Raw genomic sequence first — 529,996 nt, forward strand, 5'->3', positions numbered from 1 at the left:
GAAAAATGGAGAAATAGGGTCTATGTCCTTTTGGCCTGAATTCCTTTCCTTCTCCCTCTTCTTCTCTCTCTCCCGCTCCTCTCCTCTCCCAAAAGTAACCTTAAGAAAATTTATTAGGATTAATGAGTTCATGTGTACTAAAAATTTGAGATCCACAAACCAAAGCAAAACCACCCAATTTAAACGGGTGCATGTTCCTTTATTGTATAGGCTATGTGATAGGTATGGTACACAGAATGTAATATCTACACTATGAAGGATCTTAGACATGTAAAATAAAGAGAAATTCATACATGACAATCAGCTGTACTTCTCCCTTTGTTGATTTTTGTCTTGGTCCTTTTAAAGATTACATATATGTGTCAGCGAGTCCCACTGAAATTTTCACATGTTGGGCATCAGATCACTTATGTAGAGTTCTGAAATACTGTTTGTCCTACAGTCAGAGCTTACAAAGATACAGCCTAAGGGATCTCAAGTAAATATTGATGAATAGTGAAAGCTTCTATTATCTTACCTTTTGCCCACAAGAATGCAATAAGCATAAATTTAGAAGAGTGATCTAAAAGTTCTATCTGGCACATTCTTAAATCATTAGTGAACACACTTAAAATACTGCTAAAGTTTTCCCCTTTTAATAAAGTAAAAATTAATTTATTTGGTTCTCTACAGCAATTACTTTTTGTGGGAAACTGATGAAGATGGTTTATCTCTGTATCTCTACAGGTTGTGAAGGAAGCAATTTTGCTCTTTCTCTTTCTTTGCTGCTGCTGTTTTAAGTATTCTTCCAGGAAAGGCCCAACAGAGAAGGTACGTTCTCAAGGCTGGCAGGCCTTGGCTGATGTGCCTCCCCTAATTCAAATTTGAATGACAATATCTTTAGTTTTTGCATGTCCGGTGGGTGGTGTGGCTGAGAGAGGGACAGCTTTCTGAGTTAGAAGAGGCCAGGGATGAGGTCAGTACCACAGGCATACCCCGATGCTGACGGTGAGGGCGATGGCTGCAGCAGATGTTGGCTGGACAGCAACCAGGAAAGGCGGTGAACAGAGGTGGTTCTGCAAACTCTTGTTTTGAGGGAAGAAACGAAGCAGTTGCAGCCTCCGTGAGACACTTGTCATATTCGGAATAAGATTCAGTAAATTATATTCAATCGTTCTGGAAAAACCAAGAGCAAAATTATGGTTAAAATAGAGTGTGCAGAAGCCAATTTCTTTAAGAGCAATTACGTAGCCTAATGATGTATTCAGCCAGGAGATTTAAGACTGCAACCTGTCCTAGAGTAGTTAAGCTGAATCCAAGGCAAGTGTCCCAGCCAGCCTTCTTCACAGCATTTCTTTCTGCATTTTTGCTTGTATTATTTTAATCTTGGCATGACAGAGTTTTAGGGTGTTTGTCCAGGAGCTGAGACAGACAATGGGTTATTATCTGCCATCGGAGGGGAAACAAAATACACGTCAGTGCTGAATTGGGCTTAATGATCCTCGTGGGTCCCTTCCAACTCAGGATATTCTGGTATCAGGATATGCCACGAGTGCTGAAACGCTGGTGGCGAAGGACAGCCGACACCTGCCTGAGGTACTCCCAGCGTTCACCTGTGAGCCGCTGTGCTCTCATTCAGCACGCATAGCGCGTCTCCGAAGAGCAGAGCGAGAGTACTGTTATCTTAACACGGCTGCCAGTGATAAAAACTCCGCAGTCGGACAGACTCCCGCTTGTCCCGCGCTGGGTATTTATCACGACCCCCGTGTCTGCGGGGGCCCGGGCCGGGCGGGGCCGCGGCCTGCGGGCGCAGCGCTCGGTACGGCCGCATTGTCTCCGGGCGGGGCGGGGCGAGCGGCCGCGGCGGCTCCGCGCGGGGCGGGCGGGCGGTACCGCGGCTCCGCGGGCGGGGGCGGAGCTGAGCGAGGGCAGCGGAGCCGGGGCGGGCCCGCCAGCGCCCGGCGCTCGCCGTCTCCTTGCCGACGGAGGAGGGGTCGGAGCCGCCCCCGTCCCCAGGGGCTGCCGCCGGGCGAGCGAGGCGGTGCGAGGCGGCCGAGGTTAGCCACCGCAGCCCGGCCGGAGCGGGCAGGTCCAGGCTCCGCCCCGCGTCCTCCCAGCCCGGGCACCCGCAGCGCCGCATCGGGTGAGTACCCGCGCTCCGGAGCGGCTCTGCCCTGGCCCCAGCCCCGCGGAGGGCGGCGCAGGCCCTGCGGCCTGGCCGCGCTTTGTTCCCGGGCGGCGGCGGCGTTGGCTCCGCGGGGCGCCCCGCTGTGCCGGGGGCGGCGGTGGCGGGGCCGTGCGGCAGAGCAGCCCCGGCTGCGAGCTCGCCCCTCGCCCCGCTCGCTGCCCCGCTGTGGGTGCCACTGGCCACTCGTGTGCCGGGGGCACGGCGGGTCGGCGCGGCCCGGGGGAACCCGCGCAACAGGTTTGGGCATTGTTCGTGCCGCCGCTACATACGTGGCCGCGGCGGCGGCGGGGGGGTTTCCCAGGGGGGCTCCCGAGTGGCCGCCGCCGGTGGAGCTTTTGCCTTTGTGCGGGCGCGGGAGGGCGGCGGCCCCTCCCGGCGGGCCCCGCCGCGGGTGTCACGGCAGGCTCGGGAAGGAAGGAGAGGCGTTCGGGCAAGGGGAGCGAGCCAGAGGGAGCCGGGGCGGGAGTCGGCTCCCTGGATCGCGGAGCCGCTCGGCTCCTGGTGGGGATTTTCGCGGTACGTGGCCGCCGGTCAGGCCGGCGGCGGGCTGGGGACGAGTCACGGCCGTGTCACTGCCGCGGCGTCGGGCGCTCCTGGGTTTCTGGAAGCGCTGCCTGGCCGGGAAGCTGATTCACTGCTGAAGACGTGGTTGCTCGTAGCTGTGGTTACCCTTTCTTTGATTTTTGACAGGTCTATTGTCCAGCAGTTTTGCCTTCTCCCCCATAATTGTAGTGTCCCTTGCTACCCCGTAGCAGAGCTTTTTAGCCAGGAAATTGTACGACGGTGATGCTCTAAAGCACTGTTTTTGTTAAAGAACTTAAACGAGTGTATGGAAGCAAGATTAGAGACAGGGGAGAGTGGTTCTTTATTTTTTTGACTTTTAAAAAGTTTTTTAGTGAGCAAAATTGGTGAGGCTTATGTCGATATGCATTAATAGCTGCTTTTGTCTGTTTCTCGCTCATCTTTCTGCATCCCAAAGGAAATATTGGTCCTCTCCATTTTTAGTATTGCCGTGTCTGCGGTGTCCTAACAATTGGATCTTGACTTTGTTCATGCAGTAAAATTCACTGTGATGGGAAAGTACTGGTTTTTTTCCCCCTTTTGTGACATTGCCTGCTAAGATTCAGTGTATAGTAAATAATAAATAGTGTTTTTACATTGTGAGATTACTGATGCTTATTAATTACTGTGCTAATAAGGGTTCTCCTTTATCTGAATGAGAGCATTTATAGTCCTAATGCCATTGTCTGTACCAAGCAGAAACTTAAGAGAGAAAAGGGGGAAGGTGAACTACAGAATAGAACTGAAGCTTGCTCAGTGAGGCCTGCTGCTTGGTGAGGTGCTGATCATGCTTTGCTCTGTCAGGAGAAAAGCAACGAGGCAGAGCACTGAAACAGGTTATCCAGGGAGATTGTGGAGTCTCCCTCTCTGGAGGCATCCAAACCCCCTGCCGAGGCTGGGTCTCCACCAGCAGGTTACACAGGAATGTGTCGAAATGGGGTTCCATTAGAGCCATCCAAATAGATGCTCTCCAGAGGTCCCTTCCAATCTTAATAACCCTGTGATTCTGTGAAAATTTCCCACCAAAACTAGGAGCAATTACAATGTGGTTTTTAGGGGTGGATTTTAGGATTTTGCACAATTCTTTACGTCATAGATTGCTGCTTGAAGAATCCTGTAAAATCATCTCGGCTGACTTTTTCCAGGGGTGGTATGCTAATAGATGATATTTTGTTTGAAGTTTAATTGATCAGTAACGTTAGTTTTCCTAGAAATACAATTTTAAGAGAAGGAAATAGATGTATTTTTAAATTTCTTTTAAGAATATGTAGCGTAAGGAAAACTGGATGTCTTGTTAAATTGTAGGCTATAATTCTAAATTGGCCGTGGATTCGAGTTTCTCAGTGAAGCTTATGTAAACAGGGGAAATTGACATAGTTTTGTTGTTTTCTGTCAACAGAATAAAGGAGTCAGGTGAAGTTCAGCTCAGTTTCAGTTGGCTGTTGCTTGGGAGTGGTAGTAGGAAGGGAAACGGGAGGAATTTCTGTAGGAACTTTAATGCAGTGCTACCTGTCAAGAATCTTTAGGAATAGATTATAAAGAGGAGTACCTTTATTCCCCAGTGACTACGATTGGGTGGGGAAGTACAAAACACCTTCAATATGCAGCTTCTGATAAAGTAGGCTTGGAAATGATGTTGCAGGATTTCCAGTGTGTCTCTACTTAAGCTCTCTCAAGGACTTGCTATTTGTATTTTTGTTCCTGATCTATAGGTACATCCTCTTGCCTTCTCTCCCATCTTTTCGAGGCTGACTAGAAAACTTCCGTTAATAGAAGGGTGTTTTTAATGTAAAACTGTGAGTTAGACTACTGTAATGACTGATCTGTCAGAATTACTGTAAAACCAGTGAAGTGTGTTTGTCATCTTGACTTTGCCTTTTACACAGTATATTCTAATTTGAACTTTTTGGGTTTTGTTGTTGGGTTTCGTTTCAGGGGTAGAATTTGATCAAGTTACAAGATTTCATGCAAGTCTTAAAACATTTGCTGGGATTTAATGTTTGGTGCTTGTATGTTAATTCCGTATCTTCTAACACAAAGAGGGAGTACTTCTATTTTCTTATCCAAGTTATTCTTTGCCTTTTTAAATTTTACAACAGCGAGTAATTTTGTAGGAATACCTTCTTCCTCTTCGCAAAAAAACTACTAACACTGTTGTATTTTCAGTTTAGCCTAAAACTCTGTGTAGGTTACCTCTGACTGAGAGCATACTACAGGGATTCTGGTTCTTGTTACTTTCCCGCTGCTTCCGGTGCTGCCTCAGGAGCATTGCCTGCTAACTCTAAACAATGTTGATGTCTACCATATGTTTTGGTAGAAAAGTGCAGGATTCCTGCTGTCCCACTAAACTCAAATGCCTAGCTTACTAGTACTTGTGAATATACAATGGAAATGTTGACTCCCCTGTCATGTAGCTCTGTAAGAAACCCTTGTTTTCAACCTCCAAGGAAATAGATTTTTAGATTGAGTAGCAAAATCAAAAAATATGGTCAAATCCTTTTTATTTAAATTTACAGAACCCGGAATCTGGAGCTCAAACTTGTAACCTTAGCAGACAGTTTTGCATTCCAGTACCAATGGTAAGTAAGATAGGTCTCTTCCAAAAATAAATCTTTTTTAATTTTCATGCATTATATTTGGTTCTTGTGAAGCTTTGATACTGGTGAATATACTGCCTAGAGCAACATCTTTGCAGTTGGTTTTGTAAAAACTTACTTAGGCTTTAACTCATGCCTTCTTTAACTTACCTGCTTTACTTTGTTTTCCTTTTGGGACTTTAAAAAAAAAAATCTTTAAAAGGCTCTATAACATAAAGAAAGCTGGTATTAAAGTTAAATTACATTGTTTGGCCATGCAGCTCACAGTGCAGCTTGCATTACTGTGTCTCATGTAGTGGTAGTGTCTCACAAGGAAAGGAGTGTCTGCAGATGTATTAAAGGATGTTTAAGCATAAGACCGGAGATGAGTGAATTCTACTTTTAAGAGGGTTCTGTGGTAGTGGGTGAGAGTAAGGAAGGAAGTTGTAATAGCATCAAGGTAATTGTTGCTGCTCTGATGGTGTTGATAAGCTTGCGCTGGAAGATAAATGAGAGACTTGAGAACCTTGATTGAGCAAGCAGAAAAATGTATTGGCAAAGCTTTTTGCTCTTCAGACTAAGTAAGAGTGAGAGATTTTTGAAGTGAGGATAACCTTACAGCAGATGCTAAATTCAACAAGGAAGCAAATGAAAATCAATCTGGAGTGTTGTTTTCCTGTTTCTAGGTGAGAAGATGAACTGCTGCATTTTGGACAAGCTGAAGTTTGGAATGCTGGGACATAAAGAACCCATTAAGAAGGAAATTACAATAGTTAAGAGGCGATGAAGGTATGACTTAGGGCTTTGCAGAAACAATAATTAAAGCAAGATAGATGCAGTAGGTACTTGAGAATTCAGAGCCAAGATAAATTCCTATGGTGTTGGCATAGTTGTATTTGAGAGGTGTTCTTAGTGAGGTGTCATGAAGGCTGTGTTGACCAGACCAAGTAAAGCCAAAAAAAAAAGTGTTCTAAGAGTAAGTAAATGGATTTGATGTTAGCTTGATGTTTGGGTCACTAAATGATACCTGTGGCTGAACTTGAGAAAATAAATGCCCATTCTTGAGGGTAAGGATCAGGATGGACACATAATACATAGATCAAAGTTGCTGAGGATTATCTATGTTTTGGTATTAGCAAAAGTCATGTTTTCTCTCTAGTAAGTATACCCTCAATGCAGGTTGTCTGTTTTCTCTCTGCTGGTGTTCTGTTTGCTAATTCTTTCATTCTGCAGTCTCACTTGACCCTAAAAAATAGTATAATTGCTAAATGTATGAGTGTTGCATCTATGCAGGATGCTCCAGGGAGTGGCTTAGAGAACTTGATTTTATGTTCTCTGAAGCATGTGACCATTTATTATTGATTTATTTATTGGTAGTGGAAGGCTACATGTTTTATTTTGAGGAGTAGGAGAGAGGGAGAGGTGCTGTTGATTACTGCAGGTGGTTGCTGTGGCCAATAGAATTTGTGATTTGCAGTTGAAATGTTCAGAATTTTTAATCTGAGTAGAAAAACTGAAGACATCTGGGAAAGTTAAGATCTATTTCTCCTGCACCCACTAATTTAAGGACATCTTAGATAATTATTTTTACTGTGTAGAGCAGTGAATTAATGGATTTCTGAAATATTTGAACAAGATATGTGAACAGATCTGTTATATCTCAACCTCTTGTTCTTTCATGTTTGGTTAACATTAACAAAATTTTCAAGTTACATATTTCTTATTGAAGGGATTTTTATTATTACCCTCATCATGGATACTTTGTGTATTGTGCAGTGAGGACAGGGGAACACACAACTTTAATTTAAATTTTTTTTTTCCTTTTAGGCAGAGGAAATTGTTCAGTGTTTCAAGGTCCACACAAAATCTTACTATTGGGCTGGTAACTGTTTGGTCAGGTATCAAACCCAGAGTTTTAGGGATTTGTAAATAGTCTTTTTATTCGCCCTTTCTTCACTGTCATCTTGTTTTGATCAGTTTTCTCCACTCCAAAAGGATGACTGCTTTTGTGTCTGCTGCAGTTTTGTCTGCACACCCTACCTGACTTACCCTTTCAAACAGTACCTTTCCCTTTCATACCCATTCTCGAGATGGCTTTCAGTGTCATGGAGCATTTCTTTTTGCTTCCACTCAGTCGAGTGTCACTATACTGAGCTGGGAAATGAATCCTGAGGCCCTGAGCCACATGCACTTGTAACCAGTGCCAAATATGTGTATTGTTATGAAGTGTAGATTGTTTTCTTATATAAGAATATTGCAGAAAGAACAAGAAGTTCTAGTCTTGCACCCCAGAGGAAAGTGTTTTTCATTTGTTCTGGACTGCCAACAGTTGCACTCATCAGTACAGCTGTTTGTCTTTTGACTTGGCTGCCCATGGCCTGGATTGTCCAATTTCATTCCACCCACTGTCCTAGTTCATTTAATGAAGTACTGAAGGCATAGGAGCTTTCTGATCTTTCATCACAAACTGGTTTTAGACAGTTCCTTAAAGACCTGGTGATAAGGTATTCATTTTTCCAAACACTTGTGACTTTTATGTTGGTTTTGTTTTGTTTGTTGGGTTGTTTTGGTTTTTTTTTTAAGAAGAGGGAGCTAGGAGAGGAGTTTGTAATTTTATTTTACTATTCGTAGGTTTTTTTCTTCCCCCTAACCTCACAAAGTGCTTTTGTGGTAGAATTTGCAATCTGTATGATTCTGTATTATTTCCATGTGACTTCTGACTAAGGAAAATTTTAACACCTAAAAAGGAGAATTTTCTTTTAATGAATTTTAGCAAAGTGGGATGAGGAAGAGAAAATGTCTCAGCTGTGCTTTGAACATAGCATTTCAATTGACCTATTGCTATGTAGAAAGTGGTGGAAGAAGCAGCCTCTCAACTTGCATCATTTTATGTATTCTGTGGTATTCAATTCTAACACTTCAGAGTGTTAAGTGAGATGGGACTATACCAGATGACTGCAACTTCTGCTGGTTTGGCTGTCTGTTGTAAAGGAAGGAGGGTATGAGCTAGATTGGTCTTCTGTTGCTGGTGGGCAAGCTGTGGTGTGTGCAGGAAGGTAAATGGTGTCTCTCACTGTAAAAATGTGGCAGAAAAGGGAATGTGAAGATGCATCCAAAACCTGTGGCTTATTTTCTCTACTATTCTAGATTAAAGAGGCTTGAAAACTGCTACAACTTAACATAGACCGTGTGTTTGGCTTGGACTGAAGCTGGAAAGGGTAGAAAACTCTAGCAAGCTGTCATCTTTGATGTCGCATGTTGTAGCATTGTTATGAAGGTCTGCATGTGTCCTGGGCAAGTTTGCTCTCTGAACATGGCCAGTGAGCCCAAGGAGTGCTGTTCTTTGTGAGTGCGCTCATTGCCGCACAGTATCCTGTGGCTGACCTTGTTGTATGGGAAGACTGAGGTGTTGGTATTGTGTTTCACAGCTGTACATGCAGGTGTTACTGTGCATCCCTAGTTACATTGTTTCTGTGCTTCGTACTCTTCCTTTTTTCCCCCTCTGTCACTTGCTTGAAGTCGGAGGAAAAGCTCTGCCCTTGTGTGAAATGAATAGTTGACTGTGATCAAAGTTAGAACTCAGACACACAATGTCTTTTTCTTCTCAGATGGCATAACATCTTACTCACTTGTTTTCCATTTGCTGGTTTGCTATTCATTGTATTGCTCATCACTTCCTTTCGTTGCTCATCTTTTTATTTCACTTTTCACAGAATTGTTGATGGGTTGAAAAAGGGTGGGAAATGAATATGGAAGATGGGTTAAATAAAGGAAGTAGTTAACAGACAGTTCTTCCGAAGTCTGTTATTAGCTTTAGTTAGAAAATAAGATTTGAACCTTCAGGTGAAAATGGAATAGAATTGTAATTTTTCCAAGCTTAAATCTGTTGTGGCTGTGACAATGTGCTTTTGGATCATGGCCTAGCACACTGTTAACCTCAGCTTTAACCCAAGTCAGAGCACATTTTCAGTCTGTGCATTGAACTGCCATGGCAAGTTGCTGAGTTAGAGTACTCACAGTGCATGTGTAATGGAAATGGCATTGTATGGTTGCGTCTTGCTTTAAAATTAAAGAAGCTTACATGCTCATGAAATTACTCAGTCTGTGTTTTTCATTTTCTGACTTCTTTAGTGTGAATTAGCAGGTTACAGAAGATCAGGAATATTTTTGTTGTTTACAACTTCAGACACAGTATGAAACTTTTGTGGTTTTTTTCTGGACAGTTTTTACAGATAGTAAAAAAATTAAAAATACTAAAGTGGTTGAAAAAGCAAAAAACTTGATCTTCTTTAAATATCTGGAGTTACTTTTTCTCCTGAGGGCTCTAATGTTAAATATTTATTAGTGCTGCTCACAATACCTTAAAGAGTAAAAACCGAATACTGCATTTGCATACGTAAGCTGATGTTCATCTGTCAGGTTTTATTGTTATTTTGAAACTGTCCAGCTGAGTAGCTGAGTTCCAGGTGCTTTTTAATTGAAGACAGCATTAACTAATAAATATTTACAGCCTTTTTCTAATTTTGGGGCAAGTTTGTGCTTCAGAAATTACCCTGGGGCATCAGCCCTGGAGACGCCTTCGTTTGTGTTCTCTCTTTGTACAACTTTGCTGTGGGAGAGATGACAACCTTTAATGTAACTTTAAAGGAAGGTGAAATAATAATCTACATAGATAATGGTGATACTTGGCTTTCTCTCTGTCTTTTATACGTGGATTTTATTTCTGTGTGGAACAGGTGAACTTGTTCTAAGCTGATTCAGGGAAAAAGAGGGTAATGCTTTGTGGGTTGAAGTTAGCATCTGAAAAAGCCTGCATGCTGGCTTCAGAGAATGAAGATGATAGTTTTGAAGGTCTGCAATTAAAAAGTTGACCTAAAAGAAAAAGTGTTTCCATTCTGTATGATCTGAGGCTTTTTTCCTTTGGTAGTTCAGAATGTCTGTTGTCATTTGTGCTATTGTTTCTGCCTGGACTTGCAAGCTGCTACAGTTTTGAATATAACTGCCCATCTGCTCCTGGGTTATTTATAGGCAGATTTGTGGAGCTCCTTCTAATCTCTGAAGTCTTCAAAAACATTAATGAATTAAACATCACAATACTCTTGTAAAAAGAGAATAAGACAGAGGAACTGAATGGAGACTAAAAAGGATAAATGACTTGCTGAGAGCCATATGTATATTTCATAGCAGAACAGGGAATAGAAACCAGATTTTTTTTTTCTTACTTGTAGTCCTGTGCTTAACAGACCAGCTACATGCTCCTGTGAGATACATGCTAAAGGAATGAAGAAAGTACTCCTTCTTTGAAACTTGCAACAGATGCTCATATGCAGACTAACCCATTTCAAGACTGTGCACCATGTAGTGAGAGTATTAAAGGTTTCAGGTCTAAGAAACATGAATAAACATGTTAATATTAATTCTCATTAAACCTGAATTTGTTTTGATTGTTAATGTGTTTGACCAGTGGTTTCCACTGTGTTGCTTAGAAAGAAAACACCTGTTACTTGCAGGACAGCTTCTCTCTGACATCTTACTTCCAGTTGTCTAGTCAACTTGTCCCTCTTCCCCCATCTTTAATAGACTTTTACAATGGTTTTAAACAGTGTCTGGACATGGGTTCTTATTAATTTTTTTTATTTGAAGACAATGAAGATGGGTAGCACAAAATGCAGGTGATACTTTCCATTCATCAGAAATTTTGCACTTTGATGAATTACACATAGTACTTATTGTGTGCGAGGTTTTTTTTATTTTTGGTGGGGTTTTTTTTTTGGTTGGGATTTTTTTTGGTGTTTGTTTGGAGGGGGTTGTTTGTTTTTGTTTGGTTTTTTGTTTTCGGAAGAACTTCTGAAATGTTAGGCCTGTGGAGTAAAACAATGTAATTTACAGTAGTTGCAGAGTCTAGAAATGATAGACTATGCATCCTACCAAGTTGTGATTTGATTTCACGTTGGAGTGCAGCCTGAAGTATTGTTTGCGTTTTTACCTGTTCTGTAACTTTTTTTGAACTATTTGTTTACTATTTCCCCAACTTCCCATCCTCTCCATATGTATTTCATCCAAGTTTGTATGTAAGAGAATTTTCTCCACAAATAGTATTAGTTTCTGCTTGTCAAGGGGATTGAAAGAGTTTTCTATATCATTGGAATGCCTTTCAAATATTTAGATTTTAAATACAAGTATTATGTGAATTTAGTGTTGCCACCTTCCTGTGGAAATCTTCAAAAGAATGAACACATTGTTTCAGGCTGACATTGCTATATGGATTTAATAACCTGAAAGCCTGTGTCATTCTAAACAGGTTCAGTGAGGTTTTTCAGTGTGCATTGAATGTGTCCTGGAAGCATGTTAAATAAAAGAACTACAAGTTTTACAGTTTGGTGTATGGCATTTTATGGTATTATGGCAAAGTAGATTGCAGGTGGGCATACAGCACTCAAATACTTTCTGAAATTCGACAAACACATTTAACCTCTTTAATTTGTTTCATATCTGTAACATTTTAGTGTATAAAAGTTGTGTCTTTTGATTTGGAAGTGATAAAATGCAGCTTCCTGAAGTATATCACTTTCCTCATGTGAAATCTGTTCTCTTCAGTGCTCTCATTTTTCTTCTGTAGCTTTTTTGTGTTTAATGAAACCAAATGGGATTTTTATTGATGCATAGACACTGAATCTGTTTCTTTCAGCTAAGGAGTGGTACAGTATTGAGCAACAAATCATTCTTTCCTCCTGCTAAATTGAAAGCTTGATGAACAATTTTAAGAACCTGTCACTTTGTCTTCCTCCAACGAATTGAACACTTTACATATATTTTGTGGGTCTAAATACATTTATATCTGCTTTTAAGCAGTGTACCTTTTCAAAACACCTTTAGTAGCTCCCATTGGAAAGTAGATGCCAGCTGTCTTGGAATTGTTTCACTTTCCAATATTAAAAAAAGACATTTAGTTTAATTCTAAACTAAGACTGTTTAATTCTAACACTAAGACTGTTTTTTAAACGTGAAGAATTCTTTTTTTTCTGACATGTTCTGATAACCTGCTCTGGTGAGAGTTTTCTTCTAGCTCTCACAGAATTGAGGTAAGTGTAAACTTCAGGAGTTTCTGGAACAAGGACTAGGTGTTTGGAATTATCAGCAGTTGTTCTCATTGGTCTGACTCACCTCCCTCCACTCTGAACAGAATGCTTCTTTTGGTTCCAGGAAATACTGAATAAAAGAACTATTTTGATCCATGGACAGTGCCACTACTGTGGCAGAAAGCCAGGCGATGCTTTCATATTAAATAAATAGGTCTTTTCAGAACAGCAGAGAAACATGTTCCCTAGAGTCAGTAAGCTGATGCAGACTTTTGTTCCTATGTGAAAGTACAGAGATAATGAAGTTGTATGTAGGTTTGAACTTCATTCATTGATTATAATAAAGAGGCATTTGTAATAATTTGGAAATATAACCTGGGGAGGAGGGAGAAAAATCATTCAGGTATGTGTTCCACATCTTGGAAAAAAGAATATAAAGGGAACTGCCAAAGTTTAAAAGTGTACACAGAGTGGCTTCAGGGAAAAAAATGACTGCCTGAGTAATTCTTAAATTTTGTGTTTTATGCAACAAATAACTACAAGTTTTTGTCTAAAGCATACAGGAAGCTTTAATAGAATGCTTTTTTGAGTAATTGTTCAAAGTACAGGCTGTCATGGGACTCAGTTTCCTGAGAGAACAGAAAGTTGTTTGTTTCCTTCTGTAATACATGAAGTGTGAATTTTATATAATTGGCAAAATTACATTTCAATATGGAGATTTTGGGATAAGAGATGGGAATGAACATTGTGACACATTACACACTGGAACAGGAAGAGACAGTAAAAAGCTGTTGAAATATTTTTTTCTGTTTTACAATAATATGATAATTCCTTATTTGTTTGTTATGAAGCTTATTCTTTTAACATGAAAAGGAGTAACTATTTTACCTCAGGCTATTTGGATTTCTCTGGATTTGTTGAGTTTTTTGGGGTTTTTTTCCAATATCATTTGTAGTTTTTATTCAGTTAACTTCCCCCATGCCAGGAAAAAATACTCTGTGTACATCCTGAAGTATCCAGAGGGAGAATTCCAGGTTGCAGTCTGAAGCCCTGGTCCTGGAATGGAAAAAAAAAATTTTTGGATCTGTTTTTATTTTGACAGGATACTGGCGCATACCTTGAATTGCGTATTTCTGTGCAGAATTAGGTTTTTTAATTATTTGGATTGATTTGTGGAAGTATGACCTCAGAAAGTTACAAGCAGATGCCAGTTGCTACTTCATGTAGGCTGGAAGAGGAGGTTGCAGTTCAGGCATCCCGCGGATTTGTCAATGAAGCAAAAAAGCTTCATCACGATGAATTGCAGTTCACAATGCAATAAAAATTGCATGAGGGTAAGGAGGAGGCAAAAGAAGCAGAAGCATTTCCAGGTATAGGTTATAGTTAGGACATAGTTATTCAGGCTGTTGGATGTTTTTCTTCAATTGAAGCCCTGCTAATAACAGGGTAATGGCAGTGTCCTGACATAAATGTAGCATAACATATTTAGCTCATTATTATATTCTTGGTAATATGAGATAAACTGTGCAAAAGTGCAATCTTATTTGCATTTATTTTACATCTGAATGAGCAAACAGATGACGTACCTGTAAATCAATTGTAGTTTAATAGGGTTGGGAAATGGGATTTTATATAAATTATCTTGATGTCTTTGGTTGAGATTCTGCTTTGGTTTTTGTGGTTGGGCTGTTTCTTAGCCCCCAGTGAGGAGAAAGGAATCTTTAATTAAATGTTTGTATGGATAAAAGCCTACAAAGATGTTTATCTTAAGTTTTTACAGTATCTTGGATTTTGTTTAGAGTGTTCCATGCTTCCTTCAGAAAAATTCAGAAGTGTAACACTGGAAACACTGCAATTGATTTCCCATGCTTGACAACTTCAACTTCTTGTGTTTCAGAGCTGCAAAAATTATCTGAAGTAGAATGGAAGCGTCAGTAATATTACCCATTCTGAAGAAAAAATTGGCTTTTCTTTCAGGTACGCTTTTGGTTTTACTCAGCTGGTTCCTCCCTGCATAATTTGGATGGGATATTTAAGTTGCTTATTTGTGTTTGCTGGATGTTTAACAGAAATACATTGTTGATTAGTGCTTTGTCATATTCCAAAAGAATCTCTTGAACTTTTTATCTAGTAGCCAAGCTGTTGGTGTTTAGGATTTGGTTTTGCTGTAGCCTGTAGCTCAACCCACAGTTGTTAGGAAGTTTCAGTCTTTATGTAAGAGAATGATGATTTAGTAGCTATCCAAAAATAATCCTTACTAGTTGGGGGTTTTTTTTGTGGTTTTAGAAATACAGAGTGAATGTTTTCAGGATTTTCCATTGAAAAATTTTCCTTCCTTTTCACCTGTTTTTTCTCCAGCATAAAAACATGTGGAAGCAGAATTAGCCATGCATTGCAATGGTTTGTTTATTGCCAGGTAGTTATTTCGGGGAAGGCTGTAATTATTATTGTATTTATTAAAACTTCTTGAATCTTATGTTGGAGGTAACTTTTTCTCTTCCCTATCCCAGAAAAAAAAAAAAAAGAGGAGAGGGAATACTTCAAATGGTGAATGACATTCTCCTGCTGGTTTCACTGCTGTCATAGATAGCTGTGTTAGTTCTTGGTGTTCGATTGTCTGATCTAGTGTAGGTAGGTAACTTATAGAACACTTGCCAACTTCAAAAACTGACAAGTGTTGCCATAAATATTCTTCTCATTTAGTTTATTTTAGTTTATTTTTTTAGCTAGTCTAGTTTAGCCTGCTCCAGTCACCTGAGAAGGGAAACCTGTTTTTTTGTTAATAGCTTTTATTTTGCTTTGAATTTGCCCACTGTCTCCAGCAATTGCAAATCTAACAATTCCTGTTTAAAAACAATCAATTCCCTAAGATTCAACTCACATTAAAGCCTGGGACAGTTCCTTCATAGTAACAGCAGATCTGTAGTAAGTTGTTGTTCAGCATTATATTGTAAGGGGATATTCTCATTAACTAGAGTGCATTTTCAAATTGCTATTAAAGCTGCCTGATCCATTTTGAAATACAGACGTTCTTAGTGGAAAATAATTTACTGAATGGCATTTTCAATGCTAGGAACCCTTTTGGACCTATGTAGTTCTAAGTAGGTTTGATCTTTTTGGAATTGTTTAGTATTAATGGGTGCTTTAATTTAATGAATGACGAAGCTTGATGCAACAGGGTTTTTTAGTGTTCTTCAGTGTGAGTAAAGGAACTTGACAGACACAAAATGGTTCATCATGTATCTTTAAATCAATTTTACTCCATATGATTTCACAAATTAAAATACATTACTGATTAAAAACATATACTTGGAAAAATAATATTTTAGGAAAGTGTTCTGCAGTGTTTAAGTGCTGAAGTCTCTCGTCATTTTTGAGTTAAATTGGTAGAAATACTGTTGATCCTGCCTTTTTCTGGAAGCCAAACAGTGGTTTCTAATTGAAATCCATGGCTGTGTGGCTTTCATGTTAATAGGTCATTACACATAGCACAAAAGAAAAAGCAAGCTCCTAAGTCAACCAAAAGCCTTGAACAGCCACTTTGGTGCAAAATGAACTAAAAACTTCCTTTTTTTTTTTTTTTTTTTCTTTTGTGATGCTCTCAGTTGCTTTCCTAAGCAGTGTTTACAAGCTGGGGGAAAAACCTGTTAGTTGTTACACAAGATGACTTGTCGTGAAATAATAATTTAGGTAATTATTGTAGTCTTTTTGTGAAATGTCAGGAGATTATATTTCTGGGATTTGGGTTGTGTTTTGTTTAGTCAGTTCAGCAAATGCTGTTTAAATCCAAGTATTTTTCTTTTTTCTCTGCTTCCTCACTCCAGTTTTCAGGCTTTCTGCCATTCAGAAACAGAAGGGTGGACAGTCTGTAAATAACTGTTGCTTTAGATTGTTTCTGCAAGAAGCATCTGTGCATTTGTCCTTTCTCACACAACACCACTCTTCAATTCTTCTGCTTAGAATTACAGTTACTAGAAAGTGTGTTGCTGTTTTCCAGCAGCAATTCTCTCCCAGAAAGGAGGAAGGGAGGGAACACAACTACTGCAGTGGACCACTGAAAGCAGTAGGTCCTTTATGAAAATGTGGAAAATACCTGTGTCAGGGGATCTTTAAAACTCCAAATTTGGAGAGTTTGCACAGCTTTGGAAACAAGGATAAAAAGCCTGTTGCAATTAAGATTCCAACATATATTGTGTAAACAGTGTTTGTCATTATCTTGCCTGCACCTCATGGATGGGGAGAATTCTTATCAAATTATGTCAACATGTGTGTATGAGTCTGCAAGCATGACTGTGCTTGTGCACTTATTTCTGCACGGCTGTTACTATTCTGTAAAAAGTTGTTCTTACTGATTAGATAGAACTTCAGTTCTGTTGAAGAACTTTGTGAACCAAAAGCATAATTAAATTGCTTTAACCATGTGAATAACACAGTTTGAGAACAAAGATGTTCTTTCTCAGGTTACGGAAATTTACTTTGCTTCATTTTCACCCAAATAAACCTGTGATTATAGCTCTCTTTGTATAGTTTTTTCTAAAATATGGAGAAGATTGTTTAGTAATTGACTCTTACATGTGCTTAAGTGTGTTGTGGTTGTGTTTTTTCCCTTAATAAAATAGATAATATATTAAAATTTACTGTTTCTATTATTGTTCGTATAACTTTTACCAGAAAGGATTGAAAATACATATGAAGATTAAGGCAAGTGGTCGGAAGTATTTGTCTTAATAATGAGGTGACTGTTAGCTGTTTGTAAGTAGGTCTAGAAGTTGTTCTGTGTTTGAATGAACTGCCAGTTTAGAGTATGTGCCATGGGCAGTCTGTGTGGTACAAGATCCCCCTTTAGTAGTCAGTTGGACTAGAAAAGTCCTCCTTTTCTAGGAGCTCCAGTTGGTACATGCTCATCTTAGGAGCTGACTAGGTTTCTGATAGGCTGGTAGTGTAGAAGGTCTAGGAGATGCTTTTTAATAATGTAATCTAGAAATGCAAAAATGATGCTTCTGGAACACTTGTATTGTTTGTCTTGAAAGTATTATATGAAAAATTGTGACAGCTGTGGATGTGGGCTATGCTCTGATGATGTTTTAAATATCCACGTGGTGCATGAGTCTTCACAGCTGAGAGGTGAAATGTCAGCTGAGGTTTCCACAGCAATTTCAAGATTGCTTTTATCATGAGGTTTGAGACCACTTAACTGCAGAGTATTTCTTCTGCTTAAACGTCATCACATTAACTTTGTAATTACTTTTTCTTTCTGAAACAGGAGGGAAGGACAGGAGAAGTGGCCTCATTCTGACAATTCCATTATGCCTTGAACAGACGAGTATGGATGAGCTGAGTGTCACACTAGACTACCTTCTAAGTATACCAAGGTGATTTGGAAGGCATTCTGTTCAGAGCTGGGTTGGTTTCTTTTGCAGTTGTAGAAGGGATCTTTCTATTGTTTTTAATTTTATTTGCTCTTCTATACCAAATTAATTTTACATAAATGTTTGTTTAGAATTTGATACTGTCTGACTGAGTTAGGAACACACATCCCAATAAGCTAAGGGATATGTACTAAGGCTTGTCTATGTCCTTTTATGTCCTTATGTTCTCCTTTCTTGGGATAGCTTTTTTCATAATTTCTTTTTAATGACCATGCACTTAAATTGCTAAGTAAATTAATGAGCCATTCCAATCAAACTCCTAAGCTTGCAAAGGCAGCATTGCTTATTGCCCTTTCTGTACTTTGTGCCTAAGCTTTGTAGCTTGTACAGCTTCAGTGTGCACTGAGTGTAAAAATACACAGTCTTACTGAAGTTAGCAAGCAACTCATGTTTAAAGTTAAGGTACTGTTTAAATGTGCTGAATGACAGCTTGAGTATCCTGTCATCCATAGCTTGCTGTAAAATCATTGTTGTTGAAGTTCAGTGCATTTGCTACTGCAAGCTTACAGTGACAGTTTTTGGTCCTGGCGTAGATACCTGCATTTCTATCTTCTTAAGATCCAGGGATTGTTCTTTTTCATAATTTTTTTTTTTTCCTCTTGTGCCTCTGCTTTATAAAGAAATGAAGCCTCTCAGATAAATGCTTGCTTTTGTATCTTTTCAAATTTCTCTTCTGGAAACTGGACAACAATGGCATAACTAAAGACATCCAGTGTACTTTGCATGTTGTGATCTATAAATGTTTATAAAATACAGTTAAAGGATCCAGTGTTGGGGTTGTTTTTGTAGATAAGACTTTAAAAAATTCTGATTGGTGAGAGAGCAGTAAAGAATAATTTCAAATTAATTAAAAGTACAACATCAGTAGGTATATGAGTATACTGCACAACGTTTTAGTTGTGTAAGTTTCAGGGTTTTTCAAACAGCTTGTTGTCTTTTGTAAAGTGATGAAATACCAAATGGTCATCCACACAAGTCCTATCATTGACTTAAGGATTTGGCCATATTTACGGAACAGATGCAGGCATTCTTGTTCTAGTAAGCATTAATTATTCCACAGTCTCATCCTGATGTATGTCTTTACATATATCAGTGTAACAATAACTGTCTAAATGCTGAACCAAAGCGCTCTTTGTACTCAGTAGAAACTGGGAAATCTGTTTGAAAGTGAAGTCAGTGTTCCCACATTTAATGTTCTGTTTGTCAGTTGTGGAAAAAATGACCTCTCTTCTCTGGTGGCAGTATGGAAAAATCATTGTCATTTTGGTTTGTGTGTTGTTTTTCAGTGGGAAATACAAACTTTTTGGCCTAAGCGCTTCTCATTTTTGTTCTGGAAAACCTGCTGAACAATGTTTGGGAAAAAGAGGGCTGAGGGGAGGGATATTGTCCCAAACCCAGATAGCTGTCCAAGCAACATTAATACTACTTTTTTCCCCAGTTCTTTGTGTAAGGTAACCTAATATGTTTAACTTTTAATTCAGTTGTGCATGATATAAGACATAACTACAACTGGTTTGGGACCGTCAGTCTAGTGTGGATGGCTGGCTGTGTCCACTATTTGAGGGGCGTAGCTGCTTGAAGTGTCTTGGGTAGAATTTCTTTGGAGTATATGTGTGAAGCCATCCTAAAACTTCAGACAACTTATTCCTAGTGTTTAAGTCTACTGTTACGCCCTTCTTTGATGGAATTTAAAATTCTCAGATTCTGGAGAGGTCTGTCCAGAACTGAAGAAGAATAATAGTGGCAATGTTATGCCGTTGTCTGTTCATACTGAAGTTTGCTTCCTTTGTTATATTCTCTCTATTGTGGCTCAAATCACCAAGCTTTTTATTTTTTATTTTAACTTGCATACAAACATTTGCATTGGCTGAACTTTCTAGAAGTGGTAGGTCACTTCTGAATTTGATTGGTTGTGTGTTTTGTTGGGTTTCAGGGTTTTTAATAGGTTTAATAGTAGAGGAGCAGATGCTGATACTGCTAGATTCCAGTAAGCCTAAGGAAGTAATGTCTCAAGATGCTGTAGTAACACTCTTCACCTTATTCTTAAAAGCAGTAGTAGTGTGCCTTTTGAGTTGATTTTGATTAAACATTGCACTCATGAAGCCTAAATGTTTGGACTGCTTCCAGAAAAATCATGTGTGTAATCTTAGAGGTTTCTTAAAACCAAAAGCATTCATGGACTGGCGGCCAACTTTGTAATTATTTTTTCCTTAACAGAATAGTAAAGTGCCTTCCTCCCCCCATCCCCCCCCCTTTTTTTTTTAAACTCTGAGATGAATTTGTCTTCCACCCATACCTGATGAAGCTCAGCTTAAACATGAAATAAATAACAGTTAATTTCTTCTTGTGAAACATAATGCTTACTGTTACATGCTTTGTTTTTTTGTAAGCTAAGGAGATTACAGAAGTAGCTTTGTTTTGTAATTGCAGATTTGGGAAAGATTACGTAATACTTTCCTACCTAATGTAAATGTCATGGATTTTATTTACTTATAACTTTGCCAACACAAGAATTTCAACCTGGGACATGATATCTAGTGTGCTAACTAATGTTGAAACATGGGCTCACTTTAAAGTCCTCTTCTGGATGGTCCTGTGCTGGTCGTGGGAAGGTAATACTTCCCAGCTGTTGGTGATATCCAGAGGTTGCTGCCACCACTGAACGTTATCCAGCCATTGTTGTGAGCACCTTGATGCCAGCTTCAGTTTGAAATGAGCTGGAGAGGTCTGTGGAAATGCACAGAGAATGAGGAAAGTTTTCGCTATTTTCTACCATTTTTTATTTGAGCAGCACCACCTTTGAACTTTTGGCTTTGCAGCTGTTTTCTGCAGGTTTTGGGGGGGGGTGTTGGGTGATTTTTTTGGGGGGTGTGTTTGGTTTAGTGCTTTTTTTGGGGGGGGGTTGGTTATTTTTTTCTGTAGTATACACAGACTCAAACCTTCTTAGAACAAAAAGAGGTGATAGCAGTCTAAAATAGTCTGTCTTGTAGATCTGTAGACAAAGCTTGTGTCCTGTAGAGGCTTTTTTTCACTGCAGTTCCTAGCTTACTTGTTAAGGATAGAATTTAAGCATGCTTAGATGGTTTCCTATTAGGACATGCACAAAGTGATATGTATCCTCAAATCTTTGCCAATTCAGAAGTAACCTTGTGAAAACTGACATCCCTTTGTCTTCCTTATGACACTGTAAATTGATCTCTTTTCTGAGAATTTTGTGAGCTTAACAGTTATGAGACCTTTTCAGGGTTGCTACAGTTTAAATAAATACTTGTACTATGAGATATACTTCAGTGCTACTTAAAAATTTTAATTTGGAATATCTAATAATATGCTGGAGCATTAAAATTGGAAGTTATTTATAAGTAAGTAAACTTAAGGTTTGTAAGACAGTGTTTCTATAAGGAAAAAAGCTATGTAGTTGCATTTTACAGGAGGTTTGAAATCCAAAGTCGTGGTATGACACTTGTTAGAGTGAATTTTATGGTTTTTAAGTGTTTTTCTTCTTCTAGTGAGAAGTGTAAAGCCCGAGGATTCACTGTGATAGTGGATGGCAGAAAATCTCAGTGGAACGTGGTAAAGACGGTTGTATTAATGCTGCAGGTAAATAAATATTCATACAATCATAGTTGACTGATCAGTTTTATGGATGTGAACCAAATGGCTGTGTTACTGTAGTGGCAGTAATTTCCTTAAAATATGGTTCTGTGATGAGTTCTGTGCAGGAAGAAATTCTGAAAAGCAGATGTTATAGCTCACTCAAGTGAGAGACAAATTCTTAATATGATGAGAACACACAGTTGTAGACCTTTTTCTAAAACAGTTTTAGTTAAAAAAATACAGAAATATACTCCTGGCATTAACCAACTATGAGCAGTAGGAATGTGTGCAGGGCTGCAGGTGACACAGACACTGCAGCTGAACAGGTTTTGATGCAATATATGCTGTACTACAAGGTTTCCTTTGCAGTAGGATATAGTTGACTTTGTTGTGGATCATAATTCCAATCACTAATTATGTTCTGAATACTATAAAAAGTAGGAGAAGAAGAAAAGTGACAATTTCCAATAAAAAATAATTCTAAAAAAATATTTTAACTCTTCAGAACTGTGTGCTTACAATAGAGTCCTATTTCTGCTGTATGGATTATTTTCTGGTCTCAGTGGTCAAAGGAAATGTGAGATACGGCATTTCTAACACATTAGAACACTTGGACTACTGCCTTTCTTACTGCACAGATGATTTCTCTTTATCAGAGCAGTTTTCCTCTCAGACTTAAGTGAAGCATCAGAAAGTATGTCAAATACCAGTTGTTTTTTTTTTAATCCTGCTGGGTCATTGTTGTTTCTGGATTTTGAAGTCTGTGTCAAGGTGTCTTTCACCTATTCTTGACTAGGACGGTTTTCCTATTAATAGAGTTACAGTATTTGAATCCTTTGTGTTCATATTATGATCTTGACTGGGTTTTGCTTCAGCCATGGTGTGATTGTGAGGTTCAGTGGGAGCTGCAGCTAGTGGGGAAGGTCAGCTCTTTGCCCAGGCTCTTATTTGCCTGACTTCCTGGCAGCACTTGTCCTGCCTGTGCAAAGCTTGCAGAAACATGACTTGCACATTTGTATCTTGAGTTTGAGAAGGAAGCAATAAAGATTTTCTTGTGTGAATTGATCACTTGTGCAGATCACATGAGATTTGTCTGCTTCATTGTACGTAGTACTCAAAAACATTTCTGTGTTCAAAATATTGTCTACTTCGAAATCGTTTTTGCATATTCATTAAAATGGTGCAAGAATGAATTGGAGTTTTTTGTTGCTGATTTCTTTAACTTCTTTTGAATTAAGTTTTTATAAATAAAATTAGGTATTTAAAGAGAAATCCCATGGATTGTGCCACCTTTATATCACTACTCTGATTATTTAATTTTTACTTACTGCTATAGCTGTTAAGTTTAGAGTAATCAGGAGTCTTTGTTCCTTGATCTATAGTCAGTGTGACAACATAAAATCAACTTGGTAGATTTAGGTTGAGAAATGTTTTTCTGGTAGTATTTTAATGAGTTAATATGTTGAAATGTCAATATTCAGCCTTTTCATTCTAGCCTAAGCAGTATGTACTAATGAAGTAATAGGATATAATCTTGGCATGTGATCTGATAACACATGTACAGCTTTTTCCTAACTTTATGATTACGATTGCCTTCTGCGTAGAAGCTAATATTGGTGGAAGGCTTTGTTTTTAAAATCTCTTTTTCTTTTTAATGAAATACCATAAATTAAATTAAATCTAGCCAATAATTCATTTTTCTGTATTAACACAGCATAGACTAATGGTTTGTCCTTAGGACTGGGAGCAAAGAGGTTATATTTTCTTTTCAGTTGTGACCTAGCTTTGCTATGAGTCTAGCACAATCTGTTACAATGCAGGATGGTGCAAGTATGTGATGTAGATGAAGTATACTTCAATTTCTGTCTGCAATTTTTAAGTTCTTGTAGAGATGATGAAATCTAAGTGGAATTCACTTCTGTGGTAAATGAAGGTTTAATCTTGAATGTTTTACTTATTTTTTCATTTGTTTTACAGAATGTTGTTCCAGCTGAGGTGTCACTTGTTTGTGTAGTAAAGCCAGATGAGTTCTGGGATAAGAAGGTTACACATTTCTGCTTTTGGAAAGAGAAAGATAGACTTGGCTTTGAGGTATGTTGAGCTTTTGTCTACTTCAGTCAAAAACACTGTTTCTGAAATTCTGGTACAATTGGATGGCAACTAAAGTGTCTTTAAAATAGTTATGTTCCAGATGCTTTGGGGATAACCTTAACAAACCACTGTGGCTTTTTAACTTTTTCCATTTTTAATGAGACTTTCTTCATTTAATATTCTTAACTTCGAAATGTATGGCATTTAGTTCTTTGCTTAGCAAGAAAAGAAAGCTATTTGATACATATTGTGGGTGTTTTGAGTAAGAAACTGTTGTGCAGGGTTTAGTGTGAAATTTTTCATGACTTCTCTAATAGACTGTAGAGATGTATGGTGTCACTATCAGCTGTAGCCATTCTGAAAAACATCTTGTTGCTGTTGCATGCATCTTCTCTGATTTTGTGAGTTCTTTGACATCAGTTACAGATTACAGATCCTTTGCCAAATACAAGCTGACACTGTTCTGAGTTGTGAGGCAGAGTGTATGTAAGAGACTACACGTTAATGTTAGCAGTTCCGTTGTTCTATCTGTCTGGGAGGTTAATGGAAACCTCAGTTTTCCCTGTTTTTTTAGAAAATATCTGTTTCATCAAACTTTCCACTCATTTTTTAAGCTAATCTTGTTTGAACTACAACAGGCATGTAGCATGCAGCCCACGGTGTCTTTAATCAAAAACATGAGTGTGGTGGTGCCCACTTGTATAAACTAGCCTATTGTTTGGAGCCACATCCAAGAGAATTTGAAAAGCCTCTGAACTAACCATCTGTACTCAAAAATATGATTTAAGAGCTGCTGGTTAGAAAGTGGCTTAAGTTTGCAATGTTCAGTTTCACACGGATCTTTCACAACGGAAGGTAAATGTCAAGAGTCCAGAGAGCAGCAGTAATAAAGGTAAAGCCCCTCTTTAGAAGTCCTACTGTGTGATTTAGGCTCTCTCTTCCCATCTACACATCTGTAAATAAAGTGCTTGGGTAAGTTCAGGAAGTCTTTCCAGTTGCAGTATAAAAGTATGTTATATAGAAGTTGTTAGTGTATATATGATGGTACTGCTAGTTTGGAAGTTAGTCCTCTAGAAGATTTTTCTTGTGTTTTTCTTTAACATGACTCAGAATGTATTGTTAGACAAATAAGCAGAAAACCTACAGAAAATATGTCAACAATGCAGGGATAATTTTACATGACTGTGATAATAAAAGGATTATTTATTTCACTTTAAGGTTTGGCTGTCATTAAATGATAATCCTTTAATTTAGTAATTTTATGAAGTATGTTCTGTGCCAGTAATCATGTTGGCATTTTTGGCATAGACCACGGGAATTATGTAACTAAACCTTTTGGTTTCTGTTACTTGGTTGCAGTCAGGAAAACTGTTTCAGTAAAAATGACCCACCTTCTCTGCCCTGCAAATATTTGTGTCAGAGACAGTAGTGTGTCTTTCCTCTATTCCAAATACGAGTGCAGACCACTGATAAGGCTATGGAAGGCTCCAACTCATGCACAAATCTACAGCTGCATAGTTTTGCATTACTGGCACTAAAAACAAGCTACACCCAAATAATGTTTTGGATCACAGGTTAGATTTCTGTAACTATTAGCAAAATTCAGGATTGGTTTTGCACCAGTGAAATGATTATGAACTAAGAACTTTAATGAAAATATGAAATCTTTTTAATCACTTGGGTGTAATCTCATTTTATTTGAAGTAAATGCTGTGTAACTGTGATTTCTAATGGGGCATTGAATCTACCTCCTATTTCCTGCTACCTGATCTGTTCTTAATACCTTGCTTAATATTACCATATGAAGCCATTAATCACAGTGTCTTCCTTTCTGTTCAAAGGCAGAGATCCTCTGCTTCAGAGTGTGATGTGGTGATGATGAGTTGCAAAGCATTGAAAGTAAATGTGGGCACTGAGATCAAACAGTACTGGGTGGATAAGTACAAAGAGGTGGGCTGATTCAGCTGAGTAAAAGTTCGTGTGTTTATTTCTGGTTAGTGTTGGTTTTGGACCTGCCTCAGGACAACTCCCATTTGTCCTCCAGCAGAACTTTCTTCTGTAACTTTATTCCTCCCTTATTAGCAACCAGTTCATGTGTTAATTGAAGCAGTTTTATCTGGTCCTGTGCAATGCTTCATAAGAGGAGAGTTGTCTTAATTGTTACAAAGCTGTCTTTCAGCTGAAATGTTGCGTATATGACACCATAATACTTAATAATGTTAATGTTTTAAAAGATTGAAGGGCAGGATTTGAGTATAAAAAGTTCTGTGTTTTAGAGAGGTGAGAGGTGTTGCTTTTTGCTTTTTATTAATATACTCTACATAGTGTTGTGAAACTGATCACTCTTTTAGTAGATATGTGTTGTATTTGAGCATGAGCTTTTCATATGAGGACAATGAGCATAACTGGAAGAAAAAAATACCATAAAAATAGAAGAAATGTACAAATTTGTACACAATGCAAAATTGCCTATAGGTTAGTGGGGTTATTTCATACATGCCATTCATTTAAGGAGCTTAGAGGAAAAATAATCTCTGAGCCTGATTTAGGTATTAGATTACTACTTTGAAAATCAGTTTGTCAGGAGCAGGAAAGAAGAGGATGTGCTTGCTGTTCTTATCCTTGCAGAAATCAGGGAGCAAAATTTTAGAAAGTTCACTTATGATTTGGCGATAAGAAATCAAGTGCATTTATAAAATAAAAATAAGGCAAAAGAGAAAGGAAAAACCAGGCTTTAAACTACTAGGAATTAGTTGAAAAAATTGGAGTGTATAGCAGAAGGATCTTTGTAATCCTGAAGTCCAAAGTCTGAGTAGTTCTAAATGCTTCACACTTTTACTGTAGCAGCTGACAGCTCTAACTCTAGTAACAGTGTCAGAAATTTCTTATGATCATTCATCTGCAGCATCTGCTCTGGAAAATTTCAAGTCTCTAATTTACCTTTTAAGAATGATGCTAATAAGCAGAGTATTGCTCCAGAGAATAAAGAATGACTAACACTTTGTAGGAAGCACCTAATTTTTGTCCATTTTCAGTTCAGTGTTTTAAGACTGAGGCACCAGAATTTGCAGCTTTCATGGACTTTCCTAAAAAGGCATATAGGAGTTCCAGTTTAAATTGTTTATTTAACTGTTTTGGGGTTTGATGCTGGCTAATGGCCAGGCACCCATGAAAAACTATTTACTCATTTTCCTGTGCTATAGCTAAGCAGAGGAGGGGAAATTGATACTTCATTTTCATGAGTTGAGATAAGGATTATTGAAAAAAAAAAAAAAACACTTGAAGGAAAAACAGGTTCAAAACTTCGACAGTATAAAGAAGATTTATTATTAAAAGTAAAAAGGGTAATGAGAACCAAAGTGAACTTTCTGAACACCTTTCTTTCCCAGTCCCTCCCTCTTTCCAATGACCGTGCAAGGAAAGAAAACATGGGGTTTTGGTCAGTATTTCACTTCTTAAAAATCTTTCTTCAGTATGCTTAAGGAAAAGAGTTTCTTATGCTGTGCCATGGGATCCTTCCCACGGAAGGTAGTTCTCTGTGAACATTTCTAGTGTGGTTTTAACCTCCACAAGCAGCAGTCCCGCCCGAACTTGCTATAGCGTGAGTCCCTCCCACGGGTCAAGCAGTTTTCCCACAACTGCCCAGCGTGGGTCATTTTACTTCATGGGGTTTAGTCTTTTAAGGATGAGCTGTTCTAGTTTGGAAGTGAAGGCTCTCTTCCTCTATCTCTAAAGGCAAGGGTCATCTCTCTCTGACAGACATAGAAGTTTTGAGCAGTTTATCTCCTGCCCCCACTAAAAACCAGGCTGTGTTAAACCAACACAAACTGCATCTCTCTTTTCATCTGCGTGCATCTCTTGCTATTTTACCATGGAAGGCAATGGGTTCTTGGACAAATCAGGGAACCATCTTTGTGGAGCTGGAGCATGTAAGCTTGCGTTTATGTCGCATCCTGAATTCTGTCCAAAAAGAGAGTGTGTTGAAAAATACCAGAATCTTTGCCTATTTTCTTTTCTCTGGGATGTAAAAATGAGAGTGTGCTAATTACTGTGTGCCCTGGAGGGTGAGGGTAAAGTGAGCTAGTGGGTAAAACCACAAGTGAAGGAGGCCGTTCCTGGCAGTGGAGCCGACAGTTCATTTTGTGTTTATCTGGGTTCTGCCAGCTGCTCTTGGGTTTCTAGTATGACAGATTTCTATGGCACTGGCCAGATAAATATTTAACTTGTGTTTCTTGGTGTAATGTTAAAGAAAAGGATTTTTGTTTAGATTAGTGTTCCGTATTAAACGAATAACATCCTATGCTACTCAGTGTTTAATCAAATAGTGTTTCAAAAAAGGGATTGAAATAGTATTTAGCATCAAAAAGTAGGATTACTCTCCTCAGGAAGAGGTAGCCTTTGCTTTACAGTTCTGTGGCAATGAAGATCATATTTAGATTACACTTGTTTAAATTATATATTCTCAAGAGACAAGTAGATTGTTCTCTTTTGGAAAGTAGCTACTCCTTCTCAGATTTAGTAGTGTGGCTGCTCTGATATTACACACTTCAGAAAAAACCTCTTTGTTACTGAAATTTTACACCATCCGATTTTCAAGTAGCTCCTGGGTTTGACTCTGTGACATTTGTATTAAAGAACTTTTTCATTTCTTCCCTCAAGAAAGAAGAAAAGTTCAGATGGATATATTTAGCATTTTGGGGGCACTTTTACATGTCCCGTTGAATATCTAGAATTCCTCTCTCATCTTGACATCTGCCTTTATCTCCTCATAGATGATCAATGAAAATTGCAGAAAACAGCAAATGACATAGAGAGGTCAGCTTACTGCAAACAGTATTTAAAGCTTTTTTATTACAAGAGATACATGTTGCATGGGTCAAAATCATGTATTTTTGCTCCTGAGAAACAGAATGTTGCACTTAAGGCACAAGACTTTGCAGTCCATGTTTTTAGCTTTGTCTTTCTACTTTTGCTCGACAGTTCTTACAAAGGTTGTTTTGAATTTAGTATAAAATACAGCACTTCTGCCTTTCCCAAAGCACTGTTCTGAGTTATTTCTTTAAAGGCTTCCACAATGTTTTAGCAGACCAGTATTGTACAGAGCAAGTTTACTGACTAGAGTAGAGCAAGGATGAGAGCTGCTACCACTTTTCCAGGTTTTAAAAAGAACTGAGTTCAGATGATAAGTCCATGACTCTGGTCAGTAGCAAATAGGACATGTTTGAAACCTACTACCACTGTCAGCTTATTAGCTGTCCCTCTTGTCAGGAGTGGGTGGATCAAGTAAGAAGGGAAGCAAAGATTAAAGGATTCAATAATTTATGCTTTTGTTTGTTTGTTTGTTTTACCATCTGTTCAGATCTATTTGTTTCTCCCTTGGGAAATTTAAGCTGTTCATTTTAACATCCAGCTATAATCTGCTGTTTTACTTTGGATTAAGAAATCTGGGTTTTTTTTCCCTTTTTCTGGAATCAACATAGTTCGACTTGGAAAAAAAAGAAAAGCAAAAAATCATTTCAGTTACAAGCAAATGGGGTTCTTTCTATATTTACAGCTGTAAATTATCTTTGCCTGTGGTAATACGTTGAAGGATGAAATTCAAAGGCAAAGGTGAAACGCTAATTCATAAGGGACACCTTTTTTTAGGATCTGGTAGTTTGACATTTATTTTTACAGGAGGTCAAAGACAATTACTGTGATTGGATTTTGAAACATTTTGGGAATCTTGACAGCAGAAGTTTGCTGAGCTTGAAGTAGAATTAATATCTTTAAAAGAGAAGTGTCTTTTCGCTGTGCACATTGCATTTTGCAACATTTTTTTCTTCTTTGGCTCTTGGTCTGTGTACTTATGGACTATCAATCTGTAGTAGCTGATTAAAACATTATTTCTGAAGCTTCAGAGAGGCAAACTGAGCTTTTGACACCTAGAAAATATCAAAGCTAATTTACTAATTTAAAGCATACAGAGGATGTATGCCACTAGTTCAGGTTTAGAGCAGGTGATAAATTCTGTTCCTGTTCAGGAACCTTCATTTCTGTCACAACCTAGTCAAAATTTCAAATTTATGTTTATGTTTTGAAAAGTTCAGAGAGGATTTTAGCAGCTAGCCATGTGAACAGTCAATAAACAGTTCAAGAAAGAAGTGTTTTTTCAATCAGAAACCTAGAGAATGGATAGGTTTGGGAGTAATGCCTTAAGTTCCAGCAAGGCTCATTAATGAGGTGGAAGGTTTTGTTTTTCAAAATTTTTCTAATAAGATGTAAAAAATTTTGGTTTTGACCAAATCTCTTTTTTTAGGTGTTTCTTTTTTGTCAGAGGATTATTTTCTCATATGGCTAAAATATTTTTTTGTGCAGGTTTTGCTTTTTCAGGAGATTTTTTTTTTTTCTAAAAACATCTCTCTAGTGCAAGTTTACAAGGGCTATTCCATGCTCACTCTCTTTCCTGAAGGATCTCAGTTAAACACAAATCTGAAATAAGTGGTCTCAATACAGTCTGTCTATTTTGTCAGGCTATTTGGGTCTTTTTAGAACTTGTATTTCAGTAATGAGAACCAGCTGCCCTGTTTCCTTTAGTTCCCATACCAAAATGTCCATACCAAAATTAATTTTCTCCTTTTTTTATGAACTCATAGAGATGAATGTTAAAAATTACCCATAAAGTGTGCCAAAAGAAGGAAGAACAAAGGGGTTTTTTTTTCTTTTTTCTTGGACCTAGAATCATCTAGGGTTTGGGCTGATTACTGGCATTACTTAAAGAAGCTACTAGCCAATTCCATTTACAGCAGCTATGTACCATTAAGAGTACAGGACAACAGTGTATATTTGGATGTTGCTGAAAGGTTTTCCTCTGCAATAATAGACTGTTTGTTTGGAGCTGCTCTGAATTCTTTGGTTTCAGTATCTGTGTGAAAATGGAGCTGGAATAGAAGGCTCTTTCCAGTTAGCTCTTTCCACATACTCTTGTGCCTTGCAAGAGTATGTGAATGATTTCATGGGCCATGGAAATTGTCTTTCCTTTTTTTTTTTTTTCTTTTTTATTTCTGGCTATATATTGCCAATATGTATGCTTCCATAGAGAGGTTGGTTTTGGGTTTTTTTTCCACAGGGGTTATTCCAGGCTTAGCATATCAGGCATTGAAGCAAGCTGGGCTGCCAGCTTTTGGTTTAGGCTTATATGAATAAGGGTCATTCAGGAGCCTCTAGAATGCAGAATTTAGTTTTCCACCTAGCAGTGAACATGTGTTTTCCTGTATTCCCTGATGTAGCTGATGAGCTAGATTTGTCTCCTGGGTGAATGACTCAGGCTTTTAAGCATACTAAGATTTGACTTTTTGACTACTTATGGAAAGAGTATGGTTGATCCAACTTTTGCTGAGCATATTTGCACAGTAAATGCAGGCACTTTAATTTTATGGCATAAAATCACCTCTGGGACTGAAAGTATTGCCAGAAAGTGGTAAAAGTACTGTGTGCGTTGCAGTATGATAGCCTTCTACCATATTCACTAGAAATAGATCATGTGGTATATGACTTAGTCACAAAGCATCAGTTCCCAGCAGGAAAACAGATATCCAGGAAACACATTTCTTTTTCCCATTGTAAATACACAAGGTGGTAGAGATGATGCTCTTACAGGACTTTGCATGAGATACACACTGCGTCTCAGAGCTACCTGTCTCGTTTAGGCTCACATTAATCGCCAGCAGCCATATTTCACTTAAACATTTAGCAGAAAAATCTGAATCACAGAAAGATCTGCTCAGTATCCTTAGACACGTTTCTCAGATACTTAAGGAAAATAGAAGCATTATCTACAAGTTATCTATTTTATTGTTGCAGGTTATTTTAGTATCTGCTAACAAGCTGACGCGATATATAGAGCCATGCCAACTAACAGAAGATTTTGGAGGAACTCTCACCTATGATCACATGGATTGGTTGAATAAGAGGCTGGTTAGTTATCTGTATTTTGGGGTTTGGGGGTTTTTTAATGTCTCCTTCTTGAGCCCTGAAATTTTTATTTGTGTAGGAACTACAAAGCATATAGGAAATGGTCACATGTGTAGTAGTGCAGTTTGTTTACATGAATAGTCTTGTGATAAGTAATACTGCATTTACTCAAGGCATGATAAAGCTCATTTAATCAGTTTGTTGAACAAACCAGTTCCTAAATGAAGCTCTTCTAGTAACACTAACTCTAGAAGAGCCTGAGTGTATTACCATACATAGTCTCTATAAAGGGAAATTGGCTGCTGTAGGAGAAGACCAAAACAAAGAAAAAATACTTGGACTCTACAGATCCTCCTGGGTTATTTCTTAGGTCTTGGTTCCTGTGGACTAAGAGTTAGGCTTTAAGCTGTCCTACACCAAAACTTCTGTCAGTGCAGTTTCCCCAGTAGACTGTGAAACAGTAAATGTCTGGGAGCAACTACACCAATTAGTTATTAATCAGCACAAATTGTTTAACAACTGTTTGTGTGCATAGCTCTCCAGAATGTTCTTAATCTTTTTTTCACTGATACTTGCTTTTCAGTTATTTGAATAGAATTTTCAAAACAATATTTAATCTTCATTGACACAGCGTGTTCCCTTCCTGTGTAATCTGTTCTTAACATGTGTGTCTCCATCTAGGATCTTCAGGTGGGATCTCCAGGTGTATTGCAACTGCACCTGCCTTCCCCTGAAATTTTACATAGTCCTAGATAAGTTAAGGAAAGTTCATTGGCAGGCTACTGATTAATAATTTAATAACAGCAAAAAGGCCTGAAAGTTACTGTGCATGTCACATAAGGCACCCAGTTGTTCTCACTTCTGTTAAAAAGCAAAACCAACCCTCAGAAGTCAGATACAGAGGAACTGTCTGAACAGTGCTCGTTGTCTTGACTGTACAGGCATTGTTGTCTGAGATCGGAAGCCCCTGAGTTCAAAGAAACTGATGAGGATATTTCTTTTTATATAATCTTTCTGTATAATATAATACATTTTTATTTTAGTTTAGTTATTCATTACAATATAGTCCATTTTAATAGTGATTAGAAGCTGGAATCTTCACAAAATTGATTATTTTAATCATTTCAAGTAAGCTGTCTGGTAGTTGTGCAGCATGCCTTGATTCTCTAGCATTATTAAAGGCTTAAATGAAGATGTAGAAGAAATATGTCCATAAGAACTTAAAGGTTTTGCAGAAATCTCGATTTTTTTTTTTTTCAGTATTCATTTTATTCAGTGTAATACTTACTATCTGCCTAAGGAATCTTAGTGCTCTTAAGTGTTCCCTAACAAAATTTTGTATTTTCTGTTGTTTCCTCCCTACCATCTGAACGTTGGGTAATAATTACACTGTGTAGAGACTGAAGTATACTAATGGAACTACTGGATGAATTTGCACTGATGCCTTCAAATACAGATACCTAAAATTTTCGTTTTTTAAATTAAAACCTTCTTCTTATTTAGGTATTTGAAAAGTTCACGAAAGAATCAACATCTTTACTGGATGAGCTTGCCCTAATTAACAATGGAAGTGATAAAGGAACTCAACAAGAGCGAGAGAGGTGTGTGATTCACTTTTTGAAATCAATGCTTTTGGATGATAGAATTTCATTTGAATTCCAAAAAAATACTGAAAAATGATACACCTTAAATACTTTGAAATGTGTAAAGAAATTCTAAACATTTATAGTGTAGACTACAAAATACATGAGCATGTATGTAGATGGATGCTCATTTAAGTGATTACATGCACCTTCACTTGTGTTTTGATTCAATGAGTTGAAAAAGTAAGGACTTCACTAAGTGAAAAAAAAACTTTAGTCTTTTAACACCGTTAGGTAGTTCTAGGCTTAGCTGAAGTTTTTAGTGCTACTGTAATACAAATTTTAATAATGTGTTTGTTATTTTTTTCAAGATCAATAGATTTGAACTTCCTTCCATCAGTTGATCCTGAGACGGTATTGCAGACAGGTATAGTAAGTCAAAAAATTAGAATGTTGGTTAGTAAAGTGACATCATTCATTTTAGGCCCCAGGTAAAAGCACAGAGGGCACAGTTGTTATCTTACCTGTCTTCACAATGTAACAAGCTTATCAAATACTGTAATCTTTGGGTTAAAAGAAGTGAAGCTAAGAAATTGAAGAACTCCAAACATGTCTTTTTAAATATGTATTTTCATAATCCTACTAACATCTTTACAATATTACCGTAACTATTATGTTTAATTTTGGGAATGCTTTATTTCTGGCTGATGTCAATATATTTGCCTTATAGAATGGATTTATCTCAGTAGCCACCAAATGGTTACAATACAGAAGGCATTTTCCTGCACAATTCTGACAATTTGCATTAGTCTGGTTCTGAGCTGGTCATTTGTCAGAAAAGTGAAGCATACTTCTCTTCTTGGACTCTTCATTCAGCATTAAATGATTTGGGATTGTTCAAAATGTTGGGTTTAAGGTGAATTTCCCATTGACAATAAATTATAATAGTGCATTGATTTGGACTGGAATTTTTTTTTTAAGTTAGTGCCTTTGTGGAATAAGAAGTAATGCATAGTGTTAGGTGGTGATCAGAGTCCGAGTGCTTAGAATTTTTACCTTGTAGCCTCTCATAAACTAATCTGTGGATCACATATAATACTTGTCACAGAGAGCAACTGGCTTTACGTGCCCTCTATGTGAAATTTTAGCTTATCTAGATGTGGCATAATACTGGTTTGAGCTAAAATGTGAAGCGATAGTTTCATACTCTGGTCTTTTGAAGTTTTTAAAATCTGAAGTGTCTGTAGACAACATCACTAAATTTTAGCCTAATTGTGTGTCCTTGTCTAATAATATGATTTTTGGACAAAACAACACTTCCGTTTTGTGTAAACAGATGGCTCCTTAGCCCATTAGTTTATATGCATTCTCTGTTTTCTTATTTATGGTGTAATGAATTTTTTTTGGTGTTATATAGTTTCCTAACTTCCATGGGACTGGATGATCATTGTGGCTCCTTTCCAACTCAGCATATTCTGTGATTAAATCATGGGACTTTTAAGAGGCAACCTTTCTCTGTTGGAGTCACTGTATTGAAAGGCTGAGAAAAAGAAAAATTAAACTCTCCCCAATTAAATTTTCATCTCCTAAGGATAGATATGAACAAACTGAGGGTTTAGATAAAAGGCTTCTGTCTTCCATAACTACAAGTACTGTTCTTTTCGCAAGCTTCAAATCCATATATATAGTTCTTAGAATTTGATAAGAACTTAGTTCAAAAAAATGCTTGTACATGGAAAAATGGTAATCCTTTGCTGCTGAAACAGTACAGTAAAATTTCAAAATTACCCCAGTAGAACAAGCTTGTAAAAGTCTTTAAGCCTGTTTGCTCTGCAGCTATCTGTGCATATCTGTTTCGGGTTACAAAAGATGAAATCCAAGATGTTTGTTCTATAGTATGGCAAATGTGTTTGAATTCTTAAGACATTTTCATTTCACAGTAATATATGCTGAGTAATTTAAACTTGTTTGCTGCAATCTCCAAAGCCCTTGACATTTTGAATGTCTCAGTAATACCAGTTGAACTTAGTCTTCTTCTGTTTCTGCATTTTTCTTGAGGTATTACCATTACTTAAGTAGTAGTTTTCTTTATTCTTTCAGTGAACTGCCATGTTACTGTTTTAAGACCTGCAGAACTGATGATCTCCAGCTGGCACATTTTCACTTTCATGCCCACATCTCTTTAATGACCCAACACTGTTTTAACTTTTTCAATGAGCTTTTGAGGAACAAGTTGATGATCTGGGTTTACTTGTAGTATGGTGTTTACATCCCGAGAACTTTAACAAAACAATAACATTTTTCAAACAGTTTAAGCAGAAGCTTAAATAGTCAAAACATACTATTTTTGTGAATATGAAAGTCACTGCACTCTAGAGAGTCTGTACCCTGATATGATGCGTAAGAGCACGAAAAAAAGGCAAGACAAGTGAGAACAAAATACTGAAAAAAATAGTATTCAGCTTCACACTCCCTATGAAAGTGTTGTACTTGCTATAAAAATCCTGAAAGACAACTGAGGAATTATATAGTCAGGTTTTTAGTGCCTCCAGAGCATCCATTCAATATAAGAACATGAATTGCTTGAGAGAAATACTTAGGATGCTACTTACCATTTTGAACTAAATCAGAATATTTCAGAGTTTTTTAAGACTCAGGATTGTGCTTTTCCATTTTCTTTACATTAATCAATGCTATTGTCAATTTGAATGTTAGTCACAGTATCTCTTCTATATATCTGAAATATACCACGTTTCTTTTCTTCTCTTTTATGACTGATCCAGCCCCACAAACTGTGACCAGAGCTCTGCATGAAATTGTATCATTAAATGTGTGCGATGCATGAAAGATCACTAGCTGCAAAAATGCACCATTGATGGTTTAAAAGCAGACAATCTTACTACTAATTCTTGTGGTTTTAGTCTTTGAATCTAGATTAACCGCATCATTATATGTATTCTTAAAGGTCATGAGTTACTCTCGGAGTTACAACAGCGTCGATTCAATGGATCCGATGGAGGGGTCTCCTGGTCTCCCATGGATGATGAGCTGCTGGCTCAGCCACAGGTCATGAAGCTGTTGGACTCCCTCAGAGAGCAGTACACCCGCTACCAGGAAGTTTGCAGGCAGCGAAGCAAACGCACGCAGCTAGAGGAGATTCAGCAGAAGGTAATGCAGGTAAGCTCGGAGTTGTTCTTGAATGCTCCGAGGCAGAGCTTTGAGCTCCGGCCCCAGCCTGTGCTTTCTGCAAACTAAAACTCGGAGGGGAGACCGTCACGCCTCCCATCAGTCCACAAATGTCAGCATGCTAGTTTTACTCAGTGCTTCACATTGTGGCTGCCACAGTGACTTTCCAAAGGCTGTTCTGATGTGTGGAGGTTGTTCTAAATGTGCTCTCTTGCCCTGGGGCTGTCCCTTTGCTGCGCACTGCCGCAGTGCATGGCTGCGTTGTTGGAGGCGCAAATGCCTGCCCTGCTGGCAGAGAGAGGAACATTCACAAGTGAGATACCTTTGTCTGAGAGTCAGCTTTGCTTGAGAGTGGAAAACCTTCCCCTGCCCATGTCATTTAAAGTTCTTATTACTGAAGATAAGCCATTATTTATTCCTATGTTTGTGTGATGCTTGAGGGCTTAACCTGAGCTAAAGTGCTTCAACTCTGTATTTCAAGGATACCCTGACAAGAATGAGTATAAACTTCCTAATCAATTGCATGTTAAAGGTCATGATGAATTGGTTTGGTCCTTTGGAAGCAGGCATGTAGTTAGTACTTTCAACATTTTCTCAGCAGAGTCTCAGTAGAGAAAATCAAGGAAATGGAATTAATTTATTCTTCTTGTGTTTATCACTTGAAATGAGATTTGTATAGTTTTAAGATTCTGTATAGTTTGAATATGCAGAAAATGGAATAGATAATTACTTTTAACCTTGCAACATTGGCATTTCTAGTGCATGCGGAGCGCAAGTCAAGTACTTGCACTTTGCAGCGTTGTAGATGTGGGTAAAAATAAAAACTAATCAATTTTGTGATGTCTAGCAGTGAAAATAGAAATCTACTGAGGAGATAATATTAATTTCTATAATAATTCAATTACTGCAAAAAATCTAAAAAGCAGATGTGATCTATTGGTATATTGAGCTGGGAATGTTAAACATACATGAGAGATTAATATAATCCTGTTCAGAACATATCAGCACAGCTGTGGGTATAATCGGGTGAGATTCTTTTTCCCATGTTTAAGTTTTAGTGGTTGAACAAGATGTGATTTATATTTCACTTTGGCAGACTGACATTGTTAATGCATTTCAATAGAATTGTTTACCATTACTCAGCCTCATTTTGCAATATTTGTAGTAGAAATAGTTACTTGTTTGCTCTGTGTACACTACAGATGTTACCTGGCAAGTGAACTGAGTTTCAGTACACAGGAAAAATGTGTTTTGCTTTTTTACCAAACTAATCAGTTTTATGAAGTTGCCCCAGAGGGGGCAACTGCTAAGCAGTAGCCTTGTACTCTGTTTCAGACTTGCATGAGAACTGTCATTTCCATGTGTAAGTTTTCCAGGCCACTCTGACCTTAGAGGGGGACATCCGGGTCCCTTCACTTCTAGGTCAATTCCATATTTAACCTGTAACAGCTGTGCAGAGGTGCTGAGCACAACAGGAAGTTTCTCTTTAAACAAAAAGGACCTGCAACTGTAGGGTCTTAATTTGTCCTAGAAATTATAAAAGCAAGGAAGACTCAGGATGCTTTTGGAGCAGCAAATACATGCTTTGAAACAATGCTTCCCATGGGGCAAAAAAGGGCAGTGGGAAGGCAGACACATAATGACTCAAAGATGGAGTGAATTGAATAGCCTTCTGTAGCAATAATTATTCTTGATTACTGTTGCAGTGCAGTCTAGCAGCACTAGGAAAATGGTCCAATTAGTCCCTGTTTCATTTGTCTTCATGGTTATGGGGTTACATTGTGTATTGCATTATGTTTTCTGAAAATCTGTGTGAAGCTGTTTTGTGATCAGTGTTTAAACAAAAGTCACATGAAAGAGAGGAAGCTGGCTTCCTATGCTTTTTTATTAAGTTCAGAATCTGGAGGTATTCCTGCATTTCCTTACTTCAGGACTCCAGCAGTAAGTGACTTTTGCACTTGGTTTCATCGCAGCTATCTCTGTCTTCCAGATATTTAAAAATTTGTCAGGAAATTTTTCCATAGATACCATCTTATAATTCAAATTTGTGTAAGGAAACCAAAATTTGAGATATTCTGCTTTGCTTTACATTTAAAAAAATAGTTTCAAAATAATAATAATAGAAGAAATAAAATACTATAGTCCAAAGTTGTATTGCTGTGACCCTGCAAAGACAAATTCCATGAGATGTGGCCACAAAAACTCTGTAACAGGTTTGTTATTTGAATAGACCAAGTTGGTGTGTAGTACGTGAGTGTTAGTATATTCAGCAAAAAAAGGAGAAAGCTCTCAGGTGTGAGGTTGAATACAGCTGTGCATCATAATCACTTGGGCAAAAAAAATTCTGGTTTGAACACAAGAGGTCCATTATCATTGTGTTTTGAGCTCTTTTATTGACAAGGGATATGAAATGACAAGTGTCTATATGAAAAATCTTGTTGTAGCTGAGACCTGTTTTCATGGAGCTGACAGGCTAAGGTTAATGAAAAGTATTTTCTACTTAAAACTTTGAAGAGTTGAATGGATTCAACAAGAAGACTTCTACAGAGCTGAAAAAGATCTGTTTTTTTAAAAAACATATGCTTATTTTTATTTCTGCTTGTTTACAAAATTCTGTCTATACTAGTTTTTATATAATTGATTTGCTACTTTTTTAAAATCATCTTTATCTTACTGACAGGTAGTCAACTGGCTTGAAGGTCCTGGATCAGAACAGCTAAGAACCCAGTGGGGAATAGGAGATTCCATTAGAGCTTCGCAAGCTTTGCAACAGAAACATGAAGAGATTGAGAGTCAGCACAGTGTGAGATTTCCCTTACTCTTTTCAAGTATCAAAAGAATTCTAAATATATGCAGTTATGAGCAATGTATTTTGGTTATGAGTATCTAGGAATTTTGCATACTGAATGATGTTATGGGTTACAGAGGAAATTGCCCAAGCAGTTATAGGACTAATATAGTCATTGTATTTGCATGTTATTAATTTTTTTTTCCATTGTAGAAAAATACTGATTTCTATTTGTGATATTTCTTGGGTTTAGTATGTTACAGCAGCTCTTAAATTTTCTTGTTGAGTAGAAGGAATAAATTTACTTTTTCTTCCCTGCCAAAATGTCTGAGAAGTCCTGCACTTCTCAGGTGACTAATTTAATATTTTTCTTTATTAGACTACACTTAGCAGTAGCTGAAACTGGCTTAAGACTTTCATTGATCAAGAGTTTAGATATACTTTATGTTCATAATGAAATCATGAGGATGCTGTTTTGTAACTACACTAACTTGATGCCTTTGCTTCTAATTTTGAATACTTCCTAAGCTTCAGTAGAATTTTGTCTTTCCATCAGATGATTAACTATAATTAGGTTATGAATATTTAGTGCTCCCAAAGGGAGTTTTGCTCACAGTGCTGTTCACCTTTTCTGACTTTCCTTGATGTAGACACTGGCAATTCTGTCCACTTTTCCTAAGTTCCCTTTACAGTCATGGCAACACAAGTAGTCACTGGGTTATAGTTTTTCAGATGCAATTTAGGGGGGAAAAAAAACCCAAACCTTTAGTCTGAGAAACACAGCACCCTAGACAACAGTGGTTTCCTTGCTAGATGCAGCAGTGTAGATGTCTGTGTTTGGTTAAGTAAATCCCATCTCCTCTCTTGTTGTTGCTTTGAGCTCTTCACGCAGTGTGGAAGCCAATACCTTCTGAAGTGTAAAACATCTTGCAGTTGAAGTCCTAATTGGAAGGAAAAAAAAGAAACCCACAAACACCCTAGACTACCTACTTCACTGACAAAAATAAATTTGAGTGTCTTTTAGTTATATCGGTATTTCAAACTGAAAAGAGAAAACAAGACTGAACATACTTTGTTTTCACTTGGATATCTATAACAGAGAACTGTGATTTAGCTGGGACTAAATGCAGTCATTGAATTCCCACTGAAGTTTTCAGGCTGCCTTACAGTGTGCTAAAGCACTGGCAGCATGGAACACAGCTTGGTTCTCAGGTGCTGGCAGGAGTCTACAGAAATAAAATACATTTTTTCTGACTATTTTGTACCAAAAGGAAGTAATTGGAAGACCGCTGCCCTACCTTAGATGCCTGATTAGAGATTAAAACCATTTTATGGCAACAGCACTAGAAAAATGTGCTTTACGTTTTTCTTTGATTTTTAGTGTATGGCTCCTCTTTCATTGTTTTCCTCTTTTTTCTCTCCTAATAATTGAATTGACAGTTCATATGCTTGCTCTCTTTCATCACCTTCTGTTTATGTTGATTATAGTATTTTGAAGAGACTTGCAAAAATGTTTAATTTGTTTTGAAGATACTTTTTTTGCTTCAATTTGCTCTGAAGTGAAAAACTAATTTCCATAGGATACGTTTTTGTTTGGGTTTTTGTGGGGAGAGGGTGGTTGGGTTTTTTGGAGGGGTTTCATTTGCTGATAGTTTCATTCACAAGCAATACACTAGAACTATTGTTTTTGAGCAGGGCTTTTCTCCATGGGTTTGAGCTGTTACATACAGCTGTCCCTAAGTTCTCCCATGGAAAAGGTCAGAAACACACTTTTTATACCTGGTTTGCTGGTGTCTTAATTTTACTGATAGCGTGATCAAAATAAATTACTACAACTCTTACTTACTCTAATGCTAAAAATAAAAACACCAACCAAACCCCTAAACATTATTAATCTAAAGTTTTTTTGACTTCTCATATTATAGTTGATTTGTCACACTCAGCTTGATTTGTATGTTCAGTGTCAAAGAGTTATTTCTGTGAACTGATTGTGCTGAATCTCTGTATCTTTAGTACATGTGTCACAGTGGAAGATGTTTTCACATTATGTCATCATAGTTACCCCTTTTGGGACAGATGAGAGGTTTATTCTGCTCTTAAATGTTTGACTGATTGCTAATTTAACTTTTTCATTACTTTCTCTTTTTTCCCCTCCTTGCTCTTTTCATACTCTCTTTTTTTTCTGTGAGCAGATGGTAGAGGCAGCTTTGGGTAAAAAGAAAAAAAAATCAGAATATGGATATTTATACTCCGGTTTGCATGATTTGTAAATAAATGATGCAAAAGCCAAAGACATAATTTACAAAATTCTAAACATCCCAATCGGAGCGAGATAAGAATACAAATTAAATCAAATATTGTAGGCCAATAGATGGTGCTAGTCCATAGAAATGCAGAGGACACTTCAAGGTCAAAATTAGAGCTGTTGAGCAAACACATTTTGCTTTACAGGCATCTCAGACATGCAGGATGTGAATGTGATCTGGATGTATCAAGCTGTTTTTAAAGCTCCCCAAATTGTTAAATATTTGAACTATTTTCCTCTGCAAATACACCACCAGGACAAGACAACTAACTCTTACATATGTGTTCAGTAATTAAGCCATCTGAAAACCAAATCTACACATTTTGACTTGAATAGTATAAAGCTTTCCTTAAATAAGAAACAAGGATAATTTTGAAGTTTCTGAGCATGGACACTCTTTTATTCAGAAGATAGAGATTAATTCCACTTTGTCAACAGCAGTATTTTTTCTAAATATTTTAAGGAAATTATTGCTAGTTTCAATCATGTCACTGAAAGTAACACCTGGATAGTCCTGTGAACAGCTTTTTATAATAGCTGATCACTTGGCAAAAGGTCTTTTATTTCAGTAGACCACTACAGCCATTTAAACACTAGAATTTTGTTTAAAAATGGTGGAATTCCTCTTTTGGTGGAAGTTTGTGCTGGGACTAGGAGCCATGCCTTGTACTTTTCTCATCTTTCTACAGTAATTTTTTTGTACTACAACACATACATTAACATGTACTAAGCACTTTATTGAGAGTTGATTTGAAATCAGGAATATTTTTTCTTTCTCTGTGACATGTCATAGTGCAATCTGTAATAACCTCCTTTTTCAGTCTGATTATTTATTAGCCTGCAGTTGCATGTATGACATTTAAGAGAAATAAAATTATATTTGGCATTTTTAATTCTTCATCTTCTTGTGTTTCTAGGAGTGGTTTGCTGTTTATGTTGAGCTTAATCAGCAGATAGCAGCTCTTCTAAATGCAGGGGATGAGGAAGACCTTGTGGAATTGAAAGCATTGCAGCAACAGCTGAGTGATGTGTGTTACAGGCAGGCCAGTCAGCTGGAATTCAGGCAGAACCTGTTACAAGCAGCACTTGAATTCCACAGTGTTGCCCAGGATGTAAGTGTTTCTTTTTAATTTTTCACAGGCTTGTCTGTCAATAAATTAGTGTCTTAGTATTGTAAATGTTGAATAAATTGGAAAAGTGTCCAAGGAGGTAAAGGGAAATATAATGTCACTTGGAAAATGCTGTAAGTCATAATTTACTGTAATTGGAGCACTGAGAAAATTGGTTCCCCCTTTTTTAGGAGGGAAATACTGTGTGATATGTCTTACATTTCAGTAGTGTTTGAAATAAAAAGGTTACTAGTTGAATAGTTAATTTTTCGCCCCTCTTTTTTCTTTTTATTTAGAGGCATATGCATTAATTGAACTGGAATTTGCTGTACTTTTCATAGTTTCTTTTTTTGAATTGGCATATTCCTTTCCTATACTCTCCTTAAAAAAACAAGTAGAATCTTGGCTTCCTACTCTCCCACCATCTAGGGATGTATGCTCTTGGAATTCTACAAGGCAGATGGGTCGTTTATCTTTCATCTTGACTTTCATTTCCTATAGCTGCAAGAAAAAATTTGAAAATGACGAATTTCCAAACATTTAGAATATTGTAGACCCAACCATCTGAAGCTCAAACTTCTTTTTAAATATCAGCATTTGTATTGTTCTTACATTTTAGTTGTCTCAGCAATTGGATGGTTTACTAGGAATGTTGTGTGTGGATGTAGCACCAGCAGATGGAGCATCAATTCAACAAACATTAAAACTACTGGAAGAGAAATTGAAAAGTGTTGGTAAGCAAGATATTTCTGCATTTGAGACACACACGTTCTAATGAATGCGTTACAGGGGGAACAAACAGTAATCCCTTTTAAAAAATCACCAAAAAAGCAGGGGAAAAAATACTGTCACTTCTGATTCCTCACTATGTAATGCTCCACTGAGCTACTTTGGACTGGCTTGTGCCATCTACTGTGTAGTAATTTTGTTTGGGGAAATGATCTGGAACTGTTTTCTTTTAATTTTTTTGCATCTAATATGTATATTTGTTATATGACATTATCATGCATTTCATTTGTAAACAAACTTCTTTCCCCTATTAATTTTCTTTAGTGTCTTGGGATAATAGTGTTTAGATGATCTTTTTGTCTCTAGAACTGACCCCTTGATGATTAAGTTTTTATCCACTCAGTTTTAGAATGCTTGTACTGAGTGTTTTGCAGTAGCTTTGAATGCATGTGTTAATAAATGGCACGTTGAAGGTTGTTACACTGTCAAGCATAAGGAATTAATTATTTCATTTGGAAGTGATCTACAGTGATCAGCTTGTTCATTAAGTTGTGGAAGAGAGAGCTGCAAAGAAAAATAATTTGTGGTAGAAGTAGTTTTGATTGGAATATAACAGTTTGATGCATAAATGAGATACTCCTTCAGGAAAACAGAGAGTAGAGCTGCCAAATAAAAGATGTAAGAGCAGATCCCAAGGGTTGGCAAATTTCAGTGTAGAAAATTGTATCAGCCATATCAGGTGTATTATAAAGCAGTAACTTCTGGCAGCAATGGAAGAACAATTAGGCTACAACTGCTTAGCAGTGCTACGCATTTTAGGAATGGTGTAACTATGTGGATGAAAGACATTAATTAGCTATGTATATACTGAAAAACTGACTTACTGTCAACTTTGATTACCTTTCTTGTTATCTGCTAGGTCATAAAATATCAAAGCCTTAGTTCTTTGTTAATATAGACAAATGCTCACTCAAACTTGAGTTGGAAAGGGCAGTGAAAGACATAGCAATGTCCTTTTCATTTTGCACCTTCCAGTCTTCATCCATGTATGATTCTGTTGCATTTTATCTCTCTCCATGGAGGAAAACCACCAAATTTATGAGTAACCATTGACCTTTTTTTTTTCCTTTCTCTTATTAGACTTAGGCTTGCAAGGCTTGCGTGAGAAAGGTCAAAGTCTTCTTGATCAGATATCTAACCAGGCATCATGGGCCTATGGGAAAGATGTGACCATTGAAAATAAAGAAAATGTGGACCATATCCAAGGAGTAATGGAAGATATGCAGCTTAGAAAACAAAGGTAAGAACAACAATTCTAGTCATTAAGATTTTTGTGTGTTAACAAGTCACTTTATATACAATTTAATTTGTTTTAAAGAGCCCATTTTGTTTTATGTTCAGTTAAGGGATGTAATCAAACTCTAATTTATATTCGTAGTATATTTGAATGGGACAGAAGCTTCCCTGACTAATCTGTTGTAGCATGTTCCTAAAAACAGGCACCTTTTATATTTTGGTACTGGATGGAGTGTTTGAATGCTTTCCTGTGCTTGTTAATGCTCAAAAATTATACATTTCTTTTATATGGAGTTACGAAAATATGCAAGAGGCGTCTTTTATATTAGCAGTTTCAGATGGAAGTATAATATGACTACAGTAGTGGTGACGGGTGCAAAATCACCTATTAACACTTATTTATCCTCTTTATCACAAGCTCTAGCCTTTGAGTATGGTATTTTCATTCCTGAAGATAGGAAGACTAATGAGATGGTGTTGGAGGGTTCAGGTTACAAAATGGAGGCACGGATTCCAGTTTTCAAAGTGTGGGGGTTTGTGAGTTCTGGAAAATTAGGGAGTGTAGAGGATGAAGTTGCAGTTGAGAAAAATGTTGGAGAGAGTTGAATTTATAAGAAGGATGGATTTTGCCATCATCATCTTCCTCCAAAATTTGGTTATATTTAATTAAAGATGTAGTAGTACTGGATATTCTGTGGTACTCCTTTTTTTTTCTACTCATCAGTGTGAAAGAATTAGATGCTGTTGCCAGTATTACTGCTGGAAACCCTGAGACAATGTAATACTGTCTGTAGACAGGACCTGAAGTTCAAGGGCATTGGCTGAGCAAAAGAGTGCCTGTAGGCAACAGCAAGGTCTAGTGAGCATCAAATTGCCCATTTTACAAATTAATTCTACTATTCATAAATTGTTTTCTTAGGGAGCTTAATGCAAGAAACCATGTGTTTTGGTAGTGCTTAGAGAAAATACTGTTTTACGTATGCCCTCTGAATCCTATTAATTTAAGCAATACTTGTGTTTAGGGAGCCAGCTGCAAAAAGCTACAGAGGACGTGTCACTGTGCAATAAAATGGCAGCTGGAATTCTGTCTGAGAAAAGAGGTGTATATGGGAGAAGGAAGCACTTTATATACACAGTAATGGACTCTGAATCAGCTGTGAACTCAAAAATAAACATTGCAAAATTTACAGAAATTGCTTCAGTGTTCAGTCATACAGGGAAAAGCAAGTAGAATGCTAAGAATTGTTAGGAAAGGGATAAAAAACTGAAAGAAGAATGTCATTGTGTCACTGTATAGATTGGTAGTCCATTTTTGTTTTGTGTTGCACGATTCTGGTCCCTATTCTCAGATGGGTTATAGAATTGTGGGAAGTAAATTAGAGGACTAAAACATCAATAAAATTTCCAGACAAAGGTATGAAGCAGCTTTCAGATGGTGAATGATTGAACAAAGTTCTTTAGCCTGGATGAAAGACAAAAAAGTAAAAGGACTAAGTATCTCTCAGTAGCATGTAGTAGTATTTTTTGCAAGGCCTAATTATATTTTTTTTCTAAGTTCTGTTGAATGTTTCTTGTTATTTACATACACATGTATTTTAATGGGTTTTTTTAGGGGCATTTTGCTGCTTTATTTATGCTTTTGAACCCATAAGCAATTTTCCTGCATTATTAGAGCAGCCAGTTTCCTTTCTGTAAGCATTGCAGGACATGTAACAAAATGCAGCATGCTAACAAACTGTTCTTTGGAAGTGCTTATGTTTGTAACCAGTTTGGAAAAAATCATGCACACAGTCTTTTGCATTTGCTTATAAGGCTGACTGCTGTTGACATTAGTAATTCCATTTGCACTGAACAGGAGCACGAGTCTTGCTGTCTACTTAGGAGGCTCTGAAACTGAAGTGGAAAGCAGTCTGCTAAATGTATTACTGTAGCTCTTTCTGTGGAAAGAGAAGAACTTTCAATGCTTATTTTGGAATTCTGGAGAAAGAACTGCAAACTATGTTCAATTGAGAACAAGATAATCAGGGTTAGTTTTTATATCAATTCGATTTTGAAATGCTTCCTGACAAGTACAGTGAAGCACATCATCATATGAGGGTTCAGGTATTACCACCTTTAGTAAGCTAAAAAGAAAAATGGAAAAATGTCCATTTACAGTCCTCATTGTATTCATCAAGAAAACATTGCCCCCAGCAAACAATACAATTCAGAATTATGCCAAGTTGAAGCCAACTTTCATCTGAATTTTAGTAGGATAAAGTCTGTCCTAGCCACATAAGCCTCTGTGTGGCAGAGCTTACCAGTGCAGCAAGGTAAGGAACCTGCGATGCTGCTGCAAGACCTTGTAGATAGATATCTCTGGTGTTACTGCCTCCAGCTTAGCCATATCAGGAATCTTGAGGATCTTGATTTTGGTGACTTGGAGTGCTCAGTTCTATTTATTGCAAATTCCTTATTGCTCTCTGAGGCATGAGGGATTTTGGCCAAGCTCAGCAGCTTTGATCACCTTTTCATGAGCACTTGTGTCTTAAATGTTTCTCACTTGAAAACGTTGTCAAATTCAGATTGTTTTGTGTCTGCTGTACATGGGTTGATGAGTCTTGCTGTGCTGCTGTTTAAGGTGTGAGGATATGGTGGATGTGCGGCGACTGAAGATGCTTCAGATGGTGCAGTTATTTAAATGTGAAGAGGATGCTGCTCAGGTATGGAAATACCTCTAGAATTTCATCATTCTGGTCTTTATATGTAATTTATGGGGGCTGGTAGTTTTACAGTATTTTTTTTGTAACGTTCAAATGTAGTTTTATTTAGGGAATATGTACAGTGAAAATAAAAGATATAGCAATGTCTGAGAATAGTATATTTGGTGATTGCATGCATGATCTACCAGCTTGTGACAGCTCATTTAACTTTTTTTCTGTATCAAAAGTATATGCTAGTACTGAAGTAACGTCACCCTCCTGGATTAATTTATTTTTAATATATTAGTTTTTATTCTTTTGGCTTGTTTTTAAGGCGGTAGAATGGTTAAGTGAACTGTTGGATGCTCTGCTGAAGACACACATCCGACTGGGAGATGATGCTCAAGAAACAAAAGTTCTGCTGGAGAAACATCGAAAATTTGTTGATGTTGCACAGGTGAAATGTGGTTTTTTGGGGTTTTTTTGCAGTATGGTGTTTGTGCAGTTTCACATCCTCTCCTAAACAGAGTTTCTAGTTGAACAGCTGTCACTGGTCTTCCTGGTTTGCCTCAATGCTTGAATGAAGAAACTTACTGCTGAAGTTGGCAATGGGCCTAATGAGATGTTGCAGTTCCATCAAGAGCAGCAGTGCTGCAGTTTACTACCTTAGTTAACCTTCATACAGGCAGTGCAAACAACCAAAGTTTGTTGGCTTTTGTGAAAGATATATTTCAAACAGTCTTTAAAATGACTTTTGACGAAGGTGCTTTGTCAGTCGTTTACTGCTTTTAGGAGTGTCTCATTTGGACTTGTTAATTAATAAATGGGATATTTTCTAATTCCACCTGTTAACACTGGAACTGATTTTCTCTTTTGATGAATAAGAGTTGAGGATGACAGGAGGCTCATTTGCTGTTCAGTGATGGGCCTCAGTGCACCTGGATGCTGGGTGACAGTGAAGTCAGTGAGACAGTTGTCTCAGCAGTGGATACCAGGTATCCCTTGTAAGATCCAAACAGCTATTCAGAATTTTTGGGAAGCACTCCTCTTTTGCCAGTGTGAACACTAGACAGCAGGGGATATTGGATTTTTTTTAAGAGTGAAAGCCCTGTTCGGTCATTAAAATTTTATTCCTACTTCATCAGCATTTTGTAGTAGACCAGATTAGTTCAGTGTACTTTGTGACCTTAAACTGTAGAGCTTCCATAAACTTGCCTGCTGTAGCTTTGAGATGCTATTTCGCCCGCAGGTTAAGTACAGAGTTTTTACGTGCACTTACTCTCCCATCCCCTCCAATTTTTAGAGTACTTACGATTATGGGAGACAGTTACTGCAGGCAACCGTGGTCCTATGCCAGTCCTTGAGATGCACTTCAAGGTCCTCAGGGGACACACTTCCCAGACTGAACAGAGTGTGGAAACAGTTTACAGTGACTTCTGAAGAAAGAGTACACCGGCTGGAAACAGCTGTTGCATTTCATTCAACCGCTGAAAAGGTGAGTGTTGTGTTTTTTAAGAAGAAAAATTTCTAACCTGAGTTTAAGCAAACAAAATGTAAGAAATAGTTGCCAGTGTGTATATTTACCGTTTCTAAATATTAAAAAAAAAAAAAAAGACAGAAGAATTGAAGTATATTTTTCTGTTAACTTCAGTAGTTAATGTACTAATTGTTCATATACCTATGTTGGTATAGGGCTTGCTTAACACAAAGGAGAACAGCCCTCTTCAAATGGGTACTCTGATATTGATGATAAAGCATTTCTTTGTGTCTTTTAGACTAATTCTTAAAAGTCAGGAACACTTCTTCGTGCAAGGTCTGCTACAGAGCTGCCAGGTCATTTACGTTCTTGGGAGAGTTAAAGGTGTATTGCCCTTTAAGCTGTATGGATTTTGGTTTTTTACTTCTCACAAACTGTAAATGAGGGCAGCTCTCACCACTTTAGCTTCCATGCATGCTGTCTTGTTCCATCTTGTAGTTTGCACCTGGGGGGAGTTGAACTTCTTGAACACACCTCTACCTTGGTATGGTTTTCAAACTCCTATAACTAAATGTCTTACTGCTGCACCCAGTCAGGTAATGTGAGAAGCTGCAGAGGAGGATGAGCAGTCAACAACAATGTGATGAGGAATAGTTGCTATTCAGTAACAGCTTGCTGAAGGGGGAAAATGTTGAGAGTTTTCAAATGCTTGAATTTGAGACAATGTCTTTTAATGTAGACCATGAGGGGTAAGGCTTTTTTGTCCACAGCTGGTTTTTTGTGAAGCGATATGTTTTTAAAAAGCAGTTTAGGGTATGTGTCTCAAATATTGGCAATAAAATTGTGTGTAAGTACAAAAAATCCAAGTCTTGCACATGGTAAAATAGATTCATTCTGTCATTGAAGGAAAGCAGGGATTCAGAGTTGATTCATATGCTCCTTGGTTTTATTAATTTCTTATTTGTAGTAGTGGAAGATACTTTGAATTTGCAGGCAGTGGGAGTTGATGGAAGTTGACAAAAGCAGAAACATATCATATATGCTTCCAGAGATTTACCTGATACCAAATTAAATGTTAGTGGTTTATAAACTCTAAAAGAGTAGAATCTCTTAATCCATATTATGAGCTTTCTTTCTTTATTGCAGTAGTTAATTGCTGGGTTTAGGCAGTCTTAAGTTTAAAGAAAAGTAAATTAAAGGCTGACAAAACAATGCTCTTGTTCAAAAACCATAATTCTCCTTTCACTATCAGACATATATTAATGAGTCTGTGTGGAAAATTGACTGTTAATATCTGCGCTGCATTGGAAAAAAGTGAGAAGTGGAAGAAAATACATTACTGAGTACTAGCATTGGGTCACAATCCCATCTGGTAACCCTTGTGCTCAGACTTTTGTAGTCCTACCTGTTCTGTGCCGGATGTGGATTTTAGTTTTGAAAAATCTTGTAAGGGGCTCTTCAATAACCATGGTTTTTTACACTTTATGTGATTGTCTTTTATGTTTAATGATGTAGGTTACTATTCTTATATTTGTTGCAAGAATATTGTCTAGGAAGACTATGATGGTAGCCCTGGACTATCTTCTTAATGGACCTTAATTGATATTTTCTTCTCGAGTTACATGAATATGTCAGTTGATCTAATGCAAATGTGGCAGTGAAAATGCCAAAAGAACATTCACTCTGCCAGTTAATGGCACTTAAAAAACTACATACTGTCCCTTGTGTACTTTATTCTGTATTTTCTTACTTCTTTTTAAACAGATTTTGCAGGAATGTCCAGAGCAGCCTGAAGCTTTTAATGAAATGGATCAATTTGATGAAATTGAAGCAGTTGGGAAATCACTGTTGGACAGACTAACAGTGCCTGTAGTTTATCCTGATGGGTATGTAGAACATTTTTTCTAATGCCTTTGCAATAATGCTTTTGGTAAAGTTTTATAATAGTCTCATATACAGAAGAATCCTGAAGGCATATTGCTGAAATAGGTAAGTGAGCATGTTGTTTTTATAAAGTTTGAAATTGGACCTGCCGGCTTTCTGTGAAAAGATGGGAAAGAATTTTTAATGAGTATTAGTGCACTGCTTTTTTAAAGTAGTGACTTTTTCACACTGAATAATTATTAGTTTCATGCATGCACAGTATGCAGAAGTAACAGAAGAATGACCGCTCCCAATCTCTTCTCCCTGAAAAAAAGATGCCAGATGATAATCATGGGATTTTGATTTATTTATTTGCAGTTCTGACTATCTTGAAGTCTTAAGCCAGTATACTGAAGATAAATTTACATTTGATTTATTCAGTAAACAAAACAGTACTTCCCTCGAGAAGCGTTCATGCTAATTTTAAATTGGTAGTTCTCTTGAGCTATAAAAGCAAATTGAATTTGGAATTTCAGCCATAATAAAACTCAGTTCTCTGTGTTTAATAACATCTATTGTTATGCTGAGCTTGTAGTTAACTTCTACATGCGTTACAGCCAAGCTATGGAACAAGTCTCTGGTGGGTAGGATGCCACAGCATAATGAAAAAGGTCTGAAATCAGTATTTTGAATTAGAGGCTGAAACCTTATGAGATAGCATCAGGCAACTGCATTAAGGTTACCTAAGTCTCTCTGTAAAATACAGTTGCAGGAAGCTGGTTATGAAAATTTGTTGTCATCTTATTTCCAAAATACCATATTCCTTCTGCAGTGTAGATCCTTCAGTAAGGAGTGCTAATCATGAAGGTGGACCCAGGCCTGAATTAGTAGTGCTTTTTACTGTTATCTCAAAAGTGTGTTTGAAAATAGTGGAGGATTTTATAGCTGTGGGGAAAAAAACCCAAAACAAACAAAAAAAGACCCAAACCCAGATCAAGAAGTGTTTGTTGAAGTATTTTTGTATAATTCTGTATAGCAGATTTTAGTGACCTGGCAAAAGTAGCAACTGTTCAATCCTGAACATTTTTTCTGATCCCTCTGGCATTTCAGTAGTTTTGCATATCCCCCTTCATAAAAATGATATTGTTGCTGTGCTATGTCTCAGGACCCCCCTGCTCATCATCCTAGGCATTCTGGTTTTGAAGTGTTGACCAAACAATTTGCAAAGGTTTGCTCATTATTAGAAATTTAAGAACGTGCAAAATGTTAAAAATGCTTGGGGGCATTTTCATTAGCCTGTTCACCTCTTCAGACTTTTTCCAGTGTCTTTTTGGAAGTTCATGTCACTGTTCCCTGTCCTCCTCATGGCTTCTGCTCTGTATCAGGAAATGCTGCAATCCAAGTGCAGTTATGCAGTCTGACCAGTTAACTTCTCAAATGTGTCTATTCCTGTGTCTGTCCACTTTTGCCTGTCTGAAAGTCCGTTGTTCTACTGCCATTTCCAAAGTGTACAGCTTCTCTGCTTTGCAGCTAGATTTAATACCTGTTCTTCCGAAACACGTATTCTGTTCAAACCCTCCCTTTGCTGAGAACTTGGTGACTGGTTTCCCTAACATTTCAGCTGTTCTTTGTTGTATTTGAATTACACAGCCAGGTGTTCTTTTCAGTTTGAGAGGTAGATGGCATAATTTGTCAGCATGTGGTTGACTTAACATGTGAAGAGTCCTTTAATGTGGCAATTTTATAAACTCAGAATTCATGTATAGACAGGTATCATAGATTGTCACAGTATGCAAAATTGTCAGACTGACTTGGGGGAGAGCCAGAGAAAGGAGGTAAGAAACAGTGTTGGGAAGTATCCAGTTGCACTTTTAGAATAGTGCCCTGCTGTTCAAATCACAGAATGTTTTGGGCTGGAAGGGACATTAAAGATCATCCCGTTCCAATCCCCCTGCTATGGGGAGGGGCACCTTCCACTAGACCAGATTGCTCAAAGCCCCATCCAGCCTGGCATTGTACACTTCCACAGATGGGGCAGCCACAGCTTCTCTGGGCAGCCTGTGCCAGTGTCTCACCACCCTCAAACTTCTGTTGAGAGTGTCTTTTGGCTATGAAAGGCTCACTGAGTATTGGTAAGAATTTCATCAAAATTTGCTGTTGAGTCTCATCACTTAAGCCTCCAAAGCCTTTTAAAGGTGGCTTTTAAATAACAAGAGGAAAAAGTGGCTATTTTTCTTACCTGCTTTGTGTTTTCTACTGCAATTAACAGGTATATTCATGTACTGACTTACTTTTTTACTGATAATTTCTTGTGGTTTGGGTTTTTTCTAGGTCTGAGCAGTACTTTGGGAGCCCAAGTGATATGGCTTCTGCAGCAGAACACATTAGAGAGAAGATGAAGTTAGTTAGCCTGAAAAAGCAGCAGCTGAGACAACCAGAAGCCACAACCCCAGAGAGCTAATACTGACCTATGAATTCATAACAGGACTTCAGTTTATAATCCAGCATGTTGTTTGCATATTACAGAATTTGGTATAATATATTAAAATGCATTTCACAGCCGTTACGAGTCTCATCTTTTTTTCAACGTAAATGTTCTCAGCATCTTAATACTGCACATCTATCAAGCCATAATTATTTAACATGCTATGAAACCATAGACTCCAAGTATCTTATGAAAAGGAACTGTAAACTTTGCACTGAAATTTGCTGTACAGCTTTACCTGACCTGTCAGCTGCTTCTTAGTTAGACAGCTGATGCAAGCTTTGAGTGGTGCTAATTAAAGTGTTAGAAGTTCCATATTATGAAACTCTAGTTCTTTGCTTCCCCCATGCCCAGGTGATGTAGTAATTTTAGACTGTAGGGAAAGTTCCTGCAGTGTAGACTGTGGTAACCCTGTAATTTTAATTTGAAATACTTAAAAAAAAAAAAATCATTTTTATTGTGCCAGTATGCAACCTGCCCATCAGATCTTTGATATATCAAATTCATTAAACAGATGTTTTCCTATTTGTATTGATAATGTATTAAAAGCTGTTTGTGCTTAATAAAAATCATCTTTTTAAAATCTAAGAGAAATTCGTTCTGGTCTGTATTTCCAAATATGGTTTATGTTACATTTTTATGATAAATGGTAGTAAAAATAATTACTCCCCCAATATATTTAGAAAGTCCGTATAATTTTTCTTATGAAATACATTGTGGCTATAAGGGAACTGCTCTTGAACTATTACTGATAGGTGCAAAAGCCCATGCTATTCTTTTCTTTCTTTCTGATAGCAGTACTTGCACAAAAGTAAGGTGGTATTTGCATAAGTTGGTGTTACATTAATCATAGTTTTGTTCCCTTGTAAGACTGGCACGTGTCTCCTGTTTATTTCTAAGTCCTTTGTTTCCCTTTGAATGGAATATCCTGAATAATGTGAATATCCCTGTTGGTACCTTTGTGGTTAAAGGTTTTCATGTAATGAAAGAGAAATTAACATGAGGTTCATAAACAACTTCAAATCATGGGATTAGTAATAAAAGGACATTTATTCAGAGAAGGGCGTTGGATTGAAACCAAATCAGCTGTGTGCATGGCTGGGTTAACTTCTTAATCTTCAGGATGCAATCTGAATAAATTAATTATTATATTTTTGGCAGATGGTGTGGAATCTGACCATTTTAGGATACTGTGTGTGTAGCAAACAACTGTAGGTCTAAGAACTTTGTTATCTCACTGTACTTTGCTCACAGTAAAGGTAATGCTCTCTTCCTACAGGCATTGTTATTACTCTGCAGATTTTCTGATGAATCTGTCATTCAAATATTATATTTATTTATTTGTCTTTGTTTTCCACATTTTCTCCAGAGGAAAGTGATGTTTGAAGTAAAGCCATTTCTCTATTAAAAATTTCCAAATTAATGACTTACCTGTAAATTCAGTGATAAAGGTATTTTTCCTCTTGAGGTATTTTGGCAGAGGAAATACAATTTTTTTTAATGCACTTAATGCAATGGTACAATATTACGTTAATATTAGTTTAAAACTAACTGAAGTTTTACAGACCTTATTTATAAAGAGACGTTTTTGATACAATCTTTTCAAATTTAATTTAGTTGCTCAGTTGCATTTGAGAAAGCTGATGTTACTATGACTAATATTTGGAGGATATAAATTAATTTAGAAAGAACCCAAACATGAAAAGTATGCATATATTAAATCTAAAGTGCCAACACAAAAGTAAATTAATATAGTCATTAATAAGCATCGTGTCTCCAGTTCTGCAGCATTTGTAAATAGAATCGACTTACAGTAAATAATGATCTGCAGTATAAAATCTCATTAAAATATTAGAGTAAGCAAGTATTACAAACACTTTAAATTATTTCCGGGTTTTTATTTTATTTTTGGGTTTTTAAAATTTAATTTTATTTTGGTTTTTTAATTTAATTTATTTACTTTGTTTAAGGTCTCAATACTGTAGGCAAACTCAGGGCAGTATCAGAAGCTCTTCACTCATTCTTGTGACAGCTGCATGCACAACTTGGAACTGATGACTGCTCACCCTAGTAACCCTGATGTTAATTTTGTCTCGGTGTGTGTAGTCCAATCTTGACGCTGCTCTTATCTGTCCTTTGACATTCCTAGGGGCCAGGGGATCCTGACTTCCACCTATTGACTCTAATTGAGCCTCTAATACAGCATCATGGGCTGTGCCAGCTTTTGCTCTCTCTGCTCTCTTCCTCTGGAATTCCTTGCTTTTAGGGAAATCAGGTGTTCGGGAGGTGCTGTTTACCATCACTTTGCCATTTGCCCATGTGTATCAGGAAAGACGGCAAGTGGTTTTCTAAGTCGTGTTGCATGATAGTCTGCCAGATATTTCAAATCCTATGAACTCTGAGACTTCCTATCTTACTGAAACAATGGAGTAAACATCATCTGTTAATACAGCTATTGAATGTAACTGCTTGAGAGGGATTTTTATGCTGGTCTTTACTCTTACTCTCTCCTCTGTGACTGTACTTGCTACTGAACCTTTAGAAATAAACGACCTTTACTAGCACACAAAATCTATGAGATTCAGAGACATGCTAAAAAGCAAAAAGCCCTGCTCTCAAGTAATCCATTGTTATTTGTTTGTGCATTTACTACTGCAAACAGTAGTGGTGGCTCTACTTGTGGCTCTTGCTCCGCATTTTTTGGTTGCAAAAACAATTCAAACAGTGGAGCTCCAAAAGATGCAAATAGTTTGAGTTTATTTAAAGTGAAATCACTTGCAGTGGAGGATACAGTGCTGCTAGGTGTGAGATGGGGAGATACCCACCAAAAGGGAAGGATTGGTTGTCAGGATTGTAATTGTTACACCCCTTGGTACCATTACAACTAATGACTTGGAGGTGATGAATTCAACCCTGTTCATGGTAATGAAATGAATACCAAGATTTTCTGTGTTGCTGTTAGCCAAGTTTGGATGTATTTGAAGTGTTTCAAAATATGGTAAGTATTTTGTTAGCCTTCTGTTAATCCTGAGTGTGCTTTTTGTGACAGTGAATGGAAAGGTGATCGAGCCATCCCTTTTTCCTGGGGCATCAGTTGTGCAGACCGACAGCCATAGAAATGCTTATACTTACCAGCTGTCATATTGCAAAAGGTGTGCGGACTGTTGTATTACTTTCCATAAAAACATTTGGTGCTGTTCATTGCTTAACTTTATATTGTGTTTAGTAGGATTTATGGGGGTTACATTTTTCTTGGAAAAAAACCGATTTGAACCATAGAGGCTTCTGTAGCTTTGTGAGAGTGACTGACTTAGTGTTCAAATAAAGCTACTCTAGAGGTGCAGCAGTGGGTGGAGGAGGGCCGTGTGCAGAGCAGGATCATATAGCACTTCTAATTCTGTCGTGCTAGCCAAGGGTATCAGTGCCAGCTGACAGAAAGGTGAGGGAAAGATTTTTTTTCCATCAGAGTAAAAAAGTAAAAGTGTCAGTAGGTCACGATCACAAGGTGACGTTGTCATGAGCTTTCCACAACAGTAATAACATGTAATGGTGTTATAATCAACTCTAGTTTCCTGAATTCTTTCTACAGGATAATTTTAATCTGTTTAAGGAGATTACTATGAATGAGGAAGAAGAAAAGCTTTTGGAGCTACAGATGAAATTCTCTAATAGCACATTATGTGAGCTCTCAAGCTAAAGTGCTGAGAAATGGATGAAAGCAAAGATTTGGTGATTCCTAATTTCTGAAGGATTGACTTCATATCTCTACAGATTCTTGTGTTGGTAAAAAGGGAGTTAGGATTGTAAAAATGCTAGGTTGTTAGATTTCTGTTCTAGTTTAAAAAAATAATCAGAATACTGGTCTAAACATACAGAATAACAATCCATACATATGTAACAAAGTACCTGAATGTGAACTGCAGAGCCAAAAACTGTTTATCTGGAATTTGCACACCATTGTTCCAAGCAATTAATTAATTCATTATCTCTTTGGAGAGTTATCATCTTTTCCAGGTTTATGGAGAAGTGATACACTCTGAAATAAGATAAAAAGGCAAGTAGTCAAGCAGTTACACTACTTGTGGTTCCAGCTTGAACAGTCGTTTTGAGTCTTGGTGAATTGAGTCTTCTGTAGTGTGCTGTTTCCACAATTTCCTGATGTGCAACAGTGCAGGCAATTGCAGAGTTCCTTCTGTGGAATCAAAATCAGATGTTAGGAAAATATTATGGGATATCATTTTAAAATTACTGATTTTCGCAGTCATCCCACTTTTGTTTTCTCCAGTTAAATAGTGGACAGAATCAATATAGTACTGTTGCCTGTCAAGACTGCATCTTAATTGAAAATTCTGTTAAAAATATAATTGCATGCCTTCTGCAAGGATACAGAGTCAAGGAATACTTAAAGATATTTTTCGTCTGATGCTCAGTGGAGAGAGTTTTGTTGTGAAGGTTTACCATGTGAAAATACAGGTAAGACTAAATAACCACAGAAAAAGATTGATTTCCCACATCTAATAGCTCCCTTTATACAGATCTCTCAAAGACATGGTATTTTAGTACCATTTTTCTGTGATTCCAAGATTAATTTGGAACATGAAAGTGAATCACTGAGGAGACTTGTGAGAATACATCTGATTCTGTGAAATTAGAAGACAACATATCAAAGATATTCATGAAAACAGATGCTTGTGTGATTGTAAAATATTAGTTATGTTGATACAAGAATTAATAGAAACAGGATATAATAAGAAGCTTTTAGTATATGTAAACCACTAATGAAACACTTAAGCTCAAAATAGCAGTGAAAATTAATGTAACAGCTTTCTCTTTTCCTGTCAGTTGACTTTAGTTTACATAGGTCTCTATTACAGCAAAAATTATGGGAATATGACACAGAGATGAGGAAGGCTGATTCAGGAGTTAAATGCCTCTTGAAAAAATGCTTTATTAAAATTTCATATGTGCTGAGGAAATATATTGGAAAACATTAAAAAGAAAAGTGAAAATCCCCATTTTTAGTTTAAGTTCAGTGGGAGAAGTTCAGTTAATTTTCCAGATACTAGTGATATTTACAGTTTATAGGCCAAAGAGCAGGACATTTCCAACTTTTGAAGCATGAAGAAAAGGAAACTTTATTTGGTATCATTTCGGAATACATTGAGAGAAGGCTGTTAAGTGGAAACAATTGGTTGTGTTAGCAAGAGTTGTGCAGATAATTTACATTCCTTTTATTGCAGATAAACCACAGGTTTTTAAATAATAATTCAGTTCAATTGGCAGTTTAATGACAGCATTGAAACATCAAATGTGTTGTGACTTCTGAATGCCAAGGAGAAACTACCTTTTTGTGCACAGGTAACTAACAGACAAAGTGTGCTTCAAAGTAAGTGTTCTTAAAAGCTTAATATAAAATTGTGCAATTTTAAAAATAATTCTACAATGTTAAATAGGTATTTTTTACATATTAGGAAGCCTTTTAGCTTTTCCACCAACAGCTAGCTGATAATTGCTATCAGACACCACTGATGAACGCTCCTGTTGGGAAACCTCTTAATGCACATTGGATTTGTATGTAAAGAGGGGGAATACTACGAGCTACATAAAATATCCTATGGATTTACTAAGCTCATGCATCTGTGCTTAAAATGTTTAAGTGGACTTAATGTAACCACCCCTACTTTCTTTGAGAAAATTTAGCCACAGATTATGTGTCAAACTTCTGTAGCAAACCATGCCACTGACTGTTTGTGGCCCAGATGACTCTGACTGCTTTGCTCATCCTGCTAAAACGTGGTGTCCACTTCTGACATATAAATACACTTGGCTCTTCTGAGGATCCCGATGTCACAAATCCCAGTCTTGTTCTGTCTGCTCTGCTACAATACTGTCACCGTCTAAAGGCAACATACATTAGGTGGATTAGAAAATAGTGAAAATTAGGTTTCATGGTAGCTGTAGGTGCTAGAACACGTACAGCAAGATGCTTGGGCAGTTCTGTGTAGGTGTGTATTGTGCTTGGAATAAGGCTGTAACAGCTCATGGTAGAACAGCCCTGAGACTTCGGTGAAGTCCTGAGAATCACTGGTGCCATTTGAATGGATATAAATGTTTATAGATTGGGCCTTAAAAACTTTTGAGCCTTTTCCTAGACCTTACACCAAATGTTAATTCTAATCATCTATGAATTATGAAAATAAAGTGGGGAGGAAAGCTTACCTTAGCTGGAAGAACAGACTCTTGGAGGGGCTGATAGGAGCCCTGTAACTTGAGACGTTCTATATCAGAATGAAGCATGAACAAATACATATCAAACCCCTGATTTTAATCTGTTCATGTTCTCTATTTTGGCAGGAGCAGTCAATGTGTTAACTTCAGAGGTGTAATTTTCAGACATGGTTCACTGTGTTATGCTTGGTTTGCAGGGAGCGAGTTGCCATCTCGATTTTGGGTTTTCTGCCTCCCACGTTCATTTTCCCAGCATGAGTTGCAGATGCTGGGTGACAACACATTCCCACCGTCATTGCTGAATTTCCAGGCATGCTGGGATTGCTCATTCCTGTGCCTCACAGGATGAGAGGCTGCAGAGTTCCAGTGTGCTGTTGAGCTCCAGTAGGACGTTTATCTCTAATACTGTGCAGGATTTATGTGTGATAAGTGTCTTTTAACATTCCATTCTGCCCTTAAGGTTTTTAGACTACTAGGAAAGAGAGTAGCTTTCATGGTGTCTCAGCCATTTTCACAGGCAAGCCTTACAGCATGGTTACTTGACATTTAATATGATTGTGTGATATGAGTCTGACTCTTAGGGATTTGGGAAGAAGCCATAGTCTAAACTGGTACTAAGAGCAGCCTGTTCTTTTTCTCAGCCCTTGTATACAGCTCTCTGTGCCTCTCTTGGATGGTAGATAACTGCAAGCTGGGCTTAGCAGGATGAAGATTGTGCAATGCATTCAACACATTTGAGTGCTACTCCACATATCTGTGGTGATGATGTGAACATGATGCCCACTCTCTGCTTTGTATCACTAGGTGCCTCTCAGAGCACGGCCTTCCTCCTCTCCTCTCCTCTCCTCTCCTCTCCTCTCCTCTCCTCTCCTCTCCTCTCCTCTCCTCTCCTCTCCTCTCCTCTCCTCTCCTCTCCTCTCCTCTCCTCTCCTCTCCTCTCCTCTCCTCTCCTCTCCTCTCCTCTCCTCTCCTCTCCTCTCCTCTCCTCTCCTCTCCTCTCCTCTCCTCTCCTCTCCTCTCCTCTCCTCTCCTCTCCTCTCCTCTCCTCTCCTCTCCTCTCCTCTCCTCTCCTCTCCTCTCCTCTCCTCTCCTCTCCTCTCCTCTCCTCTCCTCTCCTCTCCTCTCCTCTCCTCTCCTCTCCTCTCCTCTCCTCTCCTCTCCTCTCCTCTCCTCTCCTCTCCTCTCCTCTCCTCTCCTCTCCTCTCCTCTCCTCTCCTCTCCTCTCCTCTCCTCTCCTCTCCTCTCCTCTCCTCTCCTCTCCTCTCCTCTCCTCTCCTCTCCTCTCCTCTCCTCTCCTCTCCTCTCCTCTCCTCTCCTCTCCTCTCCTCTCCTCTCCTCTCCTCTCCTCTCCTCTCCTCTCCTCTCCTCTCCTCTCCTCTCCTCTCCTCTCCTCTCCTCTCCTCTCCTCTCCTCTCCTCTCCTCTCCTCTCCTCTCCTCTCCTCTCCTCTCCTCTCCTCTCCTCTCCTCTCCTCTCCTCTCCTCTCCTCTTGTATCCAAAGGAGCATAGTAATATGGTTAGATGTAAGCCAGGGTTAATATTAGTGCTCTGCTTGAAACGGCATCAAAAGGCTGCAGTGAGCCACATGCTCAATGAGCCTTGTTGGCTTTTTATTTCCACTCATCGCATGTGGCCAATTTGTTAGGTAGCTGCTGTTTGCAGGCATCGTTTCATGGTGCATTGCCTCTGCAGAACCAACCATACATGAAAAGCCAGGGCATTTGTTCCTGCAGGTGGCAGAAATGTGAACTATTTGAGTGCTTTTTGCTATTCGCTGTTAGCTGTTACCTCTTCTCTAGGTATTGCTTTGTCTTCTGGATTTTATCAGAGGTACGTCCACATGTCTGTACCACTAAGCTCTCTTCTTCAGCACCAATTTCATCAAAGACTTTGCAAGTGATCCAACAGGTGTTTAAAGAGTTTCTTCATTGTTTCCAAAGAAGAATTTACTTCTGGGATGAAATAGTTGGTAATGCCAGTGTGTGTTGGGAGGGGGTGACAGCTACATTCTCTGCTTCACAGGGCTGCTAGAAAGGAAACCTCATCAGTATTCAGGAGTGGCAAGACGTCATGAAAATCATGCATGCACACAGAGAATATAAAAAGCACAGCTGAAATAATTTTCATCTTAGAACACCAAGATGATGGGGATTTTCTCTATATATAGTAGTGAGACCTGAAGAGCAGCAGCAAGCAAAAAAGAAAGGTGGGAAAACCATTTGGTGAATGGTATAAGTGTTTCACATACACCATTCAATGACAATATTTATAAAAATCTTTTATAAAGTGACAATATTTATAAAAATCTTCTGGTTGCAATAGGTTTTGGAAGATCAAGCTTGTTCTTTGAAGTCAGTTAATCGAACACCCTGCAAAAAGATGGAATATTCACACAGTGAGAAAGACTAACGTAGAGAAAGGAGTTTAATTACAGGGTACTTATCAAATAGCAGATCAAGTGGACAAAAAGAGATATGCGGCCCATGAAGTACTCTTGCATGGTATTTTTACCTTGCAAACACTGAAAGCAAGGTTCTGAAATGGTTATTGCAGACCCTGCTGCATTGACAAGGGATGACTTAAGGTACACCATCTGTCTCTGCTTATGAAAAGACTTACGTGTAATGAAAGGAAGACAGATGACTCCTCAAAAGTTTCTGTTAATTTAGGCCAAATTCTGGGACTCCTGATTAAAATGTGGATTTCAGTCTTTCAGCTCTCTCCTAGAATTCCTTATGTTGGATTCAAGCTCTGAGTTAAAAAAGGAGGCAGTGAAATAGTTAAAAAATAAATCTTCTCTTGATTTGACTAGAGAAATATCCCACAGTTATCGTATAACTGTAAAAAAATCTCAATCAAATATTCTATATTCTATCTTGCAACTTGAGACAATTTTTTTTTTTTTAGGTCTGAAGAGTACTTTAAAGCATATTGCATAATTTTAAGCAACAAGTGCAAAAATAAACAAATATGAAACAGTAAAGATTTGCAATTATATTAGCAAATTAGTTTACAGTTGTACTTGATTTGGTATTTCCTCTCCTCTCTTCCCGATCCCATTATAAATGAGGGCCCCAAGTGCAGTTTTGTTTCTGACTGTAAATTTTGGCTATAATGCTTGTCTGCCCTTTGTCTCCACAATGTGAAATCATCACACCTTATATCCGCCTTATCAGTAAACCTCAATTTTGTCCTTTTCTCAAACAAAAATGGTGATTATTGTCCCTGGCAAGTCTATTTTCAAGTGTGAAATTTAGGATAATTAAGCAATGGGGATCCTTAATCAAGGAGCTGACTGCAGAATTCACTAGAGGACTGATACTTCAGAAGCAGCTACTTTGAGAAATCAGAAAAAGTGAAAAAGTGGTCAAAAGTAAATTATTCTGTGGTTTACAGGAAAATACTTTTGTCCTGAAGGAAGCATTCTGGACATGTGGCGAAGCAAGGGAATGCAGCATTGCAGCCACACAACCTGTGTAGGGAGCCTGAACAGACTGTCAGATGGGAATGCACTGCCAAGGTGGGCTTTCAGATCCTGGGATCACAGCAGGGGAGTTTCCAAAGGAATGTGCACCTCCAGAGCTGATCCAGGGTCCTTGTCCCTGGAATCTGCAGACAAATCCAACAAGGACATGCTGTCAGATCATTACTACAGCCAAGTAAAGGTAGTGATATTCTATGCATGTCTCTGGGGAAGAGAGGCTCCTGGTGATGTTATAGCACTGGGTGCAGTGGTGTGGAAGAGTAACACCTATCTCTGGCTTGACAGCATGGGCTGCTATGCTTTTGAAATCAATCCCCTCAGGGCCTTGAGGTGTGACAGAAATCTTCCTGAAGCAGCTTCCTCTTCAAATGCACTTGCCCAGGTCCTACTCTGTGTAGGACCAAGTCCTGGTGCCCAAGTGAGCCAGATGTGCAGAACACCAAGTTAACACAGCTCTCTATTACTTATGGTCCTTGTTCATAGGCTACTGGGTCCTCTCATAGGAAAAGACATAAGAACACCTTGGATTCTTGTATATTTGTGTGTGGGGAAGGAATAATTTCTGGAACTGTAGAGGTCCAGCTGTGAGGACACTCTGGAGTAGCAAGCATGGGCAAAGATGACTGATGGCCCATTATGAGGTTGAAGGACATTGCCACTCCCTGGGCAGTGCTTCAAGCAAAAGCTGAAGCTTGCATTATAAAAATGAGAGCTTTTCATCTCTCCTTTTTGCTGTCACTTCTTCCCCAAGAAAACAGCTGAAGGCTCTCATCCCTGCCCCATCCACCCAAGCAGGCACAGAGCAGTCAGGGATGATAACTTATCAGTAACCAAGACATCTGGAGCAGGTTCAAATCCTCAGAAAAAGGGAGGAAAACACCTCACCCTTCAGGTTCTGGAAGAAGAAATCAAAAGCAACAGCTATAACACAGGAAAGGTGATGCTGTCCTAATGACATGACAAGACATCAGCCTGTGTTCAATTTCCCACACCCAGAGCTTTTTTGCATAGTTAGACCACAAGAAAAGCCACTCCAGGAGTATTAAAAAAACAAAACCATTTTGGGGCTTTATTTTCTTAAAAGTTTTCCACTAGGATAAACATACATTCATTCCAGATGATCTCCCCACAGGATTACACCATGGTGTCTTGTAGTACACGTTGCCATGCAGGCAGCCTGCTCATCATGGTGTCACTTGGCAAGCAGCACGAATATTGATCTGTATAAAGTCTTGGTACTGAGTTTCTGCCCTGTGAACCTCTCCTATTGCAGGTACCCACCCGCTACTGCAGACAGCAGCACTCAGATCCAAAGCAGTTAGAGCACCCAGAACAAGGAACAAATCACCTACTCTTGGTGACTGTTTTTTGCTATGGATGGCAAACAATGGCTCTGAAACATCCAAATCCATCTTCACTGCTCTTCAGTGTTTAAATAGTATTGCAAGGGGCGGGGGGGGGAGGGGGGGAGGAGTTTTGTTTTGTTTTTTTTTTTAATTGTAGGCAATGCTTCCTAGATTTATGTGGGACTAGAATTCTGAAGTACACTGAAGGGCCACTGAAACTCAGAGCGCAGAGCGAGTATCCTCATACCCTGTAGTGACACTCCTGATACTTTGGGTAAGCACCCATTTGTTTAACACAGCTCCAGGCAAATAAACTGGGGTGGGTGGGGCTGGAATTCCAAGATTTCATCTCCTAAGTATGTGACACAGTTCAGTACTTACCTGAAAGGAACAGGCAGAACGTGGTATGTGCTCCGTGTTTGAGGTATCAAGGTCTGGAAGAGGGAAATGTGTGACCAGAATGCACAGAGGAATCCTCAAGTGTCAACCTTCAAGTAGCAGTTATACGGGATGGACTTATCTTTTTAAAACAAAACAAAGCATGCTATTTATAACCCCACTGATAAATGACTTTTAAAAAGGATTCTGAAGCCTCGTGGTTCTTTATCGCCTAAAATTCAACTGCCCTGCTGAATATTTCTTTCCTGGATAACTATCAGAGGTGTAAAGTAATGTTCTATTAGAAGTGTGGCTGTGAAACGCATTTGTGTACTTGTTCTAAGTTTAGTCTTCTGAAAGTTGTGTTCATGTAACTCAACTTTTCCAAAAAATAGCAACAATATGGCTTTTGCATTTTGGTGTGGTTTGCATGATTGTATCTATTTAATTAGTCTTCTGTTAACTAAATGGCTCATACTGATCTTTTTGCATCACTGCTGGCTAATTGCATTTCATAGGTCTGAACAGAGACTTTTCTCTCTTACAAGATAGTCCTAAGAACCCAGTTACACTGCATGAACCCTCTGAACAGTCTGTGTGATTTTTAACTGATGTTTTTATTTCACAAGTTTAATACATAGGTCTGTATTTATGTGTAAACATTGAAAAAAATGAAACTCAAAGTCTTTTAATACAGCTGAATTGTAAATGTAAGTTAAACACAGAAATTAGAGACATGGGGCCAAAGTGCCACTGTAATAAATTACCTAGCTAGTGGTAGTTTGTAGCTGCCCTGAGAGTTAGATGTAGATTACAATCTGCATCTTAATCTTCCTTCTTTACAGAGAGAAAGAGTAGCCTGTCTCACGTCTATATTTGGTGCAGAGTGCATACTCCACTGTGCTAACACACCACATCAGGAAGGAATTTCAAATGCTCCCAAGGAATTTAGTAACAAAAGTCCTGTTGGCTTTCCTTACATGCATGGGCAAGGGAACATAGTAATCCTGTGTAATAAACTGTTCTCTTTCTGCTGCCGCTGCTGGAGCCTGAACCACGGACTAATGAACCCTCTAATGTCTCTTCACCCTCCTGATAGAGTTGAATACCCTGGGCCACCGTCTTTGTTGACAACCTTTCAACTGGGCTGACCTGTGCATTTGCCACCTGTGAGCTGCTGAAACGGCTTCACTTTTGCATTTACCAGAGTAGAGGTCCACAGGCTGTGCAGCATTTGTTTTGGACAACACCCAGTGAGACAGAAATGTTGAGCTTCACCAGGGGTGCTGATGGGGTAAGTTTGTTCTCCAGCTGATTCTGTGGAAAATGGGGAGCCTCCCTGCCATTTCTGCAGTAAACTTAGGAGGACGTGCTGATGTCTTCACCTGGAACATGAGAGAAGACGACATGATCCCTTTGCAATTCACACTTGTGAATTGTTTTCTGTTTTGTTTCAGTTTTTTTACCCCTTTCAAAAGTTAAAATTTTCACTGTTTATATTTTGCCATTATATTTACACTCAAATAGTCATCAAGGCACTTCTTTCTTATGTCTTTTCTCTAGCTGTCACTTTAAGGAAAGGTGTAAGTCCAACTTGTATTTTTTATTGTCTGTGACAACAAAATCAAATTAAACTTGCTAAAAAACATGATAGTGTAACTAATGTGTTTCAGTTTGGAGAAATCTGTTCGGGTAGCTTGACTTTGAGGTACAGCTGTTAATCACTTGGAGCTGTCAATGGCTTCAGAATTATTACAGGGGCTCATGCTCCCTTCTCTTCCTTTCCTCAAAGTGCTTTTTATCCTCTTCCTCCAGTTTACTGTTGTATGAAACCACCTCACGGGTATCTGCAGGTAAAGAATCTAAAGAATTTTTTTTTTTTTTTTTTTTTTTTTTTTTTTTTTGCATGGGGTTATATTTAACAAGGAAAGGAACTTCTTTCTGAAAGCACTAATGTGTTAATCCATTCTCAGAACAAGAAATTTGTTCTGCTGTAGGGTTTCTTAAGCGGAGAATCCAACACCTCAGTTTTTTATGCTGCCCGTCTTGAATCATGTGCTAAGATAACAAGACATAAAGAAAGCAGATTAAATGAGCACATTACTGCCAAGTTTAGTTTATTAATTCTGTATTTCTGAAAATAGGGTGATTGTACACTCTTCTAAAATATAAAAATGTAAGCAGTCCCTAAGTGCTGCATACCTCTTTATCTTGTATATAAGGCTAGAAAAGCACAGGAAGATAATTTTTAAAATAACAGATGCTAGAAAGAATGGTGTTTGTTTATATAACACTTAGAATCTGGAGTTCTAAATTTAAAGGTTATATGAGCATTCTTAAAATTAATGTGGAGGCTGAAATGACATTTGGTTGGTAACCCTAGTTAAATTTGCTGGATCCTTTCTATCATTTAATAAATAGTAGAGATTTAGGTGCTATTTTTACAGGTTCTAGGTACAAATAGCATGTATACTTTGTGGGAATCCTCTAAAATCCATAAAGAGGGATACAGGGAAGAGAAAGCTTCAGGGTGAAAGAGTGGGACATGATAAATCGATGACCAGTGGACTGAAATGTTTCAGCTGTCATTGCTCCCCATGTCTGTTTACTGTATGGGTTTTTTAAAATGTTGTTGTCCTTGGAAGCAAACAAACAGTGATTTTTGCTCTTACAGTTGGACTAAATTAGCAGTGTTAAGGTGTTTGCTGATTTCTTGATCTCTGTACACTGCTGCTTTTACAGTTAGCAGTGTTGCTTCATTTTCTTTCAGAGACATGTTCAGTGTGACAGGGATAACTTTCCTTTTGGTATTTTCTCTGCTTTGTGTGATAATATTTTTTGGGTAGCTTTTTCTTTTCATGCTGATTTCCTAGTGTGGTATGAAGTGTCTTCAGGACAGGCGATGAAGGAGAAAGTGTAGAAAGGTTTTTGTTAGGGTGATGCACAGGAAGAGTGGGAATATACAAGCTGTAATTCTTCACTATGATGTTTTAAAATTAATCTGTAACTATTGTTTCTGGAACTGAAACAATACTCCAGGCAACATGGACTATAGTTTGTTCTTGAAACTTTTTGCTGGAGGGAAGCAGGTTGTCTTTTACCCCTTGGGCAGTTTTCCACAGCTGTTTCCTAGCCCTTTACTGGCACTTTTATACTTTCTCTTTCCATGGTGGCAAGGACAGGACAATCTCCTTTTCGGGCCAGCAGGGTCCTGGGCTACTTTAGAGCCCCCTTTTCCTAAGTTCCCGGGCTCTCAACTGGCAAGGATATACCTTCTGCCTGTGCTGCAGCTCTTACCTACCTGAAGTTAATGTCATTTACCCTGGCTGACCCTTTCCCTCTCTCTAGCCCTGCTTGCAGCACCTGTCCTGCCTCCAGAACTTGGCAGCAGTGACCCATCACTGCCATGGGGGAGCCAGGTCCATGAGGGTGCCTGTTGCTCCTGGGTATCCGGGTTTGTCGGAGGACAGACTTCCCTTGGTTTGGTCTGCAACCCAGTCCCAGGGCCCTGCTGGGCCTGTGGAGCAACTTGTGCTGGTCCTCGCCCTGCCTCTGGATGCAGGAAGTTGGTTTGTGCACAGCCTCTGCTTGTCCTGTCACTCTGGCCCTCAGTAGAAAAGGAATGTCTGCAAGGCCCACAGTTCCCTTCTGTTTTCTGTCAGCGTTCTCTCCAGGGCAGCTCTCTGCAAGAAAACTTCTTTCCATCTCAGTGTTAAGAAAGAGATGATGTTCCAAGTTCCTGTTCCCCACAGGCCGTCCATGTACTGTCTGGTCTCTGGGATGAGGTGCCTCTGTCTCCTGCCTTTCTCCCCTGACTGCTGCCAGGATGGTTTTTATCATTCTTGCTTTGGGGTTTTAGGAATACTTGGTTAGAATCTCAGTTTGTCACCCTGGAAACTTATTCAACCAGTGTAGGGTAAAGAGGAGCCTCTTCCAGGAGAAATACCTGCCTCCTGCTCAGCCTTCACCCTTGATGTGACCTCCATGGCTGTTTTATGAGCTGTTTTGTTTTATGCTTGCTTTCATGCCGTCATTCCTGATGATACCTGGAAATGGTTCCTACTCAAAAGGTAAGACCATGGGAACCAGTAAAAAGCAACAAGCACAGACTTGGAGAAGACTGATGTCTTTGTCCCTCTTTCAGGTGGGGCTGTGGAAGCAGTGTTTATACACCTTTTTGCAAGCCCCATGAAGCCCATCAGTTTGAGGGATCCTTCTTTGCTGTGTATGCCTGTTCTCCCAGGTGTGAGACAAGAGGAGACCCACTACATTTACAAACTGGTCAAAGTGAAGGACCTTGCATCTTTGGGGCTGCAGGGAGTGAGCTTTGTCTCTCCCAGAGGCATTTTCATAGTGCACCAGTAGTTCCAACGCTCTCAACAGAAATAAACTTATCTCCAAAAAAACCACATCCTTTTTCTATGCATCACTGTCAAAACTGGGATTAGCACACTTTGCTTGCTACACATGAGAAAAACCTGTGGACAGGACACCCTATGTGCTGAAAATGAAGTGAATTTTTTCACATTTACCTCTCAAATCCTTTTTATGTACAGTTGTTTCAGATAATACATGACATTATTTACACTAGAGAGACTTGGATCTTTTTTTTTGCTTTCCTGAGATTGGTTCCTTTGTTCCTTTGTTCAGTTTTGTTGTTTCCTGTGGACAGTTGGTGAATATTCCTTTCTTCTTGTCATTCTTACCCTCTTCTTTCACACAGCAGTAGCAAAGGGAAAATATTTCTTTCTCCTGACACAAATAGCCTGCCTTTTTCTGGCTGCTACCAGGATTTTTGTTTGTTTCAGACAGAGGAACAGACAGGTAAGTAAACAAGACAGAGAAAGGCATGCTTGTTAAATTTTGTTTCCTTGGACACAGCTGAAATGGGCCATCATGCAGTTCCAAGATCCTCATTTTTTTCTCCCAGGGTTGTGTTCTAAGACACATTTTGATTCCTTGATACCTTTTCTCTGCCTGCTACTCTGATGTTTCCCTGTCTCTATCTTGTATGCTTAGCACAAGATGAATAAATATGATATCCATTCATTTGTTATCAGACATTCTGAATCACTTGTCTCAGTTGTTGCCAAATTTGCTTATAGTCAACTTTTTGAGTGTGGCATTTTTCCCTTATTTCCAGCTGTCAGCACTGTGAAAAATGATACCTCATTTAACTTGAATGAAAAACAGCTCTTATGTCTGGCTACCCCAGGGAGATGATGGATTGGCCCAACTTGTGCTGTGAAAAAATACACTTAGAATGTTCTTCTGAGAGAACAAAAACTCAAGGACATAATACCAGAATTGGTTTGTAACTCCTTTTGTAAGAGTAAAAAGAAGTCTGGCTGGTTTTTCCTAATTAGTTTTTCCACCAACCAAGTGCTGTTTGTCCTCCAAGTGCTGTCCTGCCTGCAGGGTGAAAAATCCAAAATTGCTTGTCTTCTGGAATGTGTTTTTGAAAGCTGGAGTATTTAGCAGGTTTTGTAGAATGGATCTATCTTCCATTCAAACCAAAATAGGGCTCTCTTATGTTTAAATTCGGAAGTTTTCTTTAGGACTTCTGTCTCCCAGGTTTTGTGTTGGGATTAAATACCAAATTTTTGTTCTGCCATACCTATCACAGGAGTACATATTAGTCCCAAGGTGATCCGTCTAATATTTCAGTGGCAGGGTCCCTGGGCCTCTTACAGGTGTTACAAAGAGTTTCAGAAAACTATGTGATATTTGTTCCTTGGTTGGCAGCTTGAGGGTTCATGGTTGTGATTCGGCACAAGGGATGGATTTTCTCTGCCAAGCCCATTTTGTTCAGCACAAACAACACAAAGGGCTTCTTCATACCCTGTTTGAAACTCATGGTTTGAAGGTGGTGCTCAGATTAAGATTATAATCTGCCAACAATTGGAGGGGGGAGAAATGAACGAGCAAAAAGAAAAATGCCACCTTGACACATCAATTGAAATTCCTTGTAACTACCTTAAGTTTCTCCTAGTCCAAACTATTTTAGAATTTTCTTCCAGATCTTGGTTCCACTGCAGGTGTGCATGTTCTTGTTTGTAATTAGCAAATCTAGTTTATATAAAAATGTATTTAAATGTTAAATATTTTTAAACAAACCAAACAAACAGATGCTTAGGGGAGACTTATGCAAGTAGTTTCTTGGGTGGAATTGTTTTTCCAGAGTGGCTTGCAAGCTGAAACAGCAGTGTCACTTTCTCAGCTGTTCTGTGGAAGGAAACCCAGCAGCTGTTGTCCCAGTGTGGGCTACTTGTGGCATGCTCTGGACTAGTGGCAATAAAATTAATATGCCAAACCAATACTGTAATCTAAATGTGTCTAATAATTCCCCGCACTGAATAAAAAACTTCAGGGGAGTTTAAGCAACTATTAAAGAGGTCTTCCTTATACTCATTTAGATCAAAATGAAGACTATAGAAACAATTTAAGATTAAATTGAAAAGCAGGAAAATTATCTTGATCTTAGACAGGAATAAAATATTCCTTAAGAATTCAAGGTACTTGGTTTCCTTCTCTGTTTGTTATGGCCACTATACCTTTAAGTAATTTTGGATTAAAAATCCCCTGTTTTGATTTAGCATTTGATTTATATACACACCCCCATCCTGTTTAAAGACTTTGATTCAGCAGAGGAATCACGTTGAACATATATATTCAGTAACTAGTAAGCGAGAAAGTATTTTACTTGTATAATGTGAAAATGTAGATTCGATGGTTGCATGTTTGAAACCTCATAACACTGAGTTTGTCTGTATAGAATCAATGGTAATTTTTTTTCTAGCTGTTTTAATTTGAGAACCTTTTTTCATTTGGTTAGCTGGTGTCAGGTGATGTCCATGGAAGAAGCCCTTCACACTTTAGATGGTGACAGAAAAGAACAGGCAGCTTAATGCTACCCAGCTAGGGGTGTGTCAAATCTCTCTCAAGAATGATAAACTCAATGGAGTTGTCTATTTTTAACCTCCTGTTCTTTCCTTTGGGCAGACTAATCAGTGTTAGCTGAGCCACTTCACTGAATGAATCCAAGCGACTGGTGCTTTCTGAAATGAGCAGTGGACCCTGAAAGAGCGTTTCAAGTCTGCTTTGATGTATGAAGTCCCATTGTGAAACACGATGTCAGATGAAGCCAGTTCGGAGCAGAAGCCTTCTACAACAACAGTCAGTTCAGTGGCTGTGCAGGCCGGGGATGCCAGTATTGTTATAGCTGTGCTTAAGGTGAGGCAGCGACTGCTGGCACGTCTGTTCTTGTCTCTCTGTTACTCCCTGATTAACACTTCTTTTAAGTATTCTGGGCAAATGAGCAGTTAGCATAAAATGATACAGCAAGGTCATTTGATTAGTCAATAGCTAATAGAGTTTTCTTGGAAGTTAACACCTGTTTCTGTTCATGATTACTGTTTGTGGCTTTTGGGTCATTGGGTTATTTTTTTCAAATAGGATTAATAATTTGGTCAAAATATGTAGGCTCTTAGAGGGAAATAGTTCCTCTTACTCTGTCTAAAAAGAGATCAATGAAGAGTGGCATAAAAATGTGTTTAAAAGCACGATGATTGTAGTTAAGACTCCCTGAATAATTTTAACCTGTACTCAGCAATAACTTTACACAATAAGTGGTTCTACAAACTCCACAGATGAGGTATTTTCTAGGGAAAACAAAAAGGTCTAAACCTGATAATGAGTAGTTGTTTTCGAAAGCTGTGAATTCACAGTCCCACGTGTTTCAGTAAAGCCCTTGTGTGCATACAGTTGTGCTTATAAGCACCTAAAGCCCTGTCTTGTGACCTAGAATCTACACCTACACTTTGCATAAAATTTGGCATTGGGAGCTGGATGCTAGTAATGAATCCCAGCTGGAATTTATTGGCAACTTGATTTTTCATTCTCCAGGCAGCTTGGAAAACATGCTAACCTCAGCCACTAGAGTTTGTTTGTAATGCAGAATAAGGTGATAATGAGTTGAGTTGTCACCTAATTCAGGTAATTATTCAGGATGGCTTACATCAGTTGTGGGATATTGTAGTACCTTCTGGATAACTCCAGTCTGGGATTTTGTCACCTGTGAAGTAACTGAATGAAGTTTATACTGTATTCTCAGTGTCTTCATTGCATGTATGGTCCCTGTGCTCCTATGCCTATGGAAAGTACATGTGAGCTGAGAGTGTGAGTAAATAAATGAAGGAAACCTTGTGTTTTCTGAAGTCTGTAACTGTTTACTTATTACAGTGTGGAAAATGGGTGAAGCTTCAACTGGCTGAATCAACACCAAATATATTGGAAATTGGCAGCAATCAAGATGAGACTAAAAAACTACTTCAAGATCATGAATTCCTCCTATCTAAGCTGAAGGTAAGATGTGATAAAAAAAATTCCTCGAGTCATTATAGTTCAGGTACAACAGCTGATGTAGCTGCCTGTGCCTCCTATTGCAGTGTGGTAGTTAGGTTAAACTCCACATAGGAAAAAAACCTATGTTCAGCCTTTGTCAGTGTAGCAGATCTTCAGTGGCCTTTGTGGGTTCTTTCCAATTCAGGATATTCTATAATTTTCTGGAAATTAGGCTTCTTCACTGGAGAAATATGCTTCTGACAGCATCAGTAAAGACAGTTTTTTCCACTTTATACATCAGTGCCAAGTCAGGTGAAAAAATCCTATAGCCCTCCTGTAGCCCTCAGTAACTGCTAAATATAAGGGAATGTCAAGTCATTTTTTTAATTCTCCAAAGTTGTGAAAAGTTTGATTATTTTATAACAGCTCTGAACACAAGCAAGCTCCTTGTGTGTCTGAAGTATATATTCCACAAACATTTTCACTGAATGTTAATTGATATAAGTTGCATTAGGAATGATACTGTTCGATTAAAACAGCTTGTCTTGATCTATGAAGATTTTAGCTAAGTAACAGTCCTAAAATAAGATTTTGGCATTCTTGAGAGCAGATTATAAGAACGGTGGCATTTGGACACTGAGTGACAGGCTTACATGAACGAACTGAATTATGTTATATGGGGGTGTTTGACACTGAGAGAAGTCTGAAGGCACCTAAAAAGAAATTTTGTTTTAATGTTTCGATAGGGCAGGTTGACTTTATATATGTAGACACATAAATTCCTCTAACATCTTTGAAGCTATGAACAGTAACTTATTTATTTAATTTTGGGGGGATTACATAAACTTTAGATCTGAAAGAGCCAACGTGATTTGGATAGGATCAAGTATTTGATTTGATACCAATGACTATGTGCTTCCCCAATCATTAAAAATCTCCAATGTGTCTGAGGTAATTCAATACAGTACATAGAGAATGCTGCTAATTCAGTGCATTGCATGGACTTTGAAGAGTATGGAAGAGTATGATGACCAAATGCACAAAACCAACCAAAATACCCAAATCCTAGAGAGAGGTGGTTTTGCTTTCTTTTTTTATGCAAGTGCCACATCTTTGTTGTCACTAGTGCAACATTTGGGTATTCTTGGTATAAGCTACTGTGTCCTGTTTGAGCAATTCAGAATTAGCTGAGTTTGCACACTGATGACAGGAAGAAGCTGATTATTCTTCTAATTTTCAAAAATAAATATTAAAGAGTGGAAAAAGAAGTAATTCCCATCGTTGTATGAAAAATGAAGTTTCAAATAACATTTTACTATGGAGTCAAATCAGATCAGAAAATTTATTATGCATAAACTGTTAATGAATGCTTGTCATCCAAATACATTGGGAACAAATACTCATTATTTCATGTTTTATACCTGTAGTCCTTGCAAAATTTGGCATTGGTTAATGAATGTTCTATAAAAGAATTAAGTTCAAAATGACTGCTTTTTCCTCAGTAATATAAGCTGTGATAATACGAGACTGCAATGTTGTTACAATTCTTCCTGGCTGTACATTTTACAGCCATGACCATTTGTGACTTATAGTAAGCTGTTAGCACGTCAGTAATTACTTAGTCTTAAGTCACTAAATCCACTCATGAAAAGTTTTTCCAAGATTGATTATTAGTTTTTAAAATATTGCTTATAGTTATTTTTTCCCCTTAGCATTTGATAATTATGCATTAACTGTATGAAGATGGGTAAGAGGCAGTTTGGATTGTTTTCCCATTTCTTTTTTATTGTTGTAAAAAATAAAAGGAAAATAAATCCTGACAGATACGCATACTTGATATGCATGTGCTTAACTTCGCTGATTATTCTAACCCAATTCAAAATTAAACTTTTGTGCAGGTCAGGCAAAAATTCTTGAATGAATAATGATTCAATCATGAAACCAGTCCTGCTTAAGGGAAGAGTTAGATGATTAATACTAAATACATCTTTGGAATCAGTGGAGATGTACCTACTGACTTTTAGAAGATAATTGATGGAATAGTTGTCCATTCTGGCATTATCGCATGTTCTTCTGTAAACTTGTTCTAGTTTTGATCATCCCTTTGCTTTTTAGCTTCACTATTCTCATCCCGGTATATTTATTGCAAATTATAATCAAAATATTCAGGCCAAATTCTTTTGTCAGCTTAATATGTTGAAGATTCACAGGTGCAAATAAGGACAAAATCTGGCATAGTGACCGGTGGTCAGTTTACAGTACTTCTGATGCTAGAGGAAAAGGAATGTAATCCAGCTCAGTGTTTCAGGGAATTGGTTTTGATTTAGCAGTATTAACAGGGTTAAAAAAGCCCAAACAACCGGTTTGGCACTCAGTAGGGCAGATGGTACTTTAAAGAGTAATTGGAATAGACTTGTTGAAAGAGAAAACAGTAACTTCTACAACATTTTGAAAGTTCTTTTAATGTTCGGAATTATTGTGATAAAAATTGATGTGTGTTCTTCAGGGCCTTAGGGAAAAACATATCAAAAATACTTTGCTTTGATAGAGTATACTCTATCATAGTCATTACTGATTTACATTTGTTCCATTAAATTTAGGAATTAGGAACATCCTACTACTTAAATAAAAAGCAGAATACAACTTTTGAAAAGGGCCCTACTTCAAATGTTTATGTATTAGGAAACAGATGTGTCATTATTAATAGAGTTAAAAGAATAAATGTTGAACAGGAAAGATTAAAACTGAAACTAAACAGAGAACATGTATGGCATGTTTACATCCAGTTAAAATTCCCCTCAGTAGTCTCATCTAATATGTTCTGATTCTAAGCTAACATATTCTGTTGCTGTTTTGCTCAATCAGACCATATCAGCAATACCAGTTTTGTTGAAACCATTAACTTCTGTGATTTCATATAAGTCTCTTTCCCAATATCTGCCTCATCCCTCTTTCGGTGACTTTCAGCAGGTTTATATGTTCTGAAAATATAAATATATGTATAATGCATTTTGATGTCTCATTCTTCACTATTAAAAAAGAAAAAGAGAAGAATCAAACCTGTAGAACCTGAGACAAATCTTCCAGGAGATAAAATGATATAGATTGCACTTTCCATAGATTTCTCTGCCTTTCTTCTGTTTCCAACAGAAGTGCTACCTGGGGATAACATGATTACTTAGTGTTTGAGTCTCTCAATAGTAAAGCTCACTGGATCATCTGGAGGGAAAAAGAGAAAAAGAAAAAAGTGTTGCGTGTGTGTGTCCGTAACAATGTTAAAATTCCCAATAAGGCATTCTTGGTTTGCTTCCAAAGTTCTGGTTTTTATCATGACAGAGTCTGTGGCAGAACAGCCACAAAACTGAAGTGAATCTAGCCCATAAACTTAAGTTTAAAACCATCATTGTTATTAATTTGGCTCATGAATCTGAGGATTGCTCCTAATTATTTTATTTACTTTAATTCACACAGCATAAATTGCAAAATAGTCATTTATACACTAATAGCCAAGAAAAACAAATTAGAAAATTACATTCTTCAAAAAGCACTAATATAATACACTAATTTTTGTATTTGGTATCTTTTAAATATGCCTTTCTGTTATTTCAGGTAAAAATATTTTCAAAATGCTTATTTTTCAGTAATTTTGCCATGGAAGGAATTATTTGTTAATATTTTCTCAATTATTGGCAATTAATTTTTGAGGTCCCCAACAGTACAATTAGCAATAAAGTTCAGCTGCGTTTTTATCAAACCAGAGCTGATTTTTGCAAGTGATTTGAACAAAAAAAAAAAAAGAAAAGGAAAAGGTAAAATGTAACAAATATCTTTTTTCAGTGTTAGTTCAGCTCACTTATCAATTTCAATATTTGTATGAACAAAATTCCAACCAAAATAGCATTTGTCTCGAAGTAGCTTTATGACTGTTTTCTGGGCTTCAAGTTAACAACAGTGTTGTATAATTTCAGCACTGCCTTTTAGCACTAACTAAAGGCTAATTTTAGCAGCACCTCAGTGCTAAGAGAATGGGAGGGTAGTTTACACCTCTGAAAATTCCAAGTGATGGAGTCAGTGTGCAACACTCAGGAAAGGCAAAAGATAATTTCCTCCTCTCATCCCTTGCTCTTTTAACAGAAGGAAAAGTACCCAAATTATGGACTATGAACAAATTAATACAGTAGCTGTATTATTCAACACGGCTTGCATATTACTATTCCAGACCTTCAGTTGTTCTCATTCTGTCTTTGCTACAAGAGCAGAGGCAAATGTGCCCTGGGAAGGAGTGGGGAAGGGGCGCGGCTGCACGGCAGCTGCCTTGCCAGGCAGGGAACATTCCTGCTGCAGGCCTGCGATTGCAGCCCCTGAGTATCCCTTCAGCCCAGCTGAACCAGAGCATTGCTCCCTTTGAGCTGCCAGTGCTCTTCTTTTGGGATGGTGGAGTTAGACGTATTATATATATTTAATAGAAATTGAATTTGGTCTGTTCTTTTTAAAGCAATGCTTTTTTGACATGGTTTTACTGACAGCAACAGAATTTGCATGTTCATACAAGCTCCTTTTTGACTGCATGCTAGGCATTCCTTGTGTTGTCAAGCTTCATTCCAACTTCTCAGAGTCCAAAGAGAGCCATACTCTTGTGTGTGTTCACAGGGAATGAAAGTTCATAGGAAGAAACAAACAGCATGTGAAGTGAAACATATTCATATCACATAATTATTAATTTGAGAAATAACAGCATCATGTACTCAGAACTAGATGAGCTAGATACATTTCTTTTCTTTTGCCCATTCAGACTGAAAAAATAAACACAAACCCAGACATTTTCAGGAAACAATATCCTTCCGATTCTTTTTCCGCTCTGTTGAAAAAATAAATATATTTTAAAATGTATTATTTGAGAAGTCAATAGAAAACTGAAACATGAGATTTCAAAAATGTTTGAAATAATTTTAATTCTTTACTGGAAAGCTATATTAAGTTAAGTCAATTAATAAAAGCCTTATTAAAAATCCGGTCTCTGTGAAATATTTTGTTTTCCATAAGTCATCATTTTTTGATGGAAATACACATTTTTCTTCTTACTAAGTTTTCTTCTAGATCAAGAGACACAAGTTGGAAAAAAGAAAATACCAATTGGATATTAGGAAAAAAAATATTTGACCATGAAAATGATTACATTCTGGAACAGGTTGTGCAGAAAAGTTCTGGAATTTCCATTGTTAGGGATATTTAAGACTTCATGGGCTAAGTCTTTGAGTAACTAGAGCAACGGGTTAGACAGATGACCTGAAGAGTCCCGTTCAAATTATTCCTTGACTCTGTGTTGATAAGACATTTATATTTCAAAGATAAAAAGAAGAAAACCAGTAATATCAGTCTACTTCATTTAAGGATGAACTTTTGCCATATGTAGTATATAGAAACTAGCATAGTTGAGGATAATTATTTGAAAAGTTCACAGTAACTAGTAGCTTTACAGTTGTGGGAAGCATAATTTTAAACTCATGGCAATAAAACCTTAATAGCACTCTGACCATCTTAGGTATTTGAATTGTTTCTCAAAAAAAGAGTAGTTTCCTCTAAAATATTTCTCTCTCATTTTTTTTTATTAGTCTGTCTTTTCAAAATGCAACTTTTTCTGTTGCTGAGGAAACAGACAACATGACAAGTCTTGTGACATTGGTTTTTTTTGTAGCGTTACAGGGGCTATTGTTTGAAGGCAATAAAATACACACCTGTTTTAAATGAGTGAACCATACTCAATTCATGCTAAAGAAAAAATTAAGTCTGTATTTCAAAATTTCCATTAATCAGTTCTAAACCCTAAAAGGCTATTACACATAGCAGTTTCATAATTCTCTTTCTTTTATAACTTTATACACACTAGTTTTGCATTTCATTAAATGCAGCAGTTTAGTTTGCTTTAACTTTCTAATTTTCTGTGGTTGGATTTGAATTCATCTCGTAGTAACTGAATTTTTAAAAATTCATGAAGCATGACTGATAGCTTTTGAAAACTATTCCAGTTTTCTCTGTGTCTTAGGGATTATGTGCCTCACAGCTAATCAATTACTAGAAAACATAGCCTACTTGTCAGGGACAAATGTTAATTAACAACCTGTTCAGAAAAAAGACTTCTCAAAGAAGAAAATCTACTTCTCAGTCCTATACCATTTGTGTAGCATTCATCTTGCATAGTTAGGAAACATTTAGCATTTGAAATGTCTTTTAAATATGTTGAAGCTGATGTAATATTAGGATAAAAGCATACCTAGTTTTATTTCAAAATATGAAATAGTCAGCTCTTTAAAAAGCTAGTCTTTGCCAAGAAATTCCAAGTGGAACTACCTCAGATGTCGCTTGGTTTTCTACAGTGTATTCAGAACAGCTGTGAAAGTGGTCTGATCATTTTGGTAAAATTAACCTTCTAGTGACGAGCAGTTTGTGTGTAAAGTTCTGAAAATATTTTACCCCGGTTTTTTTATGTTGGCATTGTCATGACTATAATGCTTCTCATTAATTGATATTAAGATTTGAGTTAGTAAGGAGACTATCAATATCTCATATATTAATTTCATTCCTGGTATATTAGTTACAGAGCTGGTCTAGAATGTTAATAAAATCTCATGTTGGATAATTAATGAATGCCACTACTTTTACAGAGTTGTTGTGCATGTAACAATTTTATGCCTCATCAAGAAAGAAACATCATAAAGGCTTCTTTAAGTGCTCTACTTCATCAACTTTTTATCTGGTAGTATAAAAATGGCTGTTAAATTTGCTTAATAAAAATTTCTTTTCACATTACATATTCATGTGGTAGCAGCTCTAATAACAAAAAAGAAAGTGACACTATGAATTCCTGCTGATGATTAAACCCAAGATGGGGGTTGGGAAGAATACAGAAGAAATGCTAATCGATTTTTCTGACACACTAAAGGTTTGTAACATAAGATGGAAATAGGCCAGCAGTTATCTTTCTTGTGGTGAGATTAATAAAGGGAATGAAACACAGAAGAATTATTTTGACAATTGAGCATTATTATTTGGTGGCCAGCTTGAGCAATGCAGCAAGCTGAACTTGAAACACTTAGATGGGGTTTCTTGGAGAATACATGCTTATATTCAAGCCACTCTTGTCTGGATTGCATTGTAGTTATCAGAAACTTATGAGTAAATTACCTTACAAACTTCTAGAACTTCTAACGTTCAGTAATGTAATATGATGACATATGAAAGAGGATTCAAAATATCTGCACTGCTACCACTTTCAGGAAGACAGGAAGATCTGTGTTTATGGAGATGTAAAAATGTTGGAGTCTAAATATTAGACCTAAAATGATAAATTCTCTTACCTCTTGTTTATACGTGAATTTTATAAAAATATTGCCCCTTAAGTGCAGATGAAATTCAGAAACTTGCTATAAAACATGCAGAAATAGCTACACTCCTATCACTAGGAACTGGAAATAAAGCAGGAGTAGGAGGCTTGTGGCTAGTTTGTTAGACCCACTATAAAAGTATCCTGACACCAGTATCAGCACACTGTTTTGGATTTTGTTTACAGATTTCTTACATTTGTTTTGGTATTTTTCCTTCCCAGGCTTTGGAAGACAAGGTATGGGACCTGCTGCAGGAAGCAGACAAGGTTGCAGAGGAGAACAAAGAAAAGAGTCAGGTTTATGATGCCATGGCAGAGACCCTTGGAGATGCATGGGATGCCCTCATCATTATGTTAGAGAAGCGACAGGCACTGCTGGAACTTACTTCAGTGTTCTTTGAAAACGCTCTGGAGGTTTGTATTTAAATCAAATAACTATTAATTTGGAGCTGCCCTCATTTGATGGGTACTCTGACCACTCTAATTTTAATGTGTTATATATTGTTCATTGTATTCCTTAAGGCTGAGGCAAACAAGAAAATTAAAATCTTTGGATGCATCCTTCCTTTTATACCTTTCGGATAGCACAGGATGAAGCTGAACCAAAACCATGTCTACTTTAAGAAATATTTTAGTCACAAAGTCTCCAAAACTCGTACTTGACAGAAAATGCCAGTGAAAAGTGGTACTGGACCAAAACCTAAAATATGTATTTCAGTGGCTATGGACATTCTGCAGAATATCTTTCATTCCTTATGATTAAAATTATTTGGCATTGAAAGAACTTATTCTCAGGTGCCTTCACTAATGCACACTGGTGATTGGCCGCTGAAGGTTTTACACTAAAATATCCATAAACTTATGGTATTAAATACAGCAATCATTAGTTTAACTTGACAGTCATTTACCTGAGACTTTGATGTACAGATGGACACAAAAGAACAACTGTGTGGTCCCTGTTTATCTATCTCTTAACCTAATTCACTGATACACACAGGGAGCTAAGAAAGAGAGGGATTCCATACCCTGCAGGTATGTGTGCCCATCAGTGTAGCCTCATGATCAACCATCCCCACATCCTGGAACTTGAAAAGCTTAGTAATTCTCCCTGATAATTTTGTTTCTATAGTATGCCAGTGCAACCTATAAGTTGCAGAAGAAACCATGAGACTACTAACTGCCCTAAGAAGTCAAAGATCATCAATCTACTAATTACTGTGTCCTTATAATGTGTATTATGCGAAGAAATTAGATTTGGCATAAGGCTTTGTAGGAGAGATGATTCACAAAGTGGCAAACTGTAATTACAGATTATGTCAACAAAAGTCCTTCAATCAATCAGTGCCTCAAAGAAAAAAGCAACTGGGAAGGTGCATGGAGGCCACAAAGCATCTGTATTTGGCAGTCACTAAAAATGCCTTTCTCCAAGAATTTACAAATTTTCATGAACTTTCCCAATAACACAGAGATTATGATGTAGCTATGAAGAACAAAATTATACTGTGCTTCTCCTTATCCTTTGTTTTCTTATGCAGTTTGCTGTTAAAATTGACCAAGTTGAAGATTTCCTGAAAAATGCTCAAGAGTTTGACAATATTGACTCTTTGAGAGAACTTCTTCTGCAACAAGAGCATCATACAAAAGGTACAAACTGTATTCCACTCCTGATAGCATGTGATTGTGTACTGACTTCTTGAAGGAATAATTTTATTCTTCCTGTGCATAGTAAAAGAAAATCTTTTAACAAATATGCAAATACTCTTTTTGGAAAAATATAATGGTGACATAGCTTTTTAGCAGATTTGCTGAAAGATATGAAACTCCTGGTTTCAAGCTAGCCCTTCCATCTTTGTTGCTGCAGAGCGGGCAGTGGCAAGCTTGTACTCTGATTTCAGGGCAGTTCAGGTCCAGTGAGCTGCCAAGAAACCAAACTGACTTTTAGTGCTGATTTGCAAGCAAGTTCTAAAACTGTTTTTCTTTTTCCTGGGGCAGTTCATTCAAGTCATCAGAGCTACCAATGAATTAGCATTTTTCTATGGAAAACTTTCCATCAGAAAAATTTGCATCAGATGATTTCCAATCAGCTTTAGTAACAAGCCCCGGCAAAGCCCTGCAGTCTCTCGGGAGTGACCAAGGGAGGAGTTTGCCCCGGATTTTCTTTGCCCAGGGTTGGGGTTTGAAGCAGAAGGGGTTAAGTGAGGGTGGGAACTACAAGATAGAGGTGGCGGCGCACCAGCTTCAGAATCTTTTTGCCTACAATGGTTCCTGGAATTTTGCTTCTGCCTTTGAGGAATGCAGCTGTGTTTCACCCCCCAGTCGAATTGTCTGATCTGTTTGAAGAAGCTCTGTGGCTGGGACTGTAACACTCTTGGAAAAAAGCTGCTCTCTCCCCTTCAACAACTTTCCTGTGCACACCTTTGCCCATAAAGTTTTCTTCCGTATGAATTCTTATTCTTTATTCAAGCTTCTATGTGAAGCACCTTCTACCATATTGTGGCACATTCCAATCAAAAAGAGAAAATAATTTTTGGAACTAATCTCATTCTGTGGCTACTCCAGACACCTTTGCAATTCCATATGGTTCTGCATTTTTATAAGGCTTAAGACTACATCTTTGTAATTTTAATCAAATATTGCTATATGATTACTAACACTTGGCAGAATATCAATTATATTTTATTATTCACTAGTGGAGCACTAGCTGAAATATTTTTAGCTACCTTGAGCACCAGGTATTCTTCCTAGGAGGCTGAACAGAGGATCGAATTCAGATAACTCTAATATGGGTTTTGGGCCTTCCAAATTGGTCTTCATGGGAGAAAACTGCTCAGTGCATACCAATTTAAACTTGTAGTATCTGGCAGCAATTTACTGCTGAAAGAGGGCCCATAACTGTAAGGATCAGGTGAAATGGCTTGCCAGAGAAAGACTGCTTTGATGGCAATAAGCCTTTCCTCAGATAGAGGAAAGTGGCTGCAATTTATTGACTTCTTATTCTACCTTAACTACATAAAATTTTGAAAGCTGATATTGAACGATTTGATAAAAAGCAGTGCTTTCTGCAAGAAGGATACTATCTACCTGCTCCAAAGGAAGGTGGCTGGAAATACAACCCTGACCAAGTATTGACTCTACCAGTATGTGATAAGTAGTTTATCACAAATGCCTATCACTCTGGAATAATAAAAAAAAAAAGTTTGACACAAACACATTTTAAAATGGAATAAAAAAGGTGAAAACATATAAAATATCCTTGTTTACCCATTTCTACATGTATTCAATTTTGGATGGACTGAAATGAAACATTTCTGATTAATACCACTTTTCTGGAAGGCAAGAAGTAAAATGGACAGGCTTGTTGCTGACTTGTTGCAGTGGGCTCACGGAAACTAATCTTTCTTGTTAGCCCTTGGTGGCTGAAGAACTAGAGGCCTCCCACTCTGCTTCTTCCCTAGGTGTTCTACATGGAAGGTGGGGATTTAGAGTGCTTTGCCTTGAATTACCAGTACATGTACTCAGCTGGGAAGATAGAAGTTTCAGGGGGGCTGCTTCTTGTTGTTTTACTGGAAGCATCTGGAAAATATTCCTTTCTTTATACTTTTCTTCATGTCTACCTTGCCACTTATATTGGTTTGTCCCCCCTTCTTCCTCATTCTGCTCCTAAAAAACTTCCCTTTTTTTAGAAAGATTTAGAAATAATGATCATTGTCCATTCAATAGATTTTGAACTATGTGACTTTAAGGAGCTGGAACAAAAACAGACAAGTGACTAATAGGTCATTAAAGTGGACTAGTTCACTGAATTTTAATCCTGAATGTGTCCAGGTAAAGACTTAAGGAAGAACGTAAGAGTTCCTGATACTTCTGACTTATTTATAACAGCCCCCAGGCACCAGAACACTATTTTTCCCAATGTCTGTGAGGGGTGTAAAGACCTAAACTTAGCTTGCATCACTAGTGAAAAACTACAGAGATTGCTGACCCACGCAGGAAGTAAGGTAGAAAATTCCACTTCAGCTTACCCAAGGATTGGGAACCTTCACAAAGAACTCAGTTCTGAGAAAACAATAATACTTCTGGGTTTTGTCTTGATGTCTCTCATCTCTCACCTTTATATGTGTGTGTTTATATATATGTTTGTGTATACACCACTGTACCTTTGTAGGTTTACATAAGAGCTGTCCAACTTGAAATGTCTTCGTATATTAGTATACACCATCTAAAGTAACCATTTATGTCCATGCAATACGTGAAAATATGTTGTGCTCGTGTATGCAAATAGATAGTTTGAAAAATACTTGGGTAATATTTGAAATATGCTATTAGAATCACAGAGCACTCTGGGTTTTTTTCCTGATGAAATTCTGTTCTTACAGAACTTTTGGAGAAGTCACTTGCCCTTTTAAACAAAAGCCAAGACCTAACTCAATTCATAGAAGAATTCAAATGTGAGGGGCCAAATGCAAATCCAGAGCTGATTCAAGGAGCCCACAGCAGCTGCTTGAAGATTGACAATCTCCTTGAAATGCTACAGGACAGGCGACGGCAACTGGACAAATTCCTTAGACATCAGCGCCAAGGACTGGAGCAGGTTCTGCAAATTTCTTTGTGGCACCAACAAGAGAACCAGGTAAGAGATATAATATCAAGGGAACTCACAGCAAAAACCTAGCAACTGTTTTATGGTACAAACAGAAAAGGAGCTTAAATATATTTATTAGGCCAATATTTCTGGGGCGGTTCTGTTTGAGGGAATCCTAACTTTTGAATGTTTGATGTTAACGGGAATTCAGGGGATACAGAGAAAACAGAGTACTGGAGACAAGCTCTGCTGTATAAAATCTAAGAGTAGGTTTATGCTCTTTGTGTTGCTTCTGTTTTGCTAGGCACAGCTGTGTAGTCTAGAAGGATGCACAATCTGTGGGTTGCTTATCCGTTACTACCAGGTTATGAAACACAAAAAATGCAGTATCTCCCTTTGGTCTCTAGCTGGCATGTGATGATCTGATAGTCATGATTGTAGCATGCTTTATTTTCAGAATTTTCAATGTTTGAAAGCATATGTATTTTACATAACTTCCTTTATGGAACTGTCAGCATCGTATTTTCTGTTATCTCTTTCATTAATGATAATCAAAGACAGATTGGCCTATTTTATGCATAATTAGTTATCTTTGGAAGAAGAAAGTAATTAATCCAGTCACTGATTATTGTAAATGAAAGATTAAATCTGATTCTTGAAAAACAGGAGTGCTTTTGGATTTCAACCAATCTAAAAGAAAAACCACTGTGTTTTTCAAACAGCTGTATTTACCTTGTCTCCTTTCCCATCTCTTCAACAAAATCACTGAAAGTGAAATTCTGGGGGTTTCTTGCTTATAAAGCAGCTAAGTATTCTTAGCCATTCCTTCAGAGCTCAGGTAGCACAGTGAAATCACTCAGAGGTATTAGCTGTAGTGGAAGCCAACTGATTAAACTCACTGTAATGGCAAGGAATATTACAAAGTGGTAAAGGGGTGAACACTTTGCTATAACAGGGTTAAAGAATGACTTTTTCCTCTGCCTAATATTACAGAAATACTGGTTTGTTTTGCCAAACAGATACATGATAAAAAACCCCCAGCCGTAATTTACAAAGAATTTTTATTTCCCTTTTAGCACAGTTTTTATTGCCTACTCCACTTATTTGTATTTTGATGAAATCACAGTAAATGTTCTGTGAAAATGTGCTTCCAGGAAAAATGTTTCAGTCAGTAAGTACACATCTGGAGGATATGCTCAAGAAATGAAGGCTCAGTATTAAAATAATTTCCTTACTTCCCTAGCTCTGTTGGACTCATGAGATCATGGGAACATTTTATTTTTTGTAACTGAAAATATTTCCACACATTTTAAAGGTTCTTTCATTTTTTAGAATTGTTTAAATTTATTTAAAATAGCACGAATTCTACATGAGCAGGTAAAAACAAATCTCTAGTGGGCTATTAAAATCTGTAGTACCTAGAGTACAGAAATTCTTAGCATGATGCATATGATCCAAGTATAGGGGTGATTTTCCAGACTGGGAAGATTGGAAGAAATCCTCTTGATACCAGTAACTAATTCTGGATACTACTTTAAAGTGCAAAGCTTCACTCAGGAATTCTTGCCACGTGTTGTTTACAAAGAAAGTGAGAGGTACCTACTGTGAATCAAGCAGATATAAATGCAAGTAATTCTGTGGAATTTAGGAGATATATTTGTGTACTGCATATGTTTGCTGCATATACTTGCTGAAGAAGTTTGTAAGTTGTAAAAAATTTGTAAATCTGCATAAAATTATTCCACACAATAGTATCCCATTAGCTTAACTGGGTTTTTCAAGCCAGGGATGGAGAGATTCTATTAGGTCAGAAGTTCTCAGATTTGTAGTCTTTTACTGGATGCAAAGGGATATTTTTAAGTTACTGTATTTCAAGAGAGAATGTACAATATCTTGACTGTGTCAAAAAAGCATGTGTTTATTCTACACATGGCTATAACTTGATTCTTCTTCTACTGTGTTCATTTACAATCTGGTCATGCTTGATGGATACATTTTTGTCTGTTTTGTCATATATATTCCATTATGTGTTTATTTTGGCATTAGTCCTTTCCTTCTGCATTTGTTATAACACAAATGCAAGCATTTAAATAAAAGCATGAACATTAGGAATGAAAAATGAAAGGAATGAAAATGAGAGGGTTTTTTTTTTTTATGAAACTGCCTTGTACATATTTCAAAGAATGGACAATAATTTCTCGAATTTTTCACCTAGTTCTTTTTATTGTTTAATTAGGTAACATCTTGGTATAAGAAAAACATCAGAGATTACTTTCAGAAGCAAAATTTAGGCTCATCACTATTGGAAAATGAAGAGTTACTTCAGGAGCTTGAAGAAATGGAAGTCAAAGTGAAAGTAAGAAATGCCATAATTGGTTGGTGAAGCAACTTTAAAAACGAGTAGCAAAATATGAACTTGGGCATTGAACAAGCACATATAGGAATAGACATTTTCTGTATGTACATGAGATATAGATCTCTACATGTCTGAATTATTTTAGTAATCTTACTCCTTTTAATGCAAGACCTCCATGTTTCTCAGATTTTTTTTCATTTAAAATTTTAAAAGCTACTGATAAGTTAAAAGAAGAATAACCCTTGATGTTGTTTATTTAGTTTTTCAATGTAGTGATCAAGTTCCACGCTGGTAATTTACGTGTTAAACCCTGTGGCAAATAATAAAGAAAATTAATTTTATAGAATATTGCCAAATTTTAGTGTTTATGAAGGACGAAACCGCAGCCATTTCTACCATAATTAATTGTCAGTGAACTGAATATGTGATTGGAAAAGGTATTTGCCCGTTTATCTCTTGTGACTAAAAGTAATTGAAAATGCTATTCTCATGGTTAATATCAGTTTTCCAGAGAATAAATCTGTTACCACTGCTCATAAATGCAAGATGAGATTAAAGAAAATGTTGGTATGAGAAGAAAGGATCTTTGTATGAAATAAATTGCCTATATTTAGAACCTTTTTTAGGTAACTCAGTTGTGCTGTCCTCAGGTAAGTGCTGTTGCTGGGTCAGGATCATTCTCCATGATACCATTTTCATGCAATTGAATTTGGATAACCCGGATGACCAGGGAGACCTTTTTCATCCAAAACTGCTTCCAATAGAAGTAAATGCCTTTTAAAAGGTTATTGTGTTGGTCTTAACAGGCTTCTGATTGTTCACAGATCTGTTTCCTTGTAAGCTTTGTAGTTAAATGTCACATGCTTGCATGTTTGCATAATTAACAGTTAACTGCTTCAAGGCTGTCATGTAAACACAATACAATAATATTGCTAATGCTTCTCCCAGCAGCATGTCAGAAAACACTTATTTTTGTAAAAGGAAAATGGGAGTGTGAAGATAAATTCTTCTGAACTGACCTTCGGCACAAGAAAAGCAGATAAACCAGTAAATGAGTAAGCTGTGGGGTGCTTTCAGAGAGAGACACCCACAAAAATGGGTGTCCTAAAGCACTGCTGAATTTTTAGCCAAATAATCATTAACCTTCCCTGCATTTCATTTTCACAGGCTATTTTTGTAATTTGCTGTCTGAATTAGAAATTAGAGTGTAAGTGCAGAAAGGAGAACTATATGCATTTTCATTTTTTATAATAATCCTTTTCATGGTTGAGTATCTTGAAACTAACTTATAATAATAACACATTATTATAATTTCACCTAACAATTCTTCTCCCATGCATTATATAATAATGTATAGATCATTCATAACATTTTACTTAATTGACTTTTTTTAAATTAGGTCATTTAAAAGTGTTTAGCATTAAACATTTTTGTCACAAATCCATGTGAGTTATGATTTAGAATATGTTATCTCTAGCCTTCTGCTTTTCTTACTAGCAGCATGTTCTAGCAGAGGGAAATTAAATTCTTGAAGGGGATGTTACTGAGCATGTGGATTTTGCTTATGATGTGCAGAAGAGTGGTCAGGTTGCATGCTGCAAATGTAATTGAGAAATCTGTGAATTATGCGGCTTTGAGAAAGCTGTGAATTATGGGGCTTTGTGCATTAGTTTTTGCAACACTAAACTGCAGATGTTACAAACAGAATAAAGGAAAAACCTGTTCTAAAGTAGCGTAAATAAATCTTTTCAAGTAACTTTTCTTATATGTACTGTAGCTCAGAGCAAAATGTTTTTGTGTAGTAGCCATGCAGAGCAAATTTTAGTGTTCTCACAGAGAGTAAGAAAGTGGAAAGTTCCAATGTCTGAACTATTTCACACAACATGTTTATTTACCTATATTATTGCATTAGGTTGAACAGGAGAAAGAGTTTCTTAACTTGTTCAGAGGCCAGCCTAAGAAGGATTTACAGACTTAGTATCTAATTTATGGGACTGGGCTGGGAGGAGTAAGGAGAGAGATTCATTATTATTATTATGTTCTCAAGCTGGTGTCTTATGTTGAACTTCACCTTGCTAAGAGGTAAAACCCCTGAAAACATTATCACTTTGTAAAATTATTAAGACCAAAAATAAACCCAAGAAATTGTAATTGGGGGAAAAGGCCCTCAACCCTCACAAACTTTAAAAGGACCCTCCTGCCTCCACTCCTGCAAGGACTTTCCCAGTTCCCCCCACCCAGTGCCACCAAGATTTGAGAGAAGAGACATATTTAGGAACTCATGTTTCAATAAAGACATCTGCTGGCACTGCTGCACTGATTACCTGCTTGCCGTTACATTTCTATGTGCATTGGAGGTGCTTGACATGGTAAAGAAGAACTGCTAGCACCACTTTGTGGCCAAATAATTTTTAACATATCTCAGCAATTTTCTGGGGGGTGACAGACTTTGAATTACTTTTTCCTTTTTGTGCATGTTGTTTTTATCAGCTCACTGTTAAATACACTTCTACAGCCATTCACTGAACTTTTCAAAAGACACATCATATGGTAATTGTCATAGCAGCTCGCACTCAGTTGTGTAAGTGCCCCCTATTTCATTTGTAATTTGAGGGAATAATATGATTGTTTTTAATTATACTGCAACATAGTTTCTGAAAGCATTTCAAGTATTCACAAGGACTAAATTACCAATGTACTGATGTATGCACCAAATCAATGGCAGGAAGATTTGGGGCTCAGAAAAAGTTCAGTTGTGAACATTTTTGCTTATGGGATAATAAGGTAATTTATCACACATTCTGAAAAATACAGACTTTAATTGACTTATAGTTTAAATGCTGCTTTATCTAATACATGCATCATGATCTGAAGTCAAAGCTTTCTAAGTTTGACCCTAGAACATTCCAGTGAAAATCTTTTACACTATTTCTCAGGTTTTAATTCAAAGTCCTAAAGGTTTACTGTATAGACAGAAATGTCCGTTTATCCCACAATAATTGTTTAATAAAAATATAAATTTGTAGGTATTTCTGCGTTTCTCCCCCACCCCAGACTTGTGCTGGATACTTTAGAAGGCAGAAAATTTTCAGGACTTTTACTTAAAGCTACAATATTTTTAATTCGCCAGTTTTAGCACTCTTGAAAAATACCTGTTTAATCAAGGAACCTAGAAAGAACTCATTTTCCTTGCCAAATGGAATAGTGAAAGCAGGTTTTTAAAAGACTTTCTAGAGTGAAGAAAAGAATAGTGACAAGAGCTACGGAGACACATTCAATGTGTCTTTAATATGTCAGAGGAATTCACGAGCATCTCCTGATAAATTGAAAAGTCAATGTAATAGTAGACTGTGTGTTCCTTTCAAGGAAAATGAGTAAGAAATATGTTAATGCTGACTGGCAGAGTGTTATGAATTTAGTATGTTGAGGTCTGATGAACAGAAGAAACTAAGATTTTTCCACTGAGTTTTTATGTCCTGTTGATGGAAAGCCTACGCTTTTTATGTGTAGAAACATTTCCTTATAAATAGAAAGCTGAAAATGAATTTGTCACTAGCTATTTTATAGAAAATTTAACCAAGTTTGAGGAATGTTTAAACAGGATAGCAAATGAGTCTAACCAAATTTAATACCCTCAGAGAATGTGTAAAGTTGTAATGTTTGTGGAATGTCTTAAAATATAAATTACTATAATAAATGGGGGTTTTGAGCTCGTGCGAAAATTCAGAGAAGAGCCTTGACTCAATATAAACTAGGCAGAGTTTAATATCTGCTTTAAGATCACGTAAAAGCTGCTGTTGGCATCTTGTACCAAACAAATTTATGAATTTTGTTACAATGATACACTCTTACAGGGAATAATTTCACTGTAAGTTGAGTTATTTTCCTCTAATTAGTCTTGCCTGCTGTAATTGTGATTTAAACATTGTAATACACTGGAACAATTCAGAACTTTTGTTTTTCTGTATTTGCTTCTAAGCTAATTATGGACAGTTTTAAAATTATGGACTTGCATTAACGTGCATTTTTCATTCTTGCATGAAATATTATTTTTTAATTATTATACAGATAGAACATAATAGCAAAATGAGGATTCACATATTCAACTGCACTTTCTTTGCCTTTTTTGTGGTGAATAATTATTAGTCACAGTTAAAAGCTCCCAGCTTCAGGGTTGTTTTCTAATTATCATTAATATCTGTGTGTTTAAATGTAAGTAAAATTTCTATTAAAATCTGACCATGCAATTCATACCAGTCACTCAAGCTGCAAGTATTGGAAGATTACAATATTATGATGCTGATATAATAATAATATAATCAAGTCAGTTAAGCTGTGTGTATGGGGACACCTCCTTACTATTTTTTTCTCCCCAAGATAAATTCTTCAGGTAAAAAGGAACAAATACAACACAGTAGACTCTTATTATCCCTAAAATCCTCACTCTTGCTTAATATTGCTTACGATAGAATGACAAACACAGGGTTTTATGAAAGGGGAATTGTGCATTAAATAATACAGTGCAGGGTTTCACTTAATTAAAAGTACAGGCTGAAGACTATTGCATCCAGAGGCTGGTAATGGTTATTATTTTAATTTGAAAAAGAAACTTTAAAAATTAGAAAGATTTTGCTATAGCTGCTTATCAGTAATAGACAAAATTTAAAAAAAAATTGTTTTTACTGTGCCCAGGATAAATCTCTTTTTAGTAGAAAGCTGAGAGTACCCAATTCAAGTCTTCAAGATATATGGGGGGTATTTTTGGAGGGTTTTCTTGAGAAAGTGGAGCAACTTCATTGCAGGATATTCTAAACCAGCAGTATTTTAACAAGCATAGAAGGAAATTCAGTGGGCAGTATTTGGCCTTCAGGTGCTTGTTTGGGGAACACATGAACTTGAAAAATCTCTGAGAAGGTTTTTCCTCCAGGTTCCCTTATGGAAGGAAAGAAGAGTTAGAATGAGTGAGAGAAGTTTGCATCTCTGTAGGCATACAGTGCAGATATACTGAAGCACAACCAGAACACATCTTTCTTTTTTAAAATGAAGCAAAGCTAGGTTTCTTGAAATATGTGGAATTAGTTTCCTTACTACAGCCCTTAAATTCTGATTGAAACATTTTAAGGCTATTGAGTTCTTTTTATGCTGACTTTTTTTTTTTTAAATTGGTAATACTATAACAAAAGTTAAAAACAAAAGTAGATATAATATGAGAAAAACTAAATAAAACATTAATGTAGATCTATAGATTTTTACAGTTGCTTAGGCTTTCCATGGCAGAAGGGTAAGAGTGTTCGCCACAGTGGAGAAATGACTTACAAATCTAGCAGGATTGTCATAATTTTCCTGTTCCTATTCATCATGTTTTCATGATAAAGGGATATGCAGCACTGCACAAAAAAAAAAAAAACAAAAAAACCTGTTGAAATAAAGCTGTAATCTGAGACATTTCTGCTAGTTCAGTAAAGGTATTATCAGTCCTTTTATGTTTGATGCAATGAAGGCTTTTTAAAATTTTTCCTTCACAAAAAGCTTACTTAATACCTAAATAATCTCTAGTATCCTTTAAAATTGGTTTTAATTTAATGCAAATTTGCTTGTTAAAATCTTGGTTAGCATGTCTTTTATAATTTTAATTGTGCATAATTTTTTTGATTGACTTTGCTGAATTTTTTGTCTCTTGTTATATCTTGCAACAGTTAATACCATAGATTAATTCACACTGAAAGGTTCATCACTTAGTATACCTTGGCAGTTGTGCTTCTGAGTGAGATGAAAGGTATTTTTATATAATCATGGTTTTGAGACTACCCATGTTCAAGTCAAGACCATGCAGCCATGGTCTGAATGCATGTGCTTTCTATGTTTGGACGTGGTTTTCATTGACCTGTGAGTAGTGCTAGACCTTTTTCCTGACTTGTTCTGGTTAATCTAGAATACAGGAAGGAAAGCAGTCCTTTCCACTGGAATTGCCATGCATGATTTAAACTTGCTGGGAAATGGATACGTTGGAAATTCTAGGATACCTCTCAAATGTTAGTTTTTGAACCAGGTCCAATAGGGATCTGGGAGAGATCCCTAGGATCTCTAGGGAGAGAACAGCATCTCTTGAAGAGGAGTACGTAAAATAAGTTTCTGATCTTTTTGAACCAGTGTTTTTTACCATACCAGTTCGTATCAAAACAATGAACAATGTCAGATAAAGAATGCACTGAACTACAGAGACCAAAATAGGTCTAGTACTGCTTACTGTACTTCAGAGAAGGATAAAGCAGTAAGGGATTTAGAATTGCGGCTGTTTGGGAAAGATCTATGAAAAAACCAGATTGCTTCTTTCTGGAGAACTTCCAAAACCTGCAACTTTCACTAGAAATATTTTCACTAAAAGGAAATGACAAATGTGAAGTCCATGTTTTAAGCATGCTGAAAATAGTGAGCTTACCCTGTATCCTTGTTGTGCCATGTGTAGACTTAAGAGTGTTTTAATGAAAAAATTCTAATTTAAAAATACTTTTCTGTTTGCTTTACTAGACATTTGATACAAATCCATGGAAAAAAGTGCTAAATTAATGCCAAAAAGTTTCCTCTATTATTTAATCAATTACCAGAAAAAGGGGAGGGAATGTATTACCTAAGGCATAGGAAAGTGCAGTGTAGTATCAGACTCTCCTTTTGCTTTGAACAGTATAATGAGTCACAGATTTTAAGTGTTGACAAGTACAGCAGTAATAAAGTACAATGTAACAGTTTTACTATTTTATAGTTTCCTTTATAGAAACACGGGGTGGGGGGGGGGGTGGGGGGAAGCAGCAACCAAGGCAGTAGTTGCAGGTGAAATTGTATTTTTCTCTTGACTCTTTCCAAGTAAATATCATTTCCTCTTGGGCTGTTTAGTCTGATACATCTTCAATACTTCTTTATAACCTAAAGATGATAGGGGTGAATATTGTAACAGCAATCGTCAGAGGGGGTGAAAGTTTTCTAGATGAAATTTTGATCCCTAAATTTGATATATATTTGGGTCACTACAGTAGAAGCACAAGTCAGTTCCATGTGAATAGCTGAATAAAGAAAAAGGAATGAAACAGGTAGTCAGTTCTAATTAACTAAATGTGCTTCCATGTGGTGCAATGTCGACCAAATATTTGTATGCAAACTTGTACTGATTCAACAGAATCCATTTTAAAACACCTTAGTTTTAATGTACCTGGCTCAATTGTCAGAAATGTTTCTGACTCTACAGTTTGAAATTATGAAGTGTGATCTCCCTTTTTTTCCTTCTGTCACTGCCTCTAGAAAGGTTCATGATCAGATAAGGCCAGAAGCATTCTTTGAGTGGATTTAGGATCTTGTGTAGGAAATCAGGGTAACTGTACAATGGAGGATGTCGAGGATGATGGAACACCCTGCTGTAAGGGAGGGTCATTTGATTGAAGTGATTGCCAGACAGCTCTTAGCAGAAATTGTCTCACTGCAAGCTGCTGTTACCTAGGCAGTATTTTAATTTGTTCTTGATTAAATAGGTGGGCTTAAGGGCTGTTTGCCACGAGAGTGTGGCCATGCCGGGAGGTTTCTGGTCTTTGTTATCCAGACCATTTTTCCCAGCAGACACCTTAGTAACTGCTGCTTTTGCCTGTGAAACTGTGTCAAAGAGTGTAGAATGCCACTGCTGAAAGCTGTTATCACTAAACCCATGATTTTCTGGGAAACGTCTCAGAGTAGAAATATTGTTTTAAATCATGATAGCTTTCGTGCCTACAACAATATGCATTTTGCAATGCATATATTATTATCATGCAGTATATTACTTTTCTATGTGTAATTGATTAAAGTGAATTTTTTCCCATTAGGAATGGAATTACACTGTGGAACAATTGGAAGGTGAAGCATTTAGGATCTTGCTTTCAGAGGACTATACAGAAAAAGAACATCTAAAGCTTTCAAATCAGAAAATCTGTCTGTTGCAAGAAGAAGTGTCCTTCCATATGGAAGAAAGGAAAGCCCTGCTGCAAGAGGCCAATGACTTTTTTCATGCTGCTGGCAAGGTTGGTAAGAAGCCAAGTCTGCAATAATAACCTGATAATAAAAATATTAGTGTGCTCTTGAAGGCTGGTGTATGTGGGATTATGCAAACAGTTGGCTAAACAATTTGGAAAGTTACAAATTCAATTACTCTTTTTATATTACTTTTTGCCTCAAACTTCTATCCAAAATGGCAAATCCATTAAAATTTTTTTTCCCTTTTTTTTGCCCCTTTAAGTATCTTGAGAAGAGTGCTTGCTTTCCAAAATTAAGTATTTGGGAAACATTTATTTGCCAAAAATTGGGCTTTAAGATCCTGGAGCTTTGCCATGATGGCTTAAAGCTGTATGAAGACACAGGAACTGCTCTGAAATACCCAAACTGTTACAAGCTAGTGTGGACACCAGAAACAATGTCTATACTTACAGTGGTCTCCACAGGGGCTAATTATCATCAGTATTATTAGTAATGCAACCTTATTTTCAAAATCTTTCTGTTAGAAGACTATTCAGAAAAGTTTATATTATAAGGTGTCCAAAGAACAAATGGTATTTTTGTATTTTTTTCCAGGTATATTTTTTTCAGATTGTTTATAGAAATTTTAAAACGAGATAGTTTCCAAGGAGAGTTCCAACAAAGAACTATTGATAACATATGCTTTTCTTTTTTCTTCAGGTACTTGATGGTCTTGAAAGTATTGAGAATTACCTTAAAATCTCTATTTCAGAAGGCTTACATTTACCTATATTGACTCTGAAGTACAAGGAATTGCAGGAAGCAATTAAAGGTTGCACAGCAACTACCATGCAAAAGGGACGAACTTTAGTTAATAAAGCAGATTCTCGCAGGTATTCCCTCCATTTTTGTGTATCTGCTGCGGTTCTCCATATCTCTATGTCACTTTATAACTCAGCTAGTTAGAATCAAATTGCATTTAGAGCCAGAGTAGTTTACTAAGTAGGTAGGCATTTAAAGACCCAGTGCTTCTGCCATATTTCTCTGGTGGTATTTGTATGAAATGATCTCTTACAGAAAAATTTTTGGGAATGATACTTGTCAGAGTGGTGTCAAACAATGATATTGGTATAATTGGGTCATTGGATAATTGGTATGGTAGGGCAGAACTCAGAATCAATGGTTTAGTTAACGTTTAGGAAAAGTAAATGTATGGAAGTGACAATTAAAATATAGATAGTTATGAGCATTCTCTGCTGCCCACTGTACCCCTTTTAGACCTTTTTGAAAGCCAGAATTACAGTTATTAATGTGAATTGATGAAGATAAAAATGGAGATAAAACCCTGTGCAGAAAATGTGGAAATTTCTCTGCATTTTAGTAGTTTTAGTTAATAAATAAATACCTCTTATTCTTCCAAAGTTTTTGTTAATTACAGTGATCATGCACTTCATGTGTGTGATTTTTACAGTGTTGGAAAAGGTTAAAATCAGTCCCAGTGGCTTAATATCTCCTACTTTTCAGGAAGTCTTAGTAGGAGGTTGTACTAGTTTGAAAACAAACCAGTGGGAGGCACCAAGTCAGAATAACAATTTAATGGGGAAGTTTAAAGAAAAGGAAAGAAAAAACAACTAAAAGAAAACACTGGTTCAAACTGACAGAGTCAAGATACAACCTGAGTCCCTGTTAGGCAGGGTGGTGGTAGCAGTCTGCTAGAATTATGGCTGCAGTCCTCTGAAGCGGTGATCCTGTAGAAAAGGGTCTGCTCTTCCTCAGAAGGTCCGGTGGCTGTGTAGCTCCTGTCCTCTGGAAATCCAGTGGAAAGGTCTCCTCTCTGGTTTTCAACCTCAGCTTATATCCACGCTGGGATGCTTGGTTCCTCCCTCTGGGTGGAGCATCTCACAATGGGGTATTGAGTCATAAGGCCAGGTGTTGATTGGGCTCATTAACAGATGATAGTCCAGAGGGAGTTATCTATGAGTCATGCGGCAGGACAATGATGGGCCATTAACAGCAAGATAGTCTGGGGGGAGGAGGCAAGGAAACACTGCCCCACCTGATTTCAACGGCTGATGGGGATGGTAATAGAATACACTGCAACCCAGGACATTATCCACCCCTTATTCTATTACCATCTACATCATCCCAAATCAATACCTTCTTTAAACTCTACACATACATATGTATATATATATATATATATATATATACACACACAATGAAACCCTACGCACCGTTCTCACCTAAGATTAGGTCTCCTTGCGGTACACAATGGGTTTCCCCATCTTTTTGCATTACCCACCAAGTGCAACCAGGTCCTTGAGCAAAGACAATCCCACGGATGGGTTTGCCTTTGCCTGAGGTGGGATTGATCCAAACAGTCTTTCCTAAAATACCCCTCAGGTGTACCGCAGGGACTCTATCTCCATCCACTGTGTGCAAGGGTTCAGACTCGGCGGGACCAGCTCGATTGATGGACCCTCGGGTATTGACCATCCAGGTGGCCTTTGCTAAGTTCACTTCCCAATTTTTGAAGGTCCCCCCACCAAGTGCCTTCAGGGTGGTTTTAAGTAGTCCATTGCAGCGTTCAACTTTTCCGGCAGCTGGTGCATGATAAGGAATATGATATATCCATTCAATACCGTGTTCTCTGGCCCAGGTGTTGATGAGGCTGTTCTTAAAATGAGTCCCGTTGTCCGACTCGATCCTGTCAGGGGTGCCATGTCTCCACAGGACTTGCTTTTCCAGGCCCAGGATGGTGTTCCGGGCTGTAGCATGAGGCACAGGGTAGGTCTCCAGCCATCCAGTTGTCGCTTCAACCATGGTCAACACGTAGCGCTTGCCTTGGCGGGTTTGGGGAAGGGTGATGTAATCAACCTGCCAGGCTTCCCCATACCTGTACTTTGACCATCGTCCACCGTACCACAGAGGCTTCACCCGCTTGGCCTGTTTGATTGCAGCACAGGTCTCACAACTGTGGATGACCTGTGAGATGCTGTCCATGGAAAGGTCCACCCCTCGGTCACGGGCCCATCGGTATGTTGCATCTCTCCCCTGATGACCAGAGGCATCATGGGCCCAACGAGCTAGGAATAATTCTCCCTTGTGCTGCCAGTCCAGATCCACCTGAGATACTTTCACCTTAGCAGCTCGGTCCACCTGCTCGTTGTTGCGATGCTCTTCATTAGCCCGACTCTTGGGTACGTGCGCATCCACGTGTCGAACCTTCACGGTCAGCTTCTCTACTCGGGTGGCGATGTCCTGCCAAATCTCAGCGGCCCAGATGGGTTTCCCTCTGCGCTGCCAGTTGGCCTTTCTCCAGCGATCCAGCCATCCCCACAGAGCATTAGCTACCATCCACGAGTCGGTGTAGAGATAGAGCCTCGGCCACTTCTCTCGTTCAGCAATATCCAAAGCCAGCTGGACGGCTTTAAGCTCTGCAACCTGACTCGATCCACCTTGTCCCTCGGTAGCTTGTGCAACTCGTCGTGTGGGGCTCCATACTGCAGCTTTCCACTTTCGGTTAGCGCCTACAATTCGGCAGGAACCATCAGTGAAGAGGGCATAACGTCTTTCAGTCTCCGGTAGCTCATTATATGGTGGGGCTTCCTCAGCACGAGTCACTTGCTCTTCCTCTTCTTCAGAAGATAATCCAAAAGTCTCACCTTCAGGCCAGTTTGTTATAATTTCTAGAATCCCAGGGCGATTCGGGTTTCCAATACGGGCACGCTGTGTGATGAGGGCGATCCATTTGCTCCATGTGGTGTCGGTGGCGTGATGCGTGGAAGGAACCTTTCCCTTGAACATCCAACCCAGCACCGGTAGTCGGGGTGCCAGAAGCAACTGTGCTTCAGTGCCAATTACCTCAGAGGCAGCTTGGACTCCTTCATAGGCTGCCAAGATTTCCTTCTCTGTGGGAGTGTAGTTGGCTTCAGACCCTCTGTAGCTTCGGCTCCAGAATCCCAGTGGTCGGCCACGAGTCTCACCAGGCACCTTCTGCCAGAGGCTCCAGGACAGACCATTGTTCCCGGCTGCAGAGTAGAGCACGTTCTTCACCTCTGGTCCTGTCCTGACTGGGCCAAGGGCTACCGCATGAGCGATTTCCTGCTTGATCTGGGCGAAGGCTTGCTGCTGTTCAGGGCCCCAGTGGAAATCGTTCTTCTTGCGGGTAACCAGGTAGAGAGGACTCACGATCTGGCTGTACTCGGGAATGTGCATCCTCCAGAAACCTATGGCGCCTAGGAAAGCTTGTGTTTCCTTCTTGTTGGTCGGTGGAGACATCGCAGTGATCTTATTGATGACCTCAGTGGGAATCTGACGCCGTCCATCTTGCCACTTTACTCCCAGGAACTGGATCTCTTGAGCAGGTCCCTTGACTTTGCTCCTTTTGATGGCAAAGCCAGCTTCCAGGAGAATCTGGATGATTTTCTCTCCTTTCTCAAACACTTCCTTTGCTGTGTTTCCCCACACAATGATGTCATCGATGTATTGCAGATGTTCTGGAGCCTCACCCTTTTCCAATGCAGTCTGGATCAGTCCGTGGCAAATGGTGGGACTGTGCTTCCACCCCTGGGGCAGTCGATTCCAGGTGTATTGCACACCCTTCCAGGTAAAAGCAAACTGGGGCCTGCATTCTGCTGCCAAAGGAATGGAGAAGAAGGCATTGGCAATGTCAATAGTAGAGTACCACTTCGCTGCTTTGGACTCCAGCTCGTACTGAAGTTCCAACATGTCCGGCACAGCGGCGCTCAATGGTGGCGTGACCTCATTCAGGCCACGGTAGTCCACCGTCAGCCTCCATTCTCCACTGGACTTACGCACTGGCCATATAGGGCTGTTGAAAGGTGAATGGGCCTTGCTGACCACCCCTTGGCTCTCCAGTTTGCGAATCATCTCATGGATGGGAACCACAGAGTCTCTGTCGGTGCGGTATTGCCGACGGTGCACTGTTGCTGTGGCGATTGGCACCTGTTGTTCTTCAACTCTCAGCAGTCCCACAGCAGAGGGGTCATCTGAGAGGCCAGGCAGTGTACTCAGTTGTCTGATATCTTCTGTCTCCACAGCAGCTATCCCAAAAGCCCAACGATGTCCTTTTGGGTCCTTGAAATACCCATTTCTGAGATAGTCTATGCCGAGAATGCACGGGGCCTCCGGGCCAGTCACGATGGGGTGTTTCTGCCACTCATTCCCAGTTAAACTCACTTCAGCTTCCAGTACAGTCAGCTGCTGGGATCCTCCTGTCACTCCGGAAATAGAAATGGGTTCTGCTCCCACATACCTTGATGGCATCAGAGTACATTGAGCACCGGTGTCAACCAAAGCCGTGTATTTTTGTGGGTCAGATGTGCCAGGCCATCGGACCCACACAGTCCAAAAGACCCGATTCTCCCTTTCCTCTACCTGGCTAGAGGCAGGGCCCCTCTATTCCTGGTCATGTTGCATGTTGCTCCCTTCCGGTGAATACGTTCCTGAGGTCCCTTCAAGAGGATCGGTCATATTATCATTCCGGTACCGTCTGGAGTTCTGTGTGCGAGAGACCGGAGCAATATTGACTCTAGATGCGCTTCTTGTGGTAGTTGTCCCTCTTTTTAGTTCACGTACCCGAGCTGCTAAGGAGGAGGTGGGTTTTCCATCCCACTTACTCATGTCTTCTCCATGTTCCTGAAGGAAAAACCAGAGGTTACCTCGTGGGGTGTATCCTCTCTCCCTGGTTGGGGGACGCCGGCTCCTAATGGCAGAGACTCTTGTTGGTTCTGGCGAGATCGGGTAAATCTCTTCCTTAAGTTCCTTTTTCAGTTTCTGATGGCCTTCTTCAATCAAGCTCCGGACTTGCTCAGCCAAAAGACTTGTTTCCACGGATGAGACATGGGTGCGAAACGGGGCTGTGACGGTGTCCTCGTAAATCCTCAGCTTGTTCACCAAGACGCCCACCCTGTCCTCGCCTTCCCTCCATTGCAGCGTTGCCAGGTAACGGGAGTATATCTCTGGTCCAAGGCGTGCGAACCTCAACCACATCTGTGACGTGCACTGGACACCATCTGGGCTCTTAGGAAATCTCTCGTCTTCTGAGAAAATGATCTCCAGCACAGCCAATTCCCTCAGGCACCGGATACCTTGTTCCATTGTGCTCCATTTCCCTTGGTGCACCTGGAGGTCTTCTTTACAAAGGTACCTGTCCCTTACACTTGTAAGCAGTCGCCGCCAGAGGCTGAGAGCTTCTTGGGTTCTCCCGATCCCCTGGTCAATGACCACATCCCGGGACAGAGATCCCAGCTGCCTGGCCTCACTTCCGTCCAGAATGGTGTCATTGGCTGCAGCGTCCCAGATGCGGAGCAGCCAGGTCAGGATAGACTCGTTTGTCTGGCGGGTGAATTCCCTCCGCAGGTCACGCAGCTCACCCAGGGATAGCGACCGAGTGATGATCTCTGGCTCTGCCTCTTCTGCTGGGTGCGAAGGTCCTGCTGCATCCTCGTCAGTCACAATGCGGGCTGATTTGCTTTTTGATTTCTTCTTCTGAACGGGGGCAACTGCAATTGGTTTAGGCTGTTCTGGTTCGGTGACGGTTTGCATGGGGACACTGAGAGTGCTTTTGGTTCCCTTCTCCTCGGTGTCAGTCTGCGTGGACATGGACGCTGTTGTCTTGCATCTGGGTCCTTTCTCCTCGGTGTCAGTCTGCGTAGACATGGACGCTGTTGCTTTGCATTTGGTTTCTTTCTCCTCTGTGTCAGTCTGCGTAGACATGGACGCTGTTGCTTTGCATTTGGTTCCCTTCTCCTCGGTGTCAGTCTGCGTAGACATGGACGCCGTTGTCTTGCATCTGAGTTCTTTCTCCTCGGTGACAGTCTGAGTAGACATGGACGCTGTTGCTTTGCATTTGGTTCCTTTCTCCTCTGTGTCAGTCTGCGTAGGCATGATGTTTGTTGCTCTGCTCTTTTTCCCTCCCTCATCCTGAGGATGCTGTGCCATGGCTCTGATCCTAAGCATGGTGTACATGGTGCAGGCTGTACAGAGAAGACAAAGCAGAACTGACAGCAAGTTTATGCCGTCTTTGACATCCAGAGGGAATTCAATATTTTCAAAAACTGCTGTGCCTGGCCTGAAAGGCTGGAAGAAACCACTCTCTACTCCTCCCACCAGGGGCTGGGTGCGATTGTTGAGGAGATCCCAGACATAGGAGCCCAGACTAGGACAGCCAAACAAAACTGAGTATATACTCCGAATGGTATTCATCGCCTCGCAGGTTATCATGCTGTAGACATAATAAACCATTAAAGCAATTCTCATACCATTCCCTGGTTTTAACAGGAGTAATACTACAGGCAGGTAGTTCCCCATGTGAGGAAAAATATAGAGAGCAAGATACAGTACCCACGTAGACAAGCTGAGCACCATGGTGAATAGGTTTCTGTTAACACAAAATTGTAATTCTGACTTTCTCTCAGAGCTGCCCCACATTGGGCGCCAAATTATGTACTAGTTTGAAAACAAACCAGTGGGAGGCACCAAGTCAGAATAACAATTTAATGGGGAAGTTTAAAGAAAAGGAAAGAAAAAACAACTAAAAGAAAACACTGGTTCAAACTGACAGAGTCAAGATACAACCTGAGTCCCTGTTAGGCAGGGTGGTGGTAGCAGTCTGCTAGAATTATGGCTGCAGTCCTCTGAAGCGGTGATCCTGTAGAAAAGGGTCTGCTCTTCCTCAGAAGGTCCGGTGGCTGTGTAGCTCCTGTCCTCTGGAAATCCAGTGGAAAGGTCTCCTCTCTGGTTTTCAACCTCAGCTTATATCCACGCTGGGATGCTTGGTTCCTCCCTCTGGGTGGAGCATCTCACAATGGGGTATTGAGTCATAAGGCCAGGTGTTGATTGGGCTCATTAACAGATGATAGTCCAGAGGGAGTTATCTATGAGTCATGCGGCAGGACAATGATGGGCCATTAACAGCAAGATAGTCTGGGGGGAGGAGGCAAGGAAACACTGCCCCACCTGATTTCAACGGCTGATGGGGATGGTAATAGAATACACTGCAACCCAGGACAGAGGTTGGTGCTATAAGAGTGAAGACTGTTTGTGCTAATGAGTTCTACTTCAAAGACAGAGCAGATGACTATGACTGATGGTTTTCTACTGGTCAGCTCAGCTCTAACTTTCCATTATACGCTTATGTCCTTAGTTATTAATTGCATTTCAACACAACAACTGAAAGCATGTAAGATTTATGATTTATGATTTTAGATTAATCTCATGATCCTGCAAAAAATTTCATCTAAAGGTCCTTCACCCATTAACTCCAGATGTAATTGTCTTGAACCTAGCAATGGGATGAAATCGAAAATTCCAGTAGAAAGTTGTTTTGGAAACACAATGTTTTTACAGCTGTTGTTACTGCTTCCTAACATTTTAATGAAATATAATAGAAAGGGATTTTCCTCAGTGAAACTTTGTTTTATAAACCAGCCATAATTTCAGAATGCATGCTGCTGTTCTCCAGGGCTTTATTTTCTGCACACATTGCCTCTACAGAAGCAGCTGTTGGGTTTCAAAATGTCTGCACAGCATTAATTAATGTTAGGAATGCTAAAGACCTTAGTAGAGAATGAATCTCTAAAATGGCAAGTCATTAATTTTCTTTCTTCCTTGCTAAGAGTTTTTAAAAAAACATTTAAACAGTCCAAGACATCAGTGGTATATTAAGATATCTACAGTTGAAATTAAAAAGAATGGGATGAATTTTTCAAAACAACCCTATTAGTAATTTCTTATAAAAGTTCAATAAAACCAAGTAATGCTACAGGTGTATCTCCTGTATGCCAAAGTGTTGGTCAGGATTTTCTATAAATAAATAGAAGTTAGATTTCTGCTTAGAAGACATTATAATCTTAAGAAAAGTAAAGCTTTACATCTGAAGCAGCAGTGATTTAGAGAGGGAAGGTAAATCTTCATAGGCAATCTAACTAGAAATGTGTTTTGCTGCTTCTAAAGAACAGTGAAAAAAATCCAGGCTTTAAAATGTCTACTTGCATTATAAAAAGAAATAAGTCCCTTTATAAGAAAGCAAACACAAAATATAATGGCTTTTCAGTTTTTTCGTTGCCTTCAGGCCTCATTGCCTGAATGTAATGAATTTGCAATACACCTCAACATGTAGTGCTCGTACCTCTGTGCAAGTGAAACACTTCACATTCCTAGGCATGGGCTTGAGGATTACAATCATGGAATAATTTAAGCTGGCAGGTAACTCTGGAGGTCATTTGGTGCAATCCCTTGCTCAAAACCTGTCTGGTTACGTTGCTCAGGACCAAGTTTTGACTATCTCCAAGGATGGAAATTCCACAATCTCTCTGGGCAATCTGTGCTGTTGTTTAAGCACTCTTTTTGGGAAACATGTTTTTCTTACTCCTATCCAGAGCTTCTGTTGCTGCAACTTGTGAGCATTTTGTCTTGTCCTATTGCTGTACACCTCTGAAGAGACTCTGATCCTCTCTTTATATATATAATGTCCTACTTTCAAATCTTCTTGAGGCATGTTGCAAACTTATACTAAAAGACAGTTTCTTTGAAATAATTTGAAATATGAAAATAATGAAATTCATTATTTGAAATAATGAATAAATGAAAATGCTGAAAATATTCATATTGAAAGATGAATAGATGGTAGAAAAGTGACAGAGGAAAGTTCTTGTAAACCCAGAGTGCTTCACAATTAAAATATTGGTAAGGCTGATTTTTAAGCTCTCATATTTTTAAATTAAAACCAGCTAGAAAAACAGGAGCAAAAATTTCTATGTATTAATTATAAAAAAATACAAGCAATAAGTTTTGCCTACTAAGAAAATCCTTGTTACTTTGCCAGCCAATTGGCTTGCCTATGAGTATAAGAACTGTCTTTATTTTACTGCTGGTTTAAATATACTGTATTAAATCATAACAAACCAATGATACTTTCAAAGGCTTTATCGAGATGTGTATTATCCTTTTCAAAACCCGTAAATCTTGTTCTCTTACTGCTTTTTTAAAATGAGTGGTGCTAGTAGCTGTTTTTAAACATACCTCTTTTTAAGGAGAACTGAAATAGAGGAATGACATTTTTAGAATTTAGATTAAAGCAGAAACTAAGAGGTTTCTAGTTTTTGAAAGAGTAACTTAAAAAGTTTGAAATCACCTACTTCCTGAGAAGAACTTAAAATTTGGGTTCTCTTTGTGTCAAACTCTTGGATAAAATTCAAATTATGTACTAACACCATGCTTTATATTAGTAATGTAGACTAATATTTTTCTTTGAGGTTACAGAATTTAACTCTGAGCCTTATCTGAAGAAAATTTCCCTCAATACTAGAGGACAAAGTAAGAAACCTAGAATAAGCATCTATATTAACAAAAGTTTCTGAAGAAACTAAAGTAATGAAAAACTTATTTTAAACATGTCTGTTTAAAAAAATTCTTACGATGAATAAATCTAAGTAGTAAATAAGTTGATATGAATGTGTGCGTGGGGGGAAGTTATATCAAAACTTCAACTCTTAATTGTATGAGGTAACTTCTTTACAGTCTAAAGTGGACTGCCTCAAATATTCCAATTCTGAATTGCTTCCCTAATATATCTTTTAACTTCAAAGGCAAGCCGTTGTTTTGTAAATTGGTGTGATTTTTTCTTCAGTTGAAACAGCACCTTTAAGGAAAGGTTGACTTAGAATGTATATAACATTCTTTTTTCAACTACTGTAAAAACACTGAAATATTTGAGAATCCAAAGAAAACATTCTTTTAAAAGTACAACTGGTATGCCATATATTTTCTCTTTTAAGCTCTTCCATTTGTCATTTTAGTTTTTAAATAGTATAGCTAGAGTGAGAAGTGAAATGAGCTATTTCTCAGTGAATCAGGTTATGTGTCTTGTGAGAATTAATGTAACTGTCTTGTAAATCTACCTTAGGCACTGGTGACAAATGATTTGTTTGGAAACATCATTCCTGTGTTTTACTAATTATCAATTTTATTTGGATTAATTTTCATATTTCTCTTGGTTGTTTTTCCTCTAAGGGTAACAGTTTAAAATTTGTAAGTTACTCATTGTACAAATCAAAAGAAAGAAAGTGTTGGATTTGTTTAAAATCATAGTCATCCTCTATGTTGAGCAAAAAAAAAGAGGAAATAAATGACAGTTCTACTTCTCCATTTTAGCTCTTGGGTGGCAGGAATTCAGAAAATGATGGAATATGTTCAAAAAAAAGTAGATCAGTTAAACAGCCAGTGTCCAGATTATGAAGAACTTGCTTTGAAGAAACAACAATGGACTGCCTCACTTGAAGGTCATCTGAATAAGGTACATCATAGAATCACAGAATGGTTTGGGTTAAAAGGGACCTTAAAGAACATCCAGTTCCAACCCCTCCACCATGGGCAGGGACAACTTCCACTGGCCCAGGTTGCTCAAAGACCCATCCAGCCTGGCCTTGAATGCTTCTAGGGACAGGGTAGCCACAGCTCCTCTGGGCAACCTGTGCCAGTGTCTTACCAACCTCATAGTGAAGAATTTCTTCCTGTTATCTAATCTAGACCTACCTTGTTTCAGTTCGGAGCCATTAACCCTTGTTTGGTCACTCCAGGTCACTCTGGAGCTTTCTTATAGGCTCCTTTAAGTACTGGAAGGGTCTCCTATAAAGTCTTCCCAAAGTTGTCTGCTCTCCAGGCTGAAAAACCCCAGCTGTCTCAGCCTATCACCATAGGAGAGGTATCCAGCATTCTGATGATCTTTGTGATGATTATTATAATCATCACAGCACATCTTCTTGAAGCATTCAATAACATTCTTAATGCATTCATGAACAGTGCATTGTATTTCCATAATTTAACTATAGTGACTATTAAAGTTGAACCAAATAATAACAAGTTTGTTAGAGAGAGCACAGTTGTAGTTAGATTGCTGAATACTCTTATCAACACAAAGGAACCTAAAGCTGTTCTGAAAAATTCAGCTGTTTCCACGAGAACATTTTATCAGTGATGTTCAATTAAGCATGGATTTGCTTGGATAATGAACTATTATAACTTGTTCTTTTGGAAAAGAAGTGAGCAATCAGTCCTGTGACCTGCAAGAAGGTTTCCTATACGGCTTCTGTCCTCTGTTCTATGTGGCTGAAAATATAAATAAAAGTGTGGCAAAATTGAGGGTTAATAAGCATGGTGACCGAACCACAGCAAATTTTCAGTAAATCTGAAGGAGACTGGATTCTGTTCACTATAAAAATTCTTTTTGTTAATTAGGGTATTGATGCATCGAGGACATCACAGCCTTGTTTAAACTGTTCAATGTCATATAGTTTTACAGACCTGTTAAATGACTTGTCAGAGATGGAATAGACAAATAGCTCCTAAATAAGTTTCCATGTGTAAATTCAAATTGAAAAAATAGTCTTTTAGCAAGGTTCATGTGAAGGAACCAAGAGTGTAGACCAGAAAATTAAATTTAATGACTGAATAATTAAGTCTGCAATCTGATATTTTATATTTGCATGATGTTTATAATGAACTATTCTCAATCAAATGTGAATTCAATTTAATACAAATTGGTCCTTTTCTATAAATTTATTTGTATAGAAATGATGTCACTATCATGCTGTGAATCTTAGGGTAAAAGTTAAACTATGAAGGTAATTTTTACTTAAAATGGAGACCTCACCTTCAACATAAGGTTTCAGTCTGCAGTTTGTTCTAATCACTTTGTTCCCAGCCTTGCATGAGAGGACATCTTGGAGATTTGTGTCATAACACGATTATTTATTGCAGTGAGGAGTGCTTGTTGTTATATTCCTACCAAACAATACGCTTTTCATCCCAACCCTCATATGTAAAGTATCCCAAAGAATCTGGTGCCAAATTCAATTGTCCCTCAGCCTCATATAACAGAGTTTGAACCTCAATTAGGAGCCAGTTCTGAAGAAAAATGTTACATGTGAATTCACATGTCTAATAATAACTATGTGTGTTATGTCTGGCATCATCTGCCTGTGCTCCTCATAATCTGTTTTATAATCATAGTGCATACATAATATCTTAGTGACAGTGGAAGGAAATTCTGTACATGTATCTGCACAAAAATAGGTCTCTTGCCTTGTTAGAGAAGCTTTAAATGTACTTCCTGAAAAAACAAAAAACACGGAGCAGAATCAAAATATTTCTTCCAGGGCTATAATAGCTAGATTATAATGCAGTTGTGCCGTATTGAAATCACAGGCCATGGATATTTAGGGTAAAGGAAAGCACTGTCAATAAAATGAGACCGAACAGGAAGGGGTTTTGATCACACCTGTTGGAGAAATAGTAGAGTTTTCTTCTTTTATATTTTAATTCCTGACTTTCTCCGACTAGATATGATATTAAAGCACAAATTTTACTTTTTCTTCATTTCTTATCTCCATCCCACCATTTGGGGTTGAGGGGTGTGTGTGGGGGGGGGGTCTGTGTGAGGGAGCAGCTGTGTGGTATTAGTTGCCAGTTGGGTGTAAACCATGCCCAGAAACATAATCTATGCACCGACAGACAAGTGTTAACTCATTTTTTTCTATAAAAAGTGATATTTTGTACTGGTGTTATAATGTCTACTTATATAAATTAACCATGTGAATAATACTTTCAAATGAAGGTGTCACAATCAATTAAAAAACTTGCCCCGATGCTTGCCGTTGGCATGGAGATTGGCTCGTACTTGTGTGAGACAGAAAGAGTTTTGAACAAACATCTTGAACTGGCTAAACAAACAAAGGTAAAAAAACCTTTCAATAATGTTAAGCACTTTTAGAAACAGATGCTTCCTGTATGTAATTCTAAATATGGTAAGAGGCTGACAGTTTCTTGTAAAGAAAACAGGTGTATGGTGTGTTTTAAAATTGTAGTTAATGAGCAAAACCACAGATAACATTACAAGTCAGTCCTTAAATCATTGTTTTTCCCCACTGTCTCTATCTCACTGTGTTATTTGTTAGTGCCTCTGGATCCTAGTACCAGCTCTTGATCGGAAGATTCTTCAAATGTGGATTGCTACTCCTATGTGAAGCACCAGGTTTAATAATTCTCTAGACAGCCAGAGTCAGAGAAAAACCTTCCTGTAGTTTATTATGCCAAATAAAAGAGATGAGCTGGCAAAAAAGAAAAAAGTGGTTCCCACTTAGAGAAACTGTGAAGGGGGTTGTAAAGATATCCACTGGTCATGTTGGGAGTGCAGCCATCCGACGAGAGCCCTGCAGCACCCAGCTCTGTAACACATGTGAGGCTATTTTTAAGTCACATCCAGGATCTTTCCAACTCCCACAGCAGCACTGCAGTATCTGAAAGTGGGTTAAAATCACTTGAATTCCTTCCATAGCCTTGATATAGGTGCATGTTTCAGCCTAAGCTGAACAACATGGCAGTGTGTATTTTAGGAGTATCCTATGTATTTTCAGTACTTAAAACTCTGTTACTCCTGCAGAGTTCTTTCTTGTTTCAGGAAAGATCTTATAGAGCCCAAGGGATGGATCTGTACAGTGCCTGTGGAAATAAAATTCACTTTAAAACAATTCTGCAGAGCACATACTAACAATATAAAAAGCTCAGCAGATAAGCAAGAAAAACCTTTTGTTCTGTCAAGACTTTAAAATAGTTTTAAGTGTCTTTTCTGCCAAATTTTTGCATGCCAGGGTCTTGCTTTTATTTGCTGCAGTGTCTACTTTGCCCTGACAGATATATACACCTCTTATAACTATACACCTCTTATAACTATTCTTTCTGGGTATTGTGATAGGCTAGCTTTCAAAATAGCTATTTTAATAACTACGCCTATCATTTTTAGGAAAGAAATGGGTATTTCTGTGATTTAATCTCCATGATGAGCTCTTCTTCAAACAAGCAATTGAATTATACATAAGAGAGCAATCCTAACGAAAATTAACAATGTGATATCAATATTCACAAGTCCTTTCCAGTTATTATACATTTTTTTTCCTATGCTTCTGCCTTCAAAGGAAACTTCATGTGAACTGAGAGCAGCTGAGGGAATCATCAAAAATATGGAAGAGTTGGAACCTGAGCAGGTGGCGGCTTTTTCTAGCAGAGCTGACTTTCTGAATAAAGAATTGAAAAAAATAGAAAAAAATATTAATTCAAAGCTAGAAATTCTAGAAACTTATGTGGCCTTTTTACAGTCAGCTGTAGAGGTATGGATTACTTATTTATTCTCTGACTAGACTGTAAAAGTCTTACAATTGAAAAACATGCTTCCACTGTAGGAAGAATTGTAATTGATTTTAATTTTTTCCTCTGCACATGTGCACTCTCATTATATACATGATAAAAATGCTTCCATATATGTACTCTGAATATTAAATTTACTGATTTGCTTCATATAACTTTTAAAAATATCACATGATATATTCATAGAGATCTTTATTGCTGCCTTTCACTACTTCCACTGACGTGCTAATTAATACAATTGAATTTAAAAATTAAATAAAAAACAGCTCTAGCTCAAATCATAATCAAGTCAATGCCAACATAATTTTGGTAGCTGTGCTAATGGTGACTGGGAGAGTTAATTTTCATTTTGATTTGGATTCCATTTTAAGTTTCTGTAATATGGGAGCTTTTCTTTAATATTTAGAATGAAATCGAGGATGGAATGGAACCTGTGAGATAAAATTAGCCATAGGATTTATTTATTGCATGATAAACTACAAAAACCTGTATTATATCTGCTTCTGATTACTGCTAACTTCAGTTACTTCATATTAAGCAAGTCAGTGACAATCAGTGCATTGATATACTGGTACATAAAATCCATGTAATGATATGTGACAGAAATTGAGCTAATTGCTGCCATCCATCTGCTTGCCATCCACTGGTTCACAAGTTATTTAAAACTATTTTATTATTTGGTGTTTGTAAATATTTTAGAGACTCGTAGATCTTAAAATTAGGGGAAGATTCAGAGGGTGCTATTCAAATTTATCATATCTGTATAACTTCTGATTATAGCACTTTAAGTTTTGATTTGTTTTTTGATATTCATTTAATGTCTTTCTAAAGGTGAATGATGATATTAAAAATCTGAAGGAATTCTATAATTCAGAACCACAACCGACAAACAGGGAGGCTGAAAATAAAATTGCAATGGAGTCAGCTAATACTCAGTGGCAAAAGACTATAAAGAAAACTTTTTCCACCCAAAATATGGGTTGCTATTTTCTTAATTTAGTAAATGTGGTGAGTATAATCTGATAAACTATATTGAATTTTTTATATTTGCCTGTGATGAGATCCAGTCCTAATTCTATGCCTAGATTGTGATTTCTCCAGTACCTAGTTTTAAAGGGGCTAATGCTGTGATATACTTTAAGAATATGAAAGTATTATTTGAGTGCTTATGGCATTACAAGTAATATAAAAAGTTTTGTGGTTAGCAATGACAGAACCCTTAATGACCCAGTCTGTGCATACAAATGTAATATGTGCTCATATCTGTTTTGTTCATGTTGGAAAGCAGCATACATGAAAGTACAATATTTTTATTTTACTTCCACTAAGAGGCAGGCAGTCTTTGTTGACTGGGTCTATGAGTTCTTCTAAAGAAATGGTTGTTAGAGCTACTTCCTTGCAGATAATCTTTCCCAGTGTCTTTACATTTTGCCCAACAGCTACACTGCCTAGGCATCCCTGTCTAATTTTCCAACAACACTTCATGAGACAATCTTTTGAGATGTGCAATCATTCCCTAAGCTACGCCTCCTAAAGTAATCCCAATTAATGTAGACAGCCTGGATACCCAGCTGTTTTTTCTGCTTTTATAGGACAAACTAGGGAGCAATTAAATTACACACTGAGCTGAGAAGGGGGAGGTGGTGTTGGTAACCCACAGCAGCATGTAAGGTGAGCTGGAAAAACCAACTGAGGGAGGGAAAGTGCTCAGGCTGTGGCTGAAGGTTTGTGTCCCTGCTGGATGCAGCCAAGCACAGCTAAGACAGTCAGAGTAATGGCAAAGTCACTTGAAGTCTTGACACATCTTCAGGCATTTTCTCCTAAAGACCTGAAAATATATCACCATATTTTCTGCTACCCTGTTCCCATGATATTCCCAGGTTTTGTCTTTTAAGTATCCAGAAGATATGGATCATACTAGTAATTTACAAAAACAACTTCTCTTATGAAAAAAAATTAAATGAGAAAAACAGAAATGGCATTACCCAGTTTTCTGGTATTTCTCATAGAAGATCTATAGGAAAGAGGAAAATACACCAAATATTCAAATACTTTAGCCCTCCTGTGCTTTGGTGCTGTTTTGTTTATCGACACAAAGGGGTGGTCTTTTCTTTACCTGCTTTGTTTTCCAGTTGCTATTTATTCTCCAAAAGGCCATTTTGGGTAGTTCTGTTTATTCAGAAATTATTTTATTTTGTCTGAGTGTGAAACAGCCATCAGACAGCAATAATTCAGTCATTACTGACCTGCTCTTTGTTTTAAACTTCAGCTGTGGCTGTGTCCTCAGTTTACCAATTCTGTCAATCTGTGCCTATTTCTAGAAAATATTAAGAGAAAAGTATATGTAAAAGTATCAGAATTTTTTTTTTGAAAGTTACACTGGAATAGTTGAGTTTTTATTAAGCTTTGTTTAAAACTATGAGCTTTTAATTGTATTTTATAAAAATGTGTGAAAAAAATTTGTCTGTTTATTTGCCAGGTAAATGAGAGTTTAATATTAGAAGCAGAAAAATCTATAAAAGTAACAGAGGATATAATTATTAATCTGAATAAAGAAAGGAAAGAGCTGACTGATCTTTGGGCAATCTGGAATTTTAAAATTACTCAAGTGAAACCCATCAAGCAACAGTGCCAGATATTTAAAGAACAACTAGAAATTGTAAGTAAAATAGCTAGGAAGAAAGCAACTGTGGCAAATATTTCTAGATCGTTATTAATTTGTCTGTGACTCTCTCATCAATCTCTCATCATTATAGGTATTATTTAAGAAACAGTGATGATCAGCAAGATACAATTCTTGTCCAAAGTCTGTTCTCTGTTCTGCCAGTCAGTCATCAAGAAACATGAAATGTTTTTAATCTTTTTCCCTTGCTCAAATGCATACAAGTCCAAGTCTCCTCTTCAAATTCTAAGTTTTAATGTTTAATCGATGCTTTACCAGCAGTGATTTTTTTTTTTTTTTAAAGCACCATTTTTTGAGACTGAACAGCTGCTAAACTAAACTGTGCCCTAATAGTTACTAAACTCAAGTCCAACCAGGTTCCTACAGAAAGAGGATTGAAACCTTCTTGGCACAGGGAGAATGTGCAGTGCTCCTTAAAAGAAACACTAGCTGGGCTACTAGCAGAACCAGAAACACCAGCTAGACTTGTAGCTGCTGTTTCTCTAGTGCAACTCATCAGTACACCAGCACATCTGTTATCACAGAAATAGTGTGTCTGTGGGTCCTGCAGTCTTGGTGTCTGAGTTGTTTTTTCATGCTGTCTTAAAGATATCTTATCACCCTTAACACTCAGAAGGTTTGTGACAGAGGGGTTTTACTGACAGCATTTAGGTGCCTGGTTTGAGGAAGGTTTTTGTTACAAATTTAGATTTTACTTTAAATTCAGGTTGGTTTTTTTTTAGTTTATTTCAGCTAGAAATGCTGCACTTTTTGATTATCTTTTAGACTACCCATGGATTAGAGATTCTTCAAGAGGCTCTCCAGCTTGCAGCACCAGTTGACCTTGGAAGTGACCTTTTAATTGTTTTGGAACTACAGAAAAAGCTTAACCAAATGAAACCACACTATGAGGTGAGGAGCCGAGCTAGTGGAGTGAAGGGCGCATCAAAAGCTGGTTTTGGTCCCGTAAAGATTCATATCCACATTGACACCAGACACTGTCTGGATTCGAAGTGTTTTGTTTTTTACATCAGTTTTCCAGGAGGAAGTGTTTGTGTGTGTTTATAAGGTAGCAGAGAAGACATTTTGCCTTCAGGGTCCAGAGAATGTCCCGTGTGGTGTTAGCTGTGTATTAATGCGACACACAAGCATTGGGGGGGTGGAAGTGCAAGGAGAGCATCAGCTCCATGCTTTTGAGTTCAGAGCTGGTCAGAGGCTGAGGTACATCATAGTGAACTTTCTACCTCCTGTGAATACTGTCTCTAAGTTTTAGCAATTTACTCTGCTGTTGCCCTGTAATTATGTTTGACTTGTTTTCATGCAAGGCTGGGCGTTAGCTGAGTTTTGTGCCTAGCAAAAAGTACAGAATGTAGGGCTTGAAAGTGTGTGTCATCGACTTCTCCCCAAGGCAATTTACCACTGTTAGGTGGTTATTTCATCAAATGTAACGGAAACATTGCAATTATATTTGTGCAAATTGAGTAACTTCTCTGATTTTTGTTAGCAACTGAATGCTGAGCTTGAGTACCTGGTAAAATTATTGGAATTGCCAAGCCAGAAAGAATTTCCTGTGAAAGAGAATTCTGAGAGAATAAGTGAGCTTATTCATTTCCATCAAACAGTAAAGGATGCAATGATAGAGTATGATGAGATTTTCGGCAAGACAGTTAAATTCCATCACATTAAAAAAGAAGTGAGTATAATATTTTAAAATATACATTCTTCCCACTGTAGTTAAACTCTATTTGGTTTCAGTTCCTGTTGCTTTTCTTTCCTTTTGCCCAAGAAATAACATTAATCAGCCTGGTGATCAGTATTAAAATCTTGGATCTAAAACTGCATGAATCATTAAAATTTAAAACTCAGATCTGAACCCAATTTTAATTACTTAAACCCACCTCAAAAAAGTTTAGGTAGGTCAGGAAGAAATGTTAAGTTTTATTTTAAACCCACACTGATTTTTGTTTTTGTATATTTCAGCTGGAATGTCTATCAATATCAGGAGAACTGGATATTCCTGAAATATGTTGGAACCCTGAAAATGTGCACCAGGCTAAAGCCTACCTTGTGAATTCTCAGGAGAAACATGCACATATTAGACAGCTATATCATCTACTTATTACCCAGGGAGTGGATATCTTGTCTGCAGTACAGCAACCTGTGAGTATAAGTAAAATAATTTTTGAAATCAAGGATAAATATGAAAGATTAGTGGACTTATCTGACTGAATTTTAGATGTGCAAAAATGTATTACTACTCTGAGAGAAATACGGAGGGAACTTTAAGGAAATTAATCTTAAAATATCAGTGCTTGGAAAAAAGAAAAAAAAATAGCTTTCTTTAGTATTTTTTGTGAAGTTCAAGGCCTTAATGGCAATTTCTTGAATCTCTACAATCCTGCTACTTTGTAAAGGTTGCTTTGCAGATTTATTCTTCTATAAAGAAAGGAAACAGAAGAACAAAAAAAGTAAATATAATCACAGTTTTGTGATTATACTTACAGATTCAAGACTGATTTGCGTGACAAGATGGATATCATTTTAGAAAGGAATTACTTACTCAGGGAAGAATTTTCATCACCCTATATTCATTGACTTACTAAGAAAGCAATACTTTCCTTGTGACCTGGCTAGATTATTCATACTGGCAGTCTGCTCTTCAGACACCCTAAATTGATTGATGGCAGAGAGGAGCTATTCTTCAGGTGGTGAAGGCCTAGAGTAGGTCACTTCCTCTTTGCTCAGAGAAGACAACATGTTTAAGTTGTGACTGAGACCCAAAACTAGTCCCCAGATTACCAGTGACTGAAACTGCTATGTCCTTGCTGTCCTTCCTGTGAAGATTTAATAGTTTACTCTAGCCCATTGTGGCTGACGGTGCATGTTCTGCCTCAATGATTTTCATTCTGGATTGGTTAAATCAATACATTTCCCAAGTGATAAATTTCTTTGTCTCTTTCCTCATTAGAATTGCTTGAATGTTTCTGTAAAGAATCTGAAGCAAGAACTTGCTAGATTTGAGTGTGATAGCATAAACTGGAGCTCCAGAGCTGATAAGTATGAGGAAGAACTGTCACAGTATTTCCAACACTGCACCACTCAAGAGGATATAAATGAGGTAAATGGGATAAATCCCAACACACTGAATGGCTGTTAAAAGAGCTGTTGTGTTCTATAATATACATTACTGTTTACCATGTCTCTAAATGCTTCATATGTATACAGAAAAACAGACTTTCATTTTAGCAGCAACCTTGGATCTATGCAGCAGCAACCTTGGATCTATGCAGCAGCAACAGTAATCTGTGGTTCACGGCTCTGCTGTTCAGGATTCTATCAAGCAGTTGGACTGGCAATAAAATGCTTGCACGGTACCAAGAGGACTGGAAGTAGAGCAGCTGTATTTTCTTTGGCCTTCAGCTCAGTCAGCTTCATCTGAAACACGAATTGTCACGCCTTTTTCTTATGAAGCTAAAGTTTCAAACAGAAGTAGAATTTATATATATTGCCATTGTAAGGCTGTTGGAAAGAACTTTCAATATTTTAATGAAAAGTCCAGAATAAGCTAGTACTAACAGTTTTTCAGAAACACAAGATATGATGCTTAAAAAACTGCTAGGAGGAAAGGAAATGTTCATTGGCACAAGAGACTAGAATTTAGCATTATGGAACTTGGGTTAGGAATAATTCCTCAGTTAATATGATTATCAACTTAACATCTTGGTAGGCCAAATACAAATGCATCCACAAATTAGCATGTTGCATTCCTTAGATGTCTTCACAAAAATGGGTTTAGGAAAAATCTCTCAAAGAATTAACTTTCCCAGAGTGATCCATTAAAATAAGAGGCTGATGGGGTCTGTACTTGATGTTCTGTAGATTGTATTCCTCTACATCTGTGAAGTACAGAATCTGGATTCTGAGCTGGAAGATTTCACATTAATGTTCCCTGTAGCATGAAGCAGAGGTGGTAAAAATACAGGACACTGAAAGTTATATATTCTTATTTTTATCTTTTGCTAGGTAAATCTACACCTGAGTAAAGACAGACTATATTTTGTGAAAATCACCAAAGAAGAGGTGACTGAGATTTTTGTCCCAACTATTTTTAATGAGAAAATTGTTGTTTGGGTTTTCTTTTAAAAATTATTTTGTGTGTTTGTGAAAAGTATCCATTTTCACAAAAAGATAATTTGAAATTGAAAAAATATTTTCATAAAAAGGTTTCTTTGAATATCAGTTACACTTCTAGTTACAAGCTGAGTGTTTCATGTTGGTCTTCTGTAACTCTTTGTCTTATGGTAAGAGGTAGCAGGAAGAGCACGAGGTTAGGAGAAGCACTCTGGCAGAGGGAACCATGCTGTAGAAGAGAGTGAAGCATGAAGTATCTAAACAAGAAGTCCCATTGTACTTCACAGTGTCATGGCAGAATCAGACTATCTGAGGTTTGAAATAAAATGTTCTAGGTTTTTATTGAAAACCCCTCAAATTTGCTGAAGAAAAGGAAGTCTGTATAAGGCTGGCCATATTCAGACACACTGTTAAATAGAAGAATCTTTGTTTCTGTCCTTTGGTTCTGGGATTACATAATGAGGGCAAGAGAATGTGGCTCCCTTCTAAGAAGAATTATTTTTCTATTTTTGTTGCTGTTAGACTACAAGGGAAAGCAGAAAGTAGAGGGAAAAGCCAATCTTCTGTCTCTCAAATGTAAATAAAAGGTCACATCAGTGGTGGGTTACTCATACAGCAAAATGTATCTTTTGTCTTCTGGTAGTTATTGGATACTCTCTGTAAAATAACTGCATAGCAATTACAGTATCCACTATTGGTTGTTTTGTTTTTTTTTTTTTTTTTTTCTGTTTCAGTTGGGAAAGTAATGTTGATAAGTTAAAACCTGTAATTCTCAAACCTATTTAAATCTTGAACATAAACTAACAGAAATATACTAATTTGGCATGTGGATACCTTTTTCTTTAAGTTCCTTTTCTATTGTAGAATAGCATAGAAGATGAAGGTATTTCCTAAACAAATATTTGGCTAATGTACCTGTATATGCATTAATATACTGCCATTTTCTTACTTCTTTTTTTTTTCATTAAGTATTTATAACTAATTTTGTTCAGTGATCAAGAAACCAGACACCAGAATACCTCAAGAATACTATCTATGAGTATTACCTTCAGTATCTTAAATTCTGTCAATTTTATCATCAGGAATTGAATATTGCTAGTATGTAGCAGATCTGTCTGAACTTAACAATTTATTTACTCTCTACTGTGCCTAAGCAAATAAGTATTTCATATACCAGCAGCAAGCAGCAGCTGTTCATGGCTGTCATATAGTAAACAGCCAACCAGATAATTTAGTAGTGATTTGCCAGTTTACAGAGCAAACTTTAAAGCTGACTGAAAATATTTGTGATTCTGCTGTAAATACTTACATTATTTATGTTTGATGTGATTAATTTAAGTGTGTAAATACAGCATGTGAATTAGGGATTTGGTGTTTAGGACTCAGTGTTTGAAGAGATCCTTAGAGGACTTAGCAAGTTCCCTTTGTTTGTAACGTATTGGTGCTTCTATAAGAAACAAGGAAACAAATACTGAAATTTATAGCCAAGAATCTGTAGCATGAATTTTGAGACAGCCTCGGAGGAGAGAAGAGTAAAATGCCTGCCTTTTCTGTGCCCTCTCTAATTTAGAGAGAATTTGAAAAGGCAAAAATAAGTATTTATGTCCTCTACATCTTGGAGAAGTATAAGGGAAGCTCATCTTTGGGATCTGAATTTGCCAGTTTGGGCTTCTTGCTTCACTAGCTGGTTTGGGTAGCAGCCTCTGAAGAGCCGCACCTCCACTGTGTTACACTGCAGTTGTTTGTGAGCTCAGCCTCGGGTACACTGATATGCTGGACATAGTAATGCTATAATGGATCTTTTCAGGCGATTAGAAGTGACACAATTAATTACACATGATAGCTTTTGCGATGAAAAAGCCTTTTCTTTAGGTGATCACTTTAAAAATAACATTATGCATGTCTGCATAAAACTTGCAACAGATCCTGAAGTAGGTTCACAGCTCTTCCCAGCCATCTCATTTCTTCTTCACCATGTCATTACTTATAGATTTATGGAAAGGTATGACTGGAAATATGGATTTTAACCATAAATGGTAATGAGCTATCTTTATTGACAAGTCAGTAGGAACCGATATGTGGCCATATTTCTCACCTTGTAATTTCTTTTGATTGTTGCCCCAGGAGTAAAGTAGTCATTAATGACTTGACCAGCACCTTTTCTTTCCACTTTTTGTTTGACTGTTTCTTAATCTTTGTCACTTTGAAAATTTATTTTCAGCAACCTGCTTTTATGGGGTGTTTTGATTATTGCTGCTACTAGAAGTTTTGTATATGAATAGAAAGGGAAAGGTAAGGGATTAACAACATTGAAGTTCCTTCTAGAGTGGCTCCCGCAGGAATCAAACATTTACTGGAATGCTACTGCTAACAAAAACATGTTTAAAGAATCTTTTAAACTTGATTTTTCCATTTATTTTATGGTCCTACGATGAACTGAAGCAATCGGTACTTAAACCCATCTCCTCCACTATCATTCTCCACCCATGACAGGGCAACTATAGTTAGGAACAGCTGCCTGATTAAAGACTATGACACAATAGGCAATGTACAGAGTTCCAGTAAAGCAGTGGGCTGAAGTCACTGAAGCATATTTGGATACATAATCCCTTTATTATTCCTCCTTTCATCTTGCAAAACTGAGATATGTTTAGATTCCTGAAAATTGGAGGCCATACATTGTGCTTGGTGCAATTGCTGATGATAACAGGAGTTGTGCACATGCAGTCTGATGTACAAGTCAGAGCTGGATCTGGTTTTTCCACTGAGGCTAAAAGAGAAGAGTGACAGCAGCTGCAGACCTTTGACACATGAGCCATCATATCTGAAACAAGGAGATCTAATTTCACATACTGCTATGGGGAGAGCCTCTGGCCTTATAAATTATCGCTATTAGACTACATGAGCACAAACTAGTGAAATAAACTAAAACTCTTGTTCATCTTTTCTTCCCTACGAAATTGAAGCAGCAAATAAGACTCTTGTATTCTGAATAAAATTGTTCTGCAGAAGTGTTTACATTAACAGAGGGCTTTTAGATAGACTTTATTATTCTGCGTACTTAGGTGGGATAAAGAGCTTAAATTAATTGGAGATCACAGGGCCAGTGATAGAATTCCCTTCCTTTCCATTACACTGAGTGAGCACCATCTGTTTATTCACTGCTGAAATAATGCAGCAACATCCCACTACATGAAATGAAAATGAAAAATATATCCCTTGATGGATTAACTTTAGTATATAATAATAATAATAATGATTGATTGTTAGCAGTTCCAATAACAGTAGCTGCAAAATAAGCCTTCATTACTCCCCAGATTCTTTGGCAGGAAGGAGGAGGGGGGCAGGGCTAAGTCTGTAGGACTTTTTAATATTAAAAAATCCTCATATACACATTTAAATATCAAAATGTGGATGTGACATGAACTTGTTAACAATAATTAAGTAAGTTCTTTTCATCTGTGTGTCTGGAGTAACATATCCTAAAGCATTAGAACTTCTGCATTCCTTTACATCAGTGTCTTTAAATAAATATAAGTTTACATAATTTATTATTATTATTATTACTATTATTATATTATCCTAAAAGCAAAATATTGTTGATGTAAAGGTTTTAAAATTCTTAAAATCAATATTTTGGTCAGTTTTATAGTCTTCCATTTCAAATGTTACGAATTAATTACAAATAACTTGAAAATGTGATCATGGAATTGCAAGGTAATTAAAATAGTACCGATTTTAAGTAGGTTCTTTACTTGTCTGATTCTTGTATCTCTTGCTTAAAGAAATTAAAAAGTAACAGTAATATCTGAAAGGACTTTTAAAAGTTGTAAATAAAATTGGTTGCATAGCTTTCAGAGAAAAAATATAAAGAAAACTATGCTTAAAAATTTCATAGCCCTTTAACAATAATTTATCTAACTGGTTTTGATATGCTTATTTATATAACATTGATAATGAAAAAAAATGACATCTCGTTTATTAAAGGCCCACATGTAAGACAATATTAAAGTAAACATAACTGTCACTTGAAAACAAAAATTAAAGAATATAACAACCCTATATTATGACTAGTTCTCATGGTAAATAAACACTGGGTTTAAATTTATGTTCATCATATATGACTCTTCTTTTTGATATGTATTAAACTCTTTCTGGTAAATTGGAATGCATCTGATCCATATGTATGTAAATGAAATTGCAGATTTCTAGAGTTTCATCAGTGTCATTCCTATCCTTCTGACTCTTTATAATATTTTCTGTAGATTAAAGAAAATATAGTAAAATATTGTGTAGCTATATTCCATCTAATTAAAAAAAGAATTTTAGAACAAATTTAATGTAACTAGATTTAATAGTAGCTAGTTGATATGAGTTCATCTGAAAAGTCTTCAAAGTCATGGACACTTCATAATTGGACCTACTTAGTTGAGTTTAATTTATATTATCATAATTTTCCCTAATGTTGGGCTTGCTGCACCACATCAGTGCTGACTGGCAAAAGTATTCTCACACAGTTCCGAGTCTACTAGCAGTAGTTAGGTGAGGCTTTCTGTGTCTGTTAGGCACAATCTCTCTGCTGCCATATTCAGAGCATAGTTATTTGCAAGTCAGGTGGTCATACAGTCTACATCTTGATCCTGCAAAGAGCTGTATTCCTCTTTGTATGCTGTGAGTGATTGTACTAAGATGCTTGGACTAGCAGAGTGTATAAAATTAAGCCCATACGTAACTTCTTTTAGGAAGCAGGACTTTTGAAAAAGGGGTAGGGAATGGGACGATACACCAACCAAAAAACAACCCGACATAAAGTAAATGTTTTATTGTAGGACAAGAGTGATATGAATAAAACCAAATCTACTTGCCCAGGCCCAGTAAAACTGGTTTTTTGGAAACTAAGTGTGGGTATACATTTACATGACTACCATTTCTACTAAATGGACTGAAGGATGTGAAGGGCATCTACCTCCAGTTAAAACCAGTGGAAGATCCTGGACAATATTTTTTTCATAGGTTGTCTGAGCAATGATCTCATTCCTTGTCCAAACCCTTTTTTTGCCCCAGTCATTCTGGAAACAGGATTCTGCATCCAGAAAGCAAAAATACTGATTTAGCAGGATTAAGAGTTTCCATTACTGTAAAGAAATTCTGAGGAACAAAGGATGCTTTATGAGATGGCCTAGTATTACTAATTTCTGTATTAAATTTTAAGTGTTCAAATTGTTCATTTAACAGCTCTTGAAAAAACCTAAATTGATGTGTGATGTGTCATTTTTTACTAACAAAGTGCTTACTCTGTTACAGCTCAGAGAATCATTTAAGGATCTCAAAAAGAAATTCAACAATTTGAAGTTTAACTATATGAAGAAAACTGAAAAAGCTCGAAATATGAAAGTGCTTAGAATACAGATTCAGCAAGTTGATACATATGCAGAGAAAATACAGGTAATAGAAATTCTAGGCTTAGTAAAAGCTTCACCTGTTGAATTACGCGGCCTATGCCAAACCCATCGCAGGAGATTGGCACATCACAAAATTTATTGTGCACTTCTCTTACTCATCATTATATCCTTCCTGTCTGTCATTGCCTGAGACATTTTTCACTGTCCTATTCCTGTTACTTTTCCACTTACTTCAGTGAAATTATGTTGACTCAATTCCTGACTTCACTCCTTTTATCCACCATTATTTTTCTGTTTAGTCTTTTATTCTTCTTGCCTCTATTACTTCACAATACGTGTGACCTAGTCTTTCTTCTCCTTAAAAAACCCCAAAATAATCATCTCTGGCATGAAGCTACTTTCTTGTCTTTTTCATTTCTTCACGTAAAATGAACCTTTTCGTTACAACCTTTGGCTGTATTCACTGCCTGGAGTTGACCATGCTCATTTACACCTTAGAACCCTGCTAGCTTCACCCATTTTTCACATTTGCCAGAAAATATTCCTTCAGTGGTCTTTTTAATTGCAAGTCACACATGACCATGTTTTATTACTGCAGATATTTGTTTATTTTTAAGCTGAAAAAATAGGCTCAATTATACATTTAATAAATTTAATTTATATCGATTTTAGTCAGCATTGCAGAGGTCCTCCAGTTTCCTTTGATTTTTGAAAGAGCAGCTTGTAATTTTTAAAACAAAGGACAATAATATGTTTGTATGGTTTTCCCCTGCTTTTTATATTAAACTTCTAAAAATAGAAACATTTTGTTGTGGTATTTAATACTGCAGTGTCTTTTAAACAGATTCTTAAAAAGAAGATGGATAATTTAGAGAAGAAAGTCATTGACCCTTTTGCAAATGAACCTAGTGCTAAAGTTAGAGTTCTCTTGGGCTCAATCAGTGACTTACGAAAACAGCTGAATGATTTTAACATGGTTGTGGAAGATTACAAGCAAAATCTGGATCTCATGGAGCATCTGCAACAGATGATGAAAGAGGTACTAGTAAACCTGAGACCCCCCCGGTGGCTGTAATAATGAGCCAGGACAGGGATAGACAAAAGTGATTTAACTGCCTCAAGGTTAATCTGTAGCTTCCAAAAATAATAAGTTGGTAAAAAAAATTCTTTTTTTATTATTTCTTCCTAAATTTGCGGTGACAGGGGGAAATAAATGTGCAATGTCACCATATTCATGCAACTGGTGTCTCCACCTCCACATGACTTTCATAGTCATTCAGCATGTGTGTGATCATACCCATGAGCTCATTTTCTCTAAGTAAGCTCTGAGACAATACAGAAAGTGCCACGAAGTCCTCTTTGATAGCTGACAAACTCTGAGTTACCACTGTGGTTTATGTAATGATGAACTGAAATGTAAAATACTCAGTTCCTTATCAGAAGAATATTTTTTTAACAGACTAAGTTGTTAAATATATCTATAATTTTTTTTCTGAACTGCAGTCTGTCTTATTGGACACTTTCATAACTTTATTTTAATGTATCTGAGGACTGTCTCATGCATTGTCTTTTTTAAAAGAAAAAAGGTTTGTAACAGTATTGTAACAGTATTTTCCTTCTTGCCGTATTTTGTTGGTGCTCTTGCCGTGGGGCAAGCTCATTCTGGTCATCACTGTTTATATTTAGAAATAACATTGCTCTTATCTCCAAAGAGATCTAAGTGTGTGACAAATTCCCTTAATGATGAATCACAATACTAAAGTTTTGCTAAAGAGATGTTTTCAGTGCCCAGTGACCGATCAATATGTTCTTGCATATACCATTAGCAAAACAATTTGTTAGTATTTGTTGAAGATTTATATTTTCAAACTCCCCACTTATTTAACAGAAATAGATTATTTCCTAGAGGTAAAATTTAAGACTGTTTGGAGTATTCTTAACCAAAGGTGTTTATTACGGGTATGTTCTAAAGCCCATTATTGTCAGTAGAAATATTCCTGCTGACTTTAGTGGTTGCTGACACCTCTCTGCTAAAATGTAAAATTTAAAGAACCCTTCTGCCCTTACACAGCTATAATTGAGGCCATAATATGAAGTTTTTGAAATTAGTCAATTGATTTACATGGTGGAAAGAACTCAGAAATAAAACATGTTTTTGCAGAACCGTTAAATAATAACCTCACCATGCTTGTAAGACGAGCATGGGACTAGTGTTTAATGAAAATTTAACAGCTATTAATACTTGAAGCACCATTAGTAATTAACAAGTGTTTTTCAGGTTAAATTTAAGTCAGAATACTTAAGACATACTGTATGCCACTGATTATGGAAAGTCTAAGAATAATCCAGTCTATTCTACAACATCTTGAACTGCAGACAGTGATTCATTACAATGCAGGTTTTTTATCCCTCAGTGTCAATTTTGGTTTGAAGATGTGAGCGCAACAGTGATTAGAGTTGGCAACTACTCTGCAGAATGCAAAACAAGAGAAGCAATAGAGACTCTCTATAAGCAATTCAATAAATTTATTGAACCTACAGTGCCTCAACAGGAAGAAAAAATTCAGCAGATTATGGATCTTGCTAGACAGTTATATGGTGAGGAGATATCTGGTAATGTACTGTGGGGACAAAATGCAGTAACTTGGGACAGAAGTAAGCAGATTCCTTGGTTTGTTCATTGAAGAAAAAAATCAGATGAATTTTAAAAAATTAATGTTTTAAAGTATTGTTTCGAAGAGGTGAAGGATTTCAGAACAAATATTTACAAAAAACAAGAATATGAAAGTACTCAGCAGTCTGGCATTTACATAGTTTTCTGTATACAGCCTGAGTTCACCTTGAAATAAAAATGTCCTTGTAATATTCATGAGCTTGGAGTTAAGACTTCATGGCTTAAGCTCCCTCATAACAGGTAAGCTCTCTCATAACAGGCCACACAGAGGATATTATAATGCTGAATTTATTTTTCACCTTCATACTGTGAATAACTGGTAGGATTTGTTTGCCAAATTTTTATTAGCAAATAATGTAGACTGCTATTTAGATACTGTGTTTGCAATTGTAGTGATTTGGAACATTGCTGACCAAAAAACCACAAAGTCAAAAAACTTCATATTTTCCTTTTTTCTTTTCCCCACTTTTAGTTTTTTATGTACATTTTGAAGTTATTTTGTCCAAATGTGTGGGGATTTAGTGTAGCCTATCAATTCAAGTAGCAAAGCTGAAAAAATTTCAAGATTCAAACTGGGCTTTTAAATTCTTCTTAATTTAGTGCTGGAAAGACTATTTAGAGAGCACAGATCACTTCTTTTTTCTTCTCTCTCTTTTTTTATTTTTTTAAGACTTCTCAATATTTTAAGCATTCCTATCTGCAGGCAAGGAGAGGACAGAATGGATTTTTGAAAACAGCTGATTAGGAACACCATGAGAAAGTTGCGTGGTGTTAAGTCATTACATGAGAAAAAGCTTCTGCATCCTGCCTTTGTTTTGTGTTTCTTATAACAGGGATCTAAGTGCCTCCTAGTTGCATAATGTGGCAACTAGTTTAGGGGACACTTGACGAGGTCAGCTTTTTTTAAAGTAGTACTACTAACCAGAGAGAAGACCTGCAGAAACTATGAGGACTCATCTCAAGTAAGCTACTAAGATGTGAGAAAGCATATTACTCTGAATCAGAGAATTCCTCCAGCAAAACAAAACACAGAAAAATATGATTATTGTAGTACCTTGGGGTTACAAATTACACTGATTGTTGCATGTATATTTGAGGCATTTTGTTCTACATTCATGCTGTTTTGTCTTTGTAGGTATCGAAGAAGGAAAGAAGTATGTTGAAAAAACTCTATTAAAGTACAAAGAAATCATGAATTCTGTTGATGGCTTGTGTAGTTCTCTGAGAGAACTTAAGGAGATAAAGGTATTTTTTTTTAAACTGGAGAATGTATTGCATCTACATCGATTTATCATGCTTAGTGACTGAATCAGTGCTTTTAACTGAGGATCATCTATGGTAGTGTGAAATACTTCTTAATTGTTCACTTTTCTGTTACCTTAGGTAATGATTGTAATGAATCAATGAAGACATACTTGTTTTGGGTACTAAATATTTCTTCTAAGTTTCTTTTTCTTTGCTTTTTTTGGAACTGTTACTCCTTTCAAGCAATGTTTAGGAGAAATTGTCAAATTTTCTTTGAGTATCTAGACAATTTTTTTTTTCATAATTCTTCTTCCTTTGATATTGTAATAGGCAACTGCTAGATCTACAAAATGCCAAACAACCTCACTTGGCTCCTCTTGGAAAAGACATCCTGAAAACCAAGTTGTGTTAAAGCTAAAGTAATTTGAGGTAGAAAAGCCTTGCTTTTACATAAATATTAAAGACAACAGCATTTTTAGTTTCATGTTCTGATAAACTGCTGTAGGTGTAATTCAATATAACATATTAACTGAGGAGGAATTATGGAAGACAGGTGATAGGGGTAGATAATGAAGACTGTCTACTGACCCCTCTCCATTCTCTTAAGTAATATATGAAAAATCTCCTGCATGCAGCAGCAGCTGATGAGTTAATTCTTCTGAGAAGGTGGTAAAATTAAGATGCTTAAATATCCTACTTTTGTTGATACTGAATGCTGTTTCACTTTTCTTTGATGGAATTATACTATAAAGTTGACAAACACTCAAATTATGCATTAATACACTTAAAAAGCTGTAAGAGATGCCAAAAATATAAATGAATTTCAAAGGTCATTATGTGAATGGAAAGAAGGCTTTGTCTCGCACTGTGACCATATAGAAACCTCAACATAAATGCCTTTGGTTTTTCTATGTTCTCCTCCCTGTCCATGTATCACATAAACACTATTGTGTGCAGGACAGTACTCCCAGGTTCTGTCAGAACAGGGCTTGAACCTTTCATCTTTTCTGCTAGCTCAACATTGTATGATCTTTTCAATACAAATGGAATTTCAAACTATTTTTACTACCTTATTTTGACTAATTTCCATAAAATCATTGAATTTCTTGCACAACAATTCTGCAACTTTATTAAAAGGAAAGTTGTTTTGGGTTGTTTTTTTTTACAATATGCACTATTCTGAGATTTAAAAACTAATATTCTTATTGAACATTTCCAGACTATATTCAATCTTATGAAGAATAAATAATTCAGCAAACTATCTAAACAGACATGTGCCATCTGTATGGAATGCCATGACTATAAATTGAGTTTCATTTCATGTCATTTTTAAGGCATGACAAATTAAGTGGAAATGTATTGCATAACCTTTCCTAATTTTACATTGCTGCTGAATGCCAGAAAAAACTTTGATTCTTTCAAGTGCAAAATTAAAGACTATTTTTCCTCCCTAGGTAAAAAAACTGATTGAAAAAATTACACGGAATTTTTCACTTGTTTAATGCTAGAATGGAAGATTAATAATGCAACTCTTTCTTATGAGAAACTTGTTTAAGGCTGTAACTTTTGGCTGGGCAGCTAAAGATGTGAAAGACACAAAACTGTAACTATAAAGCTTTTGGCTTTCTTTATCTCATGCCACTGTTATGTTCTTTGAAATCTGTGGGATTCTTCCACGACTGTTTTGAAGGATTTATCAAGTCTTCATAAAATACATTATGGTTGTCCAGGTTTCTGTTATGCTATGTTTTATGCTTAGATCACATTCTTCCCTTTCCACCTTTTAGAAAAATTTGATTATAGAGACTCACAGATGTTTCTTTCCTCTCTAGAACTGTTTTCCTGAAATCCTGATATTTTTCTGAATTTGTGGTTTATTCTATTTTTTTCTCATAACCATGTTACTTTCTTAATCCTTTATTCCTCCTTGCTGAGCCTGTGTACAAATTGGTTAATATTCCTCAGATTCTTGACTAGCCACCGGAATTCTTCAGTCTTATATACTGAAGAATTGTAGTCTTCTATAGTTTCTCTGCCTCAGAAAAGATCCCATCAGCTTTGGAAAATGTTGTCATTGCTTGTCCGAGAATGAATTAATTGGGTTTTGCTGCATTTTTTTTGCCATAAGCAATTAACACCTGTGCTGATGACAGATTTTAGATAAGATTTCGGTTTGGTTTTTACTCCGTTGTACAGAGCATAAGTCAGTGTGTAGCTAACAATTGCTACCTTCTATTATTTATAAACTTAATTAATTTTCTCTTCACATGGCAGAAAGTTGGATTTTCTGAAGAGTTGATTACTGTTGAAAAAGAGGAAAGAAAAGGTCAAGAGGCATGTGAGACTGCTAAAGACAAAGAAGTGGAGCAAAAGCAGCAGGTTAGTTCAGTTATTTGCATTTTTTAATAACTAGAACTCTGTTTCTAAAAAGGCTTTGTGTATTGCTAGAAAGTTCTTTGCTTTTCAGTCTTAGAGCCTCCATTGGGATGGGTGTTATCAGTGTAATCTTGGTTGATTGTTTTTCAGTTATTTTCAGTTAGCCCTTTTCCTTCTATCCAATCCACATACTCTTCCTCATGAATTTTTATTTTTTAGCATTTTTTACATGCCTGTATATCTCCTTTTCTTTTCTGAAATAGTATTCCTTTCTTAACCTTTTACCGATTTTCCTTTGGTCCTATTAATGTAGAGGTCCTCTTTGTGACCATTCCCCCTTCCTGAAAAAAGAGTACATTCTGCTCTCTCCTTTAAAAATAAAACTTAAGGGAATATAGGAAGTAATAGTGGAGACTGTTGTTACTATTCCCAAAGCCCTAGAGTTCCTCTGATGCCTAGATACAAGTTATGAAAGTATTTGATTTATAAGTAATATTCTATGAGAGAAACCTCATAGCTCAGAATTTGCACTAAATAAGGGTGAAAATCATGATTATTTGTTGAATCATTAAAGTCTTAATGACGAAAAAAGTGGAATTTTAAAACATTTTTCTTTCAGATGGCATCAGGTGAATTGCTTGCAAATTCAGAAAGCATTGCTGAGAAAAGAAGCAATACTCTGTCTCCTACAGGCACTAAACAAGTATGTGTTGTTCATATTAATTTACATTTAATCAGATTGATGGGCATCATTGTGTACTCTCAAGGGAATTCTACTCCTTAATTTGCTGTGTCTTAAAAGTGAGGACTGTTATACTGATATGCTTTGCTTATATTCTCATTTACAGTATTACCAAAAACCTGACAAAACAAGCACATTGATTCAGTTTAACAACAGTGTGAATAACAGGAAACAGAGCAACAATGATGAACACAGCTACATCTGTCAGCAGTTCACTAAGACATCATGTCAAAGATAATTAGCTGTAACATTGTTATGACACTATAGAAGAAATAACAGAACTCACCATCAAATAATCGTCTTTATCCTCATCTCAAAACACTTAAGTTCCATTTCAGTTGCCAAAATTCTCTGCATCAGAGATCATAAATAATCCAAATTAGTGATTGCATGCATGTTGAGAACAATGCACAAAAGGAGATTAGATATGGGAAGACTGAGTATGCATTTAGAATGATAAAAATCCAAACAGACAAATATGTTTCATTCATGGATATACAATAAAGGAATATGAAAGTTTCCAAATCATCAATGAACAAATGAAGTCTTAGAAATACAGGCAAAGCAAAGCCAGAGCTATATTTCATGGGATAAATTACTTTACATTAAAGAATATTTTGAAGTCTTTGGATCCTGGATGTAAATGTAAATCATTTGCTATGTAAAAAAGTGATAAATTGGAGTGGGTGGTAATATGTTTAAGTGCTTAGGAAGGTGGAATCCATTGGTAATAGATTTAGAGACCTAAAAATTCCATTTTGCAAGCTGCTAACATAGAAAAATACTACAAGATATTAAACAGTGATGTTTTCTAGAAAATCAGCTAATAATACCATTCCCTTCAGTTCAATACAAAATGTCCTGTAATCTGATGAGCCAAAATTAAACCTAATTAATTTTCTTACCTCCATTCCAAGTCAGTGGGAGTTTCAGTATTGACTTGCAGCCCAGATTTCACTCAAAATTTTGTGACTGTTCCAAAGAGTGTCCCTCAGGAGAATCACCTCAGCAGATGTCCGTAGCTCTATTTTGCTAAGCCACAGCTTTGTCAGACCTCATCAGACTGAGTCTCAGCTGCCAAGGAGAGAAGTCAAGGGTATGCGAAACCACAAATATCATATGAGAATTGTGGCAACTACGATGCCTCTACCCTTTTCATCACTCCATACTTCACTTAAAGAGGTGGCAAGTTCTTCCCACTAGAACCTTGTATAGTGGGCCAAAATCTCTGAGTTTGTCTGTACTTCTGCAAGCTGCTTTTGCAATATTAATTTGCTTCAAATATAACCTTCTTAAAAGTGTGCTAGACCTTCTTATGGTACATTGATCCTCCTGCTTTTTTGGTCCCATGCTGCCAAAGCCTATCTGGCAGCTTGCTCACTCACAGCTCACCTGCCATTCTTTTCCACAGCATTTTCCCCAGGGTCTTTTCCCATCTCTTCAAGGGTCAGAGTTCATCAGGGGATGCTTGTGGGAAGCTTGAACCTCATCTTACAACTAAATTGAATTGTTTAGTAAAATAGACACTGTAAAGCCCCAACCTCCTTCCAGTCATTATTTCATAGGTCTGGCATGAATCACATTGCTTTGAAATAATAAATGCAATAACTTGGAAAAGCATCTATATTAAAACTATTACATATATTAACATGTCTAGAGGACCAGGGCACATATGAGGTTCTATTTCTTATAATTTAAAAAAAAAATTTTTGTACTAATTATTAGATCATATTTAGAGCAGTAAAGCAAAAAGAAAACCAAAATAAACATACCACCACACTCTTGTACTGGATACTGCCAAAGAGACCTGTTTTGGAAAGCAATGACATTCAGTGTATCACCCAATTTATGTGAGTGGGCAGTTCATAGGTGATAGAAACATTGCTTAGTAGATTACATATTTGTGTACAGAACTCAGCAATGAGAGGGTAGCTTAAGAAAGCATTATGCACACCTTTGCTGAGAGCCTTTGAACAGCTGACATCAATCTGAATATGTGATTACATTCATATAAAAATCAAGAGGCAGAGAAGTAATTAACAAAGCACATAACGTCTTTGAAGCTTTGTGATTAAAACTAATGCATTTATGCCTCACCCAATTCTCTTTGAAACTTGATGAGAGGGATTTTTTTTTACTGGATCCAAGTTAACATAAAAATATTTTTTACATTTCTTTTCTTTTAATATTTGGCAGGATCTTGGAATAGCTGGCAAAATAAAAAAAAAAAAAAAAAAAAAAGAAAGAAATATAAAATGCTTGGAAAATGTTATAGAGGTGTTGGTTTAATTATTTAACTCTTGAGCATGACTGACAACTCTTTTTTCTCAAAGAAACAAGTCCAACAACTTGGATGTTAATATATTTTTGTCGCTATGTAACTGTGTTTCATTAAAATGTAATTAGGCCACCTACTCCTCCTCCTCCTCCACCTTCCTCTTGCAAATGCTCACATAAACAGAACCTACAGGAAATCCACAGGTTGCCCTTTGTTTGTAGAAAGGTACTTTTTGTTTCATTGTTACTGTTATAATAAATGCTTATACATAGTTTTAATAATATCTTCTAAAATCTGTTCGAACAGTTTGAAATTCCAGCAAGCTGCTGCAACATTTTCTGAAAAATTATCCTTTCTTCCATTTCTTTCTGCTTCTCAGAATACATCAAGATTAATTAGAAGAAATACTGTTGCTACATTCTGCATGACAAGGGATGTATTGAATGATAACTCTTTGTCTTTTTTTTTCCTTCTTTCTTCTCTCTTCTTTCTCCTCCTGATTGGAGGAGAGGAATATATTGGCTGATATTTCAGCCGTTCCAGCTGGTGAGGATCTTGTTTCACAGGATACAGAGCTGTCATCTTCAGCCAAAGAGGATAGTTTACAGACTGAATTCCTGGCACAAGACACACCCTCCGGAGATGAATATGAGTGTATATCACCTGATGATATCTCTTTGCCACCGCTTTCTGAGACACCAGAATCCAACCTCTTACATTCTGAAACAGAGCTAGAAGAGCAGTGCTGTTGTAGTTCTCATAGTCTGCATGTCAGTTCCTATAGCTTGCAAATGCAGAAAACCACTAGTATGATAAAACTGATGGAAGCATCTGACCTCTTAACAAATTCTGCTTTTGCTGATGCTACAAATAATAGCATGGAAAGCCCATCAGATCACTTCGAAAATTTTTGTCTCTCTTTAACTGATTCTGGTCCAAAAGTCAGAGCAGTATCTCCTTTGACTTGCAGCTCACAAGGAATATCTGAAACTAGCACTGCTTCCTGCCCTATAAAAGCCAAACCAGTGCAAAGCATGATGAGTGAAGTGTGCAAAACACATTTACAACACCTTGAACTTCATAAAAGCATGTCAGAAACACAAGAACAATTGCATGCCTTAAGTAACTGTACTAAACCCCAGGACAGGCTACATGCTTTGCCTGATCCATTCTCAGGTTTCGTGTTTCAATCAGACGCCACCAGAAGCTGTCAGAGGCAGATGGTTACCCGAGAAGAGATTAAAAGTTCTTCAGAAAAGAACAGCATGGCCAGCCTAACTGGACAGGCGCCTAACTTCTCCCAGCTTCTGTCTAACAAAACCGTCATGGAAGGCTCTCCGGTAACTTTGGAAGTAGAAGTAACGGGATTCCCAGAGCCTACACTGACATGGTGGGTAGCTTACAATGAGAAGTAGTAAATGTACCTATAAGTGAGCCACCATGAACCTCTTACAACCAAATCAATTAATCTGTAGGCTAGAATAAATGGCTTGTATCCTTTCTACTCCACACTTCTGCCTGATTTCCACCTTCAGAATTGTTTTCGACAATTAACCAACTTGAAATAATCCCTCTGTACCAAATTTTATGAATGGTAGTATCAAACTACTGCAAACATACCCCAAGGTTTTTTAAGGAAAAGCATCATATAGTTTTCATATTCTGGAATATGGCATTCTACTTGTTCAATGCCTTCTTAAAATAATTGCATGCTTCAGATTTACCATAAATAAATTCACCTGCATTTTCCCAGGCTCTGGGCACTATGTATGGACAGACACATAGATATGCATGTACACTGAAATATTTATACAGTCACTACATATAGATGAGGACACAGTTACACATATGTGAAAGTCAGTTATGAAAACCAAGGCAGGTTACAGGTTAAAAAAACCCACCTAAATATCTACACTAACAGAATCAGTTTTATATCATATATTGGTGTGCATGGTCTATCTCTTTCTTAATTGCTATGTGTCAATTTAGATTACTTTATACTGGATTTAGATTACTTTTATACTGGATTTAGATTACTTTTATACTGGATTTGTGAGAAATACAGATGATGTAATATGAACATTTAAAGTCTAAAAATACCCTGCCAAAAGGAATAGGGACTTAAAGAGGCGCAGGATTTCAAGATTTTTGTCCTAGTTCTATATGTTGTTGCATGCATTCCTCTGATTTTACCTCATTTCTCTTTTCTCCACTTATTCCATTAGTCTTTCACAATGGAGGCCTTTCTTTTAATGTATTAAAACCAAATATGCCTCTTACTGGAAAAAAAATGATGTTAATATTATTATTACACTTTTAAAGAATTAAACTGTAAGTTTTTGTTAAACTGAAATTTTTTCAGTGGCACTGAGAAAACTACTGGACACTGCAACCTTGGTGCTATACTCTGTTGGTATCAATAAAGTTACCTTGTTTTAAATACCAGTATTGTACAGATTGAGGAGTATTATTGGTGAAACAAGATGTTCATTTTATTGTAAGAGAGCATTAATTTAACTCGAAAATATATATACTGTTGATAGATTGTCTTTCAAAAAGATAGCATTCAACTGGAATAATTTTGCAAATTAGAAATTCATGAGAACAGAAAAAAAATGTCGGTGTTTTAAATTAAAAATTCACCAATAATGTGTATTTTGTACTGGTGTAGAAATATTTTTGGTTATACATGTGGAAAAATATTTTCATGTTTGTGTTAGGTTAAATGTAGCCTGTGCTGAAACATCATGAGGCAAGGAGAGACAGAATTTTCTCTAATTTCCATTTTTAAATCAGGAGTCAAAACCAATACATGGTGAAAGATCCTCAAGTGTTAGAATATGACAGCAGTTCCCTGGAGTAACTCCTGATGCATTGTTCTATCCTGTTTGATGATGTGAACTAAGTAAATGTTAAGTGGCCTGGGATGGAAGAAGGTTCTTGACTGTCTTTTATATTGAGGATACAAGTTTAGAACGTTTTTTTGTTGATCTTTCAGAACCTTTTCATGAGTTGGATTGACTAATGACCTTATTAGCAAAAATGTTTCAGCACAAAACCGAGGGCCCAGGCCCTCAGGTAACCTCTTTAATACTGCAGTGAGAGAGGTGTGACTTGTGTGTTGAACACCATTTTCAGAACCACATTTTCTACTGTTAAGAATGTATTATCCAGTAATTTGCATAGTTTAGCTGTTCATACATATTTACAGATTAACTTCAAAATTGAGAAAGGAGAGCACAGTAGTGTTCTCTATCCTCTGCTGTTAATGTAGTGTGTTACAGAGATTGCCTGAATTTGCAAGGTTCTGTGCAGCATGAAGAGATAAAACTCTGACTTGAAAACTGACTCTCTGCTTCAGGTACAAGAAGGGCCAGAAACTGACTGCAGATGAGCACTTAAAGCTTTTACAAAAGGAGACAAAGCATACTTTGTTCATTCAGAAGGTGTGTGATAAAGATGCTGGCCTCTATGTTGTTCGGGCTAAAAATTTGAACGGCACTATCTCATCAAGTGCCATTCTTCACGTGAAAGGTAACAGGCCACCTATTGCAAGAATAGACTGGATAATGCTGTGTGTCATCTATATTGGTGTATCACTAATGTACTGGCTATTCACAAAATAAGTACAATATTGACTGCACTGAACTTAATCATCACATGTTAAATTTATTTTCTTACACTGCATTTTCACAATATGTACCAAGCCACTTTTATGGCAAAATGGATATATTTCTTGTTTCTTTACTGGCAGTTTTAAGTGCTTATTTTACTTTCTCATAGTGATGTTGAGATAAAAACTTCGAAAGATATTTCTAGAATCTGAGGCTGAGTTTTGCTTTTGAAAAATGTAGGCATTGCAGATCACTGGAAACAGTTTTAATGGCTGTAGGTTTTAAATGTCAATATAGAGCCAGGCAGAGTGCTCAGATCACTGTATATTTTAGGATATGTCTTCTCTTGGGATGGGGTATGGAGGGTGTTGGAGATTTTTTTAAACATAGAATGTATTTTTTCCAGCCACGTTTTCTCGTATGCTTACAAAAAAATTATTTTTAGGATAAAGCTTCTTAGTAAAGGCATTATACCATTCCTTATTGAACTAACATAGACCAGATTTAAATCTGTCTCAGCCCAGCATATAGGATCCATAAATGAAAGCTGCAGTAGTTCCAATAGAGTTGTGATTGGGCTACAGAATTGACTCAGAACCATCAGGATTTGTGTCAGCGGCATCTAACATACGATAGAGTAAATGTTTACAAAATGAAACATTCCAGCATTCCACTCTGCTTAAGTAGATGCCCATCATACTTTCTCTGTCTTCTTACAAAGATACAAATATTTCTAATAATCCTCTAAGTTGTTAGTATAAGACAAGAAAGTTAATAATTTGACATGAGCTTTTGCGCACGTTTAAAATTTTTAACACATTGATTTCAAGGAGAAGCAACCAAATTGCAGAAATATTCAAAGGTGTATTCAAATTTATAAAAAAAGAAAAATAAGTGAAACAGAATTATCCTTTAACTTCAAAGTAGTAAATCCAAACCAGTAGTTTGTTCACCTACAGTTTGCATTTCCTTCTTGCCAAGGACAACCGCAAATATTTTTTTTAAATAAAGTTCTAATTTGTTTAAATATTTCATAACAATGATGTAACTGTGCCAATGGAAGACTCAATTTATAAATCCTCAAATATAACTTCATTATTTAGCCTCAGTATTTTTTGTATTTATACAGTAAAAAAGTTGACAAAGAGCTACATGATTTTTCCTGCATCTTTTGGTTATCAGCTTTCGTGTTACAACTGCATTGCTGTAGAAAATTTTTAGAGAGGGAATATTTACCTTCTCTTGCATAATTTGCTGGAATGAAGTAAACTTTTTACTGTGTAGCATGCTATGAAAAGAATATATACTGTAATTGCTGAGGGTCAGATATTTTGGCCCAGTGACGGCGGCTTTTGCAAAATTCCTGTAACTTTGAAAATGGAAAAGTTCTCAGCATGATACAACCTTACAGCAATATGAGAGGGAGCAGGAGGAGGAAGTGGTGAACAGATGGGGAAACAAAGTAAGTCCTAACTAACTGGGTATTACCCTTAATGAACCACTTTCTAAGTTCAGTCATCTCCCAAAAATGTAGATTCATAGGAATTTTCTCAGGTATCAATTTCACCTGTTTTCCTACAGTGTATTTTCCATTTCATGATAAAGGTAATTTAGATCTTAATAAATCATTGTAGAAATATATAATACCATTGTCTGTTTGTTTGTTAAAACTTTCCTCTGAGAATTTGGACATTTCTGTGAACTTCAGGTAAACACAAGTTGATTTTGTGAGTGTGGTATTGCATCTACTTTCAATCAGGAATAGTTTTAAATGGAGTTTTTAATGGGTGTGTGGATATCAGCCACAATTTTAATTGCTGCAAGAAACAAGATTTCAAAAAGAGTGATTAGAGATACTGGATGCACAGCAGGACGCTGAAAGTCTCCTGATTTTAATGTTTTGCTTTGTAAACAAAGACATAATCAACACTGGTTACTGCTGTGCTGGCAATCTGGGTTTAAATACCCTTTATTTAAGGACTCAAATGAGTCCTTAAAAAAAAATCGCTGGAAAATTCCTGCTATGCTCTGTTTAGATAATCTAAAAAAACCGAGAAAATAAGGGAGTGACAGTGATATAGTCTCATGATGCATTAATATTTCTTTGAAGGAAAAAACCACTCATTCTTTTGCAGCAATAATTTTAACATAGTGTTTCCCACTCTCATGGAGTTTTTAATAGTTTATACTATGCATGCTTTACTTCCTCCTTCTTTAAGCCATACTGTAGAGCAGGGAATACATATAGGTGTTTTGTATTGTTCTGGTTTTCTCTTGGTTTACAATGTTAGTTTCCCCTCATCACAGTCACGGTTTTGGGCCTATAGTTACTTCAAGATCCCAAAGTGTTTTCATCTTCCCTATGGCTCCCGTATAGAGAAGATGTAAGCCTCAGTCCCACCATCCTTACAAGAAAGAGATCGGGCATATAACTAACCTACACTCCCTTTCTCCTTCCCCGTATGCAGACACCGATTAGGAAAATGGTGAAAGATATTGCCTGTCTACAAAGGGGTGTTTACACAAAGTACCTAAATTTGGAGGGGGAAAGGGATCAATTATTCTCATTTTTCAAGAGAAGCAGCTTGAGGTGACATGTTTGAGTCAGTAGGCAAAGAGAGGATGAGTCATTACGCAGATCGGATCAGATGTGGCTGGAGCGGCAATGGAGAAGGTGACTTCCTCCCAAATGACTGGTAAGGTATGCTTACTTCTGCACCTTTCTCTGGAGACTTTTCTAGGGTAAAGGTGTAATTTTGGTGTGTGGTCCAGAGGAACTGTGTCTTGAAAAACTACTGCCAAGACTTTAAAGAGGTTATGAATGGTATTCAAGGAGACTGGAGCTCTGGATTATGGATATTTCTGATCAATTGAGTCAAGAGATCCGCTTAATATTCCCAATAGAGGAATCTTTCTGTTTGTGTTAGGAGCTTGACTGAGACAAAATCTCTAAACAATAAAGTGTAGTGTTAATTTAGAGTAATGCTGAGCAAATACAAAGTCTCTAAGCAGCATGGTGGGAATCTGCCTAGCCTAATTTGTGGAGAAGACAGGGGAAGTTCATAAAATTGCTAATATCACATTTCAAGACACCAGAGATTGGAAATTACATGCCTAGAGTAAATAGATTAAGAATAACTGTGAAGCAATTTGATTTTACAAATGGCTCTTAAAACCAATTTGGCTTGACCTATACTACATGTGTGTGAGAGAGACCTGAGGCAGGGGTGAAAGCTGTGTGATAGACGGATATGAAGGTGATCTTTCCTCCTGTAGTTTTTGCATTGCAGCAGATTGATGATTTTTCCGTGCTTATTTGCCAGTTTGCAGCATAACTCTACTGGTTCCTACCAGTATACTCGTGGAATATTTAATATTTGACAAAACTACTGTCTGAAGCTGTAAGAGTGGTATTTCAGTACCACCGACTAGCTGATTATCTTTTCCCACAATGGGGGAATGGATCTGTTCTTTCCAACCTTTATGGTTCATGGGATGTCCAGCCAAGAAATAAGTTGCAATTAACAAGTTTTCTTCTGAGTTTTTGTTATGATATCATGGGAAAACCATTGGTGAAATATAACCATCCATTCTATTTTGAAGGCTGTTGTCAGATGATGAAGTCTTTTACAGCAAACTTTGTTTCCTGTTGAGGTCAAGCCTGTGCCTGAAGGAGTTGTAGGAACTGTCACTTCATGGGTTTTTTTGCACATACTTCCCTCTTTGCTCTCTAGAAACTGGTCATTTCAGTTTTTATGTTCTACTGCCTTACTGGTATAAAGTCAAGATGTGGTCTGATCATTATCTCTGTCACCATTCCACTCAGATTTTTCTTTTTGTTTTTCTTCTTCTTTTTTTTTTTTTTTTTTAAATGATAAAAACCATTCTGGTATGAGATGCAACATGACTTCACAAGGTAATCCAAACTGCACAAATAGTGGAATCCAGCCAAGATTATCCCAAGGAGGGGCTGAAACCCACTTAATGTTTTCCACTGGAATACAAGCTAATCATGTTCTGTTTGTGACCTATTGCTAACTGCCTGCAAAGAGTAGGCAGGGCTGTAAACTTGGCTCTCTTTCTTCAAGTGAAGCTGGAGATCTCAAATTTCTGGGCTTCAGGTGCATGCAAAGCAATAGGGGTGGCAGCTTGCACATGCTAACTTTCAACAGCTACGAACTGAATTGTCTGAGCTGCTCTGGCTGGCTAATACAGAGGTCACACCAGTTTAGCACAAGTACAGGAGAGTAAAACTTATGTTATTCTGCTTTATGGTATCACCTCAGTCCTACAGTACATAGGAAGAATAGAAAAGCAGCTAAAATAATAATAAAATTATTGCAATTAAGGGCTCACCTAAGAAGTGAATTTATTAATACAGTAGTCAAAATGTCTGTCTCATTATGCCAGCAGGCCCACCTTTGGCAAAAATAGCCTTTAGCTCAATATATTTGGATTTAGAAGTTGATGTGCACCTGTGTGTGATAAGCTGATTTTTGTTCCATCATAGCATAAAGAAAAAATTTTCATCCTTAAACAGTGAAGTAAGGGTGGCATGGCAGTTTCAAGCTCTGTCATTTAACACACATTTCAGTAACTTTCTGTTTCTGAGAAGGCCAGTTATAACTTTTGTTAAATAATTTGGAAAAGAAGGTACAATTTATGTCAGAGGAAGAAGGACACATTCTTTATGTGATAGAGATGCAAAAAGTTCATTTTTGTTGTAGTATGTCTTTGTGTGTCCTTCTTGTGTTAACATCTTCTGCTTTATATTCCCTGTTTCAAGAATACTTAGTCTGAATTCTGAGGTTGTTTTCTCTTTTTACAGTAACCTCGTAGGTGGAATATGAGTGGAACCTCAGGTGGTAGTACAGTGATTCAGTAAATACACCTTTACAGCTCATTAAGTTACAAGTCACAGAAAGCAGTGCTTTTAGTCAGTACAAACTGATGCTGATGATTAAAATTTCTTCAATTTTGATGGGTCAATTTGTATTGATCAGTCCTTGTAGTGGCTCAGGTGTCATCTGTCCTTCCAGAGTTGGCATGAAGCTAGCACAGAATCAATCTCATGTGTTTTGGGTATTTGCAATAGAAAAACAATTACTTGCCCATCCTTCATCTGAATCAAATTTGTACTGGATGATGTGGTAGTACATGGTTTCAGTATTAATGATGGCCAAAATAGTGATGTGGTTGAAGTGGTAGAGAGGCCTCATTCTGCCCTTCATTTTTGTTGCAAATATAAATTCTTTTTATCTTTTCAATAACTTTTTTTTTTTTTTTTAACTAAAATAATAGGGGGGAGAAAGTGAAGAAAGCATGATGTACAACAATGCACTAAATAAAAAAATTTGCTCTCATGACTTTGTCACTTTAAATTTGTGTGAAATATTTACTTATCTGCCTTCACTGAAACAATAATTCACATAGACTTGCCTAATACCTTACCAAACAACATGATTCTTCAGCATTTCCATGGAACTAATAGCACTATGCTGATGCATGAAATTCTTAGGTGCTTAATATCCATGTTTTTTAGCAAACTTTATATTAGGTAAATAAATGATACATGCCTACTAACTGTCTTGCAAACAAGTTATCCTGAGTTCCAGGCATCAGTAAAGGCTCTCTTTGTCTTACAATGTGATGAAATTTATGAGAACAGATTTTTTTTTCTTCACTTGTTTCAGTTGTGTCTTTTAAAACACAGTGAATATTGATTTGATTACATTTTTTTTCAGTACAAGGAAAACAGCCAAACTTCATACAAAAGTTTGGACATAGAACTCTACAAGAAGGAGAAGATTTAATCCTGCATTGCACTATACATGGAAAGCCCAAACCACATGTCTTCTGGAAAAAGGATGATATCAAAGTGGTATCTGGAGATATCAGTGTATGTTCTAATGTTCTTGAAATTTTTCTTGGGAGAAAGGTAATTTATATTGCCTTATGCTACTAATTATGTCTTATGCACATTCTCTTCTTTTACAGATTGAGAAATTAGGAGATACCTATTACCTTTTAAAGAGAAATGTAGTCCTTGCTGATACAGGGAAATACATGTGTGTTGCCAGCAATGAAATTGGAAAGGCACATTGCTCTGCTTTCGTAACAGTGATAGGTGATTCGTCCTGCCAGCTGCATGCTTTTTGGCACCCTGCTGCCTTATTACATGAGCAACTCGTTCCCACTAATGTACATATTTTGTTTCAGGGAAAAACAATCCCCCCAAAACTTCCAGTGTAACTCAGGCTAAACCAGAATGGGAAGATGGATATTTTTCAGAAAAAGTGAATGTCACCACAACTGAGCTAGTACAAGCCCACCCACCATATGAGGGAGATCAAAGGCCAGTGGCTGAATGTACTCCAGTAAGGTAACTTGCATCTTACTCCATGCTACAACTTGTACTGCTGCAATAACTGTAAGCACCTTAATTTACAAAGCACACATCAAACACTCTTCCTAATCTATGAATTTTGGGGTAATGTACATTATGTGCATAATATGTGACTGCCTTTTTCACTTAATTCTTCATCAAAAGATATTTAATTTTTAGATGAAAGAGCTTTTAATTCATTAGAACATTGAGTCTTTGCAAGGTATTTATGTTTAGTGAAATAATTTTTTGAAATCTAGGCATTTCAATCTAGATTTTAATATAAGCTTGAAAAGCTCAAAGGCACAAAGTGTTCCAGGAGTTCAAATTGATGGAGCTACTTGAAGTTTCATCAACAGAATATATAAACAAAGGTTTCTACTAGACAAGTCTTATTCAGAAGAGTGAGTAGCAATCCTAATAAGACAGGAACTGTCACTGTTCATTAATTGATTAAAGATAATACTTCCCACTGTGCAATTTGAGATTAAATAAATGAGATGCATGAAGTCACTAGTCCCTGTGGTGACTTTTAGCACAGGATGAAATCTTGCCTCATGAATTTAGACTCTGATAAAAAAGGAAGAGCAGTTTTATTTTGTCTTTAAGTTCCTGAAGTTTATCTGTCTAGATGTAGAGCAACGTGTAACCATAGAGGAACGTTGTTGCATATGTTGATTCAAAGGCTTTGTCCTTTTCCTTGTGAGCTGCCTGCACACTTTGCCTCATGTCCAGCTGACAAAGTGTTGATCCCACATAATTTGTTCAGGTTTTTTTCTGTAGTGCTGTGATAGGGCAGTAAAAAATAACATGCCAGATCATTGTAATTTTACTTAAGGCACATAGAGACTTCAGTATGATTAAAACATGTAGACCATACAGAAAGGTCAGATTTATCCTATCTTTTTTCTCTTACCTTCTGTTATTTATAGCCAAAAGTGTCTTCTGATCAGTAAAATGAGATTTAGAATATTTTATGTTCTCCGTAATTACTGTTTGTTTCATCTCCAATCTTGTGTTTTCTCAAAACCACAAAGAACTGTCTGTGCCACCATTAAAAATGTGGACAATATTAACTGACCTTTTTAAAACAGGTTTAAAGAGAAACTCTGGTTCCAAGGAGTGCATCTTGAACTTGAGAGGCCACAAGAGATTAACTTCAGTTTGAGACATCCCATTCTTCTGCCTGATGCAGTGGAAGAGAAGATGGACTGAACTGCAAGATGCCTGATCCCTGTGCAAGTTCATGTTGTTTGCTGTGTCCATTAGTAGATATTGGCCACGGGTGAGGAGCAGATGAATTTTGGGTGCTATCCAATATATATCTAGATTAAAATTTGTATTTTGTTTCTTTAAAAATAAATCAATATTAAAATTCACCTGTGTAGAGCATTTATTAGACAGTGATTTACTATTTCTTGTGGGTTTGCTCTGGATTGTTGGACAAATCTAATAGAAGGTGGTGAAGAAATATTCGCCTTCAAAGTTACAGTTCTCCTTGGTGATTCCTTAGTACCCACTATGGTATTCTTCTACAAATTCCATCAGTGGTATTAATTCCATTAATAGGTCTTCCCGCTAGCTAATATAGAGAATTAGGATTTAAACCAAAATGAGTCTATAACTATAGAATTCTTCAGTTTATTAAATAGTGTTAATTGTCAGATTTCTAACAGCTTTGGGACACTTTTAGGAAGCCAGGCACCAAAAGGAGTGGTTACTAATATTAGCAAACCTTGTCTAATGCTTGCTTAGTAACAAGAATATCTTCAGGGAAGAGAAAGTCTCTCTCTAAGGCAGCATAATGGAGAAGTATTCACTGCAATGCTTCTGCTTTCAGCAAACCTTGTCTAATGCTTGCTTAGTAACAAGAATATCTTCAGGGAAGAGAAAGTCTCTCTCTAAGGCAGCATAATGGAGAAGTATTCACTGCAATGCTTCTGCTTTCAGGACTAGATTAGTGTGACAATACAGTCCATTTCCAGTTGGTGCCTGTCACTGCAGTTCAAAGGAGTGGACTACGAAATGATATTAGTGCTAGCTTCAAAACACGTTTTTAGTATAGCCAAGGACTCTTCAATAAGAGAATTCCTCAAGAACCACAGTGTCTATTCAGGGCATTAAAAAAAAACGCTGAACTGAAATGGAATCTTTTGGATTGTAGGCCAGTCATTAGCATGATGAATCTTTGTCTCCATCTCTTGAATTCTGATTTTAAATGTCTTTTTCAATTCACTGCAAGGCTTCTGGTAGAGAAAGACAAGGACTTTTGTAGTGTCATCCATTTGCAGCATTGAAAAAGGTAGTTCAGAAAAAGCTCCATTTTGGATGGCTGTTTGACTGCGACAACAGTAAAGAAAGCAGTCACACTCACACTTGTGATTAACAGCTTGATCCATCTGGTTCAGATTTTCAAAGTCCTACCTTGCAAATGATTCATGCTACTCAGACTTCTGCTTCAGTCCACTCTCAGTGGCTTGGCCAACACCACAGATACACACAGATCCACATGTGTTGTGCAATTCCCTGTTGTCCAACATTCTGTCATTCTTTATATTCACATTGATTAGACCCACTCTGGTTTTGCATACCACAGCAATGCGCTCACACTTCTCACAGAGAGCAGATAGGGATTTAAGCAGTGCAGCATTTTTGCGCTTCATCCAAGTAGATGTCATCTGTGCAAAATTGGCACTGAAATAATGTATTTAAGAATTGCTTAAATCATAATATCAAAACATTAGATATTTTTCTCCATCAAGGTGCAGGTTGCATAGCAGAATCTTAATTTTTTCTCCAAGTTAAAGTACAGGCAGAGAGAGGAAATGAGCTGAAAAAAAATAGTATGTACATGTCTTCGCCTGATCACATAAATCACTTGCTTGACGTTATGGAAAAGTCAGTGGCATCCTGCCTGCAGAAGAGTCACAAGGCTATGTATATGTGCATATAAATATAGTAGCTGCAGACCGAGGTACTTGCTCTGCATATTTACCCTGTATCTCTCACAGATTTTTCCAAAATGGAATGAAGACAAGTGTCAAACATCTTATGGATCCCATGCAATTACTTTTCCCATCTAAGCCCCTCGTTTGCACGTGTTATTTAGATTTCAAGATCTCACAGAAAAAATTGTGTTTCTAACTGTACTCACATTCAGAGGACTGACAAAGTACATATCAGATGTCCATCCCCTCCTTCCCCCCCAAATTATAAACCCCATAAAATTAATGTTCTTTTCTCAGCTGGAATCTGTTAGTGTGACACATATAATTTCCTATTTAGAAATTCATTCTGTAAAAATTAAAGTGTAGAATTCAGTGCTTGCTGGTCTTGGATGCTCACCAGATTTAAAGTACTGGATTCTTTCTGCTTTTCCTCGATTGTTAGACTGTGAGAAAAACTTTAATATTTGAGGCTTTTTTCCTCTTGATTCACAAAACAACACTCAGGAAAAAAAGTTTTGATGCTTTTTTAAATACATGGGGCAAACCAGAAACCTATATATCTGTTCTTAGTTATGGTTTTCTTACAAAATAGTAGAAAGTGGGTTTTATAAATAAATAAAAATCCATCAACCTTCTTTTGCCAATGAGGAACACAGCTATTGCTCCAAGCGTTCCCTGAAAATGGATCCATTATGAAAAATGGTAAGTGTGTTTGTTTCTTTTCATTTTAAAAATCATAGATGTCCATGTATTTATTGAACGGTTTCCAAATTTGACAAAATATATGTATCTATTAAATGCTAAGGACAGTCTTAATGTTGTGTAAAACTTGTCCCCTGTATAATGACGTTAACTACTGTTTTGTGGAAGGAAACGGAACACTTAATAAATATATTCTTTACTCAGGGGCCAGGTTTTGTCAGCAGGGCCTGCTTTCTAAGGTGAAGTGCTGACAACGTTAATTTTTTTGTTTCTTGTTCCACATATGTAAATGTGTGAGGATGATATATAAATAACATACAAGGAAAACTTGTCAAAAGTGACATCTGTAAATCTCCTTCTTAGGTATTTCCAGTGAGACTATGTAAGTGACTCCTATCATCATGAAGTTAGTGAAAAGGGACCCTGATAATGTGCAGTGCTGTTTCCAATAAGTTGTTCCCATATGAAACAGATAAAGTCGTTTCAAAACTTACTTAGTGCCTTAGTTACGTTTTCTACTTTGGAAGCAACTGACAGTGCCTTCTTCAGTAACAATTTTTTGCAAGCAGATTTTAGTTTGTATTGAAAAAGGCTAGTGTATCTTGCATATTCAATTACAGTGGCTCAAATAAGAATCATTAACACCTGAAAATGTAGCAGCCTTTCAGAAGCCAGCTACAGCGGACAAACGTGGATATTCTCATGCATATAATTCAATTTATAGCCTGTATTTAAGGTTTTAAAGGTTTTGTTACAAAGTATTGTTTGTAGTATTAGCAGGGAAAGGGAAGTTGATAAAGGTGGTTGAAATATGTTTTGATTTCAAGTCAGTATTTAGTGATTTAACAGTTTAGAATTTTTTAGTTCTTTCTAAGTTTAAAGAAAGAAAGTGGGTAGGAGAAGGGAAAGTAATTTTTCTTCTTAAGTGTACTTGGAAAAATGGAAATTCAGCAAGAATATAAATATATTTTGGGTTCTGTTTTGTCAGTTCTATAAGTATTTAGGACAGCATTTTATCAGTGAGAATTTTTATGTAAAGTGACCAAATTATTTATCTCATTACTCCCTTGGTTCACACAGTTGATCGGAGGACAGAGTAAAATGAAAATAGTAAATAAAAGGAGATATAATAGTTATTGTATAGGAAAGAACGGAACCAAGGGAGACAGTGAAAATGGAAGTAAAGAAGGAAATGGGAAAGGTACTAATTTTTTTTACTCAGTTGGCAAATTAGCATTTGTAGATAGACTAGGGGACCAGGAAAGAAAGCAGGATTTGTGCTACATTGGCTGTGCCGCTACAGCAGAGTACACTGGTAGTACAAAACTACCAGTGTTTGGCAAACAATGAAGAAAAGTAGAGACCGTGAAGTTTTAAAAGAAGTATTAGGAAATTCCGCTCAAAAAAGCACAGTAAAAACTTGTTTAGGTGGCACTTTGAAATTTTAAGTGTTCAAGAAATAATTAATTTTGTCTTTCAGCTCTGACTAGAGTCTTCAGCTTTCAAGGCATCTTTCATGTGGGCCTAGTAAGGCAGCTCCATTGATCAAGTCATTAGGATTATTACAATTAATCAAAGTGAATCACATACAAAGAGATTGCAGGTGCTCACACCACAACGTTTCACTGTGTTAAACATCACCTGCTACTCCTTAAATGTGTTGTGGCCTACTATGTAGTACATATGCTAACATTGGCAATACAGAGTTTATACTTCAAGCAGTATCAGACTGAAGCAAGCAGATCCTGAAATTTTCGTAACTATCCCAAATTTAAATATCTTCCTGACTAAAAAGTCTTATCTGGATCTGATTTTTTTTGATGCTAGAGAAAAGAAATAACATCATTTTTACCAGCAGTATGACTGAAGTCGTCCTTCTGATTTTTCTTGTGGGCACACTATGTGACACTAAACATGTAGAAATCATGTGATATAAATGTGACAGAAGGCATGTAGGATAAATAATTCATATTTCCTTGAGGACATGAGCTAAATATTCCACTGTTCAATTTCATTTCTGTATTAAAAGTAAAAAATTGAGAAGGTAAAAACTTTTGTTGGAATGGAAACAGATGATTAAAAACAGATGTAAAAGTTAAACAGAAAGGAACTTATTTTTAAAAATACAATCTATTTGCTTTAAGTATTTGAAAGCAGGAAATTTTTTCCCCTGTAACATTATTGTTATCAGTCATTGTTGACTTGATGTTAATAGAAACACACAAACTTCTGACCATCTCGTAACTTCAAAAGTGGCAGGCTTTATATTTCTGTCATTTAAAAATTATCACATGTTCATACAAATTTTAATTGTTTATTTGATTTAGACATCATCATTAAGCTGCCTGCATTTTTTTAGTTTGCAAATACTAGCCTGTGTTTTTCTTCAAGCTGGATTTTTCACTGACTATTTAAGTGTTTAGCTACAGAGAAAAACATCTCTCTGCTAATTTAACAGGTCTCTACTTAGAAATAGAAATTTTATATCTTTTACACAAGATTCTTTGGATATTTTATGTCTTTTGGTATAAGCTAGCTTGACCTCCCCCTCATTGCATTTGCTGTCATTCTCAGTCTTGTACAGAGTGATTAGGCTCTCTGAAATCTATTTGCAAAAAGAAATTAAAAATGAGCCATGGTTCAGGTAGTACCAGTGTACAGACTGTTCCTCCCGTTTGTGTTGCTGTTGATACTGCTGCATGCCTAGAGTAGCCATGAAGTTGCCACCTTATGAGATGGATAAATTAAAGGGCAGATCAAATTTCTGAAGTAATTTTATGAGATCACAGCAATATGTAATTTCTTATTTTTTTCAGATCTGCAAACTATAGCATTATGACTCCCTTGCAGGAATCACAGCAGTGAAACTCTCTCTCTCCTTGGCATTTTCTGCCTCTCTTGCTGGAGGTTTCCTTCAGGTTGTTTTCAAACACAAGTACAGCTGATAGTACAGAACTCCAATCTGTCTTTACTTATCTCAGCATTCTCAGGGAGGTCCTTTTCGATGTGGAACTTGGTAACCTCAGACTGAAGTTCTCCATTTACCAAAGCAGCTAAGCACATGCTTGATTTTAAGCAAATAATTTTAAGTAAGTCTTCTTATGAGCCAGTTATGTGCTTAAAGAGTTTGCTAGATAGGCAGGAATGGGAACAGGCAGACGAGGTAATGTGGTAAAACACCTCCCATTCCAGCCATAAACAAGAGTAGTCTTTTAACTCTGATGTCTGTTCCAGCAGCAACCACTCTAATAGCACAGTTAGCTGTGTAGTGACAAAGCTGGGCTAATGGAAGTTCACGAACCAATATGCTGTTCCATGGTCTGAGGTCTGCACAAGGCCTACACAGGTGTAGAAAAAAGCTGTTAGACTTAAAATCTTTTTTTAAAATGACAGTATTTGTCTGTGTCAAATTAATTTCACAAAATTTGTGTTTCTGCACATTGTATGCTACTGTTTGTTAAGCTTAACTGCTTGGAACATCCAACAGAAAAATTGTGAAAGAAATAAAAACAACCCTAGAGCTCCAAATCTATGTATTACCAAACACAATTTTAGAATTCAAAGTTATGCAAAATAAAAAGTTTAAACAGTGTATTCTAATAGTGTGCAGCCACTTGTCTGAGCTCAGCTTACTTATTTAGTCTAGTGATTGACATATGCATTTGGTGTGGCTTCTTGGATGTTTTATAATGAAAGAAAGTAAGACTGAGTCTCACTGATATGATGACTTCTGACTTGTCCATTTGCCCTGCTAAAATGCTTCTTTATTGTTCTCTTTGTCTTGTGATTATGACTTAGGAAATTTGCAATGGCTTGTAAACTGCACTTCATAAACTAAATTGAATTATAAACCAAAAGCTTTGGAACAGCTGAGGTTTCCTCAGTGAATCCCTTTTGTGCCTCCAAAGTTAGCCTTGTCAATCAAAACCAAGAGGGGTGTATGGTTACAGACAGTGAATCCCCTCTCACAAGATACTTTCTTTCAGGAAACCAATCAGAACTGGCAGTGACATGATGAGGCAGACCTGTCAGCAGAGCTGGGGTATATAAAGCGAAACAACTATGTTAGCACTTCTGAGCAGTCGTGCATTCCCCGCCTCGCCTCGGGTGTAGGGATTGCAAAAAAACAAAACTACACTGTCAAGACTGTGTAGTTTTGTTTTTATGATTAGAGGCTCTACAATTCTCATGCTGGGATTGTCTAAAAAATCTTACTCTGGATAAGGACGTCGTTCAAGAAGATTTCGTTGGGCTTAGCCCACTCTTGCAGGCACTTTGAGAGATCAGGTTAGTAGCATGTTTCTGCTGGTGTAATAAGGGTTTTATCAGTCATTAATAATCCTGTTACAATCTATTTTTTATAAATTTGCTCACAGGGGGGTATAGATTTCAGAGTATAGACGTGAAACACTTAAATCCTCTGTCAAGATTATATCCTTAATTTCTGGAGTAAGCTTTGATAACTCTCAGCAAAAAGGTTTTTTCCAGTGTATTTTATTGCTAAAGACTACATAAATTAAGATTTTAAAAGTGCATGGAAACATGTGCTTAACTTAAAAACTCCTTTCTGTTGGGAGTGTTCAAGGTTACACTACTGTGAGATAAACTGAGAAGCTCCAAGAATAGCTCTGATAAAATGCATATGGTATCAGCTAAGCGTTGATGACTTTTTAAGGGAAACAACTGCTAAGGTATCAGTTACATGGCAGCTCTGGAACACTTGTCTGCTGTCATTCATGGCTGTGAAGGTTATTTCTGGAACATGACATTTTAGATGCATACTTTCAATTCTAATTATACAAGAAGCCTTATAAGATCAGATGTTCATCACCAGAATTTGCTTGGACAATGGAATATAGAGACTTTGTGGGAAGTCAAGGACAGTTCTATTTAATTAAATTATTTCTGATCTATCCTGCAAATTACATATATGTACAAGCTGTCATAATGTTTAATTGTATGGTAAAATTATTTCCATGTTTTTTAGCTGAGCTCCAAAACATAGTTGTAACTGGACCTGAAAATTCCAATACAATATCCAGTTCTGCTCTTATGCACCTATTGCATGTATGCATCAGGCCCTGATTTCTTTGAAGGAACTCATGTAATGAAGAATTTTCACCCCTGTGAGAGGTAGAATAAACTTGATTCATAGTGAAAGAAACTTCACTTTCTCATTTTTAATTGGAGCTTGGGACTGTTGCAAAATCAGGCACAAAAGCCAAAGTAAATGGAAGTAAATATGTGAGTGAGATTGGCTTGAAAAATTGTGGGGCTTTTGTTTTGAGACCTGATATGCTCTCAGTGGAATTTTTTAATGAGGAAAAAAGGTAACTTTAATGGATGTATGGTAATGTTGAGAAGATGCTAGCTACATTTTTAAAAACTGCACAGTTCAACATCAGTAAATAAATAGGTCATGCAAATATAAAATATCGACACACAAGCTTTTCTAGTGGCAGTACGTTATTTCAAAGTAGGATCTTGTGGCATAGCAAGAGAAAGCAAACTTTCTTTCAGATTTCACATGGCTTTGCAGTTGTTCAAGCCATCATCAGTGGCTACCTTATATCCTAGCTCACATTTCGAAGGTGGCTGGCTTCCCATATTCAAAATTCCACTGAGATACTCTCTAAGAAAGAGGGGAATTTTATTTGGATATTTAATACCAATATTCTTCTGTAAAGTGAAATTATTCACTATTTACAGGGTGCTTTTAAAACAGTCTCTTGGCATTTGGTTAATCATTAAGCTAAATACATTGCAGACCTTCACATTTTTTTAAATTGCAACTTAGTGTCTTAGTTATGAGTTGTCTTCTCATTGCAGAATGCAAATATTTTGCACCAGCAAAATATTTTAAAAAATTATACAAGGGAATTACTTTCTCATAAGATAAAAAAGTTAATAGACAAAGAGAGGCAGGCCAAATGACCTGTGGAAGGTCACACAGTGAGTCAAGCAGAATTTTGTCTCCTGCTGCATACTTGCAATGCCAAAGCACAGCTCTGCTAAATATAAAGGTTTCCCATCCAACTCAGCCAAGCATGCTCCAAGAGTAATTTGCTTTACAACTTTGTCAAAACCCACAGTCTTTACACTTTGCCAGGTCATTCTGATTTAAAACTGAGAAGAGTAGATTTTTCAGAGAATAACTACAAGTATTCTTAAAATCTTGCAAGAAGTGTGTGCATATAATAACATTTCCACCGTTGATAACTAATTATGGGCTTTTTTTGCTTGCAGAGTGCCTGTAAAGATGACGACAAAAGCACCAACATTTACACAGCCATTACAAAGTGTTGTGGCACTGGAGGGTAGTGCCGCAACCTTTGAGGCTCATATTAGTGGTAAGATTTTGATTCACTCTTCCAAGATTTGCTATTGTTTATCACTCATTTCTTTTCTAATGAAAAATGATGACACTTTTCGTAGATCATAATCTGATATGAATGGGTAAAAGAGTTCTGAAACATGCATATATATCCATATCACGCAGTGCTGATCAGCACTGTGAGGTGCTGTCAAATATCCACAAACATACTGTATAAACTTACATGGCTGTCCAAGCAGTAGCCAATTGTCCTGCCATGCCCCTGGTGTCTGACTCTCATGTATGTTAGAACCATCAAAACTGGAGTGAAATACCTTTAAATGTATATATGTAAAAATACACACTGTGCTCATGAGGGAACTTCATGTGCGTGCAGAAAGAATAATCCCATTTGGATGATGACTGGACAGAATTAAAAGTCAGGGTGCAAAAAGCAGGGTTTATGCTAGCTCTTCCAAGACCTTTTGCTAAGCTTTACTCTAGCTAAGATGTATTTCTGTGCCCTTAAATTTAATAATTCCAGAGTTCTAGGAGAGGGATTAAAAGCACAAAATGTAGGCCCACCTGGCCACTGAAGAGAGTAGAAAACCCTAGTATGCTAAATAATAGATGTATCTGGTGATCCTGATGGTAACATCAGGCTGGATTAATACAATTTATGTTGGCTATGCAATTTAAAGATACCAAGCAATTTAAAGGATGCTTGATTTCTCCAGTCTACATACTACTAAAATACCCTATCTTGTGAAAAACACCGTGCAAACCCCTGAGATAATGTTACCAGAGACCCAACACCCTGTTCTAAGACTATCTCTAACCTCAGCAGTGACTAAGGGGAAATGACATATGTTCCTGCTGGTGGAATTATATTGTCTTACAGGCATTAGCAATGTGATGGTCCACATACCATAAAGCACTTCTCAGATTCTCTGTGACAGGTGCAAACACATGATCTGTGCAAGTGTAAAGATCTCTGACATATATGGTCCATGTATTTCATCCCTTGCTCCCTTTGCATAACACCGGCTCACCCAAGGTGTTTGAACATGTCCTGCAGTTTGCATCCATGACATTTTTTCATGCCATATTCTATTATTTGGCCCTTACTCTTCAGTTAATTGCCCTGCTTTTCTCTTCTTTCTTCTGCACTGTAAATTTTCTGTGAAATTTTTTTCCACTGATGTTTGCAATATTTATTATTATTATGAATCCTTAAATATATCATCAGAAAAAGTTAGGATGCTAATATTATTATTCAATGTGTGATTTTGGCTAATTTCATTTGTGTGATATTATGGAGTACTTGTGAGAGGAACTTGATTTCTTACTAAGTGAAGACGCAGCAGTTTTTCTAATAGCATATGCCATATTTGTATGTTAGTCTCAAATATCTTGTGAGTCAACCTCTTGTTGGGTTTTTTTTCACAGTGTGAGATTCTGGTATCTCTTTCCTGCCCTAAAAACATCCAGCAAGCTTGAAAGATCTGACAGTGGCTTGGCATTTAGTTTTTCTACAGCATAAAAAACAGGATAGGTTTTTACTGTAACAAATTGCATAAATAAGGGCTACACAGCTTTATCCTGCTGTAATGTTTGCCCTTTCTATCTGTCATGAATTATTGTCCATTTGAAATTCAGAATTTTTCTCTATCTCTAATAACACTGCTCTTTTATATAATTCAACTATTAATACAGAGCTACAGTTCAAATGTGAAGAGCTCAGTTAATCTAAGGGTATCAAGAAGAGCTTAGCAACCACCTGAGATGCAATTTTGCTGTGTGTAAACTAGAACAAATTAATTGTGCTGTTGTATTAGACTGTGAATTAAGTGTCACATTACATAGGGTTGATATCAGATGAGTATACCCAGCATGCAACAGAAAGCACAGAACACACAAACCCTGTTATCAAAAGCAGAGAATGCCAGAGCAGCCACGACATCGTCACAGGGGGAGTCCTACTGGGTCACCAGTGACTGAGGAGTCATGAGACAAGAAAGTCAGAAGTGTTGCTGGCATTAGAACTGTGCCAATGCTCATGTCTCCACAGTGCTGATCAAGTTTGATTTTTTTCATAAAGAACTGACCTGTACCCTTTATTGAACTGATATTTAAGGGTATTACCCAGTGCAAGACAGCCCTTAAATAGTGCTCACTTTTGAAAGCAGCACACAGATCATACACAAGCTGGCAGTTCCTCTCACATCATTGTGAGGAGAATCTTATTGAATTCAATTATCTAAGAGGTGAATCTGAGGCACGCCAGGTCAATTTTCTTCTTTTTGGCATTAAAGTTCAAAAAACCTCAAGGACAGTTTTAAAATGAAAATAAATTGTCCTAATAATTAATAGATAAATCATAGTGTCATTTGGGACATGTAGAAGTAAACCCCTACTCCATACAGACCAGGCACATATATCTTTATTCTGAGTTAGATCTTACCTAGCTCTGGGACATGGGAGTGCTAGTAAATTTATGGACTCGAATTTTTGATATAAACTGGGGCTCAGATTTCTAAAATGGCTTCTAGCTTTGGATCCCTTGTACATAGCAGTTTGAGACATCAAAACAGACTCCATTTTGAAAATGCAGACCTTTTTCAACCTGCCACAGAAACTCCCATGTTTTCTAATCATCGTATAATACCACCACAAGAAAATAGAACTTTTGACAATGTTTCAATAAATTCACTATTGAGGACATGTTTCTGGGAGGTTTCCTTGCTTAAAACATTTTTAAACTAATTTTCACAAATATTGAGGACACATAGCTCTGAATGAAATCACTGTGGTCTGCTATATACTCTATGTTTATGATGATAATGCCTAAGTTGCCCTACACCAATAGCACAAAACTGAATTATACCATCCCATCAGGACTCTTTGATAACTTCCATCTGTGAAAGTTCCAATGCTTAAATGTACTTTTACCCTTTTGATTTCTCATCCTCCCTAAAACTGTCCACATTCTGTGTGTACGAGTTTCTGTTTTACAGTTCTCTTAATACCAGTGCTTTACTGTGAATAAGATTTTAAGCTTTCCTAACCAAGTCTGATGGGACTGCAGTCAACCAGTAAAAGCTTCAATCTACATATCACAGCTTCTCTTTCACTTTAGTCTCACACTATCATTTTCCTGGTACATTAAAATCCTTAATAATTTATTTGGTTTATAGGCAGGATACCCTAGAAAGGAAGCAGAATTCTGTGCACCTGGGGGTTTCCAAACCACAGAGATTAGAACTGGGAAAATTAATTCATCTGTAAATGCAGTCTCAGATCTCAGTCCTGAGCCCCTGTGCAGCACAACTGATGATTTGGGTTGAGTGGATATGTACATGAAGTGAATTTGCAGGGATTTTAATTTCTAAGAATTTATGTTCTAGGACTATGAAAAAGATTTTGAGCTGGAACCATCTCCTTAAATTACGTGTTCTCCTTATGTGAGAATGTGGCTCATATAAGAAGTTTACTTGTTCATCAAATGGATTTAAGTTGCTCAATAAATTTGGCTGAGTAGAACACTGGGAAGAGAATTTCTACAGGGAATCTAAAATCACCATTTGAATCCAAAAATTAGCTGTAGGTACAATTGAAATTTTTCTGACCAGAAGACTCTTGTTCATGACCCTGGCAACAAAAGAATTATGTATTTGAACAACAAGTTGATTCCAGATGACTGCTGTTGATCAAACTCAAAAAGTTCCAGAAAGAGAAATTAAAACCCCCAAAACTTTGCTAGCATTTGATTTTAATGTCTACAGCAGTCACTTTTTCTGTCACTTCATTTTCTAAAGCCATGGTAGTGTTAGAACAAATGCTTCATTTGTTTGGAAGTACTGATCTTTACATTATCTCCAGACTATTGGACTGGATAAATATTCTAGCAATAACAAATCCTACTTAGATACTAGAAAATAAGTTTTAAAAATACTGCACATGAATTAAATCATCCCCCTCATGATTTTAATGAACATCTATTTCTTAATAGGATTGCCAAACACTACAGTCCTCTCATTATTCAAGTGATTTCCTAAATACAGGAGCCAGTGCAGCTGTCCTATTGCTCTGTGCATTTTAGAGACCTTTCTAAAAAGAAATTCCTTTGCCACTGAACATATAGCCATGCCTATGGCATTATGCTCCACTGTAACTGTGCACACCTGAGTGTGTATTCTGGTAATTTTTTACATCTGGCATTTCATAATGTCTTAACCTCCATTTATCCCCATTTCTCCGTAGGTTTCCCAGTTCCTGAGGTGAACTGGTATCGGGATGGCCAGGTTCTCTCTGCTGCAACCCTGCCCGGCGTGCAGATCTCGTTTAGTGATGGCCGCGCTAAACTGGTGATCCCCGCCGTGACAGAAGCCAACAGCGGAAGATACACTGTCCAAGCCACCAATGGATCTGGGCAAGCGACTAGTACTGCTGAACTACTTGTGACAGGTACAAAGCAGCTAAAGAAAGGCACCGCTGCCTGCTAGCAGTGTGAGAGATAGAAGAGTAACACATAATGAAACAGTTCCAATTTTAAGTACGTGATCAGCAAAAAAATGGCAAACCTCATTCCTTTTCCTAAAGCAGTCTAGGATTCAGCATGTGTTCTCGCCAGTAACGTCTAACAGTGTCCTTTACATTTTAACTGTATAAAGTTTGATCTTGATCTCACAAACCCTTATTCATAATTACAAGCTTCTGGCTCAGCCCTTATACCTCTGCTCCTGTGGTCTGTCCTACTGGCTGCATTGAAATTGCTTGTAAAAGAAAGGATAAAGTTCTGCAGGATGGAGCCATTAATGATATCTAATGGTATCAATTATATTTAACAGAATAAGCCACATAAAGGGCCATACCGAGAGACTATGCTTAATGCCTATGGTTACAAATACTGTATCTGTAATTCTAGAAACATTTGCAATCATAGGTATAATCAGAAATATCAGAAATTTTAAATTCTTGAATAAAGCTAAGGGTGTTTGCATTTTGGCATATCAACTCCTAATGTTTTGAATATTTCAGAAGGTACTATCAGTAGCATGTGAAGAAGAAATAGACCTCATGCACTTCTAGTAATGAAAGTTTCTAGTTATTTGCAGTTCTTTTTAACAGATACCATTGTTTTTCTATTTACTTCTTCAATAAAAATGCAGCTGGAACAGCGCCACCAAACTTCTCACAACGACTACAGAGCATGACTGCAAGACAAGGAAGTCAAGTTCGACTTGACGTGAGAGTGACTGGAATCCCTACACCTGTGGTGAAGTTCTATCGGGACGGAGTAGAAATCAAAAGTTCCCCCGATTTTAAAATTTTACAAGAAGGAGACCTTTACAGCTTAATAATTGCAGAAGCATATCCTGAAGACTCCGGCACCTATTCCGTAAACGCCACAAATAATGTGGGACGTGCTACTTCAACAGCTGAATTGCTAATTCAAGGTAATAGAGCTAAAGTTGCAGGCCATGAAAATCAGAGCATTAATTGTAATGGTGCAATATGCCCCACTTCATTCCAGTTATATCAACAAGTTAATTTATAACTTCTTTCTCAAGAGTTATTACTTGCTGTGAAAAAAACAATGTCTTTGATGAAAATTGCATAAGATTTTTGTCTGAGAATTAAAAAGACTTTTTCTCCAGAATGGGTGGTCTTTAAGTGGAGGATATAATTGATGGAAAGAAGTATGGGATACCTTGAGTTGTTCTCATTTTGGTCTGTAAATCTCTCAAAGTTTTATTGGTAAGCTGGCTTTGATAGAATAGATATATTAGACTGCATAACTGTACATGGTCTTGCAAATTAGGCTGGTAAGGATGAAGACAGTTCTTAGAGAATTTTAGCAGGGAATCATGCTACCCAGAGCAGTCTTGCTTGGATTTCACCTCAGCCAGGCTTAGAGATGCTGTAATCATTTTAGATCCAGGACTGATATGAAGAATCTACAATGAATGTATTTTATTTTGCTTTGAATTTTTTTCTAATGACTTGGTAATGCAGTAATATTGCTTCAACTGCTTTCACAATTACCCGTCTGTAGATATTGAAGGCAAAACAGATGGTTGCTCATTTTTATTTTTATTATTATTTTTTATTTATTATTATTTTTCAGTTGTGTATACAGATTTTTATATAATTGAAGTTGACCATTCACTTTTTTCTCCAACTGTTGAGATATGATTGTTGCCATATCCAATTCTTTTGACCACGTTTTCTCTTTCAAAAGGCGAGGAAGAAGCCGTTCCTGCTAAAAAGACAAAGACAATTGTTTCGACTGCTCAGATTTCACAAACAAGACAAGCCAGAATTGAAAAGGTATAATTTTCAAAAACAAAGCAGGTATGGCTAAAGTGTGGAGGGTTACTTCTACAGTATCTCACCCTAGTTTTCTTTTTCTTGCTTTTCATTGTAGAAGACTGAAGCCCACTTTGATGCCAGATCACTTACAAGCGTTGAAATGATTGTAGAAGGTGCAACCACCCAACAGCTCCCACACAAGGCACCTCCACGAATGCCTCCTAGACCTACATCAAAATCACCAACCCCAACAACTGCTGCAAAAGCACAAATGGCACGACAGCAATCACCATCACCCGTTAGACAATCACCATCGCCCGTAAGACATGTCAGAGCACCAACACCCTCACCAGTAAGGTAAAATTACTATTCTTCCAGGCAGTACTGGTTTTGGAGTCATTTTCACATATAGCAGTAATGCTGCAGAACGAGAGCATGCTACATAATGAAAGAATGCACAGACCTATTACTGACTGGGTCTATTTTGATGGCGAGCTGTAATGTTCTATATTTGCCACTGCTATAGAAGTGCATGCCTCCTATGTAGACTTCTATCCCCTATTGTAGAAAATCCCATTTGACTGCTCTACATGGAGCCAAAGCAGCACTTGCAGCTCCATTTCATGATGAAAGAGACGAAAACAGTAGAGCAGTTGGCCCTCGATTATTTTAGATGAACAGAGAAAAGAGCAATGACACTGATGAGTGGCAAACAGAACAAAAGGATATTTTAAAAAAATTGGCTCGTGTTCTGTGTGTGCTGGTAATAACTACAGAAACAATGTTTTGAAGGTAGGCAAGCTAAATGTGGCTATGGAAAAATGAAGTTTAGCTCTGCTGTGTAGAGGCTCTAGAGAGGTAAAGTGAGTGATTTGAAGAGCAAGGCTCATGGTATGGGAGACCCCATGAGGTCTGTGCTGAGGGGCAGGTAAAATGAAGAGTTTTGAAAGTCCTGCAGTTTCAGTATCCTGAAGTACAAACATCATGGAAGGAATGTCTCCAAGCTGAGTGCTCAGAAGAGTCCCATTTAAGTTGCCAGAGCTGGCTGTGCTGGTGAGTTTTGCCCCATGAGAATAACTTGCAAGGACAGGAATAAACAGACGGATAGCAACGAGCAGTAACTAACAAACCGCACACATGAAAAAAGAATTCAATAGTGCCATCTAGAGTACATATGGAACTAGAACTTTATCCTCCCTTGCTAGTAGACCCCTTTTCAGCACACAAGACATTAGAAAAAAAAAAGTCTTAAAATTACTATGATGATGCTGCCCTCTACTGCTGCTATTTGCTAATGTTCTCTTGGAAATACAGCCCACAAAATTCCACTCAAAGAAATTCTAAGTTAGAAAATCTGTTTAAGAATTTTGGAAAATGCTTTAAAACTGTCTGCTAGGATTAGGATTGAATTTTTGGAATATCAAAATTTAGAAACTAGCACTTGCCAAGTGGATTATTGTGTCTGAGATTTGTAAATATAAGTGTGGGGAGAAATATAGGCACTGATAAGAAACTTGCCTGGATTATGAGTACATATATGGGTGATACATGGAAATAAGATGTAGTACAGGAGTACATCCAGTTGTTTTGCTAGGTGGTTGCCACATGACATTTTTATAAAGATTGTTTACAATTATTATTTTGTCTCTCTACAGAAACTGAATGTATTATGTAGTATTTACAGCCTGTGAGCCTTTTATGTTATTCCTATTAGGAGAATCAGGATAGAGCAAACGCAAAATCAATTTCAAATATATTTCAAATATATTTGGTTGAGTGAAATTTCTTTTACCACTTGCTCTTTTTTCTTTTTGGAAACTAAGCTACTACAAAGACAGGTTACAGTTATGAGAATGACAAAAACACGCATTAGGCATAATGTTAAAAACAAGTTAGCGTAATTTACAAGTAGAACCTCTCAAAAGCTTTTCTTAAAATCCAACTACACCTTACTGAAGATATCCTAAATGGGGAGTGAGTTCACATTCAGGCTGAAGCTGTTTACACAGTTATCACTCTGTGGCAGTAGATTAATGATATTAATACTCTAATTTTTTCAATAGGTCAGTTTCTCCTGCTGGCAGAATCTCCACCTCACCTATTAGACCAGTGAAATCTCCATCCCCAATCCGTAAACCACATGTAGTGACAACAGCTGGGGCTGATGTCCTTCCTCCTTGGAAGCAGGAAGGATATACTGCAACCATGGAATCTCAGATGAAGGAAACAAGAGTATCTACAAGCACTACCCAAGTGACTGAAGAAAGATGGGAGGGGAGATACGGGGTCCAAGAGCAAGTTACTGTTACTGGTGCTACTGCTGGCGAGGTGGCCACTGGGGCTAGAGAGGTAAAGTCTATTTCTGGAAAAAACACTGGGTTTGCTTTATGTGGGGTCTCACCACAGCTGGATAGATCTGCTAAATGGAGTCTGAGAGGCTGTGTGTAAAAACACGTGTGCATCTGCTGTTGAGAGAGCTCTGCCGCAGATATGGAAATGCTTCTTTGCAACATTCTGTCTCTGTACTTGTTTGTGCTTCTTCTGAATGTACGCAAAACATGAAAAAATGTCTTTTGATGTGACTAATATAGGTGAGAAAGGACAGTGAAAAAACAGCAGCTATTGCTACGGTGGTTGCTGCTGTGGATCAAGCCATGGTGAGAGAACCAGCTCCAGGTGTTGTGGAGCAAACTGCTAAAAGGACAGCAATGACTGCAGTCCACGTTCAGCCTGTTCACGAGCAGGTAGAAACAGAGCACAGACATTCTATGATTTCCCTTTATCCCTTCATCCAACATGCAAACAAGGCATGATTCACTGTGAAGAATTAACAAAATATGACCCAGTGCACTGCAAAAGCATGCATACTCATCTAGAACACCTAGACTGCAAAGGAATGCTCAGGCTCACTTACACAATTGCATTCCATCATAACAGGATTGAACTAATTACTCTTTTTAAGTTTAAGGATGCTTTCTCTAAAAGTGATCCTCTATTCTCTCTTCTTATTTATTCTCTAACGTTATTCTTACAATGATGAATTTTTTTCTCTAATATCTCATTTATAATTTCCCCAGTAGGAAAAAAATAATTCTCCTTTAGTATTTTTCCTCTCTTCTCTCTTGTTTTTCCTTCTCCTCTTATTTTGATGATCAATTTTTCAAAATGAATTTTAAGGCTTTGGTTTTTTTTGTTTGTTGCTATAAAAATCAGATGAAAAAGGAGGCAATGGTAGTAGTTACCAGTGATAAAGCCACAAAACAAACTATGATATCAAGAACTAGAGAAGGAATTGTCACTTCACAAGAACAAAGGCACATCTCTCCTGAAAAGGTGAATAGAGATTTTACCTCTGATTTTTATGCCCAACCTTGTTCAAAAATCTGATATCTCATACAAAAGACAAGCCTATGAACAAGACAACTGTTATTATTTGTTCCTTTTATGTATGTTCGCTCTTCCAGTTTACAGTGCTATCATTTTCCTGTCACTTATCTTGGATTACTGTCTTTCCTTTTTGATTTCACTTCCATTATTTATACCTAAGAATGTGATAGATGAAGTTGCAAAACATTAACCTAGACAAGCCTCTTTTTTTTTTTCATATATTATATGGTAATTTACTAGATAGTATTCTTGATCATTTAAAGAATTAGTAGAAACTATCTCTTATATTTTGTTATTGGGGGGGGGGGTGTTTCAGATTTTGTCTCTAAGCTTGCCACTTGTAACCTGCTTTGTTTGTTGGCAGCACAGTGGGTCAGAAAAAAGAAGGAAAAACTCATTCTGCATTGAAATCAGTTTTGAAAACACCAATGAGTGATTTGAATTCAGATTATTTTAGCAGGTGTTTTATCAGAAAAATGTGATTTAAGGGAAGACCAGCTTTTATAGAGAATGCTACATTTGCATTATAGTAGAAATGCATGAAGAAGAAAATGTAACCTCTCTTTAAAGCACTGAGAAACTGAAATCCACCTGGGCATTAATCTGAACTTGGCATTTGAAATCTTTTCAAACTGAGAGTTTCCTAAAACTTATTTTTAATATACTACACTTTCTCAGAGTGATTATAATGCAGGACAGTTTTTCTCTGAGCCAATCTTTTTTTACTACTGCTTTAAGTATCAAGCATTTGTGGAATGTTTTATTATTTTTATGTTAAATGTTTTATAAAAAGTCCGTCGTGCTTTTGTTATTGTTCCCAGACCAGATGGTTTCAAAATACAGTTTGACATCTTTGCTCCCTTTAATTTCTATGCTCTTTTCCAAATATATTGAAAATCCCATACCTTGTGTTTTAAAATAAAATATAATTTAAAGTTCTTTATTTGTAAATGTCCAGGTGAGAAAAGAACCAGAGAAAACTCCAGTACCCAAAGTAATAATTGCCACAGACAAAGCCAAAGAACAAGAAAGAATAACAAGAGCTAGAGAAGAAATATCTACCAGACATGAGCAAGTGCACATTGCTCATGAACAGGTAAATAAATGTTACAATGTTTAGTTCGTTGTGACACTCTGGTTTACAAAATCTGTTACATAACTTTACTGTCCTTCTTTACAAAGAGAAGATTACTAAACAAAAACTTAAACAAGGTATTCCAGACAAAAATCTCTGCAGGTCCAGTTCTCCTGACCTCATAGCAGCTCTGTCTGCAGAGGAGTGCAGCTGCCCTTCTTACAGATCCTTTGATCATTAAGGCTTTTATTGCCACGGTACACAGAATTTCATCTGATGCTTAATGACAAATTCATCTATGGAGGTAGATTTCTGAATATAAATTTTAAAGGTTATTTTTCATGGTATGATATGTAGTGTGGAGTTTTATTTAATGAAATTCAAATTTGTGAGAAGGTTGAATACATCTGTTAGACCTTATTGTGGAGCCACTCAACGGATGGGGATAGCTATTAAGTCAATAATACTAATTTCTGCACAAACGGATTCTACAAAACATAATGATCTATCACAAACTAGGAAGTACAAAGATTCTTCTCTCATTCACATAAAAATTAATGCAATATATTAATGACTTTGCATGAACTTCTCTCAGCATATAAGATGGGCTATAACTTGCGTACAAAGTCTGAAGACGTTTCTCTCTCTCTCTCTTCTTGATATACATTTAGAAGCATTATCCTGCTTTCCAAAAAAGTTGTGTAATCTTGACAACAGGCATAATCAATTACTATTGTTTTTCTTTACCATAAAAAATAGATAAGAAAGGAAGATATGAAACCTTCTGTACCTAAGGTAGTAATTACTACTGATAAACCTAAACCACCGGTCATAATATCGAAAAGTAAAGAAAGAGTTGCCACCAAACAAGAACAAGTGAGCATAACACATGAAAAGGTGAATAGCACTGTTATAACCATACTTGGGTTTTATCCTTTCTTCTTTACAAACTTCATGTTTTCCTCAAAAAGAACTAACTCTACATTTCCAGCTCATTTTTTGTAAGATAATCCCACTTACAAACTTTGAGACCTAATGCTAATTAGACTAAATTATTTCTCCTTGATCTTCTTCTCTTGTTTCCATTAACAGGATGCTTATAATTATCTTCTGACTGATGTTTGGAATGGACTGACTGACTCCTGAAATGCATTTTAACTTTATTTCTTTTAAATAATTACTTTTATTTAAATAGGTGTGAGGGTATAACAATACTTATCAGTATACAGATAACACAGAGATGTGTGCAGTGCACAAGGATCTAACCCTCAATTCTCCTTCCCTGTTCCCATTTCAAAATGTTTTCTCATTGTTCAAGTATCTTTCATGACTGAATGCAACTGAAGCTTCTATTTCTGCTATAAAAAACAGATTAAAAAGAAAGCTGAGAAAACTACTCTAGTTCTAAAAATAATTGACCATTGCTAAAACAAAAGCACCAGTCACAGTGTCCAGAACTGGAGAAGAAATGACAACCAATACTTGGTTACAATTTGGTTTATCTGCAAACCTCACCTTTTAAGAGCTACTTTGGTAAAACAGAATGGTCTCGAATTCCTGAAAACATACCCATTAAGTGGGTTGATTGTCAAGTAAGAGTCAGTATGATTAAGTTTCTAGTGCTGAGGAGGTGAGGTTTATATTCCATCCTGCTAGGAAATGTCACACTTTAGGCTGTAGTCTGATTTCTCTGTGACAGTCTCCTCTCTATCAATGGCTTTTAAGTAATGTTTATTGTTCAAATTTCTGAGTCTGAAATCTTTTTTCTACCCAATGATTCCTTGTAACTGTGTGGTTGTCAGATGAAACAACTTCTCTTTATTGAGGTTTGAATTGTTCTTTGTTCAACACAAACTTTAACATCCATTTAGGTCTGTCCACTTGGTTACTTATTACCATCAGACACTTGTTGGCACTGCTTTGTTCCAATAGGCCTCCCACAGTAGGAAAGATCTACAATACAGCCAGGAACTCTTATGTGTGGAATAGCATAGTTGCCAACAGCTGTTATTTAAAATCTACAGTGTAATACATCGATAAAATACTTCTATAAAATGTAAGCAAATGAGCAAAGCATATAAAACTCACTCAGAGGAATCAGACTGCTAAGCAATTTGAGTCCCTTGTTAGATGATGTAAATTTAGGGCCAAATTCAAGTCAGTATAAACAATTATTTTGAAATTGACAGTGATGCTGAGTAAGAGGTCCCTGTTACCTAAAGAATACTTTAATAAGAAAACAAAATCTCTACAAATGATCACATTTTTGCCTTACCTAAGTAATTTTAGTTTAAGCTGATAATGATTTTAAAATCAATATGAAATGATCTATTAGGGGTTTTTTTTCCCATTTACAAGGCATACATATCATATGCTCTGTTGCTACATCCAGATCAGTTATGACAGTAATAGTAAACACTGGTAGGAGTCACCCTATTATCTACTGTTGGCTGACTGGGCAGAAGTTTGGACCCAATAACACAGAAGCTGATAGTATTTATGAGTTATTAGAAACAAACACAAGTCCTGATACAAAAGCATTATTTCCAAATTATCAGACATCTCAGTATCCCTTCTTCTGAAAAATCCTTTAAAATAGATCAGCACTGAATTAAGAGATATACCTGCTGTAAAAATTTTTATGGGTCTGCTTCTCAGTAAATACATTTACATCAGATGCTAGATGCATTTTTTACATTTGCAAGAGTTATATGGAGCTGATGAGCATACTTTAAAACTATGTGCATGTTTACATACCTGTATACTCTTAGAAGAGTGGACACAAGTGTGACTGTAAAGTATTAAAATTGGGCTTGCAGACAAATATTGATATGTATAAAACACAGAAGCATAGATATATTCTGAATGTGCAGAGATAGCACTTAGAGAACATATATGGTTTTGAATCTACTGATTCTTAAGGGTATTTACAGGTGCATACTTTTGATCTTTTCATCATTACTTTTACACAAGCATACACCCTCTCTTTGGAATATACTGAGCATTATAACTATTTGTCATATATGCAAGTTTTCAATATAATTATGAATACGAGTACAAATTCTGCTGATGTTGTTTGTAGACTCAAGCTGGGAAAAAGGCTGAAGCTGTAGCTACAGTCGTTGCAGCAGTTGATCAGGCACGTGTTCGATCACCCTGGCAACCAGAACAAGCAGATGAAGCTCATGTAAAGCAGAAAACTTTGGAATATGGTTATAAAGAGCACACTGTAACAGACCACGTTTCTGAGGCCCCAGCAGAACGTCATGTTGTCACTAAAGAAGTTAAAACAGTCTATGTTCCTCCTGAGAAACATATCTCAGCTCCTGAAAAGCAGGAAGTTCATATATCAAAAGAGGTTAGACTCTTTTTTATATTATGTTCTTTCCAGAATCTATGTCCCAGTGAAATCTGTTTCAGTTCAAAGAACAGCATCACTTTCAACAACTTTTTTCATTACATTGTTTAGATAAAAAGAACAACAGAAATTGAGAAAACAATTCATGTTGAACCCCCGCGACCTCGCACAGCAAGTCCTCACTTCACGGTCTCCAGAGTTGCTGTTCCTAAACCAGATCATACATATGAGGTAAGCTGAAGTTGTATCCAAGAGGAACATGCTCATTTTCAATAGCCAGTAGGTCACCCATTCCATCTGGCTTTTCTTCACACACTCCAGTGTGGTCCTTCCCCAAGAGGAAGAGTTGTATACTCCTTACAGCTATTTTTGTTGGCTTGTTTGACTAATAAAGAATACTGCTGTAAACAGACGAATTGCTAAAATAGAATTTGTTGTTATTATTAGTTATTTAACTAATCTTATAAACTGTTTGAGGATGCAGCTTCAGTACTTCATGACATATAGTGAAATTGTAGATATTTGTCATGCAAGTTATGTTTTTTAAAGAGCAGAAGTATCCTTCATTAATCTTATTATGTGTATCAGTTCACTTGCATACTGCTCTTTTCTTCCATGCTAATTAATACATACTAAGCTCATTTTTTAAACAGAAAAAATCCAGACTGACTGTGTAATATGACACTATCCATTTTTAATGTTATTCTTTCCACTCTTCTGCTTGACTCCTTTACATAATATTAAAATTTCCCAGTTAATTAATTTTCTCATTTAAGCATATTTTCTCTCTTCACCTGGAATTTAAAAATTATTTTCCTCCAAACATAATTAAACACTGTCATAAATATTTTATTAAATATTTGTGCATTTTTTTAGAAGTCATTTCACCTATAATAAGATTTTGAAATCTCTTCAGTTATTTTAATCACTGGAAGTTATATAATTATTACTAATCTTTCTTTCAATATTAGATTGATTAAATGGAAATCTAAGGCTTCAAGTGAGTAAATGGAGAGAACATTTCTTGTGCTACACTTAAGAGCTTCTTGACCATTGAAAGATCAAATTCTGCAGTGAAAAAGAAAATATTTAAATGTTAGATCAAAAATAATACAAGGGTATTATATCTATGGTATTCTACTACTGCAATCTAATACTCTTATTTTCACATATAGCTTCTGCAGTGTCAAAACCAAGTAACTAAGGAAACAACTGCTCCATATGCAATCTGCTCAAGAAATGCACTCTCTCCTTCGAAAATAAAACAACAAAGATGTAACTCTTTCTCTTCTGTTCCCTAGGTTTCAATAGCTGGGTCTGCCATGGCTACTCTGGAGAAAGAGTTATCAGCTACTTCTCCTGTGCAAAAGATCACCAAGCCTGTGAAACCACCTCAGCTAAAGCCTCATGAAGTCAGGACAAAAGCAGAGCCAGTCCCCCCTCCACAGTTTCCCTTTGGAGAAGCTGCTGAGAAGTATAAGAGTCACTATGATGTTGAGACTAAAAAGGAGACAAGGATTAAAAGTGAAGCAGTGCGGACAGAACACTTGATGCTGCATAAAGAAGGTGAAGCAAAGGTATGTTCTTAAGCAAATTTCTGTCTGACTGACTTTCGTCTTAAAAATATAGAATGGCCTCACTTTTTTGCTGTTTTCTTATTGCAATTTCCCACTTTTAAAGCATTTTGCTGCCTTTTATCTTTTCATTGGTTTACACAAATCCTTGTAAGGACCTAATATTTACCTGTTACTTTCAAGAGTCCACATTCCCTGATTTATTTTCTTATTTAAATTATGCTGTTTATGTCCTTGACTTTGTTCATTAATTGTTCTCTAAACAACCTAGGTGACAGAAACTGCCAGAGTTCCTGTGCCTGCAGAAATCCCTGCTACTCCACCCACCTTAGTCTCAGTAAGTAATTTGTATAGAGTTTAGGGGAGTTACGCTAGATTTTCACCCATTCTGTTTTCTAACTTTTATCACTGAATACCTAACCATTAAAAATTGGCTTTATTTAATTTTTTAAACTTTGTATTAGATTTACTCAGCCATATAATTTATCTCTGATACAAACTCTTCTCGATGTCTTTTATGGTAGTGACTCTTCACAATTATGTCACATAGTAGGTAGATCTATTTGCATAAGTGTGAACCTACTTTTTCATTTTGTTAATAACAGCAGTGTTCAGAGATCCTAAAGTCCAGTTTCAAATACTTCCCTTTGGAAAATACCCCTCTTCTTTTCCTGCATACATTGCTTCACAGAACACTGTTTTGAGCTAGACATTAAATTTTCCATTCAAATAGGTTTTAAATATTTAAATATCTGTTTAGTATTGAAAATATATACTGACTGTGATACTTATTTTTTATCATACAGGGTCTCAAAAATCAGACTGTGACTGAAGGTGAGTCTGTCACTCTGGAGTGCCAAATATCCGGTCATCCTCAGCCTACAGTGACATGGTACAGGGAAGACTACAAAATTGAGAGCTCGATGGACTTTCAGATCACTTTCAAAGCAGGGCTTGCTCGCCTTGTGATTCGTGAAGCCTTTGCAGAGGACAGTGGAAGATTTACCTGCACTGCTACCAATAAGGCTGGGAGTGTCAGTACTTCTTGCCACTTACATGTAAAAGGTAAGTATATTTATAGAATCACATAATTGTTTAAGTTGGAAAAGACCTTAAGAGCATTGATTTCAACCATTAACCCAAAACTGCCAAGTACACTGCTAAACCACGTCCCTAAGTGCCAAATCTACATGTCTTTAAAATACCTCCAGGGTGGAAATGGTATTTAAAAGTTAGCCCCAGGTGACTCCTGGGTAACCTATTCCAATGCTTGATAACCCTTGATAGCCTTTTTGGTGAAAGGTTTCCTAATATTGAAACTCAACCTCCCTTGGTGCAACTCAAGGACAGTCCCTCTTGTCACTGTAGGAAGTTAATTTTGTTAACTGTCTATTACTTGTAATGTATTGTAGACAATTAAAACTCATGGCTTGAGTTGTATTCCAGGGTTATTAGGTAAAAGGGCCGTAAGAATATGAGGAAAAGGCTGATAATGGGCTGATAATGGGAAACTCTTAACTCGATTCCTTGGTGGAGTTAGCAAGCCCTCTGAGCCAACTAACTACTTACTCTTTTTATGTCAACTCTACAACTCTTTTTATGTCATTGCTTAAGGCCTATTAAGGTATTTTAAAATCCACTATATCAAATTTTCCTTATAGTTACTGAAGAAATTGAGACTCGAGAAACCATTTCTGAGAAGGCTGTTACAGAAGAGAAACGGTAAATTTCCTTTTCTAAACAGACTGCTCCTACTGCAGTCATTAGGTTCTTGCATCCTGTTTTATGAGAGCTTCAGACATCAGCTCACTTACCTGCACTGAAATCTTATTGCAGCTATGTGGAGACAAAGGACATTGTAATGGAAGATGTCTCTGCTGCAGCAGAGGAAGTATCGGGAGAACCCGTACCTCCTTTCTTCATAAGAAAACCCATGGTGCATAAATTAATTGAAGGTGGGAGCATTATTTTTGAATGCCAAGTAGGGGGCAATCCAAAGCCACACGTCTACTGGAAAAAAGGCGGAGTTCCTCTAACGACTGGCTACAGGTACTTTGAACACAATGCACAAAAACTATCTTAACATAATTTTTATGCATATTTAATTGGAAATGTCATAATTTTGATTCCCTTACTTATGTTGAGCCAGAAAACATACCCTGATTTCTGTGACATTTTTATTTTCTTAATGTAAAAGTTATAGGATCATGTCTTAATGTGTGACTTTAAAAGGCTGCTAAGTTTTAAAACATAAATATTCAAAAGACTATAAAATGAGATATGCTACTTTTCCTTATAAACAAATCAGGAAGTTTTGCATTTGTTTTAGTCTGTCTTTGCAATGTTTGCATTCTGTCTATTTAAGTGTTGTCTGTAGAAAGCAACATGCTTTCTAGCTGAGAAAAAACCCCACATTTGTGGCATTCTTGAAATAATCATGCTATGATGATCTATATTAGGACAAACTGTGTGCACACAGAATATACCATTATATTTTGTGTGATAACTAGACCTCTCATATTTCAGTACTGTTCTTTGTATACTATTTATTTAGTGATAACAAAAAGAAAGCTGTCCAGTACTCTAGTTTCAGCGTGGTTATTTTTCATACGCTGCTCTGTAGATTCATTCAGTGAGAATTGCCTGCAAAAGTTTCTCTTTATGTGCCCTGTACAAGTTAGGAGTGTGTCTCATTAACTGTATAAGTAAAAGCAAATTCACTAAAAAGCCTGTCCAGAATTACAAAGACTTTTTACTTTTATTTTTCCTATAGATACAAAGTGAGTTACAAAAAAGAAACTGGGGAATGCAAACTTGAAATTTCCATGACTTTTGCCGACGATGCCGGAGAATACACTATTGTTGTTCGTAATAAACTTGGAGAAGCTTCTGCAACGGTCTCCTTACTAGAAGAAGGTACATTTTAGATTAAGGCAATGGGAACAATATTTCTTAAAATTAACTTCAAAATGGGAAAAAAGATTTTAAATTGTGCTGCAAATTCTTTGCAGCTGAGTTTATTCAGCTGAAGAAACATAAAGGGAGATCTGTCAGCTTTGTTTCTGCAAGAGTATCTGACATCAGGCCCTTGAAGGACTTTATTCTTTGCTAGAATGTGTAGTTATAGGAACCTTCCTCTGTTGACATGCCATGTTCATGACAAGATAAGACATTCAGAGAGTGATGTGGGAAAAGAAGGTTAATCAATTAATAGGTTTTTATCTTAAAGGGAAAGAAGCTAGTTTAATTTTTTTATTTGTCCTGTAAAAATGTGCAAAAATTTTCAGGAGACAGAGTCATGGTGAAGAAATTGTAAAATAATCTCTGCAGATGCTTCCACTTTGAGAACTAGGATATCTAAATAGTACAAGAAGACTTCTGTCTGTTTATAAAGCTCATCTTAATACATCAGTCTTTGCATTTTGTTGCTGTTTGTATTTATTGGCTAAACAGATAGAAAGTCTGCTTGAATCACCAAAACCAGTAAAATAAGTTTGTACTTGTTTTCTCCATTCAATCCAGTGAAAACCAAAAAATTTATCAAAATTAATCTGTTCTCAATTCTTAGCTGATTATGAAGCCTACATAAAATCACAAGAAATGATGTACCAAACTCAAATGACTGCATACGTACAGGAACCTAAAGTGGCTGAGGTAGCCCCACCTATTTCCTATGGTGACTTTGAAAAAGAATATGAAAAAGAACAAGCTCTAATCAGGAAGAAAATGGCAAAAGATACAGTGATGGTCAGAACTTTTGTAGAAGATGAGGTATGTCTATCCCTCTGTATTAATTTTGGGTACCAACATTTTGCCATACAAATAGTTTATTTGCAAGGTCATTATTTGACACAGAAAACTAATGGTCTTGCTTTTCTGTATAGGAATTCCATATTTCTTCTTTTGAAGAGAGACTTATCAAGGAAATTGAACTCAGAATTATTAAGACTACCTTACATGAACTTCTTGAAGAAGATGGAGAGGAGATGATGGTTGATATTTCTGAATCCGAAGCTGTAGAAGCAGGATTTGATTTAAGATTAAAGAATTACAGAACCTTTGAAGGGACAGGAGTTACCTTCCATTGCAAGACATCTGGATATCCATTGCCAAAGGTACCCCACATCTGTATAAATTTTTTTTAATAAATATTTTGATGCTCTACTTGAAAAAATCCCTTAACATCTCATTGTCAGACTTTCTACATTCTTCATAGAAAACAGCAACTCTCAAAGGAAATCCAGTCTTCTGGTTTGATATCAAGCTGAGTTTTCCTTTTGTCCCTTAATAGAATAGTTAGGTTGGTTAGCCAGTTCAGAGGTAAGTTGGATTTACCAATTAAGTTAGTTTTGATTCTGAGTATCTCTGAGGTAGCCTAGCCCAGTGGGGACCACAGTAGTAGTCCAGTCTAGTTACTTTGCCCTTCATCAAAATGGGCTTTATATCTGTTTGTAGCTCCAAAACTCATGTTTCAGATTGTTGTGTAAACATGTTACTTTAGTCTTACCTATTTCAAGTAAAAATATTAATGTTTAACAAACGTACATGGGCTGTGATGTTTTTCAGCTGACAAACAGTAAGTTATAACGTCTTGCATGTATAAATCATCACTGGATCTTTGTCTTTAGGAGAGTTTGCATAGTAGTCTACTGTTTCTTTCCATGCAGGTTGCATGGTACAAAGATGGCAAACGTATAAGGCACGGAGAGCGCTACCACATGGAACTTCTGCAAGATGGCAGCGCCACTCTGCGTTTGCCTGTTGTTTTACCTGAAGATGAAGGAATTTATACTGTCTTTGCCAGTAATATGAAAGGAAATGCCATTTGCTCAGCAAAACTCTATGTTGAGCCGGTTGCACCTACAGCAACTCCAGGTTATATGCCAGGACCTGAAGTTATGAGAAGATATAGGTAGGTACACAATAATATAATTTTACAAAACTTCAATCTGCTGTGATAGACAGTCCAAAAGCTCATTACATAGCAGTTAAATAAGCTCAAGCTATTGGAGTTTGCATACCTCTGGAAAAGCTCTAAATGCTGTTTTCATGACTCATATAGATTTATGCACTAACTTTTTGTCTGATTTTCGCTTTTAATGAGCAATGCAGTTCCCAGAGTACAATCATTCATGTATATTTCCAGCCACAGTATCAGATTTACAACCTCAATAACCATATTTATTGGTTAAAGTACTCATGTTTTTGAAAAAATATCTTCTGCACTTGGAGTTTTAGTGTGGTGTGCCAATATTTTTCCCTGCCCTTGAAATAGCTGTATTTCTATGACAGAAAAAATTAAGCATTGCCATGTCCTGTGTTCAGTTTCCATACACATACACACCCATGCACAAACATACACAGGATTACACCCATATCTGTGCACTATCCAAAACCCAAAAATTTCCTTGGCCATAGTGTGTCCTAACACTGTACATCTCTACAAAGTCCTGTCAAAAACATAAAGAAAATTGACTATAAAGAAAAATTAATTTTGTCCCAATTTCTCACATAGATAAATTAGCCAAGCTCTTTAAAATAAATTATGAGAAAGGCAAAGGTTGAAATCTGTTTATCATGTCAGTCCACTGCTATATGACATTGTCATATATATCTGTCTTATCTTTTCCTTCCAGGTCTATCTCTCCGCGGTCTCCAAGCCGGTCTCCAGCCCGCAGTTCTCCTTCTCGTTCTCCTGCCCGGAGATTAGAAGAAACTGATGAAGGGCAACTAGAGAGACTGTATAAGCCAGTTTTTGTGCTGAAACCTACGTCATTTAAATGTTCACAGGGACAGACAGCAAGATTTGACTTAAAAGTTGTGGGCAGACCTATGCCAGAGACATACTGGTTCCATAATGGTACATCAGCCTCATTTTCATTAACAAATAATCTTTAAAAGGTCTTTGATATCTCATTGAAACTGTTTTGACTGCAACTGTTCTCATGTGTATCTGCAGGTCAACAAGTGATTAATGACTACACCCATAAAATAGTGATTAAAGAGGATGGCACCCAGTCTTTGATCATTGTTCCTGCAATGCCTGATGATTCTGGAGAATGGGCTGTCATTGCTCAGAATAGGGCAGGCAAAGCTTCAGTCTCAATGACACTGACTGTGGAAGGTATCTTCTGTACATTTTATTTTTAGCAGTCTGATGAGTGTTTTTTATTTAAAATCACGGCTGTGTCATTTCCTCTTGTGATAACTTACCCTTGCTCTTTCAGCTAAGGAAGACCTAGTCAGACCACACTTTGTGGAAAGGTTGAGAAATGTCAGCGTGAAGGAGGGCTCTAGACTGGAGATGGCAGTGAAAGCTACTGGTAACCCTAATCCTGATATTGTATGGCTCAAGAACAGTGACATCATTGTGCCTCATAAATACCCAAAAATAAAGTAAGAGAATTGTTTATATTTAAATCTATTTAAAATTAAATTTTATTCAAATTTTATTTTCTTTTATTTTATTTAAGATACTTTATGTAAGTTAAGGAGTTAATAATCACCATCCTGCAAAATGCCTCCTACAGTTTCACAGAAGGAATTCACTAAGGGCTTTTGCATTTCTGCAAGGATTACAGATATGAAATATCTTGTAGTATTCACTCCATTTTTTTCCAGCTTGTGTTCTCATATAGTTTCTATTCTGCAAATCCATCACAGAGATTATTGAACTGTTCTCTGTCTCTGATTTTGAAGACCTCTGCAGGTAAAACTGCCACTGAATTTAAGAATGGTTTTTATTATCCTTATCTGTTTGATTCATAGGCACTGCACTCCCAAACATGAATAAACATAAACAACATGTCTATTACCTCCAGAGATTTGCCTTTGGAGGCTTTGACTTAATTTGGAAGAAGGACAAAAAATGAATGACAAAGAAGGGAAAAATAGTTAGAATTTTTTTCTGTATTTCAGGATTGAGGGAACCAAAGGGGCAGCTGCCCTTAAAATTGAATCAACTGCCAGGCAAGATGCTGCATGGTATACTGCTACTGCTATCAATAAAGCTGGGAGGGACACTACCCGCTGCAAAGTAAATGTTGAAGTTGAACATACAGAACCTGAACCAGAAAGGAAATTAATAATTCCAAAAGGAACTTACAAAGCCAAGGAGATTGCAGCACCAGAGTTAGAACCTCTCCATCTGCGTTATGGTCAAGAGCAATGGGAGGAAGGAGATCTCTACGACAAAGAAAAGCAACAGAAACCATTTTTTAAGAAGAAGCTGACATCTTTAAGGCTCAAACAATTTGGACCAGCACACTTTGAATGCAGGCTTACACCAATTGGCGACCCAACCATGGTGGTGGAGTGGTTGCATGATGGCAAACCCTTGGAAGCAGCTAACAGACTCCGCATGATCAATGAGTTTGGGTACTGTAGCCTAGACTATGGGGTAGCCTATTCCAGAGACAGTGGAGTGATTACTTGCAGAGCAACTAACAAATATGGTACAGACCATACATCTGCTACTCTGATCGTGAAGGATGAGAAAAGTCTTGTGGAAGAATCCCAGTTGCCAGAAGGCAAAAGGGGACTCCAGCGAATTGAAGAGTTAGAAAGAATGGCCCATGAGGGTGCTCTACCTGCAGTTGCACTGGACCAAAAGGAAAAACAAAAACCAGAAATCGTTTTGGTTCCTGAACCTGCAAGAGTCCTTGAAGGTGAAACAGCACGATTCCGCTGCCGTGTGACTGGCTATCCTATGCCCAAGGTCAACTGGTACCTCAATGGGCAGCTCATCCGTAAAAGCAAAAGATTTAGACTCCGTTATGATGGAATCTACTACCTGGATATCGTGGACTGCAAATCATATGACACTGGAGAGGTGAGAGTCACTGCAGAGAACCCAGAAGGCTTTATTGAACATAAGGTAAAACTTGAGATCCAGCAGAGGGAAGACTTCAGATCTGTTCTTCGTCGTGCTCCTGAACCCAAACATGAGCCTGTTGTTACAGAACCTGGAAAACTTCTCTTTGAGGTACAGAAGGTAGACAAACCTACAGAGGCAACAACCAAAGAAGTGGTGAAGCTGAAAAGGGCTGAAAGAATCACTCATGAAAAGCTTTCAGAGGAATCTGAAGAGCTGCGAAGTAAATTCAAGCGTAGGACAGAAGAGGGCTACTATGAAGCCATTACAGCTGTGGAACTTAAATCTCGCAAAAAAGATGAATCATATGAAGAAATGTTAAAAAAGACAAAAGAAGAACTTCTTCACTGGACCAAAGAGATCCCAGAGGAAGAGAAGAAAGAACTTCCTCCTGAAGGCAAAATCACCATTCCAACATTCAAACCAGAGAAGGTGGAGCTTAGTCCAAGCATGGAGGCTCCCAAGATACTTGAACGAATTCAAAGCCAGACTGTAGCCCAAGGAACAGACGTGCACTTTCGTGTGAGAGTGGTGGGAAAACCAGATCCTGAATGCCAGTGGTTCAAAAATGGGGTTCAGATTGAAAGGACTGATCGTGTGTACTGGTACTGGCCTGAAGATAATGTCTGCGAATTAGTTATCAGAGATGTGACTTCTGATGATTCTGCCAGTATCATGGTGAAAGCAGTCAATATAGCTGGTGAAACTTCTAGCCATGCTTTCCTGTTAATACAAGGTAATTTCAATTCTCTTACTTATCCTACTGCTCATCATAGTGTGTTATGTCTTTTGGTCAGTGCTCTGTTGATCATTATGTAATGTTTTACAGCCAAGCAGTTAGTCAGCTTCACTCAGAAGTTACAAGATGTTGTTGCTAAAGCAAGAGACTCCATGGCAACATTTGAATGTGAAACATCAGAACCCTTTGTCAAAGTGAAATGGTTTAAAGATGGAATTGAGATTCATTCTGGAGACAAGTACAGGATGCACTCAGACAGAAAGGCTCACTTTCTTTCTGTATTAACAATTGATATGTCTGATGCTGATGACTACAGCTGTGCACTGGTAGAAAATGAATCCATAAAAACCACTGCAAAACTTACTGTTGAAGGTAAGAAGCATACAGCTCAATACCATGCCATACTGTTAAAGTGAAATCAGCTTCAGAAAGAAATAAAACTACTTAAACAGACGTCTAACACCCTAACAAATGTTGAGCCGCTTTCATACTTTTGGAATCCAGTATGAAAGTTCGGAGATTTATCTATGTAAAATGGTTACACTATATACATATATTCCCTTAGGATCATTTAATAACAATTTTTTTCTTCAGGAGTATCTAATCAAGCTTATTCACAAATGTAATTATGTGCCTTTAGGTGCTGCAGTTGAGTTTATTAAAGAACTTGAGGATGTTGAAGTGCCAGAATCCTTATCAGGTGAACTTGAATGTGAGGTTTTCCCAGAAGATGTGGAGGGGAAATGGTATCACGGTGATGTTGAACTCACTTCTAATCTTAAATATGTGATTGCATCCCGCCGTGGTCGTCAGATCCTCACTATTAAAGATGTTAATAAAGATGATCAAGGAGAGTATAGTTTTGTTGTTGATGGAAAAAGGACTCACTGCAAACTGAAGATGAAGCGTAAGAATTTCTTATATTGTCTATATATTATAGATTTCTATATTATGGCATGTATTATAGCTATATCATTGTATGCCATAATGCTTTAATGTTCAATATTCTGCCTCTTATAAGTATTAATTGACTTCATTTAATTACACAGCTCGTCCCATGGCAATTCTTCAAGGACTTACTGATCAAAAAGTCTGTGAGGGAGATATCGTGCAACTTGAAGTTAAAGTCTCCCTAGAAAATGCAGAAGGTGTCTGGATGAAAGATGGCCAAGAAATTCAATCAAGTGACCGTATTCACATTGTGTTGGATAAACAATCACATATGTTACTCATAGAAGATGCCACAAAGGAAGACAGTGGAACTTACTCTTTTAGTGTTCCTGATCTTGAGCTCTCAACCACTGGACAGATCACAGTGTACAGTAAGTCACTATGATGATTTTGAAGGCGTGTTTGATTTTTGACTCCTTTAGGATTACTTTTTAAAGGCATAGTTTTTCTCATGATGAATATTTTTGTAACTTGGCAGGTGTGGAAATAGTGGTGCCTCTAAAAGATATTTGTGTAGTTGAAGGAACAAAAGCCATCCTCGAATGCAAAGTTTCAGCACCTGATGTGTCTTCGTCCAAATGGTACCTAAATGATAATCAAATAAAGCCTGATGAACGTGTACAAGCTGTATGTAAAGGCACTAAACAGAGGCTAGTGCTCACCACAACCCATGCATCAGATGAAGGACGTTATAAACTAGTGGTTGGCAAAGTTGAAACAGACTGCAATGTCACAGTTGAACGTAGGTGTCTTTTAAGATGTACAGTTCTTTGTGAAATAATTTCTTTGAAAACAAAACTGTGGAAACTTCATAAATTTATAATTTATTCTTTTTACAGAAATTGAGATTATTAGAGGTCTCCATGACATCACCTGCACTGAAACACAGAATGTGTCCTTTGAGGTTGAGCTCTCCCATTCGGGGATTGATGTAATTTGGCATTTCAAAGGCCAACACATAAAGGCTGGTCCTAAATATAAAATTGAAGCACATGGCAAAATATATAAATTGACGGTGGTGAAGATGATGAAAGACGATGAAGGAGAATATGTGTTTTATGCTGGAGAGAAGAAAACATCTGGGAAGCTTATAGTAGCAGGTTAGTAAGGTTAAAGTCCAACATTTTCATTTCACTGTGATTTAAAAACTGCCCAATATACTGTATTTCATACTTTCAGCAATACTGTTGTTTCAGTGGGGGGGGTTTGTCTTTAGTTTATCTTTTTTTTTTCTTTTATGTTCTCCTTGCCTTTCACCTTATTTTTTGTGATTAGTATAATTTGACTTCTCAAATCTTTTAAGTAAGTGTTAATGTATTTTGCTAGATCAAAACCATAGTATGAAATGCTATATTATGCTTTTGATGTAATTAATGTAAAAAAGAAGTGGTTTTGTCTTGAGTGCTCTCAGTATGTCTGTGCTGATGATAAATTAAAAGAGAATAACTAGCATAGAATTAAGAAACATCTTTTCATAATGTTCAGGTCATAATTGTATTCCTGATTTTTCACAGAGCTCAGAATGACAATGGGCAGGCTGCAAGTTAGGGCAAAGTATTCCAGCATCTACTTTTTGTTTCAGTATGGGGGGAAGCTGAACAGCAACATGACGAATGTGCTTTTCCTTCCCAACAGGTGGTGCCATTTCAAAGCCTCTCCATGACCTGACTGTGGCCGAGTCCCAAACAGCTGTTTTTGAGTGTGAGGTGGCAAATCCTGAATCAGAGGGCCGGTGGCTACAAAATGGTAGACCATTAGCTACGACAGATCAGTATCGTGCTGAATCTGATGGTGTAAAGAGGCGGCTTATTATCCCTGCGACAAAACTGGAGGATATTGGTGAATACAGCTATGAAATAGCAAGCTCAAAGACATCTGCCAAACTAAAGGTCGAAGGTCAGTATTTTTTCTAACTAACTGATGTCTTTGAGACTTATTCCAGCATCTCTCACTATGTCTTGGACCAGGCCTTAAGACACAAGCAAAATAAAATAAATCAAATAAAAAATTCCAACCCAATCCAACAACAACAACAACAAAAACTAAACAAACAAACCCCCAACCAACCAACAGAACAGACAGACAAAACCCCAGAAACCAAACATTTCTCATGGATGCTACAAGTAAAGCTTCCTTGTTTTGTTCCCAGCACACCACTTTGCTGGAAACTGCACAAATTACTATGAAGCACCATTATTCACTTTTATTAAAATTATTATATTTACTATGGGCTTTAATTTTGATCTCTTTTGTCAAGGGTTTTTTTCTAATTTTTTTCCCTTTTTTTCCCTAGCTGTTAAGATAAAGAAAACACTGAAGAACTTGACAGTGACAGAATCACAGGAGGCAGTTTTCAGTGTAGAACTGACTCACCCTGATGTGAAAGGAGCTCTATGGATTAAAAATGGTGTTGAACTTGAATCAAGTGACAAATATGAAATTACAGTGAAAGGGACTGTTCACACACTGAGAATCAAACACTGTGTTGTCACCGATGAGTCTGTTTACAGCTTTAAACTTGGAAAAATAGGAGCAAATGCCAGACTTCATGTGGAAAGTAAGTCAGTCTGGTTTGAATGTTTGCTGTAATGCATGTTTTGAAATTCAAATCATACAAAGTGCTGAATATTTCTGACTTTTTTCCCTCTAGCTGTCAAGATCATCAAAAAGCCGAAGGATGTGACTGCTTTGGAAAATGCTGTTGTCTCATTCGAACTGAGTGTTTCCCATGATACTGTACCTGTCCGTTGGTTCCATAAAAATATTGAGCTTAAACCAAGTGATAAATACAAGATGATCTCTCAAAGGAAAGTTCACAAGCTTATGCTGCATAACATATCTCCTGATGATGCTGGGGAATACACAGCTCTTGTTGGGCAAATTGAGTGTAAAGCGAAACTGTTTGTGGAAAGTAAGTATTGTAAGTTTGTAAGAAGGTAGTTGTATGAATTGTTTACACCATAACTGAGCAACTTGACCTGACGCTTCATAGCCTGTTACCCTTGATTTTTTGCAGTCTTCCAAACATACCAACTTTTAGAAAATTCTCTCTTGTCTTTTTTGCCCTCCTTTTAGGCATACACATCACAAAGACCATGAAAAATATTGAGATCCCTGAGACCAAAACCGCCTCTTTTGAATGTGAAGTTTCTCATTTCAATGTGCCTGCTGTCTGGTTGAAAAATGGTGTGGAGATTGAAATGAGTGAAAAGTTCAAAATAGTTGTCCAGGGGAAACTCCATCAACTCAATATCATGAACACAAGCAGTGAAGATTCTGCAGAATACACATTTGTCTGTGGAAATGATAGAGTCAGCGCAACCCTGACTGTAAAACGTATGTCAAAATTAAATTATCCAGAATATTTTACGGTTACCAATTATGAGTTTTTGTTAACACATGGACTAAATGAAATTCTGACAAAGCCAGCACAGCTGTAGAGGTGTTTTTTAATAACACTAAATAGCCTCAATTACATTCTTTAAAGAGATTTAGAAAAAGTGAACTTGAAAGTCAGATCCTGCATCGTTCTCTTTAGGCCAACATGCCTAATTGCAAAGTCACCATAGAAAACAGGATTTGGATTCCTGTGTCATTCAGAAGTTGTGGGAGATTTAATTGTAATACTGATTCTGAACACAAAACCTACCTTATAATATTTCCAAAATTGTCTTCAAGAAGTTGAACCATCCTTTGTCTTGTTAGCATGTCATTAAAATAAAGTAGAACAGAATGGAAGAAAGCAAACCATGTCCATTTCTTTCCTTTTAGCCATCCTAATTACCTCCATGCTAAAAGACATCAATGCCGAAGAGAAAGATACAATAACATTTGAAGTTACAGTCAATTATGAAGGTATCTCATATAAATGGCTAAAGAATGGCGTAGAAATAAAATCAACTGATAAATGCCAGATACGAACAAAGAAGCTTACACACTCCCTCTCCATAAGGAATGTGCATTTTGGTGATGCAGCAGAATATACTTTTGTTGCTGGAAAAGCAGCTTCATCAGCGACTTTATATGTGGAAGGTATTTGCTCTCTTGATTTGCGTATTTAGTGACCTCTGGCAGCTTAAATAACATCATGGCACTCATTCTATTATTTTCTGCCCTAGCTCGTCACATTGAGTTTAGGAAGCATATTAAAGACATCAAAGTGGTGGAGAAGAAGAGGGCTATTTTTGAATGTGAAATTTCAGAACCTGACATTCAGGTCCAGTGGATGAAGGATGGGCAAGAGCTCCAGATTGGTGATAGGTAAATTATTGCTTCTACACCATATTTACTTTTGGTGTGTGTTTTCCCCCAGGAAATAGCTAGCTCATTTTCTTTTCTGGTGTGCTCAGGTTGAAAATTCAGAGAGAGAAATATGTCCATCGTCTCATCATTCCTTCCACAAAGATGTCTGATGCTGGTCAGTACACTGTAGTAGCAGGTGGAAACACATCCAGTGCCAATTTGATAGTGGAAGGTCGTGACATTCGTATCAGAAGTGCCCAGAAAGATATTCAGGTAAGGCCTATACAGATGAATAAAGTATTTCGTAGCTTTGTCACTCAAAGAATAATGCAAGGGAGGAGCAACAATATCTAACCAGCAAGAGTCATAGCACAAAAATCTGTAATCATAAGGTCAGAACCTCCACCTAGGAAATGGAAAGTGAGACCATAGGAAAAAACAATATTATTTCTATTATTTATTCTACTTTTCCAAAGGTCATTGAGAGACAAAGAGCTGAAATTGAATTTGAAGTCAATGAAGATGACATTGAACCACAGTGGTACAAGGATGGTATTGAGATCAACTTCCAATATGAGGAAAGATACAAGTATGTGGTGGAAAGGAGAGTTCATCGAATGAGCATCTTTGAAACCACTTACTCTGATGCTGGAGAATATACTTTTGTTGCAGGACGGAATAGAAGTTCTGTTGTTCTTTATGTGAATGGTATGTGGCCCCACAACCAATGTTTTGACTGTTTATTACTCAATGGTTTTCTGATTTTTATATAGCTTCTCTGGAATTCTAACTCTTGAAAGAAAAAAAATTTCAAAAGGATCATCGGGAATACTACCAAATTCTTCATGTACATGGATGTTTCTTGCCCTACTGAAGTAGCTGGCTAGTGGATGAAAATACCATGGCAGTTCTTTTCCCACTGTATTTACTTAGACCAGAAAATTCTCCAGTCTAAAGAAAACTAATTTGCTCATATGGACAGATATGCCTTTCCAGAGTGATCAACCTAACAATTCTTGGACACATTTTGCCAGAAAACACTTACACCAAAACAGCCAATTATGTTAAGGCACTTGCTCCTAGATCATTCCCCCTGTATCAATGAAAAGGGCAGATTTTCATGGACACAAAAGATTAGGAATAATAAGGGGGATAGTTTCGTTTGTTTAATCCTTTGCAAATAGTTTTGAATCACTAATAATATCAATAATGAGACTTCTCTCTCTCTCTCCTTCTTCCTCTCTCTCTTTGCCACCTCGCTTCCTCACAATTTTCAGCTCCAGAGCCACCCCAGATTATTCGGGAGCTACAGCCGACTACTGTGGAGTCTGGCAAACCTGCCCGCTTTTGTGCTATTGTATCAGGGAAACCCCAGCCCAAAATTTCCTGGTACAAAGATGATCAACAGCTTTCTCCAGGTTTCAAGTGCAAATTTCTCCATGATGCACAAGAATATACTCTGTTGCTGATTGAAACTTTCCCTGAAGATGAAGCAGTGTACACCTGTGAAGCAAAAAATGACTATGGAGTAGCTACAACTTCAGCTTCACTTTCAGTTGAAAGTGAGTTTCCCATGCTCATAATAATGTTTTATAAATGAAATTTTCATTCTTCATCTTTAAAAATCACTTCTGTCCTTTATTCTTTAGTCCCAGAAGTTGTTTCTCCCGAGCTAGAAATGCCAGTGTACCCACCTGCTGTCATAATACCACTACGTGATACTGTTACATCTGAGGGACATTCTGCTTGTTTTCAGTGCAGAGCTACTGGGACAGGTGGGTTTAATGAAATACTGTACATATTTCCATCTCTCAGAATTTTTCATCTTGAATTCAGAAAAAAATTCAGCAGTGTATATGCTTGGATCAGTCTAACCATAGAAGTGCAGTTATTTGATATACACACAGAGCCAAGTGTTATTAACTACTTTCAGTTAAGCAAGTCAAAGGTGGCATCAAGCATGGAAGTTTTAAACTATCATAAGCATATTAAGTGTTTCAAAAAAGAAGATCTGTTTCACAAAATTTGTCTTTGGAAATGTCTCAGCATTTCAAATGCTAACTGATGTTGGAAAACTCTGTCAGTGAGTAAAATGTAGAGTTTCATGGGGGAAAAGCATTACCATGTCAAATGAACATGATGAAGTTTCTGAAGACACACACTGCCATGCCCGTTAACAGCACTAACTGAAATTGTGACTCAACCTTTCTCCCAATATTTCTAAGTATCACTCTGCAAACACTAAACTGTGGTTACTTTCTTTTTCCTAGCATAAAAAGTGTTTTTTCATTGTCTTTTAAGTGTAGATTTTACTTAAATAAGTTTTCTTGACTTAGTGACATAGAATTTCAGTCTGCAATTAAAATATCTTTTTCCTTAACATACAGTCAAATAAAGCTACCTTTCTTCACTTAGCAAATGGCCTTGAGTAACTAATAAAATATTCACATAGTAAACTGCAGAGTAAGATCCAGTTCACAAGCCAAAGAATTAAAAATTATTTAAGATAAAAATCCTCCAAATTTAAAAATAATTCTGAGTGACAACTCTATAAAAATTCTTATAAATTGGTTATATATGCAAACATATATAATTTTCATTTCCATCCCTTAAAATAAAACTCCAGGGTTTTTTTAAAAAAGAAGCTTTACAACAAATCTGATTCAGCTTTAGAAGTGCTGCTAAAACTCAGAAAATGTATGTTGGAAAGACTGGCCCACTCTTTGTGCAATGCATGCTAGTGTAACTTTTTTTAATAGAACTGTATTCATGTGAATGTGAAAGCTGCATTTACAGCACAAGCTATAAGGATCCTTTCATCTAGGTCACCCATCATAGAATCATTTAGGTGGGAAAAGACCTCAAAGATCATCAGGTCCAACTGTTAGCACAGAACTGCAAAGTCCAGAAATAAGCCATGTCCCTAAGTTCCACATCTACATGGCTTTTAAATACCTCCAGGGACTGTGACTCTACCACTTCACTGGGCAGCCTGTTCCAGTGCTTGACAACCCTTGCAATGAAGACATCTTTCCTACTGAAAATTTCCTTTATTGAATACTCTAGCCAAATGTATTTGTATACCTCTCACTTGTGTTGTAAAACCCTTTTATACTAGGTTAGGTAACACATGATTGCAAGTACAGTTGTTTAATGATACACATTGTGCAACTGGCTATAGAAAACAGCCTTCTGATAACAGTAATAGCATACAATTTGAGTAACAACATATGAATCATGATGTAGTATAGTGACAGGTGGAGAGGAAAGGCTAAACTCTGCTTCAATTCTCTCCAAAGTCTACAAGAATCTATACAAGTAATACACCATTTTAAATAGGAATATATAAATCTTTCTTGAGAAATATGTAATATTTGCAACAAAAAGAGGGAAGGTGCTGTGCTTAGCAACAGAATGTTCTAATTTCTTAACCTGCCTAGTTCAAGCTAGATATTTTATAGCCTGTTTAATCATGCAATTGTAGCAAAATCACATTTTTAAAAAGATACTTTCGCTGGTTTAAGTAGTAGCAAAGTATTTTTAAATTTTTACACTAACAGAGTTAAGGAACAATTACTTTTACTCAGTAATATGTCTGCACCAGCATCAGTTTTGCCATACAAGTATTTCCAATACCCAAATCAAAATCTAAAGAAACAAGTAGGTTACTTTCCAATCATCATACTTTATGAGAATAATTACAAGGCACTTTTAAAGTTAGATACTTGAGTTTAAGATTTTTGAAAGCTATAAATACAAAAATAGTGTTTATTTGCTAGTAGAATATCATAATTTACTCCATTTTTTTTTCTTTCTTTTGCCTGAGCAGATCTGAAAGTCTCTTGGTACAGCAAAGAGAAGGAGATCAAGCCATCACGGTTTTTTAGAATGACTCAGTTTGAAGACACTTACCAGCTGGAGATTGCTGAAGCTTATCCAGAGGATGAAGGAATCTATACCTTTGTGGCGAGTAATTCTGTAGGCCAAGTGACCAGCACTGCTACCTTGAAGTTAGAAGGTACACTGTGCAATTAAAGAAGTTGTCTTGTTCAGGTCACGTTCCAATAATCATCTTAATATACACTGATGCTTATATGTGAGTTGTTGTCTGTCATGGTGTCTTTTAACTCAATTAATCACTACCATTTTGCATACAATGTCCCCAGCATACATATATGTCTCCAAAATATGTGTCACCGACATAAAAATGTATTTCACAATTTTTCAATGTTCCATGCCCCCCCTTTTCATTTACTCTAGTCTTAGAATCTGTCATGCACCAAAGATGGTAAAAACCTTCTTTTTAATGGAAGTTTTTTGCTTACACATTCTTTGATTTGCCTGTGAAGACAATCTAGTAGGAGTTTTTGTACAAAATAAATTACTTTGAAAGTGTTGAAAAACATCTTAAATAGAGGTATGTAGCAGGTACTCCGGCAACTGAAAAGAAATAGTTTACATTCATATGAATTGATGGAACGTTGATCAAAGTTTTAGAGCAGAAATATTGTTTGAAGAATTTGCTGTTCTATATTGTCCTTGATATTATTAACCGTAAGTATTTTGTTTTCTTTTTGCAATAGATTTTATAAATGATGAATGAAAATAATTCATGCTGTTAAGTTGCAAGTTAGAAAAAAAATCTTGAATGAGAGAGAAAATTTACTGTAGTGTAGGGTAAGAAATTAAAAGTTGGCATGCTTCTTTTCAGGATTTAAAAAGGTTGAAGAAGTTACATCAGAGTCCCCTTGGCATGTTTCTTCATCTGTTTCACTTAAGAAGGAATCTATTGGCCAAAGGCCCACCTTTATCCAGCCTATTTCAAGCTGCAGGGTATGCAGCGGGGAATCAGTCAGATTTCATGCTAGAGTCTCTGGCAGGCCCAAACCAAAAATCCAGTGGTTTCATGATCAACAACTCATGTTGCCAAAAAAAGACTTAGTTTTCCACTTTGATGAGTCTACAGGCACAGCTATACTGATAATAGTAGATGCTTTCTTAGAGCATGCTGGCCAATACTCTTGCAAGGCAAGAAATAGTGCTGGAGAAACAACTTGTACAGCTACACTTACAGTGACTGCAGAAGGTAAAGCCCCATTTTTACTTCAAAGGGATTCAATATGTTGTATACCACACTTCTATGCTGTTACTAATTTTTCCCTTGTTTCACACCTTTTCTTTCCCACCTAACATTAATAGTACCCTCAGTAACCCATCCACTCTCATTTCCTGTCTTTAAGCTGTAACATCTGGAAATTTTCAAGTTTGTATCTCAATATAGGTCAAAGAACAGCAATGCTTTAATGAAGGCATTCATATTTTTTTAAAAAAGTGATTTAGTGATCTTTATAGCAGTGACTGAGGTATTTTGCACTATTGTGTAGGGGAAAAAAAAAAACCTCCTTTGAAAGGGCCGTAAGTTTCCAATACTAAAATGGACCACTTTAGTGAAAGAAGAGACAAGCACCGAGTATCAACTGCATGACTAGCTTAGGCATCTCTTGTCATTCATTCATGTGAATGGATAACTTCTGTGTCAACAGAGTAGTACATCTGGCATGCTGTGTTTTCAAATGAAGATCATTCATTTTCACCCCCCATGCTGTTTGATTTTGTTCAGAGCATGGCCCAGTCAAGTTCTTTAGATACTAATGTTGTTGTTTTTGTTACTTGATTACACAGTGCAAGCCCTAGATAGGCAAAGTTCTGGGAAAGATGTAAAAGAGTCTATATCAGAACTTCACGTTTCTCCTCTCACAAAGAAGAACATTGAAACTTATCAAAAAGAATTTAAATCAGTGGAACAACCATCACAGGAATTGCGTGTACAGGTTTTTGAAAGCGTGTCAGAAAGTTTGACCATGAAGTCTACATCAATTGAAGAAATGAAAGCCATGCACACAACAGTCCTTTCTCAAACATCTCAGAGCACCAAAATCTCTATGAAGACCTCTCAGGAAAAGAGAGATGTCCCTCCAAAGGTTCTCTTGCAACTCAGAGACCTAACTGTGAAGTGTGGTGACACTGCTCAGTTCATATGTGCCTTAGAAAATGAATTCTATGAGTTTCTTTGGGCCCATGAAGGTGAAAAGATAGAATTGTCTGAAAAATTGAAGATATCACAAAATGGGAATGTTCTTCTGCTCACAATCCTAAATGTCCAGCTGACAGATCAAGGACTATACAGTTGTACTGTGTATAATGACTATGGAGGGACAACAACTTCTGCAGTACTAACAGTCAAAGGTGGTTATCTGACTTTTAACATTATCACTTACCTTTTGCAGCTTCATTTTAACTGCCTAGAGCTCACTCATATTTCCTTTATTATCAGCATTTAATTGAGAAAGCTCTAATAATAATGCTTTGGAGTTTTTCCTCCACATTTACAGCTCTATTCACAAGTGACATGCAGTACTGGGAAGTTGGTATTGTAACTCTGTGCCTCTTCCCATAAAGTCACAGATGTCTCAGGCTTTTTATTCCTCATATCCTTTGTGATAATGCAGTGAGATGTAAAGCAAAACAGGCTTGTAGGAAATTTTATATTCTGTTAATTCCTGGAGCTGGAGTTTAAGGAAGAAAAGAATGTCAGATGCAGTGTTGAATTAGATACCAGGTCATTTCAAACTCCAGCATGTTTCTAACAAATCCAAGATTCCAATTCCAAAGTTGGCAATATAAGTTAATGTACTTGAAAGGATTAATGGGTGCAAGTATTGTATTACTGCAACAATGAACTGTTTTCTACCTTTCGCTCTTCCTAATATATAACTATTTATTTTTTGCTAAAACTCCTTCCACCTCTTCCTGACATCAAAGTATTAAAATGTTAGTAGTGTTACCAGTAATGAAGACCCAAAAAATGTATCACTACAGGTGATAGTATTTCTGATGATTTCAAAGGAATCAGGCCAGAAAACTGTGATGAATAATGGGAAAGGCATTGATCCTGTTGATTTGGCTCTTAATTATTGAAATTTTCTTTCTTCACTATAGAGCCGTGAAAAGCACTTTACATAATCTTCTGCTGCTACTTACCAAATTAAGGCTCTAAATTAGAAGCAAAGATGTGCTTTTTTTAGTCATTGTGGATCAAGATGGAAGTCCCACAGGCTTAACTGTTACCTAGAATTAGCCTAACAGGAACAGAGCTCTTAAATGTGCAATCACTCATGTTTAATAGCATTGTTTTAGTACTAATATACAGCATATTCTATCAATACTAATTACTGGGGTTTTCCCCCTAAGTATAAGGATTTTTTTATTCCTGCAAAACATCTGACCTAATCCTTTTCCTAACTTTATTCTTACCTAGCAAAAGAAGCACAAGCCAAAGCAGTAACAAAAATTACTCTTGAATCAGATACTAAAAGCTTTAAAGCAGCCAAAGATTGTCAGTTTAAAGCATCTGAAGTTAAGCAAGAATCTTCAAAGAAAACCTCAAGCTTATTTATATCTACATCCCAAAGACCATATGAAACTGAGAAGCAAAGAAACAGAGTATATTATCCTGATGTTGTGCCATGTGAAGACATCACAGAAACTGACGCCAAAGCACCAGAGTTTCTTGAAACTCTGCCTTCAGAAACCACTGTAAAAGAAGGAGATGATGTGTTTCTCTTTTGCATAATGAAAGGTGTGCCTACACCTTGCGTAGTCTGGCTGTGCAATCAGCTAATAGTTGAGGAGTCTGCACTGTGTTCCATAAAACACGATGGGCCACTGTGCAGTTTAAGATTATTGAAAGTTGATCAGAACCACAAGGGTATATACAAGTGCAGAATAGTTAACTCTGCAGGACAAGCCGAGTGCAGCACCCATCTGAAAGTGACAGGTTGGCAACTGCATGCTCCTTCCAAGTATCAATTCCTCATGCATAGCATCATCATTGCATTCCAATATATTCATTCCCTAGGAGATGATAAAGAACAAGAAGTATCTCATTAGTCTGTGGATTGTTGAATGTTTTCTTCAGGGATTTACAGCATGATAAAGGCATGTTGTTTTAGAAACTTTCCCCCACCCTGCGAAAAGAAAGCAAATCTTATAGAAAAATGTGCATTTCAAACAAGTTTGAAAATATTTGATTACTCTGTTCTCAAAATTTATCAGGTGTTTGAAATGTTTGGCATGCATTTATGTGTGTGTATGTACATGTGAATTTATGTGGTTTTGCAAAATTGATTGGATATTTTTACTATATAAAGTGTTGATTGACACATTTAGCAACTATAGCTCAAAAATCTTTGTCTTTTTTATTCTAGCTCCTGAAAAAATTGTTCATGAGAAGCTAGAGGAAGAGGTTGAAATGGAACTGAAAGGTACAATCACCGATGAGAATAATTAGTACCAGTAATTAGTAATGTTGTGAAAAGCTTTTATCAGCTTCCATGAAGTGTCTGATGGGGAAAGACACACTTTAAAGCATATTGGAACATGTTGCATGTTTGTTTTGATATGCAAAGGGTTACCTGCATTATAAGGTTATTCAAGTTTTAAAATATGTTTAAAACTTCAAATTTATAACTGTGCAGCCATATTTTTAACTTTTACTTCATGCTTTGCAGCTGTTCACAGAGCTCTTATTTGTTCAATTTCCTTTTGAATGCATGGAATAGTTTACTTCAGAAGGAAGTTATACAAATCTTAATTGTATTACTTTTAAACAAGTTAGCAGTCTAACATTAATCAGTTCAATGGACACTGTTGAATGGATACATGAAGTATACTAGAGAGCATTTGTTGTTTAGGTTATGTGAAAGCTACACATTCCCATTGATTCCTTGCACTTTTTTTTACATATGTTAATTCATCATTATACATCTCTTACCCTGGCTTGCAGATAGCATACGTGGTTCATGTTGCTTGCTTTTTTCCCCCCGTGCATAACACTGTGAAGTTAGTGGCTGTATTAGTTCGAATAAACGCCTTCTCATTTCATGTTACTTACTTCTAAAAAAAATATATTTCAAAATATTTTTTTCAATTGTTTGAACATACCTACAAACAGAGGGGTCAGAAAGGGCGTTTATTCTACTGTCTGCAAGTCAGGTAAGATTTTCTTCTTTGCCACCCAAAGACACACAGCTTTTCCAGGCAACAAAAACATACACGCAGAAGAACATGTTATTTTGAAATTCTTTTTTTGCTTGTTCAAGAAGAAATTTCCACAGTCTGAAGAAAGAACAGACAACGAACGATTTTCGTGTCAATCTTTAAAACAGAGCAAGGCGTTGCGTTTATTCGAACAAATATGGTGAGTGAATTACTTTTTTTTTCCTGGGTGTGTGATGAAATCTGTTGCATGCCCATTTTTTATTTCAACATATTGCTACTTTTTTACAACCAGATGGTAGGCAGAGCATGACATGTAATAACCCAGTCTCCTTCTCTTGCAGAGCAGCACAGCATGGTGGACTTCAAGGGACGTGGCACAGTGGCGGTGCTGGCTTGCCCCCAGAACCGTAAACCCATCTTCACACAGGGCTTGAAGTGTAGGTCTGTTGTGGAGGGGGACCCTGCGTTCTTCCACTGCAAGCTGGTGGCATGCCCAGCACCACACATGGCCTGGTTTCACAACAACCGGCCTGTCCTCCAGGACTGCCGCAAGGTGATTCGCACCGAGAGCACGGAGCACACGCACTGTGCCAGCCTGGAGCTGCAGGATGTGCGGGAGTACGATGCTGGCAGCTACAGGGTATTCGCCATTAACAGTGAGGGCTCAGCTGAGTCCACTGCCTCGCTGCTGGTGGCACGCAGAGGGGAGCAGCGGGGCTTGGGTCTCGCCGGAAAAGCAGAGTGGGTGCGGCAGAGCTGGGAGTGCCTGCTGCAGCAGCGGCGGGAGGACCGGCTGCGGGTGGTGCTCCGCTGCACTGGCTCTCCCTTTGACAAGGGGCAGGTGGCTGAGCTTGGGGACATCTCACCAGCCCGGGGCATGGTACGAACCATCTGTTTCCAGAGCCTGCCACTGGCAGGGCCTCACCGCCCAGGGCTGGCACAGAGTAGGGAGCACAGGCGCACAGTGCCTGATGCTGAGGAGCTCCTGGATGAGGAGATCCGTTGGAAGCTGCAGAAGCTGAGGGAAGCAAAGAGGGCAGCACTGAAAAAGAAGCAGGAATCCCTCATGTTCACGCCCCAGGAGGGCCCTCCTGGGAAGCCCAGCCCACCTAAGGTGGCTGCCACAATGGTTGGCTCGAAGCCCCTCAGAGTGCAGGTAGTGAAGCAATACTCCAGACCCAAGGCCATGGGGGAGAGATGGCAGGTGCAAGGTGGGCTCCTGGAGCCCTGCCCACCCCTCTTCGTACAGGAGGTCAAGCCCCAGGAAACTGTCGAGGGACAAAGATGCGCTTTCTCCTGCCTCTTCCATGGCCGCCCACAGCCCACTGTCACTTGGTACAACAATGACAAGCCCGTGGGGCGCATCCAGGGCACCGCTGTTCACACCACGGAGTGCTGCTCCACACTGACCTTCCCATCTGTGCTCCCACAGCATGGTGGCACTGTCACCTGTGTGATCTTCAACCCACTGGGCACAGTCAGCACCTCAGCTGCACTTCATGTGAGACAGCGAATGCCAGCCTATAAGTACACAATGAAGGAAAAGGAGGGGATGAAAGTGAAGGAGAAGAAAGAGGAGGAGAAGGTGAAGGAAGAAGAAAGAGAGAAAGAGAAGAAGAAAGAGGAGAAAGTGAGGAAGAAGGAGGAAGAAGAAGCTGGTCTGGCCCTTGCAGCAGAGAATGGACTGCCAAGTGCAGTTCCAGACTCAGACTTGCTGTCATTGCCTGTGGAAATCAAAATCACTGCCCCCACTCCAACGCCAGAGCAAGACACAGAGATGAGGGAGACCCCACGACTCTCTCCAGAGCAGGCTGCTTTCACCATAAAGCACAAATTTAAGTTTTCATTTGATATGGGAAATGAACCACCCCAAATTGTGACAGAAGCCCCAGCACATATTCACTGCTGTGAAGGAGAGGAAGTGGTGTTGGAGTGTGCTGTGTCTGGGCAGCCCCCACCAGCTGTGACCTGGTCCTTGAATGGCCAGAGCCTCTCTGCCAGTGAGAGGCTGAGGTTTGAAGAAAGCAAAACTGGCATATACCGCTTACACCTTCAAGAGGTCTCTGTCACGGATGCTGGGCGATACTGCTGTGTGGCCACAAACGTGGCTGGAACAGCACAGACTGCCTCTGAGCTGACAGTGCAGCCCAGCGCACCCAAGCTGTATAGCAAGGATGGAGGCACTGAGGAACTGCCTACCATGGACCATGTCCTGCACCTCCAAGGCCCCAGCATAGTCGGGAAGGATGAAGAAGAACAAACCGCGTGCCCCAAGGAGGAGCAAGCCCACCTACCATGTTCCCTGAGGTTGTCTCCACCTTCTGGTGAGCAGCTGGAAGAGTGCGAGGAAACTCCTCACTTTAGGGAAAGTGAAATGGAGGAAACAATGATGCTGGATACCACAGAAGTTTATGCAAGGCAAGAAGTGGGCAATACAGAAGAAAGGGTGAGTTATACAGATGGTATTTCTGAGATGAGGCAGCACAAGGGAAAAGCTGACTCTGAGGAACATAGGTTTGGAATTGATACCACTGAATTGCACCCTACCATATCCAGGGAAGGATGTGAACTGGTGGCCAAAGACTCAGGTCACTTTTCTGAGGAGCTGGAGCCTGAAGGAGGCAAGGTGCTACCACATACAGATACCCTGTCTTGGGACATCTTGAAGTCACCATTTATGGAAGTGGAAGGGCAAACACATGCCCCTGAGCCGTCTGCTCTGGCAGGGGAGTGTAAGGATTCATCATTCATGAAAGTGCAAGAGCAAACACATGCCTTTGAGCAGTCTGCTCTGGCAGGGGAGTGTAAGGATTCATCGTTCATGAAAGTGCAAGAGCAAACACATGGCTTTGAGCAGTCTGCTCTGGCAATAGAGGGTAAGGATTTGTCATTTATGGAAGTGCAAGGGCAAATACATGCCCCTGAGCAGTCTGCTCCGGCAGGGGAGTGTAAGGATTCATCATTTATGGAAGTGCAAGAGCAAACACATGCCTTTGAGCAGTCTGCTCTGGCAATAGAGGGTAAGGATTTGTCATTTATGGAAGTGCAAGGGCAAACACATGCCCCTGAGCAGTCTGCTCTGGCAGGGGAGTGTAAGGATTCACAATTTTTAATTCCTTTATCACCTGTGGTGCAAGAGGGAAGTGATGTCTGCACAGACTGTGATGCCCCTGCCTGGGAGGCAATGACTCCTGATGTGCCTCTTGTGGAAGAGTATGTGCCCCACCTGCAGGACCACATTGCAAGCAGCCCCACAAAGGAGGAGTTTGGCTTTTATGAATTCTATACAGGAGAGCAGCAGGAAGAACAGGACAAGGAGCAAGAGAGATCAGTTGATATTGAACAGGAGATTAAAGCTGATGATAATCTTTGTAAAGAAGAACTGATTGATGATGGTGATGCCACACACTGGGAAATGAACAGAGACAGGCAAATGCTGCAAGAAATGAAGTCTGATGCATGCAGCCCTTCTTTGGATTTAATCCCCACTCCTCCTGGCATAGAAAACTCAGGTCAGGTTTTTACTGAGGAAGCTGAAGTTCATCTGGAGGAAGTGCATTTCAGAGAGAAGCTGTTGCCATCTGAGACTGAGACTGAGATCACATTTGATCTGAAGAAGTTTGTGGAGCCTTTCCCGGCTGCAGAGACTGTGTATACAGAACGGGCAAAACCTACCACATCACTGGAAAGTGTGCAGGTAAGAGTCACTGGGCTCAACTCCCCTGTGCACCAGCATGGTGTGCCTGAGGAAGAGGTGTCTCTGAGTGAGGAGCTGCATCAGAGCTACAGGATGCAGCAGGAGGAGGTTGATGCCCAGGAAGAGGAACAGCCAAGAGAAGTCACAACGGCTGATTTGCAAACGCCTAATGGGGATCTTGGCAGCATCATGATATCTGCTGAAGAAGGACACTCTGCAGAAGAAATGCAGGAGTCAGAGGTGAGTGTCTGTGGAGAGGACTTAATTCAGGAAAAAATGAATGAATTTCTAGTGGAACCCCCAGCAGGTTTCCAAAGAGGAGTTCAGGAAACACAAGTGTGGGAGAGTGGGGAACGACTGGAGACCACAGACTCACAGAGCGACAGCTTCATTATGGACTTGAAAAAAGCTGCACATGAAAAGAAACTCCAAGCTGGGCATCAGGCTGAGGAAGGTGGTGGTTCTGAGATAGAAAAGGTCTTTGAGCCAGGAATGAGCAGCTTCACCTGTGAGATAGAAAGCACAGATTCCCCTGAGGAGAAGCTCAGAGACATTCAACAGGAACCAAACACAACCAAGGGTTTCTCTTTTGGGAAACTCATACTTGGGTTAGTAATCGATGATCCTGTGGCACAGGAGGAGCAAAGGAGGGAGTCTTGGGACAAGAAGAGGACTCCCACTGAGGAAGCCTCTGAGAACAGTCTGGATGTAGAAGAAATGTGGGAGGATACTTCTGCAGCTCCAGAGTCCAGTGCTGTTCAAATCTCAGAGCTGGAGCCTGATTTGTCTCTGGCCAATTATTTAAGATCCACTGGGATATATGAAACTCCAAATCTCAGAGGCACAGTTCAGAAGGAGCAGCAAGAGACTATCACTTCACTGGAAGTGGAGGAGGTTACCTTCAGCATGGTTTATGATTATTACAACAACCATCAGGAACTTGCCCGGCCCTTCTCTCCAGAGTCAGAAATGTCTATAGAGCTGGAGAGTGGAAGCAGAGAGGAGTCACCTGATTCAGACCGCTTCTACACACCTCCCTCCTCTGTGGAAATCTTTGAAACTGCTTCATCAGCATCCTACCACACACCACTCAGCACACCTGAGCGCTACTCCACACCGTCTGAGGGCTCAGGGTACAACACGCCACCTGAGCGCTACTCCACGCCATCCGAGGGCTCAGTGTACAGCATGGCCCCTGAGCACTACTCCACACCCTCTGAGAGTTCAAAATGCAGTGCATTGTCAGAGCAATATTTCACACCCTTTGAGGGACCCTGCTCTGCATCAGGGGACAGCACGCCACCAGAGCGCTACCGGACGCCCACTGGGGAGTATATGGATGCCCTGACCATGCTCCCGCTCTGTGAGAGGAGGCATCAGCCTTCGGACCAGCCCCAGGCAAACGGGTTTGTGATGCCCTGTGAAGCCCTGGAGCCATCAGGCAGGGACATGCCACCTGCATTCCTCAAGGCATTGAGCAGGAGGAGGTTGTATGAAGGCAGCACGCTGACGTTCGTGGCTGAGGTGGTGGGTGTGCCCAAGCCAGGAGTGAAGTGGTATCATAATAAGTCTCTGTTGGAGCCGGATGAGAGAGTGCGAATAGAGAAGGATGGGGACATATATGTTCTGGAAATCACTAATGTCCAGAAATCTGATGAAGGACAGTATCTGTGCCATGCAGTGAACATTGTTGGGGAAGCTAAAAGTATTGCAGAGGTGGAAGTTTTGCCTGAAGATGGACGGTCACTGGCACTGCCACCCCCTGTCACCCACCAGCATGTTATACACTTTGACATGGAGCAAAACACATCTTCAAGGTCCCCTTCACCACAGGAAATCCTCCTGGAAGTGGAGCTGGATGAAAATGAAGTGAAAGAGTTTGAGAAGCAGGTCAAAATCATAACCAGTCCTGAGTTTAGCCCAGACAAGAAGAGCATGGTGGTTTCCCTAGATGTACTTCCACTTGCCTTGTTAGAACAAGCTGCAGGCTTGGCAGCAGGGGAGAATGAGGATATAAAAATTGATTTCCAAGTAACTGAAATGCCTCCACGCTTTGCTGTGCCCATTACAGATATCAAGGTGACAGAAGGCTTGGATGCAGTTTTTGAGTGTGTTGTAACAGGTACTCCTGTCCCAGCAGTTCAGTGGTTCAAAGGTGACACCCGTGTGACACCTGGCACAGGGAAGTATGTTGTGAGTCAGGAGGAGGGACTTCACAGTTTGAAGGTCCAAACTGTAGGACCTTCTGATAGTGGCTGGTATCACTGTCAGGCAATGAATAGGCTGGGAGAAGCAATGTGCAAAGGCTCCCTTGTGGTCATGGCTCAGCAGGAAGCAAATGCAGCAAGCAGTGAGATAGTCACAGGCTGTGAACCACACAAGTCCCAGAAGTGTGACTTGCTTTTGAGTAAGACTGTAAGCCCAGGTGACCAGTCAGAAATAGAGCTGGAATTTGAGTTTGAACCACACAGAGATGACTCAGAAAAAGCGATCCGACTGCTTGCAGTGACTCAACAAGAGCAGGAAGTGGAAGGGGAGAAGCGTGTCAACATTAGTTTTGATGTGTTTGCAGAGCCATCTGAAGAGGAAGGGGTTGAGTTTAGGGCAGAGGACTCAGAGAGCTGCAGCTTTGAGTTCCAGGTCACAGAGGCTCCTCCCAGATTTGTGAGGCTGATTTCTGACTACAGTACATTTGTAGGTGCCTCAGCATGCTTCCAGTGTCTTGTGACTGGTTCCCCCCGTCCAAGTGTCTGCTGGTACAAGGATGGGGTGTTGTTGGAAGGGGATAGGTACTGTGCACAGGAAGAGCAGAACGGCTTGCACAGTCTTACTATTGAAAATCTGATGCAAAGTGACAGTGGGCAGTACAAATGTATAGCTACTAACAGGGCAGGAACTGCTGAGACTTGCGCTGTGTTAACATTGTACTAAATTTCCATAATTTATTTCAGAGTCTGTCTTGAAATACTAAGTGGTTTTATGATGTTGTTCACTGCAGGTAAAAATGCAGCACTCATTTTAGGGGCATTGTTTTCATCTCTGTAAGGATGAAAACCACTCTGTGGGCATATTTGTGTTTCACTTAGATTTGCCTTCTTTGGGGAATTTAAGTGAGATTTAATCCATGCATAGATTTGTGCACACTTTCTGCACTGAGGGATATTTCAGGCTCCTTCTTCGCTCCTTGCTCGTTCTTGTAAAGATATTTTAATTGACACTCATTTGCGTAGGACTAATTTTTTTGTATAATGTACATATACCTGTGTGTCTGTAACAGTGCAATCACTATTGTTTTATGTAGGCTAGAAATCACCTGAAAATGTAGACACCACCTTTTTCTTGTAACCTAGAGGTATGGAACACTAACTTATGCTTGCTCTTTAGTCTGGGTATAGTTCTGTTAAAGAACTCCTTAAATTGGTATTCCCCCTTCTCACAATGTTGTGTCAGAACATGATTCAAATCCTGTTTACGGTTTCTATCACTGCAAAATTCTTACATCTATGAGCCTCATTCTACTGACTCATGGAATTAAATGCCTTTTTTAAGTCAATGAAATTATGCTGTTGTAAAGAAATGCAAACTAATGGGAAGAAAAATGAAAATTTTGCATTAGTAGAGACCGGACAGGATTTTCTTCTCTATTACCAAGTAATAAACATGAAAGCATATTTTGTACTGTATTTTTAGGAGCTAAAGGGAAAGGAGAGAGGGAGCATAATAATAACAAATCAATTATGTTACTGTAAATTCATTAAAATAATTTTGGTTGTCCCTGTATTCCAGTGTCATTTGTAAAAAATCCATAGTAGTAAAAAAGTAAGATATTTTTATGCAGTATTCTTGTTTCACATTAGAACAACATCTCTACATATCCCTCCCTCCCTCCCTCCCTCCCTCCCTCCCTCCCTCCCTCCCTCCCTCCCTCCCTCCCTCCCTCCCTCCCTTCCTCCCTTCCTCCCTTCCTCCCTTCCTCCCTTCCTTCCTTCCTCCCTTCCTCCCTTCCTCCCTTCCTCCCTTCCTCCCTTCCTCCCTCCCTTCCTCCCTCCCTTCCTCCCTCCCTTCCTCCCTTCCTTCCTTCACTGTTGTGTGCTATGTGTCAAGATGGCCAGAAATAAGTGGAATATATTCAGTTGTTATCTGTGGCATTTTCTCAGCACAGGAGATTTTTACATTAATGTTCTCAATGTGAATATATATTTTTATATTTAAAGTAATGCCAATATTTAGGAGGAACCAGCAGTAGCTGACATAATTAAATCAGAATTAAATCTCTCTTACATAAACAATGATAAATTGATTAAGAAAATCTGTTAAATGGAGGAAAGTTATTAATTAAAGTTTCTCAGAAACTAAATAACTTTCTAATGTACGTACCAGCTTTCCAGTCACCTATATGTCAAGGTGAGATCTTGAGTTCAAGATCCCTAGGCAAAAATTAGTTTTACTTCGCTTACCTGTTAATAAGGTTCTTCCAGTTATTTACAAATTGCTGTCAGTTGCCTTGCAAACAGCTTTAAGCAGAGTGGTGATTTTAAGCATAAAAACTATCCCTATTTTATGTTCAGTTATGTTCATACAATTTCCTATTTCTGAGTTTGATGTGTCCTCACAGTGAGACCAGCATGCCTCAAAAAGTTGATTATTTTCTAAGACTATCCCATCACTCACCTGGGACAGTAATTTTTGATCAAAAGATTCACCTTGCCCAATCATGTTGCCTGATATAAAGTCAGGAGTGGCAAGTTCTAATGACCCAGTACCCAGGCAAAACAACTGAAATGTTTAGGCTAATGCAAATGTGTCACTTCAGTTTCTTCTCAGTCATAACCCCTTGATAAATATTTAAGATTTGTATGTTAAAAGGCAGAGCTAATTGTGCTTTCTCATAGGTAATGGTGGTAGGAAAGAGAAACATGACTGTCTGACCCAATGTTGTGCTGGGAAAGAATTACTCCATAATGTGCCCTTAATCCATTCCTTGTGTAGATGTGTAGCACTGACTGATTCATTAGACAGCAGAGGTCCTTAGGGAAGTTGGCATGAATTGTTTGATGTTCTATGTCAGCTGGGACGTGAGGGGTCTTTTAGTTCCAAAGTCAAAGAGGTCAGAGGCCCTTTGATTAGGTCCTGCACAACTGTGGTGTGTGTTTATTTTGCATGTAAATCTGAACATTTTTAGCAGAAAGAGGCCCATAACTTGTTTTTGGATATTGAATGTTATCCCATCATACACAGCAAACTGGTTGACACTGTTGTGGAGGAAGAGGAGAGTGTCAGGCTGGTGTCTGTCATAACAAATGTCAGAGAGGTGAACTGGTACTTTGAGGGTAAACTGGTCTCTTCAGGCAACAAATTCAAGTGTTTGCAAGATCAGGACACGTACACACTAGTAATAAGCAAAGTGTGCAGGGAGATTCACCAAGGAGAGTACACCTGTGAGGCGCTGAATCAAGGTGCAAAAAGAGCAACAGCAGCAAAAGCCAAACAGGTCCAAGTTCATGTTCACATCTGAAATATAAGGCCAAGCATCTTTACCCACGTAGTGGTGTTTGTGGTTTATGTAAATTTATAAGTCTTGGTTTAAGTTTCGTACATTAGCCAGGAGCACCCGGTTCACCCAAGCTACAATTATTAAATCTGGAGTAATCCTAGGTTTGAATGCACTTAGTCTGGGACAACTGGTATAGCTTGACTATCTCTTTTCAAAATTTTGTGTTTTCATAGGAATGAAAAAGCTCACAATTTTATTTTCAGATTTAATGTTGTCTTCATTTCTACAAAACAAGTATCTTAACAAAATAGTTAATTATGTCTGTTTGTCATCAATGTGTATTGAATGTTAACATGTATGGTTAATTTGTGAAATAAATATGAAATTATTTAAGCCCATTGCTTCTTGTACTTTGTTCATTTTACAAACATATCTAAAATATGAAGAAGTATCTATATAGTTATTCTCTTATAAATATCCAGGAACACACAAAAGTGCATTAATTTTTGCCACACTCCTGTGTATAAAGCATTCTCCTGTGTTAACATGGGTTTCACTCTGTATTTTTAATGTTTTTTATTTTTATATTTTATTGGCCCAATTCTGCCACCCATCCTCAAATTTACTTGCACAATTTATTACTGTTTTAACAAGGTTGGTAAGTAATGCTGAAGGACTGCTGTAATCTCTTTTTTTGCTTAAGTATCTCTTCTCTGCAGTTAATCATTGTATGCACTGTGCTATGACATTTATATTATGGCATTTGTGGCAAGACTAATAATTACTAAAACCAATGAGAAAGAATTGGGTGACAGAGCCTGTTCTTTATTATATTTGTTGCTGGAGTGCAGCAAAAATTCTTATATCTCAATAAGTTTTAAAATTGAAGGCACTGTAATTGAGAAGCTTATCAAGGTTCACCATTACAGTGCCTAGAGACTTTAATCCACTCATACTTTCATTCTTTTTTTTAAACTCTTATATCTTTCCAGCATCAAATACTGTGGGTCTTGACTGAGCAAATTTGACTCAGTGAGGACAACACTATCTGATTTCCAATGGTTTTCCTTGCATCATGCTTTTCTGTGAATTGTTCCATGCCTGGAATTTCCAGATTTCACTGATGTTTTTATTGTCAAACATCTGCAGAGAATGGCATGTTCTTGACCTCTGCTTCCTCTCATTTTCAAACTGCTATTTGTCCAATGCATATATCTATAATTTCACAACAGCAAGAAAAAGAAAAATCTTAAAAGTGTTCTGTTTTCTTTTTCTCTGATGTTGTAGGAGTTTTAATAAGCCACATCTTGGCAGGGAGGATTTCAAAAGCAGAGATCTAAATCAATTATATTAAATCAAGGGTTTAGACTTGTGATGTTCATAATAATCATGCCATAAACTTAAGGGTCTAATGACAAAATCAGGACAAAGCTGGTTAAGGTAGAGGTAATCTTTTGGTGTTCTAGACAAAAGATAGAGTTTAAAGACATGAACTATGCATCAGAAGAAAGGTTACTGTGCTGAAAAGATTGTGGGTTTATTGGTTGGTTTGGGGTTTTTTTTCCAATCCTAATTGTGGCATTCTGCTTTTTTTGTTGGTGTTTTGAATTAAATCAGGGTCTTAGCACTATTCTGCTGTACTTGTTTGTGTAGGTGTACATACAAATATGTATGGCACATAACATTTTAATTATATCTGTGAAATGCATCAATGTTGCTTGATTGTTACTTGCACAGTGCACCCTGGAGGGATATGCCTAACCCATACTGTGATGTCAGGTTTAAAGACACACCCATCCTGATCAAGATAGGAAATTCTTAAGTAACCTGACAACACAGCATGTCTTACTCATTTTGGCAGGTGTGACAGTAAGGGGACAACACAGACCTGTTCATTGCTGGCTGCTCCATAGTATTGAGAAAGGCACCAGCTGTAGAAAAATAGTTGCCCTAACGCTGTATATTGCTATCTATGAGTATTCTCATAAATATTCTAGTAAAACTAAACAATTTTTTTCCATACAGACATCGCTAGGTCTCTTATTCCCTCTTCTGAGGAAGGAAGAAATGAAGGCTACAGCAGAGGCCTTCAGTTGCCTGATAGAGAGAAAACACTTGAATTTGAGCCTGCAAAACCAGTTTATTTCAGCGAAGCAAAGATGAAAATGGAGGAAGAGGGCAAAGCCCCTGTCTTCCTCAAACAGGTCGCAAATGTTGAAGTCTGGCAGGGAGATGTAGCTAGGCTCTCTGTTACTGTTACTGGCAGCCCCATAGCCAAAATCCAGTGGTTTTTCAACAGTATGAAGCTAACCTCATCCGTGAACTGTAAGTTAGTATTTGCTGGCAGTGACCACAGCCTCATCCTCCCATATGCAGGTGTGCAGGATGAGGGTGAGTACACTTGCGTGGCCAGCAGTGTGCACGGTGACACCACCTGCAGCACCCAGCTCCACGTGCACCAGAGGAAGCCAGGATTCCCTTGCTTTGCCAGGGAGCTGGACAGTGTGCAGTGTGCACCGAGCTTCACAGCAGTCTTTGACTACACAGTGGTGGGGAAGCCATGCCCTGACGTGCTGTGGTTCAAGCGGAGCGAGCAGCTCTTCTCTGATGCACGTCATTCCATTGCTCACTACCCTGATGGCTCGGGCTCTCTGACAGTGTGGGACTGCAGGGAGGAGGACACTGGGCTCTACACATGCAGGGCCGTGAGTGCCCTGGGCAATGCCATGTGCTCTGCTGAGCTCTTTGTGCTGCTCGAGGAGCATGCTGTGTGGAGGCAGAGCCCGGCCTTGCAGCACTCTGCAGTGGCAGAGGACCAAAGCCCCTTTTTCTACGAGGAGGCTGGTGAGTTTCCTGCAATGGAAGGAGCACTCAGTCTTCAGCCCATGAGGGAGCCTTCAACCCTCCTTCAGCTCCAGATGAGCCAGGCAGCGTACATGCTGCCCAGGGAGGACATCTTGCCTGGTCTGCCACCAACCTGTCTGGCAGCACAGAGTGTTGAAGAGGTACTCACACAGCAGTCCACAACACAAGAGAGCAGCAGGCTTCTGGCAGAGTCTTTGCAAGCCTTTCCTGCTGGCCCCCAGGGCATGGTGCCCACAGCAGTGATGGAGACACACCTGCCGGGCTGCCTGGGGACTGTAGCTGCACAGATACTCATGCCCAAAGAGAAAATCATCCCCAAGGCAGCAGAGCAACTGGCTGCTCTGAAGAGAGAAGCTTCCCAAACCCTTCTACAGCTGTCAAGCACCACTGAGAGCCATGCCATGGATGGTGGCCAAATCCAGGTCCTTGAGAGCTTTCAGATAGCACAAGGTGAGCTGATGGCTGAATCCAGATTTCTCTCTGAATTGGCCTTCACTGGGGGTCAAGCTGTCCCCCTGGAGAACATTTCTTTCCTGGAAACAGCAAAGGAAGATTTTGCTGCCATACACGAGGGACAGGCTGTGAGATTTCCCTTGCTTCTGGAAGGAAACCAGTCCATGGAGAAGGAGCATGTTGATCTTTCCAAGCCACTCAAGCAGTGGCAGAAGGCAGAGAGACAATCCCATGAAACAATGTCCTCTCACCAGCTCCAGCCAAGCCAAGTCCTCAACAAAGACCGTGAGCTCACTGCTCTGGTTCCCAAGAGCTGCAACTTAGACATAAAGTCTCAAATCAGAAATGCAGTGAAAGCAGCAGTGGTAAGTGAGAAAAATCTCTCGTTTTCAGAATGGTTGGCTGATAAGGAAAATGTTGAAGTAAAGGCAATAAACATCACCAAGGAGAATACACATACCTTGTGCACCTATGTTGTGACCACAGGAGGATGCAGTCCCATAGAAATCCAAGTGTCCTTGGGAGAAGTCAACATTCAGACAGCTGTCCAGAAAACAGTCTTGAAGGAGGCTTTCTATTTCCTTCTTTGTGAACTTAAATACCTCCTGACTGGTGAAAAATCCAAAGCATTGCCATTCTATGCCAGTCCACTTCTCTCAGGAAAATCCTGTGATGAAATCTTTGAGCTGGAGCCCCAGCAGGCTCAGACAACTATGGAGGCAGAAATACCACTGGAGCAACCTTTGTCTGCACAAGTAATCAACACTGTGACCGAGCATGGTCACATCAAGGATGTAGGTGCAGCTGAACCTACTGCTGATGTAGCCTCTGCAGATCTTCTTATTGAGACACCCACAGAAATACTGAAAAGAAAGGAGAAAAAGGAAGAAAAGTGTGAGGAAGAAAGCAGAGAGGGTCTGAAAACTAGTGCTGGAAAGCTAGAGGATGAGCTGGGCAAAGAAAGTTATCCCATACACAGCAAACTGGTTGACACTGTTGTGGAGGAAGAGGAGAGTGTCAGGCTGGTGTCTGTCATAACAAATGTCAGAGAGGTGAACTGGTACTTTGAGGGTAAACTGGTCTCTTCAGGCAACGAATTCAAGTGTTTGCAAGATCAGGACACGTACACACTAGTAATAAGCAAAGTGTGCAGGGAGATTCACCAAGGAGAGTACACCTGTGAGGTGCTGAATCAAGGTGCAAAAAGAGCAACAGCAGCAAAACTCACAGTTGCTAAAAGAGGTTGGATTATGGGGATAAAGTAATCTTCATAATGCACTGCTCTACTAACGAACCTCCCCTACTATGCATATCTTTGAATAGAGATACAATATTAATACCATCATGCCACTAATCAGAGGGCCCCCTTTCTCTCTGGATTGGTGGTCTCCATTTACCACATTGCAAGGCCTCTCACTTCCATTACCCCAGTCTTTGGTCAGGAACTTCATTGTTTCATTGCACTAGCATGGTCAGGACAAAGCTGTATTTCAATCCCAACCATTTCTCCTATTGTTGCCTGAGAAGTGGACCTGCTCTTCCCATTTTGCTCACTGCTGCACCCTCTTTCACTCCTTGGAGTCATTGCACAGAGTCACCACAATTTCTCATTCACACCATAATTTCTCACAACTCCAGGATATTTTACTATATTTTTATAACCTATTGCCATTGTGCATTGCTATTTCACTTTGTTTTTCCAGTATCACCACTGTTTCCTGATGTCATTATGCACTGTAAGACTGTCTGTCCACTGAGTCTGGTACTGCTGACATTTCTTACAGATATTTTTTCTTTTACAGTCACTTTATGTGAATTGCAAATATGTCACCTTTTCTTTTTTTTTTCAGTCAGTCAATCACATAATTTCAGAATGTCAGCAGGCAGGGTTTTGAGTTACTCTCTGCTTCTAATTTCAGTTGCACCAATCCTGAGAAGAAGGCTAGAACCCCTGGAAGTGGCTGTAAATCATGTGGCCAAGTTTACCTGTGAGGTAGAGATGGCTCCCAGTGTCAAGTTCCAGTGGTACAAAGCCGGACGAGAGATATATGATGGGGACAAATACTCCATTCGCACCTCCAACTACCTCTCCACACTGGAGATCCCGAGGCCTCAAGTTGTTGACTGTGGAGAATATAGCTGTAAGGCTTCCAACCAGCATGGCAGTGTAAGCTCTACAGCTGTTTTAACAGTAACTGGTAAGCACAGACTTTCAAGCACTTCCCCTTTTCCATAAAATATCTTGGTGTATTGTAATGCTTTCACTGCTATACTTGCACGTGTTTATGGTAGGGCTCTTGGTTGGCATTATAATACATAATCCATGCCTAATTTTGGCAGGCACAAACATAGAAAAAGAATAACTTTTGTGAATGATGCTTTTAGGTACTTTCTTTATGAAGGAAAGGGAATCAGCATGAAAAGTTTCAGAGGGAAAGAAAGAAGGGGGAAAGAGAGCAGGAAGAAGCAGCATGGGATTGCTTTGTGAATACGTTCTTGAAGAAGGTTTATTTAACTTTCAGACAACAAGAAACACTTCTAAATCTGATTTCTTGGTGTAACAGTCACTGTGCAATTATCCTAGCACCCTAAATTTATCCTGCAACTATACTGTCGATGCAGGTTATGCAGCTCTGCATACCTGAACATCTTTGTGCTGTGGCCAAAGGGGAACTCTGTGACTAGGGAAATAGATCTTAAAAAAACACAAGAAGGTTTAAAGGCTTTCAATTTGCAAACTTTTTGTCTATTGAGAGCTATACAGTGGGGTTTTTTCTTAAAAGAAAAAACAAACAAAAAACCACCATCTTCCGGGTGTTTCTTGTATGATTACTTTTTTTACTCTGATTTTTCTCTTTGTGGGACGAGTCCTTATGTGGTCTTTGCTAAGTGCTAGGTGCTAGAGACTAGAAAAAAAATGCATGAACAGTGAAATGCATGCAAGCTTGCCCATCTTGAGAGTGCGCAAACGTGTCAGTCTTGGGGAAGGAAGTTCTGGCTTTTGGTTTATTTTCCTTTAGTTTGTACATTGCTCCAGAGATTCAAAACACCTTCAAGCTCTGGAGCAACACTTAGACTGAAGAAGTACAAAACCAAAAGCCAAAATTTATCATCTTTAACACCTCTTATCTCCTTTACTGCTGTTTTCTTTTGCTTAAGAGTGTCCAGTGACAAGCTGGCCTCTCTTGCTCTCTGTCCCTGGCAAATGTGGCTCTGCTCCTCACCTCTTGGTAACATTGAACCCCTTTGTTTTGCAGAGGCATTTCCACCAACGTTTCTTACCAGACCTGAATCTATCACTACTTTTGTTGGCAAAAGTGCCAAGTTCCTGTGTACTGTTTCGGGCACTCCAGTCATCGACGTCACCTGGCAGAAAGATGGAACAACTATTTCACCTTCAGACCACCATAAGATCTCCAAAGTGGAAAATAAACATGTTTTAGAAATTTCCCGTCTTAACACTAGTGACAGAGGGGCTTACACTTGCAAAGCTTCCAACAAGTTTGGGGCTGATATTTGCCAGGCTGAAATGGTCATTATAGACAAGCCCCACTTCATTAAAAATTTGCAGTCAGTACAGTCAGCAGTTAACAAAAAAATACGCCTTGAATGTCAGGTAGATGAAGACAGGAAAGTAACTGTAGGGTGGACAAAGGATGGAAACAAAATCCCTCCAGGCAAAGATTATAAGATTTACTTTGAAGACAAAATAGCCTCGCTTGAGATTCCTCTGGCTAAGGTCAAGGATTCAGGCCACTATATGTGTACTGCTTCAAATGAGGCAGGAAGCAGCTCCTCTTCTGCCAGCGTCACAGTCAGAGGTAAGATAGCTCTATGCCCCCTTTACCTGTCATCTTCTTGGGTTCCCCATTTCTTCTTTCACAGGCAAAAGACTTTGGGCTGAAATTACGCTGTCAATTCTTCTCAGACCTGCCACCTGGTTCTTTCCCCTTAAAGTCTTTTTCCCTGTTGCCTGACAGTGCACTGTGTGTTACTTCAATATTTCTTTCACCAGAGAAAATCAAGAATTGCTCCTGCATGCAGGGGAGAGATGGATGAAGAGGGCAAGCAAAACCACAGAAGCTGTAGCTCAGCAAAGATTATGCTGATCTCTTGTGAAGTTGTATTTTGTTCTTGCTCTGGGAAGCAATCTTTCAAAGCTTTGTATTTCAGCTTTCTTTCCTCTCTCCCTTTTCCTTTTCCCTTTCTTTCCCCTTTCCTCTTTCCCTTCTTCCCCTTTTTACCATCTCTTCCCCTCTCTTCCCTTTTCTTCCCATTTTCAGAGCCACCATCCTTTGTGAAGAAGGTCGATCCATCTTATTTACTGACCCCAGGTGACTCTGCACGCCTTCAATGCAAAATCAAAGGGTCTCCTGAAATCCAAGTTACTTGGTTCAAGAACAATAAGGAAATACATGAAAGTAACACACACAGGATGTCCTTTGTCAATTCTGTGGCTGTGTTAGATATTTTGGAAATGAAAGTTGATGACACTGGGACCTACTCATGTGAAGCTGTCAATGAGGTTGGAAGTGACAGCTGCACCACCGAAGTGGTTGTCAAAGGTCTGTCCTTCTTGTTGCTGCCAGTCACATTCTTCAGAAAAACCTTCCTTCTTTTTTTTTTTTTTTTTTTTTTTTTTTGCATGGTTGACTAATTCTTTCTTACTGCTTTTGTAGAACCGCCATCTTTCATCCGAACACTTGAACCTGCAGAGCTAGTGAAGGGAACAAACCCCATTCTTCAGTGTGAGGTTGCTGGCACTGGACCCTTTGAGATTAGCTGGTACAAAGACAAGAAGCAGATTCGCAGTAGTAAAAAATACAGGTTGACCTCTCAGAAGGCTGTTATTTCTTTGGAGGTGTCCTCATTTAATAGTGCAGATGTCGGTGAATACGAGTGTGTGATAGCTAATGAAGTCGGGAAATGCATGTGCAGTGCCACATACATCTTGAAAGGTCAGTGGGAGAGAAAACTCCACTTACTGAAGGGATTGGCAAAACCCTCTTATTTCATAAAATGTCTTTTCTTTGGATTTGTGGGAGGCTGGGGAGACTGGGGAGGGAGAATACCTTCTTCTCTTAAAATTCTTTGTGTATCTTGAGTCTTATCTGGCATCAAACCTGTGAATTTGAAGAACATTGAGATTAAAGGGCCATTAGCTCCCAGCTGGAGAATGCAGTTCTCTGACTTGCCTGCTCTTTTGCCGAATTGTGACATGCACTGCACATACTGTCTTACAAAACTGTCTTTAAGTAGCAGATTTTATGTGATGATGTAATAGTAGATGAGTATTTTTTTTTTTATCTCTCTTCTTTGAATTAGAACCACCATCTTTTGTTAAGAAAATTGAAAATGTGACCGCTCTGGCTGGAGATAGTGTTACCTTACAGGCTGTGGTGAAAGGGTCAGAGCCTATTTCTGTGACATGGATGAAGGGCAAAGATATTATTAAAGATGATAAAAATATGAGAGTGACATTTGATCACGGTCTAGCAACACTACAAATTACCGGTGTCCAGCTGAGCTCTGGTGGCAAATACACCTGCGTGGCTGAGAATGATGCAGGAAGTCAGTCCTGCTTTGGTGAACTAGCAGTGAAAGGTCAGTGGAGAAGTGCTGTGATCCCTGCAATCTCCCACCTGAGAGAGCAATTTCCTTTTGTCCTTAACACCAGTTGTTTAATTCTGTTGTAGAACCCGCCAAAATAATTGAAAAAGCCGAAATGATCCAGGTTACAGCAGGAGAACCAGCTATTTTGGAGTACACTGTCACAGGCACTCCAGAGCTGAAAATCAAATGGTTCAAAGATGGAAACCCACTACCTGCCAGCAAAAAATATAGGATCAGCTTCAAAAATAACATTGCCCAGCTCAAGTTTTATGCCACTGAAATGCAGGACAGTGGTGAATACACCTTTGAGATATCCAATGATGTGGGCATCAGCTCTTGTACTACCAGCTTCACTGTGCTAGGTTGGTACTGCCTCTTTGCAAAGAGCCCTGTTTCTCTGCTCTGTACCCAACAGAGCCAGAAGCAGAACAGAATGCCTGTTTTGCTCATGTGTTCGTTTCTGTCATTTTTTCACTCTCAACAGATCGCACTCTTCCTCCCTTCTTTACTAAACCACTGAAGAATATTGACAGCATCATTAGCACCTCATGCCGCCTAGACTGCAAAATTTCAGGCTCTCTTCCAATGACTGTCTCATGGTTTAAGCAGGACACTGAGATCACTTCAAGTGCCAAGTACACATTACACTTTGCAGAAGGCTCAGCATCTTTGGAAATAAATCACCTAGATGCAAATGACGCTGGGGTCTACATTTGCAGAGCCGCAAACTCTGCTGGTAGCAAAGAGAGCAGTAGCACTTTGTTTATAAAAGGTTTGGCAACTTGTTCCACTTTTCTTGGAGTTTTGCTTATCTTGTGATAATACTTTTCTTTCCCAAAATTCAAGCCCTCTCTTACTCTTGACAATTTTTTCCTTTCAATGCAATCTAGAGCCACCCAGCTTCACTGTAAAACCAGAGTCTCAAGATGTACTGCCTGCAACAACTGTACATTTCAAAAGCACCTTTAAAGGCACAACACCACTGACAGTGAAATGGTTTAAAGGTGATACTGAGCTGGTGACAGGAGGAGCCTGCTACATTATGACAGAAGCATTAGCAAGTTACTTGGAGCTTTATGCAGTCAAACCAACAGACTCTGGAAAATACACCTGCAAAGTCTCCAATGTAGCTGGTTCAGTAACATGCAGTGCAAACTTATTTGTGAAAGGTTTGCATTCTTACTCTTATTTAAAATTCTAGCTGCTGGATTAACCCAGTGGCACTCTTTCCTGTGTTCTTTGTCATGAACGCTCTTCTTAAATCCACAGAACCTGCTGCCTTCAAGGAGAAGCTAGAGCCAACCCATCTGGTAAAGAAAGGTGGATATGCTGAGCTGACCTGTGAAGTCACTGGTACTCCTGAGATTAAAATCACATGGTTCAAGGATGATAGAGAGCTAAAAGAAAGTGACAAATACAGGATATCTTTTACAAAATCTTTGGCAAGACTCCATGTTTCAGAGGTTGATACAGAAGACAGTGGGGAATACATTTGCGAAGCCAAAAATGATGCTGGAAAAGATATCTGCAGCAGTGTTGTTACAGTCAAAGGTGTGTGTGACATCCAGCCACACAGTTTGTACCTCTAAGCTCAGTACTCAGTATCTCTCAGCTTCAAAAGTATGATTAATGCAAATTGCACTTTCCTTTTTGCACTGTAGAGTCACCTTATTTTACCAAGGAGTTTCAGTCCATGGAAGTCTTGAAGGATTCTGATGTGGTTTTGGAGTGTGAGGTGCTTGGCACGCCTCCCTTTGAAGTGTTTTGGGTGAAAGACGATAAACCGGTGCGGAGCAGTAAGAAGCACAGAATAAGTATTGAGAAATCTTTGATTAGCCTCCACGTTTTCAGGTTTGATGCTTCTGATGTTGGCGAGTATCAGTGTAGAGTTACAAACGATGTTGGGAGCTGCCTCTGCCATTCAGAGGTCACGCTGAAAGGTTAGTGCAACGTGCAGAACACCACTAGCATGCTCTTACCCTGGTGTGGTTTCTGTGCCACACTGTTACATGCCAGGCCTGTACTTACATAACCACTTTCTTCCTGCCAGAGCCTCCTCAGTTTTTGAAGAAGATAGAAAATATTAGCTCCCTTCGAGGGGGCACAGTTGTGTTTCAGGCTGCTATTAAAGGTTCCTTGCCCATCACTGTGTCCTGGTTGAAAGACAATGATGAAGTGATTGAAGACAACAATATCAAAATGACCTTTGTGAACAATGTTGCCACACTTATGGTGAGATCTATTGAGCTGAAACATGATGGGAAATATTTCTGTCAGGCTAAAAATGAGGCAGGAATTCAGAGGTGTTCTGCTCTGCTGACTGTCAAAGGTTGGTCTTATCCTGAGGGCTTGCAATGATCTCAGACAGCTCCTTTGTGATTTTTACAGATGCCTTTAACACTCTATCTCCTTGTTTACGACAGAACCTGCTACAATTGTGGACAAGGCTGTGTCAATAGATGTGACTGAGGGAGACCCAGCAACCTTGCAGTGTAAATTTTCAGGAACAAAACCTATTACAGCCAAATGGTTCAAAGATGGCAAGGAACTGACATTGGGCCCAAAATATAAGATCAGTGTTACAGATACCGTCTCAGTCTTAAAGGTGCTTTATGCAGAAAAGAAAGATAGTGGAGAATACATTTTTGAGGTTCACAATGACGTTGGGAACAGTAGCTGTTCTGCCAGCATTAATGTCCTAGGTGTGTACTCTTATTATTGCTTTTAGACACAAAATCTTTTCTCCTGAGCTGACATCTGCCACAATCACAGCTGAATTTAATATTTTGTCTTTTTACTCTGTCTTGGATAGATCTCATTATACCACCTAAATTCACAAAAAAACTCAAGAAAATGGACAGCATTAAGGGGTCTTTTGTCCACCTGGAGTGCATAGTGTCTGGTTCGCATCCTATAAGTATCCAGTGGTATAAGGATGGCCAAGAAATAACACCAAGTGAAAAGCACAAATACTCTTTCCATGATAATACTGCATTTCTGGAAATAAATCAACTGGAAGGCACAGACAGTGGCTCTTACACTTGCGAAGCAACAAATAAAGCAGGAAGCAACCAATGCAGTGGGTTCTTAACAGTCAAAGGTTTGCGTTCCTTCTTTGTCTTGTGTTAGGTCTCTCATTCATATTTTCAGATTTCCCCATCTCAGAGTAATCCCCTTTCTTCCTTTTTGCATGTTATAGAACCGCCATATTTTGTGGAAAAACCCCAGTCTCAAGAGGTTGTGCCCAATGCTAGAGTTCAGTTCAAAGCACTGGTAAAAGGGTCTACTCCTCTGCAGATAAAGTGGTTTAAAGACAGCCAGGAGCTCCTGTCTGGAGCCAGTCGATCTGTCTGGAAGGACGACACTTCTAGTGTTCTGGAGCTCTTCTCAGCTAGGACATCTGATTCTGGGAACTACACTTGTCAGATAAGCAATGATGTGGGGACTGCAACCTGCAAAGCAACTCTGTTTGTAAAAGGTGTGCAACCCAATCTTCTAATTTTTTTGGTTCTGATTTTTTTGTGCAATTTTGGTGGGAGGGGGAGGAAACATTTTAGCCTTTTTTTTCTTTAAATTCTGGGTTCTTTTCTTCCTACCGTGGATATTATAAAACCTCAACTTCTCTGTCCATCTTCTAGAGCCCCCCAGATTTATTCAGATGCCAACTTCTGTAGTAGCTTTGCGTGAAGGACAGTCCACCACTTTCGAGTGCCAGGTAGTAGGCACACCAGAGATCCAGATTACATGGTACCTGGATGGGAATGAAGTGACTGACCAAGCTAAGTATGGCATCTCCTTCATAGACGGTTTAGCCACTTTGAAAGTCACTCAAGCCAGAGTGGCAGATAGTGGGATTTATGTTTGTGAAGCCCACAATGATGCAGGTAGTGAGAGCTGCAGCATCGAGCTGAAAGTAAAAGGTTGGTTTTGAACGTCTTGTCATCTCTGTCACACATCTGGGGTGAGGAAGTAGGAGATACTTCTTCTCCCCTCAAAACTATTTAAGGTTACTATCTACTTTCCCCTCATTCTTCCCTATAGAGCCTCCAACCTTTGTTCGGGAGTTGCGTCCCACCGAGGTAGTGAAGGGTTCAGAGGCCACACTAGAGTGTGAGGTGGCTGGTACCCCTCCATTTGAGGTGAAGTGGCTGAAGAACAATAAGGAGATGTTCAGCAGCAAGAAATACGCCATCTCCGCCAAAGAATCAGTATTTACTCTTAATGTGACTAACTGTGATGTCTCGGATGTTGGTGAATATCAGTGTATTATATCAAATGAAGGTGGGAGCTGTTCTTGCAGCACAAGACTCAGCTTAAAAGGTCAGTCCTCTAGGAAGCATACCTCAAATATTATATGCTCCAGCTAAAATGTAGTGACTGGGATTACTTTATATGATGTCTCTTTCTCTTCTTCCATTTCCACGACTTCTCTTCTGAACAACAAACAAAACTCACACTACAGAACCACCATCCTTCATCAAGAAGTTGGAGAACGTCACTAGCATTTTGAAAGGTGATGCATTCTTTCAGTGTGTCATAGCAGGTGCTCAACCCTTGTCTGTGTCATGGATAAAAGATGAGAAAATACTAGAAGACGATGAACACCACCACATTACCTTCAAGAACAGTGTGGCCACACTGAAACTTGCTAATGTTGACCTCAGCCACAGAGGGAGATATACCTGTCAGGCAAAGAATGAATCTGGCGTGGAGAAGTGCTTTGCTTTGCTTTTTGTACAAGGTGTGTACAAGGTGTAACCTTGATGAGTATTTGGAAAGTCAGTTCCCTATCCATGTAGCTAACTGCTATAATTTTTACACTCTTTATACCTCAGAGCCTGCACAGATCATAGAAAAGGCTAAATCACTTAAAGTCACTGAAAAAGACCCCGTGACTTTGGAGTGTACTGTGGCTGGGACACCAGAGCTTCGGATAAGATGGTACAAAGATGGCAAGCAGCTCCTGCCCAGTAGATACTACACAATGAGCTTTGAAAACAATGTGGCCAGTTTCAGGATTGAACCTGTATCAAAGGAGGATAGTGGTACATACAGTTTTAAGGTTGAAAATGACTTCGGAAGTAGCACCTGTGAAGCTGTTCTGACTGTGCTAGGTTTGTATTGCCAATCCATCAAGAAGGGAATGAAAAAATAATCTCCTCGAAAGATAAGCAAGAAGTTAACCAGTGTGTTTTTGCTATTTTTTCTGTTGGGCAGATCAATCAATTCCTCCTGTATTTATCAAAAAGCTAACCAAAAAGGATACCATTCTGGGATCTTCTATCCAAATGGAGTGCAAAGTCTCTGGGTCACTCCCCATTATTGCAAAATGGTTTAAGGATGGAAAAGAGATAACTGACAGTGCAAAATATAGAAGCTTGTGCCATGAGAACACTGTGTCACTTGAGATTGCTAATCTGGAGCTGGCAGACAGTGCAAATTATACATGCAGTGTCTCTAATGTTGCTGGAAATGATTCTTGCAGTGCTGTCCTGACTGTGAAAGGTTTGAAACTCTTTTACTACTTCTTATCTGTGATAAATGCCAGGAAAATACCTTAGATCTTATGCTAACATAACAGTCTTATACATCTTAATGTTAATACTGAAAACTTGGTCTCCATGCTTGCCTCACTGATTTTCTTCATTCTTAGACATTTCTTATGTAACTGAGTGTGTCTTTTTCTTAAAAACTGCAGAGCCACCAAGCTTCTTAGTAAAACCTGAAAGCCAGCAAGCCATACCAGATTCTACAGTGGAGTTTAAGGCCACACTAAAAGGAACACCACCCTTTACAATAAAGTGGTTCAAAGAAGACTTAGAACTTGTATCTGGTCCAACTTGTTTCATTGGTATTGAAGGTTCAACTGGGTTCTTAACCCTCTATTCAGTGGATTCTTCTAGGAGTGGGCACTACACTTGCCACATTTCAAATGATGTTGGCAGTGACTCTTGCACTACAACACTGATGGTAACAGGTGTGCACTCTTTCTTGTTGTGTTAGTTTTTTTGTCTCTTTTCTTCTCTTTCCTTTTTGCCAAGCCCGCCTTGGTGATCTTTGATACACTGCCAAGTGAATTCCCTACCCTGTGTTTGCAACCCACAGTTGTTTGGCTCTTTTCCCTGCTATTTTCTCTCCAGTATTAATTCAGACCTTCCTGACCCCACTTTTTTTGGTTTTTTAGAACCACCCAAGTTTGCTAAGAAGCTAGAGGCAGCAAAAGTCGTCAAGCAGGGTGACTCAGCCCGGCTCGAGTGCAAAGTAAGTGGATCTCCAGAGATGAAAGTAGTGTGGTTCAGAAATGACCATGAAATTGTTGCCAGTGAAAAATTCCGGACTTCATTCATTGACTCTGTGGCCGTGCTTGAAATGAATCATCTCAGTACTGATGAGAGTGGTGACTACATCTGTGAAGCCCACAACCCTGCCGGCAAGGCCAGCTGTAGCACCAAAGTCACAGTGAAAGGTTAGCTATCCTCTTGTTCTCTGACTGCATCCTATTTTTCCCCTGGTGTTTGTATCCCTAAGAAATATACAGGAACATGAGGTTAATTTCTTATTTCAAGACTGTCCTTTTCTCCATGTTGTGTTTGTTTCTTAATGGCCCCTCATCATCTCTGCCAGTGTCTAAACAAGAGAGATGATGTTCTTAATGCGATGAGTCCTAAGCTAGTTTTTCCCCAGTTCTGTATTTTTAATATCCAAGACAGTTCATAGTAAGAATTGTTATATCAAGGAGCTGAAATATGAAGAGAAGGAACAGACACAAACCAACTAGTATCAGTGGGAGGTTACTACCAACTAAATGAGACCTGTACCCTCTCTGCTAAAGGTCACCCCTCTGTTTACCTTTTCTACAGAGCTAAGGGCTCTCTAAGAATGCTCACCATTGTGCAAACTCATTGTGCCCAGAAAATGAGGGAAGTCTTGCCTTTTCCGTAGATATTCTCAGCAGTCACATTTTCCAGAAGCTGGTATCAGTAGACTGTTTGTCAATCAAACAGCTTCAGACTACTTTCTAATTGTTCCTTTCTTCCCTTGTTAGAACCTCCTGTCTTTAGCAGGAAGCCTTCTCCAGTAGACATTGTCAAAGGATCTGAAGTTATCCTGGAATGTGAGATTTCAGGAACACCCCCATTTGACGTTGCCTGGTTCAAAGACAGGAGACAAATCCGCAGTAGTAAGAAATACAAGGTTACAGCCAAAAACTACCATACAGGCGTTCGCATTCTTAATGTCGAAGCTGCAGATGTTGGTGAATATCAGTGCAAAGCACAGAACGATGTAGGAAGTGACACTTGTGTTTGCACTGTGAAGCTGAAAGGTAAAGTACTGGTACCTGTGTTTTCTGCAGTGCTCCCAATGGCGCTGCATTGCTCTTCTTTGCAGAAACACTGTATTTACTATAACTGCATATTTCTTCTTCAGAACCACCAAAATTCTTGACTAAAATAAACAGCATGACTGTTGTGGTTGGTGAACCAGTAGAGTTACAAGCAAGAGTGGAGGGCTCCCAGCCAATTTCTGTGCAGTGGCTTAAAGACAAAGAGGAAATTATTAGAGAAAGTGAGAACACGAAGATCACATTTACGGAAAATATTGCAACTTTACAATTTTTGCGTACAGAGACGAGCAGTGCTGGAAAATACACCTGTCAGATAAGAAATGATGCTGGAAGTCGCGAGTGTATGGCTACTTTAACCATTCTAGGTTGGTAAAAAGCACAAATTCATGGAAATTTCTTTTTAAAGTTAGAAACTCGGCTGCTTAGTGTCAGCTGTATACTTTGCTTGTGCCTCTGAGTTCAAAACAATCAAAATAGAGAAGCTTTCTCTTCCCAGCAAGCAGAAGTCAGGTTCCGTATTTCTAGTTGTCCAGCAATAGGGTTGAAAGGAACCACTCTGTGACTTTATTTCTGTCATGTCTTCTGCTCATGCCTGCTTGGAGAGGGAGTCTAAAATATTTTGTATTTTAAATTAAAATATATTTTAAAATTAAAATATTTTTATTTAATCTTGGAAAGCATCTGAAATTTGCAATTTAGGGTAACAGAAAGGATGGAAAAAACAGCTGTAAAAACCTCCACGCCCCAACAAATCAAAATTTCCTTAGTACCAAATGTGTAAACTCCATCTCATAGTGCTATAATACTTACAGCTAATACTAATCAAACCCTGTTTTAACCATATATGTTACCCATCTCTCCTTCCAGAGCCTGCAGTCATTGTAGAGAAAGCAGAGCCAATGAAAGTTACTATAGGTGATGCCTGTACTTTGGAATGCAAAGTAGGAGGCACACCACAGCTTTCCACTGGGTGGTTCAAGGATGGCAAAGAACTGACCAGCAGCCAAAAATACAGAATCACTTTCCTCAATAATGTATCTACACTTAAAATTATGGATGCAGAAAAGGAAGATGGTGGATTATACACTTTTGCAGTGCAAAACGACGTGGGGAAAAGCAGTTGTACAGCATCGGTTGATGTTTTAGGTTGGTTGGATAGCTTGTCTTCTATCTTTTACAAAAGCTTTTGTTTGGCCATATTCTCTGTCCTTTCTTCCATTCCTTTCCTCATTTTCTCTCTAACCATGAATTTATTATGTTTTCTTATGCAGATCGAATCATTCCTCCTTCTTTCACAAGAAAACTAAAAGAAACCCTTGGTGTTCTGGGTTCCTCAGCACTGCTGGAATGTAAAGTGTCAGGTTCACCTCCTATTTCTGTTGCCTGGTTCCACAATGGACTTAAGCTAGTCAGTGGAGAAAAACATCAAATCTCCTTTTCAGATAACCTATGTATTTTAGAAGTTAATTCACTGAGCCACTCAGAAACTGGCACTTACACCTGCAAAGCTACCAACACAGCCGGCTCAGACGAATGCAGTGCTGTATTGATTGTACAAGGTGGGTATATGAAGATCAGGAAGACCTCTGAGCTATTCTTTTCTCTTTCTCTCTTGAAATTATCTGCAGTCTTTTGTAAATATTCTTGGGGAAAATTATTGACAGAAAAATAAAGATTTTGCTCTTTATCTTTAGTAGGTGTATGGAAATACCAGACCTATGCTGTAGCAATCTGTTTTATCTACCTTTTTCTTTTGTGTATTTAGAGCCACCTTCTTTTGAGAGGACACCAGAGCCTCTGGATGTATTGCCAGGCACAAGCATCACTTTCACATGTGTTGTCAGAGGAACCCCTCCTTTTAAGGTCAACTGGTTTAGAGGGGCCAATGAACTTGTGCCAGGGGACAAATGTAATATCTACTTGGAGGAGTCTGTTGTGGAGCTTGAGTTATATGATGTAACTCCTTCCCAAAGTGGAGAGTACACTTGTCTAGTGACTAATGATGCTGGCAGGGTAAATTGTACAACACACCTCACAGTAAAAGGTTTGTAAAAGATGATGTCTCTCTATTTACCTTAAATTATTGTTTCCTTCTCTCCATTTGGCATGTTGGGCTCAACATTTGTTACTTACCTTTCATTAGAGCCAGCTGTCTTTGTGAAGAAACTGAGTGATCAGTATGTGGAGCCTGGCAAGCCCATCATCCTAGAGGGCACTTACACAGGCAGCCTGCCCATCTCTGTGACATGGAAGAAGAATGGCCACACCATCGCACAGTCTCAGAAGTGTAGCATCACCACCACAGAGAAATCCTGCATCCTGGAAATACTTGACAGCACCAAAGAAGATGCAGGAGAATACTCCTGCCATGTTGAAAATGAGGCAGGAAGAGATGTTTGTGAGGCTGTAGTCTCTACCCTAGGTGTGTGCTCCCTTTGCTTCTTTTCCTTCCCTTTTTTTCAAGTGTATGCTTTCCAAAACCTGGCACATAATAAGCCTGTCTAATTGCTTCTCTTTTTTTAGAACCTCCGTACTTTGTTACTCACTTGGAACCTCTTGAGGTGTCAGTTGGGTCTTACACAACACTGCAATGCCATGTTGCTGGAACACCAGAAATTACTGTGTCTTGGTACAAAGGCGATACAAAACTCAGGTCTACCCCTGAGTACAAAGTGTTCTTTAAAGACAATGTTGCTACACTTATTTTCAACAAAGTGGCTAGCAACGACAGTGGAGAATATATCTGCAAGGCAGAAAACAGTGTAGGAACTGCATCTACAAAGGCTCTCTTAACAGTTCAAGGTGATGATTTTGTATTAGCTTGCTAAAATTCTTTTTCTCTTGCAAAACTATGAAAAAATTGCTTTCTGAGGTATATTCATCCTTTGCTTGCTTTCTTCCAGAGCGCAAACAACCACCTTCATTTGCAAGAAAACTAAAGGACATCGAGCACCCTGCTGGTTTACCCCTCAAGCTTATGTGTCGGCTCAATGGCTCAGAGCCCATTACTGTCACTTGGCACAAAGATGGTGTGCTGCTAAAGGACGACCACAATGTGCACACATCCTTTGTAGATAATGTTGCAGTGCTGCAGCTGGTGCGAACTGAGATGAATCACACCGGGCAATACTCCTGCACAGCCACCAATTCTGTGGGTACTGCCACCTCAAGTGCTAGGCTCACAGTGGCAGGTGTGTTGGCTTACAAAACTTTTGCTTGGGTCACAGGCTCCTCCCCCTTATTTCATGCATGCAGTGGTACCTGTGTATTGGATTAACTTTTTTCTGAGGTATGAATATTACATTATTTTCTTGTGTTTCTAGAACCCAAGCAAGCACCTGTCTTTGATATCAAACCAGAATCTATTGATGTGCCTTTTGGAGAAAGTGCTGACTTTGAATGTCATGTTACGGGAGCCCAGCCAATACACATAACGTGGTCCAAGGATGGTCGGGAGATCCGAACTGGAGGAAATTTCAATATTACATTCACAGCCAACACAGCTCACCTTCGCGTGCTCAGAGTGGGTAAAGGAGACTCTGGCCAATATACTTGCCAAGCTAGTAATGAAGCTGGGAAAGACTTCTGCTCAGCCCAACTCAGTGTCAAAGGTATTAAGATTAAGTCACCTTTGTTTGTGCATTTTCTTTTTCTTGGGTAAAGACATCTCTTTGTCTTTGATCTTCTACCATTTCTAGTTTAGAAATATATAGAAAGTAGCTTTCCAGACTGCAGACATAAAACATGTAATGGCCTTCTCCCATCATACTGTGTAACAGCAGAAGTCTTGTGTGCCTGCAAAATCTCCAAGGAGGAAGGTCCTTGTATGAACATGTTTATACGGAGAGTTGCACTCACACTACTTTTTACTTTAACAGTTAAACTTCAGCCACTGTGGTAGTCACTCATAGCAATTGCTATATGGAAAATGCTGATTAGTAAGTACAGCTCTACCTTGCATTTGTTGGCCAGCACTGGTGACTCTTTTGAATTTGCTAAAGATTTCAACTGGAGTTCTGAATTGTAGATTTAATCTAGACTCTGAATCACTTAATTTCTTCATGCAGAAATATACTTTAAAGATGTGTAAGCAAGTGAAAAAATCCCTACCATGTTTCTGTTGCTCCCGGAGATGAAGGGCTTGTCAAATCTTTCATGTTGGACTGGGAACCCTGTTACTTGTTACCACTCACAGATAACAGCAAAATTTCACTTGTGTGGAGCAACTGTCCTTTGTGTACTTTTCACAGCTTCAATTGTCCGATGCAGCAGGGTCCAAAGTTGGCAGCACATAGTTTTAGTTGTTGTCGTTGCCTTCTTTTCTTCATCTTGTGTATTTCCTTAAGAGGAAGCTCTGGTTGGGGATGTAACCAACTTCTGTAACAATTTTACTTTTGTGCTGTAGTACTCTTGTGCATCCCAGAACTCTTGCTTAGCATTGCAAATTTCACTTGGCAAACAGGTATGTTGTCATTCTCTGTATACTTATTCTGTTCTGTAGAACCTCCCAAGTTCATCAAGAAGCCGGAAGCTTTGCGGTTCGTGAAGCAGGGTGACACAGTTCAACTTGAATGTAAAATCAGTGGCACACCAGAGATTAGAATCGTGTGGTACAAAAATGACCAGGCACTCCAGGCAAGCGACAGGCTGCACATGTCCTTTGTAGACTCTGCAGCAACGCTGACCATCTTGGGTGCCACTGCTGAAGATGCTGGGGATTACATCTGTGAAGCCCACAACTCCGCGGGCACAGCCAGCTGCAGCACTTCAGTCACAGTGAAAGGTTAGCACATGGCTCCGCATTCCTCACCAGAACCCCTGGCTGCCAGACCTGCTCCCAGCTGCACATCCCACTGCTGCTGCAGCGGCTGGTGGCTGCTGGGTCAGTGTCTCTCCAGCTGCTCTTGCATTTAAATGCTGCTGTGTTTAAGCAGCAGACATCAAGCAGGAAATAGTGGTGGGTGTTCAGCACTGTGCAGTCATTCCCTTGTCTCCCCATTTAAGTCAACTTCAGGCTGAACAAGGCAAGCTTTTCAGATCACAATGGAAGCATGGACTAGATGGAACACCAGCCATGGTGAGGGTGCTGGGAGTACTTTTAAGCCATCCCTCTGCCTCCTCTTTATACACAGTGATCCTGACAGGAATGAAATTTAAGACGGAAGAGGAGGCTGTGTAGCTGAGCTTTACCGACTGTAGCTTTCATGACTAGAAAGAGCAGGGTGGGAAGCTGGAATGTGACCCTAGAGTGCAGGAAGAGTGGTTTTTGGGGAAGGACACTGAGCACTGATTCCAAACAGGTGCAGAAGTACCACATTTTCTACCCTTAGAACTCTGAGTGCTGGGATTTTTTAGAGGTGAGGCCACATATTTAAAAGCTAAATATGTGTTTACAATATAAGCGTAGGCTCCCTTCCTGAATGTGTTGCTTCCTTCTACTATCCAGAAATCCATCCAGAGAAGCAGACTCACGCATTATGATGTGATTCTTTTTTTATAGAACCACCCATTTTTAGCAAGGTGCCAAGCCCTGTGGACACTCTTAAAGGCTCAGATGTTATCCTTCAGTGCGAGATAGCAGGGACCCCACCCTTTGAGGTGGCTTGGTTCAAGGACCGGAGGCAGGTCAGGAGCAGCAAGAAATTCAAGGTGACAGCAAAGCACTCCTTTGCCAGTCTTCATATTCTCAATCTGGAATCTCAAGACACTGGAGAATACCAATGTAAAGCTATGAATGAGGTGGGAAGCGACACTTGCACCTGCCCAGTGAAATTCAAAGGTTTGTATGCTAGAGGATCAACATCACTGCCCTCTTTTCTTGATCTCCTGGCTGTCACTCTTCCAAGCAAGCATGTATGATTAACCAGCCTCCTTGTTTTTGTCATCAGAACCTCCACGGTTTGCCAAGAAGCTGAGTGACACTGCAATCTTCATCGGGGAGCCAACAGCCCTGCAGGCAGTAGTGGAAGGATCCCCACCAATTTCTGTTGTCTGGCTCAAGGATAAGGGTGAAGTTATTAGGGAGAGTGAAAATGTTCAAATGTGGTTTATGGACAACATTGCAACTCTTGAGATTGCCAGTGCAGAGGGAACTGATGTTGGAAAGTACATCTGTCAGATCAAAAATGATGCTGGCATGCGGGAGTGCTCTGCCTTTTTACAGGTCCTAGGTGGGTATAGCCTACTCCACTAGAGGCACTGTGTAGCTTGCACAGTTGGCTCTACTAGCCTTTGCCTTCTGCTCACACCCTGCGCTCACAAGTTTGTGGGTAGATTTCCCCGTGACACACAGACCCCTCCCTTCCTATTTCAGAACCAGCAGTCATCTTAGAGAAGACCGAACCGATCACAGTAATGGCTGGCAATCCTTTTACCCTGGAGTGCAAAGTAGGAGGAACACCTGAGCTTATCACCAAGTGGTACAAAGACGGCAGAGAACTAAAGAGTGACCGCAAATACCAAATTACCTTTTTCAACAATATATCCACTTTGAAAGTCTTTTCTGCAGACAGGGGAGACAGGGGCTTGTATACTTTTGAGGTGCAAAATGAAGTAGGGGACAGCAGCTGCACTTCTTCAGTTGATGTTTCAGGTCAGCTCTATGTCTTTGTTGTTCACACTTGTCTTTAAAGAAAGTTTTTATTTTTTCCCCTTTTATTTCCATTGAAAGAAACCTCAACACTTCTCTTCCTGTTCTTCTGCCCTGTCCTACTTAGATCGCCTTGTTCCTCCTTCATTCTCAAGAAAACTAAAGGAAACAAATGGGGTGCTGGGATCCTCCGTGCTGCTGGAGTGCAAAGTGTCTGGCACAGCTCCCATATCTGTGTCCTGGTTTCAAGATGGAAATGAGATTGTTAGTGGAGAAAAATATGAAATCTCATTCTTGGATAATGTTTGTGCTTTGAAGTTGAATGCCCTGGATGTCACAGATACAGGGTCATATACATGTATGGCAGCCAACGTGGCTGGATCTGATGAATGCAGTGCCTTCTTGACTGTACAAGGTCAGTGGAAGGATACTGCCACATCTTCAACAAAATTCTTCTTCCTTCTCTTTCTTTTCTCTGGTTTCCCATGGTTTCTTTTTCATGGTTTGTTTGGTTTGGTTTTTTTTCCCAGGGGTTCTTTTTTTTTTTTTTGACTCAAACCTGCTCATTTTCTTCCCCATGGAGACCTTCCTATTAATATCCTTCTCCCTCTTCCATTTCTTTGCATGATCCTTAGAACCACCTTCTTTTGTGAAGACACCTGATCCCCAGGAAGTTTTGCCTGGATCAAATGTGACATTCACCAGCTACATCAAGGGCAGTACTCCCTTCAAAGTGACCTGGTTCCGAGGCATCAGGGAGCTGATGCCAGACAGCAACTGCTCAATCTCTCTCAATGAGTCTGTGGCACAGCTGCAGCTGTACAACGTGGAGCCAGGCCACAGCGGGGACTATGCCTGTGTGGTCACAAATGATGCTGGCAGTGCCTCGTGTACAACACAGCTCTTTGTGAAAGGTGTGTTTGGGTGTGTGCATGAATGCACAGTTATCTTCATTCACTGCCTGCAGCTCTTCCACATCTGTCCCTCTTACTATTGATTTATACCTCCCCACAGAGCCTGCAGTCTTTGTGAAGAAATTAAGTGATTTCAGTGTGGAGCAGGGGAAGTCCATTGTGCTGGAAAGCAGCTACATTGGCACCCCTCCCATCTCTGTCACCTGGAAAAGAAATGGCATGCCCATTGCTCAGTCTCAACGCTGCACTGTTACAACTACTGAAAAATCTGGCATTCTTGAAATCTTCAACAGCACAAAGAATGATGAAGGCGAATATACCTGTGAGGTGGCAAATGAGGCGGGTGGGGATGTTTGCCACAGCCTTGTATCCATCTTAGGTATTCATTACCCCTGATCCCCCTAATGCACCCCGTGTGGTGCTCTGCCTCTGCTCACCATGCTCTCTCCTTCCCCAGAACCACCCTATTTTGTCACGCACCTGGACCGTGTGGAGGTGAAGGTTGGCGAGCCCTTGACCTTAAAGTGCCAGATTGGCGGTTCACCAGAAATCAAGGTGTCCTGGTACAAAGATGACACCAAGCTCAGATCAACACAGGCTTACAAAATGCACTTCAAGAACAATGTGGCAACACTGGCGTTTTCTGCTGTAGAGGATAGCAACATTGGAGAATACATCTGCAAAGCAGAAAATAGCATCGGCTTTGCCACCTCCACAGCTTTGCTTGTTGTTAAAGGTGATGGGCCAAGACCCACTCTTTTCTGGGGTAGTTTGTAGGAACTCTTTGTTGTCTACAGAAAGGGGGTTTTATTAATTTCAAAGATAAGTAATTCTAGGTTGGCTTCCTACTGATAGTGGTGATTATTATTGTTTTGCAGAACGTCAACTTCCCCCTACATTCACCAGAAAACTAAAAGATATTCAGGAGGTGGTTGGTGCCCCAGTGACATTTGACTGCCGCATAACTGGCTCAGAGCCTATCCAGGTGTCTTGGTACAAGGACGGGGTTCTCTTAAGCGACACTGATAACGTGCAATCAGCCTTCTTAAATAATGTTGCGACTTTACAGATCTTGGAAACTAGTATGGATTACTGTGGCCAGTATACTTGCTCAGCCCAAAATGCTCTGGGGACTGCCTCTTCCAGTGCCAAACTTCTCCTCACAGGTTTGTAGCTCATGCTTTAATGAAAATCTTTTGTATGTCTTTGCTCTTTTATTTCTCCACCCTTTTCCCCACTCTACCCATTGTATGGTGGCCAAGGACAATGGGCATGGCGTGGTGAGGCAGGCTTCATGGTGAGCCCTGCCATGCTTTTCTCTTTGCAGAACATCTACAACCTCCCTTCTTTGACATCAAGCCGGTATCTATGGACGTGGCACTAGGGGAAAAGGCAACCTTTAAGTGCCACGTGACTGGTTCTGCTCCCATGAGGATTACTTGGACTAGAGACAACAGAGAGATTCGTCCAGGTGGAAACTACAAAATGACACTGGTGGAAAACACGGCCAGCTTGACAGTCCTAAAAGTTGGTAAAGGGGATGCTGGACTCTACACATGTACTGCCAGCAACAGTGTTGGAAAGGATGCGTGCGCAGCTCAGCTGGCTGTACAAGGTATTGCTGTGGGCTTTAGCGTTTGTGAGGCTTTCTTTGCAAGGCAGACACCTGGAAATCACAGTCCTGAATGCAGATGTGTGTGACTAACAATCTTTACAAGAGGTTACTCTGAGATGTTATTTCACTTAATTATTGTTGTAATACCAAAATACTTACTTATATTTCTTCTGCTTTGGTATAGTACATGATTTTTCTTATCAAAGGGGTTCTTTCATTGAAACATTAACTCTTATGTACTACTCTGCTGCGCCTTTGCAAATGGTTCTGTTGGACAGCAAAATCTGCCTTTCTAAAGTCTTTCTCCAGCAGTGACGGTCACTAGGTTGCCCAGGGGAGTGAAAGGAAACTGAGAGAAATTCAGTTCACTTACATGGCTTAAAAGTATTTTTACTGCATGTGCAGCTCCCAGCAAATAGCTCTGCTCTCTCACAAATTGAAAACACTGAAAATTGCTCTTCTAAACAGCAAAACTGGAGGATCTGAGAGCAGATTTGGTGACAAATATCCATCCCACCCAACACTTCACCTCTCTTCATAGTGTGTGGATCTAAAAGTGAAATCTAAATTTCTGAATGGCTCAAACTGTCTTAGTACAAGTGACACATGTATATTAGTGCAATTTCCTCAATGTAGGTGGGAATATATTTATAGCTGTTCCAGACATTTCAATCTTACTGATTTCATAAAAGAAGAAATGTAACATACACTGCTTAGATTATGCCTGAGTTAAAAGGTCCCTGTTGCTTTAGCACTTTCTTTCCTCTTTCTTTTCCTCTCTTGCCTCTGTATGAATTTGGAGAGGAAAGAGGGGAGAAATATTTCGAGAGTAAATCCTTCTACTCTGTAAGACAAATAACACAGGAAGCTGAACTACTAGTAGCAAGATTTTGTATTAATAACTTGTCAAATATTTTATATATACCAAGTATATTCTAGCCATAAGCATTTTTCTTGGTGGAGGTAGGAAGAGTGCGTAAGACTGAGTTACCTGGATTCAGTAACAAGTAGTGGTGCTGCATTATGCAGTTTGACATAAAAAAATCCACACTGGAAGACTGTAGCAAGAAATCAAATCTCTTTAGAAGATCTGAAGCTTCTCTCCGCCGCAATCATAATTCTGTTTATTAATTATATAACTTCTAATAGGTTTATTTTGAACAGTTACCATCCATAAAATGGTCTAAACTGACCTTATTTATTTTTTTACTCTTCAAATCTTTATTTGTAAAATCCTGAGGAGTCTTTCCAGTATTGTTATTTTATTTTTTGATCCTGAATTTACTGACACTCCCTTGAGTTCTTTAAAATTTGTACAGTTTCCCCAGGGCTGTAAAATTAGTGATGTTCATTGTTTTCAACCAATTTCTATAGAACTTGAAAGGGAAATCTCTTAGGGTGCATTGATTTGCATGCGTTTAATTTGAGCATATGCTGTCTCACTTCTATGACATGCAGCCTTTTGTTTGTAGAATTAAGATATTTCTTTTAATTGACCTTGAAAACCTCACAGCCTTCTATTAACTTTCTCACTCTAGCATCTAATGTTCCCAGTCTGTAGTTTTAATAATTGCTTTATGTTCTAGAACTGCCTTACATTCTAAATACATACCTTACTAACATGTATATCCTCATTTTTGGTAGCAGTGGAATCAGAGTGTGAGTACCCAGCAACTGCTGGTATGCAGATAGATAATCAACTCTTTCTCAAAGTGAAATCTGATAGTAAATTACTATGGTTCCAAGAGTCCTGATGTTAACACATCATCATTTCTATTTTGAGAAACCCAGGAAGTTTTGTTTCTAGCAACACAGGATGTTCTGCAACTGTCCCACAGGTTCAAATAATCCACAATAAATTAGATATTCTTCCTACGCTTTGCAGACAGTCACACAAAGAGACACTTCATCCTGTTTTGCAGAGTGATTTTTTTGTTGTGCCCACATTACCACCTCCTGGTTTTATTAGTTATATCTTTGATCTATGAGCATTCCGTCTTGTGATTCTAATCATCCAGATGGTACTTTTGATGAAAAGTATCAAACCTCCACTTTCCTTTCCTCTCCTTATGGAACAAAATGCAACCACCTGTTTTACTTTTCAGTCACAGGACATTTAACACCAATGTCTGTAATACCAGCCATCTCGTAATTCTCCTCAGCATGATTATTTCTAAAGTCTTTTGTTTGCTACCTAAGATCCTTAACTTTTATTCCTTATGTGCAACTTTATGTTCAGTTTTGCATTAAATGTGTGAGGAGTGATAATGCAAATGCATTTATTGACTATATTAATTATTAATCACAGTATATAGAGCAGTAGCTATAATACTCAACACGAATGCTTTTAATAACATTTCTTGGCTGAACAGTCGTAGTCTTGCATTTTCATCAAGCATTTTGATGATTCATGTATAACAAGAGCATATTTTGTAAAGAAAACCACATGTCAACTAATCTGTAGTGAATATACAAGGAGAGGTACAGTGGATCAATAAAGTAAGGAGAAACTCATTGAAATGCATGTAGAAAACTTGTTTGCTTCTTAATCTGGATTTTGGACCAATTTAAAATCATCTAAAAAATTTTCATAATTGCAAAATCAGAATTTTTGCTTGAGTCCCTAAGGTTTGCAGTTTCAGTTATGTATCTCCCTGCTTATTCAAACAATTAGTGCAGTTTAAAGCATCATCTCCCATTTTGGCTTTCCAGAACCACCAAGGTTTATTAAGAAACTAGACTCCTCAAAACTTGTGAAACAGCACGATTCCACAACGTATGAATGCAAAATAGGTGGATCTCCAGAAATTAAAGTCACCTGGTACAAAGGTGAAACTGAAATCCATCCCAGTGAAAAATACAGAATGTCCTTTATGGATTCAGTGGCAGTCATTGAAATGCACAATCTCAGTGTTGAAGACAGCGGTGACTACACTTGCGAAGCTCAGAATCCAGCCGGTAGCGCAAGCACCAGCACTACACTGAGAGTAAAAGGTCAGAATCTCAGCTCTTTTCTTCTGTAAAGCTCCTTTCTAACTGTAAAGTCTTCCTTTGGGAAAAGCTCTTAAATCCCACTTTGTTTTTTCAGAGATGCCAAAACCCATCTGACTAGATGGAAAATCTCTTGCCTGTTTCTGAGCTCTGTGGCAGATCTTTCTTATCTATTTGTCTTTGCTATTTAGCATCAGAAGAGTTACTTGAATCTTCTCTCCTCTTTAATCTCTTTTGCTTAAATAACACAAATGATAACTCTTTTTTGTTTTTTCCAGCACCTCCCGTTTTTACCAAGAAGCCCCATCCAGTTGAGACCTTGAAAGGGTCTGATATTCATCTGGAGTGTGAGCTGCAGGGCACTCCTCCATTCCAGATTTCGTGGTATAAAGACAAACGAGAAATTCGGAGCAGCAAGAAGTATAAGGTCATGTCTGAGAACTACATAGCTAGTCTTCACATTCTCAGTGTGGATACTGCAGATGTTGGTGAATATCACTGTAAGGCTGTAAATGATGTGGGAAGTGACTCCTGTATTGGCTCTGTAGCACTAAGAGGTTTGTACAAAGATTGGCATCTTCTCGGCTTTTCTTTGTTCCTGCCATTCTTCTCTTACCTTTCTGCTCCTGATGGGTTTCTTTACTGTTAAATATCTTCTCTTAAATAGCACCACCAACCTTTGTGAAGAAGCTGAGTGATCTCACTGTCGTAGTCGGGGAGTCGATTGAACTGCAGGCTACAGTACAAGGATCACAGCCCATTTCTGTACTGTGGTTAAAAGACAAAGGGGAAATCATCAGAGAAAGTGATAATCTTTGGATCTCCTACTCAGAAAATATTGCAACTATGCAGATTGGAAATGCAGAACCAACCAATGCTGGGAAATACATTTGTCAGATAAAAAATGATGCTGGAGTTCAGGAATGCTTTGCCATGCTGAAAGTGCTAGGTTGGTAGCACGAGATAAACAACACAGTGTGTTTTAAGATGCTTTAAAATCAAATTTTTAATAATAATAATAATAATAATAATAATAACTATTGCATTGTTATTTTTTAAATTTTTCTGACTTGCATTTCATTGCAGAGCCTGCAGTCATTGTAGAGAAGCCAGGCCCAGTCAAGGTTACAGCTGGAGACTCTTGTACTCTGGAATGCACAGTAGATGGCACACCAGAGCTTACTGCTAGGTGGTTTAAGGATGGTAATGAACTGTCCACTGACCATAAATATAAAATCAGTTTCTTCAACAAAGTATCTGGGCTTAAGATCCTCAATGCAACACTAGAAGACAGTGGAGAATATACTTTTGAGGTGAAAAACAGTGTTGGTAAAAGCAGCTGCACAGCTTCAGTGCATGTTTCAGGTTAGTCACCTGTGATCCTTTAGTTCCTTTAAAAAGCCTTCAGATAGCAAAGTGGTTGTGACTGGCAACCTAAGAGACTTGTATAATCTTAGGAGTACTTGGCATGCCACTTTGACAGGCACCAAGAACAGATGCCTACCTAAACTCTGAGGGGCATGAATTATTGAAAAGACTTGATTTCTTCAGCTTTAATCTGCATGTCCTCTTTGACAGTTGGTGCATTACTGTTCCTTACAAGAAAGAAAGGCAAAAATAAAAGGTGTTCCTCAAAGATTGTTAATGAAAATTCCAGCATATCCTTAACCATTGACTATTTTTCAAGTACTTAGATGTGTCAGAGTACATTGCCAAAGCAGATAGAGCAAAAGAAAGGTCACTAATTCTATTATGCATGGAGAACTTCCTGCATTTTAAGAACCCTGTATGGTAATTTTTATTTTATTTTTATTTTGAAACAAATGCAGATCGTATTATACCTCCTTCTTTCACAAGAAAACTGAAAGAAACATATGGTCAGCTGGGTTCTTCTGCTGTACTGGAGTGCAAAGTTTATGGGTCACCACCTATTCTGGTTTCCTGGTTTCATGATGGACAAGAGATTACCAGTGGAGAGAAATATCAGGCTACTCTTACAGACAATACCTGTTCTCTGAAAGTGAATGGACTTCAGGAGTCTGATATGGGAACTTATTTGTGCACAGCTACTAATGTAGCTGGCTCTGATGAATGCAGCGCATTTTTGAGTGTTAGAGGTCAGTATCAGTAAGAAGTCAGAATCAGAGGGCCCAGATTTATTTTCAGAAAGACATCATTTTTTCTTTGTTGTATATTTCTGATTACTGTGATCTTCAAAAGAAGTTCAAACGTACTTCTTCTCTGTTTTATTTGTGTGCTTAGAACCACCATCTTTTGTGAAGAAACCTGAACCACTGGATGTTTTTTCTGGGGCAAACATAACCTTTACTAGTATCATAAAAGGTTCCCCCCCACTGGAAGTTAAATGGTTCAGAGGCAGTGTTGAGCTAGTACCAGGACCCAGATGCAATATCACCTTGCAAGATTCAGTTGCAGAACTGGAGCTGTTTGATGTACATCCACTTGAGAGTGGAGACTACACCTGCCAGATCTCTAACGAGGCAGGGAAAATCTCTTGCACAACCCATCTTTTTGTCAAAGGTTTGTCCAGACTACTGCTTCTTATGCTTCTAAAGATGATCTCTTGGCTTTATTTAATTTGTTTTCTTCCTGTTGTTCATTATAGAACCAGCCAAATTTGTGAAGAAGGTGAATGATTTAAGTGTAGAGAAAGGGAAAAATTTAATCTTGGAATGCACATATACGGGTACTCCACCGATTTCAGTGACATGGAAGAAAAATGGAGTGAAAATAATGCACTCTGAAAAGTGTAGCATCACCACTACAGACACATCTGCCATACTGGAAATCCCTAGCAGCAAACTAGAAGATCAGGGGCAATATTCTTGTCATATTGAAAATGATTCTGGGAAAGATAATTGTCATGGTACAATCACAATACTAGGTGCGTCAAGCCAGCATCACTTCAACAAGCCTTATTTGAACTACTAATGGTTATCATGCAATATCTTTTTATGCTAATGGTGTGTCTTTGTCCTTCAGAACCACCTTACTTCATTACACCCTTGGAGCCAGTGCAGGTGACTGTTGGGGATTCTGCATCCTTACAGTGCCAGCTTGCTGGAACACCAGAAATGATTGTGTCATGGTACAAAGGCGATACAAAGCTGAGAGGAACTGCTACTGTGAAAATGCACTTTAAGAACCAAATTGCTACTCTGGTTTTCAGCCAGGTAGACAGTAGTGACAGTGGGGAGTACATCTGCAAAGTAGAAAACTCTGTTGGGGAGGCTTCTTCATCATCTTTGCTTACAGTTCAAGGTGAATATTTCAATTTTAAATATAGGGAAACGGCCTACTTTTCTTAAATACGCCTTGCTATTTTGAAAAACAACAATTGCCTCTTCTTCGTAAAACACTTTACTGTTTCTTGATGCGTAAAGTACCCTGTGGGCACTGTCTTCTACTAACAAAGGCCTGCCAGTAAAGCTAGTCGAAATATGGCACTTACTGACCACAGCTCTTCTGTAGTGTTACAAGTGTCTGTATCTTCCTTCCCTATTCGGGATACTGCTTTGATTGTTTCCAATGTCAGCAGTCTGGAGGCTCACTGGGTCTAAGTGAAGGCAGAATGATTACCTCTTTTCCTGCAACCATATGCATAGGGCTCTTGACATCAAGTTCAAAATAAATTATATGCTCTATAAGAAAATTGGAAAACTTTAATTGGAAGTTATGAGCAAAAGTCCACCATACTCTCAGTATATAACTCACAGTATACTAGGCAGTGATTATTGGCGAGTGCAGCAATAGTTGCGTGTCTTCTGAAAGACTTCACTGTACAATACTTGTTTTCTTACAGAGCGTAAACTTCCTCCTTCTTTTACACGAAAATTAAGAGACGTTCATGAAACTGTTGGCTTACCAGTTGTGTTTGATTGCGGCATTGCTGGCTCAGAACCTATCGAAATATCTTGGTTTAAAGACGGCGCGCGTGTGAAAGACGACTACAATGTTCACACGTCCTTTGTAGACAATGTAGCAACTCTCCAGATTTTGAAGACAGATAGGAGATTTATTGGGCAGTACACCTGCACAGCTGCCAATGCTATTGGGACTGCTTCTTCTAGTGGCAGGCTTGTCCTTACAGGTTGGTGGGCTGTGAAATATTTAATGGAAATGTCTTAAAAATAATTTTTGCTTTATATATGGATTTAATGTTGTACAAGAGATTCTTATTTCACAGAGATTTTTAAGATTAAAAATTGAGATTTTTAAGTGATGCTTTTTATTTCTTTCACTCTTCAGAAGGGAAGACTCCTCCATTCTTTGACATCCCACTTACATCTGTGGATGGCATTATTGGAGAAAGTGCTGATTTTGAGTGTCACGTTTCTGGAACACAGCCCATTAGAGTCACTTGGGCAAAAGATAACCAAGAAATTAGAACAGGAAAGAACTATCAGATCAGTTATGTAGACAACACAGCCCATTTGACCATCTTGAGAGTTGACAGGGGGGATTCTGGAACATATACATGCTATGCTAGCAATGAAGTTGGAAAGGACTCTTGCACAGCTCAACTGGCGGTTAAAGGTACTGAATAGATAATACATTGTGTCTACATTTTTCTTCCTTCAATTATAAAGGAAGTTGGCCTTATTACTGCAAGATACGTTTGAGAAAACTTTTGTGATGTAGCCTGAGAGTACCTATCTGGAGATACCTACGAATCTTTTAAGGGAACTAGGAAGGGTCACTAACAACAATGGGAGGAGAAATAGAGCATATTCTTTGGCCTACTTTCTTAATAGGCTCTAGACTCTTTCTTTCTTAAGCTTGACAAAACTCTTGGGGTTTTTTAAATGGTGTGTGATTTAAATCAATGTGAGAGAAATTTTTTTTTCCAAACAGAAAAATCCACTGTGACAGTGACTGTAAAAGCAAGATTCCTGCTGTTTATCTTAGCATAATTTCACTTTAAAAATATATCCAGTTTAAATGAGAGTAAATATAAATTCCCCAATGTTCAAATTTTTCTTGCAGCATTGTCTTTAGGATTTATCATCACAAGATAGATTCATGGAAATTATGTTCTTTTTTTTACAGAACGAAAAATTCCACCTACTTTTACTAAGAAACTATCTGAAGCAGTAGAAGAAACAGAAGGGAATGAACTTAAACTTGAGGGTCGTGTTTCTGGCTCTCAGCCTTTGACTGTTGCTTGGTATAAGAACAATCAGGAAGTCCATTCAAGTGCTCACTGTGAAATATCTTTCAAGAACAATACCCTGCTTTTGCATATAAAGGCTGTAGAGCAATCAGATGCTGGTTTATACACCTGTAAAGTGTCCAATGAAGCAGGAAGCGTATTGAGTACATCTTCCATTGTTATCAGAGGTTGGTTGAAGTCTTATTTTTCTTTGCTTCCTGCTTTTCTTTGTTTGATGTAGCTGCAAGTATATAGCTTCTCTCTAATGAGCTTGTTTTACTTAACAGCAGTGATTTGTCCAGAGATGGACATACACCACAAAGTCAAGAAATTATTTTATTTTTGTGATTATTTTTTTCAATGAGAAGCTTCTTTTTCACTATTTCCTATGACTAATTTAAAGTGAACATTGAAGTCTTTGTTACATTTCTGTTCAATTTTAAATCATTCTCTTTCCATGGAGTAATAGGGGGTTTGTGCAATGAAATCTAAGCTTAGGCAGTGTTGACACTGTGTTGTGGTAGCATGACACTTCATCAGAACAGTCTTACAGGAAATTGCAGGTATTATTATTTCTTTAAATATTTTTATATAGTTTTGCAGCCTAATAGTGCTTTAGTTCTCATACTATTTTTTGCATGTAAAGGTTCCTGCTGAGGGGATAAAGATATTTCTTGCATGTTTATATAGGAAATATGCTGTCATGCTCTCTTGATATTTATTCCATTTTCTAACATTATGGTTGACATCCTGAGACTTCTGCTTATCCTCCTGCATTCCTTGCCATCACCTTCTTAGGAACTGCATGTACCTCTCTCTTATATTCTTGATCATACTTTCCTGAGTATTCACTGAAGCATTTTCATATTCCAGAACCTAAAAAGCCTCCAGTTTTTGACCAGCCTCTTCAGCCAGCAGCAGCAGAGGAAGGTGATACCCTACAGCTTAGCTGTCATGTCCAGGGATCACAGCCAATCCGAATTCAGTGGCTGAAGGCAGGAAGAGAAATAAGAGCTTCAGATAGATGCAACTTCAGCTTTGCTAATGGAGTAGCTCTTCTAGAACTTGCTGCAGTTACCAAATCAGATTCAGGAGAATATGTATGCAAAGCTTCAAATGCAGCTGGCACTGATACTTGCAAATCTAAAGTGACAGTCAAAGGTACAGTAACACGAAGAAAATAAGGGTGTATGATGAAAATGTCAACCAAAACTCTATCCCACTTTGTTTTCTGTGGAACAAAAAAGTTAATAATCTAACAACAAACAATTAGTTACTTTTACTTCTTTTTAAAACTGTAGAATCTAGTAAAACAGAGTATATACAATAATTTATATATCAATAGTGACATAAATGCTGAGATCAGTGGCAAACCAACAGCACATTCTTATCAAAAAGATTAAGAATTTGTTTTCTAAATCTAAACACTAAATTTAACAAAAATGCAAGCTAAATGGGTGAAATTACTTTGACATGCATGTTTTATGGAAAGCATGTGAAAAGTGGTGTTTATTAAGGAAAATATAGAAGGAATTTGATTGAGCATATGGCCTTAGAGGATAATTGTTTCAAGACTCTTAAAGACATTTTGACCTTTTAGCTGAAAGTAAATGGAGTCTAAACATGAGTCCTTCTGTGTAGGTCTTGCTTTACCATTGCATAAAGGACACAAGAGTCCAGCAGTATGTACAAATAGTCTCTTTCTCACTACGTGAGTAGCCACTAGGCTATGTAAAAGAAAAGCAAGAGAATTTAACAGACCACTGATAAAAAACTGCAAGGAATTCTTAGGGCATAATACCCAGAAGTAGACTGAAAAGAGAAAATCTCACTAAAAATGGATCTATTTTAGAAAATGAGGCTTTTTATTTGCATATCCACCTATGGATTTGCATCCATGGAGAGTATAAATAGCCTGACTGAAGTAAATGAACAGCACAATATGGTCCATTGTGGACAGTTTCATCTGGAAAGCAAACTACAAGTTGTTTAAAACAGTATTAAAGTATTTTGCATTTTTACCTCTTGCACAGTCTTCTGTTTCATCTCAGGAATTAATTTCTTTTTTACAATTGCTGCAGAAGTATCAACACTCATGAACATAAACTATTACATGGAGCCATCTGTTATAACTGTCTGACTCTGTTTTTTTAGAAAAACCGACAGCTGCTCCAGCAGTTAAGAAAGCAGAAGTGGAAGGCAAACTTTATTTTGTGTCAGAGCCTCAGAGTATCAAAGTCATGGAAAGTAAGAACTCTTTTCAAAACAGTACATTGTCTTCTATTTGCCCACATCTTTTTGTTTGAGATGATGTACCAGTGTCATAAACAACTGGAAAGACTTATCTTCCTCATTTGCATCTTTCTGCAGAGACCGTTGCAACATTTATTGCAAAAGTTGGAGGAGATCCAATTCCAAATGTTAAGTGGATGAAGGGAAAATGGAGGCAACTCAACCAGGGAGGCCGCATTATAATCCAGCAGAGAGGAGATGAAGCCAAACTAGAAATAAAGGACACAATAAAAACTGATTCTGGCATGTACAAATGTGTAGCTTTTAACCAACATGGTGAAATTGAGAGGAGTGTAAATCTGCAAGTTGAGGAAAGAAAGAAAGAAGTAGTTGAAGGAGATCTCAGGGCAAAACTAAAAAGGTATATTGAAAGTTTTTATAGATTAATTTGCAACCAGCACAGAAGAAACTTTTTTGGTTATACATCTGAGAACAAGATATAATTTAAAAATATTCATTAAATAGGAATAACTGTACTGAAAATAAAAGCCCCTGACTAGACTAAGCTGAAGGATTCTACTGCACAGGGCAGCTCTAAGCTGATTCAATGTTTCATTAAACAGCTTTCTGGGAATGAAATGCTGTATTGTTAACTTCTGTTATTGATTTGATTAGCACTCCGACAAAAACAAAAGAGGAAGAGCAACCTATTGATATCTTGGAACTTCTCAAAAACGTAGATCCCAAAGAATATGAGAAATATGCTCGCATGTATGGAATTACAGATTTCCGTGGCCTCCTGCAAGCCTTTGAGTTACTAAAGCAAACCCAAGCAGAAGAAAGTCATAGATTGGTAAGATACAGTGTGACTTCAGTGTTGGGTCTCCTAGGAGTAATATGTTTCCCTTGAACAGACATGGTGGCCACACTCTGAAGTTATGATGTGTGCATGAATTTCTGGTTCCTCTTTAGATCTTTTACTGGCAGGTCTCAATTTCTTGCATGCTCAAATCCAAGAAGAATAAATGGGCCTTCTGGCAAAGTAGGTTCTGTCTTCATAACTTGACTGCAATTGTTAGAATGGGAAGATACACCAGTTACAGTAGAGTTACATAAAATCTGATGTAGGAATGAATACTGTGTTGGATAAAAATGACAGCTTGACATTTAGTATCCTTTAATATTTGAGTATATTCTGCATTTTTGTAGGAAATTGAGCTCACAGAAAAAGCTCAAAGGGAAGATCAGGAGTTTGATGAACTCGTAGCTTTTATTCAGCAACGACTCACACAAACAGAGGTAAAACATTTTTGGACTGATTTCTGAAATATTCAAACCCATAACAGGGAAGTTGAAATTAACTTAAACTAATATTTTCCAGCCTATTACTCTGATCAGAGACATTGAAAATCAGACGGTTTTAGCAGATGAGGATGCTATCTTTGAATGTGAGATTAAGATTAACTATCCAGAAATTAAACTATCATGGTACAAGGGAACCCAGAAACTGGACTCCAATGACAAATACGAAATTAGAATTGAAGGTGATCGCCACATACTAAGAATTAGAAACTGCCAGCCTGAGGATCAGGGAAATTTCAGAATAGTGTGTGGACCACATATTGCCAGTGCCAAGCTAACTGTGATTGGTAAGTGTACTTCTGAAGTATATATTTGAATTAGTTAACACTTTGTTTATTCCACTCTCTGATCTCTGTTAAAATGTATATTTTAAAATGCTAATAGAACCTGCAGTAGAGCGGCATCTTCATGACACTACTTTCAAGGAAGGAAAAACATGCACACTGACTTGTCAGTTCTCTATCCCAAATGCCAAGTCTCAGTGGTATAGAAATGGGAGACCTATTAAGATAGGAGGGAGATATTCAACACAAGTCTCTGACAAAGTGCACAAACTCATCATCAAGGATGTTAGAACAGAAGACGAGGGACAGTATACCTGCAAGCTTGACAGTCTAGAAACAACAGCAGATCTGGCCATTGAAGGTTTGTAAAGAATCTCTTTATTACAATAGTGACAGACTGTTTCTGGAGGTTTCATTAGCAGAACAAATGGAAATAAGAAGTATTTCTGAAAAACAGATTCCCAAACTTGGAAACGGACTAAATAAGAAATTTTATTGTCCTTTCTCTTTGAATACTTGTGTAACTTAGTATTCTTGACTAAACCATGATTAATAATGTCCTTTTGCCCACAAACAATCTGAGTTGTACTAGCTTCTATTTTCTTTGGGACTCTTATATTTTTCTTGGACTTTTCTTAATTATTCTTTAGTTTCCTTAATGGCTTCTCTTACAAAATGTATCTGCGCAGCAATCTTGTTATAGTTGTACTCTTATGTCTTCTAATCTTCATTCTTATACATAAAACTTCATAGAAGATGGAATCCCCTTTTCTTTATTTTTTCAAGATCTATTGGTATTATCTCATTAAAATTTAGCTACTTTGATGACAACAATGAGAAGGATTCAGATAAAGTAAATGCCAAGGTGGTGCATAACAATTGATGTATTTTTTGTTTCTAAAAACAGCGGAACCAATTCAGTTCACGAAAAGCATACAGAACATTGTTGTGAATGAACACCAGTCTGCGACCTTCGAGTGCGAGGTGTCTTTTGATGATGCAGTTGTGACGTGGTATAAAGGCCCCACCGAACTGAGAGAGAGTCCCAAGTACAGCTTCAGAAGTGAAGGTCGTTGTCATTACATGACTATTCACAATGTTAATGCAGACGATGAAGGTAAAAATGCATGGAACATTTGTGCTAGTGTCATTTTTTATCTGATTTTTTTTGTCTGGTTTTAAATGATGAAAGAATATAAATATCAACATTCTTGGTTGCTGCAGGCGTGTATTCTGTAATTGCTCGTCTTGAACCAAGAGGAGAAGCAAGAAGCACTGCAGAGCTCTATCTGGTAACCAAAGGTTAGCAAATTTTCTAAATACATTTGTGATCACAACTATGTGTAAATTTGTTTGAAACATGATTCTGGAAAAATCAATAGTCCTAAAAGAAATCTAATATTCCTTTGCAGAAATCAAATTGGAGTTGAAGCCACCAGGTAAAGTTCTCAAGCAAGACTGGCACAAGATCATGTCTATACTCTGTCATAGAATTAAAGAATCGCTCTGCTTTTTTATTATTTTCAAATCTTTTTTTCCTAGAGTTAGAGTAAGTATAACCTACATCCTGAAAAAATATTCCTCATCTACAGACATGTGGAACTATCATTCTCATAAATAGTGGCAATGAATACTGAGATAAATCCATACTCAGTGACATTAATAAGGACACTATACTGTACAAATGGAATGCCACATTCTCTAAAACACGCAAGTTTATTTTTGTTTGAATTACTAAGGAACAGAACAATGAAGATGTACCAACTAATAGATAGGATCCTCTCTGTGCAACTGAAAAAAAATAACCAAGGAGGCAAAATAAGTAACAATTATCTCCTTATGATAAGTAGTGGTCCTCTTTTATGAAAGTTCTTAAGAGCCTACTCCAAATGTTACAAAAAGAAAGATTATAGCACCATCAACTACTATTCTTGAGGAGAGCATATTGAAATTTTTATTAGAAGGATTTATTAAGTCAATTAAACATTTTGATTTTCTAGATGTTCCTGATGCCAAGGTTGCAGTTCCACCTCAAAAACCAGCTGAAGGTAGGGTAACAAATCATACTTGTTCCAAATCTGCACTGAAGCAGAAGGCCAGTGGGAACCTCAGAGAAAAATCATAGCTCAGTTATAAGATCTAGTTAATTGTCCCTGTGAGCAACACTTGACTTGGATAGGCTTCTTTGCTGTGTGGAAGGTGAAAACTCTATACAGGTAGTGGTAGGAATTAATTTAATTCTCTTAGAAAGAGTCCTTTCCATCATGCTTCCCTATCAGTCTATTGTTCATTTGATCTTCCTTTGATTTCCATCTTCCTCGGTGATTTTGGTTTTTTTTTTAATTTTCACCTCTTCTTTTAGTCACAAAAATATCTTTTAAACAAGCTGTCTGAATTACTGCTTTTAAAAATACATTCTTTTAAAGCCATACGTTGGATTTCATGTTTATGGCAAATGGTCTCTCCCCAGGCTCTGTTTTTGGACTACAAACAGTATTTATACTTCTGTTAAACCCAGTAGCTTACTATAAACCTCAGCAGTTTAAACTTCTTGGGTTTATTTCCAGGATAATTTGGTAAATGCTTGCAGTGGCAGCAGGAGGGGAAAGATTTGATATTTAGATGAATTGCCATCAGCAAAGATAGGAGAGTGATGGCAGCAATGAAAATAAAGCTGAGGACATTCAGGGTTCAAATAAAGGTAGACAGGGGGTTCCCACTCAAAATATATTTATTCAGCTGCTGTAAACTGTCAGAATAAGCACCATGTTTGCTTTTATTCTGCAGCTGCAATAAAATCTTAACATGTATTTTTCCAAACCAAGGCTTTTCTTCATTTACAAGGAAATATCAAACTTAAATTTTGTTTTAAATATTTCATTTTTCCTACAAGCTGCCCCTATTCCTATTCTTCTGCCTCTTGTTCCACCTCCAGAGGAGAAAAAGCCAGGTAAATGTCCTTACAGTATTTGAATAGTGTGTTCATGTTTCATTATGACAGTTGGGTTTTGAATTTTTGTTTGTTTGGCTTTTTAGGGGTTCTTAATGGGTTTTAATTTAAATTTTTAAATCTATTACTTTTAAGCAGAGAGAAAGGTTCCATTAAAGAAAGTCCCCCAAAAGGTGGTTAAAAAAGGTCCTGAAGAAGTCCCACCACCTAAAGGTAACTTTTTCCTTTTTTTGAAAACTTTTTCTAAAAGAGTAAAATCACCTTGTTTTTTGTTTTGAAATAACTTGAATTTACCACAATTGTTTGATTTCTGTCTGTATGTTAAAAACATACATTTAAAATCCAAGCTGATTGTGACTGCTTAAAAAATAGTCCCTTCTTTAAACCATCAGTGAGGGTGAAATAATTTCATTAAATGGGAGCATCCAATATGCATTGCAAATTCCAGAATATAACATGAATAATCAATATATTTATTTTAAGTTCCTGAGGTACTACCAGAGAAGCCCAAAGAGATCAAAATAACATCCATGGCAAGGAGAGAAGAGATACATGAAGAAAAGAAAATACATGAAATACCCAAAGAAATTTATGAAGAATGGGAAGAAGATTATGGCGAAGACCATGACTATTATGTCAAGGAAGAAGGCTATGATGAAGGGGAGGAGGAATGGGAAGAAGCTTATGAGAAAAGAGAAGTGACTTATGAAGAAAAAAGAATAATTCATGAAGAAGGTATTTGAATTATGTCATTTTATTTCCTCTCATTTCTCATATTTATTATTAAGCCCCCAACATTTTGAACTAGGCAGCATTATTTTTGTTTTTGTTAAAATATCTGGAACCATAATATGCTGACAAATTTTAAGTGACACTTGATGATAACACAAGATATCACAAGGTATGGATGCAGATAGTAATGGATACATTAGAAATTCATTGCCAATGAACTTTGCAGATCTTTAAAACTTAATATGCGTTAGTAGTAGTAGGGTATGTGTCATTTTTAGTTTTTTGCATATTTCTTCTGTCATTTTCATATGTTCTAGATAAACTTGATTTACTTAAATGTTTCACACATTTCTTGATTGATGTTAATGGCTGTATTTTGCAATTTCTTGCATGCTATAACTGTCTTGGGGATTAGTAACATGTGTGCCTCTAGGAACAGAATTTGGCTTTGATGAGAAAATATAAAACTTGAAAATAAACAAAACATTTTACTTCAACAATTGGATCTCCAAAACTCTCTGTGTGTTTTTAAAATTCATAAAATTATAATGGCATAACAAACTCCTTTCTGTCTTCAGAGCCTTTAGATGACATATTTTTATCACTAAGTAATGTTATTGTTTTTTAAGTGACTGAAGTTCCTAAGAAACCTGTGCCTGAGCGAAAACCACCAGCAATTACAGCTGAAAAGAAGGAAAAGAAGGAAGTAACTGTTCAAAAAGGTATGACTTTCCCACAAAACTAACAGGAACATGCAGATTAAGATCTCTTATGCATCTTCTTCAAGCTGAATGATGCTGATTATTCACATTTCATTGGAAAGAAGAAAATTCTCTTTATGTTAGACAGCAAGATGAGCAAGGCTCATGGCAACCCTTTCTCTCCTCCCACCTCATACTTCTGAGCTCTCTGCTCAGTTTTGGTTGAATGAAAACACAAATTGATGGTAAAATCAAACTGAGCTTCAGTTATACTTTCTTCTCCCTGGATATTAGCCTTGAGCACGGGTGTAACTTTTAAGCCATTAAATGCTGCCCTTCTGGGAAGTGTTCTCCATTTACATCACTTCATATCTCTCAGGGTAGGGTGGGCCTCATTGCCACTACTGTTCACCACAGTAAACAATGCGCTGAACAGTGCACAGGATGCACAAGGTTTATAACATTCTAAACAAAAAAAAGGGCCAGTTCTATCTGGTTTCTGTCCGGAAAACAATTTGCAAAATTACTTAAACAATAAACCTATCTGAATTACTTGCAGTTGTCAAGAAACCTGTTGATGAAAAAGTGGAGGTAACAACTCAGAGAATTGCAGAAGAAAAAGTCAAAAGGACTGAGGGTAACTACTGTTTATTATCTTAATGTCATCTTTCTATGAAAGTTGTGGATTTTGTTACTAAGCTGATCTGCATATGCTTTGTCTTTATTTAACATGGTCTGATCAATTTTTCAGTCTTTGAAACATCTCATAAAAGCTTCTGCTGAATTCTTTAAAAAGAAGATTAAAATCTTTTCAGGGGAAAATAATAAATGCAAATATTAACTACCAATGCTTTAAGAAAGGAAGCGTGTATAAAATTGCACTGGGTGAAATAGTGTGCTTCACTCTAAGCTGTAGATTAGTCTGTCTTGCTTAGATTTCCATCTTGTCCCATCTACCAAGATGCCTTGGTTAATTCTTTCGTTATAAAACAAAGATGCACCCTTATTCTCTTAGTAGCTACGTCCTTTTGTATGGCATTCCCCATTCCGCAGCAGGATTCTGCCAGCTGCAATTCAGGAAGTGTCAAGAAATGACCTGTATGCTAAACGCCCTGAGCTACCCAGCACCTTTAGAATGTAGCAATAAAAAGAAACAAACACATTCCTTATGTTGCTCTGTGTGATTCCAAGAAGCCTGACTTACCTGCTGAGTTAGATTGACTCGTTTGTTGTATTTTCAACATCATTGACAGATAGCTGTAGACTTATTTTGATCTCTTTGCTAAATATTTGACTGAGTAACAAAATTCTAATGCCAACAGTTACCAAGAAAGTTCTGCCTCCAAAACCTACACCAATGGTCGTTGAGGAAAAAGTTATGAAAAAGGAAGGTACAAATCAGCATCTCTGAATTGCAGTTTACTTTTTTTTCCAGCACCCTATGTGTTTCTGTGCTTCTTTTGAATATGTGGGCCTGTGTGTATGTATCTGGATCCATAGCAGTAGTCATGCTGTGACTACTCAGTGTTTAATTAATATGTCCACCATGCTTTTGTTGTTTATAAAGTCTGTTTTTAACGTAGTTGTGGATAGCCTTTTGCTTCTTGTTTAAAGAACCTATGGTCACACTGCAGCGTGACTTAGCTTTGTCTTCATCAATTCTGCTTGCTGGCCTATCCTTACGTAATAAACATAATTGTGCCCCTATGCCCAAAAATATCTTTGAAGAACCACCTCTAGAATTCTTTTGATGTACTATTTCCAAAAGCCCATGCATGCATTTTGTTTCAAATATTTGGGTTAAAGGTGTCTGTGTCTATAGTCTTTAACAAATACTGAATATTCTACTTGCGTGCTCGTTCTGTGTTCAGTATTTTAGAATGTGAATACTGACTGTCTAAATATGTCTAAGACTTTAATGTTCAGTACAGATAAAGATTTGATAAAAACTCACATGCTGACTACCAGTAATGTGGATCTAGAATATTAAATACTAAAACAAAGTCCTATCTTTAAAGTACCAACAGTAGAAACATGGACTGTTTCAGAAGAAAAGATGTCAGTTTCTGTCCACAGAGAAGAAGAGTATTCATATGATGTTACAGGTATGTACAAAACCAAAAGTATGTGCACCCAAATCAAAACAATCAGTCCTACTAGACTTTCTTTTGATCTATTTTTATGTATGGCAAATTACATATTTAGACACATCATATACTTGTCTTTCAGTATGCCTTGCTTTTTTTTGTCCATTGTGTTATGTAGCTTTACTTTTATTTAGTTTAATAAATGGAAACTTTTTCAACTATTTTATCTTAATATTGTTTAAATACTTCTCTTTGAAGAGCCAACAGAACATGAGAAAACAGTTGAAGAAAGATTCTTTGAAGCTGTTTACCCAGTTGAAGGTAGTTTGATTAAGGACAGAAGTCTAATCAATATTTGTTTGTTTGTTTTAATTTGAATCAAAATTCATTGTGAGATTTGCACATGCTGTCCATTTCCTGGTTTAAATTTTTTTACATATTTACATGTGGGTTTCAGGGATGATTGTGTACTGGACACACACATAGTATCTTCTTAAATTTTTTCGGATTTACTATGGACATTGATATTTCCTATCTCAACATTTAATATCTTTAAAATTCCTATTGTAGCACATAAGGAAGTTGAGGAAGAGGAAGAAGTCATTTCTACAGAACTGGAGATCTCTCATGTTGAAGGTGAATAAAGACTTTGCATCAACATCTGCTCCGTTTTTCTGAACTTTCACATTATCTGTCTGTAACATTGTTTACCGAAGGATAGCATATCAGAACTGAGATTTCAATTTCTCTATGGCTCTGCTCTCAAAGCTTCAAGTCCTACTGCAATTCTATCTTATTCTTCTTCATCACTGCTTTAAATAATTCTTGTAATAGCTTTTCATGAGATGGGTTTGTTTTATCTGTTTGATAAAACAGAATAGTTTTTGGCTTATAGTGTTTGCTTATACACCATGTTAAGAGTAGCCTACTCTGGTTTACCAATTATTATAGCTGTGTCCTAAATGATCACCACCTATCTTTTAAAGTGCCTGAGACACCAAAGAAGCGTGTTCCAGAAGAAAGAAAGCCTGTTCCCGTCCCTAAAACAGAAGCTCCATCAGCTAAAGGTATTTCTACTGCTCTAGTAAAAAAAAGAAAGAAACAAAACCCAAACAAATATTCTTTTTTTGTATTATTTTTCATGTTTTCGTGAATACATTTAAGAATTTACTCTCTATGTGCCTTTGTTTTTGCGCTATCTCTGTATGCATTATTTGATTTTGAACTGTCTCCATAGCACAGTTTCAGTTTTTCAATTGCGCTGTAACTTAGCTTACAGCTTCAATTTGTCTCAGCTTCTTCTTCTCTTTCTTAACAATCTTTTGCTTATTATTTCTATTTGTGTGGCTTTTGCTGGCAAGTGTAGGGTGTTTTTACTTCAAGAGAGTCCCATGATAGGTGCTAGTGCAGTGATTTTAACATAGGAGTTTTATACTGTATCATAGTGTCTTTCCTGTATAGTCCACATTTGTCCAAAAGGCTGTATGTTGTATTGTGTTGGTTGCAGTGCTCAGCTCCTTGTCCAGGCCCTGTGTTTGTTGTATAAAACAACCTTGGATTACTCAAACCTGGGTCAGTGTTCCAAAAACTAAAGATGTCTTACTTTAACAATGTTTTCCAAAGTGCCTGAAGTCCCTAAGAAAACTGTTCCAGAAAAGAAAGTTGCTGTTGTTAAAAAGGAGGTGGCTCCCCCAGCAAAAGGTACAGCATCTTTTGAATGTGGGCTTTTGTCTTCTTTTCCTAACTTCTCTTATGTTCTCAACATAAGCATGTGATAAATGTAATCTTTTTGTGTTCCATGCGTGAACAGGTCTGTTCTCATCTAAGAGATTCAAACACCTTAGAAAGATTACTTAAATGAATTTTGATACCTTTAGAGTTTTTGACGGGCCTAGAAAAACTGCCTGAAGAAAAAGTACATGCTCCTTTTCCCAAAGGAGAACATCTGCATGCCAAAGATACACTTACTGATGGAGTGTACACTACTTGTTGAGTTTTATTTTTCTATTAGTCTGTATGTAAGCATGTTTGTGTTAGAATTAATATTTTATGTATAATTCTCTGTGCATCCCTGAGAGTTTTTAAGACCTGGTAATATAGTCGAGCAGCTCTTTCTTCAGTTAAGAAATCAGTCTTAAAGTGTTTGATAGTCTTCCAGCAACTGGTTTGATTTTGGTTTTTATCAAACGTGTTGCCCTTGTCATATGTCTTTCTATGTTAAGTGTATGAATGTGTTATGTGGTATGTCTAGATATTCTTATAAATGGATTAATGAAATCTATAACACTTAATAAATCTTTGAAATTTAGAATTCAGTTGTCTTATATTTTATGTTTTTTTAAGTGCCAGAGGTTCCTAAGAAAGCTCCACCAGAGAAAAAAGTTGCTGTTCCAAAAAGAGAGGAAGCTCCAACACCTAAAGGTACACTTAAAAAAATAATTTTCTTTTCTTTTATCTTAAACATCTTGTTTATGTCAAATTTTGGGTTTGATTGCTAAGTTAATCAGGTTTTACTTGTACTTCAGCCATGTTAAATATGTATCTTTTGTGTCAGTTTTGTGTATAGGTGTGCTATAGATTTATTCTTAAAACACTTGTTAATTTTAGCTAACGATAATTATAATTAATATCTTTGAAGTGCCAGAAGTACCTAAGAAACTGGCTCCAGAAGAAAAAATGCCATATGTTCCTAAAGTAGAAATTCCCTCTGCAAAAGATACAATATAGCTCACTTTAATATCATTTATTGTAGCCTTTAGAACATTGCATTTATCTCAACTTGATCAGTTGTCATGTTTGGTAAGCAAAACATGACCATGTGTAATCTTTTTAAACAACACATTTCTCTTACATGATGCATTTGCCAGTTTTTACTTCAGAGGTTCTAAAACAAATACTGTCTTTAAGTGCCTGCAGTTCCTAAGAAACCTGTCCCTAAAGAAAAAGTATCTCCTGCTGTTCCTAAAAAACCTGAGGCTCCTCCAGCTAAAGGTATGCTTTACAGTAGAATACAAGAATATGCCATCTCTCACCTTCTGTTTATATGTTCTGTACTTAGTCATTGATTCGTGCTTCCCCTGTGAGTTCTGCTGTTCTGATTTAGACAATGAATCATTAAGTATGTTGTATCTCTTATGCAGTACTTATATAGTATTCTTGCTAAATATTGAATCTCCATTATATGTTATGTGCTCAGTACCCTTAAGCAACTCTTTGGAAAACTAGAATTAGCATTTTGAAACTATGCTTTCACAATGGAATTGGAAAAGCACACATTTAATATCATTGTCTTTCAAAGTGCCTGAAGTGCAGAAGAAAGCCAGTTTTGAAGAAAGAGTACTTATTACAGAAGAAAGAATATCTGTTGCCATTCCAGAGGAAATCCCATTACCTGAAGGTACACTATAAACAGACAATAGTGAGAAATTTGTGCTATGTCTACAAGTCTGTTGCTCTAATATCAAGATCAAAATACACCAAAAATTTTTTCATAGTTATCTTGTATGAGTTTTGTGTTGAACTGCAGGCAGGTTAAAAGCCTCCTAAGTGCCACTTACAATTTCAGTCTTGAATGTCAGGATCCCCCCGCATCAACAGGAATGGAAACTACTACTGAATAAAATGGTCTTCAGATCAGGGGCTCATAAAATTGCTGTAGCAAATATGGATGTATTGTTTAATTTAGACTCCAAAAATTAGAGCTGTGACCATCCATTTGTCATTTTCTCTACAAAGCTCTCTGTAGCCCTGAAGATAAAATACTGCTTCCCTCTGCAGTGTCAGCTTCTCACCAGCTTTCAGTTCACCTTCTCATGTTCAGGAACGATTGAGATCAGTTGTTTTAAGTTAGTATAATTCTGCATAATGTCTGCTTCAAGATAACTGAAATCAGCATTTTGTCTGTTTTTATATCCCATTAATAAATACCCATTAATAAAGTAGTAAAGACAATTTGCACTTTCCTTTAAAAAACCATAAATGAATTTTTAGAAGCAAATTTGGAATGTCTATCTAAAACACAAACTTGCACATACACATCCATATGGATACATGCAGTGCTCATTTCTGTTTGTCTCCTGCAAATTAACCTTTTCTCTGGAAGTAGTTGATGTTTTCCCTGACACAGTCACCTTTGTAGATGAGTACATGCCAGGATTTCCTTTCAGTTCTTGACCTATCCATCTCATTTGTTCCTCTCCTCACTTTCACACAGTTGGATCAAGGAGCAACCTCTAATTCTTTCACTCTTGTTTTCTCCACCTGAGTTGTCGTGATGGGGAAATTTGGGGAGCTGAGGCATTCTATTGAACTGACAGTTGACCAGTGAATGGTATTAGATACAAAAACACACAATGGGGTGCATGGGACATGGACAAACGACATAATTTAGAGCAAATAATACATATGTATGTGCACAGCACTTTCTGTATTTTATGCATATCTTTGCATATATTATCATATAGAACTTCTAAGAATTGATCTTCATCTTCTTTATCCATCAATCCCTCCTTCTCTCCATCTATCCATCCACCAAAAATACTAAAACAAATAATTTTCCTTAAAGAACCAACAGTTGAAGAATGGTCTGAAGAAGAAGCAGAGGAAGTATCTATTTCCATTCACAGAGAAGATATTTCTGAAGGTACGACAACAATTCAGAAATACTAGGCAAAAAAGTAATTTTTGCTCTATACCAAATAGACAGTTTGGATTAATATCTCCATTATTCATAAGGAAAAAATTACTACTATATCAATATGTTTTGTAACTTATAATTTTGAATTTTAATGTCTACAACTTCTGTTACTTGCTTTTGAAAAGTACAGTAGCTAATCCTGTTTCAATACAGTGAAAATAATAGGTTATTTCTTTGATAGTGAGATCTATCAGGCCCTCTTTTTGTTTACAAAAATCCTCTGCAGGAAATTCCTCTTCCACCAGGTTGCTTGGATGAAGTAAATGTTCTTGAGAATACCATGGTGCACTCAGATTCCTCAGATAATTTAATTGTAAAGTGACTATATTGTTTCCACCTGTAAGTTTATTGGTGGTAACATAATACTGGTGAAGGACAGTAACACTGACTGATTCAGTTTCTATGATAAGTGACACCACAGAAAGATTTTTCCATGGACATCTTTAGTCAAGGAATTTTCTTGGTATTTGGGAAAGAAGGTATTTCAAAATGGACAAATTTCAACATTAGTGGACAGAGTAATGGACTGAGCATTTTCAAATTCTACACAAATACAAGATGAGAGCTCAGTCTCTTGTTCCATTTAAGTTGCTTGGAGTGTTTCTATTGGCCTCAGAGGAAGCAGGATGGCTTGAATATGTATTTTGTCATCCCAGATGTGTTTATTAATAAAGCACACTGTTTATTCTTGTTTTATAAATATTATGTTGCTTACCAGGGCCATAAAGATAGTAATATATGTCAAATACTTAAATTTCGGTATTTTTATATTTTACTCTTTTTAAAAGTTACTGAAGAAGAGTCTTACTACATAGAGGAGACAGTAACTGTTCCAGAAAGAGAGGAAGCCCCACCCACAAAAGGTATACGTTCATTTCACTGCACCATCCAAGTTGTTTCATCATTCTTGACATTATGTTGCCACTATATGTTTATGTCCATTTTTGGCTTTTTTGTATGTGTTCATGCTATAGTGATACTACTCCTCTATGTAAAACTATGTATTGTAATCTTTTAAAGTGCCTGAGAAGCACAGGAGAATTGCCCCTGAGCCAAAAGTCCCAGCTGTTCTTAAGGAAGCTCCAGGAGCTAAAGGTATAAATCAGTTTCTCAACTGGTTGATGTGTCTTCAAAGGAATTATGTTTGTCTTGCTGTCTTGCTTGTACATGTTGACATGGGTGGTGTCTTTTGACAATGATAAATGCTGTATCAAATTCCACCTTGTACTTTGAAAATTATTGTTTGTCTTAACTCAGTAAAACAAATTGTGTAGTAGGCAATTGCAAATATTACACTTTAATATTCTTTCTCATCTTCCTTCTCATCTTACTCATTTTCCTAAAGTTCCTGAAGTTCAAAAGAAAACAGTTCCTAAAGAGAAAGTACCTGTTCCTGTGTCTAAAAAAATGGTGGCTCCACCAGCAAAAGGTATATCAGTGTTCCTGTTGCAAAAAAATGCGGTTTTGCTGCTTTCCATCTTTAACATATATGCCTACATTGGGGATTGTATTGTTGATACAATATGTATCTCCCTATCAAATTTCTTCAACATTAAACATGTATTTATGTCTGTGTACAATGACACCTGTGACCTGTGCTGTCTTGATGAGATTTTATGTTATTATATGTTATTTATATGTTATTTCATCTTCTATCTTATACCTGTTGATAAATCAAACAAATTTTCTAAAGTTACACAATCTTTTTTAAGAACCTGCAGAAGCATTGGTGCCCACTTTTGAGGCAGAATTTGAAGAACCTCCAACAACCAAAGGTAAACAGATTATTATCATGGAGATTTTTTAGTTTGGTCTTGCAGTATTTGTGTTTAGGCATTTTACTTAAATACAGTTTTGTTTGTTAGTATCTGTAACCTTTGTAGGGATCTCCTCTATCTTTTGACTCTTTACTCATTTTCGTGCTACGGCTGTAAAATACGCTCTTCAGCAGTGTCTTATTTTTGTTGCTGTTGAAGTTCACTTAGCACTTCTTTTAAAACAATCAGAATAAGTAAAAGACACACATATCTGCATTTCAAATATTGCAATTAAATATTCTTGCACATTATTTTTAAGTGACTGAAGTTCACAGGAAAATTATCACAGAAGAAAAAGTTGCAGTTGCTAAAAAAGAAGTGGCTCCACCAAAGAAAGGTACATAATTTTTCAGAGTTACACAAGGGAAGTCTTGTTTCAGAATAGTGGTTTGTATTTATGTCTAGTTATCTAACACAAACTGTAATGTTCAGTGTTTGCTGTCTTTTTTTTTTTTTTTACTTGAAGTAATGTCAAGTCTCTGATTTGTGTTTTGTTATCTGCTTATGTTTATATACTGTGATTAATTTAACATCTTTTACAATAAACTTCTTTTTAAAAAATGCCAGCAGTCCCCAAGAAGCCTGTGCCAGAAGACAAAGTACCTGTTCCAATTCCACAGAAAGTGGCAGTTCCACCAGCTAAAGGTACACAAGTTCTTTTGAAAGTAGAGATGGCTTTTAAATATCAGACATCCATGTGCATCATACTCACAGTCAGCCTAGTTAACCAATCTGTCTCTCCTGATTTGATTATAAGTGAAAAGGACCTTTGTCTTCTCCCCTTCAAAATACTGCAGACTGTGACAGAGAATAGTCATACGCCTTCATTCCTTGCATTTTTTAGCTATTTAATACCACTGATCACTCTGGATGCTTAAAGGCTTTGCCAAGCTGAGTGATGATATTTACTCAGTGGAAAAAAAAAAATTGAACACGTTTAGAAAAAAAATTATCAATATTTTATAATATTGTCAATATTCAGTGAAATGTTTCAAACTTACAAATATGTCTCCTGTTTCTGTGCTTTTCTTGTGTTTGATTTTGTTATGTACCCTGTATGTGTGGTGTTCTTCCTGTTCTGTGGTTTGTGTTTCTGAAGAGTCTAGAGACAAAGTATTTATTTCTTACCTTCCTCTTATTCATTCCATCTTACTTCACAATATGTGAATATTCTGTTTGATTTTGATTTGTTTTGGTCGATATATCTATTAGCCTAATATTACATACATTATTTTAGTATATATTATTTGTATGTTTCATGTGATTGTTGTGTTCATTATATTTTCTTTTAAATAGTGTGCTATTTGCTCCTAATTGTCTGTCCATAATTCTTTCGCATGAACTTCAGAATGTGTGTGATTTGTTTTAGAAGCTAGTATTCTTACAATTACTATCTTTAAAGTGGCAGAAGCACAGAGGAAAACTGCCAGAGAAGAAAGAGTATCCATTGCTGTTCAAAAGAGAAAAGTGCCTCCACCACCAGAAGGTAGTCCTGGCCATGGGTTAATCTATTAATAGATTGTGCTCATGTAATGCTATCAGAGCTTCAGGCCTATTGGTCTGGCACATTTCCTGAGGTTCAAATTTAGAATTATAGAATCATTTAAGTTGAACAAGACACTTAAGATCATTGAGTCCAATCATTAACCTTAAACTATCAAGTCTATCACTAAGATCCACTATAGTCCCAGGGGACCTTTTACATAGTTTTTGAGAAATACTAGAGACATTTTTCCCAATTACTCTGGGGGTGGGTAGTGTCACAAGACAATAGTCATTTTTCTAAGAAACTCCAAATGGGATATTTATTGTACGTTATATGACACCAGAAAAAAACATATTAATGTTAGACTCTGTCTTTGAAGTACCAACAGAAGAAGAACACTGGGCTATGTCAGAGGAAGTATCCGTTTCTCTCCACACAGAAAAGGAGATTTCATACACAGGTATGAAGACAAAAAAGATTCTGTGTCCAAAGTTACATCTTATCAGCCAGTAAAAAAAAAAAGAGCAAAAACAAAACAAAATTTCATGTCCTTTGCTATTGCCAGTTTATCATGATAGTGAAGCTTGTAGAATAACACAGGGCAGTATTTCATTCTCATGAAATGTTTAATGCTTTCCTCTTGGCTTACTGCTGTTCTCATAGTGGAAGCCCAATAATTTCATTCGGTCCTCCTTTTCAAATCTTGCCACCTGTCTGACCTTTGAGGGGAAACAGGAGACAGTCTTGGCTTTCACTTAAAGTAACATGCTTTCCTATCCTGAAAAGAAAGACAGTCCTTTCCTGTTCTGTAAAAGCAACTCCTCACCTAAATATGAAGGTTAGAGAAAGAAATCTTTAACTCTACTGTTACCTACACGGCTGAGACACTCAACACAATCCAACATCATGGACCTGCCTGCTCAACTGTCCATAGCCTTTAAAGAAAATTCATTGCTCTTTCACTTTGCAGACTATCAACCGATTTGTGAAAAATGACCCACAAGATGCCTCATACTTACTACTTTTAGACCTGATACTGTTGATAAACAGCATTATCATATTGATATCATGAAAGATTAATACAGAAAAATCAGTGTGAAGTTAAACTATCTATTTAGTCTCCAAAGATGGGGGGACAAGCATATCAGGAGTACTAGGAGTAAGATGGAAGACAATCTTTGGTCCTCTGTAAGGCAGGTGTAATATGCCATCTGGAAGGAAAAGGGTCAAAGCAGAAGGACATAAAATGCAACAGTTCTCCAATGGGGTATGAAACAGAGGTGTTTTAGCCGGAAAAAAAGGAATCTAAAGGAACCTGAGCTTTCTGAAAAGGGCACTCATGCACAATGCAGTTTTTGTTATCAAATCCACCAAAGTACCCGTTCCAACCAGTTTTAGTTTAAGATTTCAAATGTAGATGTCCCTGGCATTTACAATTAAATATCAAGGAGGACTCTGCCAGAAAATACTTAAAGAGCCCCAAAAATAACACCAAGCATCAAGACTTGTGTCAGCCACTCATTTATGCTTACTGTAGCTTATCATGAATAAAGCCTCTAGAAATCCTCAAATCCGTCACTGACAGAATGGATTCCATCTCTTAAGGCGAGAAAAAAATCTCAAATCTATTAAGAAAATGCCACAGTTATTCTCTAACTTGGCAAGTCTGCCAGATCTTAAAATGCCAAGGTAATTTTCTGTGCACTTTCCAGTTATATTGGTCAAAAATTTTCCAAGACACCTGCCTCAGAAGACAAGACCCACACACTTCTGTAAAAGAGAATACGCTGCTTAAACATAGCAAGCATTCTTTACTAAATAAATCTTAAAAACTGAATATATACACATCTTAATCTTTTGGAAATGCTCCTGCTTTTACAAGGAATGGCTCCTTGCCATGTCAGAACAGACAAGCCACTTCATAAAGTAATTCACAGAAGAGGAAAAATACCTTCGTCCCCGAGCAAGTAATTATTTTGCTTTTAATTAGACCAGAACTCTTACCTATTGCTAGTCACTCTCAAAGTCTTTCTTGAAGGTTCCCTCACCTTCATCTGGAGCTTCCTACACAAATCTTTTGTTGTCAGTGAATAAGGACTCTTGATCTCTTCCTGAGGTAGTGCAAAGTGCCACTGTTGTGAAGAGGAGCTGCTACAGAGAACAATGAGTTTTAATTGATTTTGTAGTTGGATGGCTTTGGATTTTGAATTCTGCCCACCAGCAAGCTTAACTTCACTGTTGGCAGCAGTGGATGAAGCAGGAATCACATCAGCTGTTTATATTGGTATCTTGAAAAGTTTGCTGTTTCTTAGTTGAAAAGCAGCCTAATGACTTCCCTAGCTACATGTCCAGTGACAATAAGCATGCATGTCTTTTATATGTGTTCGTAAGATATCTTTTTCTGTTTTGGTTTTCTATTTTTGGTTTTATACAATTTACATCTAAAAATTCTTAAACATAATTGTACTGTATCTTTTAAGTGCCTGATGTACCAGAGCGGGCTACCATTGAAGAAAGAGTACCAATTTATCCTCCTAAAAAAATGGCAAGACCACCAGCTAAAGGTATACTGGATAGAGTATTGAAATATGGTATAAATGTTTTTTGTGTCTTGTGTGTTCCATGTACAGTGAGTACTGATTTGTTTTCTACGGAATGTTCTTCCTTTGGTTAATTCTTAGCCAAAAATGCCTTTTGATCCTTATTATTAGTAAGATCTATGTGCTAAATTTTAAGGTTCTTTTAATTGGTATCTTTTTAAGTGCCTGAAGTACGCAAGACAGTTGTCCGAAAAGAAAAAGCATATGTTGAAGTTCCTCAGTATGAAGAGGAAGAAGAGATTCCAAAATATGAGGAGGAAGATACCACCAGATATGAGAAGGAGGTAATCCATTACAAGGAGGAAGTTCGCCATTATGAAGAAGTTAGTCACTATGAGGAGGAAATTCCTCAGTATGAAGAGGAAGAAGTTCCTCAGTATGAAGAGGAAGAAGTTCCTCAGTACGAAGAGGAACAAGTCATCCATTATGAAGAAGAAGCTGCTTATTATGGAGAGGAAGTCGCTGAATATGAGGAGGAAGAGTCACAAGTTCCTCAGTATGAAGAGAAGGCTCCTGTACCAGCTAGAGGTATACTTTAGGGCTTGTGTGAGAAAAAGTAGTATCTTTTCATTCTGTGAAAATACCAAAGTTTTGTTGTAAAATGCTGCAGTGTGCTTTACAATGTGCATTCTTTTAAGATATTTACTGATTATTATATAGTGCAGGGAACATGTGATGGCTGTACGTCTACTCTTTACTGCTACCTCCATAAATTCAAATGTTCCATGTCATACATGTTCGTTCCTCTTTCATATGAACTCCATATAACCCAGTAAGAAAATTTAACTGAGCTTAATTTCATCCTCATCTGGGGTCCAATTTTGCTATCAGACTGTGCTTGAAATACTTGAAAATGCTTATGTAAAGTGTGCAATCAGAGACAAAAAATATATTTATCTAGCAAATAGCTAGGGTACTTGAAAATAAGTGATTTAGGAACACAAGTCGCACTGAATTATTTTCAGAAACCTTAGAAAGCCCTATGGTTGATGTTTATTTCTATCCTGAAGGGAATAATATATTTTCATGAAAAAGGAAGATACAAAAGTTTTATTAAATATCCATATTTGAATACTGTTAGTTTCGGGTGTTTTCTTTAGGACTAATTATTATGGTATGGTTATAAACTTTCTACATTTTTAGTACAGGATGAACATAATATTGACTACTCAGGAGAACTAGGTCATACCAAGATCTTGGTAATAAAACCTTTCTGATCATAATATAAAGATACAGATCATGTATATGCAATTTTCCAAAATTACATAATCATCTAAGAGTGTCCTTTCCAGTCCTGATCCAAATCATTCCATAGCATCTTTTTCCATCAAAGAAGTTTGGAATTTCTTTTGACTAATTAATGAATGTCAAAACTAGATCTAACATTGTTTGCAGTAGAAATTTTGTCATAAACATGAGCATATTATACTTAGCTGAGAAAATATGAGGCTGTACACTGCAAAAGGTTCAGGTTAATCCTGAACAGGAAAATTAGTGTTGACTGAAATTTCCATTGACTCTCTCATAGTAGCTAAGTTTAATTCACATGTGCTCCAAACTTTCATCAGTATGCTCAGAGACAGTGGGATTATTCTCCTATCATTGTAAAATTTATATGAACATTTCTGGGGTATGGAGTACAAACAAAAGTTTAGATACATTTCAGTTGAAGCCTTTGTCTCACTGCAGTTAAAGTCTGTTGATTTCAAAAGAGTAAAGGGATTTTTTAAAAACATTTTATTTACCCAATAAATTATGTTATAAATTGCTGGGTACTTACAATGTGTCCACAGTTCTCTGCTTGAAGTAACTCAGTTGATAAACTAGATGTGCTTGAGTTTTTTGCATGTAGAAAGCTCTTGGAAATTTTTCAGGAAGAAAATGCAGTCAGCAATTTATATTTAATATACGTAACAATATGATCAGATGCAACCTATTACATGCCTGACAAGGATTACAAACATAGTTCTAGGGGAAAATATTGAAAATTAGTAAAAGCACAGCAATTTGATAATTGTTTATTACAGGGTTTGTAATAAACATCCAGGAATTGGAAAAAAAAATTAAATTGTATTTTTGCAAATTTCCCACAATGACATTTTATAATTGTTTTTAATAGCTGCTCAAAAAAGTCAAACTCTGACTTAATCTTCTGATCAGCAAAAAATCCCTTGAGGTCAAAAACATTTTTATTGATGGCCTCAATGGCTGAGCAGGGAGAATGGATATAATAGCAGCTAATATTATGTGTTTGTTATTTTATTTTGTCTTAATGATAAAACCCTGTTAAATCAAAGCTGTTTGTTTGGAGTATGTGATGTTTGCTTGTATGAGTATGTATTTGTGACGTTTGTTTACACTTTATGTTCCTGTTTTTATGGAAGTAAATACCTAAAACTTTAATGTTGTCTTTCAAGTGCCTGAGGTTCCCAAGAAGCCTGTTCCAGAGGAAAAAATACCTATTCTGAAGAAAAAAGAACCTCCTCCAGCAAAAGGTATATATCATCTCTTTATGTTAGAAGACATCCTCTGAATAAGTAATTCACATTATTCCTCAGATGCCTTAATTGCTTATTACTTTTTCTGTTCTTTTTGGAGAGGGGTCTTCATATAAAATATTTGTGTTGCTGTCTTTTTGATTCATTTCTATTTTGAGTAGCTTGTGGTTTATTTTTTTAACCAAAATTATGTTTTTGAAGTGCCCGAGGTGCCAAAGAAACTTGTACCTGAAAAGAAAGTCCAAGTGCCAAAGAAGGAAGCTCCCCCAGCTAAAGGTATATACACTTGCAATTATCTGTGACCAGAAAGATCTTCTAGCATTCATTTATCTTCTCACTTGTGTTAAAAATTAGGATAGAGAAAGAATTGTTACTCTTAAGAACTGTGGATCTTTTTGTTTGTGTGTAATTGTTTTAGTGTGACTGGTTTGTATGTCATGTTATTTTAGATTCTCATGCCAAGCTCAATTTTTAATAATGTCTTACTAAGTTCCAGAACTGCCAAAGAAACCTGTGCCAGAAGAGAAGGTTCCTGTTCCTGTACCAAAAAAGAAGGATGTTCCACCTGCCAAAGGTATATGACTTGATATAGCTCTTGACTGAATGTTTTATTAAAAAAAATGTTTTAAGTCAGTCTTTTTTCATATGTAATGTAGAGTGAAGAAAGTTTTCTATTCTTGACAGTTCTTCTTTGTTGTCCAACTTTATTGATTCATATCAGTGTTCTTTACCTTATGGTCCAAAAATTAAATTCTTAAGCTACAATAATATTTTTTCAAGTGCCTGAAGTACCAAAGAAACCTGTGCCAGAAGAGAAGGTACATGTCCCAGTGCCTAAAAAAGTGGAAGAGCCTCCACCAGCCAAAGGTACACCATTTTCTGGTTCAATGTGTGATTTTATTTTTTGTTTCTTCATCTTTAGAAGAAGATTGTTACTGCCAGTAACAATCCCATTCTTAGGCCTAATGTGTTTGAACCACTCCCTGAGCTGTTTGATCAGTACACTGTTGTTTGTGTCCGTCAGTCATGGGTGCTATGCTTATTCTATGCTTTGAAAATGTCTTTGTGTCTTGTATTGCCTCTGTCTTTTGGATCTAAATCATTTTAAAGGGCTTGCTTTTTCAAAAACAGATGCTCCAAAAGATAAAAAATTTACCTGAACAGCCAGACTTCCCCCTTAGCCTTACTACACCAATTTGTGGTTCTGTACTCTCTGTGTGTTTGTAAGTTAACATCTGTGCATAAATCTGTGGATAAAATCAATGTTAATTTACACACACAACTAGATTTTACCATATTTGTGAAGTTATCTTAATATCAGATATACAGTTATCATTTCACTATGTTTTATGTTACACTGAAAATTAATTCCCTAAACAAAAATGTCTTTAAAGTGCCTGAAGTGCCCAAGAAGGTTCCAGAAAAGGCAGTACCTGTCCCTGTACATAAAAAGCCAGAACCTCCACCAGCCAAAGGTATCGCTACCTATAACTAAACATATGGATGATGCTTGTTCTTGTTTCTGTGTGTTTGTTGTCAGAATTTAACTGAAGTATTGTAGCTGTGTGTGACAAACGTACTTGCTAATTCACACTCTTTAGCTTCTGTGTAAGTTGTGTCTATGTTTTCTACAATTAAAAACTATCTTTAAAGTGCCAGAAATACCAAGACGTGCCAGTGAAGAGGTACCTATTTTTGTTCCTGAAGAAGAGGAAAAGGTTCCAGAGATGCCAGCAAGAGGTACACCATTTCTTCTTAAAGAATATGAGAGCTTTGTTTAATTCAATAATAGATCTTCATCTCCAGTGATTGTTTTAAGCTTGATGTAAACCTCAAATAACCTTCTGAGATGAGTTTTCTTCTTCTTCTTTTTGGTCTTTGTGAACTTTGTTCTGTAGTTTTAGTAGTTTTGATGCTCTAAAAGCAATTACCAATTTCTTATGAAAACAATATCTTTAAAGTGCCAGAGGTGCCCAAGAGAGCTGTCCCAGAAGAAAAAGCACCTGTTGCAGTTCCTAAAGTAAAGAAAATTCCACCAGCTAAAGGTATATCACATTGTGCTGTATGAAGATAATTCCTCTCTGTCTTATTTTCATATTTCAGTGGAACCTAATTTTATCATTCAATTTATACTCACATAAAGTCAGATCCTTGGCTATAGCACCCTTCTGCTTCCCTTTAGTGAGCAGTGCTAGGGCCCAGACTGGGCTTGTCTATTTTGTTAATGACTGCAGCGGGCTGAGAACCAGGCCTTGAACGATCTGCTTTTTTCTACTTTAAGTGATTACTGTGAATGAAGTAATTCCTTGTGATATTATCATCCAGAAATAATTTTTAAATTAATTTAAATTTTGTTGAAACAAAATAGCTGAAACAAAATTTTATGGGCCATTACCTGGAAATTCTTCAATTCAGGGAGATCACTCTTACATGTACCTTGAGAATAAGCTAGATTCTCAAGGTTTTTAGCTAAACTTATATAAAAATAACAACAATTTACAACTGATCATACTAATAACCAGATCCTATACCCTAAATGGGAAATTCAAAGTGGAGGCAGACTATTGCAAAGGCCACTGTTGTATGTCAAGCAGATTCTACCTCAGCAGTAGCTGAGTATTTTAGGAAAAAAATTTAAAAAAGGAAAGCAGACACTGGAAAGTTTTTATGCAAAAACGTTAATGCTAATAATCTTCTTTAACTTCTGGTTTGTAGCATATCTTGCTAATATTTTCTGTTTGCAATGACACTGGAATTAAAAATTGGGCAAAAGAGCTAGTCCTCTTTTGGACTTTTTAACCCAGTTGCACACTGCTGTTTTCAGGGAGTGAAAAATAGCCAGCAGTTTCCCCTATTTTTATTTCTGTTGTTACTTTAAAGTTGGTGTCCTTATGTTTTATGTTATGGATTTTTCTTTGTGATGTTGTGAAACTAAAGTTCTTAAAATAATATCTTCAAAGTGCCTGAGGCTGCAAAGAAAGTTGTGTCTGAAGAAAAGGTTCCCATTTTTGTTCCTGAGGAAGAAGAAGAGGAATTTATTCCAGAGGAAACTGTACCAGAAAAAGGTACATGATCTTTTTGCGCAAGTCACTCATGACATCTTTTGTGCTCTTTAAAATTCATCTTTATTTCATGTTCTAAGTTTTATTTATATATGTTTTGGGGGGAGTTTGTGGTCTTGTTCTATGTTTTTATCTTGTTTCCATGTTTATGCTTTTAATGCTCTGAAAGCAATTTTAACACGTTTGCAAAATAATATCTTTAAAGAGCCAGAGATTCCTAAGAAACCTGTCCCAAAAGAAAAAATACCTGTACCCACTCCTGAGAAACTGGAACTTCCTCCAGCAAAAGGTGCATAAATTAACAATGTGTTGTTATTCTCAATGTTTCGTTTATTTTGTTTGTTGTTTATGTTAGCTTTGTGTCCCTGCTGCATTTCTGTATTGATATCTCAGAATTCCTAGCAGAAAATAAGCGCTTAAACTATTTGACTTGCTCAAGATGTGTGCCTGTGAATGTAAAGTCTTTTGTTTTAATTTCTGTTTCATCTTTTAAAAATATATTCTGCAGATCAGTTCTTATTTTGTCTCTTTGTACGTGTTCTGTTCTCTTTCTCATACTACTGGTGGATGACATTCTTAAAATAAAATGTCTTTAAAGTGCCTGAGATGCCTAAGAAACCCATTCCTGAAGTGAAAGAACCTGTTCCTAAAAAGGTGCCAGCTCCATCAGCCAAAGGTATTGCAGATTGTAAATGCTGTTATTGTTAACTGATAATATTCTTGGTACAAGTTGAGTTTAGTAAGGGACACTTTATTATTTCTGTCCTGTATTGTATTTGTCACTATGCTATTTGTTTGTTTGTAAGTCTCTGCTCGGTTGTTCATAAACTTCTGGCTTTGTGTCCATTTAAAAATTGTGTAAAAGTACACTGAAGTTAGGTCTTATCTTTAAAGTACCCAAGATGCCTAAGAAGGTTGCTCCTGAAGAAAAGGTGCTGGTTTCTCCCGCTGAAAAAGTGGAGGTTCCAGCTGCAAAAGGTATATGCACTCCTTATAATTAATATTTATGCTAGGAATACTCTTGACCTTCTTTCTAACTTTTGTCTCTGTTGTATAAGATTTTTGTTTGAATTTATGTTAAAACTCTTCATTTTCAATGTTGAATTGTTGAACCATAAAGCTCTGTTTCTTGTGCTTTTTTACTTACTCTGCTCTAAGGTTATTTAATGTTTTTAAATTCCTAAACAAAATCTGTATCTTTAAAGTCACGGAGGTTCGTAAAAGAGCTGTTGCAGAAGAGAAAGTGCCAGCTGTTGTGCCCAAGCCCAAAGAACCAGCACCAACTAAAGGTACAGATATATTTCTTCTTATTTCTCCCAAAGATTAGTTTTTTCCTCCTCATTCTAAAATCTTCTATAATACATACATTTCTTCAGAAGCATAGTTTTATAATTTAATGTAATTTATGCTTGTGGTTATCATGCACATTCTCTTTCTTTGTCAATTATCTTGACTAACTGTAAAAAAAAATTTAAATAATTGTCAGGTAGTAACAATAATACTGTTTCCAAAGTGCCTGAAGTATCTAAGAAACTTGTCCGGAAAGAAAAAGTCCCTGCTCCTGCACCTGTGGTGGAGAAGTATGAGTATGCATATGAAGAATATGAGAAGTATGAGACATATGAAACCATTGAAGAGTTTGAGAAGATTCAGGAAGCTGAAGAAATTGAGGCATACGAGGAACCTGAAGAACCTGAGGGATATAAGGAAATTCAGGAACAGGAATATGAAGCGGAGGCCGAGGAGAGAGATGTCTATGAAAAGTATGAGTTCAAGGAGAAGGAAGAGATCTATGAGAAATATGAGGAGGCTTATGAAATCCAACCAGCTATAGGTAAATCAAGTCATGACTTCTTTGTTCTTCTAGTGTGTTTTCAGTTACTTCTTAAGCCTCCTATGAGTGTTTATTTATAGTTTGCCTTGTTTGTAGTCCTATGTGTGTCTGTTGCTGGTAATGATAAATCAGTTCAAGGATTGTCTCTATTCTAGTCCTTCCAAAGGAATTCCCTTCAGTGTGAAATGGGAGGGTTCCCTATCTGACTGCCCAGGAGTGAGCTAGTGGAGATATAACACAAGCAGAGAAAATAGCAACCTTCTAATGTAATTCGGTTTCAACATGAATTAATTTTTTTTTGCATTAATATTTGCTTCTTTTGTCCAGTTTAGCTCCTTTGAGTTACAAAGATATTAGAACTTTAGATTTAGATATTAGAACCTTCCTTCCCATAATTTAAATTTATGGTCATAGGATGCCTCACACCAAACAGAAAGTGCATCTACAATGTACCAAAAAGATGTACACTGATATTTCTTATTTCATTACTCAAGAATTCTGGGATGACTGCTCCCTTTTTTCTCCATAAATGATGAGGGGATTCCTCTACAAATGAATGATTGTTCTGCTTGCTGTCTTTATATCTGTTGTAATTCTTCATATATAACTGATAATACATAATGACATATTTTTTAAAGTGCCTGAGCTGCCCAAAAGACCTCTGCCAGAAGAAAAAGTACCTGCTCTTAAAAGAGAAGCTCCACCAGCTAAAGGTACATCAACCATCAGATAAATTTGAGAACACAGCTTTCTGCATGAGTCTCTGAATCCCCAAATCCAGTAATTTGCCTATTCTGATTTGACTGCTAGACTCGGCCTTTTTACACAATACCATTAAAGACAGTTAAAAAAGGTATTTCTTTAACAAAACAAAAATCAAACAAATTACTTCCTGGAGACAAAGGGATTGAAGGTAGTACGTTAATTTAATTTTTCCCATCACAACGTGATATTTTAAAGCTAACCATTGAAACTCTAGTTTCCTGCAGAATTCTAAAAACTAGAATCTTCTTTAACCTAATGATGTGCTGGAGTGTGTGCCATCTTAATAGATTCTCTGTATCAGGCTTTACAAAACATAAGTGTCATCAACAGCAATTGTCAGTGGGTGCTAGAGAAGTTACTGTACTAGTCCAAAGTTCTGTAATTTTCTGTCATAGCACTCAATTTGCCAGAAATTTGATTTGTGCTAACTTTTATAGTTGTTTCTCACATGAATTGTCAGAATGAAATCAGTGGGAAAAGGTGGATTCGTTTACTTGTTTTTACAGAAAAGCTTGATACAAAATTGAAACCTTACCATATTCCCAGCTGCCATTAATTAGAGGTGATAGCCCATGACACCTAATTGTTGAGGCTTATACTTATCCCTATCCAAAATTTATCCAACAACAGCAGTGTTTTTCTTTCACTGAATACTGGAACTCTAGCTGTGTCTATCCAAGCAAAATAGTCCAGATAGATGGCCTCTATTACATGTATTTATGTATTAGAGAAATATTTTTGTGTTTTGCTAAGTTTTCTGACTCTTTAGTGTTGTTTGATTTTTGTTTAACTTCTATTCTTACATAATATTCCTTCTGCAAACGTTCTTAAAAAACTACCAATGTCTTTAAAGTGCCAGCGGTGCCAAAGAAACCTGTTCCAAAAGAAAAAGTACCACCTGCTATTCCTAAAAAGGAAACGACTCCACCAGCTAAAGGTATACTTCCTCTTCTTGTCCTTGTGAAACATTAACTCAATTTTCAGTCTTTTGTCCTCATTATTCGTTGAGAAACATGTGCATATGTTTTATGTCCCACTGTGGTTTTTTTCATCTGTTTATCATTGAGTCTTTTTTGCCTGTTGGTTTCAAGTCATTTGTTGAAAATGTTAGAGTCATTTAAAAAATCTGTGTTCTGTCATTAACCCGCACAAGAAAATAGTTCAGAAAGAAATAATACTTTTATTTCTTCTGGAAGAATATATATTTTTAATATGTTATTCTTCTGTCTCATCTTCAAAATTAACATAAATGTTCTTTCAGTGGGGATTTAATTCTTTGATGCTTCAAGAATCTTCCTTGTTAGATTTGCTCTTCTTCTAACTTCTTCAAGTAGCTTTGAAAGCCCTAAAAGTAAATTATATCTTAAAGGGCCAGATGTTCTCAAAAGAACTGTCCCTGAAGAAAAGAAACCTACACATACACCTGAAATTGGAGTTCCACCAATGAAAGGTAAAGGAGATTTTGATATGAGATTTTATGGAAAGGAAATATTTGCACCATTTTTCCAAGCTAACATCATAAAAAATTCTCATGTTCTTTACACCATTGCAAGAGCACCCAGTCTCTAAGTGGAAATTCAATTCTCAGTGATAAATCCAAAACTCTGGGGCAAACATTTCAGATAGGTGCTAGACAGTAAAACATTGAAATACGAATAAAAACATGCTGAGGAGGTATTGCTGCTTACACCACCAGTATGTAAAGCTGCAGTGCTTTTATATTTATAATATAATTGTGAATTTAGTTTAAACTGGGGTTTTGATACCAATACACAGGTCATGATATTGGTGAAGAAGTAATAGGGCAAGAGTCAGTAAGTTTAAGCTACTAAAGCTGTTACACCAACCAGAAGGAAAAGCATGACAATGCAGTAAGGAGAGCAAATGGCTTATGCTCTTTGAGAGCTGAAACCAGAAATTTGCTCACAAAATTCACTGTTCCAGCAAGACGGTTCTAGAACTGTATCATATTTCATTCTCAAAAAGTTTCCAAGACCTCAAAAGGACTTAGTTTTCTGGGTTTATTTCTGTTTGGGATATTAAAAATTGAAAATTACTTTGAAGTTACTAAAAGAAAGCTAATATCTTTGAAGTTCCTGAGGTCTATAAGAGAGCTGTCCTTGAAGAGAAAGTACCCACCATTATCCCTAGAGAAGAGGAGCCTCCTTTTTATGAAGGTACATCAGTGACACATCTACCAAAGAGTAAATTGCAGAGAATATATCAAATCATGCTCTATATTGTTCTGTAAAATATGAGATATTTTTAATTAATTTTTAAAACTATTTAAAAGAATTTTATATCCCCGTCTTTTAGACCATCTATGTCCCCAAATTTAGATAAAATTCAGCATTTAAAAAATTTAAACGTAAAATGTTACACTAAATTTAAAAATGCAGTTTAGCATTTTAAAATGCCATACTTTTTTCCTCTAACAACGTGAAAAAGATATATATATAAATAAGAGAGAAACTAAGTTTCTGATTCAGGAAGCACTTGAGTCACATTGGAGCAAGGAAATGAACTAAAGTAGACAGTGGTTTAAGAAGCTATTCTGAGCAACACCTAATTTTTGAGCTGCAATGGAGGTAGTTAACCCCAAATGAAGACATATGAAATTCAGTTACAAATTCTATCTAATACATGGAACTAAGAAACTAGAAAATAAAATATTTCTGTAAACTTGTATTTTACTAACTGGAAACGGTAACTTCCAGCAGTAGTAAGATCAGGGTGAAAGATATTTAAATAACTTATGTTCAAATAGCTCTTTGTCCATATGCATGTCTGCATGTTTTTATTTGAATCTGTCTTGTAACTAATATTATAATATGTAAAATAAACTAATATCTTTAAAGAACTTGAAGTTTATGGAGAAGTTCCAACAGAAGAAAAGATGCCTTTTATTACTCCTAGTGAACCAGAAGCTCCAGCACCTAAAGGTAAACCAACTCTTCAAGCAATCTGTAAAGTGACACATTCCTACAAATTATTCATCTTCATCATTGCATCTGTGCGATAATCTGTTATTTCATTTTTTCATTCTAATGTTTCCTTAGATGCTTTGTGTCTGTCATTGCTTCTTTGCTACTTACACTTGGTGTATTATAACGTTCTTTAAAAAATTTAATATCTTTGAAGTATCTGCAGTGACAAAGAAAACTGTCCCACTTAAGAAAATACCTGCTGCTGTACCTACAGAAGAAGCTCCTCCAGCTAAAGGTACATTACCTCCAAATTAACTTTCTCTAGCCTTTTTGAGAAGTGAGATACCAAGGAAGAAACCCAGCTTGCTTGTTTTTCTTAAACAACACAACCAGATGCTATAGACACTTTACAGTTCTTTTTCTTTGTTTTCTATAAGCAGTTGCTTAAACAGATTGATACATCCTCTATCAAGAATTTAAAATTTAGAAAGATTAAATTAGACACAGAAATTTAGTAGGCAGAAGATTCAGGGATTAGCCAGGGACTAGCCTTATATTTTTTTGACTTCATGTCTCATGTCCTATTTCTCAAAATACTTTCTCTGACAATATATTGGAAAAAAATCTAAAAAGTTGTGACAGAAGCTAATTTTCAAAAGGGCTTTTTGCAGTCATATCAAGGGCTTAAAGGAAGTCAAGATTAAGGTATGACTTTAAATCAGGACAAAATACAAAGCCACAAACATTTCTAACAGAAACATAATTTTGTAATACAATTCCAGAATAGAAGAACTCTACAGATGTTGGAAGCAAAATAATTAGTTAATTGAACTGGATTTTTGCCTTGTTTTTATGTGTAATTTTTAAATTTTAAAAAATAAAACCCTTTTTAGTGCCAAAATCCTTAAACACACACACGCACACAAAAACATCAAACAAACAAACAAACAAACAAAACCCCAAACATTAAAAACCCCCCAACTATCTTTTCAGGGAAGAACATATTCAATACTGGAAATGCTAGGAGTTAGAAAGATAACAGACTCCAGAAGGCAAAGTTCTTAACTTCTATTCACATCTTAATACCATATATTTTTTCTGTTGTTCTAGTAGTTTGTTTTTTGACAAAGCTGTATTACTTATTTGATAATGCAAATTTCTAAAATAAACCAATATTTTTAAGTTCCTGAAGTACGAAAGAAAGCTGTCCACAAAGAAAAAATACCTCCTGCTGTACCTAAAGAAGAACCTTCACACTTTACAGGTATAAGAAATTTTAAGTACAATTTGAAGGATAAAAAATATGCTTTCATACATATATTATTTTGAGAGCATTCTGTTTATCATGAACTAGAGTTTACTTAACAGCTTTGCTTACCTGAAACAGTAAAAAATTAATTAAAAAAAATATAACCTGTAGTTCTTAAAATTAAATGCTACTTGAGATCAGCCCAAAAGGGAAAAAAATAAAGAAAAAAGTGACAGAACTTAGACAGGCAGGACCTATCTCTACGCTCAGTGTAGTAGCTCAGTTATGACATATAACGCATCTTTCTTCTGACAAACTGCAGAGGTCACATCAGGGTAGAATATGAGGGGTCTTTCATCCCTTATTTGAAAGCATCCTAATTTTACACATGGATATAAAATGGTATCTTCAGAGGAGCTTGAATATTTGATTGTATTTGTTATTTATCTAACATGTTGTCTTGTTTTCTGAAGATATTCTAAGTTAATTTAAGTGTTTAAACTAATATCTTTCAAGTACATGAAGTTTATGAGGAGATTCACATAGAAGAAGAAATTTCTACTGTTCATAGAAAAGAGGAGGCTCCAGCACCTAGAGGTATATGACTTCTTTATCACCTCTTCCTACAAATTGCTAAGTCTTGAACTCCAGGAAAATTAAATTATTCATGTCCGTGTTTTAGTCCTTGTTCAGCATAATTAATATTTGTATTCATTCTTCCAGTACCTTAATTATATGAAAAACTTGAGATTTTTCATGACGTGTCTTTCTCTCGTTAAAATGAACTAATATCTTTAAAGTGCCTGCAGTCATTAGGAAAGCTGTTCCAGAAGAAAAAGCACCTACTGCTATGCCTAAAAAACCAGAACCTGCTCCTGTGCCTAAAAGACCAGAATCTCCACCATCTAAAGGTATTTTGAGAGCCTGGTAGAATTCAGGTCGTTCACTGATAAACATCTTTACTTTCTTACATGGTTTCTGATTTAATAGTTCATGGTCCATGTGTTAGATTTGTGATGTTTATGTTGTATATGTCCTATTTTCTGTTTTCTGTTTCTCAAGTTGTGTTTAAGTCATAAAATTGAAATCAAAATCAGTAAATAGCTTTCAAGTGACTGAATTGCCTAGCAAAAGTATTTCTGAAGAAAAACTCTGCCTAAAAAGACAGAAGCTCCCAAAGGTATAGGTCACCATATTCCTTCATTCTTTCTCTACAAGTTTCTTCTGTCCCTTGTACTGTTGCTGTCGAAGCATTAAAAATTAGTTGAGTTTATCTATTTCTTCTACCCAAGAATAACCCAGAAATTGTATCAGAAGCTAGTAAAAGGGACTAGAAAGAAGGAAAGCTCTAGCTCAGTTAACATGCAGTGAGATTTACAGAACATTTTCACTTCATGGGTACAGCCTCAGAAATTCAATCAATACTCCACCTAGAAGTACATTCTATCCTTCTGTTTCACATTGCTCATGTTAAACTTAGGGGTCAATTGATTTCATTTTGAATGGAAATAGAATTTGCACAGAAACCATCTGTTACAATTCACTCAGGTATTTTAGAAGTCTGTCTGAACTAGCAGTTTGTGTGGCATTAAAAACTGTCAAGCCAATGGCAGCACACCTTATCCCACCCTAGTCATCATCACATAGTACTGCCAAGCATCAGTGAAGAACTGTGTTATGTGTGACATTTAAAATGCATTTCATGGAAGTTCAACTTTTGCCATGACTTCTTTAGCTTATTTTCATCTTTAGCATAGCACATCTAAAACTGCATGAAAAAAGATCCCAAGCAAAATCACTTTCAACTTATTCTTTGCCAGAAGAATAGAACAAAGAAGATTTCTCAGAAGTTGTAACTGTTATCAAAGCATCCTTATACATCTACTTGTTTTGTCACATCCTTATATATCTATGTGTTTTGTCTTGTCTCTGTATTGAATGTTTAATTTTTGTAATTTTTAAAACTACATTAATATCTTTAAAGTGTACAAGGTACCTATGAAATCAGTAAATGTTTTTGTACCTAAAAAACCAAGAGTAACACCACCTAAAGCTTGTACGTCAATAACAGTGTCTTTCTGAGGAGGAGATTTTTCTCTTGAGCATTAGAGCTTGCAGTAAAACTCAATTATCAAAATCCTAATAGTACATAATAGTATACAACATTTTTGCATGACATCTCTTTTTATATCTTTCATTTCTTTCTAATATGCTTCTTGTGATACTCTTTCTTCTTTACAATGTAAATATTTTAAATGCTTTAAATATTAAAAAATTAATGCTGTTTTCTTTAAAGTGCCAGAGGTACCCAAGAAAATTCCAGAAGAGAAAGTGCCCACTGCTGTCCCTAAAAAACCAGAACCACCACCAGCCAAAGGTATGTTGCACTACAGAAAATTAAAATTTGGCAGGGGAAAAAAACCCTCTGTATTGATTGTGCAGGTTAGTTATATGATCGTTTGCGTTTTCCTGTTACTTTTACCCTCTGTGCCCATGGGTCTATATATGTTACTGATTTAAAATTCTTCTCTTTTGAATCATAGCTGTAATCTGTACCAGTGTGTCAGAAATACTGATGTGGCTGGGTAGAGATGCAATTGACATCTGAGAACAGTAAGAGAAAAGAGAGGAGGAGAAAAGAGGGCCTCTGTGATATCAAATAGTCCTGACTCACGACGAAAAATTAGCCCCAAAAGAGAGTATAGAATGAGTGATACAGATGCCTAATACAGAAGAAAAACTTCTGTGCACAGACAAAAAATTGATACCAAGAAGTGATCACACATAGAAGAATGTGACAAAGAATACGAAATGGACAATGTCAGTCCCAGTCAAATAGAGATTCAAGAGATGGTTGAATAAAACAGAAAAATAATCTAATGTAGAAGAAGAAACTCCAGAAGATTCTGAGGTTTTTCTTCAGACTTTACAGGGACATAAAATAACCTTAACACAACAAACCTGTCAAATCAAAGGCTTTATTAAAAACCTTTGCCATTTCTACTGAAAAGTTTTGAACATGACTGTAAAATTCTATATAACTGAAAATAATCTCATTCCCAAAGGGCCTGAAGGACCCAAGGAAGTAGATGTAGAACAAAAAAATCAAAGCTGCTGTGCCTAAAAGCCCGGAAGTTATACCAGCTAAAGATACTTAACATTATAACAAAAGTACAGAATCAAAAAAAAAAAAAATTCTTTTCTTGTTTTAACAAGACAGGAGACAGTATTCAAGACCTCTGTTAGCATTTTCTTCTTTTGTCAAAGGTCTTGCACGTGAGCAAATGTTTTGAGTGAAAAAAAATAGATCTTTGTAGATGGTGTTTTACACTAAGAGTGCTCTGCTCTTATGTTTTAGTCTTATGAAATTCTGATAGTAAAAAGTTATTGATATTTTTTGAATGCTGGAGATACCAAAGGAACTGGTCCCAGAAGAGGTTTCAGTTAAACTATCAAAGAATCCAGAACAACCAGAGACTAAAAGTAATTGTATGCAAGGAAAGAAAACCCTTTCGTTTTCTAGGGTACCACTTTAACATCATGGTAATTTACTTTTATTATTAATGTATTATAAAATACTTGGTTTTTTCAATTGTAGTTTTTGCATCTGTAACTCAGTGAGGCAGCAGAGCGAATTTTCTCTAGCAAAAGGAGAAATTACATATTCACATCCAAAACCACTGATGCTTTTGATGTCCCTGAGATTTACTTTTTCTTAGTGTCTCAACACTGCAGACATATCTTCAAAACGCATATAAATAAAATTAACTGCTTTTTTTTTAAGTGCCTGAGGTGCCCAAGAAAGTGATTTCAGAAGAAAAGATACACATTGAAGTTCCTAAAAAACCAGAACCTCCACCACCCAAAGGTACATGTTCAATAGTAATAAGACTGCACACAAATTTTAATCTGTTGCTCTAAATATTATCTTTCTTACATTTGTGTTAGCAACCTTTTCATATATTTTATACAATATATTTATAAGCATTACAGATTGTGTTGTCTTCTTCATTTGTGAATAGCTCCCAGTAACAGTGACTACTAATAGTGTGTGTAAAGCAATATGGAAATAAACCCCAAATGGTATATGAAGGTGGCCTTTTTTCTGATGCTGTGAGGTATTTTTTACTTTGGAGCTATTGTTGCCTTTTTATTTATTATTAAGAATTCCTATTCTTCAAATTCCTGAAACTAAAATAAACAAATTTCTTTAAAGAACCTGAGGTGCCGAAGACAGTTGTTCCAGAAAAGAAAATACCTGTGCAAAAAATACCAGAACCTGTGATTGTCCCAGAACCAGAGGCTGCACCTGAAGAACCAGAACTCCCACCAAAGGAAGGTAAATCTCAAAACTAATAAATAACAAAAGCAATGTTTTTCCTCTTTTCTTTAGCATTGTAATTATCCAAGCCTTCTGTTTTCTGAAATTCTAAATTATGCTTGTTCTATTTATCTGCATATGTGTGTGAAACAGACATACATAGTTGGTTTTTAAAAATAGTGGCAAATCTTGGATGTTTGAATTGCCTGTATGTTATATTTCAGCTCTTCTTACTATTTTCACATATTCTTACTATTCTACCTGCTTGGGTTCATGAAAACCACCACAGCTAGTACCTTAAAAGTTATAATAGGAGAAGAAAAGAAAGTACCCATTCTAGTAGCTAAGAGCAGAAGATACCAATATAATTGAAAAACCAGAAGCTCCACCAAGAAAAACTAGATGCCATCACTGCTATTTCTTGAAAGGATCTTCAGCATATTGTCTGAAATTAATATCTTTTGTCCTGTCCATTCTGTTGGCTATTACCATGGCTTTTACTTATATCTTAAGTTATACTATTAGTGCACGTGTGTACTTCTGTATGGGAGCATGAGTTTTGTGAGGGGGAGTGTGTATGTGTGCTCTTGAGAGAAAAGCCAACATGTCATATATTCATCATTTTAAAGGTCAGCATAAATGACTGACACCTGATATGTTTTTAATATTTTCATACAATTGTGGTTTTATGTTTTATGGTTGACTTAATTTTAGTATGATGTCAGTGCAGTTGTTAAATTGAGAACTAATATCTTTTATATACGTAAAGTGGCCAAGACAACTTTGCCAGAAAAGAAAGTACCTGTTCCAGTTTCTCAAGAACCAAAGTCCATTGCAGGACACCCAAAACCAAAGCCTCAAGAGGTGGAACTGCAAGAACCTGAAATGGTGGGAGTGGCCCGGAAACAAAAGCCTGCAAAGGCAGTTCAAAAACTAGAGCATGTTCTGACATCTGAGGAGCCTGAGACTGTTTTGATACGCCAAAAATCAGAATCTGTTGCGGCATTCCAAAAACCAGAGCATATTGTGGTGCCTGAGAAACAAGAGTTTGTTGTGGTACCTGAAGAACCCACGTCTGATATAGAACCTCAAAAACTAAAAGAGGGTGTGATAGCCCCAAAACAGAAGTCCATTGTGGAATCCCAAAAACTAGGACACGTTGTAGTGCTTGAGAAACAAGAATTTGTTGTGGTACCTGAGGAATCCATGCCTGATATAAAACCCCAAAAACTAAAACATGGTGTGATGCCCCCAAAACAGAAGCCTGTCATGGAATCCCAAAAAGTAGAACACGTTGTAGTGCTTGAGAAACAAGAATTTGTTGTGGTACCTGCAGAATCCATGCCTGATGTAGAACCCCAGAAACTAAAACATGGTGTGATGCCCCCAAAACAGAAGCCTGCTGTTGAACCCCAAAAACCAAAGCATGTTGTAGTGCCTGAGAAACAAGAATTTGTTGTGGTGTCTGAGGAACCCAAGCCTGATGCAGCATCCCAAAAACTAAAACAGGGTGTGATGCCCCCAAAACAGAAGCCCATTGTGGAATCCCAAAAACTAGGACACGTTGTAGTGCTTGAGAAACAAGAATTTGTTGTGGTACCTGAGGAACCCATGCCTGATGTAGAACCCCAAAAACTAAAACAGGGTGTGATGCCCCCAAAACAGAAACCTATCATGGAATCCCAAAAAGTAGAACATGTTGTAGTGCTTGAGAAACAAGAATTTGTTGTGGTACCTGAGGAATCCATGCCTGATGTGCCACCCCAAAAGTTAAAATATGGTGTGGTGCCCCCAAAACAGAAGCCTGTCATGGAATCCCAAAAAGTAGAGCATGTTGTAGTGCTTGAGAAACAAGAATTTGTTGTGGTACCTGAGAAACCCATGTCTGATGTGCCACCCCAAAAGTTAAAACATGGTGTGATGCCCCCAAAACAAAAGCCGGCTGTGGAATCCCAGAAACCAGAACCACTTATGGCCCCTGAGGACTTTGAGCTCATAGTGGTGTCTGAGGAGTCAGAGACAGTTGAATCAACCCAAAAATCAAAGCGTGTTCTGGTGCCCCCTAAAACAAAGCATTTTGTGCTGCCCCAAAAAACAGAGTTTGTAGCAGCTGAAGAAACAGACATTGCTGCAGATTCCCAGAAATCAAAGCCTATTGCAGTGTCCAGAAAAACAAAGATTTTTGTGCCAGAACCTGTCATGGTGTCTGAGGAACCAGAAACAGTTTTAGCACCCCAAAAACTAGAGCCTTCTACACCACTTCAAAAACCAAAGCCTGACGTGACATCCAGAGAACCAGAGTTTGTTTTGGCACCGGAGGAACCACCACCAGCCAAGGTGGCTGAAAAGGAAGAGAATGTTGCTGCTAAAAAGCGAGCACCTGCACAGCCTAAAGGTACCTCTTATGCAGGGGATCTCTTTTCCTTCCCTTGAGTATGTTGTTTCACCACTCATTTTAAAGCTTAATACACATAACTAATAGATACTAATATCTTCAAAGAACATGTAGGGCCTGAAAGGCTGTCCCATCTAATTTCTCTAGCTGCTCCTGAAAAATTAAAACCTCCATCAGTCAAAGCTACATGTTATCATGAATACATGACAATCATCCTGAATCTTCTCTTAAGTATTATTTTGATCTCCTTTGTTCTGTCTGTCGTTTTTGATCTGTTTTAAATGATGCTTGCTAAACAAATCACGTAGAGTATGTGTGTGCTAAATTGTTACTTCAAAACATGTCTGTTGTCCCTTGTGTTTCAGTCTCTGTATTTAAAACTGAGTTTTATTGTAACTGTAAAATGAAATGCACTAATATCTTTGAAGTGCCTGAGATGGCTGAGAGGACTGTTCCAGAGAAGAAAGTGCCCCCTGCTCTATCTAAAAAAACAGAAGCTTCACTTCCTAAAGGTACATATCACCACTATTATCATGCTAAGGAAAGGTGCTGTTTGCTTTTTAGGTTTTTTTTTTTAATGACTCTCGATTTAAATTGATCTTTCCCTATATACTCTGATACCAAAAATATGGGACAGATGCACCAAATATGAATTGCTGCACAGAGGTGTGAAATGTTTCCTCAACTAAAACCATCTAAACTTTTGTTGTACTTGGTTTACGTCATATCATGCAGATATGACTACCTGTCTACCAAAGAAATGCCAAAAACTTACAGATGCAAGAGAAGGAATTCGTAACGGTTGTTCACATTATTAGTAGGGATGGCTTCATACATGGTTTAGTGGGACTGGGCCGTGTTATATTTACAGTTAGCTTTGATGATCTTAAAGGTTTTTTCCAACCTAGATGATTCTATGATTCTATGAGGAAAGACAAACAGAAACTAAAGGTTTCAGCAGAGGGCAGCAGTTTTAGTACACAAAGCAAAATAATCACAAATATGTCTATGTATCTGTATCATGGAGTGGACTATTTTCTTTAAACAGTTATTTATAATTTGCCTGTATTTTGGTCATACATAAACATTTTTGACTATGGGATTTGCAAAGCTGTTACTTTGTATAAGTAGCATTAAAGAGCTGTAAAGTTACTGTGAGCATGTAATACAGCGAGCCTTTAAAAAGGCATTTATAATTGAAATACAAAAAAATTACTAAAGACACACCAAAACCAGACACTATACATTGACACAGTGATGCATCATTTCAATTCCTGTAGAAGTCCCAAGCACTGGCCAGAGAAAACATGCCCTCTGCCACCAGATTCTCCCCATCCTAAACACAATGACATTCCTCAAGTGAAGTACTACCTAAAAGCGACGATATAATCATTTAGATAATTGAAATTAATATAAGAGGAAACAGTTATAAGCAACATCTAGTGATCAGAAAGAAAGCCAGGAGACAACAGAGAGAAAATATGAGCAGTTAAAGAGAGGAAACATACAAAAGATAGAAAAAGAAAGGTGAAGTCAACCTGAAGGATAAAAATAGTGATAGTATCCAAGTGACAAGTAAAAAGATGGCAGTGACTGCCTAAACCAGCACAGAATACAGTCATTTATGAAACATGGCTGGTACACAAATGCACTAGGATTCCATAAATAAATCTCTGATCATCTGTTACTAAGAAGCCAGATATATTTTCTACATTTCCATCCTGACCAAGAAACAAAGACCACACAGAGTTCACAACTCCTGTGTGATGCACTGGGCACACTGGTCATTCCACAGGTTGGAAGCAAGGCAGAGCTGACGACTGAATGTAACCACAGCACGCTCTCAAAAACAACTGCGTGCATGTACTACTGGTTGTCTTATTGTTACATCAACATCTGCAGTGCCCACAAAACTAAATACACTAATATCTTTGAAGTTCCAAAGGTGCCCAAGAAAGCTGTTCTGGAAGAGCCTACCCCTGTAACTGTGCCAAAAAAGCCAGAGCCAGCAGCAGTTCGAGGTACCTGTCGCTTTGTGCATCAGTCTGAGTGAGACTGTCCTTACTGTCTTACATGTTATTTCTGATGTCTGTTGTTCTGTTCATTTGTGATTTCCTGAAATTTCTGAAATTCCATGCTGTGTAGAAATTCTACTATTAGAATGAGAAAGAGCTTTCTAATTGGGATTTTTAATGAAAACCTCTGTCTTTATCATTTTGCCAAGAATCTCAAGTAATATAACTTTTTTATCAAAAGTGTTTTTGTTTAACCACTATGAACTGGCAAACCTGTCCTATTTTGCAGTGGTAACTACCAGACACAGTCATGACATGGCAATATTAAAAACAGACAAATAGGAAAAATAAACCACAAAACACCTAATCACTTCAGTGAAAATAAGCAGGAAAATGGACTGTGAATAAGCAGATTTAATGGACTGTGAATGAACTGAAGTTAGTATGGGAAAACAAAACCCAAAGTAAAAAGAGGAACATACCTAGACAGGACAGTCGTATTTTAAGACTTAGGCATACAGACCTAGATCCCAAATAACAAATAGTCCAAACTTTTTATTAGTGCAGGACTTAATCAAATGTGTGGTCAACCAGGATGGTCTGAGCTCTCTTCTGACCATAACCTCATGGGGACCCTAGAAATTTGGTTCCTCACATCTACAATTGCGTTGCACATAATTATTACATACAAGATCACAGATGTTCTGTATTTGTGCATCACAATTCTGCGTCACTCCTGCTCGCTATGCAGATGACTCTTTTAGCCTCACCAAATGCAATATCTAAATACAAGATTATAGAAGTATTGAAACCTAACTCAAAAGCCCCCACAAACACTGGAAAATAATCGAAAAAACAGAAGGGAAATAGAAGTGAGTAGTAACAATAACGTAGTAAAATTGATGGGAATTCTGTTCCCCGCCCTGTCTTGTGCCCAAACTGCTAAACGTAAAGCACCAGCAGATTCATGAGGAATGGTAACAGAGAAGACATGAGCTGAGGTTGCTCCCAGAGAAAAGCCAGATGCCAGCAGGGCTGAGAATGAAAGGCTCTCCTCCTCCAAGGGAGGAAAGGCTGCTAAGTACCCTAATTCACACCTCACCCTCAAGCCTATGCATAGCCAGCAGTTCTCTCACAGAACCTACCTGGTGTCACTGCTCTCTGCCTGTGTCCTGTGGGGGTTTGTGTGTGTGACCAAGTGAGAGAGAGAGAGAGACATGGGTTGATGCTCTGAGACCACTTTGGTTATGTTCATGAGTGCATCTCCAGTTTACATTTCACTGTGCATCCTCCTGTTATATGTATAAAACTGACTGCTACTAATATCTTTGAAGCACCCGAGGTGCCCAGGAAGGCTACTCGTGAGGAAAAGATACCTGTGCCCATTGCCAAAGCACCAGAGCTTCCAGCACCCAGAGGTACCTGTCTTCATGGATAACTTAACAAAGAAGATATTTCATCTTCTTCTCCTCAGCCTTGTCCTACCCTCTCCTGATTTGTCTCTGTTTCCTGACTGAGACTGTCAAGGCTGTGTGTGCTGGGAAAAGGGTGCTGCGCGGTGTGTGAGGGTTGCAGCTGGCTGTTGTGATGTTCTGTGTCTGTGTCACCCTGCTTGTTGTTCCTGCTTGCCATATGTTCTCAACAATGTAAAATGAAATGCACTAATATCTTTGAAGTGCCTGAGATGCCTGAAGCCGAGGTCCTGGAAGAGGAAGAAGAGGTGGAAGTACCAGAAGAGGTGGCAGCAGTTGCTGAGCCTGGAGAGCCAGAAGTCTCTCCAGCTGAAGGTATAGGGTGGTGTTCTGAAAGAGTCTGCCATGACCTCCACGTTGCTGCAGTGCTCAGTGTTCTTTGTCCCTCTGCCCTGTGTGGGGAGGGATGAGAGCAGCATTTGGTCATTTTGTATCTCTTTGTGCCTGTACACTCCTTGCAAAAGACGGTGGGGTTTTCCAGAAACCCCCCCTCATAAGCCTTGGGCTGTTTGCCGTGAGTCCACCTTAGGCAGGAGTATTAGCTGAAGAGGACTCCCTGGTAGTCTGTCAAGTGTTTACTTTCCTGCTTTCCTGCTTGCCATTTGCCTGTTTGCTGACCTTAAACTCAGTCAAGTAAAAGGATCTAATATCTTTAAAGTGCCTGAGGTGATTGAGGAGGAAGAGGCAGAAGAGGAGGTGCCAGTGGTCATTCCCCCAAAGCCTGTGCCTGTGCCCAAGAAACCTGTGGCTGTGCCAAAGACACCAGAACCTCCACAAGTTAAAGGTATATCTTCTGGAGAGACGTGTTTTTTCTTTCCGTGTATTGATTAATATTTTCATTTGTTATCCCTTCTTTTGTGTAAGATTTGTTACTTGTCCTTGACCCTTAACCTCTGCTGTTCCTGTCTTTGCGCATGACTAACCAACCAGTCACTAGAGGAATGTTACAGTGCTTAGAAATATCTAAACTCTTTGATTGTTACGATCTTTCCTACTAATTTAACTGTGAAATTAAGATGAAATAATATCTTTAAAGTGATCAAGGTGCCCAAGAAAGCTGTCCCACAAGAAAAGACGCCTGTTGCAGTACCCAAACAACCAGAACCACCACCAGCCAAAGGTACAGGTCTCTACCAGTATCATCATTAGAAAGAAAGTCATGCTCTTCTGGACTTTAGTTAAACTAATTTTTTTATGATGACCTGTCAGAGATAGGTGCCTAAGAAATAGGAAGTGCAATGTGGAGTGTCAAAAACATGGCAGAAAAACTAGATTTCATTCCTTGAAAAGTATCTCTAGCTTACCGAACTTTTAATAAAGTTTAAGAATTAACATTTACTGTTTAGTTTAAACAAAATAACATGCTTTTCTAAAGAAGAGCCTGAAAATAAGCCTTTAAGTTTAAAGAACAAAACATTGCATCCCGAGATTTCTAATAGATGACAGCAGCAGAGTAAGTTCTCTACCTCTTTAAAAGTAAGGTAATGCCAATGTACATGAGGAATTTTTGCTAGCAAATGACTGGATGTATCTAGTGATTATCTTATTACGATATTAATAGAACCAGGAAGAGAAGAGAGAATGTAAGAGGTATGTATATTTCTACAGTAGAATTTAAATGACAGAAACTGTGGAACATAGAAACTTAAGAGGAGATGTAAAGAATGGAAATAATTGATAGAAAAAAAAAAAGATGGTAATGATAAATCAAATGCTACTTTCCTAAAAAAAAACTGTTTCAATGACAAAGTAGTTGTGAATTATATATGGCTGATACACAAATGCACTAGGATTCCATAAATAAATCTCTGATCATCTGTTACTAAGAAGCCAGATATATTTTCTACATTTCCATCCTGACCAAGAAATAAAGACCACACAGAGTTCACAACTCCTGTGTGATGCATTGGGCACACTGGTCATTCCACAGGTTGGAAGCAAGGCAGAGCTGATGACTGAATGTAACCACAGCACGCTCTCAAAAACAACTGCGTGCACGTACTACTGGTTGTCTTATTGTTACATCAACATCTGCAGTGCCCACAAAACTAAATACACTAATATCTTTGAAGTTCCAAAGGTGCCCAAGAAAGCTGTTCTGGAAGAGCCTACCCCTGTAACTGTGCCAAAAAAGCCAGAGCCAGCAGCAGTTCGAGGTACCTGTCGCTTTGTGCATCAGTCTGAGTGAGACTGTCCTTACTGTCTTACATGTTATTTCTGATGTCTGTCGTTCTGTTCATTTGTGATTTCCTGAAATTTCTGAAATTCCATGCTGTGTATCAGTTAGGAATTTGATAATGCAGTGTTTTGTATAAAAAACTCAAATTATATTTTGATTTTACTACATTGGTGTCTTATTCTGAAGCAGTAGATACTAAAATGTTTATTTTAACGATCATAAGTTTTCCATACAGCTGCCCAAATTTGTTATCTTAAATTGACAAGAGTCTACATGACTCTTCTGGCAGACTCAGGTAGTGTATATAGTAGACAGAAATCTGTTGAAATGAAAACCCAATTTTTACTCAGCAGTGCACAAGTGCAGTAAGAAGTGACAATATACAAAGTTTTAAAAGAAATTGCTGACACTCTTAGGGTTTATAATAAAGAAAGAATCATTATCAAATCCATTGCACTGTACAGGCTGTGGGAGTTGCCACAGTGAAATGAAAATTGAAGCAAGAGAGGTACTTAGGATAAGAAAATAAGCCAAAAAAAAAAAAGGAAAAGAAAATCGTAAGTGAAGAATGGATATATAGAAGGACAAAAATAGGGGAAAATGAGAGAAACTGTGTTACTCATCCTATCACTACCCAAACTGCTAAACGTAAAGCACCAGCAGATTCATGAGGAATGGTAACAGAGAAGACATGAGCTGAGGTTGCTCCCAGAGAAAAGCCAGATGCCAGCAGGGCTGAGAATGAAAGGCTCTCCTCCTCCAAGGGAGGAAAGGCTGCTAAGTACCCTAATTCACACCTCACCCTCAAGCCTATGCATAGCCAGCAGTTCTCTCACAGAACCTACCTGGTGTCACTGCTCTCTGCCTGTGTCCTGTGGGGGTTTGTGTGTGTGACCAAGTGAGAGAGAGAGAGAGAGACATGGGTTGATGCTCTGAGACCACTTTGGTTATGTTCATGAGTGCATCTCCAGTTTACATTTCACTGTGCATCCTCCTGTTATATGTATAAAACTGACTGCTACTAATATCTTTGAAGCACCCGAGGTGCCCAGGAAGGCTACTCGTGAGGAAAAGATACCTGTGCCCATTGCCAAAGCACCAGAGCTTCCAGCACCCAGAGGTACCTGTCTTCATGGATAACTTAACAAAGAAGATATTTCATCTTCTTCTCCTCAGCCTTGTCCTACCCTCTCCTGATTTGTCTCTGTTTCCTGACTGAGACTGTCAAGGCTGTGTGTGCTGGGAAAAGGGTGCTGCGCGGTGTGTGAGGGTTGCAGCTGGCTGTTGTGATGTTCTGTGTCTGTGTCACCCTGCTTGTTGTTCCTGCTTGCCATATGTTCTCAACAATGTAAAATGAAATGCACTAATATCTTTGAAGTGCCTGAGATGCCTGAAGCCGAGGTCCTGGAAGAGGAAGAAGAGGTGGAAGTACCAGAAGAGGTGGCAGCAGTTGCTGAGCCTGGAGAGCCAGAAGTCTCTCCAGCTGAAGGTATAGGGTGGTGTTCTGAAAGAGTCTGCCATGACCTCCACGTTGCTGCAGTGCTCAGTGTTCTTTGTCCCTCTGCCCTGTGTGGGGAGGGATGAGAGCAGCATTTGGTCATTTTGTATCTCTTTGTGCCTGTACACTCCTTGCAAAAGACGGTGGGGTTTTCCAGAAACCCCCCCTCATAAGCCTTGGGCTGTTTGCCGTGAGTCCACCTTAGGCAGGAGTATTAGCTGAAGAGGACTCCCTGGTAGTCTGTCAAGTGTTTACTTTCCTGCTTTCCTGCTTGCCATTTGCCTGTTTGCTGACCTTAAACTCAGTCAAGTAAAAGGATCTAATATCTTTAAAGTGCCTGAGGTGATTGAGGAGGAAGAGGCAGAAGAGGAGGTGCCAGTGGTCATTCCCCCAAAGCCTGTGCCTGTGCCCAAGAAACCTGTGGCTGTGCCAAAGACACCAGAACCTCCACAAGTTAAAGGTATATCTTCTGGAGAAACGTGTTTTTTCTTTCCGTGTATTGATTAATATTTTCATTTGTTATCCCTTCTTTTGTGTAAGATTTGTTACTTGTCCTTGACCCTTAACCTCTGCTGTTCCTGTCTTTGCGCATGACTAACCAACCAGTCACTAGAGGAATGTTACAGTGCTTAGAAATATCTAAACTCTTTGATTGTTACGATCTTTCCTACTAATTTAACTGTGAAATTAAGATGAAATAATATCTTTAAAGTGATCAAGGTGCCCAAGAAAGCTGTCCCACAAGAAAAGACGCCTGTTGCAGTACCCAAACAACCAGAACCACCACCAGCCAAAGGTACAGGTCTCTACCAGTATCATCATTAGAAAGAAAGTCATGCTCTTCTGGACTTTAGTTAAACTAATTTTTTTATGATGACCTGTCAGAGATAGGTGCCTAAGAAATAGGAAGTGCAATGTGGAGTGTCAAAAACATGGCAGAAAAACTAGATTTCATTCCTTGAAAAGTATCTCTAGCTTACCGAACTTTTAATAAAGTTTAAGAATTAACATTTACTGTTTAGTTTAAACAAAATAACATGCTTTTCTAAAGAAGAGCCTGAAAATAAGCCTTTAAGTTTAAAGAACAAAACATTGCATCCCGAGATTTCTAATAGATGACAGCAGCAGAGTAAGTTCTCTACCTCTTTAAAAGTAAGGTAATGCCAATGTACATGAGGAATTTTTGCTAGCAAATGACTGGATGTATCTAGTGATTATCTTATTACGATATTAATAGAACCAGGAAGAGAAGAGAGAATGTAAGAGGTATGTATATTTCTACAGTAGAATTTAAATGACAGAAACTGTGGAACAAAGAAACTTAAGAGGAGATGTAAAGAATGGAAATAATTGATAGAAAAAAAAAAGATGGTAATGATAAATCAAATGCTACTTTCCTAAAAAAAAACTGTTTCAATGACAAAGTAGTTGTGAATTATATATGGCTGATACACAAATGCACTAGGATTCCATAAATAAATCTCTGATCATCTGTTACTAAGAAGCCAGATATATTTTCTACATTTCCATCCTGACCAAGAAACAAAGACCAGAGTTCACAACTCCTGTGTGATGCACTGGGCACACTGGTCATTCCACAGGTTGGAAGCAAGGCAGAGCTGATGACTGAATGTAACCACAGCACGCTCTCAAAAACAACTGCGTGCACGTACTACTGGTTGTCTTATTGTTACATCAACATCTGCAGTGCCCACAAAACTAAATACACTAATATCTTTGAAGTTCCAAAGGTGCCCAAGAAAGCTGTTCTGGAAGAGCCTACCCCTGTAACTGTGCCAAAAAAGCCAGAGCCAGCAGCAGTTCGAGGTACCTGTCGCTTTGTGCATCAGTCTGAGTGAGACTGTCCTTACTGTCTTACATGTTATTTCTGATGTCTGTCGTTCTGTTCATTTGTGATTTCCTGAAATTTCTGAAATTCCATGCTGTGTATCAGTTAGGAATTTGATAATGCAGTGTTTTGTATAAAAAACTCAAATTATATTTTGATTTTACTATATTGGTCTTATTCTGAAGCAGTAGATACTAAAATGTTTATTTTAACGATCATAAGTTTTCCATACAACTGCCCAAATTTGTTATCTTAAATTGACAAGAGTCTACATGACTCTTCTGGCAGACTCAGGTAGTGTATATAGTAGACAGAAATCTGTTGAAATGAAAACCCAATTTTTACTCAGCAGTGCACAAGTGCAGTAAGAAGTGACAATATACAAAGTTTTAAAAGAAATTGCTGACACTCTTAGGGTTTATAATAAAGAAAGAATCATTATCAAATCCATTGCACTGTACAGGCTGTGGGAGTTGCCACAGTGAAATGAAAATTGAAGCAAGAGAGGTACTTAGGATAAGAAAATAAGCCAAAAAAAAAAAAAGAAAAGAAAATCATAAGTGAAGAATGGATATATAGAAGGACAAAAATAGGGGAAAATGAGAGAAACTGTGTTACTCATCCTATCACTACCCAAACTGCTAAACGTAAAGCACCAGCAGATTCATGAGGAATGGTAACAGAGAAGACATGAGCTGAGGTTGCTCCCAGAGAAAAGCCAGATGCCAGCAGGGCTGAGAATGAAAGGCTCTCCTCCTCCAAGGGAGGAAAGGCTGCTAAGTACCCTAATTCACACCTCACCCTCAAGCCTATGCATAGCCAGCAGTTCTCTCACAGAACCTACCTGGTGTCACTGCTCTCTGCCTGTGTCCTGTGGGGGTTTGTGTGTGTGACCAAGTGAGAGAGAGAGAGAGAGACATGGGTTGATGCTCTGAGACCACTTTGGTTATGTTCATGAGTGCATCTCCAGTTTACATTTCACTGTGCATCCTCCTGTTATATGTATAAAACTGACTGCTACTAATATCTTTGAAGCACCCGAGGTGCCCAGGAAGGCTACTCGTGAGGAAAAGATACCTGTGCCCATTGCCAAAGCACCAGAGCTTCCAGCACCCAGAGGTACCTGTCTTCATGGATAACTTAACAAAGAAGATATTTCATCTTCTTCTCCTCAGCCTTGTCCTACCCTCTCCTGATTTGTCTCTGTTTCCTGACTGAGACTGTCAAGGCTGTGTGTGCTGGGAAAAGGGTGCTGCGCGGTGTGTGAGGGTTGCAGCTGGCTGTTGTGATGTTCTGTGTCTGTGTCACCCTGCTTGTTGTTCCTGCTTGCCATATGTTCTCAACAATGTAAAATGAAATGCACTAATATCTTTGAAGTGCCTGAGATGCCTGAAGCCGAGGTCCTGGAAGAGGAAGAAGAGGTGGAAGTACCAGAAGAGGTGGCAGCAGTTGCTGAGCCTGGAGAGCCAGAAGTCTCTCCAGCTGAAGGTATAGGGTGGTGTTCTGAAAGAGTCTGCCATGACCTCCACGTTGCTGCAGTGCTCAGTGTTCTTTGTCCCTCTGCCCTGTGTGGGGAGGGATGAGAGCAGCATTTGGTCATTTGGTATCTGTATGTGCCTGACCTTTAGCTCATTCAAGTAAAACCAACTAATATCTTTAAAGTGCCTGAGGTGATTGAGGAGGAAGAGGCAGAAGAGGAGGTGCCAGTGGTCATTCCCCCAAAGCCTGTGCCTGTTCCCAAGAAACCTGTGGCTGTGCCAAAGAAACCTGTGTCTGTACCCAAGAAACCAGAGCCTGTTGCTGTGCCAAAAGCACCAGAACCTGTTCCTGTTCTTAGAAAACATACAGTTCCTTCAGTTAAAGGTACATACATCAGTGATTGAGCATCTCCTTCTCTCTATTTTCTGAATACCTTTCCCCTTGTTTCACTGATGTATGCAGTGCCAAATGAATAATCTGCTGCTTAAATTTATTATTCTTCATATTTTGTGTGCCCTACTCTTTTTAGTCATTGCACTTTTCACTATGATGTATATATATATGTCTTAATATTCACAAAAATGAAAATTTACTAATATCTTTAAAGAACCTGAAGTGCCAGAGAGAACTATCCCAGAAGAGAAAGTGCCTCTTACAACACCTAAAAAGTTACAATTAGAAAAACCAGAGCCTCCTACAACCAAAGGTACATATTGCCAGGAGGCATCTCCTGAGAAGAATTGTTTCTATATTCTTTCTTTTCTTTGTTCATAACTGAGTCTATAAAATTTGTCAGTTGAATGTAGCCTACCTTGAGAAAGACTGGAGCAGAGTCTTTCATGGTTATGGCCGCTGTTACTTTGATTTTGTGTGTGCTAGATGTCTTTGTCTTTTTATGTTTCATATGTACATTTATATACACACAGATAAAAGAATTTTTTTTTTTTTAAGTGCCTGAGGTACCCAAGAAACCTGTCTCAGAGGAGAAAGTACCTGTTGCTATTCCTAAAATATCTGAATCACTACCAAGTGAAGGTTTGTGCCACCATAGATTTTACTCTAAGAACAGTCCTTTGTCCTGTTCTTCCAAGTATAAGCTTTAAAGTAGACATTTTCCTTTTTCTCCTATTGTGATGTTTGTAAGTTGTTCACTTCATATTTTAGATTAGATTAGTCAATATTTCTTGTATCTGTTATTATATCTTCATATTTGGAAGGCATATGCTCCTGCCCAGGAGAAATCTCTTTTAAGATAATATTAAATTTCCACTAAATTGGAGTCTCTCAAAAGTTAGTATGTATGTTGCTGTTACAATAAATTAATTGAGGGCTTTGAGATTTTTATTCTTTCCTGTTGCAATGACTCATCCACAAATTTAATGTTTAGTTTCTATTGTATACCTAAAAAATTCTATCCTTCACACAATCCTGACTCATGCTTAGAAAAGAAAGTAGTTTTTCAAAATCTTCCATTAACTGCAAAGGTAACAGATACTGAGTGATTACTTATCCTAATGTGTATTTGTCTGTGTCTGTTGGAGTAGATTTGCTTTTAGTTATATCTGTATAACTGTTCATGTGAAATGATCTTATAGTTGAAAACTTACACCAGTTGTCAATATTCTTTAAAGAATATAAAATCATAAAGGAGATTGAGCCTGAAGAAGCAGAAGAAATTCCAGTTGTAGAAGAAGCTTTACCAGTTGAAGGTATACAAAGTACTTCCCTAGAGGCTGCCACACACCTTTCTTTCATTATCATCATGTGCAGTCTTTTTCTTGCTCTCTCATTTTTCACACACGTGCCTGTATATTGTTGGTCACCTGTACGTTGTAGGTCCTTCTGTGATTCTTCCTTTGTTGTGTTCTGGAAAATATTTCTGATCATTTAACTCTTAAGTATAACTTGAAGATTGTTTTAAATGCTTTCATTTTGTTTCTTGTCCACAAGAGTCTTCCCACCATTTGGTTTTCTGCCTTTGTTCTCACGTTATTAACGTGCTTTTTTAAGTCAGCTTGGATATTTGTATTGTGTGCATGCTATGAAACAGTAACCTAAGGCTCTTTCATGGTCCCATTTAATTCAATGACATTTTTTCACTGGCTTCACTGGAAATGGAAAATGGTGGTCTTTAGGTTTGTACATTACTCTTCACATAACTACCATCATAGGAAATTTATTCTAAATCTACCTAATGTTATTTAAAGTGCCGCAACCTGAAAAGAAGGTCCCTGAAAAGCGAAAACCACCACCACCACCACCTGCACCAAAAGAAGATATTAAACTGGCAAAAGAGCTACTTAAAGGTATAATCATCGGAAGCCATAAATAACAGTGGAAACTCAAAACATAATCTTTTAAAATTATACTGATGAATCTTGAAAAGCATGCTTTTGAACTATCATTTTGTGGTTTTTTTATTTCTTTTCTAATATACCATACTTAAATGGTGCGCCTCACTAATGCTCAGTTCCTCATGATTTTTTATCAGCGTTATGCCAAGGATATTTACATGGGTTCTTTTCAATAGTTACAGAAAAAAAAACCAATTTATTAAAACAATTTTAATCGAGTTAACACATTCTTCTATCCTTAACATAATTCTTCTCTCTTTAACATATTCTTATATGTGAAAAGAATCCCCAGCAATCATTTGCTGGTGTTATTATATGAACATGGGTTTCAGATAAATTGTGCTTCATACAGACCATCTGACTTTTTCTAAACAGTTAATCAGCAAGGATCTTTGCTTTGCAGCTTTTGCCCTTCTATTACATCAATACTATTAATGAGGTGTTTGGATTTTTTAGAAAACTCCTTTCTTTTTTGAGTCTAATGTGTGTTGTAAAATTCAAATAATTTTCTTTAAAGCTCCTGAAGCAAGGAAGAAAGTTGTGGCTGCAAAACCTGGTGAGCCTCCAAAACTGGAACCCCCACCTGCTAAAGGTACCTACATAATATAAGGATCTTGCTTAAAATAAACCTCGCATGAGTCCAAAGTTGTAGTTCTTAGTATCTTCTTCTTTAATTTGCTCAAATATGTCAAAACCCTGTCTGTGTTAGATTATGCTCAACAGTGCACCCCCATCTTGGGCATATATGTTTGTGTTGTATTTATGTCCACTTTAACCGCCCATCACGCAATCCATGAGATGCGAGAGTCAGAAACATAGAAGAATGAGAGAGTTTTTATGAGTTTTATCGCTTGTGTAGATGTTCACTTTGGTTTTCTACTTAGCTAGAAATAAAAAATAAAAAACTGTTTAAACATATACAGCATTGTTTTAACATACTTAGTTTATTATTTTTCTGAAACGTAACATATTCTTGTGAGAGGACACCTTCCAGAGATGGGAATGAATAATATATTGAGCAACCCACTTCACAACCATGCCTTTGTATCATTCTTATGTACTGCAGTTTAAGATAAACTAAGCAGCTAAACAGTGGACATTCCTTCTTAATGCTGTTCCAAGTTTAGAGATTAAAGTGGATCCTTATGAATAGATATGTAACTTAAGCTTGTAGTGAAAGAGGACAAGGAAATAAAAATGTTACTATGATGATGACTCTTCTTGAATACATAACCTTTATAGTTTTCTCAAACCATACTTCTCTTCTGTTGATTTGTATGAAAACTTTCTCTTATGTATAAATTTAGCTGTATGCAAATTACATAGAAAATATATTAAAACTATTGACTTCAGTATCAACACTTTTACCTTTGATTTTAATATTCAGTAGTGAACTAGCATTTGATTTGTCTGTTTGGACAGGCTAGTTATTGGTTAGCTCTTACTACTGTTATGAACCTATAATAAAATCTGGAATAATATTCTTTTAAGTGCCTGGACTTGTAAAGAAACCTCGCAGAGTAATTCCTGAGGTCACTCCCCCACCAAAAGAAGAAGTTGTTTTGAAAAGAGGTATAGTAACTTGGCTCTGTTTTAAAAACCTTGGCATTTTGACATTGTTCAGCATATTCCCCTAAGTAAAATTGTTTTATGTATGTGGTATGGGAAATTACATGATCAAATACTATCTGATATTTGTTTCTTGGGAAAAGCAGTTGTAGTTGCAGGGATGAAGGAGGGGCGAGGTGGCCTGAAAGTCTCTCAGATCCAAAGGATCTGTGATGAAAACAGGGCAGAACATTGAAAATATAGTTCCCTCTCTCTTCCGTTTTCCTGATCTCTTTATACTAGGGTTGAGAGTTTTCCACTGTCTTCAGCTTCTGGACCCCTGTCCAGTGACAGTGTGAATGTTATTAAGGTTACATGTGTAGTCTGTGTGTTCTCTTTTGTGGTTTTCTTAGAAGTACCACTCAGATCACAGAACCCCGCAGTACTATTGGACATCAGCCCCCTTTCCTGCAACCTCTGGGACATTCTGAATCATTTTGTGCTCAACTATTGCTTAGAAAAATGAAGCACTAATTCCAATTCTCTTCAAAATACCACAGAGGGATGATTCGTGCCTGTGTACCTTGCAGCCAACCTTCAAATTTCAGACAAAATAATAAAATATAATATTCAGTTTTTCAGATGACCATGTCATTACGTACCCAAGACAGAGAACTGAGAGGACAAAAATAAGTGAAATTAAGAAAATGGAGAACAGACATTGTATAAATTTGAGGTCTTCAAATACAGTACTTGAGGATGTAGTCTTGTTCTCTTGCTGAAGTCAATGGGAGTTTAATCTATAATCCTGCATTGCATCACTAAAAATCATCTTTAACTACAGTTAATCATCCATAATTACATATAGCAATAAATAAGAGAATAAATATATAAGATATTACAAGAAATTTTAATCTATCATAGTCAGTTAACATTAAAATCTTTTCTCTCAGATGGACTACTCTTAACAAAAATGTCTTTTTTCCTTAGATGACTTGAATTTTAAATTACTTTCAGGATAGTATCTTGAATAGTTACACAAATCTTCCACTTCTATTGAGCTATATATTTTATTTTCCTGCTTCTTTATGATTGATGCTTTTAATCTTTGTCTTGTTCACTGTCTTATTATTTTGTTTGCCTGTGCTTTGAAAACTGAGATTTCTTTTCTTTTGAAGTTCTTAAAAAGAAACCTGAAGAGGAAGAACCTAAACCAGAAAAAGAGCCTAAACCAGAAGTTAAACCAGTACCTACACCAGTAGAAAAAATTAAGAAACCTGAAGGTACTACATTACTTTCAAATATATTTATTAAATTATTAATTTTTTTTTTAAATCCCACTATTAAGTAGTATTCCCTTAAATTCAGGAATGAAACTGATATCTTGAAAGATGGCTTGCTTTGGCCTAACTGTGCAATTTAAATCTTAGCTGGAAGCACAACCGAGTTTAACATTCACATTTGGGTCTGAATTCTACATTTTGGGATTGTTTCTCAATCTTCATTGTGTATAGAAAATATATTACCAATATTTTATATAATACTGATAAAAATATAACTACAGCAAAACAATTGATCCAAGAATTCTTTTAGGTAACATTTTACCAATATGTGTCCTGTTACCCATTCATAGTTTCTAATTTATTCAAGTCTTATTCTAAAAAATACATATTCCTAAACCTTCAGAACATCTGAAACTGTTTACATGTAAAAACAATGAAAACTTTTAAATACACTTGAGGGTATTCTATTTAGGGATTTAAGGTGTTTTAATGTATCTTACAAAATAAAAATATTGTTTTAAAGTCCCAGAAGTTCCTACGAAGAAAACTGAGATACCTGTCATAAAAAAAGAGGAGAAACTTGTGCCTGAACCACCAAAAGGTACAGATGTGTGGTGCTCTTTTTCCTTATTGCAGCAACTAAAGGATATTCAGTGCTGAATATCATGCTATATTAATACAATGCATTGCTGTCCTCCAGTCTGTCATGACTGCTGTGTCCTCATTAACCATTTTGCAATCTTCTGGATTTCTTCTTGTCTTTATTCTTCAATGTTTGAAAAGTTAATCTTTTTGCCATTGTTTCCAATCTTGCTTTACAAGACTTAGTTAATGTCAAGGTGATTTCTTGCTTTTTGGACAAATAAAATAGAAACCAATAAATTGTCTTTGTTTAGCCATCTCTGTGTTTTTGCTCCTAATGCTCAATGTGATTGCAAAAAATGTAAACTAACCTACTTGTAATTTCTGTGTTTGAAATGGCAGAAACTAAGCAAGCATCTGTCCCAGTTCCTGGGCCTGAACCTAAACCTGCAGTAGGTAAGAATTCTTTAGTTGTGAATACTGGTCAAGCCTTTCTTTTGTGTCTAGTTGTTTTTCATTCAGGGATTTCTCACTAAAAGGACATTCACAGAATTGTACAATACCAGGTTGAAAGGTGACTTCAAGGGTAATCTGGTCCAGCCTTTCTTGGCAAAACCACAGTCTAGACAAGATGACTCAGCACCCTGTGCAGCTGAATCTCAAAAGTATCCACATAAAGGCCTTTAGAATTAATAAGACTAGAACTTCCATACCATCTACAAAACATTTTAAAGAACATCATACTGAAAGCAATGTATTAAAACTCTTTTTTTCCCATACAGCTCTAAAATCTCCAAAACCAGCTGCAGAACCCGCACCTGCTGTTACTGCTCCAGTGGCAGCTCCAGTTGTTGGAAAGAAAGCAGGTATTTATGTGTATTCTATGCTATTGATAGGGTTTTTCTCTCTGACATGCCTAAATACTTTCGGTATAAAAAGAGTGAAGAGCTGTACAATAACTCATTCATTACAGGAAGATTTGAGGTCCTGTTCAAGGATCTTGTTATTCTAGGTACTGTCACCTAATTTAAAACAAAAACATCTCTGATACACTATGGAGGCCAGTCTGTGCTCTTTTGTCTGGATGGTAATGTGTGTCTTTATTTGTTGTCCTAGTATGAAATTTGTGTATTCTGTTGTTTTCTCGGTGTTCCTTATGTCCTGATTTATGTTTTGTGAATCACATCTTGGATTTTCTGTGTAGAAAAAGAGAAGTTACACGTTTGTGAGCAATTGTTGTGTTGTTTGGTTTCCTGCTTTTGACATGTCATGGAAGCCCTGAGGAAAAGTGGTAGTGGTGTTGAAGAACTAGAGTATTGGTACTTTCATCTGCTATGCTTAGGACCATGGAATAAAGCCTGCTGTGGGAAAAAAAAAAGAGCTGTGAAGGTTCCAGTTCCTCTGAAACACTCTGAGCCTGTGGTCCACCAGCAGAGCTGATGTACATTCTGCTCACCCACCATTCAAAGGACCTCATGTTACAGTAGAGCTCAGATCCTGGGCATTTGAGAAGCCAAATCCTGAATGTCTCATGGCCATTGATCTGGTGATGTAGCCTGAAGTGGCAAAATTAACCTATTTTATGTCACTTACCAGACAGCTGTCATTTTCTGCTACTTTTAAGCTGCACTGGATTTAAATTGGTGATCTAATGAGACAATACTAATAGTGGTTTACTTGGGTTTTCTGTTCATGTGTGCCATTCTTACCTTTCTTTTGTGATTATGTTGTAAGTTTTCTGTTGTGTAGAGAAAAAGTGTTCTATGTTCATTTTATTTCAGGTATAGCTGGAAAATTTGTCTTAAAATATATTGTTCCCGATTCTTATTCTTACGGGTTTTAACTCTCTAAATTACCTATGAAACCTTTGTAGCTGCAGAAAAGCCTGATGCACCACCTGTACTAAAGCATAGAGATAAAATGCCCTCAGTGGAAGAAGAAAAGCCTGAGTCAATTGTGTTAAAGAAGATTTTGGTTGAGAAAAGCTTGCATGTAAAAGAGAAAGTAAGTCCTAAGGAGACAGTTCCGGCCATAGAGCCACTTGAGTATAAAATCTCACTGGAAACAGCTGATGGAATACTGAATTCAGAGAGACATGAACAGGAGAAAGTATCTCTTAAATATTTCATCCTGGCTTCTGAAGAAGAGGAACCAGAAATGACACCTGTAGTTTCAAGAAAGACTACCCTTACAGGTGAGAAATTAGAAATTGAAATGGATCACATTACTTACACAAAGGATGAACTACCACTACTGGATGAGGAAGAGAAACTGACTTCTATAACATCTGAACATGCGGAAAGAGATTCTGGAGGAGAAAAGGAGGATGAAATTAAATTGCTTGTTCATAGGGAAGATGCCATAGAGAAAATCTCTGAAAAGTTTAGTGTTCTTCATGAAGGAAAGATTCCTGGCCATGTGAAAGAAGAAGAAATTGAATCAACTTGTGTACCTAAACCCAGAAAGCCATATCAGACCAAGGACCAGAAAGGACTTCTAGGAAAAGAAAAAAAATCAAAAATAAGTTTGCAACCTGAAAAATTTCACATTAAGGATGAAAGTTCATTTCTACAGGATATCATAGAGGCAGGCATAGTTGAAACTCCTCAGCTTAGAAATGTAACTGAGAGAGGAGATTTTACTCCAGAGAAATCTGACATTTCTCTTGGAAAATCCATGAAGGAGCATGGCATACAAAGTAAAATTCAGAGGATGAAGCAATCTGGTAGCACAGTAGCTGAAGTTCCTATAGATGAGATTCTTAACAAAGAAGCAAAGAAAGTGGAAGATATTCAAGATGATGAGAAAGATAAGAATCTGAATTTAACATCAGCAGAAGTACATTCCTTAGACCTGTGTGAGGAGGCTGAGCCAGGATTGAGAAGAGATGTTGACCTAGAATATCCCATTGAGGATGAGGGGGTTCCCAGAGAAAAAGCTCACACAATCTTTAAAACGTCTCTTAAGTCAGTAGTAGAAACAAAAGCAAGAGAAAAATACTCTACAGAGAAAGAAGTTCACTATGAGGAGGGTTTAGGACAATCATTGACTGAGAAAGCACTCCTAAGTGATAAAAAAACAGGCAAGAAGGTTATACCAGAGAAGGAAGAAAAAACTATCTTCAGCACCCACTTAAAAAAAGGCAAAATTAGACAGTCAAATGCCCCTAAAATTCTGCCTGTGGAAAAACAATTGGATACAGTGATGACAGAAGGAATGGAAAGTGAAGTTTCCATACATGAAAAGGGAGTCATATCTGAGTCAGTAAAGAAAGTTCCTATTCAGCCACCACGAAATCAAGATGAAAAACAATTTCAAGAAGTTCATACCATTCAGGATGAACATAAAGAAACACTAGCTCATAAAAGCAGAAAAGACGGAATTGAAGAAAAGCAATCTACAGAATGTGTATCAGATGAGAAAACATCACCTGAACATGACATTAGAAAAAGAGCATCTGGTACCATGAAAAAAGGGGAGGGAAAGCTTCCTGACAAATCATCATCAGGCAAAGGGATCCTTGCAAATGGAGAAGATAATTACTCTTCAAGCATAGGTAAGATAATAACTTCTAAGAAAGCAGAAGGAGAGAAAGAATACCAGAAATCAGAGCCTGCTCACCTGACTGAGCAGGCCACTAGAGTTTCAAGCAAGAATAAGAATTTGGATGCATCTGGAGAATCGTGTGAAGTTCTGGATGTTCCAGCAAAGTCTCATGCAAAGCGAGGTGAGGAAGACTGATGCCAAATTCTTCCACGAAGTGCTTGTACCATTTGCTTCAGGAGAGTACCACCTGCCATTGTGTTTTAGCTACACCATTCGCAATTCCATCAAGTCTGTCAGCTGGCTTTATTGGCATTCAGCCACTCTTGACGTGTTTGTCTTACCTGTCTGTACATACATCTCTGTGATCACTGTTCATTGTCTTACCCTTACACTTTTCTAAGACTTCATAAATCATTCTGTGTGCCATTGTCTTCTCAGGAAAACTCATACATTTTTTCCAGTGTTCATTTTTCCATCCACTGCAATAACGTCTGTCCTGCATTTCATTCATATCATTCTCCCATTAAAAGTATCTTTTATATTTCCTTTCACAAAGAGATAACGAGAAGCAGCATAGTATGGATAATACGTTCAAAAGTCTGTGATGATTCATCACAAATTAGGTTACTAATAGAACATCCCTCACTCGTAAAAGTACCAGATTGCCCAAAACATATATTTGATTTACACAACTTATATTTTTGTGGCCTTCATTAGTAAAAGGGTGTGCTTTTTTAAAAAAAAAAACCAACCTCATATACTTTTAATAGGTACTTAAACTATTTCAGCTGACAGGTGGGTATTGATCAAGGGCCTAATCAAATCAAGTGTCAAGGAATGTCAGAATTCTACAAATTAATGGGCAGGACAATACATTAAGGAAATAGGACCTTCTAAGCTGCCTGTTAGTCCCTACTGGTGAATTTGTCTTTCCCACGCTTCAAGATACTCCATTGAGATATAGACAGTATAAGTTCTATAAATGTATGTTTATATCTTTTCCTCCCCTTTGACATGTAGGTAACTAAAGGAAGGAAAAATTTGATATGTAAAATAAATGCTTGTCTTAGTTTTAGTAAGTATGTTTATTTAACTGCATTCCTAATAATCTTGCTGTTCTGCTTCAGAGGCCAAGCCACCAAAAGAAGAAACTCCAAAGGGTATCAGTCCAGTCAAAGGTACGAGCAATACCTTGTCATGGTTTAACTCCAGCTGGCAATCAGGCCCCACACAGCAAGTCGTTCACTCCCCTATGGTGGGAGGGGGGAAAGAATAAGAGAGTTAAAAGTGAGAAAACTCATGGGTTGAGCAAAAGCAGAGCACATAAACAAAGCAAAATAGGAATTCATTCCCATGAGCAGGGACGTGTTCACCCACATGCAGGCCAGCAAGACTCCATCCCTTGAAGGGCAAATGTCTTAATTCTGAATGCCCCCCACTTCCCTCTTCTTCTGCTTTATATACTGAGCATGATACCATATGGTATAGGATATCACTTTGGTCAGTTGGGATGAGCTTTCCTCGCTGTATCTCCTTCCAGTTTCTTGTGTACTCCCAGCCTACTCAGGGATGGGGCAGTATGAGAAGCAGAAAAGGCCTTGACTCTGCAAGTGCCTCTCAGCAATCACAAAAACATCTCTGTATTTTCAGGACTGCTTTCAACACTAACCCAAAATATAGCCCCATACTAGCTACTTAGAAGACTATTAAATCTACCCTAACCAAAATCAGTATAGCCTACAATCAAAAGCAATTAATCAGGATTAGTTTATTCATTTCTGGATCTGAATTACAGCCAAGAAGACACCTTCACCAGCAGATGCAGAAAGAAGGAAACTCAGGCCAGGCAGCGGTGGTGAAAAACCTCCTGAAGAGCCTCCATTTACTTACCAACTCAAGGCTGTGCCACTGAAGTTTGTCAAGGAGATGAAAGATATAGTGCTAAAAGAAGCTGAGTCTGTTGGGTCTTCTGCAATCTTTGAAGTCCTTATTTCACCATCCACTGCAATTACCAGCTGGATGAAAGATGGAAGTAACATCCGAGAGAGCCCAAAACACAAGTTTATTGCTGATGGCAAAGATAGGAAGCTGCATATTATTGATGTCCAGCTGTCCGATGCTGGTGAATATACTTGTGTATTACGACTGGGGAACAAAGAGAAGACCTCTACAGCCAAACTTATTGTTGAAGGTATTCCCTGTTTCAGATTTATCAATAATTTAGGCTAGCTACTCCTCAAACTAGAACTGGTGCTTTGTAATTTTACAGTAGTTGGTAGACACATTCTTTTGTTTCCCTCGATCACTGCACATATTATATGCAGTATTTCTGCATCACATGTTCTATATATAAAGGAGACAAATCAGAATAATTTGTTTCCCACAGAACTCCCAGTGCGGTTTGTGAAAACGCTTGAAGAAGAAGTGACTGTCGTTAAAACCCAGCCACTGTACTTAACATGTGAGCTTAACAAAGAAAGAAATGTGGTCTGGAGAAAGGATGGTAAAATCATTCAAGCCAAGCCTGGGAAATTTGCTCTGGGTGTTATTGGTTTGTCACATTCCCTCACGGTCGCCGATTCAGATGATTTTGATGCTGGCACTTACACTGTTACTGTGGAAGACTCTGAACTATCATGCTCATCTTGTGTTAGGGTAGTAGGTAAGCAACCAAAACCATGTTCTTTTTTCTCTGTAGGATATTTGGGCTGTTTTAAAATTACGAAATCCTTTTCTCATAGTCTTACAATGTAAGTGGACAGATAAGATTTTTACAGCTGTTAAAACTTGCTGTAATACAAAATCTCTTTAATTCTATTTCTTCTTTTTTTTTTTTTTTTTTGACATGTCTATTTGTAATAAAAGTCTGCTAAACTGTTTTCTTGTGTAACTTTTTGTCATGCAGAAGTTATAAGGGACTGGTTAGTAAAACCCATAAGAGACCAGCATGTTAAACCAAAAGGAACAGCTACTTTCAGCTGTGACATTGTCAAGGATACACCAAACATTAAATGGTTTAAAGGAGATGAGGAAATTCCTGCTGAGCCCACTGACAAGACAGAAATCTTGAAAGAAGGAAATAAAATTTTCCTGAAAATCAAGAATGCTGGTCCTGCTGATATTGGAGAATATGCAGTGGAAATTGAAGGTCGCAGATACCCAGCTAAGCTGACCCTTGGTGGTAAGGAAGCTTTTATTTGGATTATACTTAATCAGCTTGTAGGCCAATGTTAAAAAACATCTAAATAAACAAACAGAAAAGGTAACCTTAATTATTATAAAGCTCTATCAAAACTTGACCTAATCATACATGTGTTCATTTGTGCATTCTAGATCGTGAAGTTGAACTTCTGAAGCCATTAGAGGATGTTACAGTTTATGAGAAAGAGACAGCAAACTTTGATACAGAAATATCTGAAGATGATGTTCCTGGTGAATGGAAGCTGAAAGGAGAAGTCCTGAGACCTTCACCTGTAAGCATTCTTGAATTTTGTTACAAAATTTATTTAAGTTAAATACTGTGAACAGGTTCCTTGAATCTTTATGGTAAGACCTGTCATTGCTACTCACTCCAGAATATATGACTAAAAAATACTGATTCTCTAAGTAAGGATTATATCTTAAAAAACTAAGTTTTGAAGGCCTTCCTTTTTTTAAGGTATTAGAGCACACAATTCAAGCAATAATAGAAATATCCTACATAGATTGTAGGAATGATTCTGACATTCTAAAGAAGTGTAGAATGCTGAAGAAATGTATTCCATTTCTTAATCATTGAGTGAAAGTGTTAACTTTCCTTGAAAAGCAATTTCATTCTTCCTACCTGACTCTTTACTGCATACACAATGTTTATGAAAATCCCTTTATTAAAAACACCTAGCAGTAAGGCATTGTCATTACACTGGTATTTGTATTTAACAAAGTCTGTCATCTCTCCAGACATGTGAAATCAAAGCTGAAGGAGGAAAACGCTTCCTAACCTTACACAAAGTCAAATTAGAGCAAGCTGGCGAAGTCCTTTACCAGGCCTTTAATGCCGTCACTACAGCTATCCTGACAGTAAAAGGTACAATGCCCCATGGAGTGTGACACCAGCTTAGACAGACTTCACATGGAGCATATTACAAATGATGTGTTATGTTCTGCTTCCAGAAATCGAATTGGACTTTGCTGTGCCTCTAAAAGATGTCACTGTTCCCGAGAAGCGCCAAGCAAGGTTTGAATGTGTCCTTACCAGAGAGGCCAATGTTATATGGTCTAAGGGCACTGATATACTCAAGATTGGAGACAAATTTGACATCATTGCAGATGGAAAGAAGCACATTCTTGTCATCAATGATTCACAGTTTGATGATGAGGGAGAATACACTGCTGAAGTTGATGGCAAGAAGAGCACAGCAAGGCTGTTTGTGGAAGGCAAGTATATTCTCATGAACAAAAAATAAAAAAAGGGTGAAGAATATGTCCTTTAGAACTACCTTAGCCTTTTTTCTGATTCTATTTATGTGTCTACATTACAGGTGTGAGGCTGAAGTTCATATCACCTCTACAGGATCAAACAGTAAAAGAAGGGGAAACAGCTCAGTTTCAGTTTGAGCTTTCTCATGAAGACATGCCTGTGAAATGGTACAAAAATGACAAGAGACTTCACACAAGCAGAACAGTTTTAATTACTTCAGAGGGCAAAGTTCATAAACTAGAAATGAGAGAAGTAACACTTGATGATATCTCAGAAATAAAGGCCGTAGTCAAGGACTTGCACACACAAGCCAACCTAAAAGTCTTAGGTAATTACATAAATAATTTAAAATGTGCTATAGGATAATTATTAACCATTTTTATTAGTAGAAAGTGAAAAAATATTGACATTTCAATAAATTTATGTAACTAATTTATCTTATCCACTATGCCTTTTATAGAGGCCGATCCATATTTCACTGTGAAATTACAAGACTACAGTGCTGTAGAGAAAGATGATATTACTCTGGAGTGTGAACTCAGCAAAGATGTGCCGGTAAAATGGTACAAAGATGGTGAAGAACTAGTAGCTTCCAACAGAATTTCCATAAAAACAGATGGTTTGCGCCGTATTCTGAAGATCAAGAAGGCTGCAGAGAGTGATAAGGGTGTTTATGAGTGTGACTGTGGAACCGACAAGACAAGTGCCAATATCAGCGTTGAGTGTAAGTTATCATGTCTTTGCTAAGGGAAAGTACTGAAACCTTTGTAAACCAGTGTAGACAGATAGACACTCTCTAGAGAGCAAGACCAAAAATGCCCCTGTAGAAAGCATACTGTTGTGATGAATGGCTGAAATATCTGGATTTGAAGTTGTTAAAAGTGGTTACGAGAGACAATGTATTTGACGGTATATAAATAGCTGTAACAAAGACAGTGATGATCAGTTAGTCTCTCTGCCCGTTTACAGTCAGGAAAAAAATACCAGTTTAGTTCACTGTAACAGATACCTGGGTTAATTATTAGGAAAAATATTCTTACCAAAAATAACTAAATTTTCAGATATATTATAGAAGGAGCTTGTAGACTGCCACCTTGCAGCTTTTTAGGAAGAGGTTAGATAAGCAGTTACTGGTCATAGCATTTGAATGCCCAAAAGAAGGAATAGGGAGAGAGTTGAGATCCCTTCCAGTATACATTTCTATGTTATACAATTTGTGAGTAAACAGATGTGAACTTGTGATTTTTTTTTTTTTTAGCTCGCTTAGTTAAAGTGGAGCGCCCACTATATGGAGTGGAAGTATTTGTTGGTGAAACAGCACGCTTTGAAATTGAAATTTCTGAGCCTGATATCCATCCTGTATGGAAGCTAAAGGGAGAAACCCTAACACCTTCACCTGTAAGGTTTCTTCTTTATTTTTAGACCATGACTTAGGTAGAAAAATATGTTTAATAATAGTGTTTTCTCAGTGGCTTCTTAGAATATTCATATTTGGGGTGGGATGTGTGTTTCTTTATCACCAGGACTGTGAAATCATTGAAGATGGGAAGAAGCATATTCTTGTCCTTCATAACTGCAAACTTGATATGACTGGAGAAGTGTCTTTCCAAGCTGCCAATGCTAGAAGTGCTGCTAATCTGAAAGTGAAAGGTACAGTCTGCACTTGGCCAACATTTCCATGTGTATTTCAAGGCATGAGAACAAATCTAGTGTCAGAAAGCACTGTATGAACGGAACTGAATGAGCTCTTCTTTGATTTCAGAGCTGCCTCTTATCTTTATCACTCCACTAAGTGATGTGAAGGTCTTTGAGAAGGATGAAGCTAAGTTTGAATGTGAGGTATCCAGAGAACCCAAGACTTTCCGCTGGTTGAAAGGAACAGAAGAGATCACTCCTGATGAAAGAATTGAAATTATTTCAGACGGAACAAAGCATGCTCTGATTATTAAATCTGTTGCCTTTGAGGATGAAGTAAAATACACATTTGAAGCTGAGGATAAACGAACAAGTGCCAAGCTAATTATTGAAGGTTTGTTAGACTTCTTCTTTCTCGGAAAGTTTTGCATCATAGTACTTGCATAGTTTATATTGATAACATTATTGTTAATGACATGTTATGTTGGTATAGGTATCCGCCTGAAATTCCTTACTCCTCTCAAGGATGTAACAAAGAAGGAGAGAGAAACTGCAGAGTTCACTGTGGAACTCTCCCATGAAAACATCTCTGTGGCCTGGTTCAAGAATGACCAACGATTACATACCAGCAAAGTGGTTTCAATGACAGACGATGGCAAATTCCATACACTCACAATCAAAGATCTTACTATTGATGACACTTCTCAGATTAAAGTAGAAGCTATGGGCAAATTCTCAGAAGCTAAACTCACTGTTCTTGGTAAGAATACCCAAAAGAATTTACCTGATGAATATTATCAGAAGTGTTTTATTGATAAAACTAGCAATCAGAAAATCTTGTGGTCAGCCTAAATGTAAATTATGATTTTGAAAATCTGACAATTTGGTTTTCTTTCTTGGGTGTCCATTTACCGATTCACAAAGGATGAACACACAATAAGTTTAAAATTTTATGCAAAGTTGCAAAGTTAGCTATTACATACTTAAAACAGGGCTCTGAAACTCCTCGAGCATCAAAAGAATGTTGTAAGTAATATTAGTAATGCCCTGAATTGTTTCTTAGGTGTTCATTGTTTTCTTTTTTGTAACAGAACTGTGAAAAAAGGACTATATTTAATCCTTCTTGCAGGACATAAACAGGAAATGTATTTTATGGCAGAAACTAGTTCTTTCTGCAAGACTAAAACTTCAGTCTGAAATATGTCTTAACTTTTGCTTGCAGAGGGAGACCCTTACTTCACTAGGAAGCTGCAGGATTACACTGCTGTAGAGAAAGATGAAGTAATCTTACAATGTGAAATCAGCAAAGCAGATGCCCCAGTGAAATGGATGAAGGATGGCAATCCAATTACTGCATCAAAGAATGTTGTTATTAAGGCTGATGGTAAAAAGAGAATCCTTATTCTCAAGAAAGCTTTGAAGAAAGACATTGGACAGTACACTTGTGACTGTGGTACTGATCAAACCTCTGCCAAACTTGATATTGAAGGTATGGTTATTCTAATGGGCTGCTCTGTAGAGATCTTTTGGGATCTGCTAGAGACAGAGGGAATCAATCATGTTTTTCTTCTCCAGACCGGGATATTGAGATTGTACGACCACTGTACAGTGTGGAGGTGATTGAGACAGAGACTGCCCGTTTTGACATTGAAATCTCTGAGGAAGGTGTCCATGGCAATTGGAAGCTAAAAGGAGAACCCCTGACTGAATCAGCCGTAAGCAAATATTTCAGGATATTTTTTATGTGTGCCTTAGCACTTTGCAGGGAGGTGGGGTATGAGGGAGAGGATGACTGCAGAAACTAAATGTGATCTCTCTTTGCTTTCAGTAAGAGTCACTACGTTAGAAATAGTGGGTTTTTTAATTAATAACTTTTTTAATGTAGTAAAAATGTAATTCAAAATAGCTAAATAACAAATTATTTTACATAAAACAATACATTCTGCATTGCTAACAATACCTAACAATCATGTATCCAAAGTGCAAAGACCTTGTGTACTTTACTAAAACATAATGGCATTTGAAAATGCAAACTTTGGATTGCATGCTTTTGCCTGTGGGTTTTGAGTTATACTTGGTTTAGATGTGGATCAGATTTCCAAACTCTTTTTCATTTCTGTGACAGTTAAAATTAGTGTAAAATGGTATGGAGCTTAATCAAATATTCTTAATTCCTTGCTGGAAGGATCTGGAAAATAAAGAAACAATACAATCACAACTGGCAAAAATTTGGCTTCTATGTAATGGTACAAATGTGAATAATACACAAAGATCGGAAGTTCCGTGAAAATCAGTGTATGGATAAAATAAGGAAAGGTCTTCTTGAGGAAAGGTCCCAGCACAAGCTTAGCAAGTTTTAGTTCCCTTGGGGGAACTAGGCCTCTGACTGGTCTACATATATATTAATACATTGGCTACTTAGTCAGCACACAAATGTGTTGAGTCTTGCCCTTTCCTCCTAGAGGAAACGGGCTGTATTAAGAAGAGGGTTTGAAAGGAAAGGCCTGTGAATGAATGTTTATAAGGTATATTTCATGTGGGCCTAAGAGTTGGTAATGGGGTAGAAGAAACCAGATGCATGGTATGAGGTGAAGTAGGGGCTCTTTCAGTGAGTAGTACAAAATTTATTTAATTCTGGTTTTGCAGGAATGTGAAATCAAGGAGGAAGGAAAAAAGCACTTCCTTACACTGTACAATGTACGCTTAGATCAAGCTGGTGGAGTAGATTTCCAAGCAGCAAATGCCAAGTCTGGTGCTCACCTTCGAGTGAAACGTAAGTGTCTTTTAAACTGAATTAATTGATTAATTAAGTGAAAACATGGTGCTCACTGCCTCTTTGGAAAGCGTGGAAAATCTCTATACTGTATTGAACCCACAGCAATCCTTTCCAGAACAGCAACTCAGGGATTAGTTACTCAGGTCATCTTAATTTTTTTTTGTTAAGGATTGTCCTATGTGGTTTTTAACCTTATATATAATTTATTCATATAGGAGAAGTAAAACTAAGGAAATGGCCTTGAAGGCTGCTCCATGGTCTGGCAACATACTCTGTTATGAAATCAAATATTGCAAGCAAAGGCTTTGCTGCATCAAAGTATCGTATTAACTGGAGAGGATAGGATAACAGTGATATCTGGGGGTAGGGTTAAGGGCTTGATGGACAGGGACAGACTACACAGTTGAAGACCACTTGTTTCCCACTCCAATCCTAGCCCTCGCTATTTTGGAAACACATACCTTATCTAGCAACAGGCATTCAAGGCTTGGCAAGGAGACAGATGCACAGCAACTTTCCTGCTGACCTTGTTTAATTTAAAGAAACACGCTCTGCAAATAGGAAACTGTAGGTGACCAGCCCTCCCCTAAGAACCCAGGCTGGCCTCTTCTATTTAGGGAATTTAAAGAGCAGCATTGCAATGTCTGGCTCTCTTGAGGGAAGCCACCATGGAGATTAGTACGTAAGGACAGAAGCTCTCTCTTGGGTAGAAGTGACTAATCTAAAAATTATGTCTTCTCCTTACCAAGCTCGAGTAATTGGCTTGCTGAGACCCCTCAAGGATGTAACAGTGACAGCTGGGGAATCAGCAACCTTCGATTGCGAACTCTCTTACGAGGGAATCCCAGTAGAATGGTTCCTGAAAGGAAAGAAACTGGAGCCCAGTGATAAGGTAAAGAAACTAAACTTTACTTTTTCTTATGTTTCCTCCTCCTCCTTCTCTTTCAATTCTCTTCCCCTTTATTTCTTATTTATTCTCTGCCAGTTGAAGTACTAAGGCACAGCAATATTGTAGTGCTGGTATGCCAAATGCTGAATAATCCCTAAATCAGATACAACTATTTTTCCCAGAAATTCCAGTATTCTGGGATACTACTAGTATTTATTAAACAAAGGGAAACTAAGGTTCCAAAATACCAATCATTACAACAGTGATTTTCTACCTGATTCTGATGGAGACTCAGCCACAGGGATACTGCATAATTTTTGCTCAGGTTACCTGTGGTTACAGTGAGAGGATTTTGAAAGGTGCTTTCGGAAAAAAGCCTTTTTTCCTTGTGAATGCTGAGTTGCAGTCCAATTCAACGTATAAGGGGATTAAGAGGATTCAAATTCCATTTCAGGCATTTGTTCTGGCTCTCCAGATAACTCTCTGGGCAGATTTGCTTGTCAAGCACTTCTCACTAGCTATTTTTAACCCTTCATCAAGTGCTGGCTCTTAACTCTGAGATCTGAGCAGCCTGGAATGCAGTCAATTTAATGTTTAAAGTCAGTGGTAGGGGAAATAAATAAAGAAACATAAATTAATACATTAAGAAATGGAAACGGATATTACTGGTTGTAAGACATCTTTTTAGCATACTAGGCCTAAAGAAAATCGTGCAAATTAAAATAAAAGTTGGAAACCTCAGACAAAGTAAATTTACAAGGCATTGCACGACCTAGACAAGTTTCAGAACCTGTAGTAATGCTGCTAATAATACTTTGGTACAGATTGCTATTTCTTTTAAATACAATATCTTTTAAATACAGTATCTTCTTCAGGTTTTGCTAGATCTTTCTGAGTTTTAACAAATTTACATAAGTAAAACTATTTAATGAAAGAAATAGAATGTAGAAATAGGAAAATCAAAACAGATCATGGTGATAAGGGACCATATTAGAGTATTTAAGGAAAGATAAACAAAGTTGAAACTCAGCAGATGAGTCATGAAATAAATCAAGGTAATTACTTCTGAGTTTCAGATTAAAAATGTGAAAAGCTATTGATCAGTGCAGTGGATTTGTAGTTATTACTGCCTGGCAGGAAAAATATTGTATGTTCGGTATTCTGCATGATGGAACATTATTTTGGTCTTTTCTGTCTGAGCTATCATTTTAATTACATTAATAAAAAAATACAGATTTCATATACAGTCAGTTTACATATACAATCAAAACTGTCATTTGAACAGTTGAAATTTTATCAAGATGAAATTGAGAGTAAACCATATATTTACTTAATGCGTCACTTTCTACCCATTTAAAATAGCCTCTTGAAACACATTTACAACTGTCTTCAAGAATCAATCTAATTATACAAGTGTTTCATTTTAGCTGTTGCCAATTCAAACCATTTTATTACCTCTGTGGCTGGCACTCAGCTGAACATGTCTAACCTTTATTCATTGAAGTGATTTTTTTGTTTGCTGTGATTGCAAAGTAGTTTCTGCAACAGGTCATCACAGAAATCAGTTTTTAGGCAGAATTTTTTACCAAATGTTAATAATAGAAAGTCAAATGGGCAATTCCAGAAAAGTGTATGTGGGGGGTGCCAAACCTCTTTATATTTGCAAAAGTTTCTACTTTATATGTAACCAGCAGTAATGCCAACTTTTCCCATAAATTTGCTTATATTTTTTATTTGTTAACACCTGTTCAAAATAGACATCATCTCAAGTCAGCCTCAAAATCTTCAAAGCATTGAGGATTGAGCTATATCTAGTATATACAAAAGGAAATTATCAAAGTTTCACATTAAAGTGGACAACCAAGCTCCACAAATAATAAATAGCACGCTATGTCTTGAAATATTTCTTGAATACTTGTTGTAGATGCTCACAAAGGGGTTTTGTGTCTTTTATAAGGTTGTGACCCGTGCTGAAGGGAGAGTTCACACGCTTGTTCTTAGAGACGTCAAGTTAACAGATGCAGGAGAGGTATCACTGACAGCAAAAGATTTCAGAACTCAAGCAAATCTTTTCGTGAAAGGTAAGTCAGTCATTTTAGTTAAACCATAATCAGTATTAATGGTCTATTCATGATTCATCCTGGAACAGGATGCTAATACACACTGTGTATCAAATGAGTGGGATCATATATACAATACTGAACTGGTAGATAACTTTCCTGATTAAAAAAGCCACCTAATTAAAATCTCTACACTTCAAAGAAGGGCTCAACAAGGGAAAACACTGGATGGAAATGTGTCAGATGTGGGAGATGAAGCAGTTCTTAGGGTTTCCAGGGCTTTGCTGCAGACTTGAACATTAAATTGGCCTCAAGAGGACCCACAAATGCTGGCCTTTGTGGCTCTCAGTGGCTTTTTCTGTTCTTTTGCATATCCAGAAACCTATGAGAGTATAACTGCACCATCAGTCAAGGAACATAACATTGTCTGTATACTTGTACTGCTTGCAAGCTGTGTATCAAGAAGTAAAAGAGCTGCACACACTAATCCAGTAATTCAAGGAAAAATTGAAAAAACCCCAAATATTCTCCAAGTTCACAGTATAACTTGAGACTCACTGAGATCACATGGATATGGTTCAGCTAAAGAAATTGAGTTGGAAGGCTTTGTAAATAAAAAACCCATGGACAAGAATATCATTCAGTCTAATCTTACAGTAGGCTGAAAATGAGGAAATTACCTGAATTACCAAAAAATGTGTGTGCATTAAAAATAAAAAATATTTTAAGAAGCCTTCAGTAGGGACATCTAAGAACCTTTTTGACTATTCAGTCAAGGAAAACCAGTAAACAGCATGGGACATTTCTGTACAAGCAGAAGACTGGCTGTAATTTAGATCTTTTCTATCAGAAATGTATCTGTTTCTTTTAGAACCCCCAGTTGAATTTACTAAACCTCTTGAGGACCAGACTGTTGAAGAGGAGGCCACTGCAGTACTGGAATGTGAAGTTTCCAGGGAAAATGCAAAAGTTAAATGGTTCAAAAACGGAGAAGAAATTCACAAATCAAAGAAGTATGATATAATTTCTGATGGCAGGGTCAGAAAACTCATCATCCACGGCTGCACACTGGATGATGCAAAAACATATGCCTGTGATGCTAAGGATTTTAAGACGTCATGTTTTCTCAATGTGGAGCGTGAGTAATTTAAGATTTCTACAAAATGTCTAGGTGCTATAAAAGCAATGTACTAATGTGTATGATTGGCAGTAATATCAACATTGGCAATTTTTTACTTATCTAGCATAGACTTCCTTTGACTAAAAGTTTTCTATTCTCTTACAGCTATTCGCATTGAGTTCCTGAAACCCCTGACTGACCTTGAGGTTAAAGAAAAACAATCTGCTCGGTTTCAATGTGAGATTTCTCGTCCAAATGTCAAGGTCTGTAGTACCACTTTTTAATCTGAGTAACTCCTTCAGCTAGAGGGGAACACCTTATTATATATTGCTATAAAAGAACACACTGAAATCTATGATGAGGATGATAATAACCATGTTAATTTGTTCTGAAACAGGTGAAGTGGTTTAAGGATGGCGTGGAAATTAGAAAAGGCAAAAAGTATGACATAATTTCTAAAGGTGCAGAACACATTCTTGTCATCAGTAAATGTGTCTTTGATGATGAAGCTGAATATTCCTGTGAAGCAAAAACAGCTCGAACTTCTGGCCTACTTACAGTGATAGGTAAGTGATAGTGTTTTAGAATCCAGTATCTGAACAATAAAAAATGTGAGAGTGGGGTTTTTTAATGACAGGCTTTCATCATCTTTCAAAATTCTTTTTTGCAGAGGAAGAGGCCGTTTTCACAAAAAATCTTCCTGACCTTGAAGTAAATGAAGGTGACACTGTAAAATTGATCTGTGAAGTTTCAAAGCCTAATGCTGAAGTCACTTGGCTTAAAGGAGATGAAGAGGTGCCTGATGGTGGTAGATTTGAACACATTGCTGATGGTAGAAAGAGAATTCTTGTTATACATAATGCTCATCCTGAAGATGCTGGCAAATACACTTGCAAGCTCCCAAGCTCAAGTACGACAGGGAAACTTACTGTACATGGTAAGAGCGCTACGTTGGTGGGCTTTTATCCTGGAAAAAAAGAATAAAATTTAAACCATTAAAAAATCAGTAATAATACACAACTTGGTTATTCCATTCACAACTAAAAATGAAATAAAATAAAATATAAAATAAAATAAAATAATAAAATATGTATCTACAAAAATGTTTTCTTTCAGAACTTGCAGCAGAATTTCTTACCAGACCACAAAATCTTGAGGTGCTTGAAGGAGAAAAAGCTGAATTTGTCTGTTCAGTATCCAAAGAAGCCATTACAGTACAGTGGCTGAGGGGTGACACAGTCCTGGAGCCTGGTGATAAGTACGACATCATTTCAGATGGCAAAAAGAGAACACTTGTGGTTAAAGACTCTATTCTAGGAGATACAGGAATGTATACTGTGATGGTTGGTGATGCTAAAGCTACAGCACACTTAGCAGTGATTGGTAGGTTTTATTTTAACAATGTCTAGGTGCACGTTTTGTTGCATTCTTTATACTACATGATGTCCTATTTCTTCTGTTTTCTCAATTTCAGAAAAACTCAAGATTATAACTCCTCTTAAGGACCAAGAAGTTAATGAGTGTCAAGAAGTTATCTTCAACTGTGAAGTCAATAAAGAGGGTGCCAAAGAGAAATGGTACAAAAATGATGAGGCAATATTTGATAGTGCAAAGTACATTATTGTTCAGAAGGGTGTAGTCTACACTCTCAGAATCAGAGATGCAGAGTTGAAAGATCAAGCTACCTACACCATCTCACTGACAAACCAGAGAGGTGAACACGTTAAAAGCTCTGCTGCCTTAAAAGTATTAGGTAAGTAAGTTGCACTACATTAAAATTGTTTCATCATTTACGTTCAATTTCATATGCGGATGTAAAAATGTTCACTTTTTGTCATAACAGAGGAGGATCTCAGAATTGTTGAGCCCCTTGAAGACATTGAGACCATGGAAAAGAAAACCGTCACATTCTGGTGCAAAGTCAATCGCCTTAATGCAACTCTCAAATGGACAAAGAATGGAGAAGAGATCACGTTTGACAGGCGCATTTTGTACAAAATTGATAAATTCAAGCACTCATTGATCATTAAAGACTGTGGATTTATAGATGAAGGTGAATACACTGTTACTGCTGGGCAAGACAAATCAGTTGCAGAGCTTATCATCACAGAAGCACCAGCAGACTTCACTGAACATCTTCAGGACCAGACTGTCACTGAATTTGATGATGCTGTCTTTACGTGCCAGCTTTCCAAAGAGAAAGTCAGTGTAAAATGGTACAGAAATGGAAGAGAAATCAAAGAAGGCAAAAAGTATGTGCCTTTTTATTATGCTTCTGAATGTGCTAAACATGCTTGTTTTACTTTATTGCTTTGTCTGGAAACTAAAATACTGCTTATTTTTCTCTCCTATAAAGATACCAATTTGAAAAGGATGGAAATCTGCACAGATTAATCATAAAAGACTGTAGACTAGATGATGAGTGTGAATATGCCTGTGGAGTGGATGACAGGAGATCTAGGGCAAGACTTTTTGTTGAAGGTATGTGTAAAATTGAATGGGATTTATTTCTGCATTATTTAATAATAGTAGAAACAATAAAAAAATTATACCGAATAAATTAACATTTCTTTCAGAAATCCCCGTTGAGATTATTCGACCACCACAAGATATTTATGAAGCTCCTGGTGCAGATGTCATCTTCATGGCTGAATTGAACAAAGATGGTGTGGAGGTCAAGTGGTTGAGAAACAACATGATTATCATCCAAGGTGACAAACATCAGATGATGAGTGAAGGGAAGGTCCACAGGTTGCAGGTGTGTGACATAAAGCCCCGTGACCAAGGGGAATACAGATTTATCGCCAAAGATAAGGAAGCTAGAGCTAAGCTTGAATTAGCTGGTAAGTTGCTTGCTTTGTGCTGCTTTTATAAAATCTTAGATTAGTGAATTCCTGTTTAACTAAATTGATTTTTGGTCTTTCAAAGAGTTGAACTAAAATGAATATACAAGGAGTCTGAGAAAAGTGTTAAAATATTTGAAGTTTGTTTAACAAATCTGTAAAACTATATGAATATGAATTTAAACAACAAACATTTTTTGTTATACCATGCTTATGTAGCTGTTGACGAAAATATGTCTCTTTCCAGTGTGCATATAGCAAAGAGCAAGATTTAAGCTTAAAGGAGCTTTAAGCTTTTCATTAAGTCACTAAAAAATATGAAAATTATTTGGCCTACTCATTTAAGTCATTTAAGACATTTAATTCCTAATTTGTCTATTTTACAGAATCGACCAATAAAATAATTAAATTAGTTCTCAAAAAGCAACTCTTTCTTTCCTGATTTTATAGGAGGACACAGTACATACCAACCAGCCTGTATTTCTTTCTCTGGACTTGTCCAATGAGTCTATGAAGGATTTCCTTAGAATTTGCTCCTTTTTTTACTCCTTTAGAATTAGCTCCTTTTACTTTTCTATGTTAGCTTCTTTGCTGACTGCACAAATATATCAATTTTTAATATATATATGCAAGTACTGACTTTTCACATTCATCTTTCTTAGCTGCACCCAAAATCAAGACTGGTGATCAAAATCTTGTGGTTGATGTTGGGAAGCCTTTAACTATGACTGTCCCGTATGATGCCTACCCAAGAGCAGAAGCCGAATGGTTGAAAGCAGGGGAAAGTCTGCCCACAACAACTGTTGATACAACAACTGACTGCACTACCTTCAAAATTCATGAAGCAAAGAAATCAGATAAGGGAAGGTACAGGGTTGTGCTTCGAAACAAACATGGCCAGGCAGAAGCATTCATCAATGTAGAGGTCATTGGTAAGTACTCATATTATTAAAACCTTGGTTAGCATTATTTCACAGAATAAAAAGCTTTTATTGAGGGGGAAGCCCTCTGCTTCCCTTCATGGGGAAGCTGTAGATCATATTGAGGTCTCCCCTCAGACTCCTCTTCTCTAGCCAGAGGGACAAAAATAGATGCAATGCCCTGAAGTACTGTCATATCTTTAATAGATGTTCCAGGTCCAGTTAGAAACTTGGAAGTCACTGAAACTTATGATGGTGAAGTTGGTCTCGCATGGCAAGAACCAGAAAGTGATGGTGGAAGTAAAATTATAGGCTACGTCGTTGAAAGACGTGATGTCAAGCGTAAGACCTGGATTGTGGTCACAGATCGTGCTGAAAATTGTGAATACACTGTTACTGGACTTCAGAAAGGAGGAGTTGAATACCTCTTCCGTGTTAGTGCACGCAACAGAGTGGGCACTGGTGAGCCAGTGGAAACAGACACACCTGTGGAAGCTAAGAGCAAATTTGGTGAGCAGAAGTTATGAAAAACTCAGTGTTTGATGGCTGTGTAAGAAAAACAGTTACAAATGCTAACAATAGGTAAAACCTACATACCTTCTTTTTCCTTTTTTCATCCTAAAATAAAATGCAGATGTTCCTGGTCCTCCTCAAAATGTAGAAGTTACTGATGTGAACAGGTTTGGAGCCACACTTAGCTGGGAACCACCTGAGTATGATGGAGGATCTCCGATTACTGGCTACGTTATTGAACTGCGTAACAGAGCTACCATCAGATGGGAGCCAACTATGACCACAGGAGCTGATGAACTGTCAGCTGTCCTGACTGATGTTGTGGAAAATGAAGAATATTTCTTCAGAGTAAGAGCTCAAAACATGGTTGGAGTTGGCAAACCAAGTCCTGCTACACGTGCAGTAAAAATCATGGACCCAATAAGTAAGTATGCAAAGTATGTGTAATTATGATTCCATTATGAGACGGGAGCATTTTGGATGCTATGCATGCAGGAAAGTTTAGTTGATGAATCCGTGTGCTGCAAATACTGTGTACAGTCAGATTTTCCCTTCTTTTATCCTTCAAACATAGCAGCGGGAGTACCTTGCTACCATTTGGTTTAGTAAGAACTTCAAATATTTTTTCCTCTGAAGTTAGGATCCAACCTCAGTTTTAAAAATCGGTTTAGAAAAAGCTATGCAAAGGCTTTAAAAAGAGTACTGTAAGGTTGAAACAGTTAATTTGCAGAACCATGCTCCTTTATCAGTTGTGCAAATGTATTTGTTTCACATTTTTTTCAGAGAGACCAAGTCCTCCCATTAACCTTGAGCATTCAGATCAAACTAAGTCATCAGTTCAGCTCACATGGGAACCTCCTCTCGAAGATGGAGGAAGTCCAATCTTAGGCTATATTGTTGAAAGGCAAGAGGAAGGAACAGACAAGTGGATTCGTTGTAATCCTAAACTAGTACCTGCTCTTACTTTTAAGGTATGATGTTCTCTTCATCAACAGGTAAAATATGTAGATCATCTTTAATATGAGTTAGTAAATGATTGTTCGTGCTTTTTAGGTAACTGGATTGAAACAAGGATCCAGTTATTACTACAGAGTCTCAGCAGAAAATGCAGCTGGTGTGTCTGACCCAGCAGAGGCTATTGGGCCATTAACTGCAGATGATACTTTTGGTAAGCCATATGCTATTTATTAAAAACAATTAATCAGATAAGGCACACAGTTAAAGTGCATCTTGTGGGTAATATGTATATTTTTCACCAGATAACTGGCACACCTGAGACATTTGAGATTATGAGCTATTTCTCCTCCATTATGAATTCTGCAGATAATTATCTGTACTATTAGATAGAGGCCTGTTAGGTTGCCTGAGGAGCAAGGCATGACCTTTTGTCTCCTGACCTACCTTTGTGGAAGGTGAGAGGTAACAGAAGGAAAGAAAGGCAGAAGGAAAGAGAAGATACCTGAAAAGAAAATTAAACAATGCTGAGTTTTTACATTAAAGGGTAAATCAGATGTCATACTTTTTAATACTAATCTCCCTTACCATCTCACATATTTTTTTAAAAACCCAAAACATTTAGCCAGAAGAGGTAGGGAGTCGTAAGACAAAGCTAGGTTTAGACAGGCCGAGATACAGCAAGCTAGACCTGCAGGCTGAGATACAGTCAGAATCAGCCTCTCAACACAATTATCATTAGCCGTGTTTATAACATCTCAAAATAATTCATTTAATCCATTTTCCTTTTTTTCCAGTTGGACCTACAATGGACCTAAGTGCATTTAAGGATGGGCTGGAAGTTATTGTTCCAGAGCCAATCAAGATCCATGTTCCCACCACTGGGTACCCTGTGCCAACTGCCACATGGTCTTTTGGTGACCAAGTCTTAGAAGAGGGTGATCGTGTGAAAATGAAGACCACTGCCTCCTTTGCAGAACTTGTAATTACTCCGAGTGAGCGCCCAGACAAGGGAATTTATTACTTAACATTAAAAAACCCTGTGTCATCTGTTTCAGGAGAAATTAAAGTTAATGTCATTGGTAAGTGAACATGTATGTATTCTAGCAATAACATTCCATATTTTTCTTGCTAAAATTTATTTAGGTTAATAATGTGTAATCTCACAACATCCAACCAAGTGTATTAAAATAGAACTGAAAACTAAAAGTCCTTCCTCAAAAAGCCTCTTTTCTAGTTTTCAATATGCAGCTTTTTTGTTTAAAGAGGAATGACTTAACAAGACTAAGTCTTCTGGTAGATACATTACATAGAGATCATCTATCAAACACCAATTACAAAATAATGCAATTTCTGTGACTTCTAGCCTGTCCAAGTGCACCAAGAGAACTCAATGTTTTAGAAGTACTCAGGAGTACAGTACAGCTCGCATGGGAACCTCCAGAAGATGATGGCGGAAGTCCAGTTACTGGCTATATCATTGAAAAACGTGAAGTAAGCCGGAAAACATGGAGCAAAGTAAGTTCATTCTTTCTCATTTAAATTTCTACTGCTGTATTATTTCCACTGAGTTTTGTGTCTTATTTTGGTAATCACTCTTTGGAAATAAATTTTGAAAACACATTGCAACCTTTCTTCTCTTTAGGTTATGGATCATATTGTTGACCAAGAGTTCACTGTACCTGACCTTGTCCAAGGGAAAGAATATTTATTCAGAGTTTCTGCATGCAATAAATGTGGCCCTGGAGAACCTGCATATATTGATGAACCTGTAAATATGTCAATACCAGCAAGTGAGCATATTTGAAATTTTGCTGATTTTCTTCAAAATAAGATGTAAAAATAATCTATCTTCCTTAGATTGGTTTCTAAGACCCCATGTTTTTAATTTTTAATAGCGGTTCCCGACCCACCAGAAAATGTTAAATGGAGAAATCCAACATCAAAAGGAATCTTCCTAACATGGGAGCCTCCCAAATATGATGGTGGTGCCCGCATTAAGGGTTATCTGGTAGAAAAATGCCAACGTGGTACAGACAAGTGGGAGATATGTGGGGAGCCTGTTATTGAAACAAAGTAAGTAAATCGACACAGTAGATATATCCTCTTAACTAATTGTGCCATCCTCACCACTCTAAATACCTGAATTTTTAAAATTTTTTTTAACAGAATGGAAGTAACAAAGCTCAAGGAGGGAGAGTGGTATGCTTATCGGGTTAAGGCTTTGAACAGAATGGGAGCGAGTAGGCCAAGTAAGCCAACTGATGATATTCAGGCCATTGATTCAAAAGGTAACTACTTCACTTGCTAAATTGCCATAGATGCTTTATTTTTACCAGTCTCTGAACTACTGTTTCTATAACAACATTTTCATTCTCTCCTAAATCAGAGGCTCCAGAAATTTTCTTAGATGTGAAGCTTCTTGCTGGACTCACTGTGAAAGCTGGAACCAAAATTGAGCTGCCAGCTAAAGTAACTGGAAAGCCTGAGCCCCAGATTACTTGGACCAAAGCTGACAAAATTTTGAGACCTGACAACAGAATCACCATTGAAAGCCAGCCTAATCATTCTACAGTCACTATTACAGACAGCAAGAGGAGTGACAGTGGAACCTATATTATAGAAGCTGTAAATTCCAGTGGACGTGCTACTGCTGTTGTTGAAGTTAATGTTCTTGGTATGCATGTATTTTATGTTGTTTGTATAAATCGTTAGTAACGTACCACAGTATGCATGCAGAAGATTAACATTCACATCTTGTCCTCTACAGATAAACCTGGTCCACCAGCTGCATTTGATGTATCAGAAATTACAAATGAATCCTGCCTTCTGACATGGAATCCTCCACGAGATGATGGGGGTTCTAAAATTACCAACTACGTCCTTGAGAAAAGAGCTACAGACAGTGAAATATGGGACAAGTTGTCATCAACTATTAAAGACACAAAATTCAGAGCTACTAATTTAACTCCTCATAAAGAATATGTGTTTCGAGTCAGTGCTGAGAACATGTATGGTATTGGGGAGCCAGCACAGTGCAGCCCCATCATTGCCAAATATTCATTTGGTTAGTTAATTAAATTAATGTTAAATTATTACAGTATTTTAACAGGAAAAAAAACCCCTATCTGATGGGTTTGGTTTTTCTTTGTTTTTTAATTTATACAGATCCACCAGGCCCTCCAACAGGTCTCAAGCCTACAGAGGTCACTAAAGATTCAGTCACTTTAACATGGAATGAACCAGATGAAGATGGTGGCAGCCCCATAACTGGATACTGGGTTGAAAGATATGATCCTGAGCAGGATAAATGGATAAAATGCAACAAAATGCCAGTGAAAGATACAACATTCAAGTAAGACTACAGTCAGTTTAGGCTGAAATAGGTCACAGAGACATAAAAACGTAACATCAGCTTTTAAAATAAGTTTTACATTGTTCCTACTCTTTTTTTTCTAGTTTCTGTAAGTTTTGATCCAACTACCCCTAGTTGGTAGTTAGTTTTATCGAAGAGTGTCTTTACTGAAGAATTAATCAAGTCTTGTATCTTAATAATTTCTGTGCTTATTCTTAAGATACTCTAAAACAGCAGACATGGCCATCTCAAGTATCAATTTACCAAAATCCTTAGTTTTTTTCTTCTGATACTATTATTAACTAAAAACCATGCAATATGTGAAAATCCACGATGGTACTCAAAACATTTGTTTCTGTCATGGTGCACCATTTTAGTGTTGACAATGTATTGACATCATTAGCAATAATTTGGGTATTTTTAGATTTTCCAAGTAATCTGTAGTATGAAGAGTGGAGAGAATAATGTTTTAGAAATTAATTAATGTCTAGGTTTGGTTTAATCAAACTTAATTTCTATTTCCAGAGTTAAAGGTCTTACAAATAAGAAGAAATATAAGTTCCGTGTCTTGGCAGAGAATCTTGCAGGACCTGGAAAACCAAGCAAGGAAACAGAGCCAATCTTAGTGAAAGATCCAATCGGTATAATAAACACATTTTTTAATGATTTAATTTAGCAACAACAACAACAAAATTGTTTTCAATGACATAATTAATATTGGACTCTTGTCTAGATCCACCATGGCCTCCCGGAAAGCCAACTGTGAGAGATGTTGGCAAGACATTCCTAACCCTGAACTGGACGAAGCCAGAACACGATGGAGGGGCAAAGATTGAATCTTACGTTATTGAACTGCTGAAGACTGGAACCGACGAGTGGGTGAGAGTGGCTGAAGGAGTTCCCACAACTGAACACTTCCTCAAAGATCTTATGGAGAAACAAGAATATTCATTCCGTGTAAGAGCTGTGAACAGGGCTGGCGAGAGTGAGCCCAGTGAACCCAGTGACCCTGTGCTGTGCAAGGAGAGGCTCTGTGAGTACTGTTTCAGAATGCACTGCTACTCCAAATACACTGTCTCTGACTTTAAAAAATCCCCATGTCTGTCTGTGTCTTTGTAGGTACCAAATGAACTCTTATGAAGTACTAAAATCTGCCCTGCTTCAGTTCAGGAAATACAAAGTTTTGATAGTTTTGATCTTCCAAGATCTTTCATGGGAATTGCAACATCCTGGTTTACCTTCTTTTTCTCTTTTGCAGACCCTCCTTCACCACCCCGGTGGCTTGAAGTTATTAATATTACTAAAAACACAGCAGATCTTAAATGGACAGTACCAGAAAAAGATGGGGGTTCCCCAATTACCAACTACATTGTTGAAAAAAGAGATGTAAGGCGGAAAGGTTGGCAGACAGTTGACACGACAGTGAAAGATACCAAGTACACAGTGAGCCCACTGACTGAAGGCTCATTGTATGTGTTCCGTGTGGCTGCTGAAAATGCCATTGGACAGAGTGACTACTGTGAAATTGAGGACTCAGTGCTTGCTAAAGATACCTTCAGTAAGTTTTGATTCGCTTACTGAGTGATCAGTAGCTCACATATCATGAATTCATAGTCTTCTAATGTGTGCACTTTTTTTATGTTAGCAACCCCTGGACCTCCATATGCCCTTACAATAGTTGAAGTGAAAAAAGGCCATGTTGATTTAAAATGGGAACCACCTAAGAATGATGGTGGCAGACCGATTCAAAGGTAAGATCATTTTAAGTTTGTGTAGGCTCCTGTAGATAAACATCTTTTAACAAATGAAGATATTTCTCTCAAAATATTTGTTTTAAATGGACACATTTTATATAAAAATGAGGTGGATGGATGTAAGAGAAGCCATGTGGTCAAAGCAGTGAAGGGTTTTATTCTAAAATGTGGAAATTATGCAAATAAAATACCTAATGTGCCTGAACAATGAATGTGTGTCAACATCCTCAAAACAGCATTTAATAATACTGAACTGTGTATTAAAAAAACAAAAAAAAGCTGCCATAGTTTCCTGTTCCTCCAGAATAGTAGCCACTTAGACTCATCTATCAAGTAATATTGTTGCATTTTCCTTCTGCCTTAGTTTCTCATTCAAACTGTATGCACTCAGCTAAAATCAACTTACCTCTTTTCTGTCCATTTTCTTCTTTATAATACATTTCAAACAGACTGTTTTACTCCTCTGGGTTGATTCTAACTTGTCTTTTTCTTTGCTTACCAAAGTATCTGTACTCTGAAATTTATCCTGACTGTCAGTTAGATTTTTCCTCTTTATAGTTTCATTCTTCCTCTCCTTCCCAATCACAGTAAGCACATCTGAACCCACAAGTACAGAGATCTGCCTGAAGCAACAGAAGTCACTTGTATTACTTTGCTATAGCCTGTCCTAAGCAGAATTTTGACAGCCGAATAATAGTATCCACAAATACTCTCAATGGACTGACCACTGAGATTCAAACTAGCAAAGATACAAGTACAGCTTGGAGGTTCTTTTGCCTCTGCAGCTCTCTACAACCTGAGAACACACTTCAGTTCTAAAATACAGAGCACAGTTCAAGAACTGACTTTCAGGCCTGGGTCTGTCAGTGATGTCAGCCCTATTAGGGGCTGAGACCTACTAGAACTAAGTGGCTAATGTCTGAAGAAAAGTTCATTGAATCTATTACCCATGATTCTCTTTACTTTTCCACTGTCTAAACTATTCTAATCTCTTTTCATCTGTTTTCTTGAACGAGAAGTCTGAAGTGTTCCTATTTCAAGTGCCTGACAGTATTTTCCCCAATCTATTCAGATATGTTATTGAAAAGAAGGAAAAGTTAGCCACTCGCTGGGTAAAAGCTGGGAAGACAGCTGGTCCAGACTGCAATTTCAGAGTGACAGATGTCATTGAAGGTACAGATGTACAGTTCCAGGTTCGTGCAGAAAATGAAGCTGGATGTGGTCATCCCAGTGAACCAACTGAACTTGTCCATATTGAAGATCCAACAAGTAAGTAGAATAATACAGTGTATGAATTTCAGAAGCAGTGTACTGTGGAGAACAGATATTCTGGGAGGAAAATCACACAATACTTTTCCATTTCTGCAGGCCCTCCTTCACCTCCTCAGGATTTACATGTCACAGATGCAGGCCGAAAGCACATTTGCATTGCATGGAAACCTCCTGAGAAGAATGGTGGTAGTCCTATTATTGGATACAATGTTGAGATGTGCGAAGCAGGAACAGAAAAATGGATGCGAATCAATTCTCGTCCAATTAAAGATCTAAAGTGTAAAGTGGACGAGGGTGTTGTTCCAGACAAGGAATATGTGCTAAGAGTCAGAGCTGTCAATGCTGTTGGAGCTAGTGAGCCATCAGACATCTCAGAAAAAGTTGTTGCCAAGGACCCAGACTGTAAGAATAGATTCCTTTTTCTTTTTTTTTGGATCTGCATAACTAAAAAGAATGGTGTTTGGCAACTTTTTAATAACATTATGCTTGCTTTTACAGGTAACCCAACCATTGATCTAAAAACTCGTGACATTGTTGTTGTTAAAGGACAGAAACTAAGTATCCCTGTACCCTTCAGAGCTGTTCCATCCCCAACTATAACATGGCACAAAGACGGCAGAGAGTTGAAAGCTGGTGACAGAACAACAATGAAGAGTGACTATACCTCTGCATTGCTTGAAGTGATAGATAGTGTTCATGCTGATGCTGGTGTTTATACTATTACACTCGAGAACAAGCTGGCATCAACAACTGGTTCAGTCAATGTCAAAGTCATAGGTAACTACATTATTCCATTCTGAGAAATATACTTATCTTCACTTGGGCCCTGCAGCTGACAGAAGAAAAGACTAGAAAGATACTTCTTCCAGGTGTACAAATCACTTCAACTCAGACACATGTAGATTGCTATACAGGCAATGTTACGAAGTCCCATGAAACACCACCTTACCTCGAGTTGCCCTAACTATTCAGTGGCTGCTGAAAGCCCAATTATTTTGAATATAAAAATGTTTTAAGAATTCTGAGAATTTTTCACCTTTGAGAACATATATTTGGGAACATAAAATATGCTGTGTACTCCATATTTGTGGTCTTTGCTTTCTGCAAAGCAAAGCAATGAAATATAATTTAGCTAAATATCTATTTAGCTAAGTAATTTTTTCATTCTTATTTAAAACAGGTCCACCTGGACAGTGTAAAGACATTAAGGCAAGCGAAGTAACTAAGAATTCTTGCAAGGTATCCTGGGAGCCTCCAGACTTTGATGGTGGTACTCCTATTTTACATTATGTTCTGGAACGCAGGGAAGCAGGTCGTAAAACATACATCCCAGTCATGTCTGGTGAAAATAAGCTTTCATGGCAAGTCAAAGATCTTATCCCAAACTGTGAATATTACTTCCGTGTTAAAGCTGTCAATAAGATTGGAGGAGGTGATTATCTTGAACTAAGAAACCCAATCATTGCAGAAGACCCGAAACGTAAGTTTGTCTTTCTCTTTAATAATCTTAAAAATTGAATTTTAAATAAAATCTTCATACTTCTTTTCTCATATGATCTTTTGATCTACTCTTTCACAGAGCCCCCAGATCCACCTGTCGACCTTGAAGTCCATAATCCAACATCAAAATCAGTAACTCTTACATGGAAACCACCCCTGTTTGATGGTGGAAGCAAGATCATGGGCTATATAATAGAAAAGCTTGCTAAGGGCAAGGAGAGGTGGGAGAGATGCAATGACTATCTGGTACCCTTACTAACTTACCCAGTGAAAGGCCTTGAGGAAGGAAAGGAATATCAGTTCCGTGTTCGTGCTGAGAATGCTGCTGGCATCAGCGAGCCTTCTCGGATTACTCCTTTTGTGAAAGCTGTGGATCCTATTGGTATGAATTTCTCATTTGATCATTTTTATTAATTGCCATACATCCTCAGACATACTGAAAAATTCTACATTCCATTTCTCATTCTGTGTTATTACAGAGGCTCCAAAAGTCTTTCTTGCTGCAAACCTACAGTCTGGCCTTGAGGTGAAGAGAGGTGATGAGATCATACTTGAGGCACATATTTCAGGATCACCCTATCCATCTATCACTTGGCTGAGGAATGATGAAGTTATCAGACCAGAGGATATCAAAAAGAGAGTAATAGCACCTAAAAAGAAGAGGGGCGAAGCTGAAGAAGAGAAACCTTTCCAGCTTTCACTGCCAGAACGTATGAGTGTAGACAACCATAAGGAAGGAGAGTCTATACTATCAATTCGTGACTCCATCAGAGCTGACCATGGCACATTTACAATTAAAGTAGAAAATGATCATGGAGTTGCAAAAGCCTCATGTGAAGTCAATGTGTTGGGTATGTAAAGAATGTCCTCAAAACACCTAGTTGTTCAGAGTACTAGGTAAGAAGTGCACAAGATGAGTACTCATAATTTTTCTTGGTTTACTGACAGATACACCCGGGCCTCCAGTCAACTTTGTATTTGAAGATTTGAGGAAAAATTCTGTCATTTGCAAGTGGGAACCTCCCCTTGATGATGGTGGAAGTGAAATCCTGAACTATGTACTGGAAAAGAAAGACAATACAAAAGCTGAAATGGGCTGGGTCACTGTCAGTGCAACACTCAGGCATTGCAAATTCCATGTAACAAAACTGATTGAAGGAAAAGAATATCTATTCCGCGTATTTGCTGAAAATAGAGTTGGAGCAGGACCACCATGTGTTTCAAAACCAATGACAGCTAAAGATCCTTTCTGTAAGTTTTAATTTTGGAGAACAACCTTTTCAGAAAGCAAAGTGTGAAACTAAAGAGACTCTTAGAATACTCAGCTTTATCTGTGTGGATGTTTCCCAGAAGAAACATGGCTATGTGATAATTATTGCACATTTTAAACCATTGAAATATAGGGAAATATCAAAAATATTCTAATTTCAATAATAAACGCATAAGAATGATGATCACAGTCATAAAACTTTACACTTAAAACACTTAACATCTGAATAGTGACATTCTCTGTGCTTCATAGACTAGTATTCTTACCAAAGAGACAACCATTGCAAATTTCATTGCTGGTTGCTGTTGGGAATCAAAGATTCTAAGAGAGCAGAAAAACTATGAATTACTTAAAATTAGTTATTTCTTAAATCTTAGTTCTCTCTTAGCTTTGCGTAAGCTCTGAAGAGACAGCAATGATGACAAAACCACCTTTTTTCTTTTTTCAGCTCCACCAGATGCACCTAATAAGCCTGATGTGGAAGATGTAACCAGCAACAGTATGCTGGTTAAGTGGAACGAACCAAAAGATAATGGCAGCCCTATCATAGGATACTGGATTGAAAAACGTGAAATTAATAGTACTCATTGGGCTCGGGTCAACAGGAACCTTGTGAATGCTCTGGAAGTAAAAGTTGAAGGACTGTTGGAAGGTTTAACTTATATCTTTAGAGTATGTGCTGAAAATGCAGCCGGCCCTGGTAAATTTAGTCCACCATCAGATCCAAAAACTGCACAGGACCCAATAAGTAAGTGGCTTAGCAGAAGCTAATAGCAGACAGTTGACAAGATAGGATTCATAGCCTTTAACTTTGATTTACACTTATTTGTTTATTTATTAATAGTGCCACCTGGTCCACCGATTCCAAGGATTGCTGATACAAGTGCAACGTCTATTGAGCTAGAATGGGCACCTCCTGTGTACAATGGTGGTGGAGATATCACTGGTTACCACGTGTACAAACAACTGGTGGGAGTAAATGAGTGGTCACGATGTACAGCAAAACCCATTAAGGTTCTACAGTTTACTGTTGGAGAAGTCAGAGAAGGTGCAGACTATAAACTCCGTGTTACTGCACTCAATGCAGCTGGCGAAGGACCACCTGGGGAAACTGAACCCGTAACTGTTGCAGAACCTAAAGGTATTGCAATTGTATTATTTTTAAGAAATATCCATCTGCTTAAAAAGTTGGTTTAAATCCCTCTCTTCAACTAATGAAGTGCTTCCCTTTCTTCCACAGAGCCTCCCACTGTTGAGCTGGATGTTTCTGTGAAAGCAGGCATTCAGGTCATGGCTGGGCAGACTATTAAAATTCCTGCTACTGTGACAGGGCGTCCTACTCCCACCATTGTATGGGCTGTGGAGGAGGGTGAATTAGACAAAGATCGAGTTGTTATTGAAAATGTCGGCACAAAATCTGAGTTAACCATTAAGAATGCATTGAGAAAAGACCATGGAAGATATGTAATTACTGCTACCAATAGCAGTGGTTCAAAATCTGCAGGAACCAGAGTAGAAGTATTTGGTAAGAAAAATACTTTCTCAAATTTAATAAGCTTTTCTTTTGTTCAGTATGGGCTTTACCTTACTTGTTTGATTTTGTTTTTCAGATGTTCCCGGACCAGTCCTTGACCTAAAGCCAGTGGTCACAAACAGAAAGATGTGTTTGCTTAACTGGTCTGATCCTGAAGATGATGGTGGCAGTGAAATCACAGGCTTCATTGTTGAAAGGAAGGATGCCAAAATGCATACATGGAGACTGGCTGTAGACACAGACAGATCTAAATGTGATATTACAGGTCTAATTGAAGGGCAGGAATACAAATTCCGTGTTAGTGCCAAGAACAAATTTGGTACTGGTCCACCTGTTGAAATAGGACCCATTCTTGCAGTTGATCCATTAGGTAAGATGACTAATCATACAGGGTTTTTAAAAAGAAAAACATCAATGTCAGATTAATAAGACAATATTGTTGTCTTCTATACAGAAAGTGTGTTTATTTTTCAACTACATGGATAGGTATCTGCCTTAGATTCATTAATGCAGTCAGATTTCTGAATCAGTTCTCTGAAGTTAATGTGGTCCTTTACATAGCAAAATACTGGTGCCTACTGACTCAGTGCTTGTTACCTTTTTCTTCACATACATGAGAAACTTTATACTAGCCATAATCATACTCAGATTCTTTACATGCAAAAACTATGGTTTTAAAAGGCCAGAGCTACTGCATTCATATGATTTAAAATTCTCTGATATTTTAATTTTCTTTTATTGTAATTTATCTGTTAATAGGTCCTCCAACAGCGCCTGAGAGGTTCATGTACACAGAGAGGACAAAGTCATCCATTACACTTGATTGGAAGCCACCACGCAGCGATGGTGGCAGTCCCATCTTAGGTTATATTGTTGAGAAGAGGAGACATGATTCAAAAGATTATGAAAGAGTTAATGCAAGGCTCTGTCCAAAAACATCTCTTCTCGTTGATAAACTGGATGAACTTCATATGTATGAATTCCGTGTGAAAGCTGTCAACGCGATTGGAGAAAGTGAGCCATCACTGCCCCTCAATGTAGTTATACAGGATGATGAAGGTATATCAGCTTTAAAGAAATCCATATAAATATCTTCGGAACACTTCAAGGCAATTTCTCTGCTTCATCTCCATCTTCACCATGTCACTTTCCTTCTTTTCAGTACCTCCAGCTGTTACGTTGCGTTTGGCTGTGAGAGGAGATACTATCAAAGTCAAGGCAGGAGAACCAGTTAACATTCCTGCTGATGTAACAGGTCTGCCAATGCCAAAGATTGAATGGGACAAGAATGAAGTTTTAATTGACCAAACATCCGATGCACTTAAGATAACCAAGGAAGAGATATCTAGAAGTGAGGCAAAAACTGAACTTATCCTGCCTGCAGCAGTGAGGGATGATAAAGGCACTTACACTGTGAGAGCGTCCAATCGTCTTGGCACTGCATTTCGCAATGTGCATGTCGAAGTGTATGGTAAGGATGCAACATTTTAATAAAATGACAGCTAATAAAATGCCTTTGCCTTTTTTTAAATGTAGTTCCATGCTCTATTGCTTTCATACAGATCGTCCTTCTCCACCAAGAAATCTTGCAGTTTCTGATATTAAAGCAGAATCATGCTATTTAACATGGGATGCACCTCTTGATAATGGTGGTAGTGAAATTACCCATTACATTATTGAAAAACGTGATGCTAGTAAGAAGAAATCTGAGTGGGAAGAAGTCTCCAAAGGCGCTGTTGAGAGAAGATTTGGGGTAATTTATAAAATATCTTTATTAAATAGTTTAGTATGCATAAAAAATAACAATATTACATATGTAATGGAAACTGCCACTTGCATAGGTGCCTGTATTTATGCTCCATTTAGACTACAGAATTACTGGATGAATGTTTCCCATCCAAGTATCTATGTTATCCCTCACGTGACAAAACAAAAGAAATTGTTCATTTTTGCTACTTAACCTCAGCTGAGCTAGAAAGAAGACACCTTCCTTTACGTTTTCCAGAATTATTCATTTTTTTACCAACTGCAAGAACAAACATAATGACATTTTTATTTATGTTCAGTCCTATGGATATGAAATAAGAGTATCCTCAGGCATCACATAGAACTGTGTAGTACATAAACATAGGTATGCCAGTGAGATTGCAAGATAGAATTTAAAGTGAAAAATTCTGCATAACTCCAAAGAAGTTGAATTGGAAAGTAGCCAAGAATTGTTTTAAATCCTCTTTTTCAGGTATGGAATCTTGCAACAAATGAAAAATATCAGTTTAGAGTCCGGGCTGTAAACAAATACGGAATAAGTGATGAATGCCTCTCAGAGAAAGTTGTTATTAAGGATCCCTATGGTCTTCCTGGACCTCCTGGAAAGCCAAAAGTTTTAGATCGCACCAGATCATCTATGTTGGTGACTTGGGAGCCTCCTTTGGACAATGGTGGCAGCCCAATAACTGGCTATTGGTTGGAGAAGAGAGAGGTGGGAGGCGTCTACTGGACACGTGTCAACAGGGCTCCAGTAACAAAACCATCAGTAAAAGGTCTAGAGCACAATGTGCTTCGTTTGGCTGAAGGTGTCGAATACCAGTTTAGAGTTATGGCTGAAAATCTTGCTGGAATTGGCCCTCCCAGTGAACCATCAGATCCAGCTTTGGCAGCAGATCCCATATGTAAGTATATCATTTGTATGACTGTGTTAGAGGACTGTATCACAGCAGAACAAAAAATGTGCTACTATTACTTATTTTTAATTTCTTAATTAAAATTAATTATTAATAATGAAGTATTAATTTATTAACATTAATCAAAGGCTTTGTTTGCATTAAACCTAAGAGAATAAATTGACACAAAGTTTCCTGATTTTAAAATCTTAAAAATAATTAGCTTTAATTTTAATTTTTCCCTCTTTTATGTACCTAATACAGTGGTTACACCAGTGTAGGCATTGCCAAATAAACTTCAGTTCAGAATCATATTTTTATATTATTGTTTTATCTTACTGTTAAACAGTTCAATACTTATGCCTTGTACCTTAAGTACCCCTTGCTAATATGGGTAATACTTGTAATTGGTATGCACTTTCTAGGATCTACACTCTATATACAGGTAAAGAAATGAAAATACTTGCATTCTTCTAGAAACTATCTAGAAAAGTAGGAAGACAAGAAGACAGTAACAGTCAGATAATTTTTACTTGCTCTTGTATTGCCAGTTGTTCCTGGTCCACCATCTTGCCCAGAGGTCAAAGACAAAACCAAATCATCTGTAGCACTTGCATGGAAGCCTCCTCAAAAGGATGGTGGGAGTCCTATAAAAGGATATATTGTTGAAATACAAGATGAAGGTAGTACTGAGTGGAAGAAGGTGAATGAAGGAGACAAACTCTTCCCTACTTGCGAATGTGTTGTTCCCAACTTGAAAGAGCTCAGAAAATACCGATTTAGGGTGAAAGCTGTAAATGCTGCTGGAGAATCAGAGCCAAGTCCTGCAACATCAGAGATACCTGTCCAAGATATTCTAGGTGAGAGTTCTGAGAACTGATTTAGGTATTTGTATCTAAATGCCACTTACAGCTGTGAATGTTCAAAAAGGATGACAAGCAAGCCAAAGTCAGAACAGAATAAACAATTATACAGGAATGTAGGAAAAGATTGACACACATTTTTGAAAGTGTCATGATGTCCATTACCAGGGAATGCTCCATTAGGAAACTGATCAGCACCTACAGTCATACTAACGAAATACTGCTTATTTTATGAAGAATTTACAGCAGCAAATTTTTCTGGTTTTATAATTCCCAGTTTCCTTTTTGCATGGCCAACCCGTCTCACATGAACATGCGTTCCACATGTTTCTGGGGGATTTCAGCTCAGTGATGATGGAAATTTATTTTCAGTATCACTTAAAATTTATATATTTAAATATTTTTGCAGAGGAACCAGAAATCTTCCTTGATCTTGGAGCACAGGATTTGCTCTCTTGTCGTGCTGGCACAACAATTAAAATCCCAGCTGTTATCAAGGGTCGTCCAGTTCCTAAAACATTTTGGGAGTATGAAGGAAAAGCAAAAACAGCAGCAAAGGTTAGTAAAAGTAATAGCTTTTTTTCTACACCTGTTTCTAGACATTTAAGCCTATTGCCTTTTACATTTATATTATTTTCCATGTTTATAGGAGGGAGGTCATAATGTACCTGAAGAAGCTCAGGTAAAGCAAGCAATTTTTTTTAACCTCACTATTGTAGTATTTTTGAAACAAATTTTCAAAGTTGATCTGTAACTTCTCTTTCTTCCTATAATACACAGGTGAAAGCAACTGATACACGTTCAGAGATTATCATCCCTGACTGCAACAGAAGTCATTCTGGACGATACAGTATTACAGCAAAAAACAAAGCAGGACAAAAAACAGTGCACGTCAGAGTCAATGTGCTTGGTATGGCTTGCATATATTGAAGTATTCAAATATTAGGGGAGTTTTTTTATTATATTTTTTTAATTGTATTTTTCTACATACTTCTGTAAAATTGTGTCTGTTTTACTTTTATCTTAACAGATGTCCCTGGTCCACCAAAAGACCTAAAAGTAAGTGATATCACAAGAGGTAGCTGTAAACTTTCATGGAAGATGCCAGATGATGATGGTGGCGATAGAATCAGAGGCTATGTTATAGAGAAAAGAAATATTGATGGGAAGGCCTGGACTAAAGTCAATCCAAACTGTGGCAGTACTTCATTTGTGGTACCTGATCTCATAGCTGGCCAAGAGTATTTCTTCCGGGTACGTGCAGAAAACCGTTTTGGAGTTGGCCCTCCTGCAGAAACCATCCAGCGGACCACAGCCAGGGATCCAATTCGTAAGTAAAATTAAAGTCAAACAAATCCTTTAAAACCAGATGGTACTGTATAATGTATTTATTCACACTTCTGTTTTGGTTGTGAAGATCCTCCTGATCCACCTATTAAACTGAGGATTGGCCTTGTAACCAAGAACACAGTGAGCCTGACGTGGAAACCACCAAAGAATGATGGTGGAGCTCCTGTTACACATTATAATGTTGAATGTCTCCGCTGGGATCGTACTGGAGAAGTGAAAGAGTCTTGGAAGCAATGCAACAGACGTGATGTGGAAGAAACAAAGTTTACTGTTGAGGATCTTGTAGAAGGTGGAGAATATGAATTCAGAGTCAAAGCTGTAAATATAGCAGGTCCTAGCAGACCTTCAGCCACTGTTGGCCCACTTGTTGTCAAAGACCAGACGTGTAAGTACTGATACTAGTAAATACAAATTCCATTTTAAAATCATGAAGTATTTTTGTATGCTATTTTTTCAACATTTTGTTGTAGGTCCACCATCTATTGAGCTCAAAGAATTTATGGAAGTTGAAGAGGGAACAGATGTTAAAATTGTGGCCAAGATAAAGGGTGTACCCTTCCCCACATTAACATGGCTAAAAGCTTCTCCAAAGAAACCAGGTGACAAATCACCAGTGGTGTATGATCAACATGTCAACAAGATCGTTGATGAAGATACTTGCACTTTATTGATCCAACAGTCTCGCAGAAATGATACAGGCTTATATACTATAACAGCTGTAAATAATTTGGGAACTGCTTCAAAGGAGATGCGGCTGAATGTTCTGGGTACGTATCAAAATCTCTTACAATTACATTAATTAATAGCATTCTTTTGATACTTGATTAATTCTTCTTTATTAAAATGTATCTTTTAGGTCGTCCTGGACCTCCAGTAGGACCTATTAAATTTGAATCCATTTTGGCTGATAAAATGACAATATCATGGCTTCCTCCATTAGATGATGGTGGTTCTAAGATTACGAATTATGTTATAGAGAAAAAAGAAGCAAATAGGAAGACATGGGTACCTGTTACTAATGAGCCTAAGGAATGCATATTCACTGTTCCCAAGTTGATGGAAGGCCATGAATATGTGTTCCGCATTATGGCACAAAACAAATACGGTATTGGAGAACCTTTGGATAGTGAGCCAGAAACAGCACGAAACCTTTTCAGTAAGTAGAAATAAGCTTTCAAGTGATGTCAGTTGTTTCCATATGCTGGTATGTGTGGAGCATCTGTTAAATACCTCTACTACTTTCTCTCATCACTAAATTTCTAGAATAGCTTGAAGAGTTTTAGCAGTAGTTCCTGGTTCTTAAAAGCATGTGTAGTGCTTAAAAATACTTTTCTCCCTTCTTGTGTTATATTAAAATACAATCTCAATATTTTTAAGGCTTAAATATACAAATAAGTGTTTACCTGATAAGATTCAGCTTACTCTATTGTATTTGAGACATTATTAAACTCATAGCCCATGAAGAATTAGTTTCCTGCCTTTAGTTTTGAAAGATAAATTAGACAGATTAGCTCTGACATAGAAGGAATGTTAGGCTGAAAAGAGAAAATGGTTCTTAAAACAGCAAGTGTTAGGCTGGGCACTAAAATGAGATAGTGATCCAGAAAGGCTAGGAAAAAAAATTTGATGATTTTTATTTGAAGGAAGGGTATTTTTCACAGAATTATGTGTACCTGAATAGGGGTGAGAAACTGAATGAGGGAAGAAATTTTGTGCAGATGGGTAACCACCTAGTGCAATGGTGACCTTGTGAGTGCATAGCTCTTTTACACTTAGCTATTTCTATATATCTTTAACGTAATTTTTTACAAGCTATTTTTTTTTCCCTCAGCTGTCCCTGGACCTTGTGACAAGCCAACAGTTAGCAGTATAACACGTGACTCAATGACTGTAAACTGGGAAGAACCAGAGCATGATGGTGGCTCTCCTATTACTGGTTACTGGTTGGAGCGCAAAGAGACCACCGGAAAGAGATGGACCAGGGTTAACAGAGATCCTATCAAGCCTATGGCACTGGGGGTTTCATACAAAGTTACAGGCCTTATTGAAGGCTCTGAATATCAGTTCCGTGTTTCAGCTATCAATGCGGCTGGTGTTGGCCCACCAAGCATGCCATCTGATCCAGCACTTGCTAGAGATCCTATTGGTAAATATTTTAAACTTTCTTTTCAAAATTTGAAAGTATTCAAATGAGAACATATAATATATTGTTATGCTGTATGATGATATTTTTCAGCCCCACCTGGCCCTCCTATACCAAAAGTTACTGATTGGACAAGGTCTTCTGTAGACTTGGAGTGGACTCCACCAGTAAAGGATGGTGGTTCTAGAGTCACTGGCTACATTGTTGAGTTTAAAGAGGAAGGAAAGGAAGAATGGGAACGGGTAGGTTGAAAACCATTACTACAGAATCTGCACTTCTTCTCTCTGTGTCTATCAAAATGAATTGCTCCAGAAAAAAAATTTCTTTAAAAATGTTTACTATTCAAGTTATTTTGTAAAAGTTTGCACCATAATTATCTTCATATGTTTAAAATACAAGACCAAGCTTGCCCTTCTTCAATATTAAGTTAACTTTGCAATCACCAGATGTAGAATTTTATAATTTCTAATTAAAGATGTGGGAATATATGTAGGTAATATTTTATAAAAAAATGGAGAAGACCTAGTTAGAACTGTCAGAAAAGTAGTCCTCACTGGTATCAGTGTCAAAGCATTTACAACTACTGTGTCTCTACATTTTATTCATTTTTTTCAATAGTGCATTACTGAAAATTTAACTGGTGCACACCTTGGCTATTTTTTATATCTCCATAAACATATGGGTGCATTTTTAGTAAGACCTACATTTCCTATACTGTTTCCAGGTAAAGAGACTTTATATTGGGTTTTGAAAAGAGAAGAACAGAAATCCCTTTTCTTGTTGCTCTCACTTATATGAGTTTATGTGTCCAAAAATACATGTAATTATTCTGTGACCAGACTACTGTAATTGCTGTAACAACCTTCTATGTTAGAGCACATTAAAAAAAAGAAAAATCTTCAGAATAGCTTGTAGATCCATGTCCTGTATTTCTCTAAAAATTTCTGAAGAGTTCTATGTGGGCTAGATCCATGTATGCTTAATACTGTCATGTGATTGTAAATCTTAAATAATATCGAATGTAAGATTTGTTTCAAACTCTGCAAAGAAATTGATGATATCTTGATGCTTGCTGACGTTACAATGTTTTCTTCCAGGTAAAAGATAAAGAAATTAGAGGAACCAAGTTTGTTGTGACAGGATTAAAAGAAGGCTGTTTTTACAAATTTAGAGTTAGAGCAGTAAATGCTGCTGGCATTGGAGAACCTGGAGAAGTTACAGACATTATTGAAATGAAGGACAGAATTGGTATTTACAATTTTGATTTACATTTTTAGTACTTCGAACTCAAAGTAAGAAAAAAAAATTCATTGACCTTTTTGTTCTTGTCCCTCAGTGGCTCCTGATATTAATTTGGATGCAAGTGTCAGGGACAGAATTGTTGTTCATGCTGGAGGAGTAATTCGGATCATAGCATATGTCTCAGGAAAACCACCTCCAACGGTGACTTGGAGCAGGGATGAGCATGCTTTGCCAGAAGAAGCCAAAATTGAAGAAACAGCTATTAGTTCTTCTTTAGTCATCAAGAATTGCAAAAGGAGTCACCAGGGTTTATACACTCTTCTTGCTAAAAATGACGGTGGTGAGAGGAAGAAGACAATTATTGTTGATGTGCTAGGTAAATTGCTATTTCAGTGCTTGTGAACAAGTACAATTTCATAAGATTCAGCATGTGTGCTTCAATACTCCATTTTTTTCTTTGCTTTCAGATGTGCCAGGCCCAGTTGGAATGCCACTCCTTACGGAGAATCTAACCAATGACTCTTGTAAATTGTCATGGTTTGCTCCAGAAGATGATGGTGGTTCTCCTATTACCAACTATATAATTGAAAAACGTGAATCTGACCATAGAGCTTGGACTCCAGTGACCTGCACAGTTACAAGACAGAATGCTACTATTCAGGGACTCATTCAAGGGAAAGCCTACTTTTTCCGAATTGCAGCTGAAAATATAATTGGCATGGGTCCTTTCACAGAAACAACAAAAGAGATTCTCATTAGAGATCCAATAAGTAAGAGTATTTTTGAGTTTGGATAACTGTCATATGAGATTAATACACAAGAAGATTCTGAATGTGCAGAGAAATGAATCTACCTTATTTTTACTTTATTCACAGCTGTTCCTGACCGTCCAGAAGACCTGGAAGTAAAAGCAGTCACCAAGAACTCTGTTACGCTAACTTGGAACCCTCCAAAATATAATGGAGGCTCAGATATCACCATGTACGTTCTAGAGAGCCGTCTCATTGGAAAAGACAAATTCCACAAAGTTACAAAGGAGAAAATGCTTGATAGGAAATTCACTGTAGAAGGCTTGAAAGAGGGTGACACCTATGAGTATCGTGTGAGTGCTTGCAATATTGTAGGGCAAGGCAAGCCATCATTTTGCACTAAACCAATCACGTGCAAGGATGAAATTGGTACGTTTCTTTTACATATTTCTTTTAAAAATAGTAATTACATTTACTGATTCCTTACTTTTTTGTATTAATATTGCTGACATTTGTGGGCATTGCGTATTTTAATATTGTCTTTCAGCTCCTCCCACACTTGACCTTGACTTTAGAGACAAACTTATTGTCCGAGTTGGTGAAGCTTTCAGCTTGACTGGACGTTACTCAGGCAAGCCTGCACCAAAGGTTACTTGGCTAAAGGGTGATATTGTTGTGAAAGAAGATGACCGAATAAAGATCAAGACAACTCCTACAACTCTTTGTTTGGGAGTGCTAAAATCTGTCCGCGAAGACACAGGCAAATATTGTGTTACTGTAGAGAACAGCACAGGATCAAGAAAAGGATATTGTCAAGTTAATGTTGTTGGTAGGTTTTACTGAATAACAATATGGTCTGGGATTTTTATTTGTGATTAGAATTCATTGCATTTTATAAAATTTAAGTATTGAAATGTGTTCTTTATTACAATAATTTGATTTACTGCATTCTCAATTATACTAAAAAGCTATTTATTAATTCTGAGCACATATTTAACTCTGGATTAGTTTATTCATTAGTTTATTATTAATTTAATGTCTCTACATGCGTTTAGGGAATGTCAACACTGTAGAAAATGTTAATCACCAAATACGTTATGAGTAGTAAGGAATTAATTCCAGTATGTCAAACAAATAGGAATAGCCCTGAAGTCTTGATGCCTTATTGTAACTATGATGTCAGGTTTCTAATTTTATGCTATATTTGCTGTATGCTGTATTGACACTGTTTAATCTAAGTTGTTTTGTGAAGTTCATAAAAAGGCATGAGTATGGTTTACTTTTTCTTAAACAGATCGCCCATCACCTCCAGTAGGCCCAGTTATATTTGATGAAGTCTTTAAAGATCATATGGTAGTTTCCTGGAAACCTCCGTTAGATGATGGAGGCAGTGAAATTACAAATTACATAATTGAGAAGAAGGATGCACACAAAGACTTGTGGATGCCAGTTACATCTGCCACAGTGAAGACCACATGCAAAATTCCCAAGCTGCTTGAAGGAAGAGAATACCAAATTCGAATTTATGCTGAAAATCTTTATGGCATAAGTGATCCTCTCATCTCTGATGAGATGAAAGCCAAGGACCGTTTCCGTAAGTTTTTCATTTGCAATTATATTTGGATACTCCAATCTTTATTCTGTTTGTAATGCTCATACACTCTTTTTTTTCTCCTCACCCCAGGTGTTCCTGATGCACCTGAGCAACCAATCATTAAGGATATAACCAAAGATTCTGCAGTAGTGGTTTGGAACAAGCCATATGATGGAGGCAAGCCAATAACAAACTATATTGTAGAAAAGAAGGAAACAATGGCTACAAGATGGGTCAAAGTTACCAAAGACCCAATTTTCCCCGGTACAAAGTTCAAAGTACCTGATCTCCTTGAAGGCTGTCAATATGAATTCCGTGTTTCAGCAGAAAATGAAATTGGCGTTGGTGATCCTAGTCCACCATCAAAGCCAATTTTTGCTAGAGATCCAATCGGTAAAGTATCACATTTCATTTGTCATTGAAATTTTAATGCACTCAGTTTCAGTTAGAAAATTATTCTAATAATTTTTTTTTCTCCCGTTTCATTTTTTTGCTTTTTTAACAGCAAAACCAAGTCCACCTGTTAATCCAGAAGCAGTAGATAAAACTAAAAATTCAGTTGATTTATCTTGGCAACCACCTCGCCATGATGGAAATAGCAAGATAATTGGCTATCTTATAGAATATCAGAAAGTTGGAGATGAAGAGTGGAAACAGGCTAATCTTACAGCAGATTCTTGTCCTGAAACAAACTACAAAGTCACTGGTCTTACTGAGGGATTAACGTATAAATTCAGGGTCAAGGCAGTCAATGCAGCAGGCGAATCTGATCCAGCGCATGTTCCTGATCCGGTCGAAGTAAAGGACAGGCTTGGTGAGTTTAATAAAATCAGATAAGTTTACCTAAGAACAGACTTTTTTTTCCCCATTCTGTAAAAACTTACGTTTTTCATTCCAGAACCTCCTGAGTTAATACTTGATGCTAATATGGCCCGAGAACAGCATGTAAAAGCTGGAGATACCCTGAGACTTAGTGCTGTTATTAAGGGTGTTCCATTCCCAAAAGTTACTTGGAAGAAAGAAGATCATGAAGTGTCACCCAAAGCTGATATTGAGGTTACAGGAGTTGGCAGTAAACTTGAAATCCGTAACACTGTCCATGAAGATGGTGGAATGTACTCCCTGACAGTTGAAAATCCAGCTGGTTCAAAGACTGTTTCAGTAAAAGTTGTGGTCTTAGGTAATCTTTTTGTGTTCCTTCTGTACAACATTTTTTTACTCTATAATTGGAGATTAAGAAATAAAGGAATTTCTGGATAATATCTATAAACCAAGTTATAAAAAATACACAGTAGAAAGAGGACTAAAAATTACATAAAATATAATATAATATAATTTATCTTGAAATGTACAAAGTTTTATAAGAATGCTGATTGCCAAATAAATAATGGATCCCATTTTTATCAATGTTAGATAAGCCTGGTCCACCCAGAAATCTGAACATCAGTGATGTTAGAAGCGACTCTTGTTATCTCACTTGGATGGAACCAGAAGATGATGGCGGCTCTGTCATTACCAACTATGTGGTGGAGAGGAGAGATGTAGCTTCTGCACAGTGGGTAGCCATCTCATCATCCTCCAAGAAACGCAGTCATATGGCTAAATATCTCATGGAAGGCACTCAGTATCTCTTCCGAGTTGCAGCTGAGAATCAATATGGTAGAGGTCCATATGTGGAAACGCTTAAACCTATCAAAGCTATAGATCCACTGCGTAAGTGCTTTTCAATGATATGATTTGTTTTGTTCATATGGGATTTGGTAATTTTGAGGTTGTCCTGTTGGTATGAACTTGATGCACTGGTACCATAGAGTTTTCATCCTAGTAACCATTTTGGTTTTGTATTTTAAAAGATCCTCCAGGGCCACCAAAGAATCTGCATCATGTAGATGTTGACAAGACTGAAGTTTCCCTTGTTTGGAATCGACCAGATCGTGATGGTGGTGCTGAGATAACTGGGTATTTAGTGGAATATCAAGAAGATGGTGCAGATGAATGGACTAAGTTCCAGACAGTCCCTATGCTAGACTGTGTTGTTACAGGCCTACAGAAAGGAAAAATATACAAATTCCGTGTGAGAGCTCAGAACATTGTTGGTCTTAGCCTTCCAGATACAACTATACCAATAGAGTGCCAAGAAAAACTAGGTAATTTTTGGTTTTTCATGTTGTTTCACTGATTCTTTCTCTTTTTCTATAAGCATTTGCCCTGAGAGTATAATTTCCATTTTTCTCTATTTTCAGTACCTCCATCTGTGGATCTAGATGTGAAGTTAATTGAAGGTCTCGTTGTTAAAGCTGGCACCACAGTGCGCCTTCCAGCGATTATGAGAGGTGTGCCAGTTCCCACAGCAAAATGGGTTACTGATGACACTGAAATTAAACCAGATGGCAAATACAAGATTGAGACTGACAATTACTCAACTGTGCTTACTATCAAAGACTGTGTAAGAAAAGATACGGGAGAATATCTACTCACAGTATCTAATGCAGCTGGCAGCAAAACTGTGGCTCTGCACCTTACAGTTTTGGATGTTCCAGGCCCACCAACTGGTCCTATTAATATTCTTGAAGTAACACCGGAATATATGGTTATTTCTTGGCGTCCTCCTAAAGATGATGGTGGGAGTCCTATAATTAATTATATTGTTGAGAAGCGTCAATCAAAGAAAGAAACCTGGGGAGTGGTTAGCTCTGGAACAAGTCACACAAAAATTAAGGTACCACGACTGCAGAAGGGCTGTGAATATATTTTCCGTGTTCGTGCTGAAAATAAGATAGGCATTGGTGCACCTCTGGATTCAGAACCAACAGTTGCTAAATACATGTTTGATCCACCATCCCCACCTGGTAAACCAACTGTTTATGATATTACAGAAAATGCTGCAACAGTGTCTTGGACTCTACCAAAATCTGATGGTGGAACTCCAATAACTGGTTATATACTTGAACGTCGGGAAGCATCTGGTAAATGGGTGCGTGTCAATAAGTCACCTATACTTGATATGAAATACAGAGTCACTGGTCTTTTTGAAGGCAACACATATGAATTCAGAGTTTTTGCAGAAAACATGGTGGGCTTAAGCAAACCATCTCCAAGCTCTGATCCAATAAAAGCATCACGTCCTATCACTCCTCCTGGACCACCTATAAATCCAAAATTAAAAGATAAAACTAAAGAATCAGCTGATCTTGTGTGGACAAAGCCCCTCAAGGATGGTGGCAGCCCAATTCTGGGATACATTGTGGAATGTCAGAAAACTGGAACTACACAGTGGAATAGGATTAATAAGGATGAACTCATTAGACAGTGTGCTTTCAGAGTACCTGGATTAATAGAAGGAAATGAATATAAGTTCCGAATAAAAGCTGTCAACATTGTGGGAGAGGGAGAACCAAGAGAACTACCAGAAACTGTACTTGCAAAGGATATTCTTGCTCCTCCAGAAGTAAGCCTAGATGTGACCTGTCGAGACTTAATTACTGTCCGAGTAGGTCAAACAATACATATTACTGGTAAAGTAAAAGGTCGACCAGATCCTGAAATAACATGGTCTAAAGATGGCAAAGTACTAGTCCAAGAAAAGCGTGTTGAAATACTTCATGATCTACCTAATGTTGAACTGCAAGTGAAAGAAGCCAAAAGATCTGATCATGGCAAATATATAATAGCAGCTAAGAACAGCTGTGGACATGCTCAAGCTTTTGCTGTTGTTAATGTACTTGACAGACCTGGACCATGTCAGAACCTGAAAATAAGCTATGTCACAAAAGACTCTTGTATGATCTCTTGGGAGAGTCCAGTGGATAATGGTGGCTCTGAAATTACAAATTACATAGTAGAATACCGTCAACCAAATCAGAGGGGATGGTCAATTGTCTCCTCTGATATTACTAAACGACTAGTAAAGGCAAATCTTATAGAGAACCAGGAATACTTCTTCAGAGTTTGTGCAGAGAACAAAATAGGTCCAGGTCCTTGCATTGAGACCAAGACTCCTATCCTTGCTATTAATCCTATTGACAAGCCTGGAGAGCCAGAAAATCTTCACATTGCAGAGAAAGGAAAGACATTTGTATATCTGAAATGGAGAAGGCCAGATTATGATGGTGGAAGTCCCAATTTAAGTTATCATGTTGAGAGAAAACTGAAAGATTCAGATGAATGGGAAAGAGTTCACAAAGGCAGCATTAAGGAAACACACTACATGGTAGATAAATGTGTGGAAAATAAAATTTACCAATTCCGAGTTCAAACCAAGAATGAGGCCGGTGAAAGTAACTGGGTAAAAACAGCTGAAGTTGTCGTGAAGGAAGATCTCCAGAAACCAGTGCTAGATTTGAAATTAAGTGGGGTTCTAACTGTGAAAGCAGGTGACACAATTAGAATTGAGGCTGGAGTCAGAGGAAAACCACAGCCTGAAGTTGTATGGACAAAAGACAAAGATGCCACAGACCTCACCAGATCTCCAAGAGTCAGTATTGAAACAACTTCTGACACATCTAAGTTTGTTCTCACAAAATCAAGGCGTACTGATGGCGGGAAATATGTGATTACTGCAACTAATGCAGCTGGTAGCTTTGTAGCATATGCTACTGTTATTGTCTTGGATAAACCAGGTCCTGTACGAAACTTGAAAGTCACTGACATTTCAAGTGATAGATGTACTGTTACTTGGGATCCTCCAGAAGATGATGGTGGTTGTGAAATACAGAACTACATCCTGGAAAAATGTGAAAGCAAACGTATGGTTTGGTCTACATACTCTTCCTCTGTCCTTACAAACTATGCAAAAGTGACACGCCTCATTGAAGGTAATGAATATATATTCAGAGTGCGTGCAGAGAATAAAATGGGCACTGGCCCACCAACAGAAACACATCCAATTATTGCAAAAACAAAGTATGATAGACCTGGACGCCCCGACCCTCCAGATGTTACAAGAGTTAGCAAAGAAGAGATGACTGTAGTTTGGAATCCACCAGAATATGATGGTGGCAAATCAATTACAGGATACATTTTAGAGAAGAAAGAGAAACGGTCACTAAGATGGGTTCCTGTTACTAAAACGCCAATCCCAGAGAGACGCAAGAAGGTTACTAATCTCTTCCCTGGTCATGAGTACCAGTTCCGTGTCAGTGCTGAAAATGAAGTCGGACTTGGAGAACCAAGCTTGCCATCAAGACCTGTAATAGCCAAAGACCCAATAGGTAAAATACCATTGAATTTTTCTGTATTATTTCAATATTACCGTAACAGATTGCTAAATTGTACACTGTGTTCTAATCTGTAATTTTTACTGTCTTGCAGAACCACCTGGTCCTCCAACAAACCTGAGAGTGGTTGATAGCACAAAGACTTCCTTAACCCTTGGCTGGGGAAAACCAGTGTATGATGGTGGTGCTCCAATTATTGGATATGTTGTGGAAATGAGACCAAAAGTTGAGGGTGCTGATCCTGAAGCAGGATGGAAACGATGTAATGTTGCTGCTCAAGTTATTCATACAGAATTCACAGCTACCAGCCTGGATGAGAAACAATTGTATGAGTTCAGGGTTTCTGCCCAAAACCAGGTTGGCCTTGGCCGACCAGCAGAATTGAAAGAAGCTGTGTCTCCCAAGGAAATTCTTGGTGAGTTTTCCCATCCTCTTTTGAGGTGTTTACACACAACCTTTATTTGCTTTAGGCTTATTTCATTTCATGAGCAAAACCTTGAATTTTATTTCTTTGTCTTTCAGAACCTCCTGAGATTGAGTTGGATGCAAGCATGAGAAAGTTAGTCGTAGTCAGAGCAGGATGCCCTATTAGACTTTTTGCCATTATTAGGGGTCGCCCAGCACCAAAAGTCACCTGGAGGAGAATGGGCATTGATAATGTTATCAGAAAAGGACAAGTTGATCTGGTTGACACTATGGCCTTCTGTGTCATTCCCAATTCAACACGTGATGACTCAGGCAAATATTCATTGACACTTGTTAATGCAGCTGGAGAAAAGGCTGTATTTGTGAACGTCAGAGTTCTGGGTAAGTAATGAGAGAAATACCTCAAGACAATTTTATAACTATTTTGAATGTTTCTTGCAGGAATATTTATGACCTCCAGGTATGACAGTTTTTGAGCACAACTCTATCACCTAACACTAACTCCCTCCATGTAGAAAGCTTTTAGCCCCCTTTAATTTTTACTTACTAAAGAAGAAAGTACTAACATAAATTGAAATTTCTTCATAGATACTCCTGGACCTGTGTCAGACTTCAAGGTTTCAGATGTTACCAAGATGTCATGCCATCTTTCATGGGCACCTCCAGAGAATGATGGGGGTAGCCCAGTGACTCATTACATCCTGCAGAAACGGGAGGCTGACAGGAAGACCTGGGCAACAGTCACAGCAGAACTAAAGAAAACTAGTTTCCAAATAGCGAACCTTGTACCTGGAAATGAATATTACTTTAGAGTAACAGCAGTAAATGAATATGGGTCTGGTGTTCCAAGTGACATACCAAAACCAATTCTAGCATCAGATCCACTAAGTGAGTATGCCTTCATGTATATTTTATGTTTGCCTTCATGGATATTTTCTGTTTGTTTTTCTCTAATTTTAGTGGGATTTTGCAATTTTTGAGTTAATGCTTCTAAATTGAGCTAACTACTCAAGGATAAAAATAAGTATTTCTGTGTCAGTTTCTTTCAAATAATACGACCAATGAATATAGTACTTTTGAAATTATTACGAGTTTCGCTCATTTCTGTATTGTCCTTGTTGAATTAGCATGGATAACATCCAATATTCAAAGAGTAAGAAAATCTTGGAAATTTAATGTTTACCATCTTTCTTTTTTCCCCTGAAAGGTGAACCTGATCCACCAAGAAAACTTGAAGTTACTGAAATTACAAAGAATAGTGCTACTTTAGGCTGGCTGCCGCCACTTCGTGATGGAGGCTCTAAAATTGATGGATACATTGTTAGCTATAAAGAGCATGATCAACCAGCAGATCGCTGGACAGAATATTCAGTTGTTAAAGATCTCTCCATTGTTGTAGCTGGTCTGAAAGAAGGAAAGAAGTACAACTTTAGAGTGGCAGCTAGAAATGCTGTAGGAGTAAGCTTGCCAGTAGAAGCTGCGGGAGAATATGAAATTAAAGAACAACTCAGTAAGTAACAATTTAAATACCACCTAATATATTGCTTTAATAATTAAATGAGCGAGATATACAGTTCTTTGAGTCACAGAAAGACATTTGCTTTATGGAGTTATCCGGAGGGTTGTGATTAACTGTACTGAATATTTTGACAGGTCAGAAAAAAAGTGAGAATTGACCACTAATTTAGAACTATTAAATAATTTTTCAGGTATGGTTTCAGTTGGAACCAGAAGATAAGAATTAGGGAAAAATAACAAATACCTTCAATGAAGTTTAAATGAAAGAGAAAAAGTGTCAGACTCGTAGTTTGAGAGATAAATGGGAAAGTGGGAGCTGTTTTAATATAAGAGAAAATAAGTGGTTTAGATTGTAAAGTTGGTTGAGAATATAAACAAAAATCAGGGAGGACAGGCTGGCCTATTTAAGGTGGCAGGGTTCTTGAGGCACATGAAGATGTAGGGAAAGGGCAAGATGAGTAGAATCTTCTTAATTTGGGACATGTGAAGAGAAAGAGAGAAGTACAGAAACAGGAGAACAAAAACTAGCTGGTGGAAGGAAGTACACCAAATATGCTGTCAGGTTTCTTTTGGAAAAAAAAATTTATTTTGTGCAAAAGAAGAAGCAGGAGAAAAATAATTCAAGGATACAGAAAGATTAACTGTGCAAGCAAGTTTATCTCAGTGACAACTTCAGTTTTCTGCATGTTTGTCTTGTAGAAAGTCAGCAATAAGTGATTTTGCTTATTGGTTTCAGATAAAAAGAGGATTTATATTTCATGCATTAATAGTGCAAAAATTTCTACATAAATGTGTGTGAAGGCAATCCAAATTCATAAATATTTTCTTATAAACTGTACAATAATGTAAAAGTAAGACTGAAATGGATATTGTCACCTGCAGAAACTGAAGTTGTCCATAAGAGGAACCTAAATTAAAGATTTTCTAGTCATTTCTACAGGTGATTCCACTTAAGAGAGAAGCAGAGAAGTTTCACATGAAAAAATAAGAAAAAGTAATTTAATATGTCACAGAAGTTGAATTTATTTGCCTCTGTGTGATTTTTTTTTTTACAGTCCCACCTAAGATTCTGATGCCTGATCATGTTCACATTAAAGCTGGAAAGAAACTGAGAATTGAAGCTCATGTATATGGGAAGCCTCAGCCAGTCTGTAAATGGTTGAAAGGAGATCAAGATGTAGTTACATCTAGTCGCCTTGCTGTGCACAAAGCAGAAAAATCTTCTGTTCTTATCATTAAGGATGTGACTAGAAAAGATACTGATTTTTACACTCTTACTGCAGAAAATAGCTCTGGTACTGATAGTCAGAAAATCAGAGTGACAGTCATGGGTATGTTCCATTTGGTTGTTTTTCAGTCCAGCTTTATATTAAGCTGGTTTTAGTATATTCTAGTGGTTGTAATTTTCTTTCATCCCTTTTTTTTTAATATACTTGTTTTGTGCAGATAAACCAGGTCCTCCACAGCCTCCATTTGATATTTCTGAAATAGATGCTGATGCTTGCACTCTTTCATGGCATATACCTCTTGAAGATGGTGGCAGCAACATTACAAACTATGTAGTTGAGAAATGTGATGTAAGCCGAGGAGACTGGGTAACAGCTGTATCTTCTGTCACAAAGACAAGCTGCAGAATTGGAAAACTGATTCCTGGAGAGGAGTATATGTTCCGTGTTCGTGCTGAAAATCGTTTTGGGATTTCTGAGCCACTTCCTTCTGGCAAGATGATCGCAAGGTTCCCATTTGGTATGCCAGTTTTTGATAGCAGCATTTCTCTATTTAATCTTTCTAGTAAGAAAACATACAATTGATATCTATCTTTGTATTTCTTTCTAGATGTTCCCAGTGAACCAAAGAATGCACGTATTACCAAGGTCAATAAGGACTGCATTTTTGTTGCTTGGGATAAACCAGACAGCGATGGAGGCAGTCCAATTACTGGTTATCTCATTGAGCGCAAAGAAAGGAACAGTTTGCTGTGGGTGAAAGCTAATGACACAGCTGTGCGCTCCACAGAATACCCTTGTGTGGGCCTCATCGAAGGTCTTGAGTATACTTTCAGAATTTATGCTTTGAACAGAGCTGGAGCAAGTAAACCTAGTAAACCAACTGAGTTTGTCACAGCAAGAGCACCAGTTGGTAAGCCAATACCAATACTTTGCAACAGACTGGTTTTATGATAATTTTCAGTTTATCTGCAACTTATTTTGATCTTTAGTTTTCCCTTCTGTTTATATTTTCATGTTTACTGTGACTTCACTCTGATTGCACTGTCTAGGTATGCAGTAAATAGGATCTAGTAATATTAAAGCCGTTTTTTAATGTGTTAACTCATTTTTGGGAAAATATACTTTAATATGTTTTTATTTGCTGTAGATCCCCCTGGAAAACCTGAAGTTATTGATGTCACTAAGAGTACTGCATCACTGGTATGGACAAGGCCAAAGCATGATGGTGGTAGCAAACTTATTGGCTACTTTGTGGAAGCTTGCAAATTACCTGGTGATAAATGGGTTCGGTGCAATACAACTCCACATCAAATACCCCTAGAAGAGTACACTGTGACTGGTTTGGAAGAAAATGCTCAGTACCAATTTAGAGCAATTGCCAAGACAGCAGTTAACATTAGCCAACCTTCTGAACCTTCTGATCCAGTGACCATTCATCCAGAAAATGGTAAGAAATGTAAAAGCATTTGATAGTTCTGGTAAGAGTCTGTACATGTTGGGAACTAACACTCGTGTGAAGAATGAGACATTTATCTCTTACTAGATTGATTAACTCTTGGACTCTTTCCCTTCAGTTCCTCCCAGAATAGAGTTGGATCTGTCTATGCAATCACAGCTTACAGTAAAAGCTGGAACTAATGTGCGTCTGGAGGCAAATGTATATGGCAAACCAATGCCAGCAATCACCTGGAAGAAAGAAGGAGAAATTTTAAAGCCATCTGAAGGTGTTAAGATCACCACGAAGAGAAATCTTGCTACAGTTGAGTTGTTCAGTGTTAACAGGAAGCAAACAGGAGACTACACTATTACTGCTGAAAATGCAAGTGGATCAAAGTCAGCAACCATTAGGCTTAAAGTACTTGGTAAGATAAAGACTGTCTATTAATAAATAAATTTCTAATTAAATGATATAGCAAGAGATGGAACTATAACAATGTGATGTTTATTGTCCTAGATAAGCCTGGCCCACCAGCCTCTGTCAAAATCAAACATATGTATGCAGATCGTGCGATGCTTTCTTGGGAGCCTCCTCTGGAAGATGGAGGTTCAGAAATTACTAACTACATTGTAGACAAGCGTGAAACAAGCAGACCTAACTGGGCCCAAGTCAGTGCCAATGTACCCATTACAAGCTGCACAGTGGAGAAACTAATAGAAGGACACGAGTATCAGTTCCGCATCTGTGCTGAAAACAAATACGGTGTTGGAGACCCCATCTTAACTGAACCAGCAGTTGCTAAGAATCCATATGGTAAGTGCTTTGTGGAATAGTTTCATTAGTCACTGGATTTTTGTCTACACCTAAGAATGTGAACATAATTTTCAAATAAATCTCCACAGATGTACCTGGACCTTGTGATCCACCAGTAATTAGCAATGTAACAAAAGACTTTATGACTGTTAGCTGGAAGCCACCAGCTAGTGATGGTGGATCCCCAATAACTGGTTATATACTTGAGAAGCGTGAAACGAAGGCTCTTAACTGGACAAAAGTTACCAGAAAGCCTGTCATTGAGAGAACGGTTAAAGCTACTGGACTCCAAGAAGGAACAGAATATGAGTTCCGGGTGATAGCATTGAATAAGGCTGGACCTGGCAAGCCTAGTGCACCATCAAAAGCAGTGTATGCTCGTGATCCTCAATGTAAGCTAAAAGTCTCAGACATTTTCTGTTATTATTTCCAAATGCATCATGCAGCATTTAGTATGCTAACTTAATGTTATTTTAATTCCCAGATCCTCCTGGCCCACCTGCTTTCCCAAAAGTGGTTGATACTACACGCAATTCGATAAGCCTCTCATGGAGCAAACCAGCATATGATGGAGGAAGCCCTATTATTGGTTATCTAGTGGAATCAAAAAGAGCTGACACAGACAACTGGGTCAGATGCAATCTACCCAAGAATTTACAGGCTACACAATTTGTGGTAACAGGGCTGATGGAAGATACAGAGTACCAGTTCCGTGTTTATGCTGTCAATAAGATTGGATACAGCGATCCTAGTGATGTTCCTGATAAACACACTGCCAAAGACATTTTAAGTATGTTCACTGAAAACAAACTGCCTTGTTGACTTTTGCTTCAATTTATGGGATGAGTTTCAAAGACACACTTTGTCACAGGTCACAGGCGCAGATTAATTTGGAACATGTTTTTAGTCAAAAAGTGTGGGCTAACAGTGGCTAATTTGGAAGAAAACAGGGCAGTTAGGAACAGAATAGAATTTGGCTGGTGTCTGCCTTTTTCACTTGTGTGCTTTATAGCCTTCTGCCTCCCACTGGATAGTCAAGATTTTTTTCTTTTTCTAATCCTAAAATTAGAATTTTCAGATCTCTCATTTTTCTTAAAACTTTCAGTCAACTTCCTATCTTCTAAATAATTTGAAGCCAAGATTACTATTCTAAGCAGCTGTGTGATTGATTATATGACACACTTACTCCTTAAGAGACATGCTGGCTTTTGTATGCGTTTTGCTGTATGTAGGAAAGCATTGCTTCACAAAACTGTCTTTCTTGAAGAAAAGCAGTAGAGTCCAGGAGGCTCTGAAACTCCTTTGAATTCTAGAGAAACTAGGAGCCTTTCTAACATAAATGGTGGAAAAGGCAGAAAAAGAAAAGGATGTGAAATCAGTGCAAAAAAATTGCATATTTGCAAATCACCTTCCAACAGGAGTCAGGACACTAATATCATCACGGGCATGAAAATTTGGGTTAGTCAAGTGAAATGTCAGTAAAAAGGGAGTTTTTGTCACAGTAACTTTTATGGTAGTCTTAAAGATGATGCTTTAATTACATGGGTTTTTCTGTTAAACACAGTTCCACCTGAAGGAGAACTTGATGCAGAACTAAGGAAAGTCCTTGTGTTGCGTGCTGGAGTCACAATGAGACTTTATGTGCCAGTAAGAGGACGTCCACCTCCTAAGATTTCATGGTCTAAAGTGGGTGCCAACCTAAGAGATAGACAAGGATTAGACATCAAGTCAACTGATTTTGATACCTTCCTGCGTTGTGAAAATGTAAATAAATATGATGCTGGAAAATATGTCCTCAGTCTGGAGAACAGCTGTGGCAAAAAGGCATACACCATTGTTGTAAAAGTACTTGGTAAGTCTCAGGGCTTTCCCCGTTAAAATATATTTGTTAACTTTTTCACTGGTTTTTAAAATTTTGTTACTAAATCAAATATGGTGATGTTGTGTTTATCTAGATACTCCAGGCCCACCTATTAACCTGATTGTAAAGGAAGCATCTAAAGATTCTGCCTTCATTACATGGGAACCTCCTCTAGTAGATGGGGGCAGTCCAATCACAAATTATGTTGTTGAAAAACGTGATGCAGAAAGAAAGTCGTGGTCCACTGTAACAACAGAATGTCCAAAGACTAGCTACAGGATAACTAACTTAGAGGAAGGCAAATCTTACTTCTTCAGAGTTTTTGCTGAAAATGAATATGGTATTGGTGATCCTTGTGAAACTCGTGATGCTGTCAAAGCTTCTGGTAGGAAAAATGAATCCTTTTCACCTATTTTTTAATTCTAATAATTTTTATTTTTAGCTTGAATGGACACTTACTATGCTTTTCTTCCTTCTAGAAACACCTGGGCCAGTTGTGGATCTAAAAGCTTCAGTTGTAACAAAATCCTCATGCAATTTGGTATGGAAGAAACCTATCAGTGATGGTGGAAGCCGTATTTCTGCATATATTGTTGAGGTCCTGATTGGTGAAGATAAATGGCAAGAAGTCATGCGGGGAAAGAACCTCCATTTTTCAATGAGAGACTTAAAAGAAGGACAAGAATACACTTTCAGAGTGAGGGCCCAAAACGATGCTGGATATGGAACTCCATCAGAGATCACAATTGTAGCAAGAGATGATGTTGGTGAGAAGCAAGATCATTAATTCAATGCTTTACTTACCCAAATTATCTTTTATGCATACTATCATTACTATGTACATATAGAAATAAGACACCTTTAAAACAGCATCTTCATTTTACAACAGAGTTTATGCATAGTGGAATAACTGGTTTCCTTCATTTTTTACAGTGGCACCTGAACTTGACTTAAGAGATCTACCTGATTTGTGCTATACAGCTAAAGAAGGTAGCAATTTCCGTCTTAAAATCCCTATGAAAGGCAAGCCTGTCCCAACCGTAACTTGGAAGAAGGATGAAGACCAGGCAATTACTGAGAGTGGAAGAGTTGCATTTGAATCTACAGCAGTTAACACCACTCTTGTAGTACATGACTGCCAGAAAGCTGATGCTGGGAAATACACAATAACTCTGAAGAATGTTGCTGGCAGCAAGGAAGGCACTATTTCTGTGAAAGTTGTTGGTAAACCTGGCATACCAACAGGTCCGGTGAAATTTGAAGAAGTCACAGCTGATGCCATAACCTTAAAGTGGGGCCCTCCAAAAGATGATGGTGGTTCAGAAATCACTAACTATGTTCTAGAGAAGAGAGATAATGTAAACAATAAGTGGATAACTTGTGCCTCTGCAGTCCAGAAAACCACATTTAGAGTTACGAGACTTCATGAAGGAAATGAATATACATTCAGGATCAGGGCTGAGAATAAGTATGGAGTAGGGGAAGGTCTTAAATCAGAGCCTATCGTTGCAAAACATCCATTTGGTAAGTACCCATTATAATTTTTGAAATCTAAAAAAAATATTTTAGAGGTGATAATAATTTTTAACATTACTGCATTTTTTCAATATTGTTTAGATGTCCCAGATGCTCCTCCACCTCCCAATATTGTTGCTGTTCGGCATGAGTCTGTAGCTTTGACTTGGACTGATCCCAGAAGAACTGGAGGTTCACCAATCACAGGTACATCCCCCAAAACCTCCCTAGTATTTCAGTTAATAGTTCTTTCTCTCTGTCAGAAGGTGAGATGAAAGTAACAGGTGTTTATGCATTAAATTAAGTGATTGATTGACTGATTAATTGACTGATTTTACTGGTTTACTTCCTAAGAAATAACTCAAATGTTGGGAAAATACTAACTGAGAAACAATATCTTTGCTCAGAACCGAAAAATGTAAAGAAATAAAGCCAAACTCACCTGTATGTGGCAATACTTGGGTCTATAAAATTAGCAATTTGCATTTGTGAACATCTCATCATTGCAATTACATACATCTGTTGTGTATGTTCACATTCATTTCTTAATCTGGTTTTCAGTGCTCCTCTTGCACAGTGTATGCAACGTGCAATATGGGCAGTAGGATGTTTCACAGTGCTGTGAGAAATTGAGATTTCTAGAAACCCCCCCCCATATTTTCATCTCATCATTTATCTTCTAGGTTATCACATTGAAGTTAAAGAAAGAAATAGTCTTCTGTGGAAGAGAGCAAATAAAACTCCAATAAGAATGAAAGATTTCAGAGTGACAGGGTTAACTGAAGGTCTGGAATATGAATTCAGAGTAATGGCAATCAATATGGCTGGAGTAGGTAAACCAAGTCTTCCATCTGAGCCAGTTGTGGCACTTGATCCTATTGGTAAGTCATCAGGAGAATAAAAAGGAAAATTCTGAAATTTGAAATAGCTTTTGTTTGACTGCTGTTTGTTATTTTTTCTTCTAGATCCTCCTGGGAAACCTGAAGTTATTAATGTAACCAGGAACTCAGTAACACTCATTTGGACAGAACCAAAATATGATGGTGGACATAAGTTAACAGGCTATATTGTTGAAAAGCGTGATTTACCCAAAAAGACTTGGACAAAAGCTAATCATGTGAATGTTCCAGACTGTGCATTTACTGTAACTGACCTTACTGAAGGCTGCAAATATGAGTTCAGAATTAGAGCAAAGAACACTGCTGGAGCTATCAGTCCTCCATCTGAATCCACAGGAACCATAATATGCAAGGATGAGTATGGTATGTAGATGGCATTGAAAAGGTAGAATTTTATTGGATAATTAATATCAAATCACTTTTGTTTCTTATCCCTGTGTTCTTGTTGTAACAATCAGTATTTTTTGTCTTTGTTTTGACAGAGGCACCAAGCATTGTTCTGGATCCTACTTTGAAGGAAGGTTTAACAGTAAAAGCAGGGGAAACCATCACACTGTCTGCTATTAGTATCCGTGGCAAACCACCTCCAACTTCCTCATGGTCAAAAGCTGGAAAAGACTTTAGACCTTCAGAGCTTGTGCACATTGAAACCAAACCAACTTCTTCTACTCTAAGTGTCAAATATGCAGCCAGAAAAGATTCTGGAGAATACACAATCACTGCAACCAATCCTTTTGGCACTAAGCAGGAGAGTGTACATGTGAAAGTTCTAGATATTCCAGGACCTCCAGGGCCTATTGAGATCAGCAATGTTTCAGCAGAAAAAGCGACTCTTACATGGACACCTCCTGCAGAAGATGGTGGATCACCAGTGAAATCATATGTTCTTGAAAAGAGAGAAACTAGTCGACTGCTCTGGACATTGGTTGCTGAAAACATTGAGAGCTGTAGGCATGTCGTTAGCAAGCTCATTCAAGGAAATGAATATGTTTTCCGTGTCTCAGCAGTAAATCAGTATGGCAAGGGTGAACCAGTACAATCAGAACCAGTTAAAATGGTGGATAGATTTGGTAAGTGGTACAAGCTAAGGGATTCCAGTGTGGTTTTATTAATTTTTAAAGACTTGATTTTTGGTTTAACTATACTTTTTTCTGCCTGAACAGGTCCTCCAGGTCCTCCTGGAAAACCAGAAGTAACAAATGTGACTAAAAATACTGTCACAGTTACTTGGAAAAGGCCAGTCGATGATGGTGGAAGTGAAATCACAGGTTACCATGTGGAGCGAAGAGAAAAGAAAGGTTTAAGATGGGTCAGAGCAACAAAGAAACCAGTTTCAGATCTTAGATGCAAAGTAACTGGTCTTCTGGAAGGAAATGAATATGAATTCCGTGTCAGTGCAGAAAATAGAGCTGGAGTTGGACCACCAAGCGATACTTCAAACTCAGTCCTTTGCAAAGATGTTGCTTGTCAGTATCATGCTTTTTCTTTTTGGGGTGGGTGGGATGGGCAGGGAGCACATTCAGAGAGCATAAGAATGACTTCTACTGTCATGTAATATTTTACCTTTTATTTGCTTTTCAGACCCACCAGGTCCACCTGCAAATCCAAGAGTGACTGATACTACAAAGACAAGTGCATCTTTAGCCTGGGGAAAGCCTCACTATGATGGCGGTCTTGAAATCACTGGCTATATAGTTGAGCATCAAAAAGAAGGGGAAGATGAATGGGTGAAAGACACAATAGGGACTGCTTTAAGAATCACTCAGTTTGTTGTAGCTCATCTGCAGACAGGGGCCAAGTATAATTTCAGAATCTCTGCCATGAATGCTGCAGGTGTCGGTGAACCAGCCATAATTCCAAGTGTGGAAATCACTGACCGAGAAGAGATTCCTGACTTTGAACTGGATGCTGAGCTAAGAAGAACACTTGTTGTTAGAGCTGGATTAACTATTCGGATTTTTGTACCAATTAAAGGACGTCCAACTCCAGAAGTTACATGGACAAAAGATGATGTCTCGCTCAAAGGACGTGCCAGTATTGAAAATACCGACTCTTTTACACTCTTGATTGTCACAGAGTGCACCAGATATGATGCAGGAAAATATGTAATGACTCTTGAAAACGCTGCTGGTAAGAAGACTGGCTTTGTAAATGTGAAAGTCTTGGATACACCAGGTCCGCCAATAAACCTTAAACCTAGAGAAATAACCAAAGACAGCATCACCCTCCAATGGGATATGCCTCTGGTAGATGGAGGTTCACGTATAACAAACTATATTGTTGAGAAACGTGAATCAACTCGGAAGGCATATTCGACAGTCACAACCAACTGCCAGAAGTGTTCTTTCAAAATTCCTAATTTGTCTGAGGGGTGTGAATATTATTTCAGAGTTCTGGCTGAAAATGAGTACGGTATTGGTGAGCCAGCTGAAACTGCAGAACCAGTAAAAGCTTCTGAGGCCCCATCCCCACCTGAGAGCCTTAATATTATGGATATAACACGGAACTCAGTTAGCCTAGCTTGGCCAAAACCAGAACATGATGGTGGCAGCAAGATCACTGGGTATGTAATTGAAGCACAAAGAAAAGGAACCAACCAGTGGGCACATATCACCACTGTAAAAACACTGGACTGTGTGGTAAAGAATCTAACTGAAAATGAAGAGTATACTTTCCAGGTTATGGCAGTTAACAGTGCTGGAAGAAGTGCCCCAAGAGAAAGCAGACCAGTTATTATCAAGGAGCAAACAATGCTACCAGAGTTTGACCTCCGCGCTCTTTACCAGAAAACAGTCATTGCCAAAGCTGGTGACAATATCAAGATTGAAATCCCTGTACTTGGTCGTCCAAGGCCTACTGTGACTTGGAAGAAAGAAGACCAGATACTTAAGCAAACACAAAGGGTAAATTACGAAAATACAGCAACTGCAACCATACTGACCATCAATGAATGTATTCGAAGTGATAGTGGTCAATATCCACTGTCAGCTAAAAATATTGTTGGAGAAGTTAGTGAAGTAATCACAGTTCAGGTTCATGACATACCCGGACCGCCTACTGGACCAATCAAGTTTGAAGAAATTTCATGTGATTTCGTGACATTCTCGTGGGAGCCGCCTTTGAATGATGGTGGTGTACCAATAAGTAACTACGTTGTAGAAATGCGTCAGACTGACAGTACCACGTGGACTGAATTGGCAACTACAGTGATACGTACTACATTTAAAGCCATTCGTCTTACTACTGGAGTTGAGTATCAGTTCCGCGTTAAAGCTCAAAACAGATATGGAATTGGTCCAGCCATTACTTCAGAGTCTGTAGTTGCCAACTACCCATTTAAGGTACCTGGGCCTCCTGGCACTCCTCAGGTGATTGCAGTCACCAAAGAAACCATGACCATTAGCTGGAATGAGCCAGTTACTGATGGTGGAAGCCCAATACTGGGATATCACATCGAAAGAAAAGAGCGAAACAGCATTGTTTGGCAGACTGTAAGTAAAATGTTGGTGTCAGGCAATATCTTTAAATCAACTGGACTTACCGATGGCATTGCATATGAATTCCGTGTTATAGCAGAAAATCTGGCTGGGAAGAGTAAGCCAAGCAAGCCATCTGAGCCTGTGTTTGCCCTGGACCCAATAGATCCACCTGGTAAGCCGATACCTCTGAACATTACAAGACATGCGGTTACGCTGAAGTGGACTAAACCAGAATACAATGGAGGTTTTAAGATAACTGGCTACACTGTTGAAAAAAGAGACCTTCCTAATGGCCGTTGGCTGAAGGCTAATTTCAGCAATATACTAGAGACTGAATTCACTGTAAGTGGTTTGACGGAAGATGCTGCCTATGAATTCCGTGTCATTGCTAGGAATGCTGGTGGAGCTGTTAGTCAGCCCTCAGAGCCATCAGATGCAATCACTTGTAGAGATGACATTGAAGCACCAAGGATAAAGGTGGATGCTAAATACAAGGAGACCATAGTGCTGAAAGCAGGTGAAGTTTTCAGACTTGAGGCCGATGTTTCAGGTCGCCCTCCACCAACTATGATGTGGACAAAGGGAGAAAAAGAACTTGAAGACACAGCAAAATTAGAAATAAAAATAGCAGATTTCTCTACCATTCTCATCAATAAAGATTCCTCAAGAAGAGATGGTGGTGCTTATACACTTACTGCAACAAACCCTGGTGGCTTTGCCAAGCATGTCTTCAATGTTAAAGTTCTTGACAGACCTGGCCCCCCAGAGGGGCCTTTGGCTGTGTCTGAAGTCACTGCAGAAAAATGTGTGCTGTCATGGCTACCCCCACTGGATGATGGAGGAGCAAAGATTGACCATTATGTGGTTGAAAAACGTGAAACAAGTAGATTGGCATGGACATCTGTAGGCACAGAAGTTCCAGTGACTAAATTGAAAGTTACTAAACTGTTGAAGGGCAATGAGTACGTGTTCCGAGTTATGGCTGTTAACAAATATGGAGTTGGTGAGCCTCTGGAATCAGAGCCCATTATTGCAGTAAATCCATATGTTCCACCTGATCCACCTAAAACACCTGAAGTTACAGCAATAACAAAGGATTCTATGGTTGTCTGTTGGGGCCATCCTGATTCTGATGGTGGGAGCCCCATAACTAACTATATTGTGGAACGTCGAGACAGGACTGGTCTACGGTGGGTGAAATGCAACAAAAGGGTTGTTACTGACTTGCGTTATAAAGTGTCTGGACTGACAGAAGGCCACGAATATGAATACAGAGTCATGGCGGAAAACGCTGCTGGTATCAGTGAGCCAAGCCCAGCCAGTCCATTCTATAAGGCCTGTGATACTGTATTTAAGCCTGGTCCCCCAGGTAATCCTCGTGTTTTGGATAGCAGCAAGTCCTCTATTACAATAGCATGGAACAAACCAATATATGATGGTGGTTCAGAGATCACAGGTTATATGGTTGAGATTGCACTACCTGAAGAAGATGAGTGGAAGATTGTAACTCCACCAATGGGTTTAAAGGCCACTTCTTTTACCATCACTGACTTGAAAGAAAATCAAGAGTATAAAATACGGATATATGCGATGAACTCTGAAGGTCTTGGAGAACCTGCTCTTGTTCCTGGCACTCCAAAAGCTGAAGAAAGAATGCTACCTCCAGAGATTGAACTTGATGCAGAACTACGTAAAGTTGTAACTATTAGAGCTTGCTGTACTCTAAGACTCTTTGTCCCAATTAAAGGAAGACCAGCACCTGAAGTAAAATGGACAAGGGAACATGGGGAATCTTTGGATAGAGCGAGCATTGAATCAACAAGCTCTTACACTTTACTTATTGTTGAAAATGTAAATAGATTTGATAGTGGCAAATACATACTGACAATTGAAAACAGCTCAGGTAGTAAGTCAGCATTTGTGAATGTCAGAGTTCTTGATACTCCAGGGGCACCTCAAGATTTGAAAATAAAAGAAGTTACAAAATCTTCAGTTACACTCACATGGGAACCTCCTCTCATAGATGGTGGCTCTAAAATAAAAAATTACATAGTTGAAAAGCGTGAATCAACCAGAAAAGCTTATTCAACTGTTAATGCCAATTGCCACAAGACCAGCTGGAAAGTTGATTCACTGCAAGAAGGCTGCAACTACTACTTCAGAGTCCTAGCTGAAAATGAGTATGGAATAGGCCTTCCAGTTGAAACTTCAGAATCCATAAAAGTATCAGAAAGACCACTTCCACCAGGGAAAATAACTTTGTTGGATGTGACAAGAAATAGCGTATCCTTATCTTGGGAAAAGCCCGAACATGATGGTGGTAGCAGAATTCTGGGCTATATTGTAGAAATGCAAAGTAAAGGCAGTGAAAAGTGGTCAACCTGTGCTACAGTAAAAGCTACTGAAGCCACTATCACAGGATTGATCCAAGGTGAAGAATACACCTTCCGTGTTTCAGCTCAGAATGAGAAAGGTATCAGTGATCCTCGCCAGCTGGGTATACCAGTTGTTGCAAAAGATCTTGTGATCCCACCAGCTTTCAAACTACTGTTTACCACTTTCAGTGTTCTAGCAGGAGAGGACTTAAAGGTTGATGTTCCTTTTGTTGGTCGACCCAAACCAGCAGTGTCTTGGCATAAAGACAATGTGGCATTGAAGCAGACTACAAGAGTAAATGCAGAAAGCTCAGAAAACAACACCGTATTAACAATAAAAGAAGCATGCAGAGAAGATGTGGGATCATATTTAGTTAAACTTACAAACTCTGCTGGTGAAGCAGCTGAGACCCTAAATATTGTTGTCCTTGACAAACCAGGACCTCCAACTGGACCAGTAAAAGTAGATGAAGTAACGGCAGATAGTATTACCATTTCCTGGGAACCACCCAAGTATGATGGTGGTAGCTCTATCAATAACTACATTGTAGAAAGAAGAGACACTTCCACCACTACTTGGCACATTGTATCAGCTACTGTTGCAAGAACAACTATAAAAGCAAGTCGTTTAAAGACTGGGTGTGAATATCAATTCAGAATCGCAGCTGAGAACAGATATGGGAAGAGTACGTATCTCACCTCAGAGTCAATAATAGCCCAATACCCATTTAAAGTTCCTGGTCCACCTGGAACTCCTTTTGTAACAAATGTCTCAAAAGACAGCATGGTGGTACAATGGCATGAACCAGTCAACGATGGCGGCAGCAGGATCATTGGTTATCACTTGGAGCGCAAAGAAAGAAACAGCATTCTGTGGGCTAAACTGAATAAAACACCTATTCCGGATACCAAATTTAAGACAACTGGCCTTGAGGAAGGTCTTGAATATGAATTCAGAGTCTATGCAGAAAATATAGTAGGAATTGGAAAGGCAAGTAGAACATCTGAATGCTTTACTGCACGTGACCCGTGTGACCCTCCAGGTCGTCCAGAACCTGTAATTGTCACAAGAAACTCAGTAACACTTCAGTGGAAGAAACCTATATATGATGGTGGAAGCAAGATCACAGGCTATGTTGTTGAAAAGAAGGAATTACCTGATGGCCGTTGGATGAAAGCAAGCTTTACAAATGTCATTGATACTCAATTTGAAGTAACTGGTCTGGTCGAAAACCAGAGATACGAGTTTCGTGTTATAGCACGAAATGCTGCAGGCATTTTCAGTGAACCATCTGAGAGCTCAGGGGCAATTACAGCAAGAGATGAAGTAGAACCACCTCAAATAAGTATGGATCCAAAATACAAAGACACTATTGTAGTGCATGCTGGTGAGTCTTTCAAGCTTGATGCTGATGTTCGTGGCAAACCAATACCTTCCATTCAGTGGTTAAAAGGTGATCGTGAGCTGACAAGCACTGCTCATATGGAAATAAAAACTACTGATTTTGCAACAAGCCTTAGTGTGAAGGAAGCCACGAGAGTTGACAGTGGGCAGTATGTACTACTGGCAAAGAATGTTGCAGGTGAAAAGAAGGTTCCTGTTAATGTCAAAGTTCTTGATAGGCCTGGACCACCAGAAGGACCTGTTGAGATTACAGGTGTTACAGCTGAAAAATGCACACTGTCATGGAAACCTCCACTACAAGATGGTGGTAGCGATATTTCGCACTATGTTGTAGAAAAAAGGGAAACCAGTCGCTTGGTGTGGACTGTTGTTGACTCAAATGTGCAAACCTTGAGTTGTAAAGTTACAAAACTTCTCGAAGGAAATGAATATGTTTTCCGCATCATGGCAGTAAATAAGTATGGTATTGGTGAACCTCTTGAGTCTGACCCAGTAGTCGCAAAGAACCCATTTGTAGTGCCACTTGCTCCAAAGGCTCCAGAAGTCACAGCAGTTACCAAGGATTCTATGATAGTTGTATGGGAAAGGCCAGCCTCAGATGGCGGAAGTGAGATCCTAGGCTACGTCCTTGAAAAGCGAGATAAGGAAGGCATTCGCTGGACAAGATGTAACAAACGCCTGATAAGTGAACTGCGATACAGAGTGACTGGTCTTATAGAAAATCATGATTATGAGTACAGAGTTTCAGCTGAAAATGCTGCTGGCCTAAGTGAACCAAGTCCACCTTCTACTTACTACAAAGCATGTGATCCTATTTACAAGCCTGGTCCACCCAACAATCCTAAAGTCACGGATGTTACAAGATCTTCAGTTTTTCTTTCATGGGGTAAACCTATCTATGATGGTGGCTCTGAAATTCAGGGATACATTGTGGAAAAATGTGATGTAAGTGATGGTGAATGGGCAATTTGTACCCCTCCAACTGGAATTAAGAATACTCACATGGAAGTAGAAAAATTAGTGGAAAAACACGAATACAAATTCCGCATATGTGCAGTAAATAAAGCAGGAGTTGGAGAGCATGCAGATGTTCCTGGTTCTGTTATTGTAGAAGAAAAGATGGAGGCACCAGACCTTGACCTTGACATGGAATTAAGGAAGATTGTAAATGTGAGGGCAGGAGGTTCCTTAAGACTGTTTGTTCCCATCAGAGGTCGTCCAACACCTGAAGTAAAATGGGGTAAAGTGGATGGTGACATCAGAGAAGCAGCTATTATTGATACCACTAGCAGCTTTACTTCCCTTGTTCTAGATAATGTTAACAGATTTGATAGCGGAAAGTATACTCTGACCTTGGAAAACAGCAGTGGAACAAAGTCTGCCTTTGTCAGTGTAAGAGTACTGGATACCCCAAGTGCACCTGTTAATTTAAAAATCAGAGAGATCACTAAAGACTCTGTTTCACTTTCATGGGAGCCTCCTCTCTTGGATGGTGGAGCAAAAATAAAGAATTTCATTATTGAAAAGCGTGAAGCAACAAGAAAGGCATATGCAGCTGTTGTAACAAACTGCCACAAAACTTCATGGAAAGTAGATCAACTTCAGGAGGGCTGCTATTACTTCTTCAGAATCTCTGCTGAGAATGAATATGGAATTGGCCTCCCTGCAGAAACCAGTGACCCAATTAAAGTTGCTGAAGTTCCACAGCCTCCTGGGAAAATAACAGTGGATGATGTCACAAGAAACAGTGTCTCACTTAGCTGGGCAAAACCTGAACATGATGGTGGTAGCAAAATCATACAATATATTGTTGAAATGCAAGCAAAGGGGAGTGAAAAGTGGTCAGAGTGTGCTCGTGTTAAAACGCTTGAAGCAGTTGTTACTAATCTAACTCAAGGGGAAGAATATCTTTTTAGAGTAATGGCTGTAAATGAAAAGGGTAAGAGTGATCCTAGAGCACTTGCAGTTCCAATAGTTGCCAAAGATCTGGTGATTGAACCTGATGTAAGACCTGCTTTCCACAGTTACAGTGTTCAGGTGGGACAGGATCTGAAAGTAGAAATACCAATTGCAGGTCGACCTAAACCAACTGTTACCTGGGTTAAAGATGGCCAGCCATTAAGGCAGACAACAAGAGTCAATGTTAGCGATTCAGCTGATCTCACTATATTGAATCTTAAGGAAACTAGCAAAGAAGACAGTGGCACTTATGAAATCACTGTGGCTAATGTTGTTGGACAAAAGTCTGCCTCTGTTGAAATTATTACTCTAGACAAACCTGACCCTCCAGTTGGACCTGTGAAGTTTGACGAAATAAGTGCAGAAAGTATTACCCTATCATGGAATCCCCCAGTGTACACAGGCGGCTGCCAAATCACCAACTATGTTGTTCACAAGAGAGATACAACAACCACTGTATGGGAAACAGTTTCGGCTACTGTTGCAAGAACTACACTGAAGGTGACTAAACTGAAAACTGGTTCAGAATACCAGTTCAGAATATTTGCTGAGAATAGGTATGGGCAGAGTTTTGCATTGGAATCTGCACCGGTTGTAGCACAGTATCCCTACAAGGAACCAGGACCCCCTGGCACACCATTTGTAACAACAGTTACAAAAGACTCCATGGTCGTACAATGGCATGAGCCAATAAATGATGGCGGCAGTAGAGTGTTGGGCTACCATCTTGAGAGGAAGGAGAAAAACAGCATTCTGTGGACTAAAGTAAACAAGACTATTATTCAGGACACAAGTTTTAAGACAAATAACCTTGAAGAAGGAATTGAATATGAGTTTCGAGTTTCTGCAGAAAATATTGTTGGTGTAGGCAGAACAAGTAAAGTTTCTGAGTGCTATGTAGCTCGTGATCCATGTGATCCTCCAGGTCGCCCAGAAGCTATAATAATAAAAAGAAGCTCTATTACTCTACAGTGGACCAAACCAGAATACGATGGTGGAAGTAAGGTTACTGGTTATATTGTAGAGAAACGTGACTTACCAGATGGTCGCTGGATGAAAGCTAGCTTCACAAATATCATTGAAACTCAGTTCACTGTAACAGGACTTACTGAAGACCAAAGATACGAATTTAGAGTAATTGCAAAGAACGCTGCAGGTGCAATAAGCAAACCTTCTGACAGTACAGGACCAATAACAGCAAGGGATGAAGTTGAACTTCCACGAATTTCAATGGATCCAAAGTACAAAGACACTATTGTTGTAAATGCTGGTGAAACATTCAGACTTGAGGCTGATGTTCATGGAAAGCCACTACCAACCATTAAGTGGTACAAAGGAGATAAAGAGCTTGAGGACACTGCTAGATATGAAGTAAAGAACACAGATTTCAGTGCATTAATAATTGTAAAAGATGCTGTTAGAGTTGATGGTGGACAGTACATTCTAGAAGCCTCTAATGTTGCAGGAACAAAGACAGTAACAGTAAACGTAAAAGTCTTGGACAGGCCAGGACCTCCGGAGGGCCCAGTCCAAGTGACAGGAGTTACAGCTGAAAAATGTGCATTGGCATGGGGTCCTCCTCTTCATGATGGTGGCAGTGATATTTCTCATTATATTGTAGAGAAGAGAGAAACTAGCCGGCTGGCATGGACTGTGGTTGCTTCAGAGGTTTTGCCTACAATGCTGAAAGTAACAAAACTCTTGGAAGGAAATGAATACGTCTTCCGGATCATGGCAGTTAACAAATATGGGGTTGGTGAACCGTTAGAATCTGTGCCAGTAATGATGAAAAATCCATTTGTGGTTCCTGGACCACCAAAGGCCTTGGAAATTACCAACATCACAAAGGATTCTATGACTGTCTGCTGGACCCGGCCAGATAGCGATGGAGGTAGTGAAATTGTAGGTTACATTGTAGAAAAGAGAGACCGAGCAGGCATCAGATGGATAAAATGCAATAAACGCCGCATTACAGATTTGCGATTAAGAGTTACAGGATTAACAGAGGATCATGAATATGAATTCAGAGTTTCTGCTGAAAATGCTGCTGGAATTGGTGAACCAAGCCAGGTTTCTCCCTACTTTAAAGCTTGTGACCCGATGTTCAAGCCTGGCCCACCTACAAATGCCCATGTTGTGGATACCACCAAAAGTTCCATTATACTTGGTTGGAGTAAACCTATTTATGATGGTGGTTGTGAAATCCAGGGATACCTTGTAGAAATCTGTAAAGCAGATGAAGATGAATGGTCACTTGTTACTCCACAGACAGGTATACGTGCCACTCGATTTGAGATCAAAAAGCTTACTGAACATCAAGAATACAAACTACGAGTGTGTGCTCTCAACAAGATTGGTGTGGGAGAGGCTGCATCAGTTCCTGGTACTATTAAACCAGAAGACAAACTTGAAGCTCCAGAACTTGATATTGATTCAGAGCTAAGGAAAGGGATAGTGGTTAGAGCTGGTGGATCTGCTAGGATTCACATACCATTCAGGGGACGACCAACACCTGACATCACATGGTCTCGAGAAGAAGGTGAATTCTCAGAAAAAGTTCAGATCGATAAAGGCATAAACTACACACAACTTTCAATTGACAACTGTGATAGAAATGATGCTGGAAAGTATATTCTTAAGTTAGAGAACAGTAGTGGTTCTAAATCTGCATTTGTTACAGTAAAAGTCTTGGACACACCAGGACCCCCTCAAAACTTAGTGGTAAAGGATATAAAGAAGGATTCTGCTGTATTATCTTGGGAACCACCAGTTATTGATGGTGGTGCAAAGGTAAAGAACTACGTAATAGATAAGCGTGAGTCAACCAGGAAGGCATTTGCAAATGTAAGTGCTAAGTGTGGCAAGACAAGTTTTAAAGTTGAAAATCTTACAGAAGGAGCAATTTATTACTTCAGAGTTATGGCTGAAAATGAATATGGAATTGGTGTTCCAGTTGAAACCAGGGATGCTGTCAAAGCCTCAGAGCCACCTCTGCCTCCTGGGAAAGTAACACTCACTGATGTGACTCAGAGAAGTGCATCATTTACGTGGGAAAAACCTGAACATGATGGAGGTAGCAGAATTTTGGGATACCTTGTTGAAATGTTGCCAAAAGGAACAGAAAAATGGAGTGTTGTTAGTGAGACCAAAACATGTAATGCAGAGGTGTCTGGTTTGAGTCCAGGACAGGAATATCAATTCCGTGTGATTGCCTACAATGAAAAAGGCAAAAGTGATCCCAGAGCGCTTGGAATTCCTGTGATAGCTAAAGACTTGACTATTGAGCCAAGTTTCAAACTGATGTTTAATACATATAGTGTACAAGCTGGAGAAGACCTGAAGGTAGAAGTACCATTTATAGGTAGACCCAAACCTACTATTACTTGGACAAAAGATGAGCAGCCACTGAAAGAGACAACCAGATTAAATATTCAGAATACAACAACATCAACTATTTTACATATTAAAGAAAGCAACAGAGAAGACTTTGGCAAATATACAGTAACAGCAACAAATGCAGCAGGTACAGCAACAGAGCACCTGAGCATAATTGTACTAGAAAAGCCTGGCCCACCACGAGGACCTGTCCGCTTTGATGAAATTAGTGCAGACTTTGTTGTTTTATCATGGGATCCACCTGATTATACTGGCGGCTGTCAGATAAGCAACTATATAGTAGAAAAGCGTGACACAAGCACTACCACATGGAACATTGTGTCAGCAACTGTTGCAAGAACAACCATCAAAGCAACAAAGCTTAAAACAGGTTCTGAATACCAGTTCAGGATTTCTGCTGAAAATAGATATGGAAAGAGCTCTCCTTTGGCTTCTAAATCAGTTGTTGTGCAATACCCCTACAAGGTGCCTGGACCACCTGGAACCCCATTTGTCACAGCAGCTTCCAAGGACCATATGATTGTACAATGGCATGAACCGGTTAATGATGGAGGAAGCAAAGTTCTTGGCTACCATCTTGAGCGTAAAGATAAGAACAGCATTCTTTGGACAAAACAGAACAAGTCACTTATTGTGGACACCAAATATAAAACAGACGGCCTTGAAGAAGGTCTTGAATATGAGTTCAGAGTTTCTGCTGAAAACATTGTTGGCATTGGCAAAGTCAGCAAAGTATCAGAACTGTATGTTGCCCGAGATCCTTGTGACCCACCTGGCCGCCCAGAGGCCATTGTTGTTACAAGAAGTAACATCACACTGAAGTGGAAAAAGCCAGAATATGATGGTGGAAGCAAAATAACTGGTTATATTGTAGAAAAGAAAGAACTGCCAGATGGTCGCTGGATGAAAGCCAGCTTTACAAATGTGTTGGAAACAGAATTTACAGTAAGTGGTCTTGTTGAAAACCAACGATATGAATTCAGAGTAATTGCAAGAAATGCAGCAGGTTGCTTGAGTGAACCATCTGAAAGTTCAGGGCCTATTACTGCCAGAGATGAAATTGAAGCACCAGGAGCTTCACTGGATCCTAAATACAGAGATGTAATTGTTGTTCATGCTGGAGAAACCTTTGTTCTTGAAGCTGATATCCATGGCAAACCTATTCCTGACATTACATGGTCAAAAGATGGTAAAGACCTTGAAGAAACAACTGCAAGAATGGAAATTAAATCTACCATTGAGAAAACAATTCTCACTGTCAAAGACTGTATAAGAGTAGATGGAGGTCACTATACTCTTAACCTCAAAAATGTTGGTGGCACCAAATCTATACCAATCACTGTAAAAGTGCTTGACAGACCAGGACCTCCAGAAGGACCTTTGAACATTACAGGTGTCACTGCAGAAAAATGCTACTTGTCATGGTCTCCACCTTTACATGATGGTGGTTCTAGTATCTCACATTATATCATTGAGAAGAGAGAGACAAGTAGGCTTTCATGGACACAAGTAGCAACAGACGTCCAGGCTCTTAACCACAAAGTAACCAAACTCCTTCCTGGCAATGAATACATTTTCCGTGTAATGGCAGTCAATAAATATGGAATTGGAGAGCCCTTGGAATCTGAACCAGTTGTGGCTCGTAATCCATACAAACCCCCTGGTCCTCCTTCAACTCCTGAAGTTTCAGCAATCACAAAAGATTCTATGGTGGTAACATGGGGTCGCCCAGAAGACAACGGGGGAGCTGAAATTGAAGGTTACATACTTGAAAAACGAGACAAAGATGGTATCCGGTGGACCAAATGCAATAAGAAAAGGCTGACAGACTTGCGATTCAGAGTAACAGGTCTAACTGATGGGCATTTCTATGAATTTAGAGTGTCTGCTGAAAATGCTGCAGGGGTAGGGGAACCCAGTGGGCCATCCATTTTCTATCGTGCTTGTGATGTTTTATATCCTCCAGGTCCACCTAGCAATCCAAAGGTTACAGATACTTCCAGGTCATCAGTTTCCCTTGCCTGGAGTAAGCCCATTTATGATGGTGGTGCTCCTGTTAAAGGATATGTAGTAGAAGTAAAAGAAGCTGCTGCTGATGAATGGACTACCTGCACCCCACCAACAGGCCTACAAGCAAAACAGTTCACTGTGACAAAACTGAAAGAAAACCAGGAGTATAACTTCCGCATCTGTGCCATCAACTCAGAAGGAGTAGGAGAACCTGCGACTATACCTGGTGCAGTCTTAGCAGAGGACAAGGTTGAACCTCCTGAAATTGAACTTGGTGCAGATCTCAGAAAAGTAGTCACTGTACGTGCTAGTGGTACTTTACGCCTGTTTGTCACCATCAAAGGAAGACCAGAACCTGAAGTTAAATGGGAGAAAGCAGAAGGAACAATTAGTGAGCGAGCTCAGATTGAAGTCACCAGTTCCTACACAATGCTGGTCATTGACAATGTCAATAGATTTGATAGTGGTAGATACAATCTTACTTTAGAGAACAACAGTGGCAAAAAATCAGCTTTTGTTAATGTCAGAGTGCTTGATACACCTAGTGCACCTCTAAATCTCACAATCAGAGAAGTGAAAAAAGATTCTGTAACTTTAGCCTGGGAACCACCACTTATTGATGGTGGAGCTAAAATTACCAACTATGTAGTTGAAAAGCGAGAATCCACAAGAAAGGCATATGCCACAGTTACAAGCAACTGTACTAAGAATTCCTTCAAGATTACTCAACTACAAGAAGGATGTAGTTACTACTTCCGTGTTCTAGCTGTAAATGAATATGGGGCTGGTTTACCAGCAGAAACTGCTGATCCAGTTAAGGTATCTGAACCACCTGCTCCACCTTCAAAGGTCATTCTTGTTGATGTGACTCGCAATTCTGCTTCAATTAAATGGGAAAAGCCAGAGAGCGATGGTGGCAGTAAAATTACGGGTTATGTAGTAGAAATGCAAACTAAAGGAAGTACAAAATGGAGTGCATGTACACAGGTGAAAACATTGGAAGCAACAATAACAGGCTTAAGTATGGGAGAAGAGTACAGTTTCAGAGTGCTTGCTGTTAATGAAAAAGGAAAAAGTGATCCAAGAGAACTTGGTGTCCCAGTCATTGCAAAAGATATTGAAATTCAGCCATCTGTTGAGCTCCTTTTTAGCACATTCACAGTGAAAGCTGCAGATGATCTTAAGATTGACATTCCATTCAGAGGGCGACCTCTTCCCACTGCTAGCTGGAAGAAGGATGGGAATCCCTTGAAAGAGACAACCAGGGTAAATGTTCAGACATCAAAGACTTTAACTTCACTGTCCATCAAGGAAGCTACAAACGAAGATCTGGGACATTATGAATTACATCTTTCAAATACTGCTGGATCAACAACAGCTTCTTTAACTGTAGTTGTCCTTGACAGACCAGGACCACCAACTGATGTTAAAATTGATGAAGTTAGTGCTGATAGTGTAACTCTGTCTTGGAAACCTCCAGCATACGATGGTGGATGTCATATTAGCAATTACATTGTGGAGAAGAGAGATACTACCACAACAACATGGGAGGTAGTGTCTGCAGCAGTTGCAAGAACAGCAATTAAAGTATCTCGACTCATCACTGGATCTGAATATCAGTTCCGTGTTTGTGCAGAAAACCGCTATGGGAAAAGCACTTATACTAATTCTCCTTCTGTTGTGGCAGAGTATCCATTTAAGCCTCCAGGTCCACCTGGAACGCCTCGTGTGGCACATGCAACTAAATCTTTCATGATTGTAACTTGGCAGGTGCCAGTTAATGATGGAGGTAGCGTAGTACTAGGATATCATTTGGAGCATAAAGAAAGAAGCAGCATTCTTTGGACAAAAGTCAACAAGAGCCTTATTACTGATACACAAATGAAAGTTACAGGTCTTGATGAAGGACTGATGTACGAATATCGCGTGTATGCAGAAAACATTGCTGGAATAGGCAAATGCAGTAAAGCATGTGAACCAGTTGCTGCAAGAGATCCATGTGATCCTCCTGGTCAACCAGAAGTTACTAATATTACAAGAACATCTGTCTCATTGAAATGGACTAAACCAGAATACGATGGTGGAGCTAAAGTAACAGGATATATTATTGAACGCAGAGAACTACCAGATGGTCGTTGGCTAAAATGCAATTTTACTAATGTGCAAGAAACATACTTTGATGTAGGTGGACTTACAGAAGACCAGCGTTATGAATTCCATGTGATTGCAAAGAATGCTGCTGGACTCTTCAGTCAGCCATCTGAATCAACTGGACCCGTGACCGTAAAAGATGATGTGGAGGCTCCAAGAATTATGATGGATGCCAAATTCAGGGATGTTGTAGTTGTGAAAGCTGGAGAAGTGTTTAAAGTAAATGCTGATGTTGCAGGACGGCCAATACCAGTGATTTCATGGACAAAGGATGGCAAAGAGCTCGAAGGAAAAGCTAGAGTTGAAATAGTCTCAACAGATTTCACTACTGCAATAACCATTAAGGACTGTATCCGAGGTGATTCAGGACAGTATGTATTGACATTACAGAATGTTGCAGGAACAAAATCTTTGGCAATTAATTGCAAAGTACTTGACAGACCTGGCCCACCTGCAGGTCCACTAGAAATAAATGGCCTTACTGCTGAAAAGTGCCATTTATCATGGGGACCCCCTCAAGAAAATGGCGGTGCAGATATTGATCATTATATTGTGGAAAAACGTGAGACCAGCAGAATTGCATGGACACTTTGTGAAGGAGAGCTTAAAACAACATCTTGTAAAGTGACAAAATTACTGAAAGGTAATGAGTATATTTTCAGAGTGATGGGAGTTAACAAATATGGCGTTGGGGAGCCTCTAGAAAGTGTTGCTGTCAAAGCCCTAGACCCATTTACAGTTCCAAGTCCACCTACATCTTTAGAGATCACCAGTGTGAGCAAAGATTCAATAACTCTTTGCTGGGCAAGACCTGAGTCTGATGGAGGCAATGAGATCTCTGGCTATGTAATTGAAAGGCGTGAGAAAACCAGCCTAAGATGGATTCGTGTAAACAAAAAGCCAGTTTATGATTTAAGAGTGAAATCATCAGGTCTCCGTGAAGGATGTGAATACGAATTTCGGGTTTATGCAGAAAATGCTGCTGGCCTCAGTCTTCCAAGTGAAACCACACCATTGATTAAGGCAGAAGATCCAATCTTCCTGCCATCGCCCCCATCTAAACCTAAGATTATGGATTCTACAAGGTCAAATATCACAATTGGTTGGACAAAGCCACTGTTTGATGGAGGTGCTCCAGTAACAGGATACACAGTTGAATACAAGAAAACTGATGAAACTGACTGGACAACAGCTATTCAGAATTTAAGAGGCACAGAATATACCATAACTGGATTAACATCAGGCTCTGAGTACGTTTTTAGAGTGAAATCCATTAACAAAATGGGTGTCAGTGAACCAAGTGATGTCTCAGAACCTCAGGTGGCAAAAGAAAGAGAGGAAGAACCTGCCTTTGAAATTGACAGTGAAATGCGGAAGACTTTAATTGTAAAGGCTGGTGAATCATTCACAATGACTGTTCCTTTCAGAGGCAAACCAGTCCCAAATGTAACGTGGAACAAACCAGACACTGATCTCCGTACACGTGCAAGCATTGACACTTCAAGTAATTGTACATCTCTTACTGTTGAAAAAGCAACTAGAAACGATTCTGGAAAATACACATTAACATTGCAAAACATCCTGAATACTACCACCTTGACTTTAATTGTCAAAGTTCTTGATACACCTGGCCCACCATCTAATATTGCTACAAAAGAAGTAACTAAAGAATCTGCTGTGTTATCTTGGGATGTTCCTGAAAATGATGGTGGAGCACCTGTAAAGAACTATGTAATTGAAAAACGAGAAGCTAGCAAAAAAGCGTGGGTCACTGTGACAAACAACTGTCATCGCCTGTCCTACAAAGTGACTGGTTTGCAAGAAGGTGCCATTTACTACTTCCGTGTCTCTGGAGAAAATGAATATGGTGTTGGAGTGCCTTCTGAGACCAAAGAGGGAACAAAAATAACAGGTATGTTTTATTATGAAAACAATTTGTTAATACTTAAAATAATATGTGGTTTAAAGTGTTTACTTCAAAATAATGTCAAAAGTTTTAAATCCATGTACTGTAAAATAGATCATTTTTTGTAGGTATGTCTGTAGTTTTACAAATAAAAAAGAGCTAAGTAATAGCCTGAATTTTAAATTTTTCTTGGATTTTGCTTAAAATATTTCTAATATACAAATTGGTTTAAAAACACATATTTTTGATCCAGACTGTGTTCCTGTGTAATTGCTAATATAAAAAGTAAATACCTTCTATATTGTTTAACCTGTTGCACTTTTTTTCTCAGAAAAACCCAGCCCACCAGAAAAGCTAGGAGTAACAAATGTCACAAAGGACAGTGTTTCTCTTTCATGGCTAAAACCAGAACATGATGGTGGAAGCAGAATTGTGAGCTACCTCCTTGAAGCTCTTGAGAAAGGACAGCAAAAATGGGTTAAGTGTGCAGTTGTAAAGACAACTCATCATGTTGTCCATGGTCTTAAGGAAAACGTCGACTATTTCTTCAGGGTGTCTGCAGAAAACCAAGCTGGTTTAAGTGATCCTAAGGAACTACTGCTCCCTGTTACAGTTAAAGAACAATTAGGTATGCTTCCTGACATGAGACAAAAGTTGATACACAGTCCATTGCACTCACATTTTAAAAGATGGAACATTCTTCTAATGGTTTGGAACTGTTTTCTTTTTCAGAATCTCCTGAGATTGACATGAAGGGCTTCCCTCATAACACTGTATATGTTCGAGCAGGATCAAACCTAAAAGTTGAAATTCCAGTTTCTGGAAAACCAGTGCCAAAGGTGACATTGTCTAGAGATGGTGTTGCACTGAAGCCTACCATGAGATTTCACACAGAAACCACTGCAGAAAGTCTCATCATTAACCTTAAAGAAAGTGTGGCTGCTGATGCTGGCAGATACGACATTACTGCTGCGAATTCAAGTGGCACCACAAAATCATTTGTTAATATTGTTGTGCTGGATAGACCTGGTCCTCCTGTTGGTCCTGTTGTCCTTAGCGATGTCACTGAAGAGAGTGTAACACTCAGATGGCAACCACCAGCTTATGATGGCGGAAGTCAGGTTACCAACTATATTGTACTGAAAAGAGAAACAAGTACTGCTGCTTGGTCTGAAGTGTCTGCCACTGTTGCTAGAACTGTTATCAAAGTTATGAAGCTCACAACAGGGGAAGAATACCAATTCCGTATCAAAGCTGAGAACCGCTTTGGCATCAGCGATCACATAGATTCGCAATGTGTGGTTGTCAAGCTTCCTTACAGTGAGTAATGTGCTTCTCATGGTATACATTGATATTTTAATGCTCTGATGTTAAAAATGTAATTTTGTTAACAATCACTTCTTTTGAAATCATCAGCTACCCCGGGCCCTCCTTCTACACCATGGGTCACTAATGTTACCCGAGAGAGTATTACTGTCGGATGGCATGAACCAGTCACTAATGGGGGCAATGCTATCATTGGATATCACCTGGAAATGAAAGACAGAAATAGCATACTATGGCAGAAGGCTAACAAGACCCTTATTCGTACCACTCATTTCAAAGTCACCACAATCAGCGCTGGCCTTATCTATGAATTTAGAGTTTATGCAGAAAATGCAGCTGGCATTGGAAAAGCAAGTCGTCCTTCTGATCCAGTCCTTGCAATTGATGCTTGTGGTATGTACTCCCTCGAAAAAAATGAAGCCCAACAATTTTGTTTCCCCTGTGATAATTGTTCTGTACAGTAAGCCAATATTCAAAATACCTGTTAATTATTGGCAATATTCTTACATTTCCTTCTGCAGAACCACCAAGAAATGTTCGTGCCTCAGATATTTCCAAGACCTCTATCACTCTCTCCTGGCAGAAGCCAGCATTTGATGGTGGTAGCAAAATCACTGGATACATCGTAGAAAAACGTGATCTTCCAGATGGCAGATGGACAAAAGCTAGCTTCACCAATGTTATTGAGACTCAATTCACAGTATCTGGCCTGACACAGAATTCCAAGTATGAATTCCGGGTCTTTGCGAAGAATGCTGTCGGTTCCATTAGTAATCCTTCAGATGTTGTGGGTCCTATCACATGTGTTGATACATATGGTAAGTGTTTTGCAATGATATAATGATATAATTTTGGGGTAATAAGACAATTAAAGGCTGTACTGTTTTGCAGATCCATGGTCTTTTAAATATGGAAGGCTAGTTTACAGTGATTGATTCAAGAAGCATGAGTGACTGTGAGCATTTGGGCATGACTGTAGGGAACATCTTTGGCTGTGTCTGCATTTTTAAAGTCTTCTGGTATCTTTATTCTCTGAGCAAGAGAAGTCTGCCCATGATCCAAGTGGTTATATTTATACATGTAATTGTCTTTTCTTCATATGATTAGTTCTAACTTACTCTAGGTTTATGATTTAAGTTAATATATGCTCTCTTTACTTTGATCTGTATTTATGAAATATCTTTAACTATTAGATTAAATAAGGTAGTATTATTTGGGGATTTTATTAAATACAGGGCTACAATAAACATGTTTTTAACTTATTCTTATTTTTTCTTAAGGTGCACCTGAAATCGATGTGCCACCAGAATACACAGAAGTGGTAAAGTACAAAGCAGGCACTTCAGTTAAGCTAAAACTAGGCATCTCAGGCAAGCCTATACCCACAATTGAATGGTTCAAAAATGGCAATGAGGTACTGACCAGTGCACTAGTGTCTTTTGAAAACACAACAGAATTTGCTTCTATACTCATCAAGGATGCAAATCGACTCGACAGTGGCACCTATGAATTAAAATTGAAGAATGCCATGGGTTCAGCATCAGCCCACGTTAGAGTACAGATACTTGGTATGGCTTGAGATGCAATTATATTTTACTATTAAACAATAATTCAGTAATGAATACTTAACATCTTCTTTCTTCTGCCTTCCACAGACAAGCCAGGACCCCCAAGTGGACCTATACAGTTTAAGACAGTCACTGCTGAAAAGATTACAATAATGTGGGACCCACCAGCAGATGATGGTGGTGCACCTGTAACACACTATGTTGTTGAAAAGCGGGAAACAAGTCGGGTTGTATGGTCTTTAATTTCTGAAAAACTGGAGGGATGCATTATAACTACAACAAAACTAATCAAAGGAAATGAGTATGTGTTCCGTGTCCGTGGTGTGAACAAGTTTGGAATTGGTGATCCACTGGAATCTGAACCCGTTATAGCCAAAAATTCATTTGGTAAGAAATCAGTTCTATAAAATAACTTATGCAACTGAATTGTCTTGTGTATTATTTGGAAGTAGTACTGATCTACTGACATATGTTTTTTTTACTCAGTTACACCTGGACCACCTAGTACACCAGAAGTCACAAAGATAACCAAGAATTCTATGACCGTTGTCTGGAATAGGCCCACTGTTGATGGAGGCAGTGAAATATCAGGATATTTTCTGGAGAAACGTGACAAGAAGAGTCTGAGTTGGTTCAAGGTCTCTAAGGAAACCATTCGAGACACCAGACAGAAAGTAACTGGTCTGACTGAAAACAGCGAATATCATTTCCGCGTTTGTGCTGTCAATGCAGCTGGACCAGGTCCATTCTCTGAGGCTTCTGACTTCTACAAAGCTGCAGATCCTGTTGGTAAGATTCAATGTGCATTATTTCCAAGAGGTTAGAAATCAATGGAAAATGAGTAGTTAGGGTGGGATTGTACCAATGTAATCGAGGGCAGATTTTCTTCCTCTTTACAGTTAATTGGATTCTGATTGGTGTTTTTTTTCCCCCATAAACTATCATTTACAGATAAGCCAGGCTCACCAACAAAGCTGAAAGTTGTGGATACAACCAAGACATCTGTTACCCTTGGCTGGATTAAACCTGCTTATGATGGAGGAAGTCCAATTACCCACTATGTGGTGGAGAAGAGGGAAGGTGAAGAGCAAGAATGGACTGTAGTCAGTACTAAGGGAGAAGTGAGAACAACTGAGTATGTTGTATCCCACCTTCAGCCAAGTGTTAATTATTATTTCCGTGTATCTGCCATGAATTGTGCTGGACAAGGAGAGCCTATTGAAATGATGGAACCCGTTCAAGCTAAAGATATTCTTGGTACTGTATTTTTTTGTGATTTATCGTTTTTCTGTGTGGGGTTTTTTTTTTCAAATAATTTCTTATTTTACATTCCAAGTATGCATTATTAATTTTTATTTATTTCCACAGTGGCACCAGAGATTGATCTGGATGTTGCTCTTCGGACATCTATTGTTGCTAAAGCAGGTGAAGATGTGGAAATAATGATTCCATTCAAGGGAAGACCTCCTCCAACAGTCACATGGAGAAAGGGTGACAAGAATCTTGGGACTGATGAAAGATACATCATCCAGAACACAGAATCATCTACACTACTTAGTATTCCTCAAGTTACACGAAATGATACAGGAAAATACGTTCTTACAATTGAAAATGGAGTTGGAGAAGCAAAATCATCATTTGTGAATGTAAAAGTACTTGACACACCTTCTGCATGCCAGAAGCTGCAGCTTAAGCATGTTTCTCGTGGCACAGTTACACTGGTATGGGAGCCACCTCTCATCAATGGTGGTTCTGAAATAACAAATTATGTTGTTGAAAAAAGAGATGCTACAAAGAGGGCCTGGTCGACTGTTACAACAAAGTGTTCTCATACCACCTTTAAACTAACTAACCTGTCAGAAAAGACTGCATTCTTCTTCCGTGTTCTTGCTGAAAATGAAATTGGTCTGGGTGAACCTTGTGAGACATCTGAACCAGTGAAAGCTGCAGACGTACCTGGACCTGTAAAAGACCTAGCCATGAAAGACTCTACAAAGAGTTCTGTTAAATTGCAGTGGAGCAAACCTGACTACGATGGTGGTAGCATTATATCAGACTATGTTATTGAAAAGAAACTTCAGGGAGAGAAAGAATGGACATACGCAGGCACAAGCAAGAGCTGTGAATTTGTAGCTGACAAACTTAAGGAGCTTTCTGTTGTGGAATTCAGAGTCTTTGCTAAAAATGAAAAAGGCATGAGTGATTCTGTTACTGTTGGACCCATTACAGTGAAAGAACTTATAATAACACCTGAGGCTGACCTTTCTGATATTCCTGGAGGACAGATTGCAGTAAGAATTGGACACAACCTGCACGCTGAACTGCCCTATAAAGGTAAACCTAATCCATCAATGAGCTGGCTCAAGGACAACCTCCCTCTTAAAGAAACAGAACATCTTCGTTACAAGAAAACTGAAAACAAGATAAGCTTAAGCATCAAGAATGTGAAAAAGGAGCATGGTGGCAAATACACTTTAATTCTTGATAATGTAGTCTGCAGAAAGTCATTCACAATCACTGTAATCACTCTTGGTCCTCCATCTAGGCCAAAAGCACCTTTAAGAATAGATGAAATCAAAGCAGATAGTGTAGTTTTGTCATGGGACGCTCCGGAGGATGACGGAGGAGGAGAAATCAGTGGCTACAGTATTGAGAAGAGAGAAACCTCACAAATGAACTGGAAGCTGGTGTGTTCAAGTGCTGCAAGAACAACCTTCAAAGTACCAAACCTTGTTAAAGATACTGAATATCAGTTTAGAGTTCGTGCAGAAAACAGATACGGAGTGAGCCCACCTCTTGTCTCAGCTGATGTTGTGGCAAAGCATCAGTTTAAACCACCAGGTGCCCCAGGCAAGCCTGTTGTATACAATGTAACTGCTGATGGAATGAGCATTTCTTGGGATGCTCCCGTTTATGATGGTGGTTCAGAGATTATGGGATACCATGTTGAAAAGAAGGAAAGAAACAGTATTTTGTGGCAGAAGGTTAATGTTGCATTAATATCTAACAGAGAGTACAGGATTACTGGACTGCTTGAGGGCCTGGATTACCAGTTCCAAGTATATGCTGAAAACGCTGCAGGCCTAAGCCGAGCGAGTGAGCCAAGCAAATTTACTTTGGCAGTCTCTCCAGTGGGTAAGTGAATTATTAATCACTCATCCAAGAAAATTCTGTTCTTGTAGATTATGGTGAGCAGTAATAAAAATAAATTTTCATTATTTTTCCTTTCAGACCCACCTGGTACTCCTGATTACATTGATGTCACTAGGGAAACAATCACCCTGAAATGGAACCCCCCACTGCGTGATGGAGGCAGCAAGATTGTTGCTTACAGCATTGAGAAACGGCAAGGAAGTGCAGACCGTTGGCTCAGGTGTAACTTTACTGATGTGAGTGAGTGCCAATATACAGTTACAGGGCTCAGTCCAGGTGACCGATACGAATTCAGAGTGCTTGCAAGAAACGCTGTTGGTACAATCAGCCCACCTTCACAGTCTTCAGGCTATATTATGACCAGAGATGAAAACGGTAAGAATTTTTTCTTAACATGCTTGCATTTGGGTATTGAAGCCAGATAGAGTTTCTGGCTGTACTGATGGGAAGTGGGAAGTCAAGGGGCAAAGAAGTTGTGACTGAGGTCCTCCCAGTCAATTCAGAACATTTATGTTTGTGCTCCAAGGTGGGAAGGTCTAAATTAAAAACCCAAATCTGGTAGACATACATAATTAATTGCTGAAAAGCATGGCACTCTACATTTCTCTTGCATAAGCAGCAGCAGCAAAGTTGGAAAGAAAGCATAGACGGTAGTATTCTGATGCACTGAATAATTTAAAATTGAAATGTGCCTCAGGTAGTTTGCATACTATTAACACTGCATTTTAACAGCACTTTTCACCGGTTATTAATATGATGCATTTATGGGTGCTTACAGGAAAAATAAGTTTACCATTCATATAGTAACTGCTATTTAGAGAATGCCATTTTGTAAGTGAAATAATTCTATATATCACAAACTTTTATAATTAATATACTTAGAAGAGTATAAGAAAAAGACTTAGCTATATGGAAATTGATTTATATTTTCCTTTTTTAGTTGCTCCAACAATTGAATTTGGTGCTGAGCACTTTGAAGGCCTTACTGTTAAAGCTGGAGAGAGCATTAGACTTAAAGCTCTAATCAAAGGACGTCCAGTACCTAAAGTGACATGGTTTAAGGATGGGAAAGAGATTGATAAATTAATGAATATAGAAATAACTACAGCTATTGGATATAGTACACTCTTCATTAGAGATGCTATCCGGGAACATCGTGGAGTGTACACAGTAGAAGCCAAAAATGCATCAGGCACTAAACGGGAAGATATTACCATCAGAGTACAAGGTACTGCACCAAGCACTGTCAGCATGCTTTTCTTAAAATAGTATTTTATTGTAAGTGTCAGCAAATTATAACTGTGAACCTTTAAAATTGCAGACACACCAGGAAAAGTTGGTGGACCAATACGATTCACAAACATCACTGGAGAAAAAGTCACATTATGGTGGGAGCCTCCAGCAAATGATGGTTGTGCTTCTATTTCTCACTACATAATTGAAAAACGTGAAACCAGCAGGATTGCTTGGGCATTAGTTGAAGATAAATGTGAAGCTTGCAGCTATACAGCACTTAAATTAATTAAGGGCAATGAATATCAGTTCCGTGTCTCTGCAGTGAACAAATTTGGAGTTGGCAGACCATTGGAGTCTGATCCAGTTATCGCACAAATACCTTACAGTAAGTTGCCACCTCATTCTGCACAAATATCCACGGTGTTACCATCTTGTCTTTCTAATGACATTTTTCTTTTTTTAGCTCTCCCTGATGCACCAGGAACTCCAGAGCCTACCAATGTAACAGGAGACAGTATCACACTCACATGGGCAAGACCAGAGTCAGATGGTGGAAGTGAGATAAATGAGTACATTCTTGAAAGGAGAGAAAAGAAGAGCATGCGCTGGGTTAAAGTATCCAGTAAGAGGCCCATTACTGAGAACAGATACAGAGTAACTGGCCTTATTGAAGGCAATGAGTATGAGTTCCATGTCATGGCTGAAAACGCTGCAGGAGTTGGACCTCCAAGTGACGTTTCAAAGCTGATTAAATGCAGAGAACCAGTCAGCCCACCAAGTGCTCCTAATGTTGTAAAGGTGACAGATACATCAAAGACTAGCGTAACCTTAGAGTGGACAAAGCCGGTTTTTGATGGAGGCATGGAAATAATTGGGTACATCATTGAAATGTGCAAAGCTGATCTTGAAGCATGGCAGAAAGTCAATGCAGAGACTGTTATTGCTACTAAATATACCGTTGTTGATTTGGAGGCAGGAGAACACTATAAATTCAGAGTTAGTGCTGTCAATGCTGCTGGCAGAGGAGAAAGTTGCGAAGTTCCTGCTTCAGTCCAAACTGTGGACAGACTTTCTGCTCCTGAAATTGATATTGATGCGAATTTCAAGCAGACTCATATTGTAAGAGCAGGTGCAAGCATTCGTCTATTTATTGCCTTCTCTGGAAGGCCTGTTCCTACTGCGGTGTGGTCCAAAGCAGATGTTAATCTTAGTTTGCGTGCTGACATTCAAACAACTGATTCATTCAGCACATTGACTGTGGAGGAATGCAATAGAAATGATGCTGGCAAGTATGTCTTTACTGTGGAAAACAACAGTGGAAGCAAGTCTATTACATTTACTGTCAAGGTTTTGGACACACCTGGTCCACCAGGTCCTATTACATTTAAAGATGTGACTCGAACATCTATTACTTTAATGTGGGATGCTCCTATTCTGGATGGAGGTTCTCGTATCCACCACTACGTTGTGGAAAAACGTGAAGCAAGTCGTCGTAGCTGGCAAGTAGTGAGTTCAAAATGCACTCGACAAATCCTTAAGGTCACAGATCTAGCAGAAGGTATGCCATATTATTACCGAGTATCAGCAGAAAATGAATATGGTGTAGGTGAACCCTGTGAATTAACAGAACCAGTTGTAGCCACAGAAGAACCTGCTCCACCTAAGAGACTAGATATTGTTGATACAACCAAATCTTCTGTAGTTTTAGCTTGGCTTAAACCTGATCATGATGGTGGTAGCCGTATTACTGGATACCTTCTTGAAATGAAACAAAAAGGATCTGACTTCTGGACTGCAGCTGGACAAACCAAGCAACTTACTTTCACCGTTGAAGGCCTTGTGGAGAACACAGAATATGAGTTCCGGGTCAAGGCAAAGAATGATGCTGGCTACAGTGAGCCAAGGGAAGCTTTCTCTTCTGTTATTGTTAAGGAGCCACAGATTGAACCAACAGCAGATCTCAGTGACATAAGCAGACAGCTTATAACATGCAAGGCTGGAAGCACCTTTACTATTGATATACCAATCAGTGGGCGCCCAGCTCCAAAAGTGACATGGAAACTTGAGGAGATGAGGCTGAAGGAAACTGAAAGAGTGACCATCAAGACAACAAAAGACCGAACCACGCTGACTGTAAAAGACAGTATGAGAGGTGACTCTGGTAAATACTACCTTACACTTGAGAACACTGCTGGTGTGAAAACATTTACTGTCACAGTGGTAGTCATAGGAAGGCCGGGTCCCGTCACTGGCCCAATTGAAATATCATCTGTATCTTCTGAGTCCTGTGTGTTGACCTGGAAAGAACCTGAAGATGATGGTGGCAGTGACATTACAAACTACATTGTAGAGAAACGTGAATCTGGCACAACAGCATGGCAGCTGGTAAATTCCAGTGTGAAACGCACACAGATCAAAGTCAGTCATCTCACAAAATATCAAGAGTACAGTTTTCGAGTAAGCTCAGAAAATAGATTTGGTGTCAGCAAGCCAGTTGAATCAAAACCAGTAGTTGCTGAGCATCCATTTGGTAAGTGAAATACTTATCAAAATTTGTTCTTTTCCTCTGACTGAGGTATTTATAATTCCTAACATTTTTCTCCCCATCCTTCTTATGTTTAGTCCCACCAAGCCCACCTTCAAGGCCAGAAGTCTATTCTGTGTCTGCAAGTGCCATGGCCATTCGCTGGGAGGAACCCTATCATGATGGTGGCAGCAAAGTCATTGGATATTGGGTGGAAAAGAAGGAGCGCAACACCATCCTTTGGGTGAAGGAGAACAAAGTACCATGCTGTGAATGCAACTATAAAGTCACAGGGTTGGTGGAAGGCCTAGAATATCAATTCAGAACCTATGCTCTAAATGCTGCAGGTGTTAGCAAAGCTAGTGAAGCTTCCAGACCTGTCGTGGCTCAAAATCCAGTTGGTAAGTACTACTTTTAGAGTTACATTGTTATTTAAGCTAAAATAGGATTGCATTTCTCATTTTTTCTGCTTTATTCCTCCAGATCCACCAGGAAGACCAGAAGTAACAGATGTCACCAGATCCACAGTGTCGCTGAGCTGGTCACCTCCACTTTATGATGGTGGAAGCAAAATTGTCGGATATATTGTTGAGCGCAAACCATATAATGAATCTGGTGATGGACGTTGGCTGAAATGCAATTATACCATTGTCTCAGAAAACTTTTTTACTGTGACAGCTCTTAGTGAAGATGAAGCCTATGAATTCCGTGTACTAGCAAAGAATGCTGCTGGTGTGATTAGCAAAGGATCTGAATCAACTGGTGCTGTCATTTGCAAAGATGAATACAGTAAGGAATATTTACTTGGAACAATTGAAAACATAACATTCTATTTTTAGTACTGTCATGTAATTTTTTTTCAAATCTCTTTTTTCCAGCACCACCAAAGGCTGAACTTGATGCCAGACTTCAGGGAGAAGTTTTGAGCATTAGGGCTGGATCAGATCTTGTTCTGGATGCAGCTATTGGTGGAAAACCAGAACCAAAAGTCTTCTGGTCCAAAGGTGACAGGGAACTGGAGCTATGTGAAAAGATATCTCTGCAATACACCAGCAAACGAGCTATTGCAATTATCAAGTTCTGTGACAGAAGTGATAGTGGAAAATATACCCTAACTGTTAAAAATGCCAGTGGGATGAAACAAGTTTCTGTTCTTGTCAAAGTGCTTGGTATGTATCCCGTGATTAGTATTAATACTTAGTATACTAAAAAAACCCACATTCTTTTAAATGAGATGCTTTTCCTTAGCTGCTATTAACAATACTTATTTTGATTCCTACACAGATTCACCAGGCCCATGTGCAGGCAAAATCACAGTTAGCAGAGTAACAGAAGAGAAATGTACTCTGGCATGGAATATTCCTGAGGAAGATGGCGGTGCAGAAATCACTCACTATATGATAGAAAGGCGTGAAACCAGCAGACTTCACTGGGTTATTGTTGAGGCTGAATGCCAGACTTTATCAACTGTGGTAACAAAACTTATTAAAAATAATGAATATATCTTCCGTGTGAGAGCTGTCAACAAATATGGACCGGGTGTTCCACTTGAAACAGAACCTGTGATAGCCAAAAATGCTTTCAGTGAGTGTTACTACCTTCCATTCTGCGTCAGAATTTGTGGAATAATTCTCATGGATACACAGTGTATTGAACAATAATATTTTTTTCTCACCTTTAAAAAAATAGCTATTCCAACACAGCCTGGTCCTCCTGAAGAAGTGAGTGTCGGCAAGGAACATATCATCATTCAGTGGTCGAAACCAGAATCAGATGGTGGCAGTGAGATTAAGGACTATCTTGTGGACAAACGTGAAAGAAAAAGTCTGCGCTGGACACGAGTGAATAGAGATTACACCATTTATGATACTAGACTGAAAGTCACCGGTCTCATGGAAGGGAGCCAGTACCAATTCCGTGTCACTGCAGTGAATGCTGCTGGAAACAGTGAACCTAGTGAAGCTTCACAATACATGTTATGTAAAGAACCATCATGTAAGTTACAATATTTAAAACATATTTTAATATTTATTTATAATAATGGAACATAAACTCACATTGACACTTTAACTAAGAAGCCCATAACCACACATAAACTCACTGAACTAGCTAGTATTGGAATAAATTAAAAACAGTTATAGTTCATCTTAAATGCATTTCCCAGGATTAGCTGTCTGGAAGTCGGTTTTGACTGTAAAATGTTTTCTGCAACAATGTAAAATGCATTTTCTTCTTTTTCAAAGATACTCCTGCATCACCTTCAGTTCCAAGAGTTGTGGATACTACAAAGCACAGCATAAGTTTAGCATGGTCAAAGCCCACATATGATGGTGGTGCTGACCTCTTAGGCTATGTTCTTGAAATGAAAGAAGAAGGTAGTGAACAGTGGTATCGACCACATACAACTGCCACTCTGAGGAATGCTGAGTTCACTGTGACTGGTCTTAAAACAAACCAGAAATACCAATTCAGAGTCGCTGCAACAAATGTGAATGGTATGAGCGAATTTAGTGAATCATCAGCAGAAATAGAACCTGTGGAAAGAATAGGTAATTTGAAAACTTAATGTATATTTTAAGGAATGTATATTTTCCTTTAAAACTTCTATGAGATTAACTAATTCCATGTTTCTTATACCCTTCGTCAGAAATACCTGAACTTGAGCTTGCTGATGATCTGAAGAAGACAGTTACAGTCAGAGCTGGTGGTTCCCTGCGCCTAATGGTCTCTGTATCTGGCAGACCTGCTCCTGTAATCACATGGAGCAAGCAGGGTGTTGACCTTGTAAGTCGAGGCATTATTGATACTACCGACAGCTACACTCTACTTATTGTGGATAAAGTTAATCGGTATGACGCTGGAAAATACATCATTGAGGCTGAAAATCAATCAGGAAAAAAATCTGCAACTATTTCTGTGAAAGTGTATGGTAAGTACTGCTACAGTTGCATATGAGCATTATGCCACTCTGTGTGCTCATTGCTCAGAAATAAGTCTCATTCATTTCCAAAGGATGTTTGCATTTTAAATAACATGAGAATGTTTGAGGAGTCAGGGAAACAATCTAATCCAAAGGAAAATTTCTGGAGCTGTGCTAGTTTACAAATCAAATCCCATTTTTGTTTTATGCAGAAGTAGTTATTTACTGTAAAATGAAAGGATCCAAAAAGGGAAAAAATTAGTTTGTTTGTTTGTTTGTTTTAGATACACCTGGTCCACCACCTGCAGTGAGAGTTAAGGAAGCATCAAAAGATTCTGTGACACTTACTTGGGACATTCCAGTCATTGACGGTGGAGCCCCAGTCAACAATTACATAATTGAGAAACGTGAAGCTTCCATGAGAGCTTATAAGACTGTCACTATCAAATGCAGTAAGACATTTTATAGAGTTACTGGACTTCTGGAAGGAGCTTTGTACTATTTCAGAGTACTACCAGAAAATATTTATGGCATTGGTGAAGGCTGTGAAACATCTGATGCAGTACTGGTATCTGATGTCCCCATGGTACCACAAAAACTCGAAGTGATTGACACCACTAAGTCAACTGTTACACTTGCTTGGGAGAAACCACTGCACGATGGCGGCAGCAGATTGACTGGCTATGTTATTGAGGCCAGCAAAGCTGGAACAGAAAGATGGTTGAAGGTAGTGACATTGAAGCCTACCGTCTATGAACATACCATTATCTCTCTCAATGAAGGTGAACAGTACTTGTTCAGGGTCAGAGCACAGAATCAGAAGGGCGTGTCGGAACCACGAGAGATTGTCACAGCAGTGACAGTTCAAGACCAAAAAGGTAGGTGTCTACTGTTGAAAACAATAGGGTCAAGCTTACACCAAATGAATGTGATAGTTATAAAACAGGTATTTAAAATATCAATTATTTGCTCTCCTTAGTTCTACCAACAATTGACTTTACTGGAATACCTCAGAAGACAATCCACGTACCTGCTGGCAAGCCCATTGAATTAGCCATTCCAATTGAAGGACGACCACCTCCAGCTGCATCTTGGTTCTTTGCTGGTTCTAAACTAAAAGAATCAGAACGCATCAAAATGGAGACTGCTGCCAAAATTGCCAAATTAACTGTGCGTGAGACCACCATACATGACACTGGGGAGTATACACTTGAACTGAAGAACACAACTGGAACAGTTACCGATACAGTAAAGGTTATAATCCTTGGTAAGAATTCATGAAAATAATTGTCCATGAAATTTCTCCATTTCAACTTTTACATGAGAAATGTGATTCCTTTTTTCCACCTGTTTTGTAAGTTTCTTTTTTTTTTTTTTCCCCCTAGACAAGCCTGGACCACCTGTTGGACCTATCAGAATTGATGAAATTGATTCAAATTATGTAACCATCTCCTGGGAGCCACCTGAGCTGGATGGTGGAGCTACCCTTAGTGGGTATGTGGTAGAACAGCGTGATGCTCATCGTCCTGGATGGTTGCCAGTTTCAGAGTCAGTAACCAGGACAACATTTAAGTTCACCAGACTTGTTGAAGGTGCAGAATATGTGTTCCGTGTAGCTGCTACAAATCGCTTTGGAATTGGATCTTACCTGCAGTCTGAAATCATAGAATGCAAGAGCAGAATCCGTAAGTCTGAACTGTTGTTCATTCTCTACCTTTAAAATTAAAAATATATCTTTAAATGGGCTTATATATCCACACATATACTAGAATTTTCTAGATGTTGCTACTTCCTTTTGCCAGCTAGAATGGTATATTATGATGCACAGTAATCCAAAGAAGAATGACATCCATAAATCTGTATGTGTAATATAGATGTACTGCACAGAACATGGATGGTAAAGTTGGATTTTCTGCTCAGGTCTACCTTTAGTCTTGAAAAATTGCTTTACCCCATTACAAAACCAGAAGTTTTTCACTGACCCAATTTGTAAATTGCTCAGATATCTGCTACGAAGAGAGTTTGATAAGACATTGATATTACATTGTTGTTCACAATATATCACATACTACTAATGTGTAGAGTAATCTGATGCTTTCTTCACTAATTCCATGTCATATTTTTACAGGTATTCCTGGTCCTCCTGGCACTCCAGAAGTGTTTGATATCTCTCGAGACGGCATGACATTGACTTGGTATCCTCCAGAAGACGATGGTGACTCACAGATTACTGGTTATATTGTGGAACGCAAAGAAGTTAGAGCAGATAGATGGATCCGTGCAAATAAAGTTCCAGTCACCATGACTCGTTACCGTTCCACTGGGCTGGTCGAAGGATTAGAATATGAACACCGGGTCACAGCAATCAATGCCAGAGGCACTGGGAAACCCAGCCGTCCTTCCAAATCTGCTGTTGCCAGAGATCCAATTGGTAATTTCCTACAAAGATTAAACACATTATAGTAGAAGAGAATGACACTAGTAAAATTTACCCTTTTTTCTAATTTGGAAATTTATCTGGATGTATTAACAAATGAGATTCTGACTGGAGAAAACGAGGAAAATATTAGTGAAAATCTTTCATTTGAAGTTTTCCTGTATAAATTCACTGTAGACTTATTACAGTTCATAAGTTGAAAGTTTCATCTTTCAGATATTCATAAAAACATATTCCACTTTCCTATTTGATCTTCTCTTCCAGCTCCTCCAGGTAAACCTCAGAATCCAAGAGTCACTGATACTACAAGAACATCTGTCTCCCTGGCTTGGAGTCCACCAGAAGATGAAGGTGGTTCTAAAGTTACTGGCTACTTAATTGAGATGCAGAAGGTTGATCAATTTGAATGGACCAAATGCAATACTACGCCAACCAAGATTCGGGAATACACCTTGACACATCTTCCCCAGGGTGCAGAGTACAGATTCCGTGTGCTAGCCTGTAATGCTGGTGGGCCAGGAGAACCTGCTGAAGTGCCAGGAACAGTCAAAATAACAGAAATGCTTGGTAAGACATTTCAAGTCTTAATTCTTGTTGAAAGCTGTCCTAAAAAAATATTTGCCTAAAGCAGGTATGATATCATCTGTAGAAGGACATAGCATGATGTGTTATTTTTGTTTACAGAATATCCAGACTATGAACTTGATGAAAAATACCAAGAAGGTCTCATGGTGAGACAAGGAGGAGTAATCAGGCTTACAATACCCATTAAGGGTAAGCCCATCCCAGTATGCAAATGGACAAAAGAAGGACAGGACATCAGCAAGAGGGCCATGATTGCGACTTCTGACACTCACACAGAACTTGTGATCAAAGATGCAGAAAGAGAAGATTCAGGCACCTATGATTTGGTACTTGAAAACAAGTGCGGCAAGAAAGCCGTGTATATTAAAGTCAGAGTGATTGGCATTCCAAATCCACCAGAAGGACCACTTGAGTATGATGATTTACAAGCTCGTTCTGTCAGAGTAAGCTGGAGACCTCCTACAGATGACGGTGGTGCAGATATCCTGGGTTATATCGTTGAGAGAAGAGAAGTGCCGAAGACTGCCTGGTACACTGTTGACTCTAGAGTGAAAGGGACATCACTGGTGGTGAAAGGGCTCAAAGAAAATGTGGAATATCACTTCCGTGTTTCTGCTGAAAACCATTTTGGTATTAGCAAATCTCTCAAATCTGAAGAACCAGCAGTACCAAAGACACCTCTAAGTAAGTTTTCTTCTAGACTGAAAACATAGTTACTGCATTATGATTTAAAATATATGCAGATATATATTGCATATATATTGCAAATATATGCAATAATATATGCAGAAATTTTAATGGTATATCACTGTTATTTCTATTATTTTTATTATTATAATTATTAATAGATCCTCCAGAGCCTCCAAACAACCCACCTGAAGTGCTTGATGTTACAAAGAGTTCTGTCAACTTGTCCTGGTCCAGACCTAAAGATGATGGTGGTTCTCGTGTAACTGGCTACTATATTGAACGTAAAGAGACATCTACAGAAAAATGGGTCCGGCATAATAAGACACAGATTACCACTACAATGTACACAGTCACAGGACTTGTTCCAGATGCTGAATATCAATTCCGTGTCATTGCTCAAAATGACATTGGTGAAAGTGAAGCAAGTCCTGCTTCTGAACCAGTTGTATGCAAAGATCCATTTGGTAAGATAATGTCTGCATTAACAGATCTTTTGATAGCAACTTTATGGCATTTAGAGAAAAATTGATTTTCTGTATCTATTTTAATTTTCAGACAAACCAAGCCAACCTGGAGAAATTGAGATCACTTCTATATCTAAGGACAGCATTACATTAGAATGGGAACGACCTGAAAGTGATGGTGGCAAAGAGATCCTTGGCTATTGGGTTGAATATCGCCAGTCTGGAGAAAGCACCTGGAAAAAATGCAATAAGGAACGCATCAAGGACAGGCAGTTTACAGTAGGAGGTTTACTAGAGGCCACAGAATATGAGTTCCGTGTTTTTGCAGAAAATCAGACTGGTCTCAGCAGACCTCGAAGGACTGCTATGGCAGTGAAAACTAAATTAACATGTAAGCAAAAATATATTGTCACATTTGCTGTGATATTGTTGTGATTTGCTGTGTCAAAAGCAATGGTGCTGCATTTAACATGCTGCCTATTTGTTTTACATGGTATTTGCTAACATGACTGTCCCAAAGGACAGTCTTTCAAGTATAAGAGGGACAAGTATAAATGGAAATTAATTTCCAGTAATCTAATAATATAAGAAAATTTCATAGTAATCATAATCATTTTCTTAATTTTCTTTGTCGCAGCTGGAGAAGCACCTGCCATAAAAAAAGAAATGCAGGATGTTACAACTAAACTGGGTGAGGCAGCTCAGCTGACATGCCAGATTGTTGGAAGACCTTTGCCTGATATTAAATGGTACCGCTTCGGCAAAGAGCTGGTACAAAGCAGAAAATACAAAATGTCATCTGATGGACGCAATCATACACTGACAGTAATGACAGATGAACAGGAGGATGAAGGTCTCTACACTTGTATGGCTACCAATGATGTTGGAGAAATTGAAACTAGTGGCAAGCTATTATTGCAGGCTCCTCCTCAGTTCCACCCTGGCTTCCCATTGAAAGAGAAATACTATGCAGGTGCAGGTGGCACCCTCCGCCTTCACGTTGTGTATATTGGCCGGCCAGTACCAGCAATAACTTGGTTCCACGGCAACAAACCTTTGAGAGGATCAGAAACAATTACTATTGAGAACACAGAACAGTATACTCATCTTGCTATTAAAAATGTCCAGCACAAAACTCATGCTGGGAAGTACAAAGTACAACTCAGTAACACATTTGGAACAGTTGACACTGCACTTAATGTGGAAATACAAGGTAATTAATTTTATTTTCAGTATTTTTGTGGAATATTTTCTCAAATATTGACTGGAAAAAGAAATAAAAATTTTGTGCTTTTTCTTGTACAGATAAACCAGATAAACCAGTAGGGCCAATTGTTATAGAGTCTATACTGAAGAATTCTGTGGTGATAAGCTGGAAACCACCAGAGGATGATGGAGGTGTTATGATAACCAATTACATCATAGAGAAACGTGAAGCCAAGGAAGGAGCAGAATGGCAACTTGTATCTTCAAGTATTTCAGGCACAACGTGTAGAATTGTTAACCTAACTGAAAATGCAGGCTATTATTTCCGTGTTTCTGCTCAGAATATGTACGGCATTAGTGAAGCACTGGAGGTCTCATCAGTAGTTTTTATAAAGCCTCCGTTTGGTAAGTGGAGACCAAAATATCAATGTCTGTATGCCCCTGGGTTTTCGTTTAATGCCAGCCAACAGCTAAGCCCCACGCAGCCGTTCGCTCATTCCCCCACCAGTGGCATCGGGGAGAGAATCAAAAGGGTAAATGCTGGAAAACTGTTGGGTTGAGATAAAGACAATTTAATAGGAAAAGAAAAAGCTGTGTGCACCAGCAATGCAAACCAAGGAATTAATTCCCTGCTTCCCTTGGAGAGACAGGTGTTCAGCCATCCCCAGGAGAGCAGGGCCCCATCACATGTAACAGTGGCTTGGGAAGACAAATGCCATCACTTCAAATGTCCCACCCTTCCCCTATTTCATATACTGAGCATGATGTCATATGGAATATCCCTTTGGTCAGTTGGGATCACCTGTCCTGGCTGTGTTTCCTCCCACCCTCCCACGCACCTCCAATTTCCTCACTAGCGTGGCAGTACAAAAAGCAGAAAAGGCCTTGGCTCTGTGTAAGCTCTGCTCAGCAATGAAAAAAACATCTCTGTGTTATCAACCCTGTGTTCAGCACAAATCCAGAACACAGCTCCATATTAGCCACTGTGAAGAAAGTTAAATCTACCCCAGCCAAAACCAGCATACCCTGTAATTAATTAATAAGGCAAATCCACTTCAGTTTTTGAACTTTGTTATTCTTTACAGAAAAACCAGGACAACCTGGCCAGCCGGTAGCAAGTGCTGTCACAAAGGATTCTTGTGTTGTCTCATGGAAACCACCCACAAGTGATGGCGGTGCAAAGATTAGAACTTACTATCTTGAGAAGCGTGAGAAAAAACAAAACAAGTGGATTTCTGTAACAACAGATGAAATTCGTGAAACAGTCTACTCTGTGAAAGATCTTATTGAAGGTCTTGAATATGAGTTCCGTGTAAAATGCGAAAATCTTGGTGGTGAAAGTGAGTGGAGTGAGGTATCCCAACCAGTCATTCCAAAATCTGATGTACCAATTAAAGCTCCACATTTCAAGGAAGAAATAAGGAATCTGAATGTGAAATTTCAAGCTAATGCCACATTTGTCTGCAAAGTCACTGGTCATCCTAAGCCAATCGTCAAGTGGTACAGACAGGGCAAAGAAATCATGCCAGATGGGGAGAAGATCAAGATACAGGAATTCAAGGGTGGATATTACCAGCTGATCATCACGAAGGTAACAGATGATGATGCCACGGTATATCAAGTTAGAGCTACCAACCAAGGAGGATCTGTGTCTGGCACTGCCTCTCTGGATGTTGAAGGTGAATGAAGGGTCTTGATAACCAAGACAAATTCGTTCTTATTTTGAATATTTAGACTCTTCTCATGTGCTTTTTGTCATGTGTTTTTCCTTTCTCATTCTATTCCAGTTCCTGCAAAGATTCATTTGCCCAAAAACCTGGAAGGCATGGGAGCTGTTCATGCCCTCCGAGGGGAAGTGGTGAGCATCAAGATTCCATTCAGTGGCAAGCCTCCCCCTGTGATCACATGGCAGAAGGGACAAGATCTCATCGATACTAATGGGCACTACCAAGTCATTGTTACACGATCATTCACATCTCTTGTTTTCCCAAATGGTGTTGACAGAAAAGATGCAGGGTTTTACATTGTTTGTGCTAAAAACAGATTTGGAATCGATCAAAAAACAGTTGAATTAGATGTGGCTGATGTGCCTGATCCACCAAGAGGTCTGAAGGTAACTGATGTTTCAAGGGATTCAGTAAACCTAACCTGGAGTGAACCAGCTACTGATGGTGGAAGCAGGATCATAAACTACATTATTGAGAAACGTGCTACAACAGCAGAGCGATGGATTCGTGTTGCACAAGCTCGTGATACACGATACACAGTGGTGAACCTGTTTGGCAAGACCACCTACCAGTTCCGTGTAATTGCGGAGAATAAATTTGGCCAAAGTCAGCCTTCGGAACCTACTGATCCAATTATAACAAAGGAAGATAAGACCAGGGTAATGAACTATGATGAAGAAGTTGATGAAACCAGAGAAGTTACGGCAGCTAAAGCAGCTCACTATTCTACAAAGGAACTCTATGACAAATATATGATTGCAGAAGAGCTTGGACGTGGGCAATTTGGCATTGCACACCGCTGTGTTGAGGCAGTTTCGAAAAAGACTTACCTGGCCAAGTTTGTCAAAGTAAAGGGTGCTGACCAAGTTTTGGTAAAGAAAGAAATTTCCATCCTAAACATTGCTAGGCACCAAAATATCCTGTATCTTCATGAATCATTTGAGAGCCTAGAAGAACTGGTCATGATCTTTGAATTCATTTCCGGGGTTGACATCTTTGAAAGAATCAGCACAGCTTCATTTGAACTTAATGAAAGAGAAATAGTAAGTTACGTACGCCAGGTCTGTGATGCACTAGAATTTTTACATCGTCATAGCATTGGACATTTTGATATTAAACCAGACAATATTATTTACCTCACAAGAAGAAGCTCTGTAATTAAAATCGTTGAATTTGGTCAAGCTAGACAGTTGAGGCCTGGAGACAGCTTTAGACTGCAGTTCACTTCTCCTGAATATTATGCACCTGAAGTACATCACCATGACTTAGTCAGCACAGCTACTGACATGTGGTCAGTTGGTGCTCTAACATACATACTTCTCAGTGGCCTTAACCCTTTCATTGCTGAAACAAACCAGCAAGTTATTGAAAATATTCTAAATGCTGAATACCTCTTCGATGATGAAGCATTCAAAGACATAAGCATCGAGGCCATGGACTTCATTGATCGCCTACTAGTAAAGGAAAGAAAATCTCGGATGACAGCTGCTGAAGCGCTTAATCATGTGTGGCTAAAACAGCAGACGGAAAAGACCAGCACTAAAACCATTAAGACCTTGAGGCACAGGCGTTACTATCAAACTCTAGTAAAGAAGGAGTGGAACACAGTTGTGTCAGTAGCCCGCATTTCCTGTGGAGGCGCAATTAGATCCCAGAAAGGCATAACAGTGGCTAAAGTTAAAGTTGCCCCAATAGACATTGGACCTATTGCTGGGCAGATAAAGCATAATGTTGTAGAAGAAGGAGGCCATGCCAAGTATGTATGTAGGATTGAAAACTATGATGAGTCAACACAAGTCACATGGTACTTTGGTATGAGGCAATTAGAAAGCAATGAGAAATATGAAATAAAATATGAAGATGGTGTGGCAACCATGTATGTCAAAGATGTCTCCAAATCAGATGATGGTACCTACAGATGCAAGGTAGTAAATGATTATGGTGAAGACAGCTCTTATGCAGAACTTTTTGTTAAAGGTGTGAGAGAAATTTCTGAGCACTACAGATGCAGAACTGTTAGAAAAGTGAAACGACGGGTTGATACTATGAGACTATTAGAGCATCCCCCAGAATTTACTCTGCCTTTGTATAACCGCACTGCATATGTTGGAGAAAATGTCAGGTTTGGAGTAACTATAACAGTTCACCCAGAACCTCGCTTAACATGGTACAAATCAGGCCAGAAAATCAAACCTGGGGATGATGATAGGAAGTATACTTTTGAATCAGACAAGGGTCTTTATCAACTTCTCATCAATAATGTCACTGAAGAGGATGATGCTGAATACAGTATTGTGGCACGCAATAAATATGGTGAGGATAGCTGCAAAGCTAAGCTGACTGTGATTCCACATCCACCTCCACCAGATGCCACACTCAGGCCAATGTTTAAAAGACTGCTGGCAAATGCTGAATGTCAAGAAGGCCAAAATGTCAGTTTTGAGATCAGGGTATCTGGTGTTCCAAAACCAACGTTGACATGGGAGAAAGATGGTCAACCTCTATCCTTTGGTCCCAACTTTGATATAATTCATGAAGGTTTAGATTATTATGCTTTGCATATCAGAGATACTTTACCAGAAGACAGTGGCTATTACAGAGTTACTGCTACAAACAGTGCTGGATCTACAAGCTGTCAGGCTTATCTTAAAGTTGAACGCTTGAAATATGTCAAGCGTGAGTACAAGACGGAAGAAGAACGGGAGAAGCATGTACAAAGGCAAATTGACAAGACTTTACGAATGGCAGAAATCCTTTCTGGGGTTGAAGCTGTTCCACTGACACAAACTGCACAAGAGGCTCTCAGAGAAGCTGCTATCTTATATAAACCAGCTGTTAGCTCAAAGACCGTCAAAGGTGAATATGAAATTAAGGAAGAAGAAAAGAAGGAGAAGGAGGAAAGAAGACTTCGTATGCCATATGAGATCCCAGAGCCTCGCAAACATGTGCGCGCTGCTCTTGAGGAAGATCAGCATATTAAACACTTTGTGCCTCTCTCAGACATGAAGTGGTACAAGAGGCTGCGAGACCAGTATGAAATGCCAGGAAAACTTGAGAGGACTGTTCAGAAACGCCAGAAACGCATACGTCTTTCCAGGTGGGAGCAATTCTATGTGATGCCACTGCCACGCATTTCTGATCAGTACAAGCCTAAATGGCGCATACCAAAGCTGACACAAGATGATCTTGAAATTGTGAGACCAGCACGCCGGCGGACCCCATCTCCAGAGTATGAATATTACTATAGACCAAGAAGACGATCACTTGGTGATTTGTCTGATGAGGAATTGCTCATGCCTATAGATGACTACTTAGCCATGAAGAGAACCGAAGAGGAAAGACTGCGCCTTGAAGAAGAGCTGGAGTTAGGCTTTTCTGCTTCTCCACCAAGTAGAAGCCCCCCACGCTTTGAACTATCTGCCCTTCGGTATTCTACTGCAGGAGCACAGGCCAGTTCAGAGGAAGAAAGAAAAAGAGAGCTGAGGTATTCAAGCTATCACATCCCAGCTAAAGCTGACACCAGTGCAAGCTATGCAGAGCTTCGTCAACGTCACGACAGGGCTGCCTACAGACCGCCTAAACAGAAGCAAAGAATAATGGATGAGAGGGAGGATGAGGAATTGCTCCGTCCTGTTGGCACTGATCAACGACTTTCTGAATACAGGAGTGAGCTCAAATATATGGCAGAGGAAGAAAAGAGTAGACTCAGGAGAAGGAGGGAAAGAGAAATAACTGAGATCACATCAGAAGAAGAAGAAGAAATAGAAATGGTGCAATATGCTCACAGGGAATTTTCACCTCCCTCTAGATTACTAAGGAGAAGAAGATCCCTTTCTCCAACTTACATTGAGTTGATGCGTCCTGTATCTGAATTAATTCGACCTCGCTCACGGCCTCCTGAAGAAAGTGAGAGAAGATCCCCAACACCAGAGAGAACTCGACCACGCTCACCTAGCCCAGTCTCTAGTGAAAGATCTCTCTCCCGGTTTGAGAGGATGGCAAGATTTGATATCTTTTCTAGATATGAGTCCATGAAATCTGCTCTGAAAACTCAAAAAACGATGGAAAGGAAATACGAAGTTCTGACTCAGCAGCCTTTCACCCTTGACCATGCTCCTCGCATTACCCTGAGAATGCGCTCACACCGGGTACCATGTGGCCATAATACTAGGTTCATTCTAAACGTCCAATCAAAACCAACTGCTGAAGTGAAGTGGTACCACAATGGTATTGAGCTTCAAGAGAGCAGGAAGATACACTTTACTAATACGAGTGGTGTATTAACTCTGGAGATTCTCGACTGCCACATTGATGACAGTGGAACATACCGAGCTGTGTGCACAAACTACAAAGGGGAATGCTCTGATTATGCAACGCTAGATGTTACGGGAGGAGATTACACTACATACTCTTCCCAGAGGAGAGATGAAGAAGTACCAAGGTCAATTTTACCTGACTTGACAAAAACAGAGGCATATGCAATCTCCTCATTTAAGAAAGCATCTGCAACAGAATCAAGTTCCTCAGTAAGAGAGGTCAAATCAGAAGTGTCAGCAACAAGAGAATCACTTTTATCCTATGAACACTATGCTGCTGCTGAAGAAAAAGTCACTGCAGCTGAAGAAAAATCGTTGGAAGAAAGGACTGTACACAAGGCATTTAAAAGCACTTTACCAGCAACAATCCTTACAAAGCCACGGTCAATCACAGTTTCTGAAGGGGAGACTGCAAGATTTTCCTGTGATGTTGATGGTGAACCAGCACCAACAATAACATGGCTCCGTACAGGCCAACCTATTGTTTCTTCAAGGCGCTTCCAAGTAACACGAACACAGTACAAGTCTATCTTTGAAATTTCTTCAGTCCAGATGTCAGATGAAGGAAGTTACACTGTTGTGGTGGAAAACTCTGAAGGAAGACAGGAAGCACATTTTACTTTGACCATTCAAAGAACAAAAATTCCTGAAAAAACAATTACATCACCTCCAAGGATCAAATCTCCTGAGCCTCGTGTAAAGTCACCAGAGCCAGTTAAGTCTCCTAAACGAGTGAAATCTCCTGAACCCATCAGCGGTCCCCCAAAAGCTAAGTCACCACCTGGAGACAAAATGGTACCAGCAGAGAAAGTACAATTACCAACTGCTTCTCCACCAAAGATAAAACAGCATCTGAAAGCAGAAACTCTTGGAGATAAGGTAAAGTTATCCTGTGCAGTTGAAAGCAATGTTTTAAGTGTCAGAGAAGTGGCTTGGTATAAGGATGGTAAAAAACTGAAAGAAGACCATCATTTCAAGTTTCATTATGCAGCAGATGGCACTTATGAGCTCAAAATCCATGAGCTCATGGAATCTGATAAAGGAGAATACACCTGTGAAATTATTGGGGAAGGAGGCGTTTCAAAAACTAACTTCCAGTTTACCGGCCAAGTATTTAAAAATATCCATTCCCAGGTAAGAGGTGTATCTGAATCTCATAAAAGAGTTCAGAAAGAAGATGAGTTGCTTATGGTTTCCACCCAGAAGAAATCAGCAGTGGCAACTGAAGAGAAATCTGCAATTCAAGAAGTCATTAAAAAGTCAGTTGTTACGGAAGATGTCAAACAACTGAAAGCAGAAATTACAGCTTCTTCAACTAAAATGACAGTGTCTGAAGGGCAGAAAGTGACATTGAAAGCCAACATTCCTGGTGCCTCTGAAGTAAAATGGGTGCTGAATGGAATGGAGCTGAGAAATTCAGATGATTACAGATACGGTGTTTCTGGAAGTGATCACACGCTAACTATCAAAACGGCCAGTAATAAGGATGAAGGTATACTCACCTGTGAGGGTAAAACTGACAAAGGCATTATTAAATGCCAGTATGTTATGACTCTTTCTAAAGAGCGCTCCAGTGAACCAGCATTCGTCATTCAGCCTAAGTCTCAAAATGTCAATGAAGGACAAGACGTGTTGTTCACCTGTGAAGTTTCTGGGGATCCTTCTCCTGAAGTTGAGTGGTTAAAGAATAATCAACCTGTAAGTAATCATTTACTATATTTACTTGAAATATTAGAATTATTCATAAAATTGATCTTAATGAAATCATTTTTTTCCCCTCCTTAGATTGCAGTTTCATCACACCTCAGAGTATCTCGCTCTAAAAATATATATTCTCTTGAGATTCGAAATGCAGCACTGAGTGACACTGGAAAATACACAGTCAAGGCAAAAAATTACCATGGGCAGTGCTCTGCTACAGCATCTTTGACCGTACTCCGTAAGTTTGTTCTTTGGGTCTCGTGTTCAGAATAGTCACAACTTTTTGCTGTGGTGTGTCTACTAAAATGACTTACGATAAAAGCCACTGGTAACATTGACTTAGGTATTTTAAGAAGTTCTTATTTCTTTTGTATATTACATATACAGCCCTAAAACAGCATTAGAAATCTTTCTAACACCCACAGAGTTGCACAGGCATGCTCTATTACATCAACAGGTGCATGTTAAGAGAAAGCTATGAGCATTAGTTCTAGGATGAGTATGTTAAGACCTTGGTGCTGGTAATTATTCTTTCCTTATTTACTAACAAAATCTATTACAATAAAACAAAGTCATTCCACAGTCAAAAAATTTTATGGCAACTTAAATTGAACTGGGTTTGGTATTTTATTAGCTATACCATACCCCAGTTCCTAGCATCAAGGGGTGGCTGTGATTTGCTTGTATGACTGCGTTTGGGTTTAAAGCAAAGCTGCAGTGATTGAGCTTTCCTGTTGCCCTTTATAGCTACAGAACAATTCAGTGAAATATAGATTTTACTATTCTATGTTTGTAAGAACTTGAAAATGTTTCACAGCTTCTACAAATATGAACTGAACACACACAATTTTTCAGTGTCTAATTCTAGTAATGGCTCTAATAAGAAACATCGTGTGGTGACCTGTTTTTTCTTAAGTATGTATGTTTTTCCTTGGAGCTCATACATACTGTAAGTTTCATTGCCTCTTTTTTAATTTCCAAATTACTGCTTGTGATTTGGATATCTTGAATTAAATAATTGTAAACAATTATATGCTCCACTGCAGTTTTCCATTGAAAGCAAAGTATGCCATCTTCATTTTTATAAAATTAACCATACAGAACTGCATGACTTTGTTCGTTAATGTGATGTTGTTGCTTTTTCCTTCTATGTTTGCAATGCTCCTCAGCTCTAGTTGAAGAACCTCCGAAAGAGGTAGTATTGAAGACCAGTGGCGACGCAAGCATGCACGAAAGTTTTTCTTCTCAGTCCTTTCAAATGGCTTCTTCTAAACAAGAGGCTTCATTCAGCAGTTTCAGCAGTAGCAGCATGACTGAAATGAAATTTGAAAGCATGTCTGCCAAAAGCATGTCCTCCATGAAAGAATCCTTTGTAGAGATGAGCTCCAGCAGTATTATGGGGAAATCTAGTATGGCTCAACTGGAGAGTTCAACTAGTAAAATGCTTAAATCAGGTCTGAGAGGTGAGCATTACAATTATTGGTAGAGTTAGTGCTTCAGCTATCCTGAAGTAGTCCTCAGAGTAAAGCTGCTGCATGGCTTAGTGAAAACAGACTAACTTGGTATTTCTTCTCCTGTTTTATAAAGGAGTACCACCCAAAATTGAAGCTCTCCCATCTGATATCAGCATTGATGAAGGAAAAGTTCTCACACTATCCTGTGCCTTTTCGGGTGAACCTGCTCCTGAAATAACATGGTACTGCAAAGGGAGAAAAATTACTAGTCAGGACCAGCAAGGCAGATTCCACATCGAAACAAGTGAAGATCTAACCACCCTGATCATCATGGATGTCCAGAAGAACGACGGTGGACTTTATACTCTGAATTTAGGGAATGAGTTTGGTACCGATTCTGCCACTGTGAATATAAATATCCGATCACCTTAGAGAGCTTAATCTGTATTATTTACACTTGTATTTTTACAAGTGACTCATATATGGACTGAAATATCTGATATGTAAATATAAAAGAAAAATATTTTTTTACCTACCTGAACGAGACAAAGTCCAGAGCTATACATTATGACTTATAGTCATTATTGACCTAAGAATTTAAACCACTTTTTTCACTGACATGTACATACTGTATATAGCCGAAGTTAACGGTTATGAAGTTTTGTACCGTTTATTTTATGACATTTTGAAACGTAACTTTTGGAACTAACAGTTGGCAGGGGAAAGTTTCCTAGCAAACGACTACCCTGCTCAACATTTAACTAATTTTTGTGCCTCAACTCATTGTTGATGTCTAAGAATGCCTCAACAGGTAGAGAGGCTCCCTGTTGAAGATTACCTACACCTAAGACATGATACTGTGCACAGTATTTCATACGTGCACAATTATTTATGTTGAATCAGAAATGTAAGGCACTGGTGATGTTTGCAATTACCCTCCTGTAAGCATTGCTTTAATGTTTTACATTGGATCTGATTATGTCATAATTTTCATACCTGACTGACAATTTCTGGACAAAGTGTGAGCGGCCAGCACTTTGTTCACCCACTGTCTGTGTACTGTTTCTGACATATTGACTGCCTGAATAGCTTTTTAAAAAGTAACATCACCTGGCCATCCCCTTAATCAACAAAGCTATTTAGGTACTCAAGTGCAGCAGCAGTACCCCATCTCGGAGGTTCTTAGGGTGCAGTGATTGAGTTTGTGTGGTAGTATTAGACACCCAGTAGTCACTTCCAGGCAACTAAGCAATGAACCACAGTTTGAAAACAAACTGTTGCTACAACATCAAATACCAGCCTGCACTTCAATTTGCTTTAGTTCTCCTAATGTAGTAATAGAGCTTGGTAGCTGTCGAACCTCCTTGAGATAGAATTGTTCATTTGAAATAAAGCATGCTTTCTGCATCATAAAGTCGGCGACTCCTTTATTTATTATGCTGTTTTTACAATTCCTGTACTACACTACAGAAAAAGAGTTGCTGAAACAAGACGGGGTAGAAATGCAATTCTCCAATGCAAACCGCGTAGTTAACTGTTGACAATCCAACCATCTTATCAGAAGCAGCCTGTCCACCAGCCAGCCTTGAAAAAAAACCCTTTAAAGAAAATTTTTGTCATAGATTCTTCATTGATGAAGGATAAATTCTAGCACATGCCTAAGCATTGTTCTCTTCTTATCCTTCTGTTATTTCCAGGCTTTCCTCTACATCCTCCTGGTTTTTTGGCAGATGCAACTAATACAGACTAGTTGACCCTAATTGCCTGGGCCTACAAGTTGTCACCTCCTATGGGTGATTAACCAATTCTTCATCCCACAAGTCAGCTGACACATCTGTCAGAGCAAAGCCCGTCTTTACATTTGGGGGGTTGGGGGCGGGGGGTATGTTACTATGGGAAAAAGAGTATCAAGGTCAAAGGAGCAAGTCTGCTTCTCGAATTCACTCCGCAAAAAAAGCTTGAGAGCAAACACAGAAATGCAACACTTCAGGAGCTGTAAAATTCTCGTAAGTGGAGCAGGAGCATTAGTTAGCACACATGATGCATCACTGTGATTCTCAGCATGCCAAAAAAAAGAGAGTCAAGTTAATCAGGAGTAAAGCAGGTAGAATGTTTAAGAACCTATTCCAGAAAGACTCATTATAGAAGCTTTTTTTATAATTTCCTATAACCCTATATATTATCAACCACTGTCTATCCAAATGATGCAAGAAAGCTAAGAAATAGGGACAAAACAAGGACTAAAGTAAAAATAAAGATTTCAGAAGAGCTAAAGCTCTGGGTCAGGACAAAACCCAAACTTTTTCAAGTGATGGAAGCAGGAAGACTTAGAAACAATCATAAATATCAAAGAGTTTGAGTACATGATATTTCTTCCTTAGGGAGAAAAGTAAAAAATAATTAAGTAAAAAAGGCTGTTTATTTTAATGTTTAAACCATTCAAAGAAAAAAACCCAACAAACTCAAGAAAGCCTCTAATTCTCATTTCTTTCGATGTTTAAAAAAATTCCAACCAACAAACTCAATACAAGACATAAAAATGCATAGGTACAGTCTTGTTTAGCTAACAAGTAACTTGTATACACAGGCACATAATAAAATTAACACTAAAAATGCACTAGATATCTCAGCAGAAAGAATTAGTGATAGACAGCATGTGCAGATTTAACCATGGCCTCTTCTTCACAAAGGCTACTGGAAATTCAATTTTACATGGTCTCTACTGAGTCTCAAAACACTCAGTCGATGAAGAGGAAGAACACTGGTGTGGCAGTGGAAGCAAGTTCATCCTGCCAGTACCTCTCTGGCCCAACTCTGCACAGCACTTAAGCAAGTACTTTAGGCAGATGAGTCACTCACATGTCTAAAAATAGGATTTAAAATACTTAGGGGCTTTGCAGAAAACACAAGCTTGAATAGATAATGTTACAGGCCGACCAGCTGAGCCAGTGTTTTTCCACAAGACTGCTAAGCAAATGCTAACCTAGAGTGACATTGCTGAAGTCACAACCTAAAGCTTCAATATTCCATTTCACAGAACACATACCTAAGAATAACATTTTTCAAGATCACAGATTAAGCAGTCTCTGGATGAAAAGAAATAAACATTTTGAATGATTTACTTATTACATCCAGGTCAAATACTGGGATTTCTAACTGTACAAGCTGACATTTGCTATCTTTAATCAAATCTATTGTGCTATAGGACCAAGTTTAGAAAAATATCCTACCACTGATATGGAATATGAAGGTATTTGGCATTCATGTTTCCTGTGTGCTGATGCGTAAGGAAAAGCTTTTTAACAAAGCTCTGTGAGCTGTACAAATCCTACTATAGAGCTAGCTATTTTCTACTAACATTTTACATGTAGCAGCCTGAGAAAAATAACTGTGATGGTGGAGACCCATAATAACACAGAGATTTTACTGCATTTTAGTTGGTTTTCACAGACATTTCCTTTAGGTATTACATCCCTTTTAAAAGTTCCTAATTTACACCAACAGAAAGAACAGCTACACTAGAATACTTAAAGCGATAGGGATGCAGCAAAAGCCAAGTTTATAATTTCTGAAAATAACCTTAACAAAAACAAATAGGTGTGATTGCAATTTTTAAGGAAGGAATAAAATTTTTTTGCAGAAGCAACCTCTGAAGTATTCCTAGCCCAAAGATTGCTTTCTCTGAGGAAAAAAAGTTTAAAAAGTGAAGCTGAATTACTAAGTTGGAAGACACACAAACATTAATTTACAGTTCTTTAAAGTCCCTGAACATTGTAATCTCAGTATTCACAACTCTCCAAATCATTGCGTGTCTTACTATTAATTCTTTATCCTAAAAGCTGGTTATTTCTAAGCATTCTATTTCTACTTACCTGATGTTAGGAAATTCAGAGATATAACTGAAGTTACCACTTTTCACCTAAATATATGTCCCATGTGTATATGCTTTAAGTGAGGAATACTGTTTAGAAATTTGGTTTCAGACTGATCTCTTCAGAAGCACTTGAGACCAAAACTAGAAGTACCAACTACCTATTCTGTTGAGGTGCAGCTCTCATTCTGCACTAGAAAGAATGATACAATCAGGCATTCCTGATAAGCTCTCCCCTAAATTTGGAAATGAAAAATATAAGAGCAGCCAGATCTTTTTTAGTCAATGGATCATTATGATTCAGCCAGATAATTTTCAGAAATGATTTCTTAACCCCAGTTACCAAAAGTATGACAGCATATCATTGTCACTGAAATATATTTTAGGATGTTTAGCACAGGTATCTATAAAAAGGCTGATTTAAGAGAAACATATCACATATATATGCATCAAGCTGAAATGATGGCTTTGGGGACCTACAAAAACCCGAAGCAATTACATGCAAATTTTGTGCTTGGATCTGATCAGAACAACTTTTGTCTTGTGGCAGTATTTAAAATTACTACTTACTACTATATGCACTGATCAGTCTCACATTTTTTTGCACAATGTGGAGTCCAACCTCTTTTCTCCATAGTAGTTGAAAGCAGAAGGTATCTGTCGTTGTGACATGTACTTAACACTGAAGAAGCTGGCAGACACCTCAGTGAAATTTCAAAAAGCACCTCTGACAGCATATGATTCAAGACAACACTCACATTGCAGTATGTAGTTTACTTCTCTGAACATCTTTTTTAATACTTATTTTTACAATTGTCATGTCATAGAGAATACATTAAAGCAAACATTCAGAAAAAAATGCACAAGCATGTGTGTGGCTGATATGCATATGCCAGTTTGCATGAAAACTGACAGAACTGAGCACAAATGACAGCTCTGAGCTGGTATCCACAAACCTCTTTACAAACCATTCCACTCCACTTGAACTTGACATAATGGTTTATAAACTGGCATTTTATATATGGCCAACAGCTCCTATGTTTTTCCTCAACATTTGGACCTATTTTGATTTGGATAAATCGACATTCCAAAAATAAGAAAAGCTCCCATTCTCATCTGTTCTTTCCAGCCTGCTTCAAATTATTTATATACACAAAAGGAAGACTAGTTAAACCAAATTAAAGATCTGATTATAAAAAAAGGTTTTGGTATGTGCTTGAGTACAAAAAACCCTGTACATTTATTTAGCAATTGTGTAAATCAAGAACAGTAAATGGCTTCCCTAAAGTGCTCTACAGCTAAGACTTTATAGACCAAGTTCATCCCTAAACCAACACCCAAAAAATCCCCAAAAGCTTACAATGCTAACATTAACGACCTTCTGGACCAAGGTGCTAGTAGGCACTATTATACTATATTACTCATTAATTATTAAGAGAGTCAGACTCTGACCTCACTTACAGTTAATGCAAATTTACACTGATGTAACTGAGAGCAGAATCCATCTTCTGGTGTATACTATCCACAAATGATACAAAGGAGTTGCAAAAACAGATGCTCCCTTTTGTATAAATATGTCATAAATAAAGCGTACAGATACAAATATTCATTACAACAGCAGCTTACAAGTCTTAGGTCTAACATTTCAGCTCTTGTTTTTATCATACTTATCTAAAAACACATCTTAAGTAAGCAGAGTGAATCTTAACAGCACTGTATTAATTATTTGTGATGCTACACACCCCAGAAACAATTTATGCACATTTTGAAACCTTTAGTAGATCTTTAGACCTTTAGTAGTGAAAGTAGGTAGAAATTTTTGATGCAAAAAAGAATAAATAAATAAAAACTATTAAATATCCCATGTTTGGTACAAATACTTCATATTAAGTTATTTTTATACATTTGTTTAGAAAAATACACTAAATATTTCTACTTTAATTGCCTAAAAATAAGGACTGGATTATGTATATCCTTGTATTTTTAAAGGCGGCAATGTCAATTACCGTCAAGCTGCTGGAGCAGAGCCATTAGTGCCCATTCCCACAGCCCTTACACTGGCAAAAAAAAAGCCACTGTGGGGCTAATCACAGCTCCAGGTGAATGACCTGGTACAAATGACCAAGAGGCCCATGGCACAAGTTGCGTTTTCTCCAAAAAAATGAAAACTTTTTGCTGAAGTTTATAATGCATGTTTAGTAACATATCAGTCAGACCTCCACACTATTTAAAAAGAGATGCATTTACAAATGTGGATGCTTATCTGTTAAAGCCATAATTTGTTCAAAAAAATGCACATTCAAACTGTGAAATATTAGGAAAATACTCTTGCAAATAAACTATATAAAGATAAAATACACTTCCAAGATAGTATTTATGTTATTCTATAAAGTGCAGAGAAATCCTTCTAAAAAGGGAAATAACTACTTCCTATAACAACAGTATAATTTCAGCAGCTTTTGCATAGCATTACTTATAGGAAATTTAATACTTTCAGTTGCTTCAGGAGGAAAAGGATGAGAGAGTCTCTTCCAGTTCAGATCTTTCCTTTGACACTGATTTATTTTCTTCAGGAATGGTTGATGATACCAGATCTCCGTTGACAGCACTTCTAAAACAATGAGCAGTTCCTATGAAGAGATCAATTAAGTATTTAATTTTCAATCCCTGAAAGTATCATCCAGTCTGTCAATTATTGTACTTGCAAAGTATTTCCTACATATAAACAATCAGAAGAACTAGTCAAGTTAAAGTCTGCCTGGGAAGAGTTATAATGGAGTCAAAATGCCAGCATGATTCAAAAGGAAAAACCACAGAGGAACCGGCTACTAACTCAGTCGGCCCATCTAATCGAGAGGGACTAAATTCTGATCACCATCTTTATTACTGGCAAGGCTGTGTGCCTTCAGAGCAGTGCTGTTCTCTACAAAAGGCAAGGAACCACTGAAATGAACCATCTTTCCACAATGCAGTGGGTGAAAAGTACCCCTGCCACTCACAGAAGTCAAAAAAAGATACTTTCTTCTGTGACAATAAGCAGGTGGCAAACAGCAGTATTCCACATCACTTACCAGAACATCATTCATGTAAGAGTCTATTAGGACAAACATCCCTTTTCTAGATATGTATTAATTTTATCTTGACAGTAGTCCCACTGATTTCAGTATAACTACTTCAGCTGCAAGATCCTTTGTAATATGGATGGAAGCCAGCACAAGTCACCCAGGTAACAAACTATACAAGTACTCTGATTTATAATACAGGAATCTTACAAATGAAACTTTTTTCCTCATGCTGATATCAATGCTAGAACATTTGCTGTAAACAGAGAAATAAATTGTACAGAAGGATACAAAGAAAACTCCCTCCCTTTCAAACTTACTCTGAGAATCTTCTGAAAGTGTATCACTGTAAGATTCTGTATCTGAGTATGTTCTTCTGCGCCGCTGAGAAAATCGGTGAAGAGATGAACCTGGTTCTTTTACAGAGGGATTAATCCTACAAAGGAAATTAGATCTATTAGTAAGCAAAAGCTGTAACAACCTACACAGATTTTATATACTTTAAACCTGAAATAACTTTGGTGCTTAGATTAAATTGTGAGTATCAATGCTTTTTACTACAATAAACCAAAAACAGCACAGGCAACAATCATAATTTCACAATTGCAAAGCCTGAAAGTGGAAATAAAAATGAAGAAAATAATCTGAGAATCTGAAATACTGACTGAAAAAGAATGTTAGCATTTCAAGCTCTAATTTCATTAACTTGTCAAAACAAGCCATTTGCATAAAGCTTCTAGCATGACAAAATTTTGGTACTGTATTAAAAACAGCAGCTGCCACCGATAGCTGGTAATCTGTACCCTTTGTTTTCAAAATTAGTTCAATTTATGATTTTTAATTTTTTTCCCCAAGCAAACAATTCTTCTCACATTTTGATTTTAATGCTACCAAGCTCAGGGAGGTCTTTTGAGACACAAGAAAAAAGCTTAATGAAATACAAAATTACCTTTCTGAATAGCAAGGACCAGGGTGGCTAATGGAACGCTTCATCTAGGGGAAAAAAAATTCCAAAGAACAAACAACACCAAAAATGTCACAAGCTACTTAGAAGAACGATATGCATATCTACATTATTTGTTACTTTATTAACAGTCTTTACAAAGAAAAATGGAAATTTTTTTTTTATAAAAAAGCAACCACTCAGTTAAAAATCTGATTTAACTACATGAAAACAGATGGATTGCCATCAATATTAAAAGTTGCAGAACATTCACACAGGAAATAGTTTACTACAAAAAGATGCTACCTCCTATGTATGGAATTCACTCTTTCACCAAAGTTCCTCACAGAGCTATTGTTAGTTGCTATGATCTACAGAAGCATCAAGACATTTTTCCTTTACCAAATGGAAGTTTAAATTCCTCATTACACAATAAAGTCAAATTCTGCCTCTTGATTCCTTGTGGTTTCTCTGCTATCACTGTCAAATCTCTATGCATATCAAAGAAGGTGATTATTTTAAATCATAATGATCAGCTTTTTAAGTAAAGTGATTGAAGATAAAGAGATGAAAGATGCAAAAAATTCCACAATACAGCTCATCTTGGAATACATACACAGAACTGAGAAAGCATTTGATTCCCATACACTGTCCTTCTAAGGGAATTAATCAATAGTGAACAGTTATGTAAGTAATATCTTTATCATTATATATCTTTTTGTTAAATAAGGCAATGATATGTTAAGGCAATCATCTCCAATTACATACACTCGAACATAGCTATCTTGCTGAAGTGCTTCAAGTCACAAAGCACTTAAGCAGGAGGTGAAGTTATGTCATTTTTCTGATTAGTATAGAGTCAGCACTCTAAAAAAACCAAACAGTTCAGCTGAGGAAAAGTTAAACCTCATTCATTTATGAGATACCTCATTACAGGGCCTTGACACATATGGTAAATTACTCTGATGATGTAAAGGCTAGCAAACAAAGACTGGGAATGGAAAATTGATTTATATTTGGGACCAGTACTGATTTATAAGTTAGTCAAGATTTCAACATCATAGCACATAGCAATAGCATAGCATTCTGCCACTCCTCCCCCCAATCAAACCACCAATATGACACTTAAAAAAGGTAGTATTTCAAAATGTCTAAACCATTTGAATAGGTGATGGTGACACAGGAGAAACCAAGGGATCGGGGTGAGGCAGCTGGAACATTTCGGGCTTAAACTTGGCATTAGCGATCTTCACACATTCTTCAAGTGTTGTGATAAATGTATTACATGTGGCACTAAGTAAGGAAGAGGCTTCATTCATGTTCTGAAAATAAATGAAAGCACAAGCACAAGCAAGAAAAAAAATTAAAATATGCAAATACAACTCTCCCCCACCACCTCTCCCAGAGACACTCATTTCCCTCATTACCACTAAGAATTTACATTTCCCATTTTATTTAATCAAATGTACACCTTACCATAAGGCCAATTTAAGAAAACAAATGTGACAGCATTGTAGCTTTCTAACATCTCAGTTTCTTTAGGGTACCAGCCAACAATGCCTTACTGCAAAGCTTGTCTCAGAGTGACTAACTGGTATCAGAAGATCATTCAGTGAAACATATTAATTGCAGCAGAAGGTGTGAACAGTTTTATCACTCCAGAGCAACGAGTTGCAGGTCCGTTTCACCTCCCTAAACTGAAAACTTGCTCTGTTGTGACTAAACATCAACCCCCTGGCTTTGCACTAAATGAACCAACAACATTGTCCACAAGCTGCTCAAGAGTGCAAAGAATTAAGTAATTTATAATTTCCAGTACTTTCATTCAAAAGCAGGAATACATTCTAGCATCGCACTTGTGCAAACTCAGAGACAGATATTCACACTGCATGTTCCCAAGGCCTGGAACACTAGCTTTCACTGATAAAAAAATGGAATGCCCTCCTACACGAGGAAGTAAGAATGGACAAACAAGATTGTTACAACTACTTAAACAGAGATGCAAAACAAGACAAAATATTGTATTGTTCATATGACAGCTCTTCTGGCCTTTCAACCAAAGGGCTCAGAAACACAACTGCTTCCTAACACCCGGCACAATTACAGTTAAACCATCCAGGTACTTTACACACAGAAAATGACTATTAGTATGTCTACACACATGCATTCAAAAATTGCCATTAGGTTAAGTTTCCCAACACTGGGGAGATGAATAAGGTTTAAGACATCAACAGTAACTTGAGGTGTATTATATAGTGGAATGAAAAGAAATTCTAGAATTCTGCACCTCAATGCTGGGAGGAGAGCGAGTCTCATCATGGTGAACAAATTCTTGTATTGTATGAACTTGCTGCATTAAAAGATCACAGTAGAGACGAAGTTCAGACATTTTGGTTTTAAGAGATTCATTGGTCTCACTTATTTCTATGAAAAAACACGGAAATATAAATTTATTGCATACAATGTACATGCACATTGTAATTTTTAAGCACTTTTCATTTAAGTATCAATTTAAAAATCCACTTAAACTTCCACTTAATTTTGAGGAAAAGTGGCTTCTGCAATGAATCAAGAACTATACTCGAAGCAGACAATACTTTTGGATAACTGAAGCTAATTTAATTACTATTATGAAAAAGGCATATTACCAAGAAAAATAAAGTTGAAAGCTTTCTAAGCTACAATGGAACGTAGAAAAAATTATTGGATAAAATTTATGCTGACCAGAGTCGCTGCAAACAGTTACATTAAGCCACCCAAGAAAAATTACGGAAAAAGAAAATAGTTACTATAAAGAGTTACTAAAACAGCAGAAACTAAATGGCTTCACAACAGCTACAAACAATATGTTTGTTCTTGTGACAACAATACCTTGCTGGTATTTCAGCTTCTTAAGATAAAAGAGGTCAATGGAGATGACTTCTGACTCTAACACTGAGGGGGAATTTATCATAGAGATGCCTAGAAATAATTACAATTTATATAAAAAGACAATAATACTGACTTTGTACCACAATACTTGCACGACGATTATCCAAAAAAGTGATATACTCTAGGTAACACACATACCTTTTTCTTTTTTTGTTCTGGTATCTGCTAAACAGGCTTTTGCACTTCCCAGTGCTACCAGCCATCTTTGCCTTTCAGCTGCATTAACTGCTTTCATATAGAAATGCTGCTCCCCTGGGATGATTAGCTCCATTCTCGTGTTGTCTGTTGCATGAACTTGTGATAGAAGGGAAAAAAACCCAGAAATAATAATAACCTCAACTCAGTAACAGTCATTTATTAAATACTGCTCAAAGTGTTTTAAAATGCTTATGATAATCCCACAGTAATACAGTAAATCACAATGCACCACTGCTGAGTAAGGAAAAGCCCAAAGCTGCTCAACCTTTCTCGCACTTTCCTTCACCAAAAGAACAAGATAAGCAAAATCAACTGGAATGGCAAAAAAAAATTAAAAATTTATCCTCTCCACTTTACATCACTGGTTCCATCTACACTAAAGGAACACTAACAAAAAAAGTAATATACAGTGTGTTCTAAATCTCAAAACAGAACTCTATTCATTATTATTTGTGAACTATAAAGCTGACACACTGGACTACAGCTAAACAAAAATAGACGAAGAAAAACTTGTGATGCGAACATGTATGATTGGTGATCTTCTCTATTTCCATGGCAGCTAAAATTTCCTCAAGCAGAAATGTATTAATTCTTACCTTTTATTTCACACACAGCCATCTTTATACTTCCTTTGCTGCCTTTGCAAACATCATCTTGGGAATCATAGTATGACAATATCCCATTGTCTAGAACAAACCACCGAGGCTGCCAACCTAGAGAGATCAAAAAAGTGAAAGAGAAAATTTAGTCTAATTCCTAAATTGTAAATCAAATTCATCTCTTTGGCTGTTAAAACTTTAATAAAAGAGGCAAACATTACATTAGTCTTGTAACACACCAGGAAGTAAACAATCTGTGCAGTCTGAAGACCAGAGCCACTCTATAACCAGACTAGTGTTACATGGATATTCCACTCCCATTTTTTTTGGGGTGCAAGATAAGCACTACTTCTGTTTTCCATTCTAGAGAAATATTAAATTTTAATTTAGCCACCATGGAATCCTGTTTTGAAGACTTTTAAATTACATACCTCTGAAAAACCATTTTCATTCAAATATATTTTTCAGGCAGACTTTTCTAAGATTGTAGGAATTTACTTGTAAGATATAAATAAATGACTGATGTCACCATCTGTTATGCTATGTTCTCCTTTACCTACTCTATTTTAGTGAAAACTTTGTATTTCACATTGAAGTATTGACACTTTCTCCATTTCTACAAATAAGATAGCACTAAAATATCCCAGTAGAGCATAACAATTATGCTGGCCCATTATAATCTGGGTCAGCTGTACAATAGGAGCAGATTATCCCTCTATTTTACAACTTGGCACCAAACTTTAACTCCTGCTTGGTTTAGGGTTTGGAATGGCAAAAACTGTGTGGCCAAGCCCTCTACATGTTTGGCGATATGACAGCGCGGCCCAGGGTGCTTTCCAATTGCCATGCCAACAGAGCAAGCTGAAGCCATCCAGCAGCAGTGTATTTTAACATAGGAAGCTAAATCAGGTACAGACTCTGAAATCTGCTACAGGCTTCATATTATTCACATTCATAGCACTATAGAATCATTTAAGGTTGGAAAAGATCTCCAAGATCATTGAGTCCAACCTTTAACCAGTCACCACCTTGTCAGCTAGACCAGAGCACTAAGGCCCATATCCATTTGTTTCTTCAACACCTCCAGGGATGGTGCCTATCACCTCCCTGGGCAGCCTGTTCCAATGCAACCCTTTCCATGAAGAATTTCCTCCTGATGCCCAAACTGAACCTCCCATGGTGCAGCTTGGAAGCTGTTTCCTCTCATTCTGTCACTTGTTACCTGGGAGAAGAGGCTGAGCCTGATCTGGCTCCAACTTTCTATCAGGGAGTTGTAGAGTGATAAGGTCACCCCTGAGCCTCCTCTCCTCCAGGCTGAGCCCCCTCAGCTCGCACACCTGGTCCTGGTATGACTCAGTCTCTAGACCCTTCAGCTCTGCTGCCCTTCTGTGAACACTCTCCAGCACCAGAGTCATTACAAGTTGTAACACTAATTCAAGAAGAGTAAGACCAGGCTGCATTAAATCGGGTTACCACTCCATGATAAAGAAATAATAACATGTAACTGTTGTTTTTTTGTTGCTTACTAGCTGTAACAGTAAGCATACATGTCTTTTTAAATGCAGAGTGGTAACTAAAAAGCAGATCCACACTCAAAAGCAGAATGTAAAAGGTACAAACACCGAAGGACAAGAATTCACACAGGAAATGTTTCAATGTCAGCACTAATACTCAAAGAATATGCAACGACTCTGTCCTGTAAAACGCAACTCAAAAATGCACGGATCTTTTTTTCTGCTACAGTCTGTTGCAAGACATGAACTCTCTGCTGTCCTTATCTCCTAAGTCAATGCGTGTCCTATTCTGCTAAATATTCAAAACAGTCTTATTCTGCTAAAAAGGGAACCTACAGGAATGATTATTCCATCCTCACATTATGGAAAAAAACAGAAGCAAAGGACTTAAAAGGCCACGTGCCTCACAGAAGCAAGGCAAAGAACAAAAACACCTCTTGTAATTTGAAGCTGGGCAGTGCTCTACATTTGAGAAAATAGTTAACAAATTTGTACTTCACAAATTCTTATTTGAGGACACAAAAAAGCAGCTGTATTTCTGGTTTGTTCTTAATGAAGGAAGAAACTAAATATTTTCCACAATGCTTCAGCAACAATAACAAGCTCCTTTGCTGCTTGGTGCCTACCATTAACAACAAGTACTACAGCCTATTTTCAGCCACAAAAACAAATACTATACAGATAGTAAAGTAACAAGGCAGATGGTAAGAAAATTTAAACATTTCACTAATATGATGAGATTACTTAAAAAAAAAATGCTGCCCTCCTACATTCTGGAAATTGTAGGCAATCCCTGACACTGATTTTGAAATGCAGGAGCAAATGCTCTCTGTTGGCCAGCACAAGCCTAAGGAAAGGTCCTGAAGTTTGCTGGTTTAGAGTACTATTGGCTTTCAGCAGAAGTTAGCCGCATGCTGATAGAACACTCTATTGTGTGTACAGCATTCATAGCTACTGTTGAGTATTTGCTTATTAAATAACAGACTTAAAAGGGGACCAAACACCACAAGAGTTCATTGCCTGTATCCATTTATCTTTTGCTACAGCAACATTTTCAGTCATGTAAGTGAAAGTGACAATTTTCATTGTTTTGACAACAAACTTGTGCTCATTCTTTCTCTCCTAACGACAACTTGTCCTCTATGTGTTTTGTCTATAGTTATTGTGAAGAAGTGACAAAGACATCAAATATCTATTTAATTACAGCACAACCGCTACCTTTTACCAGAAGGCCCATATCTGTGGACCCATAATTGCTCTGAAAAATGCAAGATTATGCTCCGTACACTTCATTTCACACCACAGCCATACAATCCTCACAGCGTGGCCCACATTTTATAATCCTTCAGAACCGAGTTTCACACTACTCCACACTCACAACCAGTATATGTTGAAGCAAAACTGCACACATGAAGCGCTGAAGAATCAGAGGGCAAAGAAGATACTGTCAAAGCAGTGTAACATGAGGCACGATCAAGCACGGTACATTAGCCAATGCTGATCTGCTTCAGAGACACAATTAGTCCTATCACAGTGTCAGAGGAGAAATGTTTCACCTTGACACCTCCGCCTGTCCCAGAGGGAGATGCCGTCTCTACTACAGCAGAAGATCAGCCATACAAAATCAGGCAAATGCTAGCACTTGGTGCACCTTTTGTCTGTAGCGCTTCTAAAAATGCATTTAATGAAATTAAATTAATGAAAGTTCATCATATGTTCCCCAGGTTGGGATACAGGAGATCCTGCTGAGAGTCTCTGACTAACTCTGCAAGGCGCAATCCAGGTCGCCAGAGGGGCTCGGTAGAAGGCCAGGGCCGGGCACAGCTCGCCCGTGAGGCTGCCGGGGGCAGTCGGTTCGCAGGGCTCCGGCCGGCCCGGCCGCCGCCCGCACCGGGGGAGAGCGGGGAGCGCTGGCGCTCCTCCGCCAGGCGAGTCCCCCGGCCCAGCCTGGGAGCCGGCTTCAGGCGACCGCCCCGCCAGCCGCCCCAGGGCCGCCTCCGTCCCCCTCGGCCGCTCGCCGGGACTGGGCTCCGAGCACAAACAGCGGGCGATGTCTCAGCCAGCGCGTTACCGACAGCTCCGGCCGCCCGCGGGACGCCAGGACCCCTCCGAGGCAGCAGCAGCGGCGCATCCCAGCCGAGGCCGAGCCGAGCCCAGCCCCAACCGCCGCCCCCCGGGCCCGGCCCCCCCGCCTACCCGCTAGATAGTTGGTCCACTTGTACAGGACCCCCTCCATCGCTCAGAGCCCGGCGCCGGGCCGCATCCTCCTGCTCCGCCGCGGGGAACGGGCGGCCGCGGCCGCCGCGGGGATGGCGCTCCCCTCCCGGCCCCACCGCTGTCTCCCCCGCGCGGAGGCGGAGCCGCTCAGCTCACGCGCGGCGGCCGCGGCGGCACCACCGGCGCCGCCCGGCCCGCGGGGCGCTCTGCACCCCCCATGCGCGCCCGGCCGAGCTCCCGGCCCCGCCACCCCGCGGCTGCTTCCGACGTCCCTTTCACTTCCTGAGTGGAGGGGGCGGCCCGAAGAACTGCCCGCCCCGCGGCCGCTGCCTCGGCCCCCGCCCCTCGGCGCGGTGGGGACAGTGCCACGCCGGCGGCCGCCTCGGAGTGACATGGGCCGTGGGCTAAGCCTACTCCTGCTGCCGCTGGCGCTGCTGGCGGCCCCGACCCGGGCCGAGGGCGGCACGGCGGCGGCGGAGGAGGTTCAGATAGAGGTGCTGCACCTTCCCGAGGCCTGCAGCCCGAAGAGCAAGAAGGGCGACCTACTGAACGCGCACTATGACGGATTCCTGGCCAGCAACGGATCCAAGTTTTACTGCAGGTGAGCCCCCGAGGCACCGGGTCGGAGGACGGGCGGTGGGCCCTGCCCGGCGGGGTACGTGGCACAGCCGCTCCGCTCACCCTAAGCGGGACTCGAGGCGCTCCCGGAGTGGGGGCAGCTCGGGGCCCGCACTGACCTCGTCGGCATTAGTAATTTTTCCCCGTCTCAACCCTGACTTTTCCTCAGCCGAGTGTTGGAGGATGCAGTTTCCCTAGGGTCAAGAGGGAGCGCAGAGGCAAAAGATGGAAATCAAAGACGGCTTCGCTCGAGACTGGCTGCCGTCGCCAGTGAACGGGGCCGACAGGGACTTCGAGGGCCTGTAGCCCACACCTCACATGGAGACCCCCTTTGTCAGGGTGGAAAAAAAACCATCATGTTGTCACTTGCCATGTTCTGTGCTGTAATATGCGCAGAAAAATTAGGGTTGGGAGGAGGAGCTCCTGGTAGGAATGCACATTGACAATTTTAGGCAGAAACTTGAATATAGCATGCACTTCCACGTAGTTGGCACTGTGCAGTACAGCCACATTATTACACTAGTGGCTTGCAGCCTTTTTGCCTCTTCCCCGTTGGCGGTTTCCCTTCTTGATTCATTGTGCCATCCATTTTACCGCAAAGTTATAATTTAGTCTTTTGCTTTTTCACTTTGTCCTGTCCATCTACCTTCAGACAGTAGCTTAGCTTATTACAAAATCTTGATTCATTCCCCCATTTGTATAATTTAAGAAAATATCAGTATAGGATAATTCTGCATTTAACAGTACCGTTTCGCTTGCATTTCTTTGCCTGGTGAAGTGACTGACTTTGATACATAGAGTGTTGCTCTCTGGATGTTTTGCTCAGTCGCTGTTCAGTTTAGTGCCTCATATGACCAGAAGCTGCCTCAAACATTGACTATGTGAACTGGCCGAAGTGTCAGGTGAGCACACAGTACTGTAGCTGACATTGCCATGTTGCCCCAATGCACACCTGCATTCTCAGTCCCATGCCCTCCTACAGTGCTGTGAACTGCTGAAGATATTTTCACTTTCTAGTGCTCCCCACATTCCACTTCTTGGAGACTTCCTCCAGTGGCACCTTGTTTCTGGCATGCAGTGTACATAATCAGGAAGATCAGATGTTATTGTAAGAAGTTAAAAAACAAGGGGTTTTTTTTTAGTTTAAAAAGGATGTTTCCCCTTACACATATGAGGACACATATTCTTGCACTCTAAACAATGTTCTTACTGACTGCAACTTAAAGTTATATTTTTGTAAAAAAATATTAAATTGATGTTACTCATACACAATTTTTTTTTAATAGTCGGACACAAAATGAAGGTCATCCAAAATGGTTCGTTCTGGGCGTTGGACAAGTCATAAAAGGCTTAGATATTGCTATGATGAATATGTGTCCTGGAGAAAAACGGAAAGTGACGATTCCTCCATCATTAGCATACGGACAGCAAGGATACGGTAAAAAAAGAAGTTTTAACACTAAACTTTGTCTTTTCTCTGTTTTACCCTTTCAAACATACAGCGTTGTAAATGTCTGTATGAGCTGGTGCTCCCATTTGGAGACTGTGCAACTGTGCAGCCCCAGTACTGCTCATTGCTACACAGTTAAGTTGTCCTGACCACAGACCCACGCCCAGGCCTTGCAGTTTCCATTAGAACTCAGTACATGCCACCCAATGTGTTTTCCCAAGTATTGCCATAATATGAAAAAATGGCAGCAAAAGGAAGATCTTCATGATCTGTTACCAGCATTATTGTATTAATCTATTAAATTCCAGTCACGTTTGGTTTTTATTATTTGACTGCTACCTGTTTAGCCTTTTAATGACAATCTTCATCTTCTGAGTAAAATGGAATATAATGCAGTGCAATTAATCTAAGTAGAAATAATTTGCTTAAAATACTGCTTACATTCTGAACAGTTAATGGCTCTCATCATCACATTACACAGTAATTGCAACAGTGCAATGCATGAAATCTGATTTGAATATAAGATAATTTAGTGTGCAGATTACTTTTAAAAAGTTCCAGTACAAGTTTTATGCAGTGTTTCAGCACTCAAATGTAGATAAATTCAGCTCTGACATGGGTGTAGTAGTTGCTGTGAAAAGGTAGCTCCTGCTCTATAATAGTACTTTGGTAGTGATATGTCAGAATTCAGTGCATCAGTTTTGTCTTTAATACAATTTCATACAACACTGATACAAGTAAAAAATGTTCTTTAATACTAGTGTTAACTGTTTGTTCCAGGTAGCACTTGAGAAAGTAGTATTTTCCTACAGCACACCTGTCCTCTGTCTCAATGTATTCCTGCATGCTGGGGAAGATGCCTGCCTAATCTTGAATTAGAAAAGATGCATGTGGCTTTTTCTAAATCTTCTAAATCGTTCCTGTATTGGTATGTATATTTGTAAACTACTGGCACTGAATTTTAGTAATGTATTTTTCAAGTGGTATTTAAAATCATTATTTATATTCAGATGTATTTAAAATTTCTACTTTTCTAAAGCATGGAAGGTTAAAACCTTTTGAACTCTGAAACCTGTCATTTTTACTGCGGCTATTTTAGATGAGTAGTGGAATAGTTTTTTTGTCTTCTGTTTACAAACAGTGTAGATTCTTTAGCTTTTCTTCAGCTTATGAAGGATGGGCACAAGCTCAGAATTCTGAGGTTACAATGTCATGCTCACTGGCTTTGGCAGCTTGCATGTTTACATTTTAATTTTACACTGCATGATTTCTTGATGCTCTTTTGGCGCTATTTTTAGACCTCATTGGTTTGTTGCTGTCTCTTTTTAGTTCCCTTTTTTTGACAGATGCATGATACACGGACCTGTGTTTGTAGGCAGTGCTGGTTTTACATCAGATGTCAGAAAACGCTTTGATCCTGGAATAATGAATTCTAACAGTTGTTTTTTTAATTCAGAGACCAAAGTATTCTAGTCATTTGGGGTTTCTGTGGGGTCAGATGACTTACATTGTATTGCTTCTTTTTGAGATGTACATTTTAAACACTATTTTACATCAAGTTCTTTTAGCATAGGCATAATTCATATGAAGAAGGTAAAACATGACATTGTCTGCTTGTTTTTTCAGACAGAAAATACGTATGAGCATTGGTCTACTACTGTTATATTCTAAATCAAATTGCAGCTGTTTAATAAAGACATACATCTTAGAACCAGTCTAAATAAGCTCTGTCATATGACAGGATGTGAAAGAGTAATAACTTTAGAAGTACTTGTTTTTCATGATAACCATTCACTTTATCTCTGAAAGTACCCGAATTGATATGTGATACAGTTTTGTTTCAGGCAAGTACATGATTGGCAAGTTTCTTCCAAAATCATTTCTCTAGCACAATCAACCTTCCTGTCTAGATGTACAACATTTAAATTCAGAGTTTAATCTGAATATTAACACATCCTTTTAAAATAAAAAAACACTTTACATGTGAATTTATCATCCATGTTATCTCTGTCCATAGTGTCTGATTCCTTAAATGCTTTCTTTTCCTTTTATTCGTAGCACAGGGCAAGATTCCACCCAATGCAACACTGATCTTTGAGATTGAACTTTATGCAGTAAATAAGGGACCTCGTAGTGTTGAAGCATTTAATCAAATAGACAAAGATGGTGACAAGAAACTCTCTGAACTTGAGGTAATATGATGTAAATAATTTGAAAGAAATAATTTATAAAACTATAGGTGTGGCTGCATCAGTTTTATCTTTACATGAGCTGCCTCTGCTGCAGCTGATGATGTACGGTTTCTGTGTGCATACACAAACTACACTGTGCTGAAGTTTGCTGAAATTTGCTTTAATACATTAATAAGTCTCTGACTTCCTGTAGACAAACTGTAGATGTGTCTGCACTGGAATCACAACACATTACTTGTATATACCCTGTGTCCTTGAAGATAGCTGTTGAGTACTGGCATAAAAGTCACAACTTGATTGTTGACTGACTTGATTGGACTTTTTTCTTTTCTTCTAGATAAGCCAGTATTTAAAGGAAGAATTTGCAAGAGATGGCAAAAAACGTCATCCCTCAGCCCATGATGAAATCTTAGCTGATATATTTAAGAAAAATGACCATGATGGAGATGGCTTCATATCAGCAAAGGAGTACAATGTCTACCAGCATGATGAACTCTAAGTACTTTAAAAAATCTTTGGCTGTTTTCTGGACACTGAATTCTAAATAATAATACTTTGTTACAGATTTTTGTATTTTTTTTATAGTAGCATCTTTTTATATCTCTCAAGGTGACTGTAAAAATCTTATTTTTAACATTCAGGTAATAAAATGTGTTAGATGTTTCAAAAGAAAGAAATAAAATTGGAGTACACCATGATCTAATATTAGTGGTTCCTACAACATGTTCCAATCCACAGTATTGCTCAATAGTCTCTCATTTGGTGAAATACTGATGAAAATAATTATTTCTGTTCTATTGAGCACACAAAAGTTACAGTAACCTTTAACATAGCTGGAACATAACCGATGAACACTGCACAATACCCCATAAAATAAAAAGGGAAAAGAGAATCCAAGGAATATAACTCTCTAAGACCCCTGCAGGCTCCTAGCCTAGCTTCTTGAGGAAATGCCATTTGCAGCAATTAACTATAAAAGGCCTTAAAATAGGCGAACTCTTGTCTATGGAATGATAAGATAAAAGCAAAAATGTTTTTAAAGCAACTTAAAATGACCTCACTGATGTAATACTAACATAAAGAATTTGGTGTTGAAGAAAAAGCAGTATTTTAAGTGAGTTTTTAAACTTTGACTTAATAAAATTATCAAGTTAGCCAGTTTATTCAGCAGCACCAAGTCAAAAATCTACACTATCATCATTTAATTGAATGAGGTCAAAGATGATAGGAAATACTATATATAAACATAAGTAATTAATTACTTGGTCATCATTCTGGTTTTCCTCACTGGAAAAATAAGAAGAAGTAGCAATAATTAACAGACAGGACTTATATCTGTTAACTGTTCTGCCTGTGCAGAACACATTGTAACACTTGTGAAACATACTTTTCCCACATGAAAAGCAATGGCTGTATTCATTTCAACATGTAATAATCAGATGTACACAGTGAAAGTGGCAGCACAAGTGAAAAAAGCTTCCATACCTGGGTTATCTTTGAAATAATTTTAAAAGGTATAAAAAGGTTTTTTGCTTTGCTGGTGTAAAACAGTGTGGTGAGAGGTTTAACAGTGCCCTGCCCTACAGCACACCCAGTCCCAGCCCTGGACACAGCTCTCTGGCATTCCAGTCCTCAACAAGACTCGGTTTCCTGAGGCTGGGATGTACCTGTAAAAGTTCTTCACCCCAGAAGTCTTGTTAGAGTGTGCAGTTCCATTATTTTCGTAAGCTTCCAAAACATTTTCTGCTTAGCAGTTTTTTTCTGAGCACATAAAAGAAAGTGAAGAGCAGCTGTGACATAAAATCCAGCCACAGCAGCTGGACTGGCTGGTACTTTTTAATAATCTAAACAAACTTGATATACAGCAACAGCACCCTAATATGAAATTCCCATCCATAGTTTCAGTTGTTCCCTTCTGTAACTGAAACACTAGACTGAGCTAACTTTTAGCATGGTTTTTAATCCGATACTTCAATTAAACATTCATGAGGACACTAAATTATTAACAAATATTCTCATTTAACCATCATATGCCAGCGTAGAGAAAGGCAACGTTTTGGGGGTTTAACAACAAGTTTGTGTAAACAACTTTTAAGTTCTAGCATATATTTTGACATTATGAAAATACTATTTAAAAGTATGTTTTTCATTATCATGATAATGAGAAGGTTCTAGGAAAAACAGCAATGTTGGGGAATGCATGTGCATTTTAAAGTAGAAGGTCATTAACCATGAAGCAAATAATTTGAAGATAACAGTGTAATAAGATGTTTTGCACTTTCACTGTTTTTCATTTCACAATTTGAGTCATATTTACTAACTGAAAAGTTTGTGGCACAGTTATGCCCATGTCTGTGACAGCAGGCACTTACCCAGATCAGTTACTTCATTCTCTTATGCCAGAGGTCAAAACAGGGCACAGCATGCAGTCGTACGTATTTTTGTCCATTAAAAGAACATTCCAGGCATCCATAAACTGTCTCCCTTTTAGAACTTCCCATTCCACAAAGGACACAGGGGCCTTTGGGGATGTTGTTATTAAGTAAATTAATTCGGATATGAGAACCGTCTCTGAGATAGCTTGTAGAGAGATCAGTCATGCTTGCAGCTTTTTCATAATAATCTGCAAAAAGGTCCTCCAAGTAAGGATCGGAGTTAGCAATGATTTCCACTACTCCTTTATCTGAAAATGAACACACAAGAAAAAGAAGCAGTGATTTGTTATTAAATTATGAACTGTTGTTTAAAAACTGTCAGTTTAACTATAGAAATAACAACCGATTCTCAAAACCATGTTAAGCATGCTAATATAGATTGCTTCCCATTAAAAACCTTGTGTGATGAAAATTTTTCTTCAACTTCACTTAAGGCACGAACAAAAGCCAGAATTTTTTGTATATGACCTGTGTAATTCTATTTTTAGAAATATACCTAAAAGATAGGCCTGAGGTGAGAAACTGATGCAAAGTCAAATCACAGCTGTGTACTTCTCTGTTTCTATTTTTGCATTTCTAGTTTTATATTCTAAACATTGTAAATCCACTTTTATTTCCTATTATTTACAATAAAAATCCCTCTAATACTTAATAGGTTTAGAAAACTCGGAGGACTCCTTGTTAACCTCACAGCAGGTTTCTGAGCATCCAGATATGCCAGGTAGGAACTACCTACCTTTTCCCTCTCTCTTCAGGGACTGACTAGATTGAGTGAAGAACTTTTAGGCTGCTACAGCTACTGAGATGTATCAAACCCACTGAAGTATTCCCCTAGTGTGGACTGGAGCAGCACTGAAGGCTTGGTCCATAAAAGTCCTTTGATCGAGAATGGGATACAGCGGAGCAAGGACACCTGTCCAGAGCAGCCTTTGGGACATGTTTCCTGCTCAGCATTTACCTTCACACTCAGATCTGCAGATTTCCAAAGTACTTGGACCGAGGAGTGTTACAAGTTTAAGGTCTTGGTCTAAAGCTGCATACAGGGATCTGCATTTTTGTTGGATGTTATCTTCATATTAGAATGAAAAAAGAGGACTGTGATGGTATCTTGGCCATGTCCCTGCCATGGGAACATAGTGCCTAAGGAGTACATTCAGATATTGCAGTTATATTGTTTGGTATTTAAACTTACAGCTTTTGCCCTCAAATAAATTACTGTAATTATAACTTGTATAATACAAGCTGTAAATGGCAAACCCATGAAATAGGTTCAATCAACAGCCATAAGTTTTATTTTAAGATCTTTAATGAGCAGATTTGTTATTTCTGAGAGTCAGGTTCTCAAATGTAAATTTTAATAACTCTGTAATCATTTCAATACACTAGAAATCGAGAGCTACATTTTGCATCAAGATTTTTTTCTTTAAACATTCATCTTGCACAGAAATTAAAGAAACAAAGGAACACTTTTCATGCATTAAATAAGACATTTGTATATAAATATCAAAAGTCATACTTCGATGAAACAGATTATTCTTTAATCTCCTTAATTTGGTCAGTGAAGATGATCCAGATTTCTCTCTTTCAAATCCTCCTTTTGAAATTGGAGTCACACAGAGTTCTGTAAAAATGAAAAGTTTTAAAAGGACTAAGTATAAAAGCCATAATTGCGCAACAGTTTAATATGCTTTCTATAAATTTCTTTCAATAAAGTTAACAGTAATTAAATTTAGCTTTGCTAATGTTTTTAATGGCTAGTACAACTTTTTAATACAAGTCTGCACAGAGTAATAGCCCACAGAATCAAGTAACACAGATTTGATGGGAATTTCTAAATGTTGGTAGCTTTCAATTAACATCCTCATAGCCTGTTTAGGTTCAGACACAAATTATGGTCACGTTAAGGGATTAGGACAAGTCAGTATCATACAAATGGAAGCCCTGATTCTGAAGGACAAACATTTCTGTAGTCTTACTTGAAAGTAGAAATGAAAAATAGTAAGCAAGGCTGTGAGTTCTTTACTCACCTCTTCCAATACTGAATCAACTATTGAAACCTTTTTTATTAAATAAAAATAAGTATAATCTGTGTTTCTATCCATAACTTGAAAGAAAACCTTTAAAGTAAAATCTGTTATGCAAATTTTTTATTTGTTTCCAATTACTGCAATTATTTCCTCCTAAATAGCTTTAGATACTTATATGTGCAAATGTATCAAACTGAAATAAAAGCCCCAACAGAAAAAAATGTTACTAGTTTAGAAGTTCTGTACACTTTTTTCTTTACTTGTGTCTTTGTACTTGCCTATTTTATGCAAAACTGATCAGATAATGTCAGAAGCCTGTTCCTCACCAGCTAGAAATATAACTAAGTGGGGTTTTTCGTTCCATGCAGCTGCAGAATTAAAAAAAATACAAAGTCATACTAACTTTTAAAAAATGTTTCCACAGCAAACTATTTTCTAGCGCCTGCCTTGTTTATCTTTTCAAGCACACTTTCTGTCAGGAAGTCAGAATGCTTACGTGCATAAAATTAAGGCATACCATTGTAAGGAATCAGGAATTACGTATATCAAGAGCAATAAAACAGATTTAAAAACTTAAATCATTATAAATAATAGCAGTAATGACAGTAATTCAGATTACTTACCAAAATTACCATCCAAATGAATGTAGAGTTCAAATACACTAAAAGCAATAGTTGTATGTGCAGGAAAAACAATGGCTTTGTCTCGTCCTTTATAATTCTGATCTTCAATTATGTGAAACTATAATTTAGAGAAGCATCAAAAGAAAAAAGTTACAAATTGAAATGAATTAATAAACATAATACTAATCTTAACTGCATACATTGAGAATTATAATACCAGGGGAAACTTTGAAATTGAAGATCAAATTTCACAACTAAAGAATTTTCTATTAACAACTTTGCATTTTAATAACATTTGATACAGAGAGAGCAATTTGCATCACTTACTGAAAATCACGTGAATGATTTATAAATACTAGTAAAGAGCAAAGTCAGAAGACGTCTAGGTTTAATTACTCAAACACGTTGAGGGGGAAGCGGGAGGAAGGGCATAAAACAGGGAGTAAGATGTCAATCCTTCAAATATTAACCTGAAGTTCCAATGTGTTACAGAAGATAACCATAATAATGAAAGAAAGGTTATACATTTCTTAGAAAGAAGTAATAAATTCTGCATTTTTGCTGAGGCTTTACCCCAAGCAATGGCTCATTGTCTAGCCATCCTTTCATGCAATCCCATCCCTCAGTCACATAAGCACTGCTAACAAAAGACCAACTCTTAAATTACTTTACATCAGTGCAATAATATTGATTTACTTCAGATTTTTTCAAGCTTACATTATAAAAATACAATTAAACAATTAAATTTATAAAAACGAGCTTTTTGTGCTTGATCATTTAAGTTACAGAACTCTGTCAAACATATTTACCCTCATTGTCTCTCCACGCATTCCAGTATGGACAGTTAATGAGCACTGCCTTGTAGTTCGAATACTTTCCATGACCACACACAAAATTTCCATCCTACTTTTTCTTGATTGATGGACTAGACAATGATCAAAGTTTATTTTTCTAAAATCAAGAGGGAGGCAGGAAGGAAATTCAGACATAATTAGCAGTTTACAAAGCAGCTAAGTAACTTTAAATCAATAAATAAATCACCATAATGTCTGTTTCACAGCAGTAAAACAACTGACCAAGGAGATCTCTGGAAACCTAATATTGGTTTTCAGAGTTTGGGAACAGAAGCACTAAAAAATTCAAGGAAAGCCAGTATTGTACAGATGTAAGAGAGGATATCTGGTGCCCTCTGGAAAATTCAAAGCCTGTCCATCTGACTCTGGTTTTAGTGCCAATAAGTGAAAAAACCCCCTTATATTACTTACAAACAAAACTGAACAATCATGAAACAAGTATTTGTTAAAGAATTTCTACAAACAGTGGCAGTTAGTTCTGTAACACTGAATCTTCTTTTCAGGAGACTAGATTCTCTCTCCTCACCCCAGTTATTAATTATAATGTTTGGAGGTTCTAAATAAAGCAGGAAAAGGTAGGCACAGAAGGAGAGGTTACAGATACAAAATGGCATGCACTTCTTGGTAAATGACAACAAGGCAACAATACATATTTGCAAATGCCAAATGTTGCATCATGCATAGTAAATAATTTACTGGGATGCACTGCTGGGATTCACTGGGATGACATTGTGACCAAGGTACAATCTTTGAAAGATAAAATAAAGAATTACACGTAAAATTAGTCACATCATATTTCTAGAAGTTTGATATTTGTGCTACTATCACAGGAGCACCAAGTTCATTTTCACTGTCCACAGCTCTACAAGAATTTTGGTAAAAGAGACTGGGTTTAAAGAAAAGTCACAGAAGATTACAAAAAATAACTTATTTTGGTTTTTGCAGAAAAGGCTGTGTAACAGCTTCATAAAACCTCTAAGTACCTACAGTGGCAATAATATATATAGCTCTCGAGTTCATCAAAGGCAAAGAAATCCCATTTCTGAAACCTGAAGTTGGGTAATGCCATTCAAAGTAAATTTCAAAATTTCGATAAAATGGTATAACACAGATGGGAATTTGGATGGACTCTTCCTCTCTGAATATGTATTTTTTCCTTCAGAGATTTACCGTAATTCAAAGAATTCAGAAAAATTATACTGTCTGCATTATACAGAAGGTCATGTGTCTAATCCCAGTGATCCAGCCTGATACTTTTGAAAATATCAGATGGTGACTGCTACTAATTGACTTAAAATAATCAAAACCTAACCACTTCAGACTTTCAACCTAACAGTATGTAATATAATTATGGAAACAGAAATCAAAACACAGAATACAACCTTGTCGTAAGTTCTTTAAGTAATGTTGGTACTTCAACTTCATGTTTGGTCACTATGCCAAATGAAGCTTTAAAGGCAATAGAATCTGATCCAGCAACATCAAAACCAACATCGTTCATTATCTGATTTCCTCTTTTACCATTAAGCGAAACATCTGATTTGTCTTCGTAGTTGAGCAGCTGGTAAGACGAGACACCTGAGTAAAAGCAGATAACCTTTGTGTGATGAAAAGTCTGAACACAATATTTTCACATAGCAAGAATAAATGGCACCATTCCTACTGTGCTTAACCATTTTGATGTGAAATTCAGAGCTACACTGAGCACTTCTTTATTGGTGTTACTACTGATTGATGGAAAGACCACACAGGAGTCAGAGGGTTTCTGTGCCGCTCTCTCTGCCACAGTTGTGCCCATGCTCCTGGGTTTGATTAGAGCTATTTTCAAATTTCTGTGTTTATCATCATTCTCCCCAGGTACTTCTACCTGTAACTATGATGTTGATACATATAAACTACACATGTAGTGTGTTCTGGCTTTAATGGCAGAGGCTCTGAAACCCAAAATGACTCAGTGGAGGCCACACAGAATAATAAAACTAGGAGTAAAATGAAGCCACAATATAAAAAATATTAGGGAATTCTGAATTTTGTCTAGAGGCCATACAAATACCCTAATTTTTCTTGATTTTTGCAATACATGAATGAGACATGGGTGTGCCAGTAACATTAACTCTGCCTTTTACCTGACATGTCACATTTAGAAAGACTTACCACACTTTCCATAGATGCCTATTGATTCCAGGGACTATGTCAGTTTATTTTGAAGGAAAACAACAGATTAATTCTGACTTGCTTGAAAGTTTGCATTCAATTGTTGTGCAATCAAAAGGTAGGTACCAAAGCATCTCTATAAAAATGTCTTTATAATATTAAATGCAATTCCATTACACTAACAGAAAAAATACTAGAACTCATTGGTTACCAAATTAAAATGAACAAAGGGATTTGATTTCCAAATACATCTAAGAGTCTGGGGTTTACTCCTTTTTTGTTTTTTAATCCTTTGAAGCTTTTAGGATAAAATGACATTATGAAGTCACTTAGTATGAATCCTGTTTGTATTTATTTTTAACCAAAAAAAAGGTTCAGCTATTTTTCATAATTCTAAAAGGATTGCAAACACTTGTCTTTGTCACATAAAAAAGGGAATTTAATTACAAATCCTTTTGCTTGTGTTAAAGGACAATACTTTCTCCACATGACATTTAACCTTTACAGAAAAGACTAGTAAGGTTTTGTGAGACTTTTTAATGAGATTTTTCAACCTTTTTTCAGACTTTTTAATGAGTTTTTTTTTTTTTTCCTCCTGGCTTGTCCTGAATGTAAGACAGGATTAAAATTTTTCTTATCATGCTTGTGTCCTGAAATCCCCTCTTGTGGGATCAAGTGGTATTTCTGTCTTCTTGTGCTCATACTAGTTTGTCTTAGTAGGGTTTTTAACTGATGCATTTGTTGTGCAATTAATATCAAAATACTTTTGTCAAAATTGACGTTTTCAAAAAAAAAATCAATGAAACTTTTGAGAAAACAGAGCATTCAGACGTGAATTACACACTTTTCAAAGGAATGTACAGGAAGATATAGACAGTATAGCTCAATTTTGCACCTCCTACTTCTCATAGAATCTCCTCAACATTTATGTTATTGCACAGCAAAGGCAATTTTAAGAGAGTAAAGCTCTTTAAATACACCAAAGAGATTGCAAACATGGAAAAAGTCTTATAAAAATCCAATTACATCAGTCAGATGCAATAGTTGTTGTCAAATGCTTCTGGCCTGTGCAGAGCCCAGTTCAGCACTAGGGACTACCACCATGGAAGAGCTGTGGAGCTGAGGCTGTTCTTACACACTTTAAAATGAGTATACAGAGAAGGGTGTACATTTCCAAACAAATTTCATGTAGCAATTAATAACATACATCAATACATCCATCAGGAATTTGTGGGCTGTGAAAAAGCAAGGCTTAACTGAATTAGTTTAATACTAGTTCAGAAAATATCAAGACTTTTTAGTATAAATTACTTTCTTTTTTTACTCTTTTTCCCAGAAAGTCCTTTTTTTCCTTTTTTCTTACCATTTTGATTTGTACTTTTTTTCTTAAATATTTATTACATGACTAAGCAAGAAAAATTTTATTACCCATTTACAGAGGAAACATCATACTACCTGCACTGTTTAAACTATGTTTATTATGCATTTACTAGAAAACATGCATTTTTCACTTTAAAGAAAGATAAAAATCTTACCTGCAGAAATTTCTTTCTCCCCTTGAAGAATGTCTTTTAATGTGAAAGGTGTTGAAGCAAATTTAGATTTTTTTGAAAGTGAACATTTTCTTTTTTTAATCACAAGGCTCAGAGGTTGGTATCTGTCAGCTTCACTGAGGCTGGGCACTGGAACTAATTTTCCTCCATCACCAACCTGTTTAACAAAGTTTTTGGTTGCAGCAGCAAACATATTACGACATTAGTAATGATAGTAATAAAAAGCTCTGTATCAAGTGTAGCTTCCAGACATCAAGCCCATGTTCAATTCATTTTATATTGTTCTTGCAAACAAACTAATATGCTTTTTAAAAAAAAATAAAAGTCTGTCAAACTGCTTTTTTCTTAGGTTGAGTTATATTTCACTTGGAAAGAATCAACAGCATCTTAGCTACCGAATGTCTATGGTGTATTGCTTGAGACTTCTCTCAGAGATCTTCAGTTAAGCTCTCTAATTCTGCATGATGAATAATGAATTACCAGTGTAAACTGAGAGGGAAATGGTGCCCTTTTCTTGGCAGTTTAATGCCACTGTTTGAAATCAAAATTTCTGTCACAGAAACAGAAAACTAACTTCCATAAACCTTAGCTTCTCTCTAGGAGTTATTGGTGTACTGCTGTTTGTTGGGTCCTTGCCACAGCTGAATTCTGGTGTTTTAGCAACACCCAACAAAGCAGCCCAGACGTGCTCTGGGAGGCCACTGGAATTACACTTTGATGAACACTGGTTGCTCTGTGAGACAGTGTTGCCTTTCACAGCACTGGCATAACCTAGCTGGGAGAGCTCAGCTGGGGACTGAGCGCTGTGCTGGGCTGAAGTGTAAGATCAGAGATGGCTGGGGGCAGGGGGAACAGCAGTGGGCTTTCACCATTTGTTATTAAGCTCCTATGGACTCAGCTGCCTGTGACCCAAGGGCTAGGCTTGAGCTGCATGTATTTAGCTCAGACTACTGAAAAACTCATTAAATTGTGAGAATTATGCAAAATAATAAAAGTAAAATTGCAGAAAGAAGTGAGATTATTGATAGAGGAATGAGGAGCAACTCAAGGATCCAAGATATAAAGCACCAGCGTAAAAAGACAGAAAATTTTAAAGAAAAAAGAGAGAGACAGTAGAGAGCACTGTGGAGGATCTGTGAGAGAGTCAGCAGGAGCTGACCCATCCTCATGTAAACAATGACTTGATTTTCTTGCAAGATTGATGAACACAGAACTGGCTAAACCTTGTAGCACTTCTTCCAGAGACTTCCTTTGCAGTTACAGTTGGTAAAGCATCAGCCACAGGCATGTAAATCTACACTTCAGTAGGAATATTATCCCTGGTTGCCAGGTAACAATTGGTTTGGCTTTTTTTTCTGAAGTAAGGTTTTCATGTGAAAGTATCTAAAGAACTGTTTTTATAATATGAATATTTATTTAATAATTTATCATGTGTCAATACTTCCATAATAGTTTTAAAGGATCAGAGTATCAGGAAGTCCAACAAAATGGCAAAAAGAGGAGGGCATTACCTCAGCTAAGATGAAAAGAAAGGCTGCTGGATCTTTCTCCTTACTCTAGAGGGTGCTGAAAAATCAAGTCAGGTTATATATAGACTGAATTGAAAGCATGTGAAAGGCTGCAATTAATTCTGGCCGTAATTCATATTACACTATCAGAAAAACCATGTACATATTTACTCAATCAAAACACATCAACAGAACTGAAAAGGTTTTAAAGAGAAGGAAAATCTATGGGAATTCTAAAATGAAAATTGCCCACCAATTCTTGATTTAGATTAATCCTGTATGTATGTTACACGTTTGACAGGATACTGTTTTTCCTACAGATTATTACGATCAGCTGGCACCGTTTATTCAACACGTAGTTGTATTTTTCTTACTCGGTATGTGGTCATAGATCATAATCTGATCTAGCTCTAATTTTGATAATGAATAGTTTCATTTGATATGTTTATGTGCTATTCCTGTTACTCTAACACCCTATAATCCACCATAAATGCTTCAGCAGATGTTTGTGTTGTCCTCATGCCACAGATCAGAGAACAGGAGTCCAAGTACAGTAACACTGCCACGTTCTGAAAACAGTCACTAATTTTGCACATCCGAGTGAAGAAACTTAAGGTATTTCCCTGCTCCTCCAGCACCAGGAAACTTTGTACTTGGCACACAAATGTACTCATGAACTTCAGCATTTCCGCAGCCCTGGCATGCTCTCATTTTGGGCAACCAATACATGAAAAACATTTAATTTCCAAGTGCGTAAGTTATGCCTGAGCCATCATTGGAATAAAAAAATCTTGCCTTGTCTCACTAAGTTGTGCAGATTAAAGTCCTTGCTCACATTTATGTTCAAGGCTGTCGCTGGGGAGGATCTGGGCCGAAATGTTCCACTCCACTTCCACAGAGCCCTGTAAGGGCACTGACAAGGCATCCCCTCTGCCTTCCCACACACAACCCTTCACAGAAGAGCAAGAGGACTTTTCTAGCCTGATTATCTTCCCCTGGAGGGAAGAGAAAGATAGTTTATTTCCTATGCAAGATGAGTTCTGTTTGTTTGGAGTGGGTCTTAGCCATGGAGTAGTACCAGAGCAAGTATTAGCTATGTATAGCTGAGAATTTTTATGCTTAAATACTGTATTTTTTTCCCTACATCATATTGATATGAACATAGAGATTTTTTATGAGTAAAATCTAGAGGACAGTCCTGCTGTCTGCATAACATTGGAGGATGCAGAAGGTTTTTGTGGTTATTAGATAATTCCATAATGATTTCTGGTTTAATATTAGATAGTAAGCCTACATTATCCCTTGCAGGAATGTTGGTCACCTGTAATTACAGGGTGTCCGAAGAGGCATTTATAAGCTGATCTAAGGTGATGCAAACTAGAGATTTGTCCATGGAACTGAAAATGTGGAATTATTTCATTATTTTCAATCCAGAAATCTTAAACCATCTGTTTCATGTTAAACCATCTACTTGAACTGATCTGATTTTAATTTATTTCTTGTCACAGTCACCTATATCATAAGATTAGCATGATTAAGCAGTCAGTTGAAAGGAGAAAAGAAATCTTAAGTGTTAACTGACTGGATAAACTCAATTGGTGTTTCACTTGAAAGGATTAAACCCACAATCTACACCAAAGTATGCTGGTAATTTGTTTAATATCTTCTTAGTGTACAAAAAAGATGCCATCAGTTGCCAGATCTCCTGGTATCATGTACACTTCAAGTGCCTTTGAACCATATTACATTTACCTACAGATCTCTGCAAAAGAACAAGTGCAAGAATTTAACATATAAAAACCAGCTAAATAAAATGCTACTGAAAAAATTACTTACAAAATTCCATAACTTTCCAGCATATGGCATGAGTATTTCCCTAGAAAGATAGGATCTGTGCAATATAGCTACTGTTATATTCCAGGAGGTAACAAAAATAACATTTTATGGGACAAAATATGGTCCTTATTACACATACACTTGTTGGTTTTTTATAACAAGCTGAGTGGGTTTAACAGCACTTGACTTCTTTTTTGATTCTTTTGAGGTGGCATTTGTCTAGAGATTCTCATGTACGAGCAAAACCAGCTGGTTTAACACCATAACTTACATAACTTCAGAGCTCCTGGGTCTGAAGTCAGTACCACTGTCATGCTGAACTCCTGGTCTAGCACTTTGCTGGGATACTGGGAGTACTGGGGTCACCTGGCACTCATTGCTTGCAGTGATTGCTGCTCACAAAGCCCTATGGCATTTAGAGACCACTGTGGGAAGGAAAGTAAGTTAAAGCAAGAATGTTTCCAGCAGACATAGCTTCAACATAGGTATTTCCATGTTGGATTTCTTTATTATACAGTTCAAATGCAGTGAAAACTTTAAATCAGTTCCTAAATGCTATGCAGTATAGGGGAACAATGGAGTTAGACATGGTATATTTTAATTTTTCGCAGAAGCCTCGTCCTAAAATATTTTAAGTTCCCCACATTTAAAGTATGACTTCTTGTGGAGCCAGATCCTTTTGAATATTACACTGCTATTTGTAGAATCAGGAGAAAATTTTAATGCGAAGTTTCTAGAGGTATCTTTTTTATTGGACCTCTATGTTTTAGTTATATGGAACTTTTGTATGTGAACAGTTACTTTACAAATTAGAATGAATTTGGAAAAAAAATTTTAGAAGTGTAGAAAACAGTGTCACCCCTTTTCTATACAAATATCTAAAAAGTATCATATGGGGTGTTCTAAATAATTTTCAAGGTCACTTTTAATAGTCCATTTGAAAGACAGATACACACACTTGCTATCACTATGATTCCTGTATTACATTCCTTAGGTTTACAGCTCAACTATTGGAACCTCCTTCTATTCTCTGCCACAGAACAGACTGTGATGACACTGGTAACACATATCCCCAGCTTGTGCTACACACACATAGAAGGCAGATCCCCTGCCAGGGGTTGTTTTAGTGACACTTTCCCAGCAATCAAAATATTTAAAGCTGCACTGTACTGAAAGTGTTACATCAGGGAAAGGCTACATGATGTGAAGTCCAACTGGCTTCTCTATGTCTTTTGGCTGACATCACCCCTCTTTCACCTTTAGACAAGCAACATCTGTTGACCTGATAAAACAGGTATGTGTTGCACAGTTGGCTCTTTTGTACCAGTTCACTGCCTTCTCACTAGAGCCATGCTGATGATAAAGGGAAACACAAAAGCAAGCAAGGAATACAAATTCTGGTGATTGTTTTATATGCTCTTCCACAGACTTACCTTTCAGGTTCCAGACCTTTGTTCACGGACAAGCTTAATCTATGTTTCATGTGTCCATCTTCAGAGTGTATGAAATATCCCAACTTTTGCTTCTTTGTTATTGCCCCAGCATTAATGGCAATATTTTTAATGGACAGATGGATGTGTTAGCTGTGAAGCCTTTGCTAAAAAGAAATGCAAAAGTAGTCCTCCAAGGATTTGCTGAGGTAGTATGTTTGCATTTACACTTACACCTGTGAGAAGCAGGTGCATCTTTCAGCTCTCAGTCGGACAACTGACTGCATCTTTTTGCTCACTAAGAAGATATTAAACAAATTACCAGCATAATACGGTGCAAATTTGGGGTTTAATCTTTTCAACACCAGCTCAGTTTATCCAGCCAGTTAACAATTAAGGTTTCTTTTCTCCCTTCATCTTCCAGCTTTCATTTGTTACATAAACATTACGGCATACAACAAAGCTACTTTCATCATGCAGCATTATTAGCTCGTAAAGACAAATCTGGAAAAAAACAAGCCAGTGTGATCTAAAGTAGGTTTAATGCTTCCTTTCCTTTGAAGGATGCTGCCCAAATGGCTAAATCCTTTTTATCCAACATCTGTCAGTGGACGTATCTGTGTGAGACGACAGCTTTGTGGGCTTGCCCATCCACTTGTACCAGGAGGCAGAGCAGTAGATGCTGCTATGCCACTGTATCTGCAGAAAAATTACAAAACAACGGATTTGTCTACTATGTTATAACTCACATGGTCCATGCTGAGCTGTCTGATGGGTGCTGGTACAGTTATATCTATATAAAACTTCCTTCAGTCATAGACATATCTTGTCCCTTGCTGCTTCTCCTTATGTTTCAAACTGAGCAGCAGGACTGCTTTTATTTTTGGTGTTGACACCAGCTGTTCTGTGATACTAGGCAATTAACCCCTGTCTATGAAACCTACTGTTTGTGGCCGTGCTAATATATCACTTCTCAGGGAAGGATACTGCAAGAACTGATTATTATTATTATTATAAAATACTCTCAGATCTTTGGATACAGAGTATTTAAAAACAGACAAAATTAAATCAGTGTTTGTAGGGGAAGCAAGAATTCAGCATCTTCTTTCATAATCACCTCTATGTTTATTCAGACTATTCCTTTTCATGCTACAAGACTATATCATCTAGTTTCCTAATTCATTCTTTTCACACATTTAGGCATAAAGTAATACACTTGAGCAGTTTCCAGATACTAAACATTTTAATGAACAGGTAACATAAAAAATTCTTGTCACCAAACATAAAAAGTAGCCTATCACTGTTATTCTGGGTTAGCTGATCAGCATTTAAGTAAAGTCAGCTCTTGAACTAGAACTGAAGAATGGACATGCTCTCATGCTGTTTCTTCAATTTCTTTGACTGCTAAATGTAATACATAGCCCTCAAAAATAACCTGCTTGAAGAGAAACTTAAAAGACAATTGACACATTAAAATTTATCAGTTGAAAGAAATAACCCAACACCCTTACCAGAACTTGTAGTGCACCTGAAGTCCAACAAGTGTAACCTTTTGGCAATGTTTAATTATAGTTTTATCCTCCACTGACTTGTCAAAAAGCCTGCTCAAGAAACCTAGGATAGTAGTGAAATTTGAACTAGTAATTAGTTTCTTTTCTTTACTGAAGGAAATGTAGCCAGACACTCATCAGTGAGAAAAGCAACTACGTATTTGGTTTTGCTTTGGAACTTACCCTTGTAATTACAAACATAATCAAATGTAGTCTCATCACAGGCAAAAAATATCTTCACAACAGATTCGTGTCTGTAACATGCATTTATGTACACCTTTTTTTTTTTCTGAAGTTTTTAATATACCATTATTAATATGCACTTGGGATATAGATATGGGATATATAACCTAACCTGTCTCTTCATTTACTCTAAGTTAAATCTTAGACATAGCTCTCAGAAATAAAAACCACAGTCTAAATATAAGACATTTCATTGGCTGACCTTGAGTAAAATTAGACTCATCACTCAATCAAAATAGAGTACCTCATGAGGACTTGAAGGACCATGCAGCTTGATATGTTGGCAGTGCAAAAATATTATGTATCATCACATCAGAACAGATTTTTGTACCAGCAGTGAAACTTGGAGCAGCTTTCTGTGGGCAACTTCTTTAGCTGAGTCAGGATGAAATCCTGTCAATAGCTTCCCACACTGTCTCACTTCACCACACCACAGCACCCACATGTTTGTGGTTACGAAGAAGAATCATCTGTCTCTTGCTTAGATTAAATCTAAATATGTAATTTACTTTCATACCTAAAGTAATAGTTTTGATGCTAAATTAGTTGTCAGATTGCTCATGCTGCCTCACAGGCCTCTTGTGCTCTATTCCCAAAGGTTTGCTGTGTTGATTTTTTTTTTAATCAATTAAGTAATGCCATAGAACTTTTCACATTTCACTCATGCACAGTAATTCTGCTGAGTCACAGTCATCCAAAGCATTCAGAGGTAAAGGACAGATCTCTATTGGACAAAAATGAAAGCAGAGCCAAGTTTCACTCATGGAATGATTTAACAGGGAATAAGCTCCTAGTATGCCCCTGCCTCAAAGCATGGGTTTGGACAAGATGTGTACTTCAACACGAGACAGAAAGCACTGCCATTCATGAAAAAAGGCTTTTCCCTTCCTTTGCAATTGCATCCACTCAGGCAGCATTCCAGACTGTTTGAACACTTGTTCTTTTTACAATGCCAAGAAATAACAAAAACCTTAATTTCTCCTCCCAACCAAATTCTTATTTTTATTATGCTTTCATTTTAAGGGCTGAACAGCTGACAAGAACACATAATGGAAAAATCCCAAAATCCCACATACTGTTATTTTTCCAAGAGGCCAGACAGGGTGGGTGTCAAGTAATTTTTTTTCTTTCATTTCCATTTTTTTCAAATCTATTAGAGAACATCAGGAGCAATTTTTTCTACACCCTCTCTCGAAACTTGAGAAGCATACTGCAAGCTCCCTTTAATCACAAAGAACAAGCTGAAGTGGGGGAAAAAAAAGAAAGAAAGAAAAAAGGCTCTTATCAGCTGTTGTATGAAGATATAACTAGGAACTGCCAAAAAGAAAATTACCGTCTTTGAGACTGCGGTTGGTAGCTCCTGACAGATTTAAAGGAACTGCACAGAGAATCACATAGGAAAAGTTTTATAAAAATATTCCTGCACTGGAAAAAGGTTAGAAAGGAACAGAATGATGCTTTTGCAAAACCACTGTTTCAGTGCTTTTGCTGCCACTATCACCCACCTCTTCAAAATCAATCTGTAAAATATATATTAAGAACTTCATGATTTATAATCAATTCATCTAACTAGTTACAAATAGTTTATTCAAGAACCATTGCCTCGAATGTTTCTTATATTAATAAATCAGAACACAGATGACAGCAGTTTAAACAGTGTACATTGAGATTTATTAGAACAAGCACTAATAGCAGCAGTGTACAGAGTGATGGAGACAATGTACTGTATGCACTGAACAATAGTAATTATACAATTGCACTTCTTCAGAGATCTATTAGAAAATGCTTTTCAGTAAACAGTTTCCCAAATCTAGCATTGTTTGGATTTGCCTCCGAGGAAAAAAAAATACAAAAAATATGCTTTATCTTTTTTTTTTTTTTTTTTGGTAAGGCATTAGCAACATTCATTGGCAGGCTACACAAGTCATTTGTACATGCATTATCCAATTACATTGCAACAGGTAAAAGAGCATCATGTTTCCTCAAAAATTAGAATTGTGTGTATGTTTTGGACACAATATCCTGGTAATCTGACTTAGCCTGAAGGAAACAGATGACATCTTTTGTTACATTTTAGAGCACAACAAAAACTATAGCATAGCCAAATTCACTTTTTATTTCCTACCAGAAGCTGTAGGACCTCCTTCAGTTGGAGCTGGTATTATGGGTATCATGTATACCACATACATCACTGGAATAAAGTCTTAATTACTATTTCTTGTTTACTACTTCCTCCACTACCACCTCCCTGAATCATGTGGCCAAAGGATGCTTAACTGTAATCAACATTAACTACTGAATGAGCTTGGGTTTTATTGCATGAGAGGTAGTCAGTGTGAGGCCTCATCTGCTCTCTGGATTACTACAACACTACGTTCAAAACCAAATTACAAGTGCAAAGACACAGAATAAGTGTTGCAGCTGCATTACATGGAAACTTAAAACTGTTTTATTACTGCTCTTTTCTGGCTAGGTTTAATCTCAGAAGTAGCCAGAGAACTCAACATACCAAAAAAAGCAATTCTATGTATGTGCTAAAGCCTAGACAGAGAGAGGCACTTTCTCACATTCATCCTTTTCCAGGCTGAGATTAAGAGCATGCTCTCGGTCAGCCACCCCCTTCTCCACAAATCAGAAAGGTTAGACTCCTTTTTTTGACTGGCATACAGTACTAGCAACCCTCAGCTCTGGGCTGGCACCATCCCGGGGAAAGTATAGGGAAACAGGAACAGGGATTGCAAATACTCTTACAATTAAGCTTGCCAGAATGAGACATAATATGATGAATTGTAATTGTTTTAATGTACTGTTCTTTATTCCAAATGTCATACCTAATTGAGCTTTGCAGAGACATGAAGTTAACTTGTTTTTAAAAACTACAAGCTCCAGAATAAGGTTCCAAAACGCGAGAGTCAAAGGAAAGTCGAATATATTGCTCAGAGTGGCAAGCAGTCAAACCAACTGTATTTCACACAATTTATCTTCCACAACATGGTGCACATGCTCGAAATTAAGCTTAAGGGCACTAGTTGAATACCTAGGCTTGACTGCACATTAGGCCTACAGCTGAAATAGATTTAGGCAGCTGGATCATCCACTCACCTGGAAGCTCACTGGGTTCAACAGAGAATGGAGTACCAACAGCAGCTCAGCCTCAGCGTAGGTGCTCATTTGTTTAAGCATGTAGGAATTAGAAATCAAGTGCTACAAAGCCTGGGGTAAGCAGGTAAACCAGCACATTGCTTTCTTAGGAATGTTCAGCATTTTTATCTGAACTTAAGCATCTACATCTTTTAAGCTGATTTAAATGAGAACTGTTTGCAGTGGTAATGCTAAGTGTGCATTGATGCCTGTGCAACGTCAGAATCCAAGCAGATGGATCAGGAAAAAATCTCATGTGCATTGCTGATAAACCCTTGCAGTGAAATAAAATTCTATAGATTTGGAATATGCAAATTACATCCTTTCTGTATTGCTCCTCAGCTGATGATGTTTACTAACCATAAGAAATAAAATTGCTTTTACAGGCAGAATCAGCCCATATTTGGAATCAGAATTAATAAGATGTAAAGAAGAATCATAATGAAGACATCCTAAACTTGTGAATAGTCAAGCACAGATGAATGCATTTGCAGGAAATCAATCAAGAACAATTAACTTTGTTTTTTTAATGTTAAATTACTGAATGTACTATGAAGGACCAAATTTATGCTTTTAAGAATTGTGACACTATAAGTAGCTTATATAATTTTCACCACAAATATCTGCAAATCAATTTTCTATTATTTAGAGTTACTTAGAAATTATGGTACGGATTTTTTTTTCCAGTATCCTATACTTCTTCATCTCATTATGGAAGTCCACAGCAAACTTTTGAGTATAAAACTGTGAGTCCTGCATGTGAGGTTTAATACTAAAGTACTCAAAAAACAATGCATTCTGCAACATTTGGGTAGCTGGGTACATAAGTGCTTCTCACTGTCTTTCTTTCCCTTAAGTAAATTTTTTCTATTGCTTTCAAACAACAGAAAAAATTTTATTTGGTGCATCTAATTACTCAGACCCTTTCTCATTACAGTCTATTATTTCCCTTTAAAACAGACACTATCTACCCACTACTCAAAAGTAGCACTGGCTCTATATGTTATGCTTCTAAAAAGCAACTTTTTGCCTTTAAATTAATCTTAAAAACCACAAAGCAAGTTTCTGCTTGCCTTTGTAGCTGACATAATAGGATAATCACAGTGGAAAGACTCTGAGGATCTCCTTTTACAAGTAAGCTACCCAAAGACGTGCGGAAGGAACCAACAGATATGGTTGGGGTTTTTTCAGAACTAGCACAGGGATACAGGCAATCAGCAAAGAATGCTCTTTTAGCTGTTTAGGTTTTGACATTTTGGCCTGCTAAAGAATTGGCACAGGGCAATCTACCACCTGAAAGGTTGTTAAAAGCAAACAAACTCAGTAAGGCAGTATAAAACTGACAAACTAATCTAAACCTTGCTCTTCTAATGGCATTCTCAGAATCTGAGCAAGGTAAAAATACTAACATTTACTACATTTCATACCTGTGCGTATGGCATCTAATCACACCAAAAAAAGTGTGACATTATTCCCAATTTATATTAGCTTTGTGCAAAAGTGAGAGAAAATACAGAATTCTTTGCTGTTGAAATACTGAGAAATCATAAACCACCAGTTAATTATACAAAGAAAAGTAGATAGAGACCCAGAGAAGAGTCTTGCTACTGACTGCAACAAATAAAATATACATAATATCCTAGCACAGAACTGCCATAGTAATCTTTCTTGATACCACAGTAGTTTAATTTTATGATGGCTTTTCACGTGCTAAATTAAAGTATCCACTTCAGACAATCTAGCAGTAACAGATAAAGAACAGCTAACTTGCTACACAATTCTGGGGGAGAAAAATATTTCAGACATCAGATGCTGGCAGCTTGATTTCTTATTTTACAGTAAATAACATAGACACAAATCCATACACAAAGCCCACTGATATTTATTTTTGGCCCAAGGGTGAAATTTTAGTGGTCCACCCTGAGAAGTGGACATTTAGTGTGACATGAACTCCGCTCTTCATGTCTGCAGAATTCCAAACATGGTTTACTTTTTAAAACTCAAACTTCATGTGATTAATTCTTAGTGTGGAAAAAATGCTTGAAAATAAATAGTCTAGAAATGATTAAAAAGGAACAAGAACAGTGTCTTTTCTAACTAGAGAGAAAGGGTACTAAGGTAGAACTTGTCATTTTGCATTTATGACTGCATACCAAAATACATTCATCAGCACTTATTTTTCTGCTCAGTCAGGTCTTCTGTGAGACTCAGCGGAAAATAAAATTGATTGTGATCTGAATTTGTTATACTGTATCTTAACCCCTAAAGAATACCAGTAGCACTTTTTTCAAAAATATAAATAAACTTATTTTCTAACCTCAAATTGGAATGACAATTTTCAATGGCAACTTCAAGACAGGTGATAAAGTAATTTTAATATATTTATTGTGATCCAGTCTCAAAATATTTTATAAAATATTAAGCAAATACAAGGATAATAGAAGATCTCATCTGTACTTCTTCCACGTAGTTAAAGAAGTTATCCTAAATTTTCCTTTACCTGGAAAATACTGAGGATTAACCTTGTATTCACTATGTTAATGTTACTATAATAATCCTTGTTGAGGTGAATTTAACAAAGAAAGAGAGAGTATTCAGCACAGGACTACTAGACAAGAAATCTGAGTTTGCGGTCCTGACTCAAGCACTGGTTATTCTTGGTGGGCATGACAAATGAACCCTTGGGACACAAGCACAATCCTAAAAAGAGATGCAATTTCAGAACAAGAGGTTGCATGTGTGCCTACACTGACCAGCACCAGAAGCCAAGTACCTCAGTGAAGAACAGCTCTGGTGGAATATTTGCCACTGTGTGCTGCTCTTGTATAGCACATCGTTTTGATTCTCAGAGAAGTTACCCACTTCTCAGTTTTTGAAGGGATTTCCTCACCATTTTGCATGCCTAATGTTCTGGGCCAGCAACATTATGCACTAGCATAAGATATCTTCTTTCATTAATGCAGACCACTAAAAGTAGCAGCCAATATGAAAATACATTTTAGTGTTTCACAGGAGACAGCTGAATCATTGCTCCAGGAGTACCAATAAGTAGCTTTACCATAGATCAATGAATTATTCATAGGTCAGAAAGACTATATTACACACTGCTGATTATAGATTCAGACTATGTAACTCTCTTTTTCCATGTTACCAAGACACCTTCAGCCAAATGCTGGCTACAGTCATTTTTTTATTGATAAAAGGAGTAAAAACTTCCCTTCACCTTCAGCATTAATCCTGAGTCAATGTCTCCAATCTTCCCTTTTTTCATGCTGTCATGGATCAGTGGAAAGAAAAATGGTATTAAAATAACCAGCCTGAAACGGATCCAGCAGCTCTGCTGACATTTTAATTCCTACAAGTTAAAAACTTTCTGTTTTATTACATGTCATGCTGACAGAGCTTCTGTGACTAGTTCCACCATTCTGCATTGTTGTCTCTCCCTCACCTTTCTTTTCTGAGGTTTGACAAAGACTGCAAGGAAAGTAATTTAAAAAAAATGAAAGATGATGAGTTTAAAACACCACAAAAATTGACAAAGGAGGAGGCTGGTATATGAAATACAATGTTACTTTTTCAACTTGCAAGAAACTGTATAAAAATCATTTTATACTTTTCAGTTTAGTGAAAGAAATATATAGTTTACACTAAAGCCAATGAATAAAGGTGTTTTACATACCCTAGTTTAAAGAGTAAATAATGTATTTCCTTTTGTAAGTAGACTCCTTACAATATATAATACAAAAATAAGATAAATTGCTGTAAATAAGCCATTTCTCTGACCTTACTCAGATTTGCAGCATTCTCCTGGGTGCCAGTCACTGTTCTAATGGAGCATATGGAGATACTCTCCCCAGGAATAATTATACCTTTATTAGCACAGTCTAGATTCTTCTGTTAAAAAAAAAAAAGAAAAGGAAAAAAACCCCTTTCTTCATGAAAATACTGACTGGTATCAGAATTACCGTAGAAGTAACTAGGAGTGGTAAAGTAGAAAATGATACTACTTTTTATACTAAATATACCTCAAATTTATCAATATATGCACTGAAGTGTAAATTCAAGTTTCACACAGTTTTGATGACTGTTTCTTAACGACAGACAGAAAGAAAAACCAAGGTAGTGTTTTTCAGCCCCTGTAGCTGCCAAGGTAAGTAAATGGTTATGACATAGCAAATTTCCTTAGCTTTCTCACGGGTCTGTGTATAACACAAGGTTACCAGTGAGGCCATTCCAGTGCTTCTGATACACTTTTGTCAACATTAATCTTATTCCCATAGGTGGGCAAAATTCTCTAGCTTAACCCCTCCTATCATTTTAGTGTATGAATACAAATACACTCTCAGGTGGACTTAACCTGAAAAACTCTCCTTTGCTTTCATTATGCAGCTCCAGTATTACTAATGACATCTAAAAATGTTCATTCCTCAGATTACAGCTGCAGCCAAAGCATGTAAAATAGCTACTGTTTATTGTTGCACCAGACAGTGTCTAAAATCCTGTAAAACAAGGACACCACACAAACCTTTCCTATACTAATAGACCTTTGCTAGTGAAAGCAAGTTTTGCAAAACAGAGAATTGGTATTTTCAGGCCTCTTGGTTATTGTGCAGTTGCAAATGAAACCTCTCCTCCCCTCCAGGGCATTTTTTGAGGAGAAGATGTAAGTGTAAGACTGCAGTTGTGCTGGGCTCCACTGGTGAGAGATGAGAAAATCCCATTCTGTCCATGGGAAACAGAGGACATGGCCCAGATACAAGGTGCTCGCCAGGTGCCCATGGGGGCAGGACCAGCACTGGCTCCTAGTGTGCCTTAAGGTTTGTACAATTTGTTGCCATAAAGCACTGACAGTGTTCAGTAGGGAATTAGATTGTATCTTTCAACACTGTGCCATGTATACATACTGCAGCACTTGACACATGCCTGGCATGTACTGCTCACATAAAACCCACAGATGCCATACAGGCTAATTCAGAGTCAGAAGTTCAAAATGAGAAAAAAGAAGGGTAACATTATTTGTATGATGAGAAGACTATTATAGTGGGAATTGCACTTTTAAAGCCAAATAAAAAAACGTTTTTTTCATGCAACTTACATCTGTCTAAAACTGGAATGGGTGCCTAGATGACTTTTTAATCACAGTGATACTTCATGAAAATCAATTCATATTCAAATTGTCTTTTCCTGTGAGACAAAAATTTCTAATATGCCAAAAAATTTTCCATCTTGATAATACTGATCTAAAATAAGAATGAAGCTATTTAAGTCTTTGTAAGACATTGCATTTGATGAAAATAGCTACTATTACCCTATCATATCTGAAGTACCAGAACAAGGAAATTAAGGTACACTTTTAAAGTATTAATAGAAAGTACAGCTCATTATTGTGAAACTAAAACATATGAATTGTGGATTTTTATACAGAAATAAGTGTTTTGAGAAAACACAGGAGAAAAGCATATGTCTTTGAAGTGAAAGAACTTCTTAAATTGCATAAAAAGTTTTACATGTCAATTGATTTACACTAATTTTCAACACCTACCAAACATATAGCAATTACATCTACTGAGTTGGATAGTATTTTCATGCCTTCCAAAAGGAAATACTGACTGGATGAACGGAGTGAGTTGGGCTGAAAACTGCTTGAATCCCTGCTTGAAGGGCACTCACTGATCAATGGTTTATGCCCTGCTGGCAGCCAGCAATGAGGACAGCCCTGCAGGGGCCGGTTCTGTGGCCATGTCAGTCAACATCTCACCAGTGACCTGGACAAGGACATAAGACTACATGATAACTAGTTCACAGATGACATCAAATTAGGAGGATGAGATGGCACACCAAATGGCAAAGCTTCAACCAGAAGGACACTGCTCAGCTTGAGGACTGGGCTAGGATACACTTCACAAGGTTCAATGGAAGTGAAAAGGTCTGCTCCTGGAGCAGAAAAATCCCACATGCTGGGAAGGGGTGTCTGAGCAGCAGCCCTGCCAAAAACCAGCAGGCATTTACAAAAGGTGCCAGGCTGCAAAACAGCCAGCTGTGCACTCTTTGCAGCATGGGATACTCCATTCTGCACTACGTGGGCAGGGGGTGTGGTAAACTCACTATCCCCTCTGACTCAATGCTGTGAAATGTCACAGGCTGACGAAAAGTTATAATTTGGATACAAGCCCTCAGACCTATCCTCTTTAGAAACAGCACAAAATATACCATGATGTCTCCCAATGTTAAAGGACAAATGCAATATCAGATTTTGCACAGAACACAGAGAATTCTGCACAACAAGAAACTGCTTTATGGTGCATCTGCTTGACTTTTTTCATTTCTGATATAGATTGCAAATATCTTGTGTTGCATCATTTTGTGTCTTCTCTACTTACTAATTAACTAATTTAACATCCGCTAGGCTTAGAAAGTGCCTTTTTAATAGAAAGATTTAGTATATCACAGATTTTATAAATTTTAAAAATGCTAGTATTATTTTTCTTTCAATGAGTGTCAAATAAACAATTGTAAAAAACAATTCAGTGATAGCATTTTCAGTGTCCACCAAGTTTCAGTTTGCATTGCAAATAATGGCATTCACAGAGCACTATGAGAACACTGTAAAACTAAAGACCTTCTCTCTGTATTTAAATTAAAGATTTGAGGACATGCAGTTCGGTCCCTCAAGTGTACTTGAAGTCATACACACATAATACTTCCTAATATCATGGTGAACTGCACACAAAGACTGGAGCAAAAGATGGACAAATGTTTAATAGAGTTGGTTTTAAAGAAAATGACAGAAAAAAATTAATTGCTATTTTACACACAATGCGCCAATTTGATGCCTAGTGTAATGTCATTAAAGCAAGTAGGATGATGTTAACCAATTATTTTAAAAACCAACTTTGATATATTTTCATTTTCTTATAACAATTGCAGAACTAAAATAAGAATAAATCAGACTAGGTTCAACTAGGAAAGAGAAAGATAACATTCTTTGAATAACATAAAATTTTCTGTGGAAGAAATCCCATTAATCTACACAGGGATTTTTATACCAAATTTTTATAAGAAATTCATGAGCATTCACAATTCATAAAAAGTCTACTTAGTATTTTCTGTAGTTTTTTATAGTTCTTTCTGACAACAGAATTGTGTGACAAAACTGGAACTGATTAGTAGCTAGTTGCCCTGCTAGTCAACAGGGAGAACTAAATTAATATTAAATAACCAAAGTAATCTCAGTTGTATAGGGACCTGACTCTGAAAAAGGAAGAAGCAAGCTGAGAGCTGGGGATGTGTGGTAATGCAGTAAGAACTGTTCAAGCAGCTCTGCTGGCAGATCACACACCTATCTAGTAATTTTATTTTTGGTCTCAGGACTGGAATCAATCTTAAATAGAAAAATTGTATGTTACATATGCACACAAAGGAATACAGAGTCTACGCATGAAATCTAACCTATCATCAGTGGTGGGATGTGTAACACATGCATAAATGGAAGACTAGATCATACCATATGGAATGTCGTTTTTATCTAATAAATTACTGGTTTTTCTTTTATTAAAATCTGCCCTCCTACCATTTTATGTTTCAGCGATTTTCAAACAGAAGGTGCCAAGTCTTCTCCCACTTATATTAACTGAGGCTTAGCGACACATAAGAGACTTTTTTTTTAATCAAAAAATACAGAACCACTTTATGAAAAAATGTAAAGTATAATTTTGCACAAAAGCTATTTTGGCAACACAAGTAGAAGTTGTTAGCTACAACACATGGGAGCCTCTGCCATACTCTCAAACATAAATTTAGATTTAAAAAGTGGATGGGGAAAAAACAGAGCCAGGAAAATAAACAGTGTGTGTGGCAGAAAGCAGTTGCATTTACAATCCTATCCAGCTTCTGGAGAGAAGCCAGAAACCTTCACATGATATCTTTCTGTGCTTTTAACACTGTTGCAAAGCTTCAGGGATTTCTAATTGTATAAACAGTTATGGGCAAATGAGATTCACTGTGAGGTCAGTGTCCAGCCAGTACTAAAAATGATGACTGCATCTCAGCATCAGCCATTTAGAATATGAACTTTCTGACTAGGAATTCATATGCATTTACCAAAATTGAAATTCAACCAGCCAGCAGTTTCTTTTCAGTCTGATTATACAGTCAGCATCCCAAAGCTAAAGCATGTACAGTAGATCTCATACCTCTGAAATACAGTTAGATGTTTGGTTATCTTTTGATTTCAAATAATGCAGGTCTTCCAGTATTTATATTGTGATAAAATTCTAGAGCTTTAAAAATCTGCCCTTCGCACAAGCCTAAGCATAGATATTTTAAAATTACTTACTGTACATCTTCATATTTTGTTAAGGCATGAACAATGGCATATGACTGGGAACAGCTTCCAGAAAAGCATATCTTTTTGACAAAGGCCAGTCCAAGCACATCACACCAAAGGACTAACCTGAAGCCAGAAATGACAGTGTTGTGACCCAAGAGTTTTTAACAAAAATAGTTGAAATAAAATGGATTTTTTTTCTCTTTTTCTTCCTTTTTTTTTTTTTTTTAATTTAAATTGTATTACTCTTAATGTCTGTTTAAAGCACCGGTTGCAGTTTTGCGCTTACCACCTCTTCCGAGTGACTTTGGATAACTCATCTGCTTCTTTATTTCTGAATTTTCAGCGTATGAAACTTTAAAAGGTTTCTGTTTCCTTTTTTTTTCCTTTTTTTTTTAGTTTTAATGGCTGCTGCAAAATTAGAAAGATCCAGAAGTGGTCAGGGGCCTGGTCTAATGCACTTCCAAAAGTCCATTATAAAGATGAATATAAATGCGTATGATATGGTTTTTCTGTAGACCCACAAACCACACTTAGCTATAAGAAACATATTGTGCATAGTTATTTTTTTCTTCAGAGTGATATGTTTACTAGGTCTACATTCTCAGTTTACCAGAGTACGGGAATGTCTACTTTACTAAAGCCAGGATCCTTTCGCAGTTCCCAGTAGGTTTCATTGGTAACCCAGGCTTCTCTTTGATTAGCGTCAATAACTTTTCTGTAGAAAGGGGGGGAAAAAAAATAGAGTGAGAGATAAAGAGAGGAAAAAAGTTTTAACCATAGATACTGCTCTTACGCAATATAAAATCAAATTCCGCACCTCTCTGATCTAACCCAATATTAAATCAAATTTCATGTATCTAAAGGACACAAGTCAGGAATTTAAAGGCAAAATCAACCTCCAGCTATATCAAAAGTGGAAGACAGAGAAAACAGCCAAGACTGAGAATCTGCTGTCTGATCTGTGTGAGCAGGTCTTAGAGCCACATAAAACCCCTTCGGCCACTACAGATTCTGATTATGTGAAGAGGATTATCCAATAAATATATTTTGCAGAATGTAAACCTTTAACCATTTGGTTTTTTGTCTTGTCTGTATTTTGCTTATATTATGGTACAACTGCATCAGGCACATTCAGTCTTTTCACTTTTGATTCCCCATGCTAAACATGAGCCTACTTGGCATGACTATTCCTTCTTTCAGAAGAATGCTTATTAAAAAACAGCCAACAAAAAACCACCTCCATTCAAAAATAAATACATATTTATTGTATACGTATACATTTATATATACATGTTATATATATGTATGATGTGGTTGCTCAGGCCCCACGGTGTTACTTGTCTATGCAATGACTTTAAAAAACCCCTAGTTAAATCTTAGATCCTAGTATTATACTTGTAATTCCACTTCAGTAGGAAGGCTTGTATAGCTGAGGCCCATTATGAGAAAAGGATCATTCAATTATGAAGCTTAACTGTGTAAAAATTGCTTCAAAGAAGCAGGTATCAGGTATCTAATTATCTTTCTTAAAACTGCAACTTTCCACACTTTCATGATTATCAGTCTATGTTGGTGGTAATTCTTGTAGTACTTCATCCAGTTATAGTATAAAAAACAGAGACTTACTACTCAAATGAATAGACTCACTTAAAAAATTTGGGTACATATTCAATGCCATTTTCTTCCATGTACCGCCTCCGAGCTCTCTGGAGTTCCTCTATTCTTTGTTTCTCAGATGCTGCTGCTTCTATGTTTCCTTCCTCCAGAAGCCTGTAGGAATAACAGCAGGCCCTATAGCAATCACACAGTGTCTGGTCCAAGGGATTTTCCAGCACCAGTCATCACAAAAGACAAGCAGAAGCCAAGTGTGTTGTCGGTGTTGTACTTTCAGATCCAGGCTGAGATGCAGCTCCCCAGCTACGAGTACCTGACCTATAGCCTAAGGCACCCACTTTGTTCAGTAACTTCAGCATATCACAAACACTGAAGAACTATGAACAGAGAATTTGGAGGGAATTAGTGTTGCTTCCATTCATAGCAGAAGTATATGATATTTCAGAGCCTGTTTTCCAGTTTTTTTATGAGGAATCTGCCCCAAGGTTGCACTATAGCTCTACTGCATCAACAAGAAGCTTTCTAATTTCCCTCAGCTGTGTTAAGCAGAAATTTGAGTGCAATACTATCTTCTTTACTAGCAGAACCCTCCACAGCTTAATTCAGACTGCAGTGAAAATACAGACAAAATTCAAGACTCAGTCAAGCTCAACCTTGGATCCACCAAATATTAAGTGTATAAATAAGCATTCTTGCCTTTGATCTGGCCTGAATCGTGCATCTGTTGCAGGAAGAAGATCTTTCAGTAAAGGATCTAATTCATTGAGCTCAATAGCAAACCTTGTAAAGCCATAATAACGCTCGTAATTGGTTGGCATGGAGCCTGAATACATAAGAGAAAGAAAAAAGCTTTTTAAGCTATTACTCTAAATATGCAAGAGATTCCTTTACTGATAAACTTTTAACAGAAAAATAATTAATATATTTTACTCTTACAATTAAAAAGCACCAAAAGCTATTTTCTAGGTGAAACAAAATTCACTAAATATTAATTTCAACTGCTTATCCTGCAGAGATTAACAGATTCAAAACTTCTATGTTCTTCCTTCTATTTTAAATAAAAGCTAATGTTTTCAATATTTTCAAGTTAAAAACAATTTCCTGTTCCCCAGAAAGTGGGCTTATCAAATGTGTGTCTAAAACCTAACCTTAACTGATTAAATTTAGAGTTCATTTTGGAACTTAACACACACTCACAGACTGATTTGGCATTATGAGGAGTCAGAACCGACATCACAGAGAGCAGGGTGCAAAGTAGGGTTCAAAACAGCAAAAATACAAAGTAGGATTCAAAATTCTAAGAACAGTAATTCCTGGAAATGCACATATGAAAGATACAGGTGCAAAGAATGACTAATTCAACCTCAGGCCTGTAAGCAAGCAGGAAGTTGAAATTAGATCCTGAAAGTCCCAGGTGTTCTCTGTCTCTGAAGACCAATCCTTTAGGCTAATAAAGCATTAAGACAACAAACTCAATAAACCCCTATTTGTTGAATCCAAACAAGTTACCCTGCTCTCTGTAAGAAGGCAGACAGGCCAGCCCAGATGCCCAATTTTTTTCTTAATTTTATTCTTCTGTTGACCCCAAGATCCCAGCACATTTAACCAGGAGTCAGACTGAGATGTAAAAGATTTTGCCCCGTAAGAACATTCCTATTTACCATTATGATAAAGTCATGTAAATTCTCGTTTATTTGTCTAGCTAGGAATTTGAATTTCTTAGTAGCATTTTGTGTATTTAAAATGAAGGGCAAAACAGTTTCACATAGTTTAAGCTTACTCTACAACACCTTCCAGAGCTTATTACAAGCTTCTTACCTGGCCTCCATATGCATTTGGCTGAAGGTGCAACCCCACAATAGAGGCCTTCATGCCACTTTCCAAAAAGGCGGTGAACCACCTTCCCTTCTTGATCTATCACAACACCCTGGACCTCATTTACATTGGAATTCCAGTAGTTCACCTGCAAGTTTAATCAAGGATTACTAGCTCACATTGCTTTTCCAACACCCCATTGTACCAATACACATAATGAATGGATCTCGGCATGTGGTGCTGACTGTCCAAATTCTGTGTTGGAACAGCTCACCTGGAACTAAGAAAACCAAAATTGAAAATCATATGGTCCTAACACTAACTGATTTAGTATAGGAGAAAGTCTGCATAATTTGCTATGTGGTTTTGACACAAAAGTATTTAAATTATCTGCACATCTGGGAACTACACTGTCATTCATTAACCCAAATCCCAAACAGTTCTGCAAAAATGACCCTTTGCCCATCAGAGCCAGCTAACACTCCTCTTCCTATATGAGGAAGTACTGAATATACCTGTACTTATATGGGGATCCTTTGATGGGTGTTGAACACTACAGAAGGGAAGACATACAGTCAGTGTTACTTGTTAATTGTTTCTTTTCTGCTTCTCTTCTCTGTTTTGCTCTTCTTAGACACATTTAGCTCTTACACCTTCATCCAAGAGCCAGTTTCCCATTCTCAGATTACCCATCAAAACAGAAATTTCAGATTTATGTTGACATCCCATTGCTAACATTGCAATGGTATCTTGCAATGGACATCTTTTGTTGCAATATGAAGACAAACTTATCTTTAGGGAAAATACTTGATAGTAACATAGCTATACAGAGTTCTATTTTTATATATGGTCCTTGCTGGATATTAAAATACTATGAATGAAAGCAGCATTATGTAATCTAAAGAGATAAATTATTGACCAACAAATTCTAGTAAAGGGAGAAGTAAAATGGCATGATAGTGTACAGTGACTTTGTGTTTTCCTTGTGGTAATATAAAAAAAAACCCTGACATTTCATTTTTAATCAAAAAACAGTACAGCACACAGCTATACAGCAATGGAACGCACTGATATCAAATGTTCAGCGGAGTAGAATCATACTACTTGACATAGCCTTCTCATTTGACAATTTACATTTTATGAATACTGATAAAAGAAATAAAAGATAAAAAGTGGAATGTGGACTTCAGGAATAGTGGAGAAACAGCTTGATGTATCCTCAAATTACGCAGTTGTACGAATATAAGATATATATTAGCATCCATATGTTACCTTGACAAAAGTGAGTTTACAAATACAAACACTGCTTTTTGTGTTTCTGATAGTTATCTCTCCGTAGTGTTCTATCCATCTCCTTCCACTAAGAATATTATGTATGCAAGTAGTGACTTTGTTCCAGACATAGTAATCTCCATACCTAAGAACAGATTAAAAAGCAGTTGGTAACATCTATTAATCATGATCGCTTGTGACAAAAAAGTAAAACATTGCTCCTTTATTGTAAAAACAAACCATATTGCCCAAAATCATCTGCACAAATGACAAAGTCCTGCATCTGGGTACATTACTAATCCTTCTTAGAGAAGCTCACCTAAGCACCAGTGTATGGAACTACAGAAAGGTGCTATAAACAACAAATAAACACATTATGATTCACTGAAGCCCTGCATGGCATATTCACTGTCCTCAGAGCATGAAGTACTTTAGCCACAATTCCTCTAGGAGCAGGACAGTGACCCACAGATCAACACAAGGGTGAATTGAGGCTATAAGCAGAAAATGTAATTAAATCACAAATAGAACAAAATAAATATGGAAAGGAGATCAAGAAAAGGAAGTAGGAAGCCAGGAGCACACTGGCACATCATCCCTTTCCCTCTGTAACAACTATCCAGTCAGAGCATCTCTAATGTTAAACAAGAGAATAAAACCAGGAATTTAAATTGTGCAAAGCTCATTCTCCTTCAAAGCTTAGGGGAAAGCATGAAGACAGAAGACAAAGCTGCTCCAGAGTGCATTTACGTCAATTTCATGAGACAGATAAAGAGGTGGAGTGATGCTACGCTGTTAGAGGCAGAAAGAAAGGGTGGCTGCAAGGTACAGGAGCAAGAACACCACTGCAAAAACAGAGGACGTTTAAAGTATCCACTCCTTGCATATTCTTAGGATTTACAAGCTGCAACTAGTCTTACTGGTGGGTGAAGCTACTGCTTCTCACTACTCTGCCAACATCTGAAGAATGTATTTTGGTTTATCCACGTTTTGAAAAAAGACCTTTCATGGTCTGGTTGTTCTGAGAGAACGCTCAGCAGCAGTGAGAGCCTTAGAACAGCATCAGCTGCTGACAGTCCTGCATTGCATTGTTCTGAATGGCTCATCACTACTTTTGTACATTTAAAACATGGGTTCTCTCTCCTGAAGCATTTCTATCCCACTCTCTCCATCACTTTCTGGAGAGTGTGTACATTTTTCCTCCAAACACAAAAATGGAACTTCAGGCTCAAAAAAGCTCCAGTAACTGCACCTGAACACTAAGGAGATATTAGAGCTAGGCACCAACTCTCACGGGTACAATCCACGTGATGTCTGCATACACTTCCCCCAACCCATGCACAAGGCAGCACAGACTAGAGTGCACCAAAGACTGAAAACAAAAGGAGAGAGGACAGAAGCTTACTTTGGAAGAGTCACATTCAAGGTTCCAACTGGCAGAATTTCCATTGATTTCCCCCAGAATTTGTTTTTCCACCTGATATCTGAATATAATAGTGAAAGATTTAAAAAACTGAAATGACCACGGTCTCCCCCTTGCAGTGCTCTGTGTGGCACAAGACCATCTGTGTTAGACTACCCAAATCAAAACAGAGCAGTAGATAGTATGAATTTGCCATGAAAGTACTAAAGGAAAAAATACTAGAAAATTACATTAGGACAGAAAAACTAAAAGTAAGTTTAATTAAGAATTGTGTCTGTGCTGCGTGATTGTCAAATGTCTTGTGCAAATATTCAATACAAATTAAAGGCACATGCCAGTAGATACAAGGAAAGGAAGAGCTATTTTTTCAACTGTAAAAAGAACTGCTTGTGTTTGTAAGAAACGGTAATTTTATTGGTAAAAGCCTTATAAACAGAAGAGTATAAACAGGCTGCAAGTGACAGGGGAAGTTTTAACTTGTCTGCTCACTCTTAAGAATGAGAATTTGGAGTAAAATAAATCAAATGAGTTTATAATATGTCACTTCAAAATAATAAGTATAGAAATTCTGAGTAAGTTCCAAATGCAACACATCTTGTACAAAGTTTTTACTTGACAATAAAAAAGAAGTTATGCTTTAGAATTAAAAAGTATACCTTGCCAAAACACAAAGTTTTTCGATTCACAGTGACATGCTGAAATGGGAGGATGGTGGCTAACCTGAAAAACAGTTTGGTTGAGTTAAAAACATTTAATTTTCATTCCTAAGACAGTACAATTTTTATTGAAATATGAAAATACTAAATAGCCCACATAGCTATGAAAACAGTTACAACTTAAATGGTTAAAACAGTTCCTTGTGATTACTATAAAAATTTATTCCTTCTAGCATTTAATGAATACCACTCATATTAACGATACTTATTTCCTCCAAAGAAAGTAAACCATTCTAACTAGAAAGAAAAGATGGGATTGTTCTATAAAATGAAGAACCAAAAATATAAATCTAACAGGAGTGTCCATCTAGAAACAAACTTTACCTGCTCTGAGAAAAATCGAAATCCTTTGTCTTCTCTAATACATTCGTAAGTTTCACCAAGCACTGGGTTAAATGGCTTGCTTCCTGCTCTAAAGTATGTGGAGGCATAGCCTGATGCTGCAAAGGCAGCTATGAGAACCTGCAAAAATAAGACCAGAACGTGAGAACAGGCAGACATTCTTGTGTGTGTGCCATCACTGTGTGGTACCACACAACTCACTGTGCTCGGAGTGAAAACTGGACTAATGAAGCATGCCTAAGAGTGAAGCCATGCATCCCAGCCAGAACCAGTATAAATATTTATTTCTTCTGTTGATATAATTTCTTTTTCTCCATAGGCTCATTTAGTCTTTCAACAGTCCCTTAAAATGACAGTCAGCACATGACACAGTTTGTATGCCTTTGACCAGGCTTATCATTAGTGACCTAAAACAGGCCCAGCTCTAGTCCTTCTTCCTCTGAATAAATATTATGTGACTTCTAATTACAAGATCACATACCGTTTTCCTATGGGAACTATTTTATTTAGTGCCAGACATAAACAGCTCTCACTTAGGATGCCCTTAACGCAGAGATATCTCCAGATCTTCCACACATGTGCAGCCTTAACAGCCCCCTTGTCTATATTCCCAACACAATTTAATGATCTCTAAGCCAGGCTTAACTGGGAGTAATAAGTTAAGTGACATGCCATGGTTATTTAGTTTATAGGTCCCATTTGCAGACTTCAAAAAACTCACATCAGCCAGTCAGAAGTCCAAACAAAACTTCAGAAAAACAATACAGGGATAAAAATGAATCGGCTATTGGCAATATGCTACCAGTGGGACAAACCTTATCCAGGTTCCCCTCTCCTCCTGCTAGTGAGGACACATCCCTCATGTGAGATTTTATATGCTTTGTTTTCTTCCCACTGTGTAATAGGTGCTCCATTCATTTTATATTATTCAGAAATGCAGCATCAACAAAATTAACACTGTTTTCACTGGATTTTTCTTCAACAGTAAAAACCTTCATTCTTCTAAAACTGCTTTCAGATTAATTTCAAATTGCTTTTCAATTTAATTATAAGACACTGCAGAGAAATGAAGGAGCTTACTATCCTTATGATTCGAGAGCAATATGAAGTAAAAAGGTTTCCACTGCTTGTTGGAGATAGCAAAGTCCTGATCTTTCAGAGAACAGTGAACAAGCAGCAACACATTCACAGCATTGCTGCCACAAGCTTTGGGTATTCACCTCTTTTCCAAGTAGTCCCATATGCCTCAGCTCAGGTGTGCAGTTTGCATTGTTAAGGTGATTTTAAAAGTTTGGCTTGTATTCCCAAGTACTGCAGTAGACATCTGTAGCAGAGAAGGGGATTGAATCCACGTTTCCAAGGAAGCTTTCAGTTGCACCATGGCTTTTCCTTCCTGAATTCTCCTTACTACTTCAATACTGACCTTCCAAACTTTTCAGCAAAGGTGGCAATCAGCCTGCTTTACTCATTACAATCCTGCCCACTCCTTACAGAATCTCCCTCCTTTAGTGAGGGATAGAATCACAGAATATTCTGAGTTGGAAGGGACCCACTAGGATCATCTCCCGAGTCTTGGAAGAAAACAGAATGTGATGATGTATAATTCAACTCCCTTTTGCAAGACAGTTTCAACTTCTTCAGTGTTTAGGACTCCTCACTCTCCTGCAGGCCTTGTCAACACGGCAGTTCAGGGACTTGAGTGTGCTATTGTATGATAGCCAAAGGCAACCTCTCTTCTCCTGGTTATCCTCAGTGCTGCCAACCCATACCAGGAAACAGTAGATATGTTCAGCAACAACACTGCCAACTTTCCCTTACAGCCTTTCCCTGCATCTTCTGAGGAAAAGGAAACATGACAGATCAAAGCACTTTGAGAGCTGAGCACAGGCTGCTGGCCGTCAGTTAAAAACCCAAAACATACTTACAGGGGAGTCAAAGACAGGCTGCCCTGGCAAACTTTGTTTTGGTGTTTTGAAACTTCTCTATCAGAAATTGCCTGGGAGGACATCTTATTCACACCTATATTAATCATAAGCCAGTCACAGACTTGATTAAGGCTGCTGGACTTGATCACTGAAAGCCAGGAAAGGATGCTGCAGGGTTAGAAACTGCCAATGCCTACATCTACAGCCATAGAGCGTGAGATCAATCTTAAATAAATGAGTTACAACTGCAGGACTTGGTTTGAAGTCAAGAAAAGTCCCTCAGCCTTGTTCAGATCAAACCTACCACCTGTAACAACACTCTTCTGACCCAGCAGGGAGGTCTGTTGTCTGTGACCAGGAGAAGAAACAGAAGACCCTGCACAGACCCCACTCAACAGCTCCCTTTTTAATACAGACAGAAGTGCTACACTAAATGCATTACCATGCGTTCATAAGGATCATCTGTTTCAGCAGCCTTGTCCAAGAGCTCACTGTATTCCAGCTCTTCACAAAGATGTTGCAAAGTATTCAGAGGTTCATTTAGCTCAACTGGCATGGATACTTTGGAAAGATCTTTGCCAATGTTATTTCTCAAAATATTCCACAGATTGATGTTACTGGTGTCAGGGCTGGGAGCTGGGAGACAAGTTCTCCGTCCATTTCTGAATGCGCCTCCTGTCAGCTCACCATTAAGAACTGGGAAGGGAAAAAAATATGATCATAAGAAAGCACCAGACTAAGAAAAACAGAGTTCTCCATTCAACCAAATCACTGCCAGAACAAGCAAGCCCAACTTCACTGTTTTCAGCTGAGTTGGTCTTGTATTGACATGCAGTAATTCTGGTACATGAACATAACCAACGTAATTTCCCAAAGTTTGAAACACAGTATACTTTGCCGAGAAATGTTGTCTGCAACACTGGTGTTGTCCTCAGATATATTGTCACTCACATCACTGATATAAGATTCATCATCAGAAGCCTAAAACATAAATAAAATATCCATTAACTCAAATACATATAAAATATACTACCAAAATAAACAAAAATAGTTAACTGAGAAACAAATATCCAAAGAAATAATCCGTATCCAATTAGAACTATTAACTAAATCAACTATATGTTTCAATCAATCCATAGTGCCAACGCACTAAAAGTGTCAAAACAAATGCTAGCCATCCTCACGTTTCTGAATTCCTTATAATCCAAATACAGACATGAGATCTAAAAAAGGTGGCTTCAAGTAAGATCAGGGATGAACAAAAAATTGATAACATAATGTGCTAGGGATGGGAGGTGAGAAGATGTAGTCAGATTTGTGCTTTTTATAAAGAACCAAACAATAAAATGCAACTTGTGTTTCAGCAAACAAATTATATAAAAATCATTTTGCAAAACAAGAATCCCATCAGGTAAGTAAAAAGACTATTTTTGAGAATTGTTTTACACAACTGTTTTTTCCAGAAATATTACTTTTTTGACTATTCCTCTCATTACAGAGAATAACTTTATATACATATATAGTAGAAAACTTTTTAAAGAATATTTTAAAATCTAAATTTAATTGACTGCACAGTCAGATGTAACTGTCTATGTCATCCTTAGGTGGAACTGCCACAGCCTAGAAAGGACATGTACTGAACATAAATTACTGACACAACTAACTTTCAACTCAGTTTTACACTTCAGGTAACTCCTACACCTCTTTCTGTGGCAGTCTCAGGTTTGTTTATCCACACTTTATACATTCCAATACCTTTTTATTCTAAGTAGCATTACTAAAAAGATTCACTAGTGGTAGCACTACCTAACTCTGTCCAGCAGCCCAGCTGCCACCTGCTGTCATAGCCTACCTCGTTTTCTGACGAGCTGGCAGATAGAAGCACTTCCTGTGCATCAAAGAACTCTGAAACTGATTCAGACATAGAAAGCCTGCTTTCATTAGAAACTTGCTGAGACAGTGGCAAACTGACATGAATTTGTTCACCCGTCTGTAAGTAAAGCACAGAATAGTAAAAGTATTATTTCTAATATTAGAGAAATATGCGTAGAACGGATAAATCACCCGAATAAGTTTCCTATGCCAAATAAAAGCACAGAGAGTACAGACAGCATTTTAGTAGGACTTTGTGTGTACCTAACAGATGAGACTGAGGATTACAAAATGAACTGCCTTTTAAACAGTGAGATCCACGTCTTCATTTGAGGTCTGCCCAGCATCTACTGCCAAGTTTTAGCAGCATGAAATTGCAGATCTGGTTCTCTATGCAGATAAATAATTTTGTGGACAATAGCTGGGTTGTGTCAGACAAGTTCAACCACCAATTTTAGATGAAATGACATCTGGTAATAACAAATTACATCACTGGGAGCTAGCTTTGATACAACTAAATTTAATTATAAAGGTTTAAAAGGTCAGGCAGTTATAAGTTACTTTCCAAATAAATGACTGTGTGAACCCGTTTAGTAACAATGTTTAAAAAGTTAGAATATTTAGGAGAATAGCTATAATATATTTTTATGGGCTTTTATTCTATGTTTATACTCCAAATCTCATTTGAATTATGCCATTAACTCTGGCTCAATACTACTAAAGGGAATGAACTTTCTACAGGTTATTATAAAGAAATGTAACAGCAAAGTCAAGGATTCAAAATGATGCTATGTGTACGTCAGTAGTGCAGCAAGCTAAAAATGAAACACACCCTCCTCTTCCTGCTAGTGATGGGAGGAACACCAGATTTCAGTGTTAACCCTGCAAACTATCACATTAAGAAAAATTAAGATTCTCTCCCTGTACCATTTTACCACAGGATCTGTCACTGTGGGGGGAAACAGGTTTCTGACTTAATCCCTTAATTTATACAGCATGTTGTTCCTGTGAGATAATACAGATGAAACTACTGAAGCCCTTCTAAACATGGTTAACTCTTCAGATTGTAGCACAATCCTCATTAATCTTATTCCAGAACTCCTGCATATGGTTTTGTTGACATCTTAATCCTGTAGAATTATTCTATACAGTTACCTCAAAATGCACTAACAAAACATCCCAAAAAAGCATAAACAAGGCAAGAGGTCAAAACCCATTCCTTTTCCATTAGGATTTAAAAGATTGCAGATGGATTGTGATGCTTGATGAATTAGAATGAAAACAGAAGCTCATTTTACCATAATCTTTACAGGAAGTGATTAAAATTTTGAGGTTTCCTGTAAACTAGAGGGACTTGGAAAAATACACGTGCTCCTACCTGAAAAAGACCCTCACACAAGCATTATCTACATGCTGCATGATTATAGATATATATAAAACAAGCAAGATAAGTGAATGAGAGATCGGGAAACTTCTCTGAAAAACTTCTTCAGTCAGGAACACTTCTACCAAGACAATGACGAACAAATGAAAAAGCAACAGCTAACCAACAAAAAACACAGAACAGAAGAGATGGCCATTGTCTAGAACTTCACTGCAGATTGCTGTGCTGTGGCACCACTTTACTTCTATCTTCTGTTGCTAGCCTCCAGCATGCTGGATTCTTGGAAAAATTGTTTGGGTGTTTTCAAAAAGCAAATAAACAAATACAGTTTTACCTTTCTTGCTTGTTGGAAGAAATAATTAGGAGACAAGACTGTGTTAATTGAAATGGCATATGCATAGAAAGAAATAGTGCAAATGACAAATCAAAAACATTTTTGTAAAATGCAAGCAGAATGGTTGCCAAAGTGACCATAATAATTGGAATATATTACAGTCCACAAATTCAGATTTGTCACACGGGAAGCTCACTGTTATTAATACAAATGTTCATTAATCTGTTGACTAAGGAAAGCAAAACAAGAAAGACTAGGTGTTGCAAAAATATTAGTGCAGTGCTTGGTTCACAGACTGAACCTTTTAACGGTACCATTCAAGATACTAAATGTGAGGCCCCTTAGGCACTTGCAAAATCAGGCCATTAAATACTAAATTATTCTGTTGATTTGGCAAGAAACTAATATACAGAATTGGTTAGCTACTGTGTGATACATTCAAATACAGTAAAACCTCACTAATTCCCACAACCAACAATTAATATTCCAAAACTGGAGTCCTTCTCTGTTCCTCTAAAGAGACCAAGATGAGTTCTTTCACGTCTGGCATATGGAAAACAAAAGACCAAAGTTTTATTGTATGTAAGGAAATATAACCTGACTTTTTCTATGAATGAATGTTTGCCAATCCGAAAAATTCAATAATTTGTCAGATGTGTTACAGCTATTTAGTGAGAATTAGCAAGGTTTGTTCGTACTCTAAATCCATTAAAGGCCAAAGTCTTACCTCATCAGGACTAGGGATAATATTTACACTGACAACCTGATCACAAATAACAGATTCTGAATGTATTCTGTTCAAGCGACTCCTTAGTTCAGCATTCTGGTTGAGAGCCTTAAAATAAAAATTGCACATTTCATTTAAAATTAAAATGCAAACATTAAACAAAAAAGAAAAAAAGGAAAAAAGAAAAAAAAAATTAAAAAAGTCTTTCCAGCAATTTCCTAAAAAAAAAAAATCACAGAACCTCCTTTCTTCCATTCATAAGGAGATGCCTATTTTGAGATCCTCTCTAACATGATCTCATCTTTGGTTACTCTGCCTTCAGGAGACAGCAGGGACAGATGTTGTCCCACAATGTAACACTGGCATTCTACCTTAGTTCTTCAGAGAGCTCTTTGGTAGGTGTACTGGTGGGTTATGTACGTTATGGAAATGGGGAGTGAATGCAGCAAGAAAGAGTGAAACTCCAGAACAATAAATGGGAACTACCCACAAAATGGCTGAAGAGGCAATTCTTGGTTTACAACTATACAGCCCCTTCTGAGTCAAGGTTATCAGCACTCAGAGGCTTCAAACAGAGATTGCTTCATTTCCAGTAAAACCAACATAATTGCAAGTATCATTGTCAGCCCACCCAGATCTATTTTATAGATTTGCCTTTGTACTTATTTCAAACTACTAACCCACTACAGTATCACAAATACCAACAGAATTCAAATGGTGTCTGGTATATGCTGATTTTTTTCCTATTTTAAAGTCCAACCTAGATTATAAATTTGGGTGCATATATATATATATATATGTATATATATATATATATAATCTGTTATTTGGTAAGACTTGTGCGCCAGATTCTGAAATCCAGAAGTATAATATGCTACAAACCTAGAACACGGCTTACTTAACCTAAATATATTCCCATCTGAGGATTATAGAAAAGAACAGAGGGACATATCGTTTTAGTAAAAAAGGATTGTTACAATGTAGTAAGAACCTTCTTCTGTCTCCCCCTAGTGCAGATTCAGGAATAGATTGCATGAATGTACTGAAACAAAGAAAGACCAAAGGAAAATAGGCAAGCTTAAACTGTCGTCAAACAGTTTAAATTACCCAATTTTGCTTTGTTCTGAAATGATCTGGGTACGTTCATTGTTGGCATCCCTCAGAAAGGGAAGGTAATGACTAACAGCAGCCTGACAGCAGCTTCTTCATCGGCTCAAACCTGGTCATGAGACTGGACAAACTGAGTCACAGTCAATTTTCCACTTACTCTTCATTGAGACAGTGAACTAACATGTGACAGTGACTTTTAAATTAACGTTGGAGGCCAGGACCAAGAAGAAAGCATGATTCTCTATTTAATGCAAGTTGCTAATAAATACCCACAGGTCTTAGACAAATTTGTGTCAATAACCAGAAATGTTTACCCTTATCTCTTGCCCCTAATCCTTTTTTATCACAATGCACAGAAATCAATCTACATAACATGATATGCATCTCTATCTATAGAAAGGTTTGTCCTTAAACCTTTACTCAATATTTCTTGCAGATGCAGTCCTCCACACCAATCCAGCAAATGCTTTTATGCTTCCTTGACAATGAATCTTAAAAATTGAATTATTTTGCAACCTGAGGACTTATTGTTGCTTATTTCTTCTTTCCCACTAAAGCAAATTACAATTTTTCCTTTAGCTTAAGTGGGAGAGATGCTGGAGAGTAACAGGTGTGTATCCGGAAATCCTATTTACCCATGATTATATTGCAACCCAAGATTCCTTTTGCATTTAGAGACACAGACATATAAAACAAATCTGACAATATACAGTCAAAATTTAAAACTTAATTACAAAAACAAGAATATTTTCCTGGCTGTGCTCCAAGAAAGACATCCAGCATTTTTATAAAAACATTTGATCCTTTTTCTTTACTTTGGAAAACCATAACTGATACATGCTTACACAAATATCCTTCACCTCCACATGCACTGAAGTTAGATCTACATCATAACAGAATATGCCATAGTTCTGGTTGAGAACTTGGTTTTTTCTTGGGTCCTTTTACTTCAGGAAATGGCCAAAATACAAAAGAAATAGTGCATCAGGCAAGCTAGATGGGCTTGAAATTAGATCAAGAACATACCTGAGAGAGAGACTGTCTGAGGTGAGCTATTTGAGCATTGTGGCCTGTAAGATCCTGCTCTGAAACAATCTGCTTAAGCTTCTCCTTCTCTATAGCTATGCTGTTAAAGGCAGACTTCAAAAGAGAATGCACTAAGCAAAAAGAAAAACATAAAACAGGTGTTTCCTTTGCTACAGAAATCACATTGACATCTATTACAATACTTCATCAATAAAGACAGAGAGTGAGACTTCCATCCCACAGTTATGGACATTCGAAACAAGGGTCTGAACTTCAAGTAACCCATGCCAAATTAAGCACAAACACTTACAGCTTGCGATTGTAATGTGCACACCCTATGTTCACACATATCTCATCTCAGCATATTCTTGGTGCTGAACATAAGGAAAGGTGCATTTTTGGAAAAACTGTGTCCAACGTGTGTGATTTTCTTTCTGGTTTTTATTTGTACTTTTCAGAGTAACAGAAACATCAGCTCTGCTAGGACTTAATATTGTACTAATAAAGAGGATTACGTGGCTTTAAACAGCTTTTTGAATTTTTTTAAGATGTCAGTCTCACTTTTTTTTCATGCTTGTTATATAAAAGCAAACTGATAACAAAACCTTTTTAAAATGCTACTTTTCAGTTTGCAGAACCGTTCACTTACTGGCAATAAAATTGCATTTCTAAAGTACATTACTGTAATAAGCTCTTTTTCCATTGATTCCACTGACATAGAAAATATTGCAGAAAAATGAATTCATAGCATTATGTGTAGCAGTTACATTCTGAATCATTTTTCGGGAGAAACAATGCATTTTGTTGAGGGAAAAAAAAATGTTTGCAAATTCAGTCACATTAACAGAATGCAGAAAGTAGTTCAGAAGACTTGGAAAACAATTTCAGAGTTTACCTATCTCTACATTTATGACATGCATGGAAAATGTAAGAAAGATAATCCATGTTTCCTTTACGTAAGCCACCTGAACAGCTAAAAACTCTTGTAAAGTATCATCTAATGCAGATGAAAGAACTGGTCATAACTAAGTGAAGGCAATAAAGAAACACAACAAAGAAGCACATTACAGGAAAGGCTTGGCATCCCTAGCTACCTTTTTGTGCCATCAAGCAGAACTCTTCTTGAAGCTTCATGTACTCAGTAGAGCACTCCAGAGGGTCTGCTACATGGCTTGGGGGAGCCTGAAACTCAATGTCTGCACAAAGGTTGGGGTTGGATGAATGCAATCGAACGGGTGACATCGTAGCACTGAAAGGGACCTACAGCGAGAAACAGAGAAGAAATGTTGTATAAGGTGTAACCAAACTTTTGACTCTGTTGAAGCAAAATACAAATTTCTTCTGAAAAGACTTAGTTCACAACGCAAAGAACATGGTAAGAGTGAACATGTAACTTCTTACTCTCCTAAATCTCAACACAGCTGATGCAGACTTCTCTTAAATTTTTTCACTGAAACAGAAAACATAAGGCCTAAATACACAGCTAACAGCTAATGATGGAGTATTTAAATTCTAACATTTACAAAAAATGGATGATTTCCATTCTAATGCTTAGAAAATTACTGGAAAATTGAACCATGAGACATGCTCCTTTATATTTGGACATTTGGGTGTAATTGTAGATGAGTCTGTTGTTGCAATACCAACATTTGAAGTATGCAAGTTCCTCCACAGATCTAGAAACAGGATATAATATTATCAAATATATCATTGAAGTTTTTCAAAACTACACATAAATCTTCAGTTGAAACTCATTGTACTGGCAACTATGAAGAGGGAAGAAGCATACAGTCTTTCTATTTTCTTTTTAACTAAACAAATAAACAATAGCAACAAAATAAAATCAAAACTCCACCTGATTTTCATTTAAAATACATGAACCATAAATAAATGCAGAGAGATACAGCTTAGTAAGATGGAGCAAAGAATTTAGTTTATTATCTTTCCACTTCTCTTTCTCCTCTACTTTTCAGGTACAGTAGTAAAAAAAAGTACATGCAACTCTTTCTAAGTTAAATATACATGTATCATGTATAGCAGTTACCTATATGCTACATAAGCACTATATGGCTACCACTGCTATATATGTGAAGCATGTGTGCATGTATGTTCTATTTTACTTTCATGTCACCATTTACACATATTTATATGAAAATCAGACCAAGAACACAACTTTCAAATTAAATGCAACAGAAAGGCATGCAGAACTACATTTTGTTACTTAAATATTAAGCACTGATTAACATATCAAGCACTGTTTAGCACATTAAATCTAATTAATTTCATTAGATTGATCAAATGTGTAAATCAAGAATTTTTACACTGCAGCCCAATTTAATTATTCGAATATGAAAAATGGGGCCAAAATACAAAATGTCTCTTCCAAGGCATGATAAAGAGCAGCAGATAACATAAAAAGTCATATTACTAAGAATTTTTATCAACAGATTAGTTCTGTACTGCCATCAGTGGTTGAACTTGGTACCTTGTTATTTGATTAGATCAGGGAATGGTTTTGTCAATTTCTTCTGCAAAAGCAGACATCAACACACATTTTAGGTTTAGGTTCTGATTCTCCAATGAAACCCTCAAAATCCTGTTGGATCTATTAATCATTCCACTCATGAGCGTACTCGGTGAAATACATTTTCCACTCTGTTCTTTCTCGATTTCCAGATACGTATAGCACATTAAATAATAACTCTATAGCACCTATCTAATATAAGCTTTATTCCTGCTCTCATGTATTTCAATTTCCAGCTATATCAACAAAGTAGGTATTTTTTTACTGGACCTCGTTTTAGCCTCATATCAAGAAGAATTCATTAACAGAAGATGTAGAATAAATTCCTTCTATTCGTACTGGCTACTTAACCTTTTATCTTCTTCACAAGTGCCAGAATGCTTCTCTCAAGAGCCCCGCAAAAGTTGGTTAACAGACTACTGTGGCTAAATGTAGGTTAATTTCAAATTTTCTTTCCAAAACCTTTCCCCTTCTTAAATGGGAGAGCATGTTCTTAGAACTTTCTGGGAGCACCACAAAGGTTCAACTGCTCCAGGTGGCTCCAGGAGCGCAGAGTAGGTATCTACACTGTATTTCTGTGTGTGGAGCACAAACCCAACCCTCCAGACCATCCAGAAGGCAGGAAAGAAGCTGATACCAGCTATCATGCCAGAGCTTGAGGGAGAGTCCCCCCAGCCCCACATGCCTGTGGTGATGGGGGAAGCTCTCCAGACACACATGGACTGGCAGAGCTGCAGGCAGGCTGCCCACACATCCAGGGGGGCTCTGTGTCACTCTGTAATGAATCAAGCTGAAGAGATTTGCTTTAGATCCATCATTTCTGCCTCAAACCTCAGCTGGCCAGGCTGAAAAGAAATGTTTCTGCAGTGAGGCTTATTGAAAAAATAGTATTTTCAATTATGTCCTAGAACCAGAATTTACATGTTCTACAAACACGTCACACTACATGCAAGAAATATACATTCACATGACAGAGACAAGTAGCCTTGCTGACTGCTTTAAATACAAGAACCAAAAATACTGAATTGTTGATTGACATGAACTCTCCTCATATGCATTTTTTAGAAAACTTTCCAAGCTACTTTCCATAACAGATGAAAACAACCAAATTAAACAGCCATTTTCATTCTCTTGAATAAGCAACAGTCCAAGAAACACAGCCAATATACTTCTCTTCCCCTTTTTTCCTTTCACTGATGTGCTTTCTATATTAATAGTGACTTGATCCTGTTCTCTATTTACTACCTATTCTCTTTTTGATTGTTTTTTATTGTTTTGAAGGTTTTTGAAAAAATATTTAGATTCTTGATGCATCACTCTAGTTTTCTCCACACAGATACTTCTAGACATCACCTCAGATGAACCTTGTCCCAACTTCCTGCTTTACACCAGAGGCATTATACCCACTCATCCATCACCTTCTTCAGAACTACGTGTTCATGTAGGAACAGACTGTTCCTGGTCAAGCGGGTTGTAAGGAAAACCTCTTTCTACTGTGCATTTAGCTGATATAATTCTGTATTCCTCAGTCTATGCACGCAGCTTCACTGTCTGGGAGAAACAACCATTTTGTGCATCAGCCAGGAAGAACAGGCCATGGCCATGAACACTGCCAGAGCCACAGAGTCATTTTGGTGCCTCTAGCTTTTCTCCCTCCTAAATTTTTTCCAGCTCCTCCAAGACATCCCTCAACAGGTCCTCACTTCAGCTGCAGGTAACAACTCAGCAATTTGCTGTACTCTTACTTACTTTTCCACTCCAAGTCCAGCTGCATTTGCACTGAAGCACTCCCTAGGTAAGGAGTACAACCCTTGCCAAAGCTGTTTAACTGCTGCTGAACCTTCTGGTTAGAGCCTCCCACCAACACTGCTCAGCCCCGAGCAAACGGAGTAAACTGGGAACTGGGTAAACTTCTGTGCTAGGCAGGCAGACCGACAGAGTCAAAACAGCAATTCAATTATGGAGCACGACATTCAGCATCCACTGATTACAGAGGAATAAATTTAGAAGAGTTAATTTGGAAGCTGGAGAAACACTGATATGTCTCATACTTTTTAAAACAGCACAGCAATAACAGAGTTCGTGGTTCAGATAGCAGGAACTCAAGACAGTCAGGCTTAAGCAGAAACTATGTCTGATCTAGGGGATTTCAGCTCCGGCCTGTAACAGCAGACCCTGGAATACTTCAGCCTGGTGAAGAAATTCACTGCTTGGGCTAGATAAGGAGTATGCATTTAAAGCTCACTTCAATCTTTGGCTGCACAGTCTTCCCTATCTCACTGTTGTACTTACCAGTTGATGGATTAGTACAAATGTCTATATTGGGCCTTCCTAATGAGTACTTTCTTGATAAAGCAGTAGCTGAAGATATCCTTTTGATGGTAGTTCAATTTCACAAACAGGACTTCCCACAACTAATTCCCAGCCCCAGTGTTGATTTCATAGCTCCACATTTCCTGACAAAGACTTAGAGAATTAGCAAAACTACATACAGACACTGAGGTAGTAATATGACTTTTTGGGATTATGGAATGTTAACAGACAGTGCCTCAAATGAAAAGGCTAACCTTGTACTACTTATAAAAATACCAGAAAGTTTTGTAATTTCATGGTTATTTGTAACAAATCTCCTTAGTTCTGTTGTCTTGCTATAACTGTCACAACATCTTTTAACAGAATTTGGTAATTTTTTTCTATTTTGTATAGTATGTCAAAGACATATTCAGTGCAGGGCCTGAGTCTGTCACTTGCACTTGCATAAAGGAGGAGGGATACGTACCATGTAAACAAGCTCAGACCCACATTTATAGAATACTTTTATGTTGGGCCTTCTAAGAAACTCAGCTGAAAGTGGGTAGCAGGGACACCTCCAAAAAGTGCAAGAAACATTTTCATAAGCTTATTACACAATCAAGTTACACAGCTTCCCATCTTTAGAGCTATCCCTTGAGTTTTAAATCCACTCACTGTTGTAGCCACTGCAGCTGCCAGTCTCTGCCGGCGTCGTGTTGTGCTGAACTGGCCCTTCGGTGCCGGCCCTTCCTGACAGTGAATGCAAGAAAAGAAGGAAGTAGAAAAAGAGAAGGGAAGGGGTGATGGGACACAGGAAGATGAAAGGTGATCAGAAAAGGGAGAGGGAGAGTCTTTAAGTGGGTTTAAATTTTGTTAACTCTTATGGCCTACACATGTTGAGGACATATCATGTGTTTTCAGCTGTGCATGCCAGAGACATAAAAAGCTGGATACTTCATTAAAATTATCTCCAGATGAGTTGGACTGCAGTGCACTCACTAAGACTACCAAAAAAATATCTATTAGTACTGCCATTCAGAGTCATAAGGCAATAATGGAGTAAGAGAACAGAAAGGATGCTACAGCATGCCAGAAAATAAAAAAAAATCAAACTCTGCGGTCACTTGACCATCTAGAAGATGAATTCTGAAAGAGATCACTTTGCAATAGTGGAAGTGCATAAACTGTGGTCACTGAAGATGCCTGTGTCTCAACAGTAAAACTTTTCAGTGTGTATGTTATCTAGTGAGTTTTCTTATGTAAATATTCCTGTACATAGCTCTGGCATTTCCACATCCATCCTTGAGCCTATTGAATCATTTTCTCCACACATCACTTTTCTGAGTTCCACCTGCTTTTCCCATTGCTGAAGGCTTGGCTTCCAAACCAAGGCAAAAGCTCAGATAAAGCAGCACAAATAAAAACTAAGTATTTCAACAACTGCTTCCTTTTCTGCATGCCTGACTTGTGACCTCATCCTGATCCTGCTTAATTTTACATTTATTTTACTTGTAAGAAGATTTGTCACGGTACATTAAAGTCAAACAAGTAACTGTCTAATGCAGAGGAGCTTCCCACCTATCATAAAGTCATTCTATTTAATCTTTAATCAAAATGTCATTATTTTGAAGCCATTTTAAGATTTTGGAAGACTAGGAAATACACCTTTCTGCTTTTAGAAAACAAATCTCAATTCCTTTACATTTTTCTTCCCCTATATCTTCACCTATAGTCACTTCAGTATTTTTAGATCTCTATACATTTTTATTTTTCTGCAAACAGCCTGATTGCCATACAAATAACAATGTACAGATTGGATACATGGACACCATGCTGAAGAACAGGATATTGTATTTCAATTATTAGCTGAACTGTCTTGCTTCTGTGACATTCCCAGTAGGGCTGCTATGGTGGAGAATGGCCAAACACTTCACCCTCTAGCTGGTATTAGTGGCAATGCCACTGACAATTGGAAGGGTTGTCTAATGAACACAGTAAAAGACTTGTGGTGCAATATTTTATATGATTCTCACATTAAAATAACATGTACATAACCTCTGAAATACTGAGAACAAACTCTGTTAAAGCAGAGACCAGATCATAGGCATGATGTAAATCTCTTTGTGCTCTACAGAATTATGTCTATCCTGTGAATAAGAGTATGGAAGAATATTCTTATCTAATGATAGGGAAAAACCTATGTACAGAAAGAGATATGCAGAAATACATACACACATATATATATAAGATTATGATTGCAGGTATGCATTATTAAAATGGGAATAGTGAGCTTTGCAGAACCACACACTCTCCTCAACATAATAGAAAGAGAGGTCATAATCGGAGTTACCATAAAAAGAAATACTTAAGGGAAAAAGCAATAAGCTAGTCTGGGTCTGGTTTCAGTTCTGAGCTGAAAGCTTCAGTAGAGCAAGATGATTTTTCAGCTTACTCCATAGTATACAGTTCTCTATTAAACTATTTTCCCTGGGAAGTCTTGGAACTTCACAACTTTTGAGCTTTTGATATTTTGAACCAAAATATCACTGGTTCTTTATTGTTTTGCAGTAATGGTTTTTTTCTTCATTTGAAGATCTTTAGGCTGTCATGAGAATGATAACTTAGCCTTTTACCCAAAGGGAAATAAATAACAAAACCAAAACCTACAACTCAGTTTCTGCAGAAAAGTATAATTTGTAAAATGAATTAATACAGGTCAACTAACCCGTTGTTGAAGGCCATTTTCATACAATTTTAAATAGGCTTTTTAAAAACAAAATTAACTTCCTTCATAAAAGCAATCTTTCTTTAGAGAATTCATATATTACTCTTGAGTAAAGGCCTGTAAATTCAGCTCTTAATTCTAAATAACTTAGCAATAGTAAACACCCAAACCTGAAAATGTGTAGACACATGCTATGATCAGTTTTACTTCAGGGAGTAACCCTGCTGTAGTTATGAGCAAAGTGAGCAAAGTCAACTGCACACAAAACTGGTATATTTAAGTGGTAAATATAAATTTCTAGGAAACAAATCAAGCAGCTTTACTTTCAAGAAAAAGTATGTTTTAAATACATTACACACCTAGCATTCATACTGCAGAATGTGTTATCAGGAATACAAGAAAACCTATCTTACTAACAAAAAAATGGTAACAAGTGCAATACAAAATCTGGATGGGAGAATTCCCTCCTTGCCTCATATGCAGTGGATACTGAGCCAGCAGAAATCACAGCCTCATTCCCCATCACTCACAGAGCACACACCTTTATATAAAGCTCCCTAATTTTATGCTCCCCAGAAGGATGCTCTCAACATCGTACAATCTGAAGGTCTTTGATGTAGTTAAAATCTGCTCATTCTGAAATAAATAGGTGCAAGTACTCTAAATGGAATTAAGACTGAAACTAGCTTAAATTGTTAATATTAGCATTATCCCCTAAAACTAACGAGAGATATGGAGGTATGAGGAAAGTAATAGTACAAAAGAAATTTTATTAGTACCAAATGTCAACCATTCAATAGCAAATTATGTGTAAGCACCATGAAAACAATGATCACAAATCAGACAAAATGATTCTCAGTAGGGGATATCCTGATAAACAGTTCAGAAAGACTTGAAGCAGTCTTGAAAAACTGAGCAATAAGGAAGGCCAATGAAGTAGAAGGAATGCCTAACAGAAGAACAAAATGTTAATTAGCTTAAAGGGCATGTAGGCAACAGAGGAAATCCACATATTACTGGCAACCTAAGCAAATTAGGAATAACACAATGAGTCAGTGAGGCCATCTTCCTACAGATCACAGCTCTAGAATTCAGGAGAATTCTAGACAGCCCTTGGAAGAATAAACTGAGTCTATCAAACTAGGCAAGATAATGGAGTAGCCATCAAGTATTCTTTGTCTTCCTTACAATTCCATTTCACTGCAAATTAGTTTATAAATCAGTCAACAATAACTTAATAGTTTGCTATAAAAAAAAAAGCTTTATATTTGCAGCATGAAGCTTTCCAGGAATTCATGCTGACCCAAGTTAGGCAGAGTTCGTTATCAACCCAGAAGTGACAGACCCATGTAGAGCAGCGCCATGCACACACACCCTCTCAGGGGAACCTGCAATCCTATTTGAAAATTTCAGGAGCTGAGGCACACTCCTGCCAAACCACAAACAGCAGTTTGAGAGTCAGGTGCCTCTGATGGAAGCCCAGGCCAGAGATACTTCGGCAAAGTGTAGATAACACAGGAACAGCTCGTTATTCACTATGAACAACCATAAATCATCATAGATTGACTGCTTTCACCATTTTTGTGGATAGGATTTAGATTTTAGACATGCAGTGGTGACTGACTCTTCACAGGCACCAAGTACTTGCATGCATTTTTGTGATATTTTAATTTCCCTGTGTTATTCAGCACCAGGGAAAAGCTGTGATCCTTCAATTGCAGATAATAGGACATGACATCAATCACAAAAAGTCCTTTATTAATAAACCTTTTTAATCCAAATTAAATGAAAATTCCTTAATGCACCTATTGGGGACATATTAGAAGCTTTCAAAATCTGTATGAATTTCAAGGTATTTGAACGGATTAAAAGTTGCTGACATTTCTTTACTCAGTTGCAGATATCACAGTGGTGACTGCTAGCTCCCAAAGCCAGTTGAACGGTCTTCACTACCAGTTGCTTAGTTTTAAAAAAGATCAGCTTTTGGATCAGACCTCAGAACACACAACTGCTTCCAACAAAACACAGTGCAGCAATACAAGCACATGATTCTTATTTCTGTGCTTTTACCTTTCAGTTCTAGGGAAGGATGGAGTAAATTCTTGCTTCACATAATTTATTTTTTGGTTATTTGATTTGTTCCCATATTAGCCTTTTCCATAACAGGCGGCTTGTGAAAATACTTATAATTGGTAATATTCCAAGTATAGATCTTGACAAAGACAACTGGTGTGTTTAGTATTTCATTCTGCTTTTAACTTGATGTCTCCTGTTCAACTGCCCTTCTTTGCAACTTTGATATGGAATGGCAGTATCCCCATATGGTGCATGTATATTGAGTTTTGTATGCCTTAATTGACTGATATTCAGATCCCACTCCTTTCCCTAGATGGCAATGTTCTCATATGAATGATAATAAAATCCGTACTTTTCTCACTATCTTGTCTAGGTTTTGAACAACAGAGATTTAATTTACTTCATCAGAAACGTAAAAGACAGCACATTGACGTCCTACTTTCAGCTAATATAACATTTCATGCTTAGAATTTAATCTAAATTCTACAGTGAAAAGTAAAACATGGTGCATTCAGTACCTGAAGTTGAATTTTTGCATCTTTGCTGACACTTTTTGTTCTCCATCGTCTCGTCACCCGCTTGTCTTTCTTTGAAATATCTACACAGTTAGCCTACATTACACAAATAGTTAAAAGCGACTAAGTGCTATTAAGTTGACACAAGCAACACAGACAATACAGCAAGTTAGTAAAGAATTGTAGCATTAGACATGTACAAATTAGAAAGCAAGGAGAAGAATGCTGCTGCTGGGGCCCGAAATTGGAGCAGGGATCAGCTGTAGCTATCCATACACTTTTATAAACACATGGTACAGTTTGCTCCTTTAGCAAAACTACCGGTACCCTTTTTTCATGGGTGCATAATATTTAGGTCCAGATCTTGAAATTCTCATGGATTCCTATATGTAGATATTTGTAAAGGCAAGAGGATTCAGTGAAAATGGAAGGAAGTATTTATGATTTAGGATCTGCCACTGCTTTCTGTTAAGAGGAAAACTCACCCTGAACTGGGAGACAGTCCAAAACTTGGGACCTTTGTGCTATTCCCCCTTTTCTAGAGCATGCAACTTTGTCTTTGAGGGTCTTTGGGTCTCCAATCCTTAAAAAACTTAACATGTTATCTTACTCAACACAACAAAAACTCCTTAAATACAACATATGTTCTATTGTAACAGTCCTCAGTTTTGTTTTGCAAATTACTTAATCACTTGCTTTGTCCTATTTAACTCAAATACTAAATACATCCTAACTATTTGTTTACACATGAAACAGAAACAGTATTACACAAGATTAAAATAAACATATAAGATAAACATTTCATCCAAGATCTACTATTATTTCAGAAAAACATTGTGAGTTAACAGACAACACCTCTATATTTCCCTTAAGAGAAAGAACAAATATTTCAGCGTAATGATTTATGTTCAAGCATACTTACCTGCATGTCTGTGAAATTTGGTGCTGACTGAGTTCTCTGTAGTATTTCTAAATTTTGAAGAAGTTTACTGAGTTCCACAAGGTTAGACTGACAATGAGCAAGATCTAACAGATATAAAATAAAAATACATTAGGTGCTTCAATTCAGACTCTTTTTTTGCCATGGTATCCATTGTTAGCACTTAATTGCATTATAAAAGTTAAATGTCCACACCCCTTGTAGTAAGGCATCCAAGTAAAAGTTTTATTTTCAGAGGTGTTGAACACTTGTTATTTCTATAGGAGTCAGCAAAAAGTCTGGACTTCAAAAAGTGATCATATTTGAACAATGACATCTATTAAAATAACTCCGTACTACAGATTATTAAGATAAATTTTAAAAGCAACATCCCAAAACACATAGAGAGCGAAGTTCCCACCACAAGTATGTAATTACCTGAAGAGCTACTACATGTTCATGTAAGGATATAACTTAACCACTTTACTGACTTGACTCTTTCTTATATCAACAAGAAGCTCTGCTGAAAGAACAAGGCATGAAAAGATAAAGTCTAACCTTCTGCACATCTGTCCATCTCTTCAGAGTCCTGCAACCAGGCTGCTACTTTACTCTGACCAGTAGTGCAGGTGACAGGAAGGCTATTACTGCAAGGTATAGGAGGCTGCCAGGGGTAGTTATTTTGTTGCACCTAAAGCAAAATAAAATGCTTAAATTTAGTGTTGCTGTGTTGCCTTGTCAGTGTAATGACTATACTACTTCAGAATAGAAACCAAAGTATGCATTGTGTTCTCAGTGAGATCTGTGATTTGTCTGCATAGTTCCCAAAGACAGAGATTTTCATGAATAGCATGTTGGAGAATCAAACCAAGAACCCCACAAGTGGACTGTGCTAGGTACCAGTTAGGAAAGCTGCTGTTTAAGAGGAGGAAAAATCAGCAAAGAGGCAGACTTAGGTCTGATGACAAAGGCTAGTGCAGACTGTACAGGTGGTGAATACTTTGCAAGATCTCTACAGCAGCCCATTGATGAAGTAAGGCTAATGAGACAGTATTTCAGCTGATTTCAGCTGCATACGCTCACAGCTTTTTGCTGGCCATCAGTTCCCACAGGGGAAGCTCCTGTCTTATTGGCATTACAAGAGCTCACTGAAACTGCCCATGGGCAAGCCATGAATTTTCAACCAAGGAACACTACACACCTTTCCATCTGACACATTGGCAGCTGGTGAAGACTCTGTAGTAGATGCTGAGGGGAATATATGAAAGCTGGCATCCCTCGGAGATCTCACGATCTCGTTCTGACGGTACAACCGGTGGTGCCGTAACTTTGAAACCCACGCATCAAATGAATCCTGCGATTTCACCTGGAAAACAATTTATTATCAAGAAAGCATTCAAGATATTACTTTTCTGCACGATCTTTTACAATTTTATTTATTTCCACTGAGAATGGAAAAAAATATGTACTTGTACTTTTTACCTTTAGGTGATAGATGTGTTCTTCTGTGTCAAGATCTATCCTACGAGCCTTTTTTTTTATAGACATGACTGATAAACCAACATCAATGCTCCCGTGGACCTTTCCTTTCTGTATCTAAAATCAAAACACCAGGGTAAAAATTTAGAAGTATCATGCACTTTTTCTACATATTTTACAGAAAACTATCTGGTGCTGAAATGGTTTCCCATTTTATAAACATTTTAACATAAAGCCATATTAAAAAACAAAAGCTGCACTCAGACTGACCACTTAACCACTATTATATTTATAGTCAGAGAAAAGTATCTCACAAGAAGTGCTTGGTACAAAGCCAACTCTAAAGTTTAGGTGTGCTAAGTGGTTCACACCAGCACACAGGTACGGGAAAGTGAGAAGCAGAGAAAATTAGACAATACTTGACACCCTGCTGCTACGACTTGATAATTATTGGTATCAGATCTAACTAATTTACTGCTACCTTTTACATCTCTAGAGTACATTGTTATCAATTCTTTGTCCTATCCAAATATCTCAGAATAATCAGCTTTGACTGACATAAAAATTGGAAAAGAAAAATACACAGTCAGGTTAATCTCTCAAGCAGCTTCATTCAAGAAACTACTTAAAGTAATTTAACTTACATTTCCATAGAAGTAAAAAAGGTAGAATTCTTGAAGACATAACCAAAATCTTACATGATTTATCTTTAAATCCATCAACAACTTTCATGCGTGTACTGTCATAAATACGCCTACACTGAGTATGAGCAGGCTGAACTTCATTTAAAGTTTTAAAATAGTCTTCAACTCTACTTACATCAATTGGTGACTTTGAATATTTCAACATTCCATTATCCAGGACAAAAAACCTCTGAAATTATAAGAAAAAAACCAACAACATTCCTTCTTAATGAGCAGATGCAATTTAAACTGTGTACAACAATTCGTCTGGAAAAGGATTACCCTGTAACAATTAAGGAATGTTTGGGGGTTGAAAGGGGAGGATAAATACAGTAGTAAATAATTTTCTTGCTTGTTTTTTGACAACTATCTTCTAAACAAAAAACCCTAGATTCTCTTTTTTCAGCATCATGTTCTAAGTTTATCATAAACTTTGATAATGAAGGGTATTTTTTTTTCTCCAGTTTTCCAGGCAATGTAATAAACTCTGTAAGAAAGAGACTGTAGGACAAGAGAATTACATCTGTTTCTTAATTTTCTTCCTGTTTTTCTTCCCTCAGAATCTGGTCACATTTCAAATTAACAACGTACCTTCCCTATCCAGAAACTGAGAAGTTTTTCCTAGTGCAAGATCTACATCTCAAAAGGAAGACCATCTGAGAGACCATGGTCTACCATCCAAAACTTTGTGCCTTGTGGCAGACCTCTACTCAGTGAAGTAAAGAAGAGATTGCAGTTCATGCTGAAGACACCTTTTCTAGTGTTAATCTAGGTAATACAGGTATTAGCACCAGAGCAAATATTGCAGCATTCCCAGAACATTCCCAGGTCATGGGAGGGCTGATGTTTTAGGTGTTAGTGATACACTCTATCTTCCCTGACATGGTTACCAGGACTGGCCTAACCTGATGATGCCCCTGCTATTGCCACACCTTTATTTTGCTGAGCAGTTCCGAACTGAGAGCAGAATCCCCTATTCACACTGTATTTCTCCCTCCATTAAAGCTTCCCTAGCTTGTCTGTACCACATCACTCAAGCTTCTTTGCTGTCAAGTTAATGCAGACTTCGACGCACAGCACAAAGATAAAGCCTAGCAGGAAACTGGACCTGAAATGAGATTCACTAATTTGTGTTTATCATCGCTAACTTTAAAAACATGCAAAGTAATAGCACATAATTCCTATTTTTAGAGTGTAACCTAAAGCATTAATCTATGTTAAAAACCCAGAACACAGCAAAATATTCTGCTTGTTTCTCAAAGCTGTTGTGACATGGAAAGGAAGGACAACGGTTTCCTTAGGTAAACCTGTTAAATTAACACTATGAGCAGGGTCAGTAGTTAGCAGAAAATCCCCCCAAAGTTCTGGAAATTATGTCAGTCACACAACAGATGGTACCAATATCTCACACAGGGCAGGAAAACAGTGCTTTTCTCTACCCCAGCTGAAACCAGCACACCTGGAGACATAACTTCTTGAATAAGATGTCAAAACAACAGGAACATTTGGGGGGGGGGGGGGTTTAGGTAGGTATGGTCACTAATGGACTTCACAAGAACATGATATTCATGTCATATTGCTCTCTAAGCTGCATACACAAAAGAAAATTATCTTTCATCATCATTTCATTCCAAAGCACACCGGACTTCAGAGAATGGTAAGTTCACCAAGTTGCACACACTACACCTGGTATGCTACTAAAGCACATTCAGGACTGTCAGAATATGACATGCAATGTTCCATAGACAAAAGATGCTATATACAGCTTTTCTAGCAGAACACTAACACAGCACTTGCTGCAATTACTGTCTCTGAAGTTCCTCACTGGACCCTCAGTACAAAGTATTGTTATGGAAACTCTGAGATATCCAGGCTGGCGTTGGAAAAAAAATAAACTTATTAACAAACCCAAAGTTCCAAAACCTAAGTTCAGCATAGCTCCCAAGGAGAAATGTAAGGCAGAGTAGAGGGGGATGCTAAAATGTGCAGTTCTTAATCACATTAAAAATTATCTACACAGGTAACTGCTCTAAATTAATCCAGATCATCAGTAATCACCTTTACAGAGCTGTGAAAGTTGGACTCCTTTTACTCACCTATAAATTAGTTCGTTACCAAAACAGACACTTGGCCAAATAGCAACACATTAATATAATGTATTTTAAAGGTGTGGGAGCAGTGGTTTATTCCATAAATTCTTACATAACTCACTGATTTTTTTTGGAGGGTCAGAATGATTTGTTGGGGGTGGGGGATTGGTACACTTTTTCATGTTTCAGCTATGTCAGTTTGAAATCCATTAATTTGTCTAGACTAAATTCAGCTAATGTCTAAGTATCTGGCTGCTGAAATGACAAACTCTAGTTAAGTAAAACAAAGCCAAAACATCAAATGTAGATAAGCATGCAGGAAATAAAGGGTGGCAGGCATATGTATAACATAGCACAACATGCAGAAAGAAGAGAGAAATTAGGAAAAAAGCTGTAATTTACACCAGTATGGACTGCATTTAGATTCAGACCTAACTAATTCCCACAGTGTTTAGCAAGAAAAAAAACCAAAGTTAGTGCTTTCCCAGAAAAAACACCATGAATAGCTAATTATTTAACTACCTTTTGTAGTAAAAATCATTCTGTCCCTGAAAATTATTCTACTATAAGTACCCTTAGGAACAAAAATATGAGTGAGCATCAATACCACACATCTTGTTGCTAAAAAGGAGGGGGGGGGGGGGGGGGGTAGGAAATGCAATTATTGTGGTATTAAGTAGAGAAAAAGTGGTTTAAGAACACCAAGTGTAAGGCTAACAAAAGGCAGAATCATGCATGGAGATATGTATCCAAATTAACTAAACAGAATCAGGAGATTTGGGGTTGAATTTTGGGATGTTTTGGGGTTTTTTTAAATACAGATATCTTACGGCAAAAATGCATAGTCCCACTGTATGCCCACAATGAAGATTCCAGTGAAGAAGACAAAAAAATTTGGGGACAAAGCTGAACAAGACTCCTGTCAGCAGACCTGAAGGGGAATGCTCTCCTATACAAACACCTTGGATACATGGAAAAGTCCATCAGCTCTCCTCTGCTGTGTAACTTCAATGTAAACTCAAAGCAATGTTAGAGTACAGAGCTACACTTTGTTATAATAGACTGGAAAGAAAAAAAGGGGTACTGATTAAACCTCTTAAAACACAAGGCATCTGCGGCATTTACAAATTCCATCTGGATTTTGAATACAACCTTAGGCAGAGAGCACTGTGATTTGAGAGCCATGAACTGTGTCTGCAAACTAATTCTTATACACAGGTGGAAGAAAAAGTCATACACCAAAATTATGGGTATTTATTTGACATCCTAATTTCGTCTAGACAAAAAAATTCCCAACTCATAAAATAAGGTAATAACATTCTGACTGGTTTATGAGACCTTTACCTTGTGCCAACCTTTTAATGGCCATTTTCTCTTTTTCAGCATGAAACCTTCATGTTTGTCTGGCTTCTGGACATTGGTCTGGCCTATTTTCAGACCCTCTATGATTTCCCAGCTGTCAGGTTCCTGGTGAAAAAGCATGAAGACACATTGATTAATTAACTCTGCACACACATGGTGAAAAATTGCACTTACAAGTGGCATAAATTCTTCAGTGCAAGATAATGAGTAGGAGCCAGGCTTTTCAATCAACCTATTTAGGTACCAAACTACATGGTCATTATATTATGTCTAGCTGTATCTCATTTAAAACTACTAAATAGAAACATTTTTGGAAGTCTAACCCTTAGCAGGTAAGGTGTATAGTAAGAGTGCCCTTCGTGCTATTTCTTAATCATAAAGAAATTTAAATTTTCTGATCTATAAAGTACAAGCTACATTGGTTCTGGATGTCCCAGTTTTTCCTCCAAATCACAAAAACTAGCAGAAGAGGTTGCTTTATTGTTGATTTTGAGTGCAGCTAGTGATAATCTTCAAAGGCATTTTATGACATAGCTTCACTGGCTAATTGAGCCTCCAGAAAACTGCAAAAGGTAGGGGTTTTTTTTATTTTCCTGCATTAATTTTCACTGTATTATGAGAAATTTATAGGAAAGCTAACTAATTTTCTCTCTAGAGAAAAACACTGGTTGTACCATTTGAGATACAACCAGTTGTATGCCTTTCATGGAGCCAATTAAAGCATATTTCTGGTACACACCACTTCTTTTGCACGGTGACTGGTGCAGCTCAAGCCAGATTTACAATATAACACAGTTAACAGGTAAAGAACTGTTGGAGTTGTAAAAAGAAGAGAGGCCCGGGCTTCGGGAGGGGGAGAAAATTGCAGTCCAAAACCAATATGGTTGATAAGAGCAAAACTCCATTTATTAGCAATCCAGAGGCACTTATATAGTATACCAGCTTGTTAACTCTTAAGTGGCTTAAAACTTATCAAAGCGAATTTCTACTTCTACGTCATTGGACTTAGATTGGCAAGCTTCTACAGTTATGTTATGATTAAAAGAACCCAGAGTTCACCTCCCTTCTCTCCCGGTCAGCACATCTTATCAGTACAGCTGCATCGTTTCAAAACTCCCTCTTTGTTCCCAGCCCTGTTCTTTTTTCTTCACACAAGAATTTTCCCATGGAGAGTTTTTCTCACACACAGGCCTTTTCCTTACAGGCCTATTGCTACAGTTCTTTTATTGATCCCATAATTCTATCAATGATCCATGCCCCTGATCCTTTAATAATTGCAACAAAGAACAATATTCTTGAAGAGAACAAGACAGAGTCATGCCTTTATTTCTATACTCTTGCTACTACTGTAATCAAAAGTATTCTGCATCAGTTTAAAAATCTGTTATTGCCAGCTTCCTCAGACTATGAGGAAGCCATACTAATGTTATACTAATTATACCTTAAAAAGCTGTAAAATTGCATTTTCTCAGTTGATCTGTCATAATTCCCAGCAATGTTATGAAAAGTTAACAAGAAAGGAAGGAGGTCATGTAGCATCAAACATTTAAAGGGAAAAAAACTTGTTTGTCTCCACATTTCCTAAAAAACTGTTCAAAGCCAAGCGCTGTCAGTCTTTCCTAACACCTCCAAATAAATTACACAGCCCTGATAACATCAATATTACTATTATGAAAATATAGTTGCAAATGTAACAGCAAATTTCAAAACTAATATTTTCAATAAGGTCTTGGTATTTTGAGAATGGTGAAAAGCTCTATCCCAAATAATACATACTGTAGTGAATTTTAATATAAACCTTTATTCAGCTTATTTTCCCCTGAATAAGCATAAACTAACTATCCTATTGTCTGTAAATGCCATACTCGAAATCCACCTTTTTTACTTCCCCATGTTTTGCTTCAATAATCTATTTCCATTCTGTGAAGGGAAGCACATATGTATTACTTTTTCCCTACAAGGAAGTACTTGGCACTTGAGGGGGACAAATTAAACTCCAAGTCCCCTGGGGCAAGCAGAGAGTCTCTGCATCTCTGCCAACAGATGCTTCACCATATTGATTTCTCCTTTAGATGATCAGCTGCAGGCATAAGTCTTTTATCTACTAGATAACATCAGTATTGATTACTTCTCAACTAGAAATCACACAATCTCATATAGCTTTTCATTTAAACAAAAGGCCAGACACAGAGGGATAAAATGAGCAATTATTCAGTGCAGTGTGGATACTTGTCTCCTGCTGCATCAGTGCTACAAACTGTTCTTAAAACCCCCTAAAAATCCTAACTGTGCCTCATCCCACAGTTTTGGAGTGTTGAGCTATGCCCAATACAAGGGTCATTATGAAGGAGAGACAAAAATGGGAAAATAACAGTGAAATTGATATGCTTGTGGAATCCTCATCCAAGGACAATTCTCAAGTACAGCGCCAGTACTTCAGGACTTCAGTGATTCCAAAGGTATTTTCATGAGAAGCAGCCCAGTGCAAAGCATCATGACTGGGGGAACACAATCACAGCCTTCAGTCCCTGGGTCTGCACATGCCCCATGTATGGGGATTAAGGGAACCATTACCAACTTCTTTCTCAACTTTTGACTGCAAAATATTTATTTTCCAAATAAAAGAGAATAAACCATTTCATTTTCCCTGGATGAACAGAATATTTCCTTTTGAAATTGTTTTACCAGGTCTGTTTCAGAACTTCAGGCATTACATTTCTGATTTTTCTTTTCCACCAAATATTCCATCACAGCATCCTCACCTTTTCAGTAACAATGTTACTTTTGGATATGAAGTATCATAAAATGAAGCTTTCTTTATGTGGAATTAGACTTGTTTAGAATCACTTATTCCAAAACTGAGGAATTTACCCAAAAAGAAGTTGACTTCAAAATACCACACACATGGCTCCACCTCTCATGAGGGTGGTGTCACAAGGGTGGTGCCACCCCTGCAGTTCCATCCTTTTCTCTGCCTCAGGAAAGAAAGTCTCAGCAAGAGCTTTTAAATTTCAAACTACCCACAAGGGATGTTATTAGGACACATTTTTTAAACTAATATTTGTTAGGAGCAATTTTAGACTTGGATATGATTTGCTCTTCCTTAATAAGAGGATTGGACTGGAAAATTTCTCAAAGTCTTAGAATCATACAACACCCTGAGTTGGAACACACAAGGATCATCAAAGTCCCTTCTAGCCCCGTACTCTGAGATAGCAAAATTTGTTCCTAGGCCATCCATGGAAAAAAAAAAAAAAATCCAAAAAACCACCTGAACTTTGGTAATATAACATCTACTAAAGATCACTGGCTCTTCCTCCACCTCAGTTACGGAACAATGAGCTCCAGGGCAGACTCACAATATACTCAATGGTATCATTGGAATATCATGGAATCATACAAAACACTGTCCCTAAAGTGATAGTCCAACTACTTTGTAACTCTAGAGGGAAACTCACTACACAGATTCCATCCCAGGCTTTTGCTTACCTTGGATAGAGAGAGATGATCGCTTTCAAGGAACTGCTTGCTTAAAGAAGGGTCTGTGCTTCCTGAAGAAGCCTTTCGCTCCAAAATATGAACACTCTAAAAAAATAATTAAAGACAACATCATGGCTCAAAACATACAAAACACTACCCATCCATGACTTAAATGCACAAATAGTTTGCCTTCAGAGGCAATATACTTCTCTTTCTTTATTACTGGGTATTTAATTAATTACTCTGTTTAACCTAGAAATGATGGTGAACTAAAAAAAACCCAGGAAAGACAAGTAATGCAGTTCTTACCTACACAGATTCAAAGTACTCCTAACCAGACCTATCATGTTTTCTGTTAATATACAAGACACTGAGTGCACATATTGTGCAGTCAGCACTGCCCTACATTCACTTCTTCACATAAGATATTACTGCCTCTAAAATATTCATTATCACACCTTAGCATTTTGTTATTGGCTTCTCAACTGAGATAAAGTCACCACACTAATGCTTTTAAATAGATTACAGGTATTAACAAGATCAGTTACTGTGTCTCAGATGATGGGCTTGCTGGTGAACATTCATGGAATACTGTGATCTTAAACCACTGCAGCTGTTTTTACATATGACAATACTATAAAATTTTATATCTTCAAAGCATTGTAATAAAAATGAAATACATAATGTCACAACTAGTCTTGAAAAAACTGCTATTCTTAAAAGACATCTAAACATGTCTTTCCATTTTCCAGAAATGTTTCGCTCCTATTTTATAAAAGAAAAAGCATTTTTGATACAAGAGAAAATGACCACAACCCTCATGTGTGGATCTGCATTTCATTCTCTGGTGAAATTTTGCTGCATCTCACACTACTATTTGGCAAGAATTCTACCACAACACGTCATTAGTATCTCTTTGGAATAATATAAAACTGCTTCATTTCCAGGACATGAAGCACAATGACAAACTTGCAATTGCAATTACCCTCTGAGAAGCATATGTTTTTCTCAACTGAAAATGCCAATTAAGTTTTGTTCACAATTAAGCTTCTTTGCATTGACTGAAGAAATTACCCAGGTACCAGAGACAGCAGAAACAATATAAAAGCACATACAAACAGCAGTGTAAATACTATTGTTTTTACAAATTATTAAGTACATAAGGACCATAACCAAACTAAATGAAAATAAACACAGCTATTCATTTAAATGCATGTATATAACACAGACCACATCTTGCTGCAGAGCAACACACAGACCTTCATTGTTCTCTTTCAAGTTGCAACTGTGAATGAGAATAGGAAAATATGGGGAGTGTCTCTGTTGTCAGTGGAGATTAATAAGCATCCCTGTCACCATACAACAACAATTAGTATTTAATTTCAGTTCATTTTAATTAAATTTTACAGTGAAGAATGAGGAAAATCAGCAGTATTATGTTATTCAAGGGCCAACCAGCAAAAAGCTTCGTCATTTATGCTTTAAAAACTTCTGCTTTATTAAAGGAAGTCCAATCTACTTATTTAGCCCAGTGTATTTTACTAGTCAGATGACAAAAAAAATTTGTATGTATGTAGCACAAGTGTCTGTGTTACATATCAAGTAATTTAATAAACTAATTTGAGCTGAGAATCACAAAGTTCCTAATGATAATGATAAGCTTTCTCACCAAATAAAGGAAATGCTACTTATACACAGTATCACACTTTAACAATATACAAAAGAACCAAATTAAAGTGTCTCTCGATTAGCATAATCAGGATGATTCCCAACTTTCTTGCCAGTTTTGTCTGGCAGGCAGGAATCCATCCATCCTGAGATGGAGCAATGCCCAACACAGATGTTCAGAAGGTCTCATATGTAGCAGCTGGTAGAGTTTGTTGTTACATAACTGCAATTTCATTTTGTACGATATTTAGAGAGGAGTAGCCCAACAGCCCTTAGCTTGACAGATTTCCAGTGACATTTTCAATTAAATGATTTTAAGTCAGGAAGGTTTTTCTTTTTTTTTAATTAGCCTTCAGTCATTACAGTTCCACTTCAGTTGAGAAATACATTATTAGCCAGCAGCACTTTAATGAATGCTGACTTATTCAACTATTTGTTTGAAAATGAGAAAATGAACACCTTTCAAATAAAATTGTCTTCTTTACATTCCTTACTTCCAGAAGTGTTGGCTCATTGTCTATATATGTTTGCTTTTCAATTCTCTTTTCTCATGACCACCATTACACTGACACAAAATCATTTCTTTAGATTTGTGACATGTCTCTAGCATAATATTAAGAGACATTACTTGGTGCAAAGTGTTTTCCAGTGATGTGTGTTATTTTTCTGCAAAATTACAACGAGACATCACACAATTGCTTGACATTTTGAAAAGCAGCTAATTTTACAGTGCAAGAATTTAGTTATTTGGAATCAAAGAAATAAAAATTATTTAGATCTTGAAATTATTATCAAGGCTTTTTTTGTATTTTAACATGAAAAACAGAGTTGGTAAAGGAAGCAGTAAAAAAAAAAGTCTGATAAGAAGGAAGAAAGAGGCAGACCAATATAGCTTCTGGGGTTTATTTATAATCAAACCAGAAAATGAATAATAATCCATTAAACTAGGCATATCAATCAACCTGGTACTCTTATTCCTCTCATCCCAAAAATACAGACAGACAAAATCAATGTCTGCATTGCTGCATTCCAGACTCCCCTCAGGTTTCAGGATTACCTATGCACTATAGCTGGTTTCTCTTGGAGGAAAATGCTAGCACTAGCAAATTCTGTGTGTTCTTGAAAACTAATTCAACAGAATTACAAGTTTAATTCAAATTACTATGTAATTCTATTGTAAAATCTTCATCCTAACTACAATCCTTCCTTCATTTATATGATTATCTACAACATACATATGTGACACACATTTGCCTCAAAATAGCCCTAGCAAGCCAACATATGGGGAACACAAATGCTTGTTCCACCCTGCATTTTTTTCCTTTTTTCCTCAAAGACATGAGGGAGAGGAAATTGATGGAGAAAATAAAATAGCACTATGACGTTGCATCATATTCTCATCTTCTCTGGAAGGCAAGAATGGAAAACATATTTTACAATATCCTTCCATGTATCTTGCCAATTTCTTTCCTTACTTTGGAGTTCAATGACTCATGCACCTCACTGTTCTGGTTTTGGCTGAGACAGAGTTCATTTTCTTCTGAGTGCTGTTGCAGTGCTGTGTGTTTTGGATTTAGTATGAGAAGAGTGTTGAAGGCAGAGTGATGTTGCTGAGTAGCTCTTACCTTAAATCAAGGACTTTTCAGTTTCTTGTACTCTGCCAGTGAGGAGGTGCATGAGGACCTGGCAGGGCCATAGCCAGGGCAGGTGACCTGAGTTGGTCCTTGGGATATTCCATACCACAGAATGTCAAGCATAGTGTGTAAACTGGGGGAGTTGGACATGAGAGGCCGATCACTGCTGGGGGATGGGCTGGGCCTTGGCCGATAGGTGGTGAGCCATTGTATGGGGCATCACATGCCTTTCTTGGGTTTTATTTCTTTCTCTCTTTCTTGTTCTTTCTTTCCCTTACAATCATTATTGTGTTATTAAACCGTTCTTATCTCAACTCCCAGGTTTTCCTTTGTTTTTCCTCTGATTCCCATTCCACTGGCAGGGTTGGTCTCCATCAGACCAGAGGCTGAAGACCCTAACTTTTGTTTACTGAATCTGACTTCCCATTAAAACAAAAGACATTCAACTGTTTTCACAGGAAAGGCAAGGAAAGAAAAGAGATTTTGAGTAAGTAGAGACGGAAAATCCAGTGACAAGTCTGACACTCATGCCTCTCCCTTCGGCTTCACTGCTTATTTACTTAATGGAATTAATTATATTTAATGCAAAGACATCTCTATAATTTATAATTTATTAATTTCCCAGAAAAAGACAAGCTGGTGAGGATTTCATCACTTACATTGGACACAGACTCTCTGTAGTTCAGAAATGTGCACAACATGTGGTTAACAATTAATGAAAACGATCTGATGGATCATTTTGGTTGGTCATAGCATTCTAGCAGTCTTCAACACCCATAACCATGGGGCCTAGGCATACACTGTCCTATGACAGCAATTCAAAATAGACCTTTCCTGTCTGGGTTTTTCGTACTGTTCTTTTTCAATCCGAAGTGCTAGCTAGCGCATCTTTTATTATTTGCTATTCACTAGAATTCTTTTTGCAACCTAGCAAAACTGTGTTCTTATTTGAATTCCATTTAGTATGAAGTGAAATGTTTAATCACTTTCTCTCAATAAAAAACCCACTATTTTCCAGTTATCTGAAACACAGCAGAAGCAGTAAGGCAGACACAGACTTGACTGCATATGACAATTTTTACTACCTTCTAAACAAGCTGTGATACATGCCGAGTTAAGCTGCGATATTATTTGCAAAGGCTGTATTATTTTCAAGGTTATAACCTTGAAACTTGCTTTTATCTTCAGCTGCCTCTCAGCCAGCTCTGGCTTTCCCCCTGTTAATGTTGGAAGAAAGACAGATTCTTGAATATAACTGTGAGGGAAGAGTGAGGGCAAAGCAAAACAACCATACCTCATCAATACATTTCTTCTATCTTCTAGCACATTTTTTTAATTTTTATAAAGCAGTCATGGTCCTATTCTTATCCTCAGTCTTTTCTATTGGCACTGCTCCACAGCTGTTTTCAGCAATCTCAGCTATCAGCTAACTGACAAAGGAACTTCAAAATACTTTGTGAATACCAAACACAGTTAATATTTTTCTTCTTACTGTAACACATGCTCAGCTTGTACAGAAATGTCTGTTTGTAACCTTTTTACTGCAAGACAATATGCAGCTCTGTAGCATATGTATAATATCCAGGTACGTCTGCCTGCTTCTTTCCTGGGATATGCAAAGTACACCCTTCTTGTATAACAAAAATGTCAAGGATTTGTTAGCTCAGGAGTTCTCTGTCAGCCCTTTCCAGAACTCCAGCTTTGTATTGTACTTCACATCAATGCTTTTAGGCTCTGGAAGCAAGGAAGACTTTGCTATTCAAGGTACTTTTCAACAAATTCTGAAGACAAATAAGCTCTTGCTCTGATGAAGATCTTCTTGGAGGGAATCATTAGCACAACTGGATAAAGGAGAAAAGAGCTATCTGTCATTGTAACAGCAACCTTCCTTTTGCCAGAACGATGGTTTGGAACAACTACCAAGTCACAGCCTCAGTGTCAATGACAATCTTCTCCCTTTGCACCTACCTTAAGACAGTGCAAACAGATAAATTTACAGTGTCTGACAGAGAGAATTCAGATTTTAGCTAATGATACAAAGCTTTTTTTATGACTATTGAATAATCACAATTAAAAGGCTTGATATTTTGTTAAATAGTCTCAGGCTAGCAGTTCATTTTAATGATGCTGAGATAGTTAAAGAAAAAAGGAAGGAAAATAAAATTACATACACAAAAGAAAATCATTATTTGATATGTTAATTTTTTCATGAATGAAAACATTCTAGACATGAAAGGGAGTCAATGTTAACACAAATAATAAATGAAAAAGCTGGACCTTCCTTAAAAAAGTGCATAGGTTCAGAAGAAGAGAGACCTTTCTTCTTGTGACTCTCTTCCACTTCTTCCTGTAAGCAACCTACTTAGCCTTTCTCAATATCCTTTAAACTTCAATATACACAGTATAAAAATATAGGAGATAGGAAAAAGAGGGGGTTGAAAAATTTTTAATCTGATTTTTTTTTTACATGAAATATTATTCTACTAGGGAGGAAAAAAATTTTTATGTAATCACTTCATTTTCAGTTCCACACTAGAGTATTTAATAAAAACAGGAAAAGAGAGGTGTTGGAACAGCAAATAGCATTACTAAGGCACACAGTTATTCTGTCTAATACATTTGTATATTTCGAATGTGGATAATCCCAATCACACAGGAGTGTCTAGAAAACAGAAGCCTCCATATCATACCTGCCATCACCCTCCCTCTTCACTTTTGTGCATTTCCTCTCCACTGAGGAAATGAAAATACAATCATGGTTCTCTTTCTTCTCCCCCATTTGTTTCCCAGAAATCCTCAATGGCACTTCAGAAGAGTTGCATTTCTTCCAAATTCGTGTGTATGTTGCACTTCGAGTTTGTATCCTCAAGGATGAGACATGCTTATGTAGGACATGTATGCATGAAGGGAAAAAATGAGACAAGAGGAATGCAAAAGTGACCATGTTCTGAAAACACCACCTTAAATTATCTGTCAAAATTTACACGGGTAATTAAGCTTTTATGAGAGCAATTTCCCTGGTTTTGTAATAGAAGATAGCTACAGGCACCATTTCTAATCAAACTGACATATTTTTTAAAAAATAAATCTTTCTTCATAGCCCACATCTGAACTTCAGCATTCTCCATGCAACCTGTAAAGCACTCCTAGAGGTAGGATAACTGAGATAGCAATGTTTATCAAGCTCAGAGAACATGTACACACAGCCCCCTGGGACAGCCTGGTATGAATGCTATCACTGTCTCTCCTTGACTGGTCCAGACCATTTTATCTCTTCAAAGCTTTAAGGCCAAGTCTTTCTTAGGAAGAGACAGCATCTCCATCTATTAATCTCCAGGACTGCGCTCTGATCTTGTCTCTAAACCAGTGAAGATATTACAAAGGGCAGGAGCAGTCATGATCCAAGTATTTCGAAAAATGGACTGGAGAGGCCCATCCTGTGCACGTGGACGGATGTACATCTTCTGTTTGCTGTCTATCTCTCAGGTAAATTCTAGACAGAAATACAGGCACGATATGAAGGACATCTGCTGTGTGTCTGCAGGCTAGCACACAGCCAGCCTGATGTATCCAGGGGTACTGGGATCCGGGGCACGTGCTGCTGCCAGTGTATGCCAGCAGCTCTGCCCACAAGGATTCCCAGTGCTGGAGAATGTCTCACACTTTCAATGCACCCATCAGCATCAGTACTTGGGGGTCTGCCTTACCCCTGGGATCAATCTGTACCCATTCCCTCCAAGTATCACTTGCAGGGGTTCCTATCCCACCCCTGGACAAACCTGTAGTCCAGAGAGGTTCACTTTGTAAGTTTAACCACCTTCTGAGTTCACTCATCAAGTTATCCATTTGAGTGATAAAAATCTAACAGATCTGAGATTTATGATTTCATTTAAAACAAGCACTATGGTATTGAACCTAATGTAACATTCACCTGAGTATTCTACAGCTTTAAAAGTTACATAGCTTCAGACATTTTATCAGACACTGAAGTAAGACCCACTACCGTCCAAACCTAAGGAATGTTTTCGCACTCTGTCAAAGGCACAGGGAAAAAAAATGTAGAGTAGCAGCAACTAATCAAGTTAAAGAATAATTGCATGTTTTTGTTAACAATTTTGGCATTTCATTCTTCAGCTCCCTCAGAACATTTGCTTGCTCCAGTGAGTTGTTGCTTTTGAAGTACTCAACACTTCCTTCTCTAATCCTGCTTCAATAGTTTTATGTGAAGAAAGTTAATTAGGAAAGCTAGCAAAAGAGAATTACATCACTGTAACAACAGTACTTGGCATTTAGTAGCCTCTTGAGTTTGAAACTCTCAGAGAGGTTAATAGCTATTATTAAATAATTCTCACAAACAACTGCAAAGTAAAAAGGCTTCTAAAAGTCTATGCTTTGCTACAAAGCAAAGCTAGGAGTAAGGCTGCATGTTCTGAGGTCTGTACTATGTCCACCAGACAACTGTCCATCCTTGCCTTTCTTACTTTTTAAGTCACAGAGAGACAGAAACAAGTGAAATTTACAGGTAACCAATAAGAATATTTTTCCCAGATGTCACATCAGTCTGACAGCTGTGAGCAAGCATGTAGGCTGCTACCCACCTTCAGAATAAAAAAGGTACATAAATGTGCTCAGACATCTCTTCCACATGGAATATATTTGGTTATATCACATCACAATCTTGTATGCGCAGCACTGTCAAAGCATCTACAAAATGGTGATACCCACCTTAGGAAACACCACTTTCAGGAGACTACTTCGATGAAATACAGTGGTTGTAAAAAGCTAAATAGGCATTTTCTAGTGCAGACCTTTAGACAAGACCAGAGCCTTGGAATTGTGCTCTGCTTCTACATTTCATGGCCAGGTAAACATCTTCAGCCCAAACTCAGTCCTTTGTGAACACCTTGTGTACACCCCTTCTATTAGTCAATACTGCTTGTACAGAAGGGAAAAAAACCCAACCCAAAACAAACAACAAGCCATACTAAAATCTGAAAAGCAGACTGCTGCTGTGGAAAATCTTTTTTCCTCTTTCTTCAAAGCCCCCACCTCTCACTCTTTACAAATAGCTAAAAGACAATAATCGTTTGAAATATGAAAGCTCTCCTAGTAGAAAGGTGACAACACAAGGCTAAATGCTATAGGACTAAAAGCTTTCCTTCTTTTGAGATTGCTGTGTAGGAAAAGAAGCAAGGATTTGTTGAAAAAGCAAACTGATAAACAAAAACACAAAAAGAGCAAGAGAACAGCTAATCGTCTCTCCCCCATGAAAGACCAAAAAGAAAATTAAGACATTACAAGAGAAATCCTCACACTTAATATAGAAGACATTGCTACATCCATTTTCATACCATGTATTAGCTAGCTTTTAGGTGGTGGTCAGAAAAGTCAAAATCTCCCCTTTGTTCACAGTTTCAATATGATTACTCTCCTTCTGTATCACTCCCTCAGTTTAGCAGCCTGAGGTCAGGCTCCAATTTGCCAAACTGCACATTATTAACCCTATGATGTATTTGCTTCTTTCTTCTCAGCACAATATTCCTACCCACACACTGCAGAGAATATATAATGTATTACAGTCTGCCTTATGAGTTGCATACTTAGTCAATAAATAAAATACAAAATATTTTTTATGAATTTTTTATGAATATAAAGAACTTACACCCATAAAATTGAATATACAACATATGATTTTATCATATGCAGCTGTACTTCTAAGAGTTGTTAGTTTTCCTCCATTTTGCTGTGCAGCAGTATATAGCTAGCCTTTTCAGAGTTTCATAAGGGATGAAAAACAGGAACCTCCCTTGTCAGCATGGCCCACAAAAAAGGCTATCAGAATTGCACTTTTTATGCTACCTTTTGTACAAAGACTCTTCTTGACAGTGGAAGTGACAGGTTTTGTGCTCTGAAACAGTTCCACACTAGGAAAATCTGCTGCTCCCTTCTGAAGTATTCCTTATCAAGGGTACCACAACTGCCTTCCCACTCTATTCAACTCAGGGGCTAAACAGAGCAGGCTGTTTCTGGGCCTTCTACTGTCTAACCATCCAAATTAAACACGGTTTTAATGAAAATGAATGACAAAAATCTGAAATCACTTTCTTAGCTATTGCTGGCTTCATTAGTCTATTCATTTATCTATTACTCAGTCATGGAGCCTGAAAATTGACAATGTCAAAGCTTTTGTCTGCTAATTCTCTTAGGTGATGTATATTGTACAAATAAAAAAGCTACAGTAAAATACCAGCATTATATACAGCACGACATTTTCCACTCTCCCTGAAATGATTTCTCATAGTCATGTTCACACTCATTCAGCCTCCTGCACCATAATTTATTGGGAAACTGTTCCATAATTGCTGGTATGACTTTGACAAGAATTATATTATGAGAATGCTTCAGTCATTAACCATCCAGAAATAGCCAGTGTTATCCTGACATATGACAATAAAAGCTACATTGGCACTTCATCCAGTCATATCAATTTCCATATTCATCTATATTACCAATTTAGGAAGGGTGCTTTTCTACTAGCTGCTCTGAAGAGTCCAAGGAGGCAGCAAGACACAATTTTAAAGACTTTTCAAAGTAAAATCCAACAGCCCCTGAACCAAAATCCCATAACCCCTAGCTATCATTGTGTTTGGGCAAAAGCCTATGGAAACCAAGACATACAAATAATACCACAAGCAAAGAAATAAATTAAAAATGCAGTTGTTACAGTGGATGGTAGGATGAAATGGATGTTTTAATGTGTCTCCATGCAGAGAGGAAATGTGCATGCTCCTTTCCCTGGATGTAGCACCACTGCACTTCATGCCGTGTTGCACGCTGCAGTTCTTTCTGCAGAAGAAATTGCTCAGCCATTCATTCTCCCACCTTTAACACTGAAAGCACTAAGGCAAAAAAGCAAACGCCTCGGAGTAGCCCTTCCAGTCCACATTTACATGCCTAAGTACATCGTTAAGCATCATCACACTTTATGGGATCCTCTGGATGCATCACACCATCAACCTTTATAGCATTATTTTAAAATCATGCTTCACGTTTCCATGATCAAATATGGACCTAAAGTTAACCATCCATTTCATTATGATGACAGGTATACCTTGCTTTGTACCGTTGCTACGGTAACAGATATGGTAGCCATTAGATTTATGGTAATATGTATTCCCAAGAGGTAAATTTGGTTTTTAATTCCTAGTTGCATGGTTATGTCAAATTACCTAATTACAAAGAAAACTCAGATAATATGCTCTTAGCTGAGACCAGCAGCTCCTGAGACTCTTGCATTTGCCTTCTTTGGGTTTAAATGTAGGAGATAAAATACACTGATGCTTTAAAAAAATGACGTCAAAATTCTTGCTCCGGATGGAACTAATGAAAAATTAAGAGGTTATATCCTAACCAAGACTTAATTAATAGAATAAAGCTATCCAAAATCCTGTACACTACGAAAGGGAAAATATTATCACCTGTGAGAAAACACTTTTTGGATTTACTTAAGCAATGGAAATTATTTTAAAAATTACACACACATTTCCCGCCTGTTATTAACCATACATCAGAATTCTTCTCCTGATTTAACATTTTAAATGTACCTTGTGGTGAGATTGTTTACACTCAAAGCTGTAAATTTTACAGTTTGCATTAAAAATTCTTAGGTTTCAAAATTTTCAAAAGAGGTAAGGGAAGAAACTTCCTCAGCAGCAGCTGAGAAAATAGCATCAGAGCTGCCAAACAACTAGCTGAGAAAATAGTCCTAAGCCGTTCAAGTAAATGCATAGTACATCAAATTATTTTAATTTTTTTTAATTATTTGCCTCTTTTCCATGGATCAAGTTTCAAAATATGCTTCTGTTCTAACCAATTTTTCGGTATCAACCTTTTCATTTGTAAAATATACATGTAAGAACATATATGAAATCTAGTGGATAGCTCTGATACTTTCTGAAGTGCTCCCACTGATATTGTGGCCAGACTGTACAGCCAGCCCTCAAAAACCCCCATTTAATTAATACAGTCTTAATCTCAAACAGATCCTGCAAAAAGATGTGTTACATCCACATAAACAAGAGTCTCTTAATGGAAGTCTACCACAACCAGACTAGTACTCTATGAGGTAGTACAATCAGGGTTAATTTGTAGTAAAACAAATAATATTTAAAATGTTAGGTGTTTACATAAAGGATGAACAAGATGATATTTAAACTGAATTACCACCTTCTAAAGTTATAATGCATTTCTGTTGTTAGATTTACAAAAAGAGATATTCATAGATGACACAAAACGAATTTATGTAACAGTAGGTTTATGCTGCCAAAAAAATCACTTCCCAAAAGACTTCAGAGCATGTTTCCTACTTGTCCATGTGACTATACTTCCTGTTCCAGTGCTGTACATAGTGCCCATGTTGTTTTTAAATCTTTTTTAAACCACTTTAGAAAATGGAAGAAGTAAATTCAAAAACTCAACAGTTTTTTTGGCTGTAGTGATATCATCCAATGCTGTAAGCAAGCAAATCCAGAGCTAGCAAGAACTAACAGCCACATGACAGGAATAAAAGTATCATCCCACCAGATGGTACAAACAACTAGAGCATTTCCTTACCTGCCTCCTGTCTCTCTGAGACGATGATGAGGAGGAGGCACTTCTATGTGATGGAGTGGATGTTTTGTGAGCTGGAGATATACTCTTCTCCTCTGAACTCATCTTTGCAGCAAACTTGTATTAATGATCTTGTGCTCTTATCACTCATGTACAAAAAGGCAAGGGATAGTCTTCTGCATCCTTCTGTTTCACAGTTTATGGACAGCCAAAGAGGAAGTCAGTCTCAGCTGAACTGCACCGTAATAAAGAAAAATGTGAGAGAAAGAGTGAATGAACATACCCTCGCTCCCAAGTAGCTCTGCAGCAAAGGAATCTGTTGACTATTTAATCAAACACATCTCCCAGTCTTTTACTCCCCTTCCCAACAACTACCCAGTACAAATACAAATGCGTTGTTCTGCCTTCTCACAGAATATGAAAAGAGTAGCATATTATTTCAAAAAACCCTAAGGAAAGGTTTAAGTAATTTGCAACAATTCTCAAGCAAAGTTTACAAGTCCTTGATAATGGGGCATTATCCTGCATTATATCACAACATTATCAAGTAACTCCTCAGGACTTCCCTTAGAGCACAGATACCACTGAACACCCCATTATAATCAGCCCCTTGTAAGAATCCTGCAGTTAGATTAAGGACTCTTCAAGTATTTAAAAACCAGGTCCCTCTCTCAAAGGTGGTGCCCTCACCTCCAGTATCAAAGGCTTTACTGAGGCAGGGGGAGTGAGTGGCTGGGGGGCATCTGGCTGCTGGCCAGGGCTCACCCACCCCAGTGCAGGGGGCATTCCCTTTACTGTTTATTCAGCCACTGCTAGATACATCACTGCTTTACAAATACTAGAAAATTTCTCTCACTCGTTTCTCTCCACCCAAACCTTTCATTTCCTCCCACAAACAGAACAATAGATACTTAGAGCAGCACAGAGGATATTTGTGTTAATAAATAGTCAAACACTACCTGTCAAACCCCATCAAAATTCTGCAAGTGCATTTCTGCAAATCATGAAAGTCCAGGAATGGAGTTACGCTTCTCCATGTTTAACAGATCACCGTGGTCTTACTTCCGCTGACTGATACAGCGTCTGATCTTCCATTAACCTTGGATAAAATTATTCTCTGAATGAGATGTTAGCTGCAGGCAGATGACATATCTTCTCCACTGCCCTCCTAATTTTGAAATAGTGCCCTTCCCCATTCGCTGTGATGACAGCACACCAAGGGTCAGCACAGCACAGCTAGCTGCAGATGGGTGTGGAGAAAGGTGCTGTCCTGCACCATGTTAAATCAGATCAGGAGAAAAATACATTTACACTCAGACATGACTGCACACTCAAGAAATGATGCCATATTGAAGACAGAGCTCTAGCTTCTCCAGACGCAATAGATATCCATGCAATAAATCATCCTGAGCCCAGATACTCACACAGAGGCAGCTAAATAATTATTTACATTGTGCCACCAGTTTCTGAATACTGCACCCTAAGAAACATGCTCCTGCTAGAGCCAAGATCTGTGATGACTTGAAACAGACACCTTTTCTGCTTGCTGTACTAAGGGAAAGTGGAATGACTTCACTTTATTAGTTATCAGTACTTTTGCAAGTATGACTATCATCCATATCTTATGAATGAGCTTCAGTCTCCATCAAGGAGTCTCCCATAGAATTACAAATCCCACATATTACCCACAGAGTCCACACAGCATCCCAGTGACATAAGTGGGAGGACACGGCTGTTCCAACAGCAAAAGCTGCCCACATTCCCTGAACATCTTGGCAAATTCTGTATCCTTTTCAGGATGACAAGCTCCTGCTAGAAGAAGCCTAAGAAGATGGGTTAGGCTGTAGCTGCCAAAGCCAGCTACAAGAAGACAAAAGATTGCAGGAAGAAAGAAACAAGCTGCACAGCACATTTTTTTCAGAACTTCAGAGAGAAAACATAATGAAAATGAACCCAAAGAGAGGCTTTTCCTTCTATCCTAGCATACCAGGGACTGCTGGCATAGTTTAACAGCATTTTCATACCCTACAAATGCATCAGGGAAATTTTAGCTAAAGAGGTGTACCAACAGGGATATCTCAAGGTCTATACAATTTTCATTTAAATAAAAAATGCAGTTACAAAAATCAGAACAAAAATATAATCCTAGTTCACAGAGCTTTGCAGAGCACTTGAGTTATTTAATAGGAAATCTGCAGTCACTTTCAGCTATGAGGTCGCTGAATTTTTTTTTAGCAGAGTAGCCTTCGGGCAAATGAAAATCAAACCCTTTTTAAAACATCTGATCTTCACTCAGTTGACTCATGTGGAAAAAAATTATATTTAGTAATAGCACAAAAGGACAGTGGTCTGGCACTTCCAAGTGTGTTCTGAAGGCCGTCTGGAAGCAGTAGCTGCTGTTGTAAGAAGCAAACAAGCAGTACACAAGGAAAACAGTTCTCTAAATAGCTGCCAAGTCTGGGATTCTGTCAAGTATGGACTTTTTCTTTTGAAAGGTATTAAAAACAAAAGTAATGGCTTACACCTGAGCCAAGCTCCACAGTGGTTCTCTTGAACTCCCCAAGGACTAAGAGCTGAACCTAACCAACAACTTGTTCAAACCACACCAACTTGTGACCAAAACAAAAATGCCACAAATACAAAACCAGCCCCCTTCACACTACAAGAAGCAAACGTTTCTTCTTGCCCTATTTCACAGCAAAAATATCTTCAATACTAAACTACTATTACTTACATATAGGAATATATATAGGAATTTCAGTTCAGGAAGTGTAGTTCAGGGTTAAAAGTCAAAAAAAGGCAACTGGAATATTTGAGAAATCATGCCACGTAAACAAACAAAAAGATATATTTATACAACAACAACAAAAAATGTAAATCAGCAAGAGTTAGCACGGAGCTCTTTCTTACTGTTCTTAAACATTGAATTTGGATTCTTTCTATAAGCTAAGAGTCTATCTTCCAATTTTGGCTTAAAATTTGGGCATTAGATCTTTTTTAGAGCATGTTAGAAGGAATAAATCTAGTGGAAATGACATAAAGATATGCCAGTCTCTCTGTAACTATGATTGAAGCAAACAATTAGAAACCTAATTTTTGGCCAACAAATTGAATTTACCAAAATGAAAACGATGCTTTTGAAACATTTTTCACAGGCATTTTCCATAAATCACTGGCAATTTTGCTATTGATTTCAATGGGAACAGAAGCAAGCCATATACCATGGTAGTATGTTTCTAGAGAGTAACAGAAAATCTAAAAACACATTAAAAAACTATGATGTTGGGATTTGGGTGAGTGGGGATGACCTCTGGTAATGATGCATTCGTTCTGATACTGTTTCTTGACAAGTATAGGGCAAATTTTATTATCCCTTTACTTCACAGCAAAAATATCTTCATCCTGGAAGTGTTTTAATCAATTTCATCAGAAATCAATCAGAAAAAAAATAATGACAAAGACAAGGGTAACAGCATTGGCTGCTGGTTATTAATTGCTGCATATCCAAGTAATATTCAACTTGTAGGCTGCATTTTGCACACACCAATTAAATCCCTCATAAACTGCTCAAAACCACCTGTCAGTTCAGGGCCCTAAGTTGATTCAGCCCATCAAATGGGGCAGGCATTGGCCTGCTTGAAAGTTGCTTTGCCGCAAGTTCCCAAGGCAGGGGATTCATTCATTGCTTCTAGCACACAAGAAGAGACAGACTGCCTCTAATGCAAAAAGCAGACACTGCAGAGAGATTTTGGCCATCCAAAAGTATCAGTGGCCCGGATGGGAGTTTTGTCCTCAACTTCTTTTTATTGGCATCTCAATTATTTTGAATTTAAAACATGATAATTATCTACAGGTTCTGCAGTACATTGTCTTTTAAGTTTACTTATTTTTTATGCAAGGCAATGTATATAGAAAAGTAATATGCCCAACCAAAGTCAAGGAGAGAGCAAGTCTCATAAGCAAAACATGCAGTGAGGCCTCTGATGCATAAGGAAAAATACCATGTGCCATGATTTTAACATCCCCCAGATGAAACAAACACCTATACCTAATTCTATTCATAAAGGAATGCAAAATTAGCATACAGGAATGACAAAAAGAAATTATTTAAGAAATATCCGAAAGATTCTTTATTGTACAGTTAAAAAATCGTTTCTACTTTCTTAAATCTCTGGTATTGAATATTTCTTCTATAACTGAGAGCTATTCCACCACTTTCTTGCAGTTCATCCCTACTATACTTTTTTTAAGCTAGAATTGAATTCAAGATAGTGTTTTCTCAATAATGTTTTTGTGCTGGATTTCAATTGTTACAACTTGTCTGGGCCTGGAGGGAAAAAGCTATGGATTCCCCATTCTTCATGCTTTCTCTGCTTCAACTCAGATTTGGATATTCTTTACTATACAGTAATTTTTAGCTCATTTATTCTCAGTTCATTAGTGGTGTGGTTTGGGACTTCTGCCCCCACCATCTGCTGTCTTAAATCAAGCATTAAACAGATCTAGAAAAAATTTCATTCTTCATTTCTTTTCTGTCCTCAAAGCATTACTGTCTCTTTCTGTCTAAATAAACAAAGGAAAATTACACACTTTATTTTTCATATTGGAAACCATTCATGTTTACACTAGAGATATTTTGCTTACCCAGAAGTCCTGTTATCATATGAAACAAAATTATTTCAAATGCATTAAAATAAATGACCAATCCACTACTAGGCTGTGGAGTGTGATTATTTTTATATCAATGTTAGGCTAAATAGCTTGAAAGACAAGGAAATGCTGAGAGCTACTTACTGATTTCTCATCACCTTATATCTTAGGTTACCATATGTTCGATTCAACATCCCTCAGAAGTATTTCCTGGAATTTTGTATATTGAACTGCTCAGTAGTATCAAAATACTGAAGGAGACACTGAATCTCCATATAAAAATTCATTACTCTTCATTTTCTTCAATGAACAAACTACAGGTTGCACAGATTGGCATTATTTGAAACTTCATTTTAAAATTGATTATTTTTATGCTACTTGCTAAAATGTTAAAAAAGAAAAGGCAGAGGGGGAGGAATAAAATGGAGACAGGCTATTTTTACTAGGGTGGAAAAGAAATTTTTTTGAATTACATGAGACAGTGTACCAGAGAGCAAACTGGGCAAAGACTTGGAAACACAAGCTGTATAAACCACACAAAATAATTGGGCGACGCAGAGGAAAAAAGCAGTGTGTGGAATTGAATATAAGCAAGTTAAAGGGTAGGAATATTTGGCTATCATGCTTTACAAGCCTCCGCTGTATGGCAAGTCCACTGACACTGAATAGGAAATCTCTGTCCTGTCCCAAAATCTAAAAATTGTCCAGCAAGCCTGGGCAACTGCATCAACTGCAGCGTGGTTTGTGAAAAAGCTATTAGCAGAAATGACGAAAACATACAAATGCGGAAATTGCATAAATCCAGAGTTATGAATAAATGCATGTCGTATAAAAGATAAATTAACGTTCTCACTCAGTAACTCAAAATGAAGTCTGGACTCAAATAACAGACTGCTGTAATAAATGTTATGTTGCTTCTCACTCTGATTGAGTCTTTTCTGCAAGAGTGCCCAGAATACTTCAGAGAGTGTTTAATATCTTGTGTGGTATTGGAGTAATTTGAGAAGACAATTTAGAGCGCTGAGATGAATCTTTAGACATAAATGAAACAAAAGTATGCAATTGTCACTGGCATTCATTCAAGCAAAACATTCAAACTGATCAGGGGCTGCTTTTCACTTGGGAAGGAAGAGGTTTTCTGTGATGCTGTGTGGCTGGGTAACACAGTCATTCGATATTCAAGCACTCACTGAAGGCCAACCTTTGTTCTCATTTAATGAGCAATATGTAACTGCCTCTTTCCCTCTCCACTGCTGATCTTCCATGCAGGAAAATCATAACCACACTTTTGTTACAGTACACAAATGTTGCAAACACAAAAATATAATGGAAATAAAACTTCCCAATGCAGTAGCAAAGTTGTGGTGATTTAATAGACCACTTGTGGGAAATAAGCAATTTGTCATTTTTCTTTTTTAACAAATAAGAGAACCAATCCCTTTACAGACACTATTTGAGAATGAGCCACATTACTTTAGGAAAGTATCAACTTTTTAAGAAAAGGTTTTCATTGATTCATTTTAAGTTTTATTTGCAGATCTCTGAGCAGTGAATTTTAAATCACTGATTCAAAGCTAGCAAAACAACATTTGATCTAAGGGAGCCACTAATGATTTATTTTGAGGTCCAATATTTATAAGTAGGAATAAATGAGGTGCTACAGGAAAAATGGGAAATCTATATAGCACTAAATGATTTTTAAGGTAGAAGATATCAGAATTCATATGACTGTGTTACCATTGCTCTTTTCAGGTATTCTTATGAAAATGTACTTACCTATTCTCAGGCATTCCTAACAACCTTGGCATATGCAAAGTCTCAATCTGATATTATATACAGAAATGCCTACAGTGCCTAAATACTGCCATAAATCATTCTCTATCCCATATTCAAGATCCTGCCTATAGCTAGGAAATTAGTCCTATGCAGCATTATCCCTGGAAAGGAGCTCTGATAAAGACTAAGCTGCTGCACTTAGCCCAGTTTGCAATTTCCATGATCATGAAACCATTTAGGTTGTAAAACATCTTTAAGATCATGTCTCAAGACCTTCAACTCTATGCAAAGGTTACAGGCTTGGAAATAACTGTGTGGAAAGCCCAGTGGAAAAGGACCTGGTCAACAGCCAGCTGAACATAAGCCAGTGTGTGCCCAGGTGGCCAAGGAGGCCAATGGCATCCTGGCCTGTATCAGGAATAGTGTGGCCAGCAGGATCAGGGCTGTGATCATCCCCTTGTACTCGGCACTGGTAAGGCCACACCTTGAATCCTGTGTCCAGTTCTGGGTGCCTCACTAAAAGACAGACATTGAGGCTGTCCAGGGAAGCAGTGGAGTCACCATCCCTGAAGGTATTTAAAAGACATACAGCTGCAGTACTTGGTGACATGATTTAGTGGTGAACTTGGCAGTATTAAGTTGTGTTTGCATTCTATGACCTCACAGGTCTTTTCCAAATGTAATGATTCTGTAGTCCTGTAAATGGCAAATTATACTGATCAAATTGTGAGCAGCTGATAATCTGCCTGAGATCAGGGTGTTGATCAGCAGCCTCTCTACTGCAGGGTGATCAAGGCATGCAGTCAGCCTTTCTCCTACAGTCACTTCACTGCTGGGCTTCAGCAGAACTCTGCTATCTCGCGTTTGCTTACAAGGCTTACTGCGTGGTTAGATGTGGGCACTCATCTCCTTCACCTCATTGATTACTCTGTTTGCTAATTTAGCTAAATCTATAACTAGAGATATGCATTAGCAATGCAGCCACTAAACTCAACTGGTAACAACCCCAAGGGGTTTTATGTCTTATTTCATATGAGGATAGACAAGAGCAGCACTTACCTGTCTTACAAGCAGTTTCCTGCAAACTCTTTCAAGATTAAATAGTTAAGTGGTTAAGACACAATGTTTATGTCAATAAGAGCAAAGTCTAAAGTATCACTGTCCTTAATTAGCATACCACTTCTTCTTGACTGATTGATATTCAGTAATGCAGTGACAGTAATGGGAAAAAACCCCCGTTTTTCATAGATGTCACACTTTACAGCCCTACATTTCACAACCTCCCATGACAAGCATTTGTTGCAAGAATTATCAAGGAAATTAAAATGAATTAACATGGTGTTTCCCAAAAGAGTAACTAAGTTTATTAAATGAAGTGGTTTTTAAAGCCCTTAGGCTTTGTTTTGGTGCTCAGGTTAAGGGGTGGTTTTAGTTTTGTGGGTTTGGTGTGTTGTTTTTTGAGGGGGGGCAGTGTGCAGGTGAGAAAATCTTGTCAGTTTTTAGCTTTTAAGGTCTACTTCTGTATGTAATCTCTACATCTTACAGAGCTTATTCCACAGGAGACTGCAGTACCAGCAAACATTGAGACACAATTATTTCATGTCATCCTTAACAGAACGTAGTGTGCCCCAACACTTGGTATGATTTCTTTGTCATTATAATTTTTTTCCTGAGCAGCTACTCCAAGTATGTCTCAATAATATAAAGACTAAAATTAGTATTAAGAAAATCACTTGCATGGGCATGTATTTGTGTAAAATACACAATTATGACAGACTTCATCAAATAGATGGATGAGGTCAAAAAACAGATAATCAGATTCAGACAAGAAGAGGACAGTACAACATCTGCCTTTTCTATTTTCTGCTTGCCTACACGATTAGGCAGGGCTTCCTTCTCTTCCAAAGGCCCCAAAGCATTCATAGCAATTAGTGAAGTCCCAGTATGTCCAAACCTCCAGTTCAGATGACAATTTCAAAATAAACCCTCAGCTCATTCGCAGCCTCTGAGGACTGCCTCACTAGCTGATGCGATCCTAGGATTTTCATTAGGAAATCTTTATTTTTCCGTGTTCCTCAGGCTATTACAGTAATAGAGCACTATTGATTTGTATGGCATGGAAATGTTTTGCATAGTACAGAGTCAGCATTATCAGCCTCTGTCATATGCATTTGTAACAGACTGCTGTGAGCAGAGGGTTCAGCGTGCACACAGGTTCACAAATATATAAATAGAAATGTGTGATATATACCAGTCAAGCATTAAACAGGAAAAACTAACTGATGGGCACTACCATCCTTTCCAGACACACCTAAATCTAGGACATCTTTTTCAAAAAAAGAAAAACAAAGAAAAAGAAATGGAATACATGCTATAATATCCCTTTTATAAACTGAAAATATTGGTGGGGAATTTTTCATTTCCATCCAAACTTTTTCAGAGAACCACATTTTTCAATTAAAAAAAAAAAAAAAAGCCAAACATTTTAATCAAAACTCATGAAGTACTTTAAAGAATGAAACATTTTCATGCATCCTGCTTTTTTTCATGGGAAAAACCCTCAAAATTTTCAACAAGCTCTTAAAAAAAATAAAAACCAGAAACCATTTTTTTCCTTATTTTAGTAATTAATTTTTTCTTTACCACTCAGCAACTTAGACAAAAGAAAAATATATTAGAACCCTCAAGACACTTCAGCTGCTTTTTGATGAAGTCTCAACTGAACAGTGATCTACAGCAAAGAAACTAATTTCCCTTATAAAAGAGCTATAAAATGTTTTCACAAAAATTGTATTAATCTTTCAGAGCATGGGAACCTAAAAGTTTCTTGTGACCCTTGAAATCCATGTTGTCTGGCTGCATTTTACTGCCATTCATTTATTAAGCTATCCCTTGTTTCTCTGCATGTTTTATTTCCACTACCACACAAACATTGCATTTTTGCAATATGTTTCAAGGCTACCAAGTAAAATTTTGATTCACAGCAAATTAAGAGCTGCCTATTTTACTGATTTTGAACATTATCATCATATGTTTGTAGGAAGAATATAAAAAAAAAAAATCTGCTGTCTCAATATAAATGCAATGTGTTTATGGGAATGAAAAAAAGACATAAATTGATGGAGTTTGATCCGGTCATGAAGAACAGAGAGAGAAGACACAAAACTGGCAGATTAGTCAGAGCTTCCACCATCCAAGGTTTTTGGGGTGCTACATGGAAGGTCACATCCAGAATCAAAAATCAGAATGCAATTTTATTCTTAGAAGTAATTAGCTTGACAAACAATAAAGAGATCACAGCTGCACAGGATAATACAGTTAATGGCTTATACATAATCTAGGAAATATTGAGAAGGAATAAGGAGGCTGTATTGCCTCTGTGACTGCTACTAAATCACTGTGTCCAGTTCTGCTGTCAGCGTTTCAAAGGCATTCACAAATGGGTTCAAGAGAGAACCATAAGCATGACCACAAGATTGAAAAACATCACTACTAATAAAAGATTTATAGAGGTCAATCTATTTAGTTTGTCAAATAGAAGATTGAAGTGTCACTGGATGACAATCTATGGCCCACTATATGGGGGGGAGGAATTTATTGTTAGAATTCTTCTCAAAGGTATAACATAATCTAATCGGAAAAAATAGGGAGATAAATACATGCACTTTAGAAAGAAAGCACACAGATTTATAATGGTGAAGATAATTAATACTGATAAAATACACTGAGGATTACAATGGGTATTTGTGCAGAGGTATGAGAAGACATTTTCAGATTCAGACTGGAATTTCCAAGGTTTGGAGTTTTTTTAAATATATTCCAAAGCTCAGTCATCACTGCTGATTTGGAAGAATAAATTCATTCTGGGCAGCCTAATGACCCATTCCATGGCAAGAGTTCAGGTTAGACTATAATGCAGCTTCTCCCTCTCCACAACTGAAACCAACCAAGAAAAAACCAAATCAAAACAGAAAAAGAGAGATAAAATAAAAGGAATATTTTTTTTCCTTAATTCTACCTCTGGTGCACCCCAATAATCTTTCCACTTAAGGTTTTCCAATTTTATCCTCATATGTCACTAGGCATTTATTAAGTGTGATCTTTTGTATGGAACAATGTCAAATGTTCTTCAAGTACAGAGAAAGATGGATTCTGATCATTGTTAATATTTGTTTTTCTTACTGCTTTAAAGAAATCTGACACATATGTTTAAAACCTAACTTTCCATGGATGAGCAGGAGCACATCATAAAGTATTTTTTTAATCTCGTTACTATACGAATTTCTCTGCACCTCACTTGGAGATCTTTTCATTAGAAAGACAGAAAAGAAAAATAGACAATTATTGTTCACGGCAAAAAAAGAATATCAAAAATGTCTTGAGCACTTGACAAATACATTAGGAATCACAGACATGACTGAAAAGACCCTGAGACAGAATAATCACTTTTGAAGTTCCTGCAAAGTCTAAGACACATTGACTGAAATTAAAATAAAAACAGGCAGTTGCTCAAAAGTAGTTTCCCGACAGAGCGAATCAGTGACAAAAAACCCCCCACAACAACAACAAAAATCCCTTTTCTGCTAATGCCCAGCTGGTTATTTCTTGACTCTCTTCCATGAGGGAAACACATAATATTTCCTATCCTCACATTAAGTCCTGCACACATCAATAGCTAGATATGCTTAGTTCTTCCTACCTTTGAATACTAATCAACATTCAGCTTCACTGACAAAAAACACAGTGTACTCAAAAGTAACATTTATTTGTCATAGAAGAAACTCTCTACTTCTAACACTACTAATAATTTCAGCTGAAATTACACCACACTAAATTGCCTTTGCCTGTGCACAAAGCATGATCTGAGGACAGCAATGCCCTAAGGCACCTTGCACAGAAGGAAATAACTGAGGAGTTCTAGAATATTCTCATCACTAAAAAGCTCCATGTTTTCCACCAGTCATTGATTTCCCAAACATATTAAAGACAGAAAACGACTGCTAATATGCTAATATAAAATGCTATTTTATAATCTGATTATAAAACCAGAAGGGAGTATTGGAGTCATATAACACAAAAAGGACCAAATGAATTTTCCAGCTTAGCTCCTGTTTGAAATAAACCATATAACAGCAAATCATTCAACCCCAATGCAAAAGCTTTCACTGCTGTGAACCAACCACAAATCCAAAAAAGTTCTTGCAAAAATTAATTTTCCTGCATTAATAAGAATGTGCATATTCTTTTTCTTTTAAATATGTGTGAACTCAAGTCTTAGCCAAGAGCTCTTGTCAAACCTTTGCCTACTATACAGATGAGGTCTTTACAAATGCAAAATTTGCTAGTGCACAAATACACTATTTTTACAAGACTTTAGGCACCTAACTTAAGTTTTCTCACGTTTCTCAAAGATTTTTAGTAAGTTAAATGAAGTTTAGAGATGAACTGGCATAACTGAAAAACTGACAAACATTTTATAGACAGATGTGCAGGAAGACTTGTATTTAGTAAATTAAGAGGAGGGCTGAAAACTTGCTCGAGCCCAGTGGTAACTCCCCTAGTTCCCAGAGCAGAGTATTTGTTTATACAATCTAGACATCAATATGATGATTAATCATATTGGACACTGTAGCAAACATGGTGGGCTTCAACAGGATATTGGACAAAAAGAAAAGTACAAAAATCTTTGGCCACGATTAAGTTATACATCCATAAATTAGCAAACATTCCAACTGGCAAGGAACCATCCTTCCCTCTTAACACAAAATGCTGCTATTCTCTTTGAGCATTACTCTACTTACACTTCCCCATAATTTGGGACAGGACACATATGTTTAGTACCTTTTGGTGTCTTACAGAAAGCACCAAGGTTCGTAATGCCCAGATGAAAACCCTGTTTAATCTGTCTAGAAACAACTAGCCTTTTAACACTTCAGTAAGTGAAGATCATTATTGCAAGACCTGCTGGGTTAGCATCACTTGCAAGACATGAAGTTAGTTTTCCTCTACTTGACACACAATAAACCATAATATGTACAACAGCAGGCAAGAATAAGACTGAGACACTCAGATGGAGCTATGCAGTCTGAAAACAGGCTGTATAAAGCTCAGTCAATCAATTGAGAAACAGGCTAATTTTACACGAGCTAGAGATGAGGGCTATTCTGTGCTAATGATCGACATTCACACCTGCCAGCCTCGATAGATGCTTGTGAGATATTTGGTGCTTAAGACCATTTCCATCTCCCAAGTGCCATATAAATAACCTGTGATAACCAGCACAAAAGATTTGTAGGGATAACAGAGCAGTAGAAACACAAATCCCTAACACGCCACTATATATTATTAACATCTTAATTTTTTACTACAAATTCTTTTTTCCCCCGCTGTTCTTCTCTCGCATCACCCCAGATTCTCACAATTAGTCTGTGTTCTGCAGACCCATCCCCATCAAAGCTCAGCCTCTCTGCCCCCACTTCAGTATTTTTCATTCTTCCTCTCCCTCATCCTGCAATCATGAAGCACAGACTACCTCCATACCGACCCAGTTATTCCTTTATATTTCATGACTATGTCAGGTCCCTTTTCCTCTTTCTTTGTTCATGTCCTCTCATAAATTGCACACAATCATGATCCTTTGAATTTATCTTTCCTTTTCTAACCCAAGCTCTATAGATGCCCCACTTTTTTGTGTCACAGAGCACAGCCTAGAAGCTCAGCCCACAGCAAAAAATTCTTTAGAAAATATTTAAAACATATTCTGTATTTGCAAAAATCTGCTCTTCATGGGAGAGGCCATGACTGCAGATTCTAGTCATAAGAAAAAAGAATAAACAAAGAGAACCTAAAATTAGCATTTAAAGACCATATGTCTGCACCCTGCCACTTTGCAATAAACTGGTCTTTCCCTCTCTAGGGCTGAATTATTAGGAAGTTTTTCTTCAGCTTGATCTAAACAAAAAATGAATGACATAACAGCAAGCAAAAGATGTCTTATTTGAACACTACTAAACCTGTGGTCCACTATCATTTTATCACAAACTATTTGTAATTTTCACTGCAAAATAGTTTGTATCGAGAGGCTTAAAGTTACGCCAGCAACATCAGCACTCACTCAGAATTTTTCAGCTGTACTTCACAGAAGCATTTTAAGGAGTATAGTTTTAGCATAGAGTCAGGTCAGCTACAGAAGATACAGTTTGCAGATTGCAATGAATTCTCTCAAAGTCCTCATAATGATCCAACATAACAGTTCCATTCAAGCTCTAAATGACAAGTGCCTGCCAATTCTTTACAACACTTTGTCATTGTGCTTTACCAGAATACTTACAAGGAACTAATACATTTTCTTCTGTGTCCTAATGCAAAATTCCCAAACTGATCTCAAGAGAAAACTCCAAACTGCCTAATTTCACTATGACTTTAAAGAGACTCAGAATAATTCTTCAGTTTCACTAGTAAAAAACAAATTCAGTTTTTGACAAATCATGTTTCAGGATTGCGTCTAATTTGCTAATGTTGTCAGCAAATAGCTATTACCTAATGTTATCAACATACATGAGTAACCTTGCATATTTATCAATATTTTGAACACATTCTTAATTAAAAACACCATTCACATACAATATCTCATATTCAGTTCCAAATTTTTGAACCTTTGATTTAGCAGTTCATTATAAGAACTTTTCAAATCATGCCATATTTACTGGGTGGTTACATATTTTTCATTCTACCTACATTGGTATGAATGAAATACAGTTTTGGAAGCCCTTTGATTATATAAGGTGAATTTAACACTTTTTAAAAATGTTACCACACATAAAATAATTAATTGCTCTTCTATCTGTGAAGGCCACAATTTCATATTTTACATTTATAGAATAGTAAACTTCATTAGAGAGGTGCTTTTTAGAGAGCTTCTCAGAGTATCAGTGAGGTAGACTAAATGCAAAACCTGAAGCAAGCTCTGACACACGTTAAAGAACATAGAGGGTGAAAAGGTTTATTTTAAACTATTTTATTTTAAGGTGAGAGAGAAAGCAAATGAATAGTATTGGGGAAGATAAAAAAAATTGTTTCCTTCTTTTCCTGAGCAAGCACAAGGGCCCAGAGTTGGTCAGCTGCTAACCATATATGAGCAGCCAAAAGTGAGGCTCAGTGGTGAAAGCAACACTCAAGCGTTTTGCTGGCTGATGTGCATTAACGTCACAGCGAGCAGCAAACGCCGCATCTGAAAGGAACAGCCAAGAGGCAAATCCAGCATCTGGCCAAAGGCAGTGACTCAGCTACAGTCACAGGGCATAGCAAGAGAGGGATGCAAAATCTAGTAGTCGACAGAATTGCTGCTCTAGTGCAGAAAACTGATGATGTTAACCAGGACCACTGAAAGAGGGCTCTTCTGCAGCCCTGACCATTTCCACACTGGTTGGCTGGACAGGGTGAATCATAAACTCCAGTGATGGCTTTTCATGAATAGTGACCTTGCTTAATTTGTAAAGGAAATGTAAGGTTTCTTTCTCTTATACATTCAGTAAAAATAAGATCAATCAGGGATGAATTTAGATTTAAGGTCTGTCTGAATTAAAAATAACTGAAAACCTTGGGTCATCTAAAATAACATCTTGTCCTCTGATGCTTATGAGCATCAATGACGTAACAGAAGGTCTTGACTGTTCAACTGTTCTGTGCTTCCTGTTTTAGAAGGCAGCTGATGTTCATATGAATGGGGAGGTCTAAAAAGTCACAAAATAAATCAATGAACCCCATGGGGTTTTTACTGGCTCAGAAAATGTAATCTTTCATGCAAGTGAGCTAACATGAGATTGACCAATAGTAACTAAACTACAATGCAGGTAACCTAAATCTGTTGCCTTTTCAGCTCACGGAAAGATGAACAGTGCAGGAATAAGTTTGAAGAGAACAAAAAAAGAACTCAAAAAAAAAAAAAGCTGGAACTGTTTTTGCCTCCTGCTACTGCGATTATTCAAAGTATGCTTTTTTTGGACTGTTGCAATGGAAGTACTATCATCTCTTAATCAACAAAATGGTAATAGCAGTGGATAGTTAGTTATAATTATATATTACAAATTACCGAAATTGTGACTTCTAACATGGATTATGACTAATTTCTCATAATGCAATTTTTATATACACACTTCTTACAGAAAAGAAAAAAAACAGAAAAGCACTAAAATACTTTATAAATCTTGGAATATTTCAGTAACACCAAAAGTTGAAATGAAATACTTGTTTATTTACTTGTCTTCAGCTGTCTTCTCCTGTATGGTAACTATCCAGAAGACCACATAAGAAAATTAGCATTTCAGTGAAAGTGGTTTCCTCAAACACCCACAATGCCCTGAACAGAAGGGACTCTCCCACCCTCCTCATGTCCTGACTGACACCATTAGTCCCAGATGTGGCAGGAGTGTTGGTATTGTTTCACCTCTCTGTGTAAATTCCTGTATGTTCTTCTGCTATATACAGCCCATAGAATAATTTTCTATCAATCTCTTAATTACTGTTCATTTTATCATACCTAAAATAGAAACCAGAATAGCAAAATGATTCCTATGTACTTTTAACTCAATTAAATCTAACCAAAGCACAATTGTTTTCCACCTAGGAAAGCAGAGACTCAGAGTTCACTACACTCAAAGTCTCCAAATCCCAGAGGGACTGGAGGATTAAGTACCAGTACCAGATGTCAGCAGGGACTGTCACACCCCCACTTGCTTACGGAATCCCTGCATCAGAGGGCAATGCTGCACCTCTGTTTTCTGTATGGCATCATGTAAGTTATAATGAGGGTATGCAATATTCAGCTCTCTGAACAGACCAGTAATACTAAATTCTAATTCTGTCCAATCTAAATTTAGTAAGCAGAGAACTATAAATTAGACCTCTGCACTTACTGAGCAACTGCAAACCAACTGTAACTGCAGATGCAATGAAGTCAGTATGACTTTGCAGTATTTTAACCTTCCTTAGTAATTCCTGAGACTTGGGGCAGTCTGCTCAAGACAATAACGGCTGCTTCTTTTGTGATGGGTTTGTAATGAAAACATACACTGAAAAGTATTTCAGAGGTATAAAATTTTTTAAGTAGTGGATAAAGCACCAAAGAAAATCATTGAATTAGCATGCACCAACTGTCTCAGATCATCAAGATGAAATGTTTGCTGCGCTGTACACACAGGATAGTTTGCACAACAACATCCAAAGACATGGCTGTATAAGTGCCAAGCACTCTCAGCACAGTGTCAGGCAGGTTGCAGCATTCTGTCTTACAAAAAAAAAAAAAAATTCTAATAGAATATGGTTGTAACAGTTCTCAAGTTTGCAGCAATCCATCAGAAGCTTTTACAATCTGAAAGTATTAATGGGACCATGTAAGGGAGTGGCTCCCTAGAAACAATGTTAAGTATTTTCAGTTTGTGTTAATAGAGAAATGAAAAAAAATCCAAAACAAACAAACCAAACAGAAACACGTAATTTTCTATTACCATACAGCAACTGCTGAAAATATGTCATTAAAAGAATGTCATCCTGTGCGTTTATGCACTACTCACAGAAAATGGGTTGCAGAATTATGTAAGTCACTGGAATTTGTGCTTCCACTGCTGCAACAAAATCCCACTAGCAAGTACACAAAGAGGCTCTGCACCACATATATCTTGCTCTTCCTCTGCTACCTCTGCCTCAATCTTCCCCTAGAGTTTCACAGCTGATAATGCAGGAGTATTGCACCCCACATTCATCCTTTGCTTTCTGGAATACTGCCTGGTACAGTTGTTCCATTTACTCTCCACTACCCATCTAGTTTGCACTGAAAAGCTACACATATGACAACTAAACCAACACAGATATATATGCTGTGCTACAGCAGCTATTACTTATAATTCAATAGTTACGCTAATATATATCACAGGCCTCAATGGACAAAAAGATGTCTCTTAAGTATGACCAATTAAAGATTAAAAATCTGTGCAGCTAGTACATTCCAAAAATAAAACTGGTCAATAACTCCAAACATCTCTGAGATCATTTATCCTTGACTGGAAAGGCCTTTGTAGGAACCTTCTACCTCAAAACTGGCATCTACAAATTTACAGTTTCATTTTGAAGAAGTAGGGAGAAGACTTGGGGAATATTAACTGCATATAGATCCCTTGTATCTGCATGTTTTCTACAACATCTGTATCAAATTTCAGATGGGTATTTCCCTGACATAATATATTCCAGAGATTAGAGATGATAGCTCTAATTGACTGTTTATAAATACAGTCTGCCTGCTGCAGCACAGAGATGTAAAAACAGTGTACAACAGAGTTCTTCACAAGGCAGTGCTGAAGTGAAAAAGATTTTGTCAGTGTTTGGTAAATTATAGCTGGATATGGCTTTGCTGTGGCCTATTTAGGTCTTTTTAGAACTATTTTTGCCTGCTTTTTAAGTGTTGTGCTTTACACAAGCAAACCATTAACAGATTGTGTTTGTCAATGTGATCTACAAAAAACTTCTTTCTTCTCACACTCCACAATAAAATGCTGCCCTATTTAAAATGCTGTTTGTGGCACAAGGTGTTAAGTCGAGTTCTGCCTCCAGAGAATAGCACAGCAGGAGCTAACTACCAAACCCATATTTATAAAGAGGATAAGCCTGCTTTTCCAGACCATATTTTCACACAGAATTTTAAATAAAAATCCTGTTTCGTTATTTATAATTATAATTTCTAACTCATCATAATGAATCCAAAACGGAAGTCATAGAAAACTAAAGAGCTTTTATATTAATTAACAAAGTAATCCTATGTTGTTGTATTTTGCTTAAACAAGCTATTTCAGTGTGCTGTGGTTACCCTTAGGAGCCCGTGGCAGCCAAGTGCCAATACCACAATATTTGCCATGCACTCTAGTAATCCACATGCCAAAAACATCAAAGGCTAAGGATGTCACAGATCCCACAGCAATATTCCGTTTACCTGCTAATGGTGTCAGCTTCTTTAATCGCATCCATTAGACAAAGAGAACTTAAAAGTACAAAGAAATGGCATATCAAGAATGTAGAGAGTTATGGCAACTGTATATGCATGAGCATGGTAACGAGCTGCTGTAGGAAAAGGAATCTGAGGCAAGTTTTCAAGGGTCATAAACATTTTGGGAGAGAAAGCTTTCCAACATATACAGAAATTTGAATCCAGCACTATCAAGGATGGTAAACACTTGAGGAAAGGCAATTATGATCAAAGCCAGAAATACCCATAGGATCAACACTGTGTTGAGGCCTCCTTTAGTTTTAGCCTAGCAAAACTGAATGATGAAGTGCTGACAGGACAGACCATGTTCTTGAGATGCTACTTCTAACACAGTCATCTCCTTCCTATGTTGCGGAGGAAGCACCTGAAACATAAAGCAGCAGCAAATAGAAATAAAAGCTCCTAGACAGAATGCTTGTTGGTTCTTTTTTTTTTTTTGGTCCTTCTAAGATGAGGTAATGATGCCTTCAGCTGGAAGGGAGACAATAATCCAATAAAAGGATTATCCAGCAACTTTAACGTAAGATTAAGAGTGCAATATTCACAACTGCAGCACGATATAGGACAGAAGACAGTAAGAGAAGGATGCATTATAAGCTATTTATACATTTTCTTTGAAAATTGATTCAGACAAATACAATGATTAACCCAGCCTATCCTCTAAATGGGGAAGTTGCATAAGAAAGCACAAGTGACAGAAACAGCAATTAAAATATTCCCGGTTTTCATTTTACTGTGTATATATAGCAAATATTCAGCTATCTCCCTTGACTTTAAAATGTTAAGCAAAAGCAAGCACCTAGTATATATGCAGAAGTCTAATATTGTTTCTTTTTCTAAAATGTTTGCATGTTTTCTCAAGTCCTTTAGGAAACTACGTAAGTTTACCCATCACAAATATCTTACTTTCTCCTCTTCCATCTCCTGTTGCTCTGAGGGCTTCACCAAACTGGAGCTGGTACTTCAGTAAGTCTCTCTTTAAAGAAAAAAATCACTGATTTTTGAATGGCTTGTGACTGCTGTCAAGACCAATAACAGGGAATGCAGAATGTAACTCTACCTTGCACAAAAAGGACAATGGCACTAATGTTGATGAGCTGTTCTGTAAATTCTCACAACAGGATAAAGGACAAGTAATAAGGCCTTTTTCTGTGACTTCTACATCAAAGAAAGCATAAGGACTTCACTTTTGTATGGTCTATGCATCTGGTCAAAAGGGCTGTCACTCAATTTCTGCTGCCTTCTTCTTCCCCTACCACCACCTTCATATATTTGTGTGGCAAACATCACCTCACTATCCCAAGGGAAGTAAACAGAAAATTAACAGTTCAAAGAATTTCGCACTAAAAAGAAGCCTATCATATACTGTACTTCATTAAGTGAACTACTGTTGGTTATACAAGAAGAACTATTTCAAGAACAGTTAACTAAATCATTCATTCTATTACCATATTGACAGTAGCTTTCATTAACTGGAGATAGATTTTTCAAGGATTTTCTTTATTACTTCATTCACTAGACAAATAAAAGCATACTAAATGGAGATGCTACAGAATTTCCTATCCAGGTCTCCAACATTTCCTTTTTTTATTCTGTTGTGACTGTCATTCTCATTTTAAATCTTGGGTTTCTTTATAGATTGATTCTTTGCTCTTTGTCTAATCAGAAATGACTTATCACTTAAATTATGATGAAAAATTCCAATAATGGTACATTCAATCAAATGGAATAGAGACAAAGACTTGAAGTACCACTTTCTTGAAGAATCTTCCAAATACAGATATATTATCTGTTCCAGAGAGGCATAAGTTACTACTGTTGCCCTTAAAACCTTTAATCATGATTTTACTGCATAAAATATAAAGGAATGAAAACCAACCTGCTGATATTGAATGTTCTAGATTATCAGCTAAAATACTCCTGCTTTTTGTTACAAAACATTGGGATGAGACTTTTATTTAGAAATCAAAAGGAAAATGTCACCTCCACTAATGTCATGTGAAAGTCTGCCACAAAAAGAAGCTCCAATATAGGATCAGTTACCTGGATGCCTCTCTCTCTACAATTTTGAAGCTGAAAATAATGTAAGACTAAAAGAACTGTAATAAAAGCTCCAATTCCTTATGCTTTCCTGAACCCAATACATGATGATAAAGAGTATTCACAAATTTGAAAACAAATCTATTATTCTTTACTATGAAGAAGCTATAGATAGAATCTTCCAGGTAGTCCAAAACTGTCAGTTCAACTCTCCTTGATCTAACTGCTGTGTACATTGTACAGCACCATCTCTATTTAGCCATCATATGGACCTGCTTGAACATCCTGACAAGAGAAGTGGTAAGTGAAATGCCTGTCACTGACCATCAGGGAGACTGGCCTCCTTTTCTTCCAAGTGCTTGCAAACAATAAAGTGTAATGGCCACTTCAAGTAGAATAGGTTTAGTGAAATGGGGGAGCTCAAAGCAGCATATTAGGAAGTGAAGAACAGAGGACCTTGTCATCAGGACAATACTGATCATCTTCACACAGTTCACAGCAATTGAGTAATTAACTCACAGTTCCCCCAAAATAAAAAGCCACCACCAAAACCAAAACCAAACCACACCCCAAGATATTAACTACTACTCCAAGAGAAACAAAAATCACATGCAATTACATTTCTCCCTGTGGATTACTAAGCATGGGAACATATTAAGATGTAAAACCAAAGTGACATTCTACAACTAAAAACTAGGACAGAAACAACACCTACATATTGCAGTATTGTCCCTATAGGCCTGTATCTATTTAATGGTATATTAATAGTGTAAGAAGGTTGAACTAGCTCTCTTTGAGCTGTTTTTTCAATGTAATAAAGGTATTGGTTTGTGGATCTGCAAATAACCAAACAGCCCTTATCTAGCATTTGGAAAAAATGATACAATATCATGCCAGAAAAAAAAAAAAATAAGCCCTTATGATATTTTTTTTTATGCTTGGAAAGAAAACAGAAATAAGAGGCAGAAATTACAGGAATGTGGGATGTTTTATAAAAGTTCCTATCTTTCTTTGGTTTAGCATGCTTCCATATCAGCATAAACCCAGGATTCACAATTTCATTTATTAAAGGAATCTTAGTAATTTCCTATATGGCAAAGCTGGCACACCCATGTCAAATACAAGAGCAGTACAGTACTGGGAACAGTCAGAGCCCACTGAGTCACATATTAAAAGCAAACTGAGAGCAACCAAATTTCACTCTTCACTAACACCTGTTAGTGGTCTACCATATTAAAAAAGGTACTGGTGTGACCCATGCAATCAGTAAAATCTTTCCCATCACAAAAGCCACTGTGATTACTGCCACTCTGCTTTGCCTGAAAGCCCCTGGAAAGAAGCCAGAACTTAGGAACACCACACTTCCATTATCCTCCCTCCTGAAGACAGTTAAGATAGAAGAGCATTTATGACTCACTGCCTGTGCTCCACACTGCAGATACCAGGGATATTCTGCAGTGTCCTAAACTCTACAGGCACACAGAAAAATTAAAGAGTTTTAGCCACAGTGACACTAACTACTCTTATTTGAATATCTATCCTGAAATGCATTAGGCTTTTACTATTTGCCCATTTGGGGGGCTGAAAGGCCACAAAAGCTGATTATTACAGAAACACTCTAGCTCTAATATACAGATTTTAATTCTGTAATATGAAAAACTGCATCCTAATTGAGATGATTTAAAATATGCTTTAAAACTGAAGTGTTGACAAAACTTCAGAAAAAGGGAAAAACACCACCACACACATATTGGGACACACTGTCTTTCTGAACTACAAATGAAGGTTGCAATATGCAAGAAGCTACAGGAAGGAGGCTGCTCTCCAGGAATAAACTAGCACCATCAGAAATGCCAGCACTTCCTGACCACCTACAAGCATCACCAGACAATTACTATATAAATACTATTTCTACACATGACAACTGTCATCACAGAAGTTTAGATTAATTATCTAAGTAGCATATTTCACATATCAGACAAAGCAGAGAGGAATCCTAGATGCCTTCTTCAAGAAATACAACTCTAATATATCTTGGTGTACAAGCACACCTTGGAAAACTGCAACTAAAAAAAAAAAAGAGTATGTATTAGTACAGCCAGTTGAAGGATATTACACATGTATGTATTTGTTACCAGTGAGGCTCATTCAAATCAACACTGTCATTTAATGGGTCTCATTTCTTACTCCAAAAGATACATGGAAAAACCAGAAATCCTCACCATGATCTATCACACAAAAAACCAGACTGGTTCCTAAGGAACATGTCACATATAAAGCAAACCCACCAAGGAGAAAATAGCGTTGTGAAGTACTTATTCATTGGAAGAATCTGACACACTTATGAAGATTGAAGCTGCTGCAAAACTGCTACAAAGCTGCAGAGGCTGCTAGCATTGCCTTTGTTGAACCAGAAAAGCCACTATTAGAGCCAGGACACATAGGGCACATAATGAACAAATACATCATCTTTACATCTGCAATGCTACAAACCAAGTCTTTGAAGCCACATGGGAGGTAAGGGTGCAGCAGCTCCAGGCTAAGGCAAAATACAAATCACTTAAAGAGCACCTTCACACTTGCCACACAAAAATCATTTTAAAAAAAAAAATCTCAGAATTATAAGCCAATTGCTGTATTGTTACTTCTTCAGGAAAGCATTTTAGTCATAATTATTCAAGGACCAGAATGGACAACTGAATATTCTAAATTTCATAAGAAACAGTTTTATCTTAGTACAGATAATCACATTACTGTTTCTCAAAAGCTCTTCACATGCTCATATTCACTGATCAACTGTGTAGCATTATTCAGTCACTGTCATTCAGAATTCAGAAAGAAAGGAAAGCAGAATGGCATCTGATATATGAGTGTGAACTCCTTGCTGGGGCACATGCCTCCAGGTACCTCAAGACAATGGTGACAGGCTTGCTTTCTTGGTAGCATAATTCATGCTTTTATCTCTGGGATTTTGATACAGTAGGATTTATGGTGTTCGGCATATTTCTGACTTCTGGCCACAGCAGGTATTTTCACAGATGTTCCAGAATTATTGCCCACTGCAGAATTGCAGGTGATATTATTCAATCACTTGGGTAGTTTTGTTGTCCACAAAATTGAGTCTCACTACCCCAATAACGACACGCTCGAGAGAGACAGATTTGGCAAGCCTGGGTGCTCAGTGGTATTCCACAAATCAAGCACACCAATTATCGAAACATTTTGTAATTTATACATTTTAGCAAACAAATGGATTAGTATTTATTGACTACAAGTCCCATAGGTCTCTTATTAATCAGTATTCTATCTTCAATTGGGTAACGCGTCTCTCGCTTCCTATGCTGAACAGTCCACATGCTGACTCTTTTACTTCTTTTGAGTCGGTGGTTTTTTGGGTCGGTGATCCGTGAGTCAGCGGTCCTGACCTCCCCCTGCTGGAAACACCTCCTACCCAGCCAGAGCTGATTCAGCACAGTTGCTGAGTTTACTTTATTAGTTTCTTCCTTGTCTTGAAAGTTCTGCCAAACGTCCTCGTGGCTTGTAAATTCTGCATTCTTTGCGTCCACTACCCTTCCTCCCAAGCCTTGGTAACCCTCTGAGATCACTGAAGCATGTCAAGTCCTAAACCTTAACAAGGCAATTCTACCAACAAGTACTTTGTCTTTCTAACACCTAGACATCACTTAGAGCTTGTTGGCTGCTCTCTGTTTCACGCATCAAATCTCCCTTCTTGCTACTTAGGCTTGAAAGTATACAAAGGTAAAACATCAAAGAACATCCTTTCTTAAGAAAATTTTACATATTCCACATTTGCAACAGTTTATTCTGTTTCTGTCCTGTTATGGTTCTAAATGGAATTGGTATAAGCAAAGAGAAGAATTATTGCAGATGATACAGTGCAGATCAATTAGATTGTTGAAGGAATTGTAAGTGGAGGTTTTTCTGTTGTCTCATGTAGCAGGCCGAGCAAGACATCCATCACCTCTTCCTAGTCTTAAAAATTCCCTAATGCACACAAAAGTGCAGTTCTGTTCTGAGAGTTGCCTGAAAATATTTTATGTTACTTGACTAATTTCAAATATAAAACCTCATTATGTAGTGATTAAAAATAAGTTTTAAGTGTCAGTCCTAGAAGTGTACCTTGAACTGCACTGCACACAAAAGCTCTGTAGCCAGAGCTGAGCTAGCACCTTTCAGTTATGGCATGCATCCTAATTTGTTCTGTATCTGTACTACATCTGCCACAGTAATGAACTTTTCAGAAACAACAGGAATTTATCAGTGAAGTCAAGAGAGATGATTCATTACCAGTGACCATATACCACCAAAGAGCTGAGTAAGATGGGAGAGGCTGACTGTAATCTGACTTCAACATCACAGTGACTCACCCATCCACTTGACTTGCATAGGAACACACACAAATAAACAAATAAAGCAGCCCATAGAGTCCCTTCCCAATCACATTAATATCAGACATATAGAAAATGTATCCAGAATTCTATTTTAGTCTAATAAAAATAATAACACGTAGACATCTCCTGGGAAATATGGGATCAGAAGAACAGAAAGTAAGATTTCACAGGCTGCATGTAGAAGAGATAATGGAAGAGGGGGAAAAAAAAAAAAGAGTTCTACCATTACAGAATAGTCACTTTATTTTTCAAAAGGAGATTATCATGAATGTATTGTTTAAATACCAGAAAATCTAGGTACAGGACTTAGAATTTACTGAACAACTCATAAAGTAGACAGCTTTGCAAAGTACAAAGTAACCAATTTTTGTATTAAAGAGTAAATAAACCCTTTTCTTATTAATGTATATATTTATATTTTTTGTCAAGAGACAAAAATTATGAATTTTTATGTGCACATGCCATAAAAGAGATTTTGATTCCAAGGTAGAAAGAAAAAAAAAAAAAAAACAAAACAGTTGAGTAAAATTTACTCTATTCCCTAAATATTAGGGAAAATACCCTATGTCTCTCTGCTTATTATTTATAACATTTATACAAAGATATGAAGAATTTTATCTGCCACTACACTTTAAAAATGTACTGTTCTTCATCCAAGTAAATAAATAAAAATCTCTATTTATATAAACAGAGATGCTTTATCCTGAGGACAGTGTACCCAAACATTTTCATTTTATTTAATCTTCTCTTAGACATAAGAGTAATTCTTTTTTAAGCTTGATGGATCCTAAAATTAACCTCCTAAATCTGCATTTAGCCTTGATTTAGACTTAAAATTTAAATAAACAACAATTCTCATTGGCAGACTCAAAGGTCTTACAAGAAACCTGCTCTAATTCCTACAGCAGGATGTCTATTTTATATGTCTAGTCACTGCAATTGCTTCAAGCTTTATAAACAAGCTTTACAAGGCAAAAAAAAAAGGCACTTTACAAGTGCAGATTCTCTAATAGAAAAAGACAGGTCCTTTTAAGAGGGATGTTCTGAAAACTTAATTTCAAGACTCAGGACAGGGAAACCTGTATTGGTACTTTTCTGGAGTGGGTTTATCATTTTCTGTTACTTTGGTATCTGATGTTTGTATAAGAAGCTGATGGGGCAATCAGAACTTCACTTTTCCTTCAGAACATCAAGTGATAACATGAAGAGATGTTGGTGAGACTACAGTATAGAAAGGATGTGAACAGAAGTGGACACCGTGAAAGTAGAAGACAAATTCATGTCAACTATTAAGCTATTTAGAGAAGGAAGATGAGCTTTGCTGTAGCTGGCATTAGAGCTCTGTAACATACAAGCCAATGCACTCTGATTTCTTAACCCAATTCCACATGCACAAGTCCTTTGTCACTGTGACTGCTTGCAGTAGCAGCTACATTAAAAGCAGCTGATAGAGCTGAGTACTACAGTGACCAGCAAAAATGAGATTTTAATATACTAGAACACATCTCAATGTAACAGATTTTGTTGATCCCATCAAACCATGCTACTGGAGAGGAAAAAATAAAAGCCTTAAAGATTACATCATCCATAATGAAATTACACAGCAGCCAAGCTGTTAAAGGAGAACACAAACACTTCTGGACAAGGAATATATTTCTGTAAAAATTGAAGAAGCTAGCACCTAAGTGGCAGAATAAACTGACTCTGAAGGAGACCTCAGGTAGTTAAAATTCAAACACATACAGTCCATTCAGGAAAAACACTGAAGGAAAATGTTTCATAGAATTATAGAATGGTTTGAGTTGGAAGGGATCTTAAAAATCATCTCATTTCAATATTCCTTATTTCCTATTTAGTTTGTTCTGTTATTCTCTTCTCACAGCTCAGCTTTTATTTTGAAAGACTTTCATTTAATTCTTTATTGGCTGAAAAAAATAGTCAAGTTCTAAACCTCTGAATTGATCTGAATTTATTATAAAGCTCAAATGCTCTGAACAGATGGAACAAATACTTCATACAGTACATCAGCCATCCAAAAATTCACAGGCTATGTGTGTATAAAACAAGGAAAATTAGGTGGGTTAACAGCAGGAAAGTAGCTACAGCATCTCTGTGTGATGTAGAGACGTGACTGTGAGCCCTTTGTCTGGATGGGTGCCAAGGCCTCCCCACAGTTATCCTAGCTGTAAATAGGTAGCTCTTCATTCAAGCTGAGAAGAAAAAAGGCAGACAGATGTGATAACAGCCATATTGCTCCCCTGTGAGCTGTTGGCTGCAAAATACAAGTGGGCCTTAACCACACAAGATCAATAAGCAACCTGCATCCAGAAGAGATCTTTGTAGGTTTTGTTTTAGGGAAACATACCAAAGTATCAAAACATCAATAAGTCTGTTGGTTTCTTTGTAATTAACAAAAACCAAACAAACAACAACAAAAAAGAACAACAATACAAATTTTTCAGCAAAGACAAATCTCATTAGTCAACAGTTTTAATGTAAGAGCTATTACAAGCTTAAAAAAAAGATATTTCCCATTTTCACCTGTTTATACTGCTCCTCCAGCATTGCCCATGTTTTCTGCCTCATTCCTTTTCTAAATGGTTTTACTCTGTTTAAGTGATTCTTCCACACTGACAACCTTTCCTGCCAGATTTTTTTCATTGCTTTGCTCCTATATCCAAAATGCAGAGCATCCCTATCTCTCTTCCCCACAGGATTTCTTTCTTTGTTCATGTTGCCTTTTTTTTCCTCCAGTCCTCTGTTTACTCTGTGTCTTTGCTTATTTTCCACCACTTCAGCAGAAAGGAGTCCAAGCAAAGATAAAAAACAAATGGGAAGCAAAAACATTCCTTCTCTAGTCCACTATTTTGTGCATGGAAGCATGCCATTTCTGGGGAAACAGTCCAACTGGCACCACAGCAATCCCTGTGGCACTGGACAAGGATGTTATGTTGCTCAGGCAACCATTCCTAATTGTCTTTTGGGATGCTGAGCAAACAAGATAGAACTTTTTTGCTGGTCTGGCTGAAGGTCACAGTAGCATGGTGGCAGTGAACACAGGTTGCTGCCACAGCAAGTGAGGCAGTGAACAATACCACATCAGGCATCCCTATATGCAATAACAAGTCAATCGCATATAAACCCCCATCTATTGTGCAGCCACAGCCATGTAAGATAATGTGTACAACAGTTGTCATACAAGACTACAACAACTACTATGCCAGAGACAATGTTATTCTAGACTCGTGCTGCAAGCAAATCAATGTTTCTCCTGGCTTGAAAAATTAAACATAAAAAAATGCTATTTATATATAACACTATCCTACAAGAAACAGATTGTCAACAACAGTTTGGCAGGGCACCATTAACATCTTTTAGAAATCAGGAAGAAAAATCTTCAGAAAGTAAATGTCTGCTGAAACAAATGAAGACAGAAGCTTTAAGAGCAAGAGCTACTGCCTCAAAGTTCCTCCAGAGGGTTCATCTCAGTATATGAATATTTTGCATCTTAAAAGAAACACACCATATGCTGGGATGACTTTTCCTAACTAGAAAAGTCTGCCTTATATTTTTGGAACAAGCAAGTTTTTCCTTGGGCATGTTTATTGACATGTTTCATAAACCTCAAATCCTTAACCGAAAAAAGAACCTATTTTGACTGCATGAAAAGCAGATTCCTTTTTAGTTCAGAGACCAAAAGGAAGAAGAAAGGGGAAATTTCAAGTAAAAAAAATTTAAACATCAAGACACACCAGAATGAACATTTCACTGAAATTGTATTCAGATAAAACTTAAGTTTTTTCAAAATTTTCTCCATTTTTCCTCTTATGAAAAATATTTGTTAAACTTAATCCAAATTCAGTAACAAAGGCATAAAACGGAAACATTTTTCAGAGTATAAAAAACCAATAAATTGCACTTCCTAATCCAAGAGAGTCAAAAATCCTCTTCTGTGGATCCCTGTACTGTCTCTCTATTTTCTGTGGGGGCCATAGGAGGTACAGATCCACCTGAACCTCTCTGGTTTTTCTTGGCCCTGGAGCCATGCAGAAACTTCCAGCCTGTCCTTTAGGACTCTAGCAGAAGGATGGAAAATCACCCAAATTTTTCTTTTAATTGTGTTTACTCTGTTTTCACCGTGGTGTCTGGCCTGTAACACTGAGGTTTCTCCAGCCCACATTACTGGATGGATGCACTGTCTCTCTTCCCTGAGTTTCTTCAAACCTGCACACACTGTAGCATGCTATAATAAGCACACACACCTGCCAAATTTAAGGTCTGGGAAGAGACTGGACCAACTGGGTGGGGGAAACGGGTATCTTGAGCTCCCTGTGACACTTCCCGGTCCAACAGCAGAGGGAAAGGTTTGGTAAGGGCGGTATGTTGTGCTCCCTGCTCTGAGTTACTGCCATGGGCAGGACACTAGGCTCAGCAGACCTAAGGCACCACATCCAGCCTGGGCTCATCTTTCATGTCTAGCGGAGAAAAAAAGGGGGGGAAAATATTTTCAAAGTCATTATCTATATTTTTCAAAGGATGCTGTCTTAAACATTTTTTCCCCCACAGATCATCCTGGTTCCCAAGGCCTGGGAATAGCTCCTACTATACAGAATAAGAGACATAACTGTAGAAATCTTGTACTTATTTATCCACACCTGGACAGAAAGCTCTCATATAGTGTTTTTCTAGCTGGACTTGCATGTACTTGCAACCATGTTTGGCAAAATAACTTTCTTAGCTTCCATTATTTCCACAGTGGGTGGCTCCTTCCATGTGTGTGTCACATTTTCAGGCATATTCCCCTATCCAAGGAAAGCACTCCAGTTCTCTAACATAAGAAAGCAAATTTTACCACTGAAAACATTTGAACAAGAAGACCATGGGAAAGGCCCACATCACCGATAACTATCAAGATGTTCTGCATCCCAAAACACTGCCACTAGCACTTAACACACCAACAAGGTCAACAGTGTCCTACCATTATCATTCAGGGGCTTTCAACTTTCACAAAACATACTCAGAGGCATTTTCAATTTCATAATGACACTTTAACATACACAGTATAAATAGATATGACAAAACATCGTTATTTAAGCCTGGAGGAAGAGACAAGGGGAGTCATATTTCTCTATTATAAATTATTATATACTGTGAAACATTAATGAAACAAGTGTGACATTAGTGGACTGTATTCAGAAGATAAATAACATGAAAATTAAAGACTTGTCCTTACAACTACTACTATTGGAATTGTGTTAATTTTCTGAAAAGCTGTGTGAGCAAATGATGGGTTACAACTTGCACTAATTCAGTGTTACAAAGAAAAAAGGTAACTCTTGTGGGTCTATTTGCATTCTGTTTTCAATTATAAGCTAATGTTTCGAAGACACTTTTCCTTGTACAATATTTAGTGCAGGCCTTGAAGTTTACTGCTGTCACAGGTTAGCAAGCATAGTCCCGGAAGGGATGTCCTTGCTAAGGGGTGCTTACAGTTTCCTCTGGGAACTGATAGAACCCATCAGCGGCCAGTTTGAATATGGACAATTCTCTAAGCCACTTAAAGTTGTGAACACCTCTGTGATCCACATTTAAGAATAGGCAAACTCCCCCTCCAAGCTCTCTCTCGTTTCCGGTGCTGGCACAGGTGGCTGCAGGCCCCGTGTGGGGGCCAGCGGGACCAGCCCAGGCCCTGCTTGGGCCAGGCCGGGCCAGGCCACGGCCATCCTGGAGCCATGGACCTGTTCCAGCCATGGAACCCCCCCCACTGCCTTGCCGTGGGCAGCCGGAGCGGCTCGGCTCTCCCCCCTCTCCACCGCGATAAGAAAAATTCAACATTCCAGCTGCAAAGCTGCAAGGCCGAGGTGAGATTAACCCTTTTACTGCTGTGAAGAGCTGAAACCTGAGGGAAGAGAGAGAGGAGATGCTTAAAGCTGAAATTCTGTTGTGAAGCTATGATATATCAGAGTATCCTGTTGTAATTTCATGAAGATATGGGGGGTGGAGTGTTCAACTCGTAAGCAAAAGCACCTGCGCTGAGATAGGCAGATGCTGACACAGCTGTAATTCCATGAGAAGTTTGGACAGGGAGAGATGGACCAGATGAGGACTTTTGCTCCAAACGGGAAAGAAGAAAACCTCAGTCCCTAGAGATGAACCAGATGAGGACTTTTGCTCCAAACGGGAAAGGAGAAAACCTCAGTCCCTAGAGATATTCCCAGAGATAGTCCTAACGATGAAGATGATGAAGACCCTTTGCTCCCAGGGAAGGAGAAGGGCCTCTGTTTTTGTTTCTGAACGGCTCAACCTTAAAATTGTACCCCAAAAAACTTCAAGAGTGGACCCTGGAAAGCAGTTGTGGGAAAAGCTGCAAGTCGGGGGAAGGGACTCACACGCAGGCAGAGAGACTCCTCTTCCTAAATGGACTGAACGATATTTGGAAGTGGGCGGCTGGCTCATTGTGATAATGTTTTCATAGCATGAGCAAGAAGAGACTTCTCTTTCTAAATGGACTGAACAAGGTTATTATGGAAGTGGTAAACAGACTGAACATCTCAAGGGTTGTCTTTTTACATTGTCAGTGGGAGAAGGGAGGAAGGTGGGGGGAGGAGGAGAGTTTTGAAGGTGGTATAATTTTTTTTTTCTTCCCTCTTTTAGATTTGTTAATAAACTTCTTTATATTCTTTCAAGTTTGGTGCCTGCTTTGCATTTCTCCTAATTCTTATCTCACAGCAGACAAACAATAATGAGTATTTTGGACCAAACCACTACACTAAATTGGTGTTTCTGCCCGGTTACAAACCAAACCCGCGACAACTGCACACACAGCTCCTCATCTATCTCAGGAGGGCTCAAGGAGGACACTGCTTGAGCCCCTCAAGTTGCAGGGCAGAGATATTACAGACTCACAGGCTCTGGCTGCATTTGTGCATTCACGGTGATGGCCAATAAAACAAGTATATTCTTAAGGACTTGGTACTACATGTAAAAGTAGGAATACAGGAGGATGCCCAACATAAATAAATGCATATTGTAAATGATCAAATTATTTTAAAAGCCTTTTTGTTCTCATATCAAACTGACATTTCATAGAATACACTAGCACCAAAATGAACAGCATTCTCTAGACACTCTGTACAGACAGAGTCGAGAGAAAAAGCATTTGTGGTCTCTTTTACTTAGACTAAAGGGTGACCTAAATTAATACTGAGTTAAAGATAACAAAAAGACCTCCAGCAGTAAGCAGCTGAACATAAATGTGATTGTTTTGATTACTGTCATCACGATTTCTCAGAAGGAAGCAGCTCAGCCTTCAGCTGCAATTCTATTAGGACTGATTCTCATCCTAAGAGGGGACATTTATTACTGCTGGGTGTATTTTCATGCTCAAGATGGGATACTAAAAATTTTCTTTCATGACGACATCTGACTTCATTTGTGTAACATAATTCCCTCAGTTGCCAAGATTCCATCCACACCTCCAACTTTACTGTTAACAACCGCCGTAAGATTTTATCTGCGGAATTGGCTGAGCCCAGAAGATGTGCTGGCTGTCACAAACTCCAGTCAAACAGAGTTCATTAAGTATTCCTCCTCCCTCTGCTCACTGACTTTGACAAATCAGGGAGCACTGTTCCCATTCAGAGTTTCTTATTCCCATGTAAGATGGGAATTTCAAATTTGGATTTTCCAGAACAAGCTCAATAAAATATGAGCAGGTTTCTATTAATAAACTTGCATGAATCAAACTGGTGACCAAACTGCAAGCATCCTCCTCTCTCTTTTCAGGAATCACACATTTATGAAACAGAGGATTTAAGCACCACCACCAAAGCAGAAAAAGGAGTAGAAGGGTTCACTTCATATTTTGCTGGCAATGAATACCTAAATGCAGAATCACAGAATGGTTTGGGTAGAAAGGGACCTTAAAGACCACCTAGTTCCAACCCTCTGCCATGAGCAGGGGCACCTTCCACTAGACCTGACTAAGCTGCTAAGAGCCCCATCCAACCTGGCCTTGAACACTGCCAGGGATAGGGCAGCCACAGCTTCTCTGGACAACGTGTTCCAGTGCCTCACCACCCTCATAGTGGAGGATTTCTTCCTTATACCTGACCTTAACCCACCCTCTATCAGTTTAAAACCATTACTCCTTGTCCTGTCAACACACCCTTGTAAAAAGACTCCCTTTAGGTAATGACAGGTGCTATAAAGTCTCCCTGGAGCCTTATCTTCTCCAGGCTGAAAAACTCCAGCTCTCTCAGCCTGTCTTCATAGGAGATGTGCTCCAGCCCTCACAATTTGTGTCAGAAGTTGCAATTCGAGTCCTCAGGTTTTTCTGAACTTCTAATGCCATACAACCCAAGGTCAGAATTTCAGCATCTCCTTTTTTAAGCGTCCTTTTGCCTACTATTTCTTAGTTACTGAAAAATCTCCTAACATTATCTGGCAGTAACATCAAGGCATAAGAATAGTCCTGAAAACTATACCTCATGCAAGATTAATGCCAGAAGTATGAACAATAAAATGCTACTATATTAAAAACCATAAAAGATACCATAAAGATAGAAATTGAGATGAAATTTCTCCCTCTGCTCCTTGTTACCATTCACAAATTATAAACTCAGGTAAGGGCAACTCACTATTTGTAAATTCATTAAAATAAAAAACATTGATTCTGAGTCATCTACCATTTAGACAGCAAAAATATATTGTGATATATTTATACATAAATGTTATCCCCCAAAAAATTTTAGCACCAGTCATAATACTGTCATTATCACAAATAAATATACCTTGAGAAAGTTTCTAACTCAGAAAACTGAATTAGAGCACCCAAGTTCTACTCAAAAGTGAGACTTAGTGGTTTTCCATTGAAACTTTTCATTAATATGTATATTGCCACAGAATGAACAAGGAAACGGAACTTAGCCACTTTTTTTTTTAAGGCACTTTAGGACAATTTCACACCCCAACATTGTAAAGTATTTTGTTACCCTTGACATTTATTTTATCTCAATACTGACTTCAATTTCTGTTGCAATTTCTTTTTCTTCCTTGAGAGGAGAAATCACTCCAGCTGTAAGGACAACAGTGATTTTCTTAAGTAACTCAGTTAACTTTTTCAGCCTTCTTCAGTCCTTCACAATAGCTGGTAAGTCAGCATTTAGGCAACTATGTGTCACTAACCTCAGCCAAGATGCCCAAAGCCATTTACACAGAAGAGAAACTCCCCTGCCACATGCAATACCTGTTCCAAAATTAATCAACACCAGGAAATACCAGGAAAATAATTCTTGAAAGACTACCAAGCAAATACACTAAGGAAGTAAAAAGGACTTGTAAGGTTAATTGCATTACTGCTACATAGCAGTAGCAATGACACCTGACAAATATGTTGTGGGACAGTTTCCCAACTATAAAAATTCTAAAAGGCAGCTTTAAAAGGAGCAGGGAAAAGCACTGTGGAAAAAAAAAAAAAAAAAACTCAGTTGGAAAATGCAGTGTTCTGGAAAGAAAATTACAAATTCATCCTCATTTTGTCTGATTTTTAACAAGCATCCTGAAACAGGAAAATTGCATCTATTTTACAAAGCAGGGCTTTGTAAATGTGGAAAACTTAGGAGGGTTACTTTCCTTTTTTTTTTTAAGTCTCTACAGCTGTCCAGGGCAGCTGTCTCCACTTCCCCACCACTCCAGTAGACCCTCAGAAGACAAAAGGCTATGTAGAGTAGAAGTCTATAGTAGAAGCTTGAAATCTACAGTCCATTCCTTTCAAATATTTATGTTTTAGCCTTTGAAATTATTTGTAAAATGTCTATTCTTTCTTATAATATTTTCATCTATAAAAATTAAATGGGAGACCAAACCCACCAAAGTACCAGTACTTAAACACTGATAAATGCCAGTGACTACAAAGATAATATGAGCCATCACATTTCCGAGTAAGCAAAAATGTAAGCCATGATAGGGGTCATTTTCAGTTTCCTACAAAGTTTAATTTCCTCAAATAAAACATTCACCCTCTTAAACTGAACAAAGGTTTTAAAAACACACCACAGTTGCATCATTATTTGATTATTTAATTCATAAGTACAAGCAGTGGTTGGCAACAAGAATGACAAGCACTAAGTACACACCATACAAAATATAAAGACAAATTAAAATCAGCTGTCTGGGAAGCACACACAAGTCTGAGAATACTGGAAGCTTCACACTTCCTCATTTATCTTTTAATGGAAAAAATTGACATTAGCTGAAAAAGTATTGATTTTCTGTGCTGTAACCTGTGGGCAACTAAAGATTTGAAATTCATTTTTGCAGCATACCGAGATTGCTTAAAAAGAAAAATTTCAAAGAGGTCTGCTTGAATTACTTTCCAGGTCCCAGAACACATACAGACATTTATTTCTGTTCAGACTTGTCCTTCTAAATGAGAAACTTGCCTTTGGAAGTTGCACCATTACGTTTAAATCTGCTTCAGCATGGTTGAGATGTATAACCCACCCTGACAGAAACACCAACCTAAAGTGCAAAAATATTTCACTCGCTGCCATTAAGCAATGGCACCTCACACTGCTTCTAGGCATAAGAACTGGTAGAAAAATAACATATTTTCCTTGGTATGCTTACACTGTGACTATCCAGGCCTTCTGTTCTCCAATGTTTTTTCCTTTTATACCCCACAGCCCCTGGAAGTACCCACCAAGGACCTCCTGAGATCCTAAGGACCTCAGGAGAAGCACACAGGAGTGGCAGCTGGTGGGAACAAGGCATGGAGCATCATCAGCCTGGCCAAGCGGACATGGCTGTGTCCCCAGGAGGAGCAGTGAGCCTGGGCACATGACTGGAGCTCCAAGAGGAGTGAATTAATGGGTGGGGAGTGACCTGTGGAGGAGAGACAGAATGATAAAGAGGGCAAGAGCTGCGGAAGATGTCTCAGCACTGGAAAGCCAAAAATGATGAACACACCCCTGGTGCATTTGGCTTTAGAAAATTGGTTTCAAAATAAGTTTGTACTCATTACATTGCTTTATAAGAAACTAAATTTCACCTCCAAACAGATTTAGCCAATGTTGGTGGTTTTCTCAGTGTTATATCACACAGCTATGACACATTTTTCATGGCAAACTATCCAAGAACCAGCCAAGAAAGCAGAACTATGTAACTGTGTTCCTCAAGATATCTGCAGCCTAAAGAGCAGTTTGTTTCCACTAGTTTTCAGCATGGGAATGCTGCCATAGATGTTGAAGTATAAAATCTCTGAAGCTGCCATACCCTTCACAAGCATGTTCTGTGTTTCTCAGCACTGAGCACAGTGCCCACAGCCAGACAAAGCAGAACAGAAAACAAAAACACAGAGCTTACCTTTGAACCTATGCAGTGGCATCAAAAAATAAAAATTCTTTGTTATGAGATACTGCCCTTCTTCCAGAGAGAGCTATGAGCCTAATGTACATCAATCACTGCCTAAATAGTTCTGGTTTACTATATGTAAAACCCCTTCAACTGATGTAAACTAGCATACTTCTGTTCCCCTCAAGGGAAATTCACCATGTTTATCAAGTTATTTTTAGTATCTACCTGTTTTTCACACAGCATTATTATTCCTTACTGCATCTTTGAAATTATTTTTACTGACTTGCTACAAAAACACGTTAAAAAGAATGAAGAAAATGTAGAAGATTCTAAAGTCAATGTATTTATACTTTACAGAAGAATTCTGTGTAACTTTAAAATAATTCAAATAGTCACTAGTATATAGAATAACAAAGAGATACAGCACAGGTTTATGACTGGTATTTGATAGCTTTATGCAAAATGATTGAGCTAATGTGCTCACAAAGTTAAGAAAGCATAGAAATCTGAAAACACTGAATAAATCTTTAAAAATGCTGAAGAACATTGAGGGGGAAATCCAGTAATGAATATATCAGAAGGTAATTACACCAGAAATACCATAAAGTGGCAGGGAATAATAGTATCTCCAGCACCACAAGCTGGCAGACAAGGGCCAGCTGGGCAGGGCAGGCAGCAGGAATCAGAGCTGGAGCTGGAGGCAACAATCCTTCCTTCCCTGCCCCGTGCACTGCCCTCGTACAGTGTGTTAACAGTCTGAGTAACATTCCAAATATTAGAATGTGCACATGTCAGAGAGGACAAGTAGATATTTGGATCTATAAAGGTCAGAAAACTGGGAGAAAAATGAGGCACTCAGGAAGGCACAAAACATCAGGACTACTATGAGCAGTGATCTGTTGTTACACAGCCTCTGCAGAACCCATCTCGGCATCTCAAATGGAAACCTAAAACCCAAGGGTATTAAGAAAAATATCACAGCTTTAGGAAAGGCCATGTGATTACAACATGGCCTTTTATCCAAACTTAGTCTTTGTAGATTAATGTTACATTATTTTGGCCAAAACACTTTGAAAACCCGAAGAAATTGATGAATAGGAATTCATAAATTTTAAAGGCAAAAAATCTGACACTCTCTCCTCTTCCTAATGTAGCTCACAAAATTTAAATACGTAGCAGGCAGACAGACACACACAGCAGCTCTTATGGAAAGGGTAGGAGCTATGAACCCAAGCTGCCATGTCATTGCTACATTTCAGAGCATCTGCAGATCCAACCACAACCTCTGCATCACCAGAAATGGAAATTAAAAAGCATATCATCGATTTCTTCTGAAGCTGTTTCTATCCCTTAAACTCAGAGATACTACACAACCACGTGGAGCTATTGAAGAGTCCTGTAAGGGTTGGTCAGCTGGGCTAATTTTAACTCTCATTTCTGACTTGGTTTGAGGCCTCCCCCACTAAACCTCAATCCACATCAAAAGAAAGCACAACCAAGGAAAGCAGCTACTAAGGAAAATACCTTGGTTTGATTTTTTTAAAGATTATTTTGCATTGCAAATAGTAATTGCATTGCATTACATGTCACTGAATACTGCAAACTGACCATGGGTTTTATATGGAGGCTATGCTACCAATCATTAGCAGAACCGAGAAAAGCCTGCTCAGTGGAACAGCATATAATTTACATTTAGCTTCCCACAGCATATTTGTACACCCACACAATATAGGTCACAGTTAAGGAGAGTTAGAGAACTCTTGTTTTTTTCCCCTTCAGTCAGAGGTCAGAGAATGCATTATTTTTGCCCATGATTATGTCACCCAAGAATATTAAACCAGGTAGCAACTATGACCTGCCCATTCTTCCTAGTAGTTACACAGAGAACACAGCTGTCAGGCACAAGTGAATGTGGAAAGACAACTTGTATTTAGCTGACAAGAAACAGGGGGGGGGGGGGGGGGTGGAGGGATATGGATTTTATGCATTCTTCAACTATTCCACAGAAAGAAAAAGAATTTGTCTGGCTACAGAGCTGACCAATACTTTACATCCAGACTCATCGTCTGACTACTCTACAGCTCTACTTCATACCATTCCTATCCTTCTGGTTTTGGCAAACATCTTATGAAGCTAGTTCTCCAGAAACAGCATAAACCCCAGAAACACAGACTTTAAACAGAAAAGCAACATAACTACTTACCAGAGGGATGTGTATGTCATGGTCACATTGAAGTCAGAGGGACCTCAAGACTCAAAACCAACTGCTCCTTTCAGATCTCAGCAAGCTGTTTTATGCTGAAGCTTCTTCCTTTTAACTAAGTATTATTTCCATCATTAGCCACTTCCTTTTCACCCAGCTGACACACTCTACTCTGAAAGAAACATTTGTCACTAACCTAACTGCTCCAGCTTCCCATTTTCAAGATGAAAGTCCCTTCATCTGGTCCATTTCTTGCCATTTCTGTAGCTCTCCATCAGTGATTCTGCCCTTTCCATTTTCCCTAGATCTATCCTTACACAGCTAACTGGATCCCTAAATATAAACACATAAAAGAAAATAAGTTGCTCTCCACCATTTTCCATTAAAATAAATTAAAGAAATTTTATCTTGTGGCCAAAATCTCAAAAATCATACTCTAAGAAGATGAGCCACAGTCTCTCTTGGTTAATCTCTCTCCCACTTCTCCTATAACACTGCCATTTCTTTCCAAACAAGGTTGAATTTTATTTTCAAAGGCAGAAGGGAGAAACAGTTAAACGCTGTTTTCCTGAACAAGATCAAAAGTGTGTCAGGCATCCCCGAGTAGGTCAGCTATAAAAATCCTCATAAAGTAGAAGTGGGGGCAAGAGTGCACTTGCAGTTCCACTGCAGATGCAGGTTGACCACACACAGGACAGAGACAGTAATAGCAGAGGTGAAACGGGAAGAAGAATCATCAGCCTGGAACTATTCCTGTAGGATGTTAACAGAAACTTCTCTTGACCCAAATTCCATTTAACATCACCTTATTCATACTGGGTTTGTCACAGGGGAAGAGGTTGGGGTAGCAGCAAGAATTGACAGATACCACTGCATCACATAATCTGAATAAAACAAAGTCGTGTTTTATGAAGCAGGATGAATGTGGCATTTCTATTCCAGCTTGTCTATTCCATGATACACACAAATCAAGGTCCAGGTGACTCTGCCACAAGAGACCCTGAAGAACAGAATGCTCACTCCGGCTGCTCAGTGTGTCCAAGTGCTGACCTGTGGCTTGGACCTCACACCAAGCTGCTCCCTTCCAGCTCAACCTTCCAAGTGGCAGAGGTATGTGCCTGTCCCTTGTCATGCTCCCCTACACCTGGCTACTGCTTTAATTCCTTTCTCATGTATTTTTTATTCCTTTCTCATTTAAACCATCAGCATGAGCCATGGAAGTCTCACCAATTCCACTGTCCATATCTAAGGTCAATTTGCAGCCACCACCAAGGTTCCTGTAACTGTTTGGTCTCCCACCACAAACACATTACAGGAAACAGGAAGTTAGAAACTGCTACAGAACAAAGTTCTTCTACTGCTTGTTCATTTTCCAGGATTGATCAGGTCAGCTACCGCTGGACAGATGTAGCCAAGGCCTCCTCTGAGCAGGCAGGCTTCACTCCATGGCACAGGTTTCATTCAGACTCTTCTTTGGGCAACCCGAGCTTGTTACATTTCTCAACAGAAAACCTGCCAGTTCATCATCTGAAAAAGTGTATCATATTCCAAGATAAGGCTTCTTGAAATCGATCTACAGATCATTCTTAGATAAATGTTACCTACTTTGGGTTGACAATACCAGATATAGGCCCTACTGTACTGATGTAAATGATCCAATCATTTTAATACCCCTGCATCCTTCACAACCATAATTCACTAATTTAATTGGGAATAACACAGACTCTAGAAAAGCCTCATACCAACAGAGCAGCATTTGCATTAGAGAGTGGGCCTACATTTGATACCACATAGAGATCTGTTAATCCAGCTTTTAAGTAGAGAATCCACCAGGACGTTTGCATCTCTGCTAGAAATGTGTAAATCAATAGGGACTAAGCATGATTTTTGTGATTTTCACAAATTTCATGAGAACCGGAAAGTACTGGGGGGTTTATGTAGTTTATAAGCTAGAAGCATTTCCATCTCTCAATTTCCACTGAAAAAAAAAGGGAAAATAAAACTATTTCAGCAGCGTTATGAATGTAAGCAGTCAGATCACACTGTGAGAGATCATAACCAAGACTGCTATCTGCTAAATTCTGGGTAAATTCAGCTTATCCACCTGATTCTCAGCATCCCAAAATAAGGAGGAAAAGATTTGTTGGAATGGGAAGAGGGTCTAAATTCAAAAACTCTGAAATATTTGATTGAGCAAAACAGAACCTTTAAGATATGCCCAGGGACAGCACTCTGACAGAAATACAGATATCATCCTCCAGCAAGAAGACAGCAAGTAAACCAAGTTTCACAGAGGGAAATTAGGTTTTTGGTAGAAAACCTAATCTTTGAATCGAGCATGACACCCGCTAGTTAAAATTCTTGCAATTTTGTATTAAACTCACAAGCAACTAAAGACTTCCTTTCTTTACACCTCAAACTAATGTATCCATTTTCTCCTTTAAGAGAAGTGCTCTCAACTAGTATTAAAATATATTCCCCTTTAAGGAACTGAAAAAAAAAATAAAAAAGGAAATTATTTAACTTGGTTTCGAAATGCAGCTGCTCTGTCTGCTACAGTGAGGCATTTCTAAGAATCATTATAAAGCTCTCCTAATCTAACCATATTACAACTGCCATACATTCCAGACCCATCCTCTTACTCTTCTTCAATCTCCAACTTACTCTTCCTACTCTTCCTTCAAAGCTTCTCTTTTTAAAGTTATAGGTAACAAGTAACGACATACAATCTTTTTTGGTTTCTGAGTTGGTGATGGAGGGGCTCACACTGAAACCATTTAAGCAACCAGTCTGCAGCTTTCTCAGAAAGACAAGCTTGGAAATTCACCATCTCTCTACCTGCTGCTACCACCCATAACTCTATATAGCCCTCAGCACAGACACATGGAACCAGTTTATAAACTACCTGGAAATTCCATAGGATTAATACATATATGCCAGAAAAAAATAATAATTCTGAGTTTCTGAGCACTATCTATTTTTCACTGTTAATAGAAAATTAACAAATTTCTGGGTTTCACCTATAATGATAAAACAAAATTATAGAATAATTTAGGTTGGAAGGGCCCTTTAGATATCACTTGGGTCAAATCCCATTAAAAAAGGAAAAACAGCAACAAAACCAACCCTGTTTTTCCCTTATTTAACAATTGTATTTTGGTATTTTTCTTTTTTTTCCTCCCTTAATCTTAGCAAGTCTATGCAGCCCAGAAGTTTCCCTAAAAGACTGACTTTCCCTAAAAGTCTGACTGTCTACACAGGGTAATTTTTGTGGTATTCTCCCATCTTCCATTTTTCACATTTAGCTGTTCTCCCTTTCGCTGGTTTATCAGCTGTCAGCACCAAAAGGTTCTTCCATCCTTTTTCAACTCTTTTGAAAGGAACAACACAAAAAGAAACAAGACACACTAGAAACACCATTTAC

The 529,996-nt window shown here is 37.9% G+C and overlaps 7 protein-coding genes across 48 annotated transcripts; 4 read left to right on the forward strand and 3 right to left on the reverse strand.

Moving 5' to 3' along the window:
* Window positions 1-1,923: 1,923 nt before the first annotated feature.
* SESTD1 (SEC14 and spectrin domain containing 1) lies at window positions 1,924-53,517 on the forward strand. 5 transcript variants are annotated; one of them, XM_082284889.1, is made up of 20 exons: window positions 1,924-2,122; window positions 5,245-5,307; window positions 5,991-6,093; window positions 14,281-14,360; window positions 17,647-17,755; window positions 21,322-21,412; window positions 23,387-23,500; window positions 31,343-31,456; window positions 32,957-33,054; window positions 33,408-33,463; window positions 36,002-36,213; window positions 38,903-39,025; window positions 42,233-42,427; window positions 43,044-43,158; window positions 44,294-44,453; window positions 47,070-47,151; window positions 47,465-47,587; window positions 48,434-48,625; window positions 50,372-50,493; window positions 52,802-53,517. In XM_082284889.1, exons 4-20 carry the CDS (start codon window positions 14,306-14,308, stop codon window positions 52,929-52,931), a joined length of 2,091 nt encoding a protein of 696 aa, XP_082141015.1. In that variant the 5' UTR covers window positions 1,924-2,122; window positions 5,245-5,307; window positions 5,991-6,093; window positions 14,281-14,305; the 3' UTR covers window positions 52,932-53,517. The 5 variants fall into 5 exon arrangements, with proteins under 5 accessions (XP_082141015.1, XP_082141019.1, XP_082141017.1 ...); XM_082284893.1 differs by having other exon boundaries at window positions 36,002-36,204; XM_082284890.1 differs by lacking the exon at window positions 1,924-2,122 and adding an exon at window positions 2,199-2,404.
* An 18,004-nt stretch (window positions 53,518-71,521) lies between these two features.
* CCDC141 (coiled-coil domain containing 141) lies at window positions 71,522-142,986 on the forward strand (the record flags this gene model as incomplete). The annotated part of the gene is made up of 29 exons (XM_082284998.1): window positions 71,522-71,623; window positions 72,632-72,754; window positions 80,337-80,528; window positions 81,650-81,758; window positions 84,491-84,744; window positions 86,933-87,052; window positions 94,900-95,094; window positions 95,747-95,919; window positions 106,205-106,346; window positions 108,666-108,785; window positions 110,023-110,214; window positions 111,083-111,259; window positions 112,731-112,910; window positions 113,700-113,825; window positions 114,418-114,606; window positions 114,894-115,073; window positions 115,882-116,031; window positions 122,349-122,489; window positions 123,291-123,485; window positions 124,861-125,044; window positions 126,256-126,365; window positions 128,640-128,744; window positions 129,361-129,450; window positions 132,268-133,151; window positions 135,123-135,295; window positions 141,120-141,274; window positions 141,373-141,502; window positions 141,595-141,757; window positions 142,855-142,986. 29 exons carry the CDS (start codon window positions 71,522-71,524, stop codon window positions 142,973-142,975), a joined length of 5,175 nt encoding a protein of 1,724 aa, XP_082141124.1. The 3' UTR covers window positions 142,976-142,986.
* A 6,514-nt stretch (window positions 142,987-149,500) lies between these two features.
* Window positions 149,501-394,621, forward strand: TTN (titin). 34 transcript variants are annotated; one of them, XM_082285106.1, is made up of 263 exons: window positions 149,501-149,697; window positions 151,657-151,760; window positions 155,987-156,190; window positions 156,895-157,182; window positions 157,968-158,056; window positions 158,154-158,395; window positions 160,102-160,387; window positions 160,630-160,782; window positions 162,384-162,521; window positions 163,260-163,397; window positions 165,583-165,858; window positions 165,970-166,089; window positions 167,160-167,435; window positions 167,704-167,769; window positions 168,239-168,497; window positions 169,094-169,154; window positions 169,269-169,481; window positions 170,206-170,348; window positions 171,001-171,203; window positions 171,317-171,547; window positions 172,100-172,344; window positions 173,069-173,292; window positions 173,392-173,556; window positions 173,660-173,828; window positions 174,351-176,041; window positions 176,135-176,416; window positions 176,685-176,951; window positions 177,094-177,366; window positions 177,474-177,737; window positions 177,835-178,095; window positions 178,631-178,891; window positions 179,289-179,552; window positions 179,646-179,906; window positions 180,071-180,331; window positions 180,767-181,027; window positions 181,114-181,255; window positions 181,345-181,510; window positions 181,714-181,945; window positions 182,515-182,799; window positions 182,887-183,012; window positions 185,067-185,255; window positions 189,505-189,561; window positions 204,726-205,004; window positions 206,064-206,627; window positions 214,604-214,885; window positions 215,465-215,743; window positions 215,848-216,129; window positions 216,632-216,910; window positions 217,036-217,323; window positions 217,530-217,808; window positions 217,908-218,186; window positions 218,288-218,566; window positions 218,668-218,955; window positions 219,088-219,375; window positions 220,266-220,547; window positions 221,265-221,543; window positions 221,653-221,934; window positions 222,078-222,356; window positions 222,481-222,768; window positions 222,989-223,267; window positions 223,368-223,646; window positions 223,725-224,003; window positions 224,146-224,433; window positions 224,595-224,882; window positions 227,595-227,876; window positions 228,152-228,430; window positions 228,541-228,822; window positions 228,960-229,238; window positions 229,703-229,990; window positions 230,136-230,414; window positions 230,500-230,778; window positions 230,877-231,155; window positions 231,697-231,984; window positions 232,143-232,430; window positions 232,944-233,234; window positions 233,920-234,207; window positions 235,201-235,293; window positions 235,417-235,699; window positions 235,954-236,131; window positions 236,488-236,577; window positions 236,660-236,927; window positions 237,025-237,285; window positions 237,832-238,041; window positions 238,149-238,226; window positions 238,337-238,363; window positions 238,925-238,972; window positions 239,818-239,874; window positions 240,010-240,087; window positions 240,358-240,609; window positions 241,236-241,328; window positions 241,867-241,944; window positions 242,630-242,698; window positions 243,326-243,412; window positions 243,653-243,715; window positions 243,965-244,030; window positions 244,381-244,461; window positions 245,018-245,095; window positions 245,738-245,815; window positions 246,302-246,385; window positions 246,693-246,791; window positions 247,959-248,036; window positions 248,879-248,953; window positions 249,111-249,185; window positions 249,436-249,519; window positions 249,803-249,865; window positions 250,167-250,244; window positions 250,475-250,552; window positions 253,874-253,957; window positions 254,156-254,521; window positions 256,411-256,488; window positions 256,693-256,767; window positions 256,982-257,065; window positions 257,272-257,358; window positions 257,886-257,966; window positions 258,145-258,231; window positions 268,625-268,705; window positions 270,113-270,196; window positions 270,545-270,667; window positions 285,744-285,842; window positions 286,408-286,482; window positions 287,382-287,462; window positions 288,617-288,721; window positions 289,245-289,322; window positions 289,706-289,759; window positions 290,086-290,169; window positions 293,977-294,027; window positions 294,645-295,040; window positions 295,236-295,511; window positions 295,755-296,030; window positions 296,183-296,322; window positions 296,789-296,915; window positions 297,002-297,265; window positions 297,370-297,636; window positions 297,769-298,032; window positions 298,567-298,706; window positions 298,832-298,958; window positions 299,071-299,337; window positions 299,437-299,703; window positions 300,166-300,432; window positions 300,519-300,658; window positions 301,590-301,716; window positions 302,469-302,611; window positions 304,566-304,689; window positions 305,540-305,806; window positions 305,954-306,051; window positions 306,186-306,354; window positions 306,459-306,725; window positions 306,905-307,171; window positions 307,263-307,541; window positions 307,632-308,040; window positions 308,145-308,269; window positions 308,365-308,631; window positions 309,294-309,563; window positions 309,759-310,061; window positions 310,186-310,488; window positions 310,848-311,035; window positions 311,118-311,232; window positions 311,816-312,100; window positions 312,385-312,536; window positions 312,664-312,811; window positions 312,917-313,094; window positions 313,188-313,309; window positions 313,408-313,695; window positions 313,789-314,085; window positions 314,187-314,373; window positions 314,899-315,014; window positions 315,107-315,406; window positions 315,632-315,931; window positions 316,019-316,124; window positions 317,200-317,396; window positions 317,496-317,801; window positions 317,898-318,176; window positions 318,580-318,879; window positions 318,979-319,281; window positions 319,379-319,750; window positions 319,848-320,150; window positions 320,618-320,917; window positions 321,014-321,310; window positions 321,410-321,694; window positions 321,780-322,073; window positions 322,463-322,762; window positions 322,866-323,174; window positions 323,266-323,456; window positions 323,943-324,372; window positions 324,915-325,223; window positions 325,636-325,784; window positions 325,876-325,908; window positions 326,007-326,136; window positions 326,257-326,556; window positions 326,644-326,961; window positions 327,047-327,343; window positions 327,433-327,732; window positions 328,408-328,722; window positions 328,813-328,961; window positions 329,817-329,967; window positions 330,056-330,337; window positions 330,429-330,731; window positions 330,837-331,139; window positions 331,258-331,539; window positions 332,005-332,304; window positions 332,395-332,697; window positions 332,810-333,118; window positions 333,203-333,484; window positions 333,718-334,017; window positions 334,158-334,451; window positions 334,548-337,514; window positions 337,615-337,935; window positions 338,043-338,327; window positions 338,535-338,834; window positions 339,154-339,456; window positions 340,520-340,795; window positions 340,911-341,210; window positions 341,301-341,603; window positions 341,841-342,140; window positions 342,268-342,555; window positions 342,648-342,944; window positions 343,034-343,336; window positions 343,429-343,734; window positions 344,509-344,796; window positions 344,900-345,190; window positions 345,285-345,572; window positions 345,739-346,329; window positions 346,423-346,527; window positions 347,004-347,201; window positions 347,286-347,582; window positions 347,702-348,289; window positions 348,383-348,685; window positions 348,801-365,906; window positions 366,232-366,528; window positions 366,633-367,220; window positions 367,317-367,619; window positions 367,748-368,044; window positions 368,507-368,794; window positions 368,882-369,181; window positions 369,281-369,583; window positions 369,746-370,051; window positions 370,163-371,929; window positions 372,026-372,322; window positions 372,888-373,175; window positions 373,269-373,568; window positions 373,647-375,713; window positions 375,806-376,108; window positions 376,191-376,496; window positions 376,586-376,876; window positions 376,992-377,291; window positions 377,397-377,702; window positions 377,951-378,256; window positions 378,355-378,636; window positions 378,912-379,505; window positions 379,607-379,894; window positions 380,013-380,312; window positions 380,756-381,058; window positions 381,329-381,631; window positions 381,749-382,333; window positions 382,498-382,803; window positions 382,895-383,194; window positions 383,441-384,016; window positions 384,109-384,414; window positions 385,095-385,688; window positions 385,797-391,750; window positions 391,838-391,991; window positions 392,923-393,216; window positions 393,341-394,621. In XM_082285106.1, exons 2-263 carry the CDS (start codon window positions 151,670-151,672, stop codon window positions 393,637-393,639), a joined length of 91,449 nt encoding a protein of 30,482 aa, XP_082141232.1. In that variant the 5' UTR covers window positions 149,501-149,697; window positions 151,657-151,669; the 3' UTR covers window positions 393,640-394,621. The 34 variants fall into 34 exon arrangements, with proteins under 34 accessions (XP_082141232.1, XP_082141254.1, XP_082141243.1 ...); XM_082285128.1 differs by having other exon boundaries at window positions 246,311-246,385; XM_082285117.1 differs by having other exon boundaries at window positions 240,013-240,087.
* A 4,626-nt stretch (window positions 394,622-399,247) lies between these two features.
* PLEKHA3 (pleckstrin homology domain containing A3) lies at window positions 399,248-408,797 on the reverse strand. Of its 2 annotated transcripts, none has more exons than XM_082284743.1 (8): window positions 408,522-408,797; window positions 404,809-404,925; window positions 404,153-404,308; window positions 403,371-403,507; window positions 402,241-402,405; window positions 401,090-401,133; window positions 400,461-400,576; window positions 399,248-399,689 (listed from the first exon to the last, which is right to left on the reverse strand). In XM_082284743.1, the coding sequence occupies exons 1-8, from the start codon at window positions 408,559-408,561 to the stop codon at window positions 399,502-399,504; spliced, it is 963 nt and encodes a 320-aa protein (XP_082140869.1). In that variant the 5' UTR covers window positions 408,562-408,797; the 3' UTR covers window positions 399,248-399,501. The 2 variants fall into 2 exon arrangements, with proteins under 2 accessions (XP_082140869.1, XP_082140868.1); XM_082284742.1 differs by having other exon boundaries at window positions 399,248-399,708.
* A 95-nt stretch (window positions 408,798-408,892) lies between these two features.
* On the forward strand, window positions 408,893-414,173 carry FKBP7 (FKBP prolyl isomerase 7). The gene is made up of 4 exons (XM_082284910.1): window positions 408,893-409,143; window positions 410,447-410,598; window positions 412,669-412,802; window positions 413,140-414,173. The coding sequence occupies exons 1-4, from the start codon at window positions 408,935-408,937 to the stop codon at window positions 413,299-413,301; spliced, it is 657 nt and encodes a 218-aa protein (XP_082141036.1). The 5' UTR covers window positions 408,893-408,934; the 3' UTR covers window positions 413,302-414,173.
* Window positions 414,174-415,123: 950 nt separating this feature from the next.
* On the reverse strand, window positions 415,124-422,641 carry PJVK (pejvakin; the record flags this gene model as incomplete). Its single annotated transcript, XM_082284764.1, has 6 exons — window positions 415,124-415,485; window positions 416,754-416,858; window positions 417,888-418,005; window positions 418,697-418,838; window positions 420,124-420,319; window positions 422,431-422,641. The coding sequence occupies 6 exons, from the start codon at window positions 422,639-422,641 to the stop codon at window positions 415,184-415,186; spliced, it is 1,074 nt and encodes a 357-aa protein (XP_082140890.1). The 3' UTR covers window positions 415,124-415,183.
* Window positions 422,642-441,091: 18,450 nt separating this feature from the next.
* OSBPL6 (oxysterol binding protein like 6) lies at window positions 441,092-488,207 on the reverse strand (the record flags this gene model as incomplete). 4 transcript variants are annotated; one of them, XM_082285554.1, is made up of 24 exons in its annotated part: window positions 441,092-441,200; window positions 442,133-442,255; window positions 442,796-442,922; window positions 443,918-444,062; window positions 445,187-445,331; window positions 446,592-446,670; window positions 447,266-447,329; window positions 447,650-447,787; window positions 450,035-450,288; window positions 450,486-450,573; window positions 451,445-451,582; window positions 453,910-454,017; window positions 456,046-456,176; window positions 457,140-457,305; window positions 461,537-461,611; window positions 466,181-466,273; window positions 467,100-467,203; window positions 467,655-467,787; window positions 468,298-468,462; window positions 468,579-468,692; window positions 469,395-469,448; window positions 472,693-472,815; window positions 476,200-476,295; window positions 488,106-488,207. In XM_082285554.1, 24 exons carry the CDS (start codon window positions 488,205-488,207, stop codon window positions 441,092-441,094), a joined length of 2,874 nt encoding a protein of 957 aa, XP_082141680.1. The 4 variants fall into 4 exon arrangements, with proteins under 4 accessions (XP_082141680.1, XP_082141681.1, XP_082141682.1 ...); XM_082285555.1 differs by lacking the exon at window positions 461,537-461,611; XM_082285556.1 differs by lacking the exons at window positions 461,537-461,611; window positions 466,181-466,273.
* Window positions 488,208-529,996: the final 41,789 nt, after the last annotated feature.

Source organism: Coloeus monedula, assembly GCF_965178545.1.
Source record: "Coloeus monedula genome assembly, chromosome: 7".
In the NCBI taxonomy this organism is placed as follows: domain Eukaryota; kingdom Metazoa; phylum Chordata; class Aves; order Passeriformes; family Corvidae; genus Coloeus; species Coloeus monedula.

Coding starts and splice junctions, on each gene's coding strand:
- SESTD1 (XM_082284889.1), top strand. CDS start 14,306: ATGGAAGCGTCAGTAATATTACCCATTCTGAAGAAAAAATTGGCTTTT. Junction 14,361..17,646: donor AAAATTGGCTTTTCTTTCAG/GTACGCTTTTGG, acceptor TTTCTGAAACAG/GAGGGAAGGACAGGAGAAGT. Junction 36,214..38,902: donor TTCAGCAGAAGGTAATGCAG/GTAAGCTCGGAG, acceptor TCTTACTGACAG/GTAGTCAACTGGCTTGAAGG.
- TTN (XM_082285106.1), top strand. CDS start 151,670: ATGACGACAAAAGCACCAACATTTACACAGCCATTACAAAGTGTTGTG. Junction 241,945..242,629: donor AAAAGTCAAAAGGACTGAGG/GTAACTACTGTT, acceptor TAATGCCAACAG/TTACCAAGAAAGTTCTGCCT. Junction 306,726..306,904: donor AGGGAAACTTACTGTACATG/GTAAGAGCGCTA, acceptor GTTTTCTTTCAG/AACTTGCAGCAGAATTTCTT.
- PLEKHA3 (XM_082284743.1), bottom strand. CDS start 408,561: ATGGAGGGGGTCCTGTACAAGTGGACCAACTATCTAGCGG. Junction 404,926..408,521: donor GTGGACCAACTATCTAGCGG/GTAGGCGGGGGG, acceptor TGATCTCTCTAG/GTTGGCAGCCTCGGTGGTTT. Junction 399,690..400,460: donor ACTTTCAGAAGATTCTCAGA/GTAAGTTTGAAA, acceptor TCATTGTTTTAG/AAGTGCTGTCAACGGAGATC.
- FKBP7 (XM_082284910.1), top strand. CDS start 408,935: ATGGGCCGTGGGCTAAGCCTACTCCTGCTGCCGCTGGCGCTGCTGGCG. Junction 410,599..412,668: donor ATACGGACAGCAAGGATACG/GTAAAAAAAGAA, acceptor TTTTATTCGTAG/CACAGGGCAAGATTCCACCC. Junction 412,803..413,139: donor AGAAACTCTCTGAACTTGAG/GTAATATGATGT, acceptor CTTTTCTTCTAG/ATAAGCCAGTATTTAAAGGA.